Source organism: Ascaphus truei, chromosome 4 (genome assembly GCF_040206685.1).
Source record: "Ascaphus truei isolate aAscTru1 chromosome 4, aAscTru1.hap1, whole genome shotgun sequence".
In the NCBI taxonomy this organism is placed as follows: Eukaryota; Metazoa; Chordata; class Amphibia; order Anura; family Ascaphidae; genus Ascaphus; species Ascaphus truei.
Window position 1 is genome coordinate 41952749 of NC_134486.1, and position 576716 is coordinate 42529464.

At 42.6% G+C, this 576716-nt stretch overlaps 4 protein-coding genes across 8 annotated transcripts in view; 2 read left to right on the forward strand and 2 right to left on the reverse strand.

Annotated features, from left to right (window-relative positions):
- Positions 1-44217: 44217 nt before the first annotated feature.
- On the reverse strand, positions 44218-162606 carry KCNK2 (potassium two pore domain channel subfamily K member 2). The gene is made up of 7 exons (XM_075595622.1): positions 161813-162606; positions 155962-156272; positions 108428-108545; positions 78089-78249; positions 75208-75394; positions 72167-72306; positions 44218-48643 (listed from the first exon to the last, which is right to left on the reverse strand). Coding segments are annotated over exons 1-7 (1236 nt in total). The 5' UTR covers positions 161814-162606; the 3' UTR covers positions 44218-48325.
- A 40035-nt stretch (positions 162607-202641) lies between these two features.
- Positions 202642-434571, forward strand: LOC142491930 (spermatogenesis-associated protein 7 homolog). 2 transcript variants are annotated; one of them, XM_075594726.1, is made up of 11 exons: positions 202642-202770; positions 232690-232758; positions 280668-280760; positions 287227-287274; positions 361505-361626; positions 368320-368795; positions 370886-370940; positions 379751-379803; positions 396684-396761; positions 399361-399418; positions 433005-434571. In XM_075594726.1, exons 1-11 carry the CDS (start codon positions 202755-202757, stop codon positions 433194-433196), a joined length of 1260 nt encoding a protein of 419 aa, XP_075450841.1. In that variant the 5' UTR covers positions 202642-202754; the 3' UTR covers positions 433197-434571. The 2 variants fall into 2 exon arrangements, with proteins under 2 accessions (XP_075450841.1, XP_075450842.1); XM_075594727.1 differs by lacking the exon at positions 433005-434571 and adding an exon at positions 417920-418177.
- A 4225-nt stretch (positions 434572-438796) lies between these two features.
- On the reverse strand, positions 438797-487043 carry CENPF (centromere protein F). Of its 3 annotated transcripts, none has more exons than XM_075595624.1 (21): positions 486861-487043; positions 475674-475876; positions 474753-474949; positions 473915-474027; positions 473738-473829; positions 473209-473500; positions 471473-471675; positions 470139-470264; positions 469837-469965; positions 468719-468841; positions 458895-459030; positions 455699-458205; positions 452981-455260; positions 450908-451744; positions 450100-450252; positions 447663-447839; positions 445734-445895; positions 444346-444505; positions 442662-443153; positions 441021-441208; positions 438797-439325 (listed from the first exon to the last, which is right to left on the reverse strand). In XM_075595624.1, exons 2-21 carry the CDS (start codon positions 475833-475835, stop codon positions 439146-439148), a joined length of 8709 nt encoding a protein of 2902 aa, XP_075451739.1. In that variant the 5' UTR covers positions 475836-475876; positions 486861-487043; the 3' UTR covers positions 438797-439145. The 3 variants fall into 3 exon arrangements, with proteins under 3 accessions (XP_075451739.1, XP_075451738.1, XP_075451740.1); XM_075595623.1 differs by having other exon boundaries at positions 438798-439343; positions 486861-487042; XM_075595625.1 differs by lacking the exon at positions 450100-450252 and having other exon boundaries at positions 438798-439343.
- A 66110-nt stretch (positions 487044-553153) lies between these two features.
- Positions 553154-576716, forward strand: part of PTPN14 (protein tyrosine phosphatase non-receptor type 14) — a 119128-nt gene continuing 95565 nt past the window's right edge. Inside the window, exon 1 of one of the 2 annotated variants that reach the window (XM_075595627.1) lies at positions 553154-553490. The gene's annotated coding sequence lies outside the window, so the exon portion shown is untranslated. The remainder of the gene's footprint in view (positions 553491-576716) is intronic. The other variant, XM_075595630.1, reaches the window with a different exon arrangement.

The following is a 576716-nucleotide window of genomic DNA, read 5'->3' on the forward strand; positions in this document are numbered from 1 at the left end:
GGCACTTCGAAAAGTTATGATACTTTTTTGCCTGCTGGCATTTAGGATTTTCTCCTTAACAGTGTAAGAGTGGAACCTTACCAGGATATCTCTTATTCTCCCTGGATCCGGGGATTTTGGTCCAGGCGCCCTGTGTGCTCGATCTATTTCAATGTCCTTTAGAGCTAGTTCTGGAGCTATTGTTATAAAGAGATCCTTAAGATATGGCCCCAAGGCCTCCATTAAAACATTTTCAGGAACGTTCCGGATACGGAGGTTTTGCCTCCTGTCTCTATTTTCCTGGTCTTCAATTTGATCCTTCAGTGCTCTGATTTCGAACCCCATCCGGCTCATATCATCTTCCATGGAGGATTGTGCTCCTGCCACCTCCTCTATCTTGTGTTCTAGCGTATCTGTGCGCTCTGTAAGGGAGTGCATCTCAGACCTCACCTCTTTAATTGCTGAGGCTAGGTCCTCCTGAAACCCCTTTCTCATTCTGGAGAATAACCTCTCCATGTATTCTCGATTGATCTCCCCCCTCAATCCGCCTCCCTCTATCACCGAGACTGCTTGATATCTGCTTGATATCTTTAATATGCAGGATCAAGTACAACATATGAGAAGAACCATCTGTTTTGATGAACTGTGAACTGAGTTTGTGCCCAACCGGACTTTTAAGGTTGTAACCATTGAACTATCATTTCATCACTTGGCACCTTTTGGGACTATATATACATTATTTTTTCATTTTTTTGTTTTTTCACATATATTAGCGCCGGGTCATGTCATCTATTTTTGTGTATAGTTATTGTAGTGGGGCTTTAGTGGGGTGGTAGATTCCAGCTATAAGAACAGACTTAGAAAAGGGGAGACACATTTTGCCAACTAGGACTTCAAAAGAAGGTGGGCATGTGGTCAATTTAGCAGCATAAATTGTAAGGTGTCTTCAATATAAACACCCCTGCTCCTCTCTTTGACCTATCTTTCCTAGAAATGACGTATCCCTGAATGGCAATATTTGCACAAGAGTTTTTAGGAATTAGCCATGTTTATGTGTGAATCATAGCTTTGAGTTTATGCATAAGGCTCCATGTCCTTAGTTCATCCAGTTTGTACAACAGGCAACTGATATTTATATGGGCGACAGAAAGCCTTTTTTGGAATTTGAAAGGGGTATTCTCAGGAGTGTGGGACATAGTTGAAAAGAGAGGGCCTGGGTTAAGTTCTATATTGCATGCTAAAGAGACAATTAGACAAACAATGAGTACTTATGAGTCAGGGTATGTGCAAAAGTAAGTGAAACTCTGGTTTTATTAGCTAAATTAAAGGGGATAATTATAATCATGTGTTTAAATAATTAAGTAGATCTTCAGGTATGTAGTGGCTTATATTACTCAGGGTAATGTGTGTAATGTATGTAATGTTATTTTCTGTATCCCATAAAGTAACAAAATGCCATATTATGTGATCATTTTTTACAAGATGTTGTAATTGTAGTGAACCAATTTTTTTCAATAATATTTTTAAATAGCTTTGAATTTTTAGAAAAAGTACTATTACAATTACAATTAACCTAGTGTCTTTGTATCCCAAAACGACTTAACTGTTAGTTAATAAGGCGGAAGTGTCAATTTGTACATCTCCCACTCAGCTTTATTAAGTAATTGTTCAGGTGTATCACACCTACTGTATTTATCGAAGGAAAATAATCCCTTTGAAAGCAATAGGAGTTTTCCCCCCCGAAAAATCTGATGCAATTATTCTGCAATGATTTTGTCTAGGTTTTGTTGGTGGGAGAATTTAAACAACCTAAAATGTTGGTATGGTGTAAAACCTGAAGGAGCTTTCCTTTGAAAAAAACAAACCATATCATGCGAAGATACTATGTAGCTATGAAAATGTAGCGGTCTTTAAATCTTGAAATCATTTACAAAGGAATGTAACGATAGCAGTTGAACAACATCTAGTATCAGTTGTAGATCTGCAACTGTACTCATCTATTACATCATGGAAATTCTAATTTTATTTTACAGAGAGAACCCAAAGAAACGGGCTCAAAGCACCCCACTAATTGCACTCATAACCATAAATCACAATCTAAATTCTCCTGTGGTCCACCAGCCAGATCCAAATCAGGGACAGTAAGAGCGACAAAAAATAAAAAAGTTTTATTACATCATTATACACTAATTAGTTAAAAAAGTTAAAATTCCCCATGGAGGAGGTAGTGAGAAAAGGGAGTAAGGGCTACCAGACAGCTATAATAGAATTTGTAGCCAAATAACTCTCTTCTCTCCTGCGATCCTTAGGTCATGTCATTACCACTATCACTTGACAGTAGGAGTATATATTACACTCTAGATGCAGATCAACCTAGAACACCTGTGTTAACTCTGTGTACACAGCAACTCTGTACCTGGTGTATCCAAGTCAAAGGTTGTTTAACCCTATATTTTCCACTATGGGAATGGGCAGTGGTCGACAAATCACCAAAAAATCTACTCGCCGAACAAAAAAATCTACTCGCCACCTAGTACCACACGTGTGCTGCTTGGGCCAATAGGAGCTCGCCACGATGTTAAATCCACTCGCCCGGGGCGTGCAAATGTATAGGTTTGTCGAACACTGGGAATAGGTATATATCCCTGGGTACATCAAGTATCTATACTGGACAAAAACTCATGTATTAGGACCAAGAAGCAGTTAATGGTGTATTACTGTCAATTGTAACCTAGTTGTTAACCTGGGATTAGTATACCAGAATCTCAAATACAGAAAATACAAAGCCAATATCACCAGAGAGGGTAAAATTCCCCTCGCTGAAATAGTAGACAATCAGTGTAGTCTTGTCACATAGTATTATTCTTAATGTAGTCGTTGGTTTCAGAATTTCAGCCACACTGTATCCTCTGTACACAAGTGCAGCCCGTTGCTCATAAAGGGTAAGTGTCCTGCAATAACTATTGTGTATGTAGAGGGTTACAGCGAACCCAAATGTAAAGGTGTGTGATACAAGCCGTGTAGTAGTGATCCGCATCGACCGCATGGACCGCCGCTCCTGCGTGACGTCACCTCCGCGACGTCCTACTCAGCCCAACATATGTTTTGCGTGATTCACACGCTTCTTCAGAGGGAATGCAATAAGTGGGGTGCTTTGAACCCGTTTCTTTGGGTTCTCTCTGTAAAATATTACTATGTTTACCTCCCTTGCACCGACCAACTATACCTTTGGACACTAATACATAGGTGAGCAGTCTTATTCATTCATCTATACAAATTCTAATTTTAATAATGATTTCATGACTGATTTCAATGTTAAATATATAGTAACCGAAGATTTATGGAATATGTTATTAAATACATTTTTCTATAGCCTTCAATTTTTCTACAGCCATGTTTGTGTATCTAAACACTCAAGAGACTGATTACCTTAGTTTTTAAATTATCATTGAAGTTTAAATAGCAACAAGCACCCCCCTTTATTGCAGAATCTCTGCTCTTGTTAACTGTCATATTTAGCTTGTAATAAATATTTTGGAGATTTAATGGATCACTGTTACATCTTGTTCGATACCTGTAAAAATTCTGTATTTAGTGGTTGCTTCAGCAGCTTCCTTCTTTAGCATAAAGATATTAATGTATAATTTTATCATGCGTGAATCTAACATTGCTCCAGAGGTGAAAAGCTAAAGGAATATCCTTTAAATGTCTATTCTTGAAAACTGATTCATAGCCAGACAGTTTATATCTCATTGTGTTTAGCACTTTGGATTAAGAGCATTTGTTCTTCTGAGCTATGTTAGTGACAGATTAAATCCCAGTGAGGCATTTCATCAGATAAGTGTTTCCACCTGTTCAATCAAACTGAACAGTTCAGTTTCAAGCCACATCCAATTTTCCAGCTGCTGTACTTATGCATTCCTCATTGCCTAATACCAATGTAGTACTCAGTGAAGATTAGACATCAGAATGTATGGTGTTTATTTCTTCAGTTGCAGAATGTTTCTCATTGGTGTAAAAAAAAATAACATTAGTACAAATCTGGAGTAATGATAATATTTAAAATAAACATGGCACATATTGGAGAAATCGTTTTACTAAACATGCTTTTTATTTCAATATGTGAAGAGTTTTAAAAGCCAAGAGATGATATTTATTACAGATGTGTGACACTCTCACAAATATATATGTAGCAATGCCTGGTTTTGGCAACTAATCTACCCTGCCTGACCGTAAATCCTGGTATCAGCGCAGGCAGTGTTAGGCCCAATCCAGGGGTTTCCCCAGCAGTAAGCAGCTCCCTTGAGTGACAAGGGGGAGGCGGGCTAAGGCCTGTGTTCTGCCCTATCAGTGACTCAGACCTTGGATCCTCCCCCAGGGTACTTAAGGGGCTGTACCACTACATTTAGGCAGTGTAGTCTCTCCCCTAAGAGAGACTGTTCCTGGAAGAGTGAGCACAGGGCTCTGCCCACCTTCCATCCCCTCCCCTAGGGGAGTGGGACTAATACCTCTTCCTCCATCATGGATTGAGGGAAGAGTTACCTAAGGGGCCTCAAGCACTGAGGGTTGGTGCCCGAGGACAATCCTGAAGCTGGAGGCCAAGTCTATGCCACCTGTTTGCTGTATTCTGCTGCTGAGAGAATAAAGCTGTTCCTGTTTATAAAATATACTCCTGCCTGAGAGCAATCCATCAAGGGGGAGTATCAGAGAGTTCTCCTGCAGGGATTGCCTCTGGCACTTCTGGAGCCTGCAGGAGATGGAGACGCTGAACCACCGAGAGAAGGACTAAACATCTCCCCAAAAGCATGTCCTGTCTTCCCCATACCACCGGCGGGAAGCTCAGCATCCTGTGAACCAGCAGGTACCGAGCACTACTCACATGATAACAGGGGAATCTCCCTGAGGGTGGGGGAAACACCATTACATATATATATATTTTTTTTTTTTTTTTTTTTTTTTAAATGCGCATATTTCAAGTGTTTTTATGTACAAAAATATTTTTTTCTTAAATCACTGCAAATGTTTGTTATTTGTTGTCAAACTTGCACGAATAGTAGAATACAGATGTAGCAGAACTTATGTCTCTGGAGCTGCGGCTGAAAAACCTTAAAGCTGCAGCCCGGAGATGTTGCTACTGCAAAATCGCTGCGGGAGGTCCATTCTTCCAGATCAGAACCCCCCAACAGCTATAATCCTCCGTCGCGGCCACGCAGCTTGCCCAGCTGCCAAACGCAATAAGTCCTGCTACACCTGTTTATAATTGCTGATAGGGAGTCAGTGGAGAATCCATTCCTGTTTGCAATGCTGGAGGGTCTCTCCCTGACACTGTAACAGGTAGTGCTGGGTCCTGCAGGCCTACCTGAGTACCCTTGCATACTCAGGGGGGATGACGACCTGTAGTTCAGCATCCTCCTCCCACCGTATAGTGTAGTGGGAAATTGTGCTATATATAGAAGTAGTCACGGCTTGGTTTGGGGGGAAATGTCTTTGCACGATCAGAGAGGTTTGGCCTGTTTTTACACATGGAAAAAAAAATATCTCACAGATAATACATACTTTGGTAAAGTCCTAGATAAAATAAAGCAAAAGTACTTGGCCCTGCACCCCTGTTGTTCCTTTGGATCGTTTTCTTGTTTGATTTAGAGGTGCATAGCTTCTCCATGGTGGGATTCCCCAACCACCACCATACACAGTGAAAGTAGAAGGGAAAAAAGCTGCACTCTTCTTTCAAAAGATCATAAGATCATTTATTGCAATTCATAGAGACAAAAAAGTAGCACAACATTTTGGGGGCCCGTGTTAACGCTTCCTCATGTGATAAAAATAGGAGTCAGCATGAGAAAGTGAATTGAAATGCCAGAAAATGCTCATGAATACTGTATCAAGTATTATTATCAAACTATTTAAAAATACAAAATGAAAACCCATATACAGTGAGTTAGAATGTTTCAGCAGGCAGGGAGAAAGGGATGTTAGAGACTTTCAATTACCTAAAAAAAACAATGAGACCACATTTTTTCATAGAAAGACAAAGAACAGACATGCTTTGTACAGTACAGTACAGTTTAACCTACAAAGTTTCACTGAAAGGAAGCCCTGGTGACGTTAGCTGGCACGACTCAAGGCTCAAATGACATAGCCAGGCAGGCACATTTACAGGTTAGTAAACTATATATCAGAAGGAAATCAGGTGTGAGGAAGTGAAATGTTTTAGTATTCCTCGATCTAAACAAGTGGTAACACTCTCCCTCCCATGCTTAAAATAAGGTATTGGAGGTTAGGTAATAAGTAATTAAGTTTATGGGAAGGGGAACGTATTTGAAGCATGCTATGTCCTAGGTTATGCTATGTTTAATAATTCTGGATTAATGGCAATATTTCAAGTTTAAAAATAATAATATAAACAATAATTAAAAACAAAAAAGTTAAAATATAGTCATACTTTATAGCAGATAAGGTTGAAAGAAGGCATATGTCCATCGAGTTAAACCTGTTAAATTTAGACGACAGATACTTATCCTATATTTGTATTTATGGTATATTGATCCAGAGGAAAGCAAAAAAAATACCCCAGTGAAACATTATCCATTGATATCTCATAATGGAAAAAAAATAATTCCTTCCTAACTCCAATACTGGCAATCACATTTCTCCCTGGATCAACATCCTTCCCATGTTTACTTATTTGGTATATCCCTGAATACCTTTATTTTCTAAAAAGATGTTCAACCTTTTTTTTTTAAAGATATCTATTATATCTGCCATCACAGTCTCCATGGTTAATGATTTCCATATTTTACTGCTCTTACTGTAAATAACCCTTTCCTTTGTTGCTACTGAAATCTCAATCCTGACGCTACTACTGCCCGTGGGATGAATAGTTCTTTTGAAAGCACCTTGTACTGTCCCCAAATATATTTGCATATAGTTATCATATCCCCACTTATACACCTCTTTTTTTTTTTAAATATTTTTATTATTTTTATGGTATCACATCAAGACTTTGAGATAGAAAGAAACAATGTACATATATATCCTTAAACAACAGTACTTTCTTTCTTGGTATTTAAACACATATTCTAGACATAAGGACTTACTGTAAGATATTTCATTAAAGCTAATACAAACTCTATATTAGTTTTAAATCATTTAGATATTTCTGGACTTCCAATAAGGAGATTGCAACCTTCAAAGTCTTTACATTCTTTATCACTTGAAAAAGGGGGGAAAGAACAGAAGAAGAGAGAAGGGGTGTGGGATAGGAAAGGGTAATTGAGGAGGATTGGAGGGAAGGAAGACAAGGGAATCTCCCCAGCATCTGTTCTGATATTAGGCTTTCTTTTTGGTTGAGATAGATTTCTGGACTTTACTTTTCTAGTTCTCAGTCCATGCGTCCCAGACCTTATAATGCTGGTCTGTTTTCTGATTTAGGAGGGCTGAAAGGAGCTCCATCATTTTGACCAACTTAACACTGCGGATAACCGTTTGCTTTGACGGGGCTTTCAGTTTTTTCCATGCAGCTGTTATTGAGCAGCGTGCTGCGATGAGAATAAATTCCGCCAATTTCCTTTGAGGGGTCAGGAGTCCTTCTATGGGTTTGGCCAGTAGAAAGGACAGTGGGTTCATCTTTATGCTCTCCCTAGTAACATCTTGGATCATAGTTCTAATCATGTTCCAGAAAACCTGGATCTGGGGACAAAACCACCAGATATGTACCAGATCTCCTATCTGGTCACATCCCCTCCTGCAGAGATCGGATAGGCCAGGGAAGATCTGGCTCAGCCTACTCGGGGTTAGGTACCATTGAAATAAAATGTTATATATATTTTCTTTTATAGTAGTATAAATTGAAGTTTTGGCTGCCGATTCCCAGATATCCTCCCAGTCATCTTTATCTATTTCCATGTTGAGGTCTTCAGCCCATTTTGTCATATACCTATGGTTGACAGCTACTATTGGCAGTGATATTCCCGAGTAGATCTTTGATATCAGACCCTTCTGATATATACCGCTTATACTTAGCTTTTCAAATTTTGTTGGTTCTGTAAATTTTGTTTTTTGGGAAATAGCTAATATAAAATGCCTGATCTGGAGAAAGCAAAATAGTGGAAAATGGTGGGGGTGGAATTTGTGTTGAAGATCTTGGAATGATATTATTGAGTCTTTGTCCATTAAGTCCGCCACCTTTTGGACATTGGCCTCTTTAAAATGTTTAAAATCATTAGGGGCGCAAACGGAGGAAAATCCGGGTTACCAAAAATAGGAGTTAACATGGAAGGAGAGGTAGTCAATGTATGTTTTTCTTTATTCTTGGTCATATCTTCCATGTACACCTCATTGCTCCCAGGCCTATCTTGCCCAAAACCTTCTCCCCTCCCCCTCGTGACCATTGTATTGCTTCTAGAATGAAGGGAGAGATATACACCTCTTTTCTAATGTAAACAAGTCTAAATTAGCTAGCCGCTCCATCACATTTTCCATCCCCTTTATTAATTTGGTGGCTCTTCTCTATTCTTTTTCTAGTTCCATAATGTATTTTTTATGGAGTGGTGCCCAAAACTGTACTCCATGTTCGAGGTGTGGTCTTACTAATGCTTTATACAGTTGCATAATGCTCCTTTCCGCCCTTCCATTTATACCATGTTAAATGCAAGATAAGAACTTATTTGCCTTTGCAGCTACAATATGACAATACAAAATTCATTGATGGACATAAAAAGCTTTTACAGCAGCAGAATGATCTTGTTGGAGGGATGCACTGGTTTATCCTTGGTGGACTAAGGGAATATAAAATGCCTGATCTGGAGAAAGCAAAATAGTGGAAAATGGTGGGGGTGGAATTTGTGTTGAAGATCTTGGAATGATATTATTGAGTCTTTGTCCATTAAGTCCGCCACCTTTTGGACATTGGCCTCTTTAAAATGTTTAAAATCATTAGGGGCGCAAACGGAGGAAAATCCGGGTTACCAAAAATAGGAGTTAACATGGAAGGAGAGGTAGTCAATGTATGTTTTTCTTTATTCTTGGTCATATCTTCCATGTACACCTCATTGCTCCCAGGCCTATCTTGCCCAAAACCTTCTCCCCTCCCCCTCGTGACCATTGTATTGCTTCTAGAATGAAGGGAGAGATATACACCTCTTTTCTAATGTAAACAAGTCTAAATTAGCTAGCCGCTCCATCACATTTTCCATCCCCTTTATTAATTTGGTGGCTCTTCTCTATTCTTTTTCTAGTTCCATAATGTATTTTTTATGGAGTGGTGCCCAAAACTGTACTCCATGTTCGAGGTGTGGTCTTACTAATGCTTTATACAGTTGCATAATGCTCCTTTCCGCCCTTCCATTTATACCATGTTAAATGCAAGATAAGAACTTATTTGCCTTTGCAGCTACAATATGACAATACAAAATTCATTGATGGACATAAAAAGCTTTTACAGCAGCAGAATGATCTTGTTGGAGGGATGCACTGGTTTATCCTTGGTGGACTAAGGGAAGTAGTGTTTTGTCTGTACTACTGTAGGTGACAGAGTTTGGTGGAATCTTCTCATGGAGGGAGAAGAGGTGCTACAGCCCAATGGTCACTGGTGTAGTGTGGTGATATGCTGTCATGGAAAGTTGGTTATGCAATTTGCATTGTGGAAATGTAAATATAGATAAGGCGCAAACTTATAAACTGGTGATTTTGGTGACAGTTAGAATATATATATATATATATATATATATATATATATATATATATATATATATATATATATATATACATATACAAATATGCAATGAAAAATATGCATGGTTCAGGTGCAGCCAAACACTTGCAGTATCCCAACGGCACAAGATAGCAATAGAAAAAGTGGTGTCTAAGGTGCAAACTGATAATGTGAATATATTACTGAATTAAATAATATGGATGATACCAGCACTGTTTAACACATGCCACAAAGTACTCTGTCAAACAGGGACATCTTGGGTTAAACCTTCATAGTTGATAGCATTTAAGGAAGAAACACAGATGCAAAAGAAATGGTGCATTAATGTTTTACTCCATCAACAAACAACACGAAGGCGAATTTGCAAACTCACAATAACCCCAAAGGTAGCATGCAAGGTGTGACTTGGGCTGCACTCCAACCCTTCTCCGGTCTTTTCAGCTGCTCATTCGCCCGTCCTGTGCGCTCACACATTCCGTCTGCTTCTCTCACTAGCAGACCGTCCAGGACCTCTGACGTCAGCAAGCCGAAATGTCGGAGGGTTGATACGGTGGCCTCCAACGTCCAAAAAGCCCAACGCATTTCGCCAGTCTATCGGCTTCTTCTGGGGTTGTTGTTAGACTACGGAGGCGCCAAGAATATATACCCTACAGCTTAATTGCATGCAGTCTGTCTCAGCTAGTTCTGATTATGCAAGCACCGCCCCTGAAGTACTACTGGCTTAATATCTATCAGGAACCGCCCTCAAATTAAATTACATATTTTTATACAGATATCCATAAAATCCTCAACAGTTCCTAACAAGATCATGTTAATAAACTAAACACATAACATAAACATAAGCCCTAAAAATGGGTGATACATCAAACGTTTAATTTATTGATAAAAAATACAAACAAAGACCCATTTCCTAGCGTTTAAATTAAACCACTATATACATATATAGATGATTGATTTTGTGTTACTAAAATAAAGAAAAGAGAAACAGTTACAGTAGTTAACAGTTCAAACCAGTAAAGACAATCCAAAACATTAGAGACAAATCTGTTCTGAAAAGAGATCCAATGATTTTAATATGACTTTAAAAGTGACTTTAAAAAAATCTGCATTAAGATATAAATTAAATTTGAAGGAAAAAACTGGTGATATCATCAATTTGTCCCTTCAAATTAAATTTATATCTTAATGGAGATCTTTTTAAAGTTACTTTTAAAGTCATATTAAAATCATTGGATCTATTTTCAGAACAGATTTCTGTCTCTAATGTTTTGGATTGTCTTTAATGGTTTGAACTGTTAACTAACTGTTTCTCTTTTCTTTATTTTAGTAACACAAAATCAATCATCTATTTATGTATATTGTGGTTTAATTTAAACGCTAGGAAATGGGTCTTTGTTTGTATTTTTTATCAATAAATTAAACGTTTGATGTATCAGCCATTTTTAGGGCTTATGTTTATGTTATGTGTTTAGTTTATAAACATGATCTTGTTTGGAACTGTTGAGGATTTTATGGATATCTGTATAAAAATATGTAATTTAATTTGAGGGCGGCTTCAGATAGATATTAAGTACTTCAGGGGCGGTGCTTGCATAATCATAATCAGCTGGGATAGACTGCATGCAATGAAGCTGTAGGGTATATATACTTGGCACCTCCGTAGTCTAACAACAACCCCAGAAGAAGCCGATAGACTGGCGAAATGCATTGGGCTTTTTGAACGTTGGAGGCCACCGTATCAACCCACCGGCATTTTGGCTTCCTGATGACAGAGGTCCCGGACGGTCTGCTAGTGAGAGAAGCAGACGGAACGTGTGAGCGCACAGGATGGGCAGAACGAGCAGCTGAAAAGACCGGAGAAGGGTTGGAGTGCGTCCCAAGTCCCTCCTTGCACTCTACCTTTGGGGTTATTGTGAGTTTGCAAATTCCCCTTTGCGTTGTTTGTTGATGGAGTAAAACGTTAATGCACCATTTTCTTTTGCATCTGTGTCAAGCAAATGTTAACCCTTAGCTCACTGGTCCTGTGCAAAGGGGAGCACCATCAGACGTCCACCTTTGGGGCGACACAGATGTACACTGAAGGGGTTCAGATTGAGGGAGGTACTGTATGTGAGTTGGTAACTGTATAACAACAAGGGAAGATGAATTTGAGGATTCTCCAGGTGAAGAATTATACAGGTTTTGAACAGTTTTCCTTTAGAAGTTGTGAAGTTATATACGTATTGTACTAAATACAAATGTTAGATTCAGTAAAGTCTTTTGTGATAAGCACAGAAGATGGGCAAAATACCCTTATTAGTAGTCATTTTCTTTGTTTCTATGTCTACATTATGTGGAAACCGTTTTGAGACTACAATAAATAGGATATAAGATGAAAATGGAAATAGAGATGGAATGGTATCTGTTTTTTTATTAACTACGCCATGGAGCTCATTGTGTCTGCCTTTTAAGTTTCTCAGAGGTCATTGCAGGGAAATCACTACCTTCAAATACAGTAGCAACACTGAGGAATGTCTAATAATTTTTATGTGCAGCTGTCTGTTGTTACACTGAATACATACTGTATACACACATTACACTACCCAATGTACACTCACCATACAAAAACAGTATAATTTTCTGAACTTCATTTGTGTAATAGTTTTTGGGCCAAAATATTTTCAGGCGTAAAGATGAGTTTTTGTTTCTTATAACGTGACTAAAATATTACTAAATAGAACAAACCTATGTGTAGATTCTCAGTCAATCCTTCTTAGAGATGTGTGGATTTACCAAAAGTTGTTGTGCCAATGTTTCAACATTTTCTATACGGTAATTCACAAAACGTTCCCGTGAACTTTTTGACCAAAACGTGTTTTGTTTCTTGCAAAATTGGCTCAAACTTGGCTAAGTTCTAGAGAAATTGACAAATTTCACCAGCTAATCTAAATTCATACATCTAAACCCTGAAAAGGGGCCTTTTTCTCTTTCAAAAAACATATTCCAGGCTATGGAATTGAGTTCCTCTTTTACTTGGCAAACTGCTTGCAAACTTTTTTTATTTAATTACTGTACAGGTAGTCCTCTTTATCCAACGGTTCACTTTACAACGAGTGGCATTTCCAACGCAACCCTAAGGGCCGTTTCTCAACGCCAGAATGCGTTATCCAACGCCTGAATTCGTTATCCAACGCTCACTGCCACTGATTAACATGGGACTCACTTTACAACGGTTTCACTATCCAACGCTACTTCCAGAAAGGATTCCGTTGGATAACCGAGGACTGCCTGTATGCGCATTTTCCTTTGTCAAAAAAAATGGTCAAATTTCACACATCTATAATCCATACATATTTTCAGCATTCAAATACCTTGTCATTTGAGCTTACTACTTTTATATAATTCGTTCTTACAGGGTACTGTATATTATGTTCAGCATAACTTCTTGTACTACAGTACTTTGTGATCCTTAGCAACTAAGAAAAACTATATAAATCTTGAAACAAATAAACTTTTCCTAAATTCAGTCAAATGAGTTCCTGCTTCAGTCTAAAATTACATGAAAATTAGCATTTGACAGGAGATACATTTAAAGACATCTGTGCTTCCCATTCTTTTATTATCCAGGCCATATGGCACTTTTATTGGTGTTGCTTCCTCTTTTGTCTTTTCCCTGACAAAAATAATATTTTATCTTTTAACAGATAACTCTATTAGGAGTCAGCTTGTTTTCTCCACAACAACCTCATTGAATAAGACTATCTGAATCCAGCAAACACAAAATGTCAACAGAGGTGAAACATTTGAAAACAAGATGCATTTGAAAGGAAAACTATGACTAAATGTTCTTTTAGTTTACCTTATAAAGACTGCAGAAAAGGTCAGTTAGAAAACAAGATATACAAACATCTGCTATAACACTGTAAAAATAAAGTGGCGTACTAAATATAAACATTTTACAAAGGTTTTCCAACAGTTGTTTCCTGTCTGTTTGTTTTTTTTAACTCTCAGACAATCTGCGTAATAAATCCCTAGAATTTAAATAATAAAGAATAAAAAAACCTCAGGTTCATTTTAGTGTTTAGAAGTTTAGGGTCTCTGAGAATAAAGGGATTAGTGATATTTCTTGCTATATTTTTCTTGTAAAGCAACAATAGTTATTGGTCCCGATGGAAATAATAACATGTCTTTATTACATATCAACATTACTATAGAGAAGAGATAAAATGGCAAAAAAAACCCCACAAACAATGTTTTCTCACAACAATTTTTGGACTTTGAAAACTTTAGACAGATACAGCCAGGTTTCGGTTTCCCTGGGGAGAAGAAAAGCTATTTGCTAAACTAAAGGATGTATTGTACAATACAAACAGATTTCTGTATTCACTGTTCTGCCAGCTAATTAAGCTTATTAAATGGATGCTGATAAAGTTATGGGAATTGTGGCAAGATATATATATATAATGCCTATTACAGATATTTGGGCAAGAAGGATTACTTACAGTTGTTAAAACTACAGTGGTGCAGTCTGACCTTGTGAAACATAAAGTTTGTAAAATGTCAGGCTGTCAGAGTTTCTATAAGTAATGCATCCTAACAAACTCATTCTTTTGTAAAGTACATTATGTGGCTTTGATATTCTGCTTCATTTTAAAGTCATTACTAGTTCATCTTTCCACTGAAAAAAAAATCCTATTTGTGTAAAAAACAGCGTTTTTTGCTGGGTTAAAGGAATGCCACTCACCCACTTAATTACAAATGGAGTTACATTATAACGTTAATGAGTTCAACCTTTGTGATATTTTTTGCTTTTCAATATAAATAAGCTTAAGTGTTAATATTTTTCGTGTTTACAGCTAAGCTTAAACGGCGATAGCTGTAATTGTGATCTGGATGTAATGCTAAAAAGCATCGTTTTTTATTTTATTTTTTAAAAAGACCCTTTTTATAACCCACGATGATGAGCTTATCCCATTGCTGCTAGAAGAAGAAAAACATGGATTAAAAAAGAGGAATGAGAGGGTGGACAAACATAAGAGCAGTAAAACAGCTTTCAACTCAAGATCTGATTAAAACGTTGATAACCATTACTAGGATAACATTTATTTAATGTATTTATATTATATCTATTAATCAATAATTACGCTATTATGCATATTAATTACATTACAGATGTAACCCATCTACACCCCCTCCCCCCGGTCGCAGATCGGACCCCTGGGTTGTACTGTGGTCTGGCTACATAGGTCTGGGTGGTGCATACCTGCTGGCAACAGGAGGGCCTGAGTCTCCCGCGATGGTATGGGGACAACAGGGACAGGTTTCTGGGGTTCTTGCCTTCATTTCTCAGTGGTGATACAGCGCCTCCATCTCTGGCAAGCCCTATCAGGGTAGGGTGAAATCCTTCCAGAGAACCCCTCGATGGGGCGAGAGATTTCAGTCTCACTCAAGTCTTTATAAAACAGCAGCAGCTTCTTTATTGTACACAGCAGCACACAGCAACAGCAGTAAGGTACAGCAGGTGTCCTTTCTCCAGACTGTACCCCTTCAGGATGGTCTGGGGGCTTCCAGTTGTTCCCTGCCACCACCCCAAGTCACAGGCACTCAGGGTGGGGCCAACTCTTCCCTCACCCCCTATGCAGGGTGAGGGGCACTGGTCCACCACAGCTCTATAAGCTCTACTCAGTTCCGGCCTGAGCTCCTCCAATTGTAATACATCACTCTCCTGGAACACACTCCTCTCTGAACCCAGGACAGAACTCAACTACTTGTCACTGACAGGAACAGGCAACTAAATTTGACAGCCCTGCCCCTCATGATGTCATCAGACCCCTCTCCTGTGTCTCTTGCCTTAGACACAGAGTCAGGTGGCCTATCTTCACCACTCAAAGCAGGGCTTGAGGTGGGGGAAACCCATGATAACTGCTGGCAGCCCGCCCTTAGTAGGACTTACACCAGTAGGAGGAAAGACATACAGCCCAATTTCTTACCAGGGCTACATAGATATACTGTATATACAGTAGCTGTGTGGTTGGTACTATAAATCCACCAATCTAATATGTAGCACACACAATTCATCATCTCACTTTCTTAAATGGTTCTTAGAAGCACATACCACCAAGCAGAGATGTGAAAAGTGACCCTCTCTTGCAAAAGTTGAGGTATGTATGTATGCATGTCTTTACTTATATAGTGCCATTAATGTACATAGTGCTTCACAGCAGTAATACACGTGACTATCATATTTAAAAAAAACAAGTAATACAAATAACACATAATGGGAATAAGTGCTTCAGACATAATAGTAACATTTAGGAAAAAGAGTCCCTGCTCCGTAGAGCTTTGTAAGTTCTTCGGAACAGGGACTCCTTTTCCTAAATGTTACTTTTATGTCTGAAGCTCTTCTTCCCATTATTTGTTATTTGCAGAGGGGAAATGTTTTATTTACCCAGAGGCTGAGAGATTGGCATACAGTTTTTTGAAGATCTCCATACATTTGTTAAAGTTTTGTTTGTAAAAATGTTCCTATACAAATGTAATCCATATGGGAGCTAATCCATTTGTAGGGACTGGTTTATAACTCCTGTGCAGGATGTACTCTTCATGGGTTGCTCCTGAGTTCTTCCCCAGTATTAGATGGTTAAGTCATGTAGAGGCGTCCCTGTCCTCTTTCGGGAATTTGCCTACTATGGGCAAAGTTACATTTTAGATAGACCACCCAGAGTTTAACTTTCAATACCGCCAAGTAATACAGTAAAGGATAGCACAGCTGTAAATAAAACCACAGATAACCTTTGCTTAATTAAGCATAACTTGAAAAACAGTATCAATCACAATTTAACTATACTTTTTAAGTTTACTTTTATTACTACATACTTGTTTGATGATAACTATTAATAGGAGTATATACAGCAGCAAAACATACAGTTTCCCCTCACCACACCTAGTTCAGTTCCAAATTAGTAACATTGACTGGCAGTTGGTTCCCAAATTGACAATGGTGCATTGATAACTTGAAACAGGGAAAATAATCATTTAATGCAGCGGTGCGCAATCTGTGGGGCGCGACCCCCAGGGGGGGCGCGAGACTGCCGGTGGGGGGGCGCGGGGTTTACAGAGGCCCCGCGCGCTTCCCGAAGGCACTTAAATTAAGTGCCCGGGGAGCTGCAGGGCCTCTGTAAACCATACTTACCCGTGACTCCGGCGGCTTCCTTCTTGCGTCGCCATGGCAACGCGGCGTCAAAATGACGCCGCGAGGTCATGTGACGTCATGACGCCGGAGGGCGGGTCAATGGTGGTTAGGGGGGGCGCGGAAGAGAGGGGACCGCCGGCAGGGGGGCGCAGGGAAAAAAGATTGCGCCCCCCTGATTTAATGCATTAGTAATACACAAGAAAACAACTTGGTATAGGATTCAGTAGAGCGAACATCGGCCAGTTCTTTTAGTCTGTGAATTTTAGCGGATGAATCTCAAAAATGGTGACTGGCGTTTGGCGGATTTTGTATTATTGCCAGCACACTCCATGAATTCTGCAACCCGTGGACTGATTTGATTATAAGCTCTTCGGGGGAGTGACACCTTTTCCTAAATGTTACTTTTATGTCTGAAGCGCTTCTGCCCATTATGTGCTAATTTATATCCACAATATGCATAGAAATTCTATCCACAGATATTCCATCTGCATTATCAGATTCTCTGTATTGTACAGCAATTGTAATGTTTGAAAACTTTAAAAATGCTGCGTACCTGGTTGGCGCTATAAAAAATAAAATAAATATATACGCTTCCAGCTCAGTCGAGGTTAATGAAGTGATTTTACAGCACACTGGATAAAATAAATATCAAAGCGCCAAGACTTGGCCAGTGAATAAAAAATCAGCGACCAGCAATGACTGCAGACTCTTGGGGATGCAATCCTAGTTGTCTAAAGTGTTCTGTACCTTTATTAACTTCTGGTACGACCTATAGGATTCAGTTCCCAGTTCCTGTAGCCAGTGTGTTTTTCTTGTATCCTTGTTTCAATTGTTCCTGTGTCCTTGTACTGCATGTGCCTTTTATCTATAGCCCGCTTCAGCTGCCCCTTGTTTTAGCCTGAAGGCTTAACACATTCTAATATGGTGTATACTTGATTTCAGCCACTCGGGAGGACAGCACTGCCAAATATGTTTCCTTAGTGTTCATTAAAGAAAACAAAACAAACAGCATCACATCTCAACAGTCTGCTATTGTTACATAAGTAAGAATATGTTTTCCCTTGATTTGGTCACTTAACAGTCCCATAAATATTTTTTTGCCATGATGGGCTAGAAATTTGGGGTTTTCATCAGTAATGACTAGATACAAAAAACGGGGTTTGTTTCTTCTGTACTTCCATTCAACCTGGCTTGGCTATAAAGCTGCTTAACACAATGGCTGCTTTATTATAAAAGAAAAGATAAACAGTACTGTATATAAAATATGTAAAAGAAGCTAATCCCCATACTGTATATAAACATTAGGTGTAATAGCACAAGGACATTTGCTGTTTTTATATACCTGTAATTAGTTTTATTATGAGCCATGGTAATACTGTATGCACTTAAAAGAAGAAAAAAAATGATTGATGGATTAAAAGGTAATTATGTTCACTCAGACTGAATACAGTACCTGCAATTTATGCATTGCATGATGTTTAAGAGAGTCTGACGAGCCTGAGGTCCTGAATAAGTGTATTCTGCCATCGTTACTAATGATGCAACTACCTCTTAACTAACTCATTTTAACACTATTTTGAGTTCTGGTATTTTTTTTCTCTGTTTATTCCTGTTTAGAAAGAACAACAAAAGGACCTGCAAACACTAGGATTCAAGAAGCTGACCGTGTGCTTTACCCATAAATGTTGGTGTTCATCATGACATGCTGATTTATGCCTTTGGACTAATACTGTGGATGTTTTATATGCAACAATGAGCTTCAACAATTTGACATCTCAAGTACCAGCTCTACCACATGATTTATCTCAAGCGTTTTGGGTTCACCGGCGAAATGACTGAAATGTGAGCAGTGCTTTAAATCTGCATTCAACATATGTTTCCCCTCCATTGCACAGTAACAATAGGAAATACTAGGTTTTAAATGTTGAGTGCTTCAATTTTATAAGATTATTAACTATCATAATGGCATCTCCCATAAATCCTATGGTTAATTATCCACTAATCAATGGTACTTACTGCTAGAGAGGAGCAAAATAATTTTGCGGATTTGGATCCGCCTCAGATCGTCCGGTTCCTTTGGACTGTGATTTCCATGGAGCAGTCTCAATTATGTTTTCTATCAATCCACATGACAGATTACTAATTTGCATTCGGATTGTTATTAATCCGCACTCAGATTAAATCTGAGGAGAGAGAGAGAAGATTATTAAAAATCTAAGTGCGCATTCAATATGGTATCTGAGTGCGGATTCTTAAAACTCCACCCGATTGTATCAATGGCGGATTCGGATGAATCCACTTGGATTTTTTAGTACCCAATCTGCAGATGGAATTTGGTAGAAGGGACGGATTGGATCTAAAAGAAAAAAGGAAATTCCTGGAAACGGATTTAGACTGGTTCACCCGTCTCCACTTACTACTCTGCAAACAAGTCTGTTTCTCTACCATAATTGCTTGTAATCATTCTTTCTACAAACATTTAGCTTGGTAGTGGAAATGTTGTTCCTGTATCACTCTGCTGCTGCTTCAGTTTATCTGCTACCTTCAGTAGAAAAGTTTGTGAGGAAATAAATCCCAAGTCAGTTCTTCAAAAACCTTTGTAAGGGGGTCACTCCCGGTTTCACTGATGTCCCTTTGCCCCCTGTCTACCCCTGTGGCAGTGGGGGAAGGGGACGGCGACTTCTCCCAGTGGGCGCCGCCATCTTGGTTGTGATGCGAGGTTCGCGCAATGCACAGAGGTTGGCAAGGGTAGCGGTGGCCATTACAAGTGTGCAGGAGCTCTGGGAAGTTGCGCAGGCGCAGTTAAGCGTAGCGGTGGCCATTACAGCTTCACACAGGCGCTGGAGAGATCGCACACGCTGTTCCCATAGGAAAGAGGTCCTGAGGGGACTACATCTCCCAGCAGCCTCTGGGGAATGCCCTACGATCCCTGTCACCTGCAGCCAGCCAGCCACTGAGACTTGCAGATTCTCTGCAGCAGGGGATTTGATACAATGTTGTGAAGCACATGAGTCAGTCAGGCTGAGGACACAGAGGGGAAAAGAATGGGGGGGCAGAGAGCTGCGAGCTTCTGCCCTAGGCCAGAAATCCCCAGGCTAGAGCTGAGGACCTGACTCCCCAATAGTGAGGGTGGGTGTTCATAGGGGCAGGCCCTTAGGTAAGAACCCTGTGCCCTTTCAGCTGTGCAGTTTGTTAAAGCAGGGAGAGGCCCTGTGTAGTTCCTTAGTGCAGGGACCCAGTGAAAGGGTTTGCTGCATGTTCTTGTATGCTGCGTTGCTGATCCAGAGACTGTCCTTACGGTGGGACGTCCGGCTGGACGCCATACCACGCGGTAGTACAGATCAGCGCTGGACCAAGCGGCGGCGGTAGATCCTTTGCGAAGACACCCAGGTGTAGAGACACCTGGGCAGGTATTTACAACCTTCCACACGTGCACCAACTTTAACTTGCTCCTCACATGTGACAGGCCTGTTCACACACTTGGGTGGGCTTGGACTCTTTGGACACAGGGTTGGGAAGGGGGTGTAGGGTATAGTCCAGTTAGGGGCTAAGGAGGTTATAGCCCAGTTAGGGTCAAGGTTATAGTTGCCAGCTAGTGGCAGAGGTTGGTACATATATCTTGTTGTGGATTGCTGATGTATGTGTTAAGTTACATTCTGCATATAGTAAAGACCGTTGCTATTTTACATCCAGTGTATGTGGTCATTTGTATGTGTCCTGCGAGGAACAACTCCCGCTCTGCTGGGAGCCATCGCAGGTGGAGGCGCTGCACCATATAGTATTGTTCAAGAGGATACACCCCAGGCTCTCATTGGCGAAGGCTCAGGCCTCCTGTGAGCCTGACAGGTATACTGCACCACACCTGGTAACATATAGGTTCCCCCTCACAAAACACTATATATGCGATTGGGTGGGGGAATACCCATTACATTTGGAGGCGCTGCTGAGATCCAGACCAGGGGTGCCCGTACTCAGTAAATTATGTTGTTCTCATTATCATTGCCATCCTGCCAAGAATTGTACGAATGGGCATTAAAGGGGCAAGTCCTGCCCTCACAAACCCTTGCTGTAGGACGAGTTCCTGCTGACACTCCCTCCTGTGATATTTGCTTAATATTGGGTCAGTACCCAGGCTTATGGGGTGCAAAAGTCTTAGGCCGCTGCGTACATGCAGATGGAGTGTGGTGCTCAGTGTTGGTGAGGGCCGAACAAGATTTAATAAGAGAAGGAGGCCCATCCAAAATATTGCTCCATGGAACCCTCACTAAAGTATGGTGTCCTGTTATCTACCCTGAAATGCCAGGAAAACCAGAAGGCTACCCCCCTATCTATGCAGAGAGTCATAGTGTAATTGATGAGACTGTGATTAAAATGGAGGCTCCCTCAAGCAGTGAGTCACACCTAAGATGGCGGCTCCCGCCAAGTCGGACGAGCACCAGGACTGTACAAGAAATTGTTGCAGAATTCTGTCCGGGTCTGGCGCAAAAACCAGAGCCCCGCCCCTGCGCTGTGAATAGCTCAGAAAAGAGTCAGAAACTCCGTGAAAGAGGGTGCTCCTCCTCTGGAGTCCACCATGGGGAGCAAGCACAGCGATTCTCAATCAGTAACTGCTGTCTCCACTAAGGACAGTACAGGATGCAGCGAACCACATCCGCAGTTGTATGGTGTTTGGCCAGCAGAGGGGCTGTATGTAACATTTCTTTTGTGCCCGTGCTTACAGAAAGACCTTAAACTCTCCGATGGTATGAACTTTGATCCCTATCAGCGACCACGAGGGGTTCAGGTAGTGAAAGTGGAAGGAAAAAGGTACGTCAGGTGCCTATGCCCCAAGTGTGATTTTCCAGATGGCGAATTGATCTGGGGACCCAAGTGTGCATGCTGCGGAGCACAGTTCCTGAAGCCAGTGCTGCTGTGTGCTGTGGAACCCGCAGAGGAAGATGCGGCTAACCCACCTATCTCAACTACGGAGGGCTCGTGCGCCCTAACCGCGGTTCCAGATTCGGTTCTAATGCCGGAACCACAGATGGAACCACAGATAACAAGTGAAGCTGAGGACAAAGAGCCATTTGCCTCGCCTGCTGTGGGCCCATGTGCCCTACCACTGCCAGTCCGGCCTACTATGATGGTACCATCGATCCTAGGCTTAGGATCAGTACCTAACGACGACAAGGGTGAGTTGACTGCCCCAGGGGTGTCGGGTGTGAGCTTCCAGGTGACCGCAGAGCACGGTAGCTCCTTAAGTCTGGCCACCAGGGCGATTGGCTCCACTCGGCATCGCGTCCTGGCGGAAGTGTCCCCCTTAGAAGACCGCTGTCCAGTGGTGCAAGTGGACCAGTACACACCGCCTATCGTCCAAGTGAAGAGGAAAGACAGCCCCATCATGATGTCCAGTGCTGCTATAAGTATTACTGTGATTGAACTGAGTGTGAGCCCGTGCGCTCCAACCCAATTGGTCCCAGGACTGGGATCCAACGCTCCCGAGTGTCCAGAAAGTGAGTGGACTTCCCCAGAAGTGTTGGGGACAGGTCCCAAGACAGCCGAGGTGGGAACTGACTGCGTCCCCGAGGACCTGTTGGCCACCATGAATCACCGCAGTGGTAAGGTATCAACCCTTTACCCCCTGCAGGATGTAACAGAGACTTTGAGTACAGAGACATTGCTAATTGCTCGCTTCCCAGTGGAAGCCTCCCAAGTACTTAGGGACAAGGACTGTGTTGTTAGTGATCCAGTGAAATTTGCCTCATCTAAGCGCGACATGGAGTGTTCCATTCACCATGTGGTGTACCGCGGAAAAGGTCAAGATCTCCTGGCCTACCGCCTCCATGCCGCGGATGGCCGGGTAAAGGTCTGGCCAAGAGACACTGTGCTATTCCTTCCACCAGGGGTAGGAAGTAGTATGGAACCAGTGACTGTTACCCCAGCGCATGATTTCCAAGAGATTACCCAGGCGGAGGCTCACAAAAGTCAAAGTGAGGTACCCCCACATTATCAGTTAGGGGCACACCACAATTGGTCTAAGCAAGCAGCTAACACTCAGCTGGCCTCGGGTATTACTGTGGTGTACCAATTCATACAAAGCATATGTGATAAGTTGTATATATCATGCCCTGCATTTTTATTATATAACTTTGTGCTGGGTGACGCTGTCCTCCAAGCGGGGACGTTGGTATTTTCACCAGGGGGAGAGTGTAAGGAGATCAATCCCGGTTTCCCTGATGTCCCTTTGCCCCCTGTCTTACCCCTGTGGCAGTGGGGGAAGGGGACGGCGACTTCTCCCTGTGGGCGCCGCCATCTTGGTTGTGACGCGAGGTTTGCGCAATGCGCAGAGGTTGGCAAGGGTAGCGGTGGCCATTACAAGTGTGCAGGAGCTCTGGGAAGTTGCGCAGGCGCAGTTAAGCGTAGCGACGGCCATTACAGCTTCGCACAGGCGCAGGAGAGATCGCGCACGCGGTTCCCATAGGAAAGAGGTCCTGAGTGGACTACATCTCCCAGCAGCCCCTGGGGAATGCCCTATGATCCCTGTCACCTGCAGCCAGCCAGCCACTGAGACTTGCAGATATTCTGCAGCAGGGGATTTGATACAATGTTGTGAAGCACATGAGTCAGTCAGGCTGAGGACACAGAGGGGGAAAGAAGGGGGGCAGAGAGCTGCGAGCTTCTGCCCTAGGCCAGAAATCCCCAGGCTAGAGCTGAGGCCCTGACTCCCCACTAGTGATGGTGGGTGTTCATAGGGGCAGGCCCTTAGGTAAGGACCCTGTTCCCTTTCAGCTGTGCAGTTTGTTAAAGCAGGGAGAGACCCTGTGTAGTTCCTTAGTGCAGGGACCCAGTGAAAGGGTTTGCTGCATGTTCCTGTAAGCTGCGTTGCTGATCCAGAGACTGTCCTTACGGTGGGACGTCCGGCTGGACGCCATCCCACGCGGAGGTACAGATCAGCGCTGGACCAAGCGGCGCCGGTAGATCCTTTGCGAAGACACCCAGGTGTAGAGACACCTGGGCAGGTATTTACAACCTTCCACACGTGCACCAACTTTAACTTGCTCCTCACATGTGACAGGCCTGTTCACACACTTGGGTGGGCTTGGACTCTTTGGACACGGGGTTGGGAAGGGGGTGTAGGGTATAGCCCAGTTAGGGGCTAAAGAGGTTATAGCCCAGTTAGGGTCAAGGTTATAGTTGCCAGCTAGTGGCAGAGGTTGGTACATATATCTTGTTGTGGATTGCTGATGTATGTGTTAAGTTACATTCTGCATATAGTAAAGACCGTTGCTATTTTACATCCAGTGTATGTTTTCATTTGAATGTGTTCTGCGAGGAACAACTCCCGCTCTGCTGGGAGCCATCGCAGGTGGAGGCGCTGCACCATATAGTATTATTCAAGAGGATACACCCCAGGCTCTCATTGGCGGAGGCTCAGGCCTCCTGTGAGCCTGACAGGTATACTGCACCACACCTGGTAACATATAGGTTCCCCCTCACATACACTATATATGCGATTGGGTGGGGGAATACCCATTACACCTATAATGTCTATTTCAATGTTGACTGTTCAAAAAAGCCTTGAATAAAGTGTGGAACTGTGCTATATGAGGAACAGGAGGTAATTGTAGCCTTTATCAATAGTAAAAAAATTGATGCCCATATAAATCTGTGGTCTGTCAAAAAATTAAAGTGGGAGGGGCTTCGTGACCGGGGACTGCACACGGGAAAGCGGTCTCAGATGTAACATAAGCCCATTCCCGCATAAAGTCAGTCCTAGACCGACACCGCACTGGTCCGTATTCTTGCTCTTAATGAAAGGGAGTGACACCCTGTGTGACGGGTGTAAGTCGGTACTCACGATACTGCTGTCCCTGGACATTCCATTGAGCGTGCTCCTGCCGTGTTGTAGAAGATACAGCAGCAAAAACAAAAGACTGGCAGGGCACAGCACTGGATGTTAATAAAGGGCTGGACGCAAATAGATGTTGTAAACAATATTTATTTAATGAGCCTATAGAAAGCATGGTGAGGGTAAAAAGTTCTCTAACGTGTTTCACACCAATTGTGACACTTTATCAACGAGTCACTTTGATAAAGTGCTAGGATTGGTGTGAAACGTGTTAGAGAACTTTTCACACTCACATGTTCACTATGTGCTGATTAAATGTATATTTTTTACTGCATCGATTTGCGTGGGCCCTTTATTGACATCCAGTGCTGTGCATTCTTTTGTTTTTGCTGCTACCTGCAGCAGACTTACAGCATATTTGGAAAGACCCCTTAGTTATTTGCACTAAACACTAATTCTGAAATGAGGTATTCAGCACTTACATGAATATTTCTGTTAATTGGTGCCAATTCTGACTAAATTGTGTCGATTATTATAGATACTTGTATATTTCTAGTATGCATACAGCACAGATTCGTTTTGGATGGGACATTCCCCAAGGGAATAGCTCTCAGAATGATTCCTGCAAACATGTTCCTTCTGACAAATTGAAAGGTCATAAGTCCACATTTCATGGTGATTAGTAATGGTAGTGTAGGAAATAAAGATAGCGCATTGCTCTGCGCTGTGGTGAGTGATGGAAACTATAAAAAATGCTAGAGAAAAACATAGCTTGAAGTTTACAGTGAGATTGGAAAGGAGCAGAATAATATAAATATATATATATATATATATATATATATATATAAATATATAATCAAAAAATAAATAGATGATACCGTTCTGTGGCTAACGAAATGCTTTTATTTGTGCGACCTTTCGAGATACATATATATATATAAATATATACATGTAGAGGTATCAGTACCGTGTCAGCCGAGCTTCAATAACCAAAAAATAAATAGATGATACCGTTCTGTGGCTAACTAAATGCTTTTATTTGTGCGAGCTTTCGAGATACACTGATCTCTTCTTCCGGCGATGTTACAATGAATGAAGCAAGCAAAGGGTATTCTTAAAAACAGTGTATCTTGGAATGTTATCTGTGCTAGTCCTTCCCCGGTGTGGATGAGATTTATGGCTAGAGGTGTTAAATATATATATATATATATATATATATATATATATAATATACAAAGCTATTTCAGTTTGGTTCGCAAATAATGTTGTGTTTTTTTCCATAGAATGGACTCATTTGAGGAGGGAGTTGCTCATAAAGTCAAGGGCTAGAAGTTCACTGGGAACAATTATCAAATATTCAAAGTGATTTCACTTAATATGCACCCCAAATATTTTTTTTTGCCACATTCTACTTTTGTAGGTAAACAATATGTTTAAATTCGCACACTTTTTAAAAATATATATTATTTGTTGCTAATATTACAGCATAGACTTTAAGGGGCCTATTCAGTAAACTTCGATAAGTGACTTATCGACAATTTTGAGCACCTTTCTAGCGAGTCGGCACTCAGAAGTCTCCGATAACATGCCAAGCTGCTTCTTCCCGATCGGTAGCTCACTAACTAAATAATGCTCTAGCTTGCTTTTTTTGAGAAATCGAGCTATTCAGGTAGCTCAGAGATGCACATTGCGGCTGCAACTCGTAGATCCTGATGAAAAAATGTATTCTTAATACATTGAGCTGAAGCCGGGGGTCTCCGGAGCTGACTCGCATTAATACCGTCTCCGGATCCCCCCCTATTTCAATACTATGTAAAAAAAAATACATGTACAGCCTGCTTCATTACCTTAGTGCCTAACGGCTAATGTAACGAAGGGGTTATATACCAGTGCCCGGCTTGTTGGTGGTAGAGGTTGTGGGTGAAGCTTGTAGTTGCCCCAAGGTGAATGGTTAGGCCTACCAGGAGGGTTAAGGGAGGAGTTAAACCCTTAAGTACCTTAGAGGTTACTACCACTAAGGTAATCAAGAGGTTAACCCCTCCCAATACCCACCCGGTAGGCCTAAACACCCATCACGGCCAAAAACCACCCGGGTGGCTGTTTAGGCCTCCAGGGAAGGGTTAACGCCTTCCTTACCTTAGCGACTAACCGGGCAAAAGGTGACACATTGTGTGCTCATTTGCATGTCATTTCCCAGAATCCCTTGCTGCAGTGGGAGCACTGTATGCTGGGTGATAATGGTTGAAAGGCAAGGTTGCAGACCTGTCTAAGACATGTGAATGTGCTCACAAGTGATTTTCTTTATTGGCTATATGCTAACGGTGGTTTTGTTTGTTGCCTTTTTCACCCACCATAACTTAAAATGTATGGTAAACCTACCCAGCCTAGAAATATTTCAAACAAGTATAAACCAACTTCACACTGATGATACCCATGTAGGTTGAGACATGTCTGTGAGTGGTTTGTACTTGCTTTGCTAGTCCCACGCTGTGTTTAAAAGCTGTGTGAACGGCGATACATCAGCTTAAATGGGCTCCATGTGAATGGATATTCCAGGCAAAAGGTGACACATTCATTCATATATTTTCTAGATTGTTTGGTGGTCTATGTCCACTTAATACAACATTTATCTGGCGGGATAGAAAGGTACAATTTGGAGTGCACCTATCTAAATTTATTGTTTCTCTTTCTCCCCACACTTTGTTGGTATGCATGCATGATAGGTGGACAATAAGAGCTTTTGTTGCACATTTCAAATTCAAAGGGATTACCATCTATTTTTTCATAGCAGTATCACTTTCTATATCATTAAACACAATTTTTAAATTCAACAACCTGTAGAATTAACAAATCTCCTTTGTCGGAGCAAAGCCCAGTCCTCGGTTTATAACTTTAAGTTCCTCTCCTGATAGACTCACAGTTGAGATGTTCACCATGAGGTTTTCATCTGGTTCCTTGTCTTGTACGGGGAACTAACTGGCCATCTGGCTACTTGTCTGGTATTTCTTGAGCCCCCATCTGGTTTTCCTCCTACTGCAGCTTCTCATCTGTATCATCCTCCTTGAGTATTGACTAAAAAAAGAAGGTCCACTGGATGCGGATGATTTTAAATATAAATTCATGTAAAAGGTTACATTATATTCACAAGCTAACCTAAGCTAACGGGCTAGGATTGTATCACTTCAAAATGTTGTTTTATATTCATAAAGATATAACTTAAAATATATTGTGAATATATATCTTAAATTATACACAGTTTATACACAGCCCCTGTAAGCTCAGAACCCACCAAATCATATATATTTGTGTCAAAATGAGTGCTAATAGAATTGTGACCTCATGTATAGAACAAAAGACAAAAAGGCATAGTGCTACATTCAATTTGACAAATTATATACTGTAGGTAAATACTTTTCTGTTTATCCTCTCATGAGCAAGGGTCATTTAATTCAATACTTTGACCAAAATATTTTAGCCTAGGTCACGGTATGGCCCATCTGTAGGTCCTAATACTACTGTACCTGCAAAAAGCTGTTATGACCTCTCTAATGGAGGGAGAACTGTCTTAATAGACAGATTTTGAATTGTTAGACATCTACATTATATAAACACACGTGTATGTACTATTTGCAATATCACACCTGAAGAAGGGTTCATCTTTACCCCGAAAACGTGCTATAATGGTCATGTATGTTCTTAATAAATGGTTTAAGGCCCTTGGAGGAACATTTTAATAGTGGGAGATCCCGTCTTGAAGATATTTGGCACCAACTAATATATCTACTAGATACACTTCTAACGGGAAGTGCAAGGCCAGTATCTTCCTTCTTAGGTTATTTAGAATGCTCTGATGTTGTTCTCAGCTTTTCTTTTTTGTGTTCTTGCAGTGAGAAACAGAGCACCCCTCTCTGGGGTGTACTTTTTACCCCATTACATTGTACTTTAGCGAGCCCATAACTGCTTCTTTCTAGAACATTTTTCTACCACTGATGTTAAACTTGCATTTTGTAATGTGGTACGTTCAGCTTCTGACATCTTGATAAAGTACACAAATAACGTTTATAATGTCCTCTGTGACTTGCTGTAATGTGTATGACCAAACTTAGTTTAAGTTAAATAACACCATGCAAAGAATACACATTTCTTTTAGTTATAAAACCATATCTAACGTGTGTCTACAATGACTTGAATATCATGTTCTGGGTGATTTTTATGCTTTTAGCAGTTGTTTCAGTGTACTTAAACAACAACTTAAATTACATCTTTGATATATTTTATTTAACCAGGAAAATTTAAAAAAAAAAATGTTCTTCTTTACTTTCATTACAAATAATAATAGGAACTCTTACAACCACACTGTCTTAATCCTACAAAAAGTCGTAAATGGTAAGCATCCCTTTTCGAGGCATAAAGATAAGATTATGTTCATCTCTCTAGAAGCATATTGTTTTCTTTGTTGCTTAGCAGGGGTATCTTTGTTGGGCTATCAAAGCTTGTTTTCATACCATGTAATGAGTTATAGTAGCAACAGCGCAACTGTTTCAGAATGAGAGTCAATTACCCTATGTAACAGAGATAATACTATTTGATACTCACAGGAAGGAACAAGTTGAGGACATGTAATGTTATATCATAGAACATAAAAAGCACGATTGCCTCTTCAGTATAAAATCCGCTTTTAGTATTTAAATAAATCAAGATTCTTTGAATATTCCAAGAAGAATGTTATTACAACATTTATTACGGACTTTATGTTTTGAGGTCTTCATTTTAATATAAATGTTATGGTTGAAAAGTAGTTTTCACTACATACACATTTCATTTGGTTTCCTAAAAAAATAATTCTAATACAATGTAATGTTAGTTTATGCCATCTGTAAATACATATTTCGTTTACCATTATGCTAACAACTTCACATAGCAGCAAAGTAAGTCAATATTCATATTAACGTGTTTAGATTTGCCTTTTCAAAAACGCCGGTCATTTGTAAACTAATAAGACGGGTATACACATTGAACAATAGACAATTATGCTTTAGGATTACACATCATCATTTTTTTTAATTAGGTGAATACAGATGTAGCTAGACTTACTGTCTCTGTGACATGTTTGTGTACACGTATACAATAAACAAAATCATCCAAAATGTAACAATGCCATACCCAGTCTATAATATATAAGGTAAGATCTGTATGAAACGAAGCGCAGCTGCAGCAGGACAAAAAACAAAGGGTCATCCAGGGTAACTCCCATAAAAAATAGAATTTATTAAGCTCACATGGACAGCTTACAGGTAGAAAACAACACCTTTGCGTTTCGTGCCCCTGATAAAGCACTACACTGGCGACACACTTTATTCGAGCTCGGCTAGTCCCACGAATTCGGGTATACCCGGGTGTATTGAGGTTTGTGACTGTTTTCTGCCCGAGTGCATTGAGTTATTTTCCAGGCAGGGATTGAAGCATTTTATTCCCGCTGGCTGCAATACTGCACAGTATATATATATATATACTGCATTACAATTCATGAATTTATGCCATCTGGTAGACACGCGAAGCATTGCAGCCTATTAAATCCTAATCATTATCATTTAACAGATCAGCCGCCCGTCAGCCAGGCATGAACCCAGGCTGGGAAGGCAAACGCAACGGGGCTTGTCAGAGGTGAGGAGCGGCGCATTCCAGGTATCTGCCAGGTACATACTGGGTATTTGCTCGAATAAAGTGTGTCGGTGCAGTATGCCTTTTTGGTAGTTTTTCACCTGTAAGCTGTCCATGTGAGCTTAATCGATTCTATTTTTTTATGGGAGTTACCCTGGATGATCCTTCATTTTTTTGTCATGCTGCGGCTGTGATTCGTTTCATATACAGATGCAGCGGACGTTATTCGAACAAATCACGGCACCATTTTCGTGTGCGCTGCTGTACTCCACGCGGCATGAATGCCGCCAATCACCCCAGGCACACGTGTTTATCGCGGTTGCTTTGTTTGAATTTCATGGATTGTGTGCAATTAAATGCAATGAAATGAATGTATTGTAATGTGTACAGTACTGCGTTACTGTGCTACGGTGTCAATTTCAGGTGTTTAAAACACTAAATGTCATTTTCTGCACTTTCTTTGAAAACGTACATTAAAACGCTATTTTTATAAACAACATTTGGAGCATCCTTTCGAGAGTAGAGAGACAGTAACACCAATTGAGAGGGACAAGTTCACACATTCTAACCTTAAACCAAAATCCACTTTTTTTCCCTACCATTGTAAGGGGAATTTGGTGGAACATTTCATCACATGGTAATAAATGAGTTTGAAAAAATGTTTGAGGAAAAGAACAAAAAACAACAAAAAACGAAATTTAATTTAACGGTAAAAGAGAATTTAGCATTAAAACAGCTACAATCTAACAAAGAGATAGTGATAAAACAGGCCGACAAGGGTGGAGGCATTGTAATCATGAGTATACAGTAGATTACTAATTACAGGAAGCACAGAGGATTTTAGGGGACACTAATACCTACCGTAATGACCCCACCTTGGCATTCAAAAATACATTAGAAAAAATTATTTTAGAAGGAAAAGAGTTGGGCATTTTAACTGATTTTGAGTTTAATTATCTTTTTAATAGATTTCCTAAGTTACCCATTTTTTGGATGGAGCAATGAAGGAGGTAACAAAGATGGAAAGGAAAGAATTATTACAGCCCCAAAAAGTTGTTAAAGATATGAAGAATTTCATACCTTTTATAACCCAATATAACAACGAATCGTCTAACATTAGGCCTATTCTGAAACAAGATCAAATTCTCAAAGAAATTTTACAAGATAAGTTTTACAAATTGTTTTCACCAAAGCCCCAAATTTGGACGATAAATTGGCCCCAGGTGCCCTGAAAAAGAAAAAGACCTTCAATGTAAGTGATCAAATTAAAAGGGGCACATGGTTGGAGGGTAAAGTAAAGGGATTTTATACACATGTTGATTGTGTGGCTTGCAAATTTGGCATCAAAAAATGCAAAAACTTTACCTCTAAACGAACTGGTGAAGTAAATGAAATTTAAATTTAATCACCTGCAACACTGATTTTGTAGTGTATCTTTTAGAGTGTCCGTGCAAGAAAACTGAAAATCAGAATTTCAGGTCATGTGAGAAACATAAAGATAGGTCTAGAGACGCATAATTTATCACTGCACTTTAAGAATTGTCATAATTTAGATCCATGAGGTCTTAAGTTTATTGGAATATATCACATTCCAAGACATTGGCGTGGGGGCAATAGAGTGCAATCTATTTCCCAAAAAGAGACCCTGTGGATCTATAAACTAAGAACTTTGAGACCCCTGGGACTGAATGTAGACTTTAATATGAATGCATTTCTCACTTGATTTTCAATGATTCTAAGATACCTCTGCCCCCCCCCCTTTTTTTTTAAAACCAATTTTTAAATTTTTTTTGTAAGCTTTTTTAAAATAGTATATGGTCTATAGCTGACCCTTATCCTTTTCTATACTGTATATATAATTTTTGATACATGTATTTTTTTTATATATGCTCATGTTTTCCATGTATGGGTGGTTTGTATATACAATCTTTATGCATATTTTTATAAATGTATTCTATACCGATTTTTAACATATATGGAAAAATTTTATATATAGGAAAAACATTTTAATTTCAAACTTTATTCACAATTAAAAGGTTTAACTTTATCATTGAATCATCAGGAGTCAATATGATAATTTGTGTTTTGTGAATTAGAAATTAACTAATCTTTTGTTTTTCCTCAGCAGGAATTTTAAACTGCTGTCATTTAAATGCATAGAAAAGGAATGCATATATTGTAAGGATCCCTTTTTTTTTAGTATTTAGTATTTTTAGTATTTTTTTAGCAATTTTAAATGTGTTGTATAAATTTATGTATTAAAGATAGTTGTTAGTATATTGTATTTTAGCAGCAATGTATAAAACTTTGTATTCAAATATTATTTCTTTGCACCAGCCAATGGAAAGAACTCAGGCAGATTAGCATAGCATTATATTATTAGCATTAGATGAGACTGAGCACTATTGGACCAGTGTTTATGACGAATCAGCTGTATCTGGTTAGGTTGTGATGGTGTAGAGTATAAAGATAGGTTGCAGAGAGCAAATGGCAGAACCCCAGAAGAAGTCAACGTTTTGACGAAACGCGTTGGGCATTTTGTACTTCTGAGGCCACCGTACCCACTCCGGGAGAAATCTGATTGGCTCATGCACGACAAATGCGAGGACCCAGGAAGCGAGTGAAGGACTCAAATCGGGGAATCCCTGCACGTGTGCATGCTGAGGAGCTGAGCTTGGAGTGGGGTTAGATTGCGCCTGAAGTCACTCTCTGCCTTTTACCAGCAAGGAAAGTGTGAGTTCTCCCTTTCCCCCCTGTGTTGTTTGTTATACCAAGTAAAACATTAATGCACTATACCATATGCATTTGTGTTTCCTTCTACACATGAGGTTATCAAGAAGCATTCACCTGAGAGGATCCTGTCCCAGGGAGCTGCAGCATATGTGATATCAGTGTTTATTTATTTATTCACTGAGTTTTATTGCACATAAATACTGCACTATTCAGTTTTTCATTTTAAGCCTGCGAACCACATCAAGGCATGACCAAATATCGCAGGTCCTAACACTAACTGATTAAAATTCTTAGTTACCTCTATAATTAGAGGAAGAATGACCACATTAGATCTGTCCTAACCAGCTGCATGAAAAGACTTGTTTAATTGGAGAGTGGGGAGGGGCGAGCTTAAACCCTTGGGGGGAGGGGCCACTAACCTCCAAAACAGCTGAGACCAACTGGACACAGTTAAAAAAACACACAGATACCCAGCAAGCTCTGATAAATCCCCCAAATTACCACATAATAATATATGTATATAAGTGTCAAAAGGAGTGCTATTGGGCATGGCTAAATGTATACAACAAAAAACAAAGAAGCCCAGAGCTACATCCAATATGACAAAATACACAGTGAAATACCTATATATCTCTTGAAAAAGGGTAATTTAGTTAAACGCTTTGGCCAAAGCATTTTAAGCCTGCGAACAACATCAAGGCATGACCAAATATCACAGGTCCTAACACTAACTGATTAAAACTCAGGTAGTGTTAGGACCTGATACTGGTCATGCCTTGATGTGGCTAGCAGGCTTAAGACGCTTTGTCCAAACGGTTAAACTAAATGATGCCTATTCAGGAGAATACAGTATATAGGTATTTCACTATTTCACTGTGTATTTTTGTCATATTGGATGTAGCTCTGGGCTTCTTTGTTTTTTGTTGTATACATTTAGCCACGCCCAGTAGCATTCCTTTTGACACTTATATACATATATATATATGTATAGAAAAAAAGAAGAAAGTGCCCGATACTAGTGCATTGTCTAAAAAATAAATTTTATATTTCCAAAGCATCACAATTTTGAACTCACAAACAAAAGTATTAAAGCGTTGTATGAGGTTAATACTAATGCCCAAGTCTTGTCACTAGAACTCCGCTCCTCCGCTTCTCCGCTTTACTCGTCCTAACTGTTCCCTCTGAGCCACCGTCCAGCAGGAACCCACAGTGTAAAATAGCTTTTAAATGGTTAAAAGCTCACTCCATCTCACCTTCCACACTCATGGGAACTTGCAGGCAGTTTGATTGCGACAAATCTAATACAGAGTGCTTTTCCTGGTATTATACAGGTTAATAAGAGCTTCAATCAGACTTAGAAATATGCAACTAATTTTGACAGATTTATTATAAATCATTCTTCCTGGTAATGTACAGGTTATTAAGAATTTATATTAGTGTTAGGACCCTTGAGACATGGTCTGCCTTGGAGGGGCTCAAGGGCTTACAACACTTTGGCCAAAGAGTTAAACTAAAAGACCATTTTATTCAAAAGATACTTTTATATATATATATATATATATTATATATATATATATATATATGTAGCCCTGGTCTCCCGCAGCTCCTAGAGACCCCCCTCCCGTGGAGCAGCGTGGTCGCGGGTGCCGCCGGAGCCAGGGACGGACCCGACGGCTGCTTCCAACGGTGGGGGCCGGAGCAGGGAGTAGCGCGCTATCTTCGCGAGCAGGCCGGTTGCCGGGGATGCGATCGGGCCGTTGCTAAGGCCGCGATCGCGTTGCTGCGGTCCCGGCGGCTCGGGAAGCAGGGCGCCGCCATAGTGATTGTTGTTGCGCATGCGCAGGAGCCAGCTAGCGCGGGAGGCCCTCAAACAGCTCGCGCATGCACAGTGAAAGGTAGTCAGCCCCCAGGGTGCATAGGGGCAGAGCCACATGACCCCAGGGAGCCAATAGGGCTGGAGGATGACTTGGCAGAAGCAAGGAGATACATTGTTTGGGCTTGCAGCTACGCAGTCAGTCAGAGCCAGGAGCAGCCAAGGGAAGGAGGTAGGGTACAGGAGTCAGTGACTCCCTGTACTAGGCCAGCAACCCCCAAGGCCCGAGATAGCCCTGACTCACCCAGTAGAGTGAGTGTTGCCAGGGACAGCCCTCAGGTTAGGGACCCTGTCACTTACATTAGTTGGAGCGGGGAGCAGAAGGGGAAGGAAGGGTGCAAGGAGCAAGTGAAGTTCCTGCACCGCGTAAGGTCCCCTCTATCCCAGGTAGGCCCCAACTTACTCTCAGGATAGTGGGTAATTGACCAGGGACGGCCCTAGATTAGGGACGCTGCCCGAAGAGTCGTGAGGTGCCTTATTGTCCGGTCACAGCAGTCAGTGCTTTGAGGGCGGACAAGAGAGCCTAGTGTTAAGTGGCTGCAGTGCGTTGCTGCAGGCGCGGCTAGTTATCAGTTAGTCAGGACTGGGAAGAGTTAGGGGAGTGGGGCAGGTTATTAACCCCTATAGGCCCCTAGGAGTTTCCCCCTAAGCCATTACAGGTTGCTGTGCTGTAGGGACGGCCTATAGTATAGCCTGTCATGTTGTTATAGTGTTAGGTAGGGACTCAGCGGACGCTGCGGTTCAAGTGAAGGAGTTCGGGCTCAAGTCAAGGCCAAAGAGAATATCTCCAGGTTGGGATCAGACGGAATCATCACGCATCTGACCCTTTGTAAAGTGTTGATGATCCGAGCACCGGAGTGCTCGGGCAGGTACTTTAAAGCCACAAGTGCACCAACTGGCCATTAGTTTAATAGTGACTGCACAGTCACCCATACTCTCTCTCTCTCTGCAAGAGTGTGGGACATTGGGGTGGTATCAGCCGGTGTTGGGGAAGCGTCCTGTGCGACGCCGTGGTCAGTGTCGCCTCTAGAGAGGGACACCCATAGATATTCTATTTGTGTTGTATGCTATTTCTTATGTTTCCAAGTAAACGTTATTGGTTATCATACATTATGGTGTGTGAGTTATTGTATGTGTCCTGCGAGGAACCATTCCTGCTCTGCTAGGAACCATCGCAGGTGGAGGCGCTGCACCGAGTTCAAGGTTACTCCTAGTATAATTGCCCCAGGTTCCCCGTGGCGGAAGCTCAGCCCTCCTGTGAGCCAAGCAGGTAAAGCACCACACCTGGTAACACTGTATGTTCTCCGCATCCACACTATATCTGCGATTAGGTGGGGTGGAATACCCGTTACATATATATATATATATATATATATATATATATATATATATGCACTGTACTGTGTATTTGTGTCATAGGAGGTAGCACTGAGCTCTGTCTGTGTTTCATGATCTGTCTCTGGTTTTAAATATATATTGCCATGTTCAGTAGCACTCCTCTTTGACACTTATATGCATATATATATATATATATATGTAAATATAACTGTATGCTCATCTGCATGTCTTAGGCAGGTCTGCAACCCCGCCTTTCCCCATTATCACCCAGCATACAGCACTTCCACTGCAGCAAGGGATTCTGGGAAATGACATGCAAATGAGCACACAGTGTCACTTTTTGCCTCAATAACCATTTTAACATGGTTCCCTATAGGCTTAAGCTTGCTGCATGGTCACAGCTTTGAACATGGAACCATGTTAAAAATGGTTATTGAGGCAAAAAGTGACACAGTGTGCTCATTTGCATGTCATTTCCCAGAATCCCTTGCTGCAGTGGAAGTGCTGTATGCTGGGTGATAATGGGGAAAGGCGGGGTTGCAGACCTGCCTAAGACATGCAGATGAGCATACAGTTATATTTGCATATTTGCTTTCCTGTGGAGGGTTTTTGTCACTTTTTTTACTCACCATAACTTAACTCAGAATTATGTTTTTTATATATATGCATATATAGATATATATATGAAAAAGAAAAAGAAGAGAGAGCGCACGCCCCATAGCATAATACTGTTGATTTAATAATAAAAAAGGAAGGGAGGGGAGGGGGGAAGAATAACACTCACAAGAGTATAAATCAATTAAAACATTGTGTTCTTCTGATCAGCCCTTTGAAAAAGTCGCCCTCTGGTGACGAAACGCGTCAGGGAATCCAATTTGCACAATCACGTCATCACGACGCTGCGCATGCGCACGAGGCAGCTTTGGAGCGCACGATTGATCCGGCATCCATTGAAGTGAAGGCGGCGTTTTTTCTGACACACATGGACTGAATTCTCTCGACGAATTACACCCCGGTCCTCCTGTGAATAATATCATCTCCATACAGCCCTTAGGGAGCCAAGAACTGTGGACGTTTGCAGTACAGAACCGGATGGTGGTGAATTATTCACACAATGTTTTAATTGATTTATACTTCTGTGAGTGTTATTCTTCCCCCCCCTCCCCTCCTTCCCTTTTTTATTATTAAATCAACAGTATTATGCTATGGGGCGTGCGCTCTCTCTTCTTTTTCTTTTTTAGGTAATTTTGGATGTGGTTCATCCTTATTGAGAGCAGCTGAAAACCCCCCACACCAGCATCAATTATCCACATGTTTTATGGACTGATTTAAAAAGGACTGGTTGGACTCTTTTCCTTTACGTTTTTTGCACTTTTCACATAATTTATGTATATGTTGTGAAGTTTTGTGTGATACATTTTTATTAATAATTTATATGTTGTTTATAATAAATCACACTTTGCATTTTTTCACTTAAGTTCACTATTTTATCAACACTTTAGTCACTATTTTAGTTTTTCACTATTAATACTGTGGCACTACAATTTTTGTTTTTATATATATATATATATATATATATATATATATATATATATATATATATGTGTGTGTGTGTGTGTGTGTGTGTGTGTGTGTGTTGTGGTTATTTTGGGGGTTCGATATGAGCTTGTAGGGGTTCTGAGTGTAAAATAGCCGTTGGAGAAATCCTCCGGAAACACACCGATGTAATTTGGTTGCGGGCAAGGCAAGGAACGAATTAGATGTAACCACAGATGTCCTTAGTTCAGGCAATAAATAACTTCAGGTATATGCCTTTGCTCAGAAGCACACTGTTTACCCTACGCGTTTCTTCACACAAAGTGATTTCTTCAAGAGAATATATAGGTAATTCAGTATTTCACTGTGTATTTTTGTCATATTGGATGTAGCTCTGGGCTTCTTTGTTTTTTTAGGCACGCCCAGTAGCACTCCTTCTGACACACACATATATATATATATGGGGTTCATCAGAGTTTGCTGGGTATTTGTGTTTTTTTATACTCTGAGAGGGCCTCAAAAAAGGTAACAGGCAGTAGCCTTTATGATTGTTACCCTCCCTGATACATTACTCCTACATATATGCTGAGGGAAGTTTAATATTGCACCACATGCACGACTAGGCATATAATTCTCCCAGGCATATTATTATTGCATTGGAGATGTGATTTATTGAAGGCATTCCGGACACTACTGGTTTCTAGACTTGGAAGGACTTTCCTGAGTTCATATTGTGACTAAGCACCATATCACCACTGGATTGGACCATAATATAATATATATATTATATATATATATATATATATATATATATATATATATATATATATATATATAAAGAAACAAAGTTGGCTTAATACAAAATGCACTACTCCTGTTTACGGTTGTTGAAAAGTGCAGAGGTGATTGTTAAAGCTGCAGTTCAAGCTGTCGTTTAAAAAAAAAAATGTATTCAATATGTGCATCAATACAATCTAAACACTGACAAGTGATTAGCTAAGTTGTTGATCGATCCGTTATCCTGTAATCGATCGCTGAAATTTGGCTTGGGGTTCACTAATTGCATTTTGGGTCTTCTGCTACACTGACATCCAAAGTTCTGTGAGGAAGAACATGTGACCAGGCAGGCATTAAATTCAATTGGTTCACTGCTTGAGAGGGTAGGGCTCAAAAAGGTGATGCTGGGGAAGGGGATGTGACATTGTATATGGTTGCTATAGCAACAAAAATATGTGTTACATTAGAATACATTAACAATGTCTTTAAAATGATTTCTTTTTTTTTAAATGCTTCAAGTATTTTTTCATAGTACAGAACTGATTTATTAAAAAAACACACATGTAGGATATTGCTTGAAATGCAAAATTAACACATTTAGAATAAGTGATATGCCACAGACAAAGATTAATGGCACAAAGGGATTACACAGATAATCCTTTTTTATTATCATAATTCCTACATTCAAATGTCAAATGACATTTGCTTTATTTCAGTGAAATGAAATACCATGGTGCACTGCCCTTGTTAAACATTTGTAGACGGTTCTGGAGATACAAAAATAAGCAAACCAATACAGTTTACTCACAAGTTAACTTAACATTAGATGAATATAACATACTGTACATGTTTTATTTCACAGAAAACATTCTTAACTTAATGTACGTAATATATGACCATATTTGAACTGAATAGGACCAATAAATGACCACCGCCTGCACCATCCCACCTTTGACCGCTCCCCGCTTACATCCACACCGGCCATCACTGCTCCTGCCTGCAAAACACTGCTACTGTAGTCCCCCAAGCTATGCGTGCCCTTGCTGCCCCTGCTCCTGCAGCCCATACCATGTTCTGCCCTACTCCACCCATGCCCCCAAACGCATTGCCCGCCACTGGCCAAACATCCCCCCCAGAATGCAAGGGAATGGCATTACCCCCTGGACCCCATTTAGACATTAAATCCCACAAAGATCTTATGAAAGCCTCAATCCCCCTTGTGGCAGCAGAACTCCGCACGCCTTGTGGTGTGAACACATGGGCCTTTAAACCTCCCCCCCATGGACCCTGCCCCTGACCTACCTGGGGCCACCACAATTCCAGCCCACTCATCTGCCACTCAAGGCTCCTGTAACGCTGCTGACTACAGGACAGTATACAGACCCGCAGGGCAGAGGTAGGGAGTAGGTACACCAACCTTTGCCAGGGAGCCGAGGCCTAGGTCCTTAGTCCTGAGTTCTGAGTCTTCCCCTTGCCTGTGCCTTCACCTTTCTTCCCTTGTATCGAAGGCCTCGGCTCCCTGATGCTTTGCCTGTCTGTGGCAAAGTTGATCATGTGTGCATGCTTTTCTGTGTTTATTTTGGATGTCAGCTTTTTACTTTGATTTGCAGGTCTATGTTCAGGATATCATATTTCTTCAACTCCTGTTTGCCAGCTATCACTAATTTAGCATCAGTTTATGCTCATAGCTGTTGCCCTGTGTTCTGACCGCATAATACACTAGTCTGACATTCTTTACCACAGGGATTTTAGTCACAGGGTATAGGGAAGTACCAGGGGACTACGGTCTCCCTGGGAATGGGCCTGAAGAAGGGGTTTCATACCCCGAAACGTTCAGTGCCCCTTTGCCCTGGACTTTCCTTCCTCACCCCCCGCCCCCACCCTTTTCCTTTTCCCTCCCTTCCCTATGTCTCTCCCTGTTTTAGTTTTTTCAGATCTCATTATCTTTTACTGTGCATCTTTTTGCTTATCAGCAGTCATCTTTCAGCTTGTATTGTGTATTTGTTCTTTTACATATACTGTATACCATTAAATCCTTTTGGCTGATCCATTTGCCTATGCCGTATTACTTTGAGTGCCAGGAACATTTGTTTTGTGTGTATTTTATATATATTTTCTTTTATAGTAGTATAATATTTTTTTAATGTAGTGGTTCTTAAGACTGCACTCCATATTCAAGGTGTGGTATTACTAATGGTTTACACAGTGGCATAATTATGCTTAAGATCTTGTTTGCCTTTACCGTTACTGCCTGACATTGGGCACTATTTTTAATTCCTTGTCCATCAAGGATTTACTTAATTTTGCCCTATTTCATTTCAAAGTTGCCTGTTTATTCTTCTTTCCCAAATGCATAACCTTACATTTATCTGTATTAAGCCTCATCTGCCATTTACAGTACCTGCCCAGTTTTCCAGTCTATCCAAGTCCTTCTGGAGAGAAATGACACCCTGCTATGATTTTACTACCTTACACAATTTACATCAGCAAAGATGGAGACTTTCCTCTCTATGTCAACCTCAAGGTCAGTAATAAACAAGTTAAAAAGTAAAGGTCCCAGTACAAATCCTTCAAGTACTCCAGTTACAACTTTAGCCCAACCTGAAAAGGTTCCATTTATGACAACTCTTGTCTATTCTTCAACCAGATTTCAATCCAGGTGCTAATATTTTTCCTGAGTCCAATTTGCCTTATTTTGTTCACTAACCTCTTGTTTGGCACCATATCAAATGCCTTTGCAAAATCTAAGTAGACCACATCAACCGCATTATTCCTACTTACCTCCTCAGAAACTAATAAAGTTAGTTTGGCAGTGTGCACAACCTATTTTTCAGAAATCCATGCTGATTATTACTAATAATTTTGTTACCATTAGGTATTTGTGAATTGTATCCCATACTAAACCTCCAGTTCACTGGAGTCACATATTGCATGTTTCCCCTAACCCACGGTAATAGAAGGTGACAAGCCATGTGTGCCTCCCTGTGAAGCTATCTGAGCACACAGGGAAGAAGCATGTATGAAACCTGTCTATCCAAATAAATTAACCAGTATGTCTAATAAAGTTCCTGGCGCCCTTTTTACCATCTGCCTACAACACGGGCCAGTCCGAATGCCAGCACCCTGGGAAAAGGTATCAGAGGCTCTAAGCACCAACACCTGCACCAATCTATTCCACTGCATGTAGATAGTCTTTCAGGGCCAGGCAAAGAGGGATTACATATTTATTACACTGATAAGTGTATTTATCCAATAATTTTTTTAAGCCTGCCCATTTATCTTTCACATTTTTTCCTGCAAAAAATGTTATCCCAATTTTTTCCTTGTAGATTATTCCTCAATTTATTAAAATCTGCCTTTCTATAATGTAAAGTGTTTGTTGAACCGCTATAATATGGTTATGATCCCTATTTCCTCAATGTTCCCGACTTGAATATTTGTTATTACTTCTGCATTGTTTGATATTACCGAATCCAGTGATGCCCTTCTCCTGGTTGATTCCTCAATAATTTGGGACATGTACTGTAATTGTCTTTCAGCAACTCCAAAAAACTGTTTTTTGTTGTTGTTGTAATGCTAATCTCATTGCTCCAGTCTATGTCTATATAGTTAAAATCACCCATTATACAAACATGACCTCGTTTTGATGCCTTCTCCATTTGCAAAAGTATTTTGGCTTACTCTATCTCACAGATATTTGGTGATTTATAGCATATTCCTACCAACATTTTCTTTGTTATTTTACCTCGCTTGCTAATTTTTATCCACAAAGTCTCTATATTTTCTTCAATCCCTTCATAAACATCTACCCTTAAAATAGGTTTTATATCCAGTTTAACATGTATACATACTCCACCACCTCTTCTATTTGCTCAATCACTCTGAAAAAAGGGACTGTCACGGGAGACAAGGACTAACACACCAGGGATCAATTTGCCAGACATAAACACAGGGTTTTATAAAATTAATTTATTGGAAAAAGGAGTATCCACATCTATGTACAGTATATCAACACACACACACGTATAACTGGGAAACTGGGGTACCCTATAAAACTAGGTGCAGAGACCTCCCTAAAGAGATTTTCTCTGTTCTTCTTCCTGCAATTTTCATGCAGCTTCTTCCCCGCTGCTGCTCCTAATGAAATCTGCTTCAAAACTAAAACACTCTGAGCTCACAGCTAACAAAGAGCTGATCTTATCTCCTCTAGCTAGGTGTTTGCAATATGACCATAGCCCCTGATTGTTTGGGAAGGGGGGGGAGGGGAATGCAACAACAAACCCATTTACATGCAAAAAGTTTCTTGGGAACATCACAGACCATTTAGCCATATTTAAGCTGCAAACAAAATTACCCCTGGTCCCTGAAGTGCTGGAACCAGGCAACATAATACATAGATATATATACACATAATACAGATTGTTGACAGGTAGGGGTAATGGCAAGCTTAACCTTTATTAAAAGCGGTCACATTTACCCCTACCATCACAGGGACTAGCCATGTAAATGAACTGCCCAGATAGGTTTCATCCCGCCATGTTTCAGTAATGCCTATGATATCATACTGCTCCCTTCTAGCTAAAAATTCAAGCTCCCCCATTTTATCTGTAAGGCTTCTTGCGTTAGAAGCATGCATTAAGTTGTGTTTTCTAAAAAGAAGTATCCTGCATATCTATTTTTATCTTTATTTTGGACTCTAACACAGCATCTACCCACTCCCTTTGCAGTAGCAACACTATACTAACATTACTTAATGAAAAGAGTGACGGTGTATTTTGACCAGAAGCACTACAAGGTTGATCATAAATATGTATGTAAGAATCTGCTTTAAACATTTTACAACCTGCAGACCAATATGTTCGATAAGGTGAAAAATGTAATGTTCCTTTTGCAGATATAATATAAAGCCATAATCCATACAACTGAAGTTATAGCATCCCCTCCCTGATAAAGAGGGGAAAGCAATGTGTGAAATTGAAAATTGAAAAATAATTTGTTGATTACACATCCTTTTCGGTTCAATCTTTTCCATTCTTTAGGGTTGGTTTCGGAAGCAATCAAGAGATTAAACAATCACTTGGTGCATGACCAAATGGCAAATATATTGATATTCTCATACATTTTTAAGAAAAGTCATTATCAACATTAAATTGCTTTGTTTTCACCTAAAGATGCTTATTATGGTGCATTGGGCCATAGTAGCAAAGTGGGTAAAGAATGAAACCTAATGTGTGTTACTGTAAGCACATTAGTAGAGATGTGTGCTCAATATTAACCACGTATCCATTGAATTATATGCAAGATAATAATCAGGTAAATTTATAATTAAATACATCCCTTACCATCAAGTTAAATGTCTGGTTTCATTGTGCCTCTACCCTAGCAACTTGTAAATACCCCAGTGTTACATACTTTATACATAGTGCTTACTACAAATATAGTGATACAAAATGTGCAGTGGGCAGATGCAAAGTTGACACTTCAATTATGGTAAGTAAACATCCTTTTTATTTGTCTTACTGTGATTGATGCTTAGACTAGAAAAACAATCTGTTCACCTTTGGTGACTCCATTCAAACAGGCGGTTAAATAAATTCATATTATATCTGTTCAAAGTTTAAAAAAAAAAAATGTTTATTTTTCTATTTTGTTTTGGCAATGTCCAACAGCCCCCAAAAACCGGTAACCAGAAACGAAAGAACAGCAGCGAGAAAGAAAACAGGGTACTACTAGGCTCACAGTGAAAATAAATATTAGGGCAAGTGTAAATCCAAGGTCATATGAGCAAAAACAAAACTTGGTGCTGCAACATTCATCAAAGATCTGCCCATGCTTTAAATGGCAAAAGCAAATGCAGTACAGTATTGTATATAGCAGCCAACGTTGTAGACCTGTGATTGGACCATCTGCGGGTGCCCTGGTATGTCCAATACAATAACATGTCAATCATTTGGTAAAACAACTGGTGTGCCTGCATTCTCTATATTGCCAGCTATGCTACTCTTACAGAATCGTCCAGAACGGATATGTGTAGGTCAGGTGAATATAAAAAGGCTTTCTGTCTGCAGCTGTGAAATGTACATTGGTCTACATTTATAAAGAACATTGATAAGGTGACAACCTCAAAAGTAAGCATAATTATACAATGCCACCTACACTATTTCATTTATGGACTTATATTTTATGCTGTGAGCATTTTCAAAGTAAATGCATCAGCAATACAATTTGTATCAAATAAGTACAGTATTTTAAACATAGATGAGGATTTTGTACACAATGTAAATTTGTTAATATTTTCCTCTGCCTGTTTATTAACAACATTTTTGCCGTGATGTTGGTCTGGTTGCCTAAAGACAAACTTTCAGGGAATAAATATAAAGGTAACGGTATTACTAATACATTCTTCATTCGCTCTTGTAAATAGAATAAACAATTCAGTTCATGCTTCATAACTGGATGATTAGCTAAATAGGGCTTGGTGAGTGGGGCTTTTGCAGGGCCTCTTACCTTGAGCTGCGCAGTATCTCCTCACAAGCTGACTCAGCGTCACGCTGCCATGGCTATGCAGCACCATGCAGCATCAAGTTGTGATGGCAACGTGACGTTGTGATGCCATGTGATGTCACATTGTCATGGCAACGCAACACCATCTACATGATAGCGGGACAGGGAGATGCCGCCGGACAAGGTAATAGACACTTACAGAGACCCCGTGCTCTCCTACCGGTAATCGTTTTTATTGTTGTGGGTGAGAATGCGGGACCGGTGTAAGCACGGGGCTCAGTGCAGTGGCACCAATGGCACCGCGATCCAGCCGGCCCTGTAAAATGTTATATAACAAAGATAACATAGCTAATAGGGATGTGCTAATATCTTCAAATGTGCTCTATGTTTTTTTTCAAGATTTTCTCTTAAATAGCGCGTCTTCACAAAGATTTAGAGAGAACTTGTTGTAGTAAATATTTGCAGTTTTTCACCAGAATTTAGCAAAATGGCCATATATAATGTGTCATACAGTATGGCCTGATTTTAGGGTTATGTGACATGAATATGTCATGTGACTGGCACATTGAGTGTAAAAGTTTGCTTTCCACACCATGGCTTTGTGTAGCCGTCTTCCCCTGCTGAAGAATATTTTACTGCCATCGACTGAACTGTGCTCCTCTCTAGAGGGAAGACGGCTTCACAACATATGGATTAGGAGCCTATATACTGGGGCTTACTGTCATTACATTTTACTGATTGCAAGATATTGCTTCTGCTATTCCAGTACAGTACATTTTATCAGACATTAATAAATGCATTTTTACCAATTTAATAATGCATTGTTTTGCCAAATATTCTAGATTTAAATGCTGCTAATCAAACCGAACTGATTTCAATAAGCGTCCAGATTTAATTATGCCTATGCTTTTATAACAGTGTTGGATCAATCAGTCAGGTTTTCATATTGTGATGCAGATGCATTATTTGTCAATCGGGACCAACATAACTTCAACTTGGTGTTGGATCTTTTTTAAGGAGGAATGAAATGTTGGTGAATATGATGAAAGCAATAAAGCATTTATTGTTTTCAGAATTTATCTAATCCAAGCTGGATCAAGTTCTGTGTACAAGGACCATCAGCAGTTGCCTTATTGATAATTCGAGTTAAATTACTTGGTATACATGTTAATGTGAGTAAATTGGCTTGTTGAGAACTGAGCTAGGGGCTCATGCCTGATATAATCTTTTGGGGTATTTCCACTGATCAGTTCAGCAATTAGATACTACATAATAAACCAGTAACAGAATTCTACAGTATGTAAACCAACAGAGTACTGATATTTATTAAACTGATCTATTGGTAGAGTGTGTTTGATACAGCATGTGTTAGCTAAATAAAATAAATATGTTACCTACATTTTTAAATAGTTAATTACACTAATTACTTTATTTAGCAATAGTGCTGCACGGCACTTTTTATCTAGCAATCCTTCCTGCTACACTAAATATTTTATCCTTCCTATTTTCCTATGTCACCACAAATCACGTTTGTTATTTTAAAACAGTCATGTAATTTCCTTCACTTAGCTTACTACTCCATTAAGTTGATATCCATCTGCACAGTCCTCCACATTCCTCTTCCAAAAAAGTTGCCAGACTTTGTGTGTTAGTGAAAGATTGCATACATTTGGATATTGCCTCTGGGATATTGCTCTGAACATCAAATGCTTCAAAGCATTTAGCACCTAACAGATGAAGGGGGTTTATTCAGAAGGCCATGAAGTGGTCAGTCACATCACCCTTTGACTTGAATGGGAATATTCATGGTGCGATTGGTCACTTGGTTGGTACTTATTGAATAAGCGCCACCTTCTTGTCTTGCTAGTTGGCCAGTGCTTCCCAACTGAAATTAATTTGAAATCCTTGTTGCTTTTAATACATTATACATTAATACTAACTTATAGCAAATGTAAAATATGACTCGTCATAAAAAGTTTAACCATTGCTTTAAACCATGCATATTTACAGATAATTTAATCAAATTAACACATTGCGGGAAAAAAAACTTTCTGTGTCATTTACATTTTTATTCCCAGGCACAGACACCAGTGTTTGAGACCTTTAAATGTAGCATCGTAGTTACAATCACTGCAACTATTTTACTTCTGTGTATACTGTACTTATTTGCACGAGTTTCTTGCATCCGTTGATCTTTTTCTCTCGCATAGTAAAGATCCTTTGCATGGCATTGCAAAAACTGAAACATTAAAAAAAAAATTGTGTCTTGCAGTACCAGGGCAAAATAAAAGATAAGTCAAGCGTATATCTTTCAACAGAATAACAGTGTTATGTTCAATAGATATTGCTCCGGTGTTCCAGCCCATGCTGCACTTCCTATGGATACCATTTTCACATTTTTTGTAACACCCTAACAATATGTACTGACTGCACTTTTTGGTATGTTGGATTATATATGTAGCATTTCAATTTTTCAATACCTAAAGTGCCCCAGAAGTTTGCAAAACCGAATATGGGATATGTGTTCCAGTCCTTCAGATTTGAGTGAAACAAAAAAATTCCCAGGAAACATTTTTGAAAGGCTTGTAACTGCAGTGCCTTGAAGTTACGGCGGGGAGTGTTGCTTTGATGTAACTTTCTTAACTACTGTAGTGCACTGCCCAGGAGCACCTTTTACATGTGATCTTCAGGCGGCATGAACAATCCAATGAAATACATTCCTCGGGCCCAAAAACGACAAACATAAAACAGCTATGGAGGTTCTGTGTCTTTAAAATATAAGGCACTGATAAAAGTTTCTTAGGTTAAAGGCTGCATCACAATTATTTCTCCATTTACAAAAATGTAGTCCATAAATGGTCCATTCTATTGACCAGTCAGATCCTGAATTAATTCCGATTAATTCCTCAAAGTTATACCAAGAGTATTTACAAGTACAATTATATAACTTTGTGGGTTTTATGGCACATTAGAAAAAATAAACAGTCTGGGCACAGAAAGGCATCAGACATTTTTGAATTCAGTAGTCACTTTAGACATTTTTTTTTATATAAATCTCTATTCATATTTAAGATTTTAAATGGTACTGACTGACCATCCCTATATGTTTATTTCTGAGCTCATGCACATATTTTAAATGCTGGTAGTCTTAATTATCATATTTAAAATGATGGCTAATGTAGTATCTCAGTGAAGATGGAATCAGACAAAGTGCTACTTAATGTTTTCAATGACAGCGATTTCTTCAGTGGCACATTGCGGAGTCAAACCATTCAGATAAATACTGTCACATTTAGTCAGAGAAGACATTGTCTCCTTCTCATTGGTCAGATGGTTCACAGACAATGTTCTCCTGCAAGGAGTCATTTCTTGGCTAGGGCTTATTCCGAGTTCTCCAGACAGTTTCCTTTTAATGGAGGTAGCCCGTTGAAACTTATCATAAATGTCCACACTTAAGCGTCTCCGGGTTTCTTTGAACTCTGCTGTGACATTTGCTGTCCATTCAGCAGCATGTGCTCTGAACTCACCTACCTGCAGTAAAGACAAACAAAATGTACTGTAATTACGTTTTTGTTTACATTAAACCGTTGATAAACATTTCACTTTACAAAATGCAGCTGATTCATCTTTAACTACTCTCTGAACTGATTTACTTCCTGCTTAGATCAACTGTTTGTTTATCTGGCGTTAGCCTGCTTCACCTTAATTTCCTTGGAGCCATTTGCCCAGCCTATAATGTGCAAATGAGATCTGTTCTATTAGGGCTGGTCATGTGATGTTTTAGCAGTATAAGTTCAAACCTGGTGGGGGGGCAAGGCATTGCAGGGCTGACACTGCACTGTTAGGCTAAGGCCCTGCTCCCTCAGTCAGCACGCCCGCACTGCAGACAGGCGGGGCGCTGACAGACACAGACCGCGATATGCGGTCTGTAGGGAGCCGGAGTGGGAGGGAGGGGGGCGGGAGTGGGAGGGAGGGGGGCGGGATCTGATCGTGGTGCCGTCCACCCCCCCACACACATACATACACACAAACATACATACACACACACACACATATACACATACATACACACACATACATACATATACACACACACACTTTAACCTGCAGCTCCTTCCCTGCTCCCCGCCCAAGACGCCTCCCATCTAGCTCCTTCCCTCCCCTCCTCCCCATTGGCTGACTCACGTACCATGTGACGCGTCGCCGCACGGGAACACAATTCTCTGGTATCCCCTGCTGGCTGACGTGTCACAGTACGTAGTCAGTTGGCAGTGAGGAGGGACTGGGACCGGATCGTGAGGCTACAAGGCAATGGCGAGTAGCGCTCACATGGCCGCCCGCACCACCGGGCGCAGCGGGTCCCAGCCCTTAAAGTGTTCATAGTTTAAAGTGTGAATATTTGATGTGTATCTGGAGTTATACAGGAGGTGGACTTCAATCTGTCTGGATCCTACAGCATCTTTTTACATGAGGATATTTCTGGACAGCTTGCTCTGTGCTCACTCCTGTACCACTAATATTCTACACCTGTTGTCCTGCACCATTACCCTCCCCCACTTTCATTTACCATTCACTCTCAATATACTTCTCCTTTTCCCCCCCACAATCATTAAACCTTGCTTTCCTAACTATCCATCCTCCAGTATGCTCACACTTCTTTTCCTTTAGTTTTCTGCAATAACACTTTCTCTATCGTTAACCTACCTCACAACTTTCCTTTCTTCATACTGTACAAATCCGCCGCCTCTCTTCTTCCCTCACCCCTTCTTTGCACTCATGAACTCCGCTGCTATTTTGCGCTCCCATCTGCCACTACCACCTCCACATAAGAGCAAATGCTATTACGTGTTCCTCTCGCCCTCCTTCTCTTGGCCACTGGAGACGTTTCTCCTAACCATGGCCCCTGCCATATCTCCACTTGCTCATGACCTTGACCACCAACCCATATCTGAATTATTTAATAGCGCCAGCCCTTCCGACCTATCTGTCCCCCACTTAATCCCGGCTTCTCTCCTTTTTCTAATGCTCTCTGGACTCTCTTTTTAACAAAATACTAGCTGTACATGACATGTGCTTCTTTCACTCTCTTCAACTCTTTGCACTGCCAAACTTGACTATAACACATTTTAATAAGTGCCTAAATACAGTGATAGGAAAAGCTGATTTTTTTAATTCACATGTTCTAATAGTTTGTATCAATATATGCATTATTTACAGTTGCCTCCATTCTTACTGGGTAAAGTACCTAACCGTCAGGGTGCTATTATGCATTCATCTGGCAAAAAATACGAAATGCAAAGTTTGTTAATAGCTTTTGTGGTGATGTGTTTTCAAACTTACATAATTTCTGTCATGACATTTGAAGTATTTTAGTGATTTAAAATGACAGTGCCCATAATATATACTGCAAATTAACATACGAGGTACCTTTAAAAATGCCTTAGTAAAAATATATATTTTACTAATTACATTTTATTATTGTAATCCCTTTTCTATTCACTACTAAAGAACAGTTTGTTTCATTAGCAAATGTGTTGTGTGCCCAGATTCTTAGTAAAGACAATTAATTAAATGATGTTGTATTGAACAAGTACAGCCCACTCACAGTGTAAAGGAAATGAGATACAAGATCCACTGTGAAAAGCTGTATATAATCCTGATGCCAGGGTACTCACAATGATGATCAATGTTATAATTTCACAATGTGAAGTGGTGTAGTACTGAAAAGACTGCCTATCCCTTCAAATACTATTAAAATCGGAAGATTTATTGTGCACTGGACAAAGAATTACAACTGCTTTCATGATGTTAAAATGTATTATTTTTCTATTTTTAAATGTACTCTGCACAAACAAGCTAATTCATGTAATGCTATGAAATTAAGTACTTTTCAAATGGAAGCACTTAAATAAATGACATTTTTTAATGTAGAATCTATTAGGCCTTCAATTAAAAAACTTGCTAAGCCTTAGGAACAGTTTTCTTATAAGTATTCCTAACCTAATTTAGAATATTGGACAGACTGATAGAAGCCATCTACTTGTAATGAGTTCATAAACTTGCTCTACAGAGATAATTCACAAAGCAAATAAACATGCACAGAAAAACAACCAAAGACTATGGCTGTCAACGCAATGAGCCATTAGCTTCAGTTATTTTTTAAATGAATGGTCCTCTAGATGACCACAACAAGTTATTTATTGTATTTTTATTTGAAAGTGCAGCATCAAATGAAGAACAATGGAATCATCCTACCATACATTCACCACTTTATTAAACAACCAAACTCGTTCATTTACAGGGCCGCTCTAATGCAGGGCTCTTCGATTAATTGCCATTGGGCCAAACCAAGGTTGCGAAGGGTTTGTTAGTGGCCAGTGGCCAACTTGCTTCTGTTACATGCAGGACAGTTGCTTCAACAGTTTAATGCAAATGTTCAGGCTGAAACTCACTTTTAAGCTAATAGTGAATTATGGGAATGCAATTGTTAAAACTTGTTGTCACATGTTCACACTGTTATTCTTTTATTAAAGTGTAATGAAGTATAAAGGTTTTTAAGTCTTGCTATACTGCACACATATATATATATATATATGCATGTATACTGTATATATTAGTTTTTTTACTGAAAAATCTCTTGGTACATGATTATACTGGTCATTGTCTAAGGAGACCCTGTTTGTAGTGATCATTATGCAATTTAAAAATGGGCAAAGAAGTCTTACTGGTGAGATAATTCTGGCAGCGATTGGACTTTTCCATTTCCCCCCAAATATGTTACAAAATATTGATGTGTCCAATCACATTGTGACTACAAATTGGCTTAATAGAAGCTGGTCACTGGAGGCCATTAAAGCAGTAAAAAAAAAAAAAAAAAAGGAAATATCTCCCTAACCAGGGATCTCTAGGGAGAATAACTATGCATGACCATGCACTGGGATTCCCTCCACTTCCATGTATAGAATTGATCAAACCCAAAAAGGGATTCTGGTCCTTAACCCTTTGAGTGCCAGGGGTCCCGGCACTCGCCATTACACGTTCACTCCATCATTGATGACGGAAGGGGAAAAGTGGAAAGCAGGATGCGATCTCCCCTACAAAAACGTGTGGGCATTTTTTGAAGTAGCTACTATGTTGTGGGGCCCCTGGAGTGCCAGGGCCCCATAATGTAGTAGCCTCTGGTCTGTGTCACTCAACGCTGAAGAAACGCCATATCTCAGACGGCGGTAATCTATTCAATCACATCTTGGGCTGACAATAAAAAAATATTGCCTAATGCATTTCACGCTACAATCGGCGCTTCATCAGAGGCATAGAAATGGACAAGACCTAACAGGACTATATATAGTGTGTACAAAACCTCTTCCTAAAGCAATTGTTACATGCAAAACACTTCCCCAAATAACTGGGCTATTAAAAAGACCAGGACCATATGGGAAAACATGCATTCCTTGTTTATCTATCAATGAAAGATTATTTCTCATAGAGATGAATGGACTATATTATTGAATACTACGTTTTATATATATGTATATATATATATATATGTATATATATATATATATATATATATATATATATATATATATATATATATATATATATATATATGCAAATATAGCTGTATGCTCATCTGCATGTCTTAGGCAGGTCTGCAACCCCGCCTTTCCCCATTATCACCCAGCATACAGCACTTCCACTGCAGCGAGGGATTCTGGGAAATGACATGCAAATGAGCACACAGTGTCACTTTTTGCCTCAATAACCGTTTTTAACATGGTTCCCTATACTGAGTTAAGTTATGGGTTTTTGTCACTTTTTTTTACTCACCATAACTTAACTCAGTATTATGGTTTAGCCTATCCCATAGCCTCTCTTGCATTCCCAGGAAAATCAACCCCACACTGATGAGACCCATCAAGGTTGAAACAGCTGTCTGTGGGTGGTTTTCTGGGTATGCACCTTAACCCTGGCTGTGCTCAAAGCTGTGACCATGCAGCAAGCTTAAGCCTATAGGGAATGTTGTTAAAAATGGTTATTGAGGCAAAAAGTGACACTGTGTGCTCATTTGCATGTCATTTCCCACAATCCCTTGCTGCAGTGGAAGTGCTGTATGCTGGGTGATAATGGGGAAAGGCGGGGTTGCAGACCTGCCTAAGACATGCAGATGAGCATACAGCTATATTTGCATATTTGCTTTCCTGTGGAGGGTTTTTGTCACTTTTTTTACTCACCATAACTTAACTCAGTATTATGTTTTATATGTATATGTATATATATATATGTATATATATATATATATGTTTATATATATATATGTATATATATATATATATATATGTATGTAGAGGTATCAGTACCGTGTTAGCCGAGCTTCAATAATCAAAAAATAAATAGATGATACCGTTCTGTGGCTAACGAAATGCTTTTATTTGTGCGAGCTTTCGAGATACACTGATCTCTTCTTCCGGCGATGTTACAATGAATGAAGCAAAAGGTAAACTTAAAAACAGTGTCTCTTGGAATGTTATCTGTGCTGTTCCTTCCCCCGGTGTGGATGTGTTTTATGGCTAGAGGTGTTAAATGGTTACTGAAAGCAAGTGAAGAAAGAGTGTGTATGTGTATCAGTGTGAATAAAAATGAACAGTCCCACTCCACACACACCTTGGGTAAACCACCGTACACACTGTGGGCTCTCCATTCATCTCCACTCACACCGATACACATACACACTCCCTCTTCACTTGCCTTCAGTAACCAAACACCAAACATGCAACCATCTACAGTCAAGCCATACGATACAACCGGATATGCTCCGACACAGCAGACAGAGACCAGCGGATTAAAGCCTTGAGATCAGACTTTATAAACCGTGGATATAACCACAGAATTGTAGACCAGCAAATTCACAAAGCCACCAGAATACCAAGAAGTGATCTCCTTGAATACAAACAGAAGGAGACAAGCGACAGGGTACCTTTGGTGGTCACATATAACCCACACCTAGGAGCCCTACGCAAGATCGCCAGGAAACTACAACCCATCCTCCAGGAAGATACAAGACTGCAACAGGTCTTCCCTGAAGCACCCTTATTATCATACAGACAACCCCATAATCTCAAGAATATTATGGTGAGGAGTAAAGTATTCAGCAGTACAACTGAATGCGGGACAAAACCATGCCAGGACCCAAGATGCAAAACCTGCGCAATGCTCTACACAGCGGACACAATACAAATACCACACGAATCGGGAATACAAAATCAGAGGAGGGTACACCTGTTCCTCCAGCAATGTCGTGTACCTCATCATGTGCATGAAATGCCCAGGGGGCTGCTACTACATAGGTGAGACAGGACAGGGGCTAAACAAGAGAATGAACCTGCATCGCCACAGCATCACACGCGGAACAAGAGACAGTCCTGTTGGTGAACATTTCTCTGACTCTGGCCATAAGATGAACGATCTGAGGGTTGCCATACTCAAAGGTAATCTTAAAACCCCGAAAGAGAGACGGTTGCATGAATACAAATTTATGCAACGGTTCGGGACACTTAGCAGTGGCCTAAACAGAGATCGAAATTTTATGAGTCATTACTGACACTAGCGAACTCTCTTCCCATGAGCGCTAAAGGCCATGTATGTACATACTGTGCTATATGTATGCACACACAGCTGTCTCTCACACATACTAATACTCCTTATTTTTCCATCCCTATAGACCAATAGGGACCACATAGTATCCACACACACTTTTAGTTGTGCTACAAACTCTCACATTTCCACACCCACCCACACCATTTATATCCCCTCTCACTCCACACACACCTTGTGTGGAGCACTGTTTGTGCTGTGGGCTCTCCATTCATTTTTGTTCACACTGATGCACATGCGCACTCTTTCTTCACTTGCTTTCGGTTACCCTTTGACACCTGCAGCCATAAATCTCATCCACACCGGGGGAGGGACCAGCGCGGATGACATTCCAAGAGACACTGTTTTTGGGTAATCCTTGCTTCGTTCGTTGTGGCATCGCCGGAGGAGGAGATCGGTGTGTCTCGAGGGCTCGCACGGATGGGAGCATTTCGTTAGCCACAGAACGGTATCATCTATTTATTTTTTGATTATTGAAGCTCGGCTAACACGGTACTGATACCTCTACATATATATATATATATATACAGTGTTCGACAATCCTATACATTTACTCGCCCGGGGCGGGTGGATTTAACCCCCGGGCGAGTAACTATTGGCCCAAGCAGCACACGTGTTTTGTTTTTTAAATTTTCCCTGCTCGCGCTGAAATTTCCCTGCTCGCGCTGGCTGAAAAAAAAAAAAAAACTCCCCCCTACCTGACAGATGATTGGCGCGCGCTCCCAGGCTTTGTGGGCGCGCGGCCAGGCTCTATATGAGCCAGCCCCCAACGAGCGGCCATTTTTTCCCATGGAGGATGGAGGACACAGTAAGTATTATCTGTGCCTTCCTCCACCTCCCTCCCCTCCCCGGTGCTCCTGCTGCCCGCAGTTATGGTGATGGGAGCGGGGGATGCCCCCTCATGTCCCCCCCCCCCCCCGGTCCCGTGTCAGAGAGTGCGCCGGGTGATGGGAGCAGGGGATGCCCCCTTATGTCCCCACTTCCCCCCCCCCGCTTCCCCCCGGTCCCGTGTCAGCGAGCGCGCCGGGTGATGGGAGCGGGGGATGCCCCCTCATGTCCCCGCTTCCCCCCGGTCCTGTGTCAGCGAGCGCGCCGGGTGATGGGAGCGGGGGATGCCCCCTCATGTCCCCGCTTCCCCCCGGTCCCGCGTCAGAGAGCGCGCCGGGTGATGGGAGCAGGGGATGCCCCCTTATGTCCCCACTTCCCCCCCCGCTTCCCCCCGGTCCCGTGTCAGCGAGCGCGCCGGGTGATGGGAGCGGGGGATGCCCCCTCATGTCCCCGCTTCCCCCCGGTCCCGCGTCAGAGAGCGCGCCGGGTGATGGGAGCAGGGGATGCCCTCTCATGTCCCCGCTTCCCCCCCCCCCCCACTTCCGCGTCAGCGAGCGCGCCGGGTGATGGGAGCGGGGGATGCCCCCTCATGTCCCCGCTTCCCACCCCGGTCCCGTGTCAGAGAGCGCGGCGGGTGATGGGAGCGGGGGATGCCCCCTCATGTCCCCGGTTGTCCCCGGTCCCGTGTCAGAGAGTGCGCCGGGTGATGGGAGCAGGGGATGCCCCCTTATGTCCCCACTTCCCCCCCCCCGCTTCCGCGTCAGCGAGCGCGCCGGGTGATGGGAGCGGGGGATGCCCCCTCATGTCCCCGCTTCCCCCCGGTCCCGCGTCAGAGAGCGCGCCGGGTGATGGGAGCGGGGGAAGCCCCCTCATGTGGGAGCGGAGCAGGAGATGGGCGGGGGAGCGTGGTGGTGCTGGTCGCGGCCTGTGTGTGTATATAGGTGTGTATATATGTGTGTGTGTGTGTGTGTATGTATGTATGTGGGAGTGTGTGTATGTATGTGGGAGTGTGTGTATGTATGTGGGAGTGTGTATGTATGTGGGAGTGTGTGTATGTATGTGGGAGTGTGTGTATGTATGTATGTGTGTGTGTGTGTGTGTATGTATGTGTGTGTGTGTGTGTATGTATATATATAGGAGAATGTGTATGTGTGTATGGGAGTATGTGTGACACCAGAGGTACCTCCCCCCCCCCCAATCAGTCAGTCACCCCTGCCCCGGTCAGTCAGTCACCCCTGCCCCGGTCAGTCAGTCACCCCTGCCCCGGTCAGTCAGTCACCCCTGCCCCGGTCAGTCAGTCACCCCTGCCCCGGTCAGTCAGTCACCCCTGCCCCGGTCAGTCAGTCACCCCTGCCCCCCTCTCTCTGGTCTCCCCCCATCTCCCCTCTCTCTGGTCTCCCCCCGTCTCTCCTCTCTCTGGTCTCCCCCGTCTCCCCTCTCTCTGGTCTCCCCCTCTCTGGTCTCCCCTCTCTCTGGTCTCCCCTCTCTCTGGTCTCCCCCCTCTCTGGTCTCCCCTCTCTCTGGTCTCCCCTCTCTCTGGTCTCCCCCGTCTCCCCTCTCTCTGGTCTCCCCCCTCTCTCTGGTCTCCCCCCTCTCTCTGGCCTCCCCCCTCTCTCTGGTCTCCCCCCTCTCTCTGGTCTCCCCCGTCTCCCCTCTCTCTGGTCTCCCCGTCTCCCCTCTCTCTGGTCTCCCCCGTCTCCCCTCTCTCTGGTCTCCCCCATCTCCCCTCTCTCTGGTCTCCCCCGTCTCCCCTCTCTCTGGTCTCCCCTCTCTCTGGTCTCCCCCCTCTCTGGTCTCCCCCCTCTATGGTCTCCCCTCTCTCTGGTCTCCCCCATCTCCCCTCTCTCTGGTCTCTTTCTCCCCTCTCTCTTTCTCTCCCCTCTCTTTCTCTCCCCCCTCTGTCTCCTTCTCTCTCCTGTCTCTTTTTCTCTCTCCCTCCTCTCTCTTTTTCTCTCTCCCTCCTCTGTCTCTTTTTCTCTCTCCCTCTTCTGTCTCTTTTTCTCTCTCCCTCCTCTGTCTCTTTTTTCTCTTTCTCTCTCTCCTCTCTCTCTCCTCTCTCTCTTTCTCTCTCTTCCTCTCTCTCCCTCTCTCTTCCTCTTCCTCTCTCTCCCTCTCTCTTCCTCTCCCTCTCTCTTCCTCTCCCTCTCTCTTTCTCTCTTCCTCTCTTCCTCTCTCTCCCTCTCTCTCCCTCTCTCTCCCTCTCTCCCCCTCTCTCCCTCTCTCTCCCTCTCTCCCTCTCTCTCCCTCTCTCTTTCTCTCTCTTTCTCTCTTCCTCTCTCTCCCTCTCTCTCCCTCTTTCTCTCTCTTTCTCTCTTCCTCTCTCTCCCTCTCTCTCTTTCTCTCTTCCTCTCTCTTCCTCTCTCTTCCTCTCTCTCCCTCTCTCTCTTTCTCTCTCTTCCTCTCTCTCCCTCTCTCTCTTCCTCTCTCTCCCTCTCTTCCTCTCTTCCTCTCTCCCTCTCTTCCTCTCTTTCTCTCTCTTCCTCTCTCTCCCTCTCTCCCTCTCTCTCCCTCTCTTCCTCTCTCTCCCTCTCTTCCTCTCTCCCTCTCTTCCTCTCTTCCTCCCTCTCTCTTCCTCTCTCTCTCTTCCTCTCTCTCCCTCTCTCCCCCTTTCTCTCCCTTTCTCTCTCCCTCTCTTCCTCTCTCTCCCTCTCTTCCTCTCTCTCCCTCTCTTCCTCTCTCTCCCTCTCTCCCTCCCTCTCTTCCTCTCTCTCTCTCTTCCTCTCTCTCTCTCTCTCTCCCCCTCTCTCTCTTCTCTCTCTCCCCCTCTCTGTATCTGGATATCTTATTTACCCTATATATCTTAACTGTCCTATACTACACCAAAATAACCTATACTGCTTTCTTCCAGATCTGACTCAAGCTTCACACGGAAGACATCGGAATCCCCCCTAACCCAGAAGACAGGTAGGGAACACATCCCCTCCAACTTATAACATTGCGGGAATGAGGTACCTGGACATTGAGGGACTGCGGATCAGGTAAGATCCCAGGCGGGATTGCTGCTTTAGATATTGTGAAGCGGGGACGTCCAGACACTGGTTAAGGGGTTCAGGAAACTAGTCATCCACACCTGGCTTTTATTTCTAGATCCGACACTTACACACACACACACACTAAATACATTTGTCAAAAACGAATGTTGTTCTGACTAGGAATTTATTAAATGTATTTTAATTTTAATTATATATTTTATTTTAAAGCGGGGTTGGGGGCGGGACTAGGGGCGGGGTTGGGGGCGGGACTAGGGGCGGGGTTGGGGGCGGGACTAGGTGGCGAGTAGATTTTTTGGTTGGGCGAGTAGATTTTTGGGTGATTTGTCGAACACTGTATATATATATATATATATATATATATATATATATATATATATATATATATATATATATATATATAATCAAAAAAATAAATAGATGATGCCGTTCTGTGGCTAACGAGGTGCTTTTGTTTGTGCGAGCTTTCGAGATGCACTGATCTCTTCTTCCGGCGATGTTGCAATGAATGAAGCAAAAGGTAAACTTAAAAACAGTGTCTCTTGGAATGTTGTCTGTGCTGTTCCTTCCCCCGGTGTGGATGTGTTTTATGGCTAGAGGTGTTAAATGGTTACTGAAGGCAAGTGAAGAGGGAGTGTGTATGTGTATCGGTGTGAGTGGAGATGAATGGAGAGCCCACAGTGTGTACGGTGCTTTACACAAGGTGTGTGTGGAGTGGGACTGTTCATTTTTATTCACACTGATACACATACTGTACATACTCTTTCTTCACTTGCTTTCAGTAACCATTTAACACCTCTAGCCATAAAACACATCCACACCGGGGGAAGGAACAGCACAGATAACATTCCAAGAGACACTGTTTTTAAGTTTACCTTTTGCTTCATTCATTGTAACATCGCCGGAAGAAGAGATCAGTGTATCTCGAAAGCTCGCACAAATAAAAGCATTTCGTTAGCCACAGAACGGTATCATCTATTTATTTTTTGATTATATATATATATATATATATATATATATATATATATATATATATATATATATACCTAATGTCAAAAGTTGATATAATAATGGAATGCATCAGTGAACATTGATAACACTCTAAAAACTAATGCATAAAATCCCATTCCTTATTAAGACCATAAGGATATTTATTTCCATTCTCTACTTACTTTTTGACTATTAGCTCCATGGAGAAGAACCATTTGTGACCATGTACCAGTGTATATTAATGCTGTAATGTGTATGTAAATATTGTGGCCTTTTTCATTGTTATTGTCTGTCACACCCCAACAATAGTGTATTGCAGAATATGTTGGAGCTCTATAAATACATGAAAATAATATTGTTAATAATCTTGATAAAAACTATAGATTCGTGAGTATGTTTTTTTTAGTATTGAGCATGTCTGTATGTAAGATGGACTAGTAATGGTGCATAAAAGATTGCCAGAAAAAATACATTTGCTTTGAGGTGAAATACAAATCTCTATATCAGCTTATTTATGGTTTATAGAAGCATTTTTGCATAATTACTGACTAACTAGCTTCAAGCTCTTAACACTTCCAGCAGATCATCATTACCTTGCAGAAAGTCACCTCCCCATCAGCTGTTATTGTTTATTTTTCAAACAGTCCCTCTAGGCAAGCATGCACATGCCAACTTGTTAATAAAACAGTACACAGAATTCTTGTCAGACTTGCCACATGTTTATTACATGGACTCCGTTTTATACAAAACTATCAATTCAAATATCATTTTCTTACCATAGAATACTGTATCAGTTACACAGCAAAAAAAAAAAAAAAAAAACCCAAAGCTCATGGCACAAGATAGGAAATGCACGTTTTTCTTTTGCCTATCGATGTGTATATTGTATAGTAACCCCAATACACTACGAAAAGATAAAAATAAATAGTGATATTTTAATCAACCAGATATTAATATTCATCAAAGTCCTAAAAATGGATGTAGTGGGTGCTTCCTCCAGCAGGTATTCACAACGCTCTTTGTATTCAATACGTGTTGGACAGAAGAGCACACCACAATACCTTCTGTGGGGTAGTCATTTTTAATTCACAAAAGTTGATTAATCCATCTGTAGTTCTTGAGGTCTTATTTAACTCCTTTCTTGTGGATGAGGGTAACTATGGCGTTGTTCCATTGTTCAGTATTTGCCAGTTTTTCAGGCAGCATGTGTAAAGAGTTGATAAAAAGATTGATATACAATAAATGTTGAGTTAAACAACATTTGAATAACCCAGGGGATAGTGTGGACAGCCATTGGTGTACTAATGGGTTAATTCCTCAACCGAGGAGGTAACACCATCAAGTAGGGACCTTCCTGGTCTTAGCTAGGCGAGAGGGGTTTAAGAGAAGGCTATAAATAGTAGGATCGTGGTTGCTAATTAACAACAACTACAGGGAAGTAACAAGCTGAAGCCTTCAGGGTGGTGGCCCCCTCGACCAGCTAGGCCATAAGCCAAGAGAGCTAAGCACAACAACAGGTGGAATAGGACACAGAGGCAATTTTCTGAGTAGAACTGGACCCTGAGCAAATAGGCCCATTTCCTCCCCTCAATAAAACAGGAGACCCCAAGTCTCCATTCAGCAATTCTAAAATACCCTAAAGACTGGACCCCTGGACAGCCAGGCCCTGGACTGGACAGAGCAGTTTAATGTTGTCTGATTTACCATTTCAATAAACCATAACACTCCCTTCACCCAGTAAGCACCACAACCTGCCACCGATATATATATATATATGTCATACTTTATATAAGTTATGGTGGGTGAGAAAGGCTACAAAAAACCTCCACCGTATCGCATATAGCAAATATCACAAGTGATATTTTTATTTGCTGTATGCTATATGGTGGAGGTTTTTTGTCGCCATCTTCACCCACCATAACTTGTATGATATATGGTAAACCTACCCAGCCTTGAAAATTGCATACAACCAGCCTCACACTGATGAGACCCAAAAGATCGAAACAGCTGTCTGTGTGTTGTTTTACTGGATTTGCATCTAATCCCATGCTGTATATATATACACACACACACACATAATTGTTATTTATTTTTTTATTTAACATTATGTATATTTAATGAAGACAAATAATTAAATATATTTTTGGATTTTTAATATCAATAAATGTATGTATGTATGTATGTATATATATATATACATACATATATATATATATGTGGTGGTATGTTGTGGTGCTTACTGGGTGAAGGGAGTGTTATGGTTTATTGAAATATATATATGTATATATATATTTCAATAAACCATAACACTCCCTTCACCCAGTAAGCACCACAACCTGCCACCGAGGCCACACACACACACACACACACACACACACACACACACACACACACACACACACACACACACACACACACACACACACACACACACACACACACACACACAGTGCTTAAGTAATGTTAGACATGTAAAGAGAATAAGAAGTCTTGTATAAATTCAAAGCTGCTATTCCAGAATAGAGTAAAAAAAAGACTTTTGGTGATGTCAATTGCTGCTTCTTGTGGGAGGGAACCTCTACATCAGGCCTGCACAACTCGTAAAGCGAGAAGGGCCGAACTGCTCCAAGGAAAAAAAAATTGGGCCGCACGGGTAAAATCAATCATCACCATCATCATCATCATCATCATCATCATCATCACCACCACCATCATCATCATCATCTCTCCCATCATCTCTCCTCCAGCACCTCTCATCATCATCCTCATATCTCCCCCAGAACCCTTCACTATCAACCTTTGCGATACTCCCCATCTATCTCTCATACCCCCATCTCTCCCCCTCACCCACACATAATATTCCCTCTCCACATCAAACACACAATACCCCCATGCACACCACACACATCCCACCCCACCTGCACCTCACATCATTCTCCCCCCTGCACCTCACATCACTCTCCCCCCCTGCACCTCACATCACTCTCCCCCCCTGCACCTCACATCACTCTCCCCCCCTGCACCTCACATAACTCTCCCTCCCTGCACCTCACATCATTCTCCCCCCTTGCACCTCCAATCACCCCCCTGCACCTCCAATCACACCCCCCCTACACCTCCAATCACCCCCCTACACCTCCAATCACCCCCCCTGCACCTCCAATGACCCCCCCCTGCACCTCCAATCACCCCCTGCACCTCACCCCCTGCACCTCCAATCACCCCCCCTGCACCTCCAATCACCCCCCCTGCACCTCCAATCACCCCCCCTGCACCTCCAATGACCCCCCCTGCACCTCACCCCCTGCACCTCACATCACAATCACCCCCCTGCACCTCCAATCACCAGCCCTGCACCTCACCCCCTGCACCTCACATCACAATCACCCCCCCTGCACCTCCAATGACCCCCCCTGCACCTCACCCCTCCACCTCACATCACCTCCCCTGCACATCACCTCCCTTGCACATGACCCCCCTTTACATCACCCCCCCTTCACATCACCCCCCCCTGCACCTCACTCCCCTGCACCTCACCTCAATGCACCTCACATCACCCCCCTGCACATATCCAGGCCGCAGAAGAGCTCAGCTGGCTGTTACTTCCCCCTCCATTCCACGTTGGGAGCAGGGGGGGAGGGGAGCGGCCGCAGAAGAGCTCAGCTGGCTGTTACTTCCCCCTCCATCCCACGTTGGGAGCCGGGGGGGGAGGAGCGGCCACAGAAGAGCTCAGCTGGCTGTTACTTCTACCTCCGTCCCACATTGGGAGCAGGGGGGCGAGCGGCCGCAGAAGAGCTCAGCTGGCTGTTACTTCCCCCTCCGTCCCACGTTGCGAGCGGGGGGGGGGGAAGCGAGCGGGGGGGGGAGCGGGACCTGCGCATGCGCGCCGGGACCGCGGGGAATCACCGCCATTTTTTTAAACTTTTTTATTTAATTAACTGGCGCCCGCCCGCACTCATCGCAGGCCGCACAGAGAGGCCATGTGGCCCGCGGGCCGTATGTTGTGCAGGCCTGCTCTACATTATGTCAGCTCAATTTTTGAAAACCCATATAATAGAAAACATAAGCGCAAAAGGCAAACACCTTCAAATATAACATGATGTAATAAACAAATTGATATATAAAATGTAGAGCAAAAAGAAATATAATGCATTTAATGAGTGTCTTAAAAATATTTCTTATCTGGATTTTAGTCCTGCTGTGAGTTCTGCTGGTTTGGGTGAATCCCCTTATCTGTATTTGGATATCAATCTTTGTGTAGGGGCTTTTTTTCCGCTCTGGATGGCGTCACCCATGGTATAACCTTGTGTTCATCTGCTCCACAAGTAGGCACCCTCTTCAGTGCGGCAGGACTCCCTCACCCTCAGGAGCAGGTTTCCTTCAGCGCTGCTTGGGGCAGTGTGATTTGAACCATTGTCAGCTTATCAGCTTGTATACACATATAAACTACGCATTTCGCAGACTGTCTTCTACTTCATCAGGATTAAGTTCCATATCTGCAATCCCTGTTTCTTATACTGGTTCCCAATTGATCGTCTGAAGTCCAAATGGTTGATTATAATTACTGATCTCTTTCAAGGTTGTAACGAGGATCATGTTAGGTGTATATGCAATGAATCAATTGATCTAATTAGTTCATTATAATTACCGATCTCTCTCAAGGTTGAAGTGAGGCTTGTGTTAGGTGTATATGCAATTGATTCATTGGTCAAATTGGTTAATTATAATTACTGATCTCACGTAGGGTGGTAGTGAGGATCGTGTTTGATGTATATACATATATTACAAGGAACAATGAATACTAGATAAAATGTATTTTGTATTAAAAACAATACTGAGTGACCAAAAATAAAAAATGGATGTACTGAATAGTGAATACTAATCGTATGTCCCAAAACAATTGGTAAGCATATGAGAGTAATGTACAGTACATATATTTCTGTACATACACTGCAGTACTTTAAACTGAGCATATAAAGCATGCTGGATGAAAAATAACTTTGAATAAATACAATGCAGGGTACTGGCAAGAACTCTGATTGTGCGGTCCATGCAATGTATCAAAAAAGTGTACATGACTACAGGAACTTAAAAAAAATGGCCTTTAGTTCCAAAAGATATAGGATAATTATAATACATATGTATGGTGAATGTCTCTGCAGACCCCCTACTGGAAACAGCTGTTGTTGTCTAGTGGATATAAGGGAGAAGCCACATCTAAATAGCTAAACATGTATTGTACCATTTTAACTACAGTAGATTACTTGGGATCCAGTATATAAAACAGGGATTGCAGCTATGGAACTTAATCCTGATGAAGCAGAAGAAATTCTGCGAAATGTTTAGAGTTTATATGTGTACTGTATACCAAGCTGATAAACTGACATTGGCTGGGATGCTGAGACACTGTATTGTGTGTGCACCTGCTGGGGGACATTTTTGAGAAACTCTAAACCTGAGCTTGAGGCTTCCATAGCCACGTCACCAGGCTTCAACTCACACGGCCCCAAGCAAAGCTGAGGGAAACCGGCTCCAGATGGTGAGGGAGTCCTGCCCCGCTGCAGAGGGAGCCTACTTGTGGAGCAGACAAATACCATGGGCCACAATAGCCAGAGCGAAAAAGAAAGCCCCTACACAAAAAGGGAAAACATGTTCCCAATACAGACTAGGGAAATCACCCAAACCAGAAGATCCCACTGCAATGTAACATCTACAGCAGGGCTCAAATCCAGATAAGCTACATTTTTAAGACACTCATCATTGCATACATTATGCGTAGTTCTTTTTTGCTCTATATTTTATTTATTAATTGTTTATTAAGTCTTGTTATATTTTAAGGTGTTTGCCTTTTGAGCTTTTGTTTTCTGTTATATAGTGGGGAGCGAAACGTTGAGTAAATAAATTTCATCTTTTTTTATTAGTACAGTCCTATTTTCCTTATTTGTACCATTTTGGATGGTTTTACCTTTATTTTATATCTGTTTTGTGTGTGCCCTGTTCTTGATATATATGTAGCCTAGCCACCGGCCACTACTTCTTTTCCTGGACCTTTCATTGTAAGTCCTGTTAGGTGCAGGCAGTGGTGGGGTAATTTGTTCAACAAGGCCTGTATGCTTTTGCAGCCTTGGATGTATCAGCAGTATGCAAGGGCGGGCCTTAGCAACAGCCAGAGAGTGCCAGCCAGAGGGAAGGATACTAATTGGTCCATCTGTAATGTGTGATGACCAATGAGTATTCAACCTGCTCTGTTAAGGGGCAGGGTTACAATCACCAGCCCAAGGTTATAAATTCTTGGACTCTCCTAAATTTAAGAGAGTTGTGGAGTAGAGCTGGGGCTCTCTTTCCTCCCCTGCGGAATGAATACATCTACCCTCTGTGTCTCACTAGGAGGCAGAGGAGTCCATAAGGCATGGTCTGGGCCTCAAGCCTTCGCCATGGCCTTGCAAGAAGAGAAAGGCAGAAAAGGATGCATCTGATCTGTTGTAACATCTGCATGCAATAAAGATTCAGTTGTACCTGAACCTGTGTGAGTCAATGTCCCATATGAAAAACAAAAGGTGTCAGTATGGGCCATCCCTGATATCACAGAGGATCCATGCTGACTGGATGTGCTGCACCAAGGAAGATCTAAGGTAATCTGCGACCCTGTCCTGTTTCTCCCCACAACATCGCGGAGCACTCAGCCCTCCTGTTTACCAACAGGTAAAGCCCAACACATAGGAAGTAGCCAGATAAGAAGCAGACCCCCCAATGTCACTTAGGGAGGGGGGGTACAAGGGCTACATATATATAATCACTGCTGGCAGAAGGCACTCACATATGTAGTTAAGGTAGGTGCTTGTCCCATAAATGAGAATAAGTAAAGACTCCTTACCAGGTAGACCTCGTTTCCCAGGACCCAACAGCAAGGAAGAGACAGCACACACTGTAATCCAATATCCAAAGTGTATTGAGAAGAAATGGCACAATCACAGACGTTTCGGTCCTCAAACAGGACCTTTCTCAAGGGTCGGTGATTGTGCCAGTTCTTCTCAACACACTTTGGATATTGGATTACAGTGTGTGATGTCTCTTCCTTGCTGTTGGGTCCTGGGAAATGAGGTCTACCTGGTAAGGAGTCTTTACATACATACATACATAAAGTACATACACACACACACACACACATAGAGAGAGAGAGAGAGAGAGAGAGAGACATGTAGTAACCAGGGAAATCCTGATAACAGAAGACAGCACACCGCAATAGTAGTCCAAAAAAATGTGTATTGTGAACACAGGGCCGCCAACGTTTCGGTCCTCGTAGAGGGACCTTCCTCAGGGCACTGTGGTGTGTGTGTGAGAGAGAGTCTGTGTCTGTGTGAATGTGTGTGTCTGTGAGTGTCAGTGTGTGTGTGTATGTGTGAGAGAGAGTTAGTATGTGTGTTTATGCGTGTATGAGTCAGTGTGTGATAGATGCACACTGACATACAAAATAGTGACACAGGCGACGATAGGTGTGGAGGGGCAGCGGGGTAGCCAGAATGCGCCCGCCTGCCCCCCTCCTCGTATTTGCTTTTGATGCTTAACTCATGACAGTATTTAATGTGAGAATAAGCTGCCTCTTAAGACCTCCAATTAGAGTCAGTTAATGTGTATGTCTTACATACAGAAGTGGACAGCAACCACCAAGCAGATTAAATACAGCATATCTAATCATTTTGACAGCTTATCTACAGTGCTTATACCACATTAAGCATGCAAGAACGCTGACAGTCTATAAATATGAACTTTTACTTCATGCACACAATATTCATTAACTATTGCAAATCTAGTTTGAAACGTACGTATCTTACATGGGTTTGACCCTGCTGACAAATTTAGATTTATTTTATAATATATGATTATAGTTTCATGTTTAATAGAGACTGGAGGAAACCAATTCTCTTTCAATACAAAAAAGTAGTGAGATCATTTTCACAACAATTGATTTGGGGATGCATATGTATCACCTTGCAAAGTTTGGTAGGAAGCTCCACAGAGGATTAAAGCCACTGAATTCATTTGGGAAAATACCAGGATCTATCAGATGAGGTTGACTGTGCTAGACAGTGCTGTGTCTGGGCTCTCATTTCATTACTTAGCTATAGAAAATCCTTGAAACTTTTTTGGAAACAAAGTCTTCCACTGATATATTATTGACCCAATTTTGGGATTATGGTCACAATGATAGTCACTTAAAAATGTGCATCACCCTGGTGAACTTTGCAGTTTTCTTCTCATTACATCTTTGAAGGTACTTTTACATAAGTTCACCTAAAGGTACCACAACCTACATCACATCTGCTTTTCAGAGATGTGCCAAAATTGCCCACATTTGGTTTGCAACTTTTTTCACATTTTTAAAATGTGAAAAATTTGCGAAAATATATATGATAGCACATTTAAAGCCCCAAAAATGCTGTTGAAAATGTTGAATTTCAGCTGAACGTTGTAGCTTAATACAAGAAAATATTAAAAAAAAAAAAAAACAACACATATATATATATATATATATATATATATATATATATATATATATATATATATATATATATATATCACACCCGGTCCAAAAAAAATATTGAGTAATACTATTACTGCAATTTTATGATTGAAGTCATTGCCCCGGGGAGGGTGGTTAGGCCCTGGGAGCGTGGGGGTGGTGGTAGGGGTTACCCCTTGTTTGCCTTAGCGGCTAGTAAAGCACATGCTTTACTAGCCTATTATGTAGCCAAGGGGGGTAGGTAGTGTAGTCTTAGGTCATTTTAACCCCTTAATTGCCCTTTGCTGATCATGGGAAGCCATGACTAGCTGATCACTTGGCCTATTAAGGGGATAATATCATGTTTAATGTGTAATAGTTCATGTTTTATCCCCTATACCATGTTGGTTTAGGTTAGATTGCCTATGTATTTAATGGCCGTTAAATACTTAAGCAAGATAGGCCTAAAGCCACACTGGGGTAGGCACTAACATTTCTGAAAATGTTGATAATTTTTGGCATGAGCAAGGTCCTAATAAATATTGGAAGTTGACTGGAAGGCTGGCATACAAATAAGTACATTTGTGGTATTTTCCCATTGTAGTGCTGGTCCTTTTTTTATCCTTTATATTTTTAGTGCCCGAGTTAAAAAATGCGTTATGTTTAGCAGTAACACGTTGATGTCATGCACCTTAAAAATAACATGTTTTTTGGGATGGGTTATATATCAACCAATTTCTCATATCGCAGTTTGATGATTCTAGGCTCATGTGTTGTGTAGACGGGTTTATTGGAACAGATACAGTATGTCAATAGGTAATCTACTAATTAGGACTTTTCGCTCTTTATCTCTCTCTCTCTCTCTCTCTCTCTATGGGAGTGAATATGGTTCATTAACTTGGTGAATGTTTAGAAACCAGACTGATTTAGCATCAACAACAAAAAAGTGCAAATTTCCACACATCTCTCCCCAGAACCAATACAGCTACTTGAACTTTGAACAACACTTTCCCCTTACCCTCTTATTCTCATCACCATCTCTCAAGCTGCTCTTTACTATTCTTTTTAACTACCTTTAAGGGAAGATTAGAGAAGTGCGAATCTGCCCAAATTAATTATCCACTGTTTAAAAAAACAAAACTTTCTAAAACGTTAGGAAAACCAGCAGAATTTTTGATCAATCTGTTGGTAACAAAAGTTGTAACGACATAGTCCAAATTGGCAACAGAATTCTCTATTTTGCTAGATTGAACTGGCACTGAGTTAGAGTACGAGGAGTAATCAGTGGCAAGGCTACTAAAAGCTCTAAAACAGAGAGTCTCAAGGAAAAAATAAAAAGGAATAGGTAATGTGGTGGACAACTGAGAAAAGCAACGAGGGAAAATGAAAACGTGGGTGTCAAATAGATGTTGATTGAAGAAATCACTGAGGACAGCAACAGACAGTGAAGGAGCTCCAATGGACACCGCTACCTGGGATGCATGTACAACAGAGAAATAGTATGAATACCTCTGTGGATCCCTCTTGTAGCGCTCCTTTCTCTGTACTCGGCTGTCCTGCTGGCAGTGTAGACGTGGTGGTCTCCAAATCGGCTGCGACTCCTCTCATCAACTGTGTGGAGCTCCCGAGTGCCGGTAGTGCATATGAGCACTTCCGGTCCGTCCGGTGAACGCTCACCTCCCTCCGTGAGATCCACAGGGGAGACAATAATGTACGCCAACTCCCATAGAACGTACCCTCTAATCCTCAGTGCGTCTGTCCAATCGATGGGCAATGCGAACGTGGAAATGGATTGGTAGTAGACTGCAACGTCCAAAAAAGCACCTTCAGCTCACCAGATAGGAAGGATTAAAAACATTTATTGAAACGCGTAGGAGGTTGTATGTTTTTGTACTTTGTCTGTCCTCTTTTCATTTTTATGTAGTTCAATAAATGTTTTTAATCCTTCCTATCTGGTGAGCTGAAGGTGCTTTTTTGGACGTTGCAGTCTACTACCAATCCATTTCCACGTTTAGAGTACGAGAAACCTGGTTCAGTTCCCAGTGTCAGCTCCTTGTGACCTTGGGCAGGTTACTTTATCTCCCTGTGCGTCAGGCACCAAAAAATTGATTGTAAGCTCCACCGGGCAGGGATCTGCCTGCAAAATGTCTCTGTAAAGCGCTATGTAAAAACTAGAAGCGCTATAGAAGAATGTGCTAAAAAAAAAATTGCTAAAGTAATCAAAACTGATCATACATGCAGTGCCCATTGCCTTTTAGCATTAAGCGTTTTGTATCAAAACAAATTTTTTCACCCAACTAAAAAAGGTAAAATATGTACATCTCTTATGTACATTAGATAGTTTTTTAATAGCTAAAAAGAGAAACAAATTAGATATAGAAGAGGTAGACACTGAGAGCACTGAATGCTATACCCAAAGCCTGTTATATTAAATCATAACAGTATTTGTATGTAAGGACGGGCAAATGTTTACATTTGGTTGATGTCTACTAATAATATAAAGAAAACACTGATCACTCTGAAAGGGGAGGAGAATGCGGGAATTATCCTCAATCTAGGTTTCACAGACTCAATGATAGGGTCAAATATATTCGTACACAACCCCTCTGTTAGAATTGGGAAATGGAACTGCAAAAGACCAGGAAAAGGAACTGAAGTAAAGGCGACAGTCATAAGTTAGAAAGCTAGAACAATAGACATCAAATGATGCTCGTATATCACTACACGTATTTGATTTTCCTAAGAGCTAAACAATTTAGACTTGAGACACCTACTGTATTTTATGATGTCCGCAGAAATGTCTAAAATATTTTTAGTCACATTTTGTACATATTCAATGGCTAGTTAGCGCTAAGATTTTAACACAGATGAAGTCATATTTATGCATTATAACTCAATTTACTATTTTCTGTAGCCCAGTGAGAAGAAAACATGCAAACAATAATTAAACACTGGTTTAACTCTGGGAATCTCCTGCTTTAATAATCACACAGCTCCTTCTGCTTATGTAACAGGAGAAAGCTGTGCATTGCTTCGCTTTTTTTCACATAGCAGATAGCAGAAAAAAAGCAGCACAGCAGCAGCCACAGGGGGTACTAATACATTTAAATGCATACTGCACCTCTGATATATCCTATGTCATAAATAATGCGGCAAATCCAAAGATAAATGCTTCCTTTATCCTGATAATAGAATACATTTGTAGATATGTTTGTAGAGTTCATGTTTTGACATAGATTAAAAAATCATTTAATATGCTTCTGGGTTCTTTTTTCAAGCACCTTAATGGCGTCCAGCAGCAGGAAAAAGTGCAAGGTGTATGTGAATACTATAGTGGGAGGCGCTCTTCCTACTGACGTCATCAGCAGAAGTCGACGTACGTTTCGCGTAGGTATTACGCTTTATCAAGGCTACAATCACCAACCTCTTTGATGCGGTAGGGTTTATATAGGTTGTCCAATCAGTGTTTGTGCTCACTTAACCCCTTCATTCCCACTGGATATGTTGCATTGTGATATTGAATGTATACAATATGTATAAGCCTCGCTATTATCCCATATAGGGTTGTGGCTTTCTCCAACTTTGTATATATGTGGCTAGAGAATTAATATACAATATAACTGTATAGTGTGTATAATGTGTTCCAATTAATTTTGTATGGCAAAGTAAAGTATATACTACAATAATTTTCTAAGTGTATTTAATATATTCGTCATAGCATTTAATTGTATTCGTCATTTCAGTGATAAGCAGACAGATTTATGTATACATCATATAGTGCATTGTTGCACTCTAATAAATGTGATTATACACCTGACTAGAACATTTGTAATAGATATACATATAGGGTGTATTTGTTTTCATTAACCACTGTTTCGTTATTTAGCACATTGCATTTTATTATACAACAATTATTAAAAGTTAAGTTCTAAGTATCTCACTTTACATATCTGGTACTGGAGAGATTAGTGCCAATTATAGGGATTTATTTTCTTTCTAGTGTTTTTGACCAATGGTTATATCCCTATATGTTTTTGATATGTTTATAATACTCATCCTCTAAAATATTCAGGGTAGCCTTCAAAAACATACCTCTTCTTTAGTTTTTTTGGACAGGACTCTTAACCAATCTCCAATCATGCTAAGCACTGCTGCAAAATAGGCAAGTCCCACCAGGATCCAAAACCACACAACAGGCTTATAAAAATCAAGATATTCAACATCAGATCCTCCTACAAAAACAAAAAGGGGCACCATAAAACAACTTAGTAAAGCTACTGAAATGTAAAAATGATATATTGTAAATGCAGAGGAATAACCCCACTAATTAAAGGGAAACACTTGTGTATATTCTACCAAATGTATTACATGCAGTGTTGCAAGTTGTACTAATATTCAGTAGGGAGTATATTTGAATAGAGTTTAATTTACTTAGTACAAGTATTCTGTATTATTTGTACAAGGGGTAAATTCCATATACATCAAAGCGGCATTTTGGGCGGTTTTCAGTCGGAAATCCTCATGTACGTTATGGGCATTTTCTGCTGAAGCTGCATTCCAGTGCCGGAGAAGCTGGTGAATAAATGGAGCTCTAAAACCAACACTGTGTGTTTTTCATCTTACAAAGAGACAGAGTTACAGGAGAAGCGACAGCCATCAAGATTATTTAATGTGAATCCCTTTTTATTTATTTATAAAATATTTTACCAGGAGGTAATACATTGAGAGTTACCTCTCATTTTCAAGTATGTCCTGGGCACAGAGTTAAGACAAATAATACATGGTTACAAATACAGTTACATAAATGAACAGGGTATACATTATATACAAGACATTGCATGCACAGTTAAAGAAAATATACATTATGGGCGTATGAAACAGTTACAGACCAGATTAAAATGTGAGACAGCCTTAGATTTGAAAGAACTTAAACTGGTGGTGGATGTGAGAGTCTCTGGTAGGTTGTATCAGTTTTGGGGTGCACGGTAAGAGAAGGAGGAGCGGCCGGATACTTTGTTGAGCCTTGGGACCATGAACAGTCTTTTGGAGTCTGATCTCAGGTGATAAGTGCTGCATGTGGTAGGGGTGAGGAGCTTGTTCAGAGCTGGGTAGCTTGCCCATGAAGAATTTAAAGGCAAGACAGGAAAGGTGAACTTTGCGCCTAGACTCTAGTGATGACCAATCTAGTTCTTTGAGCATTTCGCAGTGATGTGTTGTAGTTGCATTGGAGAACAAAACGACAAATTGAATTGTAGAGACGGTGTCAAGTAGGTATGACTGATAAAATTATGAAGGAACATACCCATTGTACAGGTTTTAAAATGTTGCAGTATTGTATTCTCTTCCGGCAGAACCATAGGAGTCTATATAATATCTGAGATAAGTTTTTATATGGAATATTATTGCTTTTTTGAGCTGGTTACATAAATAGAAGATATTGTTCAGGAGTGATCCATGCTACTGCGCCCGAATCGGCAATATCTTCCATTGAAATTAGGGGCAGGTATCGCCGATAGAGCGGATCAAGCTTTGATGACTCTGGTACATTGTGGTTAGGGCAACAAATGTTACATAAAAAATAACCTGACACAGCTTTGCCATTTTTAGCAGGACCTTGGAAAGCACCCACATTATACAGTACTTGTGTACTATAATTTCTAAATAAAGTCGATCTCTAAGGGGTTTATTCTATATCCGCCAATGTGGCCGATAAGCCATTTTCAGGCAAACATTTCCCATTGACTAAGCAAGTTGTTGTTTACATATGTACATAGATTAATATGCTGTGCTGCAGCTAAGAGATTGAGCTGCGTCTTCTCAAACCCAAGACCTGAATAGCTAAAAATACACACTGTAAATAGAAGACGCACTCTAAATTTAGGGCTGGTGTAGGATAGGATTCATCAAGCTGCAAGGGATGTGTTGTTAACTGCTATTGATGTTAATTGTAGTTACCCCTGGATTGAAGCACAATACCCCGCATTACGATTTGATGAATTTATACGAGCCTAAATGAGCTCTAAATGTAAATTTTGAGTGTATCTTCTATTTAGATTCAATTAAATACATTTGAGCTATTTGGGGTTTGAGAAGACGCAGCTCAATCTCATAGTTGTAGCACAGCATACTAATCTATATATTTATATATAGTGCAGAATAAATGAGGTCTTCAGTATTAGGTGATACCTTTTTTATTGGACTAACAATTTATGTCATAGGACAAGCTTTCGAGAGTTCTCCTCTCTTCTTCAGGTCAAGCAATACTAATATACACAGGAATCTACGGCTAAAACAGTGTAGAGAAAAAAAAAAAACAGATATGTACTGTAGATAAGGTAGGGTGTTAAAAGTGTTTGAAGCAAGGGAAGGGTGACAAGGAAAGGTGTGGAGGGGGAGGGATGCTGTGGCGGGGGTGGGGGGAGAGAAAGTGTGGATGAGGATAGAGGCAAGCAGGATAATTACAAACAATTTTGATAGGGTGTAAGAAAACCCATGTCCGCATTAAGTCCTTTGGTTTTGGTGTCAAAGAGTCTTATCATTCTGAGTTCAAATGTTTTCCGTTCTTGGGTGCGTTTAATATATATATATATATATATATATATATATATATATATATATATATATACAGCTCAACCCCCTTATAACCCTGTGTTTGGGGTCCAAAGAATCACGTCGCGTTATAAGCGGATCGCATTAGAAATAATGTACAATTGTATGCATTGTACAATAAAGTATTTAAGATACCAATAATCGTGTGGTAAAGTATTCATAAATACGAAAATTGGGAGCCACGCTTGCATCGCGTTATAAGCGGATTCGCATTGTAACAGATCGCGTTATAACGGGGTTGAGCTGTATATATATATATATATATATATATATATATATATATATATATATATATATATATGTGTGTGTGTGTGTGTGTGTGTGTGTAAACAATAACTTGCTTAGTCTTGGTACACAGTCCCCCAGTGCCACTAAAAATTGATGAAAGTTCTCCAAGTTCTCCGAGTCATGTATTCTACTTTGTGTCAAACTTTGTACCTGACCATCTTGTGTATTTTCAGATTTCATAACAGGTTTGCGAGTAATATTGATGTTATTCAAATGGTATCATGGCAAACTCTTACCTGCAACATAGTCTCCAAATCCAATTGTTGTTAAAGTGATGACCACAAAATAGAATGCATCCAGTGTGTTCCAGTCTTCTATATGTTGGAATATAACAGCCGGAATAGCAACAAAGAGAATGCATCCAAATAAAATGAATATTACGGTTGAGATTATTCGAATCTTTGTTTGACTGACATTCCGCTTCTGTGAAGAAAAAATATATACTTACTGTATACTTATTATCAAGTACACGATGACAATAACAGTCTACTGGTGAGCATCAGGGACATTCTTGTGGAGGAGCACACAGGAAATGAGTTTTTGAGTTCTGGTGACTTTATTGAGGAAGAAACAAAAATCTCCACATGGTAATAACAGAATTATTATAAATGTGGATGGAATACTAATAGGAAGTGGATAAATGCTTGTTCTGCCACAGTTCTGCATGCAAAGCTGAATTATTTATTGAAATGCAGATCTAAATTACTTTTATCTTGGCTTATCACCCTTTTGCCTACAACAAAAACCCTTGGTAAGAATAAAGAGTATCTTGTTAATAAAATTAAAATATTCATTGCAAAACATAATTTAATTAATGAAGATGAATGTGATCCATTAGCACCATGTAGCAATGCTTGACTTGGCTACTAATCTGCCTCCCTGACACACAGGCCCTGGTAACAGTGCAGGCAGTGTCAGGATCAGTCCAGGGTTTTCCCCACCAGCAAGCAGCTCCCTCGAGTAACAAGGGGGGAGGTGGGCCAAGGCCTGTGTTCTGCCCAATATGGGTCTCAGACCTTGAACCCTCCCCCTCGGTACTTAAGGGGCTGCATTAGCAAATGTAGCCAGTTCTGTCTCTCTCTTGAGAGTGACATATCCTCGAAGAGTGTGTGCAGGGCTCTGGCCACCTTCTATCCCCTCCCCTTAGGGAGTGGGACTGATACCTCTGACTCTAATAGGGAGTCAGGGAAGATTTCGAACCGCCCTTGGTGTCCATGACTGGGGGTGTGTGTCCAAGGGCAATCCGGAGGCTGGAGGCCTAGAGAGTAAGCTGTGTATCCAGTGTATGCTGTTATATGCTGTGCAGAGAATAAAGAAGTTGCTGTTATAAAATATACTCCTGCCTCTGAGTGCAATCTATCAGGGGGGGGGAGTATCAGTGAGTTCTCCTACAGGGATTCCCTCCACATCCCTGGAGCCTGCAAGAGATGGAGGCGCTGACGCCAATGAGATAAAGAGCCATCATCTACCCCAGAATCCTGTCCTGATGTCCCACTACCATCGGCGGACACCTCAGTATCCTGTAAACCAACAGGTACCAGCACTACACACCTGGCAGCAGGGAAAATCTCCCAGAGGGTGGGGGAAACACTGCTACACAAATATTAATTTCAATTTGCACGGCTGTGCAGAAATCTTTCATTTTTTTTCTTTGTTTGATGTTATTTTGTTCATCTATACCAATTTATACTATCCATTTACAGTTGTGTGAAAAAGAAAGTACACCCTCTTTGAATTCTATGGTTTTACATATCAGGACATAATAACAATCAACTGTTCCTTAGCAGGTCTTAAAATTAGGTAAACACAACCTCAGATGAACAACAACACATGACATATTACACTGTGTCATGATTTATTTAACAAAAATAAAGCTAAAATGGAGAAGCTATGTGTGAAAAACTAAGGAATTAAGATGCGAAGTAGCAGACAGGTGCTGCTAATCAAATGTCCTTGATAAATTGATCATCAGCAAGTGTGACCAGCTCTATAAAAGCCGAAGTTTTAGCAGTTTGCTCGTCTGGAGCATTCAGATGTGTGTTAACACAATGCCAAGGAGGAAAGACACCAGCAATGATCTTAGAGAAGCAATTGTTGCTGCCCATCAATCTGGGAAGGGTTATGACTTCCGAACGCAACTTTTTTCACAGCTGAAAAATGGGCACATTTCCACTGGATAACAAACTCCTGCAAGTATTTCATGCACCCCAAATTAACAGCTAATCAAAAGAATGAATATGAAAGAAAAATGGTTAATGTACATTAATGGAAAAAAATTCTGCCACTCAGAAGAAACTCCTGATTAACCCTCTTGCTGCCAAAGGGATTTTACTACAGAATCTCTACGTTTTTGTACCTTGTAAAGGTTTTTAACTGCAAGATGCGTATATTGCTGGAACAAAATGTATTTTCTGTATTCATTTTGTTTCTTTAATAAAAAAAAATAAAAAAAGATTCAGGTCAGTTAACTCTGAATAATTAGAAAACTAGCAGCGTTTGAACTCTAATGATCACTGTAAACGGACTAATCAAGGTCAGAGGCCATGTTGTAAAGTTCTCACACAATCATATTGAAACAGTTCCACTTCTGAAACTTCAACTTTTTCAGAATCTGAACAGGCGACGACTTCCACAACCCAATTAGAAAAAATCATGTGCCGTGTTTCGAGATAGGAGAATATGAAAAGACAATATAATTCGCAGGGAAAAACATTTTTTTATCACTACGGCACTATTTAATTTACAGTAAATAACTTATATAACAATGTACACTTTTACAATGTGCAGTACAACATTTGGTTTGCACTACATACAGATAAATCCTCCAAATACATTATTGAAAACAAATCAGCTCTAGAGCTTTTCCTTGCTATCCTAATAATGACTTGTTCCTATAAATGAGTAATGTACTGCTCGCTACAACTGGTATTTTAAAGTACAAGTTACTCACACAAATAATTAATATAAGAGAAACTTTGAGAAGTTTTTTTTATAGTACCCAAACATTTTAGGGTACACAAAAAAATACTGAACACAAAATAAAACAGATATGATAATCCCAGTATAGAAATAAGAGATGGTTGGTTAGTATTTATGAAGGGAAATTTACATACTTACAACAAAAATATCCTCTACTCGGGCAATTCCTTTGCCAAATATTGTCCCTAGTTGATCTCCAACACCAGCCAACAAGAACCCGAAGAGAGGAATTCCTAACAAGGCATAGATGATGCAAAATATTTTTCCACCTTTTGTACGTGGTGAGATGTTTCCAAATCCTAAGTAAATAAATAAAATAAAAAAGTTAGTCGTTTATATATTTGGCAGGGGACGTAAAATCTGTAAGTATTACATATTCTTAATCACTGGAGAGGAAAAAAATGACATTGATTTCAATAGTACAAGGTCAATTAAATCACTTCCAATTCTACATTGATTTTTGTTGCAGTTTGGGAATGCTAAATCATTTTTAGACTAGGTATCATGTTTATTTATAGCATTAGTTACGCATTACATGAGCATTATTGAATACTTTCAGGATAGTGAACTGTATATTAGGCGTTGTTATTTATTTGAAATGAACATCTCAATAAAGAAAATGTACGTTAACCAGCAAAGTTAACAAACAATTGTAGGTTCCAAACTACACACTACAAACAGGCAACTGTTTGAAGCAGATTAGCTCCAAATCATCCATTTTATTGTTGGGACTTTTTTTAGATGCTAATAATGTAAAATAGATTTACTATTTAGTTAGATTAACTTTATGACAGTTACCAGATTGCCAAGTGTCACTAGACACTTCAAGTATAACCTTCAAGTACTGTAGTGCAAGAAGATCCTGTATATCCTACTGTATGTACAGTAAGAACGTTTCTGATTGTTCTGAGGTGGCACAGAGACCTGCATCTAAACCATCGATGGCCAAACTGAGGCAAAGGACATTTCTGACACCACTTGACAGTGCATAGATGGCTATGTAATTTATATTAACTTACAGTTTCAAACCACCGCAGTTATTTTAATGAGTTTCTACATTAACCTGTTTTTTGTGCATCCATTAACGTGAGTAAATATAATGGTTGGTCATTGTGCAACTAACCTTAATAGGCTTTTTCACCACCGATGGTAACAATGGGCTAAAACATTTGAATGGAATGATGGCTTTTTGAACATTTTGTGTGTGTGTGTGTGTGTGTGTGTGTGTGTGTGTGTGTGTGTGTGTGTGTGTGTGTGTGTGTGTGTGTGTGTGTGTGTGTGTGTGTATATATATATATATATATATATATATATAGACAATACACACACACTTAGTTTTTATATTTATATATGGACCTCAGGGGTTTCTACTTTCAAACATGTGTGCTCTTGTAAATTCTTCATCTAAAACTAAATGCGTAATGAATGCTCATGCATGTCCATTAGGAGGTATCAAAACTTGAAACAATGCAAGATTTTCCGTAGTAACAAATGCAGTTACATCTTAAATATTGAGGAAGAAGAGGAAATAGTGAAATACGATGGTAGATTGGGAAATAGTAACCCCCCAAAACCTATAATAACTACAGTTGCTTACTAACTAGTGAGACTTTAGATGTGGTATAAAGTTCTAGCCATTTAAGCATCCAAAAGCTAAAAACATAACATTTCCTCAAAATTAAGTGGGTTTCTATGGCAATACAAAATAATGTCCCAATAATTCTGCCTGCACTTTGCAATAGTGCTAACCCACATGTCACAATCCATTAGTCAAGCTCTTAAAAAGGAAAAGATTATGTTTAAAAATCATGAGTTTTTCTAAATTAAATATATTCTGTTGAACAAACACATTTTATGTTAATGTCACAATGTAATATTTTTTATGTTCTGTACAGTAGCTATAATCTTACTTTTTAAATTGTGCACTCCAGAGACATCTTGTTGTACTTTCTCAAATATTTTGGAGCCAAAGAATGGACACTTTTTTACTTAACAGGAAATATGTTTTATGTTACTTAATGAATCAATACATATGCAAAAATGGGGGTGGAGGGGGGGGGGGCATAGTTAAATACTGTACATTGTGCTAAATATTTTCAAGTGTGTCTCTTTCTAAAGAAAAACTTTAATGACCTGCTCAATCTTTTTCTTTCCATCTGCCCAGTATTCCCTCACAATGTCCCACCTCCTCCATTCTTCCCCAACTTATTCTAATCCTCCAAACCTACTTTGTACCATCCTACTGCCCATTCATTTTGTCCCACTGTTAATTGCATATGGCTGTAATGTACAGATTGTTTTCATGCTCTGGTAAATGTTGATAGTTCTTGACAAGCACTCGAGGCCTCATAGAGCCTGAGGAATCTGACATTCATTGAACAAATAGGAGATTTTTAATTTGCCAAAGTGTTGGCACAATTAAAAATGTTTATTTTACTTTTTTGGGAACAAAGACCCTGCTATCTCTCTAAAGACGTTGGAGTTTTGAAGATAGTGGTAGATCACTAATAAATTCCTCTGTAGAGTCATCTAATGGGCATTGCCGTCTCTTTTCCACGCTGCCCCATACAAAACTGTTCCATAACTTGATTAGTAATTTTTAATTGAGCATCTGTATATTTACTGTAATGTACAAGTAGCTAAGCACGTCCTTGGCCCACTGTTTTGCAACTGCATTACATACACATGGATATCATTGGACACAAGTACATTATCCTCATGTCATCGACCAAAGATAATAGTGGATCATGTATCAGGGTTACTTTGCTGTATATTTGGTACAATTATGGGGCAAAAATTAGCACCACATTATAAAAAAATATATATCCTTGCTATCGATTGAATTTGTTCATTTGACAGATCTACTACAGCTCATTTTTTCTTCTCCAAATTTACACGTTGATATGTTACCTCCTTAAAGTGCCAGTGTAACAATCAGAGCCTACGCTACACTAATCTCACAAAATCCTGTTTGTAACCAGTCATTCAAAAATCAGGGTGAAGGAAGTTGAGGAAATCACAAAGATTAGGAAAAGAGCATGTTAAATCATCTACACCAAATGCTTCACTTTTATCCTTTTTTATTTTAAGCTCATTGTTTATGTTTGTGTTGGAAATCTTTATTTATCAAAGTCTCTCAGCTGCAAATCTGGGATATACTGTCCTCAGATTTAGGTAATCAAGGAAACGAGCTTTTCCTGGTTGGTATGCCTAGTGCAGTATTTTTGCACTTGTTTTGCAGCTGGGAAACTTTGATAAATAGACCCTACTGATTTCCTTTCTCATCCATGATACCTTGAAATGTAACCTTAAATCTAAGATACAAATGATTACTTCCCCAAGCACTCTTAATGCTACTTGAAGTTAATAAAACAACAGGTTTAGTTGTGCACAGAAGGGTGCGCTATTGAAAGGAAGTTATAAGGTTATAAAAATTAGGTCTTCATTTACCAAGATTAGTTACATATAAAAACACTTTCACAAATTATATTATGCTTCAAACACACAAAACAGGTCACTAAAAGTGAATGAACACAGAACACAACTCAGAAACAGTCCAACCCCACTTTAAGACAATCTACACACCACAAAAGGAAACACAAAATTATACAGAACATAAGAAACACTAACTCCTGCACACACAAACAATACACTTTATTTTTTTTTTACTAAGTGTGTATTGTGAATTCACAGCAAAATACATGTCAATCAGATGAAACTACATCAGCTATTGTTCAATGAATACATTGACGTGCAGTAAAGTAATGATTAGTAGATAGGTTGGCACAAGTAATAGTATAAGAACCAAAGCTGTGCACCGACTCTGATTAACCAAAACAATTGTAAAAAAAAAGGAAACACTCACATTAAGGAGATGTCCAATATAACAACCTCAGTAAAGTACATTCTCAGGATACAACCAAAGGGGAATATAACCAGTCTGATTCAGTAATCCTCTAACACAACAAACCAACACTATAACAAACCAACAAAAGAAACACAAAAACACAAACATACTCATCCATACCACAAGCAACATCCCAACAATCAAAAGTCCTAAAAATTACTTAATTTAAAAAAAATCATCTAGCCTCTTCAGAGAAGTTTTTAGAAATCTGCATACAATTATATCAGATCATAGAGTTTGCATCTGTTTGCTTAAGCTCGCTCAATCGTGATTCTTACAAAGTGATTGAGATTCATGCAGTAGCTCAGAAAAAGGCGAACTATGCTTAATTGCAACACTGTTAAGTATACACACTACAATCACTCCATATACCTTCCTAAGAAAAAGAATGGTGGATGTCCCACTTGTGGTAAGACAGCAGAAGCATGACTTCAAAACCCTAATTTTCTGCTCAATGATGCCTCCATTGGAAGGAGTTTGTGTGGAAAGGAATGGAATCATCGGTCAAGTGTCCTGTGAGAAGCCATTATCACCTACAAAAAAAAACAAACAAAAAAACAAAGGAGAGCTGTCACACTCGTATCTCTCATACACTGATACACATTTATAAGGCAAAGTATATCAGTATCACCAGCATGTACAAAGCAGCCATCCATGCTGATGTCCATGGAGATGACTTTGGCGAAAAGTCAATGACTCATGAATGCACTTGGGTATTTATCTACAAGGGTCAAAGCAAATGTAGACCTGCTCATAACTTCTGGCTGCACACATAATGATGCTTTTTGTATGACATGGTATGTTGTTTCTCTACCAAATGCTCAAAGATAAACAGTAGTTACAATGTAAATCAGAGAAAACCCTGTCTGTAAATACTTTGTGTGTTTACTTTGTTTCTTCTTCCATTTGAACTTAAAAGGAAGGTAAACACAGTCCACGGATGACAGACATTAAAACTAAGACCCATTGTTTACTTATGCTGGAGTGAACAATGCCTAAAATGCAGATTTACAGTAGGCTGGGAGCTGGGTTTCCCCAATTGAGCACACTGGAAAACACTGGTACACTGGACAGGGAATTCAGTTATATTTTACTATGGCAGTTATGTGATGGCTGTTTGTCAGAAGTAACAGACAGAGAGCAGCTGCTGTTTGAGGAGGGGAAATGTTGGTATAAGTAACAACACTTGAAACATGAAGCAAAACCAGTCATTTCACACTGTGATCACTATCACATGGAATCATGTGCAGTTGTTGCTATTTGGTTTGGACAACTAAATATAAAAGGAGGATAGTGTTCTTTTAATTGCACATGCAATGGAACCAGTGAGAGAATTAAATACTACTTAGTCTTAGTGGAGACAGTCTTAGTAACTAAGCAATAGAAAAGCAAAGCTGTATTTTCTTCTAGTAGGGTGGTCATCTTGAAGGGTTTCTACAATTGTTTTTGTGCATGTGAACAGGTAGCTGCATCTATCAGTATAACCCAGATTTCTGCCACGATAGTAGGCAGTAAACCAGACAAAAATCAAAGTCGCATTCATGTCAAAGTGGTACCAATGTCATTAAGATTCCAAGCTGAAAGTATGGCAGTACAATAACAAATTATCAACTCACTACTATTACTATTAAACGGAAAACGGGCGGGCACTTCCAGGACTACTATAGGGGGCCTCATTTGCCGCGCATGCGCACTACGCAGATCATCACGCCGACAAGCGTGTGAAGCAGAGACGCAGCGCAACCTCTGAATACAGCCCCAGCGCGCGGGGCTTGTTCCTGAAGACTGAGATTACCCCCCTCTTTATCCCATTTGTTGCCCTAACAATAGAAGTGACGATCGTGATCTGGACCATTAAATTTTTTATATATGTAAGTGCATATTATTATCTTTATTTGTTGTCAATACATATCATATCTCAATCTTGGTGCGCTTTTGTGTTTTTTCTTTTTTCCTGGGACTTGGTATCGCTGTTGGAGTTTTCCTGCTGGGATCCATATTGGAGGTGGGGGCAGACACCTTCAACACTAAGAGCTGCAAGAGATTAGAGAGGAACCACCATTCCACTATCCTAAAGAGCAAGAGCGCGGACTGGACTCAATTTTCTTCACTACTATTACTATTACTATTACAGCGTCCAAGGGTTTTCTCATCTAGTATTATTAAAACATAATTGTAATTGTCTACTTTTATGCCAAATGAAAAAGCTTATTTTGGCTATTTATGCACAGTGTGTGTTTGGTGTCCTGAGATTTTATAATAGCACCATTGTTCCGTTAGGTGTCTTGTAGGGTGTTCGCTTTTAAAATATATTTTACATATTAAGTATTTTACAGTTATTTAGGGCAGTCACCTCTTGGATAGACTCCTGACAGTGTGTATAGCAGACAGCGTCTCAAAATAACCTTCACCATGAACAGTGGTGACAGAAGTTTTCAAACTCGTTTACTACATAGTGTACACTCTTAAGAAGCAAATACTGTGGGAAAAATGAGTTTGCTTGAGACCAGGATAATGCTGTTTTTGGAATGACAGATTATAATGCATGTAATCTTTAGCACTCAAGTATATTCTGAGTGTTGTCGACCTAACAACACACACTTTCCAAGTTTTATTACCGCCCTTCCGGTACAATGCACAATAAATTGGATGTACAGCAAATACAGTACATGATACAGCCAAAACACTGTCTGTTCTAAAATCTACTACACAATTGAGAACACTTGCAAAAAAGTCTACTTTTATATTAGAGTTTCCTTAAAAAATGCCTGTACTGATTTGTTGAAATAAGTAATATTTTGGCACCACATTTTCTTTCATACCTCTTCTCCTAACGACCAAAGCATTATGATTTATTAGCTATTACTGAAGAAGCTAGTAGCAATATCCTGTGTCTCTCCTAGTTTACTGCTACTGACAGTGAAGATGCAATTTATCTACACTGGAAATTGGGGAAAATAAGTGGCTCATTTGGGAATATTTAAGTGGTAAAAAGCACTGAATGGGCAGTCACACATAGCACTAAAATATACTAATATCCAGACCCACAAACAGGTTTGCCAGGGCCCCAGCAGACTTCCCACCAGAGCTGTTGAAGGTGGATGGGGGAGCTGCTGCTGGAGTTGTCAGAATGAGATGCCATCAGAATTGTCAAGCAGGCCCCACCCTCGACTGGGCCTTGTCGGTGACCTTGCTGTCAGTAACTTTTGTAAAAGGTTAAATCTGTTTGATTAAGGCTTGTTTTTACTGAAAGAAAGCAAACAAAAGCAGCAAGCTTCTTCATTAACTTGTTCAGTGCCCTTATGAGGTACCTGGTACATCATGGGGCCTGGTACGCCGGTGGACTTAAGCTAATTGCTATTTACTATAGAAAATCGGTGATATTTGGTGTGGAGAAGGAGCGGCTCAGTGAGTAAAGATACAGGCTGGCACTAAGTTTGAGGCAGGGGAACCTGGTTCAATTCCCGGTGTAGGCTCCTTGTGACCTTGGACAAGTCACTTTATCTCCCTGTGCCTCAGGCACCAAAAGCATAGATTGTAAGCTCCACGGGGCAGAGACCTGTGCCTGAAACATGTCTCTGTAAAGTGCTATGTAAAACTAGCAGTGCTATACAAGAACATGCTATTATTATTATTATATTCTGCATTATTACCTGATATTCTGAATTATCAGCTGGTCAATAACCTTTGTTGCATCTGTATCATCATCTTTAGCACTTGTCATTGCACTGCTAGATGAAGGCCTCACTAATGATCTTCAAAGTACTGCTGTTTCAAGCCTCTCTTATCCTTATCCAAAAGCCAACACATTTTCTAAGTTTAAGGAATAGGGTCACCTCATTGCAGCTGATGTCTAAAGTGAGCGCTCCGCTCACCCACAACGAAACCCAACCGGATCTCAAACAGATAAAAACAAAAAAGACACAGCGCACCAGAGGTGAGTATCAAACAATTGTATTTAAATACACATCGTTCATCAGATACGTAAAATTGCATAAGTTAAAATAAGCTCTACACTGCGTTCCAAATCGCAAGGGTCCATACTGTAGATATAATTCAGCAAGGACCGGGTGCACCGGGTCCCCGTACCGCAACTCGCAACTCCAGGAAAAGCAGGAACTTGAAGGTGTCACAGCAAAAGATGCAATGACGTGATGATGTCAGACGTGAGATGGTCGTGACAACAATACCTCAGTGCGTTTCGCACGTATAACGTGCTTTATCAAGGGGGTGTCACAATGGAGGGCTCTCTCATATATACCCACACATGGTGCTTAATCAATTATTAAACTAATGAAGACACATCATCAACCACCAAAGCTGCATCATCTAACAATATAATGGTCAACATAAAAATCATTAACATTTAGGTAAATTCATCAAGAAGAGTGAACGATTCTCATTAAGTCAGTGAGTGCAAATGTGCAATCTGATGATAACCCAGAAATTCATGTGTGATAAAAGAATAAATAACAAGTGAAGATAAATAAGTGAAAATAAATAGAGATGAAGTGTATACATTTATATGAAATATACTAGAATTAAGTGGCTAATATGCCACATATCCTTCAATGAGAAAAAGTGGCAACTAAACATAAATGTAACTAGTGAGAGTGAAAAAAACATAATGCCACTATATCTGAATGGTAAATGTTCATGAGGACAATGTGCTTATCAGTGGGACTTCAAACAGGATAGAGGGTCCCTTTTGCGGCATCATACAGTAAGGGTAGGAAGCAATATCATAGAGATGCAGTTCAGCTCAAGTTTCCAACTTCTATTGTTCCAATGGAGCTTGACGATTCAGGGAAACCCACCCAGTCCAGACAAGTGTAGGGATTGGATAAGGATGTACCCCTTTTCCTTACTCAACTTAATGGTGCCCTCCGTCAAATCAGGATCATATCCTGCCATTGGAACATTTTGAAATTGGACCCCATCCTTGGTACCATTTTGCCTTCCCAACCCAAATTTGTCTTATGGAAAGCTAAAGACCTCAAAAGTATTCTAGCACCTAGCTTGCTTATGAATGCAACACCTACATTTATTCAGACATCTAGGCCTGATGGCTGTTTCAAATGTTCAGGTAGCAAAATATGTATATCCATGAGACCTGCTAAGCAGTTTACATCCCATACCACTAATGACATTTTTTACGTGTCCTCTTTCATCAACATTACATCTAAGAAATATTACAAATATAAAGAAATACTATTTGGATAAAGTTAAACAACTTCTGTAACTTTTAGACCATTTTAATAAAAATTCCTCAGTCTGACCCCCGAGCTTTGCATTTTTCTGCTACAGAAGAATCCCTTAAGGATGACATTAGATTTAGTAACAGGGACTTATGCCTGTTAAGAAGGGAACAGAACTATATATTTAAATTCAAAACCAAACATCCGTTGGGTTTTAATGACAGAAAAGAATATGAGAGCTTCATAAGAAGAGATTGCATTGGCTGTAATGGAAACCGTAATAGGGTAGATTTACGGTGAGAGAATAGAAAAAACATTATTGTGATGGTGGGGGTAGCCAGTCTTCATAATAAAGGTGAAGACCGACTGGTTACCCCTGAAAACCGTGGGTCCCCGGTAGCTTAACAGCACCATAAACAGGGGACACTGTGTGTAATTTAACCCTTAATGTCATTCACTAAACCTGGGATTTCAGAAGTGGGAGTTTAAGGGTGGGTATTTGGGTGAAAATATGCTTAAAACATGTGAACATGGTTGGGGGGCAGATACCGGTTGTCCCCCCCCTTTTACCCGCATACCGCGTCTGGTCTGCGGGTTCGCGTATGCATGTTGTCCCCGTCATGTTTTCCCTTTAAAATATTGTATCACCCGCCCGCCATGCTTAATGTAACAGTTGCATTCCCGAGCCCAGGTTAGAGAAAAAAGATGTACTTTTAAAATGTGTATTCATCTCTATACAGACAGTCCTGGTAATCCGATAAGCAGCCAGGATGTCTGCATAGAGATGTGGGATCAAAGAAGGGAAGTCGAGAGTTGTCAGAACATTTGGTGAGCGGGGATGGGTGGAGTACTGGGTCTGGAGACAAGGGCTCCCCGTGGGGGAGACTCTTTGTTCTCCCAGACTCGGTGGAGCCTACCCAGTGGGAAGTATAGGGCTGGCGAGGGGAAGTCGTTGCTGGTAGGCACGATTCCCATTGGCCAGTTTGAATTTCCCACTTGCTGGCATCCTGAGCCTCCTCGACACACCCCCTCCTCTGACGCGTACAGCAAGAAGAGCCCCAGCTCAGATTGGCTGTTACAGTTAGGATCCATTCTCTGATTGGCCGCCAGTCCCTCTACCATGTTGAACTTAGGACATCGAAGTATTTGTAAGGAGACTGGACGATCAGAGAACCAGACTATCTTGAGACTTGGTCCGGTGAAGCGCTGGTGGGCTTTTCAAAAGTGCTTTGCTCCTAATAGCAAAGCAGTCGGCATGGAGTTGACGGAGAAATCTAGCTTAGCTGAGGACAAGTTCTCAGATCGCGGCCAAGTTCTACTTTTCATCTAAGTCGGGGTCAGCGGTAAAGCCAGATTTATCTCCCGAAGAGTGTACTGTGGTGTTCCTGGACGTAGAGCGGACAGGGTATGCCTTCTGAAGCAGGCGCCCTGCACCTAGTGAAGCTAGAGACTCCCCCCAGACCTCCAGTTAAGTGTTTATTTCTTGTATTTTGTGTATCATTGTGTGTCCGCTGGTCTCATCCAGAATAAACCCATTTTATTCCACTACTTTGTCCTGCCAAGTGAATTGATCACAGAAGGTAAAGGTGTTAAAAGTACTGGTCTCCCGTGACAATTATATATAAACATGAGGCTGGAGGGAAGTATGTGGTAGAAAAGTGAAGGTAATGCAGGCTAGGGAGGCAGACTAGACAATAATTGCCAGGTTTTGCATAGGATGTAAACCTTAGCTTGCATGATTTCCTCGTGTACTGTAGTAACTTCTGTTTAAGTCTCTTACTAACTCCATATTATGTATACTCCATGTATATGTACACAACAAAAGTTCATGCTTGAAAATATAATCACTTTCGTGCTAAATGTAACCCATTATAAAGTCTTCCCCAATCTCAGTCTGCATTTATAGTGCTAACATGTCACATGAACACACCCAAAATAAGAACATCATATGCTAAACAAATGGCCTTGGGAAGTTAAAGATGCAGGTAGATATTCATAACAGTAAAATAAACAGTTTCTTAAGGGGTGTAAATATGAAAGTTCAGAAGGGGTTAAACAGTAGATTAATTGAGGTTCATACATAACCGATCAGATTTAAGGCAGCACACAAGACAAACAAAACACCCTATCCCCCTGTAGGGGCTAACACTCTCTCCCTGTCCCTATCTGAAGGGCTGGGAGTCTAGGCCTCTTACCAGCCTGTGACCCAAAGTCCACAGAGATACCTGTAAACAGTGGTCTCTTTATGTCAGTCTCCAGGTCTGGGTTGGTGTCCACTGGGGAGGGCGGGGGAAGGGGCGGGGTCGTGTCACCCTCTGGTGGGTTCCACTTATCCCTGGAATAGAGGCTCTGGTTCCCTGGAAATCTCTTATGGTAACACAGTCCCTCTATGCTCAAGAGAGACATGCAGTTTGTGAGGCACATATTTAAAGCTGCTTGATGAGCAAGTGGAGACTGGCTAATTGACTAGCTTTAATTAAGCAGCTCCCTGCTGGACACATCAGCTACAGACAGGCTCTATGTGTGCTGCCTCTTTAAACCAGGGAAAGGCCCTGTCACAGGGACTTTTGGTCGCGACCAAAGTGCCGCCACTACAACTCAAAGCTGGGGCCTGTCACCGCTCTAAATATGAACTTTGGCTACTCCTTGTCCCCTGCCTGCCGCTTCTAGTCCATGACCGCTGGTCTGACACACCATCTTTAAATGGGGACATTAAAAGATGGAGCGTCAGAGTGGTGGCAACGAGACTAGGAGCAGCGGGTAGCCAAAGCTCATTTTCAGAGCGGCGAATTGTACAGCGGTGAACTGGTTGGTGGTGAGTTGTAATGGCGACGGACCACCAGTGATGATTTGGTCACTGTCAAAAAAGCCGTGGCCAACGGTCTTAGAACAGGGGAGATATGTATGAAGGATTAGATCTTTCGAAACTAAATACCAGTGCTTATTAATAATTTTCTTTTTTTCTGGTGCCATCATATTATTGGATTAAAAACGGTACATCCACTGTATCTTCTAAATTATCAGCCTTATTTGATAAGGATTCATTCTTTCTCATCTATATTTTTTTTACTTTGTCATAGGCTTTCTTCATGATTTCCGGTTTGATTTTTCTTGTTCACATTTTTTTTGTATCACATCCAGCACCTATTTCTCAAATATATCTGTTTTAGTACAGTTTTTTTTGTCCTCAATTCCCCATAAGTGACATTTGATAGCCATCTATGGTGGTGGTTGCTACGTACCTCCATATCATTAATAATGGTCTATTATACGTCTTCGGATTTAGTTCACCTTCCTCAATATGTGTAAATCCAAAAATAAAATGTCTAATTTGCTGTGTTTGTGGGTGAAATTGTAATTAAACTCCTTATTATTGAGATATTATATAAATGTATTTAATTTATCTTCATTGTTCAAAATACATCATCTATGTAACATTTCCAGAGCACAAGATTTGCACTTCATTCATTGTCAGACCAGCTGGATTTGTCCCCAAACATGCCCCTCAAAAGATTGGCATAACTTGGCGCAAACGTGGTTCCCACTGATCTGCATGTGATCTGTAAAGAAAATCCTCATCGAACCAAAAATAATTGTGCATTAAAATAAACGTAATTGATTTCATAATTAAGTAATATCTAGTGTATTTTCTTACTGTAAAAAATATTTAACTGCTGCACATCCTTTATCATGCTTAATCACAGTGTACAGTGAAGTAACATGTTACTTTTAGGTCTGAAGCACTTCTTCCCAATATGTGTTATTTGTATTATTTGTAATTTATATGATTGTCACATGTATTACTGCTGTGAAGCGCTATGTACATTAATGGCGCAATATAAAGACATACATACATACAGTAAAATTACACGTAATGAGATACAGTAATAGCCATCCCTTAATTTTGTTTGTTCCAAGATTTGCAATATATATATATTACAAACGGGAAGGGCCCGTTTGTGGGTCCGAAACACTGGTGATTTGTGTCATTTTTTCTACAATATATGTTTATTTTTCACAAACCTGAGTGCTGTCTGCTGATTCCCGTGCGAACGGTATCATATTTTTATCTACTTATTATGGGACATGCACCTACCTAAATGAGCTATATTGGAGTGCCGGCTGTTCATCATACATATATATATATATATATATATATATATATATATATATATATATATATATATATATATATATATATATACAGCCGTGGCCCCTTTTATTCTCCAACATCTCCGAATTTTTTCGGGGATTTTTTCAGAATGCCACGTATTTCACCGCACTTCACCGCATTCATGCCGCATTCATACCGCATTCACGTTCATGCATTCAATATTATGAGCACTAAAATACCAGAACATATTCCGGAAAAAAAATAAATACTGCATCTGCCCGTGGTTATCAGAGTTGCGCCGATACGGCCGCATTAGGATAAAGGCGGCCGCAGCTGTATATATATATATATATATATATATATATATATATATATATATATATATATAAAAGAAGAAAAAAGCGCAAACCTAAATGCTATTAAAATAAGGAAGAAATTTAATAAAGACAATTATTTGCTTGGTTTGCAGAAATAATAAGAAAAGACAAACAGTAAATATCAAAGCATAACAATACAATACAATGGGGTATATTAGGAAAATAAAAAGAAATATATATATCCAATAGCTGTGTCCAAAAATAGTCCAAAAAGGTCTAAAGGGAGGAAGTGGCACTGGTAAATACCAAGATACTTGATTGCATAGCAATTGATTGTAAACGTAGCAGCAATAGGAATGGATAGGTGGAGATAAAAAGCAGTGTGGAGTGCTTAGTAGCAATAGAGACTACAAATTGCAACTTATTGATGGATCCACGGGATGAAAGCCGAGGGGGGTATATATATATATATATATATATATATATATATATATATATATATATATATATATATATATCCAAAACAAACAAATAAGCCTGCAACTAACTAGAAAGATAACTCAAAAATGCTATAATCAAAAAATAAGATCAGATATATAATTTATAATGACCCAATGACGGTGCTAGGGACAAAACAATGAATGAAAAAAAGGACGAAGAAAAGAATCCCGCCAAAAGCACTGTAGCAAAAATAAAGAGTAATGGAATTTATTCAATGAAAAAGACAAACATGGATTACAAAATATTAAAACAGTCCCCACGGAATCCCGAGAAACATTCATTCTGGTTGATGCACAAAAATGTATGTGGTGCATTCTAACATGAATAATGAAACCAAAAAATGTGAAAAGACCTGCTCTTTAAACCCTAGACCGGCCGGTCAAAAATGTAAGGGTTAATCAAAATAAGGGACACTGAAGTAATCTTACCAATATAGTACCACTCAACAACCAACAACAGAGTATAATGTGTGTAAAATAAACGCAATACAAAAACATGCTAAGTCAGTACAATAGTCACCACATGATGATAGGTGTGGAAGTCCAAGGAAATGGGGTGGCAGCAGAATTGCAGAGGTAAGTGTCCACTGATAGTCTTGAGCCAGGACTATATGTAAATATATATATATATATACTGAGTTAAGTTAAGCTTGCTGCATGGTCACAGCTTTGAGCACAGCCAGGGTTAAGGTGCATACCCAGAAAACCCACAGACAGCTGTTTCGACCTTAATAGGTCTCATCAGTGTGGGGTTGATGAGCATACAGTTGTATTTACATTTGCATATTTCCTTTGTTGTGGAGGGTTCTTGTCACTTTTTTTACTCACCATAACTTAACTCAGTATGGTAACCCCCATCCTTTAGCTTCTTTGCATACCCAGTTCACCAACCCCCCACTGATGAGACTCATTAAGGTCGAAACAGCTGTCCTTTTGGCTAAGATCAAGGCGATATGAGTGCTCCTCTCGACCTGCACAGCTATGACCAAATGCAGTACCATCCTATCTGGGGCTTCAGTGGGAAAGGTCTGTGGCAAGCATTTGGCCCTCTAGCTCGTTGAGAGGTGGTGTCCAGGCCACGGACCACAGAACCCCTGAGCCTTCGGGCTAAGGGGGGATGGCATTCGAACAACCAGCCCTTCGGGGCTGGGGTGCACCCGCACAACCCTCGAAAGAGGGGAGATGATGAGATCTCCCTTGCGGGCCTCGGGCCAGAGGGAGGAAGAGACGGATGTCCTGAATCCTAATGGAGGAAGGCATCAATGTCCCTGGAGACCTAGGCTTTCGGGCTGAAACCTTCAGGGAAACTGTGCACTGAGGGCGGGTTTGACTTCGGTTGGACTGTCCAAGGGCAAGCTCCCTATCCACTGAAGTGGACTGGGATCCGATGAGCGAGAGGGTGCAACTCTCTCGGGAGGAAAAAAAAAAAAAAAGCTGTCTGTGGGAGGGTTTTCTGGGTATGCACCTTAACCCTGGCTGTGTTCAAAGCTGTGACCATGCAGCAAGCTTAAGCCTATAGGGAACCATGTTAAAAATGTTTTTTGAAGCAAAAAGTGGCACTGTGGGCTCATATATATATATATATATATATATATATATATATATATATATATATATATATATATATATATATATATATATACCTACACCTTTCCAATGCAAACTCATCCCTTGCATTCTTATAAAATACTCTCAGGATAATTTCTAACCATACTAAGGCTATTTTAGAAAGTTTTGCCAAACATCTAGCCAAATCCTGCTTTATTATATGTATTAGTTCAACTGTATCAAATTGTTTCAAATTAAAATCATAGGAACACTTAGTAATCTCTTTATACACAACCTCAGGAAATACCTGACACCATCATAAACCCCTGATACCTCTCCATCTTACCCTGGCTGCCTTCACACGAAGATTCCTATCATAGGATCTTTGTTCCACTCGCTTTGCTGCCTAGTAAATATATGAATGGTCGATAAACCCCACTGATGGAGAGGACCTACCTAAATAAAGGAATAACCCAAAACCAAATAAATACTTATTCAACAAATGCATACGAACATACAGTAATTCTTTAATCTCTGCCATTCCCACCTTCCTAAAACATAACTCAAACTCCTGTAGCCTAAGACAAGCCCCTTCTGTCACAGCACCAATTCTTAATAAGTGTGTGCAAAAATCACCTGGTCACACTCTCAAAGCTTCCAAACACAATTTAAAAACTCTATTAAACTGATACTTTGTTAAAGGATCCCTTTCCAAATGTCCCAAAAATGTACCATCCACAATTGACCTTTGTTCCCCAAATTGCCTCAACAAACTTACAGAACAATATTTCCCCCCCCAAAGCAAATAACGATACCCAAACACCTTGTCCCATAGAATCCGTTTTTGACTTACAAATTAAAAATGTTACAGTTGTCCCTAAAATTAAAATATGCTCATCCTGAATACCTCCTCTTTTAAACTTGCTCAACACTAAAAACTCATTGATCCTAAGAGCTCCAGAACATGCTAATGTTATTCCGCCCTGAATAGCACTACTAATATCCTCTCATTCCCTAAACCATCCACCACCTTTGCTAACTCTATCCATTCATCCCAAACCTTAACATAAAAAGAACACGTCGCTGGAGAAAGGATTCTTCTTATCAAATGCATGATTCCATAGAAACCAGGTTCCATAAGGAATTTGAGCAATCCAAACTGTCTATCACTGCCTCTGACGCCAAACTCTCTGTCACTGCCTCTGACGCCAAGCTCCAAAATTCTTCCCACTGAACACGAGATAAGCAATCGGCTACAACGTTCTGAATGCCCAGAACATGGTGTGCTCTGAACCAAATATTTGATTCCAAACAACAAAGCACTAAATGCCTGAGCAATTTTATGACTGGCAGTGAGTTCGCTAAAATGTTGTTAACAGCTTGGACCACATCTGACCAAAAAATTACCCTTCTGTCTTGAAAGCTGTGTCTCTATATCTCCAGTGTTGGAAATAGCTCAATAAATGTTAAGTTCTTAGTCAAACCAACTTCCGGACACTCTTTTGCACTCCATTCTGGGCAAATTTTGTGCCATAACCCACTGCACCTGCAGCATCTACAGTATGAACAACTCCAAATCAGGATATGAGACTGCCTCCTGCTGCCAACATGACCTGCCACTGTACCCCGTGAAGAATGTCTGCTAAACTCACAAATCTTCAGTTATGTTCTTTGTTAGCTGAATAAAGTGATGAAGGTTCCTAACACCCCTTGTGACCAAAGCTAAACTTCAACAAAAAAACCTGCCCCATAGGCAAACATGAAATGTCCCAAAAGTGACTACACAGTTTTTTTAGACCCTTTTACCTCTTCAACCAAAACTGTCAACTTCTGCACTTTTTCACTAGGAGACCTGTAAGCCATTTTGTCAGTATTTAGTTTCCATACACATTTAGAAGACCTACTGTCTTCTCCTCGGCTAAAGGTACACCAAAACGCTTGGTGATTGCTTCAAACATACACAATTAATAACACAACTGACTGTCCTTAGGTATCACAAATAAAATATCATCCAAATAATGCAACACTGATTCACTTCCAGCCTCTTGCCGAACAACCCATTCTAAAAACGTACTAAAATAATTGAAATAGTAACACGATATGGAACAGCCCATTTTCAAACATTTATCAAAAAATAACTGATTTTTCAACTGACATCCCAATATATGAAAACTATCTGGATGCACTGATAACAAACGAAAGGCCTCCTTAATATCTGTTTTTGCCAACGACACTCCTTTTCTTTGCTTTCTTTATTAACTTTAATGCCTTATCAAAAGACGTGTACTTAACTATACAATATTCAAGGTCAATTCCATCATTAACCGATTCACTTTTGGTTAAGAAAGATACTGGATCGATCTATACTTTCCTGCCTCCTTTTTGGGTATGAGCCCCAGAAGTGGAACTCTTAAATTAACAAATGGGGATCTCTCAAAGGGAACATCCCTACACCTAATGAAACGTCTTATAACAATTTTTCTTCCGCCATATCTTAATTTTGATAAACTGTAAATTAACAGTAAAATATTACGATTCCATCCCAAAAACCCTCTTACAAACCATCACTAATTATTTTTGCCTCCCATTTCTTGGGCTACATCTTTAACCATGAATCCATCTGTCATGATAATATCAGGAGATATTAAGTATTTCAATCAATCTGGGGCACCAGGGGTTAATGTAGCTACAGTTTGATTTTAAAAATACAATATATTGGGTTTATGACAGATCAAGACTTTTTCTGTGTCTGTGCTGATCTTCATATATTTGAATATTTGGTATTGTGGCAAAAAGACAAATCAAACTATACTACACATTACATGGGTAAGAGGTGCAAAGGACAGATATCCATTGGTCACTCAAATTTAGGAGTGAATCTATTGATATGACTCACGTTTGTCTAAGTACTTGGGAAATGAAGTTATGAGCGTTTATATATTGCGTCAAGATTTTAAAGCCATTTTAGAGCAGGGATTTTGTCTTTGTCGTAAAACCGTCAACCAAGCAGTTGATTTATGACAGAGGGAGGCTTGTGTGGTTTCAATGGGGGGGAAATAGTACATAAGTCGTAGCAAGGTGTTATGGAAATCAGAATTCAACAGAGGTGTGTTTTGAACCAAACAAATTAATTCTCATATTTCTACGTCAGTGACCTCTCTGGGGAAAACCTATGACACATGGTAACGTTATGTATGGGGATTTCTGTTTTCTGTTTTATCCTGTTATTTAAAGAACTGCAGTGATTGTAGCAGTATGTTCTTGTAATTATCTTTTCTGTAATCTGAAGAACTATTTTTACATATTAAACAATTCTTTAATAAGTAATTATACATATAAATATTATTATCACAATGTGAAGTTGATATTCATCAACATTGCAGCAATAATTTACTGGATTAGATATTCGGCCAAAATCGCAATAATATCTCCATCCTAGGCTTTTGTAATTTATTATTATTATTATTATTATAACAGAAGCCGATGATAGAAATAACATTAATCCATTTGATGACTGTGATTACCAAGTGATACCACAGGAACCAATGGGGTTAATACATACAAAAAAAATACTAACGACCCCCCATTGCCCACCTTGTTGTGCAATGCTTTACTAACTGCTCAGGTAACCAAGGGGTTAACCCGTCCCGACATCCCCCACCCCGGGAGGCCTAAGCACCCTCCCTGGGGGGCAACTTTCTCCATCTCCCACAACAAACATAACTTGCCCCATCCTCTAGATTAATGCCCAAGATCCCTATTAGCCAAATGTGGCTAATAGTGTTTTTGTGCATTAACTAAAAAAAGAACATTCAAAATACATTTTAAACATAAAACAATTGATTGTCACTATGGATAACTAGGCCCTCTAAATGGGGAGCATAGATAGCAATAAATGGTAACCCAGTAATAAAAATAAATACATTAACAAAAAAAAACATTAATAGCCCCCTTAAGTAAATGAGCCTAATAGGACTTTTGTCCATTTAAAAGCATACAAATAAAACTGTACTGTATACATTACAATACATTATAACATAATAAATACTAAGCCATTAGATCCATTGATTGGCACTGTGCCTACCTAAGCTCTCAACGATGCGCTAATTAATTGTTATTCTTTACATCGCTGATGCATGAAAGTATGATAAGGCTTGCGAGTGGAAATAACCTAACACTAAATAAGTCCCAAGAAAACGCACCCGGATTATCATAACATTACTTCAAAGAACATTAGATAACATATTGGTTATAAAGAAACATAAATATTGAACTTGTATAAACAGTGGTGCCCTAATATATCCTTTTTTTTATGTCACTTTGTAATAAAATATGTATATGTGTGAGACCAAAAACGGCATTGTCTTTTGAAAAGTATAAAAACATTTTTAAAGACAACAAGAGTTGCAGCTGATTATTTGTAAATTAATTTATGTTTTAAACATTAATATGTTTGTATTTTGTTTTATAGGTGACGAAATGTATGGTAGGACTTATCATCATAGGTAACATCTTAGCATGTAACTTTGTGTGTACAATTAGATATCAAGCATTTTTGATAATGACTACAAAGAAACAGTAATTGTGACTTAAATATTTAATCACTAAGACAATACAAACACTGATAGTGAACGTACTATATATGTCAACATAAAACATCACATTGTGACTTACAATTAAACAGCATTTCCTCAAACATAACTTAGGCAACAAACAATTAATATTATTGCTCAGCACAATCTTTTCCTCTTTCTTCCAGAAGAAGGTGCAGGCTGACTACAGCCCCTGTGACAGGGTCTTCCACGCATTAATGAATGTTGGGGCACTGCTGGAGCAGAAGGAAGTGGACTGGATGTCACAAATTATGTACAAGAGGTTGCCAAGGAATTACTTGAGGCTGCTGGTGTGGACAATATTGAGGTGGCTCGCATGCCCTATATGGCTTGCTGCACAGCCCATGTCAGCCCATTTACAGCTCCGGTCTGTAGGGCCAGATTGTTATATTAGTATTGTATTGGCGCATTATATGTGTGAGAACTCTATGATGACAGATTCTCTTAGTTATAAGCTGCCACTAAATATTATCAATGCCATGATAGGCAGAACACTGCATTCTAAGCAACTGGTACTAATAACCCAGAATTGCCTCAGCATATTGTTCTGTAGAACATTGTGATGGAAGTCCAGCTGCTGGGCATCCGGGCCCCTTGTTGCCACAGGGCCCCAAGTACCTACTCTCCCCAGCTGCTGCTTTTTCCCACGCCAGGCCTCACTCTCTCTCTCCAACTGGTGCGTGCCAGAAGCTGAGCCTGACTTCTGGGTGCAACCAGCTTCCGGCGCACACTTTTCCGGTTGGAAAAAGAGAGGCCCAGCGTTGGACGAGGCAGCAGCTGAGCCATGCCCCGGCTCCTGGCTCTCTTCAGCTGCTGCCTCCTCTTCCCATGTCGGGCCACTCCCTCTCCAACCTAGGTGTACCCGGAAGTCAGGATCAGCTTCCGGCACACAACGGTAGAAAAGAGAGGCCCGGCTTGGGATGAGGCAGCAGCAGCTGAGGAGAGCCAGGGCCCAGTGGCAACCAGAGGTAAGTATATTTGTGGAAGGAGGGTGGTAAGTATATTTGGGGGTGGTGGTAAGTGTATTTGGGGGAGTGGCAAGTGTATTTGGGGGGGTAAATGTATTTGTGGGGGAAGTGTATTTGTGGGGGAGGTGTATTTGTGGGGGTTGGTAAATATATTTGGAGGTGGTAAAAGTATTTGTGGGGGTGGAAGGTGGTAAGTGTATTTGTGGGGGGGGGGGTATTATATTTGTGAGGGGGAAATGCATTTGTGGAGGGGGAATTGTATTTGGGGGTGAGGTGGTGGTGCTTGCATCTGGGGGTAGTAGTGGAGTCTGTATCTGGAGGGGTTGACTGTATTTGGGGGTAATTTTGTTCTGGGAGGAGGTATTGTGTGTGTATTGGGAGGGGGAGTTCTGTGGGCAGTATGGGAGGGGGAATTGGGGGGAATTGGGTGTGGCCAGGGGAGGAGGAGGAAATGAGTGTGAGAAAATGAGGGATTGAGTGAGAAGGGGTGAGGGAGTAATAGTGGAGGAGGTGGGGAGAGTGAGTAAGAGGGGGGGAGACTAGGGGACAGAGGGGGAGAGAAATACTGTTGTGAAAGGGGAGGGATAGCAAAGTCGCCGACACGGACGGTTTGGGGAGCCTGAGCTAAGCTCATATTGAGTTGTCTGCTGATTGTACTATGCCAAGGCTGGGCACCTCCAGTTCTCAAGGGCCACCAACAGGTCAGGTTTTCAGGATATCCCTGCTTCATCACAATCACAGACCGAGCCACTAATTGAGCCACCTGTGCTGAAGTAGGGATATGCTGAAACCCTTACCTGTTGGTAGCCCTTGAGGACTGAAGTTGCACACCCCTGTACTATGCAGAACCAAATAAAGAACGCTGCATGCCGAGTCAGCGTTCCTCGCTAATGCTTTTGGGATATAACCAAAAGCAAGGACTCTATGGGGTCTATTTATTAGGGCAAAACTGTTGCAATGTTTATCCCAAAAATTCACCAGACAGATGAAGTAAAAATTCTTATTGCTTTTAATTGCTTTTAATAGCACTTTGGCCGTTGATATACTGTATGCACCAGGCATTTTATTCCCCAGAGTGTACCAGTTTTAGTACAAATCAATGATGATATTTGCCCCTTATGTTTCATTCCAAGAAAAGTGTGCTTTTATGCATTGTTTAAATGTGTATCTAAAGAAGTGGTGGGCAACTCCAGTCCTCAGGGCCACCAAAAGCTTAGGTTTTGAGGATATCCCCGCTTCAGCACAGGTGGCTCAGTCTGTCAGTGACTCTATTCAATTATACTTGACCTGTTAGTGGCCCCTGAGGACCAGAGTTGGCTACTCCTGATCTAATGTATATTAGCAAACAGGTTCAAACCTTGGATTTTGTTATGCAGATGTAAAGGAGCCAAATTGGTGTGCAGAGATGCAGAAATGTTCCATCATATAACTGTGATGTGGGGATTCTCCATACAGTATATGGAGAATCCCCAAATAACAAACTGATACACACTCACACCGTGATGATTAATTCAGTTAATGCCGAATCGTGCATTGGTGCTTAGTGAATCTCCCCATTGAATCAACATGAAGATGCAATAGTTTGGATGCATAGGCCCTTAAACTGGAAAAGGTTCCTGTATATTAACATGCTCGTACTGTATATCTTTCACATTTGTATGCTATTGTGTGCTGTTGATATAGTAGTTCTCAGTGTATCCCTACTATTATCAGCATGTCTTTCATACACAGTTTAACAACATGTTTACACAGTTTAACAAAATGTTTTGCCTTTTAGGTACATACAGTTTGTTAAACAATTAAAAAAATAAAACAAATGTGAAAATGTTTGGAAGTGACACAGCCAGGCTGCTGTAATACTTTCCCTAATGTTGTGTTACAAATAACTCCAATGTTAGAATTTAATTACAGTTACAATGCAATTATCCCTTTACTCTTGAGTCAAAAGATCCTTAGAAGATACTGTACATTTTGACTAAATGGATGTGACTTTATTATATAAATAAAAAAAAGGTTTGCTGCACAGATGTTGCAGGCGTTATTGCATCTTTTACCACGCACGTTTACATAATCATACGATGTTGTTACAAGCCGGCCGTTTGTTTCAATGGAGCTGCAGGAAATCACTTGTTAAATTGTTAAACAAAGCGTTAGCATGTGCTACCTGGTGGAAAACCTTCTACAGGCAGTCCTCGTTTTACAACGCTTCGCTTTACAACGAATGGCTTATCCAACGCTATGCAATGCATACCTATATTCATTTTTACAATGCTAAAACAGCTTATCCAACGCTCTTACGATGCTTTGCAACGTTGTGTATGTGTGTATATATATACTCACATACACATAAACAACATTGCAAAGCGTCGTAAGAGCGTATATATTTATATATAAATAATATTATACTATATAATATTATATTATATTATAATATATTATTTATTATGTTATATTATATATATATATATATATATATATATATATATATATAATACAGTATATACACTATATAAGTTATGTGTGTGCTGCATATCTTATTGCTGCCTGTACTACTACACTGCCTATCTGTAAATGTACTGTATGCTTGAATTTGTTTAAGTGGCTTGACCACTATTTATGACTGATATTTGCATATATCTTTTTCAATTAAAATGTGGTGGCCATACAGTATATGATGTACTGTAATTGAATGTTTGGCTAATACATATTTATTACTGTTTCTTTATTATTGTCGGAAAATCTCTTTTTCCAACTAACTTCCTTTTTCAAGGCCTGAATGCTTTTTTTTTGTTACTACTGTAGTTTCCTTCCAGCATGTGTCACTTTGCAATTACAGCTTCAAATGTGTATATACCGTGCTCTGCTGGGAGACACCACTATTAAAATGAATATTTACTGCATCCTCAAGTCTATTGGAGCTGCCAAGAAATAGACTGTGGCTATATTTAATCGCAAGCATTTAAGTGACAGTATATGTATTAAAAATCAAATAAAGACAAAAGAAACTGGTGTTGCCACATTTTCAAAGTACAGTTACACAATAAACTGCTGGCTTGCAAATTAGCAGGTATTTCATGCAATGTTTAAGAGACACAAGTGCCTACCTAAAGGTATACAGTATATGTTGCATTTGCTAACAGCTATTTTGCTCTATATACTTAATGTAATTAAACATGGTATTTTTGGAAACATATCATATTGTTCTCAATGTGAAGGAGCTTTCTCCTCTGCTTGAAAAATGTTTTACAGCCAGTAAAGTTTAAGCAGTCTTAACATTGCAACCAGCTCACGGCCAAGCAAAGAGCAACAAGAAAACACATACAGTATACATAAGACTATATATAATACATGAATGTTCCTAGCAGCACAATCATCTCTGAACATTGTAAATAACTTTAAAAAAATAGCCACAATATGATTATGAAGTAAATAACTCAAAGTAAAATATAAGCAGGCACGAAAGATGCAATGTCAGCCAATATCAACTTTGCGCAAAACACACCAGGGATCTATACTGTATCAAGTTTCACAAACTGGAGTATTGCTCCAAAAACAGGTGCAAACTGCTTCATTGAAACGCTTTGTGACTCTGCGTCAATGTATCAAGATGCATTGGTTCATTTTTGAGCCAAATTGCTCCACTTACTGTACACCATGAGTGTTTTGGGGAGAGGTTGGGTTAAAGGAGGAAAGATTAAGAGCCATATTTTGAGATGTATTCAAATTTCCATCTATAGCTGGTACATTTTTCTTATCTCTTTGCATCAGTGGGAAATTGTTCACTGTGTTTTTAAGGAAATTTAACCATTTTGATACATATCCCTGATCATTTTCTAGTTGGAAAGGATTTTCACTATCGTCTCAAAGATTCCCCCGTTTGTATCATTGTCATTGTTCATTGTCCCAAACAAGAGAGGTGGCACAGCAAATGAAAATGTTAGCCTCCTCAGGTTTGGTTATACCATGTTGTCCTATCTCTGTCCGCAGGGGGTTTTCGGTGAACTTTCTGCCACTTACAAAGGTCCACAAAAGTTTCAAAGGTACCGAAGCAGCAAAATAGGAGGGGGTGTCATTTCAAAATATAAGGTAAAATATGGGTTTTAGAGCAGATGGGATAAAACCTTTAACAGAGGGCAGCAAAGCTGTAAACAACTGCACCCAAGGTGAAAAAAAAAGAGACATCTAATTAGCTACCATTTCAAGTTTTCTTCCTCTGCGTGATCTATGTTAATTACAATATTTTATTTTGGTAATATATTTCTAGCAGCTAGCCACGGACCATCTTAGGCTGCGCTTATAGTCCCGGCGACGGCGATGCGACAGCATGGCATCATCTGTCGCCATTCTAATAGTGATTCCTGCTTAGAGCGCAGGAAACAAGAGTGGGTGACCATGGGGCGTGGTGATGGCGTGACCATGAGCGGTTCGCCCTCATTGGCTGAACCGCTCACGTGCCGCTGACGTCACGCGGCTACTCCTGGAAAAATCAAATTCTATTGACTTCAGCAATTTTGGTCGCTGTGTCGCGCCCATTATAGGCGCACGCAACGGATTACATCAACTTGTTTTGATGCAGCTTCGCTGTCGCCTGGACTATAAGAGCAGCCTTATTCTCAAAGGTATGTTTGGTACTGTATATTCATCCACTTTTGTGAAAGAACAGTTATGTTTGTGCTTTTCATAGCAAAATGGCAAAAGGCGTAGATACAAATCTGTATCGTTGACAAAATTGAAACTCAGCATGCAAATGAGTAATTTTACCAAAACTTTGCATGCTATTTATAAACTCTGAAGAGCTACAGATGTAGCAGGACTTAATGTCTCCGGAGATGCGGATTAAAAAGCAAAACATCTGCAGATAGTGTTGCCACAGCATCGCTGCGTGGGGTCCTTGCTTTGGGTTTGGACTCCCCACAGAGATAATCCCACGGTCGCAGCCACGCTGCTTACCTTGGTGCCGGAAACATGAAGTCCTGCTACATCTGTACGGTAAGGAAATTGTATAGAAGGGGTTAAGCCTCCCTCACACCCATCCCGGGGGGCCTGACTTCCACTTTGGGGAAGTTAACCACACTCCCATAACCACTATTCCCACTACCCCCTCCCGTCTCAACACCCCATTTATAGGAATGGCTTACAGCCTTATTAGACAAAACTGTTTAGTAGGCCATGGCTATAACATTTAACAAAAAAAATGTTTTTTTAAATGCCTTTCCACAGGAGTGTAGTGCAAAATCTTTCAGTGAACAATAGCTGCTAAATAATCAGGGGCAACCCTGACAAATAAACAATAGCAACACTACTAGGATGTTGTGGGATACCAAATGGCAATGCGTTCCCTCCTGAAAAGCCACATTCTGACGTTGTTGTGACATGGTACAGGTCGCCACTATCAGAATCTTGCACAGCCCCCAACCATGAGTCCTTCAGTCCTCAATGGCAGAGCAGGTGGAAGAAGATGTCAGGATCTCAACAACTACGAAGGTGGACGAAAGGTGGAGCAGAACAAGACTTCCAATTGGCTTATTTTCTGGCTTGATTTCTTTGTCATTGAAGGTAATATTTCTGACAAGAACCATGTACAAGCTTTTCCATGATAAGAAAAGTGATGTACAGACATTTTACGTGGAAACAACATCTTCCAGCACGCTCTTGAAGGCCTTTGGCAATGAGCTACTGATGACGGGAGGATTGTGAGGTCCTGAATCTCCTAGTCACAAACTAGCACAAAGGCAGTTACAAGAAGGTTGTTTAGCCGATGGCCAAGGCAGGAGTGTGATTCTGTAGCTGTAGTTGTGACTGAGCAGCCCTCTTCAGGATTAAAGATAGGACAATTATTCGGCAACATTCAAATGTGCTGCAAATATTCATGGATTCATTGAAAAAAAATGAAATTCGCCTCGGTTTGTAAACATTTGTGTGTATGTAGCAAATTCTGCCGATAGCCAGTATTCACACATTTCATTAGATCCTGAAAATGGATTTTGCTGGGAGAGTAAGACTATTCTTTGTTAGTCCCAAGTGCTATATATAGATGTAGTAAGAATTACTGCCGGCATGACACGTGTGAATCATTTATTGTCCACACTTGTCCGCGACAGTGCCACATCTCATCTGCGGCTCGCCTACGGTCAGCCGGAATAATTATTTGTGCGATTATTTGTTATTGCAGTTCATTAGAAGGCCAGCAGGTGGCGCATTGAATACCTTTGCCTATGATACTCGGATGCCGCAAGTATCTATCCTCTCAAACACATTAAAAAAACACGTGGAGAGACACCTGTGCACAGAAATATGGGCAACCCTGCGATACTTGGGATATATGCTAATAGAAGTCATTTTCATGTCCGATTAACATATTTCTCCGTTATCTCAAATGAAGGGATATATAGCACTTGGGACTCTAACTAAGTTTAGTCCCTTTCACTCACTCACATTGACAAAAATATAGCAAAATATTTGCGGGCCTAATATTGACACATTCGCCCATCTATATTCAGGACCGACTCTGCTCACCGTACATGGAAAGGGGACAATAAAAGGTGCCCTAAACATAGTCTGTCTCATATTTCCCTGATTTGATAACTGTGTCCGGGGGGGTATCAGCTTTTGTGCCATCAAAATCATCCAACTGCAGGACCTGCCCTGCAATTGTGGCCGGATAACTCAGGTGTTACAACAATGATGTTGCTGCCATGAGCGAGATGCATCATGCGGGAGACCTGCAGCTCGAGGAACAATAAGGATTAACCCTCTTCTGGAAAAGCAAAAAGGTAAAAAAACATTGGCTTCACAGAGTTGGTTTTGCCATCAAGAACAAACACATAAACCAACTCAAAGGAATCTCCATGAGCGCTTATTTGTGCCAAAATGGTGGGGAGCAAATACATCACTGTCATAGGAGCTTATGCCACAACTCTTGATGCCAATGACAAAACTAAGGAGAAATACTATGCCAACCTTCACCAAATCCTCTCTTCTCAGCAACACCAGAGTTAAAACAGACTCAAACCTCTGCAATGCAACCATTGAGCAGGAAGGAGTGTGAAAGGTTAACTCCGGTGGCATCTTCCTTTTGACCAAATGCACAAAACATATACACAATATCACCAACACCCTGTTCTGCCATAAAAACAAGTGCAAGACAGAGTGGCAACGCCCTCAATCTATGCATTTGCACTTGATCAAATACATAATTCTTAAATCCCAGGATCACAAAGATGTCTGCATCACTCACTCAAAACTCACCTGCTCAATGAAGCTTTTACTCACTAAACTATACTACAGTATGCTCTTCTAAACTCTAAACAATGCACCCAAAATTCACACCTACTGTTTTTGTAGCCTCCCCACAAGCTGCTTACATTTTAAACTCTTCGGGACGGGGACTTTTTTCTCCCAATGTTACATGTATGTTTTGATGCACTTATTGCATTTGTATTAATATATTCCTTGTATTGTATTGTAATGTTGTAAAAATGGTAACGTGCTGCGTACCTGGTTGACGCTATAAAAATAAAAAAAATATATACCCGAGCTTTGCCAGGACCTGACGACTGTTTGACCGGTCACCAATTAATCGGCTTGGTCATGTCAATCAAACTGGCTTCCAAGCAACAATTGCAGCGGGTGAGATGCCAAGAAAATATCAACTTCAAAGGACTTAAGGACCCAAACAAGCATGACCTCTTTCACCAATGCCTCAAAATAAAGCTCACACTTTCAGCCAAAAACAGTGGGAGAGTAACAGCAGTGCTTGGAGTCTGCACATTTTTTTTCTTTGTGCATGAGTGGGGAAGACAATTCTTTTTACCTTTATTGGCATTTTTGGGGTAAATTTTATGATCGGGTCTTTGCCATTGGATCAGTTCAAGCTGTTGATTGACCATGAAGAACTTGAACTTGCAGCACCAATATGGATTCAATATGTATCAGGTAAATTGTCTAAACAGTGAGTGCTAATGAGGCTACCTTGGGTCTCCTTGAGATGGTCTTATTGACACTAAAGGTGTTAATGACTTCTTTAATATAGAAATGATTGACACTAACTGATACACTCGCTCACACTCTCATCCACACTCACTGACTCACTCACACATTCATACCACCCCCTGCTTTATTGTCAGAACTCCTCCCCCATTCCCCATGCCATAGCCACTCTGTCAGAATTGAAATTAGGGGTAGGCAGAGTCCCAGAACTCTCTGCCTCCATCTCTCCCCCACCGCCCGTCCCTCTCTGCTACCCGCTCTCTCATTTACCCCCCACCCACAAGCAATACTAAGTGGCACAGCGCTGACTGACCTGTCGTTCACTGCCGTGGCCTTGTTCCCAGCTGCAGATAGTTCCCCGATTGGCACTACTGAAGTTTAATGGATATCACCCAATGACTATACCCTAGATAACCATTTTTACAGTTTATAAACAAATAAAATGTATGAGTAACTATTACAGTGTACATCCATATTTATGGTGGAAATTTTTTCCGTTCCACATGTATTATGTGACCAATGAAAATGACTCACTGAAAAGCCACTAAACCACAAGCTTGTGATACAGGTTTAGTTTTCTGAGTGCAAGTAAAGTTTAATATTGAACCTTACGTGCCATGAAGATGTCTCTGAGGAAGCAAATGCTAATTCAAAACATATTATACCTACATCATCAATGCTGTGCTCAAAGGAGTTGGGAATTAGTGAGAATGGCAGATTGTAATCGGTTGTATTTTCTGTATATGAAAAACTTATGTCTGATCCACTAAAGAAATGGGGTACATTTTACACACTCTTAGTCCTTTTTCAGCCAAAAATCCCTATTGATGCCACGGAGTGTACACAATTTACCCCTATATCTCTTATGTGATTATATATTATAGACAAGTTACTGTTCCTGCAGCAATAAAAATGAAACCTTGTGATAAATCACTGTGACTTTTAAATAAAGAATTAGAGCTTGTGGCACACAAAAAAAAAACTTGAATAGATAACTGTCTACAGTAGATCTGAATTTAATATAGTAACGGTTGGTATTTACAATACTTGTTACAGTAAATCACATTATTGGAATAGTAGTTATCAAATTGTTGTCATTGCTATTCACATTCAATCATTATCTATTTTTACCCAGAAAGCTACTGACATTTAAAATGAGCTGAAAGAGTCAATTTTAATCAAAGTCTTAATTATGTGGCATATTTGCCTACTTGTCCTTTGGAACCCCCGAAACTATCAACATCACATCTAACCGTGCAGAGAAATAACATATTGGAAGATTCTATTCATTTAAAAAGAACACAATACAAAATGTGGTCCTACCTATGGTGGTTATAACAGTACCAGCAAAGAAGAAGGAGCTTCCCAAGTCCCAATGACTGTTCTGACTGGAGGAATTTCCTATGGGTATGATCCCTGCATTTATTGCTGCCACTACATGCTGTAAGTTTAAAAAGAAACTGTCAGTACACATGAAATATATATATATATATTTATATATTTAATGTAATTACACAACACCTTCTAGAGAGAAACAAGGACGATGTATCAATGCAAGCTATTATTCGGTTGCTTACAGTTATCTTAAAAAAATATATATTTTAAAGAAAATTCTGAATTATTTGTTTTACTTCTGGAGGAAACATTTTTTTGTAGTACCACTAGCAGTAAAGAAAAATACATGAGTCTGTGCATTACAATATTGATCTGATATTGATGTGTTACAGCATTGTGCACAGCAGGCGGCTTCACCTGTGGCCCCTGGCCAGTGCCGAAGGAGTGGGGACATTGCTTCCGTGGATCAGAGCTACTCTCGGCTCACACCAATCAGAGGTTTTATGACCGTGTGCTCATGAATAGTGTCACGCTCATCTCCTGTGCTCAACACTAGTTTTGAGGGCAAGAAAAGTGCACCGGCCAAAACCAGCTGACCGGAGGGTAGGGAAACACTCATACCCGTAGCAGCAACGCTCCTGCTCCCTGTGCACCAAGAAGAGAAAGCAAGAGGTACAGCCCAACCCCCAAGTCACCCTCTCCATGTCACCCACTCCCAATTGTGTCACTAAACCGCTACTGTATGTCACCGTTACCCACTCCCCCCTCCTTCTCTTTCTGTGCAAAACTGGAACAACCTACCGGAGACTCTCAAAGCCTTTAAACATGTTCTTTGTTTTTTTACCTCCAGTGCTAATTTCTATCCACAAGGTCTCTACATTTTCATCATTCCCTTCATGAACGTCTTCCCTTACAATAGGGTTTAGATTCAATTTAACATCTAAACATACTTCACCTCCTCTTCTAATTGCTCAATCCTAAATTAACTGCCCAGTCATGAGTTTCATCCCACAATGTTTCAGTAACGACTATATCATACTGATCCCTTGCAGCTATTAATTCAAGCTCCGCCATTTTATCTGTGAGGCTTTTTGCATTAGCAAGCATGCATTTAAGGTGCTTTTCAGTCTGTACTATTACCGTATCTGCTCCTGCCTTTGTACTCCAATTGGATGAAATTTATAGAAGTTTTCAAGTATTATCTTTATTCAATATTGATGTTTCCCTGCTTGCCAAACTCTCACTTGCCACCATTCTACCTCCATATCCCCTTGCTATTTCCCCATCCCTATCTATTCTATTTAGTTCATTATCTGTTTCTTGTCCATCCCCCCTCCGTCCTAGTTTAAAATCTCCTCCAACCTTTTTAATATTCTCGCCCCTAGCACAGAAGATCCCTCTTCATTGAGGTGCAATCCATCCCTAGCATAAAGATTGCACATCTCAGAAAGGAGTCCCAGTGCTCCAAAAAAACACAAACCCTCCTTCCTACACCACTTTCTTAGCCATACATTATCCTTCTCCCTAGGGTAGCACATTTCACTAGTAGTATTTCAGAAAATACTGTACAACCTTGGAGGTCCTTGCCTTAAGCTTGTGGCCTAGATCCTCGAATCATTTTTTAGGACCACCCTCCATCTTTCTCTAACTTTGTCATTGGTGCCAATGTGTACTAAGACTGCTGGGTCAGTTCCAGCCCCTCCCAACAATATGTCTACCTGATCCGCAATGTGCCGAACTCGAGCCCCGGGAGACAACAAACTGTCCGGTTTCTGCAGTCATGGCAACAGATTGCCCTATCTACCTTTCTAATAATGGAATCCTCTCCCACCATAATATTTCTTGGTCTGTGAGTATCCCGAGTCCCCTCTGTGCTGCTGGAACTATTCCCCTGGCTGTTAGAAGAATCAGTCTCCCCCAGGCCTGGTCATTCCTTCCCTGACATTCCCAATATCTTCACTCAATCTAGCAAATCTATTGGGATGTGTCAGCTCAGACTGGCCTGCCTCTTCCTCTCCCCCCTGCTTCCCTTTCTAATTGTTACCCAACTACCTACCTGTTCCTGTTACTCGCTCACAGCTCCACCCTCTTCTCCCTAGTTCCAGCCAGGGCCTCCTCAGTGAGCACTAAACGCTTTTCAAGATTATCAATGTCCCTCAATATTGCAAGTTTCTTCTTCAGATCAGCAATCTGAGACTCCAAAAAGACCACCTGCTCACACTTCTCACAGAGGTATGCGCCCTGGAACAGCTGCTCCAAGTGCGCATACATGTGGCAGGATGTGCATTATGTGGCATTCTCAATGCTGCTCATTGTTTACTATGAAGTATCAAGTGTTAACAATTTACTGTACTTCAATACACTATATCCAGTTTCGTCCCTTCCTTGTTCCAACTCCTAGTTCTAACTCCACACTTGATACAATGGCACTTTAAATTAAACAGTAATTCAGTCATACAGATCAGGACACGCAAGTTCAGGATTCCTTACAAGCCTGTTTTAAAGAGGGACACACACACCAACCATGTGTGTTAGGTTTGCAATCAACTAACAACACCCATTGCAGGCTCAATCAGGCAGGAGAGAGAAAAAAAGTTAGTTATAGGCGGCTTTCAATGCCACACAATTAAAAATAAACGAACCCACTGTACACTCCCCAATTTCAGCAACTCCTGCTAGTATACACAGCACTTCCCTTCTGGCTCTAACTCTGCATATGCTACAAACAGCACTTGAAATCAAACAGCAATTCAGTCACACAGATCAGGACATGCAAACGACTATAAAAACGACTACAATTGTTAAAAAAATAATTAATTAATAAAAATAAAAAAATGTACCTAGATGAGAGAAACAAAAGTTAATCATTAAATAGTGAACCACACATGTATTTGGGGGATAAAGTCATAGACAATTTCTATACATTAAACCGAGTAAAACATACTCCAATATTAAACAGCAATAAAAGGATACCAAAAAAAGAGAGAACGCATTTAAATAGTATGAAAATACAAGGCTAAAAAAAGGGGAAGTCCAGAATTAGTAGATATTGAATGTAAATGTTACAAGCAAGCATTCTAGGTAAAAATGCATCATAAGTCAAAACTAAGAGAAAATGTGTATTGGCAAAAGACTGCAGCGTCCAAAAAGCACCCTCAGCTCACCAGATGTCAAAGAATAAAAACGATTATTAAACTACATAAAAATGAAAAAAGGACAAACAAAGTACAAAAAAACACAACCTCCTACGCGTTTCAGGCTCTAAGAGCCCTTTCTCAAGAGCCCTTGAGAAAGGGCTCTTAGAGCCTGAAACGCGTAGGAGGTTGTGTTTTTTTGTACTTTGTTTGTCCTTTTTTCATTTTTATGTAGTTTAATAAACGTTTTTATTCTTTGACATCTGGTGAGCTGAGGGTGCTTTTTGGACGCTGCAGTCTTTTGCCAATACACATTTTCTCTTGTATTGCTTACTGATTGGATAGACGCACTGAGGGAAGGAGGGTACGTCATATGGGAGTCTGTGTTTGAATCGCACTACCTGCGGACCTAGCGGATTGAGGAAAGCGTTCACCGGACAGACCGGAAGTGTTTACAGGCACCACCGGCACTCGGGAGCTCCACAGAGTTGGTGAGAGGAGCCGCAGCTGATTCGGAGACAACGACGCCCACGCTGCCAGTCGGACAACAAGGCAACGTAAAAAGAGTGCTACAAGAGGGAATAACAGAGGTAACATATTTTTTCTCTGGTCCTAATTTATCCCAGGTAGCGGTGTCCTTTGGAACTCCTACACTGCACTATGTTGTCCCCGGTTACCTCTTCAAGCAACATTCATTGACACCCATGTTTATATTCCCCCCCATTGGCTACCTCAGTTGTCCATAATACCATTGACTTCATTATTTACATTTCGTGACTCTCTGTTTTGAGCTTTGAGCAGCTTAGCAAAAGATAAGTCAAAACTAAGTCTGCTATTTGCTATATTCTGCTGGAGAAGTTGGACAACTTGTCTCATGAGCTGCACTAGGACCCATAGGGATGGAATATACATTTTCATATGTTCACTTTTTATATTGTATTTCACATCTACACTATCTGAATATTTTGAATACACTGGACAATATGCACTCTTTTTTATTACCTAGAAATACACTACAAATTTACCGTGATTTTTTAACACTGCTACTTATTTGCTTCTGAGCGCAAAATGTTAAGTTTATTAGCATGTTTTGTTGAGCCCTTCTTCTTGATTTCCTAATGTAACTGTTTGCTGCTTACCGTTCTTCCTCCCCCCTCCCTTTTTTTGCTCTGTTCCCATTGATGTCACTATATGAAAAGCTGCAATAACATTTGAGACTATAAAAAAAATAAAGGAAGGGGAGCTCCATTCCAGTCAGGGGCGAAGGAATAGGAGTAGGTAATATACTATATTAAATAATAGTGAAGACTACAGAGGATTTAAGTGGATTGATATGATTTATTATGTATGTTATTTGGTATTATAATGTTGTTGGGGATATGTCAAAAATGGTTTACATTTCACAGGTGCAGCATTTTGGTGCCATTTGTAGGATACAATCCTACTAGAGTGGTGTTAATTGATAGGAAGTTGTATCCTCTATACTTTAAAGTGCTCTTCTCCTGATTGAATTATGCTCTCTCTAAGGCCAAACAGAACTACTTTTCCTCACTCATCAATACTCACAAATGTTATCCATGCTGTCTTTTCTCTGTACTTGACTACCTCCTCAGACCTTCTCTTCCCACTTCCCATCCTTCCTTCACTTCTCCTCAAGACTTTGCAGACTACATTAATGGCAAGCTGGATGCTATTCACAATGATATTACTTCTGTCCCTTCCCCGTCCTCTCTGCTTTCTATCTAAACCTCTTTTTTCCAATCTTGACTTCTTTTCTCGTGTTACAGAGTTTGAAGTTTCCAAGCTGATTTTCTCTTCTCCCTCTGCTGATGCCATTACACCTTATCAGAACTCTTACTCCTATTTTAGTCCCCACTCTCATTCATATCTTCAATTCCTCCCTGTCCTCTGGCACTTCCCCCTCATCCTTTAAGCTTAAGGCAAAGACCTTCAAGGTAGTATATTCTCAAAACAAATCTAGACCTTGTCCTCATGTGCCTTACTAACTACCGCCCTGTATCCCTCCTGCCTTTTGCCTTTAAATTTCTTGAATGTCTCATGTTCTCCCGTATGACCAACTTTCTTAATTTCCATGCCCACCTGGACACTCAAGTTCACTCAATAGAGACCGTGCTCATTAAATGTTACACTCAATAGAGACCGTGCTCATTAAAGTAGCAAACGATCTACTGTTCGTGAATAAAATCACTAAGTTCATTTTTCCCTACTAATCCTACTCAATCTCTCTGCTGCCTTTGATACTGTCGATCACTCTCTTCTTCTTCATATTCTAAACTCTCTTGGTATCTGCAACAAAGCTCTAACCTGTTCTCATCATAGCTTTTCCATCGCGCATTTTCAGTCTCTGTTGCTAACATGTCTCCATCTCCTGTTGATCTGTTTGTTGCTGTAACTCAGGGCTCTGTTCTGGAACCTCTTCTTTTCTCTCTCTACACACTACACTGGCGACACACTTTATTGCAGTGTGGCCAGTACCGCAAGCCGGGAGATTTCCCGGCTTGCAAGTGGCAGCCCCTCGGCGTGCCGCGCGTCTCCGATGCGCGGTCACGCGTCATCGGGTGCCTGCGCCCCCTGCACGCACGTCCAGGGCTCCCCGAGGGAGCCCTGGTGTCCCGCGATGTGGGGGACGGCTGGGGGTTCCGGGGGACCCGGCGGACCCGGAGAGGAGAGGGGGAAGCCACGATCGGCGGGCCTCTCCTCCGCTGCTTCGGCGCGCGCCCGGCACCCTCCGGCGCGCGCCAGGTAACTGCTGCGGCCGAGAACGGGCAAATGCTCGAATAAACTCGGTCGCAGCAGTATCACTTGGTGACCTCCAACTCTTTTTGGCCTTAGGTATCATCTCTATAATGATTAAACTTGAAACTGGATATCTTCTTTCCGCACTGTTCTAATAAAGTCTGACACCAGACATATGGAATAAAGTGGTTTATTTGCAGGTTGCAAACGCACAAAGTTTCGGGATCTCCCTTCCTCAGGTGCAAAATTGTACCTGAGGAAGGGAGAGTAACAAAATGTTGTACGTTTGCAACCAGCAAATTAACCACTTTGTTAAAGGACACCCCCTAGAATAGTGACAGGGTCCTGTAGGGCAGCTTATGTGAGGGTCCATCCAGGAAGAGCGAATATCCTGGCCACTGATTTTTAAAGGTGGATCATCCTCTGTAGTACCAGAGGCAGGGACTGTTCAGTGGTGAATCCCTCCATGCTGAAGTCATCCATCACAGAGGTGGACCGCGACATGGGATTGTCCTTCAGGAAAGGGATCCCAAGTACAGATCATGTGCGTGTCCGGGTGTGGACACACCCGGCAGGTACAGTCAAGTCTCCAAGTGCACCGACCTCATCTCATCTTAGTGGGCAGTGCTGTCTCACACTTGGGTGGGAGGGGGTCTCTTGGGGCACTTGATATATGGTGTGGGGTTACGGCCCAGTGAGGCCAGTGTTACAGGGGTGACACTAAGGTTGTTGCTGTATTGTTATGTTCTTCTGCACAGGTGGAGGCGCTATAAGTACGGGAAGGATAGCTCAGCAATTTAGACGGCAAAAATACTCTATTAAGGACTGGTAGTACAAGAAATGCTGTTGGGTCTAGAATCATCAAGAGAAATAGGTCATCGACAGTTACATTGATAATACAATATCTTAAATCTTACCGCAAACCAGCCACGACCTGAAAGGAGCGATTCAAGTCATGTTTTATGGTCTTACTTTCTTCACATTGGATTAAAGCAGCAGGTTTCCGGAGCCAAACCCATAAATTTCAGCTTTGGGGACCCACTGCTTCCCAAGATTCTTACCTCCAATGGGGATGCCGGTATCTCTGCAAAGTTTCAAGGTCATGCGTCTCGTGGGCCAATAGGAGAGCTGAAACTGAGGATGTCACAGCTTCTTATTGACCCACAGGGTGCGGCGATTTGAAACTCCGCCATTACGCCATTACGGCTACTGATACCTACTGCAGAGGTAAGTATCTACGGAAGCAGGGAATCCCCATAGCTGAAATTGATGGGGTTCAGCTCCGGAGACCCCCTGCTTCAATCCTATGCTAACATTTTTTTTAAATTGCCCCAAAAAATCATATGCTTGGACTGTCTCTTTAAAGAAGCCGTTCCTGGTGCTTTTTTATTTATTAAAGCTTTTTAGCCCCCCACTTGTGGGGGAAGCAGGAGGTCTCCAGAGGTGAACTGCATTCATTTTAACTCTGGGCACCCTCTGAGATACTTACCAGGGAAGGTGCTACCAGAAGCATTCCCTCCCAGGAAAACAAAGTGGCATTTAAATCTCACGTGCTAGGCCAATAGGAAGATGTCACAGCATCCTATTGACACACATGACCTGGGCATTTAAACAACCAGGAAGTAACTGGTGGCCCCTTATCAGGTAAGTATCTCAGGACGTCCCCGAGCTGAAATAAATGTGATTCAGCTACAGAGTCCAAGGGGGGCCAAGGGAGAATGCTCCTTTAAGTGCATTGTGGCAAGAAGCTGGGAAATACATTGTGGAACTTAAATCAGCAAAGCAGATTATATTTGGTTTATTTAGTTACTTTATTTTTCATTACAGGATTGAAGCAGGGGGTCTCCGGAGCTGAACTGTGTTTATTTCAGCTCCAGGGAACCCTTGCTTCCAGAGTTACTTACCTCCATAGGGTGTGCCGGTATCTATGCAGGCAGAGAAATACTTAGCCTAACATAAGTGGCAGCATTTAAATGTCCCAATGGCCAATAGGAAGCTGTGACATCATCACATGAGGCTTCCTATTGGCCAGCATGACCGGGGGCTTTAAACTGCACAGAGATACAATACTGGCACCACTGCGGAGGCAAGTATCTCTGGAAACAGGGGATGCCCGGGGCTGAAATTAACACAGTTCTGCTCCAGAGACCCCCTGCTTCAATCCTATAATAATAAAAATTAAAAAAAAAATAAAGCCAAAAACAAACATAGGGGTTGTAGTTGCATCAATACTCACAATCTCTTCAAATGAATAGACACGATAGCTCAATCTTTTCTGAGATGCTCCAGTCCCAATACAGCATGCTTGCAGTGTACTTGATATAAATAGATTGAAGAGATACTCTACAATAGTTGTAATCAGGCTTGCTGGAGAATTTATTCCATTAATCACGTATGAGCAGAAACAAGTGTTCGGGCCCCTTCTTCAGACATGCCCACCCATCATCTTATTTGTTTCTGCTCATAATGAATTGAATAAATCTCCAGCACGTCTGGTTACCACTATTTCCCAAGTGCCTCTTTTGTCTATTTATTTCAAATGGGGGTACGTGAATGAATCACAGGCACAAAAAAAAATGACTCCCTAATTAATGCACTCTGGTGGATATGAAAGAATGGCTATGAATGCTTATGAGATCAACGCCTTATTTAGATGTGCTAAAATAAAAGGCTTACCAAAAGAACAATAAAAAAAATGGAAATAAAGGAAATTAATCTAAAAAAGTAGCCATCCTGAAAAGAAGAGTTGTAAAAAACTTGTGTAGGAGTTGTAGCAGGTTTTTAACCAGCAAAACCTTTTGAGGTCTTGTCATTTTGCAAGCGATTTGCCAAGCATTAAGTCTTTGAGCATTGCAGTTTCTATTAATATGCTAATTTGAGAAAATCTCTCAAATTGCTACATTCACTGGCAGAGTTATCTAATATCGCTAGAGATTACCAATGGGGCACACACACCATATTTCACTCGCTGTCTGGCAATATTTGGCTGGAAGCTTTTGAAATTGCAAAATCTAATACGCAGTGACATTATTAGTCCTCAGAGGCCTTTTTCAAACTGCTTTGTAAGGAAGGGAAATTTGGGAACAAAACTCTAAAAATGTTGGATAGTTTTGCACATCTCTACTAGGAGCCTGAAGAAGGGCTAAGGTCAGGAGACAAACTTCACAGTATTCATATTCAGTGTGCTGCTCTCAGAAAGGCATATGCTGTATGTTGCAAAATGGTAGGTAGACTTACAGTAGTCCTATTAAAAAGACATAGTTTATAGATTATTGTCTATACCAGGGGTGCACAAACATGGGGCGTGACATTTTCTGGGGGACGGGGGGGTATGTCAGTTACAGAGACCCCGCACTCTCCCCAAGGCATTTCAATTAAATGCCGGGGAGAGCGCGCAAAGCCTCTGTAACTTCAGTTACCTGGTCTCCTGCGGCTCCCAGCAACGCGTCACCATGGTAATGCCATGATGTCAGAAGATGACGGACACCAGGAAAAGGTGGCGGGGGAGAGCAGGGAGGGGGGTGCAGACTGAAAAGTTTGCGCACCCCTGGTCTATACTATAGTCAGGGTTGCCACCACTCTGGGTTTGACTCGGAGACTACGGGTTTTGGTCACTTATATCGTGGCTATGGGCTTACCCGAACAATCTCTGGGCTGCAGCATCGGCGGCATCGGCATCTCCTGCTGCAAATCCCATCAATATGATTCCATAATGTCAAATGGCGTCGCGTTGCCATGACAACGGGACGCTACATGACATCAGAGTGTCAGGTAATGTCATGTTGCCATGACAAGGGGTGTCATGTGACGCTTTGACTCCATAAGGTGTTCCGTTGTCATGGCAACTTGACACTGTATGGCGGTGTACCGTCACATTGTCATGGCAACGCACCATTTAATGTCACAGATCCATGCTGACTGGACCTTGCAGGGGAAGATGCTGGGAGATCTCTGGGTTAGCCTTCAGGTGGCAACCCTGACTATAGTCCATCTAATAACTGTAGTGAAAGTGTTTAAAGTCAACTTTTCTGCAGGATACTGTATATACTGCCTCCAATACACAGTATTACAGTCTGACTGTCTATATAATATGAAAAGTGTCCAGAAAATGAATCTTTAAACACTGTCAATGTAGTCAAGAGATTGGTTATAGTATATACAACGGTACTCTGACACATTGCAATAAGCCATGAGTGACCAACTCCAGTCTTCAAGGGCCACCATCAGGTTAGGTTTTAAGGATATCCCTGCTTCAGCACAGGTGGTGCAGTCAGTGACTCGGTCAATGACAACATCAACGACTGAGCCACCTGTGGTGAAGCAGGGATATTCTTATAACCTAATCTGACCTGTTGGTGCCCCTGAGGACTGGAGTTGGCCACCCCTGCATAAGCTTTACCGTCTTTATAATACTGCTGTAAGTCTACGTACGTCTTTGTCACATGTGTAGCGGTCATGTAAAATGCCTACAGTCATCTCTCCTGCTGGCAGCAAGGCCTGGTAAGTGTGGGCATGCCAGCAGTAATCATGGAGGTTTTCCCTCACACCCTGGTGAGGTGTCCTGTGTAGCTATGGGAGTGGTCACAGACTCTGACTCCCTGGTTGGTGATGTCAGAGGTTGTGTCAGCCCCCAGAGTACATAAGACACAGCACTGTGACTAAGAGTTAGTTCTTGCAAGGTTTTTGCAGCGTTCCCGTTCTATCAGGAGTAGAGATATTGCAGAGTTCAGAGAATAGTTAACAGTTATGTCATAGTAGCTGAATTAGGAGTCTGTGTCCAGGGACCTGGCACAGAGCAATGAATCCCTAATCTAGGAGACATACCTACCAAAGGGAAGCGGACAGAAAATGATTGGCTAAGTACACCCCATTGTGGAGGGCAGCTATGCCCACCAGTACAATAAAGATGGAGCTGATCAGAAAGACCCCTGTGTGTGAGAGTATGATTACACAGGGGGTTGCACCACGGAGGAGTTCCTCAACAGGATCATCCCCTTGCGGACGCAGGGACCCTGATGAGGTGGAGGCGCTGCACTGGAACTAGGTGAGACTCAGCACACTACCTCAGCTGCCTGTCTGGACGGGTCCTCCCCACACACCATCATGCGGGAGACTCAGGAGTCCTGTTGCCAACAGGTGCACCACCAGACACTACCACACTGTAATGGGGACCGGTTAGACCACAGGGGCCAATGTGAGATTGGGTGGGTCAGGCCGGGCCAGAAATACCGTTACATTTGGAGGCGAGCTGCTGAGATCAGATCTGTCATCAGGACAGGCTCTAGCTAGGCACACTGGGAAACAGGGAGAGAGTCTGCTGCCACTCTGTGCTGCGTAGGGACGGACCTAGGGGTGGTCAGGGGGCTGCCGGGATATTGTCAGTTCGCAGGGACAACCTAGGGGCCTGAAAGGAGTGAGGGGTCTGGAGCCGGGCTATAGCTGACCGAGTCACCGTGAGGTAGTGCTAGTTGGTAGGATGCCTAAAGGGATAGCCTGTTAACATGGTCAGGAATCCTGGAGAGGGTCTGCGCTAGGCTAACCAAGACAGGTAGACGCCCCAAGTACTGCATGGCAGAGCCAGAGTACCTAGCCCATTCCAGACACTCACCGTAGGGAGCACAGACTGGGAGGAAGGAGTCACAGCAGACACTGAGAGAGTGAGCCTAGCCTGAGGTAGTGCAACACTGGGTCACACCTAGATAAGGTACACATGTGGTGGTGCATCTGAAGCTAATCTTTATTGTGCCGGTGTGGTGGCTGCCCCGCAGAGCGGAGCCCCATGTACGATAATTGGTACGAGAGTGAGACAACCCAAAGAATGGAGGATCCGCGTGGTGCGGAGACCACAAAATGGCGACCAGAGGCTGATGGGGAGGGCACCCGTGGCGTGCACCCCACTGAAGAGCAAACAGTCGCCGAGTTATCGTTAACCAGTCTGCTCTGGAGCGGAGCGAAGGCTGTGGCTGCCCCGTTTTTATCCTGTCTGGGACAGCGAGGGGCCACCCTTGAAGAGTGTGAGGAAATTGTAATAATTGGGGGAGAACCCCGCGAGGAGAGCAAACAAACGGACTTTTTGGGCTTAAAAGTCAACCAAAATGGCTCCTCCTTCCCAGGTTTTAAGCCCGCCCCTCCCCACTTCCCTAGTTTGCAAGTGCCTCATTCTGCTGGATATAGACCCACTGTGGTCTTTCTCCCTCCTAATAGAGGTAAATGAGAATTTTAATCCTAATAGAGGTATATTAGTATTTTATCTGGTAGTGTTAGGCCTTGCGAACAGATGTCTGCCTTGACGTGGCTCGCAAGCTTACAACGCTTTGGCCAAAGGGTTAAACTAAATGACCCTATTTCAAGAGAATATATAAGTATTTTACTGTGTATTTCTGTCATGTTGGATGTAGCATTGGGCTTCTCTGTCGTCTGTTGTATACATATGCCACGCTCAATAGCACTCCATTTTGACACGTATACATATATATATTTTGTGGGGGCTCAGGGGTTCCCAAAAAAGAGCTTGCTGGGGTTCTGTGTTTTGTTAACCCATTCTCAGCTGTTCCAGCTGGTGGAGGTTAGTGGCTCCTCCTTCCCAGGTTTTAAGCCCGCCCCTCCCCACTTCCCTAGTTTGCAAGTGCCTCATTCTGCTGGATATAGACCCACTGTGGTCTTTCTCCCTCCTAATAGAGGTAAATGGGAATTTTAATCCTGATAGAGGTATATTAATATTTTATCTGGTAGTGTTAGGCCTTGCGAACAGGTGTGTGCCTTGACGTGGCTCGCAAGCTTACAACGCTTTGGCCAAAGGGTTAAACTAAATGACCCTATTTCAAGAGAATATATAAGTTTTTACTGTGTATTTCTGTCATGTTGGATGTAGCATTGGGCTTCTCTGTCGTCTGTTATATAGAATTTACCCCGTAGTCATTTTTGTCTTGGTTATTTTCAGCAATTCATATACCATATTAGAATAGTACATCCACCTTTCATTTCCTGATGCCTAGCATTGTAGGGTTATTGGTGCCTATCCCACGCATTTCTGAATTACTTTCAAATATGTAAGGACTCCTTATAGGAGCATATTTGTTTCATACATTGGACCATCATGCTGCTCTCTACTCTGTCTTCATTCCTTTCAACCTCTCAACTTCGCATACCTTTAAACACCCCTGTTCCCTTCACATTTTGCATTCTAATCTCTTGCATAAAGTCTCTCCGCACACATTTTCCAGTGTTCCCTCATTGTCTTGTTTTTACAAATTGCTTAGCATAAGAACATTAAAATTGTCAATGCTGGGTCGGATCCAACAGACGTTCCAACCCAGTATCATGTCTTCCAACAGTGGCAAGTAGAGAATGTATCTCTGGGAGATCGCAGGACAGATCATCACCAGATCACTGCTTCCAGTCCCGGGTCCATCCTGCTAACAAACATTGCTTTCTATACTGTATGTTAGCTAATAATTTGAAAGTGTGGACCCTGGTGCTTGTATTATGCGAGCTTAGGAAAAACATTGGCCTACAGAATTGATTCTCTCCATCCACATTTTTTTACAATGTTGTCATGTCTCCTTCCGAAGTTTTTTTTTTAAAGAGCTAGGGCTATACAGTATTTACTAAACAATGCTAAGCTGACCTAGTGCCATATTTACTAAAGAATATTAAGGTATCAGACTCGTTACAGTCTATTCCATCAAATAGACTTTAAGGAGTTTTAGAGCTTAGCATAACTTTGTACAATATCCTTCCTAAGGTTTAAGCCTTTCCTAAATGATCCATAACTTTTATCATTCTCGATGTTCTTCTTTGCACTCTCTCCAGCTCTATCATGTCTTTTTGACCTATGGAGACCAGAACTGTAGAGTCTTCTAGATGTAGACACACCATGATTTTATACAATGGCATTATTGTATTTTTAGTTTTATTTTCATAGCCTTTGTTAATTATCGCCAACATTTTATTCACCGTCTTGACTGCTGCTGTGCATTTAGATGATGCTATTCTACAGTACAATGATTCCAAGATTTATTGAAGTGAAACTTCTTTAGTGGCACCTCATTCCTAATGGAACAAAAATGGATTGTGGGGATAGAAAATGAAACGGATGTGACGTCAAAGTGCTGACGTCACAGTGCTGGCAGTTGAGGCCAGGCTGTGTTCTGGCAAATCACATGCGGAGGCGGCGGCGGCGATAGCCGCCGGCACCGCTCCTAACCAACTTTGTTCCCCCCCAAACGGTCGCTTACACGCTCCCCCCCACCCGCTCAACATTTACTTGGCGCCGCAGCTCCTAACGAGCACTGCTCCCCCCACCCGCTGCGCCACCGGCGCCGCTCCCCTCTCAAAATGTAATCGCCGCCACTCCCTGCTGACCTCCCCCAGCCGAGGCATGGAACGGCTCCTGCTCCCGTAACGGGGGAGGGGGTTGAGTGCGCTGCGTTCCCCGCAGCACCATCAGAAGGGGATCGCTGCAGCGCTCCCCTCGAAGCCAGCTCCCGCTGACGATGACGCGCTGCCCCCCTTCCCCTGCCAACACTGCCTCCATCGCCTCTGCCCACGCAGCACTGCCGGAGGGGGGGCTCTTAATCACGGTATCTGCCAGGCCGCGTCTCCCTGGGGGTGGGGGGAGGAGAGACTCAGACAGAGCCGCCGCGGGTCCACAGCTCTGCCTGCCTTTGAGGGGGGTGTGTGAGGGGGGGAGGAGAGACTCAGACAGAGCCGCCGCGGGTCCGCAGCTCTGTCTGCCTTTGAGTGGGGTGTGTGAGGGGGGGAGGAGAGACTCAGACAGAGCTGCCGCGGGTCCGCAGCTCTGCCTGCCTTTGAGGGGGGTGTGTGAGGGGGGGAGGAGATACTCAGACAGAGCCGCCGCGGGTCCGCAGCTCTGCCTGCCTTTGAGGGGGGTGTGTGAGGGGGGGAGGAGATACTCAGACAGAGCCGACGCGGGTCCGCAGCTCTGCCTGCCTTTGAGGGGGGTGTGTGAGGGGGGGAGGAGAGACTCAGACAGAGCCGCCACGGGTCCGCAGCTCTGCCTGCCTTTGAGGGCGGTGTGTGAGGGGCTGAGGAGAGACTAAGACAGAGCCGCCACGGGTCCGCAGCTCTGCCTGCCTTTGAGGGGTGTGTGTGAGGGGGGGAGGAGAGACTCAGACAGAGCCGCCGCGGGTCCGCAGCTCTGCCTGCCTTTGAGGGAGGAGGGTTTGAGGGGGGGAGGAGAGACTCAGACAGAGCCGCCGCGGGTCCGCAGCTATGCCTGGGGTGGGGGGAGTCAGGAGAGAGGGGGCAGGACACAGAAAGAGACACACATACACTGACAGACACACACACACACACACTGACTGACACACATACACACACACACACACACACACACTGACTGATACACATACATGCTGGCTGACACACATACACACACACACACACACACACTGACTGACACACATACACACACACATACACTGACTGACACACATACACACACACTGACTGACACACACACACTGACTGACACACATACACACACACACTGACTGACACACACACACTGACTGACACACACATTGACTGATACGCAGGCACACTGACTGATACGCACGCACACTGACTGACACACATACGCACGCACACTGACTGACACACATACACTCACTGACTGACACACATACACACACTGACCGACACAGAGAGCATTCACACAACACAGAGAGAGAGACATACACTGACACACACACACACACACATTGACTGACACACACACACACACACACACACACACACACACACACACACACACACACACACACACACACACACACACACTGACTGACACACACACTGACTGACACACATGCAAACACTGACTGACACACATGCACACACTGACTGATACACATGCACACACTGACTGACACACATGCACACACTGACTGACACACATGCACACACTGACTGACACACATGCACACACTCACTGACTGACACACACACACACACACACACACACACACACACTGACTGATACACACGCACACTGACACACATACACACACTGACCGACACAGAGAGACATTCACACACCACAGAGAGAGACATACTGACTGACACACACACTCACACACTGACTGACACACACACACACATTGACTGACACATACACACACACACACACATTGACTGACACACTCACACATGCACACACTGACTGACACACATGCACACACTGACTGACACACTGACTGACACACATGCACACACTGACTGACACACATGCACACACTGACTGTCACACATGCACACACTGACTGTCACACATGCACACACTGACTGACACACATACACACACTGACTGACACACATACACACACTGACACACATACATACTCTCTGACTGACACACATACATACACAAACACACACACATACACACACTGACACACATACATACTCTCTGACTGACACACATACATACACAAACACACATACATACTCTCTGACTGACACACATACATACTCTCTGACTGACACACATACATACCCAAACACACATACTTACTCTCTGACTGACACACATACATACTCACTGACTGACACATACACTGACTGACACATGTGTGCCGAGCACGCGCGTTATAAGTCAATTTCTGTGACAAAAGTCAAAGAAGTTTCACTTACTACACTTACCACACACAGCTTTTTTTATTTAATTAGTTGTAGTAATTATGTTTCTAGATCCCATGTGTGTGTGTGTGTGTATGTGTATATATATATCAGTGTGTGTGTGCATGTGTGTCAGTCAGTGTGTGCATGTGTGTCAGTCAGTGTGTGCATGTGTGTCAGTCAGTGTGTGCATGTGTGAGTGTGTCAGTCAATGTGTGTGTGTGTGTGTGTGTATGTGTCAGTCAATGTGTGTGTGTGTGTGTGTGTGTGTGTGTGTGTGTGTGTGTGTGTGTGTGTGTGTGTGTGTGTGTGTGTGTGTGTGTGTGTGTGTGTGTGTGTGTGTGTGTGTGTCAGTCAGTGTGTGAGTGTGTGTGTCAGTCAGTATGTCTCTCTCTGTGGTGTGTGAATGTCTCTCTGTGTCGGTATATATATATATATTATAGATAATTGCAGCAACCAGCACTCACATATCACAAGGTATCCAGATGCTTATCCCATAGAAATTCAAATAGAAAAGATATTACCGATTGAAGTCCAGTAATAAGGAGACAGCACACCAGGGGTATATTCAAAGGCAGTATGTATTGTAGAAAATATAGACTGTATATATATATATATGTAGCGGGGTACCCCCTGGCTACTAAATCTACCCAATGGGCTGGCAGTAAACCCTGGTGTTCAGAGGTTTGCCAGTTGTTATCATGGGGTTTTCCCCCTTCATCCTTTGATGCTGCGCTTGAGTGAGAGCAGAGGGTGGCATATCCTGTTGTGGCTGGGCCAACGAGATGCCCGCCCTCTGGCTGTACTTAAAGTTGGGTCGATTGTCCTTCCCCATGTGGAAGGCAGGTCACGACTGGGAGCCTGAGATTGGGCCTTCCCATATGCTCTTCCCTCCGGGGAGGAGTACAGTAACTAGACCTCTGCCTCTGCTAGGGAGGTGGGGAAGAGCTAGGACGGCTGCGGGTGCCCTAGGCCCATAGTAACTGTCCAGGGACTATCTCCGGTGATATCTGAGAGAAGAGACTGTGATCCGGCAGGTGACTGCTGAGTACCTGTATTACTGCAATAAGAGTAGTAATAAACCTGTTCCTATTTTGCAATATACCTCCTGCCTGTTGTGTGATCTAATTGGGGGGAGAATTACAGTTCTACCGTGGGAGATCGCCTCCATATCCCTGGAGCCTACGGCAGATGGAGGCACTGCACTGCTAAGTATTACATGGGGTATGGACCCCAGAAGCCTGTTCCTGTGTCCCAAAGTTACAGTGGACGACTCAGCCCCCTTGTTACCTGCAGGTATGCACCACAAACACCCATTAATGGCCCCAATATGCGAATGGGGGAATCACCATTACATATACATAGTATGTTTTGATCACTAAAGTGGTCATACATATCAGCCCATCACAGGATTAAAGAAAAAAACTATTTATTCTGTCCAAAAGGCAATGATTGGCCTGAAGTTTTGGTCCCCAGTGGAACCTTCTTCAAGGGTATATACTACGCACATATTACTTTCAATTTGCACAGATGTGCAGAAATCTTTCATTTTTTTTTCTTTGTTTGATTTTCTTTTGTTCATCTATTCCAATTTATACTATACATTTACAGTTGTGTGAAAAAGAAAGTACACCCTCTTTGAATTCTATGGTTTTACATATCAGGACATAATAACAATCATCTGTTCCTTAGCAGGTCTTAAAATTAGTTAAATACAACCACAGATGAACAACAACACATGACATATTACACCGTGTCATGATTTATTTAACAAAAATAAAGCCAAAATGGAGAAGCCATGTGTAAAAAAACAAGCACACCTTATGATTCAATAGCTTGTAGAACCATCTATAGCAGCAATAACTTGAAGTAATAATTTTCTGTATGACTTTATCAGTCTCTCACATCGTTGTGGAGGAATTTTGGCCCACTCTTCTTTACAACGTTGCATCAGTTCATTGAGGTTTGTAGGCATTTGTTTATGCACAGCTCTCTTAAGGTAAAGCCACAGCATTTCAATTGGGTTGAGGTCTAGACTTTGACTGGGCCATTGAAACACCTTGATTCTTTTCTTTTTCAGCCATTCTGTTGTAGATTTGTTGGTGTGCTTGGGATCATTGTCCTGTTGCATTACCCAATGTCGACCAAGTTTTAGCTGTCAGACAGATGGCCTCACATTTGACTCTAGAATACTATGGTATACAGAGGATTTCATGGTCGACTCAATGACTGCATGGTTCCCAGGTGATGTGGCTGCAAAAGAAGCCCAAATCATCACCCCTCCACCACCGTGCTTGACAGTTGGTATGAGGTGTTTGTGCTGATATGCTCTGTTTGGTTTACGTCAAACGTGGCGCTGTGCATTATGGCCAAACATCTCCACTTTGGTCTCGTCTGTCCAAAGTACATTGTTCCAAAAGTCTTGTGGTTTGTTCAGATGCAACTTTGCAAACCTAAGCGTGCAGCCATGTTGTTTTTAGAGAGAGGCTTTCTCCTGGCAACCCTTCCAAACAAACCATACTTGCTCAGTCTTTATCTAATTGTACTTTAACATTTAACATGCTAACTGAGGCCTGTAGAGTCTGAGATGTAACTCTTGGGTTTTTTGCAATTTCTCTGAGCATTGCACAGTTTGACCTTGGGGGAATTTGCTGGGACATCCACTCCTGGGAAGATTGGCAACTGTCTTGAATGTTTTCCTCTTTTGAATAATCTTTCTCACTGTAGAATGATGGACTTTAAATTGTTTGGAAATGGCCTTATAACCCTTCCCAGATTGATGGGCAGCAACAATTGCTTCTCTAAGATCATTGCTGATGTCTTTCGTCCTTGTCATTGTGTTAACACACATCTGAATGCTCCAGACCAGCAAACTGCTAAAACTTTGGCTTTTATAGAGGTGGTCACACTTGCTGATGATCATTTAATCAGGGGCATTTGATTAACAACACCTGTCTGCTACTTAGCATCTTAATTCCTATTGAAGCAGTAACAATGTACTTAGTTTTTCACACATGGCTTCTCCATTTTAGCTTTATTTTTGTTAAATAAATCATGACACGGTGTAATATGTCACGTGCTGTTGAATTTACCTAATTTTTAGACTTGCTAAGGAACAGATGATGTGCCTTACTTTACAGTTTCTGATGGTGAACATTTGCAAGTTAACTGTCTAGACATCCATTATTTAAAAATAAGCAGGAACATTCTAAAATAGCATAATACAGCATGCAAAATGCATAAAATGAGTATAAAATCATAAAAACAGTTAGGAAACTCCAGAAATATAACTGGAAAAAAAATAGAATAATTTAAAAAATATATATAGTGTGAAACACTTGAGTATAGGAAATTAGCCTTGTGTTCTAAATCATTTGCAGATTTTGGTTTTCAGACTAAAAATCTTAAGGGTTTTGATTTCAGTTTTGGAATGTAAGGTTTTGGTTGGCATGATCTCACACACCCAGTTTTGCCCATCTTTTCATAGTAGTGGTTTGGATTTGCTTGATATTTTTCTATCATAATACCACTAAGATGGGTGGCTATAAAATACTTTGTTTCCTCAACTTATATATATGTAAATATATTCAAGTTTCATCAGGGTACTATAAACTGTGACTTACAGTTGTTGTATGTAAATGTGTGCTAAACTGAGTTTAGCTTTAAAAAAAAGATTGGATGTGTTAAATATAGTCCCAGAAAATCACCATATTTGCTATGTTGAAAGTTTTTAGAATTTACAAAAATGCACACAAATATCATTGTTCATTTAGATCTGACAGATCTTGTTTGTTAAAAAGAAGTGCATGTACTGTACACGAGGAATGGTCCGAAGGAACGTGGCTGAAATTATATAAATGTGCAAAATGTAAATGTCAAACATTTATCAAAACAAGTGGCGATACATTATTCATAGACTGCAGTTTATTGATGATTTTTTTCAACCAGTGGAGGAAAGCACATTTAAATGTATTTTATGAAAAAGCACATCAATGAATTACTGTATTTTAACTCCATTGCTGCCTATATGAGCAATACTGTCTAACATAAAAGGAACTACTGTATTTGGACCAGCTGGTAAATGTTATTTTTGTACTGTATTGAAATACAAAATACAAAACGATGTAGTAAGCGGTTTTCTGTCTCAGTTACTCATTATATATATATATTTTAAAGATTGTACAGCAATTAATAACAGAAGAGTCAGATTCAGAAGATGGGATGTACATTTTCCATGGCTGTGGGAGACAGGGCATACTCACAACGAGGGAAAGTGAGGTATCATATGCACTTATTGGTAGTGAGTTTATAGGGTGTTTCAGAACTCTGAAGTGTGTAAGAGATTTGGGCAGAGGTACATTTAACGGAGACCGATTAGGGTGAGATTAAATCCTTGCTTTATTGCGCCTGTTCCTTTAACAAGGCAAAACATACAAATAGAAACAAAATAAAGGCCTACTCCACATTGGAGAATAACTAAACTTTTACTCCAGTCCTTTCTAACTAGGTGGGTAGCTAAGCTGGTTACCACCCTAAACATGTATATCTATATACACAACAGTCCAACAAGAAAGTCTCTTATCTGTTTCTGTTGATGTTGCTCTAGGAGAAGGCCTCTCTGTTCTCCTGGGTCAGCATCCTTATGTGCTATGGCACTCTCTGTGTCCAGGTATAGAGATTTTGTCCCCTTGTCTTGCTGTCAGCATACAGTCCTTCTGTGTGCATCCAGACATCATATTTTCCTCAGGTCTGCCCAGTTGTGGGCTAAGGACATCTCTGCAGTCCTCTTTCTCCTTTTGTCAGCCCAAATGTGAGCTAAGGAATCTCTCTCCTTTTTCTCACATCAGGCTTTTCTAAAAGTGGAGTGGGGTCTGGTTGATTAACTGTGTGCAATTAACCAGCACACTGCTGGATTTAGAGGCAGATTGTCTCAAACAGTGATAAGTCCCTGTTACATACCTTCCCTGTTTGTGGGAAGCTCAGGCTTACCACGGCCAAAGCCCATCCTTCCACTCTTACTAGATATATCCCTGCAGCTCGAATGAGAGTGGATGGAGAACGAGAACCCTCTGTCCTGCTGGGATTGGAGCTCTTTCTCCAGGTCAGTAATGTCTCGTCAAGAAGGTGCTTGAGCTTAGTACTCTTCAGTCGCTCGTGAAGGACTTTTCCCAAGCACAGTCTTTCTTCTGACCGCTTGGTCACGTATTTTCCCCTGCATCAGGCAATCCTTTCTTCCCTGAGTTTAGGGTGACCACCTGCATCGGGTTCTGTAGCCATATTCATGGGTGGTTCAAGCTGGGTGGAGTTTTTATCCATACCGATTGACGATAAATGCCACCTTTATACAGAGATATTGATTACAGAGACTTCCTCCATGCTTAGACAAATATATATACTAAAGTTAAATGTTGTAATGTTGAAGGGCTATCAGCACATGTGGCTAATTGATAATGCTTAAGGTTTTATAAGTAGCACCATTATCTAGTGCTGGCTGAGTCTGCATATCTTGATCAGAAACGGGCAAAAAAAAGGCAGTGCACTGCTTGAATTAACAGGAGGAGGCTCACGGCAGCAAAGAGGAGTTTATTGCATTAAAATTCGGACTGCCGGCCCCCCAAGGCGTGGAGCCCGAAACGCGTAGGTGGTTACCTGCTGTAGCCCTGGGGAGCCTGCTGTCCGAATTTTAATGCAATAAACTCCTCTTTGCTGCCGTGAGCCTGTTCATTCAAGCAGTGCACTGCCTTTTTTTGCCTGTTTCTGTTCCTCACCGTTGTGGACTGCACGCTACCGATTTGCTGCTGTGGTACCAACGAAAAGTGAGTCACAATTGTGGGTTGCCATACACTTATTTTCTCACGTTATGGGACAATGTTTGTACTATTTATGGGTGCCCGATGGCATTAAGTACTGGTCCCCTACACCCTATTAGGGTAAATTTATGATATACTACATTCATTGGGAGTTATCCTGTTGCAGTTATTCAAACGCTTTAAAAGACGGTTTCATTCTGATGCATTGGTGTTCTACACATGCATATCTTGATCGAAATGAGATCTGAGAAAACAGAACAGTGACCAAACAATCATGGCCAATTTGATCAGTTTTAGTAAGTGAAAAGGTACTGTTACATATATAGCCGTGCTGCGGATTAAATGAAGCAAGGATCTTGTCCTGCAGTTATCCCTGAGTGATTAATAGGTAGTAGCAGTATCCAGTCTTCAAATAGTGGACTGAGATCACTGTCTGAGATCAAAGTATTTTGTCTGAACGGTAGTCAGACAAAACGCAACCGGCTTGATTTACTAAGATGCAAAAAAAGCTCTGTTAAATGATCACGCTGTAGTTTGACAGCGCAGGGAACTGGTTCTGTGAGTTTCCCTGATTGATTATCAGGTGTCCCTGTCCAGTGATCAAGGACCCAGACCAGTTAGTTGCACTAAGTGAAAAAGCTCTGCTATGTCACAGTGCTGTGGTGAAACATAGTGGACAACTAGCTCTGCAGATGTCCCTGAATTGGCTCTCAAATCTCAGAGTCCAGTTACGATTGCGGGACGGATGCCATTAATATTGACGAACAAATTACTGTAAAGGCAGGTAAGTGGACAATATTTAAACTAATCTTCTTTGGCTAAAACCAGCTGATCGTAACTGCGAGACCCTGATTGTCTCATTCGGATATATGCTCGGTTTATGGGTGAAATCAATCTACTTTTTTTTTTTACCCCTTCTTTGGGGGTTTCCTCCATTACTCATTCCATTCCCCTTTGTGCACCCACTTGACATAAATTGGTGGCGTTACACTCTACTAACATATTTTCTGACTACAACCTCCTATAGGCTGTGCGAGGGATAATTGTTTGATATTTTCTACATTAGTTAAGAACCAAGATCTAAACAGAGTTCTGTATTGTAAGGTGACTCAGGGAGAGGTTAGGTGCTCCAAGAGGGTGGAGGGAGAGGGCTGGAATAAAATCTGGGTATTCCATAGTAGCATAATGCACTATGGCATATTCGCTGGGTAGTAAAGTAGCTAGTTACAAGTATTAACTCCTTACGTACCCCAGAGGACATTCTTGCATACATGCTTGATATACAGTATGCCTTATATGATAAATGCCTTCAGGACCACTTTGCTTTCTAAGTGGCTAATGTAATATGTATGTATTGATTATGCCAGGTGTATCATGTATTACATATCAACATATTAGCACAAAAGAAAAGAACACCACAAAGGTGCACTCAGGTATACAAAAATAAAAACATATTTATTAGGTTGACATCACTAAAAAAAAACCCACATTAAAACAGTCTCACAACACCACTCAAAGGGATCCTGACAAGTGGTAACCCTCACCTAGAAAATATAGTGGGGTGACACAATAAATGTCTTACCAGTCTGATATAACCTGTGTCTGAAGAGAGGGGGGGGGGGGGTGAGGCAGACATTGCCTCACTCCACCTTAATGGGCCGGTCAAATGATTACCTGAGCGGTGTGGCAAACAACCCCTAGTTAAACTAACAATGTAAAACACAGATATCGCTGTATACTTTTTGCATGACCGGGCTACAACCGTATAAACAATGCAGATCAGATACTATAAACTGTACAATACTTATCAGTTCCAGCATTCTGTATCAACATATACCTGGCATCTTCTGGATTGGAGATAAAATAGTGAAAACGAGAAAATGCGAGCCCTGCAGGACTTTTGATGGCATTTTTTCTTGGCTATCTTATTCTCTTCCCCCGAAAATGTGTGCAATATTTTTTCAATAGAATTAGCCAAAAAAATAAAATAATTAAATTACTGTTGCCTCTAGCATGAAAGAGGCATATATTTGGCAGTTATTGTAGCTACTGGAAAAATATGGGAAGGAAGATGTCTTAAAGGTGATCAAGAAATATAATGTGGAGTGAAAAGAATAGCCAGATGGGAGAAATAATCCGTGGAATGTACGACGCTTTGCAGAGGGTGGTCTTATTGGAATGACCTAAACATACTCTACACTACTGTACTTGGTACACATAAGACAGTTGTAAGAGAGAAATGAGAGCACACAATCATTGATAAACTCATGAGGTGGAAAAGGTGCGTAAAACAGGAATAATAGTAGATGAGACAACAGATGAGAAGGTGCCAACTTCCTGGAGACAATGCTGTGAACTGAGAGCTGATTTGAGGCAAGTTTGGAAGTTATTGATGTAGACAACTGGACAGGATAATGTCAGAAATTCAAACATCTATGTCCATCAAAAATACAGTATATATATATATATATATATATATGTAACGCAGTTTGCCCCACCCCCCTGCAGGTTCACAGGAAGCCTGAGCCTCCACTACTGGGAACCTGGGGTGCTTCTCTGGAACATTCTCTCATCGGTCAGCACCTCCACCTCTGCAGGATTCTATAGGAATGTAGAATGGCCCTAGCATAGGAACCCACCCAGAAACCACATACACCTGGGTTATGGCTAAAAGGTTTACTGGACGAGCAACACAACACACAGTGTCATAACATAACAGTGCAACAACATCATCATAAACAACAGTTTATAGGCCACTCTCTGCCACTAGCTGGCGACTATAACCTTGCCCCGAACCGGGCTATAAACTTCTTAGCCCCTAACTGGGCTATAACCTTCTCACCCCCTTCCCAACCCCGTGTCCAGAGATTCCAAGCCCACCCAAGTGTGTGAACAGGCCTGTCACATGTGAGGAGCAAGGTAATGTTGGTGCACGTGTGGAAGGGTGTAAATACCTGCCCAGGTGCCCCTGCACCTGGGTGTCTTCACAAAGGGTTTACCGGATCCGCTTGGTCCAGCGCTGATCTGTACCTCTGCGTGCGATGGGGTCCAGCCGGACATCCCACCGTAAGGACAGTCTCTGGATCAGCAACACAGCATACTCCTGTACACAGCAGACTCTATACTGAGTCCCTGTACTAAGCAACTGCAGCAGGGTCTCTCTCTTTCTCTGCACTAAGGAACTGCAGCAAGGTCTCTCTCTCCTTCACTGCACTAAGGAACTGCAGCATACACTATCACTAGGTACCTGCCTATGGCACAGGGTCCTTACCTAAGGGCCTGTCCCTATGAACACCCACCCTCACTAGTGTCCCTATGAACACCCACCCTCACTAGTGGGGGAGTCAGGGCCTCAACTCTAGCCCAGGGTACTTCTGGCCTAGGGCAGAAGCTCACAGCTATCTGCCCCCCTTCCTTCCCCCACTGTCTCCTCAGTCTCACTGACTTCCTGCACATTGCCATACAATGTATCTACTCTCTGCAGGGGAAGCTGCAAACACTATTGGCTGCCTGCAATCATCTGACTCACCTGCCTCTAAACCCGCTGGGAGTTGTAGTTCCCTGTGAGGCTTTTCCCTATGAGTACCGCATGGGTGCCTCTCTAATGGCCACCTACCTTTCTCTATCTGCGCCTGCGCTAGACTAATGGCCGCCCCGCCACTTTCCTGCACATGCGCAACATTTAGGGGGCCTTCCTGCCTCCCTACACTTTCCTGCGCTATGTGTAATCGTAGCCGTGAATGCAAACGCGCACCGCGCATGCGCGAACGTGCACAAGATGGCGGCGCCCTATCACTGATGTCACCGGGAGCCCCCAGAGACGCACTCGCCCCCGCAGCATCCCCTACCAGTGCGAGGGTAAGGGGGACCAGGGGGAACCCTGCTACATATATATATATATATATATATATATATATATATATATATATATATATATATATATATATATATATATATATATATATATATAGTAAAGGAGTCAGGGCACACAATAACTGTAATAATCCAAAAGATTGGAGTGTGTGCTTCGGCTAACATACTAAACTGTACTATGTAGAAGGGTAAAAAAAGCAGCAGACAAAATGGTACAATAAATGTGTCTTTACTAGCTCAACTTTTTGGCTTCCCAATGGAGCCTTTTTCAATATATATATATTATGTGAGAGGGGTAGGAGATGTGAGTGAGAGAGTGTTTGACAGGAGGGAGAGAGTGAGTGACATATGGGGGGAAGAGACAACGATGGGGGGTGGGAGAGTAACACAGGGGTGTGCCTAACTCCTCTGGTACACCTCTAGGGTCCTCGTGGGTTAACTGAAGATTACAGGCTGCCTCTTTCCTGCTGGCCTCACCTCCACCTCTAATGCCATTCTTGGTGTCAGAAGAGGCGAGGCCAGCAGGAGACACAGAGCCTTCAATCTGCATTTAACTGTTCAGACCCTACAGCTATTCTGGAAGAAGCATGGACCTGAAGAAGGGGATTATGGAATCTGCTCATCCGTAATGGAATGTCAAAGAGATGTACTGTACTTAAGCTCACCCCTCCCCACTTTTTAAAGTAGCAGGTTTTTTCATGTTCCTGTGTGGACAGACTCACTGCAGTCATTCTCCCTCCAACAGAGGTAAATGAGAATTTTCACAGTTAGGCCTCATCCAGGGTGATGCTGAGCGGGCGTGCACGCTCGCACTCAGCATGATCTAACACATCGCTACAATGTGTCTGTCCAGCATGAGCGCACGGCCCTCAGCTGCTTGATGAGACAAATCAATTTGATTTGCTGCTCGCTGGCGGGTCACGTGATTGGTTCGCCCAATGAGGGCAAACCAGCTATGTTATGTCATGGCCATGCCCCCGACATGCCCCCAATGCACGCAACCAGCAGACCACAAATGACCCAAGTAAAAACATCAAGGAGCTGGAGCGCCAGCGCGCTCACATTCACCCTGGCCGCAGCCTTAGTGTTAGGACCTGCTTACTGGTCATGTTGCATGTTTAGAATGCTTTGGCCAAAGGGATTAATTAAATGACCCTTACTCACGCGAATATTGAAGTATTTTACTATGATTTTGTCACATTGGATGTAGCATTAGGCATTTCTGTCTTTTATACATAGAAAAAATGTCCAAGGGCATCAATAATTGTATGTGATATATATTGTGACTATATGGTCATAATAGACCTATAATAAAAATACTATATATAACGTGCAAAACAAAAAATTAATACTGTTTGACATATATTTGTGAGTTTTCAACCATATCAGTGATATAAATGAATTAACACCACAGTGCAAAAAATATTGAAAAAACTTCTCTGTAAGTAGAGGGTCTGCAGCTACACTGGAAAAGCTGAGGTCAGGGTAAAGACAGCTAAATGGATAAAAAAAAGAAGAAAGTGCAAAACCCTCATAGTGTAGTATATAAAAAATAGTGTTTATGTAAAAAGGTAAATATGCACGTACAGAATAGAAAATCAAGTAAGCGTGTAGGTAGAAAAACCAATAAAGGACAGTATGCTTCTCTGACTGCTGCACAGGATCCACGGTGAGTACCACGTGCTCACAAGCTGGGTTATGGCTGCAGATGTTGTAGTTGTCACACCTTTCTATCCCTCAAGGAACCGGAGCAGTCAGGGCCAGTAAAATAGATGGAGGAACGCTGATCGGGACCCGCTTTCTCCAGCAGCTGCAGCCCACAGACACTGCGTGTCTCTGCCTCCGGCCGTCACAGTACAGGAAAGGAGCTTCGCGCGCCGGTAGGTGGCACCACACAATGACGTAATCCGCGTCACAGCCAATCTCAGCTCAGAGCACGGAAGGGAGAAAGCACAGTCTCTACACAGGCACAACAGTGCAGTCCGGCAGCATTAGAACTGAAGCATTCAGTATTTATTAAAAGTCCAGAAGAGCTCTACTGAGCTAAGTAGACCCAATAAATCGTATCAGATCACAAAAAAACTCCAACATATTTCGTGACGAAGGGTCACCTCTTCAGGGAACGAGAAATGGTACTCCCACAATACCTTATATCAGTAGCATAGTATCATGATTGGTTAATTAATTATGAGTAACAGCTATGTGCATAATTAGCATACATAATCTATACAGCTATCACATAGAACATAGCTTACATAGAAAACAATTTTAAACTATAGAGAGAGTTACTATAAGTATAAAAAATACATCAAATGTACAAAAGTTATATACACAAGTTGTCAAATACTGTATAAAAAATATATATAGATAAACACATAGAACGACAGTATAAATCTGTGTTTGAGATTTCTGTCTTTTGTTAATCATTAATCAGCAATATTTCTTACTGCATCTTTACTCTTCGTCCATATTTTTGGTGGTGTCAGATGCTCAACTAAGCTCCAGGCTGTTTACATTGCAAATAATGAAAGCAGTTACTCTGACTGCACTTACTGTGTATATGTGGAAGGCTGTAATGAATATTGCATGAGTCTCATACATAGCAGATAAATGTTTACAGAGCTCTTTGTCAGTATTGTCATTATTTTCTAAAAACAATAAGTTAAATATAGTAAGATTACACTCCAGTTTCCCATCTTGCATTATTAGCGTGTGGTAGCTGTCAAGCTTAGCTGTAGTAAGATATTAGGAAACCCATGCATTAGTGTGAATTTCCAATTAAAAACAAATATGTTGGTTAAATTGAGTTACAGGCAACTAAAACCATTCAGAGTGCCTCATTATAAAAAAGGATATTGAACCCACTTTTTCAGTAGTTTTAGCACACACTACACTCCTTTGTAATGCCTAGTGAATAAGCCCTTAGAGTAGCAGGTCCGCAGTTCACAGTATTTCACGGTTTCCAGGTTGATAATTTTGAAGTGCTAGCTTTCTTGGTGCTGTAAAGAGGTTAAAGTAAACCCTGAACATTAATAAAAAAAAACTTGCATTTTTAACTACTACTTAAAAGAAGTTAAGTGCTTCAAAAGGTGCAATATTAGAGCGTTAGTAATATTAAAATACTGCTTTTAAAAAATTAAATATACTGAGCATCTTTTGGTTGCTTTAGCAGGTTTTACAACACCTGCCCAGCAGTGCAACATCTTTGGCCTCAAATTGACACAAACAGGAAAGTGATGCAGTGTTCCCAGCAGACTGGTTGAGCTACAAACCAAAACAACAGACAATGTTACAGTACCTTTGTACCGTAGTAATATAAGGATATATTGTAGCGGCTGAGTTGCACTGACTGAATGATTGATTCAACAGCAGCCATAACGTAAACCCAGAGAGCAGGAAATGCACTGATCGATCACAGGCGAACAGTAATTAGTTATAGGTAATTAGGTAATAGATCATTTATTTTCATAAAAGGTAATCAAATGCTGCATATATTAAAACAAAAAAAGAAGTGCTGCCAGGAATGCTGCTTTCACTGACAGTTTTGACGGTCTCTTTAAAGTGTTACGCATGAAGTCTTACATTAGAGACAGTTTGCTTAATGTTATTTAGCAGATACAACTTGAATCCAATTTCTAGTTCACATTTTGAAGATTATAGGGTGCTATGCATGAAGCGTCACTGTAAATCATTTTGTCGTAAAACAGATGTGTAAAAGGACAACTACAAAATAAATATAAGTGTGTCTGTGCACAATCTATCAAAGAAATGTCTGTGTTGTGAGGGGGGGGGTATGTTTCACAAAGAAAGCATGATGCAGGGGGAGGGCGTTAGTGACAGAGGTGGATGTTGTCTGTGATGCCAGGGCCGCCGACAGGGGGGGAGAGCCGGAACAAGTGCAGGGGGCCGTTAGCTGCGGGGGCATGCCGGTCGGGCCATCCTCTCGTTGTTGCCGGGCCCAGTTCTCCCCCAGCTTCGGGCCTCCCTCACTGACTGTTCCACGCTGAGCTTCTGATGTTCTCGGCCTCTCTGACGTCAGTGCACACCCAAAGCAAGCTGGGCTCAGCTTACGGTGTGCACCAGCATGATAGAGAGGCCTGGCGCGTGCGCGCCAGCATCAGAAGCTCAGCGTAGGACAGTCAGTGAGGGAGGCCCAAAATGGGGCCCATTGCCTGGCGGCAATGAGAGGCCGGGACCCCCGCAGCCACCGGCCCCAGCCTGAGACCATCCCCAAGGTAAGTCTGTATTTTATATGAATTTGGGGAGGAGGGTACTGATGCAGCCACGAGTATCTGAACACTTGTCTCGAACGTCTGGGGCAATACCCCAGTAATGCTGCAACATTTCTGTGACATTTCTGCAGACAGACTAATGGCCCATCGGATTAACACAGTGGGGGTCCCGGCAGTCCCATTCAAACTGACCCCCGCTGTGTTAATCCGATGGGCCGTTAGTCTGTCTGCAGAAATGTCACAGAAATGTTGCAGCATTGCTGGGAGACTGCCCCAGATTTTCAAAGGCAAGTGTTCGGATACTCGTGGCTGCATCTGTATATGTATTTTGGGGGGTGTTTTTTTATATGTATTTGGGGGTTTATATGTATTTTGGGAGGTGTTTTTTTTTATATGTATTTGGGGGGTGGGGGATTTTATTTATGTATTTTTTTTTTAATATGTATTTGGTGGGTGGGGGTTTATATGTATTTGGGGGTGGGGTGCTTTTTATATGTATTTGAGGTGTGGGGCTTGAGTTTTTACTTATATGTATTTGTGGGTGGGTTTTTTTTAATATGTATTTGTGGGGTGTTTTTTTTATATATGTATTTGGTGGGTAAGGGGAGGAGAATTTGGTATGTATTTGGGGGTGGGGTTTTTTCTTATATATTTGTGGTGTGGTGGGGGGGGGGTTGTATGTATTTGGGGTGTGGGGCGTTGTATGTATTTGGGGTTGTGGGGGGTTGTATATATTTGGGGGGTGTTGATTTTTTATATGGGTGTTTTTTTTAATATGTATTTTGTGGGGGGATTGTGTGAGGGCGGGAGAAAATGAGTGTGACGAGGAGGGATTGACTGAGAGTGGGGTAATTCATGGAGAGTGGAGGTGTGAGGGAAGGGGTGTGAGTGAGGAAAAGAGGGAATAAGAGTGAGACGCAGGGGAGAGAAATACATGCAAGGTGGGGGGAAGTGAGAGGGGGCGAGTGAGGAAGAGAGGGAGTGAGACGGATGGGCGAAAAATACATGGAAAGAGGGGGGGTGGAATAGAGTAGGCTCGCGAAGTGTGAAATGGGGGGAGGGGCTCGCAAGACCGCCGACAGGGGGGGGGGACCCCAATTGTAACTCTAGTTCTGGGCCCTTGGAAATCAGTCTGTGGCGCTGTGTGACGCACATATGTAAATAATATGTAATATTAAGCTACAAGCATGCACCACTTTTGTGTGTCATAAATTCATAAATGCGCCACAATCGTCAATCAAGTTTTTCTTGGTATTAACAAGAAATGTAAGCAGACACAAACATTTCTTAGTGAATATAGTCGTTGTCTTGACGGTTCATTAGTCAACAATTTATCGTGTACTTCATTAACAGAGCATTTGATTAATGGTAAGATAAGAAGATAATGGTAAGAAAAAACAAATGAATATATATTGTATGTTCATAATTCATGTACTTTTTAATTGTGTTTCATTAGGACTTGCAACATATTTATGTACATATAATTTAACATGAGGCACTCCATACAAATACTAAAACGTAAATGGACTTGAAGAGCATGAATAATGACATACCACTACACTGTATGTCACTAAGGATTTCAGGTAAGTAAATGAATTGTTACTGTTCTGTCCCAGGCTTACAGTGGCTTAATAAGTTGAGACAGGCAGTTAACTCAATTGCTTTTCTACTGTATAGAAAATGGAGTTTTCTTGAATTTCTGGTGTTTTATTGTGGGAACATAAAGAGAAATGAAGGGAAAACTTTTGAGGATATATAAAAATAAGACATAGGTAAGAAACAATGTTATCATAAGAATAGCAGTGGGGATCAAGCTCTAAAAGGCAGGAACTGAACACAGTCCCAGAGGGTAAACAGCCAGTACTGCACCAAGTGATAGGGGGGAAGAAAGGTAACAAAACCCCAGGGTGGGGAAAGGGAGGTTGCTAAAGGAAACAGACAGAAACACTAAACAGGCACAAAACTGAACTGGAGATAGAACAGTTAATGTGATGCACTCTTAGTTCATATTATAAAAATATGTTTTTATATATAGCCCTCAATGTATATCTGCTGGTCAGAAAGCATATCGCACAGCAGATGCTAATGCCAATTATAGACTATGTGGACATAGTATATGGCATGGCACCCCAACCCCACTTTAGCAAACTTGATACCCTCTACAATTCAATATGCAGTTTTGTTCTCCAATGCAACTACAACACACATCACTATGAAATGCTCAAAGAACTAGATTGGCCATTACTTGAGTCTAGGCGCAAAGTTCATCTTTCCTGTCTTGCCTTCAAATACTTTCGGGGCAAGCTACCCTTCTATCTGCACAAGCTCCTCACCCCTACCACATGCAGTACTTATCATCTGAGATCTGACTCCAAAAGACTTTTCATGGTCCCAAGGTTCAACAAAGTATCCGTCCGCTCCTCCTCTTACCTTGCACCTCACAACTGGAACAATCTACCGGAGACTCTCACAGCCGCCACCAGTATAAGTTCTTTCAAAACTAAAGCTGTCAAATTGTAATTTGGTCTGTAACTTACTGTAGTGCCGACGAGTATTCTAAAACAAATCTGGGTTAATCACCAACAAGACCTAGGTACATGCTGGGTACATCCTGGGTACATGCTGGGTACATGCTGCAACATTTCAGTGACATTTCTGCAGACAGATTAATGGCCAATTGGATTAACAGTGGGGGTCACTGGCAGTCCCATTCAAACTGAATGGGACTGCCAGGGACCCCTGCTGTGTTAATCCAATGGGCCATGAGTCTCTGCAGAAATGTCACTGAAATGTTTGCAGCATGTACCCAGCATGTACCTGGATCTTGTTGGTGATAGCCCCAGATTTTCCAAGGCAAGTTTAAGGCAAGTTTTAGAATACTCGTTGGCGCATCTGTACATACACCTATAATATATATATTATCTCTTACTGTGCATGGAAAGTCTTATATAAATTATAACCCTGCTCACTTAATGTAACTATGTATTTGTAACCATGTATCTGTCATCATAACTCTGTGCCCAGGACATACTTGAAAACGAGAGGTAACTCTCAACTAAATAAAATGTTTCATTTGCCTCAGAAGTGTTACAGCATTGTAAATGGCTACAGTGTTTTTCTGAATGTGTACTGTACCTTGTGATCTGCAAACTCAACTACAGCCAGGTACAAGTGGTGGAAATAAAATAACCTACTGTACAATGCCTGTCACAGAGAAACAGAAAGACACGGAAAGAACAAAAGGAAACATATTAAAGGAAAAGTAAGCAAGGAGCTATCGATGTAGGGCGACCATGACTGCGGTGCACCTCTGTCCCCCTCCCCACTGTTAGGCAGCAGGTATATAAGCAGGAGTTAGGGGGTGGCCCCTTCCTCTTACCTCTGGCAGCTTTTTGTGAGTTATGATCCACACCTCTAAGAAGGATGTGTGGAACATGGGGATTACAGAGCTGGTTGGCCGTGTTGGAACTTATGGATGAGGAGAAAGCAAGAGTAGCTTCCTTACCATGGGCTGGTGAGTGAGCAATGCAAGGCTCCAGGAGCCAGCTGGGTATGAGGGACGAGGGCCAGGAGGGTAAGAGCTAACTGTTGTTGGGGCTGATGGATACACAAAGCATTAACGTACATATATTGATATAATTTGGGGAGGGGGGCAATTTTAGTTTCAGTCCCCTGTGGTAATGCAAGTTCTGGCTGGCATCATTATTCGTGCATTTGAGAGATCTTCAGTGTAGTTTGAAAAGCTGAAGGCATTTATAGAGGAATATTGGATATAACATTGGGTATGTTTTTAGAAGCACACTCTTGTGATTTTCAGATAACAGGATAAGAGAGTTCAGACTGTTTACTGCTCAGAGTGCAGCTGTTAATAGGTCAGCTCTTTCTCTCCTGCTACAATCACACTGTTCATAGATCATACTTAGAAAGTGTTTTTCACAAAAAATATTTCCCTATATTCATGTAAAGGGAATGGTGTTGAAGCTTTAAGCAAATTAAGGTCATTTCTTAAATGGGAAGCTGGGGGCTGATGCCAGAATGTCCTTAGAATTCTTTATTCATTTTAAGTTGATATATTGTAATGGCTGATTTGAGGCTGGGAGAGGTACCTCTAGATCCAGCAACCATGCAGTGGGGCATTTTGGGTTAATGCAAGTTGTGGCAAGCAGCCTTATTCATGCAGTAATTGCATTTGAGGGATCTTCAGTACTGTTGGAATAGCTGATGAGGGTATATTGGATAACACATTGGGTATATTTAAAGCTGCAGTTCAGTCTTTTTTTTTTTTTATTTATTTTTTTACTTCAATAGTTTCATGTGTGCAATCTCTAATTACCTAAAGAACTGTATAGCTGCATGTCAATTTGTTCTCCATGTATTGATAGGCGAAATTTGGTGACATAATTAGAGCTGGCATATGTTTTTATTTGCTTCTGTCAGTCAGTGGAAGCTCATGAATATTCATGAGCACTCCTGCACTGACATGTGCTAGAGGGAGGGCAGGGCTGACAAAGGGGTGTGCCAGAGCTTGTGACAGGACATGAAGGGGCAGTGCCTTAGCAAATGGTTGTTAAAATAGAATACAAGAAAATTGGTCTTTCAAAGTTGTTTTTTTAAAAACAGAAAATGCTAAAAGTATTTTTTCTTACTACAGAACTGATTTATTAAAAAAAACACACATGCAGGATATTGACTGAACTGCAGCTTTAAGGTGCACTCTGTTGTGATTTGCAGCCAACACAGGATAAGGCTGCGCTAATTGTGCCGGCGACGGTGATGCGACGTCGCCTGAAAACAAAAGCTTTGTCGCCGTCACCAGCGCTTATAGTAAGCGCGACGCGACGGCAGCGACCAAATTAGATTTTTCAGAGGCTGTCGCCACATGTGACAGCCTCTGAACCAATCAATGGCCAGGTCGCCAGCGACGTCGCCGAAAGTTAAATTATAACTTTCGCGGGTGGCGACGGGTGACATCACCCGTCACGTCTCCGTCTCCGTAGCGCGCACTATAAGTGTGGCCTAGGAGAGTTCACACTGGTTATTGCTCAAAGTGCAGCTGCTAACAGATCAGCCCCTTTCTCTGCTGCTACAATTCACTTCCAACTTGCCATGTTACAATGTTGTACACTTAAAGGAGCAGAACATGGTGTTTTTTGATAGGTGGGAAGCAGGGGTCTCTGGAGCTGAACCACAGCAACTTCACCTCTGGTGATCCCCTGCTCTCCCAGATAAAGACCTGCGTAGGGGGTCCGCTCTGGACTTTTAAAGGTCATGGTCACGTGGGCCAATAGGAAGACGGAAAGTATGATGTCACGGCTTCCTATCCACAAGCGTTACGCGGGAGCTTTAAATCCGCCATTTCGATGGGGGGTGCCGGAGCTACAGTACTACCGCCACCCCTTATGGAGGTAAGTATCTCAGGAAGCAGGGAATTTATCCTGGAACTGAAATTAACGCGCTTCAGCTCTAATGACACCCTGCTTCAAACTGATATGTACCAAAAAGAAAGAAAGGGGAGCAGGATTCCTGCTCCAAAGGTACAACAGCAGGATAGGACACACTGCTCATACATTACATGTCATGCTTAGAAAGCGTTTAAACATAAATATTTCCCTAAATTCATGTCAAATGAGTGGTGTTGAAGCAATTTCTTGAAAATGGGAAGCTAGGTGCTGACGCCAGAATGTCCTTAGAATTATTTATTCATTTTAAGTTGATGTATTGTATTGGCTGATTTGATGCTGGGAGGGGTACCTCTAGATCCAGCTCCCCTGCAGTGGGGCACTTGAGGTTAATGCAAGTTCTGGCTGGCAGCATATTCATGTAGCAATTACTGTACATGTGGGATCTTCAGTGCAGGTTAAAAATCTGAAGGCTTTTACAGGCATATTGGGTATCACATTGGTTATATTTTTAGGAGCACTCTGTTGTGATTTGCAGATAACACTGGATAAGAAAGTTCAGGCTGGTTACTGCTCAGAGTGCTGCTGCTAACAGATCATCCCTTTCTCTGCTGTCACTGTCCACTTGTAACAACATGGCAAGTTGCAATATTGTACACTTGAAGGTACAAAGAGCGAGATAGGACACTGCTCATATATTACATGTCATGCAAATTTCACATATTTCTGTAAATTCATGCAAAGGGAATCTTAAAACAAATGAAGGCAATTTCTTGTAAATGGTAATCTGGGTGCTGATGCCAGAATGTCCTTAGAAAGCCTCTTCTTTATTCAGTTGAAGTTGATATATTGCAATGGCTGATTTGAGGAATTGTTTCAGGATTACTTAAAGTAGCAAAACTTGTAAAATCATATATGGTTTTGTTTTTTTTTACTAAATCAGTTATGTAGTATTAGATAATATATTTTTTTATTCAACAATTTTAATGAGTTTCAATATATTGAGAATCCTTTCATTCCTACAGCAGATTTGATCCCACCTGCCCAGTAGTGCAAGATATTTACAGTACCACTTTCCTGTTTGTGATAATTAATTGCCAATATTCCCAGCAGTTTGAGCGGCAAACTGTGACAATAGATAATGTTGCCATAGTAATATCCAGATATATTGTAGATGCTGAGTTACACTGATTAAAGAATTGATTGGAACTGAAAGGCAACCATTTAGTTAGGCACACAATGCACAATCAATATTTTGACAGATTTATAACTATATAATTTGTCAAGTTGGATGTTGCACTAGGATTTTTGTCTTTTGTTCTAATATGTATGTTCGAAAGGTTGTGTGGTTGTGCAGTGATTCCTTTATCTTTTGGCTGCTAAGAGGGCAGCGGAGCGGCCATATGGGATTCGCCTTGGGTTGCAAGCGGACAGTGTTCATGGGATATGGCTGGGAAAAAGGGGTTTGAGCAGTGGTGGGATTCAAAAATTGTAATAACCGGTTCTTACCTTCACCTGTCTGGGTGGTAGCCGGCGGCCGGCGTCTACCAGCATGCTCCCCTTGCAAATCTTCTAAAAATTGCTGCGTGGCATCACATGGAATCGCATTGCCAATGAGACGCCGCGTAACGTTGTGACATCACATAGTGTCTCATTGCCATAGCAACGAACTTCACGTGATGCGGTTACGTCACATGGTGTGGCAAGGTGGCGCAATTTTATGCTGGGCGGCCATATTGACAAGATATGCAAGGAAAAGATGCTGGTAGATGCCGCCCGCCGGGGAGAGATTTAAGCACCGGTTCGGCAAACTTGAGAAATTTTAGTAACAGGTTCTCACGAACCCTGCGAACTGGCTGAATTCCACTGGGTATAAGGTGGGTATGGTGCTCCCTGACACATTGCAGGATAGGCAGCGGTAAAGGAGTCCAGATATGTTGTTTCATTTGGGGGGTAACGAGTTACTGTAGGTCAGCAGTGACCTACAAATTTGATTTGTAACATAAAACGGGATGTACAGTAAGTCTGATATTGGTTTTGTTTTCGGCTATTGTGATCATGTGCTCCACCGTGGTTCCAAGAAAATGTTGGAGGGAGGTGAAGGATGCCAGTGTGATGGAACGAAGTTCAAGAGGGTGATATCCCAGTTTATTGAAGCAATGGGTGGGTACTGGGAGTTAGAGATCTGAGATTGGGTTGTTTTGGTGGGGTGGAATTCACTTGTTAGATGTGGAGTTGACATTTTTAATTCCGGTTTGCAGGATAGCTTGGAGTCTGCGATGGTGTTGCTGGGGGGCTTGACTAATTTAAGCTGTTAAATAGCCTCGCTTGTGGCAGGGGCTTTTAGAGGTTGCCCAACTTGGGCCTGGGGAAGCACGTGGGTTAATGCTTTTGTGAGTTTGATGGAAGTGGCGTAATGGCCAATGGAATGGGTGTTCAAATAAGGTTATATATCATGTGTACTGAGTTGGTTATCTGGCCAGCCACGGGTCACGAGTCACGTGAATGCGTGGGCTCAAGACATAGCAACAGGCAGTCTGACATGGGTTGGTGATAAATAGTTTTGATGTATGTGTCTGTCAAACCCCAGAAATGGGTTTAACTTGAAAGAAAACTTATTATACACTTCATATAACAACTTGATACAGAGGAAATACATCTTTAGATTTTACAATTTAAAGAATATTTATCTAGTAAAAGAATGACTCCACACTCAAGGATCTCAACAAGAGGAAGGCTCACTTTACACTGATAACTGGGCTCAAAAATAGATTAAGATTATACGTGTCCACTATTGCAGTATATCCAAGGAACAGACATTAAAAAATTAATTTATACATTCTCATTACACAGCAACCAGAACCATGCCATCAAGTCAGCAGACAAAGAGGGTGCAATGACATTAAGGGCATAATAAAGACATAACATACCATGACCCCAGAGAATATACTTTGCAGTCTCCTTAAAATCTACAAACCAGAAAACTCTTATCATGCAACATGCAAAGCCCTAACATACATGGTTACACTCAGTGAACAAATATTGGGACTAGTTGAGGGAATCAACTAAGCACCAGTTAAAATACTAATTAATCTTAGGCTGCGCTTATAGTGCCCGCGATGGCGACGCGACGTCGACTGAAAACAAAACAATTGACTCCGTCGCCAGCGCTTATAGTAAGCACGACGGCGACGCAGCGACGGAGCATCTGGAAAATTGGTAGCGGGTTAAATTTGATTTTTCAGAGGCTGTCGCCACATGTGACAGCCTCTGAACCAATCAATCACCCTGTCGCCAGCGACGTAGCTGAAAGTTAAAGTATAGCTTTCGCTACCGGCGACGGGTGATGTCATCCGTCGCGTCGCCGTCACGCGCACTATAAGCGCGGCCTAAGATGTATTAAACAACTAATACCCCACTACATTGGCAACACTTTTGGTACACTGATAACTTGTATTAATATATATATATATATCTATACTATAATTCTAAGTTTTCCATTTGTTTGTATGTCAAAAGCATTGATATCTCACAAACGGCACCACGTAGCACCACAAAACTTTCACTGGACATTCTGCTGCGGATTTGTAGGTCAACGCAACTATTTTGAGCTTCCAATGTCACTCACTTCCCAAATTATGGACATTCTAATGTCCAGCAAATCTATTAGTGCAGGAGCAGAGGGGTTGGGGCGTGGCTACTAAGGGAGGGGGCGTGGATCGGAGCTGTGTGTGTAATGTGCAGTGATTCTCAACCGAGGCTCTGTGGAGCAGTGTCCCTGTTCCTGGCTCTCCCCACTCCACTCTCCTTCTCCCTCCTCGGAGCGTGCTCTGACAGCCCAGCACTTGCGGGGGGGGGGGGGGGGAGGCTGCTTTTGCTTGCTGCAAACTTTGTGTCTGTGTGACAGTGTGTGTGTGTGTGTGTGACAGTGTGTGTGTGTGACTGTGACAGTGTGTGTGTGTGTGTGTGTGTGTTTGTGTGTGTGTGACTGACAGTGTGTGTGACTGTGACAGTGTGTGTGACTGTGACAGTGTGTGACTGTGACAGTGTGTGACTGTGACTGTGTGTGACTGTGACTGTGTGTGTGTGTGTGTGTGTGTGTGTCACTGTGACAGTGTGTGATTGTGACAGTGTGTGACTGTGTGTGTGACAGTGTGTGACTGTGTGACAGTGTGTGTGTGTGAGACACTGTGTGTGTGTGTGTTGTGTGTGTTGTGTGTGTGTGTGTGACTGACAGTGTGTTTAACTGTAACAGTGTGTATGACTGTGACAGTGTGTGTGACTGTGACAGTGTGTGTGTGTGTGTGTGTGTGTGTGTGTGTGTGTATGTGTGAGTGAGTGAGTGAGTGAGTGAGTGTGTGTGTGTGTGTGTGTGTGTGTGTGTGTGTGTGTGTGTGTGTGTGTGTGTGTGTGTGTGTGTAACTGACAGTGTGTAACTGTGACAGTGTGTGTGTGTGACTGTGACAGTGTGTAACTGTGACAGTGTGTAACTGTGACAGTGTGTAACTGTGACAGTGTGTATGACTGTGACAGTGTGTGTGGCTGTGACAGTTTGTGTGACTGTGAGTGTGTGTGTGTGTGTGTGTGTGTGTGTGTGTGTGTGTGTGTGTGTGTGTGTGTGTGTGTGTGTGTGTGTGTGTGTGTGTGTGAGGAGAGAGGAAGAGAGAAGGGAGATTAGGAGGCAGAAGAGAGAGGAGGAAGAGGCAGAGGAGAGAGAAGGAGGGAGGCTCAGAGGAGAGAGAATGAGGGAGGGAAGAGAGAAGGAGGGAGAGGAAAGAGGAGGGAGAGAAGAGGGGGAGAGTGATTGATCGATCCGTGGCGGGGGATGTGAGATGCAGGGGGGGGATGATTTTTAACCAAAATCATTACAAAATATATACACATTGTTTATTCAAAAGTATGAGTTAATTATTATTTATTACCCCTACTGCTTTACACATCTATTTTGTGATTTACCCCTGTCTAACATGTCACCCAGATAGGGGTTCCCCGAAATGTTATGAAATACTTAAAGGGTTCCTCCAAATACAAAAAGGTTGTGAATCACTGGTCATGTGAGATGTGCGGGGGAGATGTGCCAGCAGGGGGGGGAGGAGGGAGATGTGCCAGCGGGGGGGGGAGGGGAAAGAGATGTGCCAGCGGGTGGGGGGGAGATGTGCCAGTGGGGGGGTGGGGGGAGATGTGCCAGAGGGGGGAGGTGTGCCAGGGGGGGAGATGTACCAACTGGGGGGGGAGGAAGAAAGGACGGGGAGGAAAAAGCGCAGAGGGACTGGGATACATGCGAGAGCAGCAGCCGCCGCCTGTCTGACCTTCCCTCGAGTATCCACTTTGTTAGAGTAGCAGCCAGTGACGTGGATGAGAAGCAGTTCGAGGGCAGAGTGAGTATACCGAGCAAGGATCCTCCTGTACAGCAGCACTTATTTCATGTGTATATGTTCGCGTTGGCCAGTCCCCGGGCGGTGAGTGGCGCAGCCCTGTCCCAGTAATAAAACAAATAATATGACCGGAAAGTAGTGCGAATCCGGGTGGCAGGGGTGTTTGCTGTGAGGCGATGGTCGGTGGCTATGAGGTGATTGCGTGTGTGTCTGTCACAAGATGGCTCCTGTCTGCCACACTGAGGAGTGGGGGCTTCTCAGCTATATATCCTTATACACCCGATAAATATACCACAAAACAAACCACATGTCGAACATAATTCGTTCAGTGCTATCACTATTGTGTATACATTCATCTCGACAAAAAAACTTTCCCTATAAATGCTGCCAACTGGTCCTCTATCCCAGAAATATATATCCCTGAGTGATTTATATACACACATGTACACAAGACTTGCTACCCCTGGAAATGTGTGTATGTGTTTGTATGTATATATATATAAATATATATATACAGTGTTTGACAAACCTATACATTTGCTCACCCCGGGCGAGTGGATTTAACCCCCGGGCGAGTAAATATTGGCCCAAGCAGCACACGTTTGGTACTAGGTGGCGAGTAGATTTTTTTGTGTGGCGAGTAGATTTTTTGGTGATTTGTCAACCACTGTATAATATATATATATATATATATATAGATATATATGCAACAGATTGCCTTCCCAGCAGGGAAAGCAAAGAAACAGCACTCAGTAGTAGGTAGCAAAAAGATTATATTCAAACAACATGACAGCACATGTGTAAACAAACGTTTCGGTCCACTAAGGACCTTCTTCAGCACTTCCCTTTTCTTCAAAAGATTGATGGTCTCCAAAAAGAAATTTGGATGGCAAAAATAGTGGTTTGTAATGCTAAAATAACAAATGTGGACATCCACCAGAGGTGTTCTAGTTTGCTATATTACACGTATAGCTCTTTTCATTACCATGGATTCTTCATCATCTGCTCATATATCACTTTATGCCTTAAACTTTTACATGTTCCTCCATATTTATTTTCTGGCTTCTCACTTGCCTTGTCTTTTTGTAATTTTTTTACTTCAAATTTCTCTTCTTAGTATCATAAAATGTGTGAACTCGTGCTGTGTGAATTCTCTTTCTGAGACTTTCCAGGTGACATTTTCTTCCACTTTTGGTGTAAGAGATTCAGGAACTGGCATTTTAGAAGAAACAATCACTTGGAAAATGCAGGGATAGCCAAGTTCTTGTTTAGTGATGTGCATTACTTTAGTTCATGTTTGCCAAACATTCCGCCACTCATGGAAATGTTCACTAATAATAATAACTTTATTTCATATAGTGCTTTTCTCCCAAAGCATTTCACACTTACAATACAGTATGCGGTACGCAGCATTGTACATAGGACTATTTTTTTACATAACAGTCCCTGCCCAGATGAGTTTACAATCTATGTTTTTGTTGCCTGAGAAGAGGCTTCACAGCATATGGAATAGAGTCCCGTAGTTTAACTGTAACCTGTCATTATGTATTATAGCTATTCACCAGTGGAGGAGTTCTATGGGTGGGGCTCTTTCCTTGTTTCATAATTCCCTTCTCTAGTGCTCTTTTCATTCTAAGTAAGGCCGAGCTCCTACTACTGAGTTGCTGCGTGCGTGCGCTCATGCGCGTGCACAACAAGCACTCTCTCACTGTTTGGCATAGGTGTTATGAATCTGCATGCGCGCCTGCAGGCGAAGAGGCGCGTCTTGAGGAGACAATACATTTTGTCTTTTCAGGCAGCTGCCGCGGGATGTCAGCGTCACGTGAGCTGGTTCAGCCAAGGAGGGCGAACAGCTTCATGACGCGTCTGTGGCACGTCCACCACGCCTTCGCCACACCTTTGCCATGCCCCCTCATCGCCTGCAACACTGAGCAGAAATCGCTTGTGCTACAGCAGCGCGGCTTGGATGAGCTTGCACTCTCGCAAGCAAGCGGAGTGTATGAGCTCGGTCTAAGAGGTAGAATGGGTATTACTTCTCTGTTATTTTGTGCATTATAGTTATCAAACATCATCTCCTTTTTGTTTTTTCTATATTTTGCAAATTAGGAAACAAAGTGTAATCTTAGCTAACCCCGAGTGCCCTTATGATGTACTTTGCTTGCCAGTGGCCCTATTGATGTACCAGGCATGTCATTGCATACATGCTCTTTTTCTAGTGGATAATCGGGCGAACACAACAATGGCTCCCTCCAGTTCCATTTACATCAGCCATGGGGCAAGGGAGGTCATGTGATCACAGCTGGAGCAGTTACATGCCTGCAAAATTTGGAGGTCGGGCAAGGAAAAGGTTAAGTATACTTTTTATTACATGATTTGTAGTCATTTTTACTATTCATGCCAGAGGAATTAATCATAAATAGTACATAACCAGTATTTTGTTTTATATCTCAACTGACATCCATTTAATTAGGAAATACCATTGTACTCACTAAATTATAACATTTTAATAACTTACGGATTTATTCTGATGAAGCCTTTCTACTATTGGAATTGGTGAATTTGAGCAGACCCTGATACAATCTAAAAAAAAATTAAGCTAATAAATTCACATTCACATAATACTTATAAAATACACTCCACCATAGATTAACATTAATATGTTTTTAGTATCATTATCTGATAAACAAGGTCTCAACAAATCTGTGGCATTTCCTGATTTCACATGATTTCCTTGAGCATAGTAGTATACAAATCTAATACATATCAGTGGAAACATTAATATATTTCCGTCAATACTATATATACTCATATAAATTTTACAGATACATCTTGAGTGCTTTGGGATATTGTGGATATCTCAACACTTGGTGGCTTGGTTAGATATAATAGAATCCACAAACTTTTCCTCATTGAACCTAAGGAGATCCAAAATACTGACATTGCCACATACTTTGTGCTAGTATATCTGAGAAACAGTTGTTGCTACTCTACCCAAACTTCTCCCTTGTAAGAACTGATTTACTACTATACAAGGATATGACAAACATTTACCTAATACACCCTTTCTACTGTCTCAATCTACTGCATTCAATCTGAACCCCTTCAGTGTACATCTGCGTCGCCCCAAAGGAGGACACCTGATGGGGCTCCCCAAGAGCTGCTCCCCCATGCACAGGACCAGCGTGCTGAGGGTTAACATTTGCTTGTACTTTGTGGAATGTCAACCCCACCCACTGGAATATTAATGAGCCAAGAGGACAAAGAACTTTGTATTCACAGCTGCATCCGATCTGAACCCTTCAGTGTACATCTGCATCGCTCCAAAAGCGGACAGCCTTTGGCGCAGTCGAAGGGCAGCCAAAGGGTGTGAGCCATTTGCTGCCGTTCGCTGATGTTTGGCGATGTTAACGTTTCTCTAATGTAACCCTGTACAGCTCAAACCTGTTATAGCGTGATCAGCTACAACGCGGATTCACTTATAACGCGGCCTGAGGGTGGCTCCCGTTTTTAATAAGCTACGCTGCATTTTTTTATACAAATATTCAATACTTTATTGCTAACGGACACACACACACACGGAGACACACACATGGAGACACACACGTTAAGTTTTTGGCAACTATGGTTTTCATTGAAATTACAAGAGACCTGCTATAGATGTTATATTGTATGTGCAGTGCCTGTAACTCCTGCCTCATCATAAGCAGTATCAATAACCCCACTTGTCTTTGGTTTGTTTTGGGAATCTCACCTCATGAGAGCCTTGGGTGTCAAGGCATTGGCGTATTCCATCCTGTGTGTCAGCTGGAAACATACACATCTGAGGCAAATGAAGGTGAAGGGAGAATTGAATTCACCTTTCACCTACTTCCATGGATGAAGAGGATAGCACTCCTCTCCCAGTTCCATCAACGCATTATATATACATACAAGCAGAGACCCTCTTTGCATTGCACTGATAGGGCTGCCTGAGTGCTGATTCACCCACCCACACCGTACACGTGTCCAAATGAAGTAAATATTGTAATTTGCATAGAGGCTGCACATTCAGAACAGACACATACGTCCACTAACTCTATAATATTGTAGCACAGATTGCACATGGATTGTAAAGTAAAAGAGAACACATTTATTTAGCTCATGGTCCACATGGAGAGTGCACAGATTGCACCTAGAGAGAGAGCAATCACTGCACAGGCACAGATTGCATCCAGAGAGAGACTGCACAGGCACAGATTGCACCTAGAGAGGGAGAATAATCACTGCACGCACAGGCACAGATTGCACCTAGAGAGGGAGACTGCACAGGTACAGATTGCACCTAAAGAGGGAGAGTAATCACTGCACGCACAGGCATAGATTGCACTTAGAGAGAGAGCACTGCACAGGCACAGAGCAGAGATTGCACTTGGAGAGAGAGAATTGCACAGGCACAGATTGCACCTGATGCAGATATTGCAAAGTGCTTGTTTTTTTTAAAGAGAACACGCATTTTTTAGTTTATAGTGCACATGAAGCGTCCCTGAGCCCATATTGTATAATTAATTTCTTTGCAGAACAATTCCCTCAGTGCAGCAGCTGAGACTTTGATAAATAACAAAAAGTGCAGGGTATTTTTTTTTTATGCTTCTCTTTCTGTTCTTAGAGCATACATATACTGTAACATGATCCTTTCAAAACGAGAGGCTAAGCCCTATATTTTAGAGAAACCTTCAACCCATGTCCTATTAACACACACACACACACGCCGGCGCCTCCTCCCTCCCCCCTCACATACACAGACACACTCCCCCTCCGGCAGATGCGGAACCTCTGATCGCGGTGGCCATTTTATTTTCTCCGCGATCCCCGTTAGAACGCGGTGGCAATATGTGGACCCCAAGCACCGCGTTGTAATGGGGTTCAGCTGTATTGATATAACTCTGTGCCCAGGACATACTTGAAAACGGGAGGTAACTCTCAATGTATTACTTCCTGGTAAAACATTTTTATAAATAAATAAACTGTCTCAATGTGTGTTGTAAAGACAGACTGTGTAAAAAATTTCCACATACTTTTCAAAAATATGTTCCTATTTAAAAATGTTTATTAATTTTAAAGCAAAGCCACTTCTTTCTTAAAAGAAAGAAAATGAAATCCGACTTTCTTGTAGAGAAATCAAAATAAATATTTTTCACTGGTTGAATATGCAATACATGTATGGATCATGCAACTTTTTCCAACTACATATTAAAAAAACAAACATACAACTCACACTTTTGCAGTGTAATGACATTAGGCCCCCAAATTGTTATAGTAAAAAAAGTTAGATGAATAGCTCTAGATCTATTACTGATCATTAAGTACGTTTTAATGCTAAAGTGAGTCAGTACCATTCATGTCACCCACACAACACAGCTAAATCCTAAATACAGCATGACATTAAGGAAGTTTATGAGCTAAATGAAGTGCAGTAATAATATGCATGTCCATGTTCCACTGCGGGGAAAGTATGCCAAAATGAACAGGGATTATGTCCTGAATAAGAACATTTAATATGCAGTAGTCTCGGGTGAAATGTTTGTTACTTTACCAATTACAGTACAGTACATGACATTTTGTGATAAGGACAGTAATCACTATGTACAATACTGCATCATAGCAGCAGTCATTAGTACACAAACTAGTGTACGTCACGTGATGAAATCCTATAAAATGTTCTATAAAGATTTATCTCTACTTAAGATCTGTGAAACTTACTATGATGCAATACTCAGGGTCTGCATGGATAAATATGAATCGTTTTCATGACAATGAGTTAATGACGGTTTTATATGCAAAATGCATTTAGCCAATACCCATACCCTCCTATTTACTCTTTTGTTATAACTTCATTACCAAAATATAGAGGTTATTCATTAGATTGCAATAGATACAGGGCACTATCAAAAGGAAACTCCCCTCATTGACAGCAACAGGAGTTACCATGTAGTGCCCCGATCTGCACTATCACAGATTAATACCTTTTAGAGTATATTCACGTTCTCTTTACCATAATATCTGCCACAATGGCTGTGTAACGCATTTTGGTTGCACTAAGAAACTGCTTTAAATACTGTGGCTGGCATCTGCCATAATGCATGATACTTTCTGGCTGCACCACGTAGAATGACATGGTCGCAATCAGTGACCACATGATCGTGGTTATGAGCAGTGACCACATGATAGTGATGTCAAAGTGTTCTGAATCATTTCTGCTTTCCCCAACTTTACAATGGAACCACTTCCAGTTATTGGAATCACAGCTATTTGTATAATTTACCTGAATGAGTTCATCCAGCTCCGTTGCATTCACACAAGAATGTTCTGAAACAAAATTCTGTTTTTGTATTATGATGGTGGTTCTCTGCGAACTTTCGTGTGGTTGCTCCAGTGCTTTGAATACCGTGGCTCCGATGATTAAATAGAGAACTACCACCAGAAAAACCGTTGATACAGTTTTCCATTTCATTACACTCAGTGTTAGGTCCCTTGCTTCACGGGTGGAAAGCCCAGCGGGCTTTGTAGAAAACGATAGCCTTGGCTTGGAGTTCTGAGTAGCTGATTTAGGATCCAATAAGTCAGGTGCCGCCACTAGGAGAAGAAATCCAAAATAACTTGTTTAATAGTTTAGTCCATAATATCAGATGTATTTGTTACATTTCCACCAAAGATCATCGAGAGCTCTAGCAAGCCCCTTCATGTACAAATCAATGATGAGAGACAGTACTTCAACAACAGTTGTCATGCAAGTTTTAGTTAATGTAGATGATTGATCTCTCTCATTTTATGAAACTGATAAACAAAAACAGTCTAAATAACTTTAAAGACAAAATACCTGGTCATCGATATACTTGGAATAATGATTGCCTTTGTTTTATCTTCTTTGGTGGAATGAAGCACCACGTGTGTATTTCAAACATCTAAATACATCACTGAATAATGTATCTATTTACTTATTTTCTAAGTGCATTACAGTTGTTGGCAAAAGTAATTAACATTTCTGACTGGCTAATAAATTGACGGTTCAAATGTGAAAGTTTTTTTCCACTTGCATACAGTGTATAGTACTATGAAACAAGTCTACATTTACTCACATGTTGGTTGCAACATGTGACTTTAAATCAGTAATTCCCCCCACCTCTCATTTTTCTTATATCTTTTCTGAATCATTGGGCCCTTGAATTAAGGACAACGCCTTGAATGTGAAGTGTCTCCTAGGATTACAATAAATCACTGGCAGTGATCTGTTTAAGAAATGAAATCCACTTGATTGACACAAATTTTTATTTATTTATTTTTTCCAAAAACATGATGTCATATTTTTAAGGATGGGCATTTTCACTTGTGTTTTGGTTCTGGTTGTGCCAAAACTCAAGTTGTTTGGCTTTGGTTTTTGATTTTTATCAAATGATGGGAAAAAATCTAAATAAGCCAGAAAATGCTAAAATAGCATAATAAAGCATGCGAAATATATGAGAAAGTTTAAAATCATTATTAAAAAAAATATTGGAATAAAATAATATATGTAACTGAAACATTTAAAATAAATGAAAAATATATTGTGAGAAACACCTAGAGATGGGCACTTAGCATGGTGTTCTGGTTTTGGGGTTAGTTTGAATCTAAATTATTTTGGGGTTTTGGTTCTAAAACTCTTAAGGCTTTTGACTATGGAATGTACGGTTGTGGTAGGTTCTGACTTCCTACACCCGGTTTTGGTCTCATCTCTATTTTTTCCCCCAATATATTATATACTGTACGTTCTCTTACCACATTTGCAATCTAATATATGGCAGTGGTTTTATTTCTTCTACCTACTCCCTTTGTTTGCTATCACTATGAGCTCCAAAGATGTTACATACCTTCAGTGGTGCACCACAAGAGGCCACTCGTCTACTGCAGGGGGCCAGTGCAGGAAAGGCTGTGGCTGTTGAAGAACTCCATCTGAAGTAAAGCTGACAATCATCGCTTTCCTTCCCAGAGTTGTGAGCTGCAAGGCATTGGGGGGTTTGACTTCAGGAAGCCTTGACTGACAGCTTTGTTTCTGATTTTGCTTTCAGCAGCCACAGTCTTATCAGCACTGCTCATCTTCCCCAATTATTGGTTCCAGATGAGTGGATTTTTCAAACACTATGTGCTGAACAGGAGTTTGCGCAGGCAAACCCCTCCTCTATTCTCCCCCCTTTTATTTATTGCTGTCTATAGAAGGACAAGGTTGGCAAAATTGATTGGTAAACTTACAAGATTCCAAATTTGAAAAGGAACAAAACCATTTTTTTTTAGCATTATTATATTTGTTTAAAGAATGTCATTTTACATTATTAAGTTATCTCTAAAATGTTTTTTTTTTGCAAACCAACAGAGATTGAACCTTTGAATTCCAGGTTCAATAAACAAACCTTGGCTTCCAGGGATATTAATGCTAATATACGAGTCAAGTAGAACATCGCTCATTTAGTGATGGCTCCCTCGTGTATTTAGTCTCATGCAATGAAGATGCTTGAAGGGATATTTATTTTCCTAAAATGTTGGAATGAAAAGATAAAGGGACATATTTACTAAGCAGTGATTTGCCCTAATATATGGCATCCTTCCTAGTAAATGTTGCCCAAAATGTCCTATGAACCACAGGGTTTACTCTTGTTAAACCAAAGCAGAGTTTCGGGATAAGATAAATATGTGAGGCTGACCTGAGGATGAGAGGAAAACTCTCGAAAGCTTGTCTTATGATATCAATTGTCAGTCCAAATAAAAAAGGTATCACCTAATACTGAAGTACTCATTTATTCTGCACAATCACAACTGGACTAACACGGCTATGTCCGTTTAACTCATGAATATTTTCTGCGAGTAAGAAAAATAAGATTTTTTTCCACTTAAAGTAAATATATATTTCTTTACTTGTAATCATAAGACATCCATTTAAACACATATAGGACACCATTTTATATACCATGTTGTCATTTTGATTGACCAAAGTACCAGCACTTTTTAAATACATTAAAAAGTGAAATGTTGAGAAAATAATTCTCTAAGCCAGAGAGAACACCGTTTAAAGACAGAAACAATCAAGAGATTATCCACATATCTCACATCAATCCTGTATTTCAATTTGCAGCCTTTAGGTTGCTGAATGTTGCAGTCACATGTACAGATGTAGCAGACGTTATTGTGCACGGTAACACGGAATAACACATGAACAACGCGTTAAGGAGACAAGGCTTTTTATGGCTACGCACATTAACAGTATTAAATATTGCGTTACCATTAATGCCAAGCCTCACGTTATCACGTTAACATCTATTACGTAACAGTTATATGGCCAAATGGAATTAATGACATTGGTATAATTAGTAAGTTAAAACTAGCGCATTGATCAGACAAGTGTAAGTATTTTTAAATACATTTTTTCGCAGTGTACCCTAGAAATTATTTCAAAATTTCTAATCTGAAGTTGAGGATACATTTGACTGCTCTTGTCTCTGCCTGATCTAGTAACTAAATGATGCTCAGCATAGATAACGTTTGCATAACTATACATATCGCTACCATTAGTTGAATTTGGAACTAAGTGGCACCTTTAACAAAGCACTGCACACCTGTTAACTCTTCTCATGTGGTCCCTGGAAGCTTGCAGCTAGGATATAAGTTAGCATCTCCAAGTACCCTTTTTTTCCTCAACAAGTTCTTGTTTTTCTTTTGACAAATTGGATTTTTCTTTTGGTTAACATGGTGCTTCCCCCGTGCGATCTGTCAATTAGCTTGTAGATAAAACATTTAGTCAGTATGAATGTGTTTCGTGGTGTGAACGCTTTTTATTTCCAGGAGACACCACTGGAGTTCATTTATCCTGTGCTTTCTCTACACGCTTATCTAAAATTGAGACACATTTATGAAAGAGATGCAATTATATTGTTTAATGTACATCTCTTCTCCTTTCTCACCCACAAGACATAGATTCAGCTTCTATTTAAAGTCAGCACGTCCAGTGTAGTAAAATTATAGCAAAGAAGGGGAAATTCTACACTTGGCTTAATATGCATCACCATGACAATGAAATGTCTGTACTTAACCCATACTGTGACCCAACTGTGACCCTGCTTGCACTGTTAGTTCATTCCTTCATTGTACGCTTCTTTAAGTAATAGCATAAGAATCTGTCTTCTCAGTACACAGATCCAATGGTGAGTTCCCCCGGAGCCTGATTGGTATAATACACTGAACTGTCAACTATGGCACACCTGCTGCTGGCCAAATGAGAGCCATAACGAAACATTCAAGTAGCCAAATACATTTTGAAATATGTTTAACAGCTGCACGTAGGAAACCAATAAAATGTCCTGTTTAATGTACTACATAGGATTTGTCATGCATTTCTTATTCATTGACGGAATTTTACAATGGCATTTTACTTACAGTACGTGTCACAGTACATAGATCTAGATGCAGATTCTGGGAAATATTGTTGTTGCATAGTTTAATTAATTCAGAGCACCTATCTATCCTTTCTAAATGTTAATGTGAAATATTATTTCCTGTTACTGCTTGATGGCACAGCTAACTACAGAGGTATATTACATGCACACTTATAATACAGTCAAATAAGAAACTGATTGTACTGTACAAGTGTAAAAACCTTGATATACTGTAGTTGTGAAGAGGCATTAGCCAAAATACCATTGACAATAAATAATAATATGTTGTAGTAAATGATGAAACATCACGTCAGCACACAGAGTTTGTTGTTGGTATTGAAAACAACAATTATTATATTTTTGTTTTACGTTTAAGGAAGGTTCCCAGACAAACTTCGCGAGCCTCTGGGGTCATTCAAAAGTTTGAGTCGAACTTCAGAATGAATTTTCGAATCCAAGCAAAATTCAACCAAAAACCAAGAGGCTTATCCCCAGATTTGTCTTTCTTTTTTTGGGGGGTGGGGCTTTGTTTATTTTATACAAGAAAACAGGCAAACTTTTGAGTTTGCAAATTAAACAATCTACAACCTTTTGCAAAAAGTTCAAAAAATTTGGACCAAATATATATTTTAAATTCTGCTAATTTTGAAGGTTTTTTTTAAAGCCTTTTTTTACAGACCCCAAATAAAAAATAATCGCGTTTTGGCAACACCAAAACACAATTTTTTTTTAGAACCAAAACACTAGTAGAAGTGCCAACCGTTACTTACATTACCATGGGCAAACTATGCTACAGACGCTTGTACAGTAGTTGAATATTTTTTCACTAAATCCCAGAAAAATGTAATATTTTCTATTTATTACTATTTCAATTTTCCCAAATAGACTCCAGACAATATAAACCTCATGGACATTATTTGAGTATACCCTGCCTTTACTGCTGCAACAGTACTATAGACATAGTGTACAAGCACTGTTACCAGCAAATATTATACATCATACAAATACATTCCTTCCTTTCATGGACTCAACTATCTTTATTTCTTTATTTATTTCTTTATTTACATTTAATGCACTCATTCCCAGACAGTCTCAAACAATGGAGAATATTCTGTTTTGGGAATCCCAAGTGTCAAAAGGGTAGTCCCTTCTTATTCAATTAGCAATAATAAAGATAGGCGGGGGGGGGGGGGGGGAGAGGACAAAATGATTGATCCTCAGTAGATTCACCACCAATCATGTATTATTCAGAGAGAACTGAACAACATCATTGAATTGCTGCTTAACTGCATGGTAGAGAAAGGGTTAAACAATGTTAGCTGTACAGTACTCAGGGTCTCTAAATAAAAATGTGAAATAAGATGTTCTTTACAATTTCACCCCAATTTATGACTTCAACCTTCTCCATACTGTCTTCTGCATGGGCCGGATTTGAAACCATCATAGGTTAATAAATTAAAATGGGCAGATAGCATAGGAATATGATATCTACACACACAGTCATTTACAAGAACGAATGGCACATTAATGCAGAATCATACAGTACAGTTACACCAACAATCATATTAAATCGCAAACTAGAAATGAACGATTTCATTTCTCAATAATTGACCCCCAACCCCCTGTCCTGTTCACACTGAGTACTCAGTCACGACATGCAGAAGAGAATAACCCCGATATGCTTGTGATGTAACAGGCTGCAGAATCTTTACTCACTTCTTATTCACACGCTCCGTGCAGGCTGTTGGCTGGACGGCAAGGCATTGTTTGATTGTGTGTTGCTATTGCATTCAGAAATAAATGGGTGTAAAAAAAAAAAAACAATTAAAAAAGAAAGAAAAGGCAATGGAAGGAATCCAAGGGGTCCTGATCCCTTGTGAAAGAAAAGAAGGAGAGAGGAAGAGATGACAGAAAGGAGGAGGGGGGAGAGCCAGAGGTGGAAAGAGATAAGCCAGGTACTGGAGAGACAGAGGAGGGGGGGGGGAGAGATGTGAAATAGAGAGAAATAAAAATAGAGAGAGAGAGAAAGGGTGTGGAACAGAATGAAAGAAGGAACGGGGTTTAGATGAAGGGAGAGAAGATGAGGAGGATGGGTAGAGGAGAGAAGGGCAGAATATGCTGTTAAGCAAAAAAGAATGAGGAGAGAAGCAAAAGGCAAAAGAATGGGAGAAAGAGGAAGACAAAAAAAAAAGCTTTTGGCAAGGAGAGAAAGGAAGGGAGGAAGAAACGAGACAGGCACCAGCAGGTACAGGGATAGGCTGCCTGGAAAGGGAGGTGTAGTGATGAGAGAGAGAGAGAGCGCGAGAGAGAGACAGAGAGAGAGAGAGAGAGAGAGAGAGAGAGAGAGAGGGAGAGAGGGAGAGAGAGACTGCAATGGGTTGCAGCTGTTTGAGTGATAGTGGAAGCAGGATGTCAGGCAGCACTGTGTGCATGTGCACAGCTCTTCTTCCCTGTCTCTGACTGACTGTACCAGCCCCTTCACGATCAAGAGCAGTTACACTCCCAGCCTATCTCCCTATATCTATGGAATACTTACCAGTGCCACACTGCAGGATACTTTCTACACTTGGAACAGGGCTGCAGTGGCATGATGATGGAATGTGTGATTAGGTGCTACTTCACCATGGGGAGTCATTTATTAAGCATTAAGGAGGAACTTAGAAGTTAGCCTCTTTGGTGCTGGAAGGACCTGCAAGGCATTTGATAGAGATGACAAAACACACGATTCTTCTCTTCGTTAAATTTACAGTTTGCCAAAAAACTGTCTCCATGCAGAACATTCGTATAATACTAAATTGTTTATATATATATATATATATATATACACACACACACACACACACACACCATATACATTTTAAGTTATGTGGGTGAAAAAGGCAACAAAAAACCTTCACCGTTAGCATATAGCCATTAAAGCACTTGTGAGCACATTCACATAACTTAGACAGGTCTGCAACCCTGCCTTTCACCATTATCACCTCGCATACAATGCTCCCACTGCAGCAAGGGATTCTGGGAAATGAGCTCCATGTGTATGGATATTCCGGGCAAAAGGTGACACATTGTGTGCTCATTTGCATGTTATTTCCCAGAATCCCTTGCTGCAGTGGGAGCATCGTATGCTAGGTGATAATGGTTTAAAGGCAGGGTTGCAGACCTGTCTAGGCCTCGGGCATGGTCAGTGCGTAAGGCCGTGCTGAGGCGCGCTTGTACTTACCTGTGAGCCCCTACAGCCGCAATGAGAGCGGCTTTAGTAGGGGCGCGCCTACGCTTCCTGAAGCGCGCGTAAGCTTAGGTCTTAGGGAATTTTTAAAAAATCAAGCGCTTGCCGGAGCGCAGGGCTGGTCACGTGAGCGGTTCGCCCAATGAGGGCAAACCAGCTCCATGACATCACTGGCCCGCCCGCCGACACGCCCCCGGACGGCGCACTGTCTAAGACCAGGGAAAGCACCGGCTTTCCCTCAGCCTCAGCGCGCCTCCACCAGCAAGCAAGAACCCTGGACGAGGCCTTAGATATGTGAGTGCGCTCACAAGTGATATTCTTTTTTTGGCTATATATATATATATATATATATATATATATATATATATATATATATATATATACTGTATATATATATATATATATATATATATATATATATATATATATATATATATACTCTCTCTCTATTGTGCGTGAGTGTTCTTGGCACTTCGCTGCAGTGTGGTGTTTATAAGTTGAGTACAGCTGGGGAACTTAATCATGTCACATGCTTTTTAAAGAATATGTGGTCTTTCCAGCTGCTTTCCTGGTACATACAGTGTGTGACAAGAAAATTGATTTAATTGTATGCAGACTCCTGCAGATCATTTATTACACTGTTGTACTATTCAAAAGTACTGCCCATACTATTTCTATTAAAATGTATTCATATTACTTTAATGTCCATGTAAATGTAATGTATCTGTTGACTGTTTGCATTGCAGGGTTCTCCCCACTTATACACAGTGTTGTAAATACTGTCATTGTTGTATTATGCACTTGTACCCGTTTTCATGTTTTGCTGCCCAGCAGAGGTACTGTACCTGCTGGTGCTGTGAATTTAAAAAGCACTGAGAGTAATGGGTCACTAAGGAAACACAGTCTACATAAAACAGGCATTGATTCTACCTATGGGCTGGGGAGAACTGGAGGCGAGATGTGGTTGTTGATGTGAATGCCAATGCTTAACAGTGGGATCATAAATAAAACTTTGTATCTAGGAAATTAGTTTCATGTTAAGCGCTAAGTAATTTTCTTTTTAAAGTAAGTAAGCAAACAATTTGTGTCTAATTCTTTTTTAAAAGTTTATATTTTTATTATAGATGACCAAGTATTGGAGATAAGGAAAAAGCAGAGGTATTAAACACGTGTTTTGCCGCTGTGTTTATCAGGGAAGAATCAATTGCAATAGTAGTGCTGCAGGAGGAAGCCACAACCTCTATAATAACAAACAATTGGTTAACTGAAGAAGAAGTGCATAGGCAGCTTGATAAAATTAAAATAAATAAGGCACCTGGCCCCTATGACATACATCCAAGAGATCTTAAGGAGTTAAGTTCAGTAATAGCCAAATCGTTACATTTAATATTCAAGGACTCCATTTCCATAGGCTCAGTACCACAAGATTGGTGTAAAGCAGACGTGGTGTCTATATTTAAAAAAGGAGCTAGATCACAACCTGGGAATTACAGATCTGTAAGCCTGTCATCATTAGTGGTAAAAACTTGAAGCTTTAGTATGGGATAAAATTCAGGAATACCTAATGAAATTAAAATTATCCCCATGTGGAAGGTCCCATTCTGTAGGACCGAAACGTTGGGTTTCTGGATGTTTGTTTGCTTTCACTAATACACTTTGATTTTCAACATTGAGTGCTGTCTCTTGTTTACCAATCCTTGGAACGATAACGTATAACCACATTCTCTATATGGGACGTGCACCTGTGGCTTACCAGCACCTATTGGAGTGCCAACTGCCTTATCTGACTATATATATATATATATATATATAAATAATCAAAAAATAAATAGATGATACCGTTCTGTGGCTAACGAAATGCTGTATATACTGTGGGCTCTCCATTCATTTTTATTCACACTGATACACATACACACTCTTTCTTCACTTGCTTTCAATTAACCTTTTGACACCTCTAGCCATAAAACACATCCACACCGGGGGAAGGAACAGCACAGATAACATTCCAAGAGACACTGTTTTTAAGTATACTGTACCTTTTGCTTCATTCATTGTAACATCGCCGGAAGAAGAGATCAGTGTATCTCGAAAGCTCGCACAAATAAAAGCATTTCGTTAGCCACAGAACGGTATCATCTATTTATTTTTTGATTATTGAAGCTCGGCTAACACGGTACTGATACCTCTACATGTATATATATATATATATATATATATATATATATATATATATATATATATATATATATATATATATATATTAGTGAAAGCACTGTATGCCTGTCTGCATCTTCCTGTGTCCCTACGGACAATCTGATTGCACCTATGGCCTGTCACTCCGCCTCAGGCCATGCCCGCCCCCTGCGGTCCGCCCCCGCACAACTCTCATTGGTCTGCGGCCAACACCACTGCCACACTGTCCCACCCCTCACTGACCTACACCACTGACACACTCTCCCACCACTCACTCACTGAGCTTTGGGAACGCTTGCCAGCACCTAACCCTCACTGCTCTGAGAGATTTGCACCTAACCCTCACTGCTCTCAACCCAGAAAACCCTGACCGCCTGCTACCACGACAGAACTGCACAATCAGGTACACAGTCTTATTGCTTTCAGCACTGCAACATTCCACACCCTCACACAACACCACGCACACCGCACGCTTACACCGCCTCTTACGGCCTACACTGCCAACACACCTCCCCTTCACCTCACCGCACTGTCTCATCCTCACCCCCCCCCCCCGAGGCAGCAGCGCTGTGTGATCCTCACATCACCAACGGACACCGCACGTGGCCGCAGCTCCTCCGGAGATCACACCACACAGAACCAACATTCCCCGTGTCTCCCTGTTTCCCGCGCTTTCACCCCCCCCCCGTCGCCGCTACAGTCAGCGGGGGAGCGGGACATCCCCCACGGCTCTCAAGCACGCGCCGCGCGCCCCCGCGCTCTCCTCCTCTCCCCGTGTCAGCTCCCCCCGGTGCTCCGCTCAGCTCTCCCCCCCGGAGCTCCGCTCAGCTCTCCCCCTCGGTACTCCACTCACCTCCCCCCGGTGCTCCGCTCACCTCCCCTCTTGTGCTCCCCTCATCTCCCCCCCGGTGCTCCACTCACCTCCCCCCCCCCGGTGCTCCGACAGGCAGTGTACACGCGGCGCCTAAGATGGCGGCGCCCGGAAGGACCCCCTTCCTCCCTCGCGGAGTAAGATGGCGGTGGACGGAAGGAGAGGTGACGTGTGTGTGTGTCACTGTGTGTGTGTGTGTGTGACACTGTGTGTGGGTGGGGGACACTGTGTGTGTGTGACACTGTGTGTGTGTGTGTGTGTGTGGGACACTGTTTGTGTGTGTTACACTGTGTGTGTGTTACACTGTGTGTGTGTGTGTGTGTGTGTGTTACACTGTGTGTGTGTGTCACTGTGTGTGTGTCAGACACTCTAGGGTGGGGACCGGAGCTATGTATGGGGGGGGAGCAGGAGCGGAGAGAGAGATGGGATCAGAGAAACATACAGGGGGAGTGGAGAGGAGGGACACGGAAATTGTAAGCAACCAACCCCCCCTCCTGTCCACTGTCCCCCCCTCCTGTCCACTGTCCCCCCCTCCTGTCCACTGTCCCCCCCTCCTGTCCACTGTCCCCCCCCATCCTGTCCACTGTCCCCCCCTCCTGTCCACTGTCCCCCCCTCCTGTCCACTGTCCCCCCCTCCTGTCCACTGTCCCCCCTCCTGTCCACTGTCCCCCCCCCTCCTGTCCACTGTCCCCCCCTCCCGTCCACTGTCCCCCCTCCTCCTGTCCACTGTCCCTCCCCCCCTCCCCTCCTCCTGTCCACTGTCCATCCCCCCATCCCCTCCTCCTGTCCACTGTCCCTCCCCTCCTCCTGTCCACTGTCCCTCCCCCCTCCTCCCCTCCCCTCTTCCTGTCCACTGTCCCTCCCCCCTCCCCTCCCCTCCTCCCGTCCACAGTCCCTCCCCCCCCCCTCTCCTGGGCAAAGCCGGGTCTCTCAGATAGTATATATATACAAGAATGATAAATGATACCGTTCTGTGGCTAACAAAATGCTTTTATTTGTGCGAGCTTCCGGTGTATCAGTGTATCCCGAAAGCTCGCACAAATAAAAGCATTTCGTTAGCCACAGAACGGTATCATCTATTCATTCTTGATTATAATAGCTCAGCTAACACAGTACAGATACCTCTACATCTATTTATATATATATTTAAAAGAAAAAAAGAAGCGCAAGCTCCATAGCGTAATACTGTATAGGTTCATTTTAATGTTACAAAAAATAAAAAAGGCTCTCTTGGACATACTGTACACTCACAAGAGGACTTGAGTAAAACAGAGTTTGTGAGATAAATCTCAGTTGTAATGACGTCACCATAAAGATAAACAACAGTCCCAGTCCCTGGTCGAACAAGGATCCCCATCAGATATGTGTTAAATCTGGAAGAGGTTCACACACTGCCAAAGTCCTGTTCAAAAGGGATTACATTAGAAGCTCAACCGCAGGGAGCCTCAGTGCAGTCTCATTGGACTCTGCCACACCACACGCTACCTGTGCCGGGTTGGAGGGGGTGCCCTGCCTCCTACTGCAGAGAGAGTTTCCTGGAATCGCCAGGTTGCTGCAGTTGTTAGGTGTGCGCAGATCTCCTTGTGGGTTTGCGAGTGGACCGTGATGACGTCAGTACGTGAAACGTAATGTCATGACACGTTTCGTCACGTGCTAGGACTTCATCAGAGTGTACCCAATCAGGAGCAAGACCGCACTTAAATAGCTGATATTGCTAGGCAACCAGTAAAAATTACCAGTGAAATCAATAATTATACTCAGCATACATCGCATGCACCTAATCCTAGCATTACAACAGTGTCAGTAAAAACAAAAAACAAAACTGTGCGCTACTACCTAACTACCTATAAAGTTTAAATGTATAAATATATACAGTGCAGTGACTATACCATCAATTTAGTGATAAAAAATTTATAAAAAATTAAACCACAACTCCCACAGGGAGATAATTATACATTAAATAATAAGTGCCACATAACCGTGTTGGGGATAATGGCGTCTGCAGCTGTAAACGCAGGGGTGGCTCAGCACCCCACACACACTAAGAGAATGGAAACAAAAGAAAACAGCGCACAACGCCAAATAGTGAAGCAAATTCAACAATATATTATAGAATTAAAAAGGGGGTAATATATCTGCGTACATATCGGCCAGGAAGCAGGAGCAATTTCACCGAGCCCCAGTACCAGCTGCTGAACCTGGCTGCATGAAGGGAAATCCCCTTGGGAGTGAAAGACTGAATTAACTGAGCTGCATCAGCAGAGGGAAGCAAGCACCCGATTCTACAGTTAACAGCTGCCGAGTGGTAAACAGTGTGATACACACTACATGCCTTTTACCAACTTTTTTCATGTACGCAGATATATTACCCCCTTTTTAATTCTATAATATATTGTTGAATTTGCTTCACTATTTGGCGTTGTGCGCTGTTTTCTTTTGTTTCCATTACAACAGTGTGCATGTTGCTGGTGGGGTAAGCTAAGTTTAAAACAAACCTATATAAACACAGATGGGGACCTAAAATGCATGATTGAACTTCAAATAATATGTGGAGTAAGAAATGAGTACTACTACTAAGTAAATGTATGTATGTATGTATGTCTTTTTTATATAGCGCCATTAGTGTACATATCACTTCACATTAGTAATACACGCGACAATCATATAAATAACAAATAATACAAATAACAGATCATGGGAATAAGTTCTTCAGTCATAAAAGTAACATTTCGAAAGAGGAGTCCCTGCTTCGAGAAGCTTACAAACTAATTGGTGGGGAGAACGTACAAAGACAGTAGGAGGGCATTCAGGTAAGTGCGTCTGCAGAGGGCCTAGCTTTATGTATCATGTATAGTATTATCCACAGTGCTACTCATATGCTTCTTTAAGCAAGTGTGTCTTAAGGTGGGTCTTAAAGGTGGATAGAGAAGGTGCTAGGCGGGTATTGAGGGGAAGGGCATTCCAGAGGTGTGGGGCAGTTAGTGAGAAAGGTTTAAGGCGGGAGAGGGCTTTAGATACAAAGGGGGTAGAGAGAAGACATCCTTGAGCAGAACGCAAGAGTCGGGATGGTGCAAAGTGAGAAATTAGGGCTGAGATGTAAGTAGGAGCAGAAGAGTGTAAAGCTTTAAAAGTGAGGAGGAGAATTGAGTGCGAGATTTGATAGGAAGCTAGGAGAGTGATTTCAGCAGGGGAGACGCCGAGACAGATTTCGGAAAGAGTAGAGTGATTCTGGCAGCAGCGTTTAGGATAGATTGTAGGGGAGACAACTGAGACGCAGGAAGGCCGGACACCAGGAGGTTGCAGTAAATCGAGACAGGAGAGAATGATGGCCTGGGTCAAAGTTTTAGCAGTCGAGTAACAGAGGAAAGGGCGTATCTTTGTTATATTGCAGAGGAAAAAGCAACAGGTTTTAGATACGTTTTGACTGTGAGGGGCGAATGTGAGAGAAGAGTTGAGTGTGACCCCTAGACAACGTGCTTGGGCTACTGGGTGAATGATGGTGCTTCCAACACTAATGTGGAAGGAGGTATTAGGGCCAGGTTTGGGAGGAAATATTAGGAGCTCTGTTTTTGACATGTTAAGTTTCAATCGGCAGATGGCCATCCAGGAGGATATTCCAGAGGGACATTCAGAAACTTTGGTCTGTACTGCATGTGAAGGGCAGGGGTTGAAAGGTAAATTTGTGTGTCGTCAGCATAGAGGTGATATTTAAACCCAAGAGATATGATAAGGTCACCTAGAGAAAGTGTGTACAGAGAAAAGAGAAGAGGACCCAGGACAGAGCTCTGGGGTACCCTCACAGAGAGATCGATAGAGGAGGAGGAGGTGTTAGCAAAAGAGACACTGAAAGTACGATGGGAGAGTACGAGGAGATGCAGGATAGAGCTTTGTTACGGATACCAAGAGTATGAAGAATATGAAGGAGAAGAGAGTGGTCCATGTCAAATGCTGCAGAGAGTTCGAGTAATATGAGCAGAGTTTAATGACCTATGTCTTTGGCAGCATGGAGGTCATCAGTTATTTTAAAGAGGACTGCTTCAGTCAGGTGAGCAGTGCGGAAGCCATATTGTAGAGGGTCTAGGAGAGAATGGGTGTTGAGAAAACGTAGCAATCGAGAGAATAAAAGATGTTCCAGGAGTTTGGAGGCAAAAGGCAGGAGGGAGACAGGTAGATAGTTAGAAGGACAGGTAGGGTCAAGCTTGCTGTTTTTGAGTAATGGTATAACGGTTGCATGCTTGAAGGAGGATGGAAAGGTACCAGAGTAGAGGGAAGAGTTAAAAATTTGCATAGGGATTATAGAAGGAGCAAGCAGTTTTAGGAGATGGGAGGGAATGGGATCAAGAGGGCAGGTGGTAGAGTGAGAAGAAGAGATCAGCAGTGACAAATCCTCCTCTGTGACAGTGGAAAAAGAGTCAAGGAAGGCAGTAGGCGAGTGAGGAAGCGGTGTAGGATGGGAGGAGGAAACAGAGGGGATGTTATGATGTATGGATTCCACCTTTTCCTTAAATAAGTCAGCAAAGTACTGAGGTGAGATGGAGGAAGAAGAGGAGGCAGCCGTGGGTGGTCTGAGTAGAGAGTCAAAGACAGAGAAGAGTCGGCGTGAGTTAAACTTGTCCATGTAGATTAGTGATGAAAAGTAGGTTTGTTTAGCCTGAGAGAGGGCAGAGTTGAAACAGGACAGCATAAATTTGTAGTGAAAGAAGTCTGCGAGTGTATGAGTTTCCTCCAGAGGCGTTCAGAGGAACGAGTGGAGGAACGCAGCATGCGCTTATGGGAATTTAGCCAGGGTTTGGGGTTAGAAGGGCGAGGACGGCAGAGAGAAAGCGGGGCATGTAGATCAAGAGAGGAGGATAAGGCAGAGTTGTAGTTTCTGGCCAGGTTGTCAGGGTCTGAAACAGAACTGAGAGATGAGTGGAAGGAGCATAAAGTGGAATCAAAAGCTGGTAGGTTAATAGACCGCAGGTTTCTGCAGAAACGAGGGGGAGATGGAGAGGGGGAGAAGCGAGAGAGAGAAAATGAGATGAGGTGATGGTCAGAGAGAGGAAAGGGGGAAATGGAGAAATCAGTGAGAGAAAAGTTTTTAGTGAAAACCAGGTCTGGGTAGTGGCCATCCTTGTGGGTGCAGGCTGCAGTCCACTGTTGAAGGCCAAAAGAAGAGGTTAGAGAGAGAAAGCAGGAAGCCCAAGGGAGAGAGGGGTCATCAATGTGCAATTGAAGTCCCCAAGGAGAAGAACAGGAGAGTCTGAGGAGAGAAAGAAAGAGCGCCAGTATTCAAAGGGACAGAGAACGGCAGAAGGGGGATGAGTAGAGGTAGCGGGGCAATAGATGGCCGCCACGTGGACAGGGAGAGGATAGAAGATATGGACAGTGTGAGCCTCAAAAGAGGGAAAAGCAAGAGAGGGGGGAATAGGGAGGGTTCGGTAACAGCAGAGAGAGGAGAGCAGGAGCCCCACACCTCCATCCTGCCATCAATGACATTACTACAGTAGGTAGAAAGTGTATATATATATACTCATGTTAACAAATACTCAACTTATGATAGCTCAAAGAATAAAATTATTATGACTATATTTAATCATACAGAAATGCATCTACAGTAACTATGAAAACATGATAAATTGAGTGATCAGATATAGCTATATAGAAAATAATTCGCATAACTTGAAAGACCTGAAAATCAGGGATCAAAGTACTGTTAACAAAGGATGGTGATGGTACTGATATTATACATAATGAAAATTGAATTAAACACATATGATGCATAAAATATATCAATCAATAAAAATAGTATTAAAATAAGCTGAAATTGAGAATGAACATAAACCAGAGGATTTTAAATGGATGCATTAGACCAAAATACTAATGTCTATGTATTCATTTAAAACAAGTGGAGCCAGCGTTCCAAGGGTGCAAATACAGAAGGATTTACGTACACATAGGGGCCTTTGCAGAGAGCAGCGAATTTAAAAATTGGCGAGTTTATTAAAAAGTAGCTTTTTTGGAGAGTTTTATTCTCCATATGCAGAAATGTGCGAATTCTGCTATGTTTAACATGAATGCGTGTGGCGAGCTTAAATTGGCGAGATGCGCGCTTCAGAAATGTGTAAAAAAAAAATCGCGCCTTTTTTTTCCCTTTGCAATGGCCGCGAGCGGCAGCTTCTTGCCAATTTTTTCTGGCAAGGCAAAAAGGAGACAATCGCGCCATTTTATTGGCGCGAACAGCCGCTAGATGCCGTTCGCGCCTCTCTGCATTAGGATATTTTTAAAACTGGCGAGATGGAGGTTCTCGCCAGCCGCGAGGCGAGTTTTAGAAATAGAAAAGAAAAATTGGCGCGTTTTTCGTAACTCGGCATTTTCTGCTGTTTTCTGCGCGATTTTCTCCAAAAAATGGCGAATTTCGAAATAGCGCTGCTCTCTGCATAGGCCCCATAGTGCCTTAAACCTATCTCTTCTTAATTTTCAAGCATTGATGGTTTCAAGGCCATAAGTCTAAGTCCACATGGATCTTTAGAGTGGGCCTGGGCAAAATGCCTTGGGACACTGTGTGTAAGCACTCCCTTAGTGATTGCTCTACGGTGTTCTAAGAACCTGACATTAAACGGTCGCTTAGTACGTCCTATGTACTGTATATGGCAAGGACATGATTGAGCATATATTACATGTTTAGTAAGGCAATTGATGTTACTGTTAATATTGTGTGTGGAGCCATTTGTATTTGAGGCAAAAGAATTACCCAACACAATATGCCTACACATTCAACATGTTGTTCTTCCACAGTGGAAGTTTCCCTTGGGCATGCTGTATTTTAACCCTGGGATATCCAGTTGTTTCAATCTGCTCGGTGCCAGTGTGTTTTTGATGTTTTTCCCTATATGGAAAACAACTTGAGCAGATTTTGTTAACTGTTTATTCAGATGCGGATCACAGAAAAGCACGTCCCAATGTTTATTTAATATCGGTACCACTTTATTTAATTGGCTGCTATATCGTGTAATACATTTTGTATTATTTGCTTGAAAACTCTTAGGTGCTTCTTTCTTACCCATATTGTGTTTCTTTTTTTGATTTATCCAGTTAGCACTGATCTCACTGTGATTCAGTGCAAAGGAAACTGGCAAAAACCACAGAGCATAAAGTGCTCCATTTATTTAACCCTTGAGGCACTTGCACATATTTCGCATGCTCCCTTGTTGTTTGGTCGCAGCTTGCTATCTTTTTTTTGAAATAGTGAAGATGCTTAGTCAATGAGACAATGAGAAATATTATACATTAAGTTTAGATAACTGCCTAAATGGAGTTTACCTTGATGAGTCCAGCAGGCTTAAAATGGAGTGGAGACTACATACTGTAGAAAACTATTCAATCAAATCAAGGGGGTCATGCACTTTTCGCCACTTTCTCACCAAAAATGCGGTTTAGATTCAGTAAGCAGCAAGAAGCTGACAAGAACAGAAAAAAATCGCCTTTTTTTGCCGAATTTTTTTTTTCCGGCAGACGAGCGAAAAGCCACTTTTCACCACTTTTTAAAACTCGCTGATATCTAGTAGCCCCGATCAGCTTCTCACCATTCTAAAATTGAGAATTCCTCTCCAAACCGTCCCGGCACAAAAAGTTGGCAAGAAGCTGGTGATGAGCGGAGAGCATCGGCGAGATGGGACTAGAAAAAAATCAGGCCCTTTTCCTGCATTGGATTGATGCCAGGGATCTCCGGAGCTGATACCCATTAATACCAGCACCGGAGACCCCCGGCATGCATCCGATGCAGGAAAAATGCATTTACAGCCCACTTCATTAACTTAGCGGCTAACCGCTAAGGCAATGAAAGGGTTCACCACCCGTGTCAGGTTTATTGGGGGTAGCGGGGGTGGGTGAAGGGGTATTTTGCCCTTGGTGGGTGTTTAGGCCTTGCGAGGGGACTGCGGGTGGAGTTTACCCCGTCATTACCTTAGCGGTTAACACCTCCCGCTACCCACCCTCAAGGTCCAAACACCCATCCTTGGGGACAATACACCCTTCACCCACCCCCGCTACCCACAATAAAAACACTACACACTACAGACCCACTACAGACCCACTACCCACCTAGTAGGCCCTCAATAAACATTACTATATCAAATACACCCCCTCCGCACCCTAACACATACAGTACAGTAATGTGCAACATTTCTATTATCCATGTATGGATAAAAATGGATTTGCCCATTTAAAATACAAGAAGCAGAATTAATAAATTAAATACATCTTGCACTCACCCCTGCCAGGCACCCACGATGAAGGCCGTCCTTATCCTCACCCCGTCCCTGCTCTCCGGTGCTGCAAAAAATAAACAAGAATAAAAAGAGACAATATAATGGCCCCTAACCCCTTAATCACCAAAGCGGTTAGTAACCGCTAGAGTAATTAAGGGGTTAACCCACCCTTACCCACTACCCACCCATGAGGCCTAACCACCCTCAACCACTACCCACCGGGGAGGCCTACCCACCCACCCTTGGGGACAATACCCCCTTCACCCACCCCCACTACCCACAATAAACACACTATACAGAACAGCCCCACTACCCACCACCTACTGTAGGCCCTACAATAAACATTACCATATTTAATAAACATTAAGACATAGCCCACCAACCCCCTGTGCCCTCCATAAAAACATGATGTATTATTTTACATATAAGGTAATACCCCAGGCCTACAGTAGTCCCCGGTGGCCCAGATGGGTGTATGCAGGCCCCACAGTGCACCAGAAGGGGGTACCCACAGGGTCTGGGGTTCTCCGGGTGGTCCCCACTAGGTGCCGTGGGCCTCCAGGTGGTCACCGTGGGCCAGAATGGGGTCCACGGGTGGGCCCGCGAGTGTCTGGGGGTCCCCGGGTCAAACCCACAGGTGTCTGGGGGCCCTCGGGTGGTTCTTACTGGGGTCTGGGGCCTTCAGGTGGTCCTTGCGGATCTGCGGGGCCTCCACAGCTGCGGGCCCCCCACAGCTATGGGGCCCCCGGTTCTTCCCCGCAAGTGTCCCCTGTGGGTCCGCAGGTGGCACCCGTGGGCATCCGGGGGTCCTCAGGGGGTCTCCATAGGTCCCCACAGACCTATGGTACCAACCCTGTATGTAAAAAAAATAAAACATGTCCTACATTTAAACAATACCTCCCCCCACACCACCACCACCACCAAACCCATACAGTATAGTAATGTGCAAAATAACTATTATCCAGATATAAACAAGCATAAATAAAGTAAATAAATACAGTTCTACTTTCCGCAGCAATATGATGGATGTCAGGATACAGCAGGTGTCCTCCGTTGGCACAAAAAATCCATAGCAAATACATTCTAATGTCCCCAAACCCCTTAATTACCTTATTGGTTAATAACTGTGAAAGTAATTAAGGGGTTAACCCACCCTGCCCCGATTCCCACCCACGAGGCCTAACCACCCTTCCCAGGCAACTACCCCCACCCTTCACGCAATCATTTGTACAGTGGCTTATCATGCCCATATATTATATATATATATATATATATATATATATATATATATATATATATATATATATAATATGGGCGTGATTAACCAATATACAAAGAAATGGTTAAGGATTAACAAACATGCCAAAATGAAAACATCACATTGCAAAATCAAACCCAGCACAACTCAAAATCTAAACACCACATCTCAAAATCAAAACAGCACATAGCAAATCCAAATACAAACAGCACATTGCTAAATCAATACAGCACATCTCAAAATCAAAACAGCACGTAGCAAATAAAAAATAAAACATCACATTGCAAAATCAAAACCGCACATCTCAAAATCACATCACATTGCCAATTAAATATCTAACAAATGCCAATCAAACAATTGAATTGTACAGTGTGTACATTATGCAATTAATCTGTGCATCATGTAACAATATGTCAATCAATGTTCAAACTAAAATAAACAATTGCAGACAATATACAATGCCATTCAAACAATAATAAAATAAAAACAAAGCAACAAGTACACCGAAATAAATTACCATCAATTAATCCAATCTAAAATCAATTACACAATTCACTATTAAAATGCAAAAACCAAACAATTATGAAATCAGTGCAAGTTCAAATTTAACACCATCAACCAAAATCTAACTACCAAAAAGAAGCCAGTATTAAAAACAAAGCCCCCCCTGAAATAAACTATTGCAAACACCACACAAAATTACATCTAACTAAATAAAAGTACAAATTACATTGCCAAAACAGTTATAAACAAACCAGCAAACTACATATAAAAAGCATCAAAACAAGCATTTGCTATACAAGCATTTATTGTCCCTGTATGTATATTTATCCATATGGAGATACATAAATACAGTGGAAATAAATGGGCATAAAAAACAATTAAATGACATGGAAAAAAAACACATAACAACCATATATTGTCCCTGTATGTATGTATGTATGTATAGCCATAGGGACATACTTTGCCGTAAAAAAAAAAAACAAATAAAAAAAAAGTAAAACCTGTAAAAATACAATAACATACATTTATTTTGTTTACTTACCTTTAGATGACCTCACCCACCGAATCCCGGGGACACTGCATGCTCTCGGACCAATCCACGCACAAGAACAAGGTAAAAAAAATAAAAACATAAAAAAACAAGTCTTTTTCTTCTTTTTTTAAATTTGTAATCCATACCGTCAGTCTTCGGGGGTCTTCTGGGGTCTTCGGGATCTTCATCTGTCTTTTCCTCTTCATCTGTATTTTCATCCGGCACGCCCTGGTCCTCTTCTTGCTGGAGGAGGTCCGTCCTCCTCGGCTTCTTGCTCGAAAATGAGGCGACATACTGTAGGCTTTTATAGGCCTATGACATCACATTTCCATCAAATGGTTCCCACTGCCCTGATTGGGCAGTGAAAACCATGTGATTTTTATGTATTTTTTGGGGGGGGACATCATTTAAAGGGAATGAAGCCAGCCAATCAGAATGGCTGTGCTTCATTTCCCTTTAAGATGACGTCATCAAAAGCATGATGTCCGCCGTCACATGGTACTTGAGCCAATCAGAGCGTGGAACTAAATCCCAACACTGATTGGGTGTAGTAGACTAGTTGACACAGGCTTGGGGGAGAAAGCATACCATAATCATTTATTTAGAAGGTTGTGCATACTGTATCATTTAAATAAACCAAACTTGGAGGAGGAACAAATGCTTAAATATATGTTTATGACAAAGTCATATGTAGCACCGTTGCTAAAAAATCCCATTGCCCTGCATGTCAGCCCTGGTAGCTGCAGGCAGTGCTAGGGTTAAACAGTCCTCACAAGGCCAGGTATGTGAGGAAGTAGAAGTGGCTACAATAGTGTATCTGCTGTAAAATGTTTCCCCTTTAGGCACATGCTAGGCCCCGTGACTTCTGCACATGTCCAGAAGGTTACATGCTCAGTAGTGTGAGCAAGTGGCAACAGATATTTCTGCCCAGACACTGGGGGCAAACTGTTGGCCACACTCTAGCTATAAAGATGGGGATCCACTCTTTTATCCTCCGGTCCCATTTTTCCTTCAGGAGGATCCTGTAAGATCCAGGAGGATTCCATGGAGGTCTTCAGGCTAGTCTGACCTGTAAGCAGCTATACCGCACTTTATTTTCCCAGTTTATGGTAAGTTCCCAGAGTTAGGGGAGGCCCGTAGGAATCTGGATATTGGGCAGTATTGACTATAAGAAGAGGTGGTTCCTTCAATCTAGCTTGCTAGAGAGAGGGTCTATGCCAGGAGCATCAGGGTTAAATCCCTTGATAAGTCCTGGGTACGCAAGAGCTCTGTGGAGGGAGAGCACTGCCTTCCGGAAGTTTTCAGAGGAAGATGATGTGTTAGATTCTCAAACTGTGAGGGAACCGTCCTGATTGTGTATGCCAGGATTATGCTGCTATGTTCTAATAAAGACTCTAGTTAAAAGTTCCTGTCGCTCTTCTCCATTATTAACTCATTTTCTATAAGCCGGCACTGACTCACCGATGGCACCCTGAGAAGACTACGGTAACCATTGAGTTTCAAACCCCTTTGAGCAGATGAGAACCCTGTGGAAGTTGCACAGACTGTTTACAATCTACCTCATATTTACTGTACACACCATCCCTGCAGCTGTGGGGGTGGTGGTGGGGGGTTGGGATAGGGGTTGGGATAGGGGTGTTACACATATGAAATATGTATGTTCACAAGTTCTACTATGTTAAAGCTTCTGTAATAAGAATTCTCAGATTTAACCGGCACAGGAAAGAGTAAGGGACTAGAAGCTGAATGAATCAAGAGAAACTTAAGCATCCCTGAGACACTGCTAAAAACCACAAAAAGAAGTGTAATGCTGCAAAACACTGGGAGGGGGAAGAAATCAGGAACACAAGCATATAAGAGGTACCCGTGAGTTTTTATTTCTGACAGTTAGGACAGTTATTGCCTCTTAGTCAAAGGTAGGGAGAGATAAGCTGAGGGACAGTATAGAGCAGGGACAGAGAAGAGTAGGGACAGAAGGGACAGATAGGGGAGGAAAAAAGAGTCCTGGACTGTTAAGAGGGAGAAGTGTCATGACTTAGTTCAGAGGAGCCCCTCTCAAGGGATATGTGGGAAGGGGTGGGGTCAGAAAAAGTCACTACAGGGATGGGGATCGGGAGCTTACCTCTCTTCCTGCTAACTACCAAGGTAGAAGTTGTGTCTCTTGACTCCGTATCATAGACCCAAGCATGGTGAGGAGTAAAGGAAGCAAGAGGACGCTGTCAGGGGGACAAAATCTATCAAAATGTGCTCATATGGTCCCACGTTCTGTATAACTATATTTTATTACATTATGTCATTTGTTTTAAGGACCATCAAGCAGACAGCCATTGGCACAGGCTGAAGAGCCCATGGAGGAAGACCAAGGTGAGGAGACAGTGCTCTACTCCTAGCCCAGGTTGATAAAGAGGAGTATGGAGTTCCTCCTGCTGCTCCTGCAGCCTCTGCTGCCCATGCCCCAGCTCCATCCAAAGCTCCTCCAGCTGCTCCGGTAGCTGTCCCTACAACTCCTGTTGCCCTGGTTGCTCCTCCTGCACCCAGGCACCCTACTCCAACACCAAGAGCAAATGCCCATGTAGATGAGGTGATTATGACACAACAGCAGGAGCTTTTGCGGATGCAGAGGTTTGGGTTTCACAGCATAGGCACTCAGCTGGTGACCATGGCACACATCTCCAGCTGCCAATTCAGGGTGATCACTACCTGATGCAGCAGCACAGCAGTGCTGTAAAGAACACCATTGGCCAACTGACTGCTGCAGTGAATGTGCTGACATGGGCAGTACAGCAGGGAACGGAGAGCCTCCGAGCCCCCTCTATTCTTTTCAGCAGCATCCAGTGAGTTCCTGCCAACATACATCAGGGAAATCACTGGTACTGTACACTCTACCTCCTCCTCCTCCTCCTTCCTCAGTGGAATCAGCTACTTTTATTTTTGATTGTGTTGGTCTAATTTGACCTTATTTGTTGTGTTAATGTTCTGATTTGAACGTAGTGATTTAACTGTGTGTGAATAAAAGTTTTGTTCACTACTTCTATCTCTTGGTAATCATTTTTAGAACATGTGCAAACAATATTGTACACCCATACTGAATGCAGCCAAGATTGAAACAAACATATCCTACATTCAGTTTAATCACTAAAAACTATAGCTTAGTTTATTACATGAACATGACACATTATCAGGTCATCTCTTGATGTGTTTCAGACATTTATATGATCCACAATATATATCGTTGTATGATGCATGTAATGAAAGGGTTATGTCCTATACTCAGTACTATAATATGGGTACCACCTTACACCTGCCCTTTGTGCTTGTAGGCTATTCCCAGAAATATATAAAATATTAACAGAGGTTTGTGGATATGCGATCTTAGGCTAACGGCTCATTAGCATATGATTTGCATATGAGTACGCCAGATATCTGTTAAAAGTTAACAATCTGGTATTTCTTTGGTTAATGCGAGGTCATCGTAACGTTACTCACCTTTGTGGATATGCGTTACCACTATTGATACGTTAAATGGGGGTAACATCATGATAAAACATTTAACGGAGAATCTAGCCCAAGGATAGACCTTGTGGAAATCTGGTGTGAGGTGTGAGTCATTTAAATATACTTTGCATATCCTATTAGCACATCTGTGAGGCGTGCTCCTGCACCACCCAATCATTCACAGTGCAAGTGGAGAACATTTTGAGCAAGGCGCCTTGACCTTGATACATTGGAGCAAAGTGAAGTAAAGTCATTGTGATGCAATTTGCACCTGTTGTTTGAGCAATGCTCCGCATATTCCCCTGTGTGATTCTAGTGTGCATTACTCTGCGAGTCTGTAATAATGTGTATGCATGCATACCGTATCAACAAATTTGTCCATGTTTAACAAATAAAATAAAACATTTCAGGATATCTATTAAACTATTAGAATGAATTAATAGTACCGATAATATGCAGCATCTCACTCATTTTGACTAATTTTAGCCATGTGTTCTTTTTTTCTACCTTTTCCGTGACTAACATAATTATATCTGAATGGTAAAGATGGCAGGAAAAAAAAAACTAATCAGTATCTAATTAATATCTAATTTGTAGGGGAACACTAATCAATAACAAATCAATAAAGGCAATTTAGTGAAAATGTTTTTTCACATTAAAGAGTCGCTTTGATTTATAATTAGCAGCAGCAAAACCCATTCCCTTTTTTAAAGTTGTGGGTTTTTTTTTTACTCCGCATAATGAGGTGCGGGGCCCTGAAGCTGTACCCCTCTATTTTCACACCTGCTTCTTAAGAAATGTGTCTTTTAAATTGCTATTGTCAGCCTCACTTTTCCTGGGTAATAGGAAGCCTCAAATCACCAGGGCAAGATAATGCCGCTTTCTATTGAATGATTCCTGTTGCCAGCTTCCCTATTTTGCTTAATATTATGGGCACATTAAAATGGGGATTTCTCTTGAACCTCAAGGCTTCTATAGTTGTATGGTTCAGCTCCAGCAAGAAAAAAGAAAAAAAGAAGGAACACAACTGTGTGGATTGCTGCTTTAAATGCCATTCTGTTTCTTATCTATAGACATTGGATGGGTCAAAAGGATAGTTTAGATGTATGTTTTCAATTTGCTTTATTTGTATTAATATGCCGTTTGGCACATTACAGTGGCGGCCGAGCTGAGTCTTCAGCGGCCACCACCGTAATGTGCGTCCAGACGCGGCTGGGTTTTTTTTTTCTCCCGCCGCGTGCCGCGCGTCACTGATGCGCGGTCACGCATGCCAGGGTGCATGCGCTCGTGGCGCGTGTGCCCAGGGTTCCCCGAAGGTGGTGACAGGGTAAGGGGGGATGTGGGAAGCAGAGGGGGACCCGGGGGACCCGGAGAAGCAGGGCAGAGCAGAGGCAGAGGTCGCGAGGGGAGGGGAAGGATGCGGGGACGATGCGGCTGGTGCTCGGACAAGTTCGGCGCCAGCCCGAAAAGCCGTGGGACAAGACGGGTAAGTGTTAGACTGAAGCTGGCCGCAGCAGTACATATGTTATACTGTAGCTTGTATTTGTCATGCAGAGAAAAAAGGGTGATGTAGAATAGCGCTAATGGTGAGGTAATGAATAATAAACTCTAAATAAGAGTACCCCTATGGGGTCTGAGGCAGCCTGGTGGAACACTGATAGTGCAATCAGAGATTAAACAGAGACAAAAAGAAAGAGATACCGGTGCCTAATAAGTTCAATTACGTGTTAGTTCTGGATATCCAGATGGAATAGTTCAAGTCCCAATGATGACAGCTTGTGCAATCTTGTAATCAAGGGGTGACCAGATGTAACTTCATTCGTATAGTGTGGAACATGGAATGAAAAGAACACAGAATTTAGTGCAACACAGCTAACAAAAAATCACAGACATAGACTCACAAACCAGCACAGAGAAGACACACAAACGCAAAGCTGAAAATAAAAAATTGTTTAATACAACTATAAAATAATAAAATGTGGGACGATGGGACACTGAATGAGCCAGTCCGGTGGAGTAAAACTGAAGCGCTACTCACAGGACGGCTCTAGAACACAAGCAATGAGCGCTGAATAGGCGGATGTGATCTGTCCTTCCTAGGCTGAGAAGTTGAAATGACCGCAACGTTCCTCCATACACCGTGCTCCTCGAGACCGGGAGAGACGTCACTGGATACCGGATACCGGATACTCCGTCACAGGTAGGCGGGACTCTCGGCGGAATTTTCGAGCGGAAATTATTCTTAATTCTGCTCCAGGGGATCAGCACTCTGCTCTCTTCACATCAAATCGTCCAACAAAATTAAAGAAACCCTATGTGTTTTGGGCCGTGGGCGTGTACACCTTGATAAAGGGCGCACGGCCCGAAACGCGTAGGTGTGCGTTTTCTGTGTTATCCAGGGGTTATGTTTGATCCCCTTATTTAATAAAGAAACCTTTTTTTGCCACCATGAGCCTCCTCCACTATTTTTAGGCAGTGCACTGCCTTTGTTTACCTACTTTCTACTTACCTTGCCTGGTGGATTGCACGCTATTAAGGATACCCGATGGGAATGCTCCTCTGAAGAAATTTGGAAGTTAAAAGTGAGTTTTCCTTGCATATTATTACTCTCTATATTTTTGTGGATGGGACAATCTATGTACAGTTTATTGTGCTTGTCAGCAGTAGGTACTAGTCCCTTAGCCCTATTAGGGCCTTTTATTGCTGCTCACTATAACATTGGAGTGATCCTAACGGAAGAATTTATCATTTATTATTGGGACTTGAATTTTTTGATGCACCGGTTACCCACATCTTATTTTATGAAATAAGCCTATATTTAGCCTATAATAGTATAATCTTCGCCTCAGGCCGTCAACTCTTCCAGCCAGGGCATTATTGGCCAGTAATGCCCTGTTCTGAGGGGATTATTACTTAAACAGCATGATCGTCCTCCAGCCCTGGAGCAGACCCCAGGGCTTGAGGCCTCAAGAGCCCCTCCCAATCTCCTTGACCATCTGGTAGAGAAAAGGGTATTACACTGTCCCATAATCAACCACCTCAATTTGGTGGTGTCAGTTTTTATACCGGGTGGAAGGGCTTGTAACCCTGCCCCATAACAAGGCAGATATAGGTACTGACAGACATCTCACCATATACATGTGATCAGTCAGTATCCGCCCCAGGTATGATACTCCAACTGCTGGTTTAGGCCTGCCCCTGATAAGGCAGCATAGTACCCATCCAGGCTGGGCCCTGTGCAGGAGTTTAACCCAAACACTGCCTGTTCCTATCAGGACTTATAGTATTGAGGCCAGTAGAAGGCTATAGCCAGGGGCACTTGGCTACAATTACAAATGTAAAGTGACTCGTTTATTCTGTAACACAGTATGACAGTATTCAGTGTCACATTAGTGCTGGGGAATTTGGTAACACTATCGACTGAATGAATGCATAGAATAGATAAAGCAGTCACCCTCCTCCACTTTGCTACTACTAAGCGGAAAACCCTCCCCCAGTGGCCAAGGTTCCTTCTCACTTATTCTCTGCATTTACCTCATGTGTGGAGAAATTCAACCCCCACCCCTCTGGCCGCCTCCACTTCCTGCCTCCTCTGAAATTCAAATTCCTATTGAATGAAACGCATAGCCTATGCATTACATAGACACGCATGCGCATAGACAAAGCATAGATACAACCCCTGTAGCCTTTATTTCTGAAAGTGCAGTATAGTAACAAGGTGTAAATGTAAGATGAGCCGTCTGTTAGCTCAAGGCTGATCACACACACAGCTTAAACAGCTTGGTAGTTAAATTATGAAGAGGAGCCTGTGGAGTTAATGCACATGTAGTGCAGGGGGTAGACTTAGTGTGGAGCCGTTTCTAGTAATTGAATTGGCTGCAGTGTACACACAGTAAGATCGGTATGGAGTGCAGTATTCACAATGATAACCGTCCTTTGTTGTCCCCTTCTTCTCCTGACGTGACGGACACCTAGACCAGTGACCTGCGTCCCTCCATAGCATGGCCACGATCCGAGTGAACAATAGTAGAGTAGATGATCGATGCCACCACTGCTCCTGTTTACTCAGATTCACCAGGAAGTAGTTGAATTAAAAAAACTTTATTGGGCTACATAAAACAGATACTGAGACAGACAACTAGAGAACCTCCTCCCACGCGTTTCGAGCAAGACTGCTCTTTCCCAAGGAGTGTGACATAAGTGAGAGGAGGGCAATATTTAACCCCCTCTTCCACTAATTAATTGGTATATTATACCTGTTATTCATTAAATCTTAATTACAAATGTAATACATAGACATAGACATAGCACCAACATTGTAAACCACATTATATATGAATATATGATTATAAAGAAACATTATAGAACTGCAGCTTTTTCTATATTATACATTCAAAACGAAATTCATGTGTTTCAATTTATTTATAGCAATGTCTCAATATATATTGGAATATACCTATAATCTATTCACTCTAAACATTTAGATAGTATTAAATGGCACATAGCAGCTGTTAGTGCTGCATGGGTTTTAATTATGTAAAGCATACTAAGTAGCTGGTCAAATTATTTTAAGTCAACCAGACACTTAGTATGCAGTAATTATTCAGGGCAATGAAGCAAAAACAATACAATTGATAATTCATCAGATCAGAGATTCACATTAGTAATATATATATATAACTTATTGCGAGAGATTAATTATCAAAAGACAAAATTGAATTAAACAGTCAACACTGTGGTAGGGAAAGCGTAAGGAAAAAAAGGGGAATGGGAGGGGGGGGGTGAAGGGGGAGCGAGGGGGAAGAGGGATGGGAGGGGAGGAAGAGGGATGGGATACGGAAGGGTAACAATGGTACACCTTAATTGTATATGATGTTAAAGAAAAACTTTTAAGTCCCATTCAGTGTTAAGCCCTTTGGGGATTAATATATCGATAGTAAATATCCAAAATGCTTCCCTTTGGTACAAAATTCTGGATCTATCTCCTCCACGTGTGTGGGATTTGATATGTTCCAGGATTACACATTTGACATTTTTAAGGGTGCCTGATTGGCATGTTGTAAAATGATGTGAAACAGGATGTGTAATATCCATCTTTTTGATGTGTCTAATATGTTCAGACATCCTAATTTTAAATTTACGAGTAGTTAGGCCAATGTATCTTTTGTTACATCCGCATGTGATCATGTATATTACATGATCTGTGTTACAATTTGCAAATGAGAGAATTTTGTACTCTTTAGTTAAATCATTGTTAGTAACATTTTTGGATTTCTGAACATATGGACACATTTTACATTTCCCACAAGGAAAGCATCCTAGTAAATCTGGAAAAAATGTATGTTTGTTACAGTTTTTTACAAAATGTGAACAGCCGGCACTCCAATTGTAACACAATGTAGGTGCATGTCCCATAACAAAAAAATAAGCATACAATACCATTCGCACGGGAACCAGCAGACAGCACTCAGGTTGGAATTGTAGAAAATATATTGTAGGGAAATAAGACACAAATCACTAAAGTTTCGGACTCAAAAACGGGACATTCCTCAGGGTGTAGCAGTGAAGGAATGACATGCCCCTACTAATATACCCCCATCCCCAGGTATCCAAGTGTTGATTACCTAAAAAACACAACCACAATTAATTAAAAGCCCAATTATCTATCAGACTTGCCTAATAGAGAACTCAAATATGCAGGCGCCGCCATTTTGAATCTGTCCGGTCGCCATCTTGGAAATGGAGGCTGTAGTGCGCATGCGCAATGAAAACCCATCCGGAGGAGAGGCCATCCTATGATCGCACATGCGCGACAAAAGTAAATACGGCGGTGGACATCTTGGGGGCTATGCGCATGCGTAGGCATACCAGAAGCGAGTAGAGTAGAGGCAAAGCTATTCCCCTACCACCCGTACAGCGTAGGGCCATATCGTTGCTAAGCAACTAGTCGCAATGCGGCAGGCACCTTGAAATGACCTGCATACGTGGAACAAGCTACTGATGACACAATGTTGCATAGTGGATGCTTGGCTTCTGTAGCTGGTAGTCCCAAAGGGATGATGACGCTGCATAAAGCAAATTACTGAACGCTATAGAACAAATAGGCAATAAAGCAAATCCAGGCATCTAGTTTGAATAGGGTAACCCACATAAACAATTGTGTCAGTGTATGGGGGAACAATACAGCATACACACATATTGACGATGTGTCAAAGGAATACACAGTGCATTGCTACATTGTAATAGGCAGTATAGGGGTACTAATAATAGATACCATAGGCACACCCAATGGACCTAAGACAATGCCCTGTATTGCTTAATAAATCACGTATATTGTCCCAGCATTTATACAAATGTCCCAGGGTAAGATCTTACACGGCTCAATAGTGAGAATGTACCACAAAATGGCACGTGTCTCTGTTAGTCTGTTATCATCATAGAGGCATGTTTTCCAATAAGCCTGAAAGTGGCATGTGCATAATTGCCTTAGAGGCGTGTCCAACAAAAAAGCCAAGGGGACAATACATGATAATAATGTCACAACGACCATACAGTAGGTGATCGCTAGCCCACAGCACGGTCTGTTACCTTATTAATGAGTGACTAAAAAAGAAGAAAATAATCCCTATAATGTGGCACTTGAGAAGACATCCTTAATAAAACATAATCTTTATTAAGTAGCTTAAAATAAAACTGTTTGGAAAACCACAGATGCAGGACAAAAAACTTAAAAAAATCAATTAAAAAGAACCAAAGAGGTGGGGCTAGAGTACTAGTATTGCAGTATTATATATATCTGATACTAGACATAGTGTGACACTGTAATTGTGTGAGTACTGCCTATATATTGATATCCTGAGTGAATGAGGTGTAGCCTAGATGATACCTTGTGTCAGAACCCTTGTAACCAATGAACTAATAAGTAGATATTGGATAAGGTGTTGCACACAAGACACTGCCTCAGTGAGAAATATCACTGTGGCAGACAGGGAGGTGTTAATTAGACCATAGATCCTGACCCAGCTGTAGAGGGTGAATAGTACAAAGTAATGACTAATCACCAGTCTAGGTCAATATACAGCTAAACCCCGTTATAACGCGCCTCGCTATACCGCGATTCGGTTATAACGCGGTTTTCCCATGGCTCCCGTTTTTTGCACACACTGCACACACTGCAAACACTGCACACACTCACTGCACACACACTGCTCATTGCTCACACTGCACACACACTGCACACTGCACACACTGACACACTGCACACACACTGCACACTGCTCACACTGCACACACTGACACACTACACACACACTGCACACACACTGCACACACACTGCACACACACTGCACACTACACACACACTGCTCATTGCTCACACTGCACACACACTGCACACTGCACACACACTGCTCATTGCTCACACTACACACACCTCACACTGCACACACACTGCTCACACTGCACACACACTGACACACTGCTCATTGCTCACACTGCACACACACTGCTCACACTGCACACACACTGCTCACACTGACACTCACTGCTCATTGCTCACACTGCACACACTGACACACTGCACACACACTGCTCACACTGACACACACTGCACACTGCACACACACTGCTCATTGCTCACACTGCACACACTGACACACTGCTCATTGCTCACACTGCACACACACTGCTCACACTGACACACACTGCTCATTGCTCACACTGCACACACTGACACACTGCTCACACTGCACACACACTGACACACACTGACACACTGCACACACACTGCTCATTGCTCACACTGCACACACTGACACACTGCTCATTGCTCACACTGCACACACACTGCTCACACTGACACACACTGCTCATTGCTCACACTGCACACACTGACACACTGCTCACACTGCACACACACTGACACACACTGACACACTGCTCACACTGCACACACACTGGCACACACTGCACACTGCAAACACACTGCTCATTGCTCACACTGCACACACTGACACACTGCTCATTGCTCACACTGCACACACTGACACACTGCTCATTGCACACTGCACACACACTGCTCACACTGACACACACACACACACACACACACACACACACACACACACACACACACACACACACACACACACACACACACACACACTACACTTATACATAAATCAGCCTTACCTTACCTTGGGGATGATTTTTGAGGCATGTGGCTGCAGGGTGGGGGTGGTGCTGCGGTGGAGGGGGATGATGGCTGCTGCGGTGGCCCCCGATGCTGCGGGGGCTGGTGGGATGGCCCGGTGCAGCGCGGGAGGGCATGGGGGGGGCATGGGGCGGGGGGAGGGCAGGACGACCCTGCGCTACGGCAGGGCCAGGGGGCCCTGTATTGCGGCGCGAGGGCCCTGTGCTGCGGCGGGGGGAGCCGGACCGGAGGGGAATCCCCCCTCCCATCTCCTGTCACGCGGTGGCAGGGGGAGCCGGACCGGAGGGGAATCCCCCCTCCCATCTCCTGTCACGCGGTGGCAGGGGGAGCCGGACCGGAGGGGAATCCCCCCTCCCATCTCCTGTCACGCGGTGGCAGGGGGAGCCGGAACCGGAGGGGAATCCCCCCTCCCATCTCCTGTCACGCGGTGGCTGGGGGAGCCGGACCGGAGGGGAATCCCCCCTCCCATCTCCTGTCACGCGGTGGCAGGGGGAGCCGGACCGGAGGGGAATCCCCCCTCCCATCTCCTGTCACGCGGTGGCAGGGGGAGCCGGACCGGAGGGGAATCCCCCCTCCCATCTCCTGTCACGCGGTGGCAGGGGGAGCCGGACCGGAGGGGAATCCCCCCTCCCATCTCCTGTCACGCGGTGGCAGGGGGAGCCGGACCGGAGGGGAATCCCCCCTCCCATCTCCTGTCACGCGGTGGCAGGGGGAGCCGGACCGGAGGGGAATCCCCCCTCCCATCTCCTGTCACGCGGTGGCAGGGGGAAGCCGGGACCGCGGGTAAAAACACTGATGCGGCGGCCATTTTTTTTTTTTTAATTAGCGCGACCCCGTTAGTAACGCGGTGGTCTCGGGGTGGACCCCGAGGACCGCGTTATAACGGGGTTTAGCTGTATATAGTGTATGGGGTATTGCCTATCAGGTAGAGGGAACACTCTGAAGGACCCCCCACCTTAAGCTGCTAATGTGATAGCTGCACTGCAGTAGGCTAAAGAAATTACCCTTCTATGTGTATATATATATAACACTGGCTACCTCACCATAGCTGTATACCTAGCAGGACAATCCCTACATATAGAGTAAACAGAATAGGCAGACCCTAGAGTCTGAGTGCTGTTGCTGCCCACGAATGCAGTCTACGAAGCACTCAGACGGAATACAAGCACTCTGATGAGCCGACGTCACGTGAAGCCAGTTACGGTGAAACGTACGTAGGGTACGTCTGACGTCACCAACCACTCAACCCAAAGAGTCCGAGTTTTGTACCTAATAGAGACTGTGTAGCTCCCAATTCACACCTAATGAGAGGCCCATGGCCTCAAGCCAATGGTAGCCTCTCCGACCAAGAAGATGCTGGAGATGAGACTCACAGGAGTCAGAAAGTGAGACACCCTCCAACTCGAGAGGCATATGATTCGTTAGGGGCACCTCACTATGAGTCTCAGCAGCTGTCTCGGAGCAGGTTTACCTGTGTTATGACCATGCTCAATGAGTTGTTCAATCTCGTTTAGATGCTTATTGTACCATTAAGTTATATGTATCAATTAGATTGTAAGCTCTTCGGAGCAGGGACTCCTTTTCCTAAATGTTACTTTTAAGTCTGAAGCACTTATTCCCTTTGTGTTATTTATATGTTATTATTTATATGATTGTAACTATTACTGCTGTGAAGCGCTATGTACATTAATGGCGCTATACAAATAAAGACATACATACATGTATGATATGCATTTTTATTATATATTATCCTGTACATATATGTTGTTCCCAAATAAGGACGATGGATTATCCACAAGGGGGAGGATATAGACGAGCCCCCTTCTATCTCCGTTGCATGCGGGAGTGAGCTGTCTGGCTGATCGGAGTCGCTGGAGCTCCGCGCCGGGTCAGGCATGTGGGGCGGCCATCTTGTTCTTGTGCATGTGCAGTACAATTGAGGCACGCATGCGCCGTGGGTACCAAGTGCAGCGGACATCGTAGGTGTCTCCGCTAGATGCCACATGGGACTACAAGTCCCAGGATCCTCAGGGAGGGAGAAAACCAGATGGGGCGTCAGCCAATAGGACTTAAGAGAGGATATCCTCCGCAGTGGAGTACACACACTCCAGTCAGATGGAGGGCAGCAAGAGGGTAGGTAGTGTCCAGGAAGCAATGCTTCCCTGGACTAGGACTAGTCTTGCCCCTTAGGCCCCAGCTGGGCTCTGAGTCACCCCAGCTGAGTATTGTAGGGAAGGCCCCAGATGGGGACGCTTCCCTATTAGCACATAGAGGTGCTGTTGCATCAGTGACCAGATGGCCACGCCATGTCCTGCGGCTTGGGACCCGGTCACAGGAAATAGAGACATTGTGTGAGACCCTCCAGCTTGAGATGGCACCTCATAAGGTGGATCGGGACGCACAAGGAGAGAGGGGATAGTTGGAGGCCACATGTCATGGGACCTGACTGATTCATCTATTTCATCAGCTATACCTGGGTACAGCAGTGCTCAAGAAGGTATAAGTGCACCAACAGTTCACAGGGGTAGCGCTACCTCACACTTGGGTGAGACTGATATTGGGAAGGACACCAGGGTTATTGGTGCCACCACACCCTCAGTACTTTGGGGAAATTACCAAGTGTTGGGACATTGGGTGTACACTGCGGGTACAGGAGTACTATTGTCATATGTGTTTAGTATATGTTATTGTGTGTGTACAGTAAAGATTTATATACCTGTGTGTGTATTATTCATTACTGTATTGGTTCCTGAGGGGTTATCCCACCAACACTGGGATCCCTCATAGGTGGAGGCACTGCACTACAAGGAGAAAGAGCTCACCCAGGCTCCCAGTGGCGGAGGCTTAGGCCTCCTGTGAGCAACAAGTATATCAGCATGCGTAGTCACCTGCGTAGTTCACGTAGGCACAAGGAAAGGGGGCTACACTAGGAGTTTTTGGTTGCGGCCAACCTGACCTTCATCTACCAAGTCCTTTAACAAAACTGTATTGGTTTTATGAATTAAAGAAAGAAAAGAAAGCCCCCGTAGGGTGCACTCATAACCAGTATGGCAGATGCTAAGGGATGAATGAATAAAAAACTAACTTTTATTACATATACATAAAATAATGTGGAAGGGTAAACATAACAAGAAAATTAATAATAAAAGCAAGGCTGAGGTAAATGTGTAGGAGCATGATGACGTGCCCCCTATAGCAGCCAATGTTAAAGGGTAGATATAATGATATACAAATGTATTAATACATCAAAATGTAACTATCCTATATGCTAGGAAAGGATCATAAACAGGGACTGTCTCATATACTGATGCTGGTTAGAAGGTAGTCAAAAGGATTGTCTGTATATGACCAGGATGCCAGAGATCGGTCACTGAATATTGATAATGAGAGGAAGAAACCTGCGTTCGGCGGGAGTGCTAAATGAATGTCTAGTAACCTGTGGATATAAGAATAGGCTCACAGTTAGGCTGTTGCTCCGCAGATATGCTAGATGGAAGCACATTGCAAACCTATCATATAACACATTAACCTTAACTCAGTAGTTTAAAAATAGAACGCAATAAAAATAGAGGATACGAGTTTGGCGATCAGAAGTCTGTTAGGCAATGGGAGAAATACAGCAAGTGTGCATAGATGTGGAGCAGGATGCCGAGGCATCAGAGTAACTGACCACTATGTTTGCCACAGACCCAGAACTAAGCGACCCGACGTACGCTTTGCAACGGGTGCTTTGTCAAGGGTGGAGCCTCTATGGAAGCGTCCCTTGTTATATACCTCCCAGGGGGGAGGCAATATTAAAATGAACCCCTTCATGGTTGGATCAATGCTGAAAGAGAATAGTAAGTAGATTACAGTTATAATTTGTGAAGTATGTGTAGCCAGGGTCCCTCTGGTCCCCCTGTCTGCAGGTTTCTTTCCCCCTTGCATGTGTGCTGATGCGGGGGTGAGCGCGTTCCCGGGGGCCCCCGGTGGCAGCTGCGGCAGGACGCTGCCATGTTTAATGTGTTTGCGCATGTACGGAGGCTTGCGCGTAAGCAGAACAGTCACGGCGGCCATGTTGATGTTGGCGCGGGAGTTTGCGCCTGTGCAGTGCAATGCACAGAGGTTGGCAAGCATAGAGGTGACCATTACATGTGTGCAAGAGCTCTTGAAAGTTGCGCATGCTCAGTTAAGAGTAGCGGCGGCCATTACAGCTTCAGACATGCGCAGTAAAAATCGCGCACGCGGTCCCCATAGGAAAGAGCTGTACCAAGAACTACAATTCCCAGCAGCCTCTGGGGACTGCACTTTCACCCTGGTCACAGGCAGCATTGAAGCCAATAGAGCTGGCAGCTTCTCCTGCAGCAAAGAAGATACAATGTTGTGTGCAGACAGGGTTTTGTCAGTTGGATCCAGGAAGCGATTGGGGAAGGTAGTGTACACAGCTGCAGTGCTCTGCTGTACTAGGCCCCAGATACCCCAGGCCAAGGTAGGCCCCACTCCCCACTAGGTTAGTGGGTAAGTTCATAGGGAAGGCCCCTTAGGTAGGGACCCTGCCCTTATCCGAGTCTGAGTCTTGTCAGTGACACAGCTGCAGTGCTGTGGGCTCTGACAAGAAGAGACAGTGTGGCTTGCAGTGCAGCCACATCAGTTAGTTTGGCAGTTTCAGGAAAGTCTCCTTTCAGTGCAAGGGGGGGTTTGCTTTCTATAGTACCCAGTTCTATGTGATATCACCGGTGCCAGTTGCACTCAGTGATCGCGGCCTGCGTCTGGGCTCAGACAGGCTCTACTACAAGAGACAATTCTGTGGGTGAGACGCTCCATGAGGGAGACACCTCACGCGGAGGCGGAGTCCTGTTCCTGCATCAGACCCTTTTTGAAGAGCTTTACACCCGGGCACGGACGTGTGCCCGGGCAGGTATCTATAAGTGCACCAACTTTACCAACAGTCACTCACTTGAGGTATTGTGGGACATTTGGGACTATTGATATAACCTGTGGGGTACAAAGCCCTGCGCGGTGACCGGGTAGTTGTGTCTATTAGTGTTATAGAGGGACACTGTCAATGTCATATTGTTGAAGTATGTTGTGTTGTGTTATTTGCCATATAGTAAACCCTTTTAGCCATAACCTTTGGTGTGGGCTGGTTACTTTATGGATGTTCCTATGTGAGGGCCACTCTTCACTCCAGGAATCTCACATAGGTGGAGGCGCTGACAAGAAACGTTCCAGAGATTCACCCCAGGCTCTCACTAGCAGAGGCTCAGACCTCCTGTGGGCCTGACAGGTATAACGCACCACACCTGGTAACATATAGGTTCCCCTTACATACGCCATATATGCGATTGGGTGGGGGAATACCCGTTACATATGGATTTGGGGTATAAAACAAAGTCCCTCATGTGATCAGCACAATGGTTTAGCTGGGAGTGCACTTCCCTCTAAAGGGGCTGGTAGGTCACAAAATAGGCCAGAATGATCAATCCTCTTTGCACATAGATCTCGCAGGTAGATCAAATACTGGTCTCAAATAAAGGGTGCGAATACAAACCCCCATTTAGACCATAAGGGCTTAGGGTCTTAAGTGTGTAGATCCACTTACACTCCCTCTGGAGCAGGAGCCAGTCCCAATCTTCTTTCCGTGGACCCATAGTGAGGTGTTCAACCCCATATAATTTGAGGGCATTTGTGTTCCCACTATGACAGTAATTTACATGTTTGGCTACAAGTGATCTTTTTTTTTGCTACATGCAATACGGTGGAGGTTTCTAGTTGCCTTTTTCACCCACCATAACTTAAAACGTGATGGTGTATATAATAAAAAAACAAATCCAAGCTTGAACCTTTCTTGGTATTGGCTTGAAATAGGCTTGGATTCCAAAGTTAGTTCCGAAGTTTGACTCCTGATTTTTAACCCCCTAAAATATCCTGCCCATACATAATGAGGACTATTGAAATTATTTTCGCACATTTCGAAGAATATCATTAAAATCGGTTTCAGAGGCTGGATATTTTTATGTGGGTATTTAAATAACAGCCCGGGAGAATAAAAGTGGAACCCGCAGCGTTAATCCTACCAGGCCAGACAGTCTGATAGAGCTACACTGTTATCCCAGAGAGAAGCAGTCTCTCTCCTTGTCTCCCCAGAGCAGATATGAATCAGTCAGTTTGTCCTGCCCCTTGATGACGTTGAGGCCCGGATATGGGTTTTTACGTCATGACGGGGAACACTAGAGGACCATATTCGGTCATCTATGACAACAAGGTGTTGGACAGTTAAATGTCCCCTCCAACCACCTTTGTTTGATAATGTACTTGACCAAATATGGTCCAATAGTACTCCCCCTCATGACTAGATAAAGATTTTTTGGTTTCAGTATATCAATGGGCGGGACAGACTGAACTAAATTACTTAGCCCCTATATATGTATAGAGGAAACCTCAATCATCAAATTAATTATATATATAAGAAAGAGGTGGACACCAGTATAGAAAACTGATAATATTGTATTCAATAATCTTACAAAAATAACATCATAAAAAATTAATATATAACTTACATATATAGCCTGGGCTCCCCTTTTGCTCCCCCTTACCTCTGCTGCGGCCGGGGGGCGGGGGATGACTGCGATGTGTTTGGGCATCGCTGGAGTCTGTGGCAGACCCGGCGGTTAGGCAGAGATTCCAGAGGCTCCGCAGCGCACTTGGCTAGCAGGGGCTCCTATTTTGGGTCTGGTGCTGGCGCAGGAGACACATTGCGCATGCACAGAGTGTTCCCAGGTCCGGTGGCCATCTTGGTTCACCTTGCTCATGCGCAGTAGCAAGTGCGAGCGGCAGACATTACAGTGGGAACTACAATCCCAGGCAGCCCCATAGGCTGCTAATCAGGTGGCTAGCTTAGCCAATTGCATGGCCAGATTCTCCTGCCACCAGCTAGATACATTTGGCATGCTCAGACCTCACGCTTAAGTCGGAGCTGGGACATGGAAGGGTGAGGGTGTAGGTGTAGTGTGTCAGTAGGCCGCCACACTAAGCCAAAGACCCCTTACAGGCCCCAGCTAGGCCCCGACTCCCCTGTAAGTTTAAGGTTGCAACTGGAACAGGCCCTTAGATAGTGACACTGCCCCAATTAGCCTCCATAATGTCAGGACACAGCAGGGCGCCACTCAGCAGATACAGCCTGTGGTCTGGGACCAGACCACCACCACAAGGCTAGAGACTCTCATCAAGGTGGGACACTCCAGCTGGATACCACCCCACGTGGAGGCGGACGCCATCGTGGACGACGACAGTGTGGGACCAGACGGTTTCTCTTCAGTCTGTGGTACCGAGTGCTGGAGCACTCGGCAGGTATCATACCCCATCTACAAGTGTACCAACTCTAACACCTATTGTGGGCAGTGCTGTCACACATACATTGGGTGGGTTGGCTCCTGTGGACACTGGGAGGTTGAGTGCCCATGGCACCTCAGTACTTTGGGGAAAACCCCACCAGGGTGTGGACAGGGGTTGGACAGGGGGCACAGTGTGAAGGTACGGCCCTGTGAGGTCTGTGTTATTTGGTGTACTGTTATTCGCATGTTCAGTAAACCTGTTATCATATAAGCTGTGTGTACTTATTGCATTGGGTCCTGTGAATGGGTTATACGGTGCTGTCAGATCCCTCACTGGTGGTGGCACTGTCACCAGATGATCCAGGTACACCCCAGACTCCCAGCAGCTAAGCTTCAGGCCTCCTGTGAGCTGCAGGTAAAGCACCACACACACTTAGTAGCCGCAAAATCTCCCATTGGGTGGGGGAAACAGCACCACACACAAATATATATATTTAAAAAAATTACATAGGATAACACATGCGCCCAGAGGCTCAACTTCAGGAAACTTCCTTTTCTCACGAGTCTGCCCCTAGGTATCCCATAATGTAAATAGCTTTTAATTATTTTTTTCTAAATCTTTGGCCACAACGGGGCCCCATTTGAATTTAAATTAATTGGATTTTCTGTGAGAAATCTAATTTCTTAAATTTCAGAATACAGCATTATTCTGTCTGCAGTCATTTAATTATTTTTTTAAAAATACTTAAATTACTGATCAAAACATAGGAAAAAAGAAAATTAAGGGATGAAGAAGGTCAGAAAAGTTTGCAACATAACATTTTGAATAACAAACAACAAAACCATTTGGATGACAAAACCATTCATAGCTCAAATGATGAGAGACTTGATGCCCTGAGTAAGTCAATTATTAAACCAATACAGTTTTGTTAAAGGACTTGGGAGTCGAAGGTCAGGTTGGCCTCAACCAAAATGTCCTAGTAAGGAATGCATTTGATAGCACATATTAACACAATAAACCTTAAACAGCAGAGACATTCTGAAGGTCAAATGGAGAAATAGTATTGGAAACGTTTGAGATATACGTAAACATGAAAAAGCAGGTAAAATGGATATACAGCACATGCTTTTTTAATATTGATTCATTCACTATTGTGTTTTACTGTGTACAGTATTAAACACGTGGCTATTGCAATTATCAAAGCGCAGTGTAAAAAGATAATGCAGATGAATGTCATTAAAAAAAATTACCTTTGCACTGAATGTTTTTATTAGTGGTTTAAATGTATGCATGTACAGTATGTGTAAAATTGTTTATATCCTTATTGCAAGTGTAAAACTCATTAGGTGCATTTTTGGCAAAAACTAACTAAATGCACTTCATGACTTGGAATTTCTTAATATTTCTATTGAAGAACTCATGAAGTGCCTATTTAGTTATAGTTCAGAGTTAACTGAACTCCTGAAGTTTTTGGAGGATGGCATATTCAACAGGATAATTTCATGCAAGGAATACTGTACATCCTTGTAAACAATCCAAGGATAGCTACTTTTTATAGCCTTCCTAAGGTACATAAGGGGGAAGGTTCCCCCTTCTGGCTGCCCCATAGTGTCCAGCTTACGTAGGGAACCTAACAGAACATGCTAGCATGTATGTCGACAAGGTTTTGAGACCTTTTGTCGCAGCCCTATCCACGTATCTACAGGATAAGAAAGATATCCTTAACAGACTAGATGGTATCACAATAGACATGGACACATACTTGGTAGGACTAGATGTGGCAGCATTATAGACCAGTATCCCACACCAGATTGGCCTGAGAGCAAGCAGTTACACACTTCCTCAAGAGTAGAGGTACTGATCACAATAAACACAATAGCTTTGTCATCAATCTTCTCGAATTTTGTGCTGACACAATTTCTTCTTATGTAACCCCAAAATTTACCATCAAATACAGGGCACCATGATGGGGACCACCTGCGCTCCCAGATATGCCAATTTATATCTAGTCTGGTGGGTCTTCACCGATGACATGACCAAATACATGGAGCACATCGAACTTTGGTCTCGCTACATTGACAACATCTTACTACTATGGCGGGCCCCCTCAATTTTCTGCGTAAGTTCATTAACATTCTGAACTCTAACGATCACAATCTTAGACTAAAGTCAGAAATATCTGTGGATAGACTCAACTTTCCCAAGAGTCCAAAAGAGACCAACTAACGTACCCGAACAGAAAACCATCAGATTCATCGGCATGTACAATTGCCAGTGGCAAGCAGACAAATCATGTTAAAAAACACTGGCCTATTCTCATGGAGGATACAGACTTTAAGAAAGTACTCCAACCATTTTCCACCATGGTGAGCAGGCAAACCCTTATTCTCAGAGACACCCTTGTACATAGTCACTTCACCAAACCCGTAACAAACACCAAGAAACCCCCAGGACCCATAAATATGGGTGATGTAAAGCAGGTTCTTCAATGCAGACTACCAAAATGTTCTCCAATTGGGACAACAGTAGTAGTTACAAGATTAATCAGTTAATTAATTGTCTTACTAGTGGGGTAATCTATTTGGCCGAATGTGAGTGTGGCAAAAAAAAATCGGAAAAACACACAGAGAGTTTAACAAGAGGGTACTCGATCATATGTGGTCTATTCGTAACAAGCTAGAGACTCACATTCACATGTCTTAGGCAGGTCTGGGAATGGTTTCTCTGGCTTTACATCTGATTCCCATGCTGTGCTTTAAAGCTGTGGTAACAGCGAGCATTAGCTTATATGGACTCCATGTAACAATGGTTTTTCAGACAAAAGGTCAAGAGACTTTCTGGATCCACCGGTTGGGCACTCTTGCCCCAGTGAACTCAACGAGTGTTTAGATACAAGCACTCTGATATAGTTCTGTTCTTCCTTTGTGACTCTCCCTGCTTGTACATCTAAGTTTGAATTCAGTATTGGATTTAAACAATAATTCTCTTGTAATCTGAACATCCGTTCTTTAATTATATACATATGGATTGTAATATTCAATGGATTTATAATAATTTTTTGCCTTTTCCTTGTTCTTCTTCCTTTCTCTCTCTCCCTGTCTTAGGATAAAATGAATATACAATTCAATTCAATTGTGATCTATGCGCAATAATATATGAGTATGAGTATCTGTATCTAGTTCTAGTACTGTGTGTTAGCTAGAATATTATTACCATTGGTTTGTGGTATATAATAACAAGGCATTTATATAATGAATTGTTATTTTGGTTTCACGTATAATGGGACACTGTAGATCCCATATATATTCCATCAGTAATTTTTTTACCTAATCATGTCCCTTTTCCAATCCTTTTTTTTTTGTAGTATATAGGTTGCACTTTATTTAGTACTTATTTGGTACTAATTAATACCAATAATAGTTACAATACAAGCAATACTAGCTACTATTATATATTTTAACAGTTAATATTTTACTAAGATGTTTTGGGTTATTACCTAGTTTATCTTTTTTATATTTCATTTAGCATATACCCATTCTTTCTCTATGTCTAAATATAAAGGGATATCATAATGTACCATTTAAGGAACGAATGATCAGCCATTGAGATGCACCGATTGGTGCTAGAATCTGTCTGTTAATACGGTTAACCAATGAGAGAGTTAGTAATGGGTTGCTAGGATACCTATGTGGCATAAGCAGCATGGACTCACTGTATTCCTTTTGAGAAAGTCGCCTGGGTGTGACGAAACGCGTCAGGGAGCATCATTCCGCGCACGACATTACGTTATCACGCAGCGTGTGTTTGAGCCGGAAGCACACGCGGAGCAGATCTTCGGCTATACCATCTAGGAGACTGCACTGAAGCTCCAAGCAGACGCTTTGAGGACATTTCCAGGTGTTATCCAGCCCTCCAGCGGCCCGTGGTGTTCTGCGAACCCATGAAGTGTGACTCTGACTGCGGAGGTGGTGTGAAGACATCCGACTGGTGGTGATATTATATTCACAAATTGCCTATTTTTAACCTCTCCTTGTGAGTGCTATTCTTCCCCCTCCCTTATCCAATTTTCCCATCAATAAATGTACGTTATTATGCCATGGGGCGTGCGCTCTCTCTTGTCTTTTATACATATTTATATACATATATACATGAAGAGTTGTGTGTTTGGAGAGAATTACGATCAGCCAGACGTGATATTTGGTGGAAACTGCACTTTAGAATAATTTGTCATGTAACTTTAAACAGAAGTGGATGGATTGGTGGATATATACATACATTTATCAAATGTGTCTATATGGCTGTGAGATCTCTTACAGGGGTTGAATAATATTGGGATGACCATCTATGAAGAATAATATATTTGTTTTAGCAACGCTTTCGTGTTTTAGTGCAACAAAATGTGTTAGACTTTCAGGCAAATTTGCATACTTAATCCTGCGGTGCAATGAATCGTCCCCATCGTATCATTAATAAAAAAATTATAATTAATCAAGTATCGAGGTAATGTTGAGCTGAAAATAATAACAACATTAAGTCAACTAAAACAATGCTAAACAGCTAAACAAATAAGATGTTAATTAAACTATGGTGCAATAGATCATGGAACGAAGCAAAGGCAGATATAGAAAGAAATATGAGTATTAGAGTGTGGCAATGTTATCTGCTTTAATATATGGTTGTTCATACACCTAACAGTTTTAATGAAGATGAATGGTGACTGGAGTGGCAGTCGAAATGCTGAAATCAAGTGGTCCATTTACGAAGCAATGTAACACGTTTCCTGATTGGATACTGCTATTTGTTGTCTTACAGTAAGGTCCAGTCCGCCAGAATAAAAATACAATGATGGGGGCTTGAAATGATAAAATGCAATTGAAAATAGATACCGGTTATTATATAAATACAAAATGGGCCATCTGTAATAGACACAAGTGAATAAACTACTTGTCGATATAGAATTATTTAGCACTGATTCAGGAAGCTACAGTACTCTACTTTAAAAGATTGAATTACTGCAAGACTGTAATCTATTTGTGCCAAAAATTTATTTCCCATTCATACAGTTCAATGTATTTTAGAGTAAGGGTGGGCAATTTCACTAATGATTTAGTTGAAAAATAAAAATGTATTTTGGTATTAGTGCTGGTTCAAAAAAAAAAAAAGAAATGGTGTTTTGGTTTTGTCAGAACACTATTTGTTTTAGTTTTGGATTTTTATAAAATGAGAAACTTTTTTTTTTAATTTAAGTAAAAAATTTTTTCCATAAGTACAAAAAAAAAAATGTAAAACACTAACACTAATAAAGCTGAGGCTTTTGTGTTTTGGCACAAATTTTGCTCAGATTCTAAAATGTATCCTGAAGTACGAGTTTGAATCTACTGTAATTCAATATAATAATAGTTGAATTCTAGAAGTGCTCAACAGATGCTGTTTTTCGCATATAATAAGCTTTGTGGACCTGCGTTAACCTCAGGGGAATTAGCGCCATTACTGTTTTAGGTACTGTAACATCACGTTATGAGCCCAGACTTAACGGAGCACTCTGGATGTGGTCTATTTGGAGAAAGCACTGGTGAGTTTTGTTTTTGTATGGGTATTGTAGGGTACTTTTAAAAAATATATGTATATTTTATACTGATTTAAAATACAGGCAGCATAGCATAAATTATGAGACTTGAAATACGTTAGGTAGGAAGTATAATTAAAAATATTATATTCAAACGACATATATTTCTAAATATATATAAGGTCATGTTTCTATACTGCTGGACACCTTCCACCTTCCAATATTAAACAATGGAGAACAGCTTGCTAACAAACATAGTCATACGAGTAAACATTCCACTCCGTGGATGAGTAGAATAGCTTTTGGACCTCTACGTTTTCATCTCCAAGCGTTTCCTCCTTCTACCATTCGGCCTTCCTCCCACCTACCTTTGCCAACTCGCCCTAGCTTCTCCCTCTGTGTCCTTAATGGCTTTTCCGCCAGTGCTCTAATCTGCCTTCAGCAAGAGGTGACACTCTTTGAGTGCTCAAGTTATTACCCAGAATTCCTGGCTGCAGTGGAAGCACTGTATGCTAAGAGATAATAGTTAAAGACAGGGTTGCAGACCTGTCTGAGACACGTGAATCTGCTCATACATGGTATTTGTATTTGCTGCACACTGTACGGTGGAGGGTTTTTGTCACTTTTTTTACTCGCCATAACTTTTTTTGTGTCTGTTTTGTATCCATGAGAACTGGAGGCCACCACCAAGAACATGGGACTTTCAATAGTCTATTTTTTCACAATGGATTGTTCCCTGGGCTGTCTCTAAAACAAGAATAACTACTGTGTATACAGTACCATTTTTATTTTATATAAAAAAGTAGCTTCCAAAATTTTTTAAATAAAACCAGCCATTTCCAAAAAGTGTGTGTGTGTTCTGGGAATATTGTATATACAATACAGTGAATTTCCAAACATATTGATGTTCTTAGTAGAATACTGTGTGTACAGTACATGAATTTTTCTCACATTAGCTATAATATGACATTTAAACTTTCCTTTGCTCTTGTGCTTTATTGTATTTCTTTAGTTCCTAAGTGACAAAGATTCTGCATTGTGTTTATATAGTATCATGTTACAGTTGTTATGGGAATAACCCAAACTTTTGCCGCACCCTTCCCTTTTTCTGTTTGTAAAGAAATCAAAAGGACTGAATGCTTTTTCTTTTTTCCAGAAACGTGTCCATCTGAATCACCAATTCTAGGAAATAACGCTATTGAAGACCATACAAAGAATTGTGTTTGACTGTCGAAAAATGCCATCCTTCAATGGTAAGTAATATTCAGATTTTGAAACTCTGTTATATACTGTGTATATACATTGCATCAATATTGAACCTAATGTTTTTCTTTGTCATTCTAAAGATATTTGTGTTTTGCATATAAATCTAGTTGCATGTGTTATATAAACTCCCCAGGTACATGTAATATTTGCAATGTTTTATACATTTTTTTAATGAAGTACCCAAAAAATCTAAAAGCAAAAATCACAAGATCAATGCTCATCCAATATTACTAAAACCATAAAAACACTAAAAATGTCATCATTTTAACCCTTTTTTATTAGCTACAGCATATCATGCTGCATACAAGCCTGTACTGTACATCTTTACCTATTTCTAATATTTCATTTGCATTGAAGTTTTAGATCAATAATTTGGATAGCTTCTGTCGACTGATGCCAACATTCACAAAAGGGTTCTAAGCTTTAGCACACCTTCACTCCCACTCATGTAAATGGGAGTACAGGCGTGCTAAAGCTTTGCAATCTTTTGTAGATCTGTGCCTGAGTTGTTGAGCGAAGTGGTGGGATGTTGGTGCCGGCCAATTAATTGACTATGAAGGGGGCAGGAGGTACGGGCCAATTGGATGAGTAGGGGGGCAGACTATTGGAAACAAGCCATCTCCAATTGGCGCAGATACCTGGGATGCTTCCTCTGCTGCTCAAACCCACCCCCCCCCCCCCCCCACACGCCCCTTCCCCCATTGGCAGGTCTGAGTAACGTATTTACTAATATATTGTAAAGACATTGTAAGTGTTTTAAATAGAATGATGCTTATATGTAATCTGTCTGGCATCAGAAACACTAGCAATCCAAACATTTCCTGAAGCAATAAGGACATCTATATATTATTGTGATGGACATTTTGTATTCATTATCGTAATTTTCAGCCCTTGTTGATCCACTTTAGGACACCCTAATGATCTTCGAGGTACTGCATTCAAGTCTCTCCATGTTGCTCCAACAAATCTTCTGATTACATCCTCCCCTTCTATCTTACTTTTGGTCATTGTCCTCGTCTTTTGATATTGGTTGAAATATAGCCAAGTGCCATCTTTTCTCAGCAAGGGTAATTTCTTCTTGCAATATGTCTGACCTTTGGCCATTTACATTTATTTACCGTTATGAATATGTCACAGACTTACGTTTGCTTTCAAACCCATTTATTCTTTTGTCAAAAACAGAATTAGGTGAACTCAGTCCTACCCCAGTAACAGAATGTATCAGTAACCAGGGCCGGCTGGTATTATCGCGGGGCTCGGTGCAGGAACATGTGGTGCAGGGTCTCTTAAATTCTCCTTTGGAATCTCCTCCTCAGCATCCCATCATCATGGTGCCGCAAGGTCAAATGGTGTCAAGTTGCCATGACAATGGAACGTCACGTGATTATTTACCACGTCCAAGGATGTTACTAAATGAGAGCAGATAGTAATCTGGTCTTGGTTTACTCCTCTTTTGCAATTCATCTCTTGGTATACACACAAGCTATGTATGTCTATTGCATATATATATATATATATATATATATATATATATATATGGAAACAGGACAGGCTCACGGTGATCCTGGGTGTTCTTTCTTGGTGTCAGCGATTCCAACCATAGTGAGCTCCATTTTAAATGTATGCAATCCCCACCATGACAGTCTTTTATCCCCATACATCTAGCCAATAGATTGCGACTCAGTCAGCTATATATAAAAAGGTATGGTCTTTATTCTGCAGCTGCTGCTGATGTTCTTACAGCAATTGCAATCAGTTATCAGGATAGCTTCCAGGCTCCTGGATAGTACAGGCCTGCCAGTAATGATGAGGCTTCACTAGAGTATTGGAATGCACCAGCCCATGAGAGACATGTCTTCCATCCCTTGAGGAGGAAGAGGGAACTGCCTGAACCCCACCCAGAGAGGGCTGGGTTCATCTCTATAATTTAGGACACCTCCTCCTTGGTGCAAAAGGGGAGGGCACAAGATCTGTATCCTTATTGGACATACGCACACTCCCCTGTCATCTCCACTTCTGCCACTCACAAAGGCTGCAGGAGCGGGGGGAAACTCCACAGGATAGCCCGTCACTGTCTGGATCTTACTAGAACTGAAGTGACATGGAAGGCAGAAAGATATCTTGCCCAGCCATAGCTACATATATTTATATGAAAGGAGCATCGGTTAAGAGACATATGGTATAATTGAAAATAACAAACCTTTAATAATATACATATTGATCTTTAGACTATGTATTTCAAGATACATCTGTAGTCTTTGACTGATGAGATCAACGGCTTTTGACTCCCAAACTGCTGCCTCACAACTACTTATTTTTATTATATGATCTTATTATAGGATTTTAAATATAGCTGCATATCTGTAGGTTTTATGGATATTAAATAAAGAAATGTTACGTTTTATATTTGGTGACCACTAGGAGTGCTCCCGAGTGAACTTTGCTGGTGTTTAGTTCCCTTACACCTTCTCTTTTTAAAGGAGTACTACAGACATAATTTTTTTTTTATCAATCAGTTCTATAATATTAGATAATACAGTACGTACTGCATTAAAAAAAATCGACTCTTAATGCTCTTTTTTATTAGTTTTAATGTCCTTAGCATCCTTCCCTTTGGTTGCTATAGTACAGGGGTGCGCAAACTATTGGCGCTGCGCCCCCTCCCCTTCCTGATCCCCCCGGTACTCGCTTATCTTTTTTTCCGACGTTAAATGACGCTGCGTTGCCATGATGACGCATCACCACGCTTCTAAATCCCAGTAACTTGAGAGTTGCAGAGGCCTCACGTGATCCCCGGAATTAAATTAAATGCCTTGCGGAAGAGCGTGGGGCCTCTGCAACCGCCCGCGCCCCCCAGGAAAATCTTGCGCCCCCAGTTTGTGCACCCCTGCTATAGTAGGCTATAGCACACCTCTTTTTGAGCCCAGCAGTGCAAGAGCTTTGGCAATAAATGATCCCAAACAGGAAAGTGTTGCAATATTCCCAGCAGGAGACTGTGGCTGAGTTGAAAACTGCAACAATAGACAATGTTATCCTTAGTAATAGATGGTTATATTGTAGTTGTTGTGTTCCACTGACTGAAGGATTGATTAGAAAGTGGCCATTCGGAGAACCCAGAGAGCAGCTGGTCTCAGGAAAATTGATCGATCGGCAGCGTCGGTAATTAGTTTTTCATTAAAGGTAATCAAATCCTGCATATAATAACCCCCCTCTACCCCCCTAAAAAAAAAAAGTACTTCCCGGAATTATGCTTTAAGTGGTGGTCATTATACCGATCACGGTGTTGCATCCCATCCTTTATCGATTTCTTTAGGGATATAGAGGACTAATAAGATTCTTTTAGTGTGGTGTAGTCAATTAGTTGAGTGTTTTTTCTTAACTGTTTGTATAATTATATCTAAATTATTCATCATGAATCATAGGAAGCATCATATTTTTAAATTATAGACATTTTGAGCCATAATACTTGTTACAACAATTACGTGTTTAAAGATATAGGCCCTTATTCAATATGCTGTGAAGCCTCTTCCCTGTGTTGGAGAAGATATTAGCCCCATTCATTTGAACGGAGCTGAACTCTTCTCCAGAATTTTGAAGCAGCTTCACAGCACCTTAAATACGGGTCATTGCGCATTAACAGCTAATATACCTTCAGGGACTGAAATCCATTGCTTTACATTGCAAAGTATGGCTTGCATTAAGGCAGATAAAGGTGTATCACTCCACCTTAATATTTATTTTTTAGGTCCATCTTCACACCTACCGGGGAAGTGGAGCGGATCACAGTAGGGAACTGGAATAGAAATAGAAAGGGGGTGGACAAAAAAATCAATTTACAGAGGAGAATGTCCTAATGGAGCTTTCAAAACTGAAAGTGGACTAGCCAATGAGGCCAGACAGCATACATCTAAGAATATGAAAAGAGCTGAGGAGAGTGCCGGAAGCACAATTATCAGATTTAATTAACACCCCAATATTAAAAGGTGAAATTCTAGATGAAATGAGTACACAGAGCACACTGCAGATTAGTATTAAGATAGCATAAAAAGCATGGGCACACTTACAATGTAGAATGCATGAATGAATATATAAACGATCGCCAGAGGTAGAATCCCTGAGAGTCCGTCGTTACTGCCCTCTACAGTGCTCTGCGGGCTGGAACTTTTCTGTGTGTAATAAGTTTTCAGCACTTCCTGTATGGTCTCTCGTAGAGTGCGATCTGGCTAGTTAGGAAATTAATTGTAAAAATGTTAAAATAAATACATTTTCAATATCTAAGGTCCAGAAACATATATATTCCAGATTACAAACAAGTGCAAACACATACAGAAGGCAATGAGAGTCCTGCTACTGAGAGCTAACAGTCTACATGGGATAAGGGGCAATGCTGAAACAAAAAGTAAAGTGGCTGCTCATTGTGGGACAGAGTATGTCTCAGGAGTATGATCTAGCCACACTGCTGGATCTATTAAGGGGGGGGGGGGGGTGTGAGAATGTTACATCAAGTTACATGAAGTGGTTCAGAAATGTAAAGGAGGGAAGCATATTTCAGGAAAAAAGACATGCAATAATAAGAGATCCTGCTCTGGAACTGGAGGGTGGCAGACTCAGGGGAAATGTGAGGTAATGTAGTACTTTTTCATGGAAAGGGTGGTGGATTCATGGAATACAGTGAGCATATATTCCCAGATATTGTCACAGAGTTTACAAAATTCAGGACAGGTTCTCTGAGGTACATATATCGCATAAAGTGTGACCGCACTCAATATACATAACACAAAGTCAAAGTAGGAGAACAGCACACTGAAATTGCCGACTCACCGTCTTAGCGTCATATAGAGAAATTGCTTAAAGCATACTTGTGGTGTTAAATGTGTTGCCTTTAATTTCAAAGAAGTAGACAAACATAAAAACGACGACGTTTTTGGCCCAATATAGCCATTGACCAGGTAGGTGTTTAACATATAATAGTCACAAAAGAATTGATATACATCATGGCGCAGTCTTTAGTAGAACCACGACACTGAATTTCCGGTCCCCCTGCTATAGGATCCCACGGCAGATAGGAAAATGTGGGTCAAGTGGTTGTTATCTGCGGACAAATTCCGGCCCTTATTCTATAAAGTGTGATAAGCGCAGATGACGTGCGTGTGCAGGAAAAGCCCCATTAAAGTAATCTGTGCTTATCACACCTTACAGAATACGGGCCATGTTTCTATGTACCATAGTACATTCCTAATTATGCTGTACTACTGTACAATAGGCAACTGCATAATTTATGCCTGCAGAGAAGAAATTGCATTTGTCTTCATGTGTAAGACACCTTTAGTATTTAATGCATGCCTCTTACTCATAAAAAGTACAGACTCAGCAGACACTGGTTGATTTATACCACAGTAGCAAAAATAATATAAAATGCATTATTGTATAATGTAGCCAGTGCTTTGCCAATTTATTTATAATGAAATATTAAGCCAGCCAGATAATATATATGTGAGATGATGTTTAAACTTAGAACATAATAATATATATGAAGATTATTGGGGAGGCCATCATTCAGCAGCGGATTGACAAGGGCTGATGATGATGGATGATGGATGATGATGATGGATGATGATGATGGATGATGATTTATGATGATATCAATATAGATCAAAAGATATATAAAAAAAGATATATGATATGTAAAAGGTCAGAGGATCTTAGAAAACAATAAAACAAATAGATAGATAATTTGCTTTAATAATGTTTTATATTGATAATCACAGTGCACAATGTTTAGTAACATTGAAAGCAGAGATGGGTAAAACAGTGTGTGTGAAATCAGAACCTTACATTCCAAAAATAAATCCCTTAAGTTTTGTCAAACCAAAGCCAGGACACCAGGCCCAGTTCCCATCTCTAGGTGTATCTCACCCTATCTTTTTCAATTATTCACTTTTTTTTAGTTATATTACTTTATTTTAATTATTGTTTTTATGATATTATACTTATTTTAAGCATTTACCATGCTGTATTATGCTATATAATAACAATGGGCACATTCAAGGGCCTAAAAACCCAACTTTTAAAAAAAACTTTTTTAATTGGGCAACTTTCTTTTGGAATTTGGAACTTTTTGCAAAAGTTTGCATGTTTTTTGTCTAAAAGTGTCACCACTTTATTGAAGAAAATACAAAAACCTGAGAATACCAAAATGAACAAACTTTAAAGTACGGAAAGATTGGATTTTCTAAACGTAAACCTGTTCATCCTTAATAAATAAAACATTCATGTGTTTGAAATACTGCAATCTACTACAAACAAAGGTGGCAAGTTTCCAACTATACTGTATGCAACATAGCCTCATTACCTCCAAGGCACAGTGGGAAACTAGGTATCATGGGATTCTAAGTACAGAGTTAATTCGAAGCTTGTTGCCCTTTCTGACAACAGCTGCTTGGTAACTTTTTGCAATTACATGTAATGATGGCCATAGAAACTTTCCGACACTATCTTCTTGGAATGAATGCATGTCTCTGTGCATACAGTAGCAAATATTTGTGCGCTCTAAGGGGCCTATTCTTGTAACTTTAATAACTTTGCTACCATCTCGAATGGTTTGGCATATTCCAACTGAACGGTTTGTCATTTGTGTTATCACGGAATTCAGAAAGAATCTGAAACCATTTTCACGAGTCTCAAACCATGTGGTAGGAAAATGCAGATACCGTACAGAACAGCAGCGATTGTTTCTCAGCCTCTCTCAATGTTCTCTCCCGTACCACAGTCTGTAAGAGCTGTATAATGAGATGCACAGAGAGCCGCCTCTCCCTGCAGAGCGCTCACAGGCGATCGCAGAGTTTTGATTTACATTTTAATAACAGTGTACTGTAGCAGGGGGTCTCTGGAGCTGAACCGCATTGATTTCAGCCTCGGGGATGTCCTGCTTCCCGAGTTTGAGGCCCCGGTATGGGGTGCCGGTATCTCCTGTGCATTAAAATCTCCCAGTCACGTGGCGCAGGAGATTTAAACATTGCAGGGGGGTAGCGGCACTCCATACCGGGGCCTGTAACTCAGGAAGCAGGGTGTGAAATCAATGCAGTTCAGCTCCAGAGACCTCCTGCTCCCAAACACTAGTATTAAAATGTAAATAAAAACAGCTTCATTACCTTAGCGGCTAACCGTTAAGGCAATGAAAGGGTTAGACCTGAGTATCCGGTTTGTTGGGGGTACAGGGGTTGGATGAAGGAGGTAGTTGCTCCAGGGTGGGTGGTTAGGCCTGTTGGGAAGGTTGCGGGAGGCATTAACCCCTTAACTACCGTAGACGTGGTAACCACTCCGGCTACCCACCCGAGAGGCCAAACCACCCACCCTTGGGGCAACTACCCCCTTCACCCAATCTCTCTACATCCAAGAAACATTAAAATACAACAACCCTACTACCCACCTCCTCTACCCCCAACAACTTCCCTCAACACATACAGTACAATAATGGGCAAAATTACTACAGCTGAACCCTGTTATAACGCGGTCCTTGGAGTCCACAGAATGAGAGCGCGTTATAACCGGGATCACATTAAAATTTCACCGGCATCTAGATTTCTCTCCTCTTTGCAGCTGTCATGTCAGCTCTCTCCTCCCTCCTCTCCATACCCTATAAATATATATTATCCTCTACAGAATTGCCACAGTGCACAGTGTACTCTGTAAATATTAAGTTTGTTTCTAGATGTCTGTGACATCACACAGTCCCTGTGTCCCTTATTTTATTTTTATTATATTGTATAATTTATAAATAATAAATAAATAATAAATAATAATTAATAATAATGGCTGTGTGTATGTGTCCGTTAGTCAATAAAGCATTGAAGTGAATGTTTAAAAAAAAAAAAAAAAATGAGGCCGCACACGAGAGCTGACGGCTGCTACAGAGAGCTACGTGGACACAGCCCTATGAAGTGAGGAGGGAGCTGGCAGATCTAGATCACGGTAAGTCCTCGCTCGGCAAAATGGAGGTTTTCAAATCTGGAGCCACACTTAGAACACATTATAAGCGGATTCGCGTTGTAGCGGATCGCGCTATAATGGGGTTGGCCTGTATTATCCAGATCTGGATAACAGATCATTTGCCCCTTAAAAATAAAACATTAACCAGCCAGCATAAAGTAAATAAAAGTTCTACACACCCCTGTCAGGATGAAGGCTGTCTTCATCACAGTCCTCCGCGTCCATGTCCTTCATGGTCATCAACCGTACAATTAAAAAAACAAACTAATGGCCACTAACCCCTTAATCCGTAACCCGTAACCGCAATAGTAATTAAGGGGCTAACCCCCCTCCCCCGCTACCAACCCGGGGCTCCTAACAACCTGCCCGGGGCAACTACCCCCACCCTCTACCCATTGATTGGCACAGTGGTATACCATGCGCATATAATATGGACCTGATTTGCCTCTATGGCAGTCAACGGGCAACCGAAAAAAAGCACCAAAAATACACAACAATAAAAAAACAAACACCAAAAATACACCACAATAAAATAAAACAAGCACCAAAAATACAGAACAATGAAATAAAACCAAGCGCCAAAAATACATAACAATTATGGTAAATAAAAACAAGCATTTGCCAAAAAATACATTGCTTGTCACTATGTTTATCTATATCCTGAAATGGGCATAGATAAACACATTGGCAGTCATCAGGCAACCTAAAAAAAAATACACAATGAAATAAAATGCATTCAATGTTTTTCTTATTATTGATGTACCAACTCTTGACCCTCGACGCAATGATCCTCAACAGCCAATGCGAAGAGGTTTGTGATCAAATCTTGATTGAAGAGATGTCTACCCTGTGAGTTCTTCATTCTTTTCTTCTTTCTTCATTCTTTTCTTCTTTTCTTCTCTCTTTTCTTTACATCTGTCTTCTTTACTTGTAATACAATGGGGCGGATGTTGTCCTGTCGGTTTCTTAAGCTCAAATGAGATGGACAGGTCTTATACAAGGCCTCTGACGTCACATTTGAGTGTCAAATTGTACACCCCCAATCCGATTGGCTGGTGTTCCATATGACAGGGTTCTTTTTTTTTTTTTTAAAGGATGTGACGTCATCTTAGAGGGATGATGTAACATCCTTTTTTTTAAAATGGCTGCCATCACATGGTACTTCAACAACTGGATTGGGGTGTACCATATGGTATATCCCACAATCCGATTGGTTGAAGTAACATGTGATGGCAGCCATTTTTAAAACAGCATGTGACATCATCCCTTTAAGATGATGTCACATCCTTTAAAAAAAAATAGAAGTGGTCACTTGGTACTTCAACCAATTGGATTAGGGGTTTTACCATGGAAAGCCTCACATGGTATATTTCATAATCCGATTGGTTGCAGTACCATGTGATGGCAGCCATTTTTTTTTGAAGGATGTAACATACCTCCCTTTAAGGTAAACACTACAGTAATGAAGAGGTAAACTCCTCCCGCTACCCTCACGGTAGGCATAAGATGGTATTAATGTGTATCAGCTCCGGAGACTACAGGCTTCAATCCGATGCAATAAAAATAAAAAATAATTCCTAAATCCTACTCGCAAAAACCCATCCCGCCACCCTTGGGGTGGTGAGATGAAATTGGCGAATAGCTCACTACCTGAATGCCTCGATGATCTCATCAGAGCTACTAGAACAGGGTGATTTTATAAAAAACACGAGTTATAGCTGTTTTTCAGCTATAGAAGACCTTTTCAGATTTGCTGGCTGCTCCCTTTAATTCATATATTTTGAAATGTTCTACTGATACTGTGGATAAACACATTAATATATAATTAGGTTAACACGTATGCCCTCTTCTTTTGCTCTGCCTGTTGTGAATGTAAAATGATCATGGGAAATACTGCTTAGTAAACATGTCCTCTGTAGGTCTCTTTCTAATGCTGAATTATATTAAATGTTTATTATTATTTATTAATGGTTTAGCTATATAAATGCTATAAGGATAGCTAGCTAACTGTTATTCATTCTTATAGTTTGGTTAATGGAACAAACATGAGCAACCAAGCTACAGGTGCGCTGACGAGTATTCTAAAACTTGCCTTGGAAAATCTGGGGCAATCACCAACAAGACCCAAGTACATGCTGGGTACAAGCTGCAACATTTCAGTGACATTTCTGCAGACAGACAAATGGCCCATCGCTTAACACAGCGGGGGTCCCTGGCAGTCCCATCAAACTGAATGGGACTGCCAGGGAGCCCTGCTGTGTTGATCCGATGCTTATAAGGATTCCATGTACAACATGGATTTGAGGCAAAAGGTGACACTGTGTGCTCATTTGCATGTCATTTCCCCGAATCCTATGCTGCAGTGGAAGCACTGTATGCTAGGTGATAATGGCAAAAAGCATGGTGGCAGACCTGTCCAAGACATGTGAATGTGCTCACAAGTGATATTTTGTTTTGCTATATGCTTTACGGTGGTCATCCTTGTTCACCCACCATAACTTATCTAATGTGTGGTTGTGTATATATATATATATATATATATATATATATATATGTGTAGCCAGGTCATCTTTTTCCCCCTGCGACCCCCCCGGGCACCTCCGTGGTCACGGACGCTGTCGGGTACTGCCAGCGGCAAGCGGCAGACCCGACGGCCATTCAGGAGGGTGGGGGCCGAGGAGGGAGCTCGCCGGGGTGCAGGAGATCTCCGGCGGCTCTTGCACAGGGCGCCGCCATGTTGCGCCGGTTCGCGCATGCGCAGAGAGTCCCCGGCGGCCCGAGATAGTCGCGCATGCGCAGAAGATCGCGCGAGTGTAGGAGCCAGCCAGGAGAGTCGCGCGAGAGGTAGGGAGAGATTGCGGCGGCCATTAGGGGTTAGTGTAAGCACAGGGAAGGCGCGCACGCGGCCCCAATGTTACAGTAAGGGCCTCGGGACTACAATTCCCAGGAGGCATAGGGAGACAGGCACCAGGTGCCTGATAGGAGCCAATAGGGCTGCAGGACTGCCAGGAGAGCAAGTGGATACATTTGGCGGGCTTGCAGCTACGTTGTCAGTCAGAGGAAGGAGCAGTCAAGGGAAGGAGGTAGGGTACAGGAGCGAGGGACTCCCTGTACTAGGCCAGCACCCCCTTGGCCCAATATAGCCCTGAGTCCCCAGTAGTGTGAGTGTTGCCAGGGACAGCCCTCAGGATAGGGAACCTGTCACTTACCTTAGTTAGCAACTGGGGAACAGAAGGGAAGATAGGGACAGCTGGGGGGTTTCATAGCGGTAACCAATCCGGGGAGCCATAGCCCAGGGTCCTGTTGTGAATTAGTGGCACGAGACAGCTGGGGGGTTCATAGCGGTAACCAGTCCGGGGAGCCATAGCCCAGGGTCCGTGTTGCGAGTGGCGAGGCCACTGGGGGGGTTTCATAGCGGTAACCAATCCGGGGAGCCATAGCCCAGGGCGGCGTTGCGCGTAGTACGAGGCAACTGGGGGGGGTTCATAGCGGTAACCAGTCCGGGGATCCATGGCCCAGGGCCCGTATTATGAGTAGGGAGGGTACAAGACCTACCTATATAGGATAGGCAACCCCGAAGGCCCTAGGAGAGTGACCCTTAAGCCACTTAAGGATGCTGTGCTATAGGGATGGCCTGTAGTGCAGGGTGTGTCACGTTGCTGTATCGTTAGTGAGGGACTCAGCGGATGCTGCGGTTCCAGTGAAGGAGTTCGGACCCACGTTGGGGGTCGCAGAGAATATCGCCAGGATAGGATCAGACGGATTCATCACGCGTCTGACCCTTTGTGAAGCGTTGCTGATCCGAGCACTGGAGTGCTCGGCAGGTATCTACAGTTCTAAGTGCACCACCGGGCCCTTAGCTTAATAGTGACTGCGCAGTCACCCATTGATTCTCTGCAAGAGTGCGGGACATTGGGTGGGGTTCTTTGGACACTGGGTGGGATCACCTAGTGTTGGGGAATCGTCCTGCGAGACGTCATGGTTAGTGTCTCTTCCTGAGAGGGACACAGGTTATATTATGAATGTGATGTGTCGTATTACATGTTAGTAAAGTCCTTAGTTATTATACCCCATTGTGTATGTGATCATTGTGTTTGTCCTGCGAGGATTCACTTCCCCCTCTGGTGGGAGCCATCGCAGGTGGAGGCGCTGCACCTATTGAGTAAGTGGTTACCCCTAGTATAATTGCCCCAGGTTCCCCGTGGCGGAAGCTCAGCCCTCCTGCGAGCCAACAGGTAATGCACCACACCGGTAACACTGCATGTTCTACTCACCCACACTATATATGCGATTGGGTGGGGTGGAATACCCGTTACATTTGGAGGCGCTGCTGAGATAGACCTGGGGTGCCCTGTTTGCAATTTTTCAAATTGTCCCATTCATATTTTTCATCATGGCGGTGCCGTCACCGCAAGACGTCGATGACTGGGCCTTAGCGCGGCAATTATCCCAAGGCGCGTGTTTGTAGTGGCCGGAGTATCCCATGATACGCAATTGTCCACTATGCGCGCCCAAGTAAGAACTTGCCCGGAATTGGCCACTGCCCGGGTGACAGACTTAAGGCTGGATACTGACGGCCGGGGGATTACCTATCTCCTGTTCACCACGCATGACATATGCCTAGAGACTGTTCCCCATGTATTAACACTCCCCGAGTCTTCCGCAGGGGACTGTCTCATGATCTATGCAAAAAGCTGCAGTGTAGTTGACAGGACTGTAGTTAAAATGGAGGCTCCTGCAGCAGGGAATGCTAACAGTGAGTCCCACCTAAAATGGCGGCTCCCGCCAACTCAAGATGACACACGTGCTTCTGACTGCCAGGCTGCTCAGAAAAAGGTTACAGAAAACCATCCGGGACTGGCGGGAAAACCAGAGCCCCGCCCCCGTAATGTGAGCCACTCAGTGATAGAGCACACCCCTCCTTTAAATTCCACCATGGGGAGTGAGCACAGTGAACAGCCATTAGACCCTTCTATTCACCAGGAGGAAGAGGAGGAAGGCATTGTCGTGGACATGGAATATTTTCTTTCTGAGCAGGAAACCGAGATAGACTGTCAGGACATACACCCCAATATGTATGTGGCCTGGCGTGCGCCCGGAGTAGATTCTCTTCTCTTCATATGCTCCTGCCTGCAAGAAGCCCACGCTCAGGGAGCCAAAGTGTCTCGGTTATCCCTCGACTACAGGACCATCGAGGTGGAAGGAGAAATGGGCATACAGTGTTTTAGCCCCACTTGTAACTGTTCTAGAGAGACATTGACATGGTGGTCCTACTGTGAGTGTTGCGGTGTACGGTTATTGAAGTCTATTGTTCCCCAGCATGCCGAACCAGCAGAGGAGACAGAGGAATCACAGCATACAGAGCCTGCTGTGGGCCCGTGTGCCCTACCACGGCCAGTCCGGCCTACAGAGGTACCATCGGTCCCAGGCTTGGGATCAGTACCTGTTGACGACGACAGGGGTGAGTTGACTGCCCCAGGGGTGTTGGGTGTGAGCCTCCAGGTGACCGCGGAGCACGATAGCTTCTTAAGTCTGGACACCTGGGCGAATGGTTCCACTCGACATCGCGTCCTGGCGGAGGTGTCCCCCCTAGAAGATAGCTGTCCAGCAGTGCGAGTGGACCAGTACCCACTGCCTATCGTTCCAGAAGAAGAGAAACCCATCGCAAGCCAGCAGAGTGGTAAGGAACCCCCTTGCTCCCCACAGGCTCCGATGGAGGTGGCCGTGCAACAGGCCAGAGTTACGGTTCCTGATCTGAGTGAGAGCCCGTGCGCTCCAACCCAAATGGTCCCAGGACTGGGATCCAATGCTCCCGAGTTTAAGGACAGCAAGTGGACTGCCCCAGAAGTACAGGAGGCAGGTCCCGAGACAGCCGAGGTGGGAACTGACAGCGTCCCCGAGGACCTGTTGGCCACCGAGAATCACCGCAGGGGTAAGGTGTCTACTCTTTACCCCCTGCCAGGTGAAGCAGAGACTTTGAGTAAAGAGACAGTGTCCAGTTCTCGCTTCTCAGTGGAAGCTGAGCACGTATGTAGGGACAAGGACTATGTGGCAAAGGAGCTGGTAGAAGTTGCCTCCTTTGCGCCCAAGAAGAAGCGGCCCATTCGTCACGTAGTGGACCGAGGGAAAGGTCCTGGCCGCCTGGCCTGCTGCTTCCAGGCCATGGATGATCAAGTAAAGGTTGGTGTGAAGGACACTGCGCTATTCCTTCCACCAGGGGGAGGAAGTAGCACTGAAGCAGTGACTGTGACGCCAGAGTGTGCTTTCCGAGAGATTCACCCCGGGGAGGCTCACGGACGCAAAAGTGAGGTACCCCCATCTGATCAGTTAGGGGCACCCCACACATGGTCTCAGCAAGCAGCTGATACTCAGCTGGCCTCGGGTAATAGTGGGTGTGATATGCCATGTAATTTTGCATTGTGTGAAAATGTGCCATGTTTTGAGGATGTTGCAGTCGATCTGTTAAGTGTACGGGGTATGCCATGCCATTTTTCAGTGTGTAAAATTGTACCATGTTTTGTCGTTCCCCAAGCGAGGGCGTTGGGTTTTTCACCAGGGGGAGAGTGTAGCCAGGTCATCTTTTTCCCCCTGCGACCCCCCCGGGCGCCTCCGTGGTCACGGACGCTGTCGGGTACTGCCAGCGGCAAGCGGCAGACCCGACGGCCATTCAGGAGGGTGGGGGCCGAGGAGGGAGCTCGCCGGGGTGCAGGAGATCTCCGGCGGCTCTTGCACAGGGCGCCGCCATGTTGCGCCGGTTCGCGCATGCGCAGAGAGTCCCCGGCGGCCCGAGATAGTCGCGCATGCGCAGAAGATCGCGCGAGTGTAGGAGCCAGCCAGGAGAGTCGCGCGAGAGGTAGGGAGAGATTGCGGCGGCCATTAGGGGTTAGTGTAAGCACAGGGAAGGCGCGCACGCGGCCCCAATGTTACAGTAAGGGCCTCGGGACTACAATTCCCAGGAGGCATAGGGAGACAGGCACCAGGTGCCTGATAGGAGCCAATAGGGCTGCAGGACTGCCAGGAGAGCAAGTGGATACATTTGGCGGGCTTGCAGCTACGTTGTCAGTCAGAGGAAGGAGCAGTCAAGGGAAGGAGGTAGGGTACAGGAGCGAGGGACTCCCTGTACTAGGCCAGCACCCCCTTGGCCCAATATAGCCCTGAGTCCCCAGTAGTGTGAGTGTTGCCAGGGACAGCCCTCAGGATAGGGAACCTGTCACTTACCTTAGTTAGCAACTGGGGAACAGAAGGGAAGATAGGGACAGCTGGGGGGTTTCATAGCGGTAACCAATCCGGGGAGCCATAGCCCAGGGTCCTGTTGTGAATTAGTGGCACGAGACAGCTGGGGGGTTCATAGCGGTAACCAGTCCGGGGAGCCATAGCCCAGGGTCCGTGTTGCGAGTGGCGAGGCCACTGGGGGGGTTTCATAGCGGTAACCAATCCGGGGAGCCATAGCCCAGGGCGGCGTTGCGCGTAGTACGAGGCAACTGGGGGGGGTTCATAGCGGTAACCAGTCCGGGGATCCATGGCCCAGGGCCCGTATTATGAGTAGGGAGGGTACAAGACCTACCTATATAGGATAGGCAACCCCGAAGGCCCTAGGAGAGTGACCCTTAAGCCACTTAAGGATGCTGTGCTATAGGGACGGCCTGTAGTGCAGGGTGTGTCACGTTGCTGTATCGTTAGTGAGGGACTCAGCGGATGCTGCGGTTCCAGTGAAGGAGTTCGGACCCACGTTGGGGGTCGCAGAGAATATCGCCAGGATAGGATCAGACGGATTCATCACGCGTCTGACCCTTTGTGAAGCGTTGCTGATCCGAGCACTGGAGTGCTCGGCAGGTATCTACAGTTCTAAGTGCACCACCGGGCCCTTAGCTTAATAGTGACTGCGCAGTCACCCATTGATTCTCTGCAAGAGTGCGGGACATTGGGTGGGGTTCTTTGGACACTGGGTGGGATCACCTAGTGTTGGGGAATCGTCCTGCGAGACGTCATGGTTAGTGTCTCTTCCTGAGAGGGACACAGGTTATATTATGAATGTGATGTGTCGTATTACATGTTAGTAAAGTCCTTAGTTATTATACCCCATTGTGTATGTGATCATTGTGTTTGTCCTGCGAGGATTCACTTCCCCCTCTGGTGGGAGCCATCGCAGGTGGAGGCGCTGCACCTATTGAGTAAGTGGTTACCCCTAGTATAATTGCCCCAGGTTCCCCGTGGCGGAAGCTCAGCCCTCCTGCGAGCCAACAGGTAATGCACCACACCGGTAACACTGCATGTTCTACTCACCCACACTATATATGCGATTGGGTGGGGTGGAATACCCGTTACATATATATATATATATATATATATATATATATATATATATATATATATATATATTATAAATATAGAAAAAGCACACACAAACCACAAAAAGGTACATATATATATATATATACACTGTATATATATATGTGTGTGGTAAATAGAATTAATGAATATAAGAGATAATAAAAAAAAATCTATGTTGCTAATCAAAAAGTATCAATAAGTGACGCTAAAGAATTCCACTGTAATATAGTTAATGATTGAATGAATCCAATAGGAGGTAAAACATTTATATCAAGAATTTATATACTGTAAGAGACCATCAATATCAAATTTTGAATATTTAATATTGACCAATGACTATGATGAATTCGTTTACAATAAAGGTAATCAAACATTTTTAATTAAAAATAAATCTTTTATGTTGCCTATATTAAAACAAAAATAAGATGTATTTTTATTTTTTTTTAATCTGCTTTGATTGCCTTTATAATGTGGAAGAATAGGCACATTTTGCACAGTTCGCAGATTTCTGCAAAAAGTTATTTCGCTTGTTTCTTCTGTTGCTTCCTGGATTTGCTGCAGTGCGTAAGACTGAGCTACTTGAGTTTTTTGGTGGATTACATAATAAATTGCACCTTTCTGTCTCAATGCTTGCTGTATTTTATTATTGGTCCTGTCTATGCAATGAGAATGGAGTTAGCCTTGTTTGAACCTCAGCTTTTTGTTAGTCTTCTTTCTGTTTAGAACATCCTTAACAATAAGGAAAGGTTCTTTGAAAGACAGTCATCCCCATTCCATTCCAGTGTCATAAATACCATCATTTGAAAGTTACTGAATTTAATGATGTGTAAAATGATGTGCCTGATTCAAATATATAACCTATACATTTGGGTCATTACATTTTCAAAATAGGCTAGGTTAAGACGAGGTAAGAAAGTAAAAAAACGTGACTTTTCAAACTTGAGCTATTACTGTATATATGTGTGATTTTGTTTAATTTTCATAAATAAGGATGAGCTGCTACCACTCCCTTTTTATCCAGATAATAAGGTAAATAATAACTTTATTTAACACTCGAGTCTCTACGTACTAATTTAAGTTAGTTACAGTACATAAACCTGATACAAATAGTAGTAACAGTCGTATAAAATAATCTTAACCATGGTGGCCAACATACTCTATCTAAACGCTTTTTAGGGAGATTTGGCAGGAAAAATGCAGTAGATTTTTTATTTTCCCGTTTACTTGCAATGTGTTCAGGCAATAAATAAATATATTCTTCAACACATTATAAAGAAGCCCCCTCCCCCCCCTAAATAGGGAGTTGGACAGTATGGTGTTAACCTTCAGCAAAAGAGTTACAGTACAATGCAGATTCATTTTTACAGTATGTAAGGACAGCATCTTTATTTGTGCATTGTTACTAATGCAGCATGCTCATGAAATTAGCCAATTTGCAAACCCTGTATTTCCCTGCATATTTGATTTTACATTCTTAAGCAGTATACGGGTTATTACTTTCAGGTCTCTCTGTCCCAGCACACCTGCCTTCTAAGAATATGCCGACCCGCTTATACAGTATCACTCCTGTCTGCCTTTATATTATCATTTGGGAATTGTATGCCGGCATAAATATTAAATTGAAGCTGTTTAGTGCTTTATGGTAATACAGTATATCTTCCGGCAGATATATAGTAAAAGGAAAGGTGATGCATAATCTTTTCTTCCTCTTACAACTACAGTGTATGAAGTTTGAAAAAAAAAAAATAAGCAGAAATCTTTCTACTATTCAACCTAACAACCAGGAAATGCAAACACTGCAGTACAGGGCAAAGTGGGGGGGGGGGGGGGCGCGCCTCCAAGGGGGCCCTGGGATTTTCTAGGGGGGGCGCATCGGTTATTTAAATTAAATGCTGGGGATCGCATGAGGGCTCTGTAACTTCTCTAACCTTGTCTCCGGCGATGTGTCGCCATGGTAACGTGGTGTTAAATGACGGCGCGGCAACGTGACGTCACGTGACCCTGCTGCATCATTTGATGTCGGAGACAAGGTAAGGAGGGGCGCGAGCACAGGAGGGAGAGCAGACAGGGGGGTGCAGACTGAAAAGAATACATACATATAGAATGTATATGTGTATATACTGTATGAGTAGATCTACTGTACTGTAGGTCTGCATGTATTGTTTATCTATCTATAAATCTAGTTATTTAGTTATAACAACATTTATATTGTGCCATTTTGCAGGGCACTGTACATAGTAAAACAATGGTGGGGTTACATATGGAACATTTCATGTGATGGACATAGAGTAATTGTTATTAAGTCTTTGTGGTAGGCAGGGGTGGGAACATTATGGTTGGGCTATGGGTTAGGTACATTGGGAGCTTGCTCTGTTTGTGTGCAGGAGTTGGGGGTCAGGTCTCTGGATTTAGTCTGGTCGGTGGCATGGTGATGTGTCTGACAGTGGGGACAGTGGAGATGATTGGAACTGTGAGGTGGGGGACTTTGCAGGGTTTTGGAGGGACTTTAAGAAGGTTTAAGAAAGGGTTGAGAACATGTTTGTACATTATAAATATGTATGAACAGTGTATTTAGCTGTAGCTCGACAGCTTTCCCAGAGCCGTGGGACACAAATCAGGGAAGGTGCAACCACTGGAATCCACAGCAGACGCATTGTACTTTTCGGGAAGCTTTACTCGCATTCAGAGGTTGTTGTGGTTGTTTTAACCCAGCAACCCCCGGCTGAAGGGATTGTTATTAGGGCCATATTTGTACAGATGTAGCCTGTTTAACTTGACCCAGGGATGAGTTATGGGACACCCAATCTGGCCATCTTCCAAACCAACCTGATTGTTTGGAATAACAACAAATGCACAACAGTAATGTTTTAACATACTTGAGTCAATGTATTAACATAACATAATGGTATGCTCACAGCCTTCAGATCAAGGACTAAGGTACAATGCTTTCTAGTAGAGATGGGCGGACATGTCTCAATCCGTTCCGTGGATTTTCCCAGGCGTTCCATGCTCTTTCCGATTCGCAGACTTAAATCTGCGGTCTAAATCTTAAGTCCGCCCGGATTCTTCGCTCTCAGTCGCATGGATTTTTTAAGAATCCATTGACAGATTCAACTTAAATCAGAATCCATGGAAAGTCTTTACTTGAATCCATTCCGCGGTTTCCAAATAATTCAAAACAGGAAGTAGAAATACTGCCACTCCCACCTCCTGCCTAAATAGTAAATAATGTATACATTGAGTCTGCACCCCTAATTATATACTCCTCCCATAACAATTCCATTGATGGATTCGGATTCCGTTTCCAAGTTCGGATTCTGAATCTGTTGGACTTTATTAGGGGGAGAAAAAGGAATCTGCCTATTTGAGACTGATCTGCGGAATTCTGCAGGTGAAAGAAACTGTCCAATCCACAGCAGATTCAAATTATGGCGAAAATATCCCCCATCTCTACTTTCTAGGCCTCTGTCACATGTTTGAGGGATTACATCTGTGGCTCAAACAAAAGGTACATAGTTTTTAATTAGTTTTTTAAATATCCCTTAAGGGTGTTTTCCAGCTAAATTACCTATTTTTCAGCATTGATGGTGTGATGGAAAGAGGCACAGGGAACAGTATAATAAAGATTATGCCTGGTCTCCGGCCCCTGTCCATCCTTCGCTGGGGCTCATCTGGCCACCAGACCCCGGAGCTACCCAGTTTTACTGTGCATACCCTGTAACATTTATTTATTCCTGTTGTATAAATGTAATAAATCATACAAATATGTTTGGTGTAACTTAAAGCAAAGCAAGAGTCAAAGCAAGAGAAAATGGCTGCTGCTGGGACTGGAGGGGGAGGAGACGGGCAGGGGACAAAGTAAAGGATGTTCAGGGACGGAGATCGGACCAGGGGTGCATCCGCCCGAAGACCGAGCCATTTTCTGCTGCCCAGCCAGAATGGTGCCAGACCAGTGGGAGATATCCTGTCGGCTGGGAGGAAGCAGTTGCTGAGACCCACTGGTAGACGCTGCTTCCATTGGCCAGTTTGGATTTCCCTCCACAGCCCTTTACCTCTCTCAAAATCCGCCACCAGAAATGATTGGTCCATGGAGGTGAGCCCTCACTTCCTGATTGGTGTGCTCTGAGGCTGTGCCAAAGAGAGACCTGAAAACAAGGCTGGGTGCCTATCCGAGCAGGAGATTTGAAAGTGCTTTAGCTGTAGCTGAGCCGGAGAGCAGGGCTTTCAGCGGGAGATTTGAAAGTGCTCTGCAGCAAATAGCACCAGCGAGGTCCGGACAGTCTCTATCTCCACAGGAGTGGAATTGGAAGTGGCGCCTGGCACCTAGGTAGCTATGTAGCTAGAATTTCCCTTGTATTCCCTTTGTTGGTGAGTGTAAGCTCTGTTTGTGATTTTGTGTTGTGCATGCTGGCTCCAGCTAGAATAAATACGGTTTATTGAACTACTTTGTCCTGTCTGGTGCCTTGATGCCAGTGATAAGTTCTGGTCTTCCGTGACAGACTTTTTGGTGCCACAGCGGTGGGATCGCCAGGTTCAGGGTCAGAATACTCATAGGTATTCTGGACTGAGTGGGTCTTGAACATGAAGACCATAGAGCAAAGCAGTTCAGGCACTCTGGTCAAGGCCAGAGATCACCTCATGCCCCAAGTAGCTATCTTATCCATCCAAAATACCCCAGCAAGACTCTTTTTGATAAAGCGCTGTTGCAGCGTGAAACGCGTTAGAGGGGTCACTTTTTGTACCTGTTTTTATCATGTGTTAACCAAGTTCAATAAACCTTTTTTAATTTACAATTTTGATTGTTGCTCCCACTTCAACTTACACTTCGATTGTATCCTGGCTGTGCTCCGATGTTCTCCTTCAATGGACGTTTTATTTCTACTCCACCACGTGAGGCACGCAAACAGTGGAATCATCTACAGCATCTACTATGTGAGTTAACTTCATTTCTGCGTCACTATTGTACCCTGGCTGGGTTACTATGCTCTAGGGCAGTGATGGCAAACCTTTTTGAGCCCAAGTGCCCAAACTGCAAACCAAAACGACTTATTTTTTTCAAAGTGCCAACACTGCAATTAAACCTCACACGTCCCTCTATTAGGGTGACCAGATTTTGAAAATGAAAAACCGGGACACAAAAAAAATTATTAATACAACAAAAAACATTACTAAAAAAGAATATTATAATGATATTTATCTAATAGTGTCACCATTGATGCTGTATTATTCATTCTACCTCTTCCCATTCTCTCTCTACCTTCTCCCCCATCACTGCCGCCAACAGAAATCATGCGCCCCCCCCCCCCCCCAAAGGGAGGGAGGTGACAGGGAGGGAGGAAGGTGACAGGGAGGGAGGGAGGTGACAGGGAGGGAGGGAGGGAGGGAGAGAGAGAGGTGACAGGGAGGGAGGGAGAGAGGGGTGACAGGGAGGGAGGGAGAGAGGGGTGACAGGGAGGGAGGGAGGGGTGACAGGGAGGGAGGGAGAGAGGGGTGACAGGAAGGGAGGGAGAGAGGGGTGACAGGGAGGGAGGGAGTGACGGAGGGAGTGACGGAGGGAGTGACAGGGAGGGAGGGAGGTGACAGGGAGGGAGGGAGGTGACAGGGAGGGAGGGGGGGTGACAGGGAGGGAGGTGACAGGGAGGGAGGGAGAGAGGTGACAGGGAGGGAGGTGACATGGAGGGAGGGAGAGAGAGAGGGAGAGAGGCGACAGGGAGGGAGGGAGAGATAGAGGTGACAGGGAGGAGGGAGGGAGGCAGGTAGGGAGGTGACAGGGAGGGGGGAGGGAGGTGACAGGGAGGGAGGGAGCTGACGGAGGGAGGGGGTGCGAGAGGTGACAGGGAGGGAGGGAGAGAGGTGACAGGGAGGGAGGGAGAGAGGTGACATGGAGGGAGGGAGGTGACAGGGAGGGAGGGAGAGAGGTGACATGGAGGGAGGGAGAGAGGTGACAGGGAGGGAGATGACAGGGAGGGAGGGAGGGAGGTGACAGGGAGGGAGGTGACAGGGAGGGAGGGAGAGGTGACAGGGAGGGAGGGAGAGAGAGGCGACAGGGAGAGAGGTGACAGGGAGGGAGGGAGAGGTGACAGGGAGGGAGAGGGGTGAAAGGGAGAGAGGTGACAGGGAGGGAGGGAGGTGACAGGGAGGGAGGGAGAGAGAGAGGGGGAGAGGTGACAGGGAGGTGGAGAGAGAGGGAGAGGTGACAGGTATGGAGAGGATGACAGGGAGGGGGAGAGAGAGACACACACACACACAGAGACACACACACAGAGACACACACCCAGACAGAGACACACACCCAGACAGAGACACACACCCAGACAGAGACACACACCCAGACAGAGACACACACCCAGAAAATTATATAAATAATTTATTGACATTAATTAAAATTAAATAAAAAATGAAGACATTAATTGGACATTCCTCATTGTCATTCCTGACCTGACCTTGGGGCTTGTTTATATAATATAAAAATGTGCTAAATAAATAGCAGGGGAAAGCAGAAATATGGTTGTGCATTATTATAAATATATATGTTGCTACTTACACTTACAGTACTTATTGTACAGACTGTGTCACACGTGCAGCAGCAGCAGCTCTGCCTCTGAGCAGCTCCAGACTGTCTGACACACCTCCTGTGCTCCTCGTGGCAGTCACTGTCACAGGTCAGTGACATCACTGCCATCCCATGGATCACTGCGGCCCCTCCCACCCAGCATCTGTCCAATCCCCTGCCGTCTTGCTGAGCTGCTCCCATCCTCCTCAAATGGCCACCAATCTCCTGCACCGTTACTCCCTGGTAGTGTAGTGTGGTGTGCTCTGCTCATACTCTGCCCCCGGCTCTCGGCATTCTCACCCAATCCCCTGCAGCCTAGCATTCTAGCGTCCTAACGGCTCCTCCTCCATTCCACCTCCCTCCAAGCTTCTACGTCACTGCCCCCCCCCCTTCGCGCTCCGCGACCGGCCGCTCGTGGTGCGTCATCGTGCCACACGGTTGCCATAGAGACCAGGCTCCGCCGGGTGCATTGAGCGGCTTCCTCCCCCCTGACGGCGAAATCCAAAGGCGTGCCCACAGAGAAGGCTCGGCGTGCCGGCAGCGGCACGCGTGCCACGCGTTCGCCATCACTGCTCTAGGGTGTTATCCCAGTGTTTGTAGCTTAGAAGGGGTTATTAGCAACATAGTCCTGTTCTTTTTCACTCACCATATAGGATTTAGTATTGCATACTTCTCACCCATTAATGAGCTGCTTTGTGACTCTCACAGAGACGCTGTTCTTCATTGTTCTTCATTGCTGTTTATTGACATTTTCCACACAGGAATCTACTCAATCTTATTGATTTAATCCTCCCTTATTTTTTGATGCACTGTTTCTTTGGGGACTTTTTGAGCCCTCATTATACAACTACCCCAGCAAGACGATGGCTTCCTCTTACACGTCCTGGACCAGGTCACTTTGCACTGTCAGGGGTATGGGATAATTCAGCTACTTAACACTGAAGGTGCTGTCAGTACCTCTTGGTACTTATATTTCCCATGGCACCTGGGCCGATAGGAATCTGCGATGTCATCCATCACAGCTTCCTATTGGCCCTCGTCCCATGGGAGATTTAATACTCAGTTTTGTTTCCCGAGCATGAGATGGTACCAATGGTACTTTCACAGAAGTATCTGGGGAAAATGGGGGCCCACAGAGTTGAAATTTACATGGTTCAACTGCAAAGACTCCCTGCTCCTCGCCTATCAAAAAGACAATGGGTAGGCGGAACAACAGCTTTAAGGTAAACATATTTTGTTGTATTGGAAGCTAAGAAAGATTTCTTTTTTAGCATTTGGGTTCCCTTGAGGTCCAGAAAATATACTGTTTCAATATTTAAGGCATCAGTCCCAGATTTACTTACATAACCACGTAATCAGCATTTTTGTAGTTTTGTTCATAAGAGGGACCAATCTTTATACTATACATCTTGCAAACTATTGAACTCCAACAGTAAAATAATGTCTGTCTTTCTGAATAACTGCTAGTCTCAAGAAGGTTGGAAAGCTTGTGCCTGCAGTACATATCACACTTCCTGCTGTTTTTCTTTCTTTTATCTTTTTCCATTATTTACCCAAGGATTTATATCCCTGAAAAAAACTATTTCAATGCAACAACAAAACATCTTCATTCTTTGAGAACTCTATATGGATTTCTTAGCTGTTTTTAGTCATTAAGATCGGAATTTCAGATCCTCTGGCCTCAATTTAAAAGCCTCTTGTCTGTGCTTGGGAACATTTAAGCTCTATTTGAGGCAGCTATTGAGTCTTCCTAAGCAAGGGGAAGATGGCTTTACGGCATATTGAGTAGGTGCCTGAGTCAACATTTGCAACTGCATAGTTTTAACTGGTAGTTAGTGAGTTTAATTCCAAGCCATACCTCTGATTCCACTTAGAAATGATTCCTTCCAAATAAGTGTGTAGCACTGTTTCCCCCACCTTCTGGGAGATCCACACTATTGCTATCGTGTGGTGCTGAGGCCTACCTGTTAGGTTCAGGAAATCTGAGCTGTCTGCAGTGATATGGAGACCAGGACAGGCTTTTGTATATCATCTGTAGTTATATCCTTTTGGTGTTCAGTGCCTCCAGCTTCAGGGGGCTCTGGTAGTACCAGAGACAGTCCTCTCTGAAGCACATCAGTCATACACACCATGCACTGACTCAATCCAGGCTGGTGTATGATTAACAAATGGGCTTCATTTAACAGTCACTGCGTCAGATCTTTACAGCAGTGCAAGGGTTCAGAGGGTTCCAACCTCTGGATGGTGCTTGACCCTGATATTATGGGGCCATCTTCCATGTGAGATGTTCCCTCAGCCACAAGGGCTGAGGGTGAGCATGCTCATCCCACAATGGGAGAGACTCACAGCTCTCTGCTTCCATTCTCCTTAGAACCAGGAACAGGACTAATTAGTTTTGGCTCTGTCTCTCATTCAGGAAGCTGAAGGGGCGGGCTCATGGTCTATACCTATCCCTGATAGGCTTACACAGGCCACGAGTCACCACTGCACTCCTGTCCATCAAAGAGGAGCACAATGGGGGTCACAATCCCACAGATTTAACCTGTTATAGCCTGTTGCTAGCAGGGACTTACATAACAGGGGGAAAGACAGGTAGAAAGAGGCATACCCTGTTACAAGTGCAATTTGTAATCTGTTTTTTATTTTCAATTATTTCTACATAGCAATAACTGCATCACTTGTTACAGTAGATAGACCACATGAGTCTTCCCAGTGTTGGCTCCCCAATGAGGGTCTCCCTACCATGCATCCCCTTCACTGCTCATTTCCACTAAGCCAGCGTTAATTTCATCAAGAAAGGACAGACACAGATTTAAAAACCTGGAGATCATCACCTTATTTCCACCCTGATCCCCCCCCCCCACCCCCCACATTTTTGCTGGGAGGGTTTGTTTGTTTGCAAATGCTATCACTTCACCTCAGGACTTCTTTCATATGAGACCACACGGCAGCCAAAGGGTGTCATCCATTCGCTGATGTTAGAGCTGCTCTGTTATAATTCCCATAATCATTTATTATCTCTAACTGTCTGTGAAATTTCTATAAACTGAATCTATAACCTCTGTTCATTTAATGTACCCCCTATAGCTTTTTTCCACTTACCCTTCCTTATAGATTGTAAACTCCTTGCGGCAGGGCTCTCCTTACCTACTGTAACAATGTACAGTAAGTTTACGGTTATTATTTTATTGTTTTTGTCCACTGTTTTTTTCATCCATTTTTATTTTAAATTGTATTTTTATTTTTTCCCATTTTTCACTTCCTTTGCTTCCTTCCCCTTCCTTCTTTTCCCCTCCCTTATCCCTCTCTTTTATCCTGCTTTTTTGTTCTTCACATTATATTTATCAGAGCACTAAGCATTATTACAATTTATTATAGTTATATTTGCAAGTAACATTGAATTAATATCTTTCACATTACTTTACACTTTATTATCACATTAGTGTGTCTTATTTTTATACTACATTTATATACACATTTAGCTAGATATCTGGTATAGTTTGAGCGCCAACCTCTTCCTTTTCTACTTTTGTACACACACACACACACACACACACACACACACACACACATACATATACATATACATATACATATATACGTATATATACATATACGAAAGCTCGCACAAATAAAAGCATTTCGTTAGCCACAGAACGGTATTGTCTATTTATTTTTGATTAATATATATATACTGTATATATATATATATATATATATATATATATATATATATATATATATATATATATATATATATATATATATATATATATATATATATATATATACACATACACATACACATACACACATACACATAGATACATATTTTTCTTGTGAATTTATGTAATGATTTGTTATTTTCAACTACTGTACTTATATATCTATCTCCATGACCCAGATGTTGACCAAAATTGCTTGTGCTCTCATTACTTTTGTCTGTACAATTAAATATATGTTGTCTTTACTACTTTAATGGTTAATTATGTACACAAGCACACTGCTTATACCATTTAACAAAGAAGCATCTGTAGCTCCCTTTCCCTATGCCTAAGGCCTGGGACATGGTGCAGGGAGCGGCGCTGGGCAGCGCTGACGCTCATGCTCTCCTGCTCAAGCAGGAGATTTTTCTTGTCCCTGCATGAGCGTCAGCGAGCTCGCTTGTGTGCCGGGTGGGAGGCTTTCAGGAGGCGTGCCTGGTGGCGGATGGGGAGGCGGGGCTAGCGCGCCACGTCACGGCGCCGACGTCACGGACTGCCATTGGCTTTTGGCAGTCACGTGACCGGCCCTGCGCTTGCATGAGCGGCAAAATTTAAACTTGCCTGTCTCCTGCATTTCCACACGCCTCCGCACGCCTGCGAAAGCGTGCGGAAGCGCCGTCTAAAGCCGCTCTGATAGGGATAATGTTTCCCCTCAGCGCGGCTCAGCGCGCCTCAGCACAGTCTTTTTGACCATGTCCGAGGCCTAAGGAAACTATGCGTGCTACACGTGAGCTCATTCTCCTTGCGTGCAGCGCCTCCACCTATGAGGGATTCCAGTGCTGGCGGAATAACTCCTAACAGTAACCAAGACACAGTAATAAGTAATACACCACACAGTGTATATAACTAAGCTTTACTGTACACACACACACTAAACACAGATATCACACAATAGCGGGTTCCCACAGTATAAGGCAGTGACCCCCAAACCCAAGTGGTTTCCCCCAAAGTACTGAGGGTGCCATGGTACCAAAAACCCCTGGTGTCCTGTCCCAGAAATCCCACCCAAATGTGAGGTAGCGCTACCCCCGGTAGAAATAGGTGCACGTTGGGTACCTGCCCAGGTGCTTCTTGGCGCAGTGTGTTGGAGCAGGTCCCACGTAGTGGGGCCTCCAACACAAATCCCCTCTCTCCTAAGGGTCTTGATCCTCCTCGCAGTGTAAGCCCCAGCTGGAGGGTCTTACACAATTTCTCGGTGTCCTGTGGCCTGGTCCCAGGCCGCAGATCACCACGTGGCCGTCCGGTCACCGGCGCAGTAATAACTATAATGGGAAGAGTCCCTATCTGGGGCCTTCCATGCAACACTTCTCTACAGGTGTCTCAGGGCCTAACTGGGGCCTAGGAGCAAAGTCTTACAATGGCTCCGCATAGAGCACAGCGGAACTACATGTCCCAGGATCCTTAGAGGGAGGGATTGCGCACATGGGACTGTCCTAGCGAATGGGATTTGAGCAGTGAGAAGAACAGGATATCCTCCCCGTATGGGGAGCAGGCGCTTCAGTCCTGATGGAGGAGCAAAGGGAGAAGGTAGTGTCTAGGAAGCTCCCTCTAAGGATCCTGGGACATGTAGTTCCGCTGTACTCTATGCGGAGCCATTCTAAGATGGCCGCCACACTCCTGACTCTGCACATACGCGCCTCACCGCACTGCACCTGCGCGACGTACAAAATGGCCGCCCCCACCTCCCGATCGTGCAGAGCTCCGGGCGATAGCCGGGCATACCCCCCGCACCGAAGGCAGGGTAGGGGACTCGGCTACACATGTATTGGCCTGTAAGTGTTATCGCTAGCATTGCCTCTAAAGTAAATAGCCTCCTTGGTTTTTATTGTGATTTTGAAAGTTTGAAATATTTATTTGGTTGTCATTTCCATTGGGGAATTAGCTAACTTGTTTGCTCCAACGAATAAATAAGGTAATCAGATTTACAGAGGCACATACCTCCTTATTAGAAGGCCATATAGGATGACAGAGGAGAACAAAATAAAGAGTAGAGCTTTAACAGCCATCCTAAACTTAATGTTATGTTTACAAACATTTATAGTGTATATTTTTAATTAGTTAAATCTAGATGGCTAATGCATTTAAACAATGAACAAGTACAAGAACAACTTGTTTCATATCATTTAAAATGTCTTTAAACATTGTAACTTGAAGTTCGGGGTGGATTGTGCTGTTTTTTTGTCTGTGTTTACTGATGACTAAATCTAATTACCGTGTTACTGAGTTGGAGCAAACAAGACTGACAATAATCTACATTCAGAATCCCCACTGTAACTAAAAACTGAGGAAACTTTCAGACTCTCCCATAATGATTTGAAAATATTTACACGTGTAAAGAAAGAACATATATCAGTCACCTAATTATTCATGAATAAAATGACACATTATATTGAATTTGTGGCTATGTAGAAAAAAAATCACATTGGAAAAAGTATCCAAGAACCAAACCGAGTATCTAGTTCTCCTGTTTCTGGAGATATTGTAGCTTATGTTTCTAGTGGTCCGGGAAGATTGAATTGGGCTCCATTAATATAATTGACAGCAAACAATAAACATCAAGGCAATAAATAATGGCAATGTCATTGTGACGCACACAGTGGCCGGAAAACATTTTAATTTCAGTGGCCCACAGGCAATATTGTTGCCAAACAAATTGCATACAGTAACAGCTCTAAAATAAAATACCACCTATAAATAAATATTAATACTCTTATCTAGGGCTCGGCGTACAATGACTGGATCAGCCTTCAAAAAATATAATTTTATAAAATAAAAAAGTGACTGCTTTAAAAGAATTGATGTACAGAAAATATGAAAATGGCCTGTTCAGACCTCAATGAAAAGGGGCCCCAGTCAGCAGCAGTTTCACAGGGGATTTTTTGTTTTCCCTTCTCTGGCTGATGATAACAAACTATAGGTCACTTTTTTAATTCAGAATTAAACACTCTAAATGCAGAAAGACTTACTGTACACTGGGCAATAGGGGTTAGGGAATTTGCTCCCTCTTGCCCATTATAGGGTATACTCATATATAAGTAATGTAATATAACACATTATTAACAGCATTTAGGATGATCAGATCCATTGCCTACATCTGAAACAGCACCAAATAAGGCCATTCTCTATTCATATCTGTATTCTTGGTTTCTCTTAGTACAGCTATTACATAGATATGTTTTAACCATTGCTTGTAATATTATGTTTATAAAGTAAACATATATGTAAATCCACAAGAAACATGTATCATACGTTTATTTATTTTTTTCTAGAAACTGCCTTGATTCCAAAGTATTCAATGATGGGACCATTCAGGGGCCACATGAGTATCAAAAGTACCCGTAAGTATTTTTTATTGTCTTATTTTACATAGCACTCTAAAATATTTACAATATAGTTGTATTGAATATACTATATATCATGAAAAGGGAACGTACATCTTATAAGTCAGGAGTTCCTAGAACATAGATGATTTGGTCATGTTGCTAGCAAAGGAAAGATTTATACTCATCACCATGTGATTGAAAGTGCAGCGTTCAGAAAAAGTAATACAATCTAAACATGCCAGAACACCAGTAACTGGGTTATTTTAGCAACACAATGTTCTGATGTCTTATATAGTTATATATCCATCTTCATAGTTTGTTCAACTATTTCTCCCCAAATCTGTGTTTTTTAAACGTATAATTCAATGAACATTATTTTTTTGCACTGGTATGTCATTCCATAGGAAATGTATCTTAAAAGCTGTATTTAATGTCAATTTCAGTTATGGATCTATTTACTAAAGTGATATCGAAAAAATGTAAGCGATGTTTTGTACTAGAGTATATGCCAATAAGGAATAAACAGCGAATTGCGTATTCATGTTATTCACTAAATACCGTTAAATGTTATTCAGACAATACCTGGCGCTATCATATAACACCAGTTTTAATCACATACCCCAGGCTGGCATTAGGCTGATCTTGCCTATGTATGTATGATCACTAGAGACAAAGGCTAGGTATGTAGGACTAACTAACGTAGAATAGATGCTAAAAATTAATAATATGTATAATGTTGAAATGTTTAATATATTAACCCCTTAAGAGTCTAAGTGGCCAGCTAGTCATGGTAAAATGGTAAAACATGACTAGCTGACCACTTGGACTACTAAAGGCTTAATATTTAAATATATGGATTTTATGCTTTTTGGGGTTTTTTTGTAGGGGTTTTATGTTGTACCATTGTTGCCTGAAGGCATTCCTTTGCAATGTATTGGTTTCTCAGACATCAAGGGGGTGAATCATTTCCCCCCCCAAGGGTTTTTGTTAGAAATCCTATCATAATTTTCTACCATAGAATAAAGTAACCTGCACCCCTCACAAACCGCTTAATCTAGGTGCGAAATACAGTAATTTGACCCACTCTAATTATAGGTCCCGGTGACAAAACAGTAGTGATGGCTCCTTCTCTTATTATATACATACCCATATATTCAAAATTATGTTTTAAACAAATTGCCATATTTTAACAATCACATTACAATAGTAAAAATATATACAATCATAATAAATTCAGTATCTTGCATTATTAGAGTTATGTTAAAGCTACAGTTCAGGCTTAAAAAAAAAATTATAGCTTTTTTTTTACTTCAATAGTTTCATGTGGGCAATCTCTACTTTCCTAAAGAACTGCATAGCTGCTGGTCAATTCGTTCTCCGTCTATTGATCGGCAAAGTTTGGCGACATCTTTAAATATGGGGAATGTATTTCCTCTGTTTCTGTCACTCAGTGGAAGCTCATGAATATTCATGAGCACTCCTGCACTGACATGTGCAAGAGGGAGGGCAGGGCTCACAAGGGGTGTGCCAGGGCTTGTGACAGGACATGAAGGGGCAGTGCCTTAGTAAATGATTGTTAAAATAGAATACAAGAAAATTGGTCTTTCAAATTTGTTTTTTTTAAAAACAGAAAATGCTAAAAGTATTTTTTCTTACTACAGAACTGATTTACTAAAAAAAACACACATGCAGGATATAGCCTGAACTGCAGCTTTAATGTATCTTTGTTCAGTGTCATGTTATTATTGTTGTGTTAATTCGTCATTGGTATTCTATGGTGCTCTAAACTTGTATATCTATACTTGATATTAAATAACATTAAAGGATCCAGTACCTCACTCATTGAACTATACAGTGATAACTTTACAGCTTAAAAATGTGGCATAAAATAAACACTGTTACTTAACATAAAGCATATAGTGATAATAGGAAGACGACTCAGCAGCTCAATATTAGCTTCAAGGCTGCCCACAGCCTTTCCCTCCAGCCCCCAACAGAGAATGTTACATTGGCTACATGTGTATTTGCAATAAAGAATTTCAAGCAAATTGGCTGACGTGAGGACATTGGCTGATGAGAACACATTGGCTGATGAGAGCACATTGGCTGATGAGAACACATTGGCTGATGAGAGCATATTGGCTGTTGAGGGTACATTGGCTGATGAGGGCACATTGGCTGATGAGAACACATTGGCTGATGAGAGCACATTGGCTGATGAGAGCACATTGGCTGATGAGAGCATATTGGCTGATGAGGGTACATTGGCTGATGAGGGCACATTGGCTGATGAGAGCATATTGGCTGATGAGGGTACATTGGCTGATGAGGGTACATTGGCTGATGAGGGTACATTGGCTGATGAGGGCACATTGGCTGATGAGAGCACATTGGCTGATGAGAGCATATTGGCTGATGAGGGTACATTGGCTGATGAGAACACATTGGCTGATGAGAGCACATTGGCTGATGAGGGCACATTGGCTGATGAGGGTACATTGGCTGATGAGGACATATTGGCTGATGAGAGCACATTGGCTGATGGGGGCACAATGGCTGATTAGGGCACATTGGCTGATGAGAGCACATTGGCTGATGAGAACATATTGGCTGATGAGAACACATTGACTGATGAGAGCACATTGGCTGATGAGAACACATTGGCTGATGAGTACACATTGGCTGATGAGAGCACATTGGCTGATGAGAGCATATTGGCTGATGAGGGTACATTGGCTGATGAGGGCACATTGGCTGATGAGAGCACATTGGCTGATGAGAGCATATTGGCTGATGAGGGTACATTGGCTGATGAGGGTACATTGGCTGATGAGGGCACATTGGCTGATGAGAGCACATTGGCTGATGAGAGCACATTGGCTGATGAGGGTACATTGGCTGATGAGGACATATTGGCTGATGAGAGCACATTGGCTGATGGGGGCACAATGGCTGATTAGGGCACATTGGCTGATGAGAGCACATTGGCTGATGAGAACATATTGGCTGATGAGGGTACATTGGCTGATGAGGGCACATTGGCTGATGAGAACACATTGGCTGATGAGAGCATATTGGCTGATGAGGGTACATTGGCTGATGAGGGTACATTGGCTGATGAGGGCACATTGGCTGATGAGAGCACATTGGCTGATGAGAGCATATTGGCTGATGAGGGTACATTGGCTGATGAGAACACATTGGCTGATGAGAGCATATTGGCTGATGAGGGTACATTGGCTGATGAGGGTACATTGGCTGATGAGGGCACATTGGCTGATGAGAGCACATTGGCTGATGAGAGCATATTGGCTGATGAGGGTACATTGGCTGATGAGAACACATTGGCTGATGAGAGCACATTGGCTGATGAGGGCACATTGGCTGATGAGGGTACATTGGCTGATGAGGACATATTGGCTGATGAGAGCACATTGGCTGATGGGGGCACAATGGCTGATTAGGGCACATTGGCTGATGAGAGCACATTGGCTGATGAGAACATATTGGCTGATGAGAACACATTGACTGATGAGAGCACATTGGCTGATGAGAACACATTGGCTGATGAGTACACATTGGCTGATGAGTGCACATTGGCTGATGAGGGCACATTGGCTGATGAGTGCACATTGGCTGATGAGGGCACATAGGCTGATGAGGGCACATTGACTGATGAGAGCACATTGGCTGATGAGGGCACATTGGCTGATGAGGGCACATTGGCTGATGAGAGCACATTGGCTGATTAGGGCACATTTGCTGATGAGAGCACATTGGTTGATGAGAACACATTGGCTGATGAGAGCACATTGGCTGATGAAGGCACATTGGCTGATGTGAGCACTTTGGACAATGAGAGCACATTGGCTGATGAGGGCACATTGGCTGATGAGGGCACATTGGCTGATGAGGGCACATTGGTTGATGACAGCACATTGGCTGATGACAGCATATTGACTGATGAGGGCACATTGGCTGATGTGAGCACATTGGATGATGAGAGCACATTGGATGATGAGAGCACATTGGCTGATAAGGGCACATTGGCTGACGTGAGCACATTGGCTGACGAGAGCACATTGGCTGATAAGGGCACATTGGCTGACGTGAGCATATTGGCTGATGAGGGCACTTTTCCAACCAGATATCCCCATACATAATTAGCTGCTGAAGCTTGTCGAATTTTCATAATTGTTTACTATTTTGTTAAAGTTTCAAAAGTGGTGGAAGGCCAAAATGTTCATGTTCCACCAACTTATTGCTAACGTTGGGCCAGTGTTCCCTGAAGAGATGTTTAAGAACTACTGCATTAGATCGAGCAGTATAATTACATGAAAATGTAAATGTAATCTTTATCTCTTGGGGAAAGTTTTGAGTACTGCTTCCAAATCAGACAACATTTGTTCTTTTTCATGTATTAAAGTTCATTTATTGTAACAAAAAAATCTAAAGAATCTTTCTGTAGCAATACACTTTATAAGTGCTATGAGATATATAATTTCGAGTGTGATAAAAAAAGCAAACTTTACATAATTACAGTATATGAACTAGACAAATGAAAACACATACAGTACATACGTACAGAACTTATTTGATCAATATTTAGGGCCTTTCCTTTAATTTGCAGCACATTGAAATGGGGGAGTTTAACAGGGACAAGCCTGTTAACAACAGCTAGAGCTATTGGGTGTCGGACAGGTAGTGGTTACTCCCTGTCGCCCTGTCTGGAGGAAGGAAGGACTACTTACAAGCCCAAAGTCCAGATAGGGGTTTAAAAGGCAGAAAAGGAACCTATGTATTTGTTCCTCCCTGGTCTGCATACAGACAGCACATACATGTCCTGGACCCCTAGGGACACCATGGCATGCGGGCCATATCTTTGTGTCCTTGTTGCCAAGGGACACCAGATATCTATATACTGTAGATGTGTATAGACTTTCCTACACTGGAGAAGCTGAACTTTGGCCCAGAAAATGCCTATACTTTATGTTGTAGAACTTGGGCTAGGAAAAGCCTATACTTTATTCTTGCTGAAAACGGCTGAATAAAAGCCTACATTATTTTCCTCAAAACAAGTCTTCTCCTCTGCATGCATTGCCTACAGGGATACATAGTGAATAAGTGCAGAGAACGTAGAGACCACAACCATCTTTTCTCTTGCAGTTAGAATTACTATCCCCTCTCCTATGTTTAAGTGATGTGAATTGTGGGAATTTATACTCAAAAATGTTCTGTGTGGTCCGGAGATGGATGATTTCTCTCGGGTTATTGGACATCTCTACCTGACTGTACAGGTACAGTATGCAGTGTGCCACTATCACAATAACATAAGGCAGGTTGTAGTTAAACTCATACTGTAAATACAAGAGTACAGTACATACATGTTTTGCAAAGGCTAAACAAATAAAAAATAATGAATTATATACAGTATAAATGATTTCATTATTTTTATTCACGAGGTAAACAACGTTGTAGGGAGTATACTGTATACTGTAGCTGCAAGTGCTGAATTAATAAGTAAATATAAGAAGTGGTAGTGCAATATAACCTGGTTAGTGTCCAAAAACTCAATGCTAAAAATGATGGTATCTGGAAATCAGAAATAGCAAGAGATAAGCATTTTCTATTACTCCGTGCTATTTTGTACATATAGTTATCGTAGTAAGTACTGCAGTAAGTCAGTTTTGTATTGTATGTATGTCTTTATTTATATAGCCCCATTAATGTACATAGAGCTTCACAGTAGTAATACACATGGTAATCAAATATATACCAGGTAATATAAATAACAGGTCATGGGAATAAGTGCTTCAGACATTAAAGTAACATTAAGGAGAAGAAGTCCCTGCCCCGAGGAGCTTACAGTCTAATTGGTAGGTAGGGAGAACTTACAGAGACAGTAGGAGGGAGTTCTGGTAAGTGCGTCTGCAGGGGGCCAAGCTTTATGTATCATGTGTCCATTATAATCCACAGTGCTATTCATATGCTTCTTTAAGCAAGTGTGTTTTAAGGTGGGTCTTAAAGGTGGATAGAGAGGGTGCTAGTCGGGTATTGAGGGGAAGGGCATTCCAGAGGTGCGGGGCAGTAAGTGAGAAAGGTTTAAGGCGGGAGAGGGCTTTAGATACAAAGAGGGTAGAAAGAAGACATCCTTGAGAGGAACGCAAGAGTCGGGATGGTGCATAACGAGAAATTAGGACTGAGATGTAAGGAGGGGCAGAAGAGTGTAAAGCTTTAAAAGTGAGGAGGAGAATTGAGTGTGTGATACAGGATTTGATAGGAAGCCAGGAGAGGGATTTCGGGAGGGGAGACGCGGAGACAGATTTAGGAAAGAGTAGAGTAATGCTGGCAGCAGCGTTTAGGATAGATTGTAGGGGAGACAGGTGAGAGGCAGGAAGGCCGGACAGCAGGAGGTTACACTAATCAAGACGGGAGAGAATGAGTGCCTGAGTCAGAGTTTTAGCAGTCGAGCAACAGAGAAACGGGCATATCTTTGTGATATTGCGGAGGAAAAGCGACAGGTTTTAGAAACGTTCTGAATGTGAGAGGAGAATGTGAGAGATGAGTCGAGTGTGACCCCTAAGCAGCGTGCTTGGGCTGCTGGGTGAATGATGGTACTTCCAACAGTAATGTGGAAGGAGGTAATAGGGCCAGGTTTGGGAGGAAGTATGAGGAGCTCTGTTTTTGCCAAGTTTAGTTTAAGGCGGCAGAGGGCCATCCAGGATGATATAGCAGATAGACATTCAGAAACTTTGGTTTGTACAGCAGGTGTAAGGTCGGGTGTTGAAAAGTAAATTTGTGTGTCATCAGCATAGAGGTGATATTTAAACCCAAGAGATGTTATTAGGTCCCCTAGAGACAGTGTGTACAGAGAAAAGAGTTGTTCCCAAATATTACCCCATTGTCCTTTTACGTCTTACGATTCTTTTTTTTTTATTATTATTATTCGTTACAGACAGGCCTACCAATTTCCCTCTCCCTGTTCAATATATTGAGATTAAGTTACCTACAGTATGCATTAACTGCCATTCAAGTTTAGGTTTTTAGGGAATCTCAACTATTTCCTCTGATATCTCCAATACTTACTGTACAAATGAACCTCAATCATTCAATAATTGGGCCTTGCAAGGGACAGTTACTCATAGGACCAAAGTGGACTAATATTTTAAAGGGGTCTCACCTGGGAAATGGATAACTTTTATTTTGTATGTGTTTTTTAAAGTTGGACTTGGGAAGGGCTTGATTTACTGACTTTTGTGTGATGCAATTGCTTGTAAAGCCAGGGTCCCTTATCCCCACATTCCATTAGCTTTATTGTTTCTCTGATGAAGACAGGGTGGGATAATGGTAAAGAAACCCCTTGATTGACTAACACTTCCCTATTTAGAGGCTCCTAAGAAATTCAACTGGTTGACTATGAGGGTTGCACTGTTAAGCCTTTTGTGACTTGTACTGTAATTAGGCTCAATACAAGGAGTTCTGGGACAGAAGCTTAAAACCAGAATATAACCAATTTGAAAATAGCTGACCAGCATGAAGGAAATATCCTTCTATGAGCCACCATACAGTAGTTTCCCAACTTTTCTTTGATACTCTGAGTCTATTTGATTGCACTATTGAAATGTGAGTTTCCCCCCAGCATTAGATAAAAAGATATATATGACCGAGAAAGAGAATGAGTAAAAGACTGTATTTGGTCGAGTTAAAATGAGAACAGGGTCCTGCCAGTGTTAATAGTCAGGGCAGAAGAGCATTATGATATTGCGGGTTTAGAGTTTAATATTTTTTTTACCCATTTCCAACTATAACTTTTCCATTTTGTAAACAGAGTAGGTTCCAGAGACGTCAGACAATACTTCTTGTTAGTTCAGTAACAACATTATTGCATTGACAAGAGCTGTGCTTTTACATGTAGAAATAAGTAACAGAATTAGTTACTCAAACCAACTTACCTTACAATACAGAAACGACAGCTGCTCTGGAACTTGCAAACCAAATGGTAACAGAGCACATTACTGCCCAGGTTAATTAATGGCATTCAAATGATTACTTGCCAAATAAATGGAAATTCAAATGATCCTGGTTTTCTACTTCTTGTGTTGCACATTCGCGGGATCTTTTCCTGTGAGGAAGTTTCACAAGAACAGTGATTCTCCAGGTAGTTTGTTCCTTTTGGCAAACCTGTGTTTTATTCGTTCAGGCTTAAACAGGGCTCCTTTTCTTACACTGAACAAACATGTTGCTTCTTTTCAGCACTTCCTTTTAGATTCTGTCTAACAAAACAACATTGTTAATTTTGGCCCTCCCTTACAGACTACAATCAGAAAACTTTCTGTCTAAGCTTCACTTTCCATTCCTCTGAATCTCCCCCTAACTGTAGAAGAGCATCGTACAGTATAACAGGTCATGACAAAGATTCAGAACTAAAATGTTCTTTAATGTCTCAACATTGCTTTTGAATCAGAGATCCTCCACTGAGGTTATGACATAAATGTAATCATTGCCAGTTGCTGTTAATTTTTTTTTTTTTTAAGTCTTGCTTTTTTTTAAGGCTCTATTTATTTGAACGTAGATATGAAATTAAATATTTAAAATAAAAGTACATTCAACTAATGTGGAGATTTGAACATTGGCATATATACCAACCAGCAGATGTGATAACATTAATTATGCGTAATTAATTTTCATTCAAATTGAAATTTTGAACTTCAAGGGAAATCTGCAGTATATACAGTTCAACATATTTAAGCAAACAGTGAAAAGTAAATGGTGCTTACTGTTTAGAATCTGACAATACCTTTTTTTAAATCTTCCTTAAAAAAAAGGTTTTAATAAATGCAAGATGAACATTGACATGCTCTGTGTGCCTATATGCATAACAATGCCCAGATCCCTAATATCTCCTAAAACCTCATAAACTCCTAAAACCTCTTGCTCCTACTCTAATCCCTACACTCACACACTTTTTTAAGTCCTCCCTCTACTCTGATACCTTTCCCTCCTCCTTCAAGCATGCAACAGTTATTATATTACTCAAAAACATCAAGCTTGACCCTACCTGTCTTTTTAACTGTCATCCTGTCTTCCTCCTGCCTTTTGCCTCTAAACTCCTTGAACGCCTTGTATTCTCTCGCTTGCTCCATTTTCTCACCATGTGTTCTCTCCTAGACCCTCTATAATCTGGTTTCCGCACTGCTCACTCCACTGAAACAGCCCTCAATAAAATAACTAATGACCTCCATGCTGCCAAAGACAAAGGTCATTACACTCTGCTCATATTACTCGACCTCTCTGCAGCATTTGATATTGTGGACGACCCTCTTCTCCTTCACATTTTCTATACTCTTGTATCCTTAACAAAGCTCTATCCTTGATTTCCTCTTACATTTCCTGTTGTACTTTCAGTGTCTTGTTTTCTAACACCTCCTCCTCTATCAATCTCTCTGTGGGCATACCCCAAGGGTCTGTCATGGGACATCTTTATCTTCTCTCTTTACACACTCTCTCTAGGTGACCTTATCACATCTCTTGTGTTCAAATATCACCTTTATGCTGATGACACACATTTACTTTTCAACCCCTGACCTTGCACCTATTGTACAGTCCAAGGTTTCTGGATGTCTCTCCGCTAAATCATCCTGGGTGGCCCTCTGCTGACTCAAACTTAATATATCAAAAACAGAGCTCCTCATACTTCCTCCAAAGCCTGGTCAGACAACCTCCTTCTACAGTACTGTTGGAAGCCCTATCATACACCCAGTATCACAAGCATGCTGCCTTGGGGTCACATTTCACTCCTCCCTCATAGTCTCTTCTCACATTCAAAATGTAGCTAAAACCTGTTGTTTTTTCCTCTGCAATATTGCAAAGATACGCCCTTTCCCCTGTTTCTCTACTGTTAAAACTCTTATGTAAGCCATCATTCTCTCCCGTCTCGACTATTGTAACCTCCTGCTGTCCTGCCTTCCTGCCTCTCACCTGTCTCTCCTACAATTTATCATAAATGCTGCTGCCAGAATCACTTTATTCTCTCCTAAATCTGTCTCGGTGTCTCTCCTGCTGAAATCCCTCTCCCGACAGCCTATCTAATCCTGTATTATATACACAATTCTACGCCTCACTTTTAAGGTAGGACACTCTTCTGCCCCTCCTTACATCTCATTTCTCGCTATAAACAATTCCGACTCTTGCGTTCTGCTCAAGAATGTCTTCTCTCTACCCTTTTTGTATCTAAAGCGCTCTCCCGCATTAAACCTTTCTCACTCACTGCCCCACACCCCTGAATGCCCTTCCCCTCAATATCCGACTAACATCCATTCTATCCACCTTTAAGACCTATCTTAAAACACGAAACAAGGGGAAATAGGGTGCTCAACCCCAGTACAACTTCATCCAGATGAAGACTGTTAATACAGTATATAACAATTCCATGAAGAAACCAGTGGGAGTGGGTGTAATACATAGACCTGTGAGTCACTTGAATAAACACATGAAAGTACTCAACTATTGCAGTCTTGAAGTCTCTTACCCACTCATATCATCTCCAGGAATAATCTGTGACGTGCAAGCCATAGAGGGAAATCCAGAAGCAGCAAGAAAAGAACAAATAGCGCACAGCCAGGGAGCCAGGTGGAGATAAAAATAAAGATCCATTTATTTCAGTGCATAGCTGATGACATCATCACCCCGTTGGGGCAAAAAAACACACCTCCTACGCGTTTCGGACCGGTAGGTCCTTTATCAAGGAGTCTGGTAGATGGAGCAATCGGTTACCTTATATACCCGTAGCTAAATTAAACTAATGAGACACATCTGTGCACAATTGTGTAAAACACCCCCATTGCGCATGCGCGTGATGTCACGTGGGGTGCCACCACAACAGGCACCAAGGCCTGTGGGTAAAAAACACCCCCCCGCGCTTGCCCGCGCACGCCCACTGAGGTATACAACTGTAAGTGCTGGTCTCTGACTCGGCCACTAAACCCACCCCGTATGACGTCACTACGGGTACCTGATAGGCTAAGGCACACCGCTATTCAACCAATGAGACCAGGATGAACAAACGATATGCCCACCCATCAAACCATCCCAGCACAGTCAAAACGGAGCGCAACTTCTAACAGCACAATGATAGAACTGCAATCATAAGGAATACCATAGTTTTTACCTGAATAAAGAAAACAATTGCAATGTTTCAAGATAGATATAAGTACCCCATTGCTCCAAATCCCACAAAAACAAATCACATTTGTAATACTAATAAAAACAAAAACATGTCATTGGATCAATACCTACATGACAAATCATTAATTACACGATATACACACATTATCCAACTAATTAAAACACATATCAAAATATTAAAAACAAGTTAGACAATCTTTATATAAGTCTAAAGATATCCTCCAAGGAATGAAGAAATAAATGAATCAACAATTTTAAATCCCAGCATTCATAGTAATCTTACTTATATCAATGGCATTTAACAAGTTTCAACTTCCGTGGCGGGCAAGCGCGGGGGGCGTTTTTTACCCACAGGCCTTGGTGCCTGTTGTGGTGGCGCCCCGCGTGACGTCACACGCATGCGCAATGGGGGTGTTTTACACGATCGTGCACAGATGTGTCTCATTAGTTTAATTTAGCTACGGGTATATAAGGCAACAATTGCTCCATCTACCAGACTCCTTGATAAAGGACCTACGGGTCCGAAACGCGTAGGAGGTGTGTTTTTTTGTCCCCAACGGGGTGATGATGTCGTCAGCTATGCACTGAAATAAATGGAACTTTATTTTTATCTCCACCTGGCTCCCTGGCTGTGCGCTATTTGTTCTTTTCTTGCTATCTTAAAACACACCTCCTTAATGAAGTATATTTATTTATAAAATGTTTTACCGAGAAGTAGTACATTGAGAGTTACCTCTCGTTTTCAAGTATGTCCTGGAAGCAGAGTTATGATGACAGATACATGGTTACAAATACATTGTTACCTTAAGTGAGCAAGGTTATACATTATATACAAGACATTTCATGCACAGTAAGAGATAATATATGTTGTAGGCGTACGTAACAGTTACAGACCAGATTAAAATATGAGCCAGCTTTAGCTTTTGAAAGAACTTAGACTGGTGGCGGCTGTGAGAGTCTCCAGTAGATTGTTCCAGTTGTGAGGTGCACGGTAAGAGAAGGAGGCACGGCCGGATACTTTGTTGAACATTGGAACCATGAACAGACTTTTGGAGTCAGATCTCAGATGATAAGTGCTGCATGTGGTAGGGGTGAGAAGCTTGTTCAGATAGACGGGTAGCTTGCCCAGAAAGTGTTTGAAGGCCAGACAGGAAAGATTAACTTTGCGCCTAGACTCAAGTGATGGCCAATCTAGTTCTTTGAGCATTTCACAGTGATGTGTGTTGAAGTTGCATTGGAGAACAAAATAGCATATTGAATTGTAGAGGGTATAAATTTTGCAAGGTGGGTTTTGGTGCCGTGTCGTATACTATGTCCCCATAGTCTCTAATTGGCATTAGCATCTGCTGTGCGATACGCTTTCTGACCAGCAGGCAGGCAGCTCCATGGCTGATACTATACACTTCATACATCGACCGTGGCCCCTTGCAGACGCACTTATCAGAACACCTTCCTAGTGTCTCTGTACATTCTTCCTACTTACCAATTAGATATAGTGGAGAAAGACCTCGCTCTGACCCCTAGTTGGCAAAAGCGTGCTGCCTAGGGATGTAGAAGGTAGAAAGGGATGTGTACCAAAGAAGGCACACTGAAAGATCCCCTTATAGGCGCACCGCAGACCTTTATAGTATAGACGGTCAGGGGTAGATGTAGTGAGTAGTGTAAACTTTATTAATAAACAGTGTAAATGTGTAGTTAAAAAGTATATAGTGCTATACCATGTACTGGGCTAAAAGATAGACAGTAATGTCTATACAACTCCGTCAAGCCCCTCGTTGAGCTCTTGAGTGCTGGTCTAAGTAGTATCGTGACTACATGGGGTACCTATTGTTCTCCAAGTCACCTGCTGTATAGTACAGGTAAGTATATGTGGTCAGGTATAGAATGGATATAATAAGTACGATCTCTTATGGTAATACCCTGTGATATCTACTGGAGGTGTACAGTAGATAATGGAGTGAGAGTAGTCACACTGTGTCTATACAATATATATCCACGGAGTATGTTAGTCCGCGCATGCATCGTACGCAGAGCTCAGTGTGTCCCTGGGATATGCTTATGGACCTGGGCTGCGCATGCGCCGAAGCCGCGTACTATCCTGGCTGTTCTCTGCGGCTGATGCAGAGGTAAGTATCGGGCACGTAAAGCACTGGGTTTAGTGTGCTGGGTACAATGGTGGTGTAGGACATTCATGTAACTTATAGTTATTGTCCAATGTTTAAATGCCAAGAGGCAACATGCAGAAAAATATCGTGTGACCCGGGCTGCGCATGCGTCACATGCAGAGATAGGAGAGCTCTAGTAATACCCCTAGGGGAGGAGAATGCGCATGTGCCAGGACAGTGCTGTATTAATGGTATACGATATATAAAGACTGTGGTGTGAGAGAAGGACTCAGTTCAAATATATATATTGAGTTGGGTGAAGTTATACCCACATAGCAGTAGGCTATTAGCTGTAGCGGTGTTAATAAACGGAAAATCCCATACACTCTGGGCGGAAGTGGAACAGCTGTTTATAGCGCATATATAGCGCGATGTGCTATGATGACTCGTGCACTTCAGCCAAAACAGGAATGTAGATGTAGCCCTGTGGGAGCACTAACAGCATAAAGAGAGGTGATTGTATACGTTGATAGTGGATGTAGCCTAGAAAGTGGGTACTGCCCTGCGGCAGTACTGACACCTCTTTAATTGGGTGTAACAATGCAAAGCTGCTAAGTAGGAGAACTGGGCTCTCAGAGAGCTGCTAGAGGTAGCTGACAGAGTCAGTTAAAAAGTCGTCAAAAGACTGACTCTGTCAGCTACCTCTAGCAGCTCTCTGAGAGCCCAGTTCTCCTACTTAGCAGCTTTGCATTGTTACACCCAATTAAAGAGGTGTCAGTACTGCCGCAGGGCAGTACCCACTTTCTAGGCTACATCCACTATCAACGTATACAATCACCTCTCTTTATGCTGTTAGTGCTCCCACAGGGCTACATCTACATTCCTGTTTTGGCTGAAGTGCACGAGTCATCATAGCACATCGCGCTATATATGCGCTATAAACAGCTGTTCCACTTCCGCCCAGAGTGTATGGGATTTTCCGTTTATTAACACCGCTACAGCTAATAGCCTACTGCTATGTAGGTATAACTTCACCCAACTCAATATATATATTTGAACTGAGTCCTTCTCTCACACCACAGTCTTTATATATCGTATACCATTAATACAGCACTGTCCTGGCACATGCGCATTCTCCTCCCCTAGGGGTATTACTAGAGCTCTCCTATCTCTGCATGTGACGCATGCGCAGCTCGGATCACACGATATTTTTCTGCATGTTGCCTCTTGGCATTTAAACATTGGACGATAACTATAAGTTACATGAATGTCCTACACCACCATTGTACCCAGCACACTAAACCCAGTGCTTTACGTGCCCGATACTTACCTCTGCATCAGCCGCGGAGAACAGCCAGGATAGTACGCGGCTTCGGCGCATGCGCAGCCCAGGTCCATAAGCATATCCCAGGGACACACTGAGCTCTGCGTCTGACGCATGCGCGGACTAACATACTCCGTGGATATATATTGTATAGACACAGTGTGACTACTCTCACTCCATTATCTACTGTACACCTCCAGTAGATATCACAGGGTATTACCATAAGAGATCGTACTTATTATATCCATTCTATACCTGACCACATATACTTACCTGTACTATACAGCAGGTGACTTGGAGAACAATAGGTACCCCATGTAGTCACGATACTACTTAGACCAGCACTCAAGAGCTCAACGAGGGGCTTGACGGAGTTGTATAGACATTACTGTCTATCTTTTAGCCCAGTACATGGTATAGCACTATATACTTTTTAACTACACATTTACACTGTTTATTAATAAAGTTTACACTACTCACTACATCTACCCCTGACCGTCTATACTATAAAGGTCTGCGGTGCGCCTATAAGGGGATCTTTCAGTGTGCCTTCTTTGGTACACATCCCTTTCTACTTACCAATTAGATTGTAAGCTCTTCAGGGCAGGGACTCCTTCTCCTAATGTTACTTTTATGTCTGAAGCGCTTACTCCCATTATGTGTTATTTGTATTTTTTGTTATTTATATTATGTCACATGTATTACTGCTGTGAAGCGCTATGTACATTAATGGCACTATATGTATAAAGATATATATACATACACACATACAACAACAGCATAAATCATGTGTGGTGTTTCCAGATGGTGTTCCTTGTCTTTGCTAATATACCATATACAGAGAAGGGATATAGTCAATTAGTTACACTACATAACATTATGGTATGTATAGCAAGACAAAACAAAATGCATTCACACCTTTGTTAGATTTACATTGACTAACTCTACAGCAGTGTTTATGATATCATGGTCTGTTCTCAGTTACATAAAACTTCAGTAAATACCGTATCTCACCAAGCATTGTACTGTATTCCTAGGAAAATCACAAGGACCTATCCATTTCTTTGTTCTGTGAAATTGATATCCTCTAGATCCTTCATAATATGTTTTATCTTTTTATTTTCAACTCGCTAAACTTGAAAACAAGATTCTGATCCAGAGACATATTTGCATTGGGAGTGGTATTGCAAATCAGGTTGGGAAAAAATGCCTTGGACTAAAAATTGTATTAAGATGGATTTAAGAGATAAAGCAAAACAGTTCTTACAGCCAAAAATAACATGTTTTTGTGAAATACAATATATCCATATGGTAGACATGTTCTGTTTATGCATAGAGAGGGCCTTAAACCCACAGGTTACATCCAAAGAACAAACGGTTAGCGTAGGGAAAGTTATAGAAGTGTTTTGAGTTCAGTGCATAGGCTTTGAAGAGAGAACAACAAAACACAAGAAAATTGAAGGTTACATCCATAACAGGTTTAAATCAACCAAGCGGAGTATCTCGACAGCCATCAATTAGCTTCATTGGAGAACAGCGACAGCAATGCAACCCCATCTTGTGTACAGTATTTACCTTAGCTTTTGCTCTATTGAAAATGTTACTCTAGTTTTCAAGTGGTGTACTTATTTAACGATTGGCATGTGGCCATGGTTAAACATTTTGTCTGTTTACTCCAATAATTTAACTGTAATAAAATTGTGACAAATCTCTTACTTCATGTCCCTTAAATTTCAATTAATACACTTTCACTCCATCAGATCAGTTGCAATACTGGTCAGCTGTACGCAACATCTACAAATGCTTTACAAAGGTTGAACATCTACACTTATTGTATTTATAGAATATTAGCACACTTAGTTAAGTTATGGTGGGTAAAAAATTAACAAAAACCCTCCACAGTAAAGCATATAGCAAATGGAAATATTACTGTGTGCTCATTTGCATGTCTTAAACAGATCTGCAACCCTGCCTTTCACCATTATCACCCAGCACACAGTGCTTCCACTGCAGCAAGGGATTCTGGGAAATTACATGCAAATGAGCACACAGTGCCACCTTTTGCTTCAAAACCACATGACATGGACCCCTATAAGCTTATGCTTGCTGCATTTCACAGCTTTAAAGCACAGCCTGGGTTAAGATGCATAGCCAGTAAAAACCAGTAGAGTATTGGTGAAACCTATTAAAGGCCTAGCATACACCAAGATGTATAGACAACAATGTAGGGTCACTCCAAACTGAGTATATAGTTTAAATTTGCCTACACTTTCTGTAATACACCACAATGGACCATACAATTCTAGCTAATGTGGTACTGATCACTTTCTATTTTTTGGAATTATGGTTGATTCAGTTACATTCCTCAGAATATTAGACACAAGTGAAGCATTATCTGAGGTATTCTTGTAAGTGAATTCCGAACACAAAGTTATTTTGAGAATTTCCGTATAAGATCTGTTTACATTGCTTCTCTAAAGTGTAGATTAAAGATTAGTAGTTATCTTGGCTAAAATAAGGACATACAGGAAAGCATATTAATAACACCTTCAAAACTGAGGACACAAAACATTTGATAAAGCAATGCCTGTTTCGGGGTTTTGACGATGAAGAATTAACAAATAATTAAATAAACTGCTTTCTTTTGACAGCTCTTGAGACTTTAGGAATTATAGAAAAACTACAGAAAGGACTGTAACTGCAGTGTGTCCGTAGTTCTAAATTTGCACGTTGTAGCACATTTTGCAATGAGCTATGTTGCAGTTTCATCAATAAACTAATGCCCAATACATTTTGATGGGAACAAAATACCAGTCTATGGGTTTCACAGTGGGACTCCCTATGGCTTACACTCAGTGTCCTACACTGAAAAGCAATAACTGTGTGTTATAAGCTCAGTAACGGTAGAGATTTGCTGTCAGTTGTTTTTTTTTTTTATTAGACATTTAGAAATACTGCTGGCTGCTTTCAGAAACATTTCCTCAAACAGAACTTAATGAACTAGGTAAGGTTTACACAGGTGGTTAGTATTCATAGCAACAGGGAAGACAAGGAGCTGAGGTTGCAATGTGTATATATTTGTGTGCCGTGCAGCGGTCAAAGGAGGTGAACGGGCTAGGTAGTCTTTTTCACCTTGCACTTGCACTTTTCTTTATCGTGTTTCCAGCATGAGTGTATGATCATTTCCTTCTTGGCTCTCTTAGCATTAAGAAACACTCTACACCCCTCAATGTTTTTTCAAAAGTGATAAACTGCTCAACAAGTTTAATAACCTAGACATGCACGACAAGATATGAGATCAGTGTTTGCGTGATAAAGGGCGTCGCACAGAATTCATCTATCTTTTACCTCCCAGTTGGATCAAGAGTAAACAGTACGAAAGGCAATAAATAGATCCAACACGGCCAGTTGCAACTTCCATAACTGAGAGTCAAGACTTGTAACATAGCAACATACATAGTAACATAGCACATTAGGAACAAATTCAATAGGGCAAGGACCTCAGTCATCCTATATTTATTATTACATTGCTCCAGATGAAGGCAAACAACCCTGTTCCCCCCTCCCCCAAATGGAAAATCTTTGTTTCCTGTAATGGCAATCCGACTTCTCCTTTCATGAATGCTCTTCCTATATTTTAAAGCATTCACCATATTTCTGTACACCTTTTCCTTTAAAAAAAAGATGTCTAACCTTTCTTTAGAGACATCTATTGTATTTGCCCCCACCGTCTCCATGGGTAGCACATGTCCCATTTTCACTGCAGGTGAAATCGCCTTTCCTCCCATCTCAAGTGATGACCCTGTGTCATTTGTACTATCCTTAGGATGAAAAATGTTCTTGTATTGACCTTAAATATATCTTTAAATAGTATTAATATTAGATGCCTTTTTATGTAAACAATCCTTATTTGGATATTCTTAATTTATAACTCAAACCCCTTTAGTTTGGTGGTTTTTCGTTGAACACTATTCCTATGCCAGCTGTCTAAAATGCTGTTCTATTAAGGAATGACCAATGACACCAATTAAACCACTAGAAATTTCCCATTTAGTTGTAAGTACTGTAGTATGCTTATTGTTGCTTCCCAAATGCATACACACTAAACCAAAAAATTAAATTGCTCAACCAATCAGTCATAAGTTAAATAAAACAAATGTAGAGTACAATACTGTTACGCACTTCAATCCCTATCAAGAAATATGGGGTGCATCTCTGGGAACCAAAAAGTGTACACAACAGGGAATATAGGGATTATAAAGAGATTATATTCCAAAAAGAAGTTCAATTTAGGACCACATCAGTGGGACAACAGAATAAATCCAAATTTTGCATTTATTATATAATTAAAATAATGAATTATTTACATATCAACTATGCACACTTAGTTAAACATGGTCTGATAACTCAAGGTCTAGTGGAAAGGGGCAGTAAACCACTCTACAGAAGAAAAGTATAGTGTTCCTTATATACCTCAAAAAGCAATAGCAATATCAGTAATGTGTGCAAATGCAGAATGTGTAGCTAATGATAATAGCCACTAACTCTAAAGCTGTCACATATTTCTACTTTAATGCTCTTACACTTTTCCCTAGAGTTACAAGAGACAAACCACACTGATGCATAGTATCCACCGGCTTTTTGTGATCAGATCATTAACAGATACCGAGGCCCCTCATGTCTATATGTGTGAGAGTGCAAAATCGAATACTGCTACTATGATGGCATTTTAATTCTATCACACAACCTTTTTAAGCTGTTTGACCAGATGCATCAAAAGGCCACACTCCCTGTGGAAGTGGCATCCCCGCAAATCAAGTTAATTGTTTAACTTTTCACACTCAGGCTGCAAAAGGCAGCCCCAGCTAATGTTGTGTAAATAAAGGTGGTTTCTGATCAAATCAGTCTTCAATAGTGGTAGTGGCCCTAGGCAGAGCCGCTGACACGGGAGGGGGTGGGGGGCAGGACAGGACAAGAGTCCCTTACCGGGAGGCTGTGGGGAGCCCGGCAGGCACTGGAAGTTGGGCCCGGCAACTTCTGTGTCCAGCTGCTGGTCCTCTGGTAGCTACCGCCAGGTCCCGGCTCCTAGCTCTCCCCAGGTGCTGCTTGCCTCTTCCCAAACCATCCTCTCACGCCGTTGCGTGCCAGAAGCTGGGTGCGCCCGGAAGTCAGGCCCCTTCATTACCTTAGCGGCTAGTAAAGCATTGCATAGCAAACCTTTACTAGCCACTAAGATTATTAAGTGGGGTAGGTAATGTATGTTAATATTGTACATTTATCATTTTTTGTTTTATAGCTAACCATTAATTGCCAGTGTCGTTTTCTAGTTCTCCATTGAGAGGGCCAAGTAGCCAGAGTGAAAATGTTTTTTTTTTGTTTAATTGTATTTTTAAAGTATTTTTAATATTCTGATGTGTTTTATACCTGTTTATTTTGGGTGTTTTAATGCCCAAAAGTACTATTAGTCACATGTAGCTAATAGGGATATTGGGCTTTAGTCTAGAAGGGAGATAAGTTTGTTGAGGCGGTGGACATGGGAGGGGTGGTGAAGAGAGTAGTTTCCCCGATGAGGGTGGTTAGGCCTCCTTGGGGGCTGCAGAAGGGGTTAACCCCTTGGTTACATTAGCGGTTACTAAAACATTACACTAAAGTGGCCAACAGGGTTAGGTTGTGTGTGTATTTGTGGGGGGGGGGGAGGAATTAACCCATTTGGTCCCTGTGTTACACCTTGGTAACCTCAGGCATCAAGCAGGTTAATGTTATTTAGATTAGAGGCTTCTGTAATAATATCACACCCAGTAAATTATTAAAAACATTGCGGTAATTAAGGCCGTGTATATTTATTTTTTACCGGGTTCGATATTAACTCCACTTTAAAAAAGTTTGATGTGTCCGGACCTATGGTTTTACATATACGCGTTTTTTGTGTTTAAAAAAATCATCATCAATATGAAGAGATGTCCTACTGTTTTGTTGTTGCCGTAAAACACCTCGTGCTCGTATATAATTCTTTGATGTTTCCTGTTCTGATGTCCCTTTTCCTGAAGAAGAGCATCTAAATCAGGAGTGGTATAGCCATATCTGTCTCTATCTTTCTCTATCTTCCTTTCACCAGCTTCAAAATGTTTTATTTTATTAAAACCCAAATTGTAAGGGCTGGATGGGAGTAACACCACCTTTAGGTGATACGTAACATGAGTCATGTTCAGCTAACGCGAGGCAGTGCTAACTTACGCCGTCAGGCCTATCTTAATGAGATAACTAATGGCTGTTGTTTTTTCATATTATTAGCTGTGTGGATTTGCATTACCTTCAGGGAACGTAATATCTGTTATGATTTTGATAACATGATGTTATGAGCCCTGATATAACAGAGCTTTGTGGATTTGAGCCTGTGTCTCCCTGTAGATTATTACAGTATCTAATGAATAATAATGTATGCAACCCTGTACATAGAATTTTGCAAGCATAGCGTGTCCCTGCTCCTAGATCTTACAATCTAATTTTGGTGTATGATGCACAGGGAGGTAAAGTGATTTGGCGAGGGTCCTGCAATTCAATGTAATCAATCAATAATTTAATATGTCGTCTTTTGCAAAGATATCAAATGTAAGACATGTTTTTATTATGTTTTATATGAATGCAACATTTGTCAAGATTATTACCAGATCACAATTAAAGCCTTAAAGCCCATAGATTTAAAATGTGTTTAATGGCAGAAGACTGCTTAGTAATTAGGGGCATTTATTCTGTGTCCAATTGATTTAAATGCTTTGAAATTCACAGATAACAGGGACTCATATACTCAGTTGGCAGTGACATCTAGTAAGTGCATTATTTTAAGTCCAGTGGAAACCCCTTACTCCAGCATAGTGTTACTTTAGTACTGTACAATAAAAGTATTACAACTGCAAACCATATTTAGATTTTGTATTTGCAAGTATAGCAAATACACACGTGTGTGCGTCTGTGTGCATGTGCAGAAGTATATCAGAGCTTTATAATAGTTACAAAAACATTGCATTATTAGTACAATAACGTCCCCAGCCCCAGAGAGCATAAATACTGTACAAGGCACGCTGTGTCTTTCCATTAAAGCTGAAACTGCAGAATAAACACAGGGAAGTGAAAAGCGCTCATTTTTAAATATTATAACTATATATTTAATTATTTGTAAAAATCCTAATGCACAGACATGTAAGTGCACAAACTATTTTTGCTACTTCGGTTTTTTGTAATTAGTCAAGGATTTTGCAACTGCACAGCAAGTAAGTTTACTGAATATTTTGGACATTCTGCAATAAGTGTCATTTCTTTCAAAACTGCTAGAAAGATACTGTATATATTAGCATTTGACTCCCAAGTGATAAAAGGAGGTATGCACTAAGCACAATGGCTTTGCGTCCGGATAAAAGAAAAAAGCACGTTCGTTAAAAAGTGAGGCCGGAGACGCAATTCTCTAAGGCCTTGAGCTCATTTTTTAACGTACCTGCTCAAAACACCCACAGCGTACGGTTTGCTTTTTCCCCCCCTGCTAGCGTTCTGAAACTTTACGTACGCTAGCTGATAGAAAAAAAAGCCGCATGTAACATTTGTATGGAGATTTGCCATCTCCATGCAAGGCTGTTACAGGCGATCGTACACTAAATAAATACATTTGAATAATAGTGTACATGAGCAGGGGGTCTCCGGAGCTGAACCGCATTGGTTTCAGGTCCGAGGACCCCCTACTTCAGGAGATATAGGCCCCGTTATGGGGTACCGGTATCCCCTGCACTTTAAAGCCCCCGTGTCACGTGACTGGGATATTTACATTCTGCAGGGGATACCAGCACCCCATAACGTGGCCTGTATCTCTTGAAGTAGGGGGTCCTCGGACCTGAAACCAATGCGGTTCAGCTCTGGAGACCCCCTACACATCTACACTACTGTCAAAACACACATATCAATAAACAATAATTCCTTACCTTAGCGGCTATCCGCTATGGTAATGAAGCTGCATTAATGTACATTTTAATAATAGTGTGCGGGAGCAGGGGATTCCCTGAGCTGAACCGCATTGATTTCTGCCTCAGAGACCCTCTGTCACATGGTCAACTTGAGCCAATTAGAGTTGAGATGGGGTTCCCACGCTCTGATTGGCTACCGTACCATGTGGCGCCGGCCATCTTTGTTTTGATGACGTCATCTTAAAGGCAATTGAAACTCAGCCGTTCTGATTGGCTGGCGTCATTGCCTTTAAATGACGTCATCAATTTTTTCTTTTTTTTTCCAAATCATATGTTTTTCACAGCCCAATCAGGGCCGTGTGAAACATTTTACCAAAATGTGACGTCATAGGCCTATAAAAGCCTATGTCGCCTCATTTTGAAGCCAGACGCCGAGGAGGAAGGACCTCCCCTCCTAAGAAGAAAAGAAGGGCATGGCGTAAGAAGATGGAAGAAGATGGAGAAGACCCCAAAGAAGAAAAGAGGACCCCATGACAGACGTAAAGGATTACAAATAGAAGAAAGAAGACACCGTTGTGGATTTGTAAGGGTTTATTATTTTATGGTTACCTTTGGATTGGTTCCAGTGCTTCCGGGTCGCCTGGATTTCGGTGAGTGGGCATATAATGGTAAGTAAACGAAAGAAAAGTTTATTATTTTTACTTTTACACACTCTCTCTAGGTGACCTAATCACATCTCTTGGGTTCAAATATCACCTCTATGCTGACGACACACAGATTTACTTTTCTACCCCTGACCTTACACCTGCGGTACAGACTAAAGTTTCTGAATGTCTGTCGGTTATATCATCCTGGATGGCCCTCCGCCAACTTAAACTAAACATGGCAAAACCAGAGCTCCTCATACTCCCTCCCAAACCTGGCCCTATTTCCTCCTTCTACATTACTGTTGGAAGTAGCATCATTCACCCAGTAGCCCAAGCACGCTGTCTAGGGGTCACACTCAACTCCTCTCTCACATTCTCCTCTCACATTCAAAACGTTTCTAAAACCTGTCGCTTTTTCCTCCACAATATTACAGATACGCCCTTTCCTCTGTTGCTCGAGTGCTAAAACTCTGACTCAGGCCCTCATTCTCTCCCGTCTTGATTACTGTAACCTCCTGCTGTCTGGCCTTCCTGCCTCCCACCTGTCTCCCCTAAAATCTATCCTTAACGCTGCTGCCAGAATCACTCTACTCTTTCCTAAATCTCTCTCAGCGTCAGTGAAATCCCTCTCCTGGCTTTCCATCAAATCCCGTATCACACACTCAATTCTCCTCCTCACTTTTAAAGCTTTCAACTCTTCTGCTCCTCCTTACTGTACATCTCAGCCCAAATTTCTCACTATACACCATCACGTATACACCGGCTCTTGCGTTCGGCTCAAGGATGTCTTCTCTCTACCCCTTTTGTATCTAAAGCCCTCTCCCGCCTTAAACTCTTCTCACTGACTGCCCCACACCTCTGGAATGCCCTTCCCCTCAATATCCGACTAGCACCCTCTCTATCTACCTTTAAGACCCACCTTAAAACATACCTGCTTAAGGAAGCATATGAGTAGCTCCATGGCTGATAATTAATACCTCACACATTAACCTTGGCCCCTTGCAGACGCACTTACCAGAATGCCCTCCTACTGTTTCTGTACGTTCTTCCTACCAACCAATTAGATTGTATGCTCTTCAGAGCAGGGACTCCCTTTCCTAAATGTTACTGTAACCCTGCTTCCCCCCATCCCCCAAACTCTACGGTGGTGTCTAGGGTGCATGAGGGCAGATTACATGCGGTGTGGTGCATACCTGTGAGGAACAGGAGGGCCTGAGCTTCCGCGATGTTGTGGGGAGCCAGGACCGGGCTTCTGGGGTGATAGCCTCCATCTTCTCTTAGTGGTGCAGCGCCTCCATCTTCTATACTCCCAGGAATATGGGAAAGGACCTGTATAGAAGAACCCCTTGGGTCCCAGGGTAATACCTTCCAATTCACACACAGTCTTTGGTAACAACGAATAGTCTCTTTTATTGACAGATCAGCAATCTCCCAACAGTAGTGGCTTCCAGTAGCCGAAACAACAACAGCAAAGACTTGTTATTACGCCGCTCTCCTTCCACACAGATAATTCCTCCTCTCCTTCCCTCCAAGTCTCTCCTCCGACAGGATGGTCTGGGCTAGGGCTTCTATACCCCGTGGCCCACCCCGAGGTTATCCTCGTGGTGGGGCTTGGATTCTCCCCATCACCCCTGGCAGTGGGGTGAGGGCATTGGTCCACCAAGTCTATAATTCTATCAGCTCTACTAAAAGAAGCTGAATCTTTCCACTCCTCTCTCTCTGCTCCTGCACTCTGCGCAGGGGAGACCACGGTCTCCTCCAACTCCTCGGACCGATCCGCAGGATTCTTCGACTCACGGCATACTAACTGATCTGCATACTCCCGGCATAACTAACCGGCAACTCCAGATTCTCTATATCACTATCAACTAACTCTACTCACCGGAGTTGGCTGCTAAATATAGAGCTAGCCCCGCCCCTCGTGATGTCAGCAGAACCTTCCCTCTTGCTCACGCCTGCAGCAGAGTCCAGGCCTGCATCTACCACTCAGGATAGGGCTATGAAGGGGGAAAACCCATGATGATTACTGGTGCCTGATCTTAACAGGACTTACCACAGTAGAAGGAAGATCGGTATAGCCTGTGCTGTTTACAGGGGGCTACATTACTTTTATGTCTGAGCACATCTTTGTGTTATTTATATCTTACTATTTATATGATTGTAACTATTACTGCTGTGAAGCGCTATGCACATTAATGGTGTTATATAAATGAAGACATTCATATATATATAAAGATGAACAGCCGGCACTCCAATGATGCAAAATAGGGTAGGTGTATGTCCCATAATAAATAGATAAACATACCATACCGTTCGCACGGGAATCAGCAGACAGCACTCAGTTTAAGATTTGTAGAATATATATTGTAGAAAAGACACAAATCACCAACGTTTCGGACCCACAAACGGGACCTTCCTCAGGGTTTGCACCACCCTGAGGAAGGTCCCATTTGTAGGTCCGAAACATTGGTGATTTGTGTCTTTTCTACAATATACAGTAGCGACAAAGTTTATTCGAGCAAATGCCGCTCGGCAGGATGCGTGGCGGCAGCGTGGAGAAGCGTTGGGAAGCGGCTCGTTCGCGTGACGTCGGTGACGTCACAGTCAAGCGAGCGCCCGGCTTCCCCGGCTTCCCCGGCTTCCCCGACTCCCCTGAAGGTTTGAAGTGAGGTAAGCGGGGGAGCGGGGAAGCAGAGGGGCACAGCAGGCGCAGCTAGAGGGTCGGGAAGATGTTTAAATTGCGCGCGGATTGGAGGGGGGGGGGAACGGAGGGGACGCGGCTGGATGCGGCTGATGTGCTGACTTTCCTCAGCACCAGCCGGAGTAAATCCCGGTGAACCGGCGGCATTTGCTGCAATAAACTTTGTCGGTGCTGTATATTCTACAAATCTTAACCTGAGTGCTGTCTGCTGATTCCTGTGCGAATGGTATCGTATGTACGTATCTACGTATGTACGTATATATATATAGGAAATGTATCTTACACACATTAACTATAAAGTTGTACTGCAAAGACTTCAAAAGTGATACATAGGTAATGTACAGTATATTCACTTGAATAGAAGCTAACAGAGAATGACCCCATTTCTCACTATGTTTAATAGGGAGCTGCATGTCAAAGTTCCTGTTCATTTAATATGTTGTGTAGACTGGGCAGCTCTATTTAAAGTTAAGAAAATGACTACAATCTTCTCCATCCTGGGGAACTCAGTTTCACAGCATACACTGGCGACACACTTTATTCGAGCACGGCTAGTCCCGCGAATTCGGGTATACTCGGGTGTATTCAGGTTTCTGATATTTTTCAGCCAGAGTGCATTGCGTTATTTTCCGGCAGGAATTTAAGCTTTTTATTCCGGCTGGTTACAATACTGCAATGCCGTCAAAATACACATGGTGGCGCTTGCGAGCTATTCTCTGTGAAGCCGTCCCCTATAATGAATTGTAATGCAGTATATATATATATATATATATATATATATATATATATATATATATATATATACTGTATAACAACAACCCCTGTAAGCCCTAACATACAGTACTGTACTGTACTGTATATGCACATACATAAATGATACTACAGTACTGTATGGGCGGCGGGGGCGAGATGTGTTTGCAGCAGAGAGAGATCCGCTGCTCTCTCTCTGCGCAAACATCCACACATTAAAAATTATTTGAAATACATTTTTATTGATAGTGTAGATGTGCAGGGGGTCTCCGGAGCTGAACCGCGGTGGTTTTAGGTCTGGGGACCCCGTGCCCCCCGAGATACAGGCCCCTTTAGGGGGTGCCGGTATCCAGCTCTGCGTTAAAAGCCCCGATCACGTGACCGCGGCCTGTAAACCAAGCAGAGCAGAGGGATACCGGCACCCCCTAAAGGGGCCTGTATCTCGGGGGGCACGGGGTCCCCAGACCTGAAACCTGTGCGCTTCTGCTCTGGAGACCCCCTGCACATGTACACTATCAATAAAACACATACAATATACAGTATAAATAAACACTCGTTCTTTACCTTAGCGTCTATGCGCTATGGTAAAGAAGCATCATTTCTGTATTTTAATAATATTGTACAGTGAGCAGGGGGTTCCCTGAGCCAGAAATTAATGCTCAGGGAACCCCCCTGCTCCTGATCAATATTATTAAAAATACGGAAAATGCTGCGTCATTACCATAGCGGATAGCCGCTAAGGCAATGAAGGGGTTAACCCACCGTGCCCGCTTTATTGTGTGTAGTGGGGATGGGTGAGGGGGGTATTTGGCCCTTGGTGTGAGTTTAGGACTTGCGGGAGGGGGGGGGGGTTGCGGGTGCACTTAACCCCTTCACGATCGTAGCAGTTAATACCGCTACGGTCATGAAGGGGTTAAGCCCTCCCGCTACCCCACCCCCCCCCCCCCCGCAAGCCCTCCCCAACCATCGTTGGGGCGAATACCCCATTCACCCACCCTCCCGCTACCCACAATAAAAAAATACACACACACAGCAGCCGCCAAAAAATAAATAAATAAATGACAATAAATACATTGGAAATACATTTTTATTGATAGTGTAGATGTGCAGGGGGTCTCCGGAGCTGAACCGCGGTGGTTTTAGGTCTGGGGACCCCGTGCCCCCCGAGATACAGGCCCCTTTAGGGGGTGCCGGTAGCCCTCTGCTTGGTTTAAAGGTCCCGATCACGTGATCGCGGCCTGTAAACCAAGCAGAGCAGAGGGATACCGGCACCCCCTAAAGGGGCCTGTATCTCGGGGGGCACGGGGTCCCCAGACCTAAAACCACCGCGGTTCAGCTCCGGAGACCCCCTGCACATGTACACTATCAATAAAAATGTATTTCAAATGTATTTATTGTCATTTATTTATTTATTTATTTATATTTATTTATTAATTGTGCTGCTGCTGCTGCAAGTCGTAAACTCACACCAAGGGCCAAACACCCCCCTCACCCCCAATAAAAAAAATTCACGCACAGCAGCCCCACAATTAATAAATAAATCTAAATAAATAAATAAATAAAATCTATGTAAAACCCCCTCCCCCTATTCTCGCTTTTAAAACGCCCTGCCTTCTCTCTAATCTATGTAAAAAAAACCTCCCCCTATCCCCCTATCCCCCTATTGTGTGTGTGCGTTAAGCTTCCCTGCAAGCTATGTAAAAAAAACCTCCCCCTATTGTGTGTGTGTTTCAATCTGGCTGGCCTGTGTTTCTGAGTGCTGAGTGCTCTGCGTTTAACCAAGCAGAGCAGAGGGATACCGGCACCCCCTAAAGGGGCCTGTATCTCGGGGGGCACGGGGTCCCCAGACCTAAAACCTGTGCGCTTCAGCTCCGGAGACCCCCTGCACATGTACACTATCAATAAAAATGTATTTCAAATGTATTTATTGTCATTTATTTATTTATTTATTTATATTTATTTATTAATTGTGCTGCTGCTGCTGCAAGTCGTAAACTCACACCAAGGGCCAAACACCCCCCTCACCCCCAATAAAAAAAAATCACGCACAGCAGCCCCACAATTAATAAATAAATCTAAATAAATAAATAAATAAAATCTATGTAAAACCCCCTCCCCCTATTCTCGCTTTTAAAACGCCCTGCCTTCTCTCTAATCTATGTAAAAAAAACCTCCCCCTATCCCCCTATCCCCCTATTGTGTGTGTGCGTTAAGCTTCCCTGCAAGCTATGTAAAAAAAACCTCCCCCTATTGTGTGTGTGTTTCAATCTGGCTGGCCTGTGTTTCTGAGTGCTGAGTGCTCTGCGTTTAACCAAGCAGAGCAGAGGGATACCGGCACCCCCTAAAGGGGCCTGTATCTCGGGGGGCACGGGGTCCCCAGACCTAAAACCTGTGCGCTTCAGCTCCGGAGACCCCCTGCACATGTACACTATCAATAAAAATGTATTTCAAATGTATTTATTGTCATTTATTTATTTATTTATTTATATTTATTTATTAATTGTGCTGCTGCTGCTGCAAGTCGTAAACTCACACCAAGGGCCAAACACCCCCCTCACCCCCAATAAAAAAAAATCACGCACAGCAGCCCCACAATTAATAAATAAATCTAAATAAATAAATAAATAAATAAATAAAGACATGAAGAGAAATAAATACTGTATATACTGTACAGTATATACACTGTATACATATATATATATATATATATATATATATATACAGTATACATATATACACTGTGTATATATACTGTATATATATATATATATATATATATATATATATATATATATATATACATACTGTATGTGAGTGAAAAGAGAAAAAAGTAACCCGTATGGGAGCACTCAGGTATGCAATTGATATATTTGTTTATTTATTTGACACAGTGCAAAAAGGGATGAATAAACAGTACATGATTTAAAAACACTTAAAAAAGAGGCATGGACCCTTAAACACTAATGAACAGCACTAGGGAACGACACACACTGTCAACCCTAAACATGAAAAGGATAGTGACTCAAAAAACACTAGGGAGAATCAAAGTGAATCACAATACAGTAGGTTACTGGGTTTAAAGGCACCTACAGTATACAACGCTAAGGATAATGCACACTACAATACCAAAAAGTATTTTAACCAAGCAAGTAAACCAAAATCAATATATACTGTAAGTAACAACCAGAAAAGACAATTTAAAACCAAACTAACCCTTACAATACCAAGGATTACATCTATCTAATTGTAAAAAACCTTATACAGTACATTATACACAGCATTGTTTAAAAACCCCTTCCCCCCTAATGTTTGTGTTAAGCAGATTACACTGAAGGGAGAGAGATATAAAGGCCTAAAGCCCCTTCCCCCCCTAATGTTTCTGTTAAGTAGATTACACTGAAGGGAGAGAGATATAAAGGCCTAAAGCCTTACCTGCATTGGTAAACCCTCCCTGCATTGGTAAACCCTCCCTGCATTGATGTCGTGTAGTGTACAGTACAGTATGTAAATGTGGGGAGGAGGGGGGCCCAATGTGCATAATGTACTGTGAGGTCTAACCACCCTCACCCCCTACCCACATACTGTACCGTTACCCCCCCCCCCCCCCCCCCATCCTGGCCATGGCCCCTCACGCACAGCAGCTCCACAATTAATAAATAAATCTAAATAAATACAGTACATGAAGAGAAATAAATATATACTTTATATATAAATGTGAGTTTATAACTAAAATAAAGAATATTATTTCTAGGGGCCCTAGAACAGAAGTTCCCACGCCAATTTCGCGCTCATTGCTCTTTTTTTTGCTCTTTTTTTACAATGTTGCTGGTCTTGCGGCTTTGCAGTATGCAAGCAAAAAGCGCAGTGTACTGTATGAAGTCTGGGTGAGCGCTTTCCACATTTGATGCCTACGGCACCTTCCCATTTCTACACACTTCAATACCTGCACAGTTGGTAGCGCTTTCCATCCCAGCTACCATTCTGGATTTTCACCTCTCACAGGCCATTCTTGCCCGAGTCTGTCCTATCAGACAGGGGCATTAACCTGTATCCACACCACCTGGACAATTTCTCTCTGTCAGAGACTTGTGCTATTTATTTTATATATTTTTGTGTAATTATTCATGCAAATTTATGCTCATTTCATATGTGGTTTTCAACATAAAGTGGCTGCTGGGCCTGATCCTAACTCATACAGTATACAGTAGCGCTTCCCTGTTTGTTTGTTTATTGCAAGCAAAAAGCAGTTTGTAGTACTGAGTGTGAGATAAATTACTGTACTGTATTTATCAGTGTTGATCAAAGAGAGTTGATCAGAAGGATTCCCCTTATATACAGTACGTAGAATTAATAAAATTGTATTATTTTCCGATATCCGCAGTGATTCTGGTCAACCTGACAGATTTTTAGTAATACAGTATACTGCAAGACCATGTGTTGTCTACCCTTTACTACAGTATACTGTACTGTATGAATGACAATAGAGTGCTGTATACTTTATAAGGGGAATCCTTCTGATCAACTCTCTTTGATCAATACTGATAAATACAGTATCATATTTACTGTATACCCCTTTAGCACCTGTCGTTCCATCCTATGCACCCATTTACTGTACAATGGTGATTGCGGTCGTATTCACGTACTTTATGTGAGATAAATTAACCAGTTCTTTTATTGCTGAAGTCGCCACAAAATACTTTTATTTACAAATACAGTACAATACAATGGTGAAACTTTTCAAGTTAACAGCAATTCAAAACATCAACACACAATAATACATACTTTACAGTACTGTACAGTATACTGTACTAGTATATTTGGGCCTTGTCTTTGGGGGTTTATTCATGCAATTATTAGGGTGACCTGGCGTTGGAAATACTGACACAGTACAATCCTACAGCTACACCACCCACCCCCTCCCTTAGAGATTTTAATCCCTCCCTGGCCAAGCATCAATCGTCTGGCTAATCCAATCCAAGCCATTGTTTTGTTAATCTGGCCCTGGGCTGTTCAGAACAGCCACTGCTTCTAAATTACTGAAAATATACAGGATAAATATACAGTGATGTGAAATAATCCTTTCTGTGGGTCTGAGAGGGTTGAAAGTCACCAGGTCCTCATACAGTAGAGTACATTCTCGAATACCTTTAGAATAAAAATACAGTATATATAAATATACAGTATAAATATTGCACAGTATACTGTAATGTTAAATAACCCATCCTGTTCTTTTTCCCTTCATACTGTAACAGTATCCTCATTGTGTCTGCGGTACAGTAGTTCATTGAGAGAGGAGAGGTTTTGTGTACATCATTACTGCTGTTTATATACTGTACATTTGACTGCACAAGCAGATTTGACGAACACAAGGCCCCCCCTCCACCCTGGTGCACCCTTTTTCCTGGAACGACAAGAAAACAAAAACTTTGTTTAGTTACTGTACTGTACTGTATGTGCGTACTGTATTATGGTAGACCTACTGTACAGTAGGTGGCTGGTGCAGCTTTCTCTGGAAAGAAAAAATGGAGCAGTTAGTAGGCAGTTACTGTAGTATGTCAAACTAGTCTACTGTACTGTATACTGGAACTACTGTAAACTCTGACTATTGGGAAAGCTAAAATCTGTGCCATACTTACCTGTATCATAGTGTACCTACTGTACAATACTACAGCACTGTACTACTTTCCTGATGCTTGTCCATTGCGCGCGATGACAATGGGCAACACAGTGGCAATATGGTCTATATATTTATTGCATCGTTCCTCGGTGAGTACATCGTTCCAAAAACTCATTATGGCTGTATACAACTCGTCCTTCTTGGAGGGTTTCGCCACTTTACGGATGTGGTCCTTCAGCTGATGCCAGACCATTTCGATCGGATTGAAGTCTGGTGATCTGTGATTGGAAAGAAAGGACAATTAGTTTAAGAGATAGAGTACACAGTAAAAACAGTGGGGAACATATAAATGGGACACGGTCTACTACACTTACTCCGCTGGCGTCTTCACCCAGTTGATGCCGCGCTCAAGGATATGCGCCGTCGACGCGGTGTGCTTGGGATCATTGTCCTGGTAAAAGCGATGACCATTGGGAAAGTCTTGTGTGATGTATCGCACTATCACGGGCACAATGTTGTCTTGGAAGAAATCTTTATTCATGATTCCTATAGCAAGAAAAGAAAAGTGCTCAATAGTACAGTACAGTGCATACGGTAAGGCAACACTAGTCAAGTACAGTGCATTAGGCGGCATTATATTTGAGAAATTGTACCTTCAAAGACGACAATGCATCCCGGTCCACGCCTAGAGATGGCACCCCACACATGCAGCTTCACAGGGTGTTTTGGCCGTGGCTTCAAAGTTATGCGGCCTTTTTTGTGGAACGCAAATCTTGCAAATCTCTCCAGCGACACAGTAGACTCATCAGTGAAGATGCAATCCTGGAAAGTCTCACCGCTGTCGATCCATGCCTGGGCCTGGAGCACTCTTTTGATTTTGTTTGCGTCCCGTATCATGGGGTACGCTCTGTAATGACAATGAATAAAAAATGTTAGCGTCACAGCGCAGTACAGTTTGCAAAACAACATTTTTACTTTACAGTACAGTACCTCCTGTACTGTCCACTACTAACCTCACACGTCCATATTTCCATCCAATTCTGCGTCTCATCTTCTTTATGCTGCTCTCGGATACAGTCAGATTGTGGTTTTCCTGAAGAGTGTTTTTAACCCTTAATGCGCTCCTCTCATCATTCTCCTCACTTATTCTGTCCACCAGAAGAGTAGTCTCCCTACAATGCAAAGAAATTATATTGTGTTATTAATATGCAGCAATATAAAATGTATACTGTATACTGTACATGTAATGTTGTAATATACAGTAAATATAAATATACAAAAAATGTATACTGCTGTACTATAAATATAAATAGACAAAATATACAGTATACAGTACTGTTGTAATATAAATATACTATATAAATATTCCGTTGTCAGATGAATTGCAATATACCAAAAGTGTATACTGCTGCACAAAAAATATAAATTGACCACACATACAGTACACTACAGTATATACTGTTGTAATATAATAAATATACTATATAAATACGGTATACTGTTGTTATATCATAATAAATACACATCATATACTGTATATTCCGTTGTCAGATGAATTGCAATATACCAAAAGTGTATACTGCTGCACAAAAAATATAAATTGACCACACATACAGTACACTACAGTATATACTGTTGTAATATAATAAATATACTATATAAATACGGTATACTGTTGTTATATCATAATAAATACACATCATATACTGTATATTCCGTTGTCAGATGAATTGCAATATACCAAAAGTGTATACTGCTGCACAAAAAATATAAATTGACCACACATACAGTACACTACAGTATATACTGTTGTAATATAATAAATATACTATATAAATACGGTATACTGTAGATGTACACTACAGTTTTCTATATTTTTTTTGGTTAAGTTTTATAAATACAGTATACTTACGCATTTGTTACCCTTGGTGCCTTTTTGCGGTCTCTGTTTTTTCCTTGTGCATGATAGCACACAGTGCTTGATGGCACAACGAGGCCAGAAGCAGTTAACCAGCGCTGGATATCTGCAATTCGTTGTCCGCTCGTGTACATCTCCTTCATTCTCATGCTGAGATCCTTTGAAATCTTCTTAACAGGCATTGCTGCGAGTACTGTAGAAAGAAATACAAACACAAGAATGTGTATTCGATGTTTAGTCGATGTGTATTCAATGTGCAGTGAATCCACAAAATGGATGGTGTATTTATATGTTAATGACTCACATAACAGACCACCCACTTTCAACACCTGTACCTGGCCACCATGCATAAAAGGTTGTACACGTTGCATAGCCCACCACTTGCTGATCTTTATCTGAGGCATTGTCCAGATACTGCATTGTGCCTCCCGCTTACATGGAGCAGCCCCGGTTCTATGGAAGAAAGAATCATCTCACCTCTGCTGTGCCTGCCACACTGAAAAAAAGAAAGGCAGTTACCGTTCCCAAGCCAAAGGCAAAGCGACAGGCTAAGGCCAACAAAGAAAACCTTCTGCTGACCCCAAAGGCTAAGGCTTTTAAAACACGTCAGCCTTATTATGTGAAGAAGAAATACGGTACTGTGCTCGGTTCGCAAGACGCATGGCAGCCAACTCACCGAATCCGCAGACCACTTGCTCCCATATGCTTCGACGACTCTGCTGTAGCTGTCCCGGAAATCTTCAGCCCGGCTTCTCCACCCCCATCTTCTCCTGTTCCATCTGAAGATGCTGCTGCCTCTGAAATCAACGGGTCACTGTCTCCTTTGCTCTTGGACGACTCTGCTTCTCTCCCGGAAATCCAGCGGTCACCTTCTCCATCCCTCTTCCACCACGCTGCAGCTTCTCCTGTACCGGGCATCCCCAGGTCACCTCTTCCACTCTCCATCGATGCCGCTTCTCTCCAGGGAACCCCCATCTCATCCTCCGTTGCACCCATCCCCCCAGATCTCCAGATGCCATGCACAAGCAGCTCGTTGGACCGGATCCTGAATGGGCTAAGTGTGGATCTCCCCGGGAATTCTAGTGTGCTGGCAAAGCTAGATCTGCTTCTGGAGTCGGTGCTACATATGGAGCAACGGCTGGATCAACGGATGCTACATATGGAGCAACGGATGGATCAACGGATGGACAAGATAGAGGCAGACATAGCGGGCATACATTATTTGCTCGGTGTTAATGCCCCTGTTTCCCCGATGCTGGAGCAGGGGGGTGACATGGATGTGATGCATGGTACCTTCGACCCCCTTCCATCACCAAGCACACACCCTCCACCAGAAGATACAGTGTACTATGCTATTGAGGAGGACATGACAACCCCATCTAGACCACGCCAGGAGACAACCCGGCGACCACTACCGGAGGAAAGCTTCCTCCCAGACACCCTACCATTGCCCATCGCCTCAAGTACACCCGCTCCCAAAAGACTTCCTACACCCGCTCGCATACAAACAGTGCCCGACATCTCCCTGTGCGATCTGACACCGGCGCTGAGGGAGAAGTATAGGGTGAGGAGTGCTGGTATACCACACAAGTATGCCTTGATCATATTTAAACACCATGTTCCCTACACATTGTACTGCGAGTGGGTGTTCAAAGTGAACTATGATGGGAATCGCCAAAAAAATGCCCTTCCTGCCAATTTAAGGAAAAAGATTGTGGAAGAAATGCAGCGCTATTACCCTGTTACAGATCCTGTAATGAGAGGCGTTAGAGACTGCATTAATGGCGTTTTGCGCCATGCAAGGCATCGGCCATGGCTGGAAAATGGGGAGGACTTTCAGTGAGACCATACTGTAATGTTGTGCTGTACTGTACAGTACATGTTTTACCCTATAGTACCTGCTGTACTTAAACAAAGGATACTGAATGTTGTTGTGTGTTGCACGGTTTTTGTACTGTATTTGTAAATAAAAGTTTTTAGTGGCGACTTCAGCAATAAAAGAACTGGTTACTTTATCTCACACACAGTACTACAGTACAAACTGCTTTTTGCTGCCAGACTGCAAACCCGCAAGACCAGCAACATTGTAACAAAAGAGCAATGAGCGCGCAATTGGCGTGGGAACTTCTGTTCTAAGGCCCCTATAAATAATATTCTTTATTTTATTTATAAACTCACATTTATAAACCCCGTCACCCACCCCCGCTAAACACAATAAAAAATAATCACACACAGCAGCCGCCAAAAAATAAATAAATAAATGACAATAAATACATTGGAAATACATTTTTATTGATAGTGTAGATGTGCAGGGGGTCTCTGGAGCTGAACCGCACAGGTTTTAGGTCTGGGGACCCCGTGCCCCCCGAGATACAGGCCCCTTTAGGGGGTGCCGGTAGCCCTCTGCTTGGTTTAAAGGTCCGATCACGTGACCGCGGCCTGTAAACCAAGCAGAGCAGAGGGATACCGGCACCCCCTAAAGGGGCCTGTATCTCGGGGGGCACGGGGTCCCCAGACCTGAAACCTGTGCGCTTCAGCTCCGGAGAACATCTACACTGTGAATAAAACACACACATCATTAAAGAATCATTCTTTAGCTTAGCGGCTATGCGCTATGGTAAAGAAGCAGCATTTCTGTCTTTTTAATAATATTGTAGAGTGAGCAGGGGGTTCCCTGAGACAGAAATCTAATCTCAGGGGACCCCCTGCTCCTGCACAATATTATTAAAAGTTCAGAAACGAGGCTTCATTAGCATAGCGTATAGCCGCTAAGGTAATGAAGGGGTTAACGCATAATAACCAATAAATACATTCAATACACTACCCACTACCCATGGCAACCTCCGCTGCTGTACAGTAAAACAGAGAAAAAAAATAACACTTTCAAAGTAATGTCCCCTAACCCCTTAATCACCATAGCGGTTATTAACCGCTACAGTCATGAAGGGGTTAACCCGCCCTCACCCACCACTTGGGACGCCTACTGTACATACCCTCCCACTCTAACCCCCCACCCCGTGAGGCCTAACCACCCTCAACCCTCACCCACTAACTACCCACAAGGGAGGCCTACCCACATACCGTTGGGGAAACACCCCACCCCCACCCCAGTACCCACAATAAAAACAGTACAATCACCCACAATAAACAGCATTCTATTTATTAAATACATTACCCACCCCCTGTGCCCCCCCCCCCCCCATAAATACAAGATTTATTCTTTTACATTCAGGGTCCATAACGCAGCCCCACGCTAGTCCCCGGTGGGCTGGCAGGGCACCTGGACAGACCTACAGTTTACCAGCAGCATTCCACAGGTTCTGGAGGCCTGCTGGTGGATCCTGCCAGCACCATGGCGCCCAGGTGGTCTCCTTGGGTCACCGTGAGCCTCAATTGGGTCCACACGGTAGGCCCAAGGATGTCTGGGAGCCCCGGGTCAAACCCACAGGTGTCTGCGGGGCCTCGGGTGGTTCCCATGGGGGTCTGGGGAACTCACGGGTGCTCACTACGGGTCCGCGGTGCCCCCACAGAAGTGGGACCACACATCATCATCCCCGCACCTACGGCTCGGAGGTGCCCCCACAGAAGTGGGACCACACATCGTCATGCCCGCAGACTACGGGTCCGCGGTGCCCCCACAGAAGTGGGACCACACATCATCATCCCCGCATGTGTCACCCGTGGAACCACCAGCCTGCTACCCTTTAGGATACCCGAGGATTCCCCGCGGGTGGTCTCCAGAGGTCCCACGCAAAACCACGGAAGTAACCCTGAATGTAAAAAAAATAAACCTGGCCAATACATTCAATACATACACCCTCCCCCCCAACACCTACAGTACAATAATGTGCAAAATAACTATTATCCAGATATGGATAATAGATTAATTGCCCATTATTAAAAACATTAACTAGCATATACAAATAAATAAAGTACTACTGACCTCATCAATACGAAGTGTCCGATGCCAGCGCCTTCCTTCTCTTGCCCACACAAAACATAGCCAAAACCAAGCCAATACATTGCAATTACATTCAGATATCAATTAACCCCTTAAACACCTTATCGGATAATAACCGCAAAGGTAATTAAGGGGTTAAGCCACACAGGCACGATACCCACCCTTCACCCATGAATTTGTACTGTGGCTTCATCATGCAACTATATATATATATACTGTATATATATACATACAGAGAGACAGAGAGAAAGAGAGAGAGAGAGATATATACAGTATATATATATACACACGTTATATACACACCCATGATAAACCAAATATACAGTACAAATAAATGTAGAAGGGTTATCAAAACCATACTGTTCTACAACCAAACACTTCTCCATACAGATACTACATTAAAATCAATTTCCTTTAAAAATCCTAACTGATCTCACAATCTACTGTACTGTATATGATCACAAACCAATGAAAAAAAAGTCACATTCCAAAATGCATAAAATCTATGCACCATACTGTATACATTCTGCAAATTAATCAAACGTAAACAAAAATCAGTTAGCAATCATTATTTACACCCCTAAACATTTCACACTCAATCAAGAACAATGAGACCATTAACAGATTCACGCCTAGAGCAGAACAATTAAGCCTTTGAAAAAATATAAGTACCGACAAAAATACAACCTTTACAGTACAGTACAACCAAGGCTATCTATCCCTGACCTTCCTCAAACACACAATACAATACCAAGGAATAATACATCTATCTAATTTTAAAATACTTTAAACTCACAAAATAATTAAAAACACATCTAATCCAGCTTTTAAAACATCATCATTTCTTACCCTGAATGTATACTGTACAGTATATCTCTCTAGACATATATATTGTACATACATACATACAGTGGCAAGAAATGATATACCACAAGCAAAAAAAAAATACACAGGTTAAAAAACCTTTTGAAATAATGAACAAGTTAAATAAAATACATTTCTTTACTGTAGTTCACTTACCATTACTTGCCCCCACCGACTCCCGTTGCCCAGCTTACTCACGAACCAATCCACGATCAGGAACCCATAAAATAATAAACCATTGAAAATAATAAACATTAAACTAAAAATCCAAACCAATCCACGGGTCTTCTACTTGTAATACACCTTCATCTGTATTCTTCTTTCTTCTATCTCCTTCCGGGCGGGGCAGGGCGTGGTCTTCTTTCCATCATCGGCCACGCCCTTGTCTTTTTCCTTCTCCGGAGGTCCTTCCTCCGCGGCGTCTGGCTGCAAAATGAGACGACATAGGCTTTTAAAGGCCTATGACGTCACATTTTGCGTCATGGTTCCCACGGTCCTGATTGGACCGTGAAAACCATGTGTGTTGGCCGATAATAAAAAAATGATGACGTCACTTAAAGGGAATGAAAGCACAGCCAATCAGAATGGCTTTGCTTCAATTGCCTTTAAGATGACGTCATGAAAAGGCACATGGTCGTGCACACATGGTACTAGAGCCAATCAGAGCGTGGGAACTTTATGCCTACTCTGATTGGCTCTGGTATACCATGTGTCAGGGGCTTGGGGGAGAAAGGATGTGACGTCAATGAAAACCTGTCACGTGGTACGGTAGCCAATCAGAGCGTGGGAACTTTATCCTTATTGACGTCACATCCTTTCTCCCCCAAGCCCCTGACACATGGTATACCAGAGCCAATCAGAGTAGGCATAAAGTTCCCACGCTCTGATTGGCTACCGTACCACGTGACAGGTTTTCATTGACGTCACATCCTTTCTCCCCCAAGCCCCTGACACATGGTATACCAGAGCCAATCAGAGTAGGCATAAAGTTCCCACGCTCTGATTGGCTCTAGTACCATGTGTGCACGACCATGTGCCTTTTCATGACGTCATCTTAAAGGCAATTGAAGCAAAGCCATTCTGATTGGCTGTGCTTTCATTCCCTTTAAGTGACGTCATCATTTTTTTATTATCGGCCAACACACATGGTTTTCACGGTCCAATCAGGACCGTGGGAACCATGACGCAAAATGTGACGTCATAGGCCTTTAAAAGCCTATGTCGTCTCATTTTGCAGCCAGACGCCGCGGAGGAAGGACCTCCGGAGAAGGAAAAAGACAAGGGCGTGGCCGATGATGGAAAGAAGACCACGCCCTGCCCCGCCCGGAAGGAGATAGAAGAAAGAAGAATACAGATGAAGGTGTATTACAAGTAGAAGACCCGTGGATTGGTTTGGATTTTTAGTTTAATGTTTATTATTTTCAATGGTTTATTATTTTATGGGTTCCTGATCGTGGATTGGTTCGTGAGTAAGCTGGGCAACGGGAGTCGGTGGGGGCAAGTAATGGTAAGTGAACTACAGTAAAGAAATGTATTTTATTTAACTTGTTCATTATTTCAAAAGGTTTTTTAACCTGTGTATTTTTTTTTTGCTTGTGGTATATCATTTCTTGCCACTGTATGTATGTATGTACAATATATATGTCTAGAGAGATATACTGTACAGTATACATTCAGGGTAAGAAATGATGATGTTTTAAAAGCTGGATTAGATGTGTTTTTAATTATTTTGTGAGTTTAAAGTATTTTAAAATTAGATAGATGTATTATTCCTTGGTATTGTATTGTGTGTTTGAGGAAGGTCAGGGATAGATAGCCTTGGTTGTACTGTACTGTAAAGGTTGTATTTTTGTCGGTACTTATATTTTTTCAAAGGCTTAATTGTTCTGCTCTAGGCGTGAATCTGTTAATGGTCTCATTGTTCTTGATTGAGTGTGAAATGTTTAGGGGTGTAAATAATGATTGCTAACTGATTTTTGTTTACGTTTGATTAATTTGCAGAATGTATACAGTATGGTGCATAGATTTTATGCATTTTGGAATGTGACTTTTTTTTCATTGGTTTGTGATCATATACAGTACAGTAGATTGTGAGATCAGTTAGGATTTTTAAAGGAAATTGATTTTAATGTAGTATCTGTATGGAGAAGTGTTTGGTTGTAGAACAGTATGGTTTTGATAACCCTTCTACATTTATTTGTACTGTATATTTGGTTTATCATGGGTGTGTATATAACGTGTGTATATATATATACTGTATATATCTCTCTCTCTCTCTTTCTCTCTGTCTCTCTGTATGTATATATATACAGTATATATATATATAGTTGCATGATGAAGCCACAGTACAAATTCATGGGTGAAGGGTGGGTATCGTGCCTGTGTGGCTTAACCCCTTAATTACCTTTGCGGTTATTATCCGATAAGGTGTTTAAGGGGTTAATTGATATCTGAATGTAATTGCAATGTATTGGCTTGGTTTTGGCTATGTTTTGTGTGGGCAAGAGAAGGAAGGCGCTGGCATCGGACACTTCGTATTGATGAGGTCAGTAGTACTTTATTTATTTGTATATGCTAGTTAATGTTTTTAATAATGGGCAATTAATCTATTATCCATATCTGGATAATAGTTATTTTGCACATTATTGTACTGTAGGTGTTGGGGGGGAGGGTGTATGTATTGAATGTATTGGCCAGGTTTATTTTTTTTACATTCAGGGTTACTTCCGTGGTTTTGCGTGGGACCTCTGGAGACCACCCGCGGGGAATCCTCGGGTATCCTAAAGGGTAGCAGGCTGGTGGTTCCACGGGTGACACATGCGGGGATGATGATGTGTGGTCCCACTTCTGTGGGGGCACCGCGGACCCGTAGTCTGCGGGCATGACGATGTGTGGTCCCACTTCTGTGGGGGCACCTCCGAGCCGTAGGTGCGGGGATGATGATGTGTGGTCCCACTTCTGTGGGGGCACCGCGGACCCGTAGTGAGCACCCGTGAGTTCCCCAGACCCCCATGGGAACCACCCGAGGCCCCGCAGACACCTGTGGGTTTGACCCGGGGCTCCCAGACATCCTTGGGCCTACCGTGTGGACCCAATTGAGGCTCACGGTGACCCAAGGAGACCACCTGGGCGCCATGGTGCTGGCAGGATCCACCAGCAGGCCTCCAGAACCTGTGGAATGCTGCTGGTAAACTGTAGGTCTGTCCAGGTGCCCTGCCAGCCCACCGGGGACTAGCGTGGGGCTGCGTTATGGACCCTGAATGTAAAAGAATAAATCTTGTATTTATGGGGGGGGGGGGGGCACAGGGGGTGGGTAATGTATTTAATAAATAGAATGCTGTTTATTGTGGGTGATTGTACTGTTTTTATTGTGGGTACTGGGGTGGGGGTGGGGTGTTTCCCCAACGGTATGTGGGTAGGCCTCCCTTGTGGGAACTGATTGGGTGGTTAGGCCTCACGGGTGGGGGGGGGGTTAGTGTGGGAGGGTATGTAGGCATCCCGAGTGGTGGGTGGGTGAGGGTGGGTTAACCCCTTCATGACTGTAGCGGTTAATAACCGCTATGGTGATTAAGGGGTTAGGGGACATTACTTTGTATGTTTTAATTTTTGTGTCTGTTTTGCAGAAGCGGAGGGGCCATGGCCAGGATGGGGGGGGGGGTTAACGGTATGTGGGTAGGGGGTGAGGGTGGTTAGCAATGCAGGGAGGGAGATTTACTGGTAACAGAAACATCTCTCTCCCTTCAATGTACTGTAATCTGTTTAAAGCCCCCTCCCCCCTAATGTGTGTTTCTGTAAAATCTCTCTCCCTTCAATGTACTGTAATCTGTTTAACAGAAACATTAGGGGGGAAGGGGCTTTAGGCCTTTATATCTCTCTCCCTTCAGTGTAATCTACTTAACAGAAACATTAGGGGGGGAAGGGGTTTTTAAACAATGCTGTGTATAATGTACTGTATAAGGTTTTTTACAATTAGATAGATGTAATCCTTGGTATTGTAAGGGTTAGTTTGGTTTTAAATTGTCTTTTCTGGTTGTTACTTACAGTATATATTGATTTTGGTTTACTTGCTTGGTTAAAATACTTTTTGGTATTGTAGTGTGCATTATCCTTAGCGTTGTATACTGTAGGTGCCTTTAAACCCAGTAACCTACTGTATTGTGATTCACTTTGATTCTCCCTAGTGTTTTTTGAGTCACTATCCTTTTCATGTTTAGGGTTGACAGTGTGTGTCGTTCCCTAGTGCTGTTCATTAGTGTTTAAGGGTCCATGCCTCTTTTTTAAGTGTTTTTAAATCATGTACTGTTTATTCATCCCTTTTTGCACTGTGTCAAATAAATAAACAAATATATCAATTGCATACCTGAGTGCTCCCATACGGGTTACTTTTTTCTCTTTTCACTCACATACAGTATGTATATATATATATATATATATATATATATATATATATATATATATACAGTATATATACACAGTGTATATATGTATACTGTATATATATATATATATATATATATATATATGTATACAGTGTATATACTGTACAGTATATACAGTATTTATTTCTCTTCATGTCTTTATTTATTTATTTATTTATTTATTTAGATTTATTTATTAATTGTGGGGCTGCTGTGCGTGATTTTTTTTTATTGGGGGTGAGGGGGGTGTTTGGCCCTTGGTGTGAGTTTACGACTTGCAGCAGCAGCAGCACAATTAATAAATAAATATAAATAAATAAATAAATAAATGACAATAAATACATTTGAAATACATTTTTATTGATAGTGTACATGTGCAGGGGGTCTCCGGAGCTGAAGCGCACAGGTTTTAGGTCTGGGGACCCCGTGCCCCCCGAGATACAGGCCCCTTTAGGGGGTGCCGGTATCCCTCTGCTCTGCTTGGTTAAACGCAGAGCACTCAGCACTCAGAAACACAGGCCAGCCAGATTGAAACACACACACAATAGGGGGAGGTTTTTTTTACATAGCTTGCAGGGAAGCTTAACGCACACACACAATAGGGGGATAGGGGGATAGGGGGAGGTTTTTTTTACATAGATTAGAGAGAAGGCAGGGCGTTTTAAAAGCGAGAATAGGGGGAGGGGGTTTTACATAGATTTTATTTATTTATTTATTTAGATTTATTTATTAATTGTGGGGCTGCTGTGCGTGATTTTTTTTTATTGGGGGTGAGGGGGGTGTTTGGCCCTTGGTGTGAGTTTACGACTTGCAGCAGCAGCAGCACAATTAATAAATAAATATAAATAAATAAATAAATAAATGACAATAAATACATTTGAAATACATTTTTATTGATAGTGTACATGTGCAGGGGGTCTCCGGAGCTGAAGCGCACAGGTTTTAGGTCTGGGGACCCCGTGCCCCCCGAGATACAGGCCCCTTTAGGGGGTGCCGGTATCCCTCTGCTCTGCTTGGTTAAACGCAGAGCACTCAGCACTCAGAAACACAGGCCAGCCAGATTGAAACACACACACAATAGGGGGAGGTTTTTTTTACATAGCTTGCAGGGAAGCTTAACGCACACACACAATAGGGGGATAGGGGGATAGGGGGAGGTTTTTTTTACATAGATTAGAGAGAAGGCAGGGCGTTTTAAAAGCGAGAATAGGGGGAGGGGGTTTTACATAGATTTTATTTATTTATTTATTTAGATTTATTTATTAATTGTGGGGCTGCTGTGCGTGAATTTTTTTTATTGGGGGTGAGGGGGGTGTTTGGCCCTTGGTGTGAGTTTACGACTTGCAGCAGCAGCAGCACAATTAATAAATAAATATAAATAAATAAATAAATAAATGACAATAAATACATTTGAAATACATTTTTATTGATAGTGTACATGTGCAGGGGGTCTCCGGAGCTGAACCGCGGTGGTTTTAGGTCTGGGGACCCCGTGCCCCCCGAGATACAGGCCCCTTTAGGGGGTGCCGGTATCCCTCTGCTCTGCTTGGTTTACAGGCCGCGATCACGTGATCGGGACCTTTAAACCAAGCAGAGGGCTACCGGCACCCCCTAAAGGGGCCTGTATCTCGGGGGGCACGGGGTCCCCAGACCTAAAACCACCGCGGTTCAGCTCCGGAGACCCCCTGCACATCTACACTATCAATAAAAATGTATTTCCAATGTATTTATTGTCATTTATTTATTTATTTTTTGGCGGCTGCTGTGTGTGTGTATTTTTTTATTGTGGGTAGCGGGAGGGTGGGTGAATGGGGTATTCGCCCCAACGATGGTTGGGGAGGGCTTGCGGGGGGGGGGGGGGTGGGGTAGCGGGAGGGCTTAACCCCTTCATGACCGTAGCGGTATTAACTGCTACGATCGTGAAGGGGTTAAGTGCACCCGCAACCCCCCCCCCCTCCCGCAAGTCCTAAACTCACACCAAGGGCCAAATACCCCCCTCACCCATCCCCACTACACACAATAAAGCGGGCACGGTGGGTTAACCCCTTCATTGCCTTAGCGGCTATCCGCTATGGTAATGACGCAGCATTTTCCGTATTTTTAATAATATTGATCAGGAGCAGGGGGGTTCCCTGAGCATTAATTTCTGGCTCAGGGAACCCCCTGCTCACTGTACAATATTATTAAAATACAGAAATGATGCTTCTTTACCATAGCGCATAGACGCTAAGGTAAAGAACGAGTGTTTATTTATACTGTATATTGTATGTGTTTTATTGATAGTGTACATGTGCAGGGGGTCTCCAGAGCAGAAGCGCACAGGTTTCAGGTCTGGGGACCCCGTGCCCCCCGAGATACAGGCCCCTTTAGGGGGTGCCGGTATCCCTCTGCTCTGCTTGGTTTACAGGCCGCGGTCACGTGATCGGGGCTTTTAACGCAGAGCTGGATACCGGCACCCCCTAAAGGGGCCTGTATCTCGGGGGGCACGGGGTCCCCAGACCTAAAACCACCGCGGTTCAGCTCCGGAGACCCCCTGCACATCTACACTATCAATAAAAATGTATTTCCAATGTATTTATTGTCATTTATTTATTTATTTTTTGGCGGCTGCTGTGTGTGTGTATTTTTTTATTGTGGGTAGCGGGAGGGTGGGTGAATGGGGTATTCGCCCCAACGATGGTTGGGGAGGGCTTGCGGGGGGGGGGGGGGGTGGGGTAGCGGGAGGGCTTAACCCCTTCATGACCGTAGCGGTATTAACTGCTACGATCGTGAAGGGGTTAAGTGCACCCGCAACCCCCCCCCCCTCCCGCAAGTCCTAAACTCACACCAAGGGCCAAATACCCCCCTCACCCATCCCCACTACACACAATAAAGCGGGCACGGTGGGTTAACCCCTTCATTGCCTTAGCGGCTATCCGCTATGGTAATGACGCAGCATTTTCCGTATTTTTAATAATATTGATCAGGAGCAGGGGGGTTCCCTGAGCATTAATTTCTGGCTCAGGGAACCCCCTGCTCACTGTACAATATTATTAAATCTCTCTCTGCTGCAAACACATCTCGCCCCCAGTATGTGCAGTAATTTACTGAACATGTACTGTAGAATAAATGCATACAGTAGTTTTATTTATTCGGGTTTATTACACAGTATACTGTATGGCCGGAAAACATCAGCATACAGTACAATATAATCCATCGAAATCCCCCCATTAGCCGTTTTCTTTTCTGAGGAAAAACAAAATGAAAAGTTTTAATGTACAGTAATGGTCAGCCCCCTAAAGAAGTTCCCAGCCAGCCCCACCAAAATAATACGGCAAAAATACAGTACTCACCATACTGTACAGTACAGTATTACTAAATTTCCCATTCAGCTTGCGCTGGCGCCGGCCCACTTCCAGTCCAGCTTTCATCATTTTGCAGAGGGACTAGCCCACCTGTAGTCAGCGGGAAATCGCTTAGGTACATGCAAGCTTCATCAAAACTGGCTGCGAAATCCATCTCAGATTTGTCACCGACGGCAGGACCATGATGATAAGCTGGTGCTGCTGCTGGTTCTGGTTCTGGTTCTGGCGCATTGCTTGGCAGGGACTGTCGCTTCTTATTTCGTTTTAACACGACCCTTCGCCTTTTGCCGCCTCCATTATCATAGATACGGGAAAAACCCTGTGACACACACCAATACCCTCCAACAAATTGGGGCTCAATACGGTGAAAACAGGGGTCACTACATAACCTTTTCCTTATTGCATGCTTCCACAAATGAGGAGTTGGCGAAAATCTGTAAAAGTCATAATTTTCGATAAAATACTGATAAATTTGAACAACTGTTGCCATCTTATCCTCTGTTGCATTTATAGCGGCCCATATCAAATAAGCATAACTTCTGTCAGGTTTTTGGAACACGGGCTCCACTTGTTCACTCATGTCTCTGTAGAATAGTGTAAGTGAAAATGATCTTTGTCTTTATTTAATACATTACTGTATGTAAAGCCTAAATTGATACATTTTTTGCAACTATTCCTTCAGTCTCAAGGACAAGTTACACAATAGCATACTGTACTGGGATAAAGTAACTTTTTTTGGAAACGAAACAACTTGCAAAGGCCACACATTACTTAAGTCATGAGTTTATGCCATCTGGTGGACAATCGAAACATCGCAGCCTAGTAAATCATTCTCATTATCATTTAACAAGATCAGGCCCCCGTCAGCCAGGCATGAACCGTGGCTGGGAAGGCAAGCGCAACGAAGCATGCAAGAGGTGAGCAGTGGCGGATTCCAGGTTTCTGCCAGGTACAAACCAGGCATTTGCTCGAATAAAGTGTGTCGGTGCAGTATGAGTATGTGGGCCATACAGTACATGATTAAACTTACCTTCAAGAAGTACATGTGATGTAGCACTAATATCGGGGCTGACATAGAATTCCCGTGTATTGTAACTCGTGTAAGAAAATACTTTAATACTAATAATCTGTTATTCTTGCAGCTTTTTTTCCAGGATCTTCATGCAAATTGTCAACTCAATACATCATTCAAGATCACATGGCAACACATTACAGGAAATTGCTTTCAGCAAAAGGTATTTACACACATTAACAAGGACTAATACCATAACATTCACAATGCAAAAGCAAGAGTTTCTGTAATTTGGTGAACAAATGCTTCAGTTATTTCAAGCCCTATTACTCAGAAACCCTATTACTTGTAAACCTTAAAACATTGAATTGATACAATACGGGTTAATAAACAGGATAAAATGCTGAATTTTGTATTATTAGGGCTGATTTCTTTAGTTAGACTAAACTATATCCATATATAAGACAACAGCTTATAATAACATGCATTAGTATGTACTGTATAACAGACATTAAAGAGGAAATCCAAGCGGGCAATTTTAGCTTTTTGTAATTTTTTAACATAGGATTGAATCAGGGGGTCTCTGGAGCTGAACCCCATTAATTTAAAGTCCAGGACCCCTGCTTCCTGAGATACTTACCTCTGTAGGTGGTGCTGGTAGGTGCTCCGCTCAGCTAGCAGTGTATACTGTACATAATGGACGGTTTTCAAAGCTCCCCCATCCTGCGGGCCAATAGGAAGCAGTGACGTCATTCAGTGTGGCTTCCTATTGGCTCACGCGACGCGGGAGCTTTGAAAAACAGAGAGATACTGGCACACCCTTTGGAGGTAAGTATCTCCAGAAGCAGGGGTCCCCAGAGCTGAAATTTACGGGGTTCAACTCTGGAGACCCCCTGTTTCAATCCCACTTTTATTTATTTTTTAAATCACCTGCTTGGATTGCTCCTTTAGTGAATGGTGAGCCAGGTTTCAGTGGCTTGAACTTAGAGATGTTGTATTATTGTACTAATAAAAAGCAGAGAAGAACACAATCGCAGTGACAAGCATCAGAGATGTGGGGATTGGGGAATGATAAAAAAAAAGAAATAAGATTGCCAACCATAACTGATTACCAAATTCATCCTTCTCTCATCTATGTAATCACATCCAGGTTGCTTCCCAGTAATTATTCACATTCCACTAGTACGATCATAACGTTGGAAGAAACAAAGTTGCTGGTTTTCAGATCACTGCTTTCTAAATCCTCGCTGCTGCAAGACTGGTGCAAAAAAAATCAAAAGATTGTGAAAGAAAGATACAATCATACAGTACACTGTACCTGGTGCTGCCCAGTTGTGCAGATGCATGTGATACTATACAGTATAATACCCCTGTAACCATGTTTTGGGCGAGCAGTGAGGTACAGGTTCTCAGTAATTGCAGTACAAGAACATTTTGAAATACAGCAAGGAACTACAAACCTGAGCTGTACCTTCTAGAAATTAAGCAGGACCATATTATTTCAGGTGTCTTTAACAGAGGTGAGTCCTTTGACAGAGGCCCAGTACTGATGCAAACGTTAACTGGCAGATACAATAGATTTGTTCAAAAAAGGTTGGACATCTTTTTAGATGGGAAAGGTATACAGGGATATACCAAATAAGTATACATGGGAAGGATGTTGATCCAGGGATTAATCCGATTGCCAATTCTTGGAGTCAGGAAGGAATTAATTTTTCCCCTTAATGGGTTTTTTTGTTTGCCTTCCTCTAGATCAATAAGTAAGTATAGATATAGGATAAAGTATCTGTTGTCTAAATTTAGCATAGGTTGAACTTGATGGACGTACGTCTTTTTTCAACCTCATCTACTATGTAACTATGTAACTATGTAACTATGTAACTGTGATAATATATACTGGTTATATTTTGTGTTCATTTGCTGATAGTACATAAGCAATTTGTTTCACATTTAACAGTGTAAGATAACTTACGTAAGTTTGCTGTCAAATACTGTAACAGAGACCACACACACTGGCAGAAACATCTTTAGTTAGGTACAGTACAGTATTTTCTTTGCATAGAAAACGAGCCATGACTTTTATTTGTATTGGTTGATGAATCTGCAATGTTTTAAGTTGATGTTTTGCTTCTGTTAACCCTGAAGTAAAGGAACCAAATGGATTACTGCTATAATGATCTTGCTATAGACAAGTAACCCCCACTTGGAAATGGGGCTTTGATAATCGGCCATTTAATAATATGCTTAGTAAAATGTTTCTTGCGTTATCGCTGTGAATAATGAATGGGGCAATGAAAACAAAAATATGTGCGTTTAGGGGGAAATATTAGATGACAATCGCCGTATAATTGTAAGGTTTCATCTGAATCTCAGATTTTTTTTTTCCCCCTTAAGGGAAACGTATATGAAATTGGATTTTACATTATTAAATCACTATGGACTTCAAGGCATTAAATGTTTCTAGAGTTAATGTGCTAGACATAATTAAGCAACTGTATTCCAAAGTTTATTTCCCCTGGCTGGAATGACTCCACTGATTATATTAATAATAATCTTTACAATCTTAGGATGTTCAATAACCACAGCTGAGACTGTATGCAGAACTCTGCATTGACAGAGGGTTGTACTCTAGTAGCTGCTAGAAGTGCATTTTTTGTGCAAGAATTTGCTTCTGGTGTATTCTACATAGTAACGTCCAAACCATGCGAGAATGACTTTTTATTTATTTTTTAAAGGGATTTCATCCTGGCTCTGCAAATCCATGCAATGATTGATGCAAAAATGTCTCAGTCTACCAAATTTTGGCTATAGGACAGTATTCTACCATAAAGTCCAAAGTGCAACATTTTTTCTCACCACCTCAAGGCTGGCGTGATTGCCTCGATGGATATGTGATTGGCTTTTTTTATTCTGTTGAACAGATACTTTGCACTGCTGCCATTTCTTGAATTAGCCTTTTTAAGCACTTGTCTTAATGTTCCCTGTAATGACTACCTAATTATATACAGTACTTTTCTGTAAACATTATTGGGCAATAATGTCCTGGCTGGAGGAAAGCTGAGCGCCTTTAACCCAGCCAGGGTATGCGTGGCCAGTAATGCCCTTCTCTATGTGGATTATAACTCTTAATAGGTTGAATGTATGTGTGTATGTATTATATATATATATAATCACATAAAAATATGAAATAAATATTGTATGTAATTAATATCATCATCTTCAGCCCTTGTCAATCCACTGCTAGATGACAGCCTCCCCAATGATCTTCCAGTTATTAGGATTGAAAGTCTCTCTTCTCTTCAATGCTCCAACAAGTTTACTGATTTCATCCTCCCATCTTACTTTTTGTCATCGACTTGGTCTTTTGATATCCCTAGGAATTCAGTCGAGTACCATGTTTGTCCAAAGGTGGTCTTGGAGACAAAGAAGAGATGCACCCGCTCAACCTAGTGTGACCACAAGGGTAACAATTACAGACTGGTGCAATAGGGCAGAGGGATAATAATCAAACACAAAGAACACTGTATGACGCAAAGACACTGTGCATACAGATAAGGCCCTAAAGAATGCACTCAAAGTCTAATAAGAGAGAGCACCCTGCTGAACGTGCAGTACAACAGAGAAAAACTGGACCAAACAAAAATAGTTGTAATGTTAAAGTACTTTATTAAGGATAACTAAAAAATGAATTGGTACCAGAAAATGTGGTGAATAAAGTGAACTGAAATCAATACAGTGCTCATTCCCCTTGGGGGGTCTCAAATTGGCAGAGTGCCAAAAAATCCAAAATAGAACTATAAACATATAAGCACTTTAAAATTCCAGAAAGCGCTGTCACCTATGCCTGTTGTATCAAGGCTATAGGGGCTGTTTCTGGTACATGACGTCACTAGAACGCTATAAATTATAAACACTCACATATAGCACTAGTGTGTATATAGGCTCGTGATCATATGAAGCCACGCATAATAGTATATACTGTAAAAGTAATGACAATAGCATACAGAAATGATCAACAGTGTAGGTATAGGTAAATACTAACACTTGCTACATATCACACAAATAGAAGCTTGCAATATATGTCCACTCAGGTAAATGGTCAAAAAGACAAATAAGAAGTGTAGCAGTGAAACCCCACACAAGCTGACCCTGTTGGTTAGTAACTACGCACAGGGACAGAAAACGGGGGGTGGGGAATCCCTGCACACCAATATATGCTAACCCTGTGGGGGGAGCAATGCAGCAGGATCGAGTGGTCCCCAAATCTGACCCTCAATAACATACCCCTACAACACACGGGGGGGAGAGGGGAGGGTGAGGACAGAAAGAGGGAAAGAGGACCCTCAAACCACTTATCTGTGCTGGCCCTGGGTACACGATCCTTGTGGAGCAGGCTAGGTGAGTGCTGGGTGAGTGCGCAGCTGAAGGAGACTCAATCTGTGTGACGATCAGGTCTGCTTGGAGCTGCAGGCGTCCATGTTGGAAAATGTGGTGTGTGACGTCATGACGTCATGACGCCCTCTGACGTACGTTTCGCGATAGCTTCATCCAGAGATGTTGTCTTGCCATATTTCCAGCCCACTGGCATTTTCATTTCTTCACCCTTGTGATGATGTCACAGACTTTTGTTTAGTTTCATACCCATTCATTCTATCTCCTGCCTCTTTGGCTAATACCCAGCATACATCTCTCCATACTTCTTTGAGTTGTCCGAAGCTTCTGAATTGTCTTCGCATTTAGGATCCAAGTTTCACATCCATACGTGAGCACGGGCAGAATACACTGGTCAAACACTATTCTCTTGGGGCCCAATGGAATGTTCCCTGGGAAGATTGTGTTGTTTATCTCATATGCGCTGCATCCCATCTTCATTCTCCTATTGATTTCATTCAAAAGGTTCCCATGCATTGTTTTTTTTATATAAATATATCTATAAGAAAAACAATCTGAATTAATTAAAAGACTAATTATTCCCTTCAGTAATTGTAAAATGCCCTTTTTCTTTTTTTTTAAGTAGTGTGACTGTGATGAGTTCTCTCCCCATGTATGTTATACTAATTCTATTTATGAAAAAAAAGAAATAAGTCAACATTGAGTGGTTTGTACTGTATGTTTATTCGCATGGAATGTGCGCATTCAATTGATGTATGAAAGGAAAAAACCTGGGCGCTGCGGATTTCTGCATGGAAAATGTATTAGCCAGTAGTTGACATTTTGGCCTCAAGGGGCTTTCTCAAAAGCAAATGGCAAGATCACAATTCTTTCTCCGCAACGTATTACCTTGTTAAATTGTGCAATTTGAGATGGACAACCTGGCAGCTACTGGAATAGGCCCCAGAGTGTACTGATAGAATGTAAACAGTAGGTGTAGACACTCTACTTGTTGCAAAAAGAAAAGGGACATGACACATTTTACATTTCCATTCAAAAGCCTTGCCCCTCACCAAAATATATTCTGTGATGTGAGCGGCACACACGCATTGATCTTCATCTTGACAAATGAAAGCCTCTGAAACCCCTTTTACCCAGGCCCTTATATTATTCACAACTAGAGATGGGGGGATTTATTTTGAGGATTTGGATAGGCCGGTTCTTTTTGGTTCGTGGATTTCAGCAGATCAATCTCCAAACAGGGCGATTCACGTTTGGCAGATTTTATTATTATTATTATTGTGAATACATTCCGCGAATACTGTAAAGCTGAGGTGCTCAACTCCAGTCCCCAAACGCCCACAGGTCAGGTGTTCAGGATATCCCAGCTTCAGCACCTGTGGCTCAATCAGTCCCTGCTTCAGCACAGGTGGCTCAATCAGAGGCTCAGTCGCTGAAGCGAGGATATCATGAAAACCTGAACAGTTGAGGGGGCTTGAGGACTGGAGTTGGGTTCTTACAGTACTTGACCATTACATGAGAAACACAAAAATGTAACTAAATAAACACAGAATATGCTCTTAAGCTATTTATTTGAAATACAAAAAGAAAAATAAGAAATGTTGCTTCAGAGAATGGCAAGTTTAGCATAGAATTACTCGAACAGCATAGGGACATACTGTAGATCCATATTTGGTTTCCACAGCAGAATGGGTTATGCATCATAGACAGGTGTGTGATCCCACAACTAAGATTTTTGCTCTGGAAACCTATAATGGAGCTTCAGTAAGTGACTGTCCCTATATTGTTTGAGTAATTATATGCTAAACTTTCTATGGATCAATACTTCTTACTCATTTTTTTTGTATTTTGAATAATTAGTTTAAGAGCATGTTCTGTGTCTGCCTCATAAACATTTCTATTTGTTTTTTCCAGTTTAGAATTTTGTATTTTTGAAAATTTCCACACGTGTCTTTGATCTTGAAAACATTACAGGAAGTTGCTTTATGTAATAAATACAGCGAGTGTGATTAATGGGCCAATATATCAATAAGATCTTACCAATTTTGATGAAGAAACTAAAATAACAGTAGTTATTTGACTTATGTTTTCTGATACTTCTGTCATACATTACATACATTTCCATAGAATCGTTTTATCCTAATTTAATGGCAAACACAAAAGTGCATCTGCTTATTACCTACAGTATGCAATAATCTCAGTTTGTTTTGACAATAACACATAAAAAGGCGTATGGTATTTTGTAATTTTCTCTTTAACACACAGACAATTACACCTTTATTTGTTTGTTTTTTCAGCTGCTGTTGATACATCGGCACCAAAGAGTTTGCATAACAGCATTAAATGTAAGTACAGAATATTGTTGAATTTAAGATATATGTTCCATTATAATAATTGTTACTAGTATCACATGCTGGTTTATTTGTTTTTTTTCTTCAATGATCAAATAGTTACTTTTAATACCGACTGTTAACAACAATTTCTCCCGAGATCTTTGTAATGGTTTCAGTTATCTCAATTATTTCTGATGATAAGATAGTATTGTTCTTTACATATATAGCAGGTGCAGAGGGGACAATGGCAGAGTAAATAGGAAAGTATCTGACATTAAGGGGCTATGCTATAAGCCTCGATAAGGCTAAGGCCCCGCTGCCTGCGCTGCACACGCGCCTGCGAGGCTGGCTGCGAGGCTGGCTGCGCGTGCAGCCGAGTTCCCTGGTCTGCAGTGAGTTGCAGGGGAAACGACAGGGGGGGGGGATGGGGCGTGACGAGGGAGTGACAGGGGCGCGGCCATGACTTCACCCGGTAAGTTCGCCCTCATTCGCTGAACCGCCGGGGGGCTGTCACGAGAGAACAGCACTTATATATAATAACCGGGCCAGATTGAACAAGATTAGGATATAGTAAACTGACTGAATTTTTTTTCCTATGAGCAGAACAGACAGTACATCAAGCAAATAACATTACAGAAATATTTACACTTACTGGGGTTGGATAATGAGATATTCAGCCGAATACCAGCTCATTTAGTTGTTACAGTCACGACAAGCACAGGAATAAGGGATGCAAGGAATTATATAGATGCAGGACCCCATTCCTAACATGGCAGTTCAGTTATTGGTGAACAATTACCTTGTCCCAATCACAGGTTGACAGGTAACGCGAGCAGCAGGGTTTACCCAGCCCCTCATCAGTACCCGCCTCCCCTGGGCTCATTTGGCCAGCCCATTTACAAAGAAATATGACAAGAGTCCTGGGTGCCATCATGTCTAGTAAAATGGCAATTGGGGCAGAAACCCTTCCTGTAGGGGTGTTACATATAACAGGTCACAATGGTTAGTGTCCAAGTTAGACTTGGTTGCATATGCAATGTGGGCTAGTCACCTCCTTTGATGTACAGGTCATTCTCACCTCTGGCTAACTTTTCTACAGGGGACAGTAAATCACAAATCCTTTCAAAGAGCGTCCTTTGATTGTACAATTACATATCAGAGCGGCAATCTGGCGAGCTTTCAAAACTATATCCAAACATATAGTAAAAACAGAGATAACTCATAACTATATTTCACATGTAGTAAATCAGAGTAACGATATGTATGCGACATGGGTTCTTGGCATAGTACAACATATCCAAATTTCACCTTTCCAGCATGTATACAGCGAAAGTTATAATTTGACACTTTATCCATTGTCAGGGCTACAATACAATTCTCCCCCTCTCTCCATGTTAATACGTAGCACCATTACTTTCAATGGGCTGAAGGCTGTTGAACCTCTGAAGACATGATTTGTACATACGTAGTAATTACCACACAGACTGCAGGGGAAATACATCTAAGACCTGGGACAATTCTGCTGAAGCAGGGGGATGCAGATCAACATATACACAGATCCCATTAACCCCTCATATCCCGATCACGACAGGGGCGTGGCCTAGCACTCCGTCGCTAGTTCCAATCTCAATTTTCATGTCTGCCTCAAAAACTCGCAGCGCGGTGCCCCCCCCCCCCTCACAGCAGGCCCAGCCCCTTTGAGGGGCGATTCTTGTCCCTGCAGCGCCCGCCATAGTGAGTGCTGCAGCAGCCAGCGGGGACCAAGCCTAAGCCACTTATCGGGGTCTTTTCTCCAACAATGCCTACTGCTATTCAGTAAGCCTCGATAAGTGGCCGATAAAAGACCTTTTCGGCATTTTTTTTTCTCCAAAAAAAGAAATCGCCAGGCGACTTGCGATAAGCCACTTATCAGCAGGTTGTCACATTCGTGCAATTCTAGTAGCCTCGAGTAGGTTATTGGGGCTAATTGAGGCTCCAGAATGGCCATTTCCTCTGTAAAATTCTCCCGCCAGGAAAAGTTGGCGAGAAGTTGGTGAGAGAGAGCTTAGAAAAAAAATGCAACGGTTGTCCATTGAGTGATATAGTGGCTTATCATGCCCATATGTGGGTATGATACACCACTGGGCTAATCAATGGGTACAGGGTGGGTATAGAGGGTCCGGGGTTGGTGCTTAGGCCTTCTGGGTGGGTAGCGCAGGACGGGGGTTAACCTCTTAATTACTATAGAGGTTATTAACCGCTAAGGTGATTAAGGGGTTAGGGGCCATTAGATTGTATTTTTTTCATGTATTCTTTCTGGCATCGGAGGACATGGATCTGTAGTATGCTGGCGAGGATGCCCTTCTTGATGGCAAGGGTAAGTAGAAAGGTTTATTTACATTATACATGCTGGCTGGCTAATGTTTTATTTTATAATGGGCAAATGCACAATTATCCCTATGGGCATGATTTAACACTATGGCAGTCAATGGTCAACATAAAAAATAAACAACACCAACTATATCCAATTCAATCAAAACAATAACCAAATAAACAACAATAAACAAGTAAACACAACAAAATTACCATCAATCAATAAAGCAACTACCAAATAAACACCAGAATTAAAAATTAAAACACTCAAAAAAAGCCACCAATAGATAAAAGAAAACTCCAAATAAACACCATTATTAAAAATCAAAAGACCATAAATAGACCACAATTAAAAAGCAAACACACAAAAAAAAAACAGAAATAAACAATTGAAAACACAACAAAAAATGCCATAATGCAAATTCAAAACACAAAAGAAATAGCATAAATATTTAAAATCAAAGAACCAAAATACATGTAAAAGAAATAAAAGCAAGCATTTGCCAAAACAAAGCATTGCTTGTCACTGTATGTATGTATAGCCCTAAAGGGGCATACATAAATACATTGGCAATCAATGGGTAATGAAAAAAAAGAATACAATGAGGTTTAACTTTGCGCCTAGACTCAAGTGATGACCAATCTAGTTCTTTGAGCATTTCGCAGTGATCCATGTCTGGATAATAGTAATTTTGCCCATTAATGTACTGTATGTATTTGGGGGGGAGGGAGAGGTGGGGGTGTATTTTTTAGAATGTACTGCATCATTTTTTGAAACCCTGGACACCGGTGGGGACCACTGAGGACCCCTGGAAACCTGTGGGGCCCCTGGCACCTGCAGGGACCATCTGGAGACCACCGCGACCTCTGGTATTAATGCTGTGCAGGAAAAAAACAACATGCTTTTATGCATTTCTCCATCTCTTTTGTGCCAGCCATTAGCTGGTGTTAAAATTCGGCGAGTTTTTTATAGTACGATAAACTTACCACTGCTTTGTGAATAGCAGTTACTGGGCAAAAAACGGCGGGTTTGCCATTTTCTGGCCTATAGGACGACTTTTTTTTACTGACTGTTTATGGGTGATAAAAAGCCACTGTAGCGCGATACTGCACTGTGCTTTATGAATAGCAGAGCAGGCAGTATCACGCTACAAAGGCATTAATCACCCTTTAAACCACTTATCGTTACTTTGGGAAGCGTCCCCAAAGTGTTTGTAAAAGTACAGAAAGGTAGCATAGTATAGTAGGGATGCTATGAGATATATGTAATAATAGTATATATGTGTGTGTTAGAGTTGTTTATATCCAACTCATTGCCAACAATGTGATTTATATATCAAAATGAAAAAGTACTGTAGCAGATGACATTGTCCTCCCAGTTATCACTACATATCCCAGTATAGCTCAGAATATCACAGAGTTTCCATAGGATTATGTTTGCAATGTCTGCGTAATATATTACCTCAGAGGGAACAATGAAGCTGATAACATATGTATGTGCACAACCTTTGCTCAGAATTAACAGTGAACGTAGTGATGACCGAATGTCATTTTTTCAGAATGCAAGTAGAAGCATTGCTAAGCGATAATGGGGTAAAACTGGATTGCAGACCTGCCTGAGAAATGCAAATGCACCGCACGTGGTATTTGCATTTACTGTACACTGTACGGTGGAGGGTTTTTGACACTTTTTTTTACCCACCATAACTTTTTTTTAATGTTTCGTTATACTTTTTCATAAAAAAAGATCTGTCATATTAGGTTATTAAAAGTTCTAACACATACATTCCCAGCAAGCTCAAACCCCAACACCCACCACATCATATACACTGTATATATATTTGTGACCTGGGTTCCCCTCTCAGTCCCTTACCTCAGCTGCCGTTCGGGTGAAGGTGGGTGCCGGGGGAGGGGAGGGGGGTGTTGCGCTAGGCGAGCGCATCGCCGGCGACTCCTAGTCGTGGCACCCCATTTTGGATTGCGTTGTGCAGGCGCGAGATGTCCCGCATGCGCAGTACAGGCGCGCGAGGCGCGATTGAGCAGAGGGGCATCCGTAGGGGACTACAAGCCCCATGATACTTAGGGCATACCACACGTGACAACAGGGAGCCAATAGCGCGTCCGGATCCCCTTCAGCAGGGAATGGATACTTTTGGCGCGCTGTGAACCACGCCAGTCGGAAGAGGGACAGCAAAGGGTCAGGTAGTGTCCAGGGAGTGGTACTCCTCTGGGCTAGGCCAGACTGTGTCCCCCAGGCCCCAGTTAGGCCCCGACTCACTAGTAGAGCAGTGATTGCTTTAGGGACAGGTCCTTAGGTAGGGAATCTGCCCCATTAGTTATTTGGTAGTCAGGGCTACAACTGCTACGCTGCGCAGCCCTGCAAGGTGGGTTCTGGGACCAGAACACCACAAAGGACACAGAGACTATCCAGGCGGTGATATTATCCACGCCAGAATTCACCCCACGCGGTGGTGGACGACGACGTCGGACCGGACGGATTCCCTGTCGTATTCTGCGATACCCGGGTGGTTTTTACCACTAACTGTTAAAAGTATTTCGCCTAGTGGACTTTTCCTACTCAAATAAATGTTAACAAATGATATGTAATTTCTGTGCAGATATAAGAATACATGCAGTAAGTAACAATGGCACAGAACACGGCTGATGAAATGCTATAGGCTTACTGCTGAAGAACTGTTTCCCTTATTGCTTGCTAAGCACTCCTGATGAATGGGAAATCCCACACCTGAAATTACAAAAGGAAATAGATGACAAAGGGCAAGTGTACAGGAAAATGATTTGATTTAGTGCATTCTCTCCGCCTATTGTTGCTGCCATCGTTTTACCGAAACAGCAGTTTTACAGATAATTTCAACCTTTTAACTATCAACCTCTCCAGAAGTATTCTTCTTATTCTTATTTTTCTTTCCACTTTTATGGCTGTACGCAAAAGACATGTGAAATACTGTAGGGGTATCTATCCTGGTCGCATTGGAAAGGTGCAATAATAGGAGCATGTCAAAATGTGTCTGACAATAAATAACACCAACATGTAACACATTCACATGTATTTCCATAATTTGTAACTAATTACTGTATGACAACAATAGTAATAATAATAATGCTGCTAGAACCAGTTTACTCTCTCCTAAATCTGTCTCAGTGTCTCCCCTGCTGAAATCCCTCTCCTAGCTTCCTATTAAATCTCGCATTACTTACAAAATTCTCCTCCTCACTTTAAAGGCTATGCACTATTCTGCCCCTCTTTACAGTTCCGCCCTAATTTCTCGCCTACACCTGTCCGACTCTTGCGTTCTGCTCCAGGATATCTTCTGACTACCCCTTTTGTAACTAAAGCCCTCTCCTACCTAAAACCTTTCTCACTCAATGCCTCCCCTGCCTCCCCCCCCCCCCCCCATACTCTGGAATGTCCTCCCCTTCAATATTTTACTGGCACCTCTCTCTCCAGGTTTAAGAGCTTTCTTAAAACTCACCTTTTTAATGAAACATATGGGAAGCTCCGTGGCTGATACTATACATCTCATATGCACTGACCTTGGCCCCTTGCAGACGCACTTACCAGAACTCCCTCATACTGTCTCTGTATGTTCTTCCTACTAACCAGAACACCTGTTCTGCTCCTAAAATTCCGGCATAAATATATTTTTACATCTTTTCTCCAAAAAACTGTTTTATATTCAGTGCTCAAAGTGGTTTAAAAAGTGATGGTACAGTACATTTATTAAAAATTAGAGCAAAACTCTGGACTATATTTTACAAAGATTTAAGCAACATTTAAGTTTAAGTGGATCAAAAGAACCCCTTTTCTTTTACCAGACAGGTAAATATAAAATTGTAAAGGAAAAAGTAATGGTACTGTATACTGCGTGTGAAAATAAGTTGTACTCTCTATCTCCCAATAACATTATTTTTTTTATGAAAAATGGAAAGCAAAGTTTATTTATACATGCATTTTAGTATAGTTATATAAGTAAAATAAATAATAAGTATAGTGAAGAAAATAGATTAAATAAAACAATATGGGCCATTTTTACTAAGTGGTGCTACCGCTGTATTTGTTGGGGAAGGAAGAGCAGCAGAGTTGTTGAGCAGGTGGGAGGGGCCTTGGTGCATTACCTCACCAGCGGACCCATTCTGTAAGTGGGTGTGGGAGCCCGTCAGAGGAAAGCCAGGCCCGGAATTACCATTAATAGTAGGATTAGGCATTTTTTTGCAACATTTAATTACATTTGCCTATGATTGTTCCTCCACTGTGTAATAACATTAACCTAATTGGTATTTACTAGGGAATTTGTGCAGGCAACCTCACTCCAGTCTTTATCTAACAAATTAATGAAACCCCCTGGCTGGCATTGTTTTGCTTCTCTGGAATCAACAAGTGGCTTAAAGCTGCAGACCAAGCAATATCCTACGTGTGTTTCTTAAAAAACACATTTTATCTGAAATATTATTGGTGATCCGACCAATATTAGTTTGACACCAATACCACTGCTGTGTAGCACCTAACCTTTTTATCTGAACGGTTACGAAGGGACACCGGATAAACCACAACAAATATGTCTGTATGGGTACGAAGAAATACCAGGTTAATTACAAGACTAGACTAGATACCTTTAAATATTCCCAAATACTTGGGCTACAATTGGAATTAGGGAGTTGTGTGTGAACATATTGTGCACTTACCCTTACTGAGATTCCACAACCGGTTTACTTATGAGCCACATATGAGCTACAGTTAAGCCTGATTAATCTGGTGAGTACTATATGTATGCACTTACCTGTGTCTCCGTGATTTAGGAGACGACCTCATAGCAGCCTGCAGTGTCTATTTCCACACTGTTTGGTTGTAATCGAACACCCGATTGGCTAGGCTGCCACTAGGGGCTCACACATTGGATACTGCAGGGCTATCTACAATACTTGCACTCGCAAGCCTGTACAAGCCGCATTGATAGTATCAGTGACATCGGTATCTTCTGGTGTGTACCTGATACATCTGATTGAGACTCTTTACACTCCCTGCGCCGAGTTCTGTTTTAATTCGCTCCTTCGTCGAGGCATTTAGTTGAGTCCATCAGTCACACCATTTAGACTCACACGTTTTTTGCATCCAACCTTATTTTATTACCTTTGAGCATAGCTCACCAATAAACTGTTTTTAATATTGACATCAGATCATTGGACATCCCTCTGTCCCTCCTCATCTCCCTCCTCATATCTTACTGGTTGTCTCTGTGTTACTCACTGTGTTAGAGTGCTCTCGCTATTGGGGTTCTTTCTTCTCTTAGTATACGATTTCCCTATCCTTCCCCAGATTGGAGCACCAATCACATTTCTTTAGTCCTTCTCCTAGCAGTCGTGAGGGTTGCTCCCCACTCCCCTGTCCCCCCTAGTTCATTACTGCTTTAAACACTCAACTTTCAAAATAAAACCCCACTTCAGATGCTCTTCATATTAAATTACATCTTTGGCGAAGACGTTTCAAATGAACTTTAGTCTCCTTGCTGGTCTTTGGCAACAGCCAGCACATTAATATGCTTTAATGTCAAAGGGAGACTTGGCATCTTGTCACATCTTGTCGCCTATAACGGGTTAATCATACTCTATTAATCGGTACAGTTATTAAATATCATGCTTTGAAGGTCTGGCTAAAATAATCTCGCTTTGCAACATCTATTTCAGTAGGTGAAAAGGCTAAAATTAAATCTCCAGAAAGTCTGCACAGGTGCCTGAGCTTCATTCATGAATGTTTTATGAGTCGGATCAATGTAGTCACTATTTTTAGCTTCTTCTCAGTGAAATGTGCTTTGTGCCTGGATGTATTTGTTTGTAAGGTTTCTGAACTGTGAAAAGGGCCATTGTATTTTATAGTTTACGTGCTTTAAAAACTATCTGTAAGAAGAAATACAATAACAATGCTATTTGTTGTAGTAAATATGACAGTGTGCTTCAAAATACTGAAACACAAGAAAATGCATGCAAAAAAAATTACAGTTGTTTCCTCTTGCCTGTATTTTTTTGCCCTTCATGGCAGAATTCCTGCAAAGAGGAGCAATTAGGCAGGGGTCATGACTGGGTGGACCAGGTTCCTACTGGAGAGTGCAGGGGATGGGGGTGACCAGGCTATATAATAAAGGTTATACCCTCTGGTTACCCCTGAAACTGTGGAGTCCCTGGCAGCTACCTAGCACTATAAGCCAGGGGCCAGGTATCATTACATGCAAAGTTAAAGTGCCCCCTGCTTTTCCACTTTCCATGTTCCCTTTGCCCCAGACTCATGAAACTTTGAGTGTATGTTTTAGCTGGGATATTTGGGTAAGAATGCAATTTCACCCCCTCTCCCTTTCTCTGACCCCTCTCTCCCCCTCTTTCTTACTCTCCCTCACCACCTCTTACCCTCCTCCACTCTCCCCCTTTATCTCTCTCTCACTCTCTCTTCCCCTCTATCTTCCCTTTTTCCAACTCTATTTTTCTCTCCCCTACCCACTCTCTCACCCCTTCACTTTCTCAATCCCCCCTCTGCCCATTCCCCCATTTTTTCTCTCTTCCCCTCTCTCTCTCTTCCATCTCCCCGATTTCTGTCACTCTTCCGATCTCTTCTCCTCTCCCTCTCTCTATCTGTCACTCTTTTCCCATCTCTCACCTCCATTCCCTTCTCCCACATCTCTCTGTCTACATCTTCCACCTCTCTTTCACTCTTTTCCCCTCTCCCCTCCTCCCTCTCTCTTCCACCTCTCTTCTCACTTACCCCCTTTCACTTTCGCCCCTATCTCTCCCCTTCCCTCACCCTCCCACCTCTCTCTCCCTGTTTCACTCTCTCGCACTTTCCTCCATCTTTCTCACTCCCCCTCCCCTTTCTCACTCTACCCTCCTTTCTCACTCTACCCCCCTCTCTCTCACATCCTTTACCCCCCTCTTTTATAATTTTACCTAGGGGGTGCCTCTACTCATGAAGGGTCTCACGGCAAAAGGGAGCTGGGGCTACGTGGCCGAATCACAAAGGGGTATGGCTAGAGAGGGCCCACAGCTGAAGAGAGCGGGTGCACTGTGGCATACAGAGTCCCTGGTAGCCTGAGGCGGAAGTTGGGCCCGGGACATTTGTTCCAGCTCTACCCCCATCGGCAACCCTGCCTACAATATTTGGTTTTGTTTGTGCTTTTATTTCATTATTGACCAAGCAGACTTAGGGGGGTGTCCACTAATCCTTTATTTTTATTCCCATTAACAAAATTCCGGCTATTCTGGGAGTGCTGTTTGGGACTACTGGCCTATTTTCATGATACAAACATAAATAGCTTTTAATGTTAACATTAGCTTTCAAATCATGACAGAACACAAGAAAACAAATGACTATATTCAGAAAATGAGAAAAATATTGTTTTAAAAGACCTGATAAGGAGTTTAGTTTTAGATGATCCACGGAACATACAGGAGCAACTGCACTGTATCTATAATGAACAATATGTTTGATCTGCTTGGGTATTCTGAAAATGTTCATATATAAATTTGGCAATAAACTTCTAACTGTGAATGTGGTAAATTTGGGACAGTTTTTAAGGTTCCTGTTTTTTTAAACACTTTTATATAACCATCCATTGGATGTGATCAGATTGAATGAAAGCTATGGCTTTCTATATGCAAAACCAACAGAGAAAAAGTCACATTAAAGTTAAACACATTCAAAACATGCTTAGTAACAAATAAGTAAACACAAACCAGATCATTTATTCTTCAGACATCCTTGGGAACTCTGTACATGGCATGAAAGTCTCCCGGCGGCAAAAAAAAAAAAGCAATCATTCCTACACTGGTGCAGTATTCTTGCACTTCTTTTGTCTGTGTTTTGTGGCTGGGAGAGTTTGCTAATTGACCCTCTTAAGCATCCAAAAGGCTGCAAATCTAAAGGACAGGCTAAGATGGTTCTTTTTCAGTCCTTTTTTTCTAATAGCAAAAGCAAGACATTAAATACAGAATGCTTAGCCAAAGATCTACGAAATTAACAGAATTTCCTCGGCTTCTTACAGGTTTCCCCTCATGAGCGGAGTTTCAGCCCCAACTGTTTATCAGTTTGCTACAGCAATCAGAATCCTTCTCTGGGGTCAAACTACTGTACAGCATGTGACGCTGGGGGTGAATGAAACAGGTTTGGGAAGGGAGATAAGCAGATACCCTCAAGGGTTTCTTATCTCTCTAATGACTTGGAGCTGTTGGTACCTTCACCTAACACACAATGAACAGTGCAACTGTATTGTGATATTGACCGTCCAAAATTGGTGTCAGTTGCCAAAAGTTTTAAATTATGTCTTCTCAGCATCCCAAAAAAATAACGTGTCCTGTCATGTTTTTAAAAAATTCTGTTTTCTTATCAAACTCTATGGTTGCCTGAGTGTATTTACTTTGGATGAAAGTTCAGATCCACAGGTTGCCTGGCAAGCAAACCAGACCATTAAAATCAGGCTTAAATAAAAAGGAAAAACAAAACGACCTCTCTGCATGATTTTTCTTCTTATTGGAATTGGATTTTAAGACTTTTGTACACGGTATCTCTATATCTATCCAAATGCCATAAAACTCATAGAATAACCCAGATACCTAAAAAAATCATGCTTTATGGCCTATTCTAGTAGCTGTGAAGTGTTACAAACCACTTCTAAAGTGTCCTTTAGTTTTTATTTGATTTATTTATAAAAAATGTTTTACCAGGAAGTAATCAGATAAGAAGCAGGGCGCAACGATTTCTGCAACAACAACTAAAACTAATTCATGGGCCAATGTAACGAGGTGACGTTTCGGCAGACACAGCTGCCTTTCTCAAGTTTTGCCAGCCAAAACTTAGCCCATTAAATAGGTTTTTGGCAGAAATCTGTTGTGCCCGGCTTCTTATCTGATTGCTGAACTTGGAGTGCAGACAGGGATTTCCTGAACCAGGTGCACCGGTGTGTATAAGTATTTTGTTCTTTATTAGTGTGCAGCAATATCTCTTGTTTAGCTTACCAGGAAGTAATACATTGAGAGTTACCTCTTGTTTTCAAGGATGTCCTGGGCACAGCGTTATAACAATACATGGTTACATTAAAAGAACAGGGCTATACAGTCAATTTACAGACATTTCATGGACAGATACAGTTGGAAAATTGGGTACATGGGGATAAAAGGGCTTGAGAGTTTCAGATTGAAATAGAGCAGCTTTAACATCACCAAACATCAGTGAACAGCAGCAAACGTCTCACTTAGCTGCCCTTTAGCTGCGCCAAAGGCTGTCCACCTTTGGGGTGACGCAGATGCACACTGAAGGGGTTCAGGTTGAATGCAGCTACGCAGATTGGCATGCTTTGAAATTCTGTAAACTCTTCCCACATGTCCAATCCGTGTCTAAAATGCTTTTTTAGAAGCGAGTTCACTCTGGTTCTGCCAATCCGATTGGTTTGTCAAAAAAGCCTCCAACTCGCATTTCTTTACTAAAACTGCTATTCTAGTTCCTCCATTATGCAAAACACTTCCAAAAACTCACATTTTTTTTCACGCCACCTCAAGGGTCACAAGATTGGTGTTGTAAGTTCCATCCCGAGCCTGAAATATGGGTTTAGCTGAGATAGCAAAACCCATAAATCACACAGGGGATGGAGTTATCACTACCTCAGGTCATTCCGCTTCCAAAGCAAATGCAATCCATACATTTTGGCTGTTAAAACGTGCGGTTTGTCACTTTTTTTAGAAGTGGTTTAGAAGAAGTAATTTCCAATAGAGAATACCGTTATTTCTCACATTTCATTCTGCTACATCTGAACATACCAAACCATGCGGTTTGGCAATAGCAACCTCGGAGCTACTAGAATAGGCCCATTAGAGTTGGTAAGGTAACACAGTAATAGCGGTAGCATAAAAATATTTGGGCTATGGATTTACAGTTAGGTGCTACAGTCTTTAGCATGTGGTCTGAAATTGTGAGAATGAGATATTACATTTGCGCAAGTATCCATGCGTATGCTTAATATCTGTTTCAAATGTACGACTGTGTGTAACAATTATGTAATCGTAATGTTAGCATGTATTTACATCATGTGCTACAGAAGGGCCAAAGGGTTTAACTCATTAACCAAGTAATGATTATTATTATTGAAGTATTTAAACTTTATACTTATTACCATATATGTTTTGTCAATTGGATGTAGCATTGGGCACCCCCTGTCTTTTGTTGTATACAATTGCCACGCTCAGTAGCACTCTTTTTTGACATAAATATATATTCATGATGTGGTGGGTGTGGGAGTTTGAGCTAGCAGGGAATGTGTGTTAATCAATTCCTGACTGGTAACAGTTGTTTGGAGGCTGTGGCACCTCCCCCCCAGAGCTCACTCCTCCTCTCCTTTTTAACTTGGGAGGTCTTTTCACTTTGCTGCAAGAACAGGATCTACTATGGTTCTTTCCCCTCATACAGAGGTAAAGGGAAGGGTTCACAGTGTAGTGTAGGACCTGCATTTTTGGTTATACCTTGACGTTTGGTATGCAGGCTTACGACACTTTGGCCAAAGGGTTTAAATAAAATAACCAAGTAATTATTATTCTTATTGAAGTATTTAAACTTTGTACTTACTGTATTACCATATATGTTTTGTCAATTGGATGTAGCATTGGGCACTCCTGTCTTTTATGTGCTGCAGATAACACATCTTGGGGTTGACATTGTCTGCAGCAACTCAGCATATGCATGTGCAAAAGCCATGTGCAAAAGTGTGCCCAAGAATGTCTGAAGAAGCAAGAGAATTGAAAAGAAAGGTCAAACATAAAGAAGCATTTCCAGTTAAGAAAATTAATATTCCTGCTGCCCCAGTTAGGAAACATTCATTTCAGCTGTGTGAACTCCCTTCTCCCAGAGGCAGCAGTGTATTTTAAAATCCGCCGCCCCTAGGCACAGCTGTTGCGGCTGCCTCCTTACCTGCAGCCCCCCTTCAACTTCTGAACCACAGAGTCAATTGAGGCCGTGGACGTCACCAACATGATGTCGCACAACGTGACGTTGCCATGGTAATGCGACGTCATTTGACACTGCGGTTCAGGAGTAGGTGGAGGAGGGCGGCAGGTCAGGTGGTGGACGCAACAGATAAAATGACTTCCCATCAGGCCCGAAAGGCCAGAGAGCTCGGCAAAAGTATATGGGGGTGGACATTTTTTCTGCTCCCAAATTTTGCCGTTCTAGGCCCGGGGCTAATGGGAAATTCGCTACTGTCTAAAGGTGATGCCAGTATCTAAGGCAGGTTTAAAGGGATGATGTCACGGCTTCCTGTTTGCACATGTGACGTGCTACTAGCAGCCCATTCAGAGGTATGTATCTCAGGACGCAGGGTTCCCCTGAGCTTAAATTAACGAGGTTCAGCTCCTGAGAGGGTAAACTCCCCCTAGGAGGAAATGCCGATTTAACAAAGAGGAAGTAAACGTGCTTATAGGGCCCATTCTGGAAAATGAGAATAAATTGTAGCAGGTAGTGCCTGTGCAACAATACAGCACACGAACCAGCCATGGTTCATCAATATCTATGCTGAAATTCTTAGCGAGGAGGGGGGGGGGAAGGTGTTCCAATTTAGTAGTGTCTCCCCTCAACATCAACACGATGATCTTTTGCTTTGCCACTATGGACATCGCTTGGCTCCACTGGTGACAGAACTGCTGTTACATCATCATTCACCTCCGGCACGTTGCTTCTGTAGGTATACCAACCAGAGAAACTTGTTCCTCTTTGGGGGACATCTTGGAGTCTCTGCTCCCATCTGCCCTTGTGTGAACATCCGACGTGCTCTTCTCCTCTCTGACTTCTTCGGCGGTTGCGGATCGCCTGCAGTACAGGGGAGGTGGCTCCATATCAGCTCCTGGCAAATGAGTTGAAACATCCATCTCGCTGGAATTCTCGCTGCCCAGTGCAGGAGTAACATCAGTAAGGACATTCTTTAAGCCCCTAAACGTCGACCTTTGTAAATAACGCGTGCCGCATTCATCACACCTTGCAGTGTGTGACAATTCTCCTCCAGGGCACCTGCAGATGGCACATACAACCTGGAAGAACTCTTTGCCTTGGATAGAAATCACAAAGACCCCGCCTGGGACTTAATAATGTGGGACTGTTACAGCAGACATAGTAGACTCCATGTTGAGCTGAGGTAGCGACATTGTAATGTGTTCAATTTTGGGGGTGAACACTTACTAGAAATACTGCAAACTTCTCACGCTTTAGAGACATAGTCAACAGTTTAAATCCAACTGTAAGCACAAAGTCCAGCTCAGGGCATCCAGCAGGGAGGGTATGGCTTCAAGTAGCCAGAGGTGCTTTTTGCCTCATGATAAAAGCCCTCCAATATCAAGACTATTAGGGGCGGGTGTAACTCTTTCCCTTGACTTTCATAGAACAGTGTAGAAGAGGCACGGCCATACGTTCGCGCCACTAGGGTAGGCGGGCTCTCTGTCTTAGTTGCACCCTTCCACCATTTTTGCAAAACTGATTATTTTGGCGGCAAAAATAACAATGCCTACTTTGCAGAAACTTTGCTTTTCAGGAAATATTTGCACAGCAGTCCCTATCATTTCTGCAATCTCTTTTTAGCAAGAAATTGGCTCCACTCTTCTGCAAAAAAACTCTCTTTGCAGGACATTCATACAATATAATACTTAGTCCTTGGACATTGCAAACTTTAACTTCTGGCGCACAAACTTGACAAATAGTCGCATGACGAAGTATACAAGTTATACGAAACGCGTAGCGAAGAGTGTAGTTATCCAGTCTAACATTTAATGGTTAGCTTACACTCATGTGTATTTGTTATTTTATAGGTCTTGACTCCTTATACGGGACGGCTTAAGTGAATATGACTAAGGGGGTGTCACGATGACATCAACTTTTATCAACACATTTATATTTCTGGGTACTTGATTGAACAGAACAAGTTGCAAAATAAATTGTGATTTATTTCCTTAATAGACAAACACACAACATCTGCAGAATACACTTAAAACCACACTCACTGGGATCAGGAAACAAAATAAATTGTCCTTTGCACGAAAGAAATTGTCCTTTGCTTGCCAGTGCAAGAAATGCAGCCTTGGTTTTAAAAGTCCTGTGGTTATGTGGTTATTAACCCCTTCACTCCTGGACTGGTTGCTGCTGTACTGGAACAAAGTCTTGCATCTTTACATCATGGATTAAAATTCAGGAATCACACTGGGAATAATTGGGAAGCCACATTTATAGACTGCCCAAAGCTATCTTTAACATGTGGATCCAATCCCCTCGTGGGAACAAAAAAAAACACGAATAACCAAGTGACCCACAGTTCATAAGACCGGTCATAAAGGCTGTCCGGTGGGCAGGGTGCATGGGTCAGGTTGACGCCCATGCCACTTAGCACACCTGGGCTACACCCAGTTCTTGGGCCCACTGGGTCTGGTCTCTGTCTGCTGTGCATCAGTATGCCAGTATTGTATACATTATGGGCCTCTGGGTCTTGTCATAATTGACACTCTTTTAGACAGGGGGACTCTAAATCTGTGGGAGCCTTTTGAGGCTCCATCATAAAAAATAATTACAACCCTTTGAGGCTTGGTCATAAAAATACCGAAGCTCATTCACCCATATCACAGCTGGATATCCAAGTAATTCCTGTTTGGACTTACAAAAAAATACCTCCTACCTTACATTTAAGATCTTCTATCATGTGTTGGTTAGAGGGTATTGCAAGCAATGCATCTTGTCTTTTACCCTCGCAGACAGGGAATGGCCTGCACATGGGGAATAAAAATGGCGGGGTCAGGGTAACAACAGTAATGCATGGCAAATCAGGTATTAACCATTTCCTCCCCGTCACAGGGGGTTTTCCACATACGAGCACTCCCACTAAGTTCACATCCGCATGAATCCGGAAGTGATTTATCAGTGAGTGTTACTGACTCAGTCCCAGCGTGGGACTGGTGTATAGGAAATTACACCCTGTCCCCTCACCTTACCCACTGTACAGCCGATGCGTCGAGGAGATCATTTGACCTGTCTGTGAACCAATCCTTACTTACATGTAAGTTACTATTATTGTTGTTATTTTTATCTAAATATACTATTATCCTTACCTTGGTGCGCTTCTGTGTTCTCTTTCTTGGCTGTTCAGTCCACCGACGGAGTCTTCCAGCGGTGGACGTTTTTGAAGTGGGGGGAAGCACTTCATGCCACAGGAGCTGCAAGAGGGAAGAGAGAAATTATTTACTCACCATCATCCTAGGAAGCAAGAGCGTGGACTGAATATCTTTTGACAAATAGTCCTTGATACTTTAATTGTGCAAACTAGTTCCTCTGGCAGGAAACAGGAATCCCATTTACTTTGGCAGAATTTTCTTTAGGGGGAAATTTTGGAGCCACTATAATTCAGCAAAACTATTTTAACACAATACTTTAGCAATACAACACTTAGTGCATAAAACGTCCCACTGGCGAGGGACGACAATTTCTTGCTTATTCTGTTAATGTGTGGTTGAAACCTATTCCAACTTAACATTGCAAGGCAGTATAACCAGCCTCACACTGAGAAGACCCCAAAATTTGAAACAGTTGCCTGTGAGTAGGATTACTGCCCATGCACTTCTTTAACCCGCCTATGCTGAAAAGCTGTGTAATACAGCAGGCATTGGCCTATAGGGGTCCAGGTTCAAATTTACATGAAGTAAATGGTGACACTCATTCATGACATGAAGTAAACGTTGATGGCTCATTTGCATGTCATTTCCCAGAATTCCTGGCTGCAGTGGAAGCACTGTATGCTAGGTGAAAATGTCGAAAAGCGGGGTTGCAGACCTGTCTGAGACATGTGAATGTGCTCACAAGTGATATTTTGTATTTGCTTATTCGGTGTAAACGTTTGAAAAAAAAATTCTCTTTAGTTAGAGAACGGGTGAATCACAGTGTTTGGTATGTGTCGTTTGCAAAAATAATCTTCACAGTAAAAAAGCACCAAAACAGTTTCCACGGCGGGAAACACACGTAAACTGTGGTGAAAAATCTGTAACACTTTTGTTTTCACAGTTCAAAACCATATTGCATGTCCAGTACCCCATTGGGCACCAAATGTAGCCCTCCTTGCCCGGCTCTAAAGGAGTTTACATTGAGATGGATATATACATGGCTGTGCTCAGTCTCTCGTACCTTTTCAGGGTGCTGGATCCGTGCAGGCTGGGCGTGGATATGCAGATAGAATAATAATGGCCGCCAGGAACTTTTATAGTACAAACAAGAGCTCTATTCACGTCCGATGACAATGCTCACCATACAAAAACAGACTTCACTTCAGACACAAACTAATGGCAAATAATATGCCTACTCTGTGCTTCTTCCCCTGGTAGCTCTCACTCCTACGCTGGGGAGGTTCTCTTGCCTGTTTACCTTAGTAATAGTTAGAATCTCCTGCATAGTGTCAATAGTGGACTTATGGTGAGAATACAATGTCTTCGGGTATCAGTATTCGGTCATTCTGTGTACTGTATACGTCATGCGTGCATATTGGATCGTACCTTCTGGTAGGGCTGATTTGATTATGCTCTGGAGCTACTACTCTGATAACTCCTATTAAGCAATGTTCACTCCTCTTCCTGAATGATAACAATCTTGGGCCATTACTATAGCCTCTAACTATATAGGGCACGTTCCTTAACTGAAAATAAATGGTGACAGAACATCCTAAATCACATAATTATACACACAAACCTATTTACAGGACTCACTGTGAGGCTTCAGTCTGAACTCTGAAGAACGTGTTTCCAGAACATTAGGTGGATCTATATATAGAGTACTTTTCTATCTCCCTATAGTGATATCACTGCTCACAAGACATAACAGGGAGTGGTTATCCTTACTGCATAGTCATCCTACATCACATGATGGGGAGGGGAGTAACCTGAGTGATCCCACACAGTTAAAACATTAAGGCTGTTAACTCCTTATACTAACTAGAAGTCCCCAAAAGGCGGGGGGGGGGGGCTACGTGGTCATTAAACATTTATTTTGGTACAATTTCTTAAATCCCTGCTGCTCTCATATACATGTTAAACAGCACACAGAACCACAGCAAGCTCTTTTTGGGAACCCCTAAGCTCTCACATACATGAACACTGCTATCTGACAAGTATGTAATCCGCTGATGTGAGTCTATGACAACTTTACTGCTTTTTTCTGACTCCTATAAATAATCGTTAAAAGCTTCACTTACATGAGGCATTATTAGTTTATGGCATCAACACTAGGGACTTGCGCTGCTTTTAAATGCTTGCACTTTGATCACGGTGTCATGCACCAAGTGACAAGTTCTCCACTGCTCTTTTCTCCTGGGAAGAAAGAATAGAAGATCTTTAAAACCCTCATTAGCTTGGAAGTAGAAAGAATATTATTTTGTCACTGTGCATGAATGTCTTTTAACAGGGTTGAGGCAGTTACTCACTTGCAATCTTGCTAACAAGTGTAATATGTCAAGAGCGGGGCAGAAGAGTTTCAGGCAGAAGACATTTGACAATTAAGAAAAAAAAGCATGTTCATATTTACATGACATCCATCAAATGAAAGTCTAATTGGTTTACTGTGATTCTCACATTTTGTAGGGTTTTCCAATGCTAATGAACATGACACCTAATTTGCATGCCCACTACTGGCGTTGGCAGATCACAGACTACATGCATATTTACTAAACTAAAGTCAAGGTCAATACGTGTAAGAAGCCATGTAGAAAGAGATGAAAGTTAGCTTGTCTTTTGGAGTTTTATCATGTACGGATGTATGGTTTATAAAGCCTGAAGTAGCATAATTTGCCACATCAATAACTCATCCCTTTGAGGAAAGACAGAGTGTGACTAGTAATTCTGCCTTCATAATTCATGCTCCTTGATTAAACCTGTTCTTGACATGTAGCCACCCTTCACTTCAGAGATATAGGGTTACAATTATACCTAGGGAAATGAAGATTTAAACACAGTGGTCTGTGCTTGTGCATTCTGTATGCAAGTCACTGAAATGCAACGTATAGCAACTACAGTACACTGTAATGACATGCCACTGAGACACTGAGACACTATAAAGGAACACAAGACACTGCCATGTTCATGTAAAGCTTATTTCCCTTGGAGGACCCAGGGTGGCTTCTTGTTCAAAAGTACGCCTCTTGTAAATTGTTTGGCTTATGTGAGCATTGTCAGACGAATCTGCCCATACAGTACTTGAAATGGCTCCTTTGTCCACGAGTCAGAGTAGCAGGAAAACATAACCTGTGTGAAACTTCCTCTGCCCTGCTTGGACCAATGAAAGCGCCTGGTACAAGGTGGAGATAACAAGGGGGTTTAAAAGGAAAAAGGAGAGTGACCTTTTTCTTAAAGGCTTAGTGTGCCTACAGCGTGGTTTACTTACACCCCCACCTACAAACTGAGAAGACACAGTTTTGTGGAAGTAAAAATTGGTCACAGCTTTATTGCCTTAACAATATTTGAAAATAAACTGTCAGCCAGTCGCTTGTCATTTTGTCGTCAGCAATATTCTTGGTATCTTCCGATGGGAGCCCTTCTCCAAACCGCCCCTGATCTACCGTTCGGTGAGAGACATCTCCCGCCCGCCTGTCATCCGCTCACCCTCGCTTCCCCTTTTCATGGTTGTCTGGACCTACCCGCATAGGATAGAGCCCAGCTTCCTAAGGTTGGTGCCAGGGGTATAGCGCCGACAGCCTTCGTCGGTGCCTCCGGCCCGCACAATCTTTTTGGGCGGACCGCTATCTGGGGCCCATCCGCATAGGGTGGAGCCACATTTCGGGTATTTACGGTGTCCCTACGATGACTGGCCTGACAGTTCTGCCACCCGGAGGCCTCATTAAGGCCACTTACTGGGGACTCACCACACACACCAAGCTGTGACCCTAAACCCTGACTGCTGATCGTTTGCAAAGGCCTGCGCATGTTAATATCCATGCTAGCTGCAAACCCAGCATGCTCGCTGCCTGCTCCCGGGCCCAGTAAATGAAAGAATGATCTATCATCAAGATTTCCCACCCTTCGCCTGCTTTTTTTGACATTTCGACTTTCTTTCATTATTCCGTTTGAGTGCTGGGTACCTTCCTGTGTGTTACATATTATTTAATTACTCGCCACTGCCGCCATGTGTTGTTATATGTTTTCCACGTGCGGGGGGCTAGCGACTGCTGCGCCAAATCCATCAATCCCTCTGCCCTAACTGATACAGATCATTTGGGCAGGTCAAATTTCTTTCCTGTGCGTCTGGGGCTGCCCGCCTAAATGCAAGCCACTTGAAGCAAGATAATGCATCTGCGATTATATTAAGCTTCCCTGGGACATGCCATGTTCTTAGTTAGCCCCGTCTCCACCCAGTTAGTTGGCCATGAACCTGTACACCACTTCCCTCTAAAGTATGCCCCACACCCTTGCCCCCCTGAAGCATCAGTGAATAACTTCAGGACGTCGCTGGTCTCGCTGTCCTTGACCTTCTACCACTAAATTGCCTGAGAAAAAAAACCATATCTCCAGGTCTGCCTTAAGCTCCTGTCACGTGTGCTCACCACAAACTGGACTAGACCGCGGGGCTGAGGTGGGGATGTATATAACCGCCGCCCTACACCCATGGGACCAGGTCCAAAGTGCAGAGTCAGAGTTATGTAGCCGGATCAGGGTAGGAGAGTTCGGGTATATCATGGTACTTGACGTGGTCTGGGGTTGGAGAGAGAAAAGTAGTCGATATCCGTAAACCGTGGTCGAGGAGAGGAGAGAGCGGGGGTCCAATAACAAGCCGAAGTCCAAGGGTACAGAAGAAACAGGTCCAGGTATGAGCAGGGGTCACAGCACAGGTCAGGCAAGGCACAGGAACAGGCAAAACACAGGCAGCAGCGAGCACAGCACATAAACATCAGTTTATGCTCAGTAACTTGCACAGGAACAGACAGGGTAAATGAAGGAGGTGGGAATCAATCAGGAGGCAGCAGTGGAGTAACATCAGACATAGGCTACGAGGAGGAGGGGTGTTTGGCTGCAGGTGAGAGACAGCTGATACCTGTCTTGGGATCAGCTGCGGCACTGCATGCGCGCGTAGGAAGAGCGCAGCGTGGGACGCGCGCGTCGCCAGCGCAGGCAGGCGCCATGGTAACGTGCCAGAGATGTGCCTCTGCTGGTGTTTTATTAGGTTGTTGCGCACGCGCAGACAGGGGTCTGCGCACGCCGCAGGCACTGTTGCATAACGTGTCAGAGGGGCGGAGCCTAGCAGCGATCCTGACAGCTCCCTAGTGATTTGGATACGGTGTTGGGTCTTCTTTGCCCCCGCAGTGGCCCTTTCTAACATGCATTTAAATAACCTGCCCATGGGGATTACTCTGCAGGTGAAGTTTAGCAGACCCAGCAGTGACTGCATTTATTTCAGGGTCAACTTCTTGGCCCCCTGACCTGACCTAGGCTAGTTCTAAGCTTCCTGACTTTGCCTGCAGTTAAGCGTGATTCCCTCGCCAGCGTGTCAATCTCTATACCGAGGAATTACAGTATTTCTGTTGGGCCCTCAGTTTTCTCCTCTGCTATGGGAACCCCCAATTCCTTCATAATCCCCTTAGTGCCCTCTAGCAGCCTGTCGCACAGCGGGGAACCCTTTGTGAGATTTATGTTTGTTAAAAAAAAGCTATTGGGGAATTGTATTCATTCAATTTTTTGTTATAACCCTTCGAAAGCCTCTATAATATTATTTTATTAATGTAAAGTTAAGGTTATGATATAAATGGTTAGCAAAAGGTGCAAAGACAAAGTGTGGAAGTCTAAAGAGACTGAAGGAGTGGCTCAGCAAGTAAAGCCACGGACTCTGAATATAATGAAGCTAATTTTGCAGCAAGGGAGTCTGGTTTATATACCAGTGCAAACTCCTTATGCCCTTGGGCAATTCCTTGAGACCTGTGCCTCAGGCACCAAAACTATTTTGTAAGATCTATATGGCAGGAACTCATTTTTTGTCACCGCTATGTAACAAAATGTATTATTATTATTATTATTATTACTATAATTAGAAAATAAAGTGGTTTCATTTACTTCTTATCTGCGTCTTATTTATTTTCACTGACCTGAAGCAGGGCAGAATTATCCAAGCTCTGGATTTCCCATGGTGAGTTAGATATTACACAAGCAACATTATTGTCTGGTGTGCAAATGAGTAAGGGGATCAGTATGATGCACAGTGTTCTTACGCACTGGCTTCTGGAGATGGTTCTTATTTTATGCTAAAAGTGCATGAGGAATTGTTGGTTTAATAAACATTCATTAAACAAACACAGTAAAAACAATCACAGCCTTGTTATATACTGAATGGCATTCAATGTACTTAAAAGGGATACACTTTTCAAGGTCTAATCTCGACTCTTTACATCACATTTCTGAACCTAGACTCAAAAGAAAAATATAAATTCATGAAACAATGGGAGACTGACCTGGAATCAGAAATGGATAGCATCAAATGGAATAACATTTTTTGAGGCAATAGCAACAAGCTTTATCTGTACTACAATAAAAGTGAATGGATACAAGGTTCTGTACCACTGGTACGTTACACCCTCTAAACTAGCTAAAATAATACCAGGATCCTCCTCAATGTATCAGGCCAGTCACAGAACTGAATAAACCCCAAAACAAATTGGTATCACACATATTGAAGTCACAACCACTAGATGTGGGATAGCAACCCACTGGATGAAACAAACGATTCCACCTCTAGCACAGATGAGAGAGAGAATTTGGTTCTCATGTCAAATGGAAGATCTTACCAGTCTGGTGAATGACACACACCTCAAGTTTATATGAACTTGGCAACCATGGTCCGACTACTGCAGGAACATAGGGAGACCCCCACCACTCACTACTAAACCAACCATAATCAGAGCATAAGCTCCATAGTCACATCTACAAGACCAAACTCCTCAATGTAAGATAAGACCTTAGACGGAGAACCAGGTTAACATTGAAAGCACAAAGATAGGCGCAAATAATTACATGGTTTGACATATTGTACAAAAGATTTCAGACTAAGGAAATGTAAATATGAAATAATGTATATTATTTTGTCTTTATTGCTGATGTATAACAATGAATACTCTTGAAAAAACAACTCCATGTATGACCCATCACCTTGAGTCCTTCATTCTGTACCGCCTCTCCCACCCTTTTTTTTCCGTACCCGACAATTCAATGTAAAAATGAATAAAACGCAAGTTTAAAAGAAAAAGATCATTTTTTTTCAGCAACATTTCTATCTCTGATTCTTTTAATTGCAAAATGTATTTTCTCATTGTCTAAAAATATATTTTGTTATAGCTACAGCTTCAAGATGATATGTAATTTATTGATTGTGTAAAAAACAGAAGTAAAAATGTAATCTCAGTGCCTAATACTGCATTGAATACTGAATGTAATTGCATTGAATGGTATCAGCAACATAAATGTAAAATGACTGATGGCTACTTTATGCCTCTCTGCCCTGATGGCAAAAGTGTACTTTAGGTAATCAACATAATTACTCTGAAATGGCAATGCTCACCCGGTTGCCATTAGTCTGTTCATTTTGCATGCCGTATGAATTTTAATGAATAATCATATTCGGGAAGGGAGGTGGCAGGAGTGATCCTACAGTGTATGACCTATAACTGTGAAAATGCTAAGCAAAATAAGAAGATGCTCCTATAATGTGATTATTGACTTTAATTAGTTCGAGTGTATATATATACATATATATATATATATATATATAATATATATATATAGTAACCATGTTGAATGTTTTTGAAGCAAAAGGTGGCACTGTGTGCTCATTTGCATGTCATTTCCCGGAATCCCTTGCTGCAGTGGAAATGCTGTGTGATGATGGTGAAGGGTGGGGTTGCAGACCTGTCTAAGACATGCAAATGAGCATACAGTAATATTTCCATTTGCTATATATATATATATATATATATATATATATATATATATATATATATATACACACACATATACATATATAAATACACAATGGTATTACAGCTCAAAAAAACAGGAGAAGAAAAATAAAGTTGGAGGCGTGCACTGCAAACGTATGAAAAGCTGGCCAAAATCTGTTTGAAAAATATTTATTTATTAAAATACAAAACACATCACTCTACGAATCCTCTGACGCATTTCATACCATCAAGGTACTTCGTCAAAGAGTGATTAGAAGTGACCAGGAGGGATCCTTTTGCAGCAGCTTCCGTTATGCTGAATAAAGTGAAATTGAATCTAGGTGAGTGAAAATCACACCTGTTGCAGAAGTAATTAGCCATAGAAAAGGCAAGCCGCTATACTGTGATGCCTCTGATCATAAATATACAAGAAAAACCATAACACAAATAATCAAATATTGGTAAATAAACAGAAACAAAACAAAGAAAGGGATGTTATGTATAGCCAAAGACAAAATAATGACCAACCATAACTACCTGTTAGAGGGAGGTGCAGACGTACACACAAGGAGACCGTTTTGGGGGAATTAAAACATGGCTTTATTGAGCCTGTCCCTTTAAACAATGCAGAGCATACAAAAATAAAATAAACAAACACCTACTCCACTTTGGAGAATAACTAAACAGTATATGCCCTAACTATGTGTGACTGGCTGGGTAGGCCAGTTCCCAGTCCCAAAAACATATACTATATTTCTCAGGGAGCAATATATAGGAAAGTCGTCAAGTTCTAAAGCTGCTCAGTGAGTAAAGACAGTGAGTGGCTCAGTGAGTAAAGACACTGACTGGCACTGAGGGGACCCTGGTTCAATTCCTAGTGTCCTTTCCCTGTGACCTTGGGAAAGTCACTTTATCTCCCTGTGCCTCAGGCACCAAAAACATAGATTGTAAGCTTTGTAAACATGGGGCAGGGACCTGTGCCTGCAACATGTCTCTCTAAAGCGCTATGTAAAACTAGCAGCGCTATACAAGGACATGATATTATTATTATTTGTCAGCACGTTGTGTGCTAAGGAAATCTCTCTCTCCTGTGTCTTGCAATCAGCACACAGCAACCCTGTGTGCTCAAGAAATCTCCTGGGTAGTTCACAGTAGGAGGCGTTTAAACTGGTCTCTAGCCAGGTGGAGCCTGGTTACTTGCCTGCCTGCAATCAACCAGCTCCTTGCTGGATTCCTCAAAGTACAGATGCAGCGGCCGTTATTCGAAGATTCACGGGTTGTATACCTCGAAATACCCATGTCATGGCACGTGATTTCTTCCAACCTTACCGCCTTAAAACGCAAATGCAGAAAATTGCATTTTAGTGTTCTGGTTTTTAAACACCTGGAATTGGCACAGTAGCACAGAACTGTATGCATTACAATGTATTCATTTCTGCCACGGATACGAAACAGGATCCATGAAATCAAACAAAGCAACCGCGCTAAACACATGCGCCTGGTGTGATTGGCCGCGTGAATGTCGCGTGGAATACAGCAGAGTACACGAAAACAGCTCCGTGAAATGTTCGACTAACGGCCGCTGCATCTGTATATAGAGGTCGATTTACTTAAACAGGGATAAGTCCCTGTTACACTACGCATAATAAAATACAATCACTACCAAAAAAATAACTACGTTAAAACCAAATAACTGGCTTTCTTCATCACATCGCGACGGAAGCGGACATTTTGGGACCCGTGAGTTACTTCATTTATCAGTTAATAGTGAGGAACTTAGTGTGACAGCAGAATATCTTGGGGGTGTGTGGGTGTTTGGGGGGCTAGGTTGGCATCGCACTACCCATTGCTGTTGGACGCGCATGGCTGACTGCTCCTCCTACCTCCTTCCACCTACCTGCCAGATTGATTAGCCGGGTAAAAGTGCCTCACAGTTTAAAGCCTTATGAAAGTTTGAAAAGTTCCTGCACATGACTAATTAACTCACATGCATTATGGATTACATACAGTATAGTAATGCTACTTGTGTCTTAGCTTCGATCTTGAACACCACCGGCTCAGGGATTATCTCCCTTTTATTTGTACAAAAAAAACCCAGGAACGGTTCAAAATTCTTATAAAAGATAGCAACAAACAAAAGATAGGGGAGTGAAAACCTTAAGTAATAATATATACCCACAGGTATAACACATTAACCCACCAAATAGGTATAATAAAATATCACAAATGGATTGGGTATAAAGAATATCCTCCTGTTACCAAGAGGTTAACATTTCAGCCAGCTGTTCTTGGTTGATTCTCAGTTGATCGTGTAATCAGCAGAGGGATGTGTATCTCAGAAGAGAAACAAAGAGCAGGATATAGTGCAGACGGTTAATTTTTTATATACTAATAATGTTTGTTCTTGTATAGCGCTGCTAGTTTTACGTAGCGCTTTACAGAGACATTTTGTAGACACAGTCCCTGCCCCGTAGAGCTTACAATCAATATATATATATCTATAGCAGGGTTCCCCATGGGCCCCCTTACCTCCGGTTGTGTGTGCGCACCCAGGCGAAGTGCAGGCAGCACTACGGGGGATGTGGAGCATCGAGTGGATCGCTGGAGGCTCCGGTGGCTCCCCTTGCAGGGCGCAGCCATCTTGGTTGTGATCACGCATGCGTAAGATGCCGCGCATGCGCAGTATAGGTGCGCGAAGTGGCCATTAGAGATAATAGGCTCCGCAAGAGACTACAACCCGCAGCAGCCTCAGGGGCTGCGATCACATGGGCGCGAACAGCCAACAGGGCTGCAGCTTCTCCTGCAGGGAGATATTAATATATTTGGCACGTCTGCACCACGCCAGTCAGAGCTGGGACATGGAAGGGGTAAGAGATATGTGCAGGTGTCTGTGACACCTGCACTAGGCCAGATATCCCCTATTAGGCCCCAGCTAGAAATGTTGCAGCATGACATTTCTGCAGACAGACTAATGGCCCATCGGATTAACAGCGGGGGTCCCTAGCAGTCCCATTCAAACTGAATGGGACTGCCAGGGACCCGTGCTGTGTTAATCAGATGGGCCATTAGTCTCTGCAGAAATGTCACTGAAATGTTGCAGCATGTACCCAGCATGTACCTGGATCTTGTTGGTGATAGCCCCAGATTTTCCAAGGCAAGTTTAAGGCAAGTTTAAGGCAAGTTTTAGAATACTCGTCGGCGCACCTGTAACAAACTCTCAAGCCATTATGTAACTGCCAATTTGGATACAGTTGCAATAAAGGCTAAATAGAAATAGCTTCTTTTTTTTTTTTTAAGACTATCCCAAATCAACATAACACTAAGTATAAATGTAGGCCCAGTTGCTGATTAAGACCCACTGAAGCCCCTAGACACAAAACTTTGGGGGCCTTTCCATGGGATCCCTGACAAAGTCACACCACGTGATGAAACGCGTAGGAGGAGCTAGCATTGAGTCCAGATTTGTTTTAGAATACTCGTTGGCACTACAGTATGTACATACATAGACTTACATGTTACTTCTATTTAGACTGTTAGAAATGGAGAAAGGTAGACGCGCACAACCAAAAATAGGGGAGGGAAAAACAAAGTATATTGGATTCTGCATATCTATATGCAAACTCAGTACAATTAAGGAGATGTAAAATCAAAATGTGCAAAAAAAAAAACACAATGTAATATAACTAGAAGAGTCCTGAAAAATAATTGGTGAAATATAATGACAGAGCAAGGAAGGTGTCCTTGGGAGAGAAAAAAAAGGGAAAAAATTGTAAAAAACAAAACAAAAAAAAAACAAAAAAAAGAGTTCAGTCTAGATCAAGGGTTCTGTGACAGGGTGAAGTCAGATACTGATAATTTTGCCTGTGAAACAAACATCTAAGTCCTTTATCCAGCACTCAGAAGGTTAACCCAGTAAGAATACTTGGGCAATCAGTAAGTAAGCTGAGACAGCTGACAACCAGCTTGATAAGGAGGCTACTGCCTGTAGTAGGTGGCTGACTCAGACTACAAAGCTGTCCTGTGCAAGCTCCTACCCAGAAGTATTTCTTAACCATTCTCTAGGGACAAAGATTCCCAACCAAAGATACAGTAAAGACTTTAATATTGTTCCATAACTATTGTGGTATAGGTTTAGGGGTTAGGAACTGGACAAAGCCAGCCAGCCCGATAGATAGGGCCTGGAATGTTCAACAAGATCTCCCTATGGGGAGTAGGCATTCTTTTAATGAGTTTTGTTTTTCCTTAAAGGGACAGTGGGCCCAAATATTTTTGTGTTGTGGAGAAATAAAACCACTGAACATTTGGTTTACCCTGAAAATGCACGTGTGGACTCTTGTCTGACCTCGCCTACAAGCCATCCTGCCACAGCTGTACAAAGGGGGCACGAGATTTTTTGGGGGGCGCTCTTCCCCAAGTCATTTAAATGAAATGCTGGGGGACCACGCAAGACCTCTGTAACTCACATACCTTGCTTCAGCCGGCTTCAGGTGATGCGTCGCAATGGCAACACAGTGTAAAATCACACTACGAGGTCACATGACGTCACATGACCCTGTGGCGTAATTTGTCACCAACACAAAAGTAAGGTGGGGTGCGAGCCCTGGGGGAGAGCAGGCAGGGGGGTGCAGCACCAAAAGTTTGCACAACCCTGTAGAGTCTAGAGTCCTCTGAGTGATAGTAAATGGAGAGTCCCACAGTAACACAGATAATATTTGTGTGTTTAATCCTAGTGGAAGTCTTGCTGCTGCTTCTGTATTGTGCGTGGGAAAGGGTAGTGTTTGTGTATATTGTGTGTGTACAGTAGGGGCGGTGGGTAATGTGTGTGTATTTTGTGTGGGGAGGTAGCGTGTGTGGAGTACAAGGGTATTGTGTGTGGGGAAGAGCAGTGTGTGTATTTTTATGTGGGTGGGATAGTGTGTGTAGTGTGTGTATGTCTGGGCGTAGTGTGTATATTGTGTGAGCGTGTAGGGTTAGTGTGTGAGCAAAGGGGTAGTGTGCGTGTGCAGGGGTTTGTGTGTGTATTGGATGGGGGTTAGTGTGTTTATTGTGTGCGTGGGGTGTATTTTGTGTTTCTCTGTGGTGGGGGTAGTGTGTGTGTGTGGGGGGAGTAATATGTTTGTGTTTCGGGGGTAGAGTGTATATTGTGACTGTGGGGGGGTTAGTGTGAGTATTGTGTTAGGGGAGTATATTGTGTGTATTGGGTGTGGGTGGGATAGTGTGTGTAGTGTGTGTATGTCTGGGGAGTAGTGTGTAGTGTGTGTGCAGGGGGTATTGTGCGTGTGTGGGGTTTGTGTGTGTGTGTGTGGGGTTTATTGTGTGTTTGTGTGTGGGGGGGTTAGTGTGTGTGTCGAGGGGGGTTAGTGTGTGTGTTTGTGGGGGGAGTAGTGTGTATATTGTGACGGGGTAGTGTGTGTGCGCGTGGGGGGTAGAATGTACATTTACAAAGGAGTTAGGAAACAGTAAACAAAAAAAGCAATAGGGAGGGCATAGTGAGATGCAGGAGGAGAGACTTCCCAGGTATTGGAGGATAGGAAGTGTACAAATGATCAGAGCAAGTAGAAAGTCAAGTTCTCACAGCTGCAGATTTGTTGTTTTAGTGCAGAGTCCAGTTGTTCTTGTATTCTTCAACTCCAATTCTAACTCCAAGATTAATTCAACAGACACTTTATATGTAACACTTAAGATGTTACACATAAGGCACAGCCAAGATAGACTCACTTAAATACTCTAAACAGATTCTCTTGACTAATAATTAAGGGAGGGGTCTGCCTATTCTACTCAGACAGACATATCAAGGAGATGTTAATTAGATAGAAATTGCAGATGGGGTTAAATTGATAGAAGAATTTTACTCAGACAAGCATACCTGTGTGAACCAATGAAGCAGAATGTCAGTCCAGGTATTCAGTATGCATCCATGTTTAAAGATATTAAAAGATATAGAAAACACCCACAGATGATAACTCCACAGACACTTTATATGTGACACTTAAGATGTTATACAGCATAGTGTAGGGGGTAGTGTGCATTGTGTGGTGGGGTAGTGTATGTGGGGGGTAGTGTATGTAATTGTGTGTGGGGGAGCAGAGTGTGAGTGGGGATGTTAGATGGGGAGAGGAAAGGGGGGAGGGAGAGGAGGGATGAGTGTAAGACATGTGGGGAGATAAATACATGCAGGAAGGGGGGGAACAAAGGGGAGTGAGAGAGGAAGGGTGTGTAAAAGAAATTGGGGTGTGCTTGCAAGGCCGCCGACACAGGGGGCGCAGACACGGGTCGAATGGGGGGCCCAGTGGAAACTGTAGTCCTGAGCCCCCGGAAAATCTGTCGGCTGCCCGGACTGTATGAAAAGCACACTAACAATATGTAGCCCATGGACCCCGGGGCAATCGCAGATCAGCCCCCCAACACTGTACTAGGGCCTGGCTACATGTCTGAGTGTGGTGCATACCTGCTGGCAACAGGAGGGCCTGAGTCTCCCGCGATGGTATGGGGGATGACAGGATCAGGTTTCTGGGGTGAATGCCTCCATTTCATCTAGTGGTGCAGCGCCTCCATCTCTGGTAAGCACCAGGAACGCGGGGTGGAATCCTTCCAGAGAATTCCCACACAGGTAAGAGAGATTCCAGTCTCACACGATAGCTCTTTCTTAAAAGCAGCAGGTCTTTATTCACCAGCAGCAGTAGCAGCAATAACAGCAGCAGTACGTTCAGGCAAGTACAGGTTGTCAGCTCCTCCAGACCGCTCTCCCTCAGGATGGTCTCTTTCCCTGCCACCACCCCAGGCCCAGGGCACCCAGGGTGGGGCTAGCTCTTCCCTCACCCCCTAGGCAGGGTGAGAGGAATTGGTCCACCTCCCTAACTATACTTCCATCAGCTCTACTCATAGGCTGCTGGCTTCTCCTTCTCGAACTGTGCTATCCAGTTGTCACTCTCCAACTGTGCACCTCTAAACTCACACTTGGACTTACTCAGGACTCACTAGACTAGACTAGACTAGACTAACTACTAAATAGGCAGTGCCCTGCTCTTTATGATTTCAGCAGGCCCCTCCCCTGTGTCTCTTGCCTTGACACAGGGTCAGGTGCCTACCACCACCACTCAGGGCAGGGCTTGAAGTGGGGAAAACCCATGATAACTTCTGGCATCCTGCCCTTACCAGGACTTATACCAGAAGGAGTAAAGAACTATAGCCCTATTTCTTACCAGGGCTACAAATAATTAAAATAAATAGGAATAACGTGCTGCTCTGTGTAAGTGACTGGACAGACACAGCATAAAACAAAAGTAACAGATAAACAAAAAATCAGTGCAGACCACAAAAAAACATTCATGGACGTTCCTTCAAGGATTTATCAATGTGAAAATGCAATAGAATACAAAAAAATGAAATACTTTATCTCAAGGAATCTCAGAGTGTTGTCCCTGAAGACTCTAGCGGTGGTTAAAGCCTTTTAAAATTCACTTCTGTCTGCTCTCTCCGGCAGACTGCGCATTTGTGTATTGCTCCAAAATACTGATTTTTAAATAAAGATCTAGTATTTATCAAATATATCTTCTGTCTCTACATAAATATTTTGAGGAACAGAGCTAAGTATAAGTACGCTGGTCCTCCAAGTGAATCAATACACGGAAGTATTCCATGGTGAGGAAAAGCTTGAGGACCTCTGACTCTTTTTGAGAATGTTGTTACCCCTGTTTACTTGTGTCACTGTGTCAAAGCACAATTTGTTGGCACTACTGTAGTTTTTTTTTTGTTTGTTTTTAAGTTCTACATCCAGGAGGTTTTAATAAATAATCCTTGAAGTGTAGAATCAAAAACACGATTACTGCCACATCAGTAAATAATGTACCGTACATTAAACAATAATAAAATTAAGTACTATCGCTCTGATTTGTACATTTTAAAGTCTACACATTATATCAGAGAAAGTCATGTGGCCCGATGTGCTAAAATCATATTTTAATTTTTTCGTGTCAACATTTTGGTGCTTAAAATTCGTACATATCTTCTTAATAAACGGTGGGCTGTAAGTATTAAGGTCGCTATGTGACTTCATATGTTTGATGTATAGTTGCTGTTTGAAATGAAGTGTGACGTACAGATGTACCCAAAGTTATTACAAATCATGGCTTATTCCCTCGGGTGGAAGACAGTGACAGCCCCGCCCCTATGAGGATCTCCAACATGGATGCCTCCTGACTTCTCTGCCTCTACCACCATGGCTGCGGAGGCAAGAAGTCAGCCTCTGCCTGAGCTGGATTGCTCACACCTGCCTTCTCCCTTTTGTAAAGTGTTTTGTATTTTCACCTTAGTTAATTCACTCTGTTCACTTGTCCCTTGGTGGACTTGATCGATTAGCACATTAGTGCTTATTTATATCGCCTGTTCACACCGTTTTTTCACCGCTGGTGATTGTTGTGCGCTTAATTTTTTTGCTCTGTGCACTTTTAACACGAGAGAGAGAGAGAGAGAGAGAGAAAGGAGAGAGAGAGAGAGAGAGAGAGAGAGAGAGAGAGAGAGAGAGAGAGAGAGAGAGAGAGAGAGAGAGAGAGAGAGAGAGAACCAACATGTGGACACCACTGAGATTCCTATTTATTATACAAATAAAAAAATATGTCAAATGTATTCAGATGACTTATTAGCATAATTCCCAGGTATCTCTTACAGGTGTGTCCCCAGATATGTTCTGTCCCCCCACATGGAGTATACTGTTGGTTAATGTATTTGGAGGGACAGTAGGTAAGTAAATGGGCCCACTACTCCAGGGGTGCGCAAACTTTTCCCTGTGCGCACCCCTGCCTGCTCTCCTGTGCGCCTCGCGCCCCCCACCCCCTGCTCGGCCCCTGTGTCAAATGATGCACGGGGTCACGTGACATCACGTTGACATGGTAACGTGACACCGCGGCGTCATTTGACGCTGTGTTACCATGACGACGCGTCACTGAAAGGGAAGTGTGTTATAGAGGCCTCATGCGGTCCTTTGGCATTTAATTTAAATGCCTGGGGGGAGAGCGCAGGACCTCTATAACTGCCACGCCCCCACAGAACATCTAGTGCCCCCCCCCCCAGTTTGTGGACCCCTGCTCTACTGCATGGTCCTCCACTAAATTGGCCTCTTACTGGTTCTGTCTCTCTCCCACTCTTCGGTATGGAAACCAGCAGCTTAACATATAGTCCAGGAATGTACAATTCCATACACAATTTGCAGGTCACACGTGATTGCATAGCTGAAATTAAATTGTGTTTGTTTTTTTAAAGCTGTTTTCACATGGTTTGGACATAAAAACTGTATGATAAGATGCATATCCAATTAAGTTTTAGCCTAGAAATGTAATTATCATAGTTTAACGAGTAGATGATATGGGGTGTTTGTGTGTGTCATGGTTTTTAGAGCGATTGGGTACATTTGTTCATTTATTTTGGTGGATTAAACCTGTTGGAACCGTTGTTGCACTTATTTATTATTATTTTATCGTGTGGATCGAACATGTTGCATAAGGAATAAGTATAAGTATCTGCCATCTAAATTTAGCATAGGTTGAACTTGATGGACATATGTCTTTTTTTAACCTCATCTGCTACAGTGTGTAACTATGTAATATGTTTTATCCACAATAACACACTACTACAATTACTACCACTGGGAATGATCCTCAGCTTGCTCAATAAACAGACGTTACCCTTACTGTGTTTACTTATGATTTCACTATTGAATATATTGGTATTCAGGATGTATAGTATTCTTTGTTTTGTGTACACGGTTCAGTGAATCACTCAGTAGTACTGTAGGTTCATAGCCCTCTAAGCTACCATGATAGAATCATCATCTATTATTTATTGTATAAATGTTTTCATTTGAGAGATTTTATGCAGCTTTTCACCGCATCTATTTCTTGGGAGCTGTCATACTGTCTATATTGTCAAAACTCGGTTACAATCCCACTGTCTGATTGACCCGTTTATTCTTCATGATGCCTTTTTTAGCATTTTTATCACTACAAGTTTCATTTGACATGCTGTCAATGTGTTTGCTCGCCTCAATACTAATAACACATTAAGTGCCACAGTGATCTACAATGAAATCCATTCCATGCCGTGCAAAATCCAACACAGCCCTCTGGTATCTGAAGGTTTAGACAGGGTACTAAGCTTTACCAAAATAGATCTCAAGCTAAAAACATCAACTGCTATGTAGTGATGGGCAAACATATCAAGATTCATCCCGCAAAAATGTCGCCGAAGGTTTGTAAATCTTCGCAAACCCACAAATGTATATTATAAATCTGCGGGACAGCATGGGAATCTGCCTAAGGCTATACCAACTTTGCCCGCGTGGAGGCGTGCGAAGGCTGTGACGTCACCCGCGTGAAGCGGGTGCATTTTTGGGCCATGGTAGATGCGCCGTGTGGGGCGTGCCTAGGGGTATCACTGAGCTGGTTCGCCCTCATTGGGCGAACCGCTCACGTGACCTGACTGTCGCGCCGAGAAATCAGTTTCAACTGATTTCTCACGCAACGCGTGCCCCCTCCCGCTACTGCATGTGCACCCGCATGGTCTATGGGTTTGATCAATGCCTTCTGGCATTGTGATTGTGCCCCGTATGGGCCTCCGCGCAGTCTGCAGCATGGACCTGCCCTAAGATTCCATTTCTCTTATTTATGCTTACATTTTTTTTACGAAGATTTGAAATATATATAATCACAAATTTAAAGCTAATATCCATTTCTCATTTTCATTGTGAACCTTCACATAATGGAACATAATGGAGCAAACAGATCTTTAAAAAAAAAAGGGGCGGGGGGTTGTTCGAACTTTAAAAAGGGGTTTGTCAGACAGAACCTCTTTCAGAAAAGAAAGAGGATGTGACTTTGTAAATGGTTGCTATAGAAACAAAAAGCTTGTTACATAATAATACATTCCAAATTTCATTCAGAATTTTTTTTTTTTTTTTTTAAATGCTACCAGATTCTCATTTTCTCATAGTACGGGACTGATTTATTAAAAAAAAATGTTTGTATACTGTATGTATATATGTGTATAAACTGTTTTCTTTCCAGCTGCTTCTAAAATTAGAGGGTCGCCTAATTTTCGGGGTTGCCCTATAATCGGGCAAATTCGGTAAATACTTTGCATATCCAAATCAGCATCTCAGGTGTGTTCCTTTTTGTGCACAGATGTCTCTCCACATGTCATATAAAGGTGTGTTTTGGGTGGTACAGTATATAAGCAACTTGAGACTTTAGCAAAAAAAAACAAAAAAAAAACTTTATCTCCCTCCAGGAGGGGGACTAATCAGGACCGGTTTGGAAAATAGTGGGTCCTGGTGCAGGGCTTCTAACGCATCCTGAGCCCTACCTGTGGGGCGGCTGCTGGGGTAGCATTGGAGAGACCCCTGAGCCATGTGGTGTCCTGATGCAGAATTTGGGCCCTACTGGAAGTCAGGTCCAGCTTCCATGATCACCACCTGAGTAGACTCCCTCCCCTGCTCCCGGTACACAGGTGGGGCCCGGGGGGAGAGTGCAGTCACACAGTTGGCATGGCCACCAAGCCGGCCCTGGTTAATGCCACCTTTAGCTATGTCCTAACTAACATCTCCTTAAATCCAGACGTTAAGTATAATGGAGCTCTGTGGATACAAGTTGTTCAAGGGAACTTAACACAGCACTTAACACTGCGTTAGTGAGCTTTGTTGCCTAAAAAGTAAAATTATTAGTTGTACAGTATATCCAATTTATATTAATACTGTATGTTCTCTTTTATGTTACATTAGTGCTGAAAAGAAAACATTTTGGGTGGAATTCTGCGTTAGTACATAGCGGTAGAAAAAAACATAGTTATGAACAACATCGCAGTATGTCCATCAAACGACTACTTTAAACTGTAAAAAGCTGTGGTGGGAATATCATGCTGCAAGAAATATATTGGTAACAGTAATGCTGATCACTAAGTGGTCATGATAAGTGCAGTGGGTTACCATGCCAAGAAAAGACAGACAGCCTATCATGCATTTAACACCTGCTTATTCGACTGCTAAGGTGTTTACATCAGCTTAGAGTATACTGCTGCGGCACAGTTTATTCGAGCATTTGCCCGTTCTGTGCCGCAGCAGTAGCCTGGCGCGCGCCCGAGAGTGACGGGCGCACGCCGAAGCAGCGGAAGAGCGCCCTCCGATCGGGGCGCTCTCCCTACCGCTGCCGGGTCCGCCGAGTCCCCCGGAACCCCCTGCCGCTGTCCCGCGATCGCGGGACACCAGGGCTCCCTCGGGGAGCCCCTGGACGCGCGTGCAGGGGGCGCACGCTCCCGATGACGCGTGACCGCGCGTCTATAACGCGCGGCACGCCGAGGGGCGGCCACTAGCAAGCCGGGAGATTTCCCGGCTTGCGGTACCGACCACACTTCAATAAAGTGTGTCGGTAGTGTATGTTAGGGATGCTCTTTCACACCTGTCAGGGGACTGGATCCGTGAAGGGCCGGGCTGAATGCAAATAGCTGAATAAAGGGCGCCAGGAACTTTTCTTATACAAACAAGGAGCTTTATTTCCTTCCATCAATAAGGGCTCAACAAATAATACAAAATCACTTTGGACATCGTGGGATACAAATAATATGGTTGCTTGCTATTCTTGCCAGGTAGCACTCAGTACTACTCTAGGGAGGTCCTACGTTTCTTAATATTATCTCCTCTGCAAAACTCACTCATGCCCCGGAGTGGTGGGATTCTCGGAGTATCTCTGCCCTGATTTCAGTATGAATGAAGGGAAAACAAATGCACATCATTTGCTTGTGAAGGATATATACAGAGTGGATCCAAATAACATGGTCATAAAGTGATATAGAATTTATAGATTATAGAAGTACAATTGTGATCTTAAACTGAATATATAAGTGCATGACGTGCTGTGCGATTATTCAATAAATACAACCTGAGGTAGGAATGCAGCTCTGAAGTAAATGTATGTTTTCTTGACATCAAAGCATAACTGTATGGAACGTAACAAAGCACGAGGCTCCCAGGGTATAAAAAGATTAAAAATTCCAATATTGTGCAATAAATCAAAAATAAAAATCAGTTAAATATAAAAATAGGAGGTATCCTACTGACATGTAATAAAATTATCAAAGGCATTTAGAGAGAAATATCTCTTGATCAGAGGCATGATCCAGGTGTAACGAAGTGCAGAGAACTCCAAATATGCGGACAAAGAGAGAAGCAAAGAAAGTGCAATAATGTTTATAAAAAGAGAATAGTAAAAGTTATTGCACAATTTGACAATAGGTCAGGCTCAAATGGACTGCACCGGATCACAGGGAGAAACGCTGGATCCTCGTTTAATTCCATCTTCCAGTCTGCTCAGCTGGAGTCTGCAGGCCCGCAACAGAATGACGACGTCACAGCTGGAGGCAAAGTGAAGAGAGAGTCTGTTTTCCTGGGGATCAGTGGAGCCTCTCACCCGTGTGTGGATCAGTTCTGTGAAACTGTCCAATCAACCCTGATTTCAGTATGCCTTCCATCTACATTGACTTTTGATAGGGAGCTGTGTACTCTCCTACATTGACCATTGATGGTGAGCGGTGTACTCTCCTACATTGACCATTGATGGTGAGCTGTGTACTCTCCTACATTGACCATTGATGGTGAGCTGTGTACTCTCCTACATTGACCATTGATAGGGAGCTGTGTACTCTCCTACATTGACCATTGATGGTGAGCTGTGTACTCTTCTGCTGAGCATTTGATAGGGGGCTGTGTACTCTCCTACTGAGCATTTGATAGGGAGCTGTGTACTCTCCTACTGAGGCATTTGATAGGGATCTGTGTACTCTCCTACTGAGGCATTTGATAGGGAGCTGTGTACTCTCCTACTGAGGCCTTTGATAGGGAGCTGTGTACTCTCCTACTGAGGCATTTGATATGGAGCTGTGTACTCTCCTACTGAGGCATTTGATAGGGGGCTGTGTACTCTCCTACTGAGCATTTGATAGGGGGCTGTGTACTCTCCTACTGAGACATTTGATAGGGGGCTGTGTACTCTCCTACTGAGGCATTTGATAGGGAGCTGTGTACTCTCCTACTGAGCATTTGATAGGGGTCTGTGTACTCTCCTACTGAGCATTTGATAGGGAGCTGTGTACTCTCCTACTGAGACATTTGATAGGGAGCAATGTACTCTTCTACTGAGGCATTTGATAGGGAGCTGTGTACTCTCCTACTGAGGCATTTGATAGGGATCTGTGTACTCTCCTACTGAGGCATTTGATAGGGAGCTGTGTACTCTCCTACTGAGGCATTTGATAGGGAGCTGTGTACTCTCCTATTGAGGCATTTGATAGGGGGCTGTGTACTCTCCTACTGAGCATTTGATAGGGGGCTGTGTACTCTCCTACTGAGACATTTGATAGGGAGCTGTGTACTCTCCTACTGAGCATTTGATAGGGAGCTGTGTACTCTCCTACTGAGCATTTGATAGGGAGCTGTGTACGTTCCTACACTCAGTTCAGAATGTAGCTTGCATGTAAGACATGGAATTGGACATTTGGTTGCAGCCGTTTTGCCGTGACCAAGTCGGCACCGGTGTTTGGCCGCCGAGGGACACTTTGCCGCAGCCACACCACGGGATAGTCAGATACCGGCCGTTTCAACAAGGTAAGTAGTTTATGGCAGGGGTTCCTAACATGGTGTCTGCGTTCACTATGGCACTTCCAAGCCTTTTGCGGGTGCCTGCGACCAGAGCCGCCGACGGGGGAGAATGCTGACACAATTGTCCCGGGCTCGGCGGCTGTGTTGCCTCCTAATTCAGTCCTCTGTTCTCTAACTCCCTTATCCTCCGGTCAGCGCCACAAGTTGGACCTGCCCAACTTCCGCGAGGGACCAACGGGAAACAGGAAGCATCCACCACAAGTCAAAGTGTAAGTGTGTGTATTGTGCTGAAACGGGGTTGTGTGGTATTGTGCTGTAGGTGTGATATTGTGCTGTGGGGGGGAGGGGGTATTGCAGGGTATTGTACTGTGGAACTAAAGCAAAGAAAAGAAAAAGTTCCTCCTTGAATGCACTCGGATAAGCCAGTGATTGATAGTAATGAGTGTATTTAAAAACCTTTTAATCACAAGAGAAGGTTAAAAAAGGGTTGTATAGAGGGGCATGGTATATATAATCCTAGGCCAGCCCCTAATAGGCAAACCAACAGAATCGTCCTCACTCGTGAGGAGATATAGGTATTACAACACCTTAATGTGGAACTGTGTCGCTCAGATAATCCCCTTTACTATAATACCAGATTAGAAGGCCCATATACCCTATGGAGATCCTTTTGTCAATAATTCAATGAACCTAACATGGTGTAGGTCATTGAAGCTAAGTCTGGAAGGGTGATTAGCTTACACCGAATGGACAGATGGTATATATCTGGGTGATGTCCCTAGTCCACTTAAGCGGTGTGTACAAACAAATAAACGAAACATGGTGAAAACAATAACAACGCAACAAAGATGATCATCATAAAATGAATACTCAACCACCATGTACATGTAGTAGTGAGATGCGTAGTTGAATAGTGTGTGAGCTCTGCAAAGGGCAAGCACAAAGTGTGCTAACGGAGACGCCCTGAGGCACGGTTCAAGGACCGTATCCAGTTATAGCCTCTATATACTAATAGATGTTTAGTGCAGAGATCAAAATCACAAATAACCTCTCTGGAGTCCGGTATTTAACACTAATCAGGCCCAATAGTTATAAGTGGCTGATAGGTACACGGGGAAAGGAACAACCTGACTCATAAATCATATTGAGTCTCCCTCTGAGCAGGTAAATATAATATATACACAGCTAGGGCTGATAATGGTCAGTGAACAATACCCCTGGTTACACCCCCCTCTCTATTGTGCATATATTATGCTGTAACCTGAATGGTAGCTATGGTAGAATGGAGACATGGCAAACATAACAATGCACAATAAACTACCAGGACAAAAAAGTATCTTTGGTCCTAATAAAGGTGCTACTTAGCTCCTGGGTGCATTCAGAAGCCGTTGCACCATCGTTGGTGGAAAGGAACGGCAGCAGGTATCCTTTCCACCAACGATGGTGCAACGGCTTCTGAATGCACCCAGGAGCTAAGTAGCACCTTTATTAGGACCAAAGATACTTTTTTGTCCTGGTAGTTTATTGTGCATTGTTATGTTTGCCATGTCTCCATTCTACCATAGCTACCATTCAGGTTACCAGCATAATATATGCACAATAGAGAGGGGGGTGTAACCAGGGGTATTGTTCACTGACCATTATCAGCCCTAGCTGTGTATATATTATATTTACCTGCTCAGAGGGAGACTCAATATGATTTATGAGTCAGGTTGTTCCTTACCCCGTGTACCTATCAGCCACTTATAACTATTGGGCCTGATTAGTGTTAAATACCGGACTCCAGAGAGGTTATTTGTGATTTTGATCTCTGCACTAAACATCTATTAGTATATAGAGGCTATAACTGGATACGGTCCTTGAACCGTGCCTCAGGGCGTCTCCGTTAGCACACTTTGTGCTTGCCCTTTGCAGAGCTCACACACTATTCAGCTACGCATCTCACTACTACATGTACATGGTGGTTGAGTATTCATTTTATGATGATCATCTTTGTTGCTTTGTTATTGTTTTCACCATGTTTCGTTTATTTGTTTGTACACACCGCTTAAGTGGACTAGGGACATCACCCAGATATATACCATCTGTCCATTCGGTGTAAGCTAATCACCCTTCCAGACTTAGCTTCAATGACCTACACCATGTTAGGTTCATTGAATTATTGACAAAAGGATCTCCATAGGGTATATGGGCCTTCTAATCTGGTATTATAGTAAAGGGGATTATCTGAGCGACACAGTTCCACATTAAGGTGTTGTAATACCTATATCTCCTCACGAGTGAGGACGATTCTCTTGGTTTGCCTATTAGGGGCTGGCCTTGGATTATATATACCATGCCCCTCTATACAACCCTTTTTTAACCTTCTCTTGTGATTAAAAGGTTTTTAAATACACTCATTACTATCAATCACTGGCTTATCCGAGTGCATTCAAGGAGGAACTTTTTCTTTTCTTTGCTTTAGTTATACCTTTTCCTCTTTTGCACCGGTATTTTGCTTGACACACTATTACAAACTTACCCTATACCTGCTGATGCGGGAGCATCCCTTACCCCTCCCTTCTCCCCCTCCCCATTCCTGGATTATCTATTGTACTGTGGAGGAAGATTGTGAGTTATTGTGCTGTGGGAGCATAATGTGTGGTAATTAATAAACTTTTAAGAAACACAGTATTTTTGTACAGTAAAGCACCTCACAAGTCCAGCCTAAATCATGTCTCATTCGCCTGATGCTGGTCTCACACACTGTACGACCATGCTTCTTCCGTGGAATATCCCGAATTTCTGCCGCTGAGCGCTCATCCTTTTCATGGCTGATCTCATCCACAAGCTGCATTGCTTCCCTGTGAAAAGAAGGAAGATAATAAAGATTAAAAGATGGCAGATGCTTAGGCAAACTGTGTGGCTGTGTGAAGAAAAACATTAGAAGAAGAATTGTATACAGAACTTTACTTACTCGGTTCTGACCCGGTGGACCCTTCTACGAATCTTAGTCTTCCTGTGGGCATGATACCAAACACAGTGTAGTGACACCTGGATATCTGCTTCCTCTAGCCACCAATGGATGTGCGATGTTCTGTATGCCTTCTTGCACATGCGTTTTGGACCCATGTTATTTTGTTTGCTAATTGTTTTGGTAATTGCTGTTTTTCAGAAGGACTGAACCATTAATCAATGTGTATGTCTATTTTCAATGTGAATTGCATCTTTATTGTACATTTTGCTGTATTTAAAGGTAAAGTGACAGGTACAGGAACAGATATATGCCTACTTTTGACATCTTACAAACGTAGCCCCGCACAAGACCAAATGCTCCCCCTGTGCTTAACAATGGATTGATCCAGTTTCTATGGACGTAAGAACCCGCTTGCTGCTGCGTTCCCAGCCCAAATCCTGAGAAAATGTAACATGCCAGCTGTACCGGAGACCCCCAAAAACAAAAAGGCTAAAGTGGGGAATGAAAACCGAGCAGCACCCAAAACACTTAAGGTGAATAATCTGGGGAAAGCGTGGAGAAAGAAGATGGCCAGAACCATTTCCACTCACCTTTTTGAGGTAGGGTGCCCCCATACCCATCCCTCCCAGCTCTGTACCCCACACACCTCACATTTGATCCAGCACAGCCCAAGCCAAGCCATGCAGCAAAAGAGAACAAGACATCTGGAGGCACCCTCCCCACCCTTGGAGGCACCCTCACAACCCCCTGTGTCTCCATGCTGTACCCTGATGTTACAGAACATAACAGACGAGGAGAACATTTTGGCTACAAGCCCCCCCTGATGGATGGAGAGAGTCATCCCAGAGCAGATAGCCATGCCTGCTTTCCACCTGCGGCACCACAGAAGCAAAGACCACAGATTATCTGTGGGAATGCAGTAAGTGGCTTCCCCCCCAAAAAATGTGGTATACTTTAATAATTTTAATACTGTACTGTAGTTTTTCTCAGACCATTTTAAACATGACAAGAGAAAAGTAATGCGACATCGCTGTCTCTGCCCCAATATAGCTATGTGGTTCTCATATATTTCGCCATTCAGGAAAGTTCGGATAAGAGGGTAACCCTCTCTGAGATCTTTCAGTTTATCACTAGCAAGTACCCATTCTACTGCAACAACAAAAAAGCCTGAAAGAATTCTATTCCACACAATTTAAGCATTAATTATTGCTTTATTAGAATAGTGTGCCCTGGCTTGAGAAGCAGGTACTGGACACTGCTCTTTTCTTCCATGGATATGTTCCATGTCGGCAATGTCTGAAGGAGAAAGCAATTGAGTAGACCTTCCCGATCCATTTTATCTATCAGCTCCAACCTGCACCCACCCGATTACGTGCAGCCCCAGTACGGACCGACCAACTCAGAAAACGAGATGAACCACCACCCAAACTACATGATCGACTCCTACAACTACGTGCAGCAGATCCCTCTGATCAACTCATACAACTTTCATGAATAATTAAGGTTACATAAGTACTGTCATTCCCAAATTAACCATACGGTTGCATAGAACACGCGTGCCCAGAAACTCTATGACCTTCATATGCGTTTCATACACCACAGTGTAGATGCATTTATTTCTTCTTGTATATTATTAATAAGGAACAAACTCACAATATTTTACAGAATTAAACTGTACAAGAGACAGCCAGAATAAGATGTCAATTAAACTCTTTGTTTTTATCTCTCAGCTCTGATTTGCATGAATAACATGTTCAACTTTTATTCTAGTCACTTCTGTTCCTTGCACATTATATTCAAGAGTCTCATAGATTTTCTACTTTTTTCCTATAATAACTACGTTACATGTTTTTAGAAGGCACAAATAAAGCTTGGAATAAATAAATAACCAAGGCTTTTTTAAACGTTATTTTATTAAAGACTGCATAGCCTTCCCCCCCACCACAATACTGACCCAACTTGCCTGTTGCCTCCAAGGTCTGCTATTGATAAAGACTGCATGCAATACCCTCCCCCCTCCATCGTGCTTCTAAGTTCTGAGACGCGGCCATGTCTATACGCAAACACAGACACTTGCGGGGAATAACAGTGGCAAAGGTCCCAATAGTATTTTAAGCCTTTTATTCAGTAAGATCCTGCCTCTGTGTAATTGTTTCTACTTTTCAATTACAGTTTAATAACCAGACCACGTAAAAGTAAAATTTTTAATCATTTAGAATATTTTTCTACTATAATCTTCCTGCAAGTAACTTAATTATGTGCGTTTCACTTAAATAATATTTGTGAACTACTTTAAGAGGCTGTTTCTTGTGTAAGATTTACATCTATTGAGTACTTACATTAGTGATTTGGGATTTGGCCACAACTTGCCCGTTGCACTCAAGGTCTGCTATAGACAAAGACTGCAGGCAATATCCTCCCCCCTCCATCATACTTCTAAGTTTCGAGACGCGTGTCTATAAGCAAACAGAGACACCCGTGGGAAATAACAATGGCAAAGGTCCCGATAGTATTTTAAGCCTTTTATTCAATAAGTGTCTCATAAGTAAGTGCCTGCCTCAGTGTCATTTATTCTAGTATTCAACTACAGTATAAAAACCAGACCATATGTTTGGAGAAATAGTTAAAATTTGTATAATTTATGTAGCATAGCCTCCTGGCCGCTGCTTATTTTCCTGGGCCCTACCAGTGTAAGTCCTGCTACTGTAGGTGCAGGCAATGGATGGGTCAATTCCTTCAGAAAGGCCGTGTGTGCTTTTTCAGCCTTAGATGCATTTGCTGTATCTAAGGGCGGGGCTTAGCAACAGCCAGAACGTGTCAGCCTGAGGGAAGGATACTGATTGGGCACATACTGTATGTGATGACCTATGAGTATCCAGACCTGCTCTGTTATGGGGCGGGGTTACAAGCACCTCCCCTGGGTTTTTTCTGGCACTTTCCCAGAAGTGAGTCAGTCTGTCTCCCCTCCCCCTGAGGAGTGGGAGTGTGTGCGAGTTATCCTGAGCACTACCAGGGATAAGAATCTGGATGGGGTCTGCAAGAACTTATACCTAAAGAGGGGCTGTATAGTCTGGCTGTAATGAATAAAGAACCAGTTGCACTATAATCCATTGTGGTTACCGACTGGATCAGAACATAGTGTCAGTATGGACCATCCTGTAAACACAGGACCCATGCTGGCTGGAGGCGCTGCCAACAAATGAAGAACCCTGAAAGCCTCTCCTGATGATTCCCCACACCACCGCGGAAGAGCTCAGCCCTCCTGTTACCTCTCAGGTACGTACCACCTTGCAAAAGACCCTAGTAGCAGCCCCTAATCTCACTTAGGGTCCAAGGTACATGGGCTACATTTAGATTATTTTTCTACTATTACAGTACCTTCCTGCAAATAACTTAATTATGTGTATTTGCATAAGGGTTCCCCGCACTCTCTTCATCAATGAAGTTATGAAAACAATTAGATAATTATTGAAAAAATATCTGATTTTACTGATGTGAAAAAATATATGAACATCAAAACAGATAAAGTATATACAAACAAGGATAGGGATGATCGATATCATAAAGCAACTGAGGATATATGCTAAGCCAGGGGGGCACAAACTTCCTGCACTGAGCCTCCGTCTGCTCTCCTCCTGGGTCGTGCCCCCCTTACCTTTAATGCAGCGTCAAATGATGCCGTGGGGTCATGTGACGCCATGTTGCCATGGCGATGGGTGTCAAATAACGCTGCGGGGTATATGACGTCACGTCACATGACCCCGCGGCATCATTTGACACCCGTCGCCATGGAGACACGTGGACCGAAGCCTGGTAAGTGAGTTTACAGGGGCCTCGCACTGGAGAGCGCAGGGCCTCTGTAACCGCCACACCCCCCAAAAAAATCTCTTGCGTCCCCCATGAGGGGCGTGCCCCCCAGTTTGCGCACCCCTGCGCCAAGTGACTCTATATATTAAATTCTGCAAATGTTTTCTACATTTCAACTACAGTGTAATAACCAGACCCTATGTTTGGAGTAATAGTTAAATTTTTAATCCGTTTGAATATGTTTCTATTGTAATATTCCTGAAAATAACTTAATTATGTGTGTATCACTTAAATAATGTTTGTGATCTACTTTAAGGGGCTGCTTCTTGTGTAAGATTTACATATATTGACTGCTGACATTAGCGATTGGGATTTGGCCACAATACTGACTAAAATGGAATGGACCAAATTGCATAACTCACATTCCTGCATGATTCATTCCGGCTCCTCCCCCTGAGTCATGGAGGCTAAACTGACGTGACATACGCAAGGAAGGATTCCTGTCCAACACATGCCTCACTGATTGCACACATTGTTAAATCTCAGTGTGAAACTGATAGGAATCTCTGGCTAGAAAATGTACTTTTGTCTCCCCCCCAAAAAAAAAACAATTTTCAGAATTACATTCACATTAAAACCTAAAACAAGTTCATAAACCCATCTCAGAGTATATTGGGATGTTATTTCTGGTACCATGCTCACCTTAACAAATGTCATTATTATTATTATTATTATTATTATTATTATAAAAACCATTACTCTTTTGAATTCTTTGAAAAATAAACAGTCTTCCTTAAACAGAAACTCTTGCCTCGTTATCCGCCGAGCTCTGTTACAGATTAATGCAGCAGAGCGGGCAATTTGAATGGGAGATAGCATCTGTTCTGGTGCATTAACCCATAACGGAGGTTGATTAATCTAGGGATTAATTGTTCCGGCATCTGGCAATCTCCCGTATTCAGGAAAAGCAATGAGGCAGTGTTTCCCAAATGAGATACAAAGTAGGTCTCCACGCACAGATTTCTTAATGCAGTCTTCCATTTATTTAAATAGCAGTGGAGAGTGCAACGTTTCATCAGGCGGGAGATCCGCATGGGACCTGAGAAGTTGCCCTCTCCACTGCTCTGTAAATAAATGGTGGACACTGCATTAAGAAATCTGTGAAAAGATCTTGTATCTGGTTTGGAAAACTCCGCCTCGTTGCTCTTCCTGTCTATTTGTGTTCTGGCTAAACGTACAGATTTTTCCCATTGAAAATATTTTTCCCCATTTCACATTGACCATCTCCCCTTTTCTCCACACGTGACCTATTTGACCTGCCCATCATATTGTACATCATTGTGCACACCCTCTTTCTGTTATACGACCGAGCAGAAGTAGAGATAGACGAGCACTTTGGTTTTGACGTTCTCACTACACACAGACGTGCCATGTTGGAAGCAGTGCAGTAGCTCAGTGGGTAAGAACAACGATGCTAATATTGGGTGAATGCCCTATGCACTAAAAACGAGGTTGTAAACCCTTTGGGACTACTTGTGCCTGCAATATTCTAGGCACTGTGCGGTATAGATTATCAGCACAGCATAAGGGGAAAAAATGATTCCAATTATTATTAAAGGAAATAAATAGTTCACTAGTTTTAGCATGATATGGGAACTAAAAACGGCTACTTAAAAAAAAATCCGTTTAAAGAAAGAACAAGACATACCACAATAAAACGTACTAATGTCGTTGGCCGACTTTGAAGCAGGGTGGAGCTATACTTCAATAAAACCCATCTGTTCCCATCGCAATGACAGCTCTAACCTTTATGTATCAGGCATGTCAGATCTAATACTGGAAGGCTGTCATACGATTGACAGCTTTTATTCCTTAGACACATTTTTACAAGTTTATTTTAATATCCCTGACAATGTAGGTCACATTAACAATACCAATAGGGCTGCGTCCAGGGTGAATGGAGCCGGGCGGAGGCGCGCGGAGGCTGAGGGAAAGCGGGTGCTTTCCCTGGCCTTAGACCGCGCACCGTCCGGGGGCGTGTCGGGGGGGGGGGAGGCCTGTGACGTCAAGGAACTGGTTCGCCCTCATTGGGCGAACTGCTGAAGTGACCGGCCCTGCGCTCCCTTGAGCGCTTGAATTGAAAAAATTTCTAAGACTTGCGCTTCTGCATGCTTGCGGAAGCGTAAGCGAGCCCCTGCTAAAGCCGCTCTCATTGCGGCTGCAGGGCTCACTGCAGAGCAGCAGCACGCCTGCTGACCATGCCCGAGGCCTAAGAGTCACAACCATTTCCAAGTGGTCATTTTTTTTTCAAATTGCCTAATTTAATTTATGACTTCACTTTATATTAATTTGTCGTATTTACCACTTTCCATGTAAATAGTGGGTAATCTTGTAAATAAATATATTTCTTTCCAAATTTTCAACTTTACATTTTTATAACTACATGTGATTTTCGTTTGGCACTATACATCCATACTCTGTTTTGATAAATGTCCACTCTACATGCAAGGAAAACGTTCCCTTTCATTTCACAATCACTGTATGGTGGCACAATAGGATGTAAGAAGCAGGTTTGGGAGACATATGGAAGATATGAAGATATACTGGCCTAGGCATCAATTTAATCCGACTGGGTCGTATTACCACAATTTTATGATCGAAGTAATCAATATTGCAGTAATATTTTCCAGGGTGCAATATTTTACCACTAGTCGCCATGCAGTAATTAACACAACTGATAACTACCGCATCGTGGTCACATGGGGAGGGTAATGTCATATTTCTACTATAGGGCAAAATAATATTAATTATTACATAACCCTATGGTAGAAATTGCATTAAAACAGTTGATGCTTGTGGCTACCAAGGTATACCACAGGCATCAAAGGGGTTAATATTAAACTACACTTCCTACCCCCCTTGGCCAACTGCTAGGTTAACCCTAAGCTTCACCCAGCCCTATGGGTAAACTACCCCCTACAAAAACTCCCCCTACATCCAAACCCCCAACAAACATAAACCTGTTGAGCAATGGCCAATAGCCCTATTACCCAAATGTCGCTAATAGGGATTTTGGTCCCTAAACATACACACATACTAAAGTAATGAAGAAGAAAAAAGACATTGCCATAAAAATGTAAATGTAAAATATTACAAAAAAAAAACATTTTAAACATAAACCCATTGATTGTCACTGTGGCTTCCTAAGCCTAGAAAGCCACATTGGCAGTCAATGGTAAGTTGTAAGAAAATTGGGTAACTTGCCCCATGCCTCATCTTCATGGCCCGAAGCCCCCCAAGAAAAAATTCCCATCTAACCAATGCCCAACCATTAAAAAAAAGCCATCAAAAAACAATTCAAGGCCCGATGGCCCCCATAAGAACTAAAATGAAAAAAAAAATTAAAAAAAAAATTAAATCCAAATCGCTTATTTTTAATCCAAATAAAAGATGATATACTGTAGAGGACAGCACAAACTGTTTTAAGCAAGAGAAGTTATTGGCCAAAGTCTGACATTTTGGTTGCAACATGTCACACACACAGCATGTCACATTTATCAAAGTGATGGGTAATAAATTATCTTTATTTTTGTGCCCTCCGCTATACCATCTCTTACTGTACATGTATACCTATAGACAACTGATCAGGAAGGTCCGGTCTTGAGTTGTGAGTACCGGCGAACTGTAATTTTTTTTGTTAAATCTCAAGGAGGAGAGCCTGGAGAACATTTATCTTATCACTATTTACTATAATCCATGGCCATCCACATTTGTAGTGGCCACCGTCAGGCAATATTTTTAGCAGTACAGTGTTGATAACCATAAAAACACCGCAATTTTTTTGCCTATAGTACCACATTTTTGCCTTAATAGGGTTAGATGACAGCGGGCCACTGATTGGTTCTGTATCTTCATTCCCACTCTTAAAAACAATTTAAAAAAATGTACATTCACAACACATTATTAAACTCTATTAAATCAGTCATCAATTATACATTTGATCACCACAAAGGTCTAATTCTTAATATATTTTTTTATATAAGCAGTCCCCTTATTCAGTAATTATTGAAATTACTCACTACAATTAGTGAGTAATTTCAATATTTACTGAATAAGGGGACTGCTTTATATCAAAACATATACCGTATTAAGAATTAGACCTTTGTGGTGATCAAATGTATAATTGATGACTGATTTAATAGAGTTTAATAATGTGTTGTGAATGTACATTTTTTGTATTGTTTTTAAGAGTGGGAATGAAGATACAGAACGAATCAGTGGCCCGGTGTCATCTAACCGTATTAAGGCAAAAATGTGGTACTATAGGCAAAAAAAATGGTGGCGTTTTCATGGTTATCAACATTGTACTGCTAAAAAAGTTGCCTCATGGTGTGGATGGCCATGGAATATATATATATATATATACAGTGGTTGACAAATCACCAAAAAATCTACTCGCCACACAAAAAAGTCTACTCGCCACCTAGTACCAAACGTGTGCTGCTTGGGCCAATATTTACTCACCCGGGGGTTAAATCCACTCGCCCAGGGCGAGCAAATGTATAGGTTGTCGAACACTGTATATATATATATATATATATACAGTGTTCGACAATTATATACATTTACTCGCCCGGGGCGGGTGGATTTAACCCCCGGGCGAGTAAATATTGGCCCAAGCAGCACACGTGTGTTTTTTAAATATCCCGCGCTCGCGCTGCTGCTTTTCCCGCGCTCGCGCTGGAGGAAAAAAAAATAAGCCGGAGGCGGGTTCATGTTGTTGGGGGAGATTACCCCGCCTCCGGCTCTCTGAGCAGTGGCCTCCCTCCTCAGCGCTTCTACTCCTCCCCCTTCCGGCAGCCAGCCCTTCCACGCCTGTCTGCCTCAAGCCCCTGCAGGGCCATCTGTCGCCCCCCCTCCCTTCCATCGGCCCATCTGTCGCGTCGCCCCCTCCCTCCCATCGGGCCATCTGTCGCCCCCCCCCCTCCCTCCCATCGGGCCATCTGTCGCCCCCCCCTCCCTCCCATCGGGCCATCTGTCGCCCCCCCCTCCCTCCCACCGGGCCATCTGTCGCCCCCCCCCCTCCCTCCCACCGGGCCATCTGTCGCCCCACCCTCCCTCCCACCGGGCCATCTGTCGCCCCACCCTCCCTCCCACCGGGCCATCTGTCGCCCCACCCTCCCTCCCACCGGGCCATCTGTCGCCCCACCCTCCCTCCCACCGGGCCATCTGTCGCCCCACCCTCCCTCCCACCGGGCCATCTGTCGCCCCACCCTCCCTCCCACCGGGCCATCTGTCGCCCCACCCTCCCTCCCACCGGGCCATCTGTCGCCCCACCCTCCCTCCCACCGGGCCATCTGTCGCCCCACCCTCCCTCCCACCGGGCCATCTGTCGCCCCACCCTCCCTCCCACCGGGCCATCTGTCGCCCCACCCTCCCTCCCACCGGGCCATCTGTCGCCCCACCCTCCCTCCCACCGGGCCATCTGTCGCCCCACCCTCCCTCCCACCGGGCCATCTGTCGCCCCACCCTCCCTCCCATCGGGCCATCTGTCGCCCCACCCTCCCTCCCATCGGGCCATCTGTCGCCCCACCCTCCCTCCCATCGGGCCATCTGTCGCCCCACCCTCCCTCCCATCGGGCCATCTGTCGCCCCACCCTCCCTCCCATCGGGCCATCTGTCGCCCCACCCTCCCTCCCATCGGGCCATCCTCCCCCCTCCCACCCATCGGGCCATCCTCCCCCCTCCCACCCATCGGGCCATCCTCCCCCCTCCCACCCATCGGGCCATCCTCCCCCCCCTCCCATCGGGCCATCCGCCCCCCCCCTCCCATCGGGCCATCCGCCCCCCCTCCCATCGGGCCATCCGCCCCCCCCCTCCCATCAGGCCATCCGCCCCCCCTCGTATCGGGCCATCCGCCCCCCCTCGTATCGGGCCATCCGCCCCCCCCCTCCCATCGGGCAATCCATCAGCCCTGCTCTTCTCCTGCGCTGATGGCCAGCTCAGATGTAAGCAGGGGAAATCCCTTAACCGGAGCCTCTCCCTGCTCTAAGCAGGGGAAATCCCCTAACCGGAGCCTCTCCCTGCTCTAAGCAGGGGAAATCCCCTAACCGGAGCCTCTCCCTGCTCTAAGCAGGGGAAATCCCCTAACCGGAGCCACTCCCTGCTCTAAGCAGGGGAAATCCCCTAACCGGAGCTACTCCCTGCTCTAAGCAGGGGAAATCCCTCACCCGGTGCTGCCCCCGCTGCCATGTGCGACCCCTCCTGCCGTGTGGGGGGCACACTGCCGTGCAGGTGAGTGTGTGTGTGAGTGACAGACTGTGTGTCTGTGAGTGTGTCACCCCCTCTCTCTCCCTCTCCCTGTGTCACCCTCCCTCTCCCTGTGTCACCCTCCCTCTCCCTGTCACCCTCTCCCTGTGTCACCCTCACCCTCTCCCTGTGTCACCCTCCCTCTCCCTGTCACCCTCTCCCTGTGTCACCCTCACCCTCTCCCTGTGTCACCCTCTCCCTGTGTCACTCTCCCTCTCCCTGTGTCACTCTCCCTCTCCCTGTGTCACCCTCCCTCCCCCTGTGTCACCCTCCCTCTCACTGTGTCACCCACCCTCTCCCTGTGTCACCTACCCTCTCCCTCTCCCTGTGTCACCCTCTCCCTCTCCCTGTGTCACCCTCCCTCTCCCTGTGTCACCCTCCCTCTCCCTGTCACCCTCTCCCTGTGTCACCCTCACCCTCTCCCTGTGTCACCCTCTCCCTGTGTCACTCTCCCTCTCCCTGTGTCACTCTCCCTCTCCCTGTGTCACCCTCCCTCCCCCTGTGTCACCCTCCCTCTCACTGTGTCACCCACCCTCTCCCTGTGTCACCTACCCTCTCCCTCTCCCTGTGTCACCCTCTCCCTCTCCCTGTGTCACCCTCTCCCTCTCCCTGTGTCACCCTCCCTCTCCCTGTGTCACCCTCCCTCTCCCTGTGTCACCCCCTCTCCCTGTTTCACCCACCATCTCCCTGTTTCACCCACCCTCTCCCTGTTTCACCCACCCTCTCCCTTTCCCTGTGTCACCCTTTCCCTGTGTCACCCTCTCCCTGTGTCACCCTCCCCCTTGTGTCACCCTCTCCCTGTGTCACCCTCTCCCTCTCCCTGTGTCACCCTCTCCCTCTCCCTGTGTCACCCTCCCTCTCCCTGTCACCCTCCCTCTCTCTGTGTCACCCTCTCCCTCTCCTGTGTCACCCTCTTCCTCTCACCCTCTCCCTGTGTCACCCTCTCCCTCTCCCTGTGTCACCCTCTCCCTGTGTCACCCTGTCCCGCTCCCTGTCACCCTCCCACTCCGTGTCACCCTCTCCCTGTGTGACCCACCCTCTCCGTCTCCCTGTGTCACCCTCTCCCTGTGTCGCCCTCTCCCTGTGTCGCCCTCTCCCTCTCTCTGTCACCCTCTCCCTCTTTCTGTCACCCTCTCCCTCTCTGTCACCCTCTCCCTCTCTCCCTCTCCCTGTGGCACCCTCCCTCTCCCTGTGTCACCCTCCCTCTCCTGTGTCACCCTCTCCCTGTGTCACCCTCTCCCTCTCCCTGTGTCACCCTCTCCCTCTCCCTGTGTCACCCTCTCCCTCTCCCTGTGTCACCCTCTCCCTGTGTCACCCTCTCCCTGTGTTACCCTCTCCCTGTGTCACCCTGTCCCGCTCCCTGTCACCCTCCCTCTCCCTGTGTCACCCACCCTCTCCCTGTTTCACCCACCATCTCCCTGTTTCACCCACCCTCTCCCTGTTTCACCCACCCTCTCCCTTTCCCTGTGTCACCCTTTCCCTGTGTCACCCTCTCCCTGTGTCACCCTCTCCTGTGTCACCCTCCCCCTTGTGTCACCCTCTCCCTGTGTCACCCTCTCCCTCTCCCTGTGTCACCCCCTCCCTCTCCCTGTGTCACCCTCCCTCTCCCTGTCACCCTCCCTCTCTCTGTGTCACCCTCTCCCTCTCCCTGTGTCACCCTCTTCCTCTCACCCTCTCCCTGTGTCACCCTCTCCCTGTGTCACCCTCTCCCTGTGTCACCCTGTCCCGCTCCCTGTCACCCTCCCTCTCCGTGTCACCCCCTCCCTGTGTGACCCACCCTCTCCGTCTCCCTGTCACCCTCTCCCTGTGTCGCCCTCTCCCTGTGTCGCCCTCTCCCTCTCTCTGTCACCCTCTCCCTCTTTCTGTCACCCTCTCCCTCTCTGTCACCCTCTCCCTCTCTCCCTCTCCCTGTGTCACCCTCCCTCTCCCTGTGTCACCCTCCCTCTCCCTGTGTCACCCTCTCCCTGTGTCACCCTCTCCCTGTGTCACCCTCTCCCTGTCCCTCTCCCTGTGTCACCCTCTCCCTCTCCCTGTGTCACCCTCTCCCTGTGTCACCCTCTCCCTGTGTTACCCTCTCCCTGTGTCACCCTGTCCCGCTCCCTGTCACCCTCCCTCTCCATGTCACCCTCTCCCTGTGTGACCCACCCTCTCTGTCTCCCTGTGTCACCCTCTCCCTGTGTCGCCCTCTCCCTGTGTCGCCCTCTCCCTCTCTCTGTCACCCTCTCCCTCTCTCTGTCACCCTCTCCCTCTCGTCACCCTCTCCCTCTCTCTCCCTCTCCCTGTGTCACCCTCCCTCTCCCTGTGTCACCCTCCCTCTCCCTGTGTCACCCTCTCCCTGTGTCACCCTCTCACTCTCCCTGTGTCACCCTCTCCCTGTGTCACCCTCTCCCTCTCCCTGTGTCACCCTCTCCCTGTGTCACCCTCTCCCTATGTTACCCTCTCCCTGTGTCACCCTGTCCCGCTCCCTGTCACCCTCCCTCTCCATGTCACCCTCTCCCTGTGTGACCCACCCTCTCTGTCTCCCTGTGTCACCCTCTCCCTGTGTCGTCCTCTCCCTGTGTCGCCCCTCTCTCCCTCTCTCTGTCACCCTCTCCCTCTCTCTGTCACCCTCTCCCTCTCGTCACCCTCTCCCTCTCCCTGTGTCACCCTCCCTCTCCCTGTGTCACCCTCCCTCTCCCTGTGTCACCCTCCCTCTCCCTGTGTCACCCTCCCTCTCCCTGTGTCACCCTCCCTCTCCCTGTGTCACCCTCCCCCTGTCACCCTCCTCTCCCTGTCACCCTCCCTCTCCCTGTCACCCTCCCTCTCCCTGTGTCACCCACCCTCTCCCTGTGTCACCCACCCTCTCCCTGTGTCACCCTCCCTCTCCCTGTGTCACCCTCCCTCTCCCTGTGTCACCCTCCCTCTCCCTGTGTCACCCTCCCTCTCCCTGTGTCACACTCCCTCTACTTGTGTCACCCTCCCTCTCCCTGTGTCACCCTCCCTCTCCCTGTGTCACCCTCCCTCTCCTTGTGTCACCCTCTCCCTCTCCCTGTGTCACCCTCTCCCTCTCACCCTCTCCCTGTGTCACCCTCTCCCTGTGTTACCCTCTCCCTGTGTCACCCTGTCTCGCTCCCTGTCACCCTCCCTCTCCGTGTCACCCTCTCCCTGTGAGACCCACCCTCTCCGTCTCCCTGTGTCACCCTCTCCCTGTGTCGCCCTCTCCCTGTGCCGCCCTCTCCCTCTCTCTGTCACCCTCTCCCCTCTCTCTGTCACCCTCTCCCTCTCTCTGTCACCCTCTCCTCTCCCTCCTCTGTCTCCCTCCTCTGTCTCCCTCTCCCTCTCCCTCTCTCTGTCTCCCTCTCCCTCTCTGTCGCACTCTCTTCTTCGCTCTCTCTGTCGCACTCTCTCTTTGTCTCTCATTCTCTCAGTGTGTGTCTCTCATTCTCTCTCTTTCTCTGTGTGTCTCTCTTTCTATCTCTTTCTCTGTGTGTCTCTCTTTGTCTGTGTGTGTGTGTGTGTGTGGGTGTGCCGCTCTCTGTGTGTGTGTGTCTGTCTGTCTGTCTCTCTCTGTCTGTCTCTCTCTGTGAAGTGCCGACGTCCAGACACTGGTTAAGGGGTTCAGGAAACTAGTCATTCACATCTGGCTTTTATTTCTAGATCCGACATTGACACACACACACACACGTCTAATTGTAGTATAATGTAATACAATAAATACATTTATGTCAAAAATGAATGTTGTTCTGACTAGGAATTTATTAATGTATTTTATTTATATATTTTATTTTAAAGCGGGGTTGGGGGCGGGACTAGGGGCGGAGTTGGGGGCGGGACTAGGGGCGGAGTTGGGGCGGGACTAGGGCGGAGTTGGGGCGGGACTAGGTGGCGAGTAGATTTTTTGGTTGGGCGAGTAGATTTTTGGGTGATTTGTCGAACACTGTATATATATATATATATATATATATATATATATATATATATATATATATATATATATACACATATACTGTGTTCGACAAACCTACACATTTGCTCGCCCCGTGCGAGTGGATTTAACATCGTGGCGAGTTCCTATTGCCCAAGCAGCACACGTTTGGTACTAGGTGGCGAGTAGATTATTTTGTTCGGCGAGTAGATTTTTTGGTGATTTGTCGACCACTGTATATATATATATATATATATATATATATATATATATATATATATATGTATCAGATAAAGGAATGCACGGATAAACAGAGCTTAGCAATTACAGGGTATAAAAACAGTCAGTCTCACTAATAAATCTTTTTTCTGTATCTCTCAGCTAACAAGGTAATCCAGAGTAATTGATAAAAATGATTGATGTGTTTAAAATGATCCTATTGTCAGAAGTGACTGAGATGTAACTAATAGCAGAATGTCAGGTGAATCCTGAGATACTCCTTCTGATAAAAGCTTTATGAGAACAGTAATGTTATTAATGATCAGTACTAGTAGCAACAAATGATGTAGAAAAAATAATCCTCTTTGCTCTGCATGCTAATGAGCATAAAGTCCATTCACAGCAGTTGCATCTATATCTGTATCCTTTTTACATGCTGGTAGTTTGTAGAAGTTTTCTGTGCAAATTAATGACTGGAGAAATGTGAAAAAGAAAACTCTTCTGCAAGCCTGCATTTTTTTTATAGAGGCTTCCCGTATAAATACATCATTAGAAAACATGTACCACTCCATAGTTAGCTGTTGTGAAGGGAATGAGATGCAAAATGCCAACAAAATTATATCTAGACCTTAAGTTGCATTTTATATAAATAGTGTGAAGAAAAAACCCTCATTCAAACTTTGGGGAGTCAGAGTATGTAGGGTACAAATCCATTTGGACTTTTTCTTTAAAAGTTCTTTATCTCAATCTCCTTTTGGTGAATTTGAGTTGGTCATTCTCCCCATGAAGCTCAAAGCATTTTCATCACCCCATGAATATGTCTTGAAATGGGAGATTGTCATTTATCCCTAATGGGACCAGAGACCTGCGAAGTTGCCTGTGTGTCTTATCAACATACTTAAAATTGAAACTTAGCATTCCATGTAAATTACCCCTGTGGTTTTGCAGTTGATAAATAAGCGGATTTGAAAAGTCTTGGTATTATTCCAATTATGGAATAACCTTGCTGGGTTTCATGAATTTGACAGCTCTGTGATGGTTGTATTTGATGAGGGTTTCTTTGTGTGAGCCAATTATTTTTTCAACTCTCTCAGGAGTGAAACGATTATGGTCAAGGAACTCCCTGAGATTTGTGGATCGCCTGCTGACCATGTCAAGTTTTTTTTAGGTAAATCTTCTCTCAGGTCATCATATTACAGCAGGATGTGCCATTGCCTTCTTAGGGTCTAGCTTAGGCTATGCCAGTGTCCAGATGTAGAAATGCTTACTGTCCTCTGCACAGTGGACGAACAAGCAAAAGTCCTGCAGCGCCGTGGACAGTGTCTGCCGAGATGCAGCTACGCGAGGTCTATGCTTTTAATTGGACCCCCACAGTTATCCTTCGGTGCCACAGTCACAATAATTTGTCATTTGGAACGGGACTCAAGAACTCGATTGAATTTGTTAATACCTTATGTAACAGGTGTTCCCCCCGCCCTCTGGGAGATTTCACTGTTACCTGGTGTTGTTGTGCTGCTCACCTGCTAGGCTTACAGGATACTGTGTCAGTCGGTGTTAGTTGGGGACGAACAGGACAGGCCAGTTCTTCATACTGCAGGTGCAGCGGCTCCCTTTCCAGCAGGCCCCAACATGGCAGGGTGCAGTTCTGGCATAAAAACCCTCTTGCACTCCCCCTGATAAACTGCAGTCTCAGGCAGGAGTATAAAACATAGGATGGTTCTTTATTCTTCATACAGCAACCAACATGTACACTCTTTTCTCTCTCTCTCTCTCTCTCTCTCTCTGGTCCCGGGAATCAACCCCCAGGGCTTGAGACCCCAAAGGTCTATCCTTTGCTCCCTTACTCCCTGGTGGAGTAAGGCAGCGGTGCGCAAACTGTGGGGCACGCCCCCTTGGGGGGGCGCACGATTATGTAGGGGGGGTGCGGGCTGCTTGCAGGGAAACCTGGGGGCGGGCAGCGCTGTGCACGGGCGGCCAGAAGCTCCGGTTTGCTGCTGCTTCTATGTGTCTGTGTCTTGCAGAGGGGGCGGGGCTTCTCTCTGCACACAAACAGCCCCTCCTTCTCTTCCTGTCTGCTTCCCGCACCAATTTTCAGCAGCATGGGGGGTTGGGGGATCGGAGCATGTCACCCCCCCAGGAGAAAGTGTGTGTGTGTGTGTGTGTGTGTGTGTGTGTGTGTGTGTGTGTGTGTGTGTGTGTGTGTGTGTGTGTGTGTGTGTGTGTGTGTGTGTGTATTTGAGTGTGTGTGTGCGTGGGGGGGGAATTTAGTTTGTGTGTGTGGGGGGGGATTGAGTTTGTGTGTGTGGGGTGGGGGTTGAGTTTGTGTGTGTGGGGGGGATTGCGTGTGTGTGGGGGGGGGATTGTGTGTGTGTGTGGGAATTGAGTTTGTGTGTGTGGGGATTGAGTTTGGGGGATTGTGTGTTGGGGGGGGATTGTGTGTGGAGGGGGGGATTGTGTGTGGAGGGGGGGATTGTGTGTGGAGGGGGGGATTGTGTGTGGTGGGGGGATTGAGTGTGGTGGGGGGATTGAGTGTGTGGGGGGGAATGTGTGTGTGTGTGGGGATTGAGTGTGTGTGTCGGGGGATTGAGTGTGTGTGGGGGGGGATTGAGTGTGTGTGTGTAGGGATTTAGTGTGTGTGTGTGTGTGGGGATTGAGTGTGTGTGGGGGGGGGGATTGAGCGTGTGTGTGGGGGGGGGATTGACTGTGTGTGTGTGGGGGGGATTGTGTGTGTGTGTGTGTGGGGGGGGGGATTGAGTGTGTGTGGTGATTTGAGTGTGTGTGGGGATTGAGTTTGTGTGTGGGGGGGGGTGGGGATTGAGTGTGTGGGGATTGAGTGTGTGTGTGGGGATTGAGTGTGTGTGGGGATTGAGTGTGTGTGGGGGGATTGAGTGTGTGTGGGGATTGAGTGTGTGTGTGTGTGGGGGGGGGGATTGAGTGTGTGTGTGTGTGTGGTGATTGATTGAGTGTATGTGGTGAGTGTGTGTATGTGGTTATTGATTGAGAGAGTGTGTTGTAATGCAGTGGTGCGCAAACTGGGGGGGCAATGAGGCGCAAGATTATTTAGGGAGGCGCAGGCGGCGTGCGACGAAAACTGGGTGCGCGGGCTGGCAGACGCTGTGCGCGAGGGGCGGCCAAGAAGATGTGCATGGGCGAGCAGCCGAAGATGTGTGCGGTGGCTGAACAGGATAGTGCAGGTGGCGGCAACGTGATGTTGTGTGAGCGCACGCGCAGGGGCTTCGGGGGTACGGGGAGGAGCAGGGAGAGGGAAGGGAGGTAGCAAAGAGGTGGATGAATGCCCCCCCAAAGGATTGCCTTTGTGCACGTATGCTCTCCCGCGCTTGGCGCTTGGGGAGACAAACAAAATTGACTTTGATGTGCGCTCAGCAGCAGTCAATACACACACAGACACACACACAAATAGCCCCGATCCACGCTTGCAAAATTATGCAGGACACCCTGTGCTCATGCTTGGAGAGTTGGTGATGTCACCGCTCTCAGCGGCAGCGTGGACGCAGCCTAATTTTGCAAGCGCGAGCTGTTGAAATATGTAAGTATTTAAACATATTTGGATTTATATTGTATACCGTTTAATAAAGGTTTTTTTTATTATATTATTATTTATTTATATATCAGGGGGACCCGAGAAATTTTATGGATGAAAAGGGGGGCTCGGCGTAAAAAGTTTGCTCACCCCTGGAGTAAGGGGTAGTATCCCACTCGCCTGAGGGAGGGGAAGGAAGGTGGCCAGAGCCCTGGCTCCACATTTCAACAACCCAGAACCACAACATTTGGATCTGCAGTCCTTTTTGTACCCAGGGGGGTCCTAGATCTGAGCCCCTGCTAGGGCAGCACACATGCTTTCGGAAGAGGATACATGGCTACACTTAAATACTAACTCCCTAAATTTGAGCCTGACCTATGAAATCAGAAAATAATAATAACTTTCCCAGCACAAGCAGGAGATCACGGAATGTAAGGGACATTCTTCTACATACAATAGCCATTTTGAACAAACAAAGTATTGCAGTTGCTTAGCTGCCTGGACAGCGGAATCATATAGAATCATATAGATGCAACACGTGCAAAAACATTTCCTTTATGGAACTAAGCAAAACTCTCTCTGGACCTGATACAGGGTTCTTTAAAATAAAACATTTAACCAACTGTAAAACCACAGGTGTCATTTACCTCATCAGTTGTAACTGTGGACTCAAATATAGTATGTGGTTAAAATTATTAGACAGCTACGAAGAAAACATATACATCCCATAAAAAATTAACTGGATACCCGACTGGCATGTCACGTAAATGAGATACAAACTGCCTGAGATTTACTGGGATTGATCATTTTACCAAAGCTATTAGACAAGGTGATTTAATTAATAGACTCATACAGTACAGAAGGAGGCTGAGTGGATTTTCAAATTGAAAACACTGAGCCCACTAGGCTTGAATGGAGGCTTTACCTTGAGCCCTTTCATTAAAAATCTTTGACTATGAGGACATGTTAAACATACTGTAGAGCTCATCAGGGTAATATTGTGAATTTAAATAATATCGTACATAGTTATATATTTGTTAGCTAGATCATTTGTATAATATTTTTTGTTTTGCTGTTGTTTTGGTTATGCACTGGCGTCTCCACCATATAGGGCTCTTTATGAGTCTTATTATGCACATACAATCATTTAGCACTTGTAGATTTGCCTGGCAGTGGAGGAGTTAATGTTCTACTAGTACCCGGTTTCTATGACTGCCAGGAGCATTTATAGAGCAGAGAGTATGGGGAGGAGGCACCCTTTTCTGCCAGTAACTTGATATGTATAATGGGGGAGGGAAGACTTCCCTGCACCTATTGCTCTTTGGTGTAATTGTGTTCTTATACAAATATCCCTTACACAGATTTTAAGCAATACATTTTACTGATATAGATTTAACAATTTCACTCATAAATCATCCAACTGGTTTTTGAGCATATTGGCCTTCTACTGGTCTTTGAGGACATGGTCACTATCAGGCCTGCCGACATGTGGGGAGCCCAGGGACATCTGTCTGGGCTTTGTGGTAGAAGGGGGGTCTGCCCCGGTGGTCTCAACCCTGAAGTCTTGTCCAACTTCCTCTATAGGCCGGATAGGACCTAGACAGACCCTGCACCCCCCGTATAACATGTAGTGAGCAATTATGTAGAGCATGGGTAGCAAATGACAGTGGATGGGGGCCCACTTGCCGAGCTTTGGAAATCTTTGGGGGCCACCCACATGCTCCCCTCCACACTAGCTTCTCCCCAAATTCTCTCTTCCTCACCCACATTTTCCCCTCTTCTCCAGCTTCTCCCCCACATTGCAGCTGAGGCAAGTCTAAGGCCGTGCCTATAGTGCCGTCGATGGCGACATGACGGGTGACGTCATCCATCACCGGCGAAAGTTATATATCGCCGGGCGGCAGCGTCACGTGTTTCCAGCAATTTGATTGGTTCAAGGGCCATCACGTGACGTGACAGCCCTTGAAAAAATTAAATTTTGCGGGCTACAAGTTTTCACGACGGCGACGTCACTCCGTCGCTGTCGCGCGCCCTATAAGCGCACGTGGCGGCGGCGGCGGCAATGCATTTGTTTTCGGGCGACGTCGCATCGCCATCACTATAAGCGCGGCCTAAGGTGGGCCAGAGAGAATGGTTTGGCAGGCCGGATGTGGCCGTGGGTCGTATTTTGCCCGTACCTGACCTAGAAAACCGGTTTAAATCCTTGCTGTCTTGATTACCCGCACACAGACATGTTGTTGTAAAAATATTAGATTGGTGAAATTACCATTTTGGATTGCATTCTTTTTCACTTGAGAGTATTATTATTATTAAAAGTTACATTTCAATACTCTGTCATATAATTTTTCACTTGAGTTCATATTGCCAAAAAGTAGATGCTATTTATTTCTATATATTATAATGTTCTATAGTGTACGTACTGAATTTGCACCTCCTCTTTATTGAGGATTGCAGTGATTCCAACATATACAAAATTGGGGACTAAACGTTGAGCAATTCACATCTCTCCCTGTTTGTGTTAGTATTTGTTAGTTCCGAAGACTCCAGGTATAACTAGAGATGTGCGCATTATTCACAAACATTCGGCTAAATCTCCAATCGGACACATTCGCCTCTCTTACAAAAAATCTAAAATTATTTGGGGTGTCTCGCCAAGTATGAACGCATGGTGTGTGAATGTCCGCATTGGGGGCCATTTATGTGGACATTCGCTATCCATTTGAATAAAACCAATCAAATATCGAATATTCATTTTAATATTCGCTGATTGAATGTGATAACATTGAAAAAAACGGAGGGCGAAAAGAAAAAGGCGGCGAGTTTGCCCGAATTTTCCATGCCAAATTTAAGGTTGTATATTCGACCACAGATTGAAAACACAGAGAAGAATTTGCAGATCGAATTTTGACACATTCGCCCACGACTAGGAGTAACCGAATTATTAACAGAGGGCAGGGTCAAAAGGCTGTGTAGAAATGTATGGAAATGTGTCAGTTCTTACAGTGACTGCCCACTCACTGTCGTTATCGGAGATCCTTCTGGACCCGTGCTTATTCTGAGATGCAAGAAGACAATATCTCCATTTTGACCTCAGATATGAGTTTGAGATTATGATTGCTACAAACCCCCAAAATAGTTATTTTTTTCACTTTCACAGTATGAGATTCACTACTCAATCATTGTGGCAATCGCGGGGTCCCTGTGAGTGCAGACTAAAGAGGATATGAGAGAATGAGAGATTAACTACACATATCAGTAAAGATCAATAGTAAATCCAGTTATCAGAGTCTAGTGAATACTCAGATCTAATTACAGTATGTTGTATGTACAGATTCCAAATTCATTGCACGACCTTATTCAGACTTAATTATTCTTAATAAAGAATATTACACCTGCTTGTCATTGGAAACAAGTGCGATGAATAATATGTATTTTGAAATGTTTTTTGGGGAATGTAACCACCGGCTTCATACACTATTCAAATTTAATACACTTTCCTGTCTCACATATCTTTGTTGCACCGAGTTTATTATGCAAATGTGTCTCTGCCTTTAGCAACAGTGTCATTCTAAACACAACAAATTTAGACTTCTTGATACAACCTGTCATCTTGTAAAGGAAACAATCAAAAACTCCCAATATGAATTAAATAAAAAATGTATGAAAAAGGGAGTTCACCCTCTGGCTCAGGGATCTGTTTAATATGCCGTGCCTATCAAATGTATTTTTATTTTAATCTACAACATATTAAGAAAAAGAACTACAAATCGTGTTGCTATTAATATAATTTTATGTGGCACATTTTTATTGCAATCTTGAAATGCTTTAATTTCTAAAAATATTTTCAATCACATCTGACAGATGTTTTAAAAACATCAATAGGCCTGTTATGTTGTAACCGTGTGCTTGGTTAACATTTCTGGATTATATATATATATATATATTCTTACTGTATAATTTCAATTTACAATAATATATATATATATATATATATAATATAATGTTTATATTCTTGACTTTATAGCCTAATTTATGTATAATTAGGTTTATGTAGAGATAAACAATAGATGGTAGAGATGTGCACATTTTTCACTGAAATTTGCAAATCAGGAGAAATAAACAGTTTGTTTCTGTAAAACAAAATTGGAAAAAATAGCAAGCTTTGCAATCAATCATTAAAAAGGTAATATGCAATATCACGAAGCCCTTTATTTATTGCCATTTTTGCTAATTTCTGGAAAAAATTGGTGACTTTCAGAGCTATGGTAAATTTCACAAAATTGTGAAATTTAAGAGAAAACAAAATTTGAAGACACTTGCACATCTTTAGTACAATAGGTAGGTAATTCAGATGATAAATGTGTTTGTTTATGCTGCTTTCACATATTCTTGAGAGAGAAAGAAAGAAAGAGAGAGAGCGAGAGAGAGAGAGAGAGAGAGAGAGAGAGAGAGAGAGAGAGAGAGAGAGAGAGAGAGAGAGAGAGAGAGAACAGCTGCACTCCAAGCAAAAGAGTCAAATCGTCAGGTGCATGTTCCATATAAGACAAGTATATGCAACAGATTGCCTTCCCAGCAAGGAAAGCAAAGAAACAGCACTCAGTAGTATGTAGCAAAAAGATTGTATTCAAACACATGTGCTGTCATGTTATTTGAATACAATCTTTTTGCTACATACTACTGAGTGCTGTTTCTTTGCTTTCCCTGCTGGGAGGGCAATCTGTTGTGTGTGTGTGTGTGTGTGTGTGTGTGTGTGTGTGTGTGTGTGTGTGTGTGTGTGTGTGTGTGTGTGTGTGTGTGTGTGTGTGTGTGTGTGTGTGTGTGTGTGTGTGTGTGTGTGTGTGTGTGTGTGTATCCAAGAAAGAAAGCGTACGCCCCATAGCGTATAAAAGTGACATTTAATTTGGGAAGGGGTGAGGGGGGAAACAAGTACACTCACAAGTGTACGTTTAAAATGTGCATGTCGTGATATAATCACCACTAACAGCTGTCCCAGACGTGATGTATGGCCCTCAGCAGCCTCACATACAGTACAGTATGGCAGTCCACAGTACTGTATGTTCTAAAGTGTGAACATGTGGGGATCAATCAGCTTAATGCTTGAGGGAAAAGCAGGAATCTGCCTTAAAAATGCTCTGAGCACGGTCCGGCCTGATCGTGCGCCTGCGTGATGGCATAATGCCGTCTGATAGCAGTCCTAACGCATTTCGGCCCCGGACGGCGACAATTGAATTATTTTCACAACTATAAAGCAAATTCACGATTGAAGGAATTTATCATTGTAAACCTAAGCAAATGCCCAAAAAGGAATATCATACATAATATAATTATATTCAATTCATGGTAATATTCAACTAGTATCCTCCCACCATATTATCTACAGATTTGCATATTAAGGGGTACACATGGTTTTCATCTCATTGACTTGGGCATGCAAAGAAAAATTACAATAGAATAAAAAATAATTGTGTTTCAAAATAATTAAAGCCATTCCCAGCAGAAAGTCAGTATGTTTTTCACACGACACAGCTCCAATGTTCAGGAAATAGCTCAGGGTTTATAAGGTCATGTCAGGATTGATTTATACAACATATTTACATAAAATATGGTCTAAATATAACCTCCCTTTCATGATATTTGGTCCTATTTTTCTTTTAGATCATCCATATATTTTATTTTTTTTACATTTAATGACCAAATAGTTAATGTATTGAGATATCTCTGTTACTCCAGGAACATTCCAAATGTATCTCCTCTCCAGTTCTCACAATTCATTGTGCTACTTGGTTCTTCCTTCTCATTAGATTCTCTCTTCTGCTTCATCTTTCCTGCCACTTCATTCCTGTTAATTTCTTTCACCTCTCTTCATCGTCCTCCTGGGTCACTCACAGCATTGATACACTTGGCTTCAGTCCCTAGCTGCTGCAGTCTGACTGCACTACAAGTGCAATCACCCTTATGGTTTTGGTCTGATTTTGTATTTGTGCTCTGGCTCTGGCTTGCAGTCTGGCTTGATGGCATGGTATAGATATACCAGTAACAATACTACCCTGCGGTGTAAACAACATGTAGTCATTTCTAGTGTAGCCCCTCTTCCCCCACCCAATGGAAGATGGTGTCGCTACTATGTGTGTAGTGGTGCATAATACCTGTTGGCTTGCAGGAGAGCTTAGGTTCCGCCGATGTTGTCAGGGGAAACAGGACAGGCTTTAGGAGATAAGAGCATAGTTCTTTCTCTATACAGTAGATCAGCACCTCCATCTTCAGAAGGCTCCAGGAGAGCTGGAGGCAGTCGCTGCAAAAGAACTATCACCCACTCCCAACTCCCCTTGGCAGCAACAGTTGGACAGCAGTCTCCCTGGTGTCACCTCAGGGGACTGCCCCACCTTTTCAGTATTGTGAGGTGCGCAACAAGTTCTTTGGTGTCACCTCAAGGACCTATCCCCCCCCCCATCTTCGTTATGCATAGTGAATGGGTGTCCAGGGTCTCTGGTGTCGCCTCAGAGGCCTGTCCCCAACTGTCCTTTAGTAAGAGTCAGGTAATGGTGATGCCTTGGAGAGCTATCCCCTTCTGTCCATCATCTTTTTGATGAGTGGGTGCACAGGATCCCTGGTGTCGCCTCAGTAACCTGTCCCCAGCCTTATTCTTATAGTAAGGGTTTTTAGGTAACAACCTCCCCGGTGTAGACTCAGAGAGCTGTTCCACCCTTTTCCTTCATCATGTTGATGTTCTTTACTAAAAGCCTGTCCTGATTGATCTCAGCAGCGCCTCCAATAGTAGCCCCTCTTAACCCACCGTATGGAAGATGGTGTCGCTATCAGGTGTGTAGTGGTGCATAATTAGTTTACAAGTTTAAAGCACTTTGTGAGGAAGGGGGTACAGGTGTCATGCCCAACAGGAATAGAACCCACAACCTCTGGGTGGGTGCAGTGTGAGCTCAACCAGCTGCTGGGTACCATCACTATCGCAGCATACTTCGAGCTTCTCTCTCTCTCCCCTCACCCCCTCCTGTAACATACGTGCTTGTCACAAACTTGTACCGGACCACGGGGCTGAGGTGGGGATGTATAAGCACCGACCTTAGGCCACTGAGTCAGGTCCGGAGTGCGGATTTCATAGTCAGACATAGCCAGGTCAGGATTGGAGAAAGTAGGGTTAACGTTATCCAGGCAGGGGTCAAGGCAGGCGGCACAGGAGCAGTGGTCGAGGAAACAAGCCGAGGTCATCAACAGGAAATCTTGGATGAAGGTACTTTAGAATAGGAGGCTAGAACCTTGAGAGAGCCACTGCAGCGGAGATGCTTCAGCGAAGGTGCTGCAGTGCGTCAGGAAAAGACCAGGAGTAAACTCCACTTGGAGGAAGCAGGAACAAGAGGTGCAGACACGCCACAGGAAACGCTGGGGAAATCAGCGTAGCCACTTCAGCGCGGCGAAGGCGAAGTCTGCCATGAACAAGGAAGCAGCGCTGAGGCTACTATGCAAGAAGCCCTAGGCAGCAAGGGACTAGGCGCAGGATACAAGGCACAAGGAGGCCTAGCAGGCCAAACAGAGAGTCTGTGACAAGCACAGTTAATTGCAACTTGGATTGCAAAGTCTATGTCCAGCAACTTCCTGAGGGCGGGGCAGGAACTAAATAGCACAGAAGGCCAATCAGGCCAGAGCTGCACAGGAGGCAGCAAGAGGCAGGTGATTGCAGAAGCAGGGAATAATTTGTCTGGAACCTGCAAAGCTCCGGATGGATGGGCTCCAGCCAAACCCAGGGGCAGATTCCTGACACCTCCAGAGTACGGATTGGATTTTGGCAACATCTGTGCCGTAAATACAAAGAATGGATTCCAACTGTTTCACTCATCTCTATCGAACATGACGCATTACTATATGTTTAAAAAGGACTTCAACTGAGCTGTAGTGTGGAAAATCTGCTCCCTCCATACTGTGTCAAATTTTTATAAGGCTCAAATGATTATGTCAGGGGGAAGCATATCCAGTAAAGATTAGCTGTAAATAATAACATTTGCCCTTTTATCAGAGTTATGCACCTACAATGATCAGAGTTGTTATAAGCATTGTTGAAAACATTGTATCGGATAGGAAATAAGTTTATATGATACCTAACCCATTTTGTTTCTGTGCTTGTGGTCTAGAAATTAGGATTTCTATACATTTCTGTGAATGTTAAAGAATTGTAACCCATGAAGTAAGATTATGTTGTGACCGGGATCCCTCTCCAACCAGTTCCCTTCCTAAGGTGTAGTGTAGGAATGGTTTGTACTCAGGTAGTATTTCTTCTGGAAGACCTTGAGATGTGTCCTATAACCACCTATCTTCGGGATAGACCACCTTACCCTAGGGCCACGCAGAGGCGACTGGGACCGTGTGTTGCTCCAAAGTGAATGTAGATGGATATACGATCGACAAACCCTTAGGCCCAATGGGCTTAATGAAGGTTTTCTATAGTCTTAATTTTTATAATTCCCTATGTTATTAGTGTCTGGCTTTGTGTCTCTTATATATGGGTCCAGTGGTGAGCCCTAGGTAGCCATACCACTGTTCATATTCTCAGGTCATCCCCTGGAGGGCCACAAGTTCCCCCTGTTCTGGGTGACATAGTCTACACCCCTTCCATATACTCACATTCGCTTGCATGGCCCCTTTATCACTGCCAGCACTAACTATGCAGCAATGAGACAGCACACAATACTGCTACACTTTATAATTACCCAGATATGATCGTTACAGCAGCCGTTATATTATGATAGGATATTATTTCAATAATGGGTACCATACCTGCTCACTCTGGTTACCAAGGCCGCATGCATACACTGCGCGATAGCGCGCATGGCGCAAACAAAAAGCTGTACCTTTATAAGGCAGGCCATAGAGCAGAAGACCGTGTGAGCGATGAAGCGCGACGGCGTTAGAGCAGGCAAAATATTTTATGTAGGTCTCACGACAGCCAGGTCACGTGAATGGTGAAGCCAATGAGGGCAAACCGCTCATGTGACGCTACGCCTACGCTATCCCTCCAAGTTGCACGCTTCATTAGAATCCCATAGGCTGTGGATTCCTCAAGCAGCAGGAGCACGCAACAATATGCCATGCGCTCCGTTGCGTACACCTACTGTATCCGTGGCCATACTATTTTGTGGTGTGCTGCACCGCTGACAAGGTTTCCCATGGCATTGAAATAGTTTGTAACTCCACCCCTGTTTCACAATGTAAAAGAGGCGTCTGCAGGGGTTACGTGCACATCCCGTGACAAAGCGCGTAACCGCGAAACGGGAGTCTGAAGCATTTGCGGCTGTGAGCAGCACTTGTGTTTTGCCTCCATCTGGGCGCTCCACACCACGGAACCGGTGTTACCACGGTGCTTCATTAACTTTTCTATAGATTTCGATGTAGTGTGGCTGTGGAAGGGGAAGTCTTCTAGAAATTCCCTTCCTTCCATCTGGCACAATGGTGCAGGTTCTCCGTTTCTTACTGACCAGCTTCACTTCCTCCGTGGGCTCCTTGGTTCTCTCCCCTGGTCCCTGCCCTCACCTCTGCTTACACCTTGCAGGAGTATGAGCTCTTCGTACGTGGATGATTTGGGCAACTATCCCTCTCCCTCTAATTACGCTAAGGGACTACTTATACCACGGTACATTGGTGAAACCGTTGTAAAGTGAGTCCCATGTTAATCAGTGGCAGTGAGTGTTGTATATCTCATTCAGGCGTCGGATAACGCATTCCGGCGTTGAAAAACGGCCCATAGGGTTGCATTGTAAAGCGTTGGATATGCCACTCTTTGTAAAGTGAAACGTTGGATAGCGAGGACTACCTGTAACTGTTTATCCCTGTAGCATTTTGTGCAAGGGCTACATATGTATAACGGTCTGTCTTATTCCCGTGATTATCTGGGACAACCACTTCCAACTGACTAGCCTCGTTCTCTCTCTCACTATAATTGCAAGGTTGCATTTGCCTGTGTACTTAACTGAGCACATACTGTATATAACTTGCTCATTAAGGCTCCATTAATAGCCCTATACATTATAAGCACACTGTGGCTCTACATTATAGCATTATTCTAGCGATTGTTCAGAGGTAAAATGCCAAGTTCACCAATAGTATCACTTTGGATACACAATGGTATATGTTATCTCTGTGAATAGATACTCTATTTTAATACTAAACAGTGTGTCTGTTTGATCCCACTTGACACTCAGAAGATTAGATTGCAGAGACATGCAGTGTACTGTTAAATTCACCTACCTTGGTGTGATGGTATTCAACCACTTCGGTTACCTAACCATACACAGCAGATAGTTACCATACTTACTGAAAGTTATCCTCTTGATATCCTGCTCATCAACCATGTCACAGCTTTTAGATTTCTCTATCACCACATTAATCGGGAGAAGGAGTGGCTCAGTGAGTAAAAACACTGACTGGCACTGAGTTTGAAGCAAGGGAACCTGTTTCAATTCCCAGTGTCGGGACCTTGTGATCTTGGGTGAGTCACTTTATCTCCCTGTGCCTCGGGCACCAAAAACATAGATTGTAAGCTCCACAGGACAGGGACCTGTCTCTGTAAAGTGCTACGTAAAACTAGCAGCGCTATTCAAGAACATGTTGTTATTATTATTGCTATTGTTATTATGCATCAATAAATAGTTTTTAACTTTACCATTTGTTTTCATTGTGTTTGTCTGGGATATCACTTGTTATAAGAGTAATCACACCATTAGCTCTCATCTAACAGACTTCCTGCAATTTGTGCATATACTTCATGTTATTGTTATGTGGTAGTTTGAGTGCATGTAATTTGGGGACTTTCTGGCTCCCTACCTCCATCTGGATGATGAGATACCTGAGTTGCGCCTTTTCCTCTGTTGCTCGACTGCTAAAACTCTGACTCAGGACCTCATTCTCTCCCGTCTAGATTACTGTTACCTCCTGCTTTCTGGCCTTCCTGCCTCTCACCTGTCTCCCCTACAATCTATCCTAAATGCTGCTGCCAGAATCACTCTACTCTTTCCTAAATCTGTCTCAGCATCTCCCCTGCTGAAATCCCTCTCCTGGCTTCCTATCAAATCCCGCATCTCGTACTAAATTCTCTCCTCCTCACTTTTAAAGCTTTACACTCTTCTGCCCCTCCCTACATCTCAGCCCTAATTTCTCGCTATGCACCATCCCGACTCTTGCGTTCTGCTCCAGGATGCCTTCTCTCTTTTTATATCTAATGCCCTTTGTATCTAATGCCCTCTCTTGCCTTAAACCTTTCTCACTGACTGCCCCACACCTCTGGAATGCCCTTCCCCTCAATACCCGATTAGCACCCTCTCTATCCACCTTAAGGCCCACCTGTTTAAAGAAGCATATGAGTAGCACCGCGGCTAATGCTATACACGATACATAGAGCTTGGCCCCCTGCAGACGCATTTACCAGAACACCCTCCTACTGTCTCTGTACGTTCTTCCTAACTGCCAATTAGATTGTAAGCTCTTCGGAGCAGTGACTACTTTTCTGAAATGTTACTTTTGTGTCTGAAGCACTTATTCCCATGATTTGTTGTTTGTTTTATTTGTTATTTATATGATTGTCACGTGTATTACTGATGTGAAGCGCTATGTACATTAATGGCACAATTTAAATAAAGACATACATACATACATACATACATACATATATATTTCCTCCCCTAATGCACAGACCACACCTCCCCCATTAGTAGTGCTGGTATCCTATTCGTTTGTATTTCACTCTAACCATCCGACCCAAAATTACCTATCCCAGACCCACTTACTAATTTCTTACCAACCATAGAGCATTTGTGAAGCAAATACTGTATGTGTGAGAATTTTAAACCCCTCGATAGCATGAATGAGAGCTCCAGTATAATTTGTTGCCAGGGAGTAATGAAAGAGAAGAGATAACAAGTAGATAGCAGAGCCTGTAATTCTTCTAGCACTGTAAGGCATTAGCCATTGAATATGTCCAGAATAATTTTTTCATATACAGTAATGATCTAATCTGCATGTGCTTGTATTTTTAACCACTACTACAATGATTTAGTGCTACATGGTTAGATGCGATCAAGATCTGCCTGTGATAAAAGCAAGATCAGTCGATATCTTAGTGATGCTTCAAATTACAAAAATACCAAATCAATTCTTCATCTAATAATGGTAACATGTAGTTTCCCGTTGTTTGAATGGAAAGCATTTCACAGGAAGGCCTGTTTTTGTAGTTTAATTATTCCTTATATCTATTTCTTTTCTAAGCACTCCAGCAAGACATACATTGAATCCTAAACACCAGAGAGGTCAGAACTGGGAAATCTAACTAAAAACTTGTCACTTTGATGTTCCTCTGAAATACTTGGTGTTGCATGATTGTACTGAAGTTGCTAGTTTGCCTGAAATGTAAGCACTTTCTAAAAAAAAAATTAAAAATCATCTCTGTTGAGCTTATGTTCACGGATAATTTCTTTAAATAGAACTTTAAACATAATTAATTACATATGCAAATTTACTTAATTACTGCGTGCTCAGTATACATTATTTCTCTGTGTCATAACATATTTAGAAACATTTTTCAGATACAGTGAGCAGTTCTGTGAAGCAAATCTTATACTGCAATGAAAATTAGAATTTCATGTCCTTAGATCTGATCTGTCATAAATTAGGACAGTACAGTTCATATAGTTAACATAGTTTAAAAAAAAAAAAGTGTATACTGTCTGCCAAGGTTTTCATTAAACAACCATGCTTCACCCTTATATTATTATTATTATTTTATTGTTATTGTTGTTGTTTTCAATTTGATGTCTTCTCAACGGGGGGGATCTTTAAATGAATGGCCATGTTATCCATATTCTGAGGTTCTACAGATATATTGAGTTAAGTATTCCTGGTCAGACTCTTTCACCTTTCTGGTGAATGAATCAATGATTGTGCCATGGCTGGTGACCTTTTAGATTCTGGTAAATACAGGATTGAAGTATTTGTTGCTACTATCTCATGATCCAAAGGGTCCTGGTGTTTGATTACAAAATAATCAAAGAGAGCTGTGATAGTTCTACAGAGAGGGTAGTGGTATATTGTGGGGTGTAACAAGAGATGAGGGTGGAGATATGTGCAGGTGCAAAGGAGTGTAAAGATTGAGAATTTTGTAGTTTATACAGAGATTAATATTATTAAGCCATCAAAGATTTCAGTAGTTGGGAAGCAGATAAAGGTCTAAAAGAGCAGGAGATAATTCTAGCAGCAAATAATGCTACAACGTCATGTGGTGATGCATTGTCATGGCAATGAGACACCGTGACGTCCCATTGTCTTTGCAATGTCATGTGCCGTCGTGGTGTCAAGCTGGAGGAAGAGGGTGGTGATGGAGCACCGACCCTCTGAAATCTTCCGGCGGCGGCAAATGGAAGTGTTGAGGCGCCGAGATTTTGCTGCCCTGGGCCCCCGGCCTAGTGGACCTATTGGGAAATACGGGCCTGGTAGTGAGGAACCTTTCTTAAATCCTGTGTCAAGGGTTCTCAAGTCCAGTCCTCAAGACCCACCAACAGGTCAGGTTTTCAGGATATCCCTGCTTCAGCACAGTTGGTGCAGTGTTTGCATAAGCCACCTGTGCTGAAGCTGGGATATCCTTAAAGCCTGACCTGTTGGCGGGTCTTGAGGACTGGAGTTGAGAACCCCCTCCTGTAAGTGATTCTCAAAAGTGGCAAGTTCCTGGGAGATAGGTTGAGCCCATATCTCTCGAAGCCGCCATGGGCCTGGAGATAAATATACCAGCAGCACTTGGTTGCTCCTTCAACTTTGGCATTTCTTCTCGAGTCATGAGAAAAGAATGACAATAACTAGATGTGAGCCGGGGTTTTGGATATGCCTATCTCATTCAAAATGTCATGAAAAAAAGAACATATGCAAATGGAGGTTTATAAAAGAGTTTTCTGATTTGTTTCTTGTTTCGTACAAAGGACCATCAAAGTAAGCCTCCCTTAAAATAAAGGACTTTCTGGTAATGCAGCATACAGACAGTGAAGGCAACACCATGTTTTACATATAGAGAGGGCAGAGCTATTATGGGTCATGCTATTAAGTGGTGCAGTGATATTGGACACCTTTCATCACCAGAAGACACATTACACTTGATAACTGATAACACCTGTACCACCTCCATGTTCTACATCCAACTTTAATGGGCCTGTAAGTGTTTTCAAGCAGCTTTAAGGTGCAGTTTATCAATGCACTGCTTAGTAAACATGGGCATATTTATAAACAATAAAAAAAACAATGTATTTCAATAAAAATCATTGTTTTCAATAGAATTGTAAGAAGATTGAGCAGGGACTTATTGTACCTGTAAAGGTATATGCTGGGTACCGCTAACTAGAGTGATATTAAATTCACCATCATGGATGATTACACAACTATTGTACAAGTAGTCTGTTCCTGAAATGTGAAGTATGACAAACTAATACATAAATCCTGCGAGAAATGCATTAGCAAATAGTATAAGATTAATGATCAGGCTTTATACTTCTACTCATGTTAACAGTTAAAGATCAGCAGAACAAAGAGAAACTAATCAAAGCCGTTGAAAGGTACAAGAGAGAAATTCAACAGATTTGTTCTACATCTCCTCCTGATTCCAGCAGCAATTTCCCAGAACAATGGAAGGTTAGTAATGCTTTTTTCCCCTCATTATTACTGCTTAGTGTGTTGTGAAATGTAATTAAGTTTTAATAAATGCATAAGTGATTCAAAGCAAGAGGTGAATCTTTATAGAGAAATGTGTGCTCACAAAACTGAAAGTATGTGGCAGTAATGATGGAGGAATTTAGCAGAGGGTGTTTCTGTCTTTACCATGTTACTGTTTATGAACTGGGCAGAAAAATAATATCTATATACTATGTGGTTTCAGGGACGTTTATATATCTAGACAAAGTTGATGCAAAACTGCAGCCAAATGTATTTTTTTGTAGTGCATCCCTTTTCGCCAACTTACCCCCATTTGCTGTTTGAGCAATGTCTAGCATCATGAAGGTTCCACCCACTCGACCAGTTGAGCAATGTCAACAGGAAGAGTTATCCAACGTGTGTTGTAGTGGGATATTTCAGGTTCTGTGTCTGTGCTGCACCAGTGTTTAAGTAATTGCTAAATACTTACATATTAACATTTCTTCCACTTCATCTGTTACTTTACCATGTGCTATAACTTCAAACATAACTTCAACAATGTATGATTGTTTTTCTAGATTACTGGAAACCAATAGGATGTCCAAACAGTATATCTAATGCCATTTTTTTTGTATCAATTAACACTTTCCCATTATTCCATTACCACGATTCTTTGAGACCTATTTGCTAAGTTCATATTTTAATTTTTATTGTGTGTTAAAATTTTAGGGCTAAAAAGTAGTACAAACCTTCATAAAATGTGCATTGTATATATGAAGGCTTCATACATGTGACACGTAGTTTGTTTGAATTTGGACGCCTTGAATCTTGTTGTTATCTAATTGATACAATTTAAATTAAAACAGAATGATGTGTATTTTTATTTATAACTACTATCGATAAGTATAAATTATTTAGTGTAATATTATTTATAATAGCCATCCTGTGAAAATAATACATTCTGTTAACCTATATATTGGAACATCCACTCTGCGTCAAATAACATTTTGCTGGAAAGATAAACTAAATTCTGCGCTAAAAATATAAACAGATTTGTTAGGGTTTAGGCTGGAATTGGCGGACGATTTTGATGCACCTTCTTTATTTTTCAGCGTACAGAGACATTATTTGTTAGTACATACCATTACCATTTACATATGTATGCCTATCTTGTCCATTTATGTGTGCCAACAAACATGAAAAAAAAAATCATTTTTGATGCTGTTAGTGCAGAGGAAAAAATGTCAGCGTAGTTCATAGACGCGCAAATGGCAATATCTAGTAATATTTGCAATATCTAGTACATAGGCCTCTTTGTTTCTCGTTCTAGTTAATAGACTCCTATCAAACTAATAAGTAATGTTGTTAAACTCCAGGGTCTCCAATCTGCTTACCCTAGGTCGGTATGTGGCCTTTACACTGTTATTCTCCTCCTCTTGCTCCTCACTCTGAAATGTTAGTTCGAATGCCTTCTTCCCGTGTTCTTTTCCAAAGTACTGCACCTCCACTTTTCCTTTTTGCCAGATCCTCCTCATTCACTGAACTGTGCAGCCATGTCCCCACACAGCACTTAATCCCTCCTTTTTTTTTTTTTTTACTTTTATTACTTGTCACTGGATAACTGCTTTAGCCCGCTTTTTTGCTTGACCTCTGTGATACATTAATTACAATCTGATTTGACTCTGATTTGACTCCCAGCCAGAGAAATATCCCCAGTTATCTAGTTTTCTGACACCTCCTTGTGGATAAGCCTTCAGTCAAAATGAAACATAACGTTTCAGAGACAGAGATTCTAATTTTACTATCTGTTCCAGATTCCGTTCCCATGTTTTATCACAATTTATTACCACCCATACTACTAATGTGTTATACCGTACTTGCAGAATTTTGTATTTTTTTTTACTATGCAAGAGAGACCAGAAAAGCTAATAGCAACAAAAAAAAACAGAAGATCTCTTCACATTAAAATTCCCTAACACCCAACATTTCATCATTATTGACCTTTTTTAAATAAAATATTACAAGTACCATATGTCTATATTTTGGCAATTTTACCATAATCTGGAACTGGCTTTCTATTTTTGGAATGATGGTGACCACCTTTTAATGGTTAAAACACCCCAACTACTTACTCCCAGGTGATCTGCTAATGGCAGGGTATAAAACATACAGAGTATTCCTACATTAAAACCAAAGGACAGAAATCAAAAGGAATTCACCTGACACGGTAAAAATAAAAAATACATTAAATTAGAAGTGAAGACTTGTCTCAGGATTACCTTGGTGCGGTGGGCAAGATTATCATTCGTTGGCCAAATGATATAACAAAAGCCTCAATTTAAATGAAATATTTGAAAAAGTTAAGGATGTGAAAGGATGATTTAAGTAATAAGAAAGGGATAATAATTTGAGATGAGCACATTTTAATTTGCGAATTTTAATCCACCTCAGATTAGCTAGTTCCTTTGAGTTGTGAATTTCCATGGGTGAGTCTCATAAAGGCAAATCTGACGTTTTTTTTTCTAAAGCTGACAATCCGCCCAGTGGGTGAGAGAGACTTCTAATCTTGTTGGGTCTGATAACAGCACACTATTCCAGTCACTAGGTGCCTTAAATTTATAAATTCAATATACCCTATTTCCTCGATTCTAAGATGCACCTTTTTTCTGATTTTCACATGTCTGAAATCAGGGTGCGCCTTAGTATCGATGTATTTAAAAAAAATGTCTACAATACTAACCCACTCTTTTCACTTACCATGTTTCAGGAGAGGTCCCATGTCAGCGGAGGACGAAGCAGGTGGCGGGTGTGTGGCGGAAGTGCGGCGGGTGTGCGGCAGGAGAGATCCCAAGTCTGCAAGTGAATGAAGATAAGAAGACAGCGGGCGGGCGGTGGCGGCGGCAGCAGGAGATCATAATAGCAGGAGAGCTGAGCAGGAGCAGAGCGGCATAGGGGAATGGCTTGGGAGGTGCACACTGTAACCGGAAGTCAGACACGGTCAACTTCCAGTGTTACAGTGTGCACCTCCCAAGCCGTTCCCCAATGCCACTCTGCTCCTGCTCAGCTCTCCTGCTATTATGATCTCCTGCCGACACCGCACGGCCGCCCGCTGTCTTCTTATCTTCATTCACTTGCAGACTTGGGACCTGACCCGCTGCACTCCCACCCGCTGTCCACCTTCAAACATCTGCAGATGTGGGACCCCTCCTGCCGCCGCCAGCTTCATCCTCCACTGACATGGGACCTCTCCTGAAATATGGTAAGTGAAAAAGTAATTTTCCTGAATTGTAAGGGCCAAATCGATGGTGCGTCTTACAATCGATGGCGTCTTACCAATCAAGGAAATACAGTAGTTGGTATGGAAATCTTTTCATGAAGTGTGGGATGGGGCTCATCTAAATGTACCTTGCCTAGCTATAAGCATATTTCCCAGCCAGGTACCCCAGGTGTGCTCCTTTTTTCCAGGACAGGCAATTCTCCCTAATTTAGAGAGGTTTGAGGGGTGTATATATATATATATATATATATATATATATATATATATATACAGACAGTCCTCGGTTATCCGACACAATGCGTTACTCAAAATGGCGTTGGATAGCGAAACGTTGTAAAGCGAAACACTTTTTCCCATAGGAACACTGTTTAAATGAAAGGTTCCGTTCCTGAAGGCATTTTTAACACTAAAATACACCAAATATTTTACGTAGGCAATAAGATATGCAGCACACACATAAATTATATAGTGTATATACTGTATTATATATATAATATAACATAATTAAAAATATATTATATAGTATAATATAATATTATATAGTATAATATAATATTATATATATATATATATATATATATATACACGCTCTTACGACGCTTTGCAATGTTGTTTATGTGTATGTGTGTATATATACACACACACATAAACAACGTTGCAAAGTGTCGTTAGAGCGTTGGATAAGCCGTCTTGGCATTGTAACAATGAACATAGGTATGCATTGCATAGCGTTGGATAAGCCATTCGTTGTAAAATGAAGCGTTGTAAAACGAGGACTGCCTGTGTGTATATATATATATATATATATATGTGTGTATGTGTGTGTATATGTATGTGTGTATGTGTATATGTATATGTATATATGTATATGTATATATGTGCCCCGTTTTAGGTCAGAAAGTGCAGGAATAGTTAAAAATGATCCATTCCACAGCTTCACATTAACTCAGGCTGGTGGATGGAAAATCCAGACCACAGATTACAATGGGTCTAGTTCTCCCTCACCTGCTCTCCTAATTACAAGCACAGGTATTTAGAGCAGAGAGGTTTGCATTTCAGTCTCTCTCCTTAGAGCCTGGGGGCTGGGGGTGTCGCTGCTCCCCTGCATCCAGTTCAGGGTGGACGGCCCCTTCAAGTATCACAGTACCAGAGGATTTGACTGGACACTTGGGACCGAGTTCCTACCACGAACAGATAAGACAAACACATGTTTACTGTCGTATCTAATAGACTGTATGCTTTATCTGGTGACCCTAAATAAGAGGGCATTGTTTTAAACTGGGGAACCAGGTTAGTTGGCCCAGCAGCAGTTAGAGGCTGATTATGATGTGTAGTTAGATCCCTGAAAGGGATAGGATTTTGTTTATATAATTTGGTTTCTTGTTACTTGAAATAACAGTGTGGGAAATACTATAACACTGATATGAGTAAACCGCTGAATGTAAATATCTGAGTGCCTCTTGTCTACACATGTTAAAGCTGCAGTCCCTTACTTGGATGAAAATAAAGCAGGCAGAAGCCTGAGTTAAGCAGCATAATACTTTGCATGATCCTGTTTTTGTATAAATAACCCTAGAAGACTGTGTCAGGAAGAACCCAGACAGACGTCAGCGCTACAAAAGAGGGGCGTTTGTCACAATATATATATGTATATATGTGTGAATTGCTCGACCTGAAGAAGAGAGGATAACTCTCGAAAGCTTGACCTATGACATAAATTGTTAGTGTCACTTACTAACAATTGTCCCTTGAAGAAGCGCCGGGGAACGGCGCAAAACGATCGTCGGGTTGTTGGCCGACGCATTCACTGATGACGTTAGCCAGTTTGGAGCAGTGAGAGAGTATGCCGGGCAAGATTCATTCGCAAACAGACGCTGACAAACGGTTGTATTAACTACATTTAACATCTGGTCATTCTACCACAGTATGCACAATATATATAGTTGACTAATATAGAATATAGTGTTTTATAAGCAAAAGGGATATTAACCCCTTGTATGGCTGCTATAACCATTCATTAGATATAGGTTCAGCCTACATAATTGAAAGTGTATACTTGGTGAATGATAGCTACAATTGTATCTGTTTTGCTATTAATGATCACAGTTCAGGTCTACAATGTTGCATAATTTGTTACCTATGGTGGTACTTTGTATATATTCCAACTTTTCATAGGGAATACTGTGTGTGTACTTAACACCCAACACTTACCTGATTACTGTGGGGAGTCATTAACCTTAGACTCTCCATATTGATTTGGTCTTGCTTATATGTGGTGTGAATAAACACACAATTATTTCATGCATATACTTGCAGTTGTAGAAGAGTGCAACAAATAGGCATACTTCAGTGTTTTCTTTTTTAAATGATTTTATTAATATAAACACAAAATCCATAAAAACAATTTTTCATCTAGAAGAGTTATCATTGATTAATAAAATTGTATTATTTTTGTATTTTAACCTCCTGTTTTTTTGCATTATATTGATGCTGGGACTAAATTGTTCCTCTAATACTGTTTATGGTAATTTAGGCTGTGTGCAAATTAGTGGGAATCTTTTTTGTGATCATTCTTGGTCATTTGTACAAAATATATTCTTCCTTCCCCATGCACCGCCATGTTTTCAAATATGTTGAATATTAAGGTTGAGCTGTGATAACTACCTCCTTTGTTTATATGTTCAATAAAGTTCAGGATTAGCCTGCTATTGTACAGTAAGGGGGGTATATGACAGTATGTAGGCTGGCTTACTAGCCACTCCCCAGTGAAGGAGGGGGGTTTCTCTACTATACAATAGAGTAGGGTTAGTGTGTGTAGTAGTTCTGGGATATACTTCAGAGTGTTCAGACACAGAAGAGAGCCTCTCCCCAGAGGGAGCAGACTGAGGCCTGCCCCACGAGGGGGTAAGGTATCTACAAAGAGAGGGATAGTCATCCTGAAAGCCTCAGGATCCTCTTGAACTTTAGGCACTGTCACCTTAAGAACCACTATGAGCCTGTCCTGATGTCCTCCCCACATCGTCCTCCCTACATCATCACGGAGATCTCCTCCTGCCTCCTGTTTACCACCCAAGTATGAACCAGTAGCCACAGAATACAGTAGTAGCAACACCATCTCCCATAGCGTGGCGGAAAAGAGGATAGATAGATAGATTACTAAAAAATAATTACTATCTATCAATCTCTCTTGTAAAAAACAAAAAAGTATAAAATATTGCAAATACTATATGTACTGAGTGAGCTTATTGCACTGGATTTGCATTCATGTACATCTCTTAACAGTGCACACGTATATTATGAAGACCTGAATGCACTTAATCAATTGTATTAATATAGAAACAGTATAGTGATTAATTCAGGTTGTGGATTAGTTTGACGTTATGAATAATGTGGTACAAATGTTGTCTTTTGGACAGAGAAAATCGGCGAACAACAAAAATCTGCAACTATACTGCACTGAAAGAGAATTTCCAATTACCAACACTGGGCAATATTCACATATACAGAAGACAATAACACAACCACAATCTCCGACTTTGATCGCAAGAGATACCATGCGTAGGATTGAAGAGGAAAGTTATCACAAAGGAGATTTGGTGACTGCATTAATTCAACCCCACAGAAACCTAAACCAGCTTACTCACCGTGTTACAATGAAGAAAAAATATCAAGATCCTCAAAAGAAAACATACAACGGAGATCTCCTTGATAAACATGCAGGGAGATTTACAAGCACAGAACAGCCTTTCAAGCCGCGGTTATTAAAGAATGCAACCAAATCTTTTCTTTCAAAGTACAAGTATTACATGGCGCCCACGAAGAAAAATACTACAGATGAATCGTCACCAAAAGCTGACCAAAATGGCATTGCAAAGCTCAAAGAGATGTACAGGTACAATGAAATATTGACACATGCACAAGTAAATAGAGATGTAAGTCAAGGTCTTCAAACAAACAAAAATGTATATTACCTATTATGGGCTAAAGCTGTTAAATTCTGGGCATTATTAAAAAATCCCTGCTCTCTTATTGGATAATGCACGGAATTTTAACCAATCACTAATGGCCCGGAATTTTTGGAACCTTGCCAAGTTTTTCAGCCAATCAGCTTTCAGTTCTCATTCACAAAGAGTGAGATCAGCTCTTAGACAGGGGAGGTGATTGGACAGGAGGCACCAGCAAGGCACTAACTCCTCCCCCACCCTGCATGCAGAGAGATCCGCACAGGAGAGTGAGGGGAAAGGTTTGTGTCTGCTGTATGCTTTGTGGGTGTAAGGCTACGCTTATAGTGCGCGACGGCGATGCAACGGGTGACGTCACCCATCGCCGCTAGAGAAAATTGTAATTCGCTTTGCGGCGACGTCGCGGGCGACCAGGTCATTGATTGGTTTAGAGACTGTCACATGTGGCGATTGCTTCTGAAAAATCAAATTTGACCGGCTTCCAAATTTTGCATTGTTGTCGTCGCACCAGTCGCTCCGTCGGCAGTAATACATTTGTTTTCGGGCGACGTCGCATCGCCGGCACTATAAGTGCAGCCTTAAAGGGGCCAACAGAGTGTTTTATGGGTGTGTGTGTGTCTTCTGTTGGTGTGTGTTTTGTGGTTGCAGAGGGGGCAGCAGAGTCTGTTTTGTTGATGTGTTGGCTTTGTGTGTTTTGTGGGTGCAGCGAGGGGCTGCAGTGTGTGTTTTGTGGGTGGAGGGTGGCTGCAGTGGGTGTAGCGGGGGGTTGCTGGTGTGTGTTTTGTGGATGTAGAGGGGGAAAGCAGTCTGTTTTGTTGGTGTGTCTGCAGTGTGTTTTGTGGGTGTAGAGGGGGGCTGCAGTGTATGTGTGTGTGTGTGTGTGTGTGTGTGTGTCAGTGGGTGTAGGTGGTGGAGGAGGGCTGCAGAGTGTGTTGTGGTGTGTGTCTGCAGTTTTGTAGCTTTACAGGGGGCTGCAGTGTTTGCGTGTGTGTTTTGAGGTGTAGAGGGAGGAGGGCGGCTGCAGTGTGTTTTGTGGGTGTAGAGGAGGGGGTTGCACAGTGTGTAGGGGGGACTGCAGGGTGTGTTTGTGTATATGGAGGGGTGGGTTGCAGAGTGTGTTTGTGTGTATAGAGGGGGGGGCTGCAGTGTGTGTGTGTGTGTGTGTGTGTGTGTGTGTGTGTGTGTGTGTGTGTGTGTGTGTGTGTGTGTGTGTGTGTGTGTGTGTGTGTGTGTGTGTGTGTGTGTGTGTGTGTGTGTGTGTTTGTGTGTGTGTGTGTGTTTGTGTGTAGGGGGCTGTGTATGTACAATTTCCTTTCAATAAACTTGCAGTAAAAGCATAAGAATGTAGACAATCATGCTGATAAAAAATCAATGACTACAAAAGTGTATATTTTTTATGAAAAATTAAAAATAAGTCTACATTTCGCCTATAATAGTAATAATCCCTGAAGAACAGGGCATTACTGGCCAAAAATGCCCTGGCCGGGTTAAAGGACCTCGGCTTCGCCTCGGGCCTTCCACTCTTCCAGCCAGGGCATTATTGGCCTGTTCTTCGGGGATTATTACTTAAATACTGCTATTTATGATCAGCCTTCAGATCTCCCCACAGCACAATTCCACTATGGAAAACGAAAGTGACAACTGACCTGTATAGTAGCACCACATACTGTATCATAAGCAGTAAATTGATATTTTGAAAATAACAAACCAGACAGTATATTTGACAGTAGTGGTAATTATGATTGCTTCTTACAGTAAATGCGTGCTGTAAAGTTATGACTAATAACCCATGCAGGCTTCCACGTGAAGATTCTTTAGCACATCCTTCGAGAAGTTACTGTTAGAAGCGCTTGTTGTATTGCATTGCTGTTAAGTAAAAAATACTGTTGACTGAAAATAAACTGTTCCTTACTTCCCATTACTGTAATCCGCTAGATAAAACCAGACTATGTATCATTACATTTTATGAACAAGATAATATAATGTTAATATTAATAGTGATGTTTTTCTAATTGTATAGATATTCGGAAGACAAGAACTTGAGATTTGAAAGTACCAGTCAAGAAGCAGATCCAGTAAGGATGTTCCTTTCTTGCGTTGATATAAAAAACACTCTTATTGTGTACTCTGTGCCACAACATATTAGGTGTAATACAAAAATTAAGTTGAAATACTTGATGTTCGTATGCATAAAATGTGATAAGAAACTCTGGAACACAAAAAAACCAATACTAATTAAAAAGAATACAAGCAAAAACATGAGTGTCAAGAATAGCCCAACGCCAATAAAAAGGGCTTGTAAAAAAATACTCCAATGACTCAGTATCTTTAATTGAAAAAAAGGGACCATTCCATGTAAATGAGAAGCGGTTCATGCTACACACTACAGGCATACCCCGCTTTAAGGACACTCACTTTAAGTACACTCGCGAGTAAGGACATATCGCCCAATAGGCAAATGGCATATCACGCATGCGCCTGTCAGCACGTCCTGAACAGCAATACCAGCTCCCTACCTGTACCGAAGCTGTGCACAAGCGGAGAGACTATAGAGCCTGTTACAAATGTGTTATTTACATCAGTTATGCACGTATATGACGATTGCAGTAGAGTACATGCATCGATAAGTGGGAAAAAGGTAGTGCTTCACTTTAAGTACATTTTCGCTTTACATACATGCTTCGGTCCCATTGCGAACGTTAATGCGGGGTATCCCTGTACATTGAACCAATGATCTCCATGTTATTCCTTACATGTTTCTCGTGTAACTTCCTCAGGGGAGGGTTTGGGGGCATTTCCGGCCTCAATCTCTGGACACTTTGAAAACAAAGCTCAATAGTATTTTTTGTCATTTTTATATAACTCGCCCTGACAAAGCACTTTAGATATAAATTCAATCCTGCCACACGGATCATGTACCATTGTCTATCAGACAGGAGCAGATACACAACAACTTAAATAGGAAGCAACTCTTACATTTTAGAATTTTTGTGACCATATTTGCATATTCCCCCATAAGCAAAACCAAAGCAAAATCTGATATTTTTTTATTGCCCAAAACAGAACTAAAATACGAGACCCATTGGCCCATATCTATTGTCGAGATACTCCTGAAGTCACGTTGGAAATCCAATAGCATCCTTTTTTTTTTCTTCAACTTGAAAATGTTTACATCTGTATATATTTATTTTTTAATGGAAGTATTTTTACATACATCAATTGCAATGTGTGGCAGGACGGCCTGTAGGCGAGGTCAGACAAGAGTCCACATGTGCATTTTCAGGGTAAACCAAGTATTGAGTGTTTTTTTTTTTTGTCCACAACACAAATAAACATTTGGGCACACTGTCCCTTTAAGGCAAAACAAAACTCATAAAAATTACGCCTACTCCCCATAGTGTGGCACATTTTTTTGGGATTGGCAGTGAGCCCTGTTTCTATTAAGGACCTTAGAACTGCCCTTAACCTTTTTATATGGGACTGCCAGTGCTTAAGATAGATGACGATGTCATCCAAGTAGGCCGCGGCATATGCCCTATGGGGTCGTAACACCTTGTCCATTAATCTTTGGAACATGACTGGAGCCCCATGTAGCCCAAACAGAATAGTGATGAATTGGTGTAAATCGAGAGGGTGGCGAAGGCAGTTTTGCATTTGGATTCCTCCACTAAAGGTATCTGCCAATATTCTTTCGTGAGGTCTAGGGTGGAGATATACTCTGCTTTACCAAGGGAATCAAGCAATTCATTCACCCTAGGCATTGGGTATTCATCGAATCCGGATATGGCATTTACCTTTCGGAGGTCCACGCAAAACCTCACCGACCCATCTGATTTAGGGACCAACACTATAGGGCTACACCATTCGCTGTGAGACTCCTCATTCACGCCCAATTCCAACATGTCTATTATCTCCCTCTCTCCAAGGTCTTTTCGGCCTTCTGGCAATTTGTAGGGACGAGACCATACTTTTACTCCAGGTTCCCTCTCAATCCTATGGGACACTAAATCTGTATTCCCTGGCAGCTCGGAAAATACATCTGGAAATTGGTCACATAATTCCAGTAGGTCTGACCTTTGTTCCATTGTTAACTGACCTCCCATAGGGACCTGATGGCCATTGTAAGTACTACCCTTTGTAGGCTGTGGACCCAAATCCGTCATTCCTTCCAGAGGGTGGATGAATAGCGCTCATCGTTTTCCAGGGTTTCAGGAGATTTACGTGTTAGATTTGTTTACCCTTCCTGGACCCTGGTTGAGAGATTTGTATTGTATGTCTTTATTTATATAGCGCCAAAAGTGTACTCAGCGCTTCACAAAGAATACAGTACACAGAATTTTAAAAATACAATAAGTGCAGCAAAAATCAGACAATGGGAAAGGAAATCCCTGCCTCGAAGAGTTTACAATCTAAGAGGTTTGAGGTGAAACTTAGAGACAGCAAGTGAGGGAATAAGTGCTGTAGATGGGTGTGCTTGGCCACAAGATTTCATAATTCACCTCCCCAGTGCGGCGGAGAACTTGGATAGGACACTGCCACTTTGCTAGGAGTTTACTCTCTTAAGTCGGCAATAGCAGCATCACTTGGTCCCCAGGTTGGAACACCCTTATGGGGGCATTTTGGTTATACTGCCTCTCTTGACGTTCTTGAGCAAACTTAAGATTTTTCTTAGCAAGCCGACCTATCATGTCTAGACTGTTTAAGGTCTATTACACACTGAAGAGTATTCTTGGAGGGGTAGGGCTCCTCCTCCCAGGATTCCTTCAGTAGGTCCAGAATACCCCGGGGCTGCCGTCCATATAGGAGCTCAAACAGGGAGAAACCTGTGGAGGCTTGGGTAACTTCTCGTACCGCACACAATAGGAAAGGGAGAAGTTCATCCCAAGCTCGCTTCGTAAGCATGTTTTTTAAAGTTCGTTTAAACCTCTCTACCAATCTTCAGTCTGAAGATGGAGACAGAGGTCCAGACGGATTTAACCTCTAATAATTTAAGGACATCCTGCATTAACTTCGCCATGAAGTTTGTTCCCTGGTCGGTTAACATTACCTGGGGCAGTCCTACCCGAAAGAACAGCTCTAAAAGCTTGTGAGCGACCTGTTAACAGTGGTTGATCTCAGAGGGAAGGCCTCCGGATATCTGGTGGCATAATCTATGATAACTAGTATGAACTTATGTCCCTTCGCAGAGGGTTCTATAGGTCCTACTAGATCTACACCAATCCTCTCAAATGGGACCTAGACCAAGGGCAGAGGAACCAAAAGAGACGGCTTCTGTCCCTTTTGGCTAGTTAACTGGCATTCTGGGCATGTCTCACATAGTTTCATGATATCACCATGTATGCCTGGCCAGTAGAACCGGGACAAGATGCGGTCCATGCTCTTATCTCTGCCCAGATGACCACCCCTTGGGAGAGTATGGGCTAGGGTAAACACTGTTTTAATAAAAACTTTAGGGACTAATATTTGTCGAATGACCTCCCCTGTTTGTGTAACCTTATTCACACTATATAAGATGTAATTCAGTGGTTCGAAATGTGGAAACACCCTTACACCTTGTTCATTCACTATGTTAATATTGACCCGTACCACCTTCTCATATTGTCTAGATTGAGTTGGGTCTTCCCTGTGCCTCTGACAGAAGTCAGGAAGAGCAACATCTGGCAAAATTCCCATATCTGTCTGTTCCCCATCCTGGTCATTTTCCGCCATGACTTGCAGTCTGTTGGGCTGACTAAGGTTACCTAGAGTCCCAGCCTTTTTTAACCAGTCCTCTTTTTCCGCACGTCTCTGTTTACACGTCTTTGGGACACGGTGTCTATGGGGAAAGATCTCTGGGGAAAGGGGGAACAAGTCCCTTGGCTTTTCCGGTACCAGAGAAGTAGGCTCCGCATGAGTAGGGGCCAACAAAGTTCCAAAGTAGAGCCAGTCTCGGCCAAGTAGAACAGGGGCAGGTAGCCAGGAAGCAACTCCTATTAGTAGTCTAGCCTCTCGATCAATGATGCGGAGGAGGATGTTCGCCGTCGAGTATTTCTTTGTATTCCCATGGATACATTCGATATTCCATGGAGAGTCATAGGATAGTTGGTTGTTTGGAATTAGGCCCTCCGAGATGGGGAAAGGTCTTCTGATCGGGTTGACTGGACATCCCGAACTGGCAGGTGGTAGACCCCTCGATTTTCTGCTCTCCTGCATCTGGCATCACTGGAATCAGGTGGTGTTTGTATGGGCCAATCCCAGCTACCCTCTTTGCTGTCGTCCCCTAAAAAGTTTTCCACCAAGTGGACCGCTGAATCTAGGGAAGTTACAGCATGCCTTTTTACCCAGGAGCGAGAGGAGGGGGCCATTATCTGTATGAACTGCTTGAGCACAAACTGTTCAAGGATTTCTACCTTTGTATGCTTCTCTGGTTGTATCCACCTGGTACATAAATCTAATAAGCAGTGGGCTATGACCCAGGGTCTGTCTCTGTTTGTATATTTGACCGTCTGGAACCGCTGTCGGTAGGTCTGTGGGGTGAGGCATAGGCAATCCAGAATAGCAGCCTTTAGTCACTGATAGTCCATGGCCTCGTCTGTCGGAAGAACCTGGTAGGCTGCCTGAGCTTCCAGCCTGGACCTGGATCCAGAATTTGGAGGAGCTTTTCTGTTTCCTGGGCTTGGTTTTCTGCTTGCTGCTTAATCAGCCATTCTGTTTGCTGGGCCTGTTTCTCTGCTAGCTGGGCCAGTTGCTCTGTTTGCTTGGCCTGCCTCTCATCTCACTGGGCTTGTCTCTCTGCTAGCTGGGCCTGTTGCTCCAGGAACTTAGAAAAAATTTACTCCATTTTTTTTCCAATGTGTGGCTCTTTTGATGCAGGGGCCGTCCAAATCCCACTTCATACCCCACCTGTGGCAGGCCGGCCTGTGAGCGAGGTCAGACAAGCGTTCACACATGCATTTTCAGGATAAACCAAATGTTGAGTGGTTTTATTTCTCCACAACACAAATAAACATTTGGACACACTGTCCCTTTAAGGCAGTGGTCTCCAAACTTTTCAGTACGAGGGACACATCGTATATGCTACACTTTTTCACGGACCAAAGAAAAAAAAATCTTTTTATATATTTATATATTTGATAAATTAATGAATAAGTTTTGTTTGGATCTTTTGGGGATAATCAGCATGATATGATTCAGAACAAGAGAAATGTGACAATTGCAAAGAATGTAGCCGTGCTTACACTGGGAGATTATGTATAATGAGCAAATATATATATATATTTCAAGTTGCTGCGTGCTAGATAAAATCTTGTGGGGGCCTGATGTGGCCCCGGGGCCGTAGTTTGGAGACCCCGGCTTTAAGACAAAACAAAACTCATAAAAAGAATGCCTACTCCCAATAGTGAGATCTTGCTAAACATTCCAGGCCCTATCTATCGGGCTGGCTAGCTTTGTCCAGTTCCCAACCCCTAAACATATACCACAATAGTTATGGAACAATATTAAAGTCCTTACTATATCTTTGTTTGGGAATTTCTATCCCTAGAGAGAGTTTAGAAAATTCTTCTGGATAGGAACTTGCACAGGACAGCTCTGTAGTGTGAGTCAGCCACCTACTACAAGCAGTAGCCTTTTTCTCAAGCTGGTTGTCAGCTGTCTCAGCTTACTTCCTGATTGTCCAAGTATTCTTACTGGGTTAACCTTCTGAGTGCTGGATGAAGGACTCAAATGTATGTTTCCCAGGCATAATTATCAGTACCTGACTTCACCCTGTCACATAATGGCATTGCATTTTTGACATATTTTCATATCACGTTTCACATTATAAAGGATCACAATCTCCTCGTTTAACAATCAGCATTATAGGTTGATTTTTTTAATTTCCTCTGGTTATATTTCTGAATGTATCCCTCGTGTAACACCTTGTACATGGGCTTTTCCTTTTATCAACATCATTGTGGTTTTATTCCCCTCCCCCCCCCCGCCACCTAATTTTTAACCTTTAACTAACTGTAATTAACATTTTAATTTCCCTTCCCTCCCTAACTACAATGTCTGTCCCACTAGGTCCATGTTTTTTAAGCAGACCACTCAGTGGAAGTTTAAACAACGCTACAAGAATGAAGACGTATATACATCCCGTAGTGTTATCCTAGGTACATCTGCTAACTACATAGCTACCTCCTCCTATTCACCCCATTTATCCATGCCACATTGTTCTAAAACACCACATATGCACAGTACCACATAGTGACATTTTTTTGTCCCCACTTGATCAGGAAAAGATATAACACATCATTTACACTGCATTATACCAGCTAAACTGGATCTATTTTGGAATGGCTAAGGTCATTTATCATGGAACCCAATTACTTGAAAAGAAAGGTGCTTTACAACACTAGATAATGCAGAGTCCTCTATATTTAAGTCTGTGCTTGTTAAGATTATAATGTAGTCATTACTTTTCAGATCTTGGCGTATTCTCTGCTGTGGTCAGTAAGAAATTCAAATGTGATAATTAGAAAGCAGGGACAATAGGCAAGAAACAACCATTTCAGTTATCAAGACGTGTTTTTCTTAACTGCTATCAAATGAATAAAACATGCAAGTCCTATACAGTGTGATTTTATTCCCAAAGGCTACAGTTACAAAGAAATGAAGCAGAATTTTTTATTGTAATATGCTTAAAACTGGATTATTTGTTATTCACAAACTCCAAATGTATTGTCAACTAATATGAACATTATAAATACAGTATTTTATACAAATAAGGGAAAAAAGCGAAACTCCATTGAGCAAGTTCTCTGGAGTGCCACTCTTCTCCCCCCACCCCCCCCCCCTATCTATGACATTGATCGCACCATGACTGTTGAGAGGCATGGACCCAAGGCATTAGTTACTGTGGATGGTGTGAGTGCACCTTTTTGGGATGACTGATGTAATACAATTCACATAATACAATAACTATACTGTACATTATAATTGGCAAATTGGACTCAAAAGGGGAAGTCATCACACAAATAAATTGCTCATCAGTTAAAGCTAGCTGTATGACTAAACATAATAGGAGTTGCAATACACATCTGTAAGTAGTGACTGTGACGGTAGGGGGTAACCATGCTCTCAAATAATGGTTAAGCTGGTTTTGGTTACCCCTGATCCGTGTATATGGGTCCAAGAGAGTTAGCTCTTGGGCCCAGTAACATTGCATGTTTCCAATGTATTATGTGTAATCTAGGATGCCACTTGTTCTGCCAGACCTGAAGGAGCCGGTCCGAGCGGGTGGCATTGAGATAGCCAGGGAGTGAGATGCCAGGCTTGCGCATGTCTCCTGGCTATTTCATATTTCCCACTGACCCGGCTTTTCTTACCGGTTTGGCTCTGATTCGTTGCTGGGAATTTTCCCACGTGATGATTGGCTGCTGAGTTTCATGAATGAAACTCAGAATACTATAAAGAACACGTGAACCAATCAGATTTGAGTCTTCCATAGTAAGAGCGTGGGTGGGCTTTTCAAAGTTGCTCTTGCGCGAATAGTAGAGCAACCGGCTTCGATTTCAAGCCAGAAAAGCCTGCCTAAGTGCCGACTTTTGCACCCAAGCTCTCAAAATCGAACAGCTGGGATTTCATGCCGATTTGAGTTCCTGAGGATTGGTGATAATTCGCGGTCAAGAAAGTCCAAGTTCTCAGAAGAGAAGGGAGCGGTGACGTGTGGAACTTCATGCCGATTTGAGTTCCATGAGATTCCGGGCTAAGTCCCGGTCAGGGTAAAACTCTTATTTAGAGTTCCCTGCACCTAGGAAAGTCTAGTTTTCTACCCCAGACCCTCAGTAAGTATGTCTTTTTGTCTGTATTTTGTGTTCCATTGTGTGAAAGCGAATGTATGTGAATAAATTACAATTTATTTAATTACCTTGTTTTGCTCAATGAATGATCCTGGTAAAAAGGTGTAAATTGCCTGGTCTCCCGTGACAGTGATGTGAGCATTTTGTCAGAGCATTGCAATGTGAAGGGAACACTGACAATTATTCCAAGTGTACAAAACATCTGGAATTAAAGTAATGCTTGTGCACTCAATCAATTGTCTTACAAAAATATGGCAATAGAAACCTCTCCACGTGCAAAAAGTGCTCAAAAACCATTCCCAAAAACACATCATCTTTGGCCCCATGTTTCAACCATCAAAAACTCTAAAATTGCTGCAAAAAGTATGCAAAGGGTATTATTATTATTATTATTATTATTATTATTAGCATTATTTCATGTCACCATATCAAGGTGCTTGACCACAATTTTGCTCAGCTCACACCAGTAACATTGTAGAAGGAGTTGGGTGGGGGGAACGGGGGAAGAAAGTCAGTGGAATATTACAATGACATTAAGCAAAATTTGTCTCTATAACTAGTTTCTTTTTGTATCACTTATATCTGCGACTGTGGTGGTGTTAACCTTTCCTCCGAATTGCTACAGACAGTATATTCCTCAGGAGAAAATGAATGCAGATAAACGATTTCTCTGTATTATGGAGCAAAGTGCATCAGCTTAACACATATACCTTATTGTCCCCTTGTTTAACCCTTTCAGACCTGATCATGTATTACTTTGTATTTTGATATATAGATTTCAAGATATAAACCAGGTCTGAAAGGGTTACAGAAGTCCCATTGACGCTGCAGTGTCTACGTACAGTATTTCTGATTATTCTCAACTCTTCAATGTACTGGATGCACAAGTTTATTGGAAGGGGTTTAAGTTAATTTAGTAAGTTTTAACAAAATAAGTTGAAACTGTGTTCAAAGATATATTATGCTAAGCAATGTTTTACATCACCCAAAGTGTTGTTGCTTTCAGATGTGCTATTGCTTTAATTATATTATGTATAACACTCCTCATTTTGTTAATACTACAGGGAACTGAAAATCATAACGCTCTGGGAATTCGTCATTCACAGCGTCTTGCACAGTGAGTTCATTAAAGGTTGTTTTTTTGTTTTTTTACTCCATTTTCAATATTTATGTTTATTATATAGCTCATAACCCAACTGTGCATCGTTTCCTGTGTAACTTTACATATAATTCATTGGGAAATTCAGTGAACTGGAACACCTTTTGCAATCAGAATATGGCTGTATTATCGATAATAAACATCTGAGAAAAAAAATCACAAGGCCATTATTCCCTTTTGCTTGACCTCTTTACAGTCAATACCATTGATCCCATCTCCTCAGGAATATTCTTATTCAGCATTTCCATCAGTTTGAAATGCAAGTACACAATCCCTGCATATGCATGTTACCCTCTTGACCATGCCTTATACATGTTGTGCTTCCTTAGATCCTCCTGGCTTAGATTATCTCCCAAATCCCAAAATGGCACTATGGCGCTTAATCTCTACACTATGATGCTCCGAAAAGCTCCATTAAAGTCAGTTTACAGAATAAAGCACAATTATAGAATAAGGGCATATGATGATTCAAAGCTTTAGGGCTTGAACTCTTGTTTCTCAATGTTTACCTTTATATTTGATGCCCCTTTGTATTGTTCCTCCCTACATTATATATTGTATATTATCTCTGCACTTCATACATTATTGGACCTATATAAATAAATATATGCAATACAATAAAACATAAACACAATGTATCAATCCCAGCAAAACTTTGCTAAATCCCCATGTGGCTTTTTAGGTATTTCTGAAGTCAGCATTTACATTGAAGCACCAATGTCAGTATGAGGGTAGCAGGAGCAATACAGGTGCTGTGTGAACCAGGATATTATGGGGGGGGGGATGCACTAAACTTCATTAATGTCAATGGTATTTAATGCAGATACCCCTTATTGGAGCATAGTGAATCCTATGTGAGAGCAGCACTGTACCTAAAGAATTGGCATTAACTAGATGTATGTGGTTAGTATGATACAGTACTCATAATGTACGAGCAAGCATATTTTCCATCTCTCTTTTTTCATCTGGGGTCCCATATCATAATTGTGCCTTTAGTAACCGGAGCACTTTTCTCTCAAGACTTGGTTGTCTGTGTCTAGGAGAAGAGGCCCATTAGGGCTCCCAACACTTTGCAGAATTCCATAACTGTAGATCGGAAGGTTTGGAAATAAAATGGATAGAGATAGTCACTTTAAACGATAGAGGTGGAGACCGCTTTAATAAGCTATGCCGACACAAGACATACTGGATCAATACACTGCACACTTTAGCACCACATGGTTTAAATTTAGAGGTGGATTTAGCTGTTTTTATCTAGTATATGGTCCATTTAGGCCCCTCAGACTACCAAGCCCTCCCTCCCTGTACCATCCATGCATATTTACCATAATACACAGAACAATTTGCCAGTAGTCCCCATTCCATTAATACCTGTTCTTGTTTTTCTTCTGTGTTGATCTCAATTTTACCAAATTATATTATTCATATAACACACTAGTCATTAAAGGATTACTCCTTTGGAGTATACATCCATTTATCTATTGATCTATCTAACTAATCTTCTGTAGGGGTCATGAAACGAACAACTGCACTTGCCTAGACAAGTAAAAGAAACCATATGAACAAGCACTCATGTGGTGGTATATACAAAATATTAAGATAAAAGTAACCTTTATTAGTGTATATGGGTATAACAAGTGAAGGGCTAAACACACAACACAATTAAAAAGGTATTAAACAAACTACCTCCCAGTCATAGTAGTAAACTGGTAGAGGTAGTAAATGAAGGAACTGTAGGTAACTGGCACCTAAAAAGAATATAATCAAATCAAAACGTAAACGGTGCCTCAGTGTGGTAAGTTTGTGTGGAAAGGTCTAGTGTCTGTCTGTGATGTGTCAGACAGTCACACATCTTTCAAACCACGCCTGATAGGGTTGTCACTCAGAGAGTACATAGAAAGGCTATAAGTAGACAGTGGGTAAATTGTGCATCAAACTAACGTGCTATATACAGCCTAATATGGTAGGTGTTAAAGGTAAGTAGTACTCGAATATCTAGAGTTGACAACAATTGAAATAGTCCTTCAAGGCAACGCAGGGTAAAGGTACAAATTACCAAAGAATAGGCTACTGTGTACAGTAGCTGGGAGAATGAGGCTGTTAAGTGGAAGCCTTGAACTCATTGTTTAACTGCTTCCACACAAGGTCTCCCTCTAGGCAGACTGACAATACTAATGAACATGTCAGAGTGCCAAAGCCTGATGAGAGCACGGAAAAAGTGTAAATAAACAGAGGACTGCTGCTCGGCTCCTCTATGGGGGCAGCATTTACTAAGTGAAGAGGCTATCTGATCCGTAAATATATACTTATGTGACAGGTAATAATATAACATTTTTGTAAGTGGTATACAGATGCCTAAAAAAGGTCGCTGGGTATCTGCGGCCTGTATGTGCAGTGTGGAGTCAGTGATAATAACATGCAGCTACTTGGTAGTATAACTCTCGAATTGAAATGATAATTGGGTAGCTGCTATGTATGGTAATTCATTCACGGCTCCACACATAATGCACAGATGCTAGATACAGGTCACTAGATATATGCGACCTGTATATACGGTATGGGGGCAGTTATTCATGCCCTGCAGCCACTCGGTAATGTAACAGTCGAAATAGAACACCTGGACAATGCTAACACCTGGTGGTGGGCGCTCCTCTATGACGTCAGCACACGTGACGATGCGGCGGCGTCTAGCGTAATCCCTAGGCAGCCTCCCTTGGTGTTAGCAGTGAAGAGGTCTGCCGTTGTATCAGCTAGGGTCTTACCCCACCCGGCAATTTAATGTTCTGTGGTGTTCATGAATACACCACGCCGGGTGGAGCTCTGCAGGTGCTGTTATATCGGAGCCGTGATTGACTGCCCCTATAAAGCAGCCACCCAGGTATCATTCTATTTCGACTGTTACACTACCGAGTGGCTGCAGGGCATGAATCACTGCCCCCATACCGTACATACAGGTCGCATATATCTAGTGACCTGTATCTAGCATCTGTGCATTATGTGTGAAGCCGTGAATGAATTACCATACATAGCAGCTACCCAATTATCATTTCAATTCGAGAGTTATACTACCGAGTAGCTGCATGTTATTATCACTGACTCCACACTACACATACAGGCCGCAGATACCCAGCGACCTGTTTTAGGCATCTGTATACCACTTACAAAAATGTTATATTATTACCTGTCACATAAGTATATATTTACGGATCAGATAGCCTCTTCACTTAGTAAATGCTGCCCCCATAGAGGAGCCGAGCAGCAGTCCACTGTTTATTTACACTTTTTCCCTGCTCTCATCAGGCTTTGGCACTCTGACATGTTCATTAGTATTGTCAGTCTGCCTAGAGGGAGACCTTGTGTGGAAGCAGTTAAACAATGAGTTCAAGGCTTCCACTTAACAGCCTCATTCTCCCAGCTACTGTACACAGTAGCCTATTCTTTGGTAATTTGTACCTTTACCCTGCGTTGCCTTGAAGGATTATTTCAATTGTTGTCAACTCTAGATATTCGAGTACTACTTACCTTTAACACCTACCTTATTAGGCTGTATATAGCACGTTAGTTTGATGCACAATTTACCCACTGTCTACTTATAGCCTTTCTATGTACTCTCTGAGTGACAACCCTATCAGGCGTGGTTTGAAAGATGTGTGACTGTCTGACACATCACAGACAGACACTAGACCTTTCCACACATACTTACCACACTGAGGCACCGTTTACGTTTTGATTTGATTATATTCTTTTTAGGTGCCAGTTACCTACAGTTCCTTCATTTACTACCTCTACCAGTTTACTACTATCACTGGGGGGTAGCTTGTTTAATACCTTTTTAATTGTGCTGTGTGTTTAGCCCTTCACTTGTTATACCCATATACACTAATAAAGGTTACTTTTATCTTAATATTTTGTATATACCACCACATGAGTGCTTGTTCATATGGTTTCTTTTACTTGTCTAGGCAAGTGCAGTTGTTCGTTTCATGACCCCACCACCCCTGGCACCATCTCACAGACTGTAGCTAGGGCTTACCTCCTCTCTCCCCTATTCCCCATTACTTAATCTTCTGTAGGGACAGTCACCATAAATATGTATTATAATTATCCTATATATTCGGAACTACAGTATAGGCCATTTTTAAAATTTTACATTTTTCAAAGTTCCTGCAGTCATTCACACATTTTTTGATACATTGCATGGACCACACAATCAGAGTTGTTGCCGTTACCCTTGTGTGACTATTTTGTTTAAATCATATGTAACCCCTCCTATTTTGCCTCAGACTAACACCTGCTGCTGAGGAGGGAGCCGAGTCCTCCTCTATATGATGCACATGCATGGCCGGCAAGCGCCGTTCGCTCATGCACACAAGCGGCAGCACCGATGTATGAGGTCCCCAAATTTTGCCACCTATCGAACCTAATGGGAAATCCACCACTGCACATGGCATTAGGTCAGACAATGGCAGACACACTACAGTAGGGTTTATAGTATAACCATACTTATAAAGTGAGTAGCAATGGACACTCTGGCACCTTATGATCCTTTACACAAGTATGACAACATACATTCACATAACAGATTACCATAACATACCCCACTAAACGCTGCGCGTGTGTATGTCAGTGTCTATTGCTGATGCCACCCAATCCTTGGTATCAAAGCCTGTGTGATGGTGCCAGCACACCATTGGAGCTCTTAACTATGTATCAATGTTGCAGGCCTGTACTTCGCAAATGCTTCTGTACCACTTTATATGGCTTTTGCTGAGGACCCCCCTGACGGTGCGCATTACTCCGTGCTACTCTCACTAAGATGATCCTACTCGCAAGGCTTTCCCTCCAGCCAGGGTCCGCTCTCAGCGGCGGAACATAGACTGGTCACGTGTCTTTCACAATCAGTCCTGAGATCTCTCAGGCTTGCGCAGGTCTCCCCTCATGTGGTCTGCGAGGCCCTCTTAAAGGCTCCTTAGTCAATCCTTTCTTACAGTCTTTGTTATTAGCTGCTCCCATGTTCATCATGAATCACATGTTCAGTGCACACTGGAGATTACTCTGACAGGGGGCCGTGTGAGTGTGTTACCTAACCTCTTACTAGGAATTACCTCTGCATTGTATCGATACAAAGTTATTTTGCACCCAGCATGCAGTTTTACTCAGTATAATCCAAGTACAGCAATTACCAGTACATTGGCTTTCATAGAATGACGAAATATTTTGGGACATAAGATTAGTATTCACTATTCACTACATCCATTTTTTATTTTTGGTCACTCAGTATTGACTTTAGTACAAGATGCATGTTATCTAGTATTCATTGCTCCTCATAATATATGTACAGTACAGTATATACATCAAACACAATCCTCACTACCACTCTGAGAGAGATAAGTAATTATAATGAACTAATTAGATCAATTGATTAATTACATATACACCTACCATAATCCTCATTACATCCTTGAGAGAGATCAGTAATTATAATTAACCCTCAGTAGATCAATTGGGAACCAGTATATGAAACAGGGATTGCAGCTATGGAACTTAATCCTGATGAAGCGAAATGCATAGAGTTTATATGTGTACTGTATACCAATCTGATATACTGACATTGGATGTGATGCGGAGACACTGTATTGTGGGCCTGCTTGGGCACTTTTTTGAGAAACTCTTATCCTGAGCCCTGAGGCTCCCATAGCCACGTCACGAGGCTTCAACTCACACGGCACCAAGCAGCGCTGAGAGAAACCGGCACCGCAGGGTGATGGAGTCCCGCAGTGCTGCAGAGGGAGCCTCCTTGTGGAGCAAAGAAACACCAGGTTGTACCATGGGCAACGCCAGCCAGAGCGGAAAAGAAAAGCCCCTACAAAAAGACTAAAAGATTTCCCACTACAGACTAGGGGAATCACCCAAACCAGAAGCTCCCACTGCAATCTAACATCTACAGCAGGACTCAAACCCAGATAAGCTATATTTTTAAGACACTGATCACTGCGTGATCGGAGGGGCATCTATGAGACACCAAGACACTGCAAAGAACGCAGCTGCCTGTGATAAAGGACAACATCGGATAAGCTGTTGATTCTAACTATATCTTGTAAAGGCGCATTACATAGCTTTGTCATTGGATTGGTGATACTACCATCTTATTTTTTTCTGGCGAAATTTTTTTGTATCTGTCTCAAGGTGCAAGTTATTATTTTGTGAATTTTTTTTTTTGCACTCTGACGAATTTTACCGTTTTCAATAAATGTGATCACACTATGGAGAAGCCTGCGCTTCTTTTTCTGTTTTAGAGTTCTGCCTTGACATGGTTATCATCCTGTGAAGCTGCAGCCTGTAGTGATCCTGTTTTGCAATGTTACTGATTCTTTCAATTGGACTACTGATATCACCGCATTGGATGAATCGTATCTACTGTAACTATATTCTAATATCCGTATTGTATGACACTTACTCTGTTGGATCAATTGAGAGACGCATTTCTCTTTTTTTTAATGAAATTATTGGGATTGTACTATTGAACTATTGTAAAGAGAACTTATTGGGATCTCATTTTTGAACTGCTCAAAAAATGAAGGAAGCTTGATTATTCTTTATTTCCCTTATATATCTTTGTTAAGATTTTTCCCCATTTAAACTTTTCTTTTATTTATAACCTGTAATATTCTAACATGTGTGTTACATACACTTCACTTCATCAGATGCACATTTTTTTTACACGGATTAGCAAAGTTAATCAGAATTTTGGTGTAGTATATTTTCTACACATTTATTATATTTACACTGTGATCACACTGATTTCGTTAGCGCCGATTTTTGTTTTGTTTGTTTTTGCTGTTACTCATCATTGACTGCATTATATTACTTTGTTTGCTCTAGAGTTTATATATCAGTTATTTATTCATTCTTGTTACAGCTCAACCTCGTTATTGCGCGATCCGTTACAACTCGGATCCGCTTATAACACCGTGTCAGTGTGGCTCCCATTTTAAAAAAAACAAACATTTTTTTTGTCAAACTTTAATCGCACGCGCACGCACAAACACACACACACACACACACACACACACACACACACACACACACTTGACTACACACAGCAGCCATTCCCTACTGGAGACACAGAAAGAAATGGGAACAAGACAAGGAATCTTTCTTAAGAAAATGTCCCATGCTGCTGTCCTTGCAGGTCTTTAATTTCAACCTTTATTAAATCATTTTCATTTTGGTCTCCCACTTCCCTCCACTCCAAATACTACCAAACAACCCTATCTACTCAAACTTATTATCTTCTGGTTTGCTCTTGCTAGTTTGCGATGGATAATAAAGCTCTGACCAGGTCTTTACATTCTGAGTCACACAGTGAGTATTTTGTAACATTACTCTTGGAGTATATAATTACCACTGTTATGTTACATCAGGTATCGTCACAGTGGGAATATAACCATTAGCAATAAACTTCAACTGCTTCCAAATCCATAAAGAAAAAGGACACACTCACTCACACTTACTTTACCTACCTCTTCATTGTGTGCAGCATGGAGGTCGGGTGTGTTCCAAGCCTCTCTCTGTCTGTACTCTGGTAGGCTGAGAAGGGTATGCTAGGAGTTGTCCTGCTGCCTTTTTACACAGATTTAGAAAAACATTTACATCTAATAAATATTCTCCACATCTCTCCCAGCTCCCTACGCTCCCTCTCTGGAAGCTGATGAAGCAGGGAGAGGTGAGAGCTGCAGATGAATGATCCCGGTTATAACGTGGTCTCATTATGTGGACGCTGAGCACCGCGTTATAACGGGGTTAAGCTGTATATTTTAAAGATGCTTGACTACTGCGCTTCTGTTTTCTAATATATACTGCATATAACGAGTTTTTTGCACCTGGGGCAATTTCCACTAAAGGCACCCCCCACCTACTGCACACTGACAAAGCATGGACACTGACACACAGCAACACGGCATACTTACACACACTGACACAGCACAAAACATACTGTCACACAGCATACTTACACACACTGAAAGCATATTGACACACTGAAAGCATATTGACACACTGAATACTTTCGCCGCACAGCTGCACAGATATTCCTCCCCTTCCCACCAATGTCATTTATTTATAAAATGTTTCACCAGGAAGTAATACATTGAGAGTTACCTCTCGTTTCCAAGTATGTCCTGGGCACAGAGTTATAATGACATACATGGTTACAAATACATAGTTACATTAAGTGAAAAGGGTTATACAGTATATTATATACAAGACATTGCCTGCACAGTTAAAGATTAAGGGGCCTATGCAGAGAGCAGCGAATTTTAAAATTGGCGAATTTATTAAAAAGTAGCTTTTTTGGAGAGTTTTAATCTCCATATGCAGAAAAGTGCGAATTCTGCTATGTTTAACATGGATGCGTGTGGCGAGTTTAAATTGGCGAGATGCGCGCTTCAGAAATGTGTTAAAACAAATTCGCGCCTTTTTTTTTCCCTTTGCAATGGCCGCGAGCGGCAGTTTTTTTTGGCGAGGCAAAACGGAGACAATCGCGCCATTTTATTGGCGCGAACAGCCGCTAGATGCCGTTCGCGCCTCTCTGCATACGGATATTTTTTAAACTGGCGAGATTGCGGTTCTCGCCAGCCGCGAGGCGAGTTTTACAAATAGAAAAGAAAAATTGGCGCGTTTTTCGGAAATCTCCATTTTCTGCTGTTTTCTGCGCGATTATCTCCAAAAAATGGCGAATTTCGAAAATTCGCTGCTCTCTGCATAGGCCCCTATACATGATAGACATATAACAGTTACAAACCAGATTAAAATGTGAGACAGCTTTACTTTTGAAAGAACTTAGACCGGTGGCAGCTGTGAGGGTCTCCGGTAGACTGTTCCCCCAATGCACGGTAAGAGAAGGAGCGGCTGAATACTTTGTTGAACCGTGGGGCCATGAACAGACTTTTGGAGTCAGATCTCAGATGATAAGTGCTGCATGTGGTAGGGTTGAGGAGCGTGTTCAGATAGGCGGGTAGCTTGCCCAGAAAGTATTTGAAAGCAAGACAGGAAAGATTAACTTTGCGCCTAGACTCAAGTGATGACCAATCTAGTTATTTGAGCCTTTCACAGTGATGTGTGTTGTAATTGTATTGGAGGACAAAGCGGCATATTGAGTTGTAGAGGGTATCAAGTTTGCCAACTTGAGTTTGGGGTGCCAGGCCATATACTATGTCCCCATAGTCTATAATTGACATTCACATCTGCTGTGCGATGCGATTTCTGACCAGCAGACTTAGGGAGGATTTGTTCCTATATAGCACACCTAGTTTGGCAAAGGTTTTGGATATCAGGGTATCAATGTGCAAGAAAAATAAGGCAAATATAGTGCAGACTGTAGATGCTATTAAATATCACCCTGTAATCAGTATGAAATAGCACTCACAAAACTTATCGTGATATCAAGCATGTCAGAGATCCATCTCTCTCTGACTGGAGCCCTTTACAATCCACAAATGTCAGGATATCCCTCAATGGACAGGTATGGTATATGTAAAAAAGAAGAACCACAATAGTGCATACTGTTCGACCAATATATTAAAAAGTATCAGGAGTAAGTTGAACTCACATGTTCCAAATAAAAAACAGGCATTGGAGAGAACCGCCGAAATACTGAAGGCCCCCGTCTGTAACACAGCTTCACAGCGTCTTACTCGCACCTCGCAGTTGACTTTCGCTAATTGCTTCTTCAGATGCGTAGAGTTAACGCTGAGAACCAGAGAATTGAGGGACTGGCAAGATTGGGGCTGACTCCTGAGGCAGACTGTGCTTCCGCCCTCACTTGTGACGGGACCACGGAAGTGACGTAACGGAAGTGACGTACGCGTATGTCAACTGCGAGGTGCGAGTAAGACGCTGTGAAGCTATGTTACAGACGGGGGCCTTCAGTATTTCGGCGGTTCTCTCCAATGCCTGTTTTTTATTTGGAACATGTGAGTTCAACTTACTCCTGATACTTTATAATATATTGGTCGAACAGTATGCACTATTGTGGTTTTTCTTTTTTACATATACCATACCTGTCCATTGAGGGGTATCCTGACATTTGTAGATTGTAAATGGCTCCAGTCAGAAAGAGATGGTTCTCTGACATGCTTGATATGACGATAAGTTTTGTGAGTGCTATTTCATACAGATTACAGGGTGATATTTAATAGCATCTACAGTCTGCACTATATTTGCCTTATTTTTCTTTCACATGTATTATTGAACACTTCTGCGCTCCTCCTCTCCCCCAAGCAAAGAAAATTCCATATCCTGGGACCTGGAACAGTCCTACTTGAGGAAGTAGAGCAGCAATTTACACTTTTTTATTACTATTTTCACTGGTTGGTGAAAGGTTTTATAAGTGTTTTTTCACATTATGTGGTTTATTTAAATATTTTTTTGACACTGTTTTGTATAATCACATTTTGAAGCGCCCAGTCCATCCACCACTCCCCCTCCCCCTTTTTTTTTTTATCAATGTGCAACCCAGATGTTAAATGGGAGTCAAACCATAAGCCCAAATATTTGAAACTAGTAACAGGGGCTAGGATAGTATGTAGGATAGTTGGTTCTGATCTGTAGCTCCTTCATTGGAAGCTTTAGAAATTTAGCCTTGGTCCCAAATACCATTGTTACAGTCTTGTCAGTGTTTAAAAACAGTTTGTTTTGGGAAATCCAATTTTCAAGTCTCAAAAAGTCAGATTGTAGTACGTGTCCAAGGTCAGAGAGGTTAATGCTAAGATTGTGTCATCCCCATACATGTGTATTGAGGCTCCCTTACAAGCTGCAGGAAGATTATTAATGAACACTGAAGAGTAAGGGCCCCAGAACAGAGCCTTGCGGGACACCACAGGTGATATCCATGGGGTTGGAGTTAGTGCCCGAGATAGACACATGTTGGGATCTACATGATAGGTAGGAATTAAACCATTTTAAAGCTTGCTTCCCTATTCCAGAGCTCTGGAGTTTGTTGAGCAAGATAACATGATCAACAGTATCAAAAGCCTTTGCAAAATCTAGGAATACTGCACCAGTGAGTTGTCCCCATTCCATTCCACACTGGATCCCATTGCAAACTTTTAGTAAGGTAGTTACGGTGGAGTGTTTGGGGCAAAAGCCAGATTGGAATTGGCTAGGGAAATTGGTCTTGGTATAGTAATCGCTTAATTGGGAGTGGACACATTTTTCCATTACTTTGGATAGAATTGGGAGAAGAGAGATTGGCCTGTAGTTTGAGACAGTGTTATTGTCCCCACTTTTAAAGATTGGGACAACTCTGGCAGTTTTCCAGGTTTTAGGGATATGGCCTGCAGACAGGATAGAGTTGATTAGTCATGGAGAGGAGGGGAGGGCAGTGTCCTGCAGCTCTCTGCTCCCGCCCCGTCTCTGCCACCCGCTCTATGCTCCCTGTTCCCCCTCCCCCCTCATTGACCGGCTGCAGCGCTGACTGACAGTTGCGTTAGTGCAGTGTCGGGGAGGGAGAAGGGGGGAGTGAGCAACAGAGACTGGGAGCAGGGGGCAGACAGTGCCACAATACAACTGCCGAGAGGGGGGTGGGGGATAGGTGACTTACTAACCACAAAGGGAAGCAAGGGGTTAACCGCTGCCACAATTCTCCCCCCACCTCCCCCAGGGGGCCTAATCACACTGCCTAGGGTACCTACCCCCCTCAAGAAACCTGACTCCCCCCTGCCACTTTATATTAATGGCCAAGTGTTGCTTTTGCCCACTATAAACACACAGATATAAATAAAACATTACAATAACAGACATTTATATAAACAAAAAATACGATGTACCATTAGGTGTCAGTGGGAAGCTTGATTGGCCAAAGTAGTGAAATTAGTTTGGGGGGAGGGGAGGTTGGGGTTAGGTTACCCCGGGAGTGATTGTGGTAGGGGAGAAGCCCTTGCTTGACTGAGCGGTAATCCAGGACATACTTGAAAACTCTCAATGTATTACTTCCTGGTAAAACATGTGATAAATAAATAAATTGCCACTCAACCACTTAGGTAGCCAAGGTAGACACATAGTGCAGTGGTAGTTACATATGAGCCCCTCTGGTGCCTGTGGTATATATTGGAAACCACAATCTACAATTAGATTGTAAATTATTCAGGCCTTTCCCTAATGTTTACTTTTATGTCTGCAGTGCTTATTCCTATTATGTCTCATATTATTGTCGCATATATTACTGCTAAAAGTGCTATGTACATGGATGACGCTGTATAAATAAAGATATACATACAAACAGGCATCAAAGGGGTTCATGTAATTTCCAACACAGGGTTTGTTATTATTTTTAATACATAACCCTAAAGTAGAAATATATTATTACCCTCCACCCCTTCCCCCCTCTCCCACCTCCCCCCCCCCCCCCCCGGCATAGCTGCGGTAATTAACTCAACTGTATCAGTGTAGTTAATTACCACAACCCAATGCACATTTAAATATCTCACCCAGTAAAATTTGACTGCAATATTTAGGACTTATGTCATAGCATTGCGTTAAAACCACCCAATATATATTTATTGCTTAGCAGGGGTGCAATATTACCTCCGTTTAACTGAGGATGATGTATCTAGCCCATAGACCGTAATTTCTGTGTACATTACATGCCTAAAAAACAGTTGGGAAAAAGTGCTAACAAGGTAAAGTTATTGTGGTAGCTGTGCTATTATGATGCATATAATTAGGTCACATGTAGATACATTGACCATATTGTAATTTGTCCATGCACTAGGATGTGCTTGTGTTCTGCAACAATAAATTACATTTGAGCTTTTTGCCTCAATTAATCGCTTGCTTCAGATTCCCTCATTGTAATATTTTGAAGCTCAATAACTGCTATAGTATGCAGCAAATGTTGTAATGTGAGTCCATCCTCAGTGTACAGGGTGTGTGTCCTGGAACCAGTGTGTATTCTCTCTGCTCTCAGGCTGCCAGCACTCCTCAGTCTAGTCTAAAATAAAGCTTACAGAAGAAAGGAAGGGCTTGGTGTGAATAAAAGGGGAATGAGTTAAGCTACCTGCCTCTACCACTTGCCACAGTGTGCAGGAGTCAGAATAGTGTGTGTTACAATATTTCAAATGGCCCCGTTTTCTGTGGCATTACTTACCTCTTAAATTCCATCATTATAAAACCAAATAGTTGAATTACTGTAACTCTTGCCTTGTACTATTGCTTACATCTAGTATTGCATGAGTGGACGTGACATGTATTCAATTATCACTCTGCTGTGTTATTGTCTATATCTAAGGAATGCATGATGAGCTATCAAAATCCTTTCATTAACACTCTTATGTGTTATTGCTTTAATCTAATATTGCATAATAATCAAGCGAAATGAAAGGGTATAATAAACATTAGCAAAATAACTACAAAATGTGATCGTGATATAGTTATAAAAAAAGACAAAAATCCCCAGTGCTATGTGCAATAAGACAAATGATATTGTTAAATACTTATCTGCTTTCTTATATGGTGTGGTGCGTTTGGGTTCTGAGTTTGCAGGGGTTGTGTGTCAGTTATATAGTTATTTACTATGAGATTTTGTGTGTCTGTTACCATTATTGTATCAAACTCTTGTATTCCACTCACATCAGCTTTTGCTTTGGGAAATATCAAAATACATTATAACTGGTTTTGTCCAATTCTGCATCGGATCTGTCATTTGTTTGGGGCAGGAGCCTTTCTACTGAAAGAACGGTGTGAAATTGAAGAACATTTATTAAATGATCCATATCCAAGTAGAAAACAGAAGACATCACTGGGGCTCAAAATAGACTGCAAAAAATTGTAAAGGGTCTCATCTTATTCTCATTATGAGGTCTCATGTAACCAGAATAACAATAACCATTGGTGCACATGAATGACTTATTTCTCCGGTGTAAGAAGTAGGTAGAGAGATAAAACAACCAATATTCAACCTGCACTCCCAGGCAGAGTGAAAAGCAACATGGGTTATGCAACAAAGAGCCATGGGGCCAGTGTTGGACTTGGGCATCTAGCGCCCACTGGGGTTTCTGGTTGTAGGTCCCCACCTTCCTCCAGCAGAATTGGCCCTATCGCACTAGATTAAATAAAGACCCCAACTGCACAAATGGGACATGAAACAGCAACATATTTATCAAAACGCAATTGCTATTCATAATAATTATTTTCTTTTTTCCCGAGATTTAGCCGGAAATTATTTTAGTCCCTAGATGTCTGAGTCTACCAATGCATTGCAAATGAATGCCATCAGGCCCCTTTGGTTTTGGTTTTCCCCAATAACATACAACTTAAACACCCTACAAATAAAATACAAAAACCACAACATCCATATGTGAAAATATTAACCCCTGCCTAGTTATGGTTGACTTTGACTAGCTGGCTACTTGGCTACTATGGGGTTAATATACAAATATGTTCTACAACGTTAATATTATGGGGGGGGGATACCACCTATTCTAGGTTGGGTAGTCTTATCTTGCCCATTACAGTATATAGTGGCTATTATATGCATAGTCAACATAGACCTAACGCCAGTCTGCAGGACGTGATTAAAATGTGCAATATTTTTTTTCAACCAGGCATCAGAGTTTAGTCAATAACAACATGTGAATAAGCTATTTGGCATTAATTACCCATTCGCATACACTGCTAAAAATATCCCTGATATATCGGCAACCCCATCCACTGGAATGTTAATGAGCCATGTGGACATCTGCGTTGCCCCAAAGGCGCACAGCCTTTGGCGCAGCCAAAGGGCAGCCAAAGGGCGTGAGCCGTTTGCTGCCGTTCGCTGATGTTAGTTGATGTTAAAGCTGCTCTATTTCTATCTGAAACTCACAAGCCCTCGATCCCCTGTACCCAATTTTCCTACTCTATCTGTCCATGAAATGTCTGTTAAGTGACTGTTTGACCTCTGTTCTTTTATTGTAACCATGTATTTTTTATAACTCTGTGCCCAGGACATACTTGAAAACGAGAGGTATCTCTCAATGTATTACTTCCTGGTAAAACATTTTTATAAATAAATAAATATTGCCATTGTAAAAAGCTCCACTATTACGGGTGTACTGATGGTAACATGGTTTTAGGTCAATAAATAAAATTCAAATTATTGACCTTTAATATATTTAGGCCTAAATGCTCAAACAAACTAAAGAAACCTACCTATTACATTAGAAGTGTTGCTTCAGGGAGATACAGAACATCACTGCATTTTAATCTACAAACCTTAAATTAAACTTTATTTTTAAAGAATGAGCCTGTACAGTGCCACATTACATATGGTGCCACATTACATATAGTCTTCTTCCAGGTAAGGGGGGAGCGCTTGGTGAATGTGTGATGATATGAAAGGAAATAAAAAACATAGAACCAATTATAGGAAATTGTCATCACAGATCGCACTATCTATAAATAAAGTGTTGGTTTCACTCACAAAGTTCTTCTTATGATATATAGCATATCAGAGATACATCTCTCTCTGATAAGAGGCCTTTACTGTGTAGTTATAATGTTGTTTGGTGCATCATCTACTGCATGCCATTTGGACTCATTAGATGGTGGTTTTGGTGCATCACTACTGCATGCCATTTGGACTATATGAACTTGAGGCTACATTACATATAGTGCCTGGTACGCCAGAGGGCTAAATCACCAGGTACATCAGGGGTACTTGTTGGTTTACAAAGGGGTATACTGGGCTGACCACTTTAATGGAGCACCCTGATTAAAACGGTAGTGGAGCGCCATCCACACTTTTGGTTCCAGACCTGACGCATCATGTGATTGCTCCAGTAAAAATTCCATGATTCAGAAATGATGAGGGTCTGGTGGCTCTGCTGCCCCCAATCCCTGGCACGGTAAAGATCTGAAAATAACACCTCCATTTATGTTCTTATAAATATTTCATGAAACGAATAAAATAAAAAAATATGTACAAAGTTTTGTCCTATTCGTTTAAAGCTGCAGATGAAGCAATATTCTACGTGTGTGTGTGCTTTTTTTTTATTTTTAATAAATCAGTTCTATACTATGAGAAAATACTTGTAGCATTTTTTTTTAAACAACTCCGAATTCAATTTTTAATGTATTATAATGTAACAAGCATATTTTGTTTCTATAGCAACCATTTACAAAGTCACATCCCCTTCCTCTTCTGAGACAGGCTCTGGCACACTCCTTTTTGAGTCCTACCCTCTGTCTAGCAGTGACACAATTGTATCTAGTGACTGCCTGGTCACATAATCTTCCCCACAGAACTTTGCATCTTTGGTCCTCTTCTGCTGCACTGACAGCCATTTAGTGAACCCCGAACCCGAATCTTCACCAATCGATCACAGGAGAATGGACCGATTGGCAACGTAGCTAATTACTTATCCTTGTGTGGATTCTATTGATGCACATATTAAAGGGGAAAAAATGGCAGCTTGGACTGTTGTTTTAACTCCTTCTGCACTAAAGAGGTTACAATATGTCGGCTCTCCTGCAGTCCAGCACTCTACCGCTTCATTTTAATGTCCCTTTCACCACTGCTCTCATGGCCATTACTTGAAGAACATGGTGAGGCTTGAAATCTTTTATTGAAGTAGCCATTTGTCCAATAAAAAACAGTAACACTACACACACTTTTTCTATTCTCACAAATGATTAAAGAAAAAGCTTCACCCAACAAAAGCCTTGTTACAGCCACAGTGATTTCATTGTCATTTCCAGTTTATTTATGTTTGTTTATTAAACCTCTGTTCTAATCATTGTGTAAACTTACTGCTTTTATGGATTTATTGACTCCGACGCTCACCGCTGTGTTTCTCCAGGGACGAGGATCTAAAATACCTCCACTTTCTTCAAGAACTCACGGAAGACATTTTAATCAGAGGCTGCGGATCCAGCAGGTGTGCGCACACAGAGTCGACTAATTGAAAGCTTCCTCAAGCATTATGTGACATGGGTGCCCTACTGTACTAGACTCATTGCTGACAAGATAAAAAGCTGCCCACAGAAGTAGAAAAGTGCAGTATGGAGGATGAAGCAAGAGTTGGGCAGAATGATTGATTTTGTTTTTGCTAGCAGCTGTCAAATTATATTGCCGTGAAAATATGGGGAATTACTTCATCACATAAAGGGGCCTATTCAGTAAACTTCGATAAGTGACTTATTGACAGTTTTGAGCACTTCGAGTGAGTTTGCAAGTGTAGCTATTTAGAAACCTCCTATAACTTGGCAAACTCACTCGAGAAGTGCATCAGCCCGATCGGTAGCGCTCCAACTCAGACAAACCGAGCGGGAGCTTAAAAAATGCTCAAACTCGCAGTTTTTTTTAATATATCGACCTATTCTAGTAGCTCCGAGATTCACATCGCGGCTGCAACTCACAGGTTCTGATCTCGCCGCCCTTCAGGTTCGCGATGTGACTGAAGAAAAAATTTATTTTTATTACATAGAATGGAAGCAGGGGGTCACTGGAGCTGATATTAATGCGCGTCAGGTCTGGAAACACCCGGCTTCATTCGAATGTAGTAAAAATAAATTTTTTAAATATAATACAAACACCAATACTAGCCAATACACCCATTGTTTGCCAGTGTGGTTACCTATGCCCTCAATGGAAGCAAAGATAATCCCAATGGCAATAAATGGGCACCCTACACCCCACCCTCTCTACCCCAAACAACCCCCCCGCCTGCCCCCCACACATACATTATAGTAATGGGGAACATCCCTATTATCCAGATTTGGATAATAGCGCCTTTGCCCATTAAAAATAAAACATTACCCAGCAAGCATAAAGTAAATTAAAGTTGTACTTACCCCTGCCAGGTTGAAGGCTGCCCTCGTCTTCATCTTTGTCCTCCGTGTCTTCCGTGGGTAGCACGATTTAGTATTGAAATGGTTTAATTTGGAATCCCCAATTCATTGAAAATTCCCCACAGAATGATTCATTGGGTATGTTTTTTAGTAGATTAGCGCTATAGTCACAGAGAGTAATGATCTGTAAATGATGAGCTTTCACTTTTTTGTGCTCACGATTGTACAGTATTTTTAGGGCTTCTTGTTAACCCCCCAGTGGGGGTTAGAAGTAATCTTCCACAGGTTGTAATTAGCTATGAAGCATGACCAGGGCCACAGACTACTTTCCTGGGGCCCAGGGCTAGATAGTTTTCACTAGGCCCCTGCCACCCTCCCCCAGTGTCGGCAGCCTTGCCAGACCCCCCCCACCCCACCCCCCGCTCTTTCTCTTACACTCCCCACTTCTCACACAACACCTCCCCTTCTCATCCTCTTTCCCCTCTCTTCCACCCCTGCCTCTCCCCGCTACCCTCTCTTCAATCCTTGCCTCTCCCTAGTACCCTATCTTCTACCCTCGCTTCTCCCCCTACCACATCTCTTCCACCTCCACCTCTCTTCTACCCTTCCTTCTCCCGCGTACCCTCTCTTCCACCCTCGTCTCTCCCCCCTACCCTCTCTTCCACCCCGTCTCTCCAGCGTACCCTATCTTCAACCCCTGCCTCTCCCTCGTACCCTCTCTTCCACTCCCATCTCTCACCCCTACCCACTCTTCCACCCCCATCTCTCCCCCTACCATATCTTATACCCCTGCCTCTCCCTCGTACCCTCTCTTCCACTCCCATCTTTAACCCCTACCCACTCTTCCACCCCCATCTCTCCTCCTACCATATCTTACACCCCTGCCTCTCCCCCTAACCTCTCTTCAACCCATGTCTCTCCCCCCACCCTCTCCCCCTACCCTCTCTAACACCTCAGTTTCTCCCCTCCTACCCAATCTTACACCTCTGCCTCTCCCATCTTCTCTCTCCCCCTCCTCACATGCAATCACCCGCCACCTGCCCACATTCAATAGCTTCCCCACCTTCCCACACAATAACTCCCTCCACCCCCCCACCCACAATCAATAACCCCTCCACTCCCCTCTCCACACTCCATATCCCCCACCCCCCTCCCCACCACTCCCTGACCCCTCACCCCACACTCAATAATCATCTACCCCATTCCCACACGAAATAACCCCCCACCCTTCCCACAGTTAACCCCCTCCCACACTCCCCCCTTACCTGTCGGCTGCCCTGACCGTGGCAACAGAAAATAAGATACAGTATTCCTATAATATACAGATTAAAATAATATAATTTTTAGATGTGTAAGGAACAGGAAAGAAGTTAAAGAGTGGAAATGAAATAAAGGGTAGATGTTTTTCGCTGGCCAGGGGGGAGAGAGGGGAGGGAGGTAAGAGTGGTAAGAATGTTAATTGTGTCTCGGCAATGAATGATATATGATTCAAAACCAAGGGCACTGAACAATCCTTCAAGATATTTTTTTTCTTTCCTTTTGTGAGGAATGAAAATGCCTGCGGCAACCTTTAAGAAGAGATCTGAACAGATTAGCATAGGGAAATCCTATTTCAGTAGTTCTGTGCTTAGAAGAACTTTCTTTAGTTAATACTTTTCTCATATCTTTTTTTTTTTAAATGAACAGAGCTATAGAGCATGTATTTCAAGAACACCTTCAAAGAAAAAGACATGATATTGATGAGGTAAGTAATAAGAATGCACTATTAAGATGTAAGCAATTTGAATCTTTCACACATTTTTTTTTTCAGATTAAAAATATTCTCTCCTCCCATGTCTCTAACCCAGCCTTGTTGTAAATCTTTACGTTCTGTCCTCTCCAGCATTACTGGACTCTGCCTTATTAAAGCTGCAGTTCAGTCAATATCCTGCATGTGTGTTTTTTTTTTAATAAATTAGTTCTGTAGTAAGAAAAAATACTTTTAGCATTTTCTGTTTTAAAAAAAATAACTTTTAAAGACCAATTTTCTTGTATTCTATTTTAACAGCCATTTGATAAGGCACTGCCCCTTCATATCCTGTCACAAGCCCTGGCACACCCATTTGTCAGCCCTGCCCTCCCTCTAGCACATGTCAATGCAGGATTGCTCATGAATATTCATGAGCTTCCACTGATAGACAAGCAGAATATAAACAGATCCCTTCACTAATTATGTCACCAAATTTCGACCTATCAATATATGGAGAACAAATTGACCTGCAGCTATACAGTTCTTTATGTAATTAGAGATTGCCCACATGAAACTATTGAAGTAAAAAAATAAATAAAAAAAATAAAAAAAGACTGAACTGCAGCTTTAAGTGGTTTTCCTGGCTTTACTATAGTCTGTTGACTTCTCATCAAAAAATAAATGATGCACGAGTGTAATTGCATGTTTCTTTAATCCAGCTTCAGTCACCCCATTGCATATGTCTAAACAGCAATTAAAAGACAAATGAGAAGCACAAATAGGCTATTTGCTGGTCCCTGGGAGCCTATGTGGTGCATATTTAAAAAGTGTCAATAAACAAATCAATATTCTGTTCACTAATGAACATAATTTAGGACAAATGGAAAGGAGGCCCCTGCTGCAAGGAGCTTGCAATCTAAAAAGGTGGGGAGTGGAGACACAAGGAATAGTGCAGGGGTGGCCAACTCAGTACTCAAGAGTTACCAATAGGTCAGATTTTCAGGATATCCCTGCTTCAGCACAGGTGGAGCACAGTCATAATGTCTGAACCACTGATTGAGCCACCTGTGCTGATGCAGGGATCTCCTAAAAAATAAACTCCTGATGGGTTGGTGGCCCTTCAGGACTGGAGTTGGTAACCCCTGAAATGTGTGTGTGTGTGTGTGTGTGTGTGTGTGTGTGTGTGTGTGTGTGTGTGTGTGTGTGTACTATGCAGTTCCAGTATGAAAGATAAAGTCAGGGGAGGGTTGGATAGACCGTTTTGCGTATTACTCTTCACTGCAACCGGGAAAGGAGAGAATAGAAAGACAGAAATCGTGTAATATGTTCCCACCGGGCTTATTACTGTAATATGAAGGGTAACCTTACCCTTCATATTAATAAGCCCGGAGGGAACATATTTCACTATTTCTGTCTTTCTATACTCTCCTTTCCCGGTTGGGAACCTGCGCACCCCTCATCACGATTAGAGGTGGGCAAATTTGGGGGGCATATTTGTATCCGCAGCGGTCGGCTGTTTCCTTCGGTCCACGGATTACTGTGGATCAATCTCAAAAAGGACGATTCGCGTTTTGCGGATTTTTTATTATTATTATTGCCAATACACTGTAGAATCTGCCAACGGATTGCTGATTCTATAAATCCGTCCCCGGATTCCATACAATGGCGCATTTTAAATGAATCCGCGTGGATTAAAACCGACCAAATCCAGCCAAGGATTTTACACGGCAAAATGGATTTGGGGTGTAAAATGTGAGAAAATCCGGGACGCGTTTTTGGGTGGACTCGCCCTTCTATAATCACGAAGAATCTCCCAAAATTGGAAGAACTCTTGGAACAGTTCTACATAAAGGGTTTTGAGCTGCTTTACCATTTTAATTCCCACATTTTATTTGTCACATTGTATGTTTTAGTTGATTACACTATAAAGATCTAACAAACTTTGGTTTATTTCCAGTATTTCTAATAGTTATATTCACGTGTGGAATTTGATTGTTTATATCACAAGCCATTTTGTTTCCACTTGAAAATGAGTGCATGATTTTTCTGTATAATTGGTAGAGAACTTATTTAGGAGCGCCCAGTAGCGGATTTACAGAACTGTCTCCCTTAGGCTACGGCCCCGCTGTCTGCGCTGAACGCGCGCCTGCCAGGCTGGCGGCGCGTGCAGCCGAATGCCTCGGTCTGCAGTGAGCTGCAGGGGGAAAGACAGAGGGGGTGACGGGGCACGGCCCTGACTTTACCTGGCAGGTTTGCCCTCATTGGCTGAACCCCGGGGGCGTGGCCTAGCGCTCTGTCGCCAGTGTTAATAACAATTTTCAGGTCTGCAAGAAAAACTGGCCGCGTAGCGTGCAGAAGGCCCGGCACCATTGATGGACGGCCCTTGTCCCCGCAGCACCCGCCATAGCTAGGGTGACCATTTGTCCTGGTTTTTTCTCTCCTGTCCCGGGTGCCCGTCTGTCCCGGAAATGTCCCGGTTTTTGTCAATGGTCCCGGTATTTAGATGCGGGACGGCGGCGATGAGGAGGATGCGGCAGCCGGTAAGTATTCTCTATGTGAATGAATGAATGTATGCTGTATGCTGCCGGAGGGGGGGGGGGGGGGAATTGGATGAATGATGATGCCGGGGGGCGGGGCTTAGAATGCCGGCCGGGCCGCAGGGGATTGGTTGCAGGCAGAGAGGAAGCCGGGGGCAGGGCTTCAGCTTTGTGCAGAGCACACGGTGAGTGTGTGTGTCTGCCTTCCCGCTCCTGGCTCCTCTGTCTGCTGAGCTGTGTCCCCCCCCCACCCTCCCCCCTGGTGTTCTCCCCCCCCCCCACACTCCCCCCTCTGGTGTTCCCCTGGTGCTCCCTTTGCCCCCCATGGCTCTCCCTTTGCCCCCTAGTGTTCCCCTTGCCCCCCTGGCACTCATTTTGCCCCCCTGGCGCTCCCTTTGCCCCCATGGCTCTCCCTTTGCCCCCCTGGTGTTCCCTTTGCCTTCCTTGCCCCCCTGGTGCTCCCTTTGCCCCCTTGCGCTCAATTTGCCCCCCCCCCCTGGCGCTCCCTTTGCCCCCCCCTGGTGCTTGACTTTTACCCCTGGCACTCGCCTTGCCCCCCTGGTGCTCCTGGCACTCCCTTTGCCCCCCCTGGTGTTCCCTTTGCCCCCTTGCACTCCCTTTGTCCCCCTGGCACTCCCTTTGCCCCCCTGGCTCTCCCTTTGCCCCCCTGGTGTTCCCTTTGCCCCCCTGGTGTTCTTTGCCCTCCTTGCCCCCCTCGTGCTCCCTTTGCCCCCCTGGTGTTCCCTTTGTCCCCCTGGCGCTCCCTTTGCCCCCTTGGCACTCCCTTTGCCTCCCTGGCTCTCCATTTGCCCCCATGGCTCTCCATTTGCTCCCCTGGTGTTCCATTTGCCCCCCTGGTGTTCCCTTTGCCCTCCTTGCCCCCCTGGCGCTCTCTTTGCCCCCCCTGGTGCTCCCTGCCCCCCCCTGGTGCCCCCCTGGAACTCCCTTTGCCCCCCCTGGCTCTCCCTTTGCCCCACTGGTGTTCCCTTTGCCCCCCTGGCACCCCCCTGGTGCTCCCTTTGCCCCCCCCTGTAGCTCCCTTTGCCCCCTTGGCTCTCCCTTTGCCCCCCTGGTGCTCCCTTTGCCCCCCATGCTCTCTCTTTGCCCCCCATGCGCTCACCTTACCCCCTGGCACTCGCCTTGTCCCCCTGGTGCTTCTGGCACTCCCTTTGCCCCCTCCCCCTGGCGCTCCCTTTGCCCCCCCTGGCGCTCCCTTTGCCCCCCCCTGGTGCTCCCTTTGCCCCCCCACTGGCCCTCCCTTTGCCCCCCCTGGTGCTCCCCTTGCCCCCTGGCCCTCCCTTTGCCCCCCTGGCGCTCCCTTTGCCCCCCTGGCTCTCCCTTTGCCCTCCTTCCCCCCTGGCGCTCCTTGCCCCCCTGGTGCTCCCTTTGCCCCCCTGGTGCTCCTTTGCCCCCCATTGCCCCCCTGGCTCACCCTTTGCCTCCCTGGCGCTCCCTTTGCCCCCCCGCCCCCTGGCGCTCCCTTTGGGGAGCCGCCTGCTCGGATCATCAGCCTTTCCTCTCTCCCCCGCCCCACCCTTCAGTCACTCACATCCGTCGCTGACTCTGACTGTACTCCACTTTGTGTGTGTGTATTGGGGAGAGTGTGTGTTTGTATTGGGGAAAGAGTGTGTGTGTGTGTGTGTGTGTGTGTGTGTGTGTGTGTGTGTGTGTGTGTGTGTGTGTGTGTGTGTGTGTGTGTGTGTGTGTGTGTGTGTGTATCAGTGGCTGTGTGTGTATCAGTGGCTGTGTGTGTATCAGTGGCTGTGTGTGTATCAGTGGCTGTGTGTGTATCAGTGGCTGTGTGAGTATCGGTGGCTGTGTGTGTGTATCAGTGGCTGTGTGTGTGTGTATCAGTGTGTGTGTGTGTGTGTGTGTATCAGTGGCTGTGTGTGTGTGTGTGGGTGTGTGTGTGTGTGTATCAGTGGCTGTGTGTGTGTGTATCAGTGGCTGTGTGTCTGTGTGTGTCTGTGTGTATCAGTGGCTGTGTGTGTATTAGTGGCTGTGTGTGTGTGTGTGTATAGGTAGCTGTGTGTGTGTGTGTGTATCAGTGGCTGCGTGTGTATCAGTGGCTGTGTGTGTATCAGTGGCTGTGTGTGTGTATCAGTGGCTGTGTGTGTGTCAGTGGCTGTGTGTGTGTCAGTGGCTGTGTGTGTGTATCAGTGGCTGTGTGTGTGTGTATCAGTGTGTGTGTGTGTGTGTGTGTGTGTGTGTGTCTGTGTGTATCAGTGGCTGTGTGTGTGTGTGTGTGTGTGTGTGTGTGTGTGTGTGTGTGTGTGTGTGTGTGTGTGTGTGTGTGTGTGTGTGTGTATGTGTGTGTGTGTGTGTGTGTATCAGTGGCTGTGTGTGTGTGTATCAGTGGCTGTGTGTGTGTGTCTGTGTGTGTCTGTGTGTATCAGTGGCTGTGTGTGTATTAGTGGCTGTGTGTGTGTGTGTGTATAGGTAGCTGTGTGTGTGTGTGTGTGTGTGTGTGTATCAGTGGCTGCGTGTGTATCAGTGGCTGTGTGTGTGTATCAGTGGCTGTGTGTGTGTATCAGTGGCTGTGTGTGTGTCAGTGGCTGTGTGTGTGTCAGTGGCTGTGTGTGTGTATCAGTGGCTGTGTGTGTGTGTATCAGTGTGTGTGTGTGTGTATCAGTGGCTGTGTGTGTGTGTGTGTGTGTGTGTGTGTGTGTGTGTGTGTGTGTGTGTGTGTGTGTGTGTGTGTGTGTATCAGTGGCTGTGTGTGTGTGTATCAGTGGCTGTGTGTGTGTGTGTGTGTGTGTGTGTGTGTGTGTGTGTGTGTGTGTGTGTGTGTGTGTGTGTGTGTGTGTGTGTGTGTGTGTGTGTGTGTGTGTGTGTGTGTGTATCCGTGGCTGTGTGTGTGTATCAGTGGCTGTGTGTGTGTGTGTATCTCTCTCCTTCTCTCTCTCCCTCTCCCACTCTCTCCCACTCTCTCTCCCACTTTCTCTCTCTCTCTCTCTCTCTCCCACTTTCTCTCTCTCTCTCCCACTTTCTCTCTCTCTCTCTCCCACTTTCTCTCTCTCCACTCTCTCTCTCTCTCCCACTCTCTCTCTCTCTCCCCCACTCTCTCTCTCCCCCACTCTCTCTCTCTCTCTCCCCCACTCTCTCCCACTCTCTCTCTCTCTCCCCCACTCTCTCTCTCTCTCCCCCACTCTCTCTCTCCCCCACTCTCTCTCTCTCTCCCCCACTCTCTCTCTCTCTCTCCCACTTTCTCTCTCTCTACTCTCTCTCTCTCCCACTCTCTCTCTCTCCCACTCTCTCTCTCTCTCCCCCACTCTCTCTCTCTCCCCCACTCTCTCTCCCCCACTCTCTCTCTCTCTTTCCCCCACTCTCTCTCTCCCCCACACTCTCTCTCTCTCTCTCTCCCCCACTCTCTCTCTCTCTCTCCCCCACTCTCTCTCTCTCTCTCTCTCTCTCCCCCACTCTCTCTCTCCCCCACTCTCTCTCTCTCCCCCACTATCTCCCTCTCCCGCTCTCTCTGTCACCCTCACCCACTCTCTCTCTGTCACCCTCACCCACTCTCTCTCTCTCTGTTTTATCTTATCTTAACTGCCGTATACCTACACCGAAATAACCTATACTGCTTTCTTCCAGATCTGACTCTCAAGTTTCACACGGGAGAACTCGGAAGACAGTAGGGAACACCTCCCCTCCAGTATAGTACCTTGAGGGACTGCGGATCAGGTAAGATTCCAGGAGGGATTGCTGCTTTATATTGTGAAGAGGGGGGATCCTGACACTGGTTAAGGCATTTCGATTTAGTGAGGTCAACACACACACACACACACACACACACACACACATTGTAGTACAGTATAAGTGTAATACAATAAAAATGTTATGTACAAAACGAATCCTGTTATTTGTTCTATCTAGGAATTTATTACATTTCTTTAAGGTGCAGGACTGAGGGGCGAGTAGATTTTTTGGTTGGGCGATTACATTTTTTTTTGGGGGGGGCATGATTTTGGTTGGCAGCCCTGATGGGGGAGAAGGTAGAAAGAGAATGGGAAGAGGTAGAATGAATAATACAGCATCAATGGTGACACTATTAGATAAATATCATTATAATTTTCATTTTCCGTAATGTTATGTATTGTATTAATAATTTTTTTGTGTGTCCCGGTTTTTCATTTTCAAAATCTGGTCACCCTAGCCATAGCAGGCGCTACAGCAGCCAGTGGGGACCAAGCCTTAGGCACTTGCCTGGTGCCGAAGCCCTCCTTCAAGCCCCCTCCACTTTCTTCAGTGTCTAATGACGCTGTGTGACATCACATAGCGTCTCATTGTCATGGCAACATGACGCCACATTGCAGTGGCAACGCGTCACGATGTGACGTTGCAGCATCATTTGACACTGAAGGAGGAGGGCGGCACGAAGGAGAATGTAAGAACTTTACAGAGGCCCCACGCTCTCCCTCGGCAATCACTGAGGAAGAGAGCGGGCCTCCTATATATGGGAAAAAAATTGGAATTTTGCCGCCCTAGGCCCAAGCCTATTAGGCCTAATGGGAAATGGTAAAAATGCAGAAAGTTTCTTAAAATAAAAGGATCAAGCAAAACAATCTAACTTACATTATCGTATAACATTGATCGGATCTTTTCCCAAAAGATCACCACATAAAATTAAGCATGGACAGCAGTTCGTCCTGCCATAAAACACAATGTATTTTAAGACATTAACCTCTGAAGTGTCAGGTTGATTCAGATACTTCATTTCAAGAGATATTATCATGACATATGTATGCAGCATAGGACCAGAAAAATACAAAATACTCTTCTTAAATAGTTGCAGTTGTATTAGTATCTTAAAGCTTGTGGGGGAGGTGTATTGAGGTCGTTAGCGAGGGCTCATACAGCGTTCCTCTTTATTCTGTAGGGCTGCTGTGCCGCGTTACCAGGTGGCTTCTCCAAAAATAATGCAGACAATGGTGAAAGGTGTGACGCACTTGAGACGCACACACCTCTCACCTTTCCATGCTGTTTCCTCCTCTCCTTGCCCCCCCCCCTCCCCAGGCTCCTAACACCAGCTCCTGATTGGTTGCTGATGGGTAATGCAGCCAATCAGGATGGAGGAAGCAATCCAGCCCCCTAGCAACAGCCCTGAACTGGGAAATCCTGGGCCCCTAAGCCAGTCAGGTCACTATATCCGGAGAGGTAATACCGGACACATGTCCAGTATTACTGTACCTTTCATTTTTTTACTGGGCAGTCTCCAAATGCAGAACAGTTCGATTTAATACTGGACACCTGGCAACGCTACTGCTGCGTCCCTCCCAACCGGCCACGTCCTCTCAGCAGCACAGCGTCATACATAAGGAACATTCAATGTGTCTTTTTTCATCTGAATCAATTTGCCTCCGCATCATACGTATAAATGACGTTAGTCTTTCTCTGTTTCTTATTCTGCTTACTACTTCTGTAATATGGGAATAAATAATATGTGAAGAAAAGATTCCCACAATCAGTGCTGGTTTAACCCATATAGGTAACCTAGTTTGCCGCATTTTGCCACCTAGTTTGCCTAGTGCAGTGTTTCCTAACCAGGGCCACCGTATTTCTCAGATCAGGGAGAAAGCAGGGCAGATGCTAGGGGACTGGGCAGTTGAGCTTCTTGATTGGCTGCTGCTGGATGATGCATATGATGTATGAGGGAGAGAGGGGAGGAGTGTGTATGAGGGAGAGAGGGGAGGAGTGTGTATGAGGGAGAGAGGGGAGGAGTGTGTATGAAGGAGAGAGGGAGGAATGTGTATGAGGGAGAGAGGGGAAGAGTGTGTATGAGGGCTAGTGGGGCAGTGTGTATGAGGGAGAGAGGGAGTGTATATGAGGGAGAGAGGGAGGAATGTGTATGAGAGAGAGGGGGTGTATATGAGGGAGAGAGGGGGGAGGGTGTATGAGGGATCATGGGGCAGTGTGTATGAGGGAGAGAGGGAGTGTATATGAGGGAGAGAGGGGGGGTGTGAGGGATAGTGGGGCAGTGTGTATGAGGCAGAGAGTGAGTGTATATGAGGGAGAGAGGGGGAAGTGTGTATGAGGGAAAGTGGGGAGGTGTATATGAGGGAGAGGGAGTGTATATGAGGGAGGAGTGTGTATATGGGAGGAGTGTGTATGAGGGAGAGAGGGAGGTGTGTGTATGAGGGAGAGAGGGAGTGTACTGTATATGAGGGAGAGAGGGGGGAGTGTATGAGGGCTAGTGGGGCAGTGTGTATGAGGGAGAGAGGGGGAGTGTGTATGAATGTTAAAAAAAAATCTATTGGGTATAACATTGTAATTTGTCAGTTAGATAGAAAAAAAAATCCAAAAGTTAATTGAAGGAGGGGAGGAGGAGGAGGAGGGGGAGGGGGGGGCACAAGGCTGAAGGTTCTCCTTGGGCGCCGATTACTCTTGCACCGGCCCTGCCCGCCATAAACTAGTAAATGAGGAGTTCAGTTAGCACCATACAGTATATAGTAGTTAAAAGATATTTCATTTCCTGAAATCTACCAAAGATAAGTCAGTATGTGTAAGTGGCAGCCACTTTTTGGAGAATGTACGCTTATTCAAAAGCAAATTAGATTCTAATATATACCAGTATTCTTCTGCTTTGCTTGAGAATTCTTATATAATGTCATTTTCTCTACAAAGTTTCTGGAATTACTTTCAGAGGTAACTTTGTCTTCAGAATAAATTATATAAGTATAATTTGACAACGAACAAACAAAGTTGGATTTATGCTTTAGGGAGCAGCAAGTGAATTGAAAGCTGTGTAACAGACCTAGGTCTTTTACATTAGAAGACAGCGGGGGGAGCAAGCAGCTCCTATATCTAAGGCCGCGGACATGGTCAGCGCTTAGACGCTGAGCCGCGCTCACGCTTGCCAGTGAGCCCCTGCAGCCGCAATGAGAGTGGCTTTAGCAGGGGCTCGCGCACGCTTTTTTTTTAGTTTAAGCGCTCACAAGAGCGGAGGGCCGGTCATGTGAGCGGTTCGCCCAATGAGGGCGAACCAGCTCTGTGACGTCACTGGCCCGCCCCCAGACATGCCCCCGGACGGCGCACGTAGTAAGGCCAGGGAAAGCACCCACTTTCCCTCAGCCTCCGCGCACCTCTGCATGGCTGGACTCTATGGACTCAGCCTTAGGCCTCGGGCATGGCGCGCTCTCACTTACCAGTGAGCCCCTGCAGCCGCAATGAGAGCGGCTTTAGCAGGGGCTTGCGCACGCTTCCGCAAGCGTGCGGAAGCGTAGGTCTTAGTAAAATGTTAAATTCGCGCACTCACGGGAGCGCAGGGCCGGTCACGTGAGCGGTTCGCTCAACGAGGGCGAACCAGCTCTGTGACATCACTGGCCCGCCCCCTGACACACCCCCGGACGGCGCGCTAACCAAGGACTCAGCCTTAGTGTGAAGTCTGCAAGGAAGTTACCTCTTTAAGAAGTTTGTGCTCAGGAAAAGAGACTCCCGTGTGACTGGTGGCCATTTTTTGTGTGGTGTGTGAGAGACAGGAGTAAAGACACGTACTTTATGTAGCTGCAATGAGAATCCAGAGAAAGAGAGATAGTAGCTACACTACAGTGGAACTAATGTGATTCTGGCTCCTGTTTATCAGAAGATTACAAAGAGCTTGCAGAGACAGGGCCGGCTTGATAGCGGTTCCATCAGTGCCACTGCACCGACCCCCGCGTCTTACAGAGGCCCCGCGCTCTTCCTCACAACAATTAAACTGATTGCCTGGGGAGAGTGCAGGACCTCTGTAAGTGCTTCTTACCTTGTTTGGCTGCATATCCTCCTGTGGCGTCTCATTGTCACATGGCAATGTCACATGGCGTCGTGTTGTCATGCCAACATGACGCTGCATCTTTGGAAAAAGAAATGCAGCGCCGGAAAAGGTAAGAGGCCCTGCAAAAGCCCCACACACAATTTCCTGTGCAGAGACCTTAACCATCTGCATCAATCAGAGAGTCCTGTGCAGACGTTTGTACTGGATGTCTGGGGAACGCCCCATATGCTTGTACTTTCCTCGGGGTGCAAATCAGCGTAAGTGCACAGACCTGCAACCAATTATTATGAGTTCCAACCTTAAAGATTTAGCTGGTCAGCAAGAACTTTGGGACATGGGGTTTGGGAGAGTCTTGTGTATGTAAATATAGTTATTGTTGACCTTGTTATGAACCAAACACCATATAGTCACTTTTTCCAAAAGGTTTTCTTTATAAAGACCGTTATTTTTGGTAAGCATCCATGTATGTTTTTTTCTTGTACCAGTAAGATACAAGCAACCCCATTAATTCTACTAGCCCTGCTGCAGCCGGCTGTACCGCATTAGAAGGCAATTCTGGTACATACTGTATATAAAAATATATAAAGTCTGGTACACTGTTTTGTTTTCTGATTGGGAGGCAAAGACTTGGGTTCACTAAGCAACTGGACTGGTTCACAGTCATACCCCTGAAAATGGTGATACTGTACTATACTGCGTCATTTCCCCTTCATCTTAAGGTAGGTGACACTCCAATTAAGAAAAACTTTAAACCTTTCAGTGCCGTTATGTCACGCTGTGCAACCCGCAGACCAGACCAGTCCCCTGTACTGAGGTGGGATGTAGAGTATACGCACCGACAGCAGAGGGGGTGTGTCCGGGATGTGGCATAGTAGCGTGGCCAGGCCTGGATGTAGATAAAGAATGGTCAAGTACTTACCGAGTCCGAGCATATAGAAAGTTCCGTAGTCAAAATCCGAAGCAGAGTCCGAGGTTCTTAGAGGTTAGAGTAGTCAGTAGGAAAGCCGAGTTCAGGAGCCAGAGGGGGTATACAGACGAGCCGGGTCAGTAGCTGTGAGGAATAAACACAAGAGAGCATGACACAGGTTCCAGGCAACACAGGTAGCAAGGAGCTATGCAGAGCAAGGAAGTGAAGGCAAAGCAGGATATGTAAAGCGACAGTGACCAATCCGGATGAGGGGCATGGCGGAGGCGTGTCGAGGACCTGATCGTGAGTGGCTGAGAGACCAGGAAGTAGTAGAGCACAGCTGAGAGTCTGTAACACCAGTGCCAGAATCCAAGATGGCGGCGGCAGAGTTCAAGGTATGCACTGGGCGGCGGCATGGGTAGCGACGGGGGCAGGGCAGCAGCCGCTGCAGTACTGGTAGTGGGTAAGGAGGGGTCATGCCGCAAGGGACGTGGCCCCCGATTCCTTACACCTTATGACGTTCCCTCAATATCACAAGGGCTGGGACTACAAGGATCTGTTTGACCTCCAGGAAAGTCATATGAATTTTGATTGTTGTGCAGGGGGGAGGGAGACGCTCCATTGGAAAGGGTGAACGTGATCAACACGAAAGTGGAAAGATTTCCACTTTAATTTGCATCACTGGGGACCTTGTAGCAACCAAGTCGGCGTGTCTAGAGATGGGCGAATTTTCCACCTACATCCAAATCCAAAGCGAATTTGACAGGTTCTATTGAAGCGTAAATTTTCATGGATTTGTTTCAAAAAGGCAGATTCATTTTTATTTTTCTATTACTGAAAATCTGTCCGATGTATTTGGAATGTAAATCCGGCAAACGGAATCCGAATCCGGCAAACGGAATCCGAATCCGGCAAACGGAATTATAATAGGGGGAGGAGTATATTAATAGTGGTGCATTTATGTTGACTCCGACATCGGATTCGATATAAACCTGAATCCATGGACCGAACTTACATTAAATCTGACGGTGGATTCTTTAAAATCCGTGAATCTGAGCCCTATAGGTGGATTTTAAACAATCCAAGTGGGCTAAAGTGGATGAAATCCAACTTCGGATATTGGCCTTTGGATTTGGCCTGAAAACTCAGGAAAATCCACGGATCGGTTTCTGACAGGTTCACCATCTCTACTCATGTGGTCATGATCCCGGCACCTTAAAGCTGCAGTTCAAGCAATATCCTACATGTGTTTTTTTTTAATAAATCAGTTCTGTACTGTGAGAAAATACTTGCAGCATTTTAATAAAAACAAAACATTTTTAATGTATTCTAATGTACCAAGCCTTTTTGTTTCTATAGCAACCATTTACAAAGTCACTTCCCCTTCCTCTTCTTTCCCTTTTTGACCACTGCCCTCTCTAGCAGTGCACCAATTGTATCTTGTGACTGCCTGGTCACATGATCTTCCACACAGAACTTTGCATCTTGGGTCCTCTTCTGCTGCACTGGCAGAGATTTAGTTAACCCTTGAGCCTAATCTTCGCGAATCGATCACAGGAGAACGGATCGATAGGCAACTTAGTTAATCACTTGTCAGTGTGTAGTTTGTATTGATGCACATATCAAATGGGGGGAAAAAATTAAACTGCAGTTTGAACTGGTGCTTTAAGACTTACTTGAATTTTTTAATGTACAGTAACGTACTAACATTGTGTGGTTAATATATAAAAAGTGCCCAAATGGCAATTAAAGAATCTAAATCATACTAAGTAATTAACTTAAGTGTACTCAACTCTGTTGTCATGTTCAGTGTTGTACATCTCTCTGCTGTCTAATTGCCACGTCTTGTCATTTACTTGTGTGTCTGTGTCTGACAGGGACTTGTTGGTATCAGCAGTAGAGGGATATGATATGAATGGAGGTTAACTTTTAATATAACATTTTCATTTGAGACTGAATTGCTTTAGCAGTGATGTAAAGTCAATGTATCTGTGTTCCTAGTTCATTTAGTTACATTGTATGTCCTGTCATCTATAAAGAGCGGAAAGTTATGTGTTCCTGCTCCATAAATAAAATAAGCAAAGTGTCAATGTGGCAACTCTGTTCTGGGTTTTTTTTATATTCATATCTTAAGTTTTCTTTTAAAAATGTAAAACAAATCTATAAACGTAAAAAGGCAGTTGAATAGCAAATTGAATGGTTCAGTAGCAGGACGCACTGAGGATGAATTTGCTATGTCTATATAGTATGGTATCCCAAATGCTATAATATTTATTAGCGTTTGTTAGAAAAGTTGAACATGTTATAATTTCATTGTAACAGGGACTTATCCTGTTGAAAGAAATCTGCCTCAGAGCTCTGGATCCCGCAGGGAGCTGGTTAATTGCAGCCACACAGTTAGCCAGGCTCTGCCTGGCTAATGAGAGCTCTAAGAAAAAGCCTCATGTGAGAAACAGAGACAGAGATTTTCCTTAGCACACAAGGGTGCTGATAGAGGAGAAATAGGACTGAGCAGAGAAACACTCCATAGCACACAAGGGTGCTGACCCAGGAGAGTAGAGAGGCTTTCCCCTATAGCAACAGATAAGAGACCTTCTTGTTGGACTGTTGTATGAGTACATGTTTAAGGGTGGTAACAAGCTTAGCTAGCCACCCAGTTAAAACGGGCTGGAGTAAAAGTTTGGTCAGACTCCTGAATAGGAATAGGTGTGGTTTATTTTGTTTTTGTATGTTCTGCATTGTTTAAAAGGGAGAGGCTCAATAAAGCCTTATGTTAATTTCACCCTAACCGATCTCCATTAGCATACATCAGCACACATCTCTTACAGTCATCATAAAAGAAATAGTCCTCCTGGTCCAGGCCGTTGCAGAGTCAAGATAAACAGCACACGTAAATAATTGTACTTAATAATATTGCAGTCTTACATTTTATTCTTTACTAAAGATGTTTTAGGAAAAACCCTCCACTCCAGTTAATATGCAACTAGCTCTGCCTGCAGGGAATTCCTGTGCATTTCATATGAATTTATTTTTAGAAGTGAACTGTGGTGAAAGTTTAATTAATCAACCAATATTGTTTCTAATTACATTTCACATATATATGGATCGTAATTAAGATGTCCATGCATAATACAAAGTAGACAGAGTACCATGAATCATAAAAATGTACCTGATTTGTAAAGGCTTTCATCTTTTAACTAATACAGTATATCATTCTCTTTCATTCTCCCAGTCATATATGCTTCTATGCACAAAGATGCAAGCATGTATTTTTGCATTTTGTTTTAGTGGTAAAGTATCACGGATGAAATACAGCTTTCTTTATTAAATAAAATGAACACAAATTTACCAATACAGCTTTATAACCTAACTAAGCTTACAGTGGACACATATGTTACCCTATTATTTGATTTGCATTTCATAAGAAATGGTTGTTGCAGTGTGAACTCCTCTAAAGGGGTAATTCTATATCAGACAAAGCAGCAGTTCGGGTAATTTTCAGCCAAAAGTACCCATTAAAGTCTATGGAGACATTCGACCACTTCGGCTTAAATAGACTCAGTGTATGGACATAATTGAGATGTATTAAAAAGAGACACTGAGCCTGATGTATTTGCTTCCCAAATGTGTATATACTCTTCCTATAGTCTCCAGTCTGTCCCAACCCCCTGGATGATGTAGATGTCCAAATATGAGTCTACATTCTGATGGGGAATGCAATAGGACCATATTCGATTATCTACGTCATCAAGGGGGCTGGAAATACATTTAACACAGTCCATCCTCCTTAATGACCGAATACGGCCCTGTAGATCAGGGGATGTGCAAACTGGGGGACATGGCGGTTACAGAGGCCCCATGCTCTTTCCCAAGGCATTTAAAGTAAATGCCGGGGGAAGCGAGAGGCCTCTGTAACTTCTCTTACCTGCTTTTAGCCGGCTCTTTGTGATGTCACATGATCCCCGTCATCATTTGACGCCAGGTCCTAGGACAGGGAGGGGCGCGAGCACTTGGGATGCCGATAGGGGGCCACAGCTCAGAAACTTTGCGCACCCCTGCTGTAGATGACTAGCAGCCCCTGCCAGTGCATTAAACGATTAATTTATTAATTTTAAGTGTGTAAAAATAATAAAATGCACACTCACAAACGTGCAGCGTATTCAACCTTGATAAAGTCTGTAAGTCTTACTCCTGCAGCATTCGATCGTGATTTCCTTTGCCAGCTGCGGCGACTCTCTCCTCGCGGCGTCCCAGGGAGAGTGGATCGTGCTTCTGGTCTCGGATCAAAAGCAATGGATGTTCACTCGGTTGGGGAGACAGTAATTCCGGATGGGAACCTTCTCCTGAGCACTTCTTGCCTATACAACCAAAGCGATGACCTGCTGTATACCACTCAACCTATTACGGCAGTGGGAGAAAGAATTTTGTACTCAATTCAGGGTGCAAGTAGAAAGTATTAACAATTATACAATAAGACCCAAGAGGGTCCAGAAGAATCCTACGATGTGCACTCGCTGTGGCTATGTAACGCTTGCGCTCACCACGAACAAGGCGGGACCCCGGTACTGAGGTGGGAAAGTATGAAACTGCGCACCCGCAGCAGAGGCCTGCCTGGAGGGTGGATAGTCAGCGTAGCCGGGTCTGGGATAGAGAGATTGGGTTAGTCCAGGGATCCAGGGGCGGAGCCAGGAGAATGGTCAGTGTCCGTTGTGCTGTGGTCTGGGGTTGGAGCCGGGAGAGTGGTAGCGTGTCCAAGAGCCATGGTCAGGGTTGGAGAGGTGCGAGTAGTCAGGAGCAAGCCGGGGTCATTATCCAGAGAGGGTCCAATAGTCAAGCCGGGTCGGTACACAAGAAAGCAACTAGAGAGAAACAGCAAGGCACAAGGCAAAACAGAATGCAGGAACACAAGGCTACACTGGTTATGCTCCGCAATGAGGAAGTGAAAGAGCAAGGCATTTATAGCAGACAGGATTCAATGAGGCAAGGGGCGGAATAGAGGCGCGACCTCTGCGGAGGGAGAGATGAGCTGCAGGAAACAAGTGGGCAATTAGAATACTTGCCACGCAGCTGGGGAGCGGTGCACGGGTCCGGGGAGCAGGAACACAGAAACAGACGGGGTCTGGGAAGCAGGAACACAGAAACAGACGGGTCCGAGGAGCAGGAACACAGAAACGGACGGGGTCCGGGGAGCAGGAACTCAGGAACAGACTGGGTACGGGGAGCAGGAACACTGAAACATACGGGTCCGGGGAGCAGGAACACAGAAACAGACGGGTCCGAGGAGCAGGAACACAGAAACAGACGGGTCCGAGGAGCAGGAACACAGAAACAGACGGGTCCGGGAAGCAGGCACACAAAAACAGACGGGTCCGGGGAGCAGGAACACAGAAACAGACGGGTCCGAGGAGCAGGAACACAAAAACAGACTGGGTACGGGGAGCAGGAACACTGAAACAGACGGGTCCGGGGAGCAGGAACACAGAAACAGACGGGGTCTGGGAAGCAGGAACACAGAAACAGACGGGTCCGAGGAGCAGGAACACAGAAACAGACGGGTCCGGGAAGCAGGAACACAGAAACAGACGGGGTCTGGGAAGCAGGAACACAGAAACAGACGGGTCCGAGGAGCAGGAACACAGAAACAGACGGGGTCTGGGGAGCAGGAACACAGAAACAGACGGGTCCGGGAAGCAGGAACACAGAAACAGACGGGTCCGAGGAGCAGGAACACAGAAACAGACGGGGTCTGGGAAGCAGGAACACAGAAACAGACGGGTCCGAGGAGCAGGAACACAGAAACAGACGGGGTCTGGGGAGCAGGAACACTGAAACAGACGGGTCCGAGGAGCAGGAACACAGAAACAGACGGGGTCTGGGGAGCAGGAACACAGAAACAGACGGGTCCGAGGAGCAGGAACACAGAAACAGACGGGTCCGGGAAGCAGGAACACAGAAACAGACGGGGTCTGGGAAGCAGGAACACAGAAACAGACGGGTCCGAGGAGCAGGAACACAGAAACAGACGGGGTCTGGGGAGCAGGAACACAGAAACAGACGGGTCCGAGGAGCAGGAACACAGAAACAGACGGGTCCGGGAAGCAGGAACACAGAAACAGACGGGGTCTGGGAAGCAGGAACACAGAAACAGACGGGTCCGAGGAGCAGGAACACAGAAACAGACGGGGTCTGGGGAGCAGGAACTCAGGAACAGACGGGTCCGGGAAGCAGGAACACAGAAACAGATGGGGTCCGGGGAGCAGGAACTCAGGAACAGATAGGATACAGGGAGAAGGAACAAGGCAGGGTCCGGGAGCACAAGGATAAGACTACCTTGCAGAGGCAAGAAGGGTGGGAAAAACAGTCTTTTAAAGGGCAAAGCCAGGTGTGAGCAATTCCATCTCAAACAGAGGTTGACTTCCTCTTCGGGAAATGAGGGCAGGAATTGCCAGGAAGCAATAGATTTTCAGGGATGCGCTGGTGCCGAAGGAGAGCAGCTGCAATGGTGGATCCTGACAGTCACAGCTGGAAGAGCACTGTGGTAACTTAAAATCCCTTCCTAAAAGGAAAGCTTTGTTCCTTACTGTTTGAAGGAAAGTTACTTTTTGTGAAGAAGCTGGAAGAGATATTATCTAAAGTGTCAGGGGTGAAGAGGTCCTTCTTCCTGCAAGAAAGATTTTAAAGATTGTTTTAATATATGCAGACATTAAGACAAATCAAGCTTTAGATATACCAGGTCCTCTAGATCAGGTAGTCAAATTAAAATTAAATGGATCTTTGAGCAGAGGCCACAGTAATCACTTTCAAGCACCCAGAAGACAAACTTGCTGAGAAGCCAGCATAAGCCTCTGCACAATAAGGAATGTGGTACCCAGGCAGCAGAGATCATCAAAGATAATTGAGGGTTGCACAGCTTTACCCTTTGGACTCACCCCCTCTACAATAATGTTTATAAAATTACATATTGCCATGGTGGACAAAATAAGAAAACAAAATATCACTGTGTCCCCGTATCTAGATGAAATTCGAAGATATTCTTCTAATCTTCTCACGAAAGAGTTATGCCGCTGTTAAATTAGTTTTGGTATCGCATACATTTTAAAAACATGCTGTGCCCCATCCCAAAAGTAGAATATAGAGATGTGCCAACCTTTTGAATGTGCTCGCGAATTTTGTGGGTTCCTGAAAAAGTTTTGCTACAATACAAATTTTTGCAACAAATTAGCTTGATGCTAAAAATAAATGGGCGCTGCATTTTTTAAATAATTTTGATTGATTTTGCATTTGAAATTTGATATTCTCTATATTCCCTACATTTTCTTCAGGAAGTTGCTTACGTCTTGTGACAGCTGGAGCAAGTACTACCAACTTATGTCCTTCCAAAGTCTCCTTTTTGCAGCGCCTCCTCAACCTCCACCACATTAACACCACCTGCTGATGGATCCTTAGGTAAAGTTTCAGCTGAACAGCTGCACAGGTGCTGCTTAGTGTTGCAGGTGGTAGAGCAGATATTAGAGGCAGGGACACCGTGTCCAAACCTGTTATTGGCTTCCATAACAGGATTACACTGGGCCCACTTCCAGCATCCCTGTCTCCCCCTGGTCTGCATCTGCCTGCAGCACATGCTGCTGCATTTCCTTCTCACACATCTGTCCAAACAACAGATGTACTTAGCTGGAAGAAGCATCAACACTCACTGACACTACCAAGAATCAGTAGAGAATGATGACAGAGACAAGACTGCTGCTGCCAAAGATGGCCCTAGCAAAATCCCAGCCTCTATTATAGAGGAAACTAGCAAATCCTCACGCTGACCTGCGTCCTCTAAAACAGAGCTACTTCCAAAGAGTGATGGTGAAGAAGGTGGAATAATTACCTCCTCCAAGCTCAATTTAGCCTTATGGCAACAGTGTGAAACAGGAAATAAGCATGTTATTGTGCCAGAAACAGTCAACCACAAGCTATTTAGATGGATGCTTTTGCAATCCCAAGGAATTTTAATGTGGTATATGTGTTCCTACCTATTTCCTTGATTCCAAGAGTGATAAAGAGAAGAAGGAAAGAGCTCAAGATATTGTGATAATCCATTTTTGGCCCAGAAGAATGAGGTTTCCAAAGCTGCTGGAGTTCCCATTGATACAGGACTGCTTAAAATACCCAAATCCAAACGTTCTAGCATTAGTTGTGTGGAGGCTGAAGAGATACATTTAGAAAAAAAATGTCTCTCAAAGAAAGTAGTAGACGCCATGTTAAACGCAAGAAAGATGTCCACATTAGACATATATTAGAACATTTGGAATACTTTCATTAATGCTGCAAAGAGAAAAATTACACAGAAGAAGATTGTAACATCGCCGTACTGCTGGAATTTCTCAAGTTGGGACTTGATAAAGGTTTGATCCTAAACATTCTGATACGTATAGATTTCAGCGTGGAATCCCGCATCTCACACTCCATTCTTCTCCTCACTTTTAAAGCTTTACACTCTTCTGCCCCTCCTTACATCTCAGCCCTAATTTCTCGTTATGCACCATCCAGACTCTTGCGTTCTTCTCAAGGATGTCTTCTTTCTACCCCCTTTGTATCTAAAGCCCTCTCCCGCCTTAAACCTTTTTCATTGACTGCCCCTCACCTCTGGAATGCCCTTCCCCTCAGTACCCGACTAGCACCCTCTCTATCCACCTTTAAGACCCACCTTAAGACACACTTGCTTAAAGAAGCATATGAATAGCACTGTGGCTATTCTGAACACATGGCACATAAAGCTTGGCCCCCTGCAGATGCACTTACCAGAACTCCCTCCTACTGTCTCTGTACGTTCTCCCTACCTACCAATTAGACTGTAAGCTCCTCGGAGCAGGGACTCCTCTTAATGTCTAAAGCACTTATTCCCATGATCTGTTATTTATATTATCTGTTATTTATTGGATTACCACATGTATTACTGCTGTGAAGCGCTATGTACATTAATGGCGCTATATAAATAAAGACATACAATACAATACAATACAATTTGCATCCAATCATCTAGATATATGTTTATTATAAGCAGTAAGCAGGTTAAGTCCACAAAAAAGATTTTAATATACCCCTTGATATGTTAATGAGGTCAAATAGAACAAATCTCAGAGATAGAACTAATAAGGAAGACGATGAATAGGAGCGGCTCAGTGAGTAAAGGCACTGGCACCGAGTTTGAAGCAGGGGAACCTGCTTCAATTCCCGGTGTCTGCTCCTTGTGACCTTGGGCAAGTCACTTTATCTCCCTGTGCCTCAGGCACCAAAAACATGGATTGTAAGCTCTACGGGGCAGGGATGGTGTCTGCAAAATGTCTCTGTAAAGCACCTACGTATAACAATTATTATTATATAATTAAATAATAACCATTTATTACTTTTCATCAATATAAGGTGGTACTTAAACCATTAAAAACCTGCTTGCCTAAAGTCGTGTTGACATTCCACATACACCTATATATAACCCTACTACATCTCTGTCCCAATCATAAACAAGGAATATTTCACTAATTGGACCTGGCAAACTGTCTGAGGACTTACATCACAGGAGCACAAACATTTAGAAAACCTTACCTCTGGGATAAAAAGAGGACAAGTTGCTCAGAAGGCAACTATTACAAAATGAATTGTACAATGCATATCAAGCAGCAGGAAACCAAGTTCTGACAGTATCTAAGTTAATTTAACTCAGTGGTTCCAAACTCCAATCCCCGTGAACCCCCAAACAGGTCAGATTTTAAGGATATCCCTGCTTCAGCACAGGAGGCTCAATCAGTGACTTGGTGCTTTTGGCTGAACTGCCTGTCCCGAAGCTGGAATATTCTTGAAACCTGCCTAGTTGGGGGTTCTTGAGGATTGTAGTTATGAACCACTGAACTAGAGCAATGACCACACCATGGGCACAAAAAACTCTAGTCTCACCCATCGAAGTTATGTAAAGCCCAGTAGTGTAGAAAAAGGTAGCAGCGCACAGCCAAAGGGAGTTAGGGTCAGATGTGATATTAAAATATGATTATTTTTTTTAAATACTAAATAGGAGGTACAGGGACCCTCCAAGGGAAAATAAAAAACAGAAGGAAAATTATTCCTAAATAAATATAAATAGACAACAATGCAAATAACCATGCATGATAATAACTTTGCCAGATTAAAAAAGGACATATATAATGGGTATAGTCCCCCAAAAAGCCAGCAGAATCTACAGACAGCCCCATCTTGTGAAGGGCCATAACAGAGTGACATCAATAGCATAATTAATTAATTAATAAGGGATAATTAGAAAAATTAAGAATGGAGGCAATAATTACTTCAAAAAATGACTCAGATTCCACTCAACATTCCTACCAATAGGAAAGCGTGTTCTCAACGTGAAAATCCAAAATGCTTCCCTGCGATCCCTGAGGAAGCGTACTGTGAAACGCATTGGGTTGACCCTCACAGGCCACTGCAGGTCCTCTTTTTAAGCACCAAATTGAAAATTGCTTTCCTGGCACCGGAATCTACGGACACCATTTCACCAGCACGGACACCATTCCACAGGCGTGAACCCGTCCAGAAGGATACTGCTGCCTACCCGATCCACTCCCGACCGTGCACAGGCCGAGGGAGGAGAGAGAAGGAGGCTGGACTTCCCTCCACCATTCCAGTTCAGAGGAACGGACACTACCGAGCCACGAGGATAAGGGGATCCGCTGACAGAAACCCCATAGACTCCGGTAACGTGTACAGATGCAGCCACGAGTATTAGAACACTTGTACCTGGGAAATTCTGGGGCAGTCTCACAGTAAATGCCTCAACGTTGCCTAAACATTGCCTCAACATTTCTGTGAGATTCTTAATGGCCCTTAGGATTAACACAGCAGGGGTTCCCTGCAGTTCCATTCAGTTTGACCCCCCCCCCCCCCACATCCCCTCTGTGTTAATCCTAAGGACCATTAAGAATCTCACAGAAATGTTGAGGCAATGTTTAGGCATTTACTGTCCGACTGCCCCAGAATTTACAAGGCAAGAAATCTAATACTTGTGGCTACATCTATATGACGGGAGCAGGGGAGATTGAGATCACCTGAGTGCTGGAAAGCCTTATATTTGAAATGCGCAATGAAACGAGGCTTTTGTGAGTGCATCTTACTTTTTAAACCAGTTTGTTTTAATAAAAAATGTTATTATGCCATGGCACCATTTTTTTCAAATTTGTATTAAGATTGAAATCTAATCATCGTCATGGGAGAAATAGGAGTATGTCTCCACTCCCTGGTTTTTGCCTAACAAGTTCACATACGGACAATATAGATGTTAGTGTCTTTTTTTGAGAGTAACTGTAGAGAATCTGTGTTTTTGCTCAGTAACACACTGCTATTTTTCTCATCCTTCTTTCACATGTTGTGCCTATTCGCTGATTCTACGCGCCAGAGGACATCTCTTTTTCCATTGTACTTTACCCTGCTGAAGTTATGCTTTAGACACTCGCAAAGAGGTCCTAAGGGGTCTGTATTCTTTGTCCACTCACCTTGGCCTTCAGAGAATATTTGGCTTATATATTCAGGATATTCAAGACTTCTTACTCACCTGGGAATATATTTGTGAACGCTGTCACCCACTCCTCTACAGAGTACTCTGCATATCTAATTTTATTTTATTATTTTTTTAATATTGGCTTCACTTTCACCCGGTTACTTGAACATTTACCTGGGAAACCAAAAGATTTCAAGGGGGCACATGTAGTTCCAATCTACCCTATTGAATGCCTTTTCTGCATCAATGGTTAGGATCATTGCAGGGATGTTTGAAATCGGAGCCCTATATGTTCAATTGATAGTCGTCCTAGCATTTCTTTGAGGCTGTACGAGCCCTTCCTGGTCAGGATTAAGTGTGAAATACAGCTGTTCAGTCTATTTGCAAGGATTTGGGCATATATTTGATGTCTGTAGTAATGGATAAATAACATGCACACATTAGGGTCTTCCCCACTTTTATGAATAACACATTTTTTTGCTAAGACAATAGAGTCAAGGTGATTGTTGCTCTAAGAACTCATTCAAAAGATCAGTTACGTACGGCACTAGATAAGAACTTTTTAATATGTATTGGAAAACCTGTCTTGACTAGCTGTTTTAGAGTATTTAAAAATTTCCATTACAGATATTCCCCCCTCTGAGTATATTAGGCGGTTCAGCTCTTCTATGTGTGTTTATTTAGTATGGGTAGATGGGAATCTTCAAGAAAAGAGTTTTTTTTAGGAGGGTCCAATGTAGTTTGGACCTTTTGCCCATCATACAATTTCCAAAAGATAATTTCTAAATTCTTCTATCATTAAAAACAGGTAAAATATTATGGTTTCCCATCTATACGCATATTTACAGAGTGTATGCTACTCTTGGAACATTTGTCCTGGAGTCTTTGCATAGCCTGAAAATGCCACCTATGCCGTTAATAATTGCATTCAAATTGCTTCTTCTAATAGTAAAAATAGAAAAGATAACAGAGCACAACCTGTATAATGAAACATTGTGCATAGATGGCAGTGGCTCTGCTTTATATACTGTAACAGTAAGACGATAACCAATATTTGTAGACAAAACTATTGCAATGTTCTAAAAGGGCTACATAGTAGCCATTTGTAGCAAGTGTGCTATGGTTGGGGAATAGAAAACGTAATCTAACAAAATAAAGTCCATGACTAACGTATGCTTTATACATCATTAACTTCAATATAAAGTAAATTACAAATAAATAAAACACAGAGTACAATGCTGTCATATAAAGGTCATGATGAATAAATAGAAATAGAACAGGATGTCCTGATCAAGCATCACTTTTATGGAAGAAGAAATATGACATGCATGTACCTGTAGACAGTCTAAATATTCATAATTAGGCATGACCTTTCACATTTAAAAAAACATTTGAATTTGTGAATAACATTTCCCTATTTAGTTTTTTTATGTCACTCATGATTGTACCCACTTGTGTCATATAAACCCACTTAGTTTTCTTCTTTGAAGGGTAAAAAGACCTAGGCGCAGATTTACTAAGATATGCTTTGCCATTAAGCCCTTTAATTCCAATGTATTTGAATGGGCCATACAATGTTTTATGGTATAACATAGCTTACTAAATATGGGCCCTAAACTTTTCACCCTAACCTCCCAGGGAAACATTCCTTGTGTTATTCTGGTTGCCTTCTCTGTACCCTGCCTGGCTCCATTATGTCTATTTTGAGTCCCTGAACACACACACACACACCTGGTTTTGACAGTCTTTGACAGTCTTTCAGCAAAGATATTAGATACAGATTATAGAAAAAAAAACTCCAAACTTTGTCTGATTTCTTGTTTAAAAAAAAGTATCACTCGCCTATATTGAGACCTAGTAAACATGCCACTGTCCTTAGTTTATTTTATTCAACGAGGAACAGCCTCTTTAAACACGATACAATTTGTATAGACTGTTACACAACACCATTATTAAGGATGAAAATGCTGATGTATTGATATATTATAAAATATAAATAGTGTCATTTTGCTCTTATACCCACGCTATGCCGCTTTAACATCTTATATCACCCCTCCAAAGTCACTGCAATCCCTAGTGTCATGATAGGGGACCAATACGAGGACTTCCATTGACATCAGGCTCCGGTCTACCCCTGACACTCATGGAAAGCCCTTCACACACATCCTTTGTTATTTATATCTGTCCTCTGCACTTCCGGGTGCAAAAGTAATAGAAATTTAAATTTGACAAATATAATAATTTTTTTTGTAAAGAGGATTAGTCCCAATTAGTAGTTAGCATAAATGTTTAAAAGCTTTAAATATGCAAATAGATTGATAATGTGTGTGCAGGTATGACTGAAAAATAAAAAACAAAAAACACAAAAAACAAAACTGTGCGCTACTACCTAACTACCTATAAAGTTTAAATGTATATATATATACAGTGCAGTGACTATACCATCATTTTAGTGATAAAAATTTTTAAAAAATTAAACCACAACTCCCACAGTGAGATAATTATACATTAAATAATAAGTGCCACATAACCGTGTTGGGGATAATGGCGTCTGCAGCTGTAAACGCAGGGGTGGCTCAGCACCTGTCACACACACTAAGAGAATGGAAACAAAAGAAAACAGCGCACAACGCCAAATAGTGAAGCAAATTCAACAATATATTATAGAATTAAAAAGGGGGTAATATGAGCTGCATCAGCAGAGGGAAGCAAGCACCTGAATCTACAGCTAACAGCCGCCGAGTGGTAAACAGTGTGATACACACTACATGCCTTTTACCAACTTTTTTCATGTACGCAGATATATTACCCCCTTTTTAATTCTATAATATATCGTTGAATTTGCTTCACTATTTGGCGTTGTGCGCTGTTTTCTTTTGTTTCCATTCTCTTAATGACTGAAAAATGCATTCAGCCTAAGGGAACCTAAGTACTGTATGATGCAGATGCATGAAAGGTTATTTAACTGTGTTACTAACTACAGTAGAAAATGTTCAAAGCACAAAATATAATATTAAAGAAATGGTTCAAATTATGCAGTGGCACCACATGTTACGTGATAAATTATGTATAACGCTGTGCTAGTTTGAAACATCTTCAGCATAGAAATCTCTTGTACATGTAAAAGTGTGACCTCATAAAGATCTACATGAATCTGCTATTGATGTGACCATTTGCTGACTAAGGCTATGGCCCCAGTGGTCATGGCTGCACTCGCGCCGGAGCGTCTGGCGGTGCGTGCACCCGTTTCAGCCACGACCTGTGGTCTGCGATTGTGCTTGCAGTGAAGAGCAGGAGATCCGACGTGGGGGTAGGGGCGGGGGGGGTTGTGACGTCACACGCCTGGTTCGCCCTCATTGGGTGAACCCCCGCCGTGACGTGGCCAATGCTCGGCCAGTGCACCAAAAATCTTGTCTTTTGCCCAAGGCGGTCACGCATCGCGCCTTGTGTGTGCATGCACGCCGACTGGGGCCTGCCCCATAGAGGGTTGAGCCTTGTGTGTGGCGCACACGCAGCCGTGGCCTCTGGGGACCTAGCCTAATGGTTTACCTATTGTTAGGCAAAAAGGTGAATGACTCCCCCCAACCATATCTAAAAAGAACTACAGAGCATGGACCAGGTAAAAAAGAAATGCATACCTGCTCTATTACAGACATTGTAGCTTTAACTTGCATTCATTTCTGGAAGCTTTTTTTTAATGTCTGCATTTTCCACCTTTAAGATCCACCTTAACACCCACCTCCTTATCGAAGCAAAGGCTGATACTTTACACCTCATACATCGGATCTGGCCCCCTGCAGACGCACTTCCTACTGTCTCTGTACATTCTTCCTACTTACCAATTAGATTGTGAGCTTTTCAGAGCAGCGACACCTTTTCCTAAGTGTCATTATTATGTCTGAAGCACTTCTTCCCATTATGTGTTATTTGTTATTTCTATGATTGTCACTTGTATTACTGCTGTGAAGCGCTATGTACATTAATGGCGCTATAAACATACATACATTTTCTCCCCATTTTAATAATGGTTTTGCTGCCATTGTACGTCTCATTAGCATGGGCTTAATGGCAGTTTATTGTAGCGCAATGTTGCGCTAGCTTCAAATAATGACAGAGACAGACTATTTTACCTACTAAGTGATGCTCCAAAATTAGAAAGAGTTCCATCTGTTGCATATATTAAGCATAATAATCCAAATGACAATGGAGTGTCCAGAAGAAATGAATGAACTCACAATAGGGAGGGATATGTGTCTAGTGGTGTCCACTTGACAACTACAGATATGACACATAAATGAACACCCAGCCAATATAAGTGAACCAAATAATAAAGTTGCACAGGAATATACACATATATATGACAGGGCACTGCGGCCCTTTACCTGTGTACTTCTGAGGACACTCCAGACATCAGGGGCGTGCAGTACATCCAGTAATAGATTCCAGTGGATAGCAGCAGATGATGAAGAGCACAGCCAGGAACATCCAACTTCTAACTTGAAAAAATAAAGAAGAAGGAAGAAAGCAAGCAACTCCAAAATAGCAATGAGGTCAGGTTTATTGCAGGCTAAAAAGACAATAAAAGGACCATACGAATGCACCTACGCGTTTCGTGCAACAGCACTTTATCAAGGTGACAAGATACTACATATACTGCCTCTTTATACATACCTAAGTCGCCCGTCGGTTGTGACGTCATCAACCAGCGTCTGCACGGAGTCGCGGTGACGTAACGTGCACATCCATAGGGCGGACAAGTCAGGTGGTATGCCATTTCCAACTTTATTATAAACAAAAAACATGAACAAAGGTAACACAATACAAATTTAAAAACAAAGCTGTTCTTGCTTATACAGCAGGTCCCTGAGTGATACAGAAAGGAAGGAAACCTCCTATTACAATATAATATGTTAATAATATGTAATTTAGATGGTACATAGTAGCTAATCATAATTAATCTGGATAATATCTAAGAAATAACACCAAATTAAATGATCAGATTGTAAACACTCATGGCATACGTAAATACCTTGTAGTTCAGAGGAGAACAAAATATCAATATATGTGGGGTATGCATAAAGTGGTTGATAGATATATGTCCACCAAATAGCTAGATAATTTATTTATCATTTGTATAAAAAACAAATAGCTAAATGCATATCTTCACATATATGAATAAAGACCTATTTAAGTATATTCATTAAGGTGTATATATACATTTCTTTGGAAACATAGATAGCATTAACAGTGATTGGGAGAGCATTAATAATAAAATAAATAATAAACAATATTAATAATAATATTACTTATATATAAACAATTAATATTTTGAATATCCATTTTTAACTATATAAATATAATAATATAATTAATGTCTCAAAAAAAACAATATTCTATCGTTATTATCATAAAAAATGACTTAAATCCCAATCAATGTTCATACCAAGCGGTGCCCTTGTTCTAAGTGTGAAGATCCAATAGGCTTCACGTTTATCTAGTAGCTTGGTTCTATCTCCACCTCTTGGTGATAGGGGGATTTGTTCGATACCTTGGAATGTAAAAAGATTTTCACTACCATAGGGACAATTTGAGAAATGTTTTGCTACAGGATGGTTTTGATCTTTATTCCGAATGAGTCTAAGATGCTCCATAAATCTAATTTTTAAGCGTCTAATAGTTCTTCCGACGTACTGACGTCCACAACCACATTTTAAAAAATAAACATATAAGTGGAATTACAGTTAATAAAGGTCTGTACATTGTAAGTCATTCTTGTGACAGAAGACGAAAAGGTTTTGTTTTGATTCATTCTTACACATACTTTGCAGCTAGTGCAAGAGTATGATCCCTTAGGTAGTGGGGGCTCCCTATCTCTCTAGATCTGAAGAGGCTGGACGATAATGTGTTGGCCAATGTTTTGGCACGTTTGAATATAACATTAGGGCCTGTTGACACATAGGGCTTTAACACTGGATCTAATAATAGAATATTCCAATGTTTTTTAAGGATAGTTTTAATTGATTCTGCTTGTCTGCTAAAAGGTGTAATAAAGGAAGGACTGTCATTAGATCTCGTTCTTTTAATAGTTGTGTGTCTCAGCAGGGATTTTCTATCCATACCTGAGACCTCTTTGATGGATCTATCTAAATCCTCTCGTTTATACCCCCTCTGCAAAAAGCGACCATAAAGATCATTAGATTTCAGTTTAAATTCATCATCATTGGAGCAATTGTGGCGCGCTCTTATAAACTGGCTCTTAGGTATCCCCCTGAACATGGCATATGGATGACAGCTGCTCACTCGTAGGAAAGTATTACGAAAATTAGGTTTCCGATAAAGGGTGGTCTGTATTGAAAGTGCTGTGTCAATGTATAAACGTAAGTCTAAATAATATATGTGTTGTAAATGGTAAGAGTGAGTGAAAGAGAGATTAAACTCATTAACATTAAGTGCAGAAATAAACTCCAATAATGTTGTGATGTCCCCCTACCAAATGAACAGAAGATCATCAATATAACGCCTATAAAAAAAGAATGTGCTCCCTATATTTGTTCATTTCTCCAAACACGTGGAACGACTCCCACCACCCCATAAAGAGGTTGGCGTATGATGGGGCAAAACTTGTGCCCATAGCTGTTCCACGTGTTTGGAGATAACTAACCCCATTGAAAAGAAAAAAATTGTGCGTGAGTAAAAAGTGAATAGCATCTAAAAGAAAAGTGGTTTGTGCAGGTGCTAAATCAGACCGATTGAGGAAATGGCGAGCAGCTGTCAAGCCATGCTCATGGGAGATAACAGTATAAAGAGATGTGACATCTAGTGTCACCCACACCATGTTGCGCTTCCATTAGAAACAGTCAAGGGTGGTTAATAAGTCATGTGGTGGTACAGCATAGGGATGATTATCTCAAGGAAGCAATGCGCCAACTTGGTGATACGACTTCCTATGCTGTGCTACCATCCGACCCCACTCAGAAGTTTCAGAAAGAACTTAGAGACTTATTGGATGTGGGCTCCATGTTAGGAGTTCTTAATGAGAATGACACTAATTTCTTGTACAGACCTTTACCAACCACGGCCGTGTTTCACCATCTCCCAAAGATTCATAAGACACTGGTCTCCCCTCCGGGTAGGCCAATTGTCTCCAGTATTGAATCTTTGGGAGATGGTGTCACACGGTACGTGGATTTTTTCCTTCAGCCCCTTGTGGAGCAATTACCTTCATACATTTGAGACAGTGGTGACTTATTAACCACCCTTGACTGTTTCGAATGGAAGCGCAACATGGTGTGGGTGACACTAGATGTCACCTCTCTTTATACTGTTATCTCCCATGATGTAGCGAAGGTTATTGCACTCACTGATAACGCAGAATATCACCAAAACGATTCTATGGCAATAATAACACAGAATAAAACCCCCCCAAATAACACGCTAGCCAGTGCAATAACCTTTGCTACATCTGTGTATACATCTCTCTAAACACTCACCTACAGTATACAATATGTGGAGAGAGAACCTGAGAAAAAACCTAATTTGAATATGCATATTATATTCAAATGATTTAAATTAAGATCTCACCACATGGTGTATAAAATAATGTTATGGCAGATATTGAAGTCAATGGAGACGCCTCACTACCTCTGTTTTTTCACGATTTGGAACTGCATGTAACACCACGTTTAGGTATGACTTAACTAACACGTAATGTCAAGTCCCCGCGTTAGCCTTAACAGACTTTAGTGCAGTGGTGTCCTATAGGAATTCAAAGCTAGCCACACTTGTTTGTCATCTTTCCATATTCGCCACATTCTCGTGTCTGTTGCAATAGCGTTACGCTTCTGAGTCGCGATGCCCACCGCGTTGCAGTTTTCCCAGGGCTCAGATCTAGTTTCCACTCCCCCCCTTCACACACCCCTTCCTCCCCCATGTCGGCAGCCTTGCAAGACCCCCCCCACCTCCCCTTCCAATACACACACTATGCCCCCCACCCCAATACGCACACTAAGCTTCCCCACCCCTAATACAAATAACCCTCATCCCCAATACACAGCCCCCACACCCCCCAAAAACAAAGAATAAACCCCCGCACACCCTAAAAACACACAACCCCTCTCCACACCCCAAATACACATAACCACCCTACACCTTACTGTACGTGGGGGGTGTTGCTGTAAATGAAGACACCGGCCAGCCAACCCTTACATTTCTTCTTTATGAAGACAGATTGTATTCACTGTACAGACTTATTAATCCTAGGACAGAGTTGTACAAAAGACAAATGATATTTAATTCCTGTCATAAGTATATAAATGTCCTTTGAATCACCTTTAAGGTCTGAGCCTGACGAACTTTCATGACAGCCTTTGCAGCCTGCAGAGTATCATATAACCTCACCTACATTAACAGATTTGGAAGTTCTCCCCCTGCCCCTACTGCCATTTACATCAGGGGTGCGTAATCCTTCCCCCCTTAGTCCCCTGTTCGCCCCCCCCCCCCTCGGCTCGGCTCACCACATTGTCATGGCAACGCAACATCACATGACCCCGCAAAGTCAATTGACGCCGAGTTACCATGACGACGTGCCACTGGAAGCCAAGGTAAGTTTGTTACCAAGGCCTCATGCGGTTCCTCGGCATTTAATTTAAATGCCTTGGGGGAGAGCGCGGGACCTCTGCAACCTCCGCACCATCCCCCCAGAAAATCTCACGCCTCCCAGTTTGTGCACCCCTGATTTACATACAAGTAGTCATATTAAAGTTGTTTATTTAAAAAAAAATAAAAGGATTTCCTTAAAGGTTTTATTACCGGGACCTGCAAATGAAGCCATGCAAAACTTTAATAAAGAAAAACTCACGCGGGTTTGAAAATCCTGCTCTTCGGTAGGGGTGAGAGTTAAATTAATAAGTGATCAATAAAGAACCTAATGGGTGATGGTAGCTGGGAACTCAATTTGAATGATCAAATAGAGAGGGAGAGAAAAGAAATCCCATGTAGCTGCACTCAAACCCCACACTAAGTACAAGGTAATCTTTATTATATATACATTAAAAGCAATTCAACATAAATGGAGGTTGGTGTGTGCTTTCAGGTTGTGCCGTGAGTCAAAGATCAGTCGGAAATAACAGAATATCCTGAACTTTAATAAATTGGCTGTGTACTTAATTGCCACCCGGGGTCAGTCTGAGAAATCAGGTATCGGGATCCTGCTATGTGATGGAGAAGAGTAGTTTTGAGTTGGCTTCTGAAGATAGTTAGGGAGGGGGCAGGTAGTGAGGGAGTGAGTAAGGTAAATGATCAGAATCGAGAGGAGGCACCTTGTGGGGGGTGAGGGGAGCAAAACCGTGGAGAGATTTGTAGACCAGGTTGAGGAATTTGAATAATTGCCATGGTTGCAATGTTGCAATGCTGCGCACAATGTTTCCTGTCTCTATTCTGGCACGTTGCTTTTAGCATGATTAGATTAGTTTAATGGAAGCCAATTAGATTGTTAAATTGTTTACAAAAGGCTGTTTTTGGCTAGCTGTGTGGGATTGTACCTTTAATTATGGTAAATTCAAGGAAAAGTGCTTAATATAAAGAGAGGACGTGGCACTGCATATATATATATCGAGCAGTTAGAATAGAGTCAAAATCTCGTCAGGTGGATGTTGATTAGCTAAACACACCAATAATGAGATAACATTATTATGTTAATGGAGTCGTTTGTTTCACAATTCCCTTGGAATGAAGACAGAAGGACCATAAGATCTGTTATTTCAGTTTGCTAGCATGAAAACGCTGCTTAAAATAAGCTTAAAAAGAAGGGTACATATTAATTGAAAGCCAATTAACAATTTTTTTTGATCTCCACTAGAGTTGTAAACAGATCCATCATTTATTATGCTCAGCAGGGTATTTAATTAATGATGTTATTAATAAGAAATTATACTTGTAAAGTTTGCAAGGATATATAGCCCAGAGGTTTAGAGAAACAAATACATATTGAATCAAACTCTTGAAACTGTTTGCTCACAAAGCTTCCTATATGTAATTATTAGGCCAAAGAGGATTGGGTCTATGCTCCATGTATATCTTTATTTATATAGCACTGACAGTGTACTTGGCACTTTACAAGAGAAACAATACAGGGAATAAGTAATACAGTAATATAATACAATAACTGCAATAAACAAATTCAGACACTACAAAAGGAAATCCCTGCCCCAAAGAGCTTACAATCTAAGTGGTATGTTGGGAGACTTACAGGGACCGCAGGTGAGGGAATACATGCAGTCAATGGCAGTGCTTGGCCACAAGGGTTGGTAGGTACGACTGTGGGTGTGGGACAGTAACCATTAGTCCAGGCTATTGGGATGCTTCTCTGAGGTGAGTTTTTAGGTTTTACTTAAAGGTGGGGAGAGATGGTGCGAGAGAGAGCAGTAGAGGTGAACGGGGAAGAAAGGAGACCGTTATGGGTAGAGTGCAGGAGACTAGCAGGGGCAGAATGAGAGATCAAAGCCGATATGTAGGGAGGGGGGCAGATAAGTGGAGAGCCTTAAAAGGTAAAGAGGCAAACTTTGTAGGTGATCCAAAACTTGATGGCAAGCCAGGAGTGGGAGTCAAGGAGATGAGCAGAGAGACTATATAAATAACTGTAAAATATATGAGCTATGGGGCCATTTACCTACATAAGTTAATTATCCTACTACTTTATCCAAGTGTTGAATTCATTTTATTTATATAAAATTATTTACGTAGGTTGAATATGTAGATATTCATATTTAATACTCAAAAGGTAGCATTTATTTCCATGAATTGGCAATATGATGAACATAAAATATTTTCCACCTGTTTAATGTGATGGAATTTAACTTCAGACCTGTTTTTTTTACTAGGCGAAAAAGAAGAGAATATGTCAAGAACTAAAGGATGAACTTGAAACCAGCAACAAATTAGAGTTTTCCATCAGTTACGATGGAACTCAATACAGTACAGATACTGTTTTACCGCGTGGAAACCTAGCTAGGCTTCCGAGTTCACATAAAACAGATAAAGACAATTACCTGTATTATGCAGATACAAAATGAAAAAAAGTGTTTGAAATGTAACAAATGAAGACTAATCCAGTACATGCATACCCCGCATTAACGTACGCAATGGGACCGGAGCATATATGTAAAGCGAAAATGTACTTAAAGTGAAGCACTACCTTTATCCCACTTATCGATGCATGTACTGTACTGCAATCGTCATATACGTGCATAACTGATGTAAATAACGCATTTGTAACAGGCTCTACAGTCTCCCCGCTTGCGCACAGCTTCGGTACAGGTAGGGAGCTGGTATTGCTGTTCAGGACGTGCCGACAGGCGCATACGCGAGCTGCTGTTTGCCTATTGGGCGATATGTCCTTACTCGCAAGTGTCCTTAAACCAGGGTATGCCTGTAAATAGCTTTTATATGCATAATGATAAAAGTTTCACAAATTACTAGAAGCAGTCAACAGAAGTTACTGCAAGCTTTTTATTCATTATTAGATTATTTAAAAATGAACTTCACAAACTATGATTCCAGTGTGCCTGCATCTTCACATAAAGCATCCTAATTACCCAAGAGTGCCTATTATGTCTTAATTACAATGTTCAAATTAATTTAGAACACCATTATAAAAGTAGATTGGAATATACTACAAGCAGAGCAGCCTACATCTGCCTGGCAAAGGTCTACGGGTAAAGATGGGTAATAAAAGATTAACTTATTCTTAGACCAGGTCAAAATCACCCTTCTAAATAACACCTTTCATTTCCATCGATCTGCCAGTTCCAGGTTTCTGCTTTGTATAAATGTGAGGGGTGTTTGAAATTCTAGCGCGCTTCCAAATGTCCAGTTGATAGGGGGGAAAAGTCCTGTTTCTTTCTATGAACCGTGGGATCAGTCAGCATACCCAACAGGACCTCTCAATTTCCAGCATTTATGTAGAATCTATTTCACACTTTAGATATTACTAATTAGATACTCACTTAGATTTGATATGTATTGATTTATGTTTATTAGCCTTTTATTTTTAGTTTTTAACACATTCTTTAATGTACTTTAATTTAGAACTTGAGCGAATTCACCTCAAAGCATAACTAGTCGTATTTAGAGATTGTAAGCTCTTGGGAGCAAGGATCTTACTTATTGTACCAGTGTATGCCTAAGTGGTGATTTTACTGTTATTGTCTTCACACCCCACTGTATGTTAAAAAGAACAATCAATCATTAGAATTGAGATAACCAGGAGCCCATCTCCTGAAACACAAGAGCTGCTCAAACACATAATAAACAAAAATTGTGAGGCGCTACTTATGAAGGTGAATATATATATATGAATCTCAAATATTGTGATAATTTACTAAAGTGCTCAAATATTAAGAAAAATGGCAAACTTTGCTGCTCAACCCTCTTAGGATAAGATCCAGTTTTCTCCTATTTAGAATGGTGTGGAGAAACTTGTGGGGAGCGCAGGTATCACCATAAACATGTAAGGGAAAGAATAACAAAATAGTGCAATATATCTAAATGAATACAGCAATCTGAGCAGGAATCATGAATGGGAACTCACATTATCCCAGTGGTATTACAGCCTGTATTTGGCAATAGATGTGGTGGGTAGATTCAGCAATGTGCAGGGGGGTCTTGCTTGTACACACTCCCAGATGATAGCAGGACGAACCCTCAATGGAAATGGAAATAAAGACAATTCTAGTGCAACACTGTATGTTCACTATGGATATATTGAAAAGGCAATAAGTATTGCACTTACATGATCAACATGTGCTTAGACACACAATTGATGCGCAGCATAGGTGTACTCCATCCACCCCCCTCCCGAGGTCGCGTCACTTCTGGTTCGGCCCGTCGCGTCACTTCCGGTTTCGTCGGCGAACGCAGAATGGATCCTCACGGGTTCTGGGGCTAGTCTGGCACACTTCTGAACTGCTGCAAGTTCACTCAACGCGATTCACTGGCGTGGCAGCTTCGTCAGGAGTCCATTTCCATTGAGGGTTCGTCCTGCTATCATCTGGGAGTGTGTACAAGCAAGACCCCTCTGCACATTGCTGAATCTACCCACCACATCTATTGCCAAATACAGGCTGTAATACCACTGGGATAATGTGAGTTCCCATTCATGATTCATGGCCAGATTGCTGTATTCATTTAGATATATTGCACTATTTTGTTATTCTTTCCCTTACATGTTTATGGTGATACCTGCGCTCCCCACAAGTTTCTCCACACTGCTCAAACACAGCCTGAAAATCAGCCTGAGGAGGGTTAGGAAAAAAGCAGCATCTATAAAGATAAGGGACAGTGACATTGTTGTAGAATGTTATTCTATTTGAATAAAAGTTTGATAAAGTAAGGCTACGGCCCGTGCCTGCGCTGCCTGCGAGGCTGGTGGTGCGTGCAGCCGAATTCCCCGGTCTGCTGTGAGCTGCAGGAAGAAACGGGGGGCGTGACGGGGCATGGCCGTGACGTCACCCGGCAAGTTCGCCCACATTGGCTGAACCGCCGGGGGTGTGGCCTAGCGCTCTGTCATGAGTCCTGCTTTCAATTTTCTTGAGAGCAGGAGTTTCTGTCAGCACAGCACCGCCTCCCCCTGGCAGCGGGCCCGGCACCATTGTGGGGCGGCTCTTGTCCCTACAGCGTCCGCCACAGTGGGTGCTGCAGTAGCCAGCGGGGACCTGGCCTAAGGAAAACAATTCAGTTGATGCACACACACACCTTTTTTTATAGACCACGTGGTACATTTTATAGCATTATTGTGATAATCCAAAACAAAAACAAATGTTTATGTTTTATAAAAGAATTAGAATGTAATGATTATTTACAAAAATAAGAAATTCTAAACAATTTTGAAATGTGTACATTGTTGTGCGTGTATTATATACAGTGGTCGACAAATCACCAAAAAATCTACTCGCCACCTAGTACCACATGTGTGCTGCTTGGGCCAATAGGAGCTCGCCACGATGTTAAATCCACTCGCCCGAGGCGTGCAAATGTATAGGTTTTTCGAACACTGATATATATATATATATATATATATATATATATATATATATAAATAAAAAGACAATAGTTCATTGTCTTGCTGCAGACCAAACTGCTCACACAAGTTTCATGAATGGAAAGGCGATCTATAGCATACACCTGACAATGACATTTGACCCTGTGCTGCCATTTTAACTGGAGCTGCAGGAGAAAAAGATGAATTTGCCGGGGAGAAGACCGCACCACGCCGCCGGACCCCGCTGCAGGTAAGTGTCGTGAGGAGGGGGGTTGAGGGAGTGTTTTGGGGGGGGGGGACTGACTTTTGGGGGAGGGGGGGGGTGAGTGGGTTTTTGCTCGGGCCCTGTATGTATGCGTGTGTATGTATATACAGTGGTGTGAAAAAGAAAGTACACCCTCTTTGAATTCTATGGTTTTATATATCAGGACATAATCATCTGTTCCTTAGCAGATCTAAAAATTAGGTAAATACAACCTCAGATGAACAACAACACATGACATATTACACTGTGTCATGATTTATTTAACAATTATATATATATATATATATATATATATATATATATATATATATATATATATACATACATATATATATATATACATACATATATATATATACATATATACATATATATATATACATACAGTGTTCGACAATCCTATACATTTACATGCCCGGGGCGAGAAAATGTAACCTCCGGGCGAGTAAATATTGGCCCAAGCAGCACACGTGTTTGTTTTTTTTAATTTCCCTGCTCGCGCTGAAATTTTCCCTGCACGCGCTAAAAAAAAAAAAAAACTCCCGTTACCTGACCGCTGTTTGGCGCGTGCTCCCAGGCTTTGTGGGCGCGCGGCCAGGCTCTATATGAGCCCGCCCCCAACGTCCGGCCATTCTTTCTGGCCGGAGATCTGTTGGAGAGTAAGTACTCTCCTATCCTCCATCTTGCGGCCCATCTGCTCCTTCCCTGCAAGCCCCCTTGCTTCCCGCGCGGGGCAGGAGATGGTAGTGGGGGTGTTCCCCCTTCTCTCCCTGTCCCCGCTTACCCCGGCTTCCCGCCGATCCCAGCGCAGGGCAGGAGATGGTAGTGGGGGTGTCCCCCCCTTCTCTCCCTGTCCCCGCTTACCCAGACTTCCCGCTGATCCCCGCGCAGGGCTGGAGATGGTCAGGGGGGGGGGGGGGGGGTGGCGAGCGGGGCAGTGGTGGTGTTCGGTTGCGCAGCCTTTCCTCTTCTTCCCCCTGTCGTGTGTGTGTGTATGTATGGGTGGGTGTGTGTGCATGGGTGTGTGCGTGTGTGTATGCATGGCTGTGTGTGTGTGTGTGTGTGTGTATATGCATGGCTGTGTGTGTGTATGCATGGCTGTGTGTGTGTGTGTGTATGCATGGGTGTGTGTATGCATGGGTGTGTGTGTATGCATGGGTGTGTATGCATGTCTGTGTGTGTGTGTGTGTGCATGTGCGTATGCATGTGTGTGTGTGTGTGTATGCATGGGTGTGTGTGTGTGTGTGTGTGTGTATGCATGGGTGTGTGTGTATGCATGGGTGTGTGTGTATGCATGGGTGTGTGTGTGTGTGTATGCATTGGTGTGTGTGTGTGTGTAAGCATGGGTGTGTGTGTGTGTGTGTATGTATGGGTGTGTGTGTATGCATGGGTGTGTGTGTGTGTGTATGCATGGGTGTGTGTGTGTATGCATGGGTGTGTGTGTGTGTATGCATGGGTGTGTGTGTGTGTGTATGCATGTGTATGTGTGTGTATGCATGTGTGTGTATGGGTGTGTGTGCATGGGAGTGTGCCTCCCCCCCACCCTGCCGTAACAATTTTTTATGCTGTCAACAGTTATTCCTAATGTATTTGTCCCATTCTACACCCAGTCAGTCACCCACCCCAGTCAGTCACTCAGTAACCCAGTCAGTCACTCATCCACCCAGTCACTCAGTAACCCACTCACCCAGTCAGTCAGTAACCCAGTCAGTCACTCTCTCTCCCACACTCACTCTCTCTCTCCCACACTCACTCTCTCTCTCCCCCACTCACTCTCTCTCCCACACTCACTCTCTCTCCCACACACTCTCTCTCTCGACTAGGTTTGGGGGCGGGACTAGGTGGTGAGTAGATTTTTTTTGGTTGGGCGAGTAGATTTTTGGGTGATTTGTCGAACACTGTATATATATATATATATATATATATATATATATATATATATATATATATATATATATATATATATATACACACACACACACACACGTAGTTCTCGCTATCCAACGTTTCACTTTACAACGAATGACATATCCAACGCAACCCTATGGGCGGTTTTTCGACGCCTGAATGCGTTATCCAACACTCACTGCCACTGATTAACATGGGACTCACTTTACAACGGTTTCACTATACAACACTACTTCCAGAACGGATTCCGTTGGATAACCGAGGACTGCCTCAATATATATATATATATATATATATATATATATATATATATATATATATATATATATACCGTTTTTGGCACATCTAGAGTCATCCCCTAATAATGACACCTACTTCTAAAAAAAAAAAAAAAAAAAAAAAAAAGAAGAAGAATAGGCCAGTCATTTCTTTTTTTTATATCTTTATATAAATCTATACATTACATAACAAATGTTTAACATTTAGCATTTATGCTTGAGAAATCCCTTGTATCCCAGATATAAGGTATTTAAAATGGCCCTGCATTTACCCGTGTTATTGAAACATGTCACCATGGTAAGCCCTGATGCCATTGAAATTAATAACCTGTAAAATAAAAGTTTTAGGGGGGGGGGGACAGGGGGGGAAAGATAACTGCTCAATTTAAAAGGAAGTGGCACTTTTCAGGGGGGAGGGATTGCTACGTCAATATCTTGATAGCTTTAACTAAAAAAAATGATCATGATAAAAAGTTTTTATGTATATTTACATGCTTAAAATGAATCAGAATACTTTGAAGGGAAGTGTAAATTACTGCACATTACACGGTTCCTCATTTTCAGATTGTTCTTGTAAATATTTGCTAGATATTCTGTCTCTTTCCATATGACTGTTACTGCTTGGGCTTTCGGAAGCTGTGTCCTTGAGCTTGTTGTAAGCAGAGAGCGGAGATGAGAGTTCCATTGTTCCGATGCCTGCTCCCCACTGAACCTGTTCCATATCGGTCAACTGCAATACAGAAAGGTCTGGTTAGGTAAAATCCAAAACACTGCAATTCCCCCAAAAAACCCTGCTTAAATGCATCTTGAAAATGACGAGTACTTCTGAACTAAATAAAGTCTCATGCACTTTCACATCTTTTGTGTAACCTTAGTAAGCCCTTATATCAGTGGTGCTCAATTCCAGTCTGTAAGACCCCCCAACAGGTCAGATTTTAAGGATATCCCTGCATCAGCACAGGTGGTGCAGTCTGCAACCGAGACATTGATTGAGGCACCTGTGCTGAAGCAGGGATATCCTTAAAATCTGACCTGTTGGCGGGTCTTGAAGACTGGAGTTCAGCACTCCTGAGTCATAACAATTACGGCTGGTACTACTGTTGGCCCAGCTGCCTGCCCTCCCACCCATGATTTTATTTCCCTCGGTGACCTGCCCAATAGCTGTAAAGCAGGTTCTTCAATAGATAAAGTGTTATATTCAAGAAGTATCTAAAAGGCTTTGAACTATATGGAGCCTCAGAAAGTACGAAGGAGTTTGAGGCTTAAGAGCAGGTAGTAAGGAGTTTGCTGATGAAGGGGATACAGTAATGGGCTTTTCAGATACAAATGAAAAGTAGCCTGAAGCTCAATATTTAAGTATACTTGTGTTCAAATCAACAAGGCAAAGTGCTTTACGTCTAAAAAAACGTGCTACTTTTTAAAATCACTTTAACATGGATATACGGTTATATATTTTCAATCACGGTTAGTATTTTAATCCACATACAGTAAAATTGATTTAGTTCCAGGAATCAATTTATGGATTCCAACAATGATCTAATTGAGGAGTGGGCATTTTTTTTACATTGTGGGAACCTGGGCTCCCCCGAGTCAAACACCCCTCTTTTCAGCTCTGGCGATGCCCCGCTTCCCGAGATACTTACCGTTGAAGTTACCAGATTTAAATATCCCTCGGGGGAAACAAAATGGCTGCCAAATACAAAACCAATAGGAAGCTGCAACATTGTCAATTGTTGCTTCCTATTGAATGGCCATTTCAATCCCCTTTAAAACTCAGGCAGTAACCAGTAACTATCTCGGGAATCAGGGGGTCCATGGAGCTGAAAATAGTGCGGTCCAGTTCCGGAGCATACCCCGGTTCCAACAATGTAAATAAAAATAAAGCAAATGGAGATTAGTTAGAGTGGATTACTCCTTTACGTACTATTTGCATCGCATTGTTACCGACACCGTTCTGGCAGCGGAGGGGTTAATCATTGCTTACAGTAGCTCATTTCTCATTGCATACATGTATATTTAAATGGTGTTGGACATAAGAAAGGTTAGAGCTGCCGGGCACTTGGGCATTTCTTTATTATATCAACCGAATACAATGTATGCGTATAATGTACATCTATGTGCAAATTTCTTCATGCGGAATTGCAAACCTTGACCAAAACTCATTATCCTAACCCATTTTGGTCTCCAAAGAGTGAAACTTGTATGTTAAAGAAAAATATATGTATTGTCGATGTACAATTTTTAAATATATTGTGTCAGTATATTAAATATATTCAACTAATGCTAAGGGTCAGAAGTATTTGTTTTACAAACTGAATGCACAAAAATAATCACTGTATGCCCTCCAGATGTAATGTGAGAAACTTCCAGTTCTGTGTGTTTTGTTAGCATATCTGTATGGATTTACCATGTGTGATTTGCTGCCCTCAGCTGTTGGATTGGAGAAGTCAGTAAGGTTTTCCAAATTCATTTTTGGTGAACAGAGGCTGGACGGAGACTGCCTTTGGGCAGCAAGACGGGGGCTTGTCCTTTTAGGTAGTGCTGTCCTGCGCATAACAAAGGGACTTTTCTTTCCTGAGGGAATATCAGAAAATCCTGAAAAGAGATTAATAGAAACCGGTGGTGTTGGTGAACTAAAATTGTATCTGACACACTTTAAGACTCCCTAACTGCAAAATGAAAACGAACCGGTATGTGTACATTCACACAGATATAGGCAGTCCTCGTTTTACAACGCTTCGCTTTACAACGAATGGCTTATCCAACGCTATGCAATGCATACCTATATTCATTTTTACAACGCCAAAACGGCTTATCCAACGCTCTTAAGACGCTTTGCAACGTTGTGTATGTGTGTATATATATATATATATACACATTCACATAAACAACGTTGCAAAGCGTCGTAAGAGCGTATATATATATATATATATAATATTATACTATATATATAATACAGTATATACACTATATAATTTATGTGTGTGCTGCATATCTTATTGCTGGCATAAAATATTTGGTGTATTTTAGTGTTAAAAATGCCTTCAGGAACGGAACCTTTCATTTAAACAGTGTTCCTATGGGAAAACGTGTTTCGCTTTACAACGCCATTTTGAGTAACGCATTGTGTCGGATAACCGAGGACTGCCTGTACAGAGAACACAAATATTTTGAAGTCAGTGCTTAAATGGTTATGTATCATAAAGAAGAGGTACCTCCCTCCACAGACAAAGAGAGTATATAGAATACCCAGTAACGTGCACGCTCAGGACTGACGGATTACATTGACAGAGTGAATTGGTGTAAATACATGGACTGAGGTTAGCACAAGAGACACCTTTCCCATCCTGTTCACCGTTATACAAGCACTTTCCTATATATCTCATGTGTGTGCTCCTCCTTCTGTACAGCTACCCGTAACTGAGGAACGGAACCTTTTCGCGTGGCCGTCTCACCGCAGCCGCTGTCATTTAGCTGCTGTTGATCAACCGCAGGGGAGAGCTAGCCGCCGACCGTTTCCCCACAAAAGTAAGTGGCTAGAGGGCATAGTGTTGGTATTTGGGGTTAACTTTGGGGTTTTTTGGGGAAGGGGTTAAGATTAGCGGGTAAGGGGTTAACAGGTTAGGTGTCAAATTGGGGGATAAGTTTATGGGTTTTAAGAAAAGGAGTTAATAGGTTAATATAAGGAGTTTTAGGGTAAAATGTTAATGGGTTAGGGTAAGGGGATGAGGGTTTGTAGGATACGGGGTTAAAGACGTACCTTTGCGGTGAAATGACCGGTGGCTAGCTTTCCCTGTGGCTGATCGGCTATGGAGAGATGGCCACGCCAAAAAGTCCTATACCGCCCATAATTGTCCCATTCTCCTTCCTATAAGCTCCCCAATTCACATGCTCCTTCCTCCTCTGAATCACTCAATGTGTGTCCCAAATACACTGCTGTCTGGTAGGTAGCACATAGAGCGTAAAGGAAGAAGAAACATGAAGGAGGCGGGAGAACCCTGTATTTCAGTTTTATTCCCCTGGATGGAACAAATTATATTAAACATACCTTTTTTCACCACTTCTGGAAGCCCGTCTGGCTCAATCTCCACATCTTCCTCAGTGGCGGGTTGTTTAGATACACCACTGCTTACAGTATTCTTAATTCTCTTTGGCAAGCGCTGGGGTGTTGCAGATTTCTGCTCTTGGTTGTCTTCTGTACCTTCTTGAGCTCGTTGTCTCTTACCTGGTTGTTTCCTTGCTCCCTGTGTTAACCTCCTGTTCTTTGGGCCTTTTCTGTTACTTGTATTTAAAGAATTGTCTGAGGTCTGTGGTGCAGAATGGACTTCTTCGCTGGTTTCAAATTGTTTCAGCCTTGAACTCAGTAAATCCACTTGCTTTTGTAACGTGTCATTGGCATCCTCCAGTTTGTGGAATTTAATAATTAATGTGCAGTATTTGTCAATGCTCTCGTCGGCCTCTAATGTTTTTTCTTCCAAAGACTCTTTCAATTCTTCTATTTCTGATATTAAATCATTGGCACTGGTGTCCATTCCTGTATCTGCACCAAAGGAAAAGCACTTGTAATATGGCATAAATATAAATACCTGCTATCAAGAACCAGATAGCCCTACTAAAAGCTTTTGACTTGCTAGGGGTATTTCGATTGCACCCCGATTCCAAAAACTAGACACCAGTCCCCAATGCTGAATTTTAATCTGTCAAATAACTTTGAAAGCTGTATTGGGAGCTCCAAGGCAACGTGGAAGACCAAAATGTTTCTATTTAACCATATTTTCTGAAATCCGGTATAACTCCTGCATAGCTAGGTAGGGTTTTATGTACTATACATCTCTGAGCATTATTTCAATAGCAAATTCTCTTGGAAACAATTTCACTAAGGAACAAAAAATAAATCATGGCAACCCAACTCCTGAGTGCACTTTTGCTTTAAAATCATAACAAAAGGTCTACCCTGATAAGAGGTCAACTGCTCACTATTACATCAATAATGTTTTAAAAACACAGTAACTTGCAGAAGAGGCGTATGCACATGAATGAAGCACAACATTTCAGGACCTATGTATGAAGGCCAAAAAAGTGGTATAACATTTGGACTAAATCTTTCAAGGATAATAATCCTATTGGTTTCAAATCGATTTTTCTCCAGATACATCTGGTGCAGCTTCTTTGCCTTATAATCGCCTTGATATATACACCCCGTGATATATTTCCCCCGGTCAACATATGCATGGTGCAGACCAATGTGGCACACACCAGTCAGGAGACTAATGAACAGATGGAGCAGGCTTCACTGTTACCCCAGATAAAACAAAATATCACATAATAATAACTAAAAATATCAGATTTGTGCAGAATATCACAGTATTTCCCAACAAACAGGAAGAATGAAGCTTGCTACATCCGTATGCTTTCGCTAGTTTATGTGCTTGTGTTTTATATGACCTGTACTGTACAATTTGTGAGGGACGTGGGAGGGATATGTGCTGGAGGGTTGAGGCATAATGTTTCAGGTTTGCAAAAGGTTTCTTCTCCACCTAGGGACTATTGAAATGTTATTTATATGGAGATAAGCTTCTACAACACAACTCTGCTGTCAAGTTTCCCAAATGACAGACACTAGAAATGTTCAGGTGCCTAAAAGCATGTTAGGCTATTTACTGACTGAGAAGACTATAGATCCTTTAGTGCTGTGTGTAATTGTTTAACACATGTAAGTAGACAGTACATACTTTTTTGTTTTTGTTGCAAATCCTTGAAAGCCTCTTCGTGCTGCATGATCTGTTTTTGCAGCTGTTCCTTTTCATGCTCCATCTGTTTGCATGATTTTATCCAAAGATTAAGTTTATTGCAGGTAGTTCCGTTTTCCTTCTTCAGGAGTTCAACATTGACCTAAACATAACATTATAGGAAATTGTTTTCTTTGTTTTTATTTCATTTGAAATCTATCTGTATGTATGTCTTTATTTTTATAGCGCCATCAATGCACATAGCGCTTCACAGCAGTAATACACTCTACAATCTTATAAATACCAGATAATACAAATAACAGATCATAGGAATAAGTGCTTTAGACATAAAAGTAACATTTAGGAAAAGGAGTCCCTGCTCTGAAGAGCTTACAATCTAATTGGTAGGAGGAACATACAGATACAGTAGGAGGGCATACTGGTAAGTGCGTCTGCAAGGGGCCAAGCTTTATGTATCAGGTGTATAATGTTAGCCACGGAGCTACTTCGTTAAGCAGGTGTGTTTAAAGGTGGATAGAGAGGGTGCTAGTCGGGTATTGAGGGGATGGCATTCCAGAGGTGTGGGGCAGTCAGTGAGAAAGGTTTAGGGCAGAAGAGGGCCTTATTTTGTTTTGACCAAGGAACATTTCCAATTCTTGTATTTGCTTTTGGCCGATATAAGCCATTTTGTTTTTTCATTTTTTTCTTATACAGGATTGAAGCAGGGGGTCTCCAGAACTGAACCCCGGTAAATTTCAGCTCAGGGAACCCCCTGCTTTCGGAGATGCGTACCTCTGTAGTGGGGGCCGTTAGCCACCCCAGGGTTCATATTATGGATTTTCAAAGCTTCTGTGGCCTGCAGGCCAATAGGAGGCTGTGACGTCACCGGCTGCGGCTTCCTATTGGCCCATGTGACTGGGGGCTGTAAACTGCAGGAGATACCAGCACCACATTCAGAGGTAATTATCTCTGGAAGCAGGGGGTTACCAGAGCGGAAATTAATGGGGTTCAGTTCCGGGAACCCCCTGCTTTAAACCTGTATAAGAAAAAAAAATGAAAAAACAATATGGCTTGGATTGCTCCTTTAACACACTTTATCCTCTGCCATGTTCATTTTTAAGGGGCTCAACTGTAATAGGTTGGAGTGAAGCTATAATCACCATAGAATTTACTATAGTCGCAGACAGCAGTGGTTTTCAGGTTGGTTTGAGGAGTATTTGTATGTAGGATGAAGCCAATTCAACGCTGGTCAGAAAAGTAATCCCACCAGGCTTACTTTTATAAAAATATATATTTACAAGATAAATGCATCAGAGCAAATACAGCACAGTAATTATTTTTCAGCCGTGTTACACATTACAAATTAATACAGCTGTCAAAGCGACACTTACCTGAAGTTTGTAAAACTCCTCCAGCTGCTTCTGAGCATTGCATAGGGATTGATTTAATTCACTGTTGCTTGATTTTAAGCAATCAATTTCATGTTTGTGTGCATTAAGATGCTCTTCTACGGAGACCAGTTTCTCTTGATAACTCTGAATTTCTCCTTTGTGCTATACAAAGAAGCAAACAAATTGTTAATGAGGATATACACCCAGTAAAACAAGTATCCATTAAACTTTCTGGCACCATATCTTCATTCCTTAAAGCAGGGGTTCTCAACTCCAGTACTCAAGACCCCCAAATAGGTCAGTTTTCAGGACAGCCCAGCTTCAGCACAGGGGGCTCAATTAAGACTGAGCCACCTGTGCTGAAGCAGGGATAGAGAACACGAAGAGAACAGAACCCCAATCGAGAGCACTCATACACTATATAGTCACAGATACAACAGTGGAGATGGGAGTGTAACGTAAAATGTAGTGAGGAGTGAAAGGGATTAAAAAAACTTTAATTGGAGGTGTACTCAAATAAAATAAATAGAATGCTAAGGTTTCCAATGAAGTGAGACTCAATAATGAGCCAAAAAAGCAGTGAAATATTAAAATCAGCCGGATACTGAGCGTAACAAACGTGCTGCCCTCCTGTAAATGATACAGGATGCAGGTGTGTCACCTGTCTGCAATCGGAGGTGAAGAGGGCCTAGCCACTGGTAGAAGCGCTAAGTACAGCTAATGCTTGTATTGGCTCTCTCACACAAGCATAACCCTGATGGTAAGTCTGCCCGTAGGATAGTGTGGCTAGAGAGTGATACAGTGGGTCAAACAGTGTGACCAAAACAAACAGTGTGAGTGTCATTGTAAGCCTGAATACACAGATAGCGGTCTGGATTAAGGAGCAGTCTAGATATGACTGTTCCAAAATCTCTATGTAACCTGATAGCCTATTGTATGTGCATCATTTTAACACACATGGTATCTAGGTTGTAGCTGAAGTGCGCACTCACGGGAGTGAGCTGGATGAATCAGCTGACCGGCATATCTCGATGTAAGGGTAGTCAAACACTTGGTTAGCCCGAAATCACTTTGGTCAATAACGGGCAGGTGAAGAACTAGAACAACAGTGCACAAGTAGTGCCTGCTTAAACTGAATATCCCGCAGATGATAGACATGGTATCCGGTAGTGATACAGCAGCCCCAGTGGTAACGCTTAATAGCAGTGCACCAACTTGCTAGTGCTGGGTGATTAGAGTACAAACCGGTGGTTGCTTCTGTAGTTTAAAACCAGTTCAACATGCTAATGCACGCACATAGCTCCAAGCAGAGAGCAAGCAGAAGCGGTCGCGCTCCGATCACGAGCACTAACCCCGCCCCTCTGACGTAATGACGTTACATGCCGACGTACGTTTCGCTGGGCGTGCTTTCTCAAGGCTGAACCGGGGATATCCTGAAAACCTGACCTATTTGGGGGTCTTGAGGATTGGAGTCGAGAAGCCCTAAGCTCATTGCTCAAGTTTGGCATTCGCTTGTCTAGACTAAAGAAACCTACAACTCATCCACTATTAGAAAGACCGACAACACAATGCTCTGCTGTCCTCTCTGGAAGAGAAGGGCTTAACAGGGAACCTGCAGACCGACTCATATTAACAATGGTAAACATTCCCATCTATTTTAGTTTTATATACGCAAAAAAAATAGTCGCTACAGATCTTTAAAAATCATGAAATAACTTTCAATGGATTTTTTTTTTGATACATCTGGCACCGTTCTTATGCTCCAGAATTGCACCCCTTTTGCCTTTCTACATAGCCCCCCACATACCTCCTCTCCTCCCCCTTTCTTCTGAACCCTGTATAGCTTGGTACTCCTGTGCAACTACTGGAAAATAAAAATAATTAACTGTTTATCGGGTTAAGGAGTGATCTAAACTTTGCCACTGTCACCTGTTCCATTAGTTCACCCAGCAGAGCCTGATGATTTGATTCGGTGTGAAGATGCCTGCTCTGATATTCTGCCAGGTCTTCTTTGCTTTTCTGAGCCTTCATATTTAATTCTATCTGAAGTTTTGTAATAGTCTCTTTCATTCCAGCATTTTCTGATGTTGCAGCAAGGAGCAGAGCCTACAAAGAGTATAACATCATCTTATAAAGGACACTAGAGTGATTTTATTTTTACATTTCCGGACATTGTACCATTTCAGCAGTACAAGAATATGTCTGAATTTCATAAAGTAGCAGTATTGTGAATGGAGACACATTCCAGCTAATTATCTAGCTAAAGGCATCACAGACTTTTCATAGAAATTATTAAAAAAAAAAAAAGACAATGTGGTCAACCATTTAAAACACGGCAGTGTGTGCGAACTGGGTACCAAGTGCTTAACAGAATATCCATACAGTCATCAAAATAATGCAATGATAATACAGGAATAAAGCGAACACTTGGAGAGAGGTATTCCTGCTTCAACTGAAAGTGATATAGCAATAGTAGCAATAAATGTATTGGTGGATCACCTAGAGCAGTAGTTCTCATCCATGTCTGTCTCGACACATAATGATCAATTGCTGAGGCACCCCTAGAATAGTGCAAACACTTACACACAGTCACACAAGAGGAGAGACCGTAACTAACACACACGCAGACACGCACAGGGGACGGCAGTCACTCACGCACGCACAGGGGACGGCAGTCACTCACGCACGCACAGGGGACGGCAGTCACTCACGCACGCACAGGGGACGGCAGTCACTCACGCACGCACAGGGGACGGCAGTCACTCACGCACGCACATGGGACGGCAGTCACTCACGCACGCACAGGGGACGGCAGTCACTCACGCACGCACAGGGGACGGTAGTCACTCACGCACGCACAGGGGACGGCAGTCACTCACGCACGCACAGGGGACGGCAGTCACTCACGCACGCACAGGGGACGGCAGTCACTCACGCACGCACAGGGGACGGCAGTCACTCACGCACGCACAGGGGACGGCAGTCACTCACGCACCCACAGGGGACGGCAGTCACGCACAAGAATAACAATCTCACACAGGACAAAATCTCACACAGGACAGTCACAGAAAAAACTGGACAGACAGCAATTGTCAACTCCCTCTGCTCCCAGCTCTATTCTGCTCTATTTGATCACGCCCCCAGTTAGGTTCCACACACCTCCTCCTGATTGGCTGCAGCTGATTAGTGCAACAAATCAGGATGGAGGAAGCTGCCCAACCCCTTAGCAACTAGATATAAATAAAGCCAAGCTTAGGTATGACCTAACATAACGAAGTCCCTGCCTTAACCTTAACGGGCTTTAGTGGATATGTGCTGTTATGGGAACACCGCATATGCATCTCATTATCATTAACGGCTGTTCAACACACTTCTCTTTACAGAAGAAAACATGACTTAATGTTATTCTCGCTTGTGGATGCAGCATTACTCTTAATATGACATTCATTTAGGTTAATGTCACAGACTTCAGAGTTTTGTGGATTTGGGCCTTAGATAGCACTGATAAGGGAGTTCAAGAGTTGTGGGGCAGCCTCAAAATTAGTAGAGGCCAGCATGAAAGAAAGGAGACAAACAAGGGTAGAGCAGGGGAAAGTAAGAGGTCAGGGCTCAAAGTTAACATGGGGAAAGGGAGTGCAAAGCCTTAAACAAAAGAATGATTTATATTCTAAACAATGTCTTAGACTACATCTCTAAAACCAAAAACATATTTTAATAAAGATTAAAGAAAAGTCTCACGTATGAAGCATTAGTATCGTTCCACTCACTCAATTTTTAGGAGCCCACGTTTTGGTAGGGGAGGCGGTGGGGTACCCCCTTCCCTTTGACAGTTCTATGTAACTCTGTATGTGTGTCACACAGACCTGTCAATAGGAGAGGGGTAGCCTCCCCTCCCCTGCACCTAAAAAAAACAGCTGGCTCCAAAGCATGTGTCTGTGCGAGTGTGTCTGTGACACACACACACACACACACACACGCACTCCTCCCCATGCCACTGTGCATTAAGACGATGAGGAGCGCCTCCCAGGGCTCTCGTGCTGCATCTGCCTCCTGATTTCCCATCACTGAGCTGCGTGGCACTTACTTGACCTGTCAATCAATGCCGCTGCCAGCTCCAACACATTTGGCTTTAATATGTGGCTGGGGAGAGAGGTTGTCGGTGGCAGCTGTGATGGACAAGTCTGTTATCACTGCGCACAGCACGGGCGCTAGAGGGGAAGCTTTAAGCACCCGGGAGTTTTCCAGCCCTGACTTACAGAGCTAGGACCCCTATGTTCGCAGATCACCAATACAATTTAATCAAAGTAAACTGGAAAAATATTTAATATTCATATCAAAAAATAAATAAACAAAAAGGAAACCTTACATTTTGGCCTTCATTCTGTTGCTTAACTGTCTGCATTTGCCCATCAAATGACTCCCTTTCCAAAGTGATCTCTTGCTCAATGGTTTTGATTTGAAGATCAGCATCGAGTAGTTTGCGCTGCAAGCTAGTACTATTTTCTGTTAATTCACCTACCTGAATTTTAACACAGATGGAACATTAAAACATTAGTGATCGGCATGCAAGCAGAACAAAAAAAAAACAAAAATGTAAAAGTGCCCAGAAAATAATATTGGATACACTTGTTATAAAGCGGTTAAAACTGCATGGAAGTGTATGGCTGAAACTTTAGCAATCCTCCTCCCCCCCCCCCCCCTTGCTTTCCCCCTTTAAGAGGAAACAAAAACACACAACCTAAAACTTTATGTACACAAACTGTAATAGAGCTAATAAATTGACTGCGAAAGTATCATAATCTACTTTAATTTGACTTCTTTAACATAATGTGCCTTCTTAAAAATCACTAGTTTCACTAATATGTTCCTCTAGTTCAGTGGTTTACAGCCTTTTTTGGTTAAGGACCCTTATAATTATATTTTTTAATTCTGTGGAACCCCAACCCTCTCTAATAGCGCGTCTGAGATCAGATGCATTGTAAGGAACCCCAACCCTCTCTAATAGCGCGTCTGAGATCAGATGCATTGTAAATTCTACTGCATTTGGTCCAATTTACAAATGACCTGAAAACTGCAGAGAAGCCTTTAGGGGTGCCCGGGGAACCCCTGTGAAAAAACAATGCTTTAAGTTTATACACATGTACCACAGATTTGATTGGCAAACACTGTTTTACCTTTTGCAAAATCGCATTTTTTTCAGTAGCAGAAGACTCCAGCTGTGTTTCAAGATCCTTGTGAGATCTTTTCAGATCAGTGATGGTCACTTGGAATGACTCATTGGTGATAGAAATGGTCTGCACCTTTGTTTCTAATTTGTCCAACATGATCTGTAAAACCTCTTTTTCCTTCTTTAAGCTCTCTCTCTCTATTTCAAAACTTGACAGTTCTACGGAGTATTTATTTTCCCAGTTCTCTGCATCTTTAAGTTTGCTTTCTAGAAGAAGAATGCACTGAGCTTTTTCATCCAGTTTCATTTTGCATGCCTCTAGATCCAAAGCAAGTTTCTCAAAGGACACTTCTAGATCTCTACAGTTAACTTGTGCTTCCTCTAATTGCTGCAACAACTGTGTTTTATTTTGATCAATTAAAGCTACTAGATCAACTTGTTTTGCAGAGGCAGCTTCATAATTCTTATCAGAAAGTACTTTTTGCTCATGTAAATCATTCAGTTGGGTCTGAAGCAATAAAACGACTTTGTCAGCTTCCTCTTTGATTTCATTCTTCATCATTTCACTATTTTCCAGTGTGTTTGTAATGGACACAATTGTTGCTTCCAACTCCAACATCTTCTCATGGCTCTTCTCAAGTTCCTTTTCAAGATTCACCGCCTTCTTTCTGAAAGTTCTCAAGTCTATTTCCAAAGTCTCCTTCTGCGATTTGAGCTTTTCTGAATCCTCTTTAGCAGCCTCTGTCTCAAGGATCATACCTTCAAGATTTTCCTCTGACGTGAGGAGTTCTCGTTCAAGATTCTCAATCTTGTCTTTAAGACAATCGGCTTTCCGTTCATCTACCTGAAATTTAACAGATGGAACATTAAAACGTTAGTGATCAATATGCATGCAGCACAAAAAAACAAAAATGTAAAAGCGCCCAGAAATTAATGTTAGGTGCATTTGTTACAAAGCTGTTAAAACTGCATGGAAGTGTACAGCTGAAACATTAGCCCCCCCCACCCCTATCCCCTTCAAGAGGAAACAAAAAACACACAAGCTAAAACCTTATGTACACAAACTGTAGTAGAACTAATCAATTGACTGTGAATGTATCATCATCATAGTCTTTCATTAGACTTCTTTAACACAAGGTGCCTCCTTAAAAATCACTAGTATGTCCCTTCAGTTCAGTGGTTAACAACCTCTTTTTTTGGTTAAGGAACCTGTAAGAGATGTGTGCAGAGGTATGCTAATGGAGATCGTTTAGGGTGAAATTAACATAAGGCTTTATTACCTATTCCTTTAAACAACAATATACATAAAACAAACAAACACCTATCCCTGTGTAAGGGATAACTCACTCCCCCCATTCCCCATCTGTAAGACTGGGGGGAAAAGCCCCTTACCAGCATACCACCCCCAAAGTCTCAGCGTTACCTTAAAGCAGGTGACCCTTCAGGTCAGTGGTGTCCAGGTGTCTTTGTGTGTTTGAGGGTTCAGCCTCTGGCAGGTTCCTGTGTCCTCTGTGTCCAGGAAAAGAGGTCTGGTCCCCTTCTGTCTTATTTTCAATACACAGTAGTGTACTCAAGACCTCTTTCCTAATGGCAGTACCTTGTGTGCTGAGGAAAATCTCTGCAGTCCTCCTTCTCCTTATGTCAGCCTAAATGTGAGCTGAGGAATATCTCCTGTGTCTCACATGAGGCTTTTTACAGAGCTCTCAGTCTAGGTGGAGACTAGTTAATTGATTGGCTGTAATTAACTATCACTCTGCTGGCTTCTCAGGGCTCTGAGGCTGCTTTATTTAAACAGGGATAAGTCCCTGTTACAGAACCCTAAAATTATATTGTAAAATTCTGTGTAATCCCAACCCGAATAGCGCGTCTGATATCAGATGCATTGTAAGGAACCCTAACCCTCTGTAATAGTGCATCTGAGATCAGATGCATTCTAAATTCTTCTATATTTGGTCCAATTTTCAAATGACCTGAAAATTGCAAAGAAGCCTTTAGGGGTGCCCGAGGAACCCCTGTTGAAAAACAATGCTTTAAGTTTATACACATGTACTACAGATTTTATTGGCAAACACTGTTTTACCTTTTGCAAAATCGCAATTTTTTCAGCAACAGAAGACTCCAGCTGTGTTTCAAGATCCATGTGAGATCTTTTCAGATCAGTGATGGTCACTTGGAATGACTCATTGGTGATAGAAATGGTCTGCAACTTTGTTTCTAATTTGTCCAACATGATCTGTAAAACCTCTTTTTCCTTCTTTAAGCTCTCACTCTCTATTTCAAAACGTGACTGTTCTACAGAGTATTTATTTTCCCAGTTCTCTGCATCTTTAAGTTTGCTTTCTAAAAGAAGAATGCACTGAGCTTTTTCATCCAGTTTCATTTTGCCTTCCTCTAGATCCAAAGCAAGTTTCTCAAAGGACACTTCTAGATCTCTACAGTTAACTTGTGCTTCCTCTAATTGCTGCAACAACTGTGTTTTATTTTGATCCATTAAAGCTATTAGATCAACTTGTTTTGCAGAGGCAGCTTCATAATTCTTATCAGAAAGTAATTTTTGCTCATGTAAATCATTCAGTTGAGTCTGAAGCAATATAACTTCTTTGTCAGCTTCCTCTTTGATTTCATTCTTCTTCATATCACTATTTTCCAGTGTGTTTGTAATGGACACGATTGTTGCTTCCAACCCCAACATCTTCTCACAGCTCTTCTCAAGTTCCTGTTCTAGATCCACCGCCTTCCTTCTGAAAGTTTTCAAGTCCATTTCCAAAGTTTCCTTCTGTGATTTGAGCTTTTCCGAATCCTCTTTAGCAGCCTCTGTCTCAAGGATCATACCTTCCAGATTTTCCTCTGACATGAGGAGTTCTCGTTCAAGATTCTCAACCTTGTCTTTAAGACAATCGGCTTTCCGTTCACTCTCTTTTAGTTTTCCAATCAGATGGTGCTTTTTCTTTTCATCAGATTCTATTCGTATCTTGAGTTTTTCTATGCCAGTACGCATCAGAGCAACCTCTTCCTGTGTAGAGCTCAGTCTTCCAGTCATTTCATGTTTTTCAAACTGGCAGCATTCTAGAGACCTGGAGAGCAGATCTTTTTCACTGTATGCTGCATTCAATTTAGTCTGCAAATCTTCAGACTCTTTGAACAAAAGCTGATTTTCCTCTTTAATTTGTCGGATCTGGTTTTGCAGCTCTTCTATTTGTAGATTTGTGTTCATTTCAGATTGTTGTAGATATCTTAGGTTATCTTTGTCTGCAGACAACTGTTCGGTGACAGATTTTGCAGCCTGGAGCTCTACTTTTAATGCACGTATTTCTGCTTCCAGTATCTTTAAAAGTTCTCTGGAATTAACTTTATTTGATTCAAGATCCTTCTCCTTTTCTTTCAGATGTTGAAACATTTGCTCAAGCTCTTCTTTTTCTTCTGCTAATCTATCAAGTTCCTGATTTATTAGACTTTTCTCTGCCAGAATAACATTGAGACGTTCTTCTAAAACAGCAACATATTTTAGGTTGTTTTTATTTTCATCTTGTAAATGTTGGTATTTGGTTTGAAGAGTATCTAAATCAGCTTCCAGTGATAAAGCATGACTCTCAATGTTTCCTTTCTCAGATTTAGTTCTTCTTAACTCATTTTCCGTTTCCAGATACTTTTCATTCCATTCTCCATTAGATAGTTGCAAACCCTCCCGTATTCCTGACATTTCAGATAGCTGCACGTTGAGCATTTCCATTCTGTTAGATAGGTTATCGTGTTCCTTTTCAAGGTCTCCAATTCTACAGGACAACTGCAGTTTCTCAAGAGAAATCAACTCTATTTTTCCAATTAAATGTAACTTGTCATTTTCAAGTTCTTTCACGTTATTTTGGAGTTCTGTATTTGCTTTCTCGTTTCCATTAAGTTCAGACTGCTGCATCCCAATCCGTTCATTTAGATCTTTTATTTCCAGAATTAAATTCTGAATGTTTTTATCTCCTTCCTCCGCATGTTGAAGGAGCTTCAGAGTTTCAGTGGAGGTCTGATGAACCTGCAAGTTGAGATTTGCAATGGTTTCAATTTCCAAGCGATCCAAAAGAGGCTCTGTGGTGTTAATATTTGAATACTTGTCCTCTGTAGAGGCAAGTGAACATTCCCCACTTTCTTTTGGTGTGTTTGTACGTTCCTTTTGTCCAGTTAAGGTCTCCAGACTGACAGTCAAAATAGTGTTTACATGCTTTTCCACTTCAGAAGTATTTGTAGATTCTGGACTTCGTTGACCATCATTTAAATATTGTATTAAAGGTTCAGCGTTCTGAAGAGATAATTTTCCTATGGGCAAAGCTGAGCATATGCTCTGGTTCGTGTTTTCAAAGGTTTTTGTTAACTGTGGGGGAGGAAAAAAAGAAAATATTAAAAAACAAAAAAACAACCTTTTACTATAAGCTATTGAACATTGTTTAATTGTGATAAAACAAATTACATATGGGAAAAAGTGTACTCCTAATAATGACACTGGTTTGAAATCCTAGTGCCACCCACTTCTGAACCTTGTCATGTCACTAAATCTCCCTTTGCCTTAGGCACTAAATTAGACAATGAACTGTAGAGGACAGGTACTTCTATGTATGGTGATGCATACAGTATGTGGTCAGCTATACACAAGAATATTCCATTAATATATTACTAAAATGTACAAATAAGTTAGTATTTTATATACTACACTTCTATATCACTTCTTAACTTTCAAATCACAAGAACCTTTTATAAACAAACTTCCCTCTAGTTTTATGTTACAACACATTTTACAAGGTACAGTACTTACATCTTCACAGTCAGCAGAAAGTAATGAGCGTGAACTTAAGTCAAGGCTTTGCAGTTCAAGTCTCGCCGTCTCAAGTTCAAGGGACAAATATTCAGTCTGTTGCTTCTCAACAGCTAATTTTGTTTCCAATTCCATGGCTTGGTCTCTCAACTTTTGTTGCCACTTGGCAATTTCAGATGAATGCTGTTTTCGTAGGCTGTTTAATTCTGTTTGGCATAATATAATCAGCTCTTTTAATTCACATACATCTTCATTTTTCATATCGGTAAACATTTGCAATCGCTCTTCAAGTGATTTTCTGAAATGTACCTCTGCAACCAGTTCACCAGTAATGGATTGTCTATCATCATTTGTTTCATTGTCTGTTTGGTGGGTAGAATACTTCACAGCTGAAGGACTAGTATGCTGATCATGGGCTGTTTCTGCAACTTTATCAAGGACACATTTATCCTGGTACTGCAATTCACTATTTTGTTCTGTAATGTCAGTCGTATATTTTGTACTGTCTGTCGCAGGTTTTGAAGTAATCTCCTTTAATTTATTCAACAACACACTATTTTCGTCTTTAAGAGTCTTAATAATAGACTGAAGTTCTACAATGTTCTCCATATCTCCACAATTGTGTTGAAATGAAAGTCTGTTATGTCCTGCAGGAGTTTCATGATCAAGATTACTTATAGCATTAGAATGTTCTATAATTATTGAATCTTGGTTATTGCTTGGTTGAACAATCTTCATTTGAATGCAAGTGTTCTCATCATTCATTCCAACAAGCCTATTACCATCACTGTCTACTAAAAAGTTATTAGGAGCACATTCTTCAGTCATTTCTATTAGATCCAAATCAAATGACTGTTCCTTTTCTAATACGGTGACTGTGGAACCGGGGGTTTTCTGTTGACTTTTAAGGGTATTTAGTTCTTCTTGTACCAAATCTTTCCCTCTACTGCTTTCTACAACAGTTTTTTGGGCATCTTTTAATGCATCTTCTAGTTCATTGACATGTTCACTGATACTATCCATACAAACTTCTTTATCATCAAAATCCATCTGAAGCATTTCAAGTTGAACCTGAACTTTATTCAAAGAGCTCTCTTTATCCTTCAAACAAATTGCTAATTCTTCTGTGATTTTCTTAAGAGATAACTCGTTGTGCTTGAGTTCATGGACCACTGTGGTCAGTTCTTCATTTGCCTTAAGTAAATGTTCTTTTTCATTTTGCATGTTACACTGTTTTTCTTTCAAATCAATAATGTCCTGTTTTAGATTTTCAAACTCCTTTGCATTACCATTGCATTCATCAAGCAATACTGGATGCTCATCTGTATTTCCTTCGGATAGTTCAGAGATGGTTTGCTGTCTCTCGTGTATAATGTGACTTATAAAGTCCGTGTTTGTTTTCAGTAATCGCATTTTCTCATAATTCAGGGCATTGTTAAGTTCATCGATTCTTTTATTTTCCTCAATCAACCTTTCAATATCTTTTTTATTAGAACTAATTAGTGTAGCCATTGTTTCCCTCTCTACACTCCATGACTCAGAGAGCAGATTCAGCTCTTGCACTTTATCTTTAAGTACCTCGTTACTTTTATAGGCACATTGCATGTCTGTGTCCTTAAGTCCTAATTTTTCCGATAATGTACTAATTTCTTCTTCTTTCTCCTGAATGATAGACGCCACTGAATCAACATAATTCTGTTTAGACGAAATATCGTTCAGCAAGCTTTCAACGTGGCTTCTAGAGTCTGCCACAAAGCGCCCGTGCATTTCTTCGACTTCATTCAGACGTTTTTGTACGTCCTCTTTGATTTTCAGAAGTTCTACGGACTGGATTTGGAATTCAGAGTTAAGCTGTTTTTCTTTCTGCAACGCCTGCTCCAAAACACGCGTCTGGTGTCCAGCAGATTTGTGTTCTTCAAGTTGTCCATGAAGATCTGCTATTTGCAATACTGAGTTTTTCCTTTCCTGCTTGCATTGGTGGTCTGCAGCTTCCAGTTTCCGTTGGCATTCGTCATATGCTACTTTCTGAGCGTCTAGATCAGCAGTCTTAACATCTACAATGTTTTGTAAGGTTTCAATCTGCATGTGTAAGTTTTTCTTGTCGTTTTCCAGTAACTGTATCTGGTATTGCTGAGCGCTAAGTAATTTTTCAGTGTCGCTGATTTTCTTGGACAAGTCCTCGTTTTCGCTCCGAACCAAACTGATCGCTTTCTCGTGTTCATTTTTCCAGTTAGAAAGTGAAACGTTTACATTGATCAATTCATTGCATTCTTTTTCTTTAAGATCAAACTGATTTTTTAAAGCTTCTGATTCTTCTACCAATTTACACAAAGCATTCTTTGTTTCTTCAATATCCCGCTCGCCCTTCTTTAGCAATTCTTGAGCCAAATGTCTTTCTTTTTCCAAATTAGACACTGTTGCTTGCAGACTCTGAAACCCATGAGAATCTTGTCCTTGTAGTTTCTCAAGCGCAGATTGTAATTCCGCTTCTAGAATTATTTTCTTATCTAAAGATGATAGAAAATAAAACAGTTTAAGTCTTCTTTTCAGAAGAAAAATAGTACATTTTCAGGAGGCAAATATAGTGTTTTCTAGAATTACCATATTGATTGATTTCTGAAGTGATGGTGAATTACATTTCAATACCGGCCTGATCACTGCAACTTTGAATGGATGCATCGTTCTTTCCTCAGCTCAGCATAAGTCCCAAACCTATATCTAGAGTTGTACTGATTGTTTTTTTTCTGGAATTCTGCTCTAAATTAGAAAAGCATGGAACAGATCTTGGAACTATAAAAACAAATCCCCCAAAATACAAAGAATTACATGGCAGCGTTCTGCACTTTATTGCAACTCCAATATGTGTTTGTAAGTGGAACTGCACCTTTATGAGAGATACCAATTGTAAATCATAACCATGGTAAAGTTGTGTGTTCCCACTTTTGTCATTACTGCAGATGACTCACTTAAAGTCAACATCTACTGGCATTAGAGGAATATTGATTCTGAAATGTTTTATATTATGTTAATTAACATAGTACTGACATTTATGAAGCGGTACATGTTCAGTTCCTATTTCAAAACAAGCTAGTACATACTTCAATCTAATATTTGCAGACACAGTTGTAAAATAACAGTACAAACCACATCAAAACTGTTATATGGAGGACAGAATGGACATTGAAAAGTCATTTACTTTTGATTTCCTCTGTAAATAGCTGGTTTTGCTTTAACGTTTGGTTTGCAGTTTTAAACTCTTCCTCCAACTGAAGAGCTTCTTTTGATTTCTGATCATACCGGCATTTGATGGCATTTTGTTCAGTCTTTGTTTCCTAAAAAAAAAAAAAACATAATCCCATTAATATTTGTAATAAATACAGAGACATTTGCAGCAGTTTTATTAACCCAGTTTGTAAACAGCTTCACTGTTATTATCCGCATGTGTTTTGTTGAGTTAAATAATTACATATCACTTTTTAAAGAGGCAATCTAAGCAGCACTTAAAAAAAAAAATATATATATATATTTTGTTTTGTTTTAATATTTGCAGCCTTTATTGAAAACAAATTAGCTAATCAGCTGATCGATTCGTTCTCCCGTGATCGATCAGCAAAGATCCTGCTTTGCAGGGTTCACTAAATGGCTGCCTTTCAGTTTCAGTCAATCCTTCAGTTAGTGTAACTCAGCAGCTACAATGTATTCTTATATTACTAAGGTAACGTTACCCATTGTTACAGTTTGTAGCTCAAACTGCTTGGAATATTGGCAACAATTGATCACAAAGAGGAAAGTGTTGCAAAGATCTTGCACTGCTGGGGAGGTGGGCTAAAGCTGTATAGAAAGCAAATGATGCTCATTATATTAAAACATAAAAAATGGCATTCTGAGTTCAATTTTAAAAAAGAAACGGATTTAAATATAAAAAACATATAGGATACTGCATGGATTGCCCATTTAAGATCTCCTGCTCTATACATACACACGCACGCATAGTTTTACCATTAAAAACCATGCCCCTCCCCTTTTTAATATATGTGGGAAGCAGGGGGTCTCGAGAGCTGAACCGCATTAATTTCAGCTCCGGGAACCCCCTGCTTCCTGAGATACTTCCGTCGGAAGGTGCTACTGGTACTTCATGGAGGTTTAAAAACCCAACACGTCACGCAGACCAAGGAAGCAGCGACAGATGACGTTGTAGCTTCCTATTGGCCGATGTGGCACGGGAGATTTCAGCCTCCATTTTCTTTCCCCTTGAGGGGACAGGAACAGCAGCAGGTTCCGTGCTATCTCCGGAAGCAGGGGGCCTCTAAAGCTGAAATAAACGAGGATCAACTCGGGAGACCCCCGGCATCCTCTCTATGTTAAACGAACCTGCTCCTTTAAATAAGATTTTTTAGAAACAATGTTTGAACCAGTGATATTATTATAGCACCAGTGTAATGCATATTTGTGGTGTTGAAATGCCTTACTGTATGACAGTACTGAACTAAATAATCTCAGTGATAATAAATAGACCGTCCATTAACCACAGTCAGCCTTCCACTCTCCCCCCCCACATTCATTGGGAAAATCGGTTAACCATCTTCCCCAGCAACTGACAAGTACTTGATAGCTATCCTGACAAAGTTAGGAACCTTATTTTTAAGACTTATGTTAGCACTACTACAGGATAACCAGCAGAAAGTCTCATTACCCGAGAAAAACTTAATTCAAATATACTTTGTGTACTCCTTTATAAAACATTCAAAACAGCATTCAAGATGTACTGTGTCGCTCTTCCAAACGTGACTTCTGTCTATGTAAATTATGCAATGCCTTGTTAGGCTTCATTGTGAAAAATAATGTGCAAACAAGCTACACACTTACTCCAAAATGCGTTGAGAATCTTCTAAATGTACATGGTGTTATATTGAGATATACTGTATACTGCAGTTGAGCATACCGTTCCCTTGGTATACTCAGGTTTGTTATTGTGTGAAAACAAAGAACTATAACTTTTTTTTACCACCAAGTAATCACAAGTAAGCTCATCTGTATTTTTTTTTTTTTTTTAGTTGAGTGATCATTGTGAAAAAGATAAAATTAAACATAAATTTGTGATTAACTTGGAAGCAGAATGAGCCACTGATATACTGGCAACAAAGTATACAAACTACATACATAAACCATTTCCCCCACTTGAGGATCATCAAACTCCAGCTGTTATGCGCAGTGCAATCTTGACATCACAGGGGAGAGAATACATTACAATTCTAAATAAAATATAATATTTAACTTATCAATGCCTTTGCAAGAAATGGTACTGTATTCGGAAAGGAGGTATGAAAACATCCTATTGAATACAGGTTTGGATTATTATTATTTTTTTAATGTTGAAAATAAAAAATAAAGCAAAGGTATTGTAGCCATGCATAACAGATGGCACTGGCAAGACATCCCTGGAAACAAGCCTTCAATTTTCAGAGTCACTGGTGGTGGCAGATGGACACCAATGCAAATGTCATACATATAAAAAATAAAGGGTGAAGGAGGAAGACATTGAAAACTTGTTGGCAAATACACAGGAAAGGGTCTTCAAAGATGCCATATAAAATAACAATTACCCCCATCCGTATATTCAAAGTATCTTGAATGGTACATTCAAATTAATTTGATTCTATATCCAACCAAAGCCACAGCTTCAAGCATGCTTAGGATGAATTTTAATTAAGTGGACCTAGGAACCAACTCAGATCATGTCTGTTAAATGTTTAATGGTCTACAAAAAGCAACTATGTACAAATTCACCAAACAAGGACAGGAGCTAACCTGCAATTTTTTTAATTTTTTACAACAGACAAATATTTTATCTAAACACTCAATTTAGTACAGCCAATTAGTTGATGTCACACGTTATGGAATCAAAGGTTTTAAAGTTATTCATTACTGTGCATCACTATCTGAAGAGATCACTGTATATTTATAAACTAGACCACACTTCAGCCACCCTTTGTGAGCAGCAAAATAAAAGTTTACCAGTCACAAAAACCTGCACAACCAATGTGGTCTCTTTTCTGTACCCAAAAGCAGAGAGAGAGACACAGAAACTTTCAATTCACTCGAGTTTGATACAATGCGACAAAGCTTATGTAAACTATCAAAGCTAGGGGTGCGTGCGTGACATCATCGCGGATGTACATCTGCTGATGTAGCTCCGTGCACTCAGACACTATAATGTAATATTACCCCAGATCGGTACCATATCCCGAGCCACAGACCGCAGCAGCAGGCGGGGGACAACAGCGCAGATGTCCCACAGGAAGGACGGGAAGCCGGGGACACCGGATCTCCCCGTTTTGGCCGGGTTCAGTCAGCGACGGATGATAAAGGGAAAAAAAACAAAGATGGCGCTGATCTGAGCGCACAGCCCCAGCCCCAAAGAAGCAGGCTGCTGCATCAGAAGGAGATGCCCTGGAGAGACGAGGAACGCTGAGAAACTCAGGGCCACTGCAGGAAAAGAATCAGAGGTGAGAGCTGCTGCTGCTGCTGAGAGAGAGTCGCTGCAGAGGAAGACACAGAGATCACTAAGCAGGATCTGCAGTGTATGCTTAGGGAAATGTAAGTGTCTTTCCAGTCAACTCTGGACAGAGCTGTAGCAGAATTTAAGGCAGAGATTTCTTCACTGGCTAAGAGAACCACAGAGCTGGAAAATAAAATGGATGTCGCCTTACAAAACCAGGTAAATACGGATAATGAGGTCCTGCGTCTCAGCGAAGAGATGAGAGCTATGCAAGACAGTATGGATGATCTTGAGAATAGAGAGGGGAGGCAGAACATACTAATCCGCCATATCCCTGAGTCAGTGTCTGCGGAAGCCGTGCAGCCATATCTTAAAAGGCTCTTCCTGGCAATAGATCCCCAACTACAAGACACTGAGCTTATGATGGACAGAGCTCACCGAGATTTGAGCCTTCCCGTCTTGTGGTCAATCAAGAGGGCAAACAGATCTTGCTCCGTTATCCCGACGAATCTGCTCTTTTTCTATCAGCTTTAAACCTGGCCCCCAAAGATAGATCAGACTGGCAACGAGGAGCTCGTGGGGAGAATACAGAGGATGACCGATTGAACGAGGGATCGACGGCCCAGAAATGAAAGAATTAAGACAGGCTGTGTCTCTGGAGAGGCCCCGCTGGGCTTCTCTGAGTCCGAAGCGGTATCCTCGCCGATGGTCAGGCAACATGTGACCCAAAGAAATATACATTGGAATTCTAGCCGTCGTTCTCTTTTTTCTCTACTTTCCCATTTTATGTTTTTTATATTTTACTATAGGGATGGTTCTACCTGTGACCTGAGATCTGCCGCTCGCGGCCTGGGTCCTGATCTGTCGGATGATACGTCGATGAATCTGGAGAATGAGCGGACTAGGGACACGGGTGGTGGGTGAGAGGGCCTTGGCCTTAGGAGTATGAAAAGACAGAGCTTTTTGGGGGGTTGGACACCACATTGCACCCAGGTTACAGACACAACGAACGATGTGCTCCATTGAAGGACAAGTGCAAACTCTGAAATTAATTAGATTCTAAACATCTATAGTGGAATCATAGTAGGAAAAGCTATATATGTTTATGTTGTGCACAATAAAAAGGAATTGTTGTATTTGCTAAGTTTCTATATTCTGACAATGTTACGGCGTTGGTTCGAACAGGAGGCTGAGAGTGACAAGGGGCGGGGTGCGGGAGGGAGACCTGCATGCCCAACGCCAGGGCGCCCCGAGTAGGGCCATATGCCCACCAGGCCAGACTAAGTAGGGTCTGGCCGCAAAACTGGGATGAGTGGCTGGTTACTCTCATTTTATCTTACAATTTAGTTTTTATTGTTTTTGTTTTTCCCCAAGTTCCCAAAGTGGGAGAGTACCCGCCTTTTTTTTTTCTTCCCCATCTGTACCCCACAACCATTAAACTGTTTCGAGCACAACATTCACATGAGAGAGATATGTCATCGGGAATGGCTAGCCAAGTCCCATTGAAATTAGTGTTCCTGAATGTTAAGGGTCTAAATAGTAATGGCAAACATAGATTGGCCCTAAAAAATTTCAGAAAACTGAAAGCAGATATTGTCTTTCTGTAAGAAAACAAAAATGAAGGAAAGGAGGAGCACACAGGAGACCCTGGGTCTGAGGAAGGGACACATTAGTCCTGAAACGTTATCTGTACTAAAGCTCTGATGTTGTGAACACCTTATTGAAGTTTTTCAAAACTCAAATCAAGTCTCCTGTGTGCTCCTCCTTTCCTTCATTTTTGTGCCATTATCAGGTCCAGCCTTGAGACGCCGGGACCATTGGGAGGTAAGCACCAGAAGCAGAATTATACCTGCATGTCTTTATTAACAGTGGTGTGCCATTTATTTCTATGATTGTCTTTCTGTAAGAGACACACTTCGATACCCAGGAACCCCCAAACACCTTTAGCAGGACATACCCAAAAGCATTTTACTCGTCTTTCACCAGTAAGGCCGCGTCCATACTCCTGCCTCTCATGCTGAGGCGCGCTCACGCTGTGCCTGGCCAGCGCAAGCAGGAGCTTTTGCCTGGCCTGACCGGCGAGGCAGTGAGCGCGTTTGCGAGACGGGCAGGAGGCGGTACTCACCCCAACCCCCCCAGTGAATAAACTCACCCACCCCGCTGCCAGGCAGTCTCTCCCCCGTCCACATCCCTCCCCCTGCTCCACTCACCTCTCATTGGTTGCTTTGGCCTAAGAAAAGGGGGGTTGCGATCTTGATAAAACAGGAAATCACGTTTCAGACACTAGAGGTCAAGAGAGACCAAGGATCACTTATGGTCCATAGTCTTCTCTCAGGTCTACATATTACACTAGTAAATATATAACCGCCTAACGAGCGACAAATTGATTTTTTAATGGAAACATTGGGGTCAATGGGGGATAACCGAGAACAGTTATATATTTTAAGAGGCGATTTTAATATGGTACCGGACCCGGATGTGGACAAGTCCACACATCCAGGGCATTCACACTCTGCAATGACATACAGTGTAGCAAAGAAATTTAGATTGCTAATCAAAGAATTTGGACTGTTGGACGCCTGGCGTTTCTCGCATAAAGTGCAGAGAGATTATTCTTTTTATTCGCCCCCACACTGGCGTTTCTCGCATAAAGTGCAGAGAGATTATTCTTTTTATTCGCCCCCACACGATTTGTATTCTAGAATCGATAATATTTTTGTATCTCCAAAAATCCTGGAAGTATTGGTCCACTCAGCTATGAGGCCTATCACGTACTCGGACCATGCCCCGGTGACCCACCATTCGCTAAGATTCCAATCATTGGAGGATGAATGATTCTTTACTAAATTATCCGGAGATTAGCACACAAGTTGGTGACTCACTTAAAAATTATTTTCGGTCTAAAATTGTGTCTGTAGAATCAATAGCGATTCTATGGGAAGCACATAAAGCCACGATAAGAGGACAGCTTACTTCAATAGCATGATACAGAAAGAGAATACAAATGGAAAACAAAAAATATTTAACGAAAAAAATTATAAAGTTAGAAAGCTCACATAAAACAAATCCGTTGAGGAGAGTGTATACAATTTTGAACCAGGCAAGGGAGGAACTCAAGAGGTTACAATTGGAGGATGTAGAGAAGGCCCTTAAGTGGACCAAGCAGACGTATTATAACAAGAGAGATAAGGCAGATCGTCTGTTAGCAAACAAACTTAGAGGGATCAGGGCGAGGGCCTCAGTTCCCACTATTAAGATACAAAAAAGTGGAGGAGTGACTTACTCAAATATCGCAGAGGAATTCGCTAAATTCTATACGGAACTTTACGATCTAGATGATTCAACCCTGAATGCAAAAGTTCCGGCCTTGACCCAGATTGAGGATTATCAGAGTGATTGTGCCCTCCCAAAATAGACGGAGGAAGATCATAATATTTTACACGCAAAAATAACTCGGGTAGAACTGGAGAGAGCGGTTGGCTCTTTGAAACTATCGAAGGCGCCGGGCCCATATGGTATTTCAAATTTGTACTATAAAAATGTTATAGGAATCTTAGGGCCTTGTCTCTTGGACCTATTTAATGACTTTCTCAGCGGAAAACAAATCACTCCACAGGTGACGAAGGCCAATATAGTGGTGATCCCTAAAGAGGGAAAGGACCCTTTATGTTGTGGTAGCTACAGGCCAATCTCACTGCGTAACACAGATCTGAAAATCTACAGCAAAATATTAACCAAACAGGTGGAACCCAATACTCCCAAGACTAATTCACTATGATCAGGTGGGATTTGTGAGCGAGCGCCAGGCGACAGACAACACAAGAAAAATGATTAATGTTACTGACCAGGCATGCAAGTCTAAATTGAAAGCCATGCTGCTGAGCCTAGATGCGGAGAAAGCGTTTGATAGAATAAGGTGGGACATCCTCGATAAAACATTAGAGGCATTTGGTTTTTCCGAATTTTTTCTACAGGGAGTTCGCGCTCTCTATCAGTCGCCAACAGCCACTTTGAAAATTCCAGGTGGGATGGGGAACCTAATAACAATAAAAAACCGGGACTAGGCAGGGGTGCCCCCTTTCTCCCTTGCTTTTTGCTCTGACATTCGAGCCTCTCGCGGCCACTATCAGAGCCTCCCCAAATATACAAGAGATTAAAATAAAAGATGTGTGCTACAAAATATCGCTGTTTGCAAATTATATTATTCTTACTATATCTAACCCACTGACATCTCTTCCGAATCTGCAGTCCACCCTTCGGGAGTTTGGTTAGCTCTGGGTATAATGGGAAAATCAGAAGATTTAAATTTGACGTTAACTGAAAATGAGGTTGAGGTGCTTAAACGGCACTTTGACTATAAATGGAAAAAGACCCATTTGAAATATTTAGGGATTTATTTTACCAGAGATTTATTATATAAAAATAATTATCCTGACCTATTCTCAAAAATGAAAAAAAGATCTACAAGCATGGAATTCTCATTGTATTTCCTGGATAGGGCGTATAACTGCAGTTAAGATGAATATTCTCCCTAGACTTTTGTGCTATTCCGCACTCAAATATAAAAGAAATTCAGAATTGAATTATGCAGTTTATCTGGAAACACAAACAACCGAGAATAGCTAGATCAATTATGTTGGACGCCAATAAAGGAAGTTGTATGGCAGTTCCAAATATTCTAAAATATTATATAGCCTCCCAATATGAAACAAATGGTTTACTGACATTCCCCGAGAGGAGTATATGCCTGGGTGGATCTGGAGAACTCGCTAAAAAGCCCGGTTGAACGGTCTTCTCTGTTATGGTCAAGGTCTAGAACGGGACCCAGGGGACAGTCGGAGCTGACAGTAATTGGATTTACTTTGAAAATTTGGCAGGTGGCAAAAAAGAAGTAAAAGGATATGTAGACCCCCTCTAGGCTCGTGCCCCTGTTTGATAATCCAGGGTTTATCCAAGGTTTTCAGGGTCAGGGTTTTGAAATTTGGAGACAGAGGAATTCTGGAGGGAGATTTATTTAAAAAAAAAGGACAAGCTAATGTCCATCGAGGAATTGATGAGAAAGTATGGTCTGCCCCAAATTGAGCTGTTTAGGTAAATACACATCTGACACTTTGTGTGTGAGGGTGTTTATGATGAGGATTTTCCAAGAACAAAAAAATATCAAAGAAGTTTGATATCATCTCTGTAACAGGGGCTAACCCTTACAAAAAGATACCTCAAACCATAAATATATGGACCAGTGGGCTCTAGATTTCCAGACTGAAATAATAAGGGAGGACTGGGAAGATATATGGAAGAATGCGGGTAAAACCACTATGTACGGTAACAAAAGAGAATATATATATAAAATGTTGCTACATTGGTATTACACCCCCAAAAGATTAAAGCTGATGTTCCGGATAGATGTTGGAGGGGTTGTGGACAGATATGTAATCTCCTATCTGGTAGTATTGCCCAGTAATGCAGACGTTCTGGAGGACAGTTTTGAAACTAATAAAAGATGTGACTGGTATCAAAATCCCGCTAGATCCAATACTAATTATTCTGGCTAAACCTATTGAAGATGTGAATCATTATACAGAAAAAATGATTCTGCATATTCTAACGGCGGCTAGATGCGATGTAGCAGCGGCGTGGAAAAAGACACTCCCACCCTCCAGAAGAGAGGTTAGTAGAAGGGTAAATGATGTCCAATTAATGGAGAAACTTCCCTCATTTCTGAATCATACCACTAGGAAGTATGATAGGGTCTGGGAGCCCTGGGATGCTGGATAGGGATGCGCTCCCGGAATGAGAGAGGATATGGGAGTGCTGAATGTAAAATATGGTGTTTACCAAATGTTGTATGATATGTAATGTGACTGTTGTTGTAAGAAATTATACAAAATGGTTGTTTCTCCCCCCCCCTTTTTTTATTTTTTGTATCCTCCCACTTCCCATTTATGTGTGAAAAATGTAATTAAAAAAATATAAGATTAAAAAAAAAAAAACCTTTCAAAACTAAATTGTGCTTAAAAAACCCCATATTGCTCAAAACAGACTACTGCAGTCACCTACTAGGGAGGTTATCAAATGACATTGTATGTATAAAATAGTTTAGTGCAGTTTCACAGAAACCTGGGGTCTATGTATTAAGAAAGTGGTGCGCGCTGATATTTGCGTAAAGAAATGATAATGTTTTCCACCAGAAAAGCGAAATATATGAAGTGTATTTTTGTAGTAGAATTTGGTGCATGTCGAGCTGGTGGTCTGCGCGGTATATTTAAAAAAAAAAAAAAACCATCAAGAACACAAGCTGCCTACACAGATATACAAATGTGACTCTCCGCACACTTGCTGCCCACATCCATCACATCGTCGCAGAAAGACAGATATTGGAAAAAAAGGCACACATCATTAATAAATAGACACTGCCTGGCGCAGGTATATTTCAGCGACAAAAGAACTTTGTGCCTACATATTGACTTTGATACATACAGCCCCATACGTCACAGCATATAAATGCATTTCATTATTTATACCTCCAAGAGTCTCTTAAAATCATTTTCGACACCCTGGCTTGTGTGCAAAGCTTGTTCTGTTCGACACAATTTCTGCTTCAGTTCATCGATTTCTCTTTCCAAAAGATTTTTTCCTTGAATCCCCTAAAGATAAACAAAATAATACATTAAAAGCAGCAATTCATATTTAAAAAATGGATTGAACATCATGGTGTTCTAGCACATACATACATATATTATGTGCACATATTTCACTAGTCTGTGTGGGTATGTGTGTACATATATATATATATATATATATATATATATATATATATATATATATATATATATATATACACACACACACAGTATCAGCCTTTAACTCATCCCTTCTTATCCGAATTGTAATGATTTACCCAAGTATACAGATGTTCTTTTAATTAAGATATTGTAATGATTTTATTTGAATACTTCTACTCACAAATGTAATTATACACCATTATTTTAGCATGGGCTGCAACTCTTATGAAATGCATGGCAGTCTTACAACTTTTAATAACTGCACCGTCATAAGCCCTATGGCATAAGATAAACATTTTCGACCAGTCCGGTGCACTTTGCATTGATCACTAATTCCCATGTCAGCGGAACACCAATACATTCGATATTGGTCATTTAAATTCACCTCAAATATGAAATCTCTGTTCTGGTTGAGATTACTGTACGTGCATTCCATAAATATTAAAGTATAACGTTATTACATACTAGAAGGAAGGTTAAACATTGGGGATTTGCAGCTGGGCGGGCAGCATGCACCTTTCCTTAAAAAAAAACTAAACCCATGTTCCGGAGATACTTACAGGGGAAGGTGCTACCAATAACATTCCTCCAGGGGAAACAAATTGTCGTTTAAATAGCCCGTGTTAAGCGGGATAGACTTTGCGGCTTCCCATTGGCCTGTGTGAAATGGGCATTAAAGAACTAGTGGCACCTTTCTGAGTACCTATCACGGGAAGCAGGACATCACCCGAGCTGAAATTAACACGGTCCTGCTCCTTACCTTTTATATTAAAAAGGGGAAGGGGGGCACCTTTAAAGTAAATGCAGATACTAAAAATGAATGTCACACACTATTTCCACATTAACAAACATCTTACTCTGTCGAGTTCTGACTGAAGTGCGTTGAAGTCATTTTTAGCTTGCTGCGACTCCTGGCTAAGTTTGGTTTTCATTTGGTTCAGCTGTTGCTCCATATTCTGAAGGGCATTTTGCTGACGCAACAGTTCCTAAGAACAAAACAAAAACACAAGTGGAACACAAAACAACTACTGCATTCAAACCACAGTGCCCATCAACCTGACACTGTGTAGGAAACAAGGGCATTGTCTAATAACTCATTTCCAGTATATTCATTTGACCTCTGGGTCAATGCTTTACATGCCACAAACCTACGTTTTACCTGTTGGTTTTCCTTCTCTCTGTCCTTTAGTTTCTGTTCCACAGCGATTCGAGCACTTTCTGCATTTTGCCTTTGACAGCTCAGCTCTTCTGAAACTTTCTTCAATTTCTGTTCAGCCAACACACACTGATAAGACAAAAGATTTGGGTTAGGTTCACTACTTTATTTACGGTTTTATCCAATTGCTTTTGTTGGCAACAAAGTATAAAAATGAATAAAACCGGGTAAAGATCTCAATGATTGTAATAATTTGCAAACCATACACCTGTAAACAACATCTTTTTCGAATTGATTTTTCTCAGGAATACAGATCTATTAAAATGCTTTAAACAAATGTAAGCATTCTCCCCAGAGGGACTATATTCCAATAGGTAACAAAGTCCTTGTTTTATGAAAGTATCTTTCAATCATACATCATTTTAGACGACGCAACACATTCAAACCCATTTTGTAGACAAAAGATAAAGGGGGGGGGGGAATGATGCACTGAAATGAGAGACAGAAGTTGAGATCAAAGGGAAAATATTGAATGGAAACGGATCTTACCTCTTCGCCTACAAAAAGGTTCAGCGAAGCAATGCAAAAGTTTCTAGACTCCTCAACTTACATACATTGCCATATTAAATGGTTTGTTTGGTGTGTATTTAAGTGTGGGGAGTGTAAGTAAGGCTAATGCACTGGGACCTGAAAAAACATGTAGCAGTAGGATAGGCAGGTTGTGGGTTCGTCAGAGATATAAGAAACTTTTACAGAGTCCCGCGCTCCTTGAAAGGATAAAACCCACGGCTCTGGTGTATCTGTGACACTTAGATGCCTACAAACGTAGAGCCACTGAAATAATCAAACGGGAAAAGCACCTTCAACGGAGATTAATAAACAGGGATTTATAACTTTAGTGGCCACTAATAATGAATGCAGTAATTATCTGTTCAGTATATATATATATTGATATAATATTATGTGGCTTTACTGTATCACTGACCTTCACCTGTGACTCAGTGGACAAGATATATATGGGTGCTGAACAGAATAATATTTGGAATGCGCATAGATTTAGAAACATATGCAATTATTCAATGAAGTGCAATAGTGCCGATCTGGTAGTACTGCACAGAACCTCCAATGGACTTGAAAGGAAGTCTCCATGTGGTAGTGCTCAATCGGCACCTGTGTACTTTATGTAATAACACCCATAGCTTCTGATTATATTGTATTCCTGTGAAGCAGCACTGCTACAGTACTATACTGGACATCTATATTGCCAAACAATCATTGCCAAACAAACAACCAACAACACATGCTTTCCAAGTGTAGTAAAAACGTAATACACACACCTTATCAGTAGACTGGTCAAACTGCATAGTCATTCTTGCCAGGTCATCTCTGCTTTTGGTTACCGTTTTGTCTTTTTCTGCAAGTTCCATTTGGATCTTTTCTAACATCTTTTGAGTATCTTGGAGTTTATTAAGCTGGGTTTTCAGATCTTTCTCTTGAACTTGTAAACGTATCGACATCTCGTTTATTTTGGATTGCAGTTCTAAATAAAAAAAAAAAAAGGAAAAGAACAGTTGTTATTCCCAATAACAAAGAAGCTTGCGCCAAATAGTGCTCATACACTAAAACAGTTGCAATATACAGTTGCGTATGAAGTGCTAGATAGGCCACTCTGATTATATGGTTTAACACTTTGGTGATTAAGTCTCTCTGTAGTCTTTCTTCAGTTTGTAGAAACCTAGAGCCATAAAGAAAACAATGTAGCACTATAATTTTTAAGGCATATAACATGTTGTTAAAACCTATTCCAACTTCAGATTGCAAAGCCAGATTGTAAAGCCAGTATAGTATAACCAGCCTACACTGAACAGACCGAAAAGGTCAAAACGGCTGCCTGGGAGTAGGTTTTACTGGCTATGCACTATGCATCATATTGGCTGTTGCCATAGGCCCTACCCTTCATACATACCCGAATTGTTCAACCCCAGGATCGGGTTTAGTTGAATTGAAACCATATACCGCTTGAAGGAATGAGCACCCTATTGCGCGGTGCCTGGCACGGAATGGTGTATTTTATCATGGCCACTTTGCCGCAGATGGAACCTCCACCACACCCAATTCGCCGCTGGAACCTCTGCTGTCGGCCGCTTTGATGGTAAGTTTTATTGTTGTTTAGGGTAGGGGGTTAATGTAAAGCTTTTTAGGGTAAGGGCTTATGGTAGGGGGTTTTAGGTTGAGGGGTTTAAGTCTAGGGGTTTTACTTACCTTACCGGTCGGCAGCAATGTGGTCGGCGGAGGAGAGTGTTGATGAAGCGCCGGCGGCCATTTGGCCACGATCAAATATCCTAGACCGACCTGGCAAGCCAAAAGCGCTCATGAAACCAATATAGGTTATGACCCTGCAGTGTGTGTGTGTATATATATATATATATATATATATATATATATATATATATTTTTTTTTTATTTTTATTTTTTTTAAAGAAGGAAAAAAAAAAAAAAAAGGATGACAGACTGGGACCGGTCTCTATCATCGGAGCACGACTATGCTTAGGGGTTAATATAGCCCACATCTTCCTTAATTCTGACACGGCCATCCAGCGTCCTGTCTCGAGTAGAGCCGTCACCATATTGGGATTTCCCAACACCTCCACTTCCAACCACGGGGTCCAAATACCAGCAAACTCGCCCGTTTTCTCATAGAAATCTCATGTGATTTTTTTCCATCATCATAACGTGACAAATTCTGTTTTTAACCATACACAGATCTGAGGGGTTCTGGCCTTATCCTAACAATTTGGCCATGGGACCATGCAAGTCTGAGAAAGGCCTGCCCAACAGGACTGCCAAGGGCTTGGATCTGAACAAGACGCCCAGGACTGTGTTGATAAAAAAACAAAAAAACTTAAACGATTTTGCATTTAAGTCCACGAAGCAGCTGTCTGGGAGTATGCAATGTATGGCATGCAGCCTACCTGGGTTAAATACCAACAGAATAATAGCTTGTAAGCATTTTCCTTTATAGTCGTGCAAATTGAGTTCCTGGCTGCCGCCCGACAAAATGGCTAATATTTACCTTGATTCTGGACTCTTAACTGTTCATTAGCTTGCGTGTTTGTGGAGTCACCGAGGCTATTGCTGGAATTCTCAGTTTGAAAGCCTTTTTTGCATGGCGTCACCTCCTGTTCCCAGGGACACTGAGTTGATGCAAAACTTCTCTTAAGACTTGTGTCATGGCTCCTAGATGAAGAGCGACTTGACGTTTGTTCTTGTTGCCATGAAAATACAGAGGATGAGCACTGATGACGTGCAATGTCCCGATGGTTCAGAGTACTTTGGGAGGGGGGCTGAGGAGGCTGGTTTACTTTCTATAGTAGGAAATACAAACAGTTTGTCGAGTAGAACTAACAAAGTAATAAAGAAATGGTCACATTACCATTGACTAAAACGATCTGCATATTATAAAGGCAAACGGTCAGTACTGTACACAAAAATACACATTAGAACAAACCCATCTCAAACCCTTGATGAAGGATGTCTGTAGCAGACCCTCTGCTTCTTATATTATATATAGCTGCTTTATACAAAAAATAAATGTAACTTACTTTAAATTGCAGCATTTTCAGTTCAGCTTCTAACCTTTTCCTTTCTTCAACTTCTTTATTGTACTTGTCTTGTAATTCCTCATATTTGGAATCTAAAAAGAATGCACATTTGTTCACATAAAGCAAGTTATAAACGTCAAATTATACCAGAACGTATAAAAGAAGAACATTAGCTACCATTGTATTTAGTAGGGGTATAAGGAGCAATAAAGCTCTTCTGTGGCGTTGCACACAAAGACGTGTCCCCGGCATTAAAAGATTGCTGGCTTTTCTCCAAGTCATTTTTATACCTGAATGAAGAGGAAAAAGAAACCTGTGAAGAGCTCAACAGCACATCTCAAAATACAAAATAACAACAACAAGAAACACATGGTGCCTTTGTTAAGAGCGAATACCTAGATGAGGAAAAACAGATGCAGCTAATATTTCTAATTGCATTGCCACGTTATTAAAGGGTCAGTCCCTCCTACCACCACACTAACCCACTGGCAGCGGCACTTATAATAATAAGAGCCTGAATGTGTGTCTGTCAGAGCCATAGCTCCAAGACCATGAAACCTAGAGACCTGCAACTGTGCATGTATACTAATGGGGCCCTATGGGTGTTCACCTGGGGGTTCTTTTTTAAGGGGACCCCAAGTGTGTGCACTAGGGGGTTGTTTATATTTATTGCATGCACTAACCCTTTAAATAAACTCAATCCTCAGAGTGCGACACCTCCGCCAAGGAGAGGGAGGGGGGAGACGTAGGGATGTAAGAGATGGAGGGGTGTAATGTAAGTACAATTTGGGGTTTCAAGTCTGCAACGGAAAAGATGACTCCAGAGTATTGCAAACCATTGCCCGAAGCTGGGCACTTTAGCTAATATTTAATAAGTTAAAACCTTTGCTGCTTCGTTTTGCATCTGTCAATTAAGGGGCTTTATGTTGGTATTTAGTAGTTTGTTTGTTTTTTTTTTTAAGAAAAAAAAAATATAGATTTAGTTGTTTTATAATCAAATAATGAATTTATTAACCTTTTCAGTTCTTGCTCTAACTTTTCAATTTGCTTCTTGCTTGAAATCAGCTGCCCTTCAAGGAAGTTCACCTGCGATTCCTTCACCTGGTGATCATGGGTAAGCTTTTGCTTTATTTTCTCATGGCTGCCACATAATTCCAACAAACTCTGGTTCTCTCTTTTTAGTGCTGTGGCTTCACTTTTTTCACTTTCCACCTGTTCAACACATTAACAATAAAGAAAAAACATTAAAAGCAAATGTGACTTTTTCATTCTCATAAAGGGGATGGAGATTCACTAAGCTCTTGTAAGGGGGAATTGAAGCTCGATGCGGTGCTAACTCTTCAACCAATCCCATGCAGTTCTGAACAAAGGCGTTGGCCGTTTTCAGAGCATTCTTGGTGTGGAAAGACAAAAGGACAACATTCTAGGTGTGAAAAAGCACCTCCCACTTTTTAACCACTGATCCACATTAAAGCTGCAGTTCAGTCTTTTTTTTTTTTTTACATTTATTTTTTTACTTCAATAGTTTTATGTGTGCAATCTCTAATTAGCTAAAGAACTGTATAGCTGCAGGTCAATTCGTTTTCCATGTATTGATAGGTCGAAATTTGGTGACATATTAAAAGCTGGGATTTGTTTATAATCTGCTTGACTGGCAGTGGAAGCTCATGAATATTCATGAGCACTCCTGCACTGACATGTGCTAGAGGGAGGGCAGGGCTGACAAAGGGGTGTGCCAGAGCTTGTGACAGGACATGAAGGGGCAGTGCCTTAGCAAATGGTTGTTAAAATAGAATACAAGAAAATTGGTCTTTCAAATGTGTTTTTTTTAAAACAGAAAATGCTAAAAGTATTTTTTCTTACTACAGAACTGATTTATTAAAAAAAACACGCATGCAGGATATTGACTGAACTGCAGCTTTAATCAGAATATTACCTTTTGTTTTTGCTTTTGGAAAGCTGCCTCCAGAGACTCCAGCTGGAACTGTCTTTGCTGCCGTTCTTTTTTCAGTTTGTCCAACTGGCTTTCCAGCTCCTGAATTTTCTGAAGGGATTTTGTGGGAAGCCCCTCCTTCCACTCATCCACAACCCAGCTCATGTTGCTGCTGTTTCTACTAGACCCCTTCCCAAAAAAAAAATCTGAAATTTAAAAATACAAATATTACATTAGAATATGTATTACACGCACAAGAAAATGCATTTTAGAACAATTAAACAGATAGCGCTGCTTCTTATGCGGTCATTAATATTGAAGGTAAAAAAAATTAAATTGTCTCACTCCCATTGACTCAACCAGGTCGTACGTGGGACAGAAACTGCATCTCAAGTTTGTTTTTGATCAGAAACTAGGGATTACCTTTTTTGTGGGCAATTCTAAATTTGTGGCAATCTAGGATACAACAATATTACTTCCCACAACCAAAATTACGTCTGGGTTAACAGTTGGGAACATACAATAACTGTTATATAGTAGAAAGAGACAAATAATAATAACATTATTTCATATAGAGCTTTTCTCTCAATGGCACTCAAAACGCTTCACTATTACAGTATATTGCGCGATACGCAGCACATAGGCATTTTTATAGACAGTCCCTGCTCAGATGAGCTAACAATCTATGTTTTTGGTGCCTGAGGCACAGGGAGATAAAGTGACTTGCTCAAGGTCACAAGGATCAGACACCGGGAATTGAACCAGGTTCCCCCAAGTGTCATTATTTTAGAGTCAGTGTCTTTACTCACTGACTCACTCCTCCTCCTCCCAAAGAGATTCTTCATTGCACTCTTGAATACTTTTCTTTTACATAATCACTTATAAATGGCAGATATAATGAAATTCAGAGGTCCGGAGACATAGGCTATTGATCATAGTGCATACAGAAATGGACATGTATTAAAGATATGTAATATAAGAAATTCAAAATATTTTATTAAAGATCTCTTATAAATGAAGCACTATATTCAAGGCCTAAAACCAGTAGATGTACATAGCATACAAGGAGTAATACAAGCAGTGAGAGGTTATCTGTATTGTTACTTTTAATATAGCTATAGCTCATTCGATTCCAGTTTGTCTTAGCTGAAAGGTATAGTCAGTTAACCTCTCATTATGTATACATTGCAAAGCTTAAGTGGCTATCAATTACAAACACCTCTCATGTAGTCATAGAAGTTGTGAAGATCTTTAATAACAGCTTTATACAGAGCATCGGAGCTTAAAGCCAAATTCTGCATAAAACACGGCATCTATGTACGGATATATATGTACTGAGCGCGCCCAAGATGGCTGCCCAACCTTTTACTTGCTCTTGATCTGCTCTATAAAAACAACTTAATTAACATTCCAATTAATTACAAATACACCCTAAATAAGGATTTATGTTCACCAACAACTTGACACCTTCGTGTATGCAAAATCCCAAAATTGGCTCTCTGCACCGAGATTCGCATCGGATTCAACTTCTCCCTCCATCTTCAAAGAAGAACCCTCCATGGCTGCAAATTCTCTGCAGTGAAGTCCACAAAATCAAGGTACTGTGAAAACTATAATCATTTCAAGATCTACACTCCACATGCCCAGAAACACCATCCGGCTTTCCTCCTTATCCAGCAAATAACCCTCCTTTCACTGCATTTTTACATGTTATCCAACTGGGATAAAGAAACTTTCCAAAACGCAGCACTCCGGCAAAATTCTACAAATCACAAGAAAAGTGCTATTGTTCTACAAACCATGCTGTCTGTACACATGGGAGCTTGAGGAGTCTCCACTTGAAATAACTTTCACACCTCACTCAAGCCTGCTCTGATGTGGAGCATTGTCATATAACAACATACACAGCTCACTCTGCCTTGGATAACTATGATATTCTGAACAAACTGGACACAGCAAAAGCCTTTTATATATCATCTGTCCATCACAGCAAAGCAACCTTAGAGATCCTATTGCTGCTGCTGAACTGATATATTCCTACACCTCTAGTCTCCTGTCAGTCTACCCTTTTCGTGCTGCAGTTCCTATTGAATTATCCCTGGATTACGTCCGTCAATCCCTAGGTATTAAAAAATAAAAAAACCCACAGGGGCTGCCGTGGTGGGCAAACATACAACAAACAAACTCTCCCATACCTTCCTAACTCACTTACCCTCCTGCTCACCCACACTGCCAGAGGAGATAGATCAAAGTGGCGTTCAATTTACGGTATAGGGTACAGAGGAACAGAATTAGGGGTCCTTGGTGCTTGACTCCCATCCCCAGAGATTCGAAACTGAATGGACAAAACAATATCTCATGCCCCTCCGCCGGTGTGTTCTATTAGAACTGTCTTATGTAATGCCAGATCTATTAGGAATAAGACAGCTGTTACAGCTGACCTTATTCAACCATCAGACCTAACATGTATCACAGAGACTTGCCAAGATTAAAACGCAGCCACCATTTTAGAAGCTGCTCTCCCAACAAATTATTCTGTAATACATTGCTCAAGACAGGAGCATAGGGGAGGAGGTGTGGCAATCTGTTTTAAAACCTCCTTGACATTTAGGGCCCTCTCAGTGAGACTAACTCAATCATTTGAGTGCATTGATGCACAGAGTGTTCCGGGTGTGAGGTGAAGAGTCCTTGTCATCTACTGCCCTCCTGGAGATGAAAAGGTATTTCTACATTGCAGACCTTGTTGCTGGCTTAGTCCTGGAGCAACCCAGATGGGTTATCTGGGTGATTTCAATGCCTGGATCGATCATAAACTCTCTCAATTTGGTCAAAACCTTCTCCACACAATAAATACTCCAGGCTTCACACAACTTGTTTGCTCTTCTACCCATAGAAGTCGACACACACTTTATCTTGTTTTCCAGACTGGTTTAGAAATCTCTAACCTAACACTCACAAATTCCTTTATCCCCTGTACCCAGTTTTCCAACTCTATCTGTCCGTGATTTGACTGTATAACCCTGTTCTTTTAATGTAACCATGTTTTTTTTATATAACTCTGTGCCCAGGACATACTTGTAAACGAGAGGTAACTCAATGTATTACTTACTGGTTAAACATTTTTATAAATAAAAAAATAAATAAATAACAATAGACGCAGTTGTCTGGTCAGACCACAACTCCATTTTGTTCTCAAATCACAGTCCCGCCCCCCCCAAAAAATAGGTCATTTCCTGTAGACGTGATCAGGTATCGACCATTGAGGAGTGTGACACCCCACGACCTGATGGCAAACCTGGATTTCTCCGACATATTTAATCCTTGTGCTCGTGTCCATTACTACAATAGAGATTTGGAGGCCGCAATGGATACTATTGCTCCTGTTCGCTTACCACCTTGGTTTGACAGTTCTATTAGGGAATTAAAGAAGGATCACAGGGTTAAACGGCGCTGACGGAAGTCTTGCATGGTTGAGGACAAGCTGAAACCGATTACCCACATCACGAAATACCAGTCTACAATTACTAGTAAGAAGTAAGAGTTCCTGTTGCATGAGATCATGGCAGAGGACAATAGACCAGCTCAGCTTTTCCACCCCATAGAGAGGCTCTGCAAACCAGAATGCCTGCAGTCTGGTGAAGCCTTTTCACTGTCCCGTTGAGATGATTGTGCTCTCTTCTTCTGATAACGTAACCTCCATCCAGTCTGGGGTCCACTGTGCTACCTAATAAGTGACAGGGTTGCAGGCATGAAAAATCTGGTTCTCTGGCTTTATAGACTAGATTAGACACTCTGGATGTAGACGACCTTGTGCAAACAATTCAGGGCTTGAGTCCCACTATCTGTGGATTTGGATCCAGTCCCAACACACCTTCTGTTAGGCCGTGTTGATGTAACTGGCCCAGTGTTTGCCAAAATAATCCTGTGCTCTTTGCAGACATCTTTCCAGACCGCTGAAGGAAGCAGTCATCAGACCTCTTCTTAAAAAAAAAAAAAAAAAACCTTAGACCCGGTTGGCAAGGTTAATTACAGGCATGTATCAAACCTTCCTTTCCCAGGGAAGGTCAATGAGAAAGTGGTGGCAACTCAAATGGAAAGTCGTTTATCAAGCCATGAAATTTATGACCCAATCCAGTCAGGATTCAGAAGATGGCATAGTACAGAACCAAGTATGGGTCATGTGCTAAATGATCTCCTGATGGCGTGAAACAGTGGTGATTGTTCAATCTTAGTACTACTTGACCTCTCTGCAGCATATGATACTGTGAACCATGGGATCTTAATGGAGCGCCCTAAAAATTTCTGTGGACTGGGTGGCACATTTTCAGCTGGTTCAGATCTTCTCTCACAGGCAGGTCACAGAGAGTATCTTCAGGTGTGTATTCCTCTGCACCAATGCCCATATCATGTGGAGTGACACAGGGTTCTATCCTATCACCTTTGTTGTTCAGTGTACATGCTTCCACTAGGTGACATAATCAGATGACATGGCCTGGGTTATCACTGCTATGCAGATGACAAGTAGGGTGTCCTTTGCACCATGCACTAAAGGACCCATTACCAGTCTTCAATCAATGTTACCAGAGCACCTAGAGTGGATAAGTGCCAGTTAGTTGAGGTTGATTCCTGATAAGACAAAAGTGCTCTTGGTGGATGATCACCGTCGGAAGACAAAAAGACTGCAGCTAGGTCAACACACTAGACTTAAGCTTGGTGGCTCCCAGCTGCTAAAATCTGTCAGTGTGAGCTGCCCTTGACTGTGACTTGGTCCTTAAACATCAGGTGTCGGCAGTGATAAAATCTTAATTCTTCCACCTAAAGAACATAGCCAGGATTAAGCACTTGATCATCCCTAAGGATCTTACAGTGCTTGTCCATGCCTTTGTGTCCTCATGCCTGGACTACTGCAATGCACTCTACCTGGGTCTTCCGGAAAAAGTGCTACACCACCTGCAGCTGGTGCAGAATGCTGCGGCCAGGCTGTTAAACCAGATCCGTTCTTGCCACATGACACCAGTTCTCTGCACTGGATGCCTACAAAATGGCGAATTTATTTCAAGATTGGCTTGTTGACATTCAAAGGCCATGACCAGCGCCCCAGCTATCCGAAAGGGCTTCTAATTCCCTTCACACACATTCGCTCACTTCGATCTGCAGATATATACTCCTGACAGTTCCAAGAATATCCTCAACTTATTTGGGGACCCGAGCTTTTAGCCACCCTGCTCCCACTCTCAGGAACAAATTTGCCTCATACAGTTCAAGAGCAGTCCAGCCGCACTTTTTTCCCCTTAGCCGGTGCATAGCCTCACAAACCTCTGTTCTGTCTCATATAGTTCAAGAGGCCCCTCTCTGGAAATCTATAAAAAATAGGCTCAAGACTCACCTGTTTACCCAGGCATTTAATGAATGAACCACAACCTGTTCAGCATTTATTAGCTACAGTACCATCCCATCCTGTATATCTTTCCTTGATTTTGGTCTCGTTAAAACCTTAAATGTTTTCTTCTTTTTCCCTTTTTGTAACTGTGAAGTGCTTTAAGTCCCATTGGGAGAAAAGCATTATATAAAAGTTATTATTATCTATCATCACAGTGTGTGAAGGAAGTTAATGAATTCTCAATACCATAACTACTAAGAAGCCGTTCCACCCAGACAAAATGCATGTTGGTTGACACACAGAAAGGTCCGGAGTACAGTTGTCGTGTGGATGGACCACTAACACTGGAGGCCTACAGATGCGAGGTGAACCACTGACCATCGATATATATTCTAGGATAGGTGACTCCTGTAGCGGTCACATTTCTTCTTTTTTTTTTGCATATCCTGCTTTCCAAGTGAATTTGCCTGACTGTATTTTTGCCAAGCTGTATTTTGCTTTTAAATGATTTTCTTCAGATGATGGTACTGTATATGATTGATAAATATGTATGGAACTAAAGGGAATCAAGCTAAAAGCTACAACACTAGAAGCCGATGTGTCACTTTTTTTCTATATGATGAGTAATTGAAAGATCCTGGATGTATGATTTGAAATGATAGAGATATGATATTAATAGATGATATGATTGTATAGCTCCTGTGATAATTCAATTCAGTCTCTTCGTAGTTTTACAGTGTTGAGAATTAATTAACTTACTTCACACACTGTGATGATAGATGTTGTGTTTTATGCAGAACCTGGCTTTAGGCTCGGATGCTCCGTATAGAGCCGTTATTAAAAATCCTCACAACTTCTATGACTTCGAATGAGGCATAGCTATAATAAAACTGACAATACAGATACACTGGCACTGCTTGTATTACTCCTCGTATGCTATGTACATCCGCCGGTTTTAGCCCTTGAATATACTGCTTCTTTGTAAGAGATCTTTTCAAATGTCTTGAACTTCTTATATTATAGTTACATTTCTGTATACGGTATGATCAATAACATTTGTCTCCGGACCTCTGTATTTTATTACATCTGCCATTATTATCGTTTATTTGTAAAGGGGCAACATATTCTGCAGCACACTACAATGGGGGTAGAGAGATTTGCCAATTACATAAGCAAAGTTACATACAAATAAGGACAAACACGCACAGATACAAAGCGGTCCCTGCTCGTGAGAGCTTACAATCTAGAGGGAATGAGGAACAGTGTAAAAACAAAAGTTAATGTAGCTGCTCATTGCGTGATGGAGTATACCTCAGGTTGGAGTACGGTCAAGCCAGACAGCTGATCCCATTAAAGCTGCAATTCTAGCAATATCCTGCATCTGTTTTTTTTTTATATAAAATCAGTTCTGTACTATGAGAAAATACCTGTAGCATTTTTTTAAACAGTTTTTAAAGAAAATTGTAATATATTCTAATGTAGCAAGCATGTTTGTTTCTACAGAAACCATTTACAAAGTCACACCCCCTTCCTCTTCTGAGACAGGCTCAGGCTCGAGCCCCGTCCTCTCTCTAGCAGTGCACCAATTGTATCTAGTAACTGCCTGGTAATATGATCTTCCATACAGAACTTTGCATCGCGGGTACTGTTTTGCAGCAATAACTGAATTAAATAGCCCTGAGCAAAGCGATCGATTACAGGAGAACGGATCGATCTGCAACTTAGCTAATCACTTGTCAGTGTGCAGATTGTATTGATGCACATATTGAATGTAAAAATAATATATATTTTTTTTTTAAACAGCAGCTTGAACTGCAGCTTTTAGGCTTCGTGTGCACACCGCACACAAGGTACAGCCCTCTATGGGGCAGGCCCTAGTCGGCATGTGGGCACACAAGGCGCGATGCGCGACAGCCTTTTCCAAAAGACAAGATTCGGCGGTTCAGCCAATGAGGGGGAACCAGCCGCATGACAATGGCCACGCCCCTGCCACACCTCCACATCGCAAGTTGCCCAGAGTCCATCAGGTCACGCTGATGCAGGTACCGAGTGCCGCCAGCACTGGGGACTTAGCCTAAGGTTTGAGAGTGGGGCTGTTACATAGCATGGAGATTGATCCAGCCGCACAGCTGGTCCCAAAGGGGTCGGAGAGAGGGAGGAGGAGTCTGATGTTAGAAGTATGCCAGATACGCTTCCTTGAAAAGGTGAGTTTTCAGGAAGTTTCCAAATGTCTTAAAGCTTGGAGAGAGTCTGATGGTACGTGGTAGGGAATCCCAGAGAGGGGCAATATGGGAGAAGTCTTGTGAGAGGAGATGAGCCTCGTAATATAGTGGACGCGCGCCTGTGCCGCACTTTTTGTGTGTAGAGGTCCGTGCTGCTGTTAGCGACAGTCTTGGAAGGGTGTGTGTGTGTGTGTGTGTGTGTGTGTGTGTGTGTGTTAATAATTAAATATTTTTTTTTTTTTAAAACGACATGTTGTACAGTATGAATAAAAATTATTTTTGTGACACGTTAATAAAAAAATATATATATACACACACACACACACACACACACACATATATATACATTACAGAGCCGGTAGCAGCACGAATACATACTTTTCTGAATCTTCCCCCGTCAGCCGGCACTGCCGTGCGCTCGCGGCCCTAGCATACAATGGCTGGCTAACCACAGCCAACTATAAGTGCCGCGTGCGCACGGCGCAGCAAGCGCGCCCACTATATTACGGGCCTAATAAGGAGGAAATGCGGATGTCATGGGCAGAATATAGGGGACGTTTAGGTTTGAGGGCTGAGATGTAAGGGGGGCAGCGTTGTTGAGAGCTTTGTAAGTCAGAGATAGTGTTTTAAATGCGAATCTAGGGGATATGGGAAGCCAATGTATGGATTTGTGAAGCGGTGAATGAGGTAGGAGTCTGGAAGCAGCAGTTTGGCTGGATTGGAGTTTGGACAGGCATACAAGGACCTGCCAACTAGAGATGGTTGCAGTAGTCAAGGCGGGACAAGAGTAAGGCTGAGTCCATGATCAGCGCTTATCCGCGCTGACGCTTGTCAGTGAGCCCCTGCAGCCGCAAAGAGAGTGGCTTTAGCAGGGGCTCGCGTGTGGAAGTGGCGAAACAGCTCAGGGACGTCACTGCCCCCCCCCCCCACCCGACGGCGCGCGAACTAAGGCCAGGGAAAGCACGCGCTTTCCCTAAAGCCGAATCCAGACAAGGACAGGCCGTGCTGAGGCGTGCGGACACTCAGCGCTGAGCCCCTGCATCCTCAATGAGGATGCCTTGAGAGGGGGCTCGCGCGAGCGTCCGCAGGCGTTCGGAGGCTTTGGAGTTTTCAGACGAGCGCCAAGCTGTTTTTCAGCGCGCTGTCGGCTGAAAACCTCCAATTAGAGTGGGGCTGCGTCAACGTCACGGCGCCGTCAGTGCGTCGCGGGCGATTGGCCCAGCGACGTCGCTGCCCCGCCTCGCTCAGTCTCCCCCCACCTCCGATCGCGGACGCTGGCTCGCCTGTATGTGCGTGGAATCGCACAGCTTCTGCAGACGAGCCTCAGCGTCCGCGCGGTTCAGCCCGGCTCCCCCCCTCTATGGCCCGGGCCTAAGCCTCCGCGCTCCTCCGCACAGCTGAAGTCTGTATTGGCTCAGCCTTAGTGATCATGCAAAAGAAAAGTAATCTAGTGTGCAATGCAGTAACTCTTTCTAAATGTATAAACATTTGGATTAGTTCCTTGCCCCAAGGAAACAAAGGTTAGTGATAACCGTTTTGAGCAAGGTGGATGAAACTTTTAGTAGTATAGCAGCTATGCGTATTTCATCTTGCAGAACGTAATGTACAAAGAAAAAAAGTGTACCCCACAACCATCAGTCACCGCATTCAGAGGAATCCTGAATCAAAACATGATCATTTTTTCATTAAACACATTGAGACCTGAGGAAGAGGTAGGTAATCCCCAAAACATTGTGCCTTTTAATCAGCATCTATGTCTAATACAGACATTGTCATGTTTTGATATAGGATCACTTTTCTTAATTGAGGTGTTGTTGGAGCGACAGGCTAAAGACTATAAAACAAAGACAAAATGAATTACATATTGCTAATAGATAAAGTGAATCCACCCGCGCTTCACATTACCTGAAGCTGCAACGGAGAAGATACATGTGAAAACAAGGAAGGTAATTACAAAGAGGATGTTGCACAAAATAAACTGCATTTGAAGCACGGAGAAAATAAATACACAGCATGAGGTGTGACTACTTTATTTAGTAAGTAAAATGAGTGGATGCGTGTACATTACAGTTCTTCAATTAAAGCTGGAGTCCAAGCTGCCGTTTGTTCCCCCCCCCCCCCCTTTAATATGTGCATCAATACAATAAGTAATTAGCTAAATTGTCGCCACTAAATGGCTGTCAGTGCAGCATTAGTGGGCCAAAGATGCAAAGTTCTGTGGGGAAGATCATGTGACCAGGTAGTCACTAGATACAATTGGTGCACTGCTAGAGAGAAGACAGAGTTCAAAAAGGGGTGTGCCAGAGCCTGTTTCAGAAGAGGAAGGGGATGTGACTTTGTGAATGGTTGCTAGAGAAACAAAAAAGGTTTGTTACATGATAATACATTAAAAAATATCATTCACCGTAAAAAATAAATTAAAAAAAAGTTGCAAGTATTTTCTGAGTAAAGAACTGATTTATTAAAAACACATGTAGGATATTGCTTGGTCTGCAGCTTTAACAATCAAAAACAGAGAGAGTAGTAGTGCGTGGTTTTCACAGCCCCACCATACTTTATCATCTATTTCCAACACGCCAACATATTCCGCAGCGCAGTACAATAGGGATGGAGAACAAAAAAAAATTATAAGCAACAAACATTAACATTATTACAGTAGGTAAGGGGAGCCCTGTCCCAAGGAGCTAATAATATATAAAGGAAGGGCAAGTGGAAACATAAGGTACAGGGGGATGAGAAGGTTGGTGTGTTTCTGATAGCTGTTAATTCAAATTAATTTAGCTGGCGTTGGGGAAGAAGTGGGATTATGCAGAGGTAGAGATAGATGTGAGAGCAGGGTAATGCAGTCTGAAAAATAACTTGCCCCTGTAATCCCAAGCACCCCACAAAAACAAACCAGATCTGCATGTGTAGCAACGTTATCTAGCTTGGCCTTTTTATCTTGTGTCTGAAACCCACCCACAGAAATACTACTCCTTCCGGGGGGGGGGGGGAGGAAGCTCCAACCTCCTACATTAACCCCTTCCCGGGGGGGGCGCCTACCTTAACCCCTTCCCGGGGGGGGGGGGGGGCGCCTACCTTAACCCCTTCCCGTGGGGGGGGGGGGCTCCTACCTTAACCCCTTCCCGGGGGGCGGGGCGCCTACCTTAACCCCTTCCCGGGGGGGGGCGCCTACCTTAACCCCTTCCCGGGGGGGGGGGGCGCCTGCCTTAACCCCTTCCCGGGGGGGGGGGGCGCCTACCTTAACCCCTTCCCGTGGGGGGGGGGCTCCGGGGCTCCTACCTAAACCCCTTCCCGGGGGGGGGGGGGGCGCCTACCTTAACCCCTTCACTGCCAGCTGGGCCCAGCTATGCTAAGGGGTAAAACCACCAACGGGTCTGTTTTAAAGCTTAACTTTCCGTTCCCATTAAAAGTAAACACGCGAACGCGAACACACACACACACACACACACACACACACACACACACACACACACACACACACACACACACACACACACACACACACACACACACACACACACACACGTCCCAAGTTCTTCCTCTTTAACAACACAGCACGGAACACACCACACCACCCTGACCTACCTGTAGGAAATCCTAACAGCGGCCGCTTAATATTAACTCATTCATCTGTTAATTTGTCGCACGGCGATCTCATTGTCTCACACACCACTGTTCAAAATCCGCGCGCCGCCCGCCACACAGAGCGCCCAAGTGCGGCCGCAGCACAGAGATGCAAGCGCCCCCGCGATTGGCTGGGAAGCTCCTGCCTCGCCTCCCGCGATTGGAAGAGTGAGTGCTTGAACACGCCCCCCGAGCCGCGAGCCCTCCACGAAAAAGCAGGCAGAAGTTAAAAAAAAAAAAAACACACACGAAAAGGCAGGCTGCAGGGGGCGTGGCTTCAGTTCAAACCGGGTTGAAGGAATTGTAAGGCTGTACACTATTGGTTGCCGGAGAGTTCGGGGCAGTGGAGTCGCTAAGCCTTATCTGATTGGTTGTTGGCTGTAGGGAGAGTGACGAATCCGAACGTTAAGGAGGTAATTTAAAAGATGACTGCGAGGCGTTAAACCGTTGTCGGTTAGTTAATGGGAGCGCCTGAGCCGCAAGGACGTGGCGCATTTAATAGCTTTGAGGAGGTGTATGATTATATAAGACCACCATTTTTATTTCACATTAGATTTGGAGCACTGTTCTATGTTTATAAATGCTGTATTTGTTTTCACTATGTCCAATAAAATTATGAGTTTTACTACCTATTAATATTTTGTTTGTGGTGGTGGGCACCATACTGGGATTTCTTTATTCTATGTTCACAATATAGTACATTTATTTTTTATATCCTCCATATCCCAGGTAGCGCCCACTTTCTCATACAACTTTGACTTTCATTAGATGTCACGCTTTCACATATATATATCATATTCACTGCCCTTAGGTACTAGCACATTTAAGAATACTGTTTGCACTGAACTGGAAACTGCCAAACAAATCCAACCTTAAAAAAAGTATACCTGCCTGAAATTAGCTGTGGCATAATTTAATAAATACACTTTATTAAAGCATATATTTGGTAAAACAAGGGTTACATCGGGTTCCATAGACTGCAGTCATATTTAAAGTCTATGGACCAAATACTACACCCTGGAGAGATTGTGGGATTTCATGGGGTACACTCGCCTCTCAATTTCTACTTCAGGTTAGGATAGCCTCCACTAAACTATCCAGGACCTAAAAAAACTCCCAAATGTCGGTTCCATTTGGAGCAGTTACTTCCATATATAGAGAGATTTAACCTCCCTGTCCAGCTGCTAGGGAGTTTACATCAATGTCTCTTATCTTGGCTTACTCAGATATAGTTACCTTGTCAGGGTGCTGAATTCGTGCAGCAAGGGGAAGATATCGGTGATGGGCGCCAGGAACTTTATTCATTCAATAGCAGCTTTATTGTTACATCCATTTATACGTTGACCTTGGTATAGACATAGCTGCATTCTCCTTTGTGCTGTCTGAACCTTCCTTCCCTAGCTGCCCCTATCTCGGCCCAATATGGAGGTGCTGAGGCTTGATCTCTCTTCAGTTTTTGGTGGGGCGCTGTCCCATTTTTCCCTCACTCTGCAATTCTCTGGATTCATATCTTACTGTAGCCTTCTGCTGGAGGCTGTTAACATGATGTATCACAAGCAACTGGATGTGAGTACCTGTTCTTCGGACAAATAGGGCAGATAGCCCATATATGCCAAGCTTTCTTTTATTGACTACAGAGGTGGTTTCGGAGGTACTTAGAACAGCCATAGCAGAGCAGAGCTAAATATCGTAAGACGCGAGCTCTGTGATGTCACCAACCAGGAAGTGACTGCCTAGTGAGCAAGCCGGCGCTCCTAGGCGTCCTTCTGATACTCGGAGCAGGGAAGGCTGAAACGGACACTCTGAAGAACTAATAGTTTTAAACTAAGGTTTAACAGTCAAATTCATTATTCGTGTAATTTAAGAGCATTTCACTTATCTCACACATTGCTTGCACACCATTTTATTGAGCGCTCCCCAAGTTGTTTCTATATTATGCGTATGCTAGAATTTAGAGGTAAATTCTTTGCATTGAGTTTTTGAGCAGCTACAGTACACCTATATATTTATATCACTATCACAATCAAGTCAAAAGCACCAGGTTATTTTTTCTATATCACTTATCTTTCGAAAGAAGCTGATCAGACAATCATAACCAGACTTTTCTTTGAACACTCACTCGTTCTTGGTGATGAATATCCTACCTGCATACTTAAACCTCAGCAAATGATGGCAACCAATCAACTGCCACCTTAGCCCCAATCTGTAATTACCAAAAACAAATCCACCAGAGAAAAAGGAAGGAGGGGTGTCGCTGTCAGCATGACACTTCTTAGGCCGCGCTTATAGTGCGCGCGACGGCGACGCGACAGATGACGCCAGCCGTCGCCACCCGCAAAAGTTGTATTTCGCTTTGCAGCGACATCGCATGCGACCTGGCCATTGATTGGTTCAGAGGCTGTCACGTGGCAACAGCCTCTGAAAAATCAAATTTGACTGGCTTCAACATTTTGCGCTGCCACGTCGCTCCGTCGCATCGCGCTTACTATAAGCGCACGCGACGGCGGCAATACATTTGTTTTGCCGTCACTATAAGCGCAGCCTTAACTAAAGGCCTGGGGCTTTCAGGAGGGCATTTGTAGAATGTAATTTTGCATTTGAATATTCGATTGAGTTTCTTTAGCAGTAATGCATCACTAGTGCTGGACATATCTATACTGCTAATTTATTGTAAACATTTCCTGGCATCTGTGGGGAGTTAAAAGTTATGTGAAGTTACATTATCTAGGATACCTGGAAACTCCCTGTATGGTAAATGACATCAACAAAGTGGCAACATCGCATACCCATCTACTGTCTTCAAATGTATAGGAATCATACAATATCAGGAATCTCAGAATATAATAGCTCTCAGAATATCCACTTTGTCTTATTCTCCCTCTCTCTGCAGTGAAGGGTTCTGTCTGCCATGGTGTCCTATCCCAGGAAGCAGGGACATTCTGTTACTTAAAAAAAGTCTCAAGTACGATTAAGAGAGGCCTGTATGAATGTGGAACTATGCATTTTAAAAAAAAGTAAGGGAAATAAAAATTTTTAACAAGTACTACTTTAGCAAATGAACAAGAACCTGGATCCTTACATTCGGGCCGCCGACACAGGTGGGAAATCGAGCCCAACTTCCACATCCAGCTGCCGGGGTCCCAGTTCTCCTCAGTGGCCGGGAACTTTACAGGCCAAAACGACCCCCCCCCCCCCCCCCATATCTCCTCCCAAAGTAAAATTGTTAGGAGGGGTTAAGTGAAAGAAGAGGAGATGGGGGGGGGGGGTTATGTGACTGAAGAGAGAGGAGATTAAGTGAATGAAGAGGAGGTGGGGGCATTGAGTGAAAGAAGATGGGGGTTGGGGAGAGGGAGAGAGCGATGAGGTGTGTGAGAGAGAGGTAGCAGGGCATGTAAAAGAAAGAGGCGGTGCTCGCAGGGCCGCTGAAATGGGGGCTCCAGATGGAAACTGTAGTGATGGGCCCCGATAAAGCTGTCGTCGACCCTGCTTACAGTTTGTATGGTGACGAGGATGCAGTTTTGCAAAATTGATTACAATTTTCTTCCCTACCAATATCTACTATTACCACAAGATGTCACTCTAATACAAACCAAGGAGTTGACTCAAGACTCACTTGCTACAATATGGTGCAAAAAGCAATTGTTTGTAATCAAAAAAGGACATAAAATTGTTTTCAATATTTAGAGTCTTTCCTTATGGGGTCTATTCAATTATGTACAATGTAACTGTTAGTAGCCCATCTGTGGGAATACTACTTTACTTAAGGGCCCTAGAGTGTTAATAGTATGGGTAGCTACAATTATATAATCTCTATATTATTTAACTTTATTCCCAACGTCACAACGTTACAAACTTCTTCCTGGGGTTGCTCATGCAGCATTCCCCAAAAAGGCACTTTCTTTCCTTTTGTTGTCACTATATGTGGCAATCCAATGCTGTGGCTGTTTATATCCTATCACTAGAGTTTCCTCCTGGAGACCCCATGTCAGCGGCCCTTGTGAGCACCCCTCGTTCTTTTACAGGGGGTAGCATGACTAGGCAGAGCCTAGCCACACCCACCTTCTAGAAGGTGCCTAGTGATGTCACTGTTTTGATACAAAAGAGACTGTCAAACCACTCCCATAGTAGTCATGGTGAGTAGTGATGTCACTGCTAGGTATATGTATGGGGGATGGAACATTCTGGGTCCAGATCCCAGGAGGAGACAAAGATGGGGGATCTCAATGTAAATAATGTACGTCTTGTGAGTCTGTAACTATGTGTTAGTATCAGGACTTTGTTATTTTCCAGTTTAAGGAAAGTGTCACTCCTAAATACTAGGGCCCCTCTATATGGCCCTGACGCGTGTTTTCCCCCCTACAAGAAGGGATGGACAGGTACTCTATAGGTAAGGGACTCAGAGTATCATCCCAGAATAGTTCTGATAGGGTTGCCACCCTCACGCAAGAGGGCATCCTGCCTAGAGATCCTAGTGGAGGAAGGAACAGCTATCATCTAGGTATGGGATTACCACATAACATGACATCAAAGGGAAAGGATGTGCCTCTTTGGGGAATGCTGCATGGGCACCTCAAGGAAGAAGTTTATATGTTGTTCCTGTGAATAAACTTAAAGAAAAGTTTCTGGTGCCCTCTATAATTTCTACCTGAATGCTTACCATACCAGCCCTGCTCAAATGCCAGCACCCTGAGGAACTAGGTAAATAAGAGACACTGAGCATCACCTGCATAAACAACACCTGAACGGACATTGGATCACTTTGGAGTGGCCCTGTCCTGTTAGCCGCGGGGAATAGGTGTTACATGTGATTGATTGTGTACACTACAAGACCAATACCCTGCCACACACACACTATATTCAAGCTGGTAGCCTAATGCAACATATTTTTATTGTAGGTGACCACAAATGTTTCTGGGGACGAAGTCGCCTTCTTCAGGTTTACTGTAATGTCCAACACACAGGATAACAGTGTGAAATAAATACCATCTAACAATCAAAAGTATCCCCCATTATTTTGGCGCCATTGTAGACTGATCCACGTCATTCATGATGTCACATTTACTCAGCACATGTTAGCATATAGAAACAAACACGTTAGAACCCCTAGAATGAACCACTTGACAGGAGTAAAAACTGTCTACTGATAGTGTGAAAGAAATTAGTTAAGTAGGTACAGAAATAGTGATGCTCCATATCATTAAAGTGTAAAGCAGGGGTGGGCAACTCAAGTACTCAAGGGCCACCAACAGGTCAGGTTTTCAGGATATCACTGCTTTAGCACAGGTGGCTCAGACTTCGACTGAGCCACTGATTGAATGAGGATGCAGCCACCCAATCCTGGCCTATGTGATGGTGCCGCACACCGTTGAGTTTGTTAATGCAACAAAGTGTAGCAAGCCTCTAATTTGCAAAATACTTCGGTACCACTTTTAACTGCGACCTTTGAGCTTTGAGGGTCCCCTCCGACGGTGCTCCCTCCTCCGTGCAGCTTCCTGGCGATGATCTGCTGGGCTTCCTTGCATGATATACTGCTCTCCCTACTGTCAATATCCGCTCCCTCTTAGCGGGACACAGACTGGCCCCGGGTCACACTAGATCGAGCCTGAAGTCATCCAGGGTCGTGCAGGTCAGACTCACGTGTCCTGTCAACCCCTCTGAAAGGCTCCTCTCCCACCTCTTCCACGGCCTTAGTTATTGCCTGATCCTATGTCCATCATAAGTCACATGTCCATGGCACACTGTTGTTTATATAATTTCAATACCCATTATTTTATTCATTTTGTGACATTAAAGTAAAGTTTTAATCATTCAGAAACCACATCAGTGATACAATGCTCAGAAAGTAGGTTTTCTGTTCTTGTGTACTCACACTGGAGAGGAACCTGGCAGGGGGCAGTGTGAGTGTGTTGCTTGGATCACACAGGGGATACACATATCCCTTCGATTGTAAGCTCTTTGGGACAGAAACTCCTTTATCCCAATAATTACGTGAATACATAATACATAAATGTATCTCTTTGTATTATTCTTCCCTGCCTTATGTCTTGTATTACATATCTGTAAAGCTCTTTATACAGGACCTCCATTACCTTCTGTATCTGTCTGCGCTTGTTTGTCCTTACTTGGTATGTCATTCTGTTTATGTAATATACATAACTCAGTGCTCCCATTGTATCGCACTGCGGAATATGGCTAGCGCTATACAGGCATACCCCGGTTTAAGGACACTCACTTTAAGTACACTCGCGAGTAAGTACAACTCACTCAATAGGCAAACGGCAGGTCACGCATGCGCCTGTTGGCACGTCCTGAACAGCAATACCGGCTCCCTACCAGTACCGAAGCTGTGCGCAAGCGGGGAGACTATAGACCCTGTTACACATGCGTTATTTACAACAGTTATGCACGTATATGACGATTGCAGTACAGTACATGCATCGATAAGTGGAAAAAAGGTAGTGCTTCACTTTAAGTACATTTTCGCTTTACATACATGCTCCGGTCCCATTGCGTATGTTAATGCGGGGTATGCCTGTATATAAATAAAAACACAGTAGGATGCAATAGAAATTTACTTCAGTGTGTACAAATATACCTAACAATTGAGATTATTATATAAATCTATATTTAAATATGGCAATTTATTTGATTTTGCAAAGTCAATCAAAATAACATACACCTGTGATAAAAAATCTGTTTTTAAAAATGTGATCCTGTACTACTAAAATCTCCAGCACGGCAAAGCGAGTATACAGCATATTTTCTCAGGGGCTCTGGTCGGTGAGAAATGGAAACTCCTGATTCCCTGAGATTGTAGTACAGTATCATTAATAAAATAATGATTATATTCATTTAAAAAAAAAAACTATGGTAAAGTAACATGTTGGGTATCTGGCAGTAAATCCTCTTATTAAACAATGTATTGTACATAATTATAGTACATAATCAGAATATATTATGTACATACTATAGAGGTACATATATTTTGCATTTTGGGAGTTACTGTAGCTTAACTGGGTCTCAATCCCCCCGCCCCCCCCCCCCCCAAAATTCTTAATCCCTTTGCTATTGGAAGGGCCTGTGGTGTCCTGCTGACTAATACGCGGTTATTAGTCAGTCTCCCAGATGCAAAGGTAGGGCAAAAGGTGGTTTAAATACTGTAATAGCACCCGATTTGTGAATGTAAATCAGTTGATTTTTCTCTTTGATAAATTTGATAGGGTTTTTTATGCACTACGTTAGCAGTCAGGGGAGTTTACACAGAATTAGGGATTATGGTTTTAAGTTTTAATCGAAAAACACCACGGACCGATCATATTGCACTTGTAGTTAAAATCAATAAAATCCGGAAATGAAGCATGATTTCCTATTACGTTTCATCTCTTGCAGTAGAGCAGTCACTGGTAGAAGACAAAGACGAGTATGGAAACGAAACAAAAGCACTGATAAACACTGACATAAAGCTGCAGACCAAGCAATATCCGACATGGGTGTGTTTTTTTTTTGTTTTTTTTTAATAAATCAGTTCTGTACTATGAAAAAATACTTGTCGCATTTAAAAAACAACAACTCTGAATGGCATTTGTAATGTATTATTATGTAACAAGCCTTTTTTTTTTACTACAGCAACCATTTACAAAGTCACAGATACTGAGTCAATACTCCTCTGCAGTCATTTAGTGAACCCCGGAGCCGAATCTTCACCGATCGATCACAGGAGAACGGATCGATTAGCAATTTAGCTAATTACAGTACTTATTATTCTGTGGATTGCACTGATGCACTTATTAAAGGGGGGAAGGGGACGGCAGCTTGGACTGCTGCTTTAAAATATAAGCCAATTTTTTTCATTGTTAACACTGATAAAAATTGAATTTTTAAAAATAAAATGAAGGCATCGGAAAAACAAAAAAAATAAACACTGATTTTACAAAAAAAATAAAAACAGAAGAACCAGAATCCCTGCACATTATCCATTTAGAGCACCAACTTGGGTCCTATAACTTGATGACAAAATCTTTTCTGTGATAATAACGGTCTCATTGGAGAAGCAGAAAACATAGTCATGTCGCTCACTGCAGCTCTTACATCAGACACCTTGCTAGAGAACCACCCCGATGTTTATTTGTTCTTATACTCAAAATCATACTCTAGTTGTTGGCATAGAATATTCTCTCCGTTTATCATAAGTTTTAAGCTTTTTGATTTTCAGAAACATTGTTTGATTTTATATTCACTTCTTTTTATCAAAAAAAAATTGGGGGCAAAAAACACAGAAATTTGGATCAGATTAGTCAAACCTTAACTGCAACAATGTTTAGTTACACACCTACTCAAATGTCTTCAAGAGTGTGGCGATGTTTTAACATAAAGGGTGAGGCTGAACGGAGCCAGTAGTGAATTAAGAACCTTTAGGGCCCTTCAGCTCCAAGACTTTGAGAGGCTTTCCTCCACCTGCAGCGTCGCGGTGCCATGATGTTGTGGTGCCATGTGATGTCGCCTTGTCGTGGCGTGACGTCGCAGCATCATTTAACAGGTCGCCATGACAACGCAACGCTGTAGGAGGAGGGCCACTCCAGAGGAGGTAAGAGAGACCCCTCTCTCTCTTACACACACACCTTACCTTGTGTGAGGTTCGGGAACTCTGCAACTCTCTCCTACAGCTCCCTCCTCCGATCAGGGGGAAGTTGGATTACGGCGCCGACAGGGGGACGGAAGAGTATGGCAGACAGTGACTGCCAGGCTGCTGCATGGGCAGGTGCAGTACAGCCCCACCGCAACCGACGGAGGCACCGTAACCTTGCGGGCACCTAAGCACGTGCCAGGTGTGTAATCCGGCACTGGAGGGTGCAGTCACCTGTTTGCATGATGCCATTGTGAGGTGAGCGAAAGCAGGGTACCGCAACAACTATGGGGCACATTGTCCATCATAAGTTTACATAGCAAATAAGTTTAAACTCTGAGAAGGGCACAAGCAGTAGCACAGTTGTGCGTAGGAGGGATGGTTAAATTCATGGTAGTTGATCAGGTGACTGAGAGGGATTTTGGCGGGTTACATGATGATGTGCTACAGATAATGGGTGTACTTGGTAGTAATAGTGATTATAATAATGATGAGGCAGTGAGGAGTGCTCCAGCACAAGCTCGTACTAGTAGTAAGCAAGGGCTGTATAGGTGTAACAGGGGAGTAATCCCTGTTCAAGTAATGTGCCTTTAATCTAGCAGTGTGGTGGTTAACTGCTGGTAGTCAATTAATAAACACCACCTGCCTGATTTAGATTGCTTACAAAAGCCTTTCTATTGAGACAGGAAGTGACTCCTTAGCTCTGAATGAGAGCTGACCTTTGGAGATACAGAGGAGTGTTCTTGAGACTCCCAGGAGAGACTGACCAAGAGAACACACATCTCTGGAGCTGACCGGTCTTGAGCTCTGCCCAGCATAGCTGATTGCAAGACACCAAATAAGACATCTAAACCTGGATGCTGATATTTTCTGTGCACGCACGGGTGCGGTTCCAGGAGAGCAGAGAAGCTTACTCTACAGCAAGAAACAGATAAGACTTTCCTAATTAAGAGACTGCTTATATCTGCTTATTTCATGCTATATGTTTGGGGTTGGGAGAAATGCTTAATTAACGGAGATGTGAATTAATTGCATAGGATTTCACTAGAAATACTCCCAAGTGAATAGAAGCTTTGTTCCCCCCCTGTGTTTGGATGATTTCCTGATGAAAAGAAAAAGGCACAATAAAGCCTTATTATAATTTCACCTTATAAAAGCCTCCAATTGTGTACCTCTGTGAACGTCCGTCTACATATGGTGTCCGAGGTGGGACAAGAGGTGTCTTTGTAGTTAAAAAGGACCAGAGATTTTTATGTGAAATTTTTTTTTATGCTTTTTGCCTACAAACAGTCTGAACAACTTAGAGAGAAAAAACCCTCATGCAGCAGAGATCAGAGTTAAAGGGATATATACCACTGAAACTTACACTGCACTGAAACTTACAAAAACCCAGAAGAGACTGCTGAAGTAGTTAAACCTTATTTTGCCTATCACAAAGTGTAATATGGTCATTGAAATAGGAGTTTTGCCTTTCAGCTATAGTCAGGGTTCAAGAAGTGAGTCAGCCCTTAAAAAGGGATAGGTGTTTGTTGTTTTCAAAAGTTTCGCTGAAGCAGTGAATACAGATGGTGACCCACGACTGGTACTGATTTTGCAAATAAAGGTTGCCACACCGCATGGGGCTACCAGCTGTGAATGGAGTATATGCAGAAAAGTGTGAAAATTGATACAAGACTGTGCTGAAGCAGGGGAATTGTTAGCAAACAAATGCTGAGTGTAAAATTGCCCTATAGGGGAAAAAGTGATTTCTGAACTGTGTAAAAGGTTTTTCAAAACCAATTGCTGAATGTTGAGTCACCCTGCCGGGAATGAAAGAAATAGTCCACTGCAAAGAATGTTTTTTTTTCTGCAAGTAAAAAAAGTCTGCCTATATATACCTTGGGAGCAAAAACAGACACCCAAAGTGTGAAGTGTGAATGCCATAATACCCAAAGATGAGACTGAAAATTACTGAACTCAGGCAGAAAACCAAATTCTGTTGCTGAAGCGGAGAGATTTTACCTAGCAAGTAAATGGTGTAAAGCAAACAGAAGTTTTTTCCTAGCAACTACACATTCAGCATACCTAATGAGAGTTTAAACCTAGCAAGTAAGTGGTGTAAAGCAAATAGACTTTTTTACCTAGCAACTGCACATCTTGTATATCTGATGAGAGAAAATGCATGCACAGTACTGCTGATATTGTAAAACTTATCCAAGAAAGAAAATTCTACAGAGATGCCTGTGAGAGCTACGACCTCTACAAGCAAAATATGCCCACCTGTAGGACTACCACAATTGGGGGTTCTAGCAAATGCAGTGGCAATAGCTGCAATAGCGCCTCCTGAGGTCAGGAAGAAAATTACACCTGATAGCCTAAAAATGGAGGACAAGATGCAGCGTTCCTGTGATGAACCCTACCCCACGGAAGAGTGGCCCTTCCAGTCCAATAAAGAGGAAGACATCTCTTATGGGGAACCCGAACCGAGTCACACCCACAAAACACCCCAAGAATGGTGGGGGTGCCTGAACTCGGCACGAGCAGAAAAGACAGCTCCCTTTGATGACGAATATGATCAACAGGAGAGCGGGAGCAGCAGATCACCCAATATTTCTGTCAGCTAAAGCAACTGCAAGAAAAGCCTGGCGTATATAATGAAGCTGCTAAAACTTCAAATGAAGATGGAGACCCCAATATCCCTGAAGGGACGGTGTCATCCAAATCAAAAAGGCGGAAAAAGAAAAGCAGTTCTTCACTTACTGTGGAAGGAACAGACACGTCCGCAAATCCTGTGGAGGAAAAGGGGGACCGAGTTGCCCTGCAGCCTAGAGAAAATGGAGAATTCGTCCCGCGGGTAACCGAATATCCAGAGGGCCCAAGGCAGAAGTCGTGTACCCCAAAGAAGTGTCTGTCTGGTGCCAACAGTGAGGAACCCTCAACCAACCATCCCAGGGAAGTGGAGCCGGAACCAGTGAGTGACGATCCCTTGACCAACCCTGAAGATGCCCTGAAAAATGCCAGGCATGACTGTGATCTGCTCTGTGAAGAATTGGAAAGGGAGAGAGAAAATAATGCTGAGCTACAGAAGACTGTGCTCGCAATTTACTCTGCGGCCAAGCCCGAACTGGAGGATCTCAAGACTGAGCTAGATACTGCAAAGGCTACTATTTCCGCCATGGATGAAAAGCAGAGCCAATCTGATAAAATGGTGGCTTCGCTAAAGCGGAAGTATGAGGAGGCACTGAAGCAGATGACAGTCTTCCAGCAAGAGGTTCACACTCTTCGTATAGAGCTTGATGCCTCACATCATGAGACCAACAGCTGCCGCACAGACCTGGAAGTTTCTAGAAAGGAACTACACAGTCTCACTGAGGAGCTGGACATTGCTAAAGAAACTATTGGTAATCTTGATACAGATCTCAAAGTCTCTCAGAAGGAGCTTCAGACCCTCAACCTAGAGAAGGAAGTCTCACGCCAGGAGAATGTCATTCTCAAAGCAGATGTGCGTAAATGGAAGGAGGACTGCAAAGAAGCACTGAAGAATACAGAGACTGAAAAAAGAGAAAATTCAAGATTAAAAAGAGAAAACTTAAAACTGAAAGAAGAAAATTTTCAGTTGACAGAAGAAGTCAAGGAAAAGTTTGAAGCAGAGCACCGACTGCAGAACCAACTGCAAGGTCTGCGTACACACCTCCAGTATGCTGAGGAGAAGCAGCAAACGCTGCAGGAAGAAAAGCTGCAGGCTGCTAAAGAAATTCAAGTGCTACAGGAACGTCTGATGACCCAGTATGTCCCCGCAAAGCAGCATGAGAAACTGAAGGCTACCCTGAGCATCACCAAAGCAACGCTAAAAACCAAGCTTAGAACCCAGGTGACGCGGCACAAAAGGGAGCACAAGAAGGTCCAGAAACTGAAACAAGTAACTGTGGCACAAGCAAAGAAGTTCATAGTGCTTCACAATGCAATAAAAATGTGGAGGCAAGCTCAGAGAAAGCAAAGCATGCAGATAAATTCCCTGAGAAGAGACTTGCAAGACGCACTCAAAAAACAGGGATCTCTCGCGGATGAGATTACAGTCCTACAAGGACAAGTATTGACCCTGACTAAGCGTCAGTATCCCACAGCCTCAAAAACCCATGAAGACAAGGGTACAGTGAGAGCTGGGAATACCGCTCATCTGAAAGACAAGGTTGCAAAATTTGAACCACCTAAACAAGCACTAGCAAAACCTTCAGCCACCCTGCAGGCAACAAAAGAAGGTACACGTGCTGAATTAAAACCAGAAGAATCCTTAGCTGATGAAGCTGAAAAGATGGGACATTCTCTGGAAGTGGGTGTGGAATTGCAACTTAATCTAAAAGGGGCTGAACTAGCAATCACATTGAGTGGGAAAAGGGCAGAGCGACAGCTTCAAGACCGGAAAACTCAAAGGGCTGTTTTTAAACGCTCTGCAACTGCTGCCATACAGTATGCCTACAATAAGACGAGCACCCGACGCGAGGGAAATCTCATGACCGCGCACGTAGAAAAAAGACTATACTTGGAGAAAGTCCTCCTCGAGCGACTGAGGGGTGCTGATCTCAAACACCTTCAGGAGGAGACACGAATAAACTGGAGAAAGGGCTCCAATCCCAACAGGACTGAGGGTTCTCTTCCTCTATCCACTCTCATTCAAGTCACTGAGATATCTAGAATGAGAGTGGAAGGATGGGCTTTGGTCGTGGCAAGCCCGAGCTTCCCACAAACAGGGGAGGTATGTAACAGGGGAGAAATCCCTATTCAAGTAATGTGCCTTTAATCTAGCAGTGTGGTGGTTAACTGCTGGTAGTCAATTAATAAACACCACCTGCCTGATTTAGATTGCTTACAAAAGCCTTTCTATTGAGACAGGAAGTGACTCCTTAGCTCTGAATGAGAGCTGACCTTTGGAGATACAGAGGAGTGTTCTTGAGACTCCCAGGAGAGACTGACCAAGAGAACACACATCTCTGGAGCTGACCGGTCTTGAGCTCTGCCCAGCATAGCTGATTGCAAGACACCAAATAAGACTTCTAAACCTGGATGCTGATATTTTCTGTGCACGCACGGGTGCGGTTCCAGGAGAGCAGATAAGCTTACTCTACAGCAAGAAACAGATAAGACTTTTCTAATTAAGAGACTGCTTATATCTGCTTATTTCATGCTATATGTTTGGGGTTGGGAGAAATGCTTAACTAACGGAGATGTGAATTAATTGCATGGTATTTTCACTAGAGATACTCCAAAGTGAATAGAAGCTTTGTTCCCCCCCTGTGTTTGGATGATTTCCTGATGAAAAGGAAAAGGCACAATAAAGCCTTATTATAATTTCACCTTATAAAAGCCTCCAATTGTGTACCTCTGTGAACGTCCGTCTACAATACGTATGGGAGAAAGGGGACCTCTGTCAATAGACAAACAGGTGGAGCAATTATGTCTAATCCAATTCACCAACCCCCAGTTTACGAAGCTTTTGATACGGTACGCATATACCATCGTTCACAATAGGGCCTTTATTCTGATTCGCAAATTGGCAAAAATGCTTGCGGTTGACATTCTACCCTTTTGTAGAGGGCAAAGGTTTTAGGGAGCTACTCAAATGCACTGACCATCACTGGAAAGTATCCAATGTGGCATATTTTTCCACCAAGGCTGTTTCACACCTGTACAAAGAAGTTGGGGCTGATGGTGCACACACAAAGCAGGTGGACCACACTACAGACATGGACTAGTTCACATGGCGGAGGAGGGAAGGGGTGTTGGATGTTTTGGTGACGGTAGTGATGCTAAAAGGTTATGGAGTTAGCCACAATTGCACTTATTGGGTGCATGCTACCTAGGTATGCAGGGATTTTATCAAAAAGCCCATACAACAGATGATGTTATTTTTACATTTGGAATAAACTAAAACCTAACAAGTTAAGTATAGAACTCGCCCACAGTAAACGAAACCACTCAGGGCGGTGCAAAAAATGACAAAAAAAACAATGTATTATTATCTCTCCCTGGTTTCCTCTGGGAGAATTCTATACAGACTTTGTTAGGTTTTTGTTTGTTCCACATTTTGAGTTTCTCTCCTGCGGTGCACCCCATTGGTACTATTTTTGGTGGTGGCTGTTGTATTGTTAGGTTGTAGTGCAGACTTTTTTTTTTATTTTTCTGTTCTTTTTAAATTGGAGATGCTGCCAGTTGTATCTCCAACCTGCCCCAGCACATATGCCGGTGAGACCGGACCAAACGTGGAGCGTTCACAGCCAAGTGCCGAGCAGAGGGGAATGAATCAGGATTAACACAGCGGCGTACCTGCTCCTGAATGGGGCTCCCGCTGTGTTTATCCTACCGAAGCAGTCAGAAGCAGTCACTCTCTGCGCACCTCTAACTAGCGATCACGCTGATTTTATTTTAATAACATAGCATTGAAGCAGGGGATCAACGGTGCTGATCCACGTTAATTTCAGCTCTGGGGACACCCCGGCTTGCTGAGTTACAGGTACAGTTACAGTTATAAGGTGCTGGTATCTCCGCCAAGTGTAAATGTCCCAGTCACGTGACGCGGGAGAATTAAACTTGCCGGAGATACTGTAATTAAAATAAAAGCAGCTTCATTACCTTAGCGGTTAGAGGAGATTATCCAGAGAATCCTGTATGTCACCATTCCAGCTGTGGTTTTAACTCATTAATGCCTGATTACCACCAGTACCATGTGAGCGGGCATTTTTCCTATTTTTGGAATATACCTTGATAAATCCACAATATACAGTATTGCACTGTATTTATATATATATATATATATATATGTATGTATATATATATATATATATATATATATATATATATATATATATATATATATATATATATACACACCTTAATCATCCACAGAGACCTTCTATCAAGAAAAAGTTTGAGATGTAGTTATATCTCCCATTGGAAAGGTATTTTTATGAATGCACATGTTTCATTTCGTCTATATACAGATTCGCTCAGTTGTGTTTTTACATTGCCGGAGTGCATATGTGCTCCTTTTTCGGTTTAGATAGTGAGCAATAAGATTGCTAAATTCCTAGAATTTGGAAACTGCTCTTCCCGAATACGTTCAGCCCACAGCTTGGCAGCACCTGAATTTATTAATCCGGCTTCAAAGAATGCAGAGACTGGATGTCTGCAAGTTCCATCTGCAATGGCCCTTCTTCGTTTGACTGTAATAACTTCCTTGCATTGGATGCGTAATAACTTTCTGCCGAAATGGCAAATTAATTTTGAACAAACAGTATGACCTCTTTAGGCAGATGGAAATCCTGAAATCAATCAGCAAAGTTATTTTTTAACTTGCTCAAAAACTCTCATCACACTGGTTACGGTGACCGATGTTGAGCTGATAAGATTGAGCAGTCTTGGGAAATGGTGCAGTTTATTCAAGTTTATAAAAATGATACAGTTTATGTTGAAATTCATTTACTGTAGTTTTATCAACAAGGTCAATACAGGCATACCTCGGTTTAAGGACACTCACTTTAAGGACACTCGCGAGTAAGGACATATCGCCCAATAGGCAAACGGCAGCTCGCGCATGCGCCTGTCAGCACGTCCTGAACAGCAATACCGGCTCCCTACCTGTACCGAAGCTGTGCGCAAGCGGGGAGGTTATAGAGCCTATTACAAATGCGTTATTTACATCAGTTATGCGGGGTATGCCTGTAATGCTTTTTCCTCTCCTTTGTAGCTGCAAATTAATCGTGTTTAAATGTCCAAATATATCACTCAAAAAACATACATTTGCCTTTAATTCATTATCCCGGACCACAATTTTAACATTTTTTGCATTCTTATTTAAACAGTTACTAAAAAGCACTATTTCTTCTTTAAGATCACAGAAATTATCCAGGATTTTTCCTTTACTGAGCCAATGTACAGTGGTGAGAAAAAGTTTGTGAACCCCAATAATAATTACAGAAATGCCATAATTTTTCCATGATAATCTTCTTGAATCAAAACCAGTCTTTTCTTTAATATCCAGTAGTGTTTATATTAACTAATGCCATGTCTTTTGAAACAAAATGATGTATGCATTAAGCAAACAATGAGTAATTAAGAGTCAGGGTATGTGCAAAAGTAAATTAAACACTTGTTTTATCAGCTAAACTAAAGGGGGTAATTGGAATCATGTGTTTAAAAATTTGGTAGATCTTCAGGGGTGAGTTTGTGAGGCCCCAGTCTATATAAAGATCAAAAACTAACAGAATATTAGTTCTGTTTTGGACATGTTAAGCTTCAGGTAATGTGGGACAGCCAGGAGGAGATCGCACAGAGACAGTTGGTGACACGGGACAGGAGAGAGGGGGAGAGATCAGGGGAGGAGAGGTAGATTGGGGTGTCATCAGCACAGAGATGATACTGAACCTATTAAACTATTATCTATACCAGGGGTCTCCAAACTGAGTCCTCAAGGCCCACCAACAGGCCAGCCTTTCAGGATATCCTTGCTTCAGTGGCTCAATTGAAGACTGAGCCACAGATTGAGCCACCTGTGCTGAAGCAGGGATATCCATAAAACCTGGCCTGGTGGTGGCTCTTGAGGACTGAGTTTGGAGACCACTGATATATACTTATTTAACTGATATAACCATTATAATAATAAAGACATAAAACATTATAACAATAACTAAACAAAAATACACTTTTGTATTGTTTTACTATTTCTGTCGCTCTCACTCACTCTCTGACACTATCTCTCCCCATCACGCTTGCTTCCATTCAAACATTTAGCATGAAACACAGAATCAAAATGGCTACTGGTCACATGACTCCTTATAAACTTATACACAAAACCCTCCTACTGTCTCATTGAGTTCTCCCTACTTACCACTTAGATTGTAAGCTTTTTGGAGCAGAGACTCCTTTTCCTAATGTTTAAAGTGCTTTGTTAATGGATTAAATAAAGATATACATACGTACCGCATATTCACATTTTTGTAAGATTTTAATACAATGTCATTTTTCTTAAATGTGTGTGATAATTGCTAAATGTACAGTAGCTGTAATCTGGTAAAAATGTGCCCCATACAAACTTTTGCTTCAATTTGCAAAATGTTGGCAAAATTTCAACATTAAGGTAAAAAATAAATAAATGTGTGAATTTTGAAAACATTGGCACACGTCTGAACTGAGGCTCTAAATGTTAACTTATTAACGACGAGTTTAAAAATATACCACATTTGGATCCTAAAGTGTCAGTCGCATTTATTTAGAGAATTGCAGCTACTTTGTCTCAATAATGTAGTAATATTAAGATTACATTTTTTGTCTTCTACTTAACACTCTATACTAGAACTTTACTTAAATTGACGCACAATTTGATACTAACGACCTTTGATGCTTTGCTTATTTTATACTCTTTTTAATTCATGTCATGTGAACTTCCAAGAAAACACTCCTTGCTCTGGTACCCTCGGGCTTTCTCCTACATTCTTTCATGAGAAGGCACAACAAACATGTCATTGGCTTTGTCAATGCTGTTAAAAAAAAGCTACTAACTGGAACAAGTTAGAAGATGTTTGCTCTCAATCTTTATCTTTTTGCCTTCAATGTATTCCTCTATTTATAAACATAGCTGTGTGAAGTGCATGTTCTGTAGGAGTATGTCTATAATTATTTCAGATGCAGTTCTGTCCTAAGAATCATTAACAAACAAAAACAGTTTTCTTAATCCTACATGCTGTCAAATACGTAGGACCATATATTGTATAGCAAGGTGGAATGTTTATAAGGATGGTCCTTAGACAATGGGTCATCTAGTGGTTCAAGATTACAAATTCATCTCTCTTAGTCCAAATTAACGTTTTAATGGCCAACAAACTAATTTTCTTTCACTCAGTCTCAGGTCTTTGCAGAACATTTCTTACACGACAACTCAAATAATGTTCAAAAGGAGTCAGTATTATGTGACCATTCTGGATGTTGTTAAATCCTTTAGATGCCCATGACGTAGTAGCCACCAGTCATGGGGTCTACAACTCCACAGAACCATGGCGTCGTGGCCACCAGTCATGGAGTTTAGCACTCCAGGGGGCCATGACATAGTGGCCACCAGTCATGGGGTCTAGCACTCCAGGGGGGCATGACGTAGTGGCCACCAGTCATAGGGTCTGGCACTCCAGGGGGCCATGACATAGTGGACACCAGTCATGGGGTCTGGCACTCCAGGGGGCCATGACATAGGGGCCACAGGTCGTGAGGTCTGGCACGCCAGGGGGCCATGACATAGTTGCCACCAGTCATGGGTTCTAGCACTCCAGGGGGCCATGACATAGTGGCCACCAGTCATGGGTTCTAGCACTCCAGGGTGCCATGACATAGTGGCATGTTACTCCAGGGGGCCATAAAGTAGTGGCTACCAGTCATGGGGTCTGGCACTCCAGGGGCCATGGCCTAGTGGCCACCAGTCATAGGGTCTGGCACTCCAGAGCCCTTGACATAGTGACCACCAGTCATGGATTCTAGCACTCCAGGGGGCCATGAAGTAGTGGCCACCAGTCATAGGGTCTGGCACTCCAGGGGGCCATGACGTAGTAGCCACCAGTCATGGGTTCTAGCACTCCAGGGGGCCATGACATAGTGGCCACCAGTCATGGGCTCTCTGCACATTCTCTAGGAGAGATCGTGTTCAATGCTCCACAGTCTACTCGGAAGAGGAATGGAAGAGGATTATGTTGTGATCAAGTGATCGCTCCAATGTGTTGGAGGGGCCGTGGCAAGTGAGAGATACAAGACAACCTTTTTTTATCTCAATGCACTGCCCTTTCCCACACGTATGTTTAGAGATGTACGAATTTGTTTCACCTACTGTATCACTGATACTTTCAAAAGTCAAAGCAGAATCGAAAAGTCAACCCAAATTTTTGCATTTTACCAGAAAAGAATATACTCTGAAAAATGGGTTTAAGTGGGAATGAGAGGAGTGGAGATATACCTGTAAACACCTTAGATACATGGGAAAAATAATATTTGAATATTCAAATTAGCTTATTTGCATATTCATTTATTTCCCATGTATCTCGGAGATATGAGTCAATGGGTAGGAGAGAGGGAGACTGGAGAATTTTACTTGGAAAACTTTTTTTTTTTTAAGTTCCATTTTTTACAGTTCAACAAAAATAGCACATTTCACCAGGTTCTCAAACATAAGTGAACAGTTTATACATCTCTCGATATGATACACATTACAAGAATTCCTTATAGATGCTGTGTATTGTAGACACTATGGAGACCGTACAATACATACAAATTGGGTGCTCATTCACCACTGCCAATGTTAACATCTGACGCTGAAAAAAACCCACCAGTTGCAAACCAGGGGTTACTTTATGTTCAATAAATTTGATAGAAGTCGGCCTTTCTTAGCATATATTAAATTCTACTAACGAGACAAATCATCGCTAATGTATTCATTGTTTTAGGGTAAGTAGTATTATATTGTTTTTGTAAAGCGCCGAGTAAACTGTGGCCGCTATATAAATAAAGATATACATACATACATACATTTAAGTATCCACTTGTGCTGTGTGTGTGACATAATAAAGAAGTGAACCCCTTGCTTTTCTGCTTCTAAGTAATCGAATAGCCTTTTTTTGTATCAAGGTAAACGTTTGATTTGATGCACTGAACAATTTCCAGTTGAATACATCCGATACTGTATGTTGTCAATGTAACTCTTCTCTAACCTAAGGTAAATCTTGATCTTGATAATTGTATGCAATATCAGAATGTATTTGTCTGTTTACTTCTAGTTGCAAACCTGATGCAAAACAACGCCAGATTTAGCAAAATAAAATATATTTTTTCTTTGATAAGTCTGGTACTATCCTGCACTAACATTGCCTGGGTTTTGCAGGTAAGAGATAAATAGTCCACATGCATCTTTAATACTTTTTTCATAGTTTTATAGGACATTTGCTGCCAGAGATTTAGGTAAAGCAACATAGTTCTCGTCTCCTACAACAAAGGGTAAAACCAGTCTTTGAAAATGGAACCAGATATCTGTTGCTAGTCACTGCCACTCATTGTAACTCACTACCAGTCACTGCCACTCACTGCAACTCAGTGTCACTCACTGCAACTCACTGCCACTCATTGTAACTCACTGCCACTCACTGTCACTCACTGCAACTCACTACCACTCACTGCCACTCATTGTAACTCACTACCAGTCACTGCCACTCACTCTCAGTCACTGCAACTCACTACCACTCACTGCAACTCACTGCCACTCATTGTAACTCACTACCAGTCAATGCCACTGACTACCACTCACTGCAACTCACTACCACTCACTGCAACTCACTGCCACTCATTGTGACTCACTACCAGACACTACCACTCACTGCCACTCATTGAAATTCACTACCAGTCACTGTCACTCATTGTAACTCACTACTAGTCACTGCCACTCACTTCCACTCACTACCACTCACTTCCACTCACTACCACTCATTGAAATTCACTACCAGTCACTGCCACTCATTGTAACTCACTACCAGTCACTGCCACTCACTGCAACTCACTACCACTCACTGCAACTCACTGTCACTCACTACCACTCAATGCCACTCATAACTCACTACCATTCACTGCCACTCACTACCACTCACTGCAACTCACTGCCACTCACTGCAACTCACTGCAACTCACATCCACTCACTACCAGTCACAGCCACTCACTGAAACTCACTGCGACTCACTGCCACTCACTGCAACTCACTACCACTCACTACCAGAGTCCCAGATATTTTACTTGTATCCTTCAATTACCTATAGAGAATATGTATTTAATGTAAAGTGTTTCTGTGCTTAGTTGTACCTATTTCGGCGTATGCATGAAAACAGTACACCAGCATTGTCTGTCTCCCATTCCCATGAGTTGAAGCTCAGGGCCTTCACTTAAAAGTATTTACTGTAGGACACAATGCAACATGTACACATATCAAACGGAATGTCACATACAGTAACTCAGGTAAATGTTTTTATTAAAGGACATTTCTCACTGGCAAAATGTTCTTTATACCGTACTGTGTGCATGCTGCTTTTGTTAAGATGCTTTTGACACACGAGCTATGGGAAATACACATTTTTGCACCAAATGTTTGAAAGATCCTGTTTTATATATTTGCTCTGTGCAACGTTATCTTATCGGATTAAACATTTCTTCTGCCAACTACATTGAGCATAACAGAAGGTTTCATGCTGCAGCATGCTTCTAATTATGCTTCTAATTATGCTTTAATGGAGTTTTTAGAACGTACTTATCCCTGCACCAAAAGTATTATAAAAACATTCCTTTTTACAATACATTTGGTGCAGGGATAAGTGCGTTCTAAAAACTCCATAAAGAGTATGATATATATTACAGTGATGTGTCTATCAGAGACATAATCACCGTGCCGCTGAACCCTGCAGCGCGGCGCTGGAAATTGGGCCCGACGGAGTCTAGAGGTCGGACTCGTGTCCATCGCCGGCTGCAGCTGCTGCCTCTGATTTGATGCAGGGGTTGGGGGGTGTCACTGCACACAGGTAATTCCTCCTCCCTGTCTCCCCACCTGCATGGCAGAGCACTCACTGCAGCAGCTCCCACACAGACGGGATAGGAGCAGCACTGTCCCTCCCCCCGCCGGTAAAAGTCTTAGGGGTTCATGCAGTAAGCAGCGAAAAAAAGCATTAGCCAGTTTAGCAATTCGCCATGTTTTTGGCGTGTTAAACTGGCTGTATGCTGTAAGGGGCGAATCCCTGGCGAATGAATGCGCCACCACCATTTGATGAAATGGCGAGTAACCTGTGGCGAGACGGCTTCTTGGCGAGAAACTGCCGAGAAGCCGTCCCCTGGCGAGTTGTGTTTGCAGCAGAGAGAGATCCGCTGCTCTCTCGGCGCAAACATCAGCACATTAAAAATTATTTTTAAAACCATTTTTATTCATAGTCTACATGTGCAGGGGGTCTCGGGAGCTGAACCGCATTGGTTTCAGGACCGGGGACCCCTTGCTTCCCGAGATACAGCCCCCTTTATGAGGTGCCGGTATCCCTCTGCATTTAAAGCTCCCGATCACGTGACCGCGGCATGTAAACAAAGCAGAGGGATACCGGCACCCCCTAAAGGGGCCTGTATCTCGGGGAGCAGGGGGTCCCCGGACCTAAAACCAAAACGTTTCTGCTCCGGAGACCCTCTGCACATCTACACTATGAGTAAAACACACATATCAATAAAGACTTGTTCCTTACCTTACAGGGTATCTGCTATGGTAGCGAAGCAGCATTAATATTTATTTAATAATACTGTACAGTGAGCAGGGGGTCCCCCGAGCTGAACCGCATCACTTTGTGGACCAGGGACCCCCTGCTTCCCGAGTTACAGGCCCCGGAATGTGTGATCGGGTGGGCAGTGTCGCCGCCATCTTTATTGCGTCCCATACGCTACGTGCCTGCAATAAACATGGCGTCCACACTGTAACCGATGCCCCAAACCGGGGCCTGTAACTCGGGAAGCAGGGGGTCTCTGAGCCACAAATAAATGCGGTTTAGCTCAGGGGGGCCCCTGCTCCCGCACAATATTATTCAAATACATTAATGCTGCTTCATTACCATAGCGGATAGCCGCTAAGGCAATGAAGGGGTTAACGCATAGTAGCATGTTTATTGGGGACAAATGCCCCCAATAAACATAGCAGCAATACACAACATACAAAACAGTAATGGGCACAATGACTATTATCCACAAATGGATAATAGTGCAGTTGTCCATTTAAAATACATACAGAACAATAAAGACATTAAATACATATAGCACTCACCCATGTGCGGCTGCCATGATGAAGGCCATCCTCATCTTCATCCTGCCCATGCCCCATCCGCTTCTGCAAAACAGACACAAGAATAAAAACATCCAATGTAATGTCCCCTAACCCCTTCATCACCATAGCGGTTATTAACCGCTACAGTCATTAAGGGGTTAACCCACCATCACCCACATACCCTCCCCCACTAACCCCCCCAGCCAATACCCCCTCCCCCCAACACATACAGTACAATAATGTGCCAAATAACTATTATCCACATAGGGATAATACATTATTTGGCCATTATTAAACACATTAAATACCGTAGTAAAATAAAGAAAATTCTACTAACCTCATCAATAAGAAGGCTCCGTCGCCAGCATCATCCTTGGGGTCCGTTGCCAAAATAATAAATAACCAATACATATCAATGACATTAACATACCAAGGAACCCCTTAATCACCTTATCGGGTACTAACCTCAAAGGTAATTAAGGGGTGAAGCCATCCTGCAATGGCAACACCACTTATGCATAACATCCTCAATTAATTAAAAAGCAATTTCCTAAACAAATCTCATGTAATCATTAAATCTGAAGCCTCAAATGCCACTTAAAACATTGCATTTACAGTGTATACATGTAGCATAACATGTAAGCTACATGTCCACGCTGCAAATCAATGTTAACAATACAATAATCCAACTAAAATAGCCTGACATCACAAGAAGTATATTATTTAATCCAATAAAGTCACCATCAATGAATTAACAGACATGAATTACATCCCTAAACAATTAAAATACCATCCATACCAATTACACAATTAACTATAGCTATCGTTACAGAGAACAAGTTCAAAACATACCAAAAAGTACACCAAAAATAACTATATACTAAAGCAACCCTCAACAGGACCTACAGTACAGCATAGAAGCCCAAAAATTACATCTCTCTCATAATAAAATACATTTAACACACATCTAAGCATAGCAGCATAGCCAAAATCATTTACAATAGGGCAAATCAAGCTTTTACAACACTATCATTTATTACCCTGTATGTATATATGTCTCTAGACATACATACATACATACAGTGGCAAGAAATGATATGCATAAAAAAAAAATACACATGTTAAAAAAGCTTTAAAAAAAATTAACAAGTTAAATAAAATACATTTCTTTAGTTAACTTACCATTACTTGGCCCCACCGACTCCCGTTGAACACCTTACTCACGAACCAATCCACGATCAGGAACCCATAAAATAATAAACCAGAAAATAATAAACATTAAAATAATAAAACACGACAATCCAGGGGTCTTCTAGTTGTAATCCATCTTCATCTGTATTCTTCTACCTTCTTCCGGGGTCTTCTCCCCGTCTGCGGCCACGCCCTGGTCTTCTTTCTTCTCCGGAGGTCCTTCCTCCTCGGCGTCTTGCTTCAAAATGAGACGACATAGCTCTAGTACCATGTGACAGAGGCTTGGGGGAGAAAGGATGTGACGTCAATGAAAACCTGTCACATGGTACTAGAGCCAATCAGAGTAGGGATGGAGTTCCCACGCTCTGATTGGCTACCGTACCATGTGAGTCCGGCCATGTTTCTTTTCATGACGTCATCTTAAAGGCAATTGAAGCAAAGCCATTCTGATTGGCTGTGCTTTCTTTGCCTTTAAGTGACGTCATCAATTTTTTTTACATGGGCCAAAACACGTGGTTTTCATGTCCCAATCAGGGCCGTGGGAACCATATGACGAAAATGTGACGTCATAGGCCTTTAAAAGCCTATGTCGTCTCATTTTGAAGCAAGACGCCGAGGAGGAAGGACCTCCGGAGAAGAAAGAAGACCAGGGCGTGGCCGCAGACGGGGAGAAGACCCCGGAAGAAGGTAGAAGAATACAGATGAAGATGGATTACAACTAGAAGACCCCTGGATTGTCGTGTTTTATTATTTTAATGTTTATTATTTTCTGGTTTATTATTTTATGGGTTCCTGATCGTGGATTGGTTCGTGAGTAAGGTGTTCAACGGGAGTCGGTGGGGTCAAGTAATGGTAAGTGAACTAAAGAAATGTATTTTATTTAACTTGTTAATTTTTTTTTGTGTATTTTTTTTTATGCATATCATTTCTTGCCACTGTATGTATGTATGTATGTATGTATGTATGTCTAGAGACATATATACATACAGGGTAATAAATGATAGTGTTGTAAAAGCTTGATTTGCCCTATTGTAAATGATTTTGGCTATGCTGCTATGCTTCGATGTGTGTTAAATGTATTTTATTATGAGAGAGATGTAATTTTTGGGCTTCTATGCTGTATTGTAGGTCCTGTTGAGGGTTGCTTTAGTATATAGTTATTTTTGGTGTACTTTTTGGTATGTTTTGAACTTGTTCTCTGTAACGATAGCTATAGTTAATTGTGTAATTGGTATGGATGATATTTTAATTGTTTAGGGATGTAATTCATGTCTGTTAATTCATTGATGGTGACTTTATTGGATTAAATAATATACTTCTTGTGATGTCAGGCTATTTTAGTTGGATTATTGTATTGTTAACATTGATTTGCAGCGTGGACATGTAGCTTACATGTTGTGCTACATGTATACACTGTAAATGCAATGTTTTAAGTGGCATTTGAGGCTTCAGATTGAATGATTACATGAGATTTGTTTAGGAAATTGCTTTTTAATTAATTGAGGATGTTATGCATAAGTGGTGTTGCCATTGCAGGATGGCTTCACCCCTTAATTACCTTTGAGGTTAGTACCCGATAAGGTGATTAAGGGGTTCCTTGGTATGTTAATGTCATTGATATGTATTGGCTATTTATTATTTTGGCAACGGACCCCAAGGATGATGCTGGCGATGGAGCCTTCTTATTGATGAGGTTAGTAGAATTTTCTTTATTTTACTACGGTATTTAATGTATTTAATAATGGCCAAATAATGTATTATCCCTATGTGGATAATAGTTATTTGGCACATTATTGTACTGTATGTGTTGGGGGGAGGGGGTATTGGCTGGGGGGGTTAGTGGGGGAGGGTATGTGGGTGATGGTGGGTTAACCCCTTAATGACTGTAGCGGTTAATAACCGCTATGGTGATGAAGGGGTTAGGGGACATTACATTGGATGTTTTTATTCTTGTGTCTGTTTTGCAGAAGCGGATGGGGCATGGGCAGGATGAAGATGAGGATGGCCTTCATCGTGGCAGCTGCACATGGGTGAGTGCTATATGTATTTAATGTCTTTATTGTTCTGTATGTATTTTAAATGGACAACTGCACTATTATCCATTTGTGGATAATAGTCATTGTGCCCATTACTGTTTTGTATGTTAGGGGGGTATAGGTGTTGTTGGGGTAATATATATATATATATATATATATATTTATATATTTATTTATATTGATATATTTATTTAGTTAGTGTGGGGCTGTTGTGTGTATGTTTTTTTCATTGTGGGGGTGGGTGAAGGGGGTATTAGCCCCAACGGTGGTTTGTTTAGGGCTTGCGGGGGGGTAGCGGGAGGCCTTAACCCCTTCATGACCATAGCGGTATTAACCGTTACGGTCGTGAAGGGGTTAAGTGCACCCGCAACCCCACCGCAAGCCCTAAACAAACAACAAGGGCCAAATACCCCCTTCACCCACCCCCACTACCCACAATAAAGCTGGCACGGCTGTTTAACCCCTTCATTACCTTAGCGGTTAGCCGCTAAGGTAATGAAGTGGCCTTTAAATGCATTTTTCCTGCCTCAGATGCATGCCGGGGGGTCCGGTGCTGATATTAATGGTATCAGCTCCGGAGACCCCCGGCATTAATCCCAGCCAGGAAAAAGGCCAGAATTTTTTCTAAGTGCCGATCCGCCACTCATCCGCTGCCTCTGAGCAGCAACTTGCCATCTTTTTCTGGCATGGCTGATCCGCCAGCAAACCGCCATTCTAGAGAGGCGAATAGCTCCGCTTAGCTACTCGCCTCTACTAGAAAACAGCGTGGCGGAAAAAGTTGGATTTTTAGGCGAAAAGTGCCTTCTCGCCCCACCACCGGCGGAAAAAAAAAACCCGCCAGAAAACCTGGCGTTTTTTTTGAATCTCGCCACTTTCTCGCCCGTTACTGAATAGGGGTAGGCTTTTTTGGCGGGAAAGTGGCGAGAAGTGCCTTTCCGCTGCTTACTGCATGAACCCCTTAGTGTGTGAGGAGGGAGAAAAATACATGGGGAAGTGTAAAGATGCCAGAGCATGGAGGTGTGTGTAAGGCTAAGCTTATACTGTGTGCGATGGCGCCTGCATGCACGCATGCGCCAAGCACATATTGCAGGATCCGTTAGAGGCTGCTCCTAGTGGCCTCCACCACGCCCCACTCCCCCAATCGCGTGAAACACTATGAGCAGAGATCGCTTGTGCTACAGCCGCACGTCACGGTAAGTGCTCGCACTCTCGCAAGCAAGCGGAGTAGATGAGCTCTACTTAAGGCCTCGGATATAGTACAGGCATGCGTACGCGTGACCGAAAGTGTGACGTCACGCATGCCTGTACTTGCTGAGATCCGTGGCCTGCATGTTTACGTGATGGGAGGCGTGGCGAGGGTGTGCCGGGGGCATGTCCATGACATCACGGATCTGGTTCGACCTCATTGGGCGAAACCGCTCACGTGACCCAGCCGTCGCGCGAAAGACCGGTCGGCCCGTCGCGCGAAAGACCGGTCGGCCCGTCGCGCGAAAGACCGGTCGGCCCGTCGCGCTCGTGCACTATACACATGCACGTTGGAGTCCTACTATTTGTTTTCCACGCGAGCGATGGCACTCGCGCCGTCTGCTGCACCATTGTCGTGGCCTAAGGGAGGGTGCTCGCAAGGTCACTGATACTAGGTCCTGGGTGGAAACAAATTTTGTGTGTGTGTTTGTGTGGAATCATGTGTGTAGAGTTATGGGTGTGTAAGTGTGTTAAATTATGTGTTTGTGTGTGTGTATGTGGAATTGTGTGGGGGGGGGAATTGAGTGTGTGGGGTTGTGTCTGTGTGTGTGTGTATCTGGGGGGGGATTGAGTGTGTGAGGTTGTGTGTGTAGGGGAATTTGAGTGTGTGTGGGGTTGTGTTTGAGTGTGTGTATTGGGGGGGAGGTGTGATGGGAGATAAATTACATGGGTGTACAGTAGTGGGAAGATGTGAGAGTAAGTTGGTGTGTGTTTGTGTGTGTGGGGGGGGTGGTGTTTTCTCTCAAGGCAGCTGACACAGGAATCCCAGTGGAAACAACTTTTTTTTTATTTAGGGGCCCTTGAAATTTTTTTGCATGGGCCTCAGGTTACATGGGTCCCTTTTACACTAATGAAATAGTCTCCATGATCATTCCAGCTACCGCGCTGCATCTCTCGCTAGGCTCCTTGAGACATGTACTCCTTCTCTCTTGCTCTCTGCAGGACTCTCCCACTCCTCATCTTGCTCCCAGCCTTTCTCCCAGGACACTCATATTCAGAAGATTATAGGTGGAAGGGGTTCAAGATAGATCATAAATAGATTTTTGCACCTACTGTAAAAAGCACTGATCAGAGAGAATACCATTTCCATTGTGTGATATTCTCAGAAAAAAAATATATATTCCTTCTCATCCCGATGTGTAGTGTACCCCCTTGAGCCCAACCCCTTCTTGAAAGTTAAATATAATTCAAATAAAACATTTTTGGGCCTGAGGGGGGGTGGATATGGAGGAGGCCATTGGAGGGCCTGCCAGAGGGTCCCCACAGAGGTACCTGTCAGAGTGGGCCTCCTTTCCACCGGCCTCCAGCAGGCCCCCTTTGACTGTCTGATCTGTGGATGCGGCTCTACATGTTAGGCTTGCCGGCAGGGGGGCCCAGGCCCCTTGACTCATCATTCTCAGATGTGTGGAGAGTGCGAAGAACCAGAAAATAGATGCAACATATATATGGTGCAACATTGTCTAGTATAGTGTTGAAATATTAAGGCAGCGCTCACGAAATGCACACTCACAGAGTAAAGATAGAAATCAGGCATCGAATCCCATAACGGATTGTAAAGTGTTTTCTTTAGCCCAACGATGATGTACTCAGGTGTTGTGGCAGACGAGATGCAACATATGGATCCCATGCAAAGAAAGAGAACAGCAGGATGGTGCAGATGGTAGTGTAACCAGGTCCCCTCTGGTCTCCCGGTTCAGCCACGTTTCCCCCCTCCTCTTACCTCCGGTGCAGGGAGGTTTGTGCTGGTGAGTACGTCGCCGGAGAATCACGGTGAGAGCTGCCGCAGGGTGCTGCCATGACAGAAGGCTCGCGCATGCGCAGCAGAGTGCCCGGCAGCCATTAGAAGGATCGCGCATGCGCAGTATGGCACTTAGCGGCGGCTATTAAAGGAGCAGGTCTACAAGGGAACTACAAGTCCCATAATGCCAAGGGACTGCGGACTAGGTGACGATACTGAGCCAATAGGGTGCCCAGAAATAGAAACATTTGGCGCACCCAAGGAAGCACGGAGTTGGAAGCAGAACAGCAAGGGGATAGGTAAGGTCCAGGGAGAAGTGCTCCACTGGACTAGGCCAGAGTATCCCCCTTCAGGTCCCAGCTAGGCCCCGAGCATCCATAGCTTTTGGTGCTATAGGGAAGGCCCCTCAGATAGGGACGCTCCCCTTAGCCTGCTAGTGCCAGTATCACTTGCAACATGACGGACGCACACGTGTGCGCAGCCTGTGGCTAGGCCTAGACAAGGTCCAACCAAGTCAGAGACTATCCTGAGGTGGTACACTCCACGCGGGAAGCCACCGAACGCGGAGGCAGATCTTCGTTAGAACAGACGGATCGGTTGCCAATTACTACCCAGCGGCACCCGGGAGCTGGAGCGCACAGGAATGTATCCTCATAAGTGCACCAACATTCACGTGGGCAGCGCTGTCCCACACTTGGGGGTGGGAAAGGCCCTAGGAGTCTGGACACTGGGACACTGGTGCCTCTGCACCCACGTACTGTGGGGATATTCTGTGGGTTGGTATATATATAGATATATTGCCTGTTTCTGTTTTATTGTTTATTACTTCCCTGTAAATACTGTTCCCCATACTCTGTGTGTGTATTACTGGGCATATTGTCTTGGGAGGGACTATCGTACTATGTGAGGATCCTTCTCAGTTGGAGGCGCTGTTTAGTAGATACTGTACTGCACATCTCAGGCTCCCAGTTGCGGAGGATCAGGCCTCCTTTTTGCCGCGCAGGTATTAGCAGCACACGTAGTCGCCCTGATACAGGGGAAAGGGGGCTACAGTAGCAACAATGTATTCACATCAGGTAAGTAACAACCAAATGTACACTCACATGGTAAACGATTTCAAAAGGCATAAAAGAACAGCAAGATGGCGTCACAGAGGTACGGCAATACTAAAGGGAGATCCAATTTTAGGCAATTTAAGTGAAGAAAGGCCAAGGGTTATTTAAAAAAAAAAAAAAAGCATTTTATTTTGAAAGACAAGTTAGGACCAAGTGCTTTTAGGAGCACTAAGAAAAAAAGATGGATGCCTCCAGAAACCGGTAGGATTTTTTAAATGCATTATGTGCAAGGCGTGAACTTTTGGTTCAGATGACAAAATGAGTTTCAAATCCAATAGCATTGGGGAGTGCTTTGAAATGAAGCAATATCTCAATTGTAAGACAAGTTTTGTTATCTATGTCCTGGTGTGCCCCTGTGGCCTCAAATATGTAGACAAGACTTGCAGACCTTTGAGAGTTCGTGTGTTAGAGCACATCATTCATATTTCATCACTATACTTAAGTAATAATCCCCGAAGAACAGGGCATTACTGGCCAATAATGCCTGGCTGGAAGAGTTGAAGGCACGAGTTGAAGGCCCGAGGCGAAGCCGAGGGACTTTAACCCAGCCAGGGCATTTTGGCCAGTAATGCCCTGTTCTGAGGGGATGATTACTATTATAGGCTAAATGTAGACTTTTTTCATAAATAATAGACACTTTTGTATAGTTAAATCGATTTTTTAATTAAAATAAAATGGTAAATACATGAAACCACCTCTATATACGCTTACACTGCAGCTCTGTATCAACACACTGCCACCCCCTCTGTGTACACACACACACACACAGCAGCTCAACACACACAAACTGCTGCTGCACACACACACACAACAGCACACCACACAACACAGCACCTCCTCTACACTCACAACACAGCACCTCTACACACACAACACAGCACCTCTACACACACAACACAGCAGCTCTACACACACAACACAGCAGCTCTACACACACAACACAGCAGCTCTACACTCACATGCTATACCCATAAACACTGCTGCTGACACTGACACACATACACACACACTGGAGCTCTATACACGCTCAAACTGCTGCTACACATACAACAACAGCACAACACACACACACACACAATCAATAATGCAGCCACTTACTAAACTTTGCACTCTCCCCTCCCCCACCTCTACACACAACACAGCACAAAACAGCACCTCTACACACACCCCACACACACACCACTGCACCTCTATACACAACACAGAACCTCTACACACACCCCACACAAACACAACACTGCACCTCTACACACAAAACAGCACCTCTACACACACAACACACACACACAACACTGCACCTCTATACACAGCACCTCTACACACAACACTGCACCTCTATACACAGCACCTCTACACAATATACATTATAGGCTAAAGCAGTAAAATTACGGGCATTATTGAAAACCCTGCTCTCTGATTGGTTAAAATTCCGGGCATTATCCAATCAGTAATGCCCGGAATTTAAGCAGCTTGCAATGTGTAGTTTTCAATGTGTTTATTTCCAGCCAATCAGCGTTCAGAACAGCTGAGACAGGGCAGGGGATTCGTCTGAATGAAGTAACAGCTCTGAGACAGGGCAGGGGATTGGTCAGGACGTATCAGCCACGGGTTGACTCCTCCCCCTCCTGAGCTGACAGATTTTCTGAGCAGATTCAGTTGAATTGGGGGGGAGAGAGTCTGCAAAGTTTAGTAAGTGGCTGCATTTTTGATTGTGTGTGTGTGTGTGTCAGTAGCAGTGTTTATTGGTATAGCAGCAGCAGTGTGTGTTGTGCTGTTGTGTTGTGTTGTATGTGTGTGTAGTGCTGCTGTGTGTGTGTGTGTGTGTGTGTGTGTGTGTGTGTGTGTGTGTGTGTGTGTGTGTGTGTGTGTGTGTGTTTGTGTGTGTCAGTAGCAGTGTTTTTGGGTATAGACGCAGCAGTGTGTGTTATGTTGTGCTGTTGTGTTGTATGTGTGTGTAGTGCTGCTGTGTTGTGTGTGTAGAGCTGGTGTGTGTGTGTGTGTGTATATATAGAGCTTCTGTGTGTGTATAGAGCTCCAGTGTGTGTGTGTCAGTGTCAGCAGCAGTGTTTATGGGTGTAGCATGTGTGTGTAGCAGCAGTTTGTGTGTGTAGAGCTGTTGTGTTGTGTGTGTGTAGAGCTGCTGTGTTGTGTGTGTGTGTGTCTATAGCTGCTGTGTGTGTGTGTGTGTGTGTGTGTGTGTGTGTGTGTGTGTGTGTGTGTGTGTGTGTGTGTGTGTGTGTGTGTGTGTGTGTGTGTGTGTGTGTGTGTGTGTGTGTAGAGGTGCTGTGTGTGTGTGTGTACACAGAGGGGGCGGCAGTGTGTGGATATAAATATATGCAGTGTAAGCGTATGTAACGGGTTTCCCCCCCCCCCCCCAATCTCACATTGGCCCGTGTACGTTGTCTAACCAACCCCCCATTACGTGTTTGTGTTTGGTGGTGCACCTGTAGGCAACAGGACTCCTGAGTCTCCCGCTTGATGGTATTAGGGGATGTCATCAGGACAGGTAACTGAGGTAGTGGGTGCGAGTTCAACTTACATCATGTGCAGCGCCTCCACCTCATCAGGGTCTGTGCATCCGCAGGGAGATGGTCCTGATGAGGAACTCCTTCTTGGTGGTGACTGCCACTGCTGAGTAATCTCACACTCACACAGTGGGGGTTTCATTAACAAGGTCATCTTTATTGTAGATTGGGATGTAGCAGACTGCCCCATGCAGCTGCCGGCTCTAGCCGCACATCTCTCCGTGCTGTCCCTTTGCCAGGTACGCCCTCCCGTATTGAAGTGGGATTCCCTCTTCTCCTAGGGAGATCCTCTCTGTGCCAGGTCCCTGGACACAGAGTGGCTTAGACAGGCTTGATTGGTCAACCTGGACCGCTAGTTACTGCACTAGGGTCACAAAGTGTTCCTACAATCCTTTATGCAGGAAAATACAAGCTACCAGCTACTTTGCATAGCTGCTCGAACACCCACTAACTAACTGTGTTGTGCCTTATATACTTCAGGGGGCAGGCGCATCCCTGATGTCACTATCCAGGGACTCAGAGCATACAGCCACTCCCCTCCATACATAGGGCACCTCACCAGGGTGTGAGGGAAAACCTCCATAACTACTGCTGGCATACCCATACTTATCAGGACTTACTGCCAACAGAGAGGAAAGTAGTATACCATTATTATGCATGGCTATATACTCCCCCTGGTGAATCCCCACCGTCCCGGCTGGGGCCTAAATTTGGTGTACCTTGCGCCAGGAAACACTGTAAAAGAACACACAAATTAAGCGTCAAACATTACCACTTCTACATAATAATGTCAGAACATCACGCTCACGGACCAGCAGGGAGCGCTTAAAGAAAAAGGCAGACCACTCTGTTCCGGGACCTAATAATAGTGTCGAGGGTCTGGTTTCTTCACCTCCCGCCCCGCTGCCTGTCACTGTCACGCTGTACTCTCGAGGCAGACCTCGCTCATTACAGTACACCGCTTTGTGCATATAAATGCTGCGCCCGATTTTTCAAACCCTCATTAGTTGGGAAACCCTCTGCTCAGCCTGAACTCCCTTAATGGCCCCTCCCTTATTAACAATGTAATATTCTATGTCATTACGGAGCCACCTTTCTCGATTATCCTCTATTTCTCGCATCAGAGGTTCGGGGACATAAGGGTACTCAAGCTCATGAGACCGCTTATACTTTGCCATAATGGCTCGTTCCGCTCGGCAGGCTCGGGTCAATTTAGTTGGCCCAGCCCTTCCCGGCAACACCCATGACAGGGGCTCATCTGACTCCACCGGATCCTCCAATCCTTCGGAACCCTTCGGTTTAATATAACCCGCTTTAATTCGGCTCCACCTCACTCTCAACTCTTTGAGGTAAGTATCATCACTGAACTCCCCGGGAGCCCACCAATGGTCCACTACCCCGTCCCTTTCTAAAATGAAATGGGTGCGGTCTATCCAGGCGACATACCCCTCATATAGTGGCGCCCACCATCTAGTTTCCCGTACCTCCTCTGAGTTGGATTCTAGTGGCTCTTCCTCTTCAGGCCCGCCCGATGATACCCCTGAAGTACCCTCAGATGGCGTAACCTTTCCCCGAGGCTGTGATCTGTTTCCGCTAATGATACTTAACACACTGGTACTATCACTGGGTACCGACCCTTGTCGGGAAATCCTCCCTCCACCCTCCGATCCATCATCCGAAGTTCCCCAGTACAGGCTCTCAGTCCAATCCTCGGTAGGCCCCCGGGAATCCCCTGACATCCCCAGGCTAGACGTAGACCCGAATGAACACGTGACAGGGACAGGGGATTTAACTAGGGCCTTGGGACTAACTCTGGGAGTGGACGGGGTTGGGGGACGGGGCCGGACGGTAGGTATCGGCAGGGTTACGACCTACTCCTCAGCAATACCTGACTCGCTTCCGCCACAAGGTCCGTTCTTTTCTTTGGCAGCTGGGCTCCTCTCTCTCTGGCTCGAGCGCCCATTCCGTCTGTCCATAGGGGATCGACTTCCGCTGCTCGACCGCAGAGGCGCGATCATCTCCCACTCAATGCCGCTCTGGTCATCCGGAACTGCCTCTGGGCACGCACGTGCTGCGACGCCATCTTGGGTTGGGTCCCCAATCGAGACCTCTTCCTCCACGAGGACATCCGGCAACGCCCGTCTGCTACGCGGTCCAGCCTGACCCTGGATCCGCTCTTCTTTCACCTCCACCCCCTGGGTCTGTGACGAGCACTGGGCTGGCCTACTGCTTCGCAGCGTCGGGGTGGATCGACCTCCTTCCGATCCGCTAGTCACCACGGCAGTGGGACTCCGGCGATCGGGTGGTCGCGGTACTGGAGACACTCGACTCCGTGTCTCCACACCACGCGGGATAGCATCCCGCCAAGGCGTACCACTGGTATGGTACTCGTTTAACAAGTCCTGGGTATCAGCCAGTCGGGCACACTCCTCGTCCGAGGACTCCAATTTACAGTTCGGGCGGGGCATTCCAGTAGGGGACCGCCGATGGGCTCCTTTCCGGTCACCTCTCCGATGGCTGGTTGTCTCTGCCTTGAGAACCCGGCTTGTTTCCTGCTCCGCGGGACCTGCACTCTCCCTCCATAGTGCACCCGGAAGCTCCGCCGCCGACATCGGGGTAGAATCTTTCACTCCCACGGCTTGTACCGGCACAAACGTCATCATAGGCCACATATACTGCAGTCTACAGTGAGGGCATCGAGCCTCGCTGCCCACAGCTCCACCCGGCAGTCTGCACTGCAGGCAGAGACAGACCACTGTCTCCACACCCTCTACGCGGATAATCAGGAAGCCTCCTGGAGCCGAGTAGGAATGGGTAGAAATCAAGGGACTCTGGTCCACTTTTTCAGACTGTTCAGCCATAGTCACCAAAGGAGGCACTCTTTTTAGAGGTCTGTATCGATCAATGGCTCTTTGCAACTGAAGGGCAGGGGCTGGCCGAGCAATCCCTCCTCCTTCTTTCTCCATCAGCATCCGGCGGAAAGGCAAACCACTCCCCCTGGTTGAAACTAGGGGGATGTCTCCTAGACTTGTAGGCTAACCCAGCACAGGTGCACAGTGAGTCATAGTCCATGAGGGCGCGGCTCCAGCTTTCGCGCCAAACTCCCCAGCAGGGTGGAGTTTTCTCGTTGCCGCCAATCCTGGCCAACAATTAGCAAACTGCAAAGTTGCAAGACTTTCTGCAGCTGGCCCACGCGGTAGCCCGGGAACGCGGGAACCGCCATTTTGGTGAGTATCGTCTTTTTCCATATTTGAGGTAGCGTCTGGCTGTTTGTATATTGGTGTATAACAAAGTCCATTTCGTTCCTCCCATCTCGCAAGGCTGTCGTCCTCACTAGTCTCGAGGGTACTTTCCCGAGAACATAGGCAGGACAAACACGGCGCAGCCACGGCTTTCACGCCATTCCATAACAAACTCACAAAAGTCCCTTCTATAGCTTGTTCTTCTTCATCAGTCCGGCATCCTGGACCTTCTGCTCTTTGCAGATCCTCCATTCTGACAGTTGTTTCTCGATCACTGTATACTGGATTATTGTACATGGAGCTCTGCTCTGCGGGGCAGCTACCACATCAGTACAATAAACATGCCTTGTACACCACCTTATGTACCTAACATAGATCTGACTCGTGCTTGCACTACCTCAGGCTAGGCTCACTCTCTCAGTGTCTACTGTATCTCCTTCCTCCCAGTCTGTGCTCCCTTTGGTAAGTGATCTGGAATGGCTAGAGTACTCTGGGGCTTCCATGCAGTACTTGGGCGTCTACCTCTCTTGGTCAGCCTAGTGCAGACCCTCTCCAGGATTCCTGACCTAGTTAACAGGCTCTCCCTTCAGACCTTCCTACCCGTAGCGCTACCTCAAGGTGACTCGGACAGCTATAGCCCTTCTCCAGACCCACTAACTCCTCTCAGGTTCCCAGGTTATCCCTGCGGTTCCATCCCAACACAGCACAAAGTGGCAGCATACACTTTCCCTGTTTCCTAGCGTGTGCCTAGCAAAAGCCTGTCCTGTTGACAGGTCTCTCTCAGCAGCACCTCCAATTGTAACAGGTTTCCCCCCCCCCCCAATCTCACATTGGCCCGGGTACGTAGTCTAACCAACCCCCCATTACGTGTTTGTGTTTGGTGGTGCACCTGTAGGCAACAGACTCCTGAGTCTCCCGCTTGATGGTATTAGCGGATGTCATCAGGACAGGTAACTGAAGTAGTGGGTGCGAGTTCAACTTACATCATGTGCAGCGCCTCCACCTCATCAGGGTCTGTGCATCCGCAGGGAGATGGTCCTGATGAGGAACTCCTTCTTGGTGGTGACTGCCACTGCTGAGTAATCTCACACTCACACAGTGGGGGTTTCATTAACAAGGTCATCTTTATTGTAGATTGGGATGTAGCAGACTGCCCCATGCAGCTGCCGGCTCTAGCCGCACATCTCTCCATGCTGTCCCTTTGCCAGGTACGCCCTCCCGTATTGAAGTGGGATTCCCTCTTCTCCTAGGGAGATCCTCTCTGTGCCAGGTCCCTGGACACAGAGTGGCTTAGACAGGCTTGATTGGTCAGCCTGGACCGCTAGTTACTGCACTAGGGTCACAAAGTGTTCCTACAATCCCTTATGCAGGAAAATACAAGCTACCAGCTACTTCGCATAGCTGCTCGAACACCCACTAACTAACTGTGTTGTGCCTTATATACTTCAGGGGGCAGGCGCATCCCTGATGTCACTATCCAGGGACTCAGAGCATACAGCCACTCCCCTCCATACATAGTACACCTCACCAGGGTGTGAGGGAAAAACTCCATAACTACTGCTGGCATACCCATACTTATCAGGACTTACTGCCAACAGAGAGGAAAGTAGTATACCATTATTGTGCATGGCTATACGTATATACTGTAGAGGTGGTTTCATGTATTTACAAAATGATTAGCCTATAATAGTAATAATCCCCTCAGAAGAGGGCATTACTGGCCAATAATGCCCTGGCTTCGCCTCGGGCCTTCAACTCTTCCGAGGCGAAGCCGAGGGACTTTAACCCAGCCAGGGCATTATTGGACAGTAATGCCCTGTTCTTCGGGGATTATTATTAAATATTGCAATATATATGTATGTGCGTGCGTGTGTTGTATCTATTTTCTAGTTCTTCACACTCCCCACACATCTGAGACCGCCTTTCCAAGAACCCCAGGGGAAGGTTCATCCTGGGTCAGAGCTGCAAAACCGGTTGTTTAATCACAGAGTTTTCATATTGCACTGCACTGTGTATTGCTTAGTCATACTTATGCTCGGCACAGTCCTTTTTTTCCACGATTTTTATCGCAGTACTATTTTCTATTGTGTATCATTGTTATGGATTCATATTTAAATCACCACGATTGATCTCCATTTTACACCAATTGAGCGCAGGGTGAATATCCTTTCACGTTCCCTTGACTCAGCATGCCTGGAAGAGAAGCCCCAGCTGTCTCCCTGTTTGCCAGCCTGGTTGGGCCCTTGATAGCGGTGGGCCCTGGGCAACTGTCCCTTTTGCCCATTTGTTAAAGGAGGCCCTGCTTGTTCCGATATATACTTTTGCACACACCACGTTTACATGGGGCTCTTCACGTCAACAAAAAGGCAAATTAAAAAGGCTTCCTATTATTGTTTACTTCCACATTTGCTTTTTTTTAGATCTCAACTGAAGAAAAGAATATAGAAGGATCCACATGCATATCCTGTCTCATCAGAAGCACAGCTTTGAAACTAGCCCTCCATGTACCACCATCAACTTCATTTATTCTTCACCAGTATGCTTCTCTTTGTTGACAACTTGATTTCTAAAACTCTGACACATGCACAGAGAGATAGTGTAAGAAAAATAATCATACACGATGCTGGTAATAGTGATGGGCACAAAAGAACTAGAAAAATCAGTGACATTTGGGATTAAAGCAAATCTTGTGGCAATTTCCATGTAATGTCACACCGATGCTACTGTCCATGACTTTAACACAGATATGGTGAAAAAAATCAATGTTTTTGTCACGCTCTCGTTCACTGTTTTTGGTGAAACTGAATCAATTTCAGCACTACACACACAACGCAGGTGTTGATAAAATATCCGCTTAAAATTGCTTACCTCTTGACTTCTCTTTTAAAACATTCTCTGTGTTGCTAACAAGTCCACTTACGTGGTCAACTGTTCTATATATGGTGACTTTTGTGACACATTTCTTTTCGGCTAAATAATGTATGTATCGGAGGGACAAATACATAAATACTTAGGTCGAGTTAAACATGTAACAGTCAGGATTTCAATTCATACAGCTATGAATAGAGCTCATTCTTCCTAGCACTGAGGCCTAACCACAAGACCACACCTACACTCAAGGAATGAGAGCCCATGAAATCTGTCCAATCTTGCAGAATTTCTGTAGGCATGCATTTTTTGAATGTTGGAAATACTAAACCTTGTAAGCGCTTCCTTCACCCGAGACGGCTCTATGCACATTTCCAGTGTGCCAAAAACTCACAAGTTAGATTATGGAAGCCTTAAATGGATATCTTACTACAATGCATTTGGCTCTATAGGGAAGCCTTGACTTGTTGCATAGTTAATCTTGTTAGCAAAGTATGTTGTATAGTTTTGTAAAGAATTAATGAAATACAAGACAACAATGATTTATTGGCATATATTAGAATGAATAAGAAGTGTATGCTGCCCATTGGCGCTGAATATTTTACAGGATACCTCAAACTTTCCAAAATTCTAATGTTTGGTAAAGCAGGTCTTCTCTAACTCAATCATCTGGCAACACGCATTAGCCCCCGCACACAATTAATAAAAATAACATTTAAGCAGCTTCATTACTTTAGCGGCTAGCCACTACGCTAATGATATTAAAAAATTGTTTATTTGGGTTTTGATACTAGTGTGTGGGAGCAGGGGGTCTTCTGAGGTGAACCGCATTGATTTCAGCCTCGGGGACTCCATACTTCCCGAGATACAGGCTCCAGTATGGGGTGCCGGTATCCCCCTGCAGAATTTAAATCCCCCGGTCACGTGACGCGGGAGATTTAAGCGCACAGGGTATACCGGCTCCCCATAACGATGTTTGTATCTCTGGAAGTAGGGTGTCCCCGAGGCTGAAATTAATGCGATTCAGCTCTGGAGACCCCCTGCTCACGTACACTATGATTAAAATTCATATTTGAACTGTACGATTGCCTGTAAGAGCCGTGCATGGAGACGCAGCGTCTCCGTGCAGCTCTTCCAGGCTGCAGCTTGCCGTGCGATAGGATTTAGAGCGCGATAGCACTGATAAAAAAACTGGTCGTACGATAGTGCAATTTTTTAACAAACTTTAAAATAATGCCGTTCATTCTTAGTGAATACCATTTTTACCCACGTTTTAGTGTGCGATAAATCAATGCAAAGTCGTACGGCAATGCACTGATTTTATCACTGCTTTGTGAATAGGCCCCATAGTGTCTTAGTAAGTGGTCCAGCTGCTTCAAATGTAAAGTTGGGGGCCGCACCATACGGATTAACAAAATAATCATTCTCCAGTTTGCTCTAGCCCCCACGAAAGCTAATTTTGGGAGTGAAAGCACGGGTTCACCGTGGCCACCAAATACCCTTGCACCAGCACAGACTGCTGCCACGGTATTGTCATCAGGTGTGAGGTGAGAACAGTTAGTTGTGTGGATAGGGCTGTAGACACCTTGCCCTAGCATGTGCTGTAGGTGTTAAAGGTTTCCATGGTGAGTCATTCACCCACAGTTCTGATTTAATCCACAGTTCTGATTCAAGCCATTTTTCCTAGAGTCCAAAATACTGATTTAAGTTCCTATGTCTTTCTGCCACGACTGTCGCTAAAATTAACTCTTAGAATGAATAGCGATAAATCATTAATAGAATGTCTAGGTAGTAAAGTGCTTAACAACAGGTGTTCTGGTGTCTGGATTTGATATAGTTTATCTGTGGTAGTTCATTCTTTTGTTTGTATTGCCCAACATACAGTACTTCATATTAAGGCATTTCTTACATTGTATAAGACAGCGGGGGCGCAAGATTGTCTGCGGTAGGCACGGGTTTTACAGAGGCACTGCGCGCTTCCTGAAGGCACTTCAATTACGTGCCGGAGAAGCATCGAAGGCCTCTGTAAACTGCACTTACCTTGGCTCCGGCGGCTTCTGGAGACGCATCGCCATGGCAACGTGACGTCATAACGCCGGAGCCGAGTTAAGAGGGGGGAGGTGTGAAGAGAGGGGAACAGCCGGCAGGGGGGCGCAGGGAAAAATGATTGCGCTCCCCTGGTATAAGATATACTGTACTCATTTGCTTGATTTGCCAGTGAATGGTCCTTTTACATCTATGGTTCCTTGCTGCGCTATGTAGATTGTTGTTTCTGTAGAAATGTGTTTGCAAGTTTCACATTTCTTCTTGTGGCAACAGGCAAGATATAGTACTGAATCCAGATGTTCACATAGATGTCAGTCTGATTCTGATAAGTAGGCTAGAGAGATTGGCTGTTTTCCCTCCCTGTATTGTAGGAAATTCTCCCTGGATATGCGTACACCCCTTTTTCTCGATCATTTTTTCTTACTTACATCATGTTACTTAAATCAGTTGCAGGCGTTATATTCCCTGAGGTTAACGCATATCCACAAAGCTAATTATATGAGGAAACAACGGCTGTTATTTATCGCATTAGCATAGATTTAACATCATGTTACAGTAGCACAACGGTGTGTTATCTTCCTGGATAGAAAAGAAAGAAGAAAAGAATGAAGAACAAACCAGAGACGTCTCTTCAACCAACATATAATCACAGACTTCTTTGCATCTGCTGTTTGAGGAGCATTGTGTCGAGGGTCAAGAGTTGGTGCTCACGTAGGACGGGGATGAAGACATCAAAGCTAAGAAATGCATTGATTGTATGTTATTTAGTTGTGTCATTTTTTTGGGATGCCTATTGACTGCCAATGTGTTTATCTATGCCCCTTTCGGGGTATAGATGAACACAGTGACAAGCAATGCATTTTTAGGCAAATGCTGTTGTTTTTTTCATTGCTATGTATTTTTTTTTTTTTTTTAGGTTGCCCATTTACTACCAATGTGCTTATCTATGCCCCTTTCAGGGTGTAGATATGCACAGTGACAAGCAATGCATTTTTTCCAAATTCTTGTTTTTATTTAATTGTTATGTATTGTATTTTTGGTGCTTGTTTTTTTTTTAGGTTGCCCATTGACTGCCGTAGTGGCAAACCATGCTCATATTATGGGCATGATGTACCACTGTGCCAATCAATTGGTTTATTGGCATTTTTTTTTTCTTATTGAAATGTAATGTATTTTATTTGGTGCTTGTTTTTTTATTTGTAGTTTGCCCATTCATTGCCATAGTGGCAAACCATGCTCATATTATGGCATGGTTTACCACTGTGCTAATCAATTTATTGTCAAATGCTTGTTTTATTTAAATGTAATGTGTTTTATTTGTGGCTGTTTTTCTTTAGCTTGCCCATTCATTGTCAGTGTGGCAATCCATGCCCATATTGGGGGCATGGTTTACCACTGTGACAATCAATGGGTAGCAGGGGTAGAGGGTGGGGTAGTTGCCCCGGGAAGTGGGGTTAGGCCTCCCAGGTGGGTAGCGGGGGAGAGAGGTTAACCCCTTAATTAATATAGCGGTTTCTAACCACTAAGGTGATTAAGGGGTTAGTGGCCATTAGTTTTTTTTTATTGTAATGTTGCTGCCCACGGAGGACGGGAGGACGTGGAGGAATACGAGAGTGGCCTACATCCTGCAGGGGTATGTAGAACTTTAATTTACTTTATGCTGGCTGTTTGTTTTTTTAATGCACTATTATCCATATCTGGATAACAGTAATTTTGCATGAAAAGAGAAAAGATCCAGGCACACAGGCTTCTCTTTAGGAGATTTTAATCAGCAATGAAAACCAACCTTTCGACTGCCACACAGTCTTTGTCAAGGTGAGGGCTGACATACATATCAAGGCACACAAATATATACCCTATACTCACCTATCCTGAGTCACTGCAGGTGTGTATTGGCGTGAAAACGGATACCGCCGTGACGTCACGGGACTAGCTGTGGCAACAGAGTTACAGTGACCCAATTTATACCTGAAATTGAGAATACAACAAGGGAATGTAAATTGAGATCCACCTTCATACCTCCTATTAGAAACCAATTAGTGAGTACTTATATCCGTTTAGTTAAAGCGGATTTGACTATATATGCGAAACGGAATACTAGAGGTACATATAATGAGTCTCAATGAAAAAGCTGCACTTAAATCACTAACAGAGAATAAGAATATATATTGTCAAAAGAGCAGAAAAAGGGGGAGCACTTGTTATCCAGGATTATGTGGAGTACAAGGAGGAGGCATTACGAACTTTCTGATACCGACCGTTATATTACACTCACTAGGGACCCTACACACGAATATGTCCGTGAAATTAGGGACATCATTACAATGGGCCTTTATAACCGTTGGTTATCAGAGAAGGAAACTGAATTCCTTTATTTGGAACATCCCAAATGTCCGGTATATTACATGCTGCCGAAAATTCACAAAAGCATGATTAAACCCCCTGGAAGACCAATTATTGCTGCCACATATTCTCTTAATCAGCCATTGGCAATTTATGTGGATAAAATCGTACAGCCAGTGGCTTATACTGTACCCTCATACATCAGGGATAACTCAGATTTTCTAACTAAACGAAGATCTGTTCCCAAGTCCAATGCTAGCCTTATTATGGTTGCCATGGACGTAGCTTCTTTATACACAATTATACCACACGATGAAGGTCTAGAGGTGGTAAAGGCAGCACTAATATCCCACTATGCAAACTCCGTTCCCACCGAGTATATTAGGCTTCTCTTACATTTTATATTATATAAGAACTATTTGAAATTTGAGCAGCAGTATTATTTGCAGATAAAGGGAACTGATATGGGCAGCAATGTGGCTCCAGCCTATGCTTACCTATATATTGCTCATTTTGAGAGGGATTGTATATATGCATCGGTATACTATGACCATATGCTCTGCTATTACCGGTACATAGATGATATTTTCATTCTATGGCAAGGTACAGAAGAACAATTGATTTCTTTTTTTGATTACCTTAATCATTTAGCCACTCCAGTACGTTTTACCAATGACTGGAGCACCACACAAATATCCTTTTTGGATATCTTGGTTAGTCACGAGCATGAGGTTATCCACACGGATGTACAGTATACAGGAAGCCAACTGACTGGAATGCTGTACTTAGGGCCGATAGCCATCACTCCAACCCTGGTCAAAGCTCATCCTTACTCACAAAAGGTGAGAATTTCTAGAATTATAGACAGGCCGGAACGGTTGGGTCCTGCAATTTCAGATTTAAAAGAACGTTTCATGGCCAGAGGTTATACATCATCCTCACTTGAGGAGGCCTTCAAACGAGAAGTACCATCTATTGGAAAAAAGAAAAGCTCCACTGATAGGATTATATTTCCCACTACGTATAATAGAGGAAGCAACTTCTTGAAATTTACCATGAATAAACATTGGCATATCTTGCAGCATGATCAGATTTTGTCGAGATACCATATGCTAGCATTCAAACGAGGGAGAAATATTTCAGACACCCTGATTAAATCAGATGACAATTTTTTTTTATCAAACAACACATTTTTTAAGTCAGGGCAAGCCCGGTAATTTCAGGTGCTGTAGTTGCTCTATATGCAATAGTCTATGTATTGGGGATACGTTCTGTCATCCATGTACTGGTGAGAGCATCAAGATTAAACACAGGATTACCTGCAGGTCCATACATGTAGTGTACTTCCTTCGATGTCCGTGTGGGTTACTCTATGTTGGTAAGACAAAGATGTTGAAACTACGGTTAATCGAGCATAAAAGTGTCATTAAAAAAGGTACTGACCCTACACTATTGGTGCAACATTGTGTCCAGAATAAACATCTTATATCTGCCATGAGGGTTATGGGTATTGAGCTTATACCACCTGTAGCCCTTGTACCCCCCCCCCCCCTCTAAGTGAGATTGGGGTGGGTCTGCTTCTCCAGCTAACTTCACTAGTTGTTGGGCTGTACATATTGGTAAACAGATGGGCTGAGTGCTCCACGATGTTTTGGGATGAAACAGGACAGGTTCACAGGTTACCTTAGTTCTTGCTTGGTGCAGCGCGTCCAGTCAGCATGGATCCTCTGTGAGAGCAGGGATGGTCCATACTGACACCTCTTCTCTCAGCATAAGACAGTGACTTACACTCCTTCATATTTTCAGGGTCTTTATTGCATGCAGATCACATAACAGAGCAGTTACATTCTTCCCTTATGGCATTGCCCTGACTCAGGCTTTAGGCCCAGGTCAGGCCTGTTGGATCCCTCCTCTCATCTCCTTATGAGATGGAGGGCAGATGTTGCTCACTCCACAGAGGGAGGAAAGAAAAAGACACAGGGACCAGAATTTAGGAAAGTGCCAATATGTATATCCTTTGGGTAGTGGGTGTAACTCTGACTCATAACAAACCAGATCTGGATACTGATAGGCCCTCACATCCAGTGTGTGGTCCAATCAGTACCCACCCCTCAGGTTGGCACTCTCTGGCCGTTGCTAAGGCCCGCCCTTGGATACGTTACACATCCAAGTCTGCAAAAGCACACAAGGCCTTAGGAAGGAATTATCCCATCCACTGCCTGCACCTAACAGGGCTTACATTGGTAGGGCCCAGGAAAAGACATAGCGGCCAGGAGGCTATGCTATACACCATTGATGGGAGCCTTAGATGTATATACTGCACTTTTAAGGAGGGAAGCATATCGGATATTTCATTTAAGGACAAGTATTGGAGGTGGACTAAATGAACAATTGAACCTTAAATGTTTTCTTGACAGGCGCTGATCATATTATTACAGTGGTGGATCTGCGCCTACATACCTCTGTCTGCTTCATTCTTTACTGATATGCACGCTGGCAGTTTTATTCTAAATATGAGATGGTTTACACCTTGCTCAGTGACACTTCTGTTGTGTTTGTGCTATATGTAGTCTGTTTATGTCGTTTGAATTGTATGTAGGGTTCTATTTATTTGTATATGTTCACTTTATTTTGACTGTTTCCCTGCCTGTATATATATTGTTTTGTATATGTTTCAGTAATTTATGGGTATTCACTCTATATTTATGGGAATATGGTGGTACTATTTGTGCATAGGAGTAGGTGTTCTCTTCTGTTTTTATCACCTTGGAGCTCTGCCTTTATTGGTGTCACGATTGTGCTCGCCACAAACCTGGGCGGACAGCGTGGCTGAGGTGGGGTTGTATAAGCACCGACCTTAGACCGCGCAGGCTGATCCGGATTGCGCAGTTCGTAGTCGTACGTAGCAGGGTCAGGACTGGAGAAGGCAGCATCATCAGTGGACAAGCCATGGTCAGGACTGGAGACATCAGGATAAACGTTGTTCAAGCAGGAGTTCGGCAACAGGTAGTCAGGAGTTCCCCGCTTCAGCTTAGGAGCGCGGGAGTGGACTCTGCTCGTGCGGCGACCATGGCCCATGGTGTTGGTCTCAGGAAGTGATAGGTAGACCGGAGTGGGCACACCGTCAGGCAGCAGTGGTAGATCAGTGCTTCAGCGCAAAAGTCCTGAGCGGGCTGGAGAATTCTCCGCTTCAGCGCAGGAACCAGGACACGGCCTCTGCAGTAGAGAATGAGCAGCAGGCCCCAGGAACCAGGGAGCTGAAGGCAACACTGGGGAAAGCTCTGCTTCAGCACAGGAGACAGGAACAGGCCGCTGCGTGACACTAGCAGCCGGTCTCAGGAAACAAGGAGCTGAAGTAAACAAGGAGAGTACTCCGCTTCAGCACAGGAGACAGGAACTGACCGCTGCGTGAGGCTAGCAGCCGGTCTCAGGAAACAGGGAGCTGAAGTCAACAAGGAGAGTACTCCGCTTCAGCACAGGAGACAGGAACAGACCGCTGCGTGACACTAGCAGCTGGTCTCAGGATACACAGGATAATCAGGGAATACAGACCCCTGCATGAAGACTAGCAGCAGGCCTCAGGAACTAGGGAATAACAACTAGAGAGGTTAATACATACACAGACAAGCCAAGGGCTTATGGCAGAACACTTGTGACATCCAGGAAGGACTATGCTCGGCAGGGAGCATTGTGGGAAGGCTGTCTTTAAAGGTCAGTGAACCAATAGCAGAAGGGGCGTGTGACAGCATAGCTTTAATGAGTGAACCCAGGGTGGAGCTGCAGTGAATATCAGGAGCAGTTTTCCAGGACTGCACAGGTCTTAGAGGCAAGGTAAGCAGTAAACTGAGGTGTGGATTCCTTACAATTGGGTCACTGTAACTCTGTTGCCACATCTAGTCCCGTATACAGCGCTCTGGTATTTTAGAAGCACTGCATTCGGCGTCTGGTTGTCTTGACAATGGAGGGGGGGCGTTCCGGACCTTCCATGGTGCGCGGCCTTCCTGACGTTGTGCCGCGTGCTGGCCTCAGACTCACATTAATGTGCGTTAAGTGATGCGCATGAGTGGACCTCTGTCACGGCTGTGACGTCCCGGCGGTATCCGTTTTCGCACCAATACACACCTGCAGTGACTGAGGATAGGTGAGTATAGGGTATATATTTGTGTGCTTTGATACAGTATGTATGTCAGCCCTCACCTTGACAAAGACTGTGTGGATACTTTCCGCGACGTCCTTCCAGGTGCTCCCACCCAGGAATATATATGTGACTGTCTCTGAAGAGGTCTGGTCCCAAACCTCTGTAATGGAATGCAGCGTCCGCTGTGTCCCTGACTTTGCACACTAATGGAGCAGGTTCCTATTCTAGGGCCTGTCCCTACAGCAACCACAAGCTGTATGTGACTATGGGGCCTATCTGGGGCCTAGGGAGGTTTTCTGGCCTAGTTAGAGGCTACTAGCCTCTCTACACACACAGCTCCTACCTCCTCCCCTTCCTGGTCTTGACTGCTAAACGTGCCCCCCTGCGCAACCTCCTATATCCTTCCTGCAAGGATCCTATCACCCTATTGGCTCCGTGGCATCAGGTGGTCTCCCTAGCACTCATGGGACTTGTAGTCCCCTGCTCTAGCCCTACTCTGATAGGTCCGGGCTTCGCGCGCTACCGCACTAACTCTCTGCGCATGCGCAAGCTCACTGAAGTCGCCGTCGCATACCAGGCTTGCTGCACATGCGAGAATCTCAAAATGGTGGCCCCCTGGACGTTCGGCCCGCCGCGGAGCCTCCTATATACCGGAGCGCTCCCTGCATGCTCTGTAACCCTACCTGACTCCCACTGCAGCGGAGGTAAGGGCAAACCTGAGGGACCTGGCTACACAGGTATAGCAGCACGTGTAGTTGCTGCGTAGCTCCCTTAGGCATAGGGAAAGGGGGCTACATGTATATACATAGTCACAAAGTGTATGCTTTACTATTAAGTTGATAAATTATTGCATTTCTTCAGAGATTACTTGTTTTGGTCTTTCTTTATATACTTTTTTATTGAGTGCAGGGACTGCCCTCTTGCTGTTTATATTCTACTAAATGTGCAAGCAAAGAAATAGTCTGCTAAGTGCAAGGACTGTGGCCATGCCATTAGTTCTTGAGATAGACCTACATATGCCGAAACGTCGATCAATTGGCTAATAAATTCACTTTATTTAAATCCGCAGTGCCCTGTTTTGCCTCCTTTCTTCCATGTCTGGATTGTTGATACATTCTCTACTGGTTCTGCATTTTATGATATAGACAATGAATTTGGTTACACACATTACAAAGTTTTAAATTCAGAGCAGTCTGCCAATGTGCAGGTGTCTTGTCTTTGTCTGTTGGCTGCTACACGTAATACAGTCATGACATTTATAACATCTATGTTTCTTGGGGAATAGTGTTTTGCGAGTATTTTGCCACTGGATCCGTTTGCACAAGGTATTCCCCAAGGTTTTTATTCTGTTTGTAGTGGAAACATGGTTTTCTTTTAACAATTTCCTCCAGACCAGGATCAAAGGTTAGAATAGTCCAGTATATCAGGATGGTTTTCTAAATATGAGAAGAAGCCGTTGTGTAAATACTAATCACTGGAAGGTCATTTGGACTCTCATCATCCTTATGAAGTGTGCATTTACACCATAAGCACTTTATGCCAGTGTCAATGTGTTATTTTATAATATCTTTTTTCCAAGAAGCGCTGGTCCATGTGTGTAGTTCAGAGAGGACAGAGTTCAGGTAGCAAACAGAATGAATGACACAAAGAAATTGAGTGTAAGGTTTTCCTGTCTTAAGTGGAAGCGGATGGAAACATTTGACTAACAGAAAGGTGTTTTCAAACTATAGGTGTTGGATAGATTGATGTACTTAAAGTGGTATATATCAAAACAGCCAAGAAATTAATCCATTCAGAGTCAATATGTAGTGTTAATTGGTATGTCAAGAGAATTAAATTTGTCAGCCAAAGTGATGAAGTCATCATGAGTTTCATTCCATAAGAGCAAAATATTGTCTTTAGCACAAAAGAAGATTTTATCGGCCAAAAGAGGGGTTATCCAAAATGTATTGTGATTTAAAATGATGCATAAGATGATGTCTTGGCCATACTCTAATTTTAGTTTGTTTAGTGAGGTGCTGTCTTTTCAAAGCAGGCACATCTTGTACAATTGGATGAAGGAAAAAATTTGCAACTTCAGTGCATGATCTCTTGTTATACCACTTCTTTCTGTGAAATATACTTCCCGCATGTACCTTGTTACCTTGATATATTTGAAAGATTCAATCATATCGCCCCTCTCCCTTATTTCATCCAAGCTGTATATGTTGAGGTACTTTAGTATTTCCTGGGAATTTTTTATATGTAGACCATGTATCATTTTCCAATTTATGTATGTCCTTCTGGAGTTCTGGTCTCCAGAACTGAACAAAGTACGAGGTGAGGTCTTTCCAATGATCTATAAAGTGGCCGCCCTAACTCTCTTTTTTCTGCTAAGACATGTCTGTAGAGGGAGAAAGGGGGTGGCCCGGTATTAAAGGGGTTGCACCCCATTTGGCCATCCCCTGACCTCACCAGGGAGACAAGGGGTTAACTGGGCTGAGGTCCAGAACTGTGATGTAACCCTTGTTATAACCTGTAACTGTATTTCCCCCTGTTCCCCTGTTCCATTGTAATGTCTGGTTTAATTAGTGTCTGCATCACACACACACTAGAATCCATCCGGGAGCACAAGGGTTAATAGTCCTTTAATGATTATAGCCCTTTGTGTAGTTTTCCCGCCTTTTCAGGCACCATTTTGCAGGTCCCCATTGGCCGCCATTAGGGCTCAATGCATTTCAATAGAGAATTGTGCTGTTTTAGTCCTGTTTCCTGTAAAGACCAGCAGGTGGCGTCCGAAAGGGAGAGCGGCGGTTTCCCATTGAAAGTCAATGGGCCCATTGACTTCAATGGAGATTCCTCGAGGTACCCTTTCGAAGAACGAGTTGGCTGCCGTCCAGACCGCAAACCGCAAAGCGGATACAATGTCTAAAAAAGAGCTAAAACCACTTGAGTCAAGTTCAACGTCAATTGGCGTGGGAATAAACAGTTCTATGGCACCTAGAAATAAAATTATTTTTGCCCCTAGTTCCTAGGCTTCCCCCCACTCGACCACAACCGGGTCCCCGAATCCTGGACCCCCGATAAGGGTCGAACCAGATAGAGCGGGTCGCGCCATAGGCTTTGCCGGCGGCGGCAGAACCGGGTCTGAAAAACGACTAAGTGGAAAAAGCTGAAATTTGGTACTCCATATCTCCGGTTCCGGAGGGCTCAGCGGATCAAGGTTTGGGGTATCTGTAGCCACTGCTCCGGCATCACTGCAGAACCATCCTTGACCCGCTTGGACCAACCCGACGGAGTATGGACCCCCTTGAAAGTTCGGGACTTTTCCCATAGACTTCATTGGCAGAAAAACCCCATTGACTTCAATGGCGGTGATTTACCATTGAAAGTCTATGGCGGAGCTGCCCGTTGTTTTCAATGGGGATTTAGTGAAAAGCTGACATTTCTTTTTAGCTGAGATTTTTGTATTAAAGTGAAAAATGATTTAATGTGCATTTGTGTATCTCCGGCTCCGAAGGTCGTAGCAAGTCGCTTTTTGGACCATATGGTGTCCCAGTTCCGGCCTTGAGAACTGGGAAGTTTGGACCTGCTAGACCCAACGGAACCAGATATTTTAATACGTTTATGTTTTATGCTTAATACTGTGTTTTAAGGTATGGATAAGTTCCAGAGGAAATTCCTTTGGCCATAAGGTAGCAGATGGCCCTAGAGGCGACCCAATGTCTAGGACTTAAGTATTGTTCAAAGGGTTTTGTCACCCCCACTGTTTACCTGTGTGCGGAGAAGGCTCAGACCCGAGCAGTTTTTAAGTGTTCCATTTAACACCTTCCAACAAAGGTTTTCCTGCCAGAAAGCCAAATGGTTAGACCGGCTGGCATTCCATTTGCATATGTGGGGCTACAGAAATGAGACCCCAGAGTTCTACTGGCCTGTGCCAGCTAGCAGGGGGGCATGTGTTGAAATGTGTTCCCATGTTAAAGATTGGCTGGAGGTAATTGAAAACCAATCACAGGTACTTAATGTTACAGATAGAGGGACAAAAGGTTTATAAACTAGCTGTCCACCCTCTATCCTTTGTCTTCGTTTGCTGATATGGTTACCTGATATCACCTGAATGATTACCTGATTGCTGAGAGAAATGCTACATCATACTTCTCATTCCCCAACCCCTAAGTAAGTGTACGTCTTGTTTGTTACTGTATTATCTCGTGTGTTCACCTATCCTAAGGAATAAAATCACTTTATTATATCTTAAGCCTCGTTCAGTTAAAACCCAGTGATTTTTGTGTAATATTAATAAGCTTGTGGAAGCTATCGTCACAATGTCCATATACTGTACATCCCAGCATTCTGCTGGCTTTCCCCATTGCTTTGTTACATAGCATGCCTACTTTTAAATCAACTGGAATAATGACTCAGAGTTGTCGATCCTCTATTGTGGTTAACATCATAGTGCCATTCATCCTGTATTTTGTCTTTACATTTTTGTGTTCCGAGATCATGCTTTTGTCTTTTTTTTGTATTTTAGTATAGTATACTATTGATGATTCTCTAATATACCTAGATCATTAATCATTTTATTTACCACAACCCCCGACCCCCTGAATTGTCAACCTCAAGCCTGTTGCAGATCTTTCTTTTAAGCTCCCTTCCAGATAATTTGAAATGTTACTAATGCAACCCCTCATTATTCTCCCAAAATTGATGTCTATATGCTAAGGCGGTGGCCCCAAGTCCTACTCCCCATTATTGACTGGTGCTCTCACTAGCTGAGCACGTGGCCGAAGGACAGTCAAATGGGACACAAAACAGGGCTTAATGGGAGGATCATTCACTAACAGGCACAGTACATTTCAAATAAGTCGCTGTGCAAATGTGTACCAATGCCTCTCTCCAATTACACCTGACCCTGTGTGATAGGGTGCCTATGTGTGGATGCCGGCACACCATTGAGCTCTTATAGAAAGTGTAAAACTATAGCTGGCCTGTATCTTCACAAAGACTTTGGTACCCCTTGGTCAGTGGTGAGGATCCCCTCCGTAGTCACTCGCACCTCTCTTTATCTTGTAGGCTGCTGCTCTACGCTGATTCCACTAGTGGACTGATTCATGATCTTGTCACCCATCTTTGCTGAGTTGTCCTGCTCACAAACTGGTTCTCAGGTCACCACAAATCATCCCTCGAGATCCCTCTGGGTCGCCGCAGCTTTGCCCCCTTAGTGCTCCACCACAGACTCTTTTAGTCCCTCCTCTCTTGCGTCGTGTCATTAGCTTGGGACTATGTCCATCAAAGAGTCACATCCTGGGAACACCACAAAGAGGAGCCAGGCAGGGGGCAATGTGTATCGTAGCTGTATACATTTCCAAGGGGGTTACACTGATAAAGATATTAAAGAGCACCAGCCTCAAGTACTTTACTGGTCACTTTCTAATCCACCACTTTCAACCAATCTCCTATCCATTTAACCTCCTTACAATCAAATCCTGCAACGTGTCTACAAGAAATACTGAACCTTCAAAAATCACAAAGCATTTAGTATATAGACCTCTTATGTAATAGCAGGGCCAGCTGGGAGTTCCGAGGGGCTCCGTGCAGAAGCAGTCTCTTACCTCTTCTTTATCCGATGCAACATCGTGTGATGACGTCCCGTGATGTGCGGGGCCTCTTGCCCACCCTTGCATCGTGTGATGTCGCGTTATCGTGATGACGCGGCATCATGTGACGTCACGTTGTCTTGGCGACGCGTCATCACATGGTAGCAGGAGGCGATGCCAGCAGTTACAGAGGCCCCGCAATCTCCTCCGGCCCAGGCAATCTCAGTTTAAATGTTGGGATGGTTTTTTTTAACCACCACAACATTAAACTGTGGTTACTGAAGTTGGGTGGGGGAAGAGCGCAGGGCTTCCGTAAGCGCGGGGCCAGGTGCAGTCGCAACGATGGCACTTCCATTAAGCCGGCTCTGTATAAATTGAGATCCTAATTAACAGGCAGCATGCTGGATGTTCAGATTACCAATGAATTAAGTATGCAAGCCAATGTGTAAGAAAGTGATGGATATACAAACGTAGATTCATATACAAATGAATCTGTAACTTTTGGATTTCTGATCAAAATCCATTTTAAGATTATATTATAAGAGTGTATTACTTTTTAATTTTATGCTTAGAATATGTGTATTATAATTATTATCATCATCATATTGCCATGCTAAAGCTTGAGATTGTCGGGCATGAACAACTCATGCTTGTCAGTAGCTCACACCTTCAGGTCTCTGCAGCCTATCCAGAACAATTCAAACCAACTCCCTACGGTCCTCCTCCAATCTCCAGCATTTATCCCCAGGCTGTGCCCTCAATAATCCTAAATTCTATTCAGTTAAGAAGAATTGACGAGGGCAAAGCTTTTATCCAATATTGGTTCAATTTCGATTCTTCAGTGCCACCAACTTGCCAGGTTTTCAAACCAATACATATCTCAGCAAGTTGCCTTAGTGATAATTGGAGCTAAATTAATTGATTCATTACATAGTAATTACAAGAATCTACAAAAGAAACATGGCCGGCTACTGGAATTTAAAGAAGCACTTTAGATTATCCTGAATTACACATTTTAATACAAATTCACTTTAAATTGGCAACAATACACAAACATGAATGTGTTTTTGTAACATTTGCATTAATTTATATCTCTTAATCACACGTACCACAACAATTCATACGAGGCCTCCACAAGGTAATAGTAAATCTAAAATATCGAGTGTATATTTAAGTAAAATCTTCATAGTTTAAATTCATAAGCTAAGTGACTTCACTAGAATACACAATTACTTGAGGTCCGTGGCATCCATGGCACAGGGTGATGTCTTTCTAACCTTAGGCTATAAAAGAGTTTATACATGCCAGTTCTTGCGTGTGGCAAGCGTATGACTCAATGGGTGGAATGAATCAATGTTTACGAGGTGCAGGTGGCTATTGGTATCTCCGTGGTAACAGGATTCCTGTAGTATTTGTATGATACCGACTGTGGGTTATCTGGATATGCATCTACAGGTAAAGTGGACAGATCCAGATTTTAGTCTGTGCTGCAGCAAAAGCTCTTCGACACCTAACCCCTCCACTGCCAAGAGGAGCCAGCACCTCACTGCAGAGCAATGCATTGCGGGCCCTCTTGTAATGAAGGGGTTAAATGTCTGAGGCCAGGAAAATACAGGAAGTTATTTACTAAGTCTCTGAGCTGTGAATCTGGGATAAAACTGGTGCAAACCAATTATCTAGCCATACTGCTTATCAAAGTAAAAATACCAGTTGGTTTAAGTGTGTGCTACCTTTTCTTTGATAACCACTGTATGGTGCTGTTTTTACACTGCTTTTGGCTCCGTTTTGCAGCCAGGAGACATTAGTAAATAGACGCCTTGATCTGTGGTTTAACAGAAGTGTACACAAGGTGTAACATTGATGATATGGTCATATGGTCACATGGTAAACAGTATGAATTACATGTAAAAAAACACCGTACCGTAGGTTCAGAAGTAAACAAAAGTTTTTTAAAAAAAGCATGTTTTTATAATAATAATGTTTTAGAATAAAGTGATCTAAAGTGACTTTCTTGTGTCATGATTTATTATGACTAGAACAGGCTGCTGGAGCTTAATCTACTGAAAAAAGTCATCACCAAAGGTGATGTAGTGACTACATTTAACGAAAAAGGGTTAAAGCTCAGACATTATACCTGGAAAAGGACATGTCTGAATTCTATAGGGCAGCCATATAGACAACAAGCTGTCAAATTCCCCACCTCCTGTGCAAGTTGTTGATACCCACCAGGTGTCTAAGTATTTGCTCCTCCCATGCCATTCTGCAGTCTATTGATGAGGGAAACCTAAGGCAAGTAGAATGACTAGCAGTAATCAGAGCAGTGTGCTTGTTCAGCAGTCTTGACATGGCATTAGCCTATGTTGTAGTGACGTATTATGGCATTTAATGCAATCTACTGTAGTTTGCAGCAAACTATAATGCCTGAGCATTAGCCATTTTCTTGGAGAGAGTTGCTGGCTTGCTAGCACCTCTAAGGATAATATTAGGTGATGCTTTGCCACGCCACAAGGACTTAATGGTCCTGACTTTTGAGCATCCTACGTCCCCTTCTGGTATATTCGGTTGCCTGTCTGTATTAGATTGCAAGCTATTTGAGGCAGGTCCTCTTATGTTGTCATTTACCTGTCATACCTATCCCCATTGCTTGTACTTTATTTACCATGTATTGCCATTTTGTAAAGCGCTGCGTAATCTGTGATGCCATATAAATAAAGTGACAAATTATACATACAGCTCAGGCAGCTCCTGAGGAAGCGAAACGCGTATGTACGTACTTACGTACATACATCCTCCGAGATGCTAAGAAGATTCCACTTTGCAGTTTCTATTCCATTTTTTATTGTATTTTGTATTATTGTTTTTATTAAATAATTTTTATGTCAGCCATCTGATACTTGCCTTTAATGTAGAGGGTAGCTACTCTTAAATCTATACCATCATTCCTTTATGGTAATCTTCGGTCCCTTTCACCGTGGCTTGTTTCCTAAGGGAGGCTAACTTATATGTTTAACTCATTAAACTCATCTGGAGTAGTATTCCTTTTTAAGTGATTATATTCACTATCTGAAGTTTACTGAGGGCTACTGATTCCAATGACCTTAATATCTACCCTCTGAGGTATTACACTGTGTTGGTGCTTTTTATTTTCACGTCACCAGCTTGTTTTAAGGTAAAACAAATAATCTATGCATCTTCAAGGATGAGTATACAGTCTACATTTCTTTTACTTAATTGTACTGATGTACCAGATGGTATTGTAAAAGTTAACGCAGTGGGTTAATGGTGCTGTAATATTTATCGGAAGAAATATACCTACCACAGTTCCGTTGAAAACAATGATAACGCATGCGTTATCTCTTCAGCACACATATTTTCCATTTTATTTCCCGCGCTAACCAGTGTTAACGGGGGTAGTAACGCCGGCCACACCTGTAATTTTTAGGAATCTAAACTTTGACTTCCATGCTATCACCACCCCAAGGTCAACTTAATTTGCGGCACATAGCTCAAACGGTTCACTATCACTGTCCTCTGCAGGGGTCTAGAACATGTCACATGGCATGTATGGTAGGTGACATACCATCATATTTACTGGAACAAAACAACGTCTTAATGAGATCCATGCAAACTTACATAAGACTTCTTGTGGCTACAACATGCCGATAGCACAACATCTGCATATTTTCCTGGAAGACGTCTCCTTTGGCAGTATGTGCCTATCTTGTCTGTTTGAGTCTCTCCGCCTGCGCAATTTAAAGGAGTCACCCTGTAAAAGTCACAATAGTAAATACTGTATTGTTTGCCTGAATTGCGGGCTCTAAAAAAGATACAAGGAGGTGAAAACACCCACTCTGAGTGCGAATGATAAAGTCCGAATTACAATGTGTTTAAGAAGTGCAAACGTACAATGGAAGTAAATGGTTTTTCAGTATAGGGCTCTTCCTAACCTACAGTGTGGATCAAAATGAAGGAAAGGAAAGTGAAGGTCACGTTGCTTATACAAGAGAGGTGCCCGTCCTGATAAGCACACAATGACATCACACACAAGGGAGTAGCTAAATAAGTAGCCAAGTTTAGGGTTACACTGTCATTAACCTAACACTGAAAAACTATTCAAAAATACCTGCGCTGTCTTAGTTTTACAAAAAAATGACATCATATACCAACATGTGACACCTTGCTATGAAATACTACATTTGTACTTTGATACAGAGGTCAGGGCGGAATTATGAAACATATTGGAGCAAATGCACAATGGTGGTCAGTTTTTGGAGGCCCATCAAATTGTTTAAATCCATGCCATGTTCTTTGGGGATTATTACTGAATGCCTTTGTACACTTTAAATGGACGCCATAAAAAGAGACAATAAAAGTGTGTGTCCAGTCTGCGCGTTAGCCTTTGAGACTGTTCCAGTATTTTTGCCGATGACAAACAATGTCCACGCAGCCGAAAAAAAGCTGGTCCTATCTGAACAAGGGGAAGTTGGAAGCATCATTATAAACACCGTTATTTAGTAAATGTAAGAATCTCAGTAGGAGTTGTCAATAATTTTGTGATTTAAGGCAATTCAAATGTATAAAAGAAAAAAAAAATCCTATTACTTTCGAAGGGATATTTTTTCTTTGATTCATCTTGTGCAATTTGGCCCCAACATGTCACCAGTCTTGCCTTGGTATTACAGTTGTATGAATGGAGGTTGACTTTGTTGGGCCTTAATTCAAAATGCAAATGTGTGCAAGTCTGTCAGTGCTCCTCCTTAGCGCCCTCTCGTATCAGTAAGCAGTGTGGCACATTTTGTACCCACTGAGTTGTCCTTGTTTTCTGCAGCTAGACCGACCACTTGAGAGTCTTGACCTGCGCCTAGAGAATGATCTCTTCTTGTTCATTATTTAACAATGCAAATTCCCAGTCTGTATTTTATCCTCTCTTTTCTATATCATGTATCCCCTATTTCACTGTGTTTGTGCACAATCATTTTGTTGGTGTGTAAACAATTACTTAAATAATGCAGATATATAACTTGTATTTGTTTTTTTAAATGGGAACTCCCCCCTCCCCCCTGCACAAGAAAAGCAGGTGGCATTGCTGCTTCCAACGGGCAATCTTTCCATCTACCAGAGTGAATCACTGGCAGGCAGTGGCATGTTTATTAGGTACAAGGTACATGTTTGATACCTTCAAAACCAATAAGGCATTTATACTTTTAAATCAATGTTTCCTTTCATAACCAAATGCTTCCGAGTGTTTTGAAATAAAATAACTTATTTTATGATAAGACTGTAAACTCTTTGTTTACAGGGAAGATGTTAATTTACCACGGCACTGTAATCAGTAACGCAATCGGTAACTCGAGGAACAACACATAGGAGACAGGTGCAGAGTTCCAGGTTCGCTTCCTCTTTGCCTCTTTGTTGGGGCTGTACTATAGAGTGTGCGGCCGTGCGAACGCGCGTGCACGTGCTGCACGCTTTTTGTGTGTATGCTGAGCTGTGAGCTGGTACGGTGTGTGTGTGTGTGTGTGTGTATGTATGTGTATTTTATTATTTATTAAAAAAAAAACCACTTTCGTAAAAAATAAAATATTTATTAACATTGTGCAGACACGTGCAGACACACACATACATACACACATAAATTTCCGCGGCGGTAGCAGCACAAAATCTTTATTTCCCGGTCTTCCCCGCTGTCGGCCTGCTCCACGCTCACTACCCTGCGCGGTCCTATTATAGAAAGGCTGACTAACCTCAGCCATCTATAACGGCCGCGCGCGCGCACAGCGCAGCAAGCGCACCCTCTATAGAACAGCCCTTAAGCTGAACATACTACCAAACATATTTACTAAGCAGGCATTTTACCTGAGCAGCCAACCACCAGGGTCATGTAATGTATTACCTTCTTTAACCCAGGCGGTGCTGAAAAACTGTGTAATACAGCAGGCATAATCTTATGGGGGACCATGTTAAAATGGATAAGAAGTAAAGAGTGACTCACTGTGAGTTGTCATTTGCATGTCATTACCCAGAATCCCTGGCTGCAGTAGAAGCACTGTTTGTGAAGCGATAATTGGGAAAGACCAGGTTGCAGACCTGTCTGAGACATGCGAATGTACCCACACGTCATATTTTTATTAACTGTATCTAGAAATCAGAATGTAAGATTTAGATCTAGAAGCCTGATTCCCAAAACACGACAGCACAGCTCATGCAATCAGCCCTTGCTCTATATCCTAGAGGTGTACTTACCAGGGCTACAGTAATACAGACATTTCTATTTAAATTCACTATGGTGACCAGTTTCGTCTGATGACCTGATCAGCCTGAAAGTATCCATAAGAACACCCAACTTTAAAAGACCAGTCATATACTGTAGCTATACATTCTAAGATTTGCTCCTTAACACAGTCACACACATCCTTGCACACAGATTTACACTCATGGTGAAACATATATATTAACGCTGACGCAGTCATCCATTCACACCAAGGCATATTCATTTGAAAACGTGATCTTGGTACACTGCAAGACTTGGTTAGTCAGCAATGGCATGAACGGTCTCTAAAAAGATGTGGAACACAATAAAGACTACAGCCTTTGTGCCCGGGTCCATTAAGGAATCTGATAACACATGAATATTCCACAGACAAGCCTTCACTGCAACTAGGCATCTGGCAAACAGGGTTCAACTAATAGCAGTGGTTTAAAGAGGCAATCCAAGCCAATTTTCCCCCCCTTTAATTTAAAAAAAATTACTTTTAAAGCAAGGGTTCTCCGGAGCAGAACGGTGTTAATTTCAGCACCAGGGATCCCCTGCTTCTGGAGATACTTACCTCCATAGTGGGCGCCGGTAGCCACACCAGGGTTCACATTATGGGACCTGTGCAAGAACCTTCATAAAAAAAAACCCGCCAGGCCGTTTTAACCTCCTTTTTTTTGAGCGTTGCTATCACGCTATTCAGAAAGCCTCGATTACCTAAGATAGCAAAATTCGAGTAGCCGGCGACATGGCGATCACCTCTCTCAAAAGGCCTCACCAGGCGATTTGTTTTGGACGGCAGAGAGAGCTGCACAGAGAGAGCCAACTCTCCTGCGCAAATATCGCCAGCGATCAAAAGTTTTTAATATAAATTTGAATACTAGTGTAGATGAGCAGGGGGTCTCTGGAGCAGAACTGCGATGATTCCAGGTCCAGGAACCCCCTGCTTCCCAAGATACAGGCCCTGTTATGGAGTGCCGTTATCTCCTATGCATTTTATTCCCACGGTCATGTGACACGAGACATTTAAATGCATAGGAGATACTGGCACCCCATAACGGGGCCTGTTCTGCCTGCCAGCAGAAATAAAGTAAATAAAATGTTCAACTTACCCCTGCCATCATGAAGGGCGTCCTCATCACCATACTGCAGGCCCATGTCCTTCGATGAACATATATGAGAAAAAGTGGTGCTCAGATATAAACGTGTGGACTGCCAGTAGTGATATTTATAATTTCTTTGAAACAACGATTGTTTACACTGCAACCATCCATAAATGTAAATGTTTATAAATGTATGCCGGGGGACAAAATAACCTAGTGGTGTCCCTAAGACTACCACAGCCAATGGTCTTTGTGAATAAACCCCTCAAAAGCATAAAGCATCCTCTATAACAGGACAGAAGGTAAGCATATAAGGGCAGCAGCCCGTTACCTACCTCCCTGGGGGTATCCAGAACGAATCCAAAAGGTACAGTGTTCCATATGTCGTTGCAATCCTGTAGGGTAGAGGTAACAGCAGCGATGGAGCAAAGGAGCACAGCAGCAAAAAATGGATGGCAACTCCAGAATAAAAATAAAAGGTATTTAATTCATCAGCTAACGCTCACAGAAAAAGAAAGCCAGAAACGCACCAACGCGTTTCGTCCCGTGGGAATTTGTCAAGAAAGAATACAAGAAAAAATACAATCTAATTGCCCCTAACCCAGTAATAACCTTAATGGTTATTAAACAGAGGCCTAACCACCCACCCTGGCCCAACTATACCAAACCTGCACGCATTGATTGGCACAGTGGTATATCATACCCATATAATTGTAAGGAATCGGGGAACGCGCCCTCCGCGACGCACTCCATCCTTACCTGCAGCCTCAAGCAGCTCCGCGGATATTACCACGCGCGCGTGCACATGGAGAGGTTCTAATAACATTTAGGGACTAACCCCGCCTCCCGTTCATGTCACGGCTCCACGTGGAGCGCACACGTGATCCATGTCTACCACTCCCCAGCTGCATGTCAACAATCAATAATCTCCTTATCACGCCCACCTGTCTCCTGCACCACTACACCTATTTCTGCCTCCGCTGTGGCCGCACCTCCACTCCTCCCCTCTGTCTCATTGATCCTGATCTCCCATATATGCTCAGCTGTGCCACTTGCACTTTGGCTGAGCATAGTTCCTTGTAGCCTTGCAGTTCCCACATCCCTGTTCCTAGCTTTGTCTTGCCTTCCCTTGTTTGCTGTTTGACTTCCTGTGTACCGACCCGGCTCTGAATTACTAACCCCGGCTTACCTCATACCTTCCGCAGCTCTCCATCCCTGACCATGGCACTCAGGCACTCATATCCACCACCAGCTTAAGTTCTTTCAAATCTAAGGCTGTCTCACATTTTAACCTGGTCTGTAACTGTTTCATACGCTCATAATATATATTTTCTTTAACTGTGCATGCAATGTCTTGTATATAATGTATACCTTGTTCATTTATGTACTGTACTTGTAACCATGTATTATTTGTTTTACTCTGTGCCCAGGACATACTTGAAAACGAGAGGTAACTCTCAATGTATTACTTCCTGGTAAAATATTTTATAAATAAATAAATAAACTATTCTACTGGCTCCAACCCATGACCACGGCACCCCAGATATCGATTATTCTACTGCCTACAACCTCGGCAAGTATCAGGACTGTTCTTATATCTCCAATCCCGACCCGGCTACCTTGATCATCCACTCTCCAGACGTGTCTTCGTTGCTGTGGGTGGCGTTTATACATTCTCCCACCTCAGTACCGGGGTCCCGCCTTGTTCGTGGTGAGCACAAGCGTTACAAAAATATGGACATGATAAGCCACTATATCACTCAATGGTCAACCTAATAAAAATAATTAAGGCCAAAAATAAACAATAATCAAAGAAATACAAAAGCACCTAAACACCACAACAATAAAAGAACTAAAAAGCCTCAGCTACACATCTACACATTAATCTAGCACTTAAAACAGCAAAAAAAGAAAAAAGTAGCGCTACTCGCTATCCTAAAATCATTAAATAATCAATAAAAAATCAAGTGTAAATACAACACAAATGTGTAAATAGAGGAAGATTAAAGAGTCCAATATTGGTATACATAAGTCCAGCAGCCAGAGTCAAGGAGGGAGTTCCACGTCCCTCCAAATGTGAGCAGAGAAGAAAAAAGTGTCCTCCGGCGCGGTGACTCCATTATAGTTGTTGAGGATAGTCCAGATAAATGCAAAAGAAGACTACAATATATCAATACAGGTTATATACATACTAAAGCACTTAGAATAAAATACTTGCACTTACAAATTAAATGTGGCTTGTTCTGATCCTTTTCATCCCATCCGGAATAGCAGGGGTTAATCAGGAAAGGCTAGGTAAATTAGATATGGCCTGTACTGATGATTTTCTTCCTATCTGGAGTAGCAGGGGTTAATCAGGAAAGGCTAGGTCTCCAATGTATTCAGAGTATGCAATGGAAAGAAGAGAAAAATAGAGAAAAAAATCATGGCACAATAAATTTATTAACAATATTGCACTTGCAGCCAATATGTATTAAAAGTGTTTTGGATAGTTTCCCAGCGTGTGGTACAGTACAGCAGGGCCCCTGGTATACGGCGGGTTCCGTTCCAGAGGCCCGCCGTATAGTGAAAATCGCCGGAAAGCGGATCCGGCGATTTTCACTTCTGCGCATGCGCAAACTGGCATTTTTGCCGTTCTGCGCATGTGCAACCTATTGTATGCGCGCGCAACCTATAATATGCGCGCGCAACCTGCGGTCTGCACATGCGCGAATGGAAATCCAAGATGGCGGCCCCCTTCTCGGTGCCGCCGTATAAGCGGAACGCCGGATAACGGAGCGCCGAGAAGCTGGGCCCTGCTGTAGTTGGCGTCTCCGCTGTGATGGTAGTCCTAACTAGTTTCGCTACTGCTTCATCAGAGATCTCTCTGATGAAGCAGTAGCGAAACTAGTTAGATTTGGACTTGCAAGCCACCGTAGCTCCCTGCGACGTATGACGTGTGGATTCCCCTTTGCTGAAGCTGCCGGCTGTTTGATCCGTAGATACTTGTGTGTGGATGCGGATGCGGATGCTGCCGAGACACTGCTGTAACATCTCCTCCAGGCGCTCCTGACCAGGGGCAAGGCACAGGGGAGCAAGAGAGGTGCAGTATCTCCCTTCATTAAAAACTGAGGTGACGGACACAGCTGACACATCACTGAAGGGCGGGAGGATTTTGAGAGGAAATCGCCATTCTAGAGCCTCGATTAGCCCTTATAGCCTACTCAAGGCTACTAGAATTGCACGAATGTGAGAACCTACCGAGAAGTGTCGAATTAAGTATCACGACTCGCCGGGAGATTTTTTTTGAGAGAGAAAAAAAATGCATTTAAAGGATTTTAACGGCCACTTATCGAGGCTTACTGAATAGCAGTAGGCCATTTTTGGACGAAAAGGCCTCAAGAAGTGGCTCATCGAGGCTTATATTTAGGCCCTAATGATTGCTTTTCAAAGCTCCCGGGTGCCTGCGGGCCAATAGGAAGCTGTGATGTCACCCGGTGCGGCTTCCTATTGGCCCATGTGATCGGGGGCTTTAAACTGCAGATAGATACCGACACCCCCTTCGGTGGTATCTCTGGATGTAAGGGGTCCCCAGAGCTGAAATTTATGGGGTTACAGCTCCGGAGACCCCCTGCTTCAATCCTGTATTAAAAAAAGGAAAACAAAGCCCCGGCTTGGATTGCTCCATTAACATTTGAAGACTATTTCAATGGTGAGCAAAATATCCTCAGATAATATTTCCTTTGTGGAAGTGTGCACGAAGTCGTCTTAAGAATTTTTGGGCCCTGGACAAAGTGTAAATTGGGGGCCGCACCTCACAAAGGTCACATTTATATACAAATACATTGTGTTTATATTAAACAACATTCAAAACTTGTATAGAAATTCTGTAAATATTACTGCAAACACAAACAGATTATTTATCTACAGATGTCTCTTTCTGTTTTCTTTTCTTTCTTTTTTTATTCTCAAAGTCACAATTAACATCATGAAATTAGATTTGATGAAGTATATCTGGTTCCATTGTTATCGGGGAAAGAGCGTTCAGTTTCGGTGGAAGCAGGAACTGCGGAGCTCGTTCATAATAAGTTTTCAACTGCGGGAAAGATCTTTCGCCTTTGCAGTTTCTGGCCATCATTGATAAGAAAATATAAACATAAAACATGTTCAGTGTTAGGAAATGTAGACCCCAGTTTCTCACGCTGTAATAGTTTTTTAAGTACATTTTTGACGAATCAATTAAACTACCTATTCTATGAAAAACTGTAGACACTTGATCTTTGAATATCCTTTTTTTTAATAAAGAGGGAGGCTATATAAAATTAAAAACAATATACTGTTGTAATCAAACCACAAAATATATTTTAAATGATAATTAAGTATGTATGTATATCTTTATTTATGTAGCGCTTTTTCTGTCCTTGCAGGCGAGGCAGTGAGCGCGCTCAGGGGGCGGAGGCGTGTCAGGAGGCAGGCCTTGTCCCCAGAGCGGTCACGTGACCACTCCTCCGCTTCCCCGAGCAGTAAATTTGAAACCTGCCTGTCTCGGCAAAGTTTCTGAGCCTCCGCACGCATGCGGAGGGGAAAACTATAGACGCGCTGTTGACAGATGCAGGGGCTTTGTGCATCTGCTCAGCGCGGCTCAGCCCTCCTCAGCGAGCTTAAACTTACTATGTACCAGGCCTTACAAATATCCTGTTAATACATAAACCACCGTTGCTGTCTCTTTTCAAAGAAAAGAAAAAAGAATCATCTCACACACTGTCAATGCTTTGCCCAAAATGTTTAAGAAATATGGCCACAGTATCACTATTTGTTTTTTTTAGGTACTTGACCACGTGGTTCTGTGGAAGCAAATAAAGGGGTTTTAACCAAGGGAAATAACACAGCAGCTTGTTCACAGCTTCAAGGATCAGGACGGAGTTATAACAGTTTGTTCACACAATAACAATTTGGGAGCACCTGCAAACATATGGGGGCATCAATATTTCTCCAAAACATGAGACTGGGGGGCTCTCATCAGGAAGTAGGTCAGGGTGGCATAAAGTAAAGGTGGTTTCTACAACACCTCTCTTTTTGCTGTTGGTGCCTGTCTAGATGGGACTAACGATTAACCCTAGCACTAAAAGGGGCAAAGAAGTGTGTTGTCCTACCTCTTTTTCAGGAGGGGGTGTGGGGGGGGGAGGAGTGTATCCCCCTCGTAGGAAAGACAAGTAACATCCCCACTGGCTTCACATTCCAGAGATTCCTGCAATGTGATGTCAGGAGGAAGGAGCCGCAGCAGCAGCAGATCCATCTGAAACACTTTCTAGCAAGAAGACACCGTTTTAAACACACACCCTCTACTCCTCCTCCTCTTCCAAAAAAAAAAGAGCCCTCCTCCTCTCAGTCCTCCCACATCTGCAGCACTGACTCACAAGCGCTTATAGGAACTGCAGGCTGCCTCCTCCTTTTCCCCTCTTGTCTCCTTCAGCAAAGTTTTCCCCCAAAAGCTGTTTAAGTCACTTTTAGGGACCTCAGCAGTAGTCACAGAGCATGCAATGTAATCCCGGGGAGGGGGCTGGGTGGGTAGTGTCCTGCGCTGCTGAAAAGGAAGAGTACGAGTTGGCAATGTGAGTTTGGGTGCTGGTTTGGGGGAGATTGCAGGAACTCGCCCTGTGGGATCTCGGCATTGGTGCATTGGGGAGACTTGTTCCCGGGCTGCCCGGAGCCGATGTCTGCTGCCGGCCCATGCAGGTAAGCGGCTCTTCCCTGTTCCAGGGTACGTTGTAGCAGTTGCGTGTCCCATCGTGTTGCTGCGGATCACATTAACCCTTTGCAACACTGCAATGGGGGATATGCAGGGGTACAGGAACAATGTTTTGCGGTGGGGCAGCTGTACATAGAAAATCAGTAACATTACCATCCTTTAAACACGTATAAACCCGGGGGTGGGAGTGCACCCCAAGCCAGCTCCCATGGGGATACATGTTATTCGCTGGGGGGCCATGCTGATGTGGTAGTAGAAAGGTTTAGTATAGGTGCCTCTTGCTGTTTCCGAGGTAGACAGATGTGCACACAGAGGTGCAGGGACATTTCTTTTTTTGGGGGGGGGGGAGGGGGGGGAGTTCTGTACATACAAAATCAGTAACACATTATCATAGTGTAACAATGTATAAAACCAGAGCCTCTAGCACCCAATAAAACCAGAGCCTCTAGCACCCAAAGCTCCAGCCCACATGTGAGCACCCAATACCTTGAAGTAAGTGTGTGTGTGTGTGTGTGTGTGTGTGTGTGTGTATAACTCTCCATTGTAAATCTGTAAAAAGTCTCGCAGCAAGTAAGTGGTTAATATCAAGGCATAACCTAATACCCAGACAAGTGTACTTTTTATAATGAATGTTTTGGAGCCACTCAGACAGATGTGAACACATTTCTATGTGCTTGTGGTTGAGCCCATGTGCTATAGTTTTCCTCTGGGGGATGTCACTTGCAGGCAGTTTACAGGTTAAATCCCCAGCTTTATATGTCTTGACTTTAAAGAGATCAACAGCTCTGCTGGAACATGTCTGTTTTCCACATGCCATGATATGGCTCCTGCTGGGATCTGTACATTGTGTGTGTGTGTTTACACTGCCAATATGTGACTCCACCCACTGGCAGGGAGGATTTACCTTGTTCTTTGTTAGTTACTAGTCAAGTCTGCACTGGCCACAGCTTCTGCAACCATTCGCCTACCATCAGCTCGTTAAAACCTGCTTTTAATTTATCAAAGCTTTCTAGAATAATAGGTTATTGCAGATTAAAATGGTTTAGAAATAAATGCACCTTTTCATATGCTGCGGTGACCTCTTGGCTAATGGTTGGTAGACACAAATCCTCCCCTACTCTCATTCTGTGGGAAATTGCATAATTATATGCTGAGCTATAGAAGACTTCTTTGTGGCTCCACTATACATTGGGTGCATCAATTACAACGTGCAAAAAAAAAAGTAACATTTTATTTATATTCAAGCTGCTAAAGTATAAAGTGTTCCATTTTGTCAGTGATAACCAGAGCATTTTCTTACCTCTGTGTTTAATTGTATTTAGTTGGGAGTATATCTTGTCTGTGCTGTTTAGTTCTCATCTTGGAACTTTTAAGGCTCAAGGCAACTTCCCTGTTGAAACAGTTTTAAAACCACGTGTACAAGGTGGTCTATTTACGTTACCAATTGGTGTAGAGCGGCTCTGCATGTCACGCAGAATCCCAGGATTAGAACGGGCTTTTCAAATAATAGACTTTCGCACTGGGGGTTTGGCTGGGAAACGAAAAGATTTTCAGATTCCTTCTTCTTGAGTTGTAAAAAAAAATGTGAAGTGCTGCGTAATTGGCGCTATAAAAATATACATACACTGTATATACATTAAGAGCACAGGTTTCACATGCCATTCTTTACTGGATTGCAAGTAATACAAGATCTGTGTGCATGCCATAATTTCCATGCTACTTTGATATATTGAGCTTTCGCTGTGATGACTATGGAACAGAAGATATGAACAATTTGCATATGTATAGACCAATATGTGGCTGGGGAAGCTGTTCTTAATCAGACATCACCATAAGGACTTTTTCTGAAAGAATCTTTTCCGGCCCAGAAGATATTGACGCATAAGACATTGTAAATGAACACAGTGCGGATAATCCAACCCATGAGGTTGTGCTGTCACATTATGATTTACAGGAGGAATAAGGCATAGTCATGAGCATTTGGAAATTCTATTTAACCCCCTTAAATCTGTTGTGCTCAGGGTTAATATTCACTACAGTCTACACACATCACTACTGAGATGACTTCAACCTGTGCTCAGCTGACAAGAAGGATCATGTCAATTATTTTAGAAATGGTGTGTGCTATGCTGCATCCACAACTTTTCAGACACAAGCTTTGTTGATAACCAAACGGGTGGCTGAACCCATTGAAATGCTGATTTTAGTAAAAAATAAGATTTTCTTCTTTGAGCCATGTCAGGTTGATGTATCATTGCAGAATGGAGGGCACTGCCGGCTGAGCTCTTAAAGTTTTGTTATATTAAATAAGTGATATGACATGTACGTACATGAGAATACCATGAGGTTTACTCACTCGGCAGCTGTAAATGTACGTGTGGTACTATAAGTTTATTAATGTATGAAATGGCAACCCTGCTTTTGTGAGTTACTATTGCTAAAGAATGAGTTGAGCCGTACAGTGGAATTTGCATGCCCGGTACATGTTGGGGTGTAGTGATCAGATTACTGTTCAGTCCGAGCAATAAGTACTTATTTGATTCCAGACTGAGTGTTACACGTGCTGCAGGTGCAGAGTGACCATATAGCATATTTTACCCGAAAGCTGCTTGGTGCATGTTAATCTCTACTTCAATTCAAAAGTGTATACATCTGGAGTTGCCCTCTGCCTGTAAAAGTTCTGTTAAAGAAAACAAATGGAATTCAGTGGCGATGGTCGAAAAATGGTACTTTATTTTTTAATAAAAACTCATATATGGTATGCAACGTTAAGGGTTAATTTTACTTGCCAACATATATTGGCGAGGCAATACATTAAAAGTGCATGTGATGGTCATTTTTGAACAATAATTTCATAATGCAGAACATACTGCTTTTCTTTAGTAGTCATTACCCCAGTGATAACGGGATCAGAAATATGTAAGATGACTCGGTGCATGGCGACCACTTACGAAAGGGGACAATGGAAGCAAGGCAGTGACCAATCGTCTAGTAAACATACTGTATCACCATGCATGCATACATACACTGCCATTAGATTAGGCCGTCCCTATGTGTTACTGAACCTTCAAAGCCATCAGTATTTCCATAACCTTGAACCAGACCTGAAAATTTCACAATAACATGTGAATGTAAGAAAACATTAAAATATACAAAATTTGTATTCCATGAAATTAGTTTTGTCCTCCAAACAAAGTATACAGGGATTGGTAGTATTTCTAGGCAGTATGATCATCAGTTCCAAACACAAACATTTTACACGTGTGCTGTGTCAAGAAAAGTCACTGTGAACATCTGTTTGGAACTCATATTTTAGTGATACGTATGTGTACAACACTGAGCACACTGCTAGTGATACAATGTAGGGCAATACAAAGGACCAACTACTTTGCACTTAAGAACTAACAATGGAAAGTATTGAATAGGGTCAAACAAAGAAGACTGTTAAATGGGATTTTTTTTTTGAGGTGAGGTTACATTCCTAGGGTTGTAGCAATAAATGACCAATGCAAACTTCCCCACCCCCCGCCTTCATTGTTCACTAAAAGTATGATGTTCAAACTCCACCAGTCCCAGAGGGGCTGGAATGTAATGCTGTCCTATCAGCCTTGAAGTGGTTACCACCACTAAAGAAGAAATGCAGGGGTGAGATTTGTATCAAGTCTACTCTTTAGTGCCCGTGTCAAACAACCACTGGGTTCATTACTGTCAGTGTGAAATCTATCGCCACAAAAAATTGTGGAACTGTGTTTGATCCTTAAATAATTCATTGTAGGCTATGATACCTTTTTTTTCTAGAGAATGAGCATTCGAGTTCTTCGTGGATGAAATGAGTGTACAGTTCTTTCAAAACCTCACCTTCAATTGTACTGTCACTTGAAGAAGAAACCTATGAGGTTTCGAAAGCTCTTTACACAATAATTCCATAGATGAAGAACGCTAATGTTAGTCCACTGGAAGGATCACAACCTACAATGAATGAGCAAGACCTAGACCAGACTACCATTTTCAGTTTGGGCGCATCTAGATTTGTGTTACTTCTGGATCCATCTAGACTAGGGATGGCCAACTCCAGTCCTCAAGGGCCACCAACGTGTCAGGGTTTCAGGATATCCCTGCTTCAGCACAGGTGGCTCAATCATTGACTTTTTTTTTTTAAACAAAAAGTTAGGAATATACAATACAAGTCTCTCTGGCTTGAAGGATAGCTGCCGCAAATCTGTCAATATAAAATGTAGTTTGTCTAGAAGGTATCACAAACAACGGATATGATGCACTTCCTTTTATGTATTCTTTTGTGCAGATTTGTCTTTTCTGTTTCCTCCTCCTTATCTTGATCAAGTGGCGGGTTGTAAAAAATGATCCAGGACTTCTTTTATTTTCCTACTTGGAGACTATCCATTTAAAAACAAGAGTATTTCCTGCGGAGAATCCTTTGTGATTAAAAAAACAAAAAAACGACAACAGAAGCTGTGCTTGCTGCACCAAGGGAATGGTGGGTGCATTATATCCTCTGTCAGGGGAGAACATTTGTATATTGCTGTGATTTTCATATTTGGGACCTTACCTGAGCTGCGGTGAAGCTGAGAGCAGTGTACAGGTGGAACAGGGGATGCCAGTTGTTTAGAGAACTTACAGTAAGGGGGTCTGAAAATCCAGTTTCTAAAGCAACTATTTTGCCATTAAAGAAGTTATTAGGAACCCATTTCACTGCAGTGTGTTGGAGCCCCCCATGGCCATGGAAAGGGTTGAGGGTAGATTTTTTTTAAATGGCAGTAAACCTTAGCACACTTTCAGCACCATTTACATTACAGGGCCTTGAGATCTGCTAAAAGGTATCACCAATGACAATAAACCACGGTGTCTGTAGTTAAGCACTTTACATTAGGTCTGCACTGAAAGGGCAGTGGTTCTGTGGAGCAATAGGAGTTGATTGACACATGGTTACATGATGCGCCTCACGCGTCTCTCTTTATTCTTTGTCCCTAAAAACAACTAATTTAAATTGGTTTCAATCTGTCAATGAAACGTACTGTACATCAAATGCATATATTGTGTCCTGTAAAACCCATAGGAGTGCAAACCCAACTGGAGAAACATTACAAGCTATTGTTTTTAATAGAGCCATCATTTTTTATTTCTAAAACAATTCTCTGTATTTCTCTGGAACAAGGGAAATACGGGATACTTCCACGATAAAGGCTGTGATTGCAACGTAAACTTGAAAAAAACATTTATTTTTCAGCCATGTAGAAGGAAACAAGTGAATGAAATTCAAGTCCTTTGGGAAACCATTATGTACCTAGAAAGTTATTTGTACTAATCCTGAACAGTATTTATTTTTAATTGAATGTTAATTGTCTTAACTCGTTCCAGGTTGATCCTAGATATACAGTGCTTGTCATGATTGACAGCTAAATGAGACGCGTTGCAGGAACAATGATATAAGATGACATTGAAGGGAAATATCTCTGTTTTTGTTGCCATCATTATAGCAAGAAATAATCAATAGAAAAATGTTTGATTTCTCACTTATATTTATCATTATTCAAAAATGCATATATAGATAGAGCTTATTTTTTATTGTATTGTATTGTATGTCTTTATTTATATAGCGCCATAAATGTACATAGCGCTTCACAGTAGTAATACATATCATATAAATAACAAATAATATAAATAACAGATCATGGGAATAAGTGCTTCAGACATACTGTAAAAGTAACATTAAGGAAGGAGTCCCTGCTCCGAGGAGCTTACAATCTAATTGGTAGGTAGGGAGAACGTACAGAGACAGTAGGAGGGAATTCTAGTAAGTGCATATTTAAAAAAATGTAAGCAATATGTGCTACATTTATCACCAGTATTTCATGAAACAATTTATTATATATATATATATATATATATATATATATATATATATCTATATATCCTGCAGGAATTATATGTAACCCTGCTTCCCCCCCTCCCCCAGACTCTACGGTGGTGTCTAGGGTGCATGAGGGCAGATTACATGCGGTGTGGTGCGTACCTCTGAGGAACAGGAGGGCCTGAGCTTCCTGCGATGTTGTGGGGGAGCCAGGACCGGGCTTCTGGGGTGGTAGCCTCCATGATCTCCTAGTGGTGCAGCGCCTCCATCTTCTATACTCCCAGGAATATGGGACAGGACCGGTATAGAAGAACCCCTTGGGTCCCAGGGTAGTACTTTCCAAGTCACACACAGTCTTTACGGATGAAGAATAGTCTCTTTATTTGACAAAGCAACAATATCCCAACGATAAGGGCTTCCAACAGCCGCAACACAATAGCCAGAACGGGTTATACGCCGCTCGCTTTCGCCCAGATAATTCCTCCTCTCCTTCCCTCCAAGTCACTCTTCCGGCAGGATGGTCTGAGCTAGGGCTTCAATACCCCGTGACCCACCCCCGAGGTTAGCCTCGCGGTGGGTCTTGGATTCTCCCCATCACCCCTGGCAGTGGGGTGAGTGCATTGGTCCACCAAGTCTATAACTCTATCGGCTCTACTACAAGACGCTGATTCTTTCCGCTCTGCTTTCGCCTGCACTCTGCGCAGGGGAAACTGTAGGCCCCTCCAAATCCTCGGCCCGATCCGCAGGATTTCTTGACTCATGGCCTGTTAGCGGCACTGCATACTCCCGGCATAACTAACCGGCAACTCCAGACTCTGACTAATCTCGAACGAAGAACAACTACTCACCGGAGTTGGCTGCTAAATATAGAGCTAGCCCCACCCCTCGTGATGTCAACAGGACCTCCCCTCTTGCTCACGCCTGCAGCAGAGTCCAGGCCTGCATCTATCATTCAGGATAGGGCTATTAAGGGGGAAAACCCAGGATGATTACTGGTGCGTGATCTTAACAGGACTTACCACAGCAGAAGGAAGATAGGTATAGCCTGTGCTGTTTACAGGGGGCTACACTCTCCCTATGGTGGAATCTAATGGTCCCCACTTGGACCTATCTTTAACAGAACCATCCTGCGGCGAACCACCTGAGAAACAGCACACATAACATTGTCATAATACATGCATAATGAGGTAGTTTAATACAAGTACACCCAGGTGCTCCCGACATGGAGAACCCTACAGATAATGCCTTGGATCAGGCTTTCTTACCCGTCGTCCATTATGATCAGTGACAGTCACAGCGAACGACTGAACCGGCCCATGCTCAGGCCTGTATGTAACACCGTGCATGTAAATACACCTACCGATGCTCCATATGCGTACTAGCTCACCAATCTTATCCTCATTGTGATACCCCGCCTGATGTCAACAGGACCTCCCCTCTTGCTCACGCCTGCAGCAGAGTCCAGGCCTGCATCTATCATTCAGGATAGGGCTATTAAGGGGGAAAACCCAGGGTGATTACTGGTGCCTGATCTTAACAGGACTTACCACAGCAGAAGGAAGATAGGTATAGCCTGTGCTGTTTACAGGGGGCTACATATACATTTATTGTTTTTGACACAATCTCAAAACCTCAGTTTCTTCTTTTAATTGGTACTCACGATTGCATCTTGTTGGTGCATTAAATGGTATCACAACAAAAAACAAACAAATCTCCACTCTGGATTCATTAAAAGGTATCACAATACATGGCGAGTCTGTACAGCAAGGTGCAAGAGCCTACAGCTCCAATGGGCTTTATAATGCAGTTCTGCCTATTAAAACTAAGCAATAAACAAAGAAATCCTAGGGGCTCCCAGTAATAAATAAAGGCCGCCAGCCTCTTGATCCTCCCCTTCTCAGCAGTAATCAACAGAGCAAAATATGCTCAAGCATTCAAGAAGTTTCTAAAAAAAAAAAAAAAGCTGTGTTTGGACTCTATGGAACAAGACTTCTTAAAAACCAGTTGGGATATTCTAATTTGGCCTGTGATTCCTGCACCATCCAATTTGACATCTCCACATTCTTTCAACAACGGTCTCTGTGCATCGTTGCATATAGACTGAAAACAAACTTCTAATTGTTTATAGATATAAGGCAAACCAATGGACACCACTAGAATTCTCAAAAGGGTTCACTTGCCTTTTATTTTGGTTGAAAACATGCTACACCACAATGGGAAAATCTGTGTTCTTTTTGTGAAATCAAGTGTTTGTTTTTATCTGCTATCAAAATATAATTTATCTATATACCTAGTTGTTTTTTAAAATACTATTTTTTTTCTTTGTTTGCATGCTCCATGTAAAGGTGTAAATATTGACAACTAAAGGCGACCCGATCAGTAATGGTGACATATGAGGAGGCAATCCTCTTTATAAAGCCAAAAAGCCATCTCTTTAATGGTTTCGCAGGAACCAGGGACTGCTGCAAGGATTTTACAGTTGCATTTTAGTTCAGTCAAAAGATGGGACTGATGCTTTAAAACTACTGCACACTTATTTCTGTCATGTTTTGGAAATTGGGTATCTATTAACATGGACGTTTTTACATGGAAAATCTTTATTGAAAGGTACCCACTGAAGGACCCTGAGAGGTTCGAAGGCTTGTAACATTTCAACTACTTGTTGGTCCAATAAAAGGTATCATACCACCTACTCGCTCTTCCTCCTTTGCTACTACACAGAAGAAAGGACCAACATGCCTACTCACCCTTCTTTGCCTATAGAAAGATGGACATTTTAGTCCTCAGTAAGGGCTTTTAGCAAGATACTGAGGAAAACTACCACCTTTTTCAGCTTAAAAACAAACAAAACACAATGCCCATTCTAAGAACCAAAACATTGAACTTTCATTAAAGATTTTTCATGTAAACGGTTTTATGGGAGTACCAGATGCTACATTGTCATACCCAGTCGCAGATACTTAGATGCCTGGTGGCTGCCTCTTAGTATTGTTAGGGCTCCTTTATCTTTATGTGGTGTGTTCTCCTCTGGAAGCGTTTGTAACGCTTGCACTGCCCACGAGCAAGACAGGACTGAGGTGGGGAGGTAGTAAACCACGCACCCACAGCAGCGGAAGCGTGCCTGGCAGGCGGATTGTCAAACGTAGCCGGGTCTGGGTTGGAGAGAATGGGTTAGTCGATACTTGCCGAGGTCTTGGAGTATAGAGTTCAGAATAGTCAAAGTCCATGTAGCCGTGGTCTGGGGTTGGAGAGGTCAGAATAGTAGATGTCCGTATAGCTGGGGTTGGAGAGAGCAGCAGAGTCGAGGATAAGCCGGGGTCAATAGCCAGAGATATTCCAAAGACAAGCCGGGTCGGTACACGAAGGGTTAACTGCAAGAAAACCACAAGACAAGGAGCAGGGCAAAACGGACGTAGCAGGTCAAGGCTACAAGAGGTTATGCTCAGCAAGGTATGACAGGATCTGCAGGGTACTTATGGGAAACAGGAACCAGTAGCAGAGAGAGCGGAGGCAAGGATTGGCTGCAGGAGACAAGTGGGCTGATTGAATACTTGCCACGCAGCGGGGGAGCGGTGCACGTCGTGACCTGTGCGCGCCACGCGCAAGAAGCGCGGCGCGTCCGAGGGCGGAGCTTAGCTCCGTGGCACATTAGAAGAGCTGGGCATGTTCTGTAAGCAGAGCGGGTGTGCGCGCACGCACTGGTGCCAGAGCGGACGTGTTCCCCCGATTTCTTTACAGCGTTGAAACGAAAGCCATACCTGCTATTACCAATTCCAAAGCCTCTTACCTTATTATTGTTATGAACTATATAATCCAGCTCGTAAACGGATTATAAATGACCTGGGGCTGCTTTTAGCTCGAGGAACTAATAAAGAAAAGAAAGATGGAAGACGTGACCTAAGCATGCATCTCAGCATGGGTACAATATGTTCAATTTGTAGGCTAAAGGCATAGCCATGGATTAAGTGGTTTAAGCTTCTTCCTTATTAGACCCCTGCTGTAGGTCAGAGTGGGGATAGCAACAGCAATAGAGCTTGAATTTGAGGGGTGTTCACTTCCTTGAAGCATTGTGTATATTTATGGATGTTTGGGTCATTTCAGTCTAAATTAATTCTGACCCTATTCCATCATGCTAAAATGTTTTGACTTGATTTTCCTTTTTAAAAATAGCCCCGTGATATTTGTTCAGCATTAGACTTTTGACCCCGAATTTGTAGAATTGTATTCTAAAAGTGGTTAAGAAATGGGGGGAAATATGACTCCATATTATAACTCCAGCTAGATGCCTGTTGCCGCACTAGCCCTTTTTCAATGTATTGTGAAGCTGCTTCCCCTTGCCTTAGCGGATTTTAGTCCCGCGCATTGGAATAGGATTGATCTGGGACTCGGCTTTACAGCACATTGACCAGCAATCATACCCCTTGACAGACAATCATACTCCTTTAGGCCAAGGCCATAGTACAGGCGCGTGCGACGGAGCGCATGGCGTGCGCCTGCTGCAGAGGCGATCTGTGGCCTGTGGGATTACTATGATGCAAGCGACGGGGAGGTGTGTCCGTGACGTCACAAGGCCGGTTCGCCCTCATTGGCTGAACCGCCCACGTGACTCGGCCGCTCGCGTGCACTACGGGCAGCCTCATAGAGGAGCCGTCTCTTGGTCGCGCCCGCGATCACTGAACTAGGCCTTATACTCCTCGATGCCTTCGTTTTGTTTTCTGACACAAGAATCATCAGGTTATTTGATGCATATTTTAAGCTGTTTCGCTCCATCTTACATTTCTTAGCTGTAACTTGACATTTATTTTATCAACTAGGAGTGCATATTAAGTCTTTTTTTTTCCCCCCCTAGCCATATACGCAGTATGAGAGGGGGGATTAACGAAGCTCTGAGCTGTGTTGTCGGAGCACGGTTCATAACAAGACCCTTGTGCACTACTGTGGTGTCAGGTAGTCTGGTTACTCGATTAGCCATTCTACCATTGTGATTATATTTTCCTATACTTCATGCGTTGATCTGCGCTCCCCTTGTTTTGTCTTTCACACACTCCACTGAGGATCATGGAAAGATCTTTTTTAGGGTTTTGAGCTGCAGATATTGGACTCCGAAGTAGTGCACCAGCATTGGCGTGCATGCAGGGGCCCTCTATTACGGTAACATCAGTGCCTTGTTTTTCTTTCTTTTCACCGGTTAGAGAGAGCGCCTTAGTATTTATTCTACCACATCTGTTCATGGTCCCAAGGCTCAACAAAGTATCCGGCCGCTCCTCTTACCGTGCACCCCAAAACTGGAACAACCTACTCTCACAGCCACCACAGTCTAAGTTCTTTCAAAACCAAAGCTGTCTCACATTTTACTCTCGTCTGTATCTGTTACATACATCTATAATATATATTATCTCTAACTGTGCATGCAATGTATAACCCTGTTCACTTATGTAACTATGTATTTGTAACCATGTATTATTTGTCATCTTAATTCTACGCCCAGGACATACTTGAAAACGAGAGGTAACTCTCAATGTATTACGTCCTGGTAAAATTTTTTATAAATAAAATACAGCAGAAATCTCTACAAACCATTCAAGCATCAACACACTAACCTAATAAAATGGAATAACCTTGGCAAACTAACCAATCCCTATCCAAATTGAAATGTGTCAATAGAGTAGCAAATCACATACTACACCAAAACATAACTACAGCAGCTTGTTTTCAAGCCATCCAGCACAGCACCTAACACACGTTTCGCCTCACACGCATCTTGCCTTCTCCCAGGAGGGCATAATTACATGTTTCACCCTGCCTTTTAAACACGCAGTAATGATGTTGGGCACAAAACAATAAATGGTGATGTTTTGTTTCTGCTGTGGTGAAGTAGTCAGACATGATATATGATATGTTGTGTTATAAATCATTTATGGACATTGCATGGCTTTTTATTCCATAACTTGCTTGAAATACTTTTTGATGGACTAAACCAGGGGTGGCCAACCTGACTGACTCAGAGCCAGAATTTACCAGTGTGATTGTCAAAGGGCCACAATAAGCAACCCCCCTCCCCAAAAATGAATACTTGTATACACTGACGCAGAACATAACCTGACGGCACTATATACTGACACAGCCAGGTTATACTCCATATTATACACTGACCCGGAGTATAACCTGATGGCACTATACACTGACACACAGAGTATGTAGCCAGCGGCACACCACACACTGACTTAGGACATAACCTGTCGGTACTATACTGTGACGGTGAGGGGGTACCCAGGCCAATAATAAAGGTATTATGCCCGTCTGGGTGCCCCTGAGCCATATTGGGGAGTTTGAAGTGTCAGCTCTACAACCCAGTTATGGCATGTGAACTGTATTTTAATAAAGATGTATGTGTGTGTTTTACTGTTCCAGGAGTGCTAACCAGCGGAGATTCGCAGGGCATGAATTTTAGGGATGATTTTATGGCAAAATGTTGTCAGGGTGCGTTTTGGGTAGAAGGGGGCCAAACTTGCTGGTTACCATGAAACATGTGCCCAGGAATCCTACCAGATTCCTGGAGACATGAAGACACAGACCACTGGACAAAATCCTCCCTTGGAAGCAGTTAGTGGCTCACCGCCAGATCTCCTTGCTTCAGCACAGACCAGAACAGTAAGACCGGGCAGGGGGAAATCACATTCCAGGGTCCCCCGGTATATGCCCAACCCCCAAGAACCAAGTGTAGGGGTGTCTCTCCCACCAGGTATAAGGTGGCGAGAGTAAAAATGTTTCTACGTCCAGCGCTTAAATAATAAAAGTGGCTGTTTGCTAACTTTTGTTAGAAAGCTCCTAGCGCTCTGAAACTTGATGTGCGCATCATTCAGGTAGAAACCTATAAAACAACCATAACGTCATTTTTATAACTTTTTATAAAAATTGATGGATGAAAGCCCCCTCAAATAGCGTATTAAACATAATAGGCATATTTGGGCTTTCATTTAGGACACCGGAGACAGGGAAATACTCATTTATTGTAGCACCCCCACTTAGTATGCGTGAAGTGACTCACTGTTAATGAGCTGAGGATGTGCAGCTCTGGACTTCTAAGGTATCCCGCTGGCTTGATGCCACAATGTCTGTAAAAATCCAGAGTTGAAAGGGCTCAGTGTCCCTAAGGTGTTAGTTGGGGAGGGGTTCCTCAAGTACCCCTATCTAGTGTAATGTCCGGGCAGTTTGGCAAATAGTGGCCAGCCCAGACTTACTTTCGCCAGGTAGAGGGGCTGGGTCTCATATGCTAAGATCAAAGGTGCTATGTTCGCGCATACCCTTGGCAGAATGAGAAGCTCCCTCTGCCAGGTTTGTGAAGTACTGTATTGGCAACTCTGGGATTGGTGGGAAAAGTTATTCCCACAGAGAGATTGACTGCACTGATTGGGTATAGGGTTTTGAACCTTATAAAAAACCATGCAGCCCATCGGGAATGAGGACTATCTATATTAATCATTGACTTCGTAAGATTCCAAGTGCCATTACCGTGATGGAAGAACGAAGGAAGCAGCTCCGTAGGAGTACACAGCTGTTGCGACTTGCACCGCTGACCGAGGACAGTTCCAAGCCGTTTCGCGAGTAACTCCCGCTCCTGGGAAATTACTCCTAAAGACTTTATTTTTCAACATTTCATTCTGGAAACCAATTATTTTGTTTGCCCCCGTCCCAGTAAGTGTGTTTTGACTGTAATTGCGGAACATTGTGTGTATGTCTTTTCGTGGAATAAATTACAATTTATTTTACCTCCTTGCTTTGCTCTATCATATGCCGGGTATATGCTCATATCATGATCCCGGGTATAAATGTGTTAAGAGACCTGGTCTCCCGTGACACATACACTGGCATAGGACATAACCTGGCATCATAAGAGATACAGTTAATTACCTAATAGCCATACCCATACAATGTTTCCCAAGACATGCTTAAAAACATTATGCTCATGTCAGTGCATTTTCCAGGACAGACGCAGCACTAGGATTATCTATTACTTAGTTTCAGACTAATTTTAGTCTAGACTAAAGATAGTTTACTTGACCAAACTTTGGTGTGACTGACAGATTGTTTGAAATGTCATTAGCATGGTGATTGGCGTTCTCTTAACATTTTCTCTATTCAAAAGGGGAAAAATGTACTTAGCTTGTCAGGTTCAGATGCCTGTTGTCTTTTTCGTGCTTTCCTTTACATTTCTTCTAACTAAGCTCGTAAGAAAAGCGGCATCAACAACACAGTGGTTGAATGTGGAGCCCAGATAACACTTCGTTCACTGACCTTTGTTACAGAGAAGCTGCTAATAGTGACAACCTAATGCCTAGTTCTGTAATCCTTGGGAGAAGGGTATTATTTTTCAGTGGGGACTCCGAAAATAAAGTACAACTTTAAAGTAGTTCTGAGTATAGCTATTTGCCTCCAAGAACCTTCTAAAACTGCTTTAGTTGCTATAATTTTAGTTGTTGCTTTGGTCTGTTTGTCATATGCAGTAATACATTTATTACATTAAATGAACAGTTCTGCCTAGGATATATATATTTTTTTTTTCCATGTATTTATTTGGGATGCACGTGGTCTCTGACGCTAAACCTCATTCCAGCTCTGGGACCGCCTGCTCCCTGAGATACTTGCCTCTGATGGTACCCCCAGTACAGTCCCCTCCACGGTTAACAATATGGTTGTTTAAAGCTCCCTTAAACCACATGGAGGTTTAAAGCTCCCACATTAAGCAGGCCAATAGGAAGCTGCCACGTCATCCAGTGCAGCTTTCTATTGGCCTGCGTAATGTGGGAGCTTTAAACCTCCATGTGGTTTAAGGCAAGGACCTTTTTGGAGGTAAATATCTCGGGAAGCAGGGGGTCCCCAGGGCTGAAATCAACGTGATCTTTGCACCGGTGAACTCCTACCCACCAAGGAGGGATGTATTTATTTTTTACATGGAATTCTCCTTTAAGAATTTTCTTGTTGCTTAACATTACAAAGAGGCCTAGGTGGTTCGCATTAAGCCTGTGCATGGTACATCTATGGTACAGATAACTGTTGTAGTTCAATGAAGGTATTACAATTTACAATTAATCTGGTTTAAAGAACAAAGTTCAGATTCGTCAAGTCAATGGATCGTGTGCGTTAACCTGAATCGGAGCTTGATCTGCCCCAAAGAGCAAAAAGGAGTGTTTTCAGGGTATTGGACCGCACTCTATCCTGAGGCATACTCCATCCCACAAGGAGCAGCCACTTTACATTTTGTGTCAACATTGCCCCTTATCCCATCTACATTGTAAGCTCTCAGGAGCTCTCATTACCTCTATCTGTTTGCACATGTTTGTCCTTGTTTGTATGTCATTCTGTTTGTCATTTACATAACTCTGCACCTGCATTGTACCGCGCTGCGGAATATGTTGTCGCTTTAGAAAGAAACGATCATTCTAATATTGTGCGCAGGTACAAAATAGTCAACATTTTGAGGCACGGTGGGCGCTCTGCGGACTGGTTCTAATAGGTGCTTTCTTTTCTGAGTTATAAAAATACATTGCTTACATGAGCTGTTTGATTTAGACTTTTACTCATGCTAATTGTTATAAGCATAGATAAATAATACACTTCATTCCTGAATCATTCATCTAAAACTTTACCCAGACAATTACAAAAGATTATGCGTTGCTGGATCCTGTCTTCCCACTGCAGTAAATTAAGTATAACGAGGACTGTTATATGTAATGTTTTTTGCTGCTTTCTAAAGAGCAAAAACCATGGGAATTCTTAATAAATATAGACTTTTTCTTATTATTTCATCTTTTTATCAACATATAAAAGGTAGAAATTCCATATTGCTGAACCCGCTGTATACATTTCTTAGGTCCTTGGTTGTGTACCTAAAATACAATATGTAGGTTACAGAAGCTCTAACAAAAATCTTACGCAATTACAGACATGGCGTCATCATAACCCTTCTAATTGTTGTTAATTGCACTGCAACATCAGGTTCCGTCTGGAATTTCCCTGATTTCCACTATTGAAGTTCTGTTTAAACCAATGCTTTTGAGTATTTCTGCGGTGCATCCTATTTATCTTGCAATATGATCATTTGGCAATTCAGCATTATGTAGATAAACGAGAAACTCCGGTTTCTGGTGGAATATCTTCTTTGATATTTTTTGTGCCCTCTTTACATCAGTAACGCATGAAAGGGACTTGCATAGACATCCCCTTGGAGTGCTGGGCACTAATGTGTACACTGTTAAAGTTTGAAACCATTTACTGCACTGCATTCTGATTGTGTCTCTAGATCATTGATCGTTGAATAAGATTGTGGTTTGCATTTTCTTAAAAGCACAACCCATTCGGGTAATTACGGAGGTATCTCGGGAAGCAGGGGGGTCCCCAGGGCTGAAATTAATGGGGCTCCGGAGACTCCCTACTTAATCCTATGTTTAAAAAAAAAAAAAAGAATGAAAAAGGATTGCATCTTTAAGGGCATTTAACAGATAGAATTGATCTACAGACTTGTGGTGTGAGATTTCTTACATTTACTGTCCTTTTAATAGGGGCTGTTGGATTCCTAGTTTTGGCACACTTTTATTTTTTTTACTACTTTATTTTATAGAGTCCAAAATGGGAAATATTCATGTATTTAACCCAGCTCATCCTTCCGGAGTTCACCAGATTCTGGTTTAATAATAATAATAACCTAATAAAAAAGCACACTTATCAGTGTATACCCTTGGGTAATAAGTATAAAAGAAATAAGTCAAAACCAATGTGGCTAAATAAACAGGTAGGGGAGGAAATGGACAAGAAGAGGCAGGCGTTTAGATTCTTTAAGTCAGAAGGGACAGAGACATCGTATCAGAATTATAAGGAATGTAACAAAAATTGCAAAAGGGCAATTCAATTAGCAAAAATGGATAATGAAAAAAGGATTGCACTAGAAAGTAAGGTCAACCCTAAAAAGTACCTTAATAACAAAAAAATGAGAAAAGAAAATATAGGACCCTTTCAGTGTGAGATGGGTAGGCAGATTATTGGAGATAAGGAAAAAGCAGAGGTATTAAACAAATTCTTTGCCTCTGTGTTTACCAGGGAAGAATCACGTTCAATAGTAGCGCCACAGGAGGAAGCCACAACCTCCATATTAATGACCAATTGGTTAACTGAGGAAGAAGGTCATAAGCGACTTGAAAAAATTAAAGTAAATAAGGCACCTGGCCCAGATGGCATACATCCAAGAGTTCTCAAGGAGTTAAGCTCAGTAATAGCAAAAACATTATATTTAATATTCAAGGACTCCATTTCCACAGGCTCAGTACTACAAGATTGGCGTAAAGCAGATGTGGTGTCTATATTTAAAAAGGGAGCTAGATCACACCCGGGGAATTACAGACCTGTAAGCCTGACTTCAATAGTAGGGAAACTACTTGAAGGTTTAATACGGGATAATATTCAGGAATACCTAATGGAAAACAAAATTATTAGTAATAATCAGCATGGATTTATGAAGGATAGATCTTGCCAAACTAACCTTATTTGTTTCTTTGAGGAGGTAAGTAGGAATTTAGACCAGGGTAATGCAGTTGATGTGGTCTACTTAGATTTTGCAAAGGCTTTTGATACGGTTTCACACGAGGTTGGTGTACAAAATAAAGAAAATTGGACTCAGTAATAATATATGCACCTGGATTGAAAACTGGTTAAAGGACAGACAACAGAGGGTTGTCATAAATGGAACTTTTTCAGGTTGGGCTAAAGTTGGGAGTGGAGTACCTCAAGGATCGGTACTGGGACCCCTGCTTTTTAACTTGTTTATTAATGACCTTGAGGTTGGGATCGAGAGCAAAGTCTCCATCTTTGCTGATGATACTAAATTGTGTAAGGTAATAGAATCAGAGCAGGATGTAATTTCTCTTCAGAAGGACTTGGAGAGACTGGAAACGTGGGCAGGTAAATGGCAAATGAGGTTTAATACAGATAAATGTAAGGTTATGCATTTGGGATGCAAGAATAAAAAGGCGACTTACAAATTAAATGGAGATATATTGGGGGAATCCTTGATAGAGAAGGATTTAGGAGTGCTTGTAGACAGCAGGCTTAGCAATAGTGCCCAATGTCATGCAGTAGCTGCAAAGGCAAAGAAGATCTTATCTTGCATCAAATGGGCAATGGATGGAAGGGAAGTAAACATAATTATGTCCCTTTACAAAGCATTAGTAAGACCACACCTTGAATATGGAGTACAATTTTGGGCACCAATCCTAAGAAAAGACATTATGGAACTAGAGAGAGTGCAGAGAAGAGCCACCAAATGAATAAAGGGGATGGACATTCTAACTTATGAGAAGAGGCTAGCTAAATTAGATTTATGTACATTAGAAAAGAGGCGTTTAAGAGGGGATATGATAACAATATACAAATATATTCAGGGACAAAACAAGGAGCTTTCAAAAGAACTATTCATCCCACGGGCAGTACAAAGGACTCGGGGCCATCCCTTAAGGTTGGAGGAAAGGAAATTTCACCAGCAACAAAGGAAAGGGTTCTTTACAGTAAGGGCAGTTAAAATGTGGAATTCATTACCCATGGAGACTGTGATGGCAGATACAATAGATTTGTTCAAAAAAAGGTTGGACATCTTTTTAGATGGGAAATGTATACAGGGATATACCAAATAAGTATACATGGGAAGGATGTTGATCCAGGGATTAATCCGATTGCCAATTCTTGGAGTCAGGAAGGAATTAATTTTTCCCCTTAATAGGGTTTTTTGTTTGCCTTCCTCTGGATCAATAAGTAAGTATAGATATAGGATAAAGCATCTGTTGTCTAAATTTAGCATAGGTTGAACTTGATGGACGTACGTTTTTTTTCAACCTCATCTACTATGTAACTATGTAACTATGTAACTTTTTTTTTTTTTTTACTGCCTGAAGGACCTGCAAAGCATTGATAAGACAAAATTAACTACTGTGTATAATTGTTACCTAACTTGTTTTTTCACACTGTACAATACTCAGATTTACAATTATCAACCCACCCCCTTGTCCCCAGGAGATTGTAGTCAACTCCTGGTTCTCCTAGTCTCCATAGAAATGTAAAACCATTGAGAACAGGGGGCATTGGGGCGTAAGCATGTGAAACAAGCAAGTAGAACAGAAGAACGTGATGACCTGAAGTTAGATTTGCAATACTTCAGATTTTGTTTTGTTTTTCATCTTGGACGGCTATTCACCAAACTGCAGTACCTGTATCATGCAAGATAGCCCCTAGCCTTTCGTAGCGAATAGGCCCCATGGCAATAGAAATTTGTTTTGCATTTATTTATTTTTGTATTTTTTTTTCCCCCCCTTATGTTTTTCCAATCACAATGTTTTTCTGAACATGTCTGTGTGTTTTCCTGAGTAACTCCTGGAAAATGTGTTTCATTTATTTTCTAAACAGATGTGTGGTGCTGAAGTGATGGTTTGATGCAGGCCAGTTTTCAGTAAGTTAAGTGTAGACGGATAATTTTTTTAATTTTTTTGGCGGATTTGGATAGGCCGGCGGTTCCTCTGGTCTGCGGATCGCATCAAAGATAGCAATCCGCAATTTCTGGGGGTTTTTTTTTTCTTTTTTTTTTTCTCTCCAGAGGCAAAGAACAATCCGTTCCCAGATGAATTTTTCACAATCTGCAAACGGGTTCTTAAAAAGAAAAACCCACACAGAGAGACCTTTCTAATTGTGTGTGTGTGTGTCCTCAAACGTCCCTCCAAATAAATTAGGGAGACCAGGCCTGTGCTGATTAAGAAGCACACTTGAGGCACTTGGCAGGGAGATATGCAAAGTATATTTAAATGAGTCCCATACCACATTTCCTAAAAGGGTTTCCATACCAACTATATAGAGTTGATAAGCCATGGGCACCAACCTAATGACTGGAATGGTGTTGGACCCAACAGGACGAACCCAGAACCACTGCTTTTCTAGGGTAAGGTTAGTGACTTACCTAAGCGGCTGGCGGCTGAGTGTTCCCATCGGCGAGGTGAGCAGTAGCTAAATGTCAGCGGTCATTTTAGTTGAGGCGAAATGGCTTGGACCAAATATCCTAGACCGCTAGTGTTGTGTCAACTGTTTAGCCAACTATTGTAATTTGCATTTGCTACAGAATCACGGAAGCTCACAAGGCTACTAATTGTCCTGCGGTGGAGTTCCTCATACCATTGCCTAAAAGTTATTTCATTTTTTAATACTGTATAATGAAGATGTTTTTTTTTTGTTTTTTTTACATTATCTGTAAACCAATTAAATGCCCGTGTGTCCCATTTCAATAAACTGAAAAGCGGCGTACTCCTCGTCAGGGAAGCTTAAAGCCATTTCATTGGAATGGTGCATCGGCCTTCCCTGATCAGGAGAACACTGCTTCACAGCATATTGAATAGGTGTCAGAAATCGCCTGACAGATCCAGCATCATCAACCCTGTGAGTGTGAATGCAGTGCAAAGAAAGGCTTCATTACGAAATACTAGTAGTATAATGATCTGAATCATTTTTCTCATTCTGAAGTTGAAATGGTAACAAAAGGATGAAAGCACAGTGGCTCATACATATGTTTTTGTTGTAGCACACGACAATGTATTAAAGACAAGGGGGCAGAAAAAGCACTACTACCAAGTCAATGTATTGTAAGAATTAGCACATTCGAGTGAACAGGATTTTAGGTGCAGTGAAGCTTTCCACCACGTGATGCAACAACACTCTGTGCTAACACATGGACATTGCTTGCATTAGGTTTTCCGGACACAAGCTAAACTATGCTTATTGTGAGTTCAGCCTGCTCCAGGCAAACCAGTGAGTTATGTCTGTGCTTGTCCCATGCACTCAACCTATCCATTTCCTCTGAGTAAAACGGTGCTTTATAAGGGGTTATCTCACATAACCAGTCAGCGGGCCATTTAACTTGAATCTTTATATCTTTCTTTGGCGTGGAGCTTAGTCAATTTGGATGCACATCAGTACAAGGTTTATCCACACACAGCAATTCATACAGCCAACATCTTCAATGAAGCCTACTTTGTATTTAATGATAATAGTGTGAGAAGAATAGAAGAGTTCAAAGTGTCTCCTTTGTGAGCTGGAATTTGCGAAGCGCATTGCTTTGTTGTGACCGCATTGGTTAATCGGGGAACAGACAGAAATACCTAATGCAAACGCTCATATAAAAGATGATTTAATTAACTATGCTGAGCTTGTTGTGACATATTTTTGCAATAGGCATTCCTGCAAGACCTGTACGGCATATAGAATTTTGGCTTTAAAACTATGTGTTTGGGTGTGGAGAGATGTCTGATAACACACTTATATTCTACTGTATAGCAGGATGCTCGAGTCCTCAAGCCCCTCTCCCCGGGTCAGGTTTTCATGATATCTGTGTCTCGATCAGTCTCTGATTCAGCATAGCTGGCTCAGTCTTCAACTGAGACTCTTTTGATTGAGCCACCTGTGCTGAAGCTGGGATATTCTGAAAACCTGATCTGTTGGGAAGGGGTTTGAGGACGGGAGTTGAGCACCCCTGCTGCACAGGACAGGACGGAGTTCAACCTGCTTGCGTCAGACATGAACATACAGAGGTGGGCAAACTTTCGTATTTCATTTTTGTATTTGAGAGAGGAACAGATAAGTGAGTAGATAAAGACGTATTCTAAAAGTAAAGCTTAATATACACAATCCATGTTAAATACTGGTAAGTGTAAGGAATGCAGTGTAATGCAACTGACCATGTTCATGGTCTTTCCCGCTCACTTGTGTCTGGGGTGTGAAGTGTATCGATTACGCTGATCATGAAAACCTTATTTGTTTGTTTAGATTTTCTTGGATTACATCCCGTTTTGTTTACGTAAGATTAGTTTACTGAATTAGCACATTAGGGGGTAAAGAAGGTTACTTCTGGTTTTTTTTTTCTCTTCTGTTTAGCATTGCAGCAGCAGAACATTTCAGTGATAAACCTATTTATTTCAATCAATTCTAACTCGTGGAAATATTTTCTAACCCAAAACTAAATTTGGCAGCAACATTTTATTCCATGGAAGTTTTCTGGGCGTTTTGGCATATCGGATACTAGAAAAACGAAACAAATTATTTTATCTTCAAGTTGAAATGTGTCCGATATTGGTAACATACTTATGAGAGATGCGTTTGCAATACCAAGTGTCTGGGAGGTTAAAATGAAGTTCTTCCCAGAACTCATTGCTGCCTAAACGTTAGTTACTATAGTAACCTCAGAAGCTAGACCATAAAACAAGTGTTTTTTTTTTACATTAGAAAAGCTTTTAGTAATAATAATTGCCTCTGAAATCTTACAGTGGGGGGATATATCTATACACCTATCTGTATGTATGGTATCAGGCAATTGTGTGCAAGATATTTGGAACAATACATTAAGGGTTCTATTAATAACTTTGTGTTGTCAATGGCTATATCCAGCTACTATGTAACATTACTCTCTATACTGATTTGAGACAATATAGTTACACACTAAGGCACCTTCATTGGGAAGTAAATAAGGTCATAATAAAGAGTATATCTGACAGCTATATTAATAGCATACTTACAAATGTATACATATATACTCTGTTTATAAAGACCTTATTTTGAGATGTCACAGGAGATATAAGCTACCTCACCATAGACACACTAATAAATGTGTTTATAAGTTATAAACTTGGTATTTGGAGCGTATATTCTACCCAACTCCTGTAGGGATTTTAAATAATATACACTGTAAATAAAGGCACAGAGTCACTTTTTATTTTTTGATGTAATAAAGTTTTATTTATTTTAACTGGGTTCCTGATTGAGCTATAATAGTAAGCCATTACCTATATTGAGAATATGCATGGACCATTTGTCCAGACAATAATTGACAAATAAACATTAGCGTGCAACCAGTGGAGGAATCTTCTGGATCTTCTTTTTGATCCACCTTGTACTCTGTATACCTATCCTCATGCACCATGTCATGTTAAATACAAGTACATAAATAGAATTGAAGGAAGAGCGTTTTTTTTCTATAACATATCTTCATCTACACCCAGCCTGCACGAATCCAGCACCCTGGAAGGAATGTGAGAGACGGAGCACAGCCATGTAAAGAGCCACTTGATATAAACGCCCTAGGAGCCGGGCAATGAGGTTTACACAAGCTGTGGCTATTAGAACATCAAAACAGAAAAACTACAGTAGACGTATAAACCCGTATTTTCAATGAAAGAGCATCTCTGGATTTAGATTACTCATGAGTAGAGATGGGCAAATTCACTGTGAAATTGCAGTTACTTTGCAAAGTTGCATTTTCTCGCCTTTT

Bases quoted from the DNA above. Each gene is read 5' to 3' on its own strand.
- KCNK2 (XM_075595622.1), bottom strand. The intron at 72,307-75,207 runs GTAAGAGTTTGC...TTGTTTTTGTAG, and splicing joins ATTTGGAGACTATGTTGCAG to GAGGATCTGATGTTGAATAT. The intron at 48,644-72,166 runs GTATGTTTTTGA...TCTTTACTGCAG, and splicing joins CCAAAAAAACTAAAGAAGAG to GTAGGTGAGTTCAGAGCACA.
- LOC142491930 (XM_075594726.1), top strand. The intron at 361,627-368,319 runs GTTAGTAATGCT...TCTTTTGGACAG, and splicing joins ATTTCCCAGAACAATGGAAG to AGAAAATCGGCGAACAACAA. The intron at 370,941-379,750 runs GTAAGGATGTTC...TTAATACTACAG, and splicing joins CCAGTCAAGAAGCAGATCCA to GGAACTGAAAATCATAACGC.
- CENPF (XM_075595623.1), bottom strand. From the start codon at position 475,835: ATGAGCTGGGTTGTGGATGAGTGGAAGGAGGGGCTTCCCACAAAATCC. The intron at 474,028-474,752 runs GTTAATAAATTC...CTCTTCATTCAG, and splicing joins TTAGAGCAAGAACTGAAAAG to GTATAAAAATGACTTGGAGA. The intron at 451,745-452,980 runs GTAAAACAGTGT...GTTAAATTTCAG, and splicing joins AAATTGCGATTTTGCAAAAG to GTAGATGAACGGAAAGCCGA.